The sequence below is a fragment of the Schistocerca piceifrons genome, chromosome 1 (genome assembly GCF_021461385.2).
Source record: "Schistocerca piceifrons isolate TAMUIC-IGC-003096 chromosome 1, iqSchPice1.1, whole genome shotgun sequence".
In the NCBI taxonomy this organism is placed as follows: domain Eukaryota; kingdom Metazoa; phylum Arthropoda; class Insecta; order Orthoptera; family Acrididae; genus Schistocerca; species Schistocerca piceifrons.
Window position 1 is genome coordinate 861,359,797 of NC_060138.1, and position 576,716 is coordinate 861,936,512.

The 576,716-nt window shown below is 43.6% G+C and overlaps 1 protein-coding gene, 1 non-coding gene and 1 pseudogene across 2 annotated transcripts; 2 read left to right on the forward strand and 1 right to left on the reverse strand.

Annotated features, from left to right (window-relative positions):
- The first annotated feature begins 36,470 nt into the window (after positions 1-36,470).
- On the forward strand, positions 36,471-36,588 carry LOC124728115 (annotated as a pseudogene).
- Positions 36,589-44,782: 8,194 nt separating this feature from the next.
- Positions 44,783-381,493, reverse strand: LOC124791989 (facilitated trehalose transporter Tret1-2 homolog). Its single transcript, XM_047257902.1, has 6 exons — positions 381,260-381,493; positions 97,602-97,691; positions 83,839-84,180; positions 77,238-77,522; positions 60,420-60,734; positions 44,783-47,052 (listed from the first exon to the last, which is right to left on the reverse strand). The coding sequence occupies exons 1-6, from the start codon at positions 381,335-381,337 to the stop codon at positions 46,522-46,524; spliced, it is 1,641 nt and encodes a 546-aa protein (XP_047113858.1). The 5' UTR covers positions 381,338-381,493; the 3' UTR covers positions 44,783-46,521.
- On the forward strand, positions 144,740-144,814 carry Trnat-ugu. Its single transcript has one exon. It is a non-coding gene; the product is annotated as a tRNA-Thr (tRNA).
- Positions 381,494-576,716: the final 195,223 nt, after the last annotated feature.

Here is a 576,716-nt window from a genome sequence, read left to right on the forward strand (position 1 = left end):
TGTTGGTGTCACGTCGCTATTTAGAGATGATTGTGAGTTCGACTACCGACGTCCATTGCGACCTTTCATGCTGTTTTGTTATTCGTACCCCGCAGGTGATATTTCGAGATACGCACGTTCTCTCAGCGTTTCCAAGATGTGACGGCCGACGAGATCGTAACAATTTGACTGCTGTACCGCAAGCTTTGTTTAAATTGAAAATTCCGGTAGATTCCTTGACGAAGCTGCCCCAAAAACTTAGGGTCTGTACCACGATGTTAGTCTCATCATACTTCGTTTGAAGATCGTATTCGCGGCAGTGCTTGATTGTTTCAGTCGGGTGTGTCTCTGATGTTCCTTGGTTCCTCCTCGCCCGTTCTTATAGTCTGTCCCACGTAAAACATGCCACATTCACATGGAATGCGGTTTCCGAAGTCAAAAAGCGGCTTCAGTATTAGTTTTTAGTCTATTTGCTTGCAAAATACCTCAGCGAAAATATTCTCAGCGGAGAAGAGCGAACATAACAATTGCGACCCCACTCACCTGGTACACCACCTCAGTGAAATGCGGCTCACGGATGCGGGTACGGCCGTCAGTTTTGATGTAGTCTCCCTTTTTACGAGAGTCCCATTTTTTTAACTCTTTGAACTAATTGCAGGAAATTTCAGCAATTGTTTACTGAACTTTTCAGACACGTTCTTACGTCGACTTATTTCCTCTTAGATGAAAAATGTTATAGACAGACCCCGCGCGGTCTAAGGCGTCTTTTCACGGTTCGCGCGGATCCTCCCGTCGGGGGTTCGAGTCCTCCTTCGGGAATGGGTATGTGTGTTGTCCTTAACATAGGTTAGTTCAAGTTAGATTAAGTAGTGCGTAAGCCTAGGGACCGATGAATCAGCAGTTTGATCCCCTAGTCCTTACCACAAAGTTAAAAAAAAAAACCCGATGTCGTGGCGATGAGTATTCCGTTATCACTTGTCGTGACCAAGAAAGGAATGGGTGCTCAGACCGGCAAATTGGGTGGGCTTTACAATAAAAAATAAGAGCGCCCGAGGAAGAAGTTGACGAAGGAAGAGATACCAACAGTCACCTGTCTACCTTATGCTGGGCCAATACCCGGGAAGATCGGTAGACTCCTAAGGAAACAAGGCATCCAGCGTACTTCGGTCCCGTCAACAATTATAAAAAGTCTACTTTTGATATTAAAGACGACCTATGTCACCGATTGCCGGGTGTGTAGCGCGTTTCAAACAAATCTAGCATGCTTTATAATGGGGCAGACAATCAAAAAAGGAACATCAGCGACACACGAGATAAAACAACCTTGAGGCAAATCAGCTGTCGCCGAACATTGCCTCGAACAAAATCATCAGAGGAAATATGATAACTGATTAGACAAATATCGTGGTGCAACCCCAAGATTCTGGGACAGAGTGATTAAGGAATCTGTCGAAATAAGGATGTCAGAAACCTAATAAAAAAACCGAGGTTTCAATTTTTCAATGTAAACAAAGCCCATGGTCCGGCACTCGGTTTATTAAAACCTCATTGGCCATCACATTCAAAGGAGCAGGAAAGCGCAGAGGAAACGTAGTTTCACGGAATAACATTGCGGGATCTGAAAAGCGAAGAAATGTATCTAAGGGTCGAAGTAATAATCAGCTATAAATAGCGACGCAACACCAACAATATTTCACAGTCAGGTTGGACTCCCGGCAACGAGTTGTCATATTGTGCGAAAATGGAAATACGAGCTGGGCTGCACACTCGGAAGTAAATCCTTAGGAGAGACAGTCTTAAAAGCTTTTTACAGTCGCTTCCTTTTCACGAAAAAGACAGTTACTGGAATCACGCTTATGGAAATGTTTAAGATCTGACTCTTCACAAATTGCGAGAACATGCTTAGTATCTCATTTTTCAATAGAACATAAGAGTCATGTATCGTAAGAGCATTTCTTAAGAATGAGAATTTAGTGTTTACGCTACACGGTTCGGTGTAAAAACGTATAGAACTGTGTATTCTTTGCTGTAGCTGTCCATGCCGGTATAGAGACAGGTTACGTACACCATGCCTGGAGCCGCAGTGTGGGAAAGCTCTGACAGAAGGATACTTTGCCCTTGAGTGACGGCAGATCGGAGGAACTCACGCATCAGAATTGACGCCAAGAAGTATAGCGTCCAGTAATAATATCTAATGGTTGACTTATTGAAAAATCAGTCTTATAATGTTGTATCTTTGCTCATGCTGACGCTTCACAATTATTGTAATTTCATTTATTAAAAATTAACTTGCGAAATGAATTAGATCACTACAATGATTATCGACGTAGAGGGCCGAGTTATCACGAAAATGTGTCATGAGCGGGTAGGAGGGAAACAGCCAATCACAGTTTACTAACAGACTTGTGCGAGTCACCAGTCACACCCAGTGATGTGAAAAGGTACCACTCATGAACAAATGTACGTTTTTTCACGTAAATGAAAGTGCTATATATTTGGCACGGGAAACGTTAATTTGGTCTTAAAATAATAGAACTCAAAGACAGTGAATTTATGTTGGATATTTATGGCGCTCGAGATACTATTATCAGACCTCGGGACTGTAAGTAGATTTATGAACACCGGTTGCTCTCAAGTAGAACTTACAACGTTTCCGTAAAGAGAAGAATGGGGAAACGAAATTTTCTTCGATTAAAATTTGAATTTGTATTTTAGACATGGGAGGGCGGAAACGTTATAATTAAAAGGTCAAAGTGCCTAATTTCGCTTCACCTAGACACAGAGCTGGTAAAATTTAAAATGATTCCTCAACTGACTATTTCTCATTTTTATCCAGCTGTTCCTGCGCGGGCGTAAATTATTTTAGATTAGATTAGATTAGATTAATACTAGTTCCATGGATCATGAATACGATATTTCGTAATGATGTGGAACGAGTCGAATTTTCTAATACATGACATAATTAGATTAATTTAACAACATACTTAAGTTAATATAACAACTTTATTTTTTGTGTTTTTTGTTTTTCTTTATTTTTTATTTTTATTTTTTTTATTTTTTAAATATTTTTTCTTTTTTTCCTTAATTTATATCTAAAAATTCCTCTATGGAGTAGAAAGAGTTGTCATTCAGAAATTCTTTTAATTTCTTCATAAATACTTGTTGGTTATCTGTCAGACTTTTGATACTATTTGGTAAGTGACCAAAGACTTTAGTGCCAGTATAATTCACTCCTTTCTGTGCCAAAGTTGGATTTAATCTTGAATAGTGAAGATCATCGTCTCTCCTAATATTGTAGTTATGCACACTGCTATTACTTTTGAATTGGGTTTGGTTGTTAATAACAAATTTCATAAGAGAGTATATATACTGAGAAGCTACTGTGAATATCCCTAGATCCTTAAATAAATGTCTGCAGGATGATCTTGGGTAGACTCCAGCTATTATTCTGATTTCACGCTTTTGTGCAATAAATACTTTATTCCTCAGTGATGAATTCCCCCAAAATATGATGTCATATGAAAGCAATGAGTGAAAATAGGCGTAGTAAGCTAATTTACTAAGATGTTTATCACCAAAATTTGCAATGACCCTTATTGCATAAGTAGCTGAACTCAAACGTTTCAGCAGATCATCAATGTGTTTCTTCCAATTTAATCTCTCATCAATGGACACACCTAAAAATTTGGAATATTCTACCTTAGCTATATGCTTCTGATTAAGGTCTATATTTATTAATGGCGGCATACCATTCCCTGTACAGAACTGTATGTACTGTGTCTTATCAAAATTCAGTGAGAGTCCGTTTACAAGGAACCACTTAGTAATTTTCTGAAAGACAGTATTGACACTTTCATCAGTTAATTCTTGTTTGTCAGGTGTGATTACTATGCTTGTATCATCAGCAAAGAGAACTAACTTTGCCTCTTCATGAATATAGAATGGCAAGTCATTAATATATAATAAGAACAACAAAGGACCCAAGACTGACCCTTGTGGAACCCCATTCTTGATAGTTCCCCAGTTTGAGGAATGTGCTGATCTTTGCATGTTACGAGAACTACTTATTTCAACTTTCTGCACTCTTCCAGTTAGGTACGAATTAAACCATTTGTGCACTGTCCCACTCATGCCACAATACTTGAGCTTGTCTAGCAGAATTTCATGATTTACACAATCAAAAGCCTTTGAGAGATCACAAAAAATCCCAATGGGTGGTGTTCGGTTATTCAGATCATTCAGAATTTGACTGGTGAAAGCATATATGGCATTTTCTGTTGAAAAACCTTTCTGGAAACCAAACTGACATTTTGTTAGTACTTCATTTTTACAGATATGTGAAGCAACTCTTGAATACATTACTTTCTCAAAAATTTTGGATAAAGCTGTTAGAAGGGAGATTGGACGGTAATTGTTGACATCAGATCTATCCCCCTTTTTATGCAAAGGTATAACAATAGCATATTTCAGTCTATCAGGGAAAATGCCCTGTTCCAGAGAGCTATTACACAGGTGGCTGAGAATCTTACTTATCTGTTGAGAACAAGCTTTTAGTATTTTGCTGGAAATGCCATCAATTCCATGTGAGTTTTTGCTTTTAAGCAAGTTTATTATTTTACTAATTTCAGAGGGAGAAGTGGGTGAGATTTCAATTGTATCAAATTGCATAGGTATGGCCTCTTCCATTAACAGCCTAGCATCTTCTAATGAACACCTGGATCCTACTATATCCACAACATTTAGAAAATGATTATTAAAAATATTTTCAACTTCTGACTTTTTGTTCGTAAAGTTTTCATTCAATTTGATGGTAATACTGTCTTCCTCTGCTCTTGGTTGACCTGTTTCTCTTTTAATAGTATTCCAAATTGTTTTAATTTTATTATCAGAGTTGCTGATTTCAGACATGATACACATACTCATGGATTTTTTAGTAACTTTTCTTAATATAACACAGTAGTTTTTATAATTTTTGATAGTTTCTGCGTCACTACTCTTTCTTGCTGTCAGATACATTTCCCTTTTCCGGTTACAAGATATTTTTATACCCTTAGTAAGCCATGATTTGTTACAAGGTTTCTTACGAGTATATTTAACTATTTTCTTGGGGAAGCAGTTTTCAAATGCATTTACAAAAATGTCATGAAATAAATTATATTTTAAATTGGCATCAGGTTCACGGTACACCTCATCCCAGTCTAACTGCTGTAGGCTTTCCCTGAAATTTGCAATTGTTAAATCGTTGACTGAACGTACTACTTTGGAGGACTATTTAGTATTGCTGAATGGAGCTATGTCATATATTGTAACTAGCTGTGCACCATGATCAGAAAGACCATTCTCAACAGGCTGAGCATTTATCTGGTTAAACTTATCTTGGTCTATAAAGAAGTTATCTATCAGTGAGCTGCTATCCTTTACCACCCGAGTAGGAAAATCAATAACGGGTGTCAAATTGAAAGAACCGAGTAATACTTCAAGGTCATTTTTCCTATTACCCTCTTTCAGAGAATCTACATTGAAGTCCCCACAAATAATAATTTGCTTCCCCCTGTCTGACAGATAGCACAACAAGGAGACCAAATTTTTCAGAAATAGATGAAAATTTCCTGATGGGGACCTATATACAGTTACAATTATAAATGTGCCTTTATTTAATTTAAGCTCACAGGCACATGCTTCTATATTGTTGGCAGTACATCAATAATTGACTACGCGAGGGAAATTTAAATTCCCGCCCTGAATGAACATTAGCTTAGAAAACATGTGATAACTATTCGCTGTGTAAAAAGTAAATTTACTTTTAGAACAAGATTTATACTAAGAAGATTCGATCTTCGGCGGTTGGCATCTCGTCGAATGTTCTAGTCAACGTAATGCTACCAAATTCTGATGAGCTACAAAGAGATTCTTGTTAACATTCATCAATAGGATACAGTCTCGAACTCCTTAAATAAAACAAGTTATTATCTGAATTAATTATCTGTGGACGAGCGGTTCTAGGCGCTTCAGTCTGGAACTTCGCTGCGGCTACGGTCGCCGGTTCGAATCCTGCCTCGGGCATAGATGTTTGTGATGTCCTTAGGTTAGTTAGGCTTAAGTAGTTCTAAGTCTAGGGGATGGATGACCTCACATGTTAAGTCCCATAGTGCTTAGAGCCATTTGAACTATTTATTATTCAACTAATGAAATTACACTAGTGAATCAAAGTAGATGCTTACATGCTTGACTCAAGGGAAGAGAGCAACAGTTGGTAGTCGCTTTTTATAGTCCCCCAAACATATCATAGAGTTCACTGATACTAGATCAGTCACATCCTCCCTGTGATATTCATAGAATTACAATTCATCCAGAACGAGATTTTCACTCTGCAGCGAAGTGTCCCGAGTTCGAGTCTCGGTCTGGCATACGGTTTTCATCTGCCAGGAAGTTTCAATTACAGTTCATGTTTGGGAAAATAATAAAACTAATAACTGTTATTGTCCAATGCAGTATTCATAACCATAATTTTGTATAGAAATTTCGATGTCCATTTGGAGGCGTTACAGACTGATTGTGTTGTTCTGATTGCATTGTTTCCTTATTTCACTTAGGCCAATAAATAAGGTGCATGCCTTTTTCTTAAAGAACATTATTAAAGTGACTGTAGTAGCAGTTCCAAAAGCCACACTAAATTTACTGTCAAAAACACTAATGTTTGAAGGTGCTATTTACGGAGAATAATTCCAATGGAATCAACGACACAGCTTTAGAAGACATGAGGTAAACAGGCCTATTCTCGAACAACCAGTGCAACATCACCTGCAGACTAATAGGATTTTTCCTCGCTGTTTATCCAATGTAGTCATCCATATGCAACTTGATGTAAAGGACAACTTACGGTGTTAACATACTTAGGTACAGTAATGTATCGCAACAGGGAGTTTCTCTATGTCGACCATTTTCAATAGAACAGATCATAATGAAGAGTCACTACAAGTTGCCTCAGCAACGGCTTTCTGGTTGGTTTGTTGGTTGGCGTTAGGACCAACAGCAAGGCGATCAGCGCCCACATGAAACCAACTTGAGACGAATGTGATGATATTTAATCAAATTGCGTATGCTCCCTGCACGTATGTATCCATTTCTTTGTTGCATTAATTTCCGGCCTATCGTCTAGATAGTATGGTAGATCCTACATCCCTTTAATTACATAATTAACAATTATTATTTCAACAGAGAAACGATACATAATTCTCACATCCATCAACAATTTGTGAAGGCAAAGTGACTTATTTGCGACCCTCAAGGGTCGGTAGCATGGAGATGTAACAAGAGGAGTTACCATGACGTCACAAGCGTCCACCATGACAGTTACCCCAAACATTAGCTTCTGATGGAAGTTTTTCATAAAATATTCCAGCCTGTGACATTTACAGGTGTAATAATGATTCTGATTATAGTCTAAAGACTGAAGGAACCATATTTCATTCGTATTTGGACTTGTTCCAGCTATATTTCTTTGTATGTATTTGAATTTTGGTTGCGCTGTTTACTTCTACTATAGTTGTTTTATTTCTATTTTTTGACTTTAGATTTCCTGTCAGTGCAGCTCGAAAAGCTCTCTGGGCGAATGCTGTATAAAATTAAGATTGGAAACCGACGAAACAGAGAAAAATAGGTTCTCAGTATTTTAGGAAAGAGAACATAAACCAAAAATGAGTTTCATCAGTCCATATTAAAGAAAATGCTAGGTTACAAAATCAACCTTTTCACAGCTTGGTTATCGAAACGTGTAACAACAAGGAAGTTACTTAACGAGATGAAATGCGTCGCATTACTGGATCAAATTTGCGTGTAAGTCTAGAAAAACGTCCGAAAATGCATTCCTGATACTATGTTATTCAAGAAAACATTGTAAAATTTTCTATTTTAACAAATGTTGTGTGCACACAGCAGATATTATGAACAAGAAGCAGTCTAAATAGTAGTCTGCTAATGTTTTAAGGAATCTAACATGGCGGCGGTGGCTTCAATGGAACGTACAGCATTAGTCGGTAGCACTGGTCTGCAGCGCCATCTCATCTTATTACACTTCCATGATCGGTAGATAAGTAACAAAGACCAAAGGAAAAATGCTCCTGCCAGAAAAATGCGAACATATTCCTGTTTATCTAAATGACTCCGACTGAATAGTGGAGTACCGGCTGCCTCATTCTACCTCCCTCAGCAACTTTAAAAATTTTCCCAAATCATTTGGCATGTGACATATTGGTGCTTGTACAACATGTCCGAAAGAACAGATACCATCGGTGACTGTGCAGCTCGTTAGAATGAAATTACAATTAAATCAATACAATGAAATGAATACCCTTAGCTGCATACAGGCGTTGATATACGTCAACGGGGACAGTTGAAAATGTGTGACCCGACCAGGACTCGAACTCGGAATCTCCTGCTTACATTTAACAAATATTGACCTAAATACTTTGGTAAATACTTCGCCAAATAAAGGTTTACGGCATAATATTATTCCAAATATTAATAAGAAAAATATGAAAGAGCCATAGCTGAAAATAAAATGCATGTGAATCTGCAAAGATAACGAAATTGTGGACAAAACCACTGAGGTCAGTAAAGCCTTATCCGGTCAGTATAGCTCTTCCAAAGTTACGATTCACGAGACCTGTATTTTAAAAACTTTCAATTCAAAGTCAGAGAAACAGAAGACTATGATCATTAGAGCAGATAACGGGAAACATGAAGATAACTAAATTAGGACGACAGGAGAGTTCTTTTCAGAAAATCAATAACCGAAGTTCACAGATACCTGACTAAGATGTTTTAGACTACTCTGTGTAAAAAAAATAGGTAGCCTCCAATTTCTTTCTAGTGAATACGAAAAGAAATAGCTTAAAATGATGAATGCTAAACTTCTCCAACTTGAGTCCTAATGTAAAATACGCAAAACCAATAATCCTGTTCATTGATCGTGAACAATATGTCATCACCCCACTAGAAACTAAATACGTTCCTTAACAAGACATCAAACTCAGTTTTACGTAATAAGTATCAATTTTGGGTTTAAAACAGTTCCGAACTTGCAAAAGGAACCAAGGATATTACATAGTCAGTGTGGAAATGCAAACACTAATGATTGTCACAATCGGTTCACAGACACTATCACTGCCATTATTGAAATTCTAATATCAATTATTCCATTATGAATTACTCAAAGTTCTATCAATATTCATCTCAACATATAATAAACAAATATCAGTCAATATAAGATAGTTGTTATTTATTTACATACTCAAACGTATACATGTAGCTTTATCATTTCCTGTGAGACATAAATCGTCAAATATATCATTGTTTAAATTTAATCAACAAGCAGGCCTACTGGCGTTCCATGTCATCACCTCCTGGCTTTCTTTACTTTAGATTACATTTTAGTACTAGATTTACTTCAGTCATGTTCAGTGCTATACATTTCTAGATACTGCAAGTATTTTACGTCTTCTTCTAATACATAGCACTTTTAATTATATCTTTTTTATGACTTGCTATTTTTTAACTGTATGGTACTGTCACAGCTATATTTTTTCTTCTTCAGCCACAGAGAGAACACCAAGGGACCATAGGCCAAATAATGAACAGAACATGAGTCTATGAAAGGAAAGCCATGTCTCATTAGAGATCCAGTGTGTCTCACACACTTCTTCACAACAAATGTGAGTTTTCTGGAGGCTAAACATTCTTTAATACATTCTCCTAACACCACTAACTAACTTAAGAAACTAGTCCTGTGATAATATCCATCATAAATATTTTTTGAAAATCCATTACCAATTTACCTTAAGAGACTTCCATGATATCAGTGCAGTATGTTCTACCCCTTGACACCCCCAACCCAAATGTTATAGCTGATGTTATACTCAAAATGCCTGTAGTTAAGAACTCCATATGAAACAGAATAAACCTCTCCTTTTTGTACCATACAGGTCTACTCCCCCTGCCTTCCGCCTAGATATTTTTATTAAACATTATGGTTGATGATATTGGGTAGTAACTGAAAGTATGAATGATCGTAACCAATCAGATCCTTCGATCTTTCCACTAATCATTTCTAAAGATTATATATCCATTATCAGCTGTATTTATTTACGTTAATAAGTCATGCAGCATTTGTATGGAGTGCTCGGTGCTGTGAAAATGATTGTTTTTCATGTTTTTACGACAGGTACCTCCATCTGTGGTATAAAACAATGGACATAGTCCGAATAAAGAGTGTTTAAAAACAAGAAGACGTGCATATTCATAACAATGATGATGAATTTAAGATTGCGAGATGTATATAATTCAAATTGAACGAGGAAAAAATATGACACAGGCGAGACTTGGACCAGCAATCCATTATACACGAACGATTCCGCTATACACAAATATAATTTTGTCTCAACTGCATCTAATACAGTCCCTCGGAAAACTTCAAAGCCGTTTATCTCTGTAAATTTATGACAAACATTAAGAACAACCTATTTCTTGGCACTTTTTAACCGTATTCCACACGCGTGTTTCACTACGGAATGGGAAGTTTTTTTTTTCCTTTATTGTAATTTTAATCACCTATACAGGCGGGCTGGCAGCAGCACATTACGCTGCTCTTCAGCCTTAAGTGGAACAATAACATGACATAGAGGTGATACAGACAATACAAAAAAACGGCGGGCAAAAAATTGAGATACAAAAAAAACAATAAACATGAAGCTATTCACGTTGGACGATAAAAACACTAACGCTTGTGGACACGGCGCACAAAACACGGAGAACGGCGATGGCTCATGTGAACAGTGGAGTCGTAACTGCACGAAACACAAAACGAAGCACACACACGAGATACTGATGTTGATGATCTCCGGCGCGCGAATGTTCACTATGCGTGTGCGAGTCCGGGGACCTGCCAAGAGAGGAGGAGGAGGAAGGGGAGTGGGAGAGCGAGAGGGGAGAGCAGAGATGCCACGGGCAGGGGACAAAGGGGGGAGGGAGGAAGGGGGAGGGGAAACCCGGGGAAGAGGGGTGGAGGGAGGGGACGTGGGAAAAGGAAAGAGAAGGGAAGGGAAGAGAAGGGAGGGAGGGTGCCCAAAGGAAAGGATACCGGAAGTGGGGGGTGGGGCAGGGTCAAAGTTGATAGGAGGGGTAGATGGAGGGGAGGAGGACATCATCAGGGAGGGGGAGCTGGCGGAAGCCACCTTGGGAGAGGGTAAGGAGGGTGGAGAGATGGAGACCGGGTGGGACGTGCGAATACAGGTGCGGCAGCGGGCGGGGGTGGGAGAGGATCGGGGAGACGAGCGGGTGAGGAGGATCGAGTTTGCGGGAGGTGTACAGGATCCATATCCTTTCAAGGAAAAGGAGGAGGTGGGGGAAGGGGATGAGATTGTACAGGATCCGCGTGGGGGAGGGGAGACGGATGCGATAGGCAAGGCGGAGAGCATGACGTTCAAGGATTTGGAGGGATGTATAAAAGGTAGGGGGGCGGAGATCCAAGCCAGATGGGCATAACAAAGGATAGGGTGGATGAGGGACTTATAGGTGTGGAGGATGGTGGAGGGGTCCAGACCCCACGTACGGCCAGAGAGGAGCTTGAGGAGACTGAGGCGGGAGCGTACCTTGGCTTGGATTGTCCAGAGGTGGGGAGTCCAGGAGAGGCGACGGTCGAGGGTGACGCCAAGGTACTTAAGGGTGGGAGTGAGGGCGATAGGACGGCCATAGACGGTGAGATAGAAATCAAGGAGGCAGAAGGAAGGGGTGGTTTTGCCTACAATGATCGCCTGGGTTTTGGAGGGATTGACCTTGAGCAACCACTGGTTGCACCAAGCGGTGAACCGGTCAAGATGGGATTGGAGAAGGTGTTGGGAGCGCTGTAGGGTGGGGGCAAGGGCAAGGAAGGCGGTGTCATCGGCAAACTGGAGAAGGTGGACGGGGGCTGACGGCGGCGGCATGTCCGCCGTGTACAAAAGGTACAGAAGGGGGGAGAGGTGTGGCCTTGGGGCACACCGGCAGAGGGGAAAAAGGTGTAGGAATCTGTGTTATGGATGGTGACATAGGAAGGACGGCGGGAGAGAAAGGAGCCGATCAGACGGACGTAGTTAATGGGAAGGGCGAAGGTTTGGAGCTTGAAGAGGAGACCGGATTGCCATACGCGGTCATATGCACGTTCGAGGTCCAGGGAGAGGAAGATCGCGGAGCGACGGGAATTAAGCTGTTCGGAAAGGAGATGAGTGAGGTGAAGGAGAAGGTCGTCGGAAGAGAAGGACGGCCGAAAGCCACACTGGGTAACGGGAAGGAGGTGGTGCTGGCGGAGATGCTGGTGGATGCGTCGGGTGAGGATAGATTCCAGGACCTTGCTGAAGACCGAGGTAAGGCTGATGGGATGGTAGGAGGAGATGGCGGACGGCGGTTTGCCAGGTTTAAGGAACGTGAGGATACGGGAGGTTTTCCACAGGTCGGGGTAGTAACCGGTGGACAGGACTACATTGTAGAGCCTGGCCAGGGTGGAGAGAAAAGAGACAGGAGCTTCACGAAGGTGACGGTATGTGACACGATCGTGACCAGGAGCGGTGTTGCGTTTTGTGTGGAGTGTAGCAATGAGATCCTGTGTAGTGATAGGGGCATTGAGTTCCGTGTGTGTAATGTTGTCCAAGTACTGGAAACCAGGAGCGAGGGGAGGGACGGAGGTGTCAGTTCGATCGCGGACATCCGGGAAGAGGGAGTAATCGAATTGGGGTTCATCGGGGATGGAAAATACATCGGAGAGGTAGGAGGCAAAGTGATTGGCCTTACTAAGGGTGTCAGGGAAAGGGTGATCATCATGGAGAATAGGATAATAGGGGGAGGGTTTAGTTCCGGTAAGGCGACGGAAGGCCGACCAGAACTTGGACGAGTTGATTGGTAGGGTAGCATTTAAAAGGGTGCATGTCTGTCGCCAGTCCCGGCGTTTCTTAGCCGTGAGCAAATTACGAATGTGTCGCTAGAGTTGTCGGTGGCATCGTAGTGTGTCCGGGTCACACGTGCGGAGGAAGGCACGGTAGAGACGACGGGATTCATGGAGGAGGAGAACGGCCTATGGGGGTAAGGTAGCACGGTGGGAGTGGATGGCGACAGTAGGGATGTGGGCCTCCACAGCCTCAGACAAGGTCTGCTGGAGAAAGGAGGCGGCATGGGTGACATCGTCAGGGTGGTGGTAGGTGAAGGGGTGGCTATCGACCTGGGTGGAAAGGGTATCCCGGTAGGCATTCCAGTTGGCACGGGAATAGTCGTGGACATACTTAGGGGGAGGGTCAGTACGAGTGTCGGGGCGAGGGCGACGACCATCTGAAACGGTGAGGAGGACAGGGAGATGGTCGCTACCAATAGGCTCCAGGACATCCACCGTTATGCGGCCAAGGAGGTTGGGGGAAGAGAGGATAACATCAGGAGTGGAGTTGGATTGGGGACGGGTGTGCCGGGGGATGGGGATGAGGTCGCCTTGAAGGGAGGAGAGGAACCGATGCCACCGCCGTAACTGGGCGGCGGAACGACTATGGATGTTGAGGTCGGCGGCGATCACGTAGGAGGAGAAGGTACGGTCAATGTGGGAGAGGAAGTCGAAGGGAATAGGGGCGTTATGGCGGACATAGATGGTAGCGCAGGTAACGGTAAGGCCGGGGAAGAAGAGACTAAGGATCAGGTGTTCGGTGGGGTCGGGAAGGAGAGGTTGGAGCCGAACGGGGATCTGGCGGTGGTGACCAATGGCAACTCCGCCACGCGCAATTGGGAGGGGGTTATCGGAGCGGTGGAGGAGATAGGGTGAGGTGTGGATGGAGTGGTGGGGTTGGAGGAAGGTTTCATTGAGGAGGAAGGCATCCACGCGGTGGGTGGCAAGGGTGTGCAGGAAGAGGTTCTTGTTGGCAGAGAGGGAGCGGATATTGTTGAAAAGGATACGTTGCCGTCGCGCCATGACAGGGAGTTAGATGAGGGTGTCAAGACGGGAGAAGGTGAAATGGGCCTGGTTGTTGGAGTAGGTGGCGTACATCTTGAGTTGGAATATGGAACGGGCGGCAAGGGAGATCTGCTGGAGGGTGTGGGGGCGCTGAAAGGGATGAAAATTTTGAAGGACGATGGTGATGAACCTGATGATGTCCTCAGCGGTGGGGGGGGGGACGAAGGGAATTGCCAGGAGGGGTGGGGGCGTCCAGGGGACGGACAGGGACGGTGAGTTCAGGAGTGGTCAGAGGGAGTTGGGCTTTACACTTTTGCGAGTAGGTGGGATGGGGGAGATTGCAGGTATTGCAGGAAGGAGGGGATTGGAGGTTAGGGCACTGCCTGAGGAAGTGCGCTTGCCTACAATGTGGGCAGGTGGGGGCCTCGCGGCACTCAGCTGTGGGGTGTGCGTTATAGCGCAGACACCTCTGGCAGCGCAGGGATTGAGGAGGGGAATGGGAGGGGTCAACCTTATAACGCTGGTTAAAAAGGAGGGCACCCTCCTTCAGGAGATGGTCTATGGAGGGGGCGTGCTCAGAAAAAACCCGCATAATGCGGGTGGGGCCGGCAGCGTTATGGATCCAGCGAACCGCACGCACCTCCAGATGGGGATGGGCCTGAAGCTCCGCCAACACCTCCTCCTCCGTGATCACTGGACTGAGCTGAGTGATCATGGCGGTGAGGGTCGGCGGGCGACGCGGGGGTTGGGGCTGGCGGGAGGGAGGTGGCGAGGGAGCAGGGGTGAGAGAGAAATGAGGGCCAAAGCAGGTGACAGGGATGCGGGAAAGGAGGTCTGTGTGGAGGGTAGGGCTGGGGGAGGAGATGAGTACCGAATCACGGCGAGGAGTGAGGAGGGAGATGGGGGCACCAGGACAATTCTGGCGAAGGAAGAGGGTGAGGTTCCGGGCTTCAAGGAGGGAGGGATCCGGATGGGAGAGGAGGTAGCAGTAGGAGGAGGGGGTAGAGGAGGAGGAGGAGGGGGCAGGGACGGGTGGGGAGACATCCATGGCATCAGGGGTGGGGGAAGGGGGACGAGGCGGAGCCTTTTTTGCAGCAGACGAGGCAGGGGTGCCACTGGGGCACTTGACGGCGGCGGAGGAGGTGGGGGGGGGGGGGTGGCAACAACTGGAATGTGGCGGGGAGTGGCAGGTCCCGGGGCTGGAGTCGGCGCCGGAGATGGTGACGGTGACGGTGAAGGCGAAGGTGACGGCGACGATGACGATGATGGTGGCAGTGGCGGCGGTGATGGCGAAGGCGACGGGGAGAGCTGGGCATGGACAGTGGCCCAACGGGCCACCAGCCTAGCCGGAACTGCAGTGACAGGCTGGGGAAGTGGGGGGAAAGGATCAGATCGAGAGGAGCGGGAGGAAGAAGCTGGAGAGGGGGCGACAAAGAGCGAGGGCGAAGGGAGAGTGAGAAGAGGTGGGATGGAAGGAGGGGGGTGGGACTGGGCACACCACGTTATAGTGGTGGAAGCGGCGGAAGGGGAAGTGTAAACTATGGCGGTGGTGGTAGTGGTGGCGGTGGTGGGGGGGGGGGGGCGGACATGACGACAGGGAGAAACAATAACGCACAGAACGAAAGGGAAAGGACACAAACCGGGGCAGACGAAGACAAAGACGGAGGAAGACGAGGACGGCCGAAGACCAGGGTCGGACGGCGACGGCGGCGGCGGCGGCGACGGCGGCGGCGAGCACCGGCTGGCGGCGGCGGCGAACAGACGGGCGGACGGACGGACAGCAGGCAGCAGCGGTAGCGGCGGAGACGGACAGCGAGCAGGCAGGCGGACGGACGGACGGACGGACGAACGAACGAACGAACGAACAGCTACAGCAGTAAGCGGCTGGTAGACGGGCAGACGGGCAGACAGACAGACAGACGGACACAACCTTCGAAAGCGGAGATTCTAACCTGAGAGTAGCCCAGGCTTTGCAATCTGGCGCCTTCGAAGGGATCCAACCCTCTGATGCGGAATGGGAAGCAGCCTCAGCCATTTTCATACTGCATATTAACAGCGCCTCAGTCAGAGCACAACAGTGCAGAGGCTGTGACTATACACGATTTTTGAAATAAAAACTACACTACTGCCCATTAAAATTGCTACACCACGAAGATGACGTACTACAGACGCGAAATTTAACCGACGGGAAGAAGATGCTGTGATATGCAAATGATTAGCTTTTCAGAGCATTCACACATGGCTGGCGCCGGTGGCGACACCTACAACGTGCTGACATGAGGAAAGATTCAAAGTGATTTCTCATACACAAACAGCAGTTGACCAGCGTTGCCTGGTGAAACGTTGTTGTGATGCCTCGTGTAAGGAGGAGAAATGCGTACCATCACGTTTACGACTTCGATAAAGGTCGGATTGTAGCCTATCGCGATTGCGGTTTGTCGTATCTCGACATTGCTACTCGTGTTGGTCGAAATCCAATGACTGTTAGCAGAATATGGAATCGATGGGTTCACGAGGGTAATACGGAACGCCGTGCTAGATCCCAACGGCCTCGTATCACTAGCAGTCGAGATGACAGGCATCTTATCCGCATGGCTGTAACGGATCGTGCAGCCACGTCTCGATCCCTGAGTCAACAGACGGGGACGTTTGCAAGACAACAACCATCTGCACGAACAGTTCGACGACGTTTGCAGCAGCATGGACTATCAGCTCGGAGACATGGCTGCGGTTACCCTTGACGCTGCATCACCGACAGGAGCGCCTGCGATGGTGTACTCGACGACGAACCTGGATGCACGAATGGCAAAACGTCATTTTTTCGGATGAATCCAGGTTCTGTTTACAGCATCATGATGGTCGCATCCGTGTTTGGCGACATCGCGGTGAACGCACATTGCAAGCGTGTATTCGTCATCGCCATACCAGCGTATCACCCGGCGTGATGGTATAAGACACGTCACGGTCACCTCTTGTTCGCACTGACGGCACTTTGAACAGTGGACGTTACATTTCAGATGTGTTACGACCCGTGGCTCTACCCTTCATTCGATCCCTGCGAAACCCTACATTCCAGCAGGATAATGCACGACCTCATGTTGCAGGTCCTGTACGGGCCTTTCTGGATACAGAAAATGTTCGACTGTTGTCATGGCCAGCACATTCTCCAGATCTCTCACCAATTGAAAACGTCTGGTCAATGGTGGCCGAACACCTGGCTCATCACAATACGCCAGTCACTACTCTTGATGAACTGTGGTATCGTGTTGAAGCTGCATGGGCAGCTGTAACTGTACACGCCATCCAAGCGTTATTACGCCCAGAGGTGGTTGTTCTGGGTACTGATTTCTCAGGATCTATGCATCCAAACTACGTGAAAATGTAATTACATGTCAGTTCTAGTAAATATATTTGTCCAATGAATACCCGTTTATCATCTGCATTTCTTCTTGGTGTAGCAATTTTAATGGCCAGTAGTGAATATAACTAAAGCGTGAATAAGAAAAACGTTGATGGCTGGTAATAAATTTGAATATCTTGATCATTTAACGTAACTTAGCAATAATACACCCCTGGAAAAGGAAAAAAGAACACATTGACACCGGTGTGTCAGACCCACCATACTTGCTCCGGACACTGCGAGAGGGCTGTACAAGCAATGATCACACGCACGGCACAGCGGACACACCAGGAACCGCGGTGTTGGCCGTCGAATGGCGCTAGCTGCGCAGCATTTGTGCACCGCCGTTGTCAGTGTCAGCCGGTTTGCCGTGGCATACGGAGCTCCATCGCAGTCTTTAATACTGGTAGCATGCCGCGACAGCGTGGACGTGAACCGTATGTGCAGTTGACGGACTTTGAGCGAGGGCGTATAGTGGGCATGCGGGAGGCCGGGTGGACGTACCGCCGAATTGCTCAACACGTGGGGCGTGAGGTCTCCACAGTACATCGATGTTGTCGCCAGTGGTCGGCGGAAGGTGCACGTGCCCGTCGACCTGGAACCGGACCGCAGCGATGCACGGATGCACGCCAAGACCGTAGGATCCTACGCAGTGCCGTAGGGGACCGCACCGCCACTTCCCAGCAAATTAGGGACACTGTTGCTCCTGGGGTATCGGCGAGGACCATTCGCAACCGTCTCCATGAAGCTGGGCTACGGTCCCGCACACCGTTAGGCCGTCTTCCGCTCACGCCCCAACATCGTGCAGCCCGCCTCCAGTGGTGTCGCGACAGGCGTGAATGGAGGGACGAATGGAGACGTGTCGTCTTCAGCGATGAGAGTCGCTTCTGCCTTGGTGCCAATGATGGTCGTATGCGTGTTTGGCGCCGTGCAGGTGAGCGCCACAATCAGGACTGCATACGACCGAGGCACACAGGGCCAACACCCGGCATCATGGTGTGGGGAGCGATCTCCTACACTGGCCGTACACCACTGGTGATCGTCGAGGGGACACTGAATAGTGCACGGTACATCCAAACCGTCATCGAACCCATCGTTCTACCATTCCTAGACCGGCAAGGGAACTTGCTGTTCCAACAGGACAATGCACGTCCGCATGTATCCCGTGCCACCCAACGTGCTCTAGAAGGTGTAAGTCAACTACCCTGGCCAGCAAGATCTCCGGATCTGTCCCCCATTGAGCATGTTTGGGACTGGATGAAGCATCGTCTCACGCGGTCTGCACGTCCAGCACGAACGCTGGTCCAACTGAGGCGCCAGGTGGAAATGGCATGGCAAGCCGTTCCACAGGACTACATCCAGCATCTCTACGATCGTCTCGATGGGAGAATAGCAGCCTGCATTGCTGCGAAAGGTGGATATACACTGTACTAGTGCCGACATTGTGCATGCTCTGTTGCCTGTGTCCATGTGCCTGTGGTTCTGTCAGTGTGATCATGTGGTGTATCTGACCCCAGGAATGTGTCAATAAAGTTTCCCCTTCCTGGGACAATGAATTCACGGTGTTCTTATTTCAATTTCCAGGAGTGTATATCTAATCCATAAGTAGGACCTACTTCCTAGAGCACAGCAATACTGCTGTACCTGTGCTATGGCTTTTGAGCAATCATCGCGTTTGTGTTTGTTTGTTGTTGTTGTTGTGGTCTTCAGTCCAGAGACTGGTTTGATGGAGCTCTCCATGTTAGTCTATCCTATGCAACTTCGTCATCTCCAAGTAACTACTGCAATCTGCATCCTTCTGAATCTGTTTAGTGTATTATCTCTTGGTCTCCCTCTACGATTTTTACCCTCCACGCTGCCCTTCAATACTAACTTGGTGATCAGTTGATGCCTCAGAACATGTCGTACCAATCGTTCCCTTCTTCTAATCAAGTTGTGCCACAGATTCCTTCTCTCCAGTTCTATTCAGTATCTCCTCATTAGTTAGGTGACTAGGTCGGCCTTTGTGGCCGTGCGGTTCTAGGCGCTTCAGTTTGGAACCGCGTGACCTCTACGGTTGCAGGTTCGAATCCTACCTCGGGCATGGATGTGTGTGATGTCCTTAGGTTAGTTAGGTTTAAGTAGTTCTAAGTTCTAGGGGACTGATGACCTCAGAAGTTAAGACCCATAGTGCTCAAAGCCATTTGAGCCATTTTTGAGTTACGTGGCTAACCAGTTAATCTTCAACATTCTTCTGTAGCACCACATTTTGAAAGCTTCTACTCTCTTCTTGTCTAAATTATTTATCGTCCATGTTTCACATCCATACATGTCTATACTCCATACAAACACTTTTAGGAAAGACTTCCTGACACTAAATCTATATTCGATGTTAACAAATTTCTCTTCTTCAGAAACGCTTTCCTTGCCATTGCCGGACTACATTTTAGATCCTCTCTACTTCGAGCATCATCAGTTATTTTGCTTCCTAAATAGCAAAACTCATCTACTAATTTAAGTGTCTCATTTTCTAATCTAATTCCCTCAGTATCATCTGATTTAATTAGACTACATTCCATTACCCTCGTTTTGCTTCTGTTGATTTTCATCTTACATCCTCCTTTGAAGACACTGTCCATTCCGTTCAACTGTTCTTCCAGGTCTTTTGCTGTCTCTGACAAAATTACAATGTCGTCGGCAAACCTCAAAGTTTTTACATCGTCTCCATGGATTTTAATTCCTACTCCGAATGTTTCTTTTGTTTCCTTCACTGCTTACTCAATATATAGATTGAATAACATCGGGGACAGGCGACAAACCTGTCTCACTCCCTTCCCAAACACTGCTCCCCTTTCATGTCCCTCGACTCTTATAACTGCCATCCGGTTTCTGTACAAATTGTAAATAGCCTTTCGCTCCCTGTATTATACCCTTGCCACCTTCAGAATTTGAAAGAGAGTATTTCCGTCAACACTGTCAAAAGCTTTCTCTAGGTCTACAAGTGCTACAAATGTAGGTTTGACTTTCTTTAATCAATCTTCTATGATAATTCGTAGGGTCAGTATTGCCTCACGCGATCTAATATTTCTACGGAATCCAAACTGATCCCCCCCAAGGTTGGCTTCTACCAATTTTTTTTTTCCATTCGTCTGTAAAGAATTCGTGTCAGTATTTTTCAGCCGTGACTTATTAAACTGATATTTCGGTAATTTTCACACCTGTCAAAACTTGCTTTCTTTGGGATTGGAATTATTATATTTTTCTTAAAGTCTGAGGGTATTTCGCCTGTCTCGTGCATCTTGCTCTCCAGATGGTAGAGTTTTGTCAGAGCTGGTTCTCCCAAGGCTATCAGTAGTTCTAATGGAACGTTGTCTACTCCCGGGGCCTTGTTTCGACTTAGGACTTTCAGTGCAATGTCAAATTCTTCACGCAGTGTCATATCTCCCATTCCATCTTCACCTACGTCCTCTTCCAATTCCATGATATTGCCCTCGAGCACATCGCCCTTGTACAGACCCTCTACATGCTCCGTTCAACCTTTTGCCTTCCTTTGTTTGTTTAGAAACGGTTTTCCACCTGAGCTCTTGATATTCATACAAGTGGTTCTCTTTTCTCCAAAGGTCTCCTTAATATTCCAGTAGGCAGTATCTATCTTACCCCTGGTTATATATGCCTCTACCTCCTTACATTTGTCCTCTAGCCATCCCCGCTTAGCCATTTTGCACTTCCTGTCGATCTCATTATTGAGACGTTTGTATTCTTTGCGCCTGCTTCATTTACTGCATTTTTATATTTCCTCCTTTCATCGATTAAATTCAATATCTCTTCTCTTACCCAAGTATTTCTACTAGCCCTCGTCTTTTTACCTACTTGATCCTCTGCTGCCTGTACTATTTCATCTCTAAAAGCTACCCATTCTTCTTCTACTGTATTTCTTACCTCCGTCCTTGAGACTCGTTCCCTAACGCTCTCGCTGAAACTCTCTACAATCCCCGGTTCTTTCAGTTTATCCAGATCCCATCTCCTTAAAATCCCACCTTTTGGCAGTTTATTCAGTTTTAATCTACAGTTCATAACCAATAAATTGTGGTCAGAGTCCACATCTGCCTCTGGAAATGTCTTACAATTTAAAACTTGGTTCCTAAATCTCTGTCTTACTATTATGTAATCTATCTGAAATCTCCCAGTGTTTCCAGGCCTCCTCCATGTATACAACTTCTTACATGATTATTAGACCAAGTGTTAGCTACGACCGAGTTATGTTCTGTGCAAAATTCTACGGGGCGGCTTCCTTTTTCATTCTTTACCCTCATTCGATATTCACCTACTACTTAACCTTTTCTACCTTTCCCTGCTATCGAATTCCAGTCCCCCATGACTATTAAATTTTCTTCTCCATTCATTGTCTGTATAATTTCTTTCATCTCATCATACATTTCTTCAATCTCTTCGTCATCTGCGGAGCTAGTTGGCATATAAACTTGTACTACTGTGGCAGATGTGGGCTTCGTGCCCATCTCAGCTACAATAATGGGTTCACTATGATGTACGTAGTCACAGCTGCAAAATACTAACACGAATTCTCTACAGACGAATGGAAAAACTAGTAGAAGCCAACCTCGGGGAAGATCAGTTTGGATTCCGTAGAAACACTGGAACACGTGAGGCAATACTGACCTTACGACTTATCTTAGAAGAAAGATTAAGGAAAGGCAAACCTACATTTCTAGCATTTGTAGACTTAGAGAAAGCTTTTGACAATGTTGACTGGAATACTCTCTTTCAAATTCTAAAGGTGGCAGGGGTAAAATACAGGGAGCGAAAGGCTATTTACAATTTGTACAGAAACCAGATGGCAGTTATAAGAGTCGAGGGACATGAAAGGGAAGCAGTGGTTGGGAAGGGAGTAAGACAGGGTTGTAGCCTCTCCCCAATGTTGTTCAATCTGTATATTGAGCAAGCAGTAAAGGAAACAAAAGAAAAATTCGGAGTAGGTATTAAAATTCATGGAGAAGAAATAAAAACTTTGAGGTTCGCCGATGACATTGTAATTCTGTCAGAGACAGCAAAGGACTTGGAAGAGCAGTTGAATGGAATGGACAGTGTCTTGAAAGGAGGATATAAGATGAACGTCAACAAAAGCAAAACAAGGATAATGGAATGTAGTCTAATTAAGTCGGGTGATGCTGAGGGAATTAGATTAGGAAATGAGGCACTTAAAGTAGTTAAGGAGTTTTGTATTTGGGGAGCAAAATAACTGATGATGGTCGAAGTAGAGAGGATATAAAATGTAGGCTGGCAATGGCAAGGAAAGCGTTCCTGAAGAAGAGAAATTTGTTAACATCCAGTATTGATTTAAGTGTCAGGAAGTCATTTCTGAAAGTATTTGTATGGAGTGTAGCCATGTATGGAAGTGAAACATGGACGATAAATAGTTTGGACAAGAAGAGAATAGAAGCTTTCGAAATGTGGTGCTATAGAAGAATGCTGAAGATTAGATGGGTAGATCACATAACTAATGAGGAAGTATTGAACAGGATTGGGGAGAAGAGAAGTTTGTGGCACAACTTGATCAGAAGAAGGGATCGGTTGGTAGGACATTTTCTGAGGCATCAAGGGATCACCAATTTAGTATTGGAGGGCAGCGTGGAGGGTAAAAATGGTAGAGGGAGACCAAGAGATGAATACACCAAGCAGATTCAGAAGGATGTAGGTTGCAGTAGGTACTGGGAGATGAAAAAGCTTGCACAGGATAGAATAGCATGGAGAGCTGCATCAAACCAGTCTCAGGACTGAAGACCACAACAACAACAACATACACTCCTGGAAATGGAAAAAAGAACACATTGACATCGGTGTGTCAGACCCACCATACTTGCTCCGGACACTGCGAGAGGGCTGTACAAGCAATGATCACACGCACGGCACAGCGGACACACCAGGAACCGCGGTGTTGGCCGTCGAATGGCGCTAGCTGCGCAGCATTTGTGCACCGCCGCCGTCAGTGTCAGCCAGTTTGCCGTGGCATACGGAGCTCCATCGCAGTCTTTAACACTGGTAGCATGCCGCGACAGCGTGGACGTGAACCGTATGTGCAGTTGACGGACTTTGAGCGAGGGCGTATAGTGGGTATGCGGGAGGCCGGGTGGACGTACCGCCGAATTGCTCAACACGTGGGGCGTGGGGTCTCCACAGTACATCGATGTTGTCGCCAGTGGTCGGCGGAAGGTGCACGTGCCCGTCGACCTGGGACCGGACCGCAGCGATGCACGGATGCACGCCAAGACCGTAGGATCCTACGCAGTGCCGTAGGGGACCGCACCGCCACTTCCCAGCAAATTAGGGACACTGTTGCTCCTGGGGTATCGGCGAGGACCATTCGCAACCGTCTCCATGAAGCTGGGCTACGGTCCCGCACACCGTTAGGCCGTCTTCCGCTCACGCCCCAACATCGTGCAGCCCGCCTCCAGTGGTGTCGCGACAGGCGTGAATGGAGGGACGAATGGAGACGTGTCGTCTTCAGCGATGAGAGTCGCTTCTGCCTTGGTGCCAATGATGGTCGTATGCGTGTTTGGCGCCGTGCAGGTGAGCGCCACAATCACGACTGCATACGACCGAGGCACACAGGGCCAACACCCGGCATCATGGTGTGGGGAGCGATCTCCTACACTGGCCGTACACCACTGGTGATCGTCGAGGGGACACTGAATAGTGCACGGTACATCCAAACCGTCATCGAACCCATCGTTCTACCATTCCTAGACCGGCAAGGGAACTTGCTGTTCCAACAGGACAATGCACGTCCGCATGTATCCCGTGCCACCCAACGTGCTCTAGAAGGTGTAAGTCAACTACCCTGGCCAGCAAGATCTCCGGATCTGTCCCCCATTGAGCATGTTTGGGACTGGATGAAGCGTCGTCTCACGCGGTCTGCACGTCCAGCACGAACGCTGGTCCAACTGAGGCGCCAGGTGGAAATGGCATGGCAAGCCGTTCCACAGGACTACATCCAGCATCTCTACGATCGTCTCCATGGGAGAATAGCAGCCTGCATTGCTGCGAAAGGTGGATATACACTGTACTAGTGCCGACATTGTGCATGCTCTGTTGCCTGTGTCTATGTGCCTGTGGTTCTGTCAGTGTGATCATGTGATGTATCTGACCCCAGGAATGTGTCAATAAAGTTTCCCCTTCCTGGGACAATGAATTCACGGTGTTCTTATTTCAATTTCCAGGAGTGTATAATATGTAATACTCGATGTTATGTGTTGTAAACAATGTAACCGCTGCAATTGTTGTTGCACAGACCGACAACTGGAATGTTTCCCCAGTGACTGCCAGTCTATGTCAGAAAGTAAACTCACTCTAGTTATGCGCAGGAAGTTTTTGCTATTATGAAACTTTCTGTAAAGGACATATAGCTATGTCTCGGTTTTATGGCTGCCTCATGTATGTATCTTGCTGGTAAATATCTTTTCCGATAATGGGGGAGTAGCATGAGAAAACCTAGTTTTCCATTCGATTGAAACTACGAAACGAATCTCGAGCTTGACACATACGTGATGAAGTACTTTTCGTCAGTGAGATGACAGTCAATTTGACATCTAGAGTTTGCATATTATGTATGTGGTAACTGAAATTAGTCACTATGCTTTAACAACGTTCAATTTAAAACCGAAAATGTGATTGGGTCTCAATTGAATTAACGAATAACCGCCACTAGTACATATCTCAGATCGTTATGCAGCATGTGTAGTGACCCTCTTCCAGACAATCGCTTTGCAATGCAATGACGAGTTTAGAATCGTCTTCGCGATTTTCTGCGCTCTTCTTCGACGATCGCTAACAGTGTTAACGCGCTATTTCACACAAGTCCTCTTTCGTAAACAAACTGTGATTATCACACCAGACGCATCCGACAACTGCCGCTGGAGAGCGCTGCGGTCGCAAATCACGTTGAGGATCGCGTCCCGTTTGATGTATTAGATCGTTTCAGGGCCTGCAGCAACCACGGCAGGTATCACGTCTGACGTGCTTCACTATGGGAAACACGTCCAGTGTCAGGACGGCTTTAAGTCACATGCGGCGCGCGGGCAAAATTACTCGGCTTATTGCTCTGCTAATCACAAAGAAGCGTTTATCGACGGACCGGGGTTAAATCTCAGCACAACTACACTGTAGGGAACTGCCCTTAATAGGGTCTGCAGCCTCGCTTTTACACGAAGCCTCGGTTATACTTGTGTCTGACCTAAAATCAGTTAATAATACATTGTAGCTGTCTAACTGCGTACAGGAAGGTTCTGAAATCCGACCTTTTGACTGTAAAACCTACCACACTAACCATCAACACACCACCTCCACCCAGTAGATGTAATTTGTTGTGTCAGTGAGACCTAGCCGAGCCCCTCTCTTTTATTGGATCTGTCTAACTATTTGTACGGCATGGTAGCTACAGGGGGTAGACAAAAACACGGATAACCAAACACGCAACTCATTACCATGCCTAATACGGTCTAGGAAACCCGCTGGCATTAAAAACAGCTTCCGTGCGTCTCACATTGGATAAATAAAGGCCCTATATGGTTTTCAGTGGAATCTTATAGCATTCTTCCTGCATAATAGTGACAAGTTGAAGTAACGCTGGTTGAGGTGGGTAGCGATCACGGACGTTTCTCTCCAAAGTAGACCACAAAGGGTCAATGATACTGATTTGGTGCCTGTGGTGGCGAGGAGAGATGTGGCAATTCATCCTCGTGCTGACATATCTAGTCGCTGGCGATGCATGCTGTGTGAACAGGGTTCTTGTCATCTTTGAGCACAGTGTCACCACAGGGAGAAAAACATTGTACCATTGGACGAACCTAGTCGGCCAAAGTAGTTACATAATCCTTATCAACAAAGCGATCTTGCAGCGTAAGCATGGTGTTCATGGAATACCACAACAGGTGTCGTAATAGCTATTACGAGACCTGTTAAAGACACTGCTATACAGGGTGTTACAAAAAGGTACGGCCAAACTTTCAGGAAACATTCCTCACACACAAATAAAGAAAAGATGTTATGTGGACATGTGTCCAGAAACGCTTAATTTGTATGTTAGAGCTCATTTTAGTTTCGTCAGTATGTACTGTACTTCCTCGATTCACCGCCAGTTGGCCCAATTGAAGGAAGGTAATGTTGACTTCGGTGCTTGTATTGACATGCGACTCATTGCTCTACAGTACTAGCATCAAGCGCATCAGTACGTATAATCAACAGGTTAGTGTTCATCACGAACGTGGTTTTGCAGTCAGTGCAATGTTTACAAATGCAGAGTTGGCAGATGCCCATTTGATGTATGGATTAGCACGGGGCAATAGCCGTGGCGCGGTACGTTTGCATCAAGACAGATTTCCAGAACGAAGGTGTCCCGACACCAAGACGTTCGAAGCAATTGATCGGCGTCTTATGGAGCGCGGACCATTCCAGCCTATGACTCGCGACTGGGGAAGACCTAGAACGACGAGGACACCTGCAATGGACGAGGCAATCCTCATTTCAGTGCAAATGTTCTCTTTATGGATGAGGCTTCATTCCAACGTGATCAAATTGTAAATTTTCACAATCAACATGTGTGGGCTGACGAGAATCCGCACGCGATTGTGCAATCACGTCATCAACACAGATTTTCTGTGAACGTTTGGGCAGGCATTGTTGGTGATGTCTTGATTGGGCCCCATGTTCTTCCACCTACGCTCAATGTAGCACGTTATCATGATTTCATACGGGATACTCTACCTGTGCTGCTAGAACATGTGCCTTTACAAGTACGACACAACATGTGGTTCATGCACGATGGAGCTCCTGCACATTTCAGTTGAAGTGTTCGTACGCTTCTCAACAACAGATTCGGCGACCGATGGATTGGTAGAGGCGGACCAATTCCATGGCCTCCACGCTCTCCTGTCCTCAACCCTCATGACTTTCATTTATGGGGGCATTTGAAAGCTCTTGTCTACGCAACCCCGGTACCAAATGTAGAGACTCTTCGTGCTCGTATTGTGGACCGCTGTGATACAATGCGCCATTCTCCAGGGCTGCATCAGCGCATCAGGGATTCCATGCGCCGGACGGTGGATGCATGTATCCTCGCTAACGGAGGACATTTTGAACATTTCCTGTAACAAAGTGTTTGAAGCGACGCTGGTACGTTCTGTTGCTGTGTATTCCATTCCATGATTAATGTGATTTGAAGAGAAGTAATAAAATGAGCTCTAACATGGAAAGTAAGCGTTTCCAGACACATGTCCACATAACATATTTTCTTTCTTTGTGTGTGAGGAATGTTTCCTGAAAGTTTGGCCGTACCTTTTTGTAACACCCTGTATTTATAACACGAAGGTTACTGAATTGGAGCAGTTTAGGCCTAAAAACTGGTAGCCTAGAAATAAAACAATACAACGACGATTGGTACTGTTTTTATTGAAAATGTGAAGGGGTGCTCTTATTACTAAAAATGTCGGAAAACCAGCGGCTAAAATGTTTGTGGTCGGAATCATCATGTTGACGTCATGGGTTGCGAAGTCCATGGTCGGAAAGTGCACGGCATCGGTGCAACAGGATGAGTTTTGTGTCCCTAATAGCTAAGAGGGAGCACACACTGTATAGTGGAATGCATATGACAAGCTGCATCAGGTTTTTGGAAACATTTCACCCGGTCGGAGCGCAGTTAACAGTGCAAAGAGATGGTGTGGTTAATGTACCCACTCACATTTGGGACGAGCGACGTTCATAGTCCTACGCAGACATCCAGTTTTAGGTTTCCTGTGGTCTCCCAAACCCATTTAATGTAACAACTAGTATGGCTTTCCACCCCAACCAGTCCATTATGAACTTGAGCTCCACTCTAATGACCTCGTCGTTGACGCTAACTGATCTCATTTCTTTTTTAACAATGACTAATCTTGACACAATCGAGCAGGTTAATAACCAAAATTACTCGTGGAATCCGTTCAACAGACTTCCCTACGAAGGAAAATGGTATTACAAAATTGTTAAGGCTTTCGTGGCCACTTGTTAACAAACTGCCTATTGGCTTCTATCTCGGGTTCTTCGGCCGACGTTCATCTAATGATTTTTCTGACGTTTCGCCAGCACGAGTGGCTGGCATTGTCAAAGCCTCACCCTCCACTGCCGGTGGTGAACTGGAGCCGAGCTCGCGGCCGCAGACTATATGTACCTGGCGCGCCAACGTCCGAGGGCTTCTCCGCGGTCATTTCCGGTGCGGTTCTCCTCTTGCTACCTGCGACGGTCGTTCGCTGCAGTACGGGAAGCCAGGATCCGTTTACCTTAAGGCTTTCCTCTTTCTTGTTGAAACTGTTCGCGTGTTTTTGTATTTCTACAGCTTCTCTGAACAAGCGCGTGTGATAGTGCTTCTCTACAGCCAGAACTTCCGTGTCGGCGAATTTTATTACGTGCTCGGTCTCATTCAGTGCGTGCTCTGCCACGGCCGATTTCTCCACCTGCCCCAACCTGCAATCCGCTCAAAGAGCATAAGCGACATTGCAGGTTGGGGCAAGTGGAGAAATCGGCCGTGGCAGAGCACGCACTGAATGAGACCGAGCACGTAATAAAATTCGCCGACACGGAAGTTCTGGCTGTAGAGAAGCACTATCACATGCGCTTGTTCAGAGAAGCTGTAGAAATACAAAAACACGCGAACAGTTTCAACGAGAAAGAGGAAAGCCTTAAGGTAAACGGATCCTGGCTTCCCGTACTGCAGCGAACGACCGTCGCAGGTAGCAAGAGGAGAACCGCACCGGAAATGACCGCGGAGAAGCCCTCGGACGTTGGCGCGCCAGGTACATATAATCTGCGGCCGCGAGCTCGGCTCCAGTTCACCACCGGCAGTGGAGGGTGAGGCTTTGACAATGCCAGCCACTCGTGCTGGCGAAACGTCAGCAAAATCATTAGATCAACGTCGGCCGAAGAACCCGAGACAGAAGCCAATAGACAGTTTGAAAATGGTATTGTTGGAGCATGAACTGAAATGACAAAATGGTTTGTGAAAACTGTAGTTGCTTTGGTATGTGGAGCTATCAGGACAGAAATCCGACAATAAAGAACAATAATAAAAGTATATTGTTCTTTTTTATCAGTGAAAGATACATGTGTCAATAACTTGTGTGCCTTCCTACTCGTTAGTGAAGCCAGAGCAGTTATTTTGAGCTCGACCCCAATTCTGGAGAAGCAATGTCAAAATCCAGCCATCTTAGCTTTACTGAAGCACTTCATGCCACTTCGGTAAGCGTCCGTTTAACAGCCGTAGAACATATCCTTTCTTCTTCCTTGTCCAACTGAGTAAATACTCCCGTTCTAATGACGTCGTTGTCCATGAGACTCATCCTCGTTGGCAGCCATTTCTGGCAATAACGGAGAGCGTTCACACTTTCGGAATTATGAAGACATGTACTGTGGTGTTAGTCGATGTCGGCTTAACACCACTGGAGCGGAGTGCCGAAACCAAAATTTCACAGAAAAAAGCCCAAACTGCAATGTGCAATGTGTACTAGTTATTTTGCTAAGAACAGAAAATGCTGGAATATTCAACATAGTGTGAAAGTTGTCAAATATTGAGGTACGTGGCATAATAATAACCTTACTGAACTGATAGGCATGGCCCAGACGCAACTTGCAGTTCGACATGTAACGGAGTTAGAATTCATCGCTCTTGCTGGACAAAGTAGAATGTGCGAACTCCCAAGGCGTGGCAATCGTACAGGTATTAGAAGGAAGGTTAGAGTTAAACGTCCCGTCGACATCGAGGTCATTAAAGGCGGATTGTTTCAAGGATGGGGGAGGAAATTGGCCCTGTCCTTTCAAAGGAATCATCCTGGCATTTGCTTGGAGCGATCATGGATACCTAAATATGGATGCCTCGACGCGAATTTGAACCGACCTCCTCCAGAATGCGAGTCCAGTGTGCTAACCACTACGCCATCTCGCTTGACCCAGCTATCAGAGAAACAGGAAAATGCTATCGCGTGGCAGTCACAAGAGGAAAAAGAACCAGGAAACTTCTTGAACCGCCTATCACGGTGAAGGATAACAACGGTCACGAAGGAAGGAGATAAACAATCTCACGAGAGTCCAGATAATTTCGGTTTATGCTTGACGTTAATTTTTAGAAGCACAAGAAATGAAAAGGTGGTCTGGTGGCCCAGCGAATAAAGCGCTAGACTCTGTCCTTGAAGGTCCCAGGTTCAAATCAAATTGTTCAAATGGCTCTGAGCACTATGGGACTTAACATCTCAAGTCATCAGTCGCCTAGAACTTAGAACTACTTAAACCTAACTAACCTAAGGACATCACACACATCCATGCCCGAGGCAGGATTCGAACCTGCGACCGTAGCAGTCACGCGGTTCCGGACTGAAGCGCCTAGAACCGCTCGCCCGCCAGGGCCGGCGGTCCCGGGTTCAGTCCGGTAGTGGTGGGGACTCCTTCTCATTCCAGTCCCTCTAGGACGACCCACATGGCTCACTCAGCCTATCATCACACTGAGTGCTGGGGATCTTCCCCGGGGGTAAAAAGTGGCCGGTTCGATGGACTCGCCACCCTCCGTCTCCTCGTCCCACGGTGAACGGAAGGCTGCTCGGTACCTGTAGGCAGCCCAGAACCCCGTTCACGGGTCGAGCGCCACAGACTTTCTACATCTACATCTACATCTACATTTACATCTACACGGCTATCTGCGAATCACACTTAACGTGCCTGACAGACAGTTCATCGAACCACCTTCACAGTAATTATCCGTTATTCCATTCACGAACAGCCCGCGGAAAAACGAACACCTGTATCTTTCTGTGCGAGCTCTGGTTTCTACTTTTTTATTAGGATTATAATTTCTCCCTATGTAGGTCGGCGTCAACAAAATATTTTCGCATTCGGAGGAGAAAGTCAGTGACTGAAATTTCGTGAGAACGCAACGAAAAATCCCTTTGTTTTAATGATTTCCACTCCAGATCCTGCACCACGTCCGTGACACTCACTCCTCTATTTCTCTATACTACAAAACGCCCTTCTTTGAACTTTCTCGATGTACTCCGTTAATTCTCTCTGATAAGGATCCCAAACCACGCAACGGCACTCCAAAAGAGGACGGACAAGCGTAGTGCAGGCGGTCTCTTTAGTAGGTTTGTTGCATCTTCTTTCTGCCAATAAAACACAGTTTTTGGTTTGCCTTCCGCACAATATTTTCAATGTGATCTTTACAGTTTAAGTTGTTCGTAATTGTAATTCCCACATATTTAGTTGAATTTATGTCCTTTAGATTTGATTGATTTATCACGTAACCGAAATTTAACGGATTCCTTTTAGCACTCATCTGCATTACCTCACACTTTTAATTATTTAGGACCAGTTGCTATTTTTCCCACCATATTAGTTCATTACCTAAATCTTTTTGCAATTGGTTATTATCTTCTGGTGACTTCACTAGACGATAAACGACAGAGTCATCTGCAAAGAATCTAAGACGACTGCTTAGATTGTGTCCTAAACCGTTTATATAGATAAGGAACACCGGAGGGCCTATAATACTACCTTTGGAAACACCAGAAATTACTTCTGTTTTACCGAATGACTTCCCGTGAATTATACTACGAAATGCGACCTCTCTGACAGGAAATCACGAATACAGTCTCATAACTGAGACGATATTGCATAAGCACGCGGTTTCACTACAAGCCGATTTTGAGGTACAGTGTCAAAAGCCTTGTGGAAATCTAGAAATACGGAATCAATTTGAAATCCCTTGTCATTAGCACTCAAAACTTCGTGTGAGTAAAGAGCTAGTTGTGCTTCACAAGGACTACGTTTTCTATATCAGTGTCGATTGTGTGTCAATAGACCGTTTCCTTAGAGGTAATTCATAACGATCGAACAACAATATATGTTCCAATATATGTTCATGCTGCATATCGACGTTAATGATAAGGGCCTGTAATTTAGTGGATGAGACCTACTACCTTCTTGAATATTGGTGTGACCTGTGCAAGTTTCCAGTCTTCGGGTACCGATCTTTCGTCGAGGTAACGGTTTTATATGATTCGTAAGTATAGAGCTATTGCGTCGGCAGTCTTTGAAAGGAACCTAATTATTATATAATTTGGACTGGAAGACTTGCTTTTATTAAGTGATTTAAGTTGCTTCACTACTCCGAGGTTATCTGCTTCTAAGTTACTCATGTTGGTAGCTATACTTGATTCTAATTCTGAAATATTTACTTCGTCTTATATCACGAAGGAATTTCGGAAGATTGTGTTTAGTAACTCTACTTTAGCATTACTGTCATAGAAAGAATTTCCACTGCTGTCGCGCAGAGAAGGCATTGATTGTCTTGCAGCTAGTATACCTTACATACGACCAGAATCTCTCTTGATTTTTTGCCGCGTTTCAAGACAAAGTTTCGTGGACGAAGCTATTATAAGCGTCTCGTATTGGAGTCAGCGTTAAATTTTGATCTTCTGCAAAAGATAGTCAATCTTGGGGAGTTTGTGAAGGTTTAAATTTGGGATGCTTTTTTCGTTGTTTCTAGAACAGTGTTCTGATCTTTTCTGTGCACCGCAGGGCATCAATTTTTTGTTTATTTTTGGTGGATTTGTGAGTTACGGCATTCAGTCTTGATGCGACAATTCTGTGTTCACAACACTGTATTCGTTTTGATGCTCGTTATTAGCTCAGAGCCCGCCGTTGTGGCCGTACGGTTCTTGGCGCTTCAGTCTGGAACCGCGCAGCTACTACGGTCGCAGGTTCGAATCCTGCCTCGGGCATGGATGTGTGTGATGTCCTTAGGTTAGTTAGGTTTAAGTAGTTCTAAGTTCTAGGGGACTGATGACCTCAGATGTTAAGTCCCATAGTGCTCAGAGCCATTTGAACCATTTTTATTAGCTCAGAATTATTTGTTGCCAAGAGGTCAAGTGTGTTCTTACAAACGTTTACTGTTCGAGTGGGCTCATGAACTAATTACCTCAAATAAGTTTCGAGAGAATGCGTTAGCACAATTTCGGGTGATTTTTACACGTAATTCCGGATTTAAAAATGTAGTTTCGCCAACATATCGAGAGCAAGTTGAAGTCGCTACCAACTATAATTATATGAGTCGGGTATGTGTTTGAAATTAGACATAAATTTTCTTGGAATCTTTCAGCAATTATATTAGCTGAGCTGGGAGGTCGATAGAAGGGTCCAAGGGTCCAATTATTCTTTTATTCAGGTGGCTCAGAATGACCTCCACCTGTACTAATTCACAGGAACTATGTATTTCAATTTGGCTACTTCTAACAGCAACTAACTCGCCACCCCCAACCGTATGTAACCCATCCTTTCTGAACACCGTTAGGTCCTTTACAAACATTTCTCTAGCTTCCACTGCCTATAACGATTTGAGCATCGGTAACTTCTATTAGCGCTTGGAGCTCTGGTACTTACCAACACAGCTACAACAATGTATAAGTGTTGTACTGATGGTTCCTACGTCTACGTTCTTCCTGCTTTCGACCTGCAGCCTTTGAGACTGCAGCCCTTTTTGTGTTTCCCCAAGATCCTCTAAACTAAAAAAACTCCCAGTCCACGCCATACAGCCACCATACTCGTGTAGCCGCCTCCTGCATGTAATGGACTCCTGACCTATTTAGCAGAACCCGAAACCCTACCACACTATGGCGCAAATCGAGGATTCTGCAGCGTTCAAGGTCGCAGAACCGTCCACTCGGCTCTGTACCAGAGGTCTGCATTCGGTGCTGCTGACCACGCTGCAAATGCTGAGCTCTGCTTTCATCTCGCGAGCACGATTGTTAGCCTTTAACACTTGAAGTAGCCTCTCTAAACCAAAGAGAATCTCTTCAGATCCGAAGACACACACCTGCTATTGGTTGCACCCTGTGCTCTTCATTGCACCTCGAAGGATCTGTTCCACGTCTGCAATGACTCCTCCCAGTATGCGCATGGATTGCACACAGGCTTTCTTCCCCTACTTGACAGCCACGTCCTAAGAGGTCCTATATCGCGCCTAACATTGGAGCTGGCTGGTAGGTTTCCTTTGAAACAGGGCAAGCGACTACTTTTGACTGAGCGATAGTGTCAGCCACAAACGTTGCGGAACTCTACTTAAAACACTAACGAAAATGCGAGAATTGTGTCTAGTGAATATTAACTCCCTGAAGAAGCTGTTACTTTCTACTTTGCTCTCCGTAACTGGAAGTCAACGCTGCATGTACACTGCTCTGCAAACCTTAAGGATGAAAGTTACTTTCGCATGATGTGTCACTGCCAAGTACCGTAGCTCGATGAAACTTGGACCATACAAAGAAAGAATTGCTGCGATACAGTACTCGTATAGATGGTGACGTCCATTAAGGGACAATAACCACACCGAACTGACCACGATTCATGGAGGTCCTCTGGACATTACACAAGGCGGGACATGGTTCCTGATCACCACGGATGGCAATACTTGATCTGCAACGTGCTTCCATGCTGGCCACAAGGTTGGTAAGGTGTTCATGTGGTAATGCGTTCCATTTCTCGACCAGCACGGTTATCAACAGCTGGACGGACGTTGGTTCATATGGTCGTGGAGCAATACAACGCATTCCACTCATGCTCTATAAGATTAAGGCCTGGGGAACGGGCTGGCCAGCCCATTCGCCAAATATTCTCTCGTTACAAAAACCCCTCCACGTGCGCTGTTCGATGCTGTTACCCATTGTCATCCGTAAAAATGAAGTCAGGACAGAATGTACCCCTGAAACACACACATGGCGAGGAGTGCAGTATCAGAACAACGTTGACTGGTGATTCTCCGCGTTCAAATATTTGGAGGTCAGTATGCCCATGCAACATGTGTGCATCGCTATACCATATTGCCGGGACCATCTAAAGGATAACGCGTGACAATTTTCTTGGGTTCATTACGTGTTCGACAATGTTCCTGGCTGCATTATGTGATCGACAATGTTCCTGGGTGCATTACGTGTTCCCAATTCTTGCCATATGGGGGCAATTTCAGTACTGTCGAACATGATCGTTTTGGTGGTTCAGGCGTTGTATTGTTGGGAGGCATATTGTTGTATGGGTGTACTGACCTTCAAATCTTTGAACACAATACATTCACCGGTCAACGATTGTAGCACTGTACTCGTTCCTCAAGTGAATCTTTCCCTGACTTTGGTTTTATGGATGACAATGCGCGACCGCATCGAACAGTGCAGGTTGAGGAGCTCTTGGAACGCGATGATATTCGGCGAATGAACTAGCAAGCCAATAACAATTTGGACCACCTCTAGCCCTTATGAAAGCAGTTATTGGGCTTGGCTTGACTGAAAAAGTTATTTGGTGTCCTCCTGAGGGATATCGTGCCAAATTGTCTTAAATTTGCGAGTTAGATCGTCAAAATCCCAAGCCGGTCGGAATGTCCTGCCGTAAGTCTTCAAACATTCTCATATGGGACAGGTCCGGCGACCTTTCTCGCCAAGGTAGGAATTTGTAAGCACGAAGCAGGAGAAACTCTCGTTCTGTGCTGGTGGGCGGGCGTTATCTTACTTAAATGCAAGCGCAAGATGAGCTCGTGGTCGTGCGGTAGCGTTCTCGCTTCCCGCGCCCGGGTTCCCGGGTTCGATTCCCAGCGGGGTCAGGGATTTTCTCTTCCTCGTGATGACTGGGTGTTGTGTGATGTCCTTAGGTTAGTTAGGTTTAAGTAGTTCTAAGTTCTATGGGACTGATGACCATAGATGTTAAGTCCCATAGTGCTCAGAGCCATTTGAACCATTTAAGCGCAAGATGACTTTTCATTGAGGGCAACAAACGGGCCTAGGATATTGTCGACGTACCGCTGTGTTGTAAGGGTGCCGTGGATGACAACCAAATGGGTCCTGCTATAAAGGAAATGGCACCCCAGATCATCGCTCTTGGTTGTCGGGCCGCATGGCGGGCGAGAGTCAGGTTGGTATCCCACCACAGTCCGAGGCGTATCCAGACACGTCATCGCTGGTCAGAGGAAGAGAAAATCGTTTTGGTTTTTAAAATTTTAGTGATATTAAAGCCCTTATTTTTATATGTTGTGCTTAAGAATGTTTTTATATATGAATTACTTCAAGAGGGCTCTCTTGAGCGGCCAACGGCCTTTCCGCAGTGGTAACACCGGTTCCCGTCAGATCAACAAAGTTAAGCGCTGTCGGGCTGGGCTAGCATTTGGATGGGTGACCATCCGGTCTGCCGAGCGCTGTTGGCAAGCGGGTTGCACTCAGCCCTTGTGAGGCAACCTGAGGGGCTACTTGACTGAGAAGTAGCGGCTCCGGTCTTGGAAACTGACATGCGGCCGGGAGAGCGGTGTGCTGACCACATGCCCATATCAGCATCCAATGAGGCCTGTGGACTGAGGATGACACGGTGGCCGGCCGGTGCCGATGGGTCCGCCAGGGCCTGTGGACGAAGTTTACGTTTTACTCTTGAGCACTACAAGCTCTACGAGCACTTAATGGAAGCGGGAGAGGAGTTTTTGGAATGTTGGAAAGCTCTTTTATAGTTTATTATAATAATAATAACGTCCTTATTGAAGTTTCATTGGTTACTTTTAGGAATATATTTTATGTGTTACATCCTTCACAGAGGGCACTTTAGAGCGCTACGAACTTTGGACCACTTAGGAACCTTACATAAAAATATTTTAAAAAATTTGCTTAATTTCACATCAGTGTTTCACGTTGTACTTAGGCGCATTTTTTATTAATGACATGAATTCACTCTCTACGAACAGAGGGCGCTTTCCAGCGCGCTAGGTGTTGCACCAATCAGCTTTATTAAAAATTTATTTATAAAGCCGCAGCAAACTGGTGTATGGCTAGTTGTGACGGTGAACTTTCAGTTCCATATTCGACACTTTACTCTGTAATTGGAACATGTGGTATCTTGCACAAATTTATATTATAACTAATTTTTAAAGAATGTTTAAGTTTTACAGACTTAAGTTATAAACCATTAGTAATTTGAGCCAACTGTAACTATAAAATAATTTTTTGTAAGAGTTCTGATCTGTAATAGATCTGAAAACCTGGCCCGAAACCGGTCATGCTGAAATAAAGGGAAGAGATACGGAGACTGAATTTGGACACTTTTTTTAATAGAAACGGAGATAAAATATTAAGTAGTTACCCACAATTCTTTCAACGAGAACTCAACAAAGGACGAAAATCAAGAGCTAGAGTTCTGTGTTAAGAAAGTGTACGACAGAGTGCATCTCGTTTCGACTTGGAGGATGAGTGAAGAGGCGAGCTCGCTTGGGGAGGGGGGCGATGCGATATATACCCGCCTTATGCAAACCAAGATCATCCTTAACAGAACCGAAAAGAGTTCTAATTTTAGATGAAGGTCGGAAAACACATTTCACGTCGTATTTCACATCGTATGTATCGCATTCCTTGTAGTTGTGGCATGACGTACATTGGTCAGACTGATAGTGGGGGACTGGTGTACTGAGCATATACGGCACACACGATTACAGCAGCCAAGTAGATGTGCTATTGCCGAACATTGCTTGGATACTGGTCATCCCATGTTGTACAATAACACCGAGATATTGGCATGCACGTTCAGCGATTGGGACAGTGTCATTAAGGAAGCTGCCGAGACGAAATTAGCAAGCAACCTTGTAAACAGGGATGGAGGTTTTTGTTTAAACTCTGATTGGAATCCTGCTCTCTCCCTTGTCAAAAAATAGAGGGACAGAGTCAATGTTCCCTCACCTGCTAGTCCGTAGTCTTTCACTATCGATACCTCTGACTTTGGTCATCTTTGGTGGCAAGTTGTGTGAAAATTGTATATGACAGGAGAAACTCAGCTCTCATATATCTCAACAGGTTTTCGTTTCCATACATAAAGTTATAGGAACTTTTCTTCCAGTCTCGACTAATGCTACCTTTTTTCTAAAAATACCCTGTATTGCTTTTTCATCCTGCGAAATAACCGTGAAGGTAAAATTGAAGTGGCTTACCAATTGATTGTCTTCCTGCACACCATTCGCGATTAAAACAAGAAAGGGGAAAGCGTCAGTGGTATTCAAAGCGACTTTCGCCACAGTTTGTAAGGTGGTTTTCTGAGTGTAGATGTAGACGTAGACATAGACGTAAATGATGCAATGGAAAACTACGCTTAGCAGGTTTTGTGAGGACAGTGTGTATGCGAAGTGACTAACTGTCCGTTTACCACTCACCATTCGTAAAAGGAAGGCATGTGTATAGCGAACACGCAATATCTACACTAGACTGAAGACCAATGACGACCACATTCTTTTCACAGACGGGTCCCATTTTAGTCGGCGTAATGACGTCGGGTACATTTTAATTTGAAGAGGAGCCTGAATCGATTACCATACATGTAGAACCTACGAGAAAGGAAGACCTTCGGGCAGGGCGTTGTCAGTGTATAGAGTGGTGTGATATGTCTTTAGGCGCGCACGTGCACCAGCGTGTCTATCCGCTTGGAGCTGTGACTGGGCAATCGCCTTAAGAGATGAGACCATGTCCTACGGAGCTGATGGACGCCATCTACTGTATAGCTCCACATACGTTGCATTGAAGCTAAGGGTAATCAGACTCTGTCATGGCAATTCTCGTGCTACACCAAGCAGACACATCGTATATTTAGACCTTCAACGAGAGACTTTAGGCGGGATTGTGTTCACCTACATCCCTTTCTAACACCAAACTATTTTGGAGTTGCTTGGAGTATAAAAGGGTTAGCGTGGTTACAAAGCCGATTGGTTTCTTTGCTCCAAAGTTATTTAAGCTCACCGGACAAAACATTATTCATCCCCTTAAAACTGACAATTTTTTCCGTGTACGATCTGGAAAAGGAAAAGGAAGGGCCCAGATGCTGTTGATACACTGCGTGCCGTCTGCTAGACTCTGTACAGATGTAAATGAAGGGATCGACAACGAGCTGTATGGACTCCAGTGCTCGCCTAGGTGAGGGGGTTTCTATCAACACACTACTAATAGCGCTTGAAATGGGTCTTGTGAAATACTCTATGTTGAAAGCAGTACTGCGGCGGTAGCTACAATCCTACAATTCGCAGAAAATGCAGTTTTTAGTTACATTTAGTTTCAGCCCGCTTGTCGCTGTCTGGTCTATACTCATTTTCCTGCGAATTTACTTTTCTCAAATGAAGCCTTCATCTCCAGAAATTGAGTGCGTAACAGCCGCAATAGTAATGTGTACGCCATTGAGAAATGGTACACTACAGTTGCGGAAAGCCATAAATACAGATTTACAGTGGACCTATAGGGAAGCGTAGTTAATAACTGGTTTTTAAGAACGTATGTTTCCTCCGCGCTTACTACATCAGTGTACACAGTGTTTCAGAGAGACCTACTCGCTACGTTGTTACAACATATGCCAATTGGTCTTCGAGCACATGTGTGATCCCACTTTGCTCGTTTTGCACTTCTTGCTCATGAACACCACAGTCAGTGGTCCCCTGAACGGTGAACGGGGAGAGGAAGTTCTGTTTCATGGGTAGCTCGTTCAAGTGATCTGACTCGACTTAATTTGTTCTGTTGCGGTCTTGTAGGAGTTGCATGTACAAGACACCTGTTGAGACTGCAGAGCTCATCGTAGCTGACTGTGAGATCGTTACAATAACACTAGGGTTGTTCGAATGGATCGACAGAGCTTACTACGACGACGTCACGCCTACACACACTGACGGAAATGAGATGTAGTTCACAATGAACACGTTTACCGAACGCAGCTTGACTGATACTCCAAATAACTTGATTAAACTTTCATCCGTGCACGTGCTTCGCTACAGTATTTTCAGTAAAAAAAAAAAGCCATTCCTACAGGCATATTACGTTATGGTTTTTGAGCGCGTCCAACGCGCCTGGAAATTTTCGGATGAAGATCTCAACACAGTATGCCCAGAGGACATGTACTTGTAGATTACTACCATCTTTCGGACTTTAAGAGAAGTCAGATGATTGATATGTGGGCCATGCGAGCATCATACCGACAGATCGGTCAGACTGTTGACTGTAGTGCAATGTTGCAGAACGTGTGGTCACGAAATGAGCTTAGGAAAACTCTGTATCAGGTAAAGTCTCACTTCTGTGTGTGTGGCGGTCAGATCGATATCAACGTGTCCGTAGACGACATAGTGAAAGATTACAGGAAGCAGGGACTCGAGACTCCAATTTCTCTCCAAATCCTGGAATCGCAGTGTGGGTTAAGGCTACGACAGCAGGACTGTTTCGGTAACTGCTGAAGGGAGGCTGAATGCTAGTCGGTATGTGACAAGAATGATGAACCCTGTTGTCATACCCTTCATGACGAGGGTGCCAAATGTCATACTTCAGCACGATGCAAAGCCGTACACTGTAGTTCACAACACAAAAGCCTTCGAGACTTTACAGAGCCTTGACCTGCCTGCACCTCCCCTGTTTTGTCAACCACAGAGCATGTCTGAGACACGATGAAAAGTCCTACGCTTTTTTACCAGCCTCTAGCTGACACAGCATGCTATTTCAGGCATGGCAAGAAATTCCTTAGGATGACATTCAGAGGCTGCTTACGTCCATGCCACAACAGCTAACAACAAGATTGTATTCGAGCTCGGAAGAGTTTCCAAAAAGGGTCACACCTCGTACTGATGTTTATGAGGGACTCCAGATACAAATGGAATGGTAGTTTAACCATTTAGTACCCGTTACGTGATGATCATCTCCACCGAGTGTGGTGAACATCGTGCTTGTGCTCCATGGTAAACACGATCATCTCCACCGAGTGTGGTAAACATCGTGCTGGTGCTCCATGGTAAACACGATCATCTCCACCGAGTGTGGTAAACATCGTGCTGGTGCTCCATGGTGTAACACTCCCCATTTCCGTCGGTCAATCAGCTAGGGGCTTCCAATCTGAACAACTGTTGCAATTATACAGCACTGTGCGGCTAAACGAATTGTTATGACAATATATTTGCTTGGATTTTTATCGTCGTCAGCGCATGACAGGAAAATCTGAAATTTTCCAGTTTTCACTTGTAGATTTCAACTGTCATGTCCGGACGAGGATTTCATATCTCCAACTGATGTATTTGCTCTACTCCATCACTGAAAGTTTGTGTCATCATCATGGGAATAGTCTGTATATACAGGGTGGCCAGAAACATTCTGGAAAGCTTGTAAGGGTGCCGCAGTGTAGGTTGTGCTGAGAAATAATTGTTAAGAAAGAAATCGATACGTTGCTGCCGTTTCCGAGTTAATTGGTATTGAAGTTATCCAAGCAGACAGTTGCGCACGCAAATTCAAGCGGCCTCCCAGAGACAGTGTCGCCAAATGTGTTCGTCGTTTGGTACCTTAAGACAGAACAAAGGAGCAATGCAAAATCTTGATATGGGACGCTAGTAAGAAACGAACCCGCGGCAATGGCTGAGCAGTCTCATACAGTATCACCTACGCTATACGAACAACCGACGCTAGTTGTATCTGCTAGGCCGCTTGAATTTGCACCTGCAACGACCACATTGGCTAACTTCAATGCTAATTAATTAGGATATGGCGCAACGGATCGAACTTTTTTTATCAATAATTATTTCTCAGCGCAACCTACCCTGCAATACTCGGCGAAAACCGAAAATGGTTTATCGATCTTTCCCCTTCATTCCTTGCACAGGATGGATAGAAGTTTATTTCAGATAAACGAAAATTACGACGCTCATATTTTGTTGTTGTTATCGATGTCTTTGGTTTCTCAACTTAATATGTTTAGCAACCCTCTTGGTTTTTTCCATGACATCAGAGATGTTGACGAGGAAGCTGAGGCAGTAAGCTTGTTTTTAGAAGAAAGGGGATTGAAATTCCTGTTATGACCTTTCATTCAGGAGAACGGTAGTCGACATTACAAAGTAGTAGTAAATTTGTAGCTGGCGAGAGGTTATTTCAAAGTACCAAGTCACAAAGCTAACCTCCTCCAGATTAACAGCGAATGTTACAAATACATGGCTACAGCTCACACAGGGACCATACGAATTTGGACGTCAGCGATTATGTGTATATATGAAAGTGTCCCTCCTAAGACTCGTCAGTCACAGTTTCTCTGGTTTTTCGGCAGATATTTGCAATTTCGTTTTTTCAGTGTGTAGCTGGAATCATGCCAAAAAATACTCCTCATCCAGTCTTTCATGCGATAGTTTGTTTCCCCTTGCAAACAACATGATTTTTAAAGTGGAATTTTACGTGTACATTCGATAGTAATAGCAAATCAGTCTAGTGCGATATTCGTTTTACCTATGTGTATTACGTAAAACTCGAAGAATAACGAGTACTCCAGCGACATTGCTGCCCTCGGGCACTGGCTGCTAGGGCCATATAGCAGCACCGCCCGGTCGCCGTTGTAGCACGGGTCATTCTCCGTCTTTTACGGTCCCTGTTAATACCTATTGCTAAAACAAATATCATACTGGACTAATTTCGGACCGCGCTATCGAATGGGCAAGTAAAAAGCCACTTTAAAAATAATTTTGTTTTTGATGAGAAACAAACCGACGCTTTCCCTCGACATTGTGCGTCGAACGAAAGACGTGATGAGCAATATTTGTTTGGGCTGACTTCAGTTACATATTGCAAAAACGAAATTGCAGGTATCTGTCGAAACATCAGAGAAAATGCAACTGACGACTCTTGGGAGCGACACTCGGTATGCATATACAGATAGAGAAAGGCGTGTTATTTACGGAAATGCTCGTTCACGGTCATTAATTCAGATGCTATCAAATCATCATCTAAATGGCGTACATACATTTCCACAACCGGCGACCAAACCTGAAGAGTTCAGCGATGCAAAAAAGAAAGGACTTGGTATGGTCGCTGTCATCGAGGCGAGGCTGTTTGCAATGAAGGTAGTTGCCGGTAGCTGATTGCGTAGCCTAAAAGCCTAATAATGTGAAGTTGTCGGAATTAACTTTCCTTCTTTTACATATGAGCCATTAGGGACGATATTTACTCTTCCGCATTTCTCTCATCATTTCTCAGTGTTTCTTTCTTCTGTACAAGTGGTTCTCGTCTTCTTCTTGGCTTTTTCATGAAAAATTTTGGAATTTGCGATTTATTTCTGAGTGACAGTCGTTCCTCTATATCTTGTGGAGTAATTATGAGCTCGTCTATGTGCCTTACAATTTTTTTGCACCATGTGTTGTCCATTTTTCACTTACCAAGACAAATGAAGTCTTTTGTCAGTCTGTTAGTATTCGCCCTTTTGTAGTGACCATTCATCTTTTCATAATCATGTCTGTAGCTTTTTCAGTATGTGTATGAAGTTCGCTACTACAACGTCTTTGTTTTGCGTTAACTCTTTAACTGGTACCAAAATTTTCTTTAGTATTTTTCTTTTTGTGATTTACCATAAATTGTTTCTCAGTGAATTATTGTAATTAGTGTATGTTACCAACTTATTTCACGTTTACTTAAATTTCTTATCTGTTAACAATTTAAATATTAACTAACTGATACTGAATTACGTTTTTAAATAAACTAACAGCTTTCTATTTTTAATTAATAATCGCATAACAAATTAAAATTTGATGGACATACGAAGTACCTTACTGTGAAATGAAAATTTACGTACATCAGTAACACTGTTCAATCTCAACAAATAAGAAATTATTTTATTTGACATTTCATGTTTCGTATTTTTGTACCAATGCTAATGTGTCATGAATGTTCACAATTTTATTTTGTAATTAAAATAGAAAGATTTTTATTAAAAAAATAATGTTTCAATAGTTGTTAATTAATATTTCCATTTGTTAAAGACTATGGAATTTAAATAAAAGTTTCAGAAGTATTGCTACTATTAAGATTTTAACCAGGACTCTATGATATCTACAAACACTCAATTACCTCTTCATTGTGTTCATAAGCTCGAAATATTTTGTAGTCAACAGCGGTCGGAAATCTCATTATTTTCAAAGGCGACGTTTTTTAGTTTTTTTTTTTTTGGGAATTGCGTCGAACAGCTTTAGGGACTTTATGCTTGTGCATTGACTTTGAAATCCTATAAATATTAAGAAAATAGAAGAGGCTAGGCAACCTGTAAGGTGCCCCTGTGACTTTGACTGCTGATTCTCATTTCGTAGCAGGGGATTGATTATCTTTGTTTTGCACGTAGTTGAGGCACGGTGAATTATATTTCTGGACAAATGAAGTGTATTTAAAAGCTGTGAGTGGCTTCATATAGTGACAACTGTCATTTTCACGAATCTGGACGTAACGGCCTGTCTCTATCGATCTCGTCGTCAATTGGACGCTAAAATCAAGTCTTTATTTCTCCTAGCCTCTGGGTAGACATCTTACGGTGGTCCCGCTGAATATCAGTCATTTCCATGTACAGATTTTCTAGTGGTTTAATGATGCAACAGTGATACAATAAAAAAATAAATTTCTATAACAAATTTTAATGTAATATAATTGACTTATTTAATAGAAATCACAACAATACAGTGTATAATAATGAATAAATTCTTAACTGATTAAAAATGTCTGCAGTGTTATAGATGAGTTCATAGTTCCGGTATCACATATCATTTGCACAAGGAGCTTCCAGCGCACCTCTTTGTGACGTCACATTAAGTCCGCTAACATCACAGCTTCTACTGGTTTCCGACACTGAGACCGAGTCCACTGTAAGACGTAGGAAGGATCGTTTTCAGTGTCCCACCTGCTGCAGCTCTTGGTGGAGATCACACTGACGTTGTTAACTTACATGCCACAGCATCACCTCGATTGTCTTCCTGCTGCTGTGTTAATTTACGCAGGTCGTAATAAATAAAACTTCCTTCGGTGAACAAAATATCACAAGGCCAAGTACGTTAAGAAACCATTACTCCTTCCTTCCATATTCATAACTCGCTATTGCCGACTGTCCTTTTAATCACACACCAGTGTGAGGAATATCTGAAATATGAGAGTAACCATTCTGTGGAGTACTGAATAGCAGATGCGTGTGATGCAAGCGACTTACAAAGAAGAGAAAGGAGACTGGCATTTTATAAGGAATACAGAAATCTTTAAACAGCGGCTAGTCGTCTCATACCATCTAAACGGAGGTAGCCCTGGGCCATGAAGCTATGGGTGCTTCATTAGAAGCTGCTTGGGGTGTATGAGCAACAGTTTCAAGTTTGATGTCAGTGACGATGGAGACACTTGGAATTCGAACGCCAATAGCGGATATTTTATTTGAACGCCATTTCTCAGTTATCTGCTACTTCTGGCTAGAATGGGAACGTCTCACATTACGCTTGAAGAAAAGAAAATGGGTATCTACCGGAATACGGCAGAAGCTGACAGATGACTGTTAACTACGTATTCCTTTTCTCATACAGACGGAGGACTACACACGGTTTGTAAGCACATGCAATGCGTTTGTTTGTGACAAAATGAAGTTTGCTTTGCTGTTGAATTTTTGATTGTATAAGGCAGCGAAAATGAAAAACAAAGTTAAATGCCTCGCCTGCAGAGAATTGTCTGATGGAGCAACAGAAATGAGAAACCTGCATATTTCATCAGAAATACTTCGTCAAGTTAAATTTCGCATGAAGACCTTGTTCCTTCCACAAGCCTTTTAATGATAAATCGCTTATCAGTCAACAGAACAAGATTGTTCTTCTATAATATCTCCATCTAAAATAAGTTTTGTATGCCTGAGACCACTGAATATGCAAATTCAACATGTTGCATATATCAGAACATAGTATAATACCTGTTTTCTAGCATAGTCTCATTAGTTAGTACAGTGTAATGGACATTAAAGTGGAGTCCGTAGCTCCATTTATGTTGGAGTGTAGTGGAGTTAAGGAATACACACACTGCACGATGTTCCACACACTGTCAGTGAGGTAATAGCAGCTTTTATCCTCTCTGATGACCAATTGTGGACTTGAGTCGCAACCTTGTTAGCGTCAAGCAACTTGCACTGATGAGGCAGAAACGGACGTTAATTTTTAAAATAACACATAGGAACATTATAACCGTCAGAGATTGTCTCTCGCACTGACAGCTGGTAACAGCGGAGTTGCAGGAATGTCTGCCACAGGATGCAAACACGATGCACGAAGAGTACTTTCAAATATCGTGACCCGCGCATTGCACTCGCGACAGATTTCCAGTCTGGACGTCTAGTGGAGTGACGTCTTCTTGTCTCCGTCGACGATCACCGTCTGGAGGTTCCCGGCGGTCTCGATGACGAAGATGCCGTTGGCCACGCCCCTGCTGTCGCTCTCCACAGAAGAGTCCGAGTCGTCCTTGGAGCGGAAGAGCGTCTCTATCTCGTAGGGTGTGATGGCGCGCGTCTCGGGGACGAAGAGCCAGACGAAGACGACGCCGACGAAGCAGACGGCGCCGTAGGCCCAGACGGCGCCGTGCAGGTGCAGACAGGAGCGCAGGTCCAGGAAGGTCTTGGTGATGACGAAGGCGGACAGCCAGGAGAGGGCGCCGGTGAACGAGCTGACGACGCTGCGGTGGCGCTGCGGTGCCAGCTCTCCCAGCGCCAGCCCCGACACGGGGCCCAAGCCCATCGAGTTGGCAACGATGTACACCAGGATGGCCGCCATGGGCAGCCAGCCCAGCAGCGTGTCGCGCGCGTTGTCCACGTCGTCGCGGTAGAACAAGTAGCACCCCAGACCCACCAGCGCGCACCCCATCACCGCCTGCAACAGCATGCGTACAATAAATATCCTTGAGGCAGGAAAGCCTATGCCCACAAATCAGGACAGATTTAGAGAACATCGCTAGTGTGATCTCAGCTTGACCTTTTCTCAGACGTTATACAGGAAAACCATGAACGAAGATCAACAGGCAGATTCCATACTCCTACATTTCCGGAAAATGTTTCATGCGGTGCTGTAGTGCAGATTGTTAATGTATTTCCGAGCATACGGATTACGTTCCCAGGTACGTAAGCGGCTCCCAGACTTCTTAAATAGCAGAACCCAATACTTTAACCTGGACTGTTAATGTTCCTCAGCGACAAGACTATTGTCAGGAGTGCCGCAGCAAAGTGTGCGAGGAGCGCTTTTCACATTTATATACCAGGTGATCAAAACGTCAATATAAATTTGAAAACTGAATAAATCACAGAATAATGTGACAGGGTTGTAGCCCCTCCCCGATGTTATTCAATCTGTATATTGAGCAAGCAGTGAAGGAAACAAAAGAAAAGTTCGGAGTAGGTATTAAAATCCATGGAGAAGAAATAAAAACTTTGAGGTTCGCCGATGACATTGTAATTCTGTCAGAGACAGCAAAGGACTTGGAAGAGCAGTTGAATGGAATGGACAGTGTCTTGAAAGGAGGATATAAGATGAACATCAACAAAAGCAGAACGAGGATAATGGACTGTAGTCGAATTAAGTTGGGTGATGCTGAGGGAATTAGATTAGGAAATGAGACACTTAAAGTAGTAAAGGAGTTTTGCTACTTGGGGAGCAAAATAACTGATGATGGTCGAAGTAGAGAGGATATAAAATGTAGACTGGCAATGGCAAGGAAAGCGTTTCTGAAGAAGAGAAATTTATCAACATTGAGTATAGATTTAAGTGTCAGGAAGACGTTTCTGAAAGTATTTGTATGGAGTGTAGCCATGTATGGAAGTGAAACATGGACAGTAACTAGTTTGGTCAAGAAGAGAATAAAAGCTTTCGAAATGTGGTGTTACAGAAGAATGCTGAAGATTAGATGGGTAGATCATATAACTAATGAGGAGGTATTGAATAGGATTGGGGAGAAGAGGAGCTTGTGGCACAACTTGACTAGAAGAAGGGATCGGTTGGTAGGACATGTTCTGAGGCATGAAGGGATCACCAATTTAGTGTTGGAGGGCAGCGTGGAGGGTAAAAATCGTAGAGGGAGACCAAGAGATGAATACACTAAACAGATTCAGAAGGATTTAGGTTGCAGTGGGTACTGGGAGATGAAGAACCTTGCACAGAATAGAGTAGCATGGAGAGCTGCATCAAACCAGTCTCTAGACTAAAGACCACAACAACAACAACAATGTAGATAGAGAGGTACAAATTGACACACGTGCTTGGAATGACATGGGGTTTTATTAGAACAAAAAAAATACAAAAGTTCAAAAAATGTCTGACAGATGGCGCTTCATCTGATCAGAATAGCAATAATTAGCATAACAAAGTAAGACAAATCAAAGACGATGTTCTTTACAGGAAATGCTCAATATGTCTACCATCATTCCTCAACAACAGCTGTAGTCGAGGAATAATGTCGTGAACAGCACTGTGAAGCATGTCCGGAGTTATGGTGGGGCATTGACGTCGGATGTTGTCTTTCAGCATCCCTAGAGATGTCGATCGATCACGATACACTTGCGACTTCAGGTAATCCCAAAGCCAATAATCGCACAGACTGAAGTCTGCGGACCTGGGAGGCCAAGCATGACGAAAGTGGCTGCTGAGCACACGATCATCACCAAACGACGCGCTCAAGAGATCTTTCACGCGCCATCTGTCGTACATTTTGTGAATTATGTTTTTTTGGTTCTAATAAAACCCCATGTCATTCCTAGCATGTGTGTCTATTTTTACCTCTCTATCTACATTATTCCGTGGTTTATTAAGTTTTCAAATTTATACTGACTTTTTGATCACCCTGTACATAAACTATCTGATGGGTGGGGTGAGCAACGGTCGCTGACTGTTTGCTGATGATGCTGTAGTGCACTGAAAAGCGTTGTAGAGGAACTGCGGGAGGATACATGATAACTTAGAGAGACTTTGTATTTGGTATGATGAATAGCAGCTTGCTCTAAATGTAGTTAATACAGATGAGTAATAAAAACAGTCTTGTAATGTTCGAATACAGTATCAGCGGCCTGACAGTCATATCAATTACATACTTAGATGTAACTTTGGAAAGCGATATCAAATGGAACGAGTCACAAGATCGAACTGGGAAAAAAAGACGAAAAGGAAAGACTATTACGAGATTCGAACCAGCGATCCATTGATTGCTCAGTAACTATTTGATAATGCAATAGCGTGAGCAACGCGGCATGTCGTGACAATCGCCTTAATTTTCGAAAGTTTAAGTTCTTCAGAAGTCTACTAAATCGATTTTTCTCAAGAATTTTTCAGGGATGCATCGAAATTCTTGGGAGTATTGATACTTGAGTTCTGAGCTTCTTTTTCCCTGAGGCCAAACTTGAACATACACACTACATACACTGCAGATCCCTCATATAGTATCAATAATGACATCACCAGACCAAATAGTGGTCACCCTTTTAAAAGAGAACACTGGTAGTTCTGGGGCCCTGTAAATGGTGTAGAACTAGTCCCAAGCAGTGATGTGATGTTAAGTCACAGCAGTGAAGTGGTGTGTTTGTGCCAGTCGTTTGTACGCAATAAGCGCAGTAAGATGAGTAGACATGGAGATGTAACAAAGTGATAGAGAGGAGCTATCGTCTTTGTCCGTGTCCATAACCAAGCCGTAAAGTTGCCCAGTCTGTTGGTAAATCGACGTGGACTATCCAACGTTTATGTAGGAAATGGTGCACGGTGATAATAATAGTAGTAAGCATCCTAACCGACAGGAATCGAAAACGACTGTCATGCTTTCTCAGTGACAATCTAACTCAACCAGTATTTAAGCAAACTTTGTGAAGGGAATTGCAGGCAATGGACATTTGTAACGGCTAGTGAAAGGTAGCGATCAACATCCCCGCAATTTACTAGCTCTGCACGATATAATCATCAATGAATGGCATCAGCTGAATATGGCATACCTGAAGAACCTTGCGGACAATCTTTCTTGCCGAAATGAAGCCATTAACTAGGCTATAAGCGGTACAGCCCGATGTTAACGTCTTGTGTCTGGAGTAAATATTTTTTTCCCATGAGCTATAAACCGCTTTTCAACTCAGCTGTTCTAAGTAAAGTAAATGATACTACATATATTCATTCAGCTTTGCATCTTCCGCAGCATATGTTACATTTCATGTCTTATTTGGCTTTTCTCGTCTTAAGCGTACTAAAAATTAGGAGAGATTTTCACATTCGCGTTTCGCTTTAGTGTTAAGGCTTCATCAGTTATGATTGGCGTTTTCTGCTCGCTTTTCACGTGCTTTGGTGTACACTGGCTTTTCTGCTTGATGCAAAATTTTGATTTCACTTTCACTACTTTCCTTTTTCCATTTCTGAGAAGCCCACTTCTCCTTTAAGTGCAGTCAGGTTATTCACTTCACTCTAATTTCACAAAACTTTATGGAAAGCGAACGACAACACAGCTGGAATGCAGAGTAAATAAAGAAACATTAAAATTTGTGTTAAGTTAGCAACAACAAAGTTTTACAAATTGAAATAGTCTTGTACAGAGCTACCAAACGCAATTAAATGAACTGTGGACTTCAGAAAACCGAAAAGAGTGAGTATTGAAAGTGGCACAAAGATTTTTTTTTCTGTAAGCCATGTTAACGAGTGGGAAGATTAGTTCGCAACAAAACTCGCGAAACCTCTAATCACCACCGATAATGTTTTACTATTAAGGTAACGCGTCTGATGAAGAATATGCTTAAATAGCACTATGCTCGAGACAGGAAAAGCCAAATAATACTTATTAAATGCCATCACCTTATTTTGATGTAAACCTCCATGTAATTCAGCTCGGTATTTCATCCAATACTCCAATCATTATTACCTAAAATATGCAGCACATTTTTATGTGTAATTTTTGAATATTTTACTGCTGTCTCGGTAGACGTGCGCTACCAGTGTACGTGACCGGATCTACCTTTTACTCGATACAGTGAGTCGTAGACCTTTTCACACCGGAAACTAACTTGGTACCCCTGCCTAGGTACAGCACGCTCTACTTCAAAGAGGCGCACGTCATGACTCAGCAGTACAACCGTGAAAAGCGATCCTGAAAATTTCCTTCGCTGCCGGGCGCAACAGCTTGCTGTTGCTATTAATGTCATTGAGATTGGTTGACAATGAATGTGACGACCTGACGGGGAAGGTGACAGAACGTGCAAGCAATGTCTTAAACAAAGTTGAGCAACTCCACGAAGCGCAAATTACGAGGGACGACGACGACGACACGATGTTGAGCGATGTGGGGTTCAAGTACCTACTCCAAAGAAGAACAAAAGAGCATATAATAAATATCACGCTGACGATAAGGATAATTGTGCTATCAGATTTTATGTTATGCTGTGATTGTTACAAGATACCGACCTTTAGGAAACTTCAGTATATTTTTTGCGGGGAACTGAACTTCTAGGTTAGGAAGAGAAGTTTCAGGAGACTTGTTCCGTGTATGAGATTTGATTTTAAAAGGTGTCAGAATAATTGTGTGAACGAGACAACACATTTAAAAAAAAGGCACACTGCATTAAATTTTTACGAAAATATAGAGCTTCAAAATTAAAGCGTCCGCTGTCCATAGGTAGGTTATTTATACGAAATAATGCTGTCAGTATGTGCGTGGAGTATAGTTAAAAAGCGCTGGTTGCTGTGTGATGTTGTGTAATGTAGGGCAGCGTGGGATTGTGCTTTTTAGAGCCCTGTAGTGTACGCTGTTGCTAACTCTCTTCTGCGTTTCTCGATCGTAAACGCGATGGTGATACCGCCCGGGCCAGAACTTCATACTGCTTTCTCATTTCTGACGCTAGCAGCTGCGGTATAGTTTGTATACGGGTGTATCATAAGTAACGGCGTACTCAGACGTGGGAGAATGAACGAGATAATAAAAGCAAACATGTGTCCGCAAACGAGCCGGTTTGCCAGTGTGTGGTTACGAGTCAGCACTGAGTTCAATATGAACTATTGCCCCATTTTGTACAAATATATTTGAAATGCAAACTTTGCTTAAATTCTGTTTCCACTGGCCGACAAAAATTGAAGCACCCAGAAAGAGAGGAAGAAACGAAACAAAACTTCGCAGATTGTGAGAGGGTATCACATGTTATTACAGTATCGAGTCAATGTTTAAAGGACTTGGGAGTATGAGCCCAATAATGAGTATGACTTTGATCCCCCCTGGTCTGCGTGCATACGCTTATTCGGTACGAAGACTGCCACGAAGCCGTTGTATCCTCCACTGGGGCTAGTCGGCGCACAACTGTTGTAACTGATTCTTGGTTTTCTGGATACTGATACTAGGACGGAGTTGATGCCCGTATTCGTTCCCACATCTTACGTCGGGTACAGATATTGGGATCTCTCTGGCCGCGATAGTATCTCAGCTTCATGAAGATATTTCATAGAGATGCACGCCACGTGTGGACGAGCACTAACATGTTGAAAAAGCGCACCTCGGCACTATCTCATGAGAGGTAACACATGAGGAAGCACCATGTCCGTGACGTATCGTTGTGCAGTCAGAGTTTCCTCAGTATTAACAGCCGTGAACTCAGATCAGAACCTATTGTTTTCCACACCATGACGCCAAGAGTAACACCTCTGTGCCTCTCCAAAACACAACAAGAGTTGAATCTCTCCCCAAGTCGCCGCCACATTCGCCGACGACGGTCGTCTCAGGTAGTGCAGAACGACTACTTATCGCTGAACACAATGCGACGCCGTTCATTAGAAGTCCGTGCTACAAGGTGACGGCACAGCCCCAAACGTATTAACGGCAGTCTACCCATACAGCAATTATTCGCTAGTCCGGCTGCTGCCACTCTCCCAAAATTCACGTAGAGTGACACACAATGTCGTAATGAGTCCACTGTTTGTTCTTGAGCGGCAGGTGCGGATGTAAAGGTGTTACAATGTGCTTGGTGCCCACTCTTGTGTTATCAGACGTGGTCAAATGCAATCTTGACATCGAGTATGCCTGCCGTCACATTCCCCTGCAGTCCAACATCGGGCCCCTCTCTCAAAGTTTTTCAGGTGTTGATAATGCTGTCTCACAAGAGTACACGCAATCAATGTGTCCTCCACAGTGATAACTCAACATCTGACTCTACTCAGACCCCTTATGTACCCTACCAGTCCCGGTAAGAACACTAAACAGGAATGACGCTAATGCACTCTGGTAGCCGTTGTAAATGCCACAGAGAATTGTAACTCTAATCATTTATTTAACCACTGATGGTGTGTACGAGTATGAAGTTACATTGACATTCGAGAGTGTCTTCTGGATGATTTCTTTTGTGATGCAGTGTAAAAGGGCTAAAAATTTTATCGATGGTCCGTTGTTCAGGAATGTGGTGCCTGCATGAGAGGTACAGGAGAATTTTGCTGGTGACGTAAGATCATATTTAACACGCCAATATGATACAAGATGGACAGGTCGAACAGGGCCTGGACATCGATGTTTCTGTCTGTAGTCACCTCAGAAACAAAGTGTTCAGCATTTCCATCGATATGGTCGAAGAACTGGAATAACGGGTTGTGTAGTTTCGTCATAATTTACGAGATGATCAGCGTTGTTTACAATAATTATTAGCTTACTGCAGAGACGGGTGCGTATTGCATTCAAATGGAAAGACGACACCTCAACACACTTTTTAACAGGTGGGAGTGTACAATAAATTGTAACAGGTAAAGTGCTGAAGCAGTATTGTATTTATTGTCAAGGTAGACGTTGGGTGAAATCAGAGTCCGATTAGATGGTGACTTAAATGAAGGGAAGTTCGTATGACTTAGCTGCATTGGGCGCCGAAACAATTCAACAGCTGGACTTGAAAATTTACGACCGGACCGGTTGCGGACCCGGATTCTCCGCTTGTTGCGAGCACTCGCCTTGACCACCTCAGCCGGTGTCAAATTTTCAAGCGCAGCTGCTGAATTATTTCCCTTTAGTTATGTAAATAAGACTGCTTAAGTCAATCATTAGTGTCTGTTCTTTCGGACATCTCTGAAAGAACAGAAACCACACACGATTAGATGTCGACTTGGTTGAAACGTTTACATTTCAAACACATGTATGAATAAATATTTCATATCGAAGTCAGACAAATACTTCTTCGGAATTTTCTCGGAAAGGGTTCTTTTGCGGACCCATGTTTACAGGGTATTATTTCAACCGTGTCAGTTTTGGCCATTAATTATGAATGAGAAATATTTACCAACTGGTATGTAAGATCTCTGAATTCGCACAGCTTGAATATAAGCACAACAACTAAGTATGGAAATCTTGGAGACAGAAGCTCTGCTTCCTAAATGCAGACTTTAGAAATGGGGAGACCTCTTAGCAGTGACAAACACCGTTCAAGACTGGACATGCGGGCCGCCCCATTATAACAAAGGTGACTAAAAACGATTTGAGCCAGTCCGGTTGGGAGGCGCTTGTTAAGAGTGGTGTGCAGGTAACGTAGGTGGACGGTCGGGCGATGTGCAGTACTCGCGACAGCCAGAGGAGTACCGTTATTCTGTAACATATGACTGCAGCGTGCACTTTAGGGCGTACTTAGAATTTTTAGCGTTGACTTTCATGTTATGTTAGGTACGGCGAGCCGATCTAGTTTCCACTATAGCGAAGATAAAGAAACAGAAAAGTGCTATGTTAACAAGCATCAGCGACAGTATTCCTACTTTATAAACGTTTGTAGGACAAGCAGAAGCAAAAACAGTGACCCAGCGTGGCGCTTACCCTAGTATTGACTGTAACCTAGGTAGGCACCGTTTGGAGTCACTGGCCTGGGGCAGAGACACAGAACACAATGATGGCACAGCTTAGTATTTTCCACCTCTCTCTGTGCAGAACACACCTGTCTTCTTATTTGCGCCTCACTTTAATACTGGATAGTCCGAAAGGTGTTGGAGGTGTTTTTTGGTGAGAAGATGGCACCACTATCTATCGCAAGATAGATAAGGGGTAGTCAAACAGTGTTATAAGTAGAAGGGTGCCTTCCTCGTCCCACTCCCTTCCGCTACATTGTAAATATGTAATGATGTCCATACACAGCACATCCCAGGAAAGGTCTTTAGTTTTCATTGTAAATAAGGCTGTTAAGTGAGAGTAGTTCCAATTTATTTGCCGACGGTTAATCAAATTGTGGTATTCCACGATATTAGGGACTATCCACCTTCTAGAACTGGGAACAGGAAACAGACCCATTCAGGGATGTTGTAAGTAGTGGAATAAAGTAACGTATGTACAAAGTATGTAAAGTACAGTAGTAATAACGTTTGTAATATAGTAGCAATGTTTAGTACACTCGAGCCGACAAAAAAATTGAAGCAACCCACGTATGTCAATATAGTTCCGTATTCGAACACACCATCGGCGTTTCTGTAACTGATCAGAGTTGCAATTGAGTGCGACAGATAGAACGGCCACCAGAGTACATTGGTGTTGTTCGTGTTTAACTTTGTTGCCAGTCCTGGATGTTATATAAGGGACGTGAACAGCGTCAGTCGTTGAGTGATCACGGTGTAGGACACGGACATGCCGCGTGTGAGACCTTGTTGTCAGCACCTGACAGAGCGTGAAAGGGGCCCCATTGTGAGTCTCCATTTGGCCGGCTGGCCGAATCGTGCAATGTCCAAATTTATGGAGCAATGCTGTATTGCACGGGGACTTGAGGGCAGGCAATACTGGTCGTCTAGGTTCCGGTCGACAGCGCCTGGCCACCATAAGGTAGGATCCCCGTCTTGTGCGCCCTTCACACCCGGGCTGCTATCTGAGGAGAAGTAATGGACTCCTTGCAACACTCCGTGTCACCCTACACCATTGTCTGGAGAGCAGCAGCAGCAGGGCTAGGGACCTAATATACCACGTGCAGGCTAGCGTCAACGTCACAACACAAACAGCTGCGTTTGGATCTGTGCCGTGGTCAGAAAGCGTGGAGTGCTGATGAATGGCATCGCATTGTTTTCAGCGATAGATTCACGATCCCGCACTACGCCCCATGAGCATCTTTGGCATGTATGGCGGCGACCCGTGCAGATATCTCATTTTTCCAATGTTTTCCAAAGTTCAATGTTTTCCAAAGCAAGGGCGGTGTTACTACTGGCGTCATGGTCTGGGGAACCGTAAGGTATAACTTCAGATCACGGCTAGTAGTGACTGAGGAAAGTCTGATGGCATAGCGATACGTCACTGTCGTCCTGTGTTGCCTCTCATGCAACAGTGTCGTGGTGCCATTTTTAAGGTTACTTACCTCAGTTGGTAAAAACAGAATTCTTATGGGATCATTTTGCTGACTGAATGTCTGTTTGTCCGACTATTAAGACCCCTTTTTCTCAGAAATGGGTAGACGTATTAAGTTCAAATTTTTGTCACATACTGGGGTCTACGGTCGCTTTCATTAAGCTTCTAGACTGAACAGTCTACTGAGTAATGCCGGTTCATTGTGTCCAACAGGCGCGAAACTTAACCGTCAGGAAGAAGATGCTGTGATATGTAAATGATTAGCTTTTCAGAGCGTTCACACAAGATTGGCGCCGGTGGTGACACCTACAACGTGCTGACATGAGGAAAGTTTCCACCCGATTTCTCATACACAAACAGTAGTTGACCGGCGTTGCCTGGTGAAACTTTGTTGTGATGCCTCGTGTAAGGAGGAGAAATGCGTACCATCACGTGTCCGACTTTGATAAAGGTCGGATTGTAGCCTATCGTGATTGCTACATTGCTGCTCGCGTTGGTCGAGATCCAATGACTTTTGGCAGAATATGGAATCGGTGGTTTCTGGAGAGTAATATGGAACGCCGTGCTGGATCCCAACGGCCTAGTATCACTAGCAGTCGAGATGACAGACATCTTATCCGTATGGCTGTAACGGATCGTGCACCCACGTCTCGATCCCTGAGTCAACAGATGGGGACGTTTGCAAGACAACAACAATCTGCACGAACAGTTCGACGACGTTTGCAGCAGCATGGACTATCAGCTCGGAGACCATGGCTACGGTTACCCTTGACGCTGCATCGCAGACAGGAGCGCCTGCGATGGTGTACTCAACGACGAACGTGGGTGCACGAATGGCAAAACGTAATTTCTTCGGATGAATCCAGGTTCTGTTTACAGCATCATGATGGTCGCATCCGTGTTTGGCGACATCGCGGTGATCGCACATTGGAAGCGTGTATTCGTCATCACCATACTGGCCTATCACCCGGCGTAATGGTACGGGGTACCATTGGTTACACGTCTCGGTCATCTCTTGTTCGCATTGACGGCACTTTGAACAGTGGAAGTTACATTTCAGATGTGTTACGACCAGTGGCTCTACCCTTCATTCGATCCCTGCGAAACCCTACATTTTGCTCTGAGCGCTATGGGACTTAACATCTATGGTCATCAGTCCCCTAGAACTTAGAACTACTTAAACCTAACTAACCTAAGGACATCACACAATACCCAGTCATCACGAGGCAGAGAAAATCCCTGACCCCGCCGGGAATCGAACCCGGGAACCCGGACGCGGGAAGCGAGAACGCTACCTTACGACCACGAGCTGCGGACGAAACCCTACATTTCAGCAGGATAATGCATAACCGCATGTTGCAGGTCCTGTACGGGCCTTTATGGATACAGAAAATGTTCGACTGTTGTCATGGCCAGCACATTCTCCACATCTCTCACCAACTGAAAACGTCTGGTCAATGGTGGCCGAACAACTGGCTCATCACAATACGCCAGTCACTACTCTTTATGAACTGTGGTATCGTGTTGAAGCTGCATGGGCAGCTGTAACTGTACACGCCATCCAAACGTTATTACGCCCAGAGGTGGTTGTTCTGAGTACTGATTTCTCAGGATCTATGCATCCAAACTGCGTGAAAATGTAATCACATGCCAGTTCTAGTATAATATATTTGTCCAATGAATACCCATTTATCATCTGCATTTCTTCTTGGTGTAGAAATTTTAATGGCCAGTGGTGTACTTTCAAAATCGCTCATCAAGATCCGTAGGGTATTTCCCGTTAACCTAGAATCCTGAAATTTGCCAAGAAGCAAGGTTCTGCAGTACAAGTAAAGGAAAAAATGTGAAAATTGTTAATTTGTAATTACGTCACACAAAATAAATATTTTTTGTCATGTTATCCGACTGTCTGTCCATCTGCTAAGATTACTTTTTCTCTGGAACAGGTAGACGTATCACGTGGAAACCAATGTCATATACTAAAGTCATCCTACCTTGGCAGCGAAAAAAATCAGCTTCTATGGCAATGCAGTCAAAAGATGCGGCCATTTATGTCACATACTTCGATATCTTGCCGATATCGATAACAGACAAACATCGTCGAAATTCTCGATTCCCACGGTGGATGAACTACCCATGTACATAATTAAGTTTGTATAGAAGCCCCTACGAGCGAGTCCTTCTCGCACTTAGCCGGTTTTTTCAATACGACAGTATTCGTGGACACATGAGATCCATCAGGGTGCTGTGTGCTTGATATTAATGAACACCCGTGACCAGCAAGATCTTCTAATCTGCCCCCAACAGATGTGTTGAACCAGTTCGGATGTCAGCTCCACGGCAGTGCCAGTATCTGGGATATCAATGACGAGTTACAACAGCTGCGGTCCAGCATGGTTCAGGATGGGATACACTGGTTTTATGACAGAGTTTCCAACTGGATCACTGCATGTATCCAGGCCAGAGCGGTTTCAACTACATACACGCAAATGGGATCATACTACCAAGGTCTATGTACATATGAACCGATTTTCTAATCACTGAAAAAGTCACATACCCTCTCAACTCGTGAAATTTCGTTTCGTTCCTTTCTGTCCTTCTCTACTTCCCTCTTTTCTCAGGCTGTATACACAGTTCCTTACTGTATGAGGTAAGGGCTAATAACAGTATAATACACAGGAGCCCGAAAGAAACTGGTATAGGCGGTATGCCTATTCAAATATGGAGATATGTAAGCAGACAGAATACGGCGCTGCGGTCGGCAATGTCTATACAGATATAAGACAACAAGTGTCTGACGCAGTTATTAGATCCGTTACTGCTGCTACAATGGCAGGTTATCACGATTTAAGTGAGTTTGAATGGATGGGACACAGCATCTCCTCGGTATCGATGAAGTGGGGATTTTCCCGTACGACTATTTCACGAGATGCCGTGAATATCAGGAATCAGGTAAAACATTAAATATCCGACATCGCTGCGGCCGGAAAAAGATTCTGCAAGAACGGGACAAACGACGACTGAAACGTGACAGAAGTGCAACCCTTCCGCAAACTGCAAGAAATTACAATGCTGGTTCATCAACAAGTGTCAGCGTGCAAACCATTCAACGAAACATCATCTTTAAGGGCTTTCGGAGCCGAAGGCCCACTCGTGTACCCTTGATGACTGCACGACAGAAAGCTTTACTCCTCGGCTGGGCCCGCCAACACCGACATTGAACTGTTGATGATTAGAAACATGTGGCCTGGTCGGACGAGTTTCGTTTCACATTGTATCGAGCGGATGAACGTGTGCAAGTGTGGTGACCACCTCATGAATCCATGGACCCTGCATATCAGCAGGGGAGTGTTCAAGTTGGTGGAGGCTCTGTAATGGTATGGGGCGTGTGCATTTGGAGTGATATGGGACTCCTGATGCGTCTAGATACGACTCTGACAGGTGACACGTACGTAAGCACCCTGTCTGATCATCCATTCATCCATTCATTCATGTTCATCGTGCATTCCGACGGACTCTGGCAATTCCAGCTGGACATTGCGACACCCCACACTTCCAGAATTGCTACAGAGTGGCTCAAGGAACATTCATCTGAGTGTAAACAGTTCCGCTGGCCACCAAAGTCCCCAGACATGAACATTATTGAGCATATCTGGGATGCCTTGCAACGTGCTGTTCAGAAAAGATCTCCACCCTGTCGTACTCTTACAGATTTATGGACAACCCTGCAGGATTCACGGTGTCAGTTCCCTCCAGCACTACGTCAGACAGTAGTCGAGTCCATGCCACGTTGTGCTGCAGCAGGTGTATCAGTTTATTTGGCTCTTTAGTGTAATTAAGTGTAATAAAATACCTAGAAAAGGGGAGAGAGTTGTCGCACGGTAGGTTACCGGTTGGATGAGCGCGTGGAGCGTGAGGAGAGAATGTTGTTGACGGTAGAGCACAGAGCAGTTACCTGAGAGACGATGAGCAGCGGCCGGCGGCCGACCCTGTCGAGCAGGAGGCAGGCGACGAGCGTGGCGACGAGTTGGACGGCGCCGGTGGCGACGACGGAGAGCGGCACGTCGACGCTGGAGTTGGAGCCGACGAGGATGGTCTGCGTGTAGCAGAGGATGGCGCGCAGGCCGCAGAAGCGGCTGAGCGCGCGCACCGCGGCCACGAGCAGCAGCGGCCGCAGCAGCGAGCCCTGGTGCTTCTTGCCGCGCTCGCGGCAGCACAGGCTGCGCAGGCGCGCGCACAGCGGCGGCGCGCGCTCGCAGTGCTCCAGCTCCTGCCACACACACCACGCCACAGCTGCAGCTCGAGTACATTACACGATCGCTCCGAGAGCTGCAAATATCGCGCTATTTTCACCGACCAAACACACACTCTATGTTATTGACACGATAACATTTTTTGTCAATCAGTTAGGTGACGTCACATTATTACTGCGCAGTGTTTATGCCTGGGACTCACCAGTTAAGCTATGTTTTCCTAGCTGCGGGAACTTCCCGCAACGTGCTGCGTACAACACGTGAGACCGCGCTCCCCTCTTGTACATTGCAAATATTCCAGACCATTTTCCTACTGTGCGAACGACTCTCTGCGGACTCTATCTGCGGGACACGCTTGGTGTTTCAGGACTAGACTGCTTCGCATGTCGCAGCAGTTTGCTTGGTGGGAGTGGGGGAAGTCAGACTAAGCGGCAGAAAGCAACTAGGCGACAGCTACAGTACTTTTTCGCGCGCACAGCTAGCAAGAGAGTATGTGATTCTTCTACACCTACATGTCCATCTACATGAATACTCCGCAAATCTCATTTAAGTGACTGCCATAGGGTTCGTCGAACCACCTTCACAATTCTCTATGATTCAAATCTCGTATAGCGCGCGGAAAGGATGAACACCTATATCTTTCCGTACGAGCTCTGATTTCTCTCTGTGCAGGTTGGTGTCAATAAAGTATTTGTGCATTCGGAGGAGAAAGTTGGTGATTGGAATTTCGTGAGAAGATTCCGTCGCAACGAAAAATTCCTTTCTTTTAATGATGTCCAGCCCAAATCCTGTATCATTTCACACTCTCCCCCCTGTTTCGCGATAATACAAAACGTGCCGTCCTTCACTGAACTCTTTCGATGCACTCCGTCAGTCCTATTTGCTAAGGACCCACACCGCGCAGCAGTATTCTAAAAGAGGACGGGCAAGCGTAGTGTAGGCAGTCTCCTTAGTAGATCTGTTACATTTTCTAAGTGTCTTGCCAATAAAACGCAGTCTTTGGTTACCCTTCCCAACAACATTCTCTATGTGTTCCTTCCAATTTAAGTTGTTCGTAATTGTAATTCCTAGGTATTTAGTTGAATCTACAGCCTTTAGATTTGACTGATTTATCGTGTAGCCGAAGGTTAACGGATTCCTTTTAGCACTCATGTGGATGACCTCAGACTTTTCGTTATTTAGAGTCAATTGCCAATTTTTGCACCATAAAGAGGAGGAGGAGGAGGAGGAGATTAGTGTTTAACGTCCCGTCGACAACGAGGTCATTAGAGACGGAGCGCAAGCTCGGGTGAGGGAAGGATGGGGAAGGAAATCGGCCGTGCCCTTTCAAAGGAACCATCCCGGCATTTGCCTGAAGCGATTTAGGGAAATCACGGAAAACCTACATCAGGATGGCCGGAGACGGGATTGAACCGTCGTCCCCCCCGAATGCGAGTCCAGTGTGCTAACCACTGCGCCACCTCGCTCGGTTCGCACCATAAAGATATCTCTTCTAAATCGTTCTGCAATTAGTTTTGATCTTCTGATGTCTTTATCAGTCGATAAACGACAGTGTCATCTGCAAACAACGTAAGACGGCTGCTCAGATTTTCTCCCAATTGGTTTATATAGATAAGGAACAGCAAAAGGCCTATAACACTACCTTGGGGAACGCCAGAAATCACTTGTGTTTTACTCGATGACTTTCCGTCATTTACTACGAACTGTGACCTCTCTGACAGGAAATCACGAATCCAGTCACATAACTGAGACGATATTCCATAAGCACGCAATTTCCAATCCAATTACGGCAACTTTCAACAGAAATGTCGGCTGACCATTTCTCTGCCTCAGAGGATGGGCAGCTTATTGAGTATTCAACAGAAATATCAGCTGACCATTTCTCTGCCTCAGAGAACCTATCGAACATTAAGGTATGCTCTATATACTACGACAATAACGTCAGTACTGCAGCCTTCGCTACCTACACACGAATTATGTCACGTTCCCTCACAACGTTTGTATATACCAACGTTACTTATTGATCAGAAATTTACCCTAATGTAGTTACAGGGATTATTCTCAGTTTTTCTTTAGTTAAAAGAAAGTAGATAATGTAACTAACTGGTTGGTGCGAATCTGAAGAATACCTAAAACTTGTCCCCATCGTCGAGCAGTTGTTTTGTTACTAAAATGTTATATGTTCCTTTTTCTTCACGATATAAGAACATTTGTCTGACGGCTTTGCCCTTCCTGAGTACTTTCCGAAAAATAGACATTCTTCCTCCTCTTTCCTAACTTCCATGTGCTTCCAGAGTGCTAAAATTAACCGTTATTTTTTTAGACCAGATCATGCATGTCGTAAGGAACATTACATCGTAATCCAGAATAACACATGCACTGCAATATTGTATTTATCTGCCGCCACCGGGCAAGCAACTTTCAAGTAAAATGTCTTCCCAGTACAGGAATATACATAATGGATGTACCAGTACACATCGTTGGCAGCATGTGGAAGGTTGAGTGTGGGCGTGAGTCACGCTCGCATAGACAAATGGTAAGGTGACCGCTCGAAATAAGCGGCAGATCCCGGTTAGAGTCCCGGTTCGGCACAAATTTTCACTATCGTCATTCCATTATGCAGCTGATTGTAGTCCTTATTCGCAACTGCGAACGCATTTCATATATAAAGTTATGTTGTGTTACGACACATATTTTAGGAGGTATGGGGTGATAAATACTGCGTAGTGTGGGAAATCAAGTTTTCTTAGAAGCTTAAATAATTCTCTACTTCTATAGCAGAAAATTTTCACTGAATTAAAAAAAAAGGTGTCAGAAGGTAGTTGTTGTATCACGTCATCTGTTCAGTTGCCAAATTATAAGCAACACTACTTTCATTTTCTACGTTCTGATGCACACCAACGCGCGCCTATGAAAACGTTTCACGCAGCGTCCTGTGGCCTGCATCAGACAGCGGAAGACACAAGCGAATTTAACGAATCTCTACATCTCCCACATCGGTTAAAATATGCATGTGTGAAACCATTTTTCAATAAAGGTGAAAAAACTGATGTAACAAATTACCACTCAATATCCCTGCTAACAAGTATTGCCAAGGCTCTACAGGCTCTCTCAGGATAGTTTTGGGTCACCTAAACAGTCACAACATTCTCTGTCAATATAAGACTAATTTCTGCCAATGCATGTCAACAGATGATTCTATTTTCTCTGCAGTATCTAAACAGTAAGTTGGCACCAATGGGAATCCTATGTGGCCTATCGAAGGCTTTCGATTCTGTAAGTTATGAAATTCTGCTAAATAAAACAGTAATCTATCGTTTAAGCGGAATAATTGGGACGCGGGTTCTTATCTTACAGTAAGGAATCAGAGCCTAATGCTGACAGTAGTGGAATTTGTGCTTTGTCTAAGTGAGGCACAGTCAACTTGAGTGCAACATGGTTCAGTGCAGAAGCCCTTGCTGTTTCTTTATTTATAAATGATCTCCGATTCGGTTCCACTACAGTGAGCAAATTAACCCTCTTTGCTGACGGTACTTATCTTCTAGTCGATAAAACAGCGCGAAAAAACCTGGAAACCTCTGCTAGGAATGCATGTGATGATATTCTCAATTTCTCAGCTGTAGTAGACACTTTCTCAATGTAAAAAAAACCCTCGTTGTGTACAGTTTCATGTGACAGAGAAAGAACGAGAGTACATAAATATAAAATATAATGGACTCTGCTAAGTGCTTGGATGACGTCATTTATAGTAAATTCAATTGTTCCTGCCATATCCCAAACCTGAGAACAAGGCTTAATTCCCATAATTGCACCATTTACAAATAAGCTACTGTCAGGGTTGCTTAGTTTGGACATTTCAGTGTACTGTTGTCTTATGGCATCTTGTTTGGAGGTAATAAGACCCTGAAAAAACAAAAAAGATTTTCGTTGCTCAGAACAGAATTATACACATTATGAGTGGTGTTAATCTGAAACACAATCCCAGGAATCTGTTCCAAAGTTCTTATTTTGGCGTGTCAGTGTAACTTTACCATTTATGTTTCATTTATATAAACTGCTCTCTGTTCAAAACCGATAGTGTATATCATGGTCACACAGTACGAGATCAAAACAGGACTTACATATAACCAGACAAACTTCAACCTTGTTCAAAAAGAAATATATTACTCAGACATGATAGTTTTCAATACTCTACCTAATGACAACAGACGTTTTGCTCTGGAAACACCTAAATCAAGAGCAAATTGAAAGAATACCTGTTGCAAAATTCAGTTTACTCAATTAATGTATTTAGTAGCATAAATGAACATGAATGTGTGTATTTTCATTCCATTACTGAGGTGTTCCATTTTGCACCAGCAAAAATATGATTTTTTTTATTTACAGAAAATATATCACATTGATTTTCAAGTATTAAGGTACTACTAATATGAATGTCTCGTGGTATATGTGTAAATATCAATTCTGGTGTCTTATTGTATTATTTACCTTATTTATTTTCCTGTATTATGATGTAACTTTACTTTATATGAGTACTATCATGACTATACAATATTGTACTCCACTGTATCCATAGTTGTAAATTTCATGAAAATTCATATTCGTAAATACTGTAAAACTACAGAGTCGTTCCATATCCTAACCAATCCAGTGTTATTGGGATCAACGGAACTCGCAATTGCTGCTAGAAAGTTTCTGTAAATATTTTAATGTGACAGAGGTTTTTTCATCGCAGAATATGTTCCTAAACCAGAAAAACTACAAATTAAAAATTAAACACGTAGTCTGTGTAATTAACTGTGTACATGCGCTGTTTTCTACGTACTTCTCTACTGTAAATACTGTTTGGAAGGAAATGAAACATCTATGGTAACTGAAAGCAACATCATCGTTTGTGAGTACTGGGACAACTGTTGCAAGAATAATAGACAAGTATCCTTACTTGAACAGTCGAGCAAATGTTTTTTGTCAATTCTGAGAACCGCTGCAAGTAAAATAAACATTTTTTTCTCCCTGTCGTGACACAATGACCCTCAGTTTCCTGTGCGACTGTGGATAACGAGGTATCTGGCGTTCCCTATTCAACTAGGAACTTCATGTCTTCAATGTATCACATAATATTTTCATATACATCTTCCAGCTCACTTCCTTATCTTTCATCGTTTACTTTTTCCGGTTTTTTGCGGAAATTTGTTCAGAGACAATTAAATTTTCCTTGGGCTCAGCATGAACTGATGTGTATCGTGCAAAACCAGTCTCGCACCGTACAATATATTTAACAAGCGTCAATAGCTTTTAAAACTCTGCAGTCTTCTTCAATGTATGGCTTAAACCGCCAAAACCGATCTCAGATGGTCATTATTACTGTGCAATACTTGTTATCATGCAATGAATATTGAGGGTGTGAGGGAACCTTAAGACGACATGCAACCATCGTCAAGTTGGCATGGAGGCTATTAAACGCATGGATACGGAAATGACTAGCACTTCATCTCAACCAAATTATGACGGTAGAAGTAACGCTATCTACTCTCTGCACGCACGTTCCATCACATTAATGTGACAATCGCCCATATTCGACGTCACTGTGCAATAACCACTCACAGATGGCAGGTAGCAGCACTAGCTGTGGAGGATATATAAAGTGTGTATGTCGGGAACACGACCACATGGTCGTTGTAATGCGGAATCGGAGCGATTTTTCAAACATCCAAAAGGGATGATTATTGGCATCCGAGCCAAGGGTGGAAACATTTCCGAAATGGCTAAGTTTGTAAACTATCTGCATGGCGTCGAGGTTAAAGTGTACATAACTGGCAAAATGGCGTTATCCAAAACTGGCGCTGAGGCAACTGAGGTACACCACTGACCATAGACGGCAGAGGGAACGACGGCTGTGGAGATGTGACAGGCGAATAGACATGCAAATGTTGAGCAATTGACCACCCAGATGAACCAAAGGGCTACCAACAGTGTCTCATTAACGACTGTTCAGTGAACTTTGCTGGGTATGGGCCTCCACAGTTGGTGCCTGGTTCATTGGCGACGAAGGTTGGATTTGCACGCCAGTACCGTAAATGGAGGTGCACTGATGTGCGACCGGTGTCCTTTTCAGATGTACTCCATAGGGCAGATGGCTATTAGCGTGTACGGCCCTGCAAGAACCTTCATAATGTTCCAGGCCGGGGGAGGGAGCGTTATGGCCTGAGGAATGTTTCCGTGGAATTCCCTGAGTGATCTCGTCATTCTGGAAGGCACAATGGATCAATACAAGTATGCAGCTATCTTTGGGGACTTTGTCCATCACTAAATGCGGTTTGAGTTTCCTCCACACGATGGCACACACCAGCAGGACAATGCAACATGTCTCACAGCTCGTAATGTAGTGCGTGATTTGAGAACATCATTATGAGTTAACTGTACTCCCCTGGAAACCAAACTCCCTGGATTTAAACCCATTCGAGAACCTATAGGACCATCTCAATCGGGCTGTTCACGCCATGGATGCTCAACAGAGAAACCTAGCACAGCTGGTTACGGGACTGGAGTCGGCATGGTTCCACAACCTCACTGACACTCTTACTACACGTCTCGTAGCGGTCCGTTCTTCACAAACAAGTTTTTCAGCTTTTTGACAGGTAGTCACATTAATGTGGCTGGACAGTGTGACCACACAGTGGATTTCTCATCCAGAAATCACAACTGAATGTTGTTTGTTTGTGAGAGAAACGTGTTGCGCCTTGTGTAAGAAGCAGGAACGTCTACCAGCATGAGTCGGAAATCAACAGAAACAGTCTCGTAGCTGTTGTGACGGCAGTTTATCATTTTGCTATATTGCAGGTTGCATGGAGCAGTGTCCTACGACTGTCATACACATATAGATTCGATGGATTTGGAGAACGTTACTCAACGCGATTAGCGCCCGAAAGGAAAGCCATATTGTTTGATTACAAGTCACATACTTTGAGTCAGGAATGCGTTTCTTTGTAAGAAAACATAAATGGAGACAGAGACTGTCGACATCTGAAGTACCAACGACTGTCAGCACAGCAATCATGGCTGCGGCTTGCAGATGCAGCAGCAGGGGGAGCTGACACAGGAGCGACTAATGACAACACTTGACGCAGGAGTGGTAACACATCTTCTTTTCAGACAATTCCCAGTCCTGAGCACAGCATCATGCTGGATGCGTATGTGAGTGGAATCTCCAAGGAGAAAGAACATTTCCTTATTGCATTCGCCGTCATTATCCAGGCCCAGCACCTGTTGGGATGGTGTGGGGGGTCATGGGATACAGAAGACGATCACCTCTGGTTCTCATAGCTGGTAATCTGGACAGCGGGCGTTACATTCTTGACATGTAAAGGCTGGTGGCTGTGGCCTATCTACAGTATCCCCCAACATTATCATTCAGTAAGATAACACAAGACTACATGTAGCCTATGCTATTCTATCTACTTTAGAACAGGAAGGTGTTCGAGTCTTGCCCTGGTCTGCACGTTCTCCAGATCTGTTCCTTATTGGAAAAATCTGCCACGGGTTGCTGAACGACTGGCATGCCACCAGTCGCCAGCCACTGTGATTGATGAAGTAGGTCATACAGACTAACAGCATGCAAAGATATATGCATGTATTTGTCGTGCAGAGAAATTATTGTTGCCATATGTTGGCAGTTCCGTGTACTCAGTTCTGCACCCTCTACAGGGTGAAAAGTATTTAAACCGACAAACTCTGGGAAGTTGTAGGGGTCATCAAAACAAATATTTTTCCCTAATGTCAGTTTCTCCTACTAGGATTATTTAAACAGGTGGAGGCCGTATTGCGCTCTTCAGCTGTTAGAGGCCGTATTACGATCTTCAGTTGTTAGAGGGCGTATTACGTTCTTCAGTTGTAGGCAGCTGCTGTCCACCAGTGTAATAGTGCATTGTCTCTGTTTACTAATGGAGCGATACACCTGGAGTGAGTATACCGGTACGGTTGGTGCATTCTACGTAGCGCACCACAACGGACGAGCTGCACAGCGGGTTTATCAACAACAATATCTTAATCGCCGTATCCCCCATCATATGACCTTTGCCGCTGTGTACCAACGTCTGCGTGAGACTGGGTCATTTGGCAGATTACCTGGGCAGGAGCACCGTCGCACGGTAATAACGCTGCAGTTTTAGGAAGCTGTCTCGCAACATGTGGAGCGGGATCCTTCAATCAGCACTCGTGCAATTGCACGTAACATGGCGACGAATCAGACGAATGTAAGAACAGTCCTTCGAGAGCAATTGTTACGTCCACTTCACTGCAACAGTGTGAAATGCATCCTACATTTCCATCGTCTGGGTTGTTTACCGATGAAGCAACGTTCGGGCGTGATGGAGTCTTCACCATGCACAATTTGCATGTTTGGAGTGAGGATAACCCACATGCCACAGTTACTAGCGCTCCTGGACCAACGGTTACCAGAAGCGTGGATTGGTAGACGTGGTACTGTACCATGGCCTGCTCGATCCCCAGATATGTCCCCTCTGGACTTTTGTGTGGCGGAGAGATGCTCAACCCTGTTTACAAAACTCCTGTTGCATCAGAAGACGATCTGGTTTCCCGGATAGTAGCAGCAGCAGCAGCAGCAGGAGGAACAATTCAGGATACTCCTGGGGTTTTTGCCGGTGTCAGACAGAACATGATCCGACAGTGTAACCTTTGTTTACGTATCAATGGAGGCATTTTTGAAAATCTACTTTAATTGAAATTGGGTTGTGTTAATGTGTCGTCTCTTGGTCATCAAAAAATTGAAAAGTGTTGTTCGTTTAATTAATTTGCCGCCAGAGAAATCTTCCTCTACCGGTTTAAATACTTTTCACAGGAGAAAATGACATTAGGGAAAAATATTTGTTTTGATGTCCCCTATAACCTCCCAGAGTTTGTCGGTTTAAATCATTTTCACCCTGTATATCCACAAACACAAATTTAATCCTGTATTCTTGTTACTATACTGAATATATCCTTGCTGGCGTTACATTTACTATTGTATTCTATCTCAAGGCCTGAACTATCTTCTCCGCCAAACACTAATAAATTTTCAGTGGCACATGTTTCATTTTGCAACTTGAATAGTTTATTTCTAGCAGTATTAAATACCCGTGCTATTAGTTTCATTCCATTCAGTCATCAATGCAATTTTTGTCAGCAGTGTCGATCCGTGGTAAAATTTGCTGTTTTGAAGAGCGCGCCGCAGCGCGTAGTGTAAAGCAGTCGCCTTCCGTTTCTGGCGGTGGCGCCGCTGTGGAAATCGCAGCTTTGGTGTCTCCCTCTGGTGGGAGAGGGGGAAAAGTTGCCTGTTCACGTGCATTTAAGGAGCGCTATAAGCTCGGCAAACATCAGAGGGTTGGATTCCCTCATTCGAAGGCGCCAGTTTCCAAGGCCTGGGCTACTCCCTGGTTGGAATCTTCGCTTTCGAAGATTGTGTCTGTCTGTCTGTCTGTCTGTCTGCCCGCCGCTTACTGTTGTAGTTGTTCGTCCGTCCGTCCGTCCGTCCGCCTGCCTGCCTGCCTGCCTGCTCGCTGTCCGTCTCGCCTGCTGCCCGTCCGTCCGTCTGTTCGCCGCCGCCGCCTGCTGTCCGTCCGTCCGTCTGTTCGCCGCCGCCGCCTGCTGTCCGTCCGTCCGTCCGTCCGTCCGTCTGTTCGCCGCCGCCGCCGCCGCCGCCGCCGCCGCCGTCAGCCGGTGCTCGCCGCCGCCGCCGTCGTCCGCCCTGGTCGTCCGACCCTGGTCTGCGTCCGTCTGCGTCTTCGCCGGTCCTCGTCCGTCTGCGTCTTCGCCGTTTCCCAGTTTGTGTCCTTCCCTTTTCGTGCTGTGCGTTTTTTCTTCCTGTCGTCATGTCCGCCCCCACCACCACTGTCACTACTACCACCACCGCCATCGTCTATACATCCCCTTCCGCCGCCTCCACCACTATAACTTGGTGTGCCCAGTCCCACCCCCCTCCTTCCATCCCACCTCTCCTCACTCTCCCTTCACCCTCTATCCTTGTCGCCCCCTCTCCCGCTTCTTCCTCTCACTCCTCTCGTTCTGATCCTTTCCCCCCACTCCCCCAGCCTGTCACTGCAGCTCCGGCTCGGGTGGTGGCCCGTCGGGCCACTGTCCATGCCGAGCTCTCCCCGTCACCTTCGCCATCACCGCCGCTACTGCCACCATCGCCGTCGCCTTCGCCTTCACCGTCACCGTCACCATCTCCGGCGCCGACTCCGGCCCCGGGACCTGCCCCTCCCCGCCACATTCCCGTTGTTCCCATCCCCCACACCTCCTCCACCGCCGTCAAGCGCCCCAGTGGCATCCCTGCTTCCTCTGCTTCCAAAAAGGCTCCGCCTCGTCCCCCTTCCCCCACCCCTGATGCCATGGATGTCTCCCCGCCTGTCCCTGCCCCCTCCTCCTCCTCCTCTACCCCCTCCTCATACCGCTACCTCCTCTCCCGTCCAAATCCCCCCCTCCTTGAAGCCCGGAACCTCACCCTCTTCCTTCGCCAGCATTGTCCGCCCCAGTAGCTGAGTGGTCAGCGTGACGGATTGCCGTCCTCTGGGCCCGGGTTCGATTCCCGGCTGGGTCGGAGATTTTCTCCGCTCAGGGACTGGGTGTTGTGTTGTGTTCATCATCATTTCATCCCCATCCGGCGTGCAGGTCGCCCAATGTGGCGCCGAATGTAATAAGACCTGCGATTTGGCGGCCGGACCCGCCCCGCGAGGGGCCTCCCGGCCAATGACGCCAAACGCTCATTTCCATTTCGCCAGCATTGTCCTGGTGCCCCCATCTCCCTCCTCACTCCTCGCCGTGATTCGGTACTCATCTCCTCCCCCAGCCCTACCCTCCACACGGACCTCCTTTCCCGCATTCCTATCACCCGCTTTGGCCCTCATGCCTCTCTCACCCCTGCTTCATCGCCACCTCCCTCCCGCCAACCCCAACATCCGCGTCGCCCGCCGACCCTCACCGCTGTGATCACTCGGCTCAGTCCAGTGATCACGGAGGGGGAGGTGTTGGCGGAGCTTCAAGCCCAGCCCCATCTGGAGGTGCGTGCGGTTCGCCGGATTCATAACGCTGCCGGCCCCACCCACCTTATGCGCGTTTTCTCTGAGCACGCCCCCTCCATAGACCGTCTCCTGAAGGAGGGTGCCCTCCTCTTTAACCAGCGTTATAAAGTTGACCCCTCCCGTTCCCCGCCTCAATCCCTCCGCTGCCAAAGGTGCTTGCGATATAATGCGCACCCAACATCAGAGTGCCGCGAGGCCCCCACCTGCCCGCACTGTAGGCAAGCCCACTTTTTACGGCAGTGCCCCAATCTCCAGTCCCCCCCCTCCTGTAATACCTGTAACCTCCCTCATCCCACCTACTCCCAGAAGTGTAAGGCCCGACCCCCTCCTACCACTCCTGAACTCACCGTTCCTGTACGCCCTCTGGACGCCCCCACCCCTCCCGGCAACTCCCTTTGCCCACCCCCTACCACTGAGGACATCATCCGATTCCTCACCATTGTCCTGCAGAATGTACATCCTTTTCAGCGCCCACACACCCTCCAACAGATCTCCCTCGCTGCCCGATCGGTTTTCCACCTCAAAATGTACGCCACCTACTCCAACAACCAGTCCCATTTCACCTTCTCCCGTCTTGACACCCTCGTTTAAATCCCTGTCATGGCGCGACAGCAACGTATCCTTTTCAACAACATACGCTCCCTTCTCGCCAACAAAAACCTCTTCCTGCACACCCTTGCCACCCACCGCGTGGATGCCTTCCTCCTCAATGAAACCTTCCTGCAACCCCACCACACAGTCCACACTTCGCCCTACCTCCTCCACCGCTCCGATAATCCCCTCCCGATTGCGCGTGGCGGAGTTACCATTGGGCACCACCGCCAGATCCCCGTTCGGCTCCAACCTCTCCTTCCCGACCCCACCGAACACCTGATCCTTAGTGTCTACTTCCCCGGCCTTACCATTACCTGCGCCACCATCTATGTTCGCCCCAACGCTCCTCTTCCCTTCGACTTCCTCTCCCACATTGACTGTACCTTCTCCTCCTATGTGATCGCCGCCGACCTCAACATCCATAGTCGTTCCGCCGCCCAGTTACGGCGGTGGCATCGGTTCCTCTCCTCCCTTCAAGGCGACCTCATTCCTATCCCACAGCACACCTGTCCCGAATCCAACTCCACTCCTGATGTTATCCTATCCTCCCCCAACCTCCTTGGCCGCATAACTGTGGATGTCCTGGAGCCTATTGGTAGCGACCATCTCCCTGTCCTCCTCACCATTTCGGACGGTCGTCGCCCTCGCCCCGACCCTCGTACTGATCCTCCCCCTAAGTATGTCCACGACTATTCCCGAGCCGACTGGAATGCCTACCGGGATACCCTTTCCACCCAGGTCGATAGCCACCCTCTCACCTACCACCACCCTGACGATGTCACCCATGCCGCCTCCTTTCTCCAGCAGACCTTGTCTGAGGCCGTGGAGGCCCACGTTCCTACTGTCGCCATCCACCCACACCGTCCTATCTTACCCCCACAGGCCGTTCTCCTCCTCTGTGAATCCCGTCGTCTCTACCGTGCCTTCCTCCGCACGCGTGACCCGGACACACTACGACGCCACCGGCAACTCCAGCAACACGTTCGTAATTTGCTCGCGGCTAAGAAACGCCGGGACTGGCGACAGACATGCACCCGTTTAAATGCAACCCTACCAATCAACTCGTCCAAGTTCTGGTCGGCCTTCCGTCGCCTTACCGGAACTAAACCCTCCCCCTACTATCCTCTTCTCCACGATGATCACACCTTCCCTGACACCCTTAGTAAGGCCAATCACTTTGCCTCCTACCTCTCCGATGTTTTCTCCATGACCGCCGATCCCCAGTTCGATTACTCCCTCTTCCCGGATATCCGCGATCGAACTGACACCTCTGTCCCTCCCCTCGCTCCTGGTTTCCAGTACTTGGACAACATTACACACACGGAACTCAATGCCCCTATCACTACACAGGATCTCATTGATACACTCCGCACAAAACGCAACACCGCTCCTGGTCACGATCGTGCCACCTACCGTCACCTTCGTGAAGCTCCTGTCTCTTTCCTCTCCACCCTGGCCAGGCTCTACAATGTAGTCCTGTCCACCGGTTACTACCCCGACCTGTGGAAAACCTCCCGTATCCTCATGTTCCTTAAACCTGGCAAACCGCCGTCCGCCGTCTCCTCCTACCGTCCCATCAGCCTTACCTTGGTCTTCAGCAAGGTCCTGGAATCTATCCTCACCCGCCGCATCCACCAGCATCTCCGCCAGCACCGCCTCCTTCCCGTCACCCAGTGTGGCTTTCGGCCATCCTTCTCTTCCGACGATCTTCTCCTTCACCTCACTCATCTCCTTTCCGAACAGCTTAATTCCCGTCGCTCCGCAATCTTCCTCTCCCTTGACCTCGAACGCGCTTATGACCGCGTCTGGCATTCCGGTCTCCTCTTCAAGCTCCAAACCTTTGCCCTTCCCATTAACTACGTCCGTCTGATCGGTTCCTTTCTCTCCCGCCGTCCTTCCTATGTCACCATCCATAACACAGATTCCTACACCTTTTTCCCCTCCGCCGGTGTGCCCCAAGGCTCCGTCCTCTCCCCCCTTCTGTACCTTTTGTACACGGCAGACATGCCGCCGCCGTCGCCCCCCGTCCACCTCCTCCAGTTTGCCGATGACACCGCCTTCCTCGCCCTTGCCCCCACCCTGCAACGCTCCCAACGCCTTCTCCAATCCCATCTTGACCGGTTCACCGCTTGGTGCAACCAGTGGTTGCTCAAGGTCAATGCCTCCAAAACCCAGGCGATCATTGTAGGCAAAACCACCCCTTCCTTCCGCCTCCTTGATTTCTATCTCACCATCTATGGCCGTCCTATCGCCCTCACTCCCACCCTTAAGTACCTTGGCATCACCCTCGACCGTCGCCTCTCCTGGACTCCCCATCTCCAGACGATCCAAGCCAAGGCACGTTCCCGACTCTGTCTCCTCAAGCTCCTTTCCGGCCGCACGTGGGGTCTGGACCCCTCCACAATCCTCACAACCTATAAATCCCTCATCCGCCCTATCCTTTGTTACGCCCATCCAGCCTGGATCTCCGCCCCCCCTACCTTCTATAAATCCCTCCAAATCCTTGAACGCCATGCTCTCCGCCTTGCCTATCGCATCCGTCTCCCCTCCCCCACGCGGATCCTGTATGCTCTCATCCCCTTCCCCCACCTCCTCCTTTTCCTTGAAAGGATACGGATCCTGTACACCTCCCGTAAACTTGATCCTCCTCACCCGCTTGTGTCCCCGATCCTCTCCCACCCCCGCCCGCTGCCGCACCTGTATTCCCACGTCCCACCTGGTCTCCATCTCTCCACCCTCCTTACCCTCTCCCAAGGTGGCTTCCGCCAGCTCCCCCTCCCTGATGATGTCCTCCTCCCCTGCATCTACCCCTCCTATCAACTTTGATCCTCCCCCCCCACCTCCTGTGTCCTTTCCTTCAGGCACCATCCCTCCCCCCTTTCCCTTCCCTTCTCTTTCCTTTCCCCCCTCCCTCCTACCCTCTCCTCCGGGCTTCCCTCCCCCTTCCTCCCTCCCCCTCTCTCCTTTGCCCATGGCATCTCTGCTCTCCCCTCTCCCATTTCCCCTTCCTCATCCTCCATCTCCTCTCTTGGCAGGTCCCCGGACTCGTACACGCTGAGTGGACATTCGTGCGCCGGAGATCATCGCCATCAGTGTCTCGTGAGTGCCGTCATGTTTAGTGTTCAGTGTTCCCGTCATACTCCATCGTTCACCTGTGCCATCGCCATCTTCAGTGTTAGTGCGTCGTGACAACAGTTTGTAGTGAATTATCGTCGAGTGTGAACGGCTCCGTGTTTGTCTTTATGTGTCTACTGTTTTATTACCCACTGTTATGTCACATTTGCGTATTCTTTCTGTTCTTTCTTTATCTCCTCTACGGCTGAAGAGCGGCGTACCATGCTGCTGACAGCCTGCCTGTTTGTACGGGTTTGAAAATAACAATAAAGAAAAAAAAAACTCGGCAAACTTCAGTCTGTCAGTCTCCGTGAGTCTGGTGAGTTGGTCAGTCGGGTCAGTGTGGGGCAGTCAGTGTCTGTCTGTCGTCCGGAGTGTTAGTATGTGTTAGGTCGCCAGTCTGCTCGAGTTTGTTCAGGCAATGGTCATTGGCGGTTGGATCGATCGGTTGGTCGGTCGCGCACTGGGACATAATATGCCCGTCTTGAGCGTCGGCGCATATGAGGTCGCCACGTCAGTCCAGTGGGCCGCGGCGTATAGCGAGGGGTAGTGACTTCGCGGCCGACATGAGAGCAACAGGAGTCAACCCACGACATCGGTCTGGCAGGCGCAAGCTGGGACGCCATGAGACGGGAGATCGGCGCGCCTTCCTGCGTCCGTTGCAGCGGCTGGCAGCGGACGGTTCGGGAGAGCGTTTTGAGGGGCTGCACCAGGTCTTCGTCAGACATCGCAGTTTATTAAAAGTTAAGTGATTCGTGATATGTTGTTTCATTTACTGGTTAAATTCTACTTGTGTTCTTGGTCAGTCTCTCGTTACCAGCTTGCTCGTCTGTCTGTCGTCCGCATTTGCTAGGCAGTTAGTGTCTGTCTGTCTGTCGGTCTGCCGTACGTTAATAGCTGCCTCTGTCATGTTTGTCGGATTCGGTGTTAACGAATTTATTGCTTACGGTGTAAAGGCCGAATTCCTGAAATATGTTTTTATCTTGCCTATCATCTTGCGAGGTGGTATGTGTAATGTAGAGACTGTTGGTACATTTTACGTAAAACTGCATTTCATGGATTTTGTTTAAATGGTCATTTTAGTATATAACGTTGTCACCCTTCCACCGTAAGAGTTCTTTTAAGAACAATTTTTAATGTTAGTGTTTTGTACCACCTCCATCCATCTTATGGGGTGCATAGTTTATGTGTTTGTGTGAGTTGTTAAAATTTTTAGTTTAAAGTAATGTGATGTGTTGCAGATTTGCACCAGTGTAGTCTTTCACAGGTTGTTGTGAGTGGTCATGACTACGGCAGTGTTAAAAGGGAGCGGCAAGGTTCTCAGCCCGAAAGCTCATACTATAAAATAAAAAAATTGTTATTTCTACCTCTGAATAAATTGTAACTTGATATTTACAGGGCGCTTTCTGATTATAATTTTAAATCTGTTTTTTTAAAAAAAGGGCTTTTAGGAATAAAATTTCCATTTATTGAAAAAAAAATTGTTTCATCAGTTACCCGTTGGTAACTATTTCCACGCTCACATAGTGTGGTTAAATGTGTTAATGTTCTTGGTGAATCGCTAGTAAATAAAGTAAATTCTTAAGAAAAGATTTTAAAAGTAAATTCACGGTTCAAGTGTGTAGAAGGTAGAGAGCTCACTCCAGGTTTCGTGTGATTTTCAAATGAGACAACAGAGGGACTGACAACATTTGTGTGTAAGCGACAAGACGAGTGCCAGAGCGACCCGGGACGCACCTGCAGCTCCTGCTGGATGTCCCAGACGGGCCCGCGCAGCGCGCGCAGGGCGGCCGCGGCCTCGTCGAGGCGGCCCTTGGCCACCAGGAAGCCGGGGGACTCCGGGAAGAGCAGCGGCAGCAGCAGCGCGGGCGCTGTGAGCGCGGCGCCGAACGCCGCCAGCAGCTGCCAGCCCAGGAACGCGCCCGCCAGGTAGCTGGCCAGGATGCCCACGTTGAACATCAGCACCGGCACGCAGCCCAGCGCCCCGCGCCGCTCCGCGCTCGCCGCCTCGCTCACGTACACCTGACAAGGCACACCAGGTACGGCTATACACTCAGTAGCAAAACCTTCTGGGAGTTGCTATTACCTACTCGTCCCTGTACTCTGGAACAAACGTTATCAAGATAAAAACACATGAAATAGCTATTCCACTGGTGTGTGTAGCATCTTTTGATGTAGCTGTTGTACCGGGTTTTCAAAAAGTCAGTATAAATTTGAAAACTGAATAAATCGCGGAATAATGTAGATAGAGAGGTACAAATTGACACACATGCTTGGAATGACATGGGGTTTTATTAGAACCAAACAAATACAAAAGTTCAAACAATGTCCGACAGATGGCTCTTCATTTGATCAGAATAGCAATAATTAGCATAACAAAGTAAGACAAATCAAAGACGATGTTCTTTACAGGAAATGCTCAATATGTCCACCATCATTCCTCAACAACAGCTGTAGTCAAGGAATAATGTTGTGAACAGCACTGTGAAGCATGTCCGGAGTTATGGTGGGGCATTTGCGTCGGATGTTGTCTTTCAGCATCGCTAGAGATGTCGGTCGATCACGATACACTTGCGACTTCAGGTAACCCCAAAGCCAATAATCACACGGACTGAGGTCTGGGGACCTGGGACGCCAAGCATGACGAAAGTGGCGGTTGACACACGATCATCACCAAACGACGCGCGCAAGAGATCTTTCACGCGCCATCTGTCGGACATTTTGTAAACTATGTTTCTTTTGTTCTAATAAAACCCCATGTCATTCCAAGCATGTGTGTCAATTTTCACCTCTTTATCTACATTATTCTGTAGTTTATTAAGTTTTCAAATTTATACTGACTTTTTGATCACCACCAGGTACTTAGCCATATTTTTCTGCATCCCTTTCACACGGCATCTTTCCAGACAGACTAACGTATACTACAGTTAAACTCCTCTTTAAAAAAGGTAGTAGGATAGATATTAATAACTATTGATCTGTTTTTCAAACGTTTTTTGAAGAGGTAATGTATTTAACAGTGATTGAGCTTACCTGCTGATATTAGAGACTGATACAGCCACTGATTTCAGAAGGGCCTCTCCACGGAGCATGCCATCTACTAGTCACTGACCATGTAGTAAAATATCCGAATGACAATATTTCATCAGTCAGGAGTTTTTGTGATGTATCTAAGGTATTTGAATGTAAAAATCACATTCTTAATGGCTTTAACTGTTAGATAGGGGAGGTCCATGTTAGCTATCCTATGCAGCTCTCATGATAAATGTTCTTCTGAGTGAGGACGAATTATTACTGCCACGCCACAGGGTTCAGTTTTGGGGCAAACACTATTCTTGCTATCACAGGATCATTCAGCTGCCCCTACCAATGGCGTTTTATGCAACCGGCATTGCGTCTGTATCAGGAACAATATCCAGCCACGCTGCAGCTCCATAATCGATATAAGTTCCATTTCAGAACTTTGGACGACTGTTAGCAAATGGAAACATACTGTAAAAGAGCTCAAGTTAGGATTGGGCATCAATTACACGGTATTTTTGGACCAAGATAGACCTTACTTCTGCCATACTTATCCAAGCGTCTTCAGTCTTTCTTTGTGTATTTACGGTTTAGTCATACAGGTTTTTTTCATGTCTGTGTAAGTTTATTCCGTTTATAATACTTAATCATTCGTAAGTCAGAAATGTTGCATTGTAAAGTGTGTTTCACCATTGGAAACAACGAAATTAATAGGAGCTATCAAAAAGGGAAACGTGGAAGTAATAACATTTAGGTATATAACCAAACGAGGATATTAATATATGACATGCTGTGTTAATGTGCTAAAGTAGTTTCATATACAAAATTTTTACAATAGGGCTAAGAAGTCTTCGGATACTTTACTAGTTATTCGATGACATTTTGACAATGTGCTTCATATCTACAGAACGAAATGATCAACAATACTGTTCTGTAGAGGTAGCTGAATCACCATGTATAAATGACCTTTCATCTTTTACTGATATTTCGGAAAGAGTTCTTTTTGCTGATTATGACACTATCATAATAAAGTCCAAAACAGCTGCGGTAATAGAAGGAGCAATAAATGAAGTATTGATTGGTTCTCCATAAACGAACTATCACTAAACTTAGAAAAAAACACTCCTTATTCAATTCTGTACAAGGCAAGATATATCATCATCAAAGACAATTCCACACAGTGTAAATGAAATATTTAAAACTGATTGGTAAAACTTTAATCAGTGCATACTCATCATAACTTGATGTAGAAATAAAATATTTCAGGTTCTCTCAAACTCCTCAGTCACTAACATTTTCTCTGCACACAGTTTCTGATTTTGGCGATGAAGGCATTAGCAAATTAGCTTATTTCAAGTACCTCCATTCACTGATCTCATCTGAAATAATTTTCTGCGGCAATTCCACATATAGACACAAAGTATCCATTGTACATAAACAAGTTATACGGATAATGTCTGGTGCCCATACTCGGACTTAGTCTAGCCAACTGTTTTAAAGGCATTTAGCTTATTAACAACAGAATAAATTTACTGTCTTATGAAGTTCGCTTTGAAGAATCATGGCAATATTCTTAAATATACTACTAGTAACAGAAATAACCTCCACTATCGATAACTCAACTTCATTCTTGCACAAAAAGGAAAGTATGCAGCCATAAATGTATGTAATCATCTCATTTGTAAATTAAAGCTGCTGACAAGTAAAAGAAGTTTTAAGAACATATCATTTCTGCTTGACAACACGTTCTATTCCGTAGGTGAATTTCTGAGCAGATAATGTGTATGTGGTTGGGTTATATTTAGCATGTTTTGTATTAAGGTTTTTCAAAAACTCAATAATGTATATGGTCAGGATGTAGCCATGTTTTCACAGAGAAGATGCATCTTAATTCTAAACCTACTGACACATTCCACTTATTGGATCGTTCTTTTACATATGATCCACGGACGATGCAGAAAACTAAACTAAACTTAGTAATTTAGGTTCTAATTCGACAGGTATGAGTTGGGAAACTGTCAAAAATAGGGGTTTGTTTGGTTAAAGAGGTATTTGGACCTGTGTCCTTGTTAGTCATGTTGACTATCATACCGCATAAATCATAAAGCAGAGGTAAAGCCTTTCTCCTGCACCATTAAACTCGTGTATCAGGAAAGCTTTGAAGTAAATGAAGGAAAGGTTCAGCGGAATAAATAATGACTAACTGAAACCCTCAGCTGCCGAGAGGTGTTGTTGATATACCTCGATGTGGACAGTTGAAAATGTGTGCCCCGACCAGGACTCGAACCCGGGATCTCCTGCTTACATGGCAGACGCTCTATCCATCTGAGCCACCGAGGACACAGATCAATAGCGCGACTGCAGGGACTTATCCCTTGCACGCTTCCCGTGAGACTCACATCCCGGGTTCGAGTCCCAGTCGGGACACACATTTTCAACTGTCCACATCGAGGTATATTAAAAACACCTCTCGGGAGCTGAGGGTTTCAGTTAGTCATCATTTATTCCAAGGAAAAGCTGCACGGTCAACAACAGTAATCTGTTCTTTCGAGAACAGCTACTGTCTTCATATGTATAGAAAGGTTCAGGACTGGCAGTTATATTCAGAGTGAAAGGTTTTCAATGATAAAGTTCCTTGATGAGATTCGTAGCAGAAGTGAAAGAGAAGTACAGGACCTGTTCAGTAACATGGACAGTCTACTGAGCACAGAATACAGATCGAGAGTAAATGAAAGAAAGATGAGAGTTTTAAGGAGCAACAGAAAATGGATTAGCGACAAACCGGAGATCAAATTTGCAGATCACGTAGAAGACGAAGTAAAGCAATTCCATTAACTCGGAAGCATCCTTAATTTCTGGAAGAAATTTCTGAGCATGTTTGCCCGGAGTACGCTTTGTATGAAAATGGGTCGTGGACGTTTGGAAAACAGGGGCTGAAGATGTGACTTTACAGAGGGATGTTGAAAGTTAGATGGACTTATAAGATAAGAAATGAAGAGATTGCCCTCAGGATCAGTGAGAAAGGAAGTATATAGGAAATTCTAAGTAGAACCAGGGACAGCAGCACAGGGCATGTATTAAGACATCAGGAAATGAGTTCTGTTGTACTTGTGAGAGCCTCAGAAGGGAGAATTATAGGGGAACACAGACATTGGAATCTACGTGGTGTATATTAATTAACAGCTGAAGCAGACTCGTAGGAGAGTATATGATGAAACCAAAATGGTTTCAATAAACATGGGTCTTATCTGGAATGTAAACTTTTCGGTTAGGTCCTCAAATAATTGGGCTCAAATTTCACTTATGGCCTACCTTAACATGAAATACAACACTGCTCCACTGTGTTACAAGTTCCGATTTACTGCAAACTCGAATCTGTTAGAGGAAGTGTACCAGGTGTCGTCCTAGTACATGCATGCAATATAGCACTCGTCTGTGCAGTGAACTGCTAATCCTGTCCTCCATATAAACCTGTAAATCTTGAGAAGACTGTCCAATTCGCTGCTGCAGTTCAACTGTTTCAGTGTGCCTGCTAAACCTTTAACTTTTGAGATGATCCAAGCAGAAAAATCTGGATGATCGAGGTCATGTAATCGTGGATGCAAAGATACAGGCACTGCAAGACCAATCCGTCTTGGACCATGTTAGTTCGTTAGATATCTTAAATCAGCAAAAAATGTGCCGTGATCTCGACGTGCATATTCCAGGACTCGAAAAAATGGGCCATGAATCAAACCTGAGCTGAGTTAAATTAGGACTTAATCGAAAGTACATTTGTAGTAGCTGGGTCAGTACTTTACACTGAAGTCACTTACCTCACAATTGGTCCATGTTTACTGGAACGTTTCTGCTTCTATTATAGTACGCTCTAACATGCATAAGTCTCCGGTTTTAATTTTGAAGCAAGTTATATACGAGGGTCACTCTAAAAGAAATGCACAGTATTTTTTTAAAAATCCGTCTTGTATTCTACATGTTTGAAAGTTTTACAGTGTGTAGATACATCCTTTAGGAACAATATTTTCATTTTTCCACATAATTTCCATCCCTCCCAACTGCCTTACGCCATCGTGGAACCAGCGCCTGTATACCCACACTGTAAATTCTGGACCAACCTGTTGGAGCCACTGTTTGGCAGCGTGAAAAAGGGAGTCATCATCTTCAAACCTTGTTCCACGAAGAGAGTCTTTCAGTTTCCCAAAGAGATGATAGTCACAGGGAGCCAGATCAGGACTGTAAGAGGCATGTTTCAGTGTTGTCCATCTGAGTTTTGTGATCGCTTCCACGGTTTTTTGATTGACATGTGGCCGTGCATTCTCGTGCAACAGCAAAACATCCTGCTTTTGCCGATGTGGTCGAACACGACTCAGTCGAACTCGAAGTTTCTTCAGTGTCATCACATATGCATCAGAATTTATGGTGGTTCCACTTGGCATGATGTCCACAAGCAAGAGTCCTTCGGAGTCGAATAACACCGTAGCCATAACTTTTCCAGCAGAAGGTGCGGTTTTGAATTTTTTTTTCTTGAGTGAATTTGCGTGATGCTGCTCCATTGATTCTCTCTTCGTCTCTGGTGAAAAATGATGGAGCCATGTTTCATCACCTGTCACAATTCTTCCAAGAAATTCATCTCCACCATTCTCGTACTGTTCCAAAAGTTCTCTGCATACCGTTTTTCTTGTTTCTTTGTGAGCCACTGTCAACATGCTGAGAACCCACCTGGCACAAACCTTTTTTAACAACACTTTCGGTATTCTGCAAATACTTCCTTCCCCTATCCCAACGTAGCGTGACAATTCGTTCACTGTGATGCGTCTGTCAGCAGTCACCAATTCGTTAACTCTCTACACATTGTCTGGAGTGTGTGCAGTACGAGGCCTGCCGCTGCGAGGACAATCCTCAATATTGCCGTGCTCGCTTCAATCGCGTAACCTGCTTGCTCACCGACTAACTGTACTGCGATCGACAGCAGCATCTCCATACACCTTATTCAACCACTTGTGGATGTTTCCCGCTGTCTCGTTTTCACAGCACAGGAATTCTATGACAGCACGTTGCTTCTGACGAACGTCAAGTGTAGCAGCCATCTTGAAGACATGCAGTGACGGCGCCACTCACGGGAACAGGTTGAACTAAGTTTGAAAACAGGCGGGAAGCATGTATCTACACACTGTAAAACTTTCACACATGCAGAATGAAAACTGTATTTGTACAAAAATAGTGAGCATTTCCTTCGGAGTGACCCTCGTACAATAAATAATCGATGTCGCCGTGCGTAGGTGCTACTGAGAGATGAGCGGAGAGGAGAGTGACCGACCTGCGCGGCGTCGGTGATGACTCCGAGGCAGACGCCCATGATGACGTGCGCGACGTAGAGGTGTGAGACGGCGGTGGCGGCGACGACGAGCAGCCAGGCGAGCGCGAGCGGCGCGGCGGCGGCCCAGAGCGCGGCGCGGCGGCCCACGGCGATGCACGGCCCGGCCAGCGCGCCGCCCGCCAGCGCGCCCAGCATCGCCAAGCTCGCCACCCACGAGCCCTGCTCGTCGCTCACCTGCAGCCCGGAGCCCGCCGCCTGCAGCGACGGCAGCGCCGGCGTCACGTAGCCCAGGCTCGCGCCCGACGCCAGCGCCACCCAGCACGCCAGCAGCGCCGCCACCAGCTGGCGGGAAAACACGGCATTACTGTGCGGCGAGGGTACGAGTCCAGTGACGAGGGTTGCATACACTAGCAATCGAGGGGACGCTGTTAGCCGCAGTTCTCACTGAGGCAATACGATAAGTGATTCGATAAGCCATGCGACTTACGATACGACTCAGAAACGACCCACATCAGTGAGCACTTAGAAACGTAGTGGAAGTGCAACTGGTTGGTTGGTTGGTTTGAGGATTAAAGGGACCAAACTAGTGCAACTGGTACAGACTGAGATGACAGCGAAGCGACAATTACACGATTCTCTGTCGTATCACCCGGCACTAGGCGGAGTTCCAGTTTCTCCAGGCGACTGTATCGTACGATACACGGGAAGCAAATTTCGACACATTTAATGTGCCTAATAGGTGCCTATAGGTGAGGTGATGCTACATCTGCTTCTATAGTTACACTATTGGCCATTAAAATTGCCACACCACGAAGATGTGCTACAGACGCGAAACTTAATCGACAGGAAGAAGATGCTGTGATATGCAAACGATTAGCTTTTCAGAGCATTCACACCAGGTTGGCGCCGGTGGCGACACCTACAACGTGCTGACATGAGGAAAGTTTCCAACCGATTTCTCATACACAAACAGCAGTTGACCGGCGTTGCCTGGTGAAACGTTGCTGTCATGCCTCGTGTAAGGAGGAGAAATGCGTACCATCACGTTTAGACTTTGATAAAGGTCGGATTGTAGCCTATCACGATTGCAGTTTATCATATCGCAACATTGCTGCTCGCGTTGGTCGAGATCCAATGACTGTTAGCAGAATACGGAATAGGTGGGTTCAGGAGGGTAATACAGAAAACCGCGCTGGATCCCAACGGCCTCGTATCAGTAGCAGTGGAGATGACAGGCATCTTATCCGCATGGCTGTAACGGATCGTGCAGCCACGTCTCGATCCCTGAGTCAACAGATGGGGACGTTTGCAAGACGACAACCATCTGCACGAACAGTTCGACGAAGTTTGCAGCAACATGGACTATCAGCTCGGAGACCACGGCTGCGGTTACCCTTGATGCTGCATCACAGACAGGAAAGCCTGCGATGGTGTACTCAACGACGAACCTGGGTGTACGAATGGCAAAACGTAATTTTTTCGGATGAATCCAGGTTCTGTTTACAGCATCATGATGGCCGCATCCGTGTTTGGGAACATCGCGGTGATCGCACATTGGAAGCGTGTATTCGTGGTATCGTGTTGAAGCTGCATGGGCACCTGTACCTGTACACGCCAGCCAAGCTCTGTTTGACTCAATGCCCAGGCGTATCAAGGCCGTTATTACGGCCATAGGTGGTTGTTCTGGGTACTGATTTCTCAGGATCTATGCACCCAAATTGCGCGAAAATGTAATCACATGTCAGTTCTAGTATAATATATTTGTCCAATGAATACCCGCTTATCATCTGCATTTCTTCTTGGTGTAGCAATTTTAATGGCCATTACTGTAGTTTCTCAGCAAAACTTTTACTTTCCACAAAAAAATTGAAAACCACTGTTTTGGGATTTGTGTGTATTCTCCACACAGTCTTTCTCAATCTGTATAGCGAAAATTATTTTAAAAAATTACTTTTTCACTTCTTGTATTCTGATATCACTGCCTGATAACAAAGTGGTTTACCTTTCGCTATTGCCCATAGTTGTTGCCTTATTTGGAAACTTATTAAAACACAGTGCCTATTCTGAAAAGTTTGCAGTAACAATGTAGTCACTGGCCAGTTTACATTTGGTGCATTGTGTCATACAGTACTGCATACCTAACGTAGCTAACGTCTTACAGTTGTTTATGATGCAAGAGGACCAACCATACCTTTTTCCAGTCTTGATTAAATACGTGACATATTTGGAAGTTGTCCAAAACGAGACTGCCAGTGACACAGTACACAAGAAGCTGAAATGTGGCGATCCTTTGGCCATGCCATCTTTCTCCCCCTCGTTAATTACGCATTTCCTGCAGCTACGTGGTGAACCATCAGGGCGAGTAATTATAGGTAAGACAGGGAATGACTGTTTGCCGCTAGCAATAATAGTTGTGGCATTAGGTTTTTCTGTGTCGGTGAGGATGGCAGGGAGGCGTGCCGAGGACGGCAGACGTGAAAGCAAGAGCCGTAGGCTCTTCTAGGAAAGCTTCTGGGCTTCTACAAAAGCGTGAACGCTTTGCTTGTGAGCGCATGCGGTGGCATTCCGCCACAAAGTCGGCCCACGGTGGCGGCCCGGTCTTCTTGTTCTATTTAAAGAGAATTAAAATTACAAGAAAAGAGTGCACGGTATGGTAAACTGGTATTCTGGTTCACATACGTTGAGTATGTGGAATGTGAGTTTTTGTTATGTTCCTCAATAGCATTATTGTTTCAATGTTCTTTACCCACTCAGTTAGTATCCTTGTATTACTTTCACATGAAAACAGGACGAAAAAACTGGAATACTTTGGCGCGTCTCGCACATTGTCATCTCTTCTCAACTTGACGCGTTAGTTAAAACGTCTTATCGCCTTTCATTCAGATCAAAAGCCTGAGTTGTCGCATCACTTTTCAAACTTGCATGATGTTCGTCGTTTCTACCATTGTAATCAACTCTTTGGTTTCCCATGGAGGCTGAATTGTCGAAAAACAGTGTAACACCTAGCGATAAAGCCTGTTGCTCCACCCTTTTCCGAAGAGATGTGACAGAAAATCCAAAGAGATTATGGTCCTGTGTGAAGTACGCCAGCGGCAAAACCCAAACGATACCTTCACTGCGTGATGACAGTGGCAATGTTACCGATGACACCGCATCGCAATACTACAGAAGAGGGCTGACAAGCGTAGTTCTAGCAGTCTGTTTAGTAGACCTGTTGCATTCTTTCACCGAAGAAGACACAGTACATATTCCAGAATTCGAATCAAGATGAGCTGCTAACATTAGTAATTTTAACATAAAATAGACTTTTAACTGTCATAGGCAAAAATTCATCAAGGATTCCCAGCTTCGTATCACGAATAAAATACTCCTTTTTCATATTATTTTATTACAAATCCCATTTTTGTGAGAATGCATGTTGTGTGTTCCTCTCGAACATATTCGAGAAGAACAGACGCCACTCATTTATAAAACAGAGTCGCCTCGAAGGGCTATGAATCCACCACCTTCAGTACGAATGCACAGTCTCGTTCGACCTCCTGCAGGAATCTCTAAGTAGCGTTAAACCCAACCTTCCTTTGTTCCCTTTCAAAGTTGAAGCATGGAGGACATGGACGGGGACTACAGATAGGTGGCGCTGAGTGGGAGTGCGGGTCGGCCGAGGGGCGTTCCGAGGTAGTTCCTCGCAATGGCGGTAAACAGTGTGTCCGGTTGGCGCAGTGGTTAACGTAGCTGCCTGGTCAGCCGGAGGTCCCGGGTTCGAGTCACGGTGCGACACACTTTTTCATTTGTTGCCGTTGATTCCGCATAAAATCCCGATGATTCCTTCCTTTTCCTTTCTCCCCCTCCACTTTCAGTTTACACAAAATACCATTTATTTGTCTTAAATTACTTCTTAACTGGATAATCTGTATACAGCATTGTCATAGATAATAATCATGACCACTGCTGTAGTCTATTATCCCTACTCGTAGTACAAGTTGACTTTTCTAAACGAAAGTACTTTCCGAAACGACAAACATATTTGTCATTTTCGTCTTGATCTGTGATTTACCTATTGTTAAAAATGGCTCAAGTGGCTCTGAGCGCAATGGAACACTTAACTTCTGAGGTCATCAGTCCCCTAGACCTAGAACTACTTAAACCCAACCAACCTAAAGACATCACACACATCCATGCGCGAGGCAGGATTCGAACCTGCGACCGTAGCAGCAGCGCGCTTCCGGACTGAAGCGCCCAGAACCGCTCGGCCACAGCGGCCGGCACCTATTGTTAGCACGACCTAATGTGCTTACTGTAACTGAAAACGTTTGCGGACTAGATATATTACACATAGATGCAGATATATTAAATGAAAATCTTTAGACTGCCACTGGTAGGCCGTCATCACCGAGTCAATACTGATAGTGAAAGAGAGGGAGAATGTTATCGTAACGTCATTGTTGTGCCGCCATTGTGGCTGCCTCGTAGTTATGTATGTTCCTCGCGCACGATCGTAGACTGTATACTTCCTTGATGATAAGTAGCCACGAATATATTGAAACCAAAAACCCGTGCGAAACTTGCACACTTCTATAGTGTTAAACAATGACAGTATTTGGAAAAAGTCTAGTCGTTTACGTAAGAATGGCTGTGGGAATGAAGAGAAAACATCTTTAAAATAAACCGAACGACGTGAAATAATAATCATGAATTTGTGATATGTACTTGTACATACATTTCCATTCACATAATTTTCAACAAAATTATTTACAGAGCATTACAACACTTCGGTGTAAACGATATTTGTGATAAGGATGTAATCTTCTAGTACTTTTAGTTTCTCATTTTCTGTATGGGATACAAAAATGGTAGCTGATTCAGCTACTCTTGAAAAGGCTACATGTAATCGCCCGTGAGTAAAGCCGGGGTATGGAAAATGCAGTCCTGCTCTTTGAAGCGTTTGTCTCTGTGACAACTTCTAATTTTTTTGTAGAGAACTGTCTTCGTGCTAATTGAAAAGGCATGTTTGGTTCAGATGATTTTAAGTTTAACCGTGGTATTACAACAGTTTTTCCGGTGTCAGTCAGCTGAGCATTAATTGTAAACAGAGGACCCCTGTGAAACTTTCACACTTTCCAGTTGTAAATAATGACGGTATTTGGAATATGTTTAGTCGTTGGGATAATGTTAGTTATTGACAATAACAATTATTTTGTCGTTTCGGAAAGTGTATTCGCTTAGAAAAGTCAGCTTGTACGAGAGGCAGAGATAATGTATTGCCGCAGTTGTCACAGTTACTATCTATGACAACGCTGTATGCAAATTATCCAGTTAATAAGTACTTAAAAAAATAAAAGGTATTTTGTAATAAGGTAATATGAGAAGGAGGTCTCTCGTTAGCGATTAATAAGTCAGCTTCGTAAAATATATCTGGGCGTCCATGACACCCTTTCTCCTATGGTAGTTAGAAGTCTCTTATGTTAAAATTTTCCACAAACAATAAGTTTTAGCGCAAAATCAGTATGCAATATCAGAAGCCGGTTAAAAAATATTTCTAACAAAATCTCATTTATCCCTGTACGATTAGTATGTGCTGAGAAAAAGGGATGTTGACTTAAGTAATAATACATCTGATTTTAACTGATTCGCGAGCTTTCCTTCTGCTTGGTGACCAAAATCAAACTGGCTCTAAAAATATTTACACTGATAAGCCAAAACATTACGACCACTGCCGACCGCGACGCTGGTGGCCTTGCTGGAAGTTGACGAGGTAACGAAAGGATGTAAGTCGAGCAGACACGGACGGTGTATCACCCTCGCGAAGGTGTGGGCTGCAAATGGCAAATACATTGAAATAAGCGATTTTGACTAAAGGCAGATTATTATTACGCAGATCATATGAATGAGTATCTCGAAAACCGCGAAGCAGATCGAATATTCATGTGGTACTGTCGTAAGTATTTACGGAAAGAGGTAAAAGGACAGTGAAAGTACCACTAGGCGTTAAATGGCTGGACGTCTACGACTCTTTACAGAACGTGGTGTTCGGAGGCTTGTCTGCTCTGTAAAGTAGGACTGATGGTGACCTGTGGCATCCCTGCCGGAAGAGCATAATGGTGGTGCACGCACAACTGTTTTGGAGCTACCATTCAGGGTACACTGTCGAATATGAGGGTCCGCAGCAGACCACCCCTGCGTATTCACATGTTGACCCAACGACATCGTCAATTACGATTGCAGTGGGAGGACCATAGGGATTCGACCGTCGATCGATAGAAACGTGTCGACTCTTCGGGTGAATCACACTTTTGCTACACTAGGTCAATGGTCGTCTCCACAAACGCCGTCATCGAGGTGAAGGGCGGCTCGAAACGAGCAGCGCGCAGGCTTGTGGTAGCAGTATTGTGGTATTGGAGACTTTCTCCCGCGCTTGCGTGGGACCTGTAGTTGTGAGACACGCTGACAGCTGCAGACTACCTACAGGGTGTTTCAAAAATGACCGGTATATTTGAAACGGCAATAAAAACTAAACGAGCAGCGATAGAAATACACCGTTTGTTGCAATATGCTTGGGACAACAGTACATTTTCAGGCGGACAAACTTTCGAAATTACAGTAGTTACAATTTTCAACAACAGATGGCGCTGCAAGTGATGTGAAAGATATAGAAGACAACGCAGTCTGTGGGTGCGCCATTCTGTACGTCGTCTTTCTGCTGTAAGCGTGTGCTGTTCACAACGTGCAAGTGTGCTGTAGACAACATGGTTTATTCCTTAGAACAGAGGATTTTTCTGGTGTTGGAATTCCACCGCCTAGAACACAGTGTTGTTGCAACAAGACGAAGTTTTCAACGGAGGTTTAATGTAACCAAAGGACCGAAAAGCGATACAATAAAGGATCTGTTTGAAAAATTTCAACGGACTGGGAACGTGACGGATGAACGTGCTGGAAAGGTAGGGCGACCGCGTACGGCAACCACAGAGGGCAACGCGCAGCTAGTGCAGCGGGTAATCCAACAGCGGCCTCGGGTTTCCGTTCGCCGTGTTGCAGCTGCGGTCCAAATGACGCCAACGTCCACGTATCGTCTCATGCGCCAGAGTTTACACCTCTATCCATACAAAATTCAAACACGGCAACCCCTCAGCGCCGCTACCATTGCTGCACGAGAGACATTCGCTAACGATATAGTGCACAGGATTGATGACGGCGATATGCATGTGGGCAGCATTTGGTTTACTGACGAAGCTTATTTTTACCTGGACGGCTTCGTCAATAAACAGAACTGGCGAATATGGGGAACCGAAAAGCCCCATGTTGCAGTCCCATCGTCCCTGCATCCTCAAAAAGTACTGGTCTGGGCCGCCATTTCTTCCAAAGGAATCATTGGCCCATTTTTCAGATCCGAAACGATTACTGCATCACGCTATCTGGACATTCTTCGTGAATTTGTGGCGGTACAAACTGCCTTAGACAACACTGCGAACACCTCGTGGTTTATGCAAGATGGTGCCCGGCCACATCGCACGGCCGACGTCTTTAATTTCCTGAATGAATATTTCGATGATCGTGTGATTGCTTTGGGCTATCCGAAACATACAGGAGGCGGCGTGGATTGGCCTCCCTATTCGCCAGACATGAACGCCTGTGACTTGTTTCTGTGGGGACACTTGAAAGACCGGGTGTACCGCCAGAATCCAGAAACAATTGAACAGCTGAAGCAGTACATCTCATCTGCATGTGAAGCCATTCCGCCAGACACGTTGTCAAAGGTTTCGGGTAATTTCATTCAGAGACTACGCCATATTATTGCTACGCATGGTGGATATGTGGAAAATATCGTACTATAGAGTTTCCCCGACCGCAGCGCCATCTGTTGTTGAAAATTGTAACTACTGTAATTTCGAAAGTCTGTCTGCCTGAAAATGTACTGTTGTCCCAAGCATATTGCAACAAACGGTGTATTTCTATCGCAGCTCGTTTAGTTTTTATTGCCGTTTCAAATATACCGGTCATTTTTGAAACACCCTGTATATCCCTTCATGCTTGATGTTTTCTCCAATGGTGATCTCATCTTTCAGCAGTACTGTTGTCCGTGTCTTGGAGCCAGAACAGTGCTACAGTGATTTGAAGAGCATTATAGTGCAATCACGGTGATGTCTCGGCGATCAAATTTACCTGATGTAAATTCTATGGCACCCTTCTGGGTCGCAATCCGGCGCTGTCACCGCTTACGCAAATCAGCGGCCGTTATTTACTCGAGTTACCTGAGCTGTGCGTAAACATCAATTGCCACATAGCTGCACAAACCTACCAACAAATTGTCTGCTCCCCGCTACGTAAGAGTCAGTGGTGTATTTCGTTCCAAAGACGGACAAACAAGCTATTAAGCATGTGGTCATAAATCTTTCGGCTCATCAGTGTATGAGAGAGACGCGGAACTGACCCTTGTTAATGAACATACTTACGGATGTGCATGAGCTAAAGCGCCCAGACGGACTGTCACGTATTGAATTCTGCCAGTGGTTTATGAGAGAAATGGAATAGCGAATTGTAATCAGGACTTTCAAATGCTCAGTTTTTCATTTATTCAGATGAGGCCTGGTTCAGCTAGTCAGGGTATGTGAATTCGCAGCACACGCGTCATTGTGTAACAGAAAATTCTCAACATTATTTTGAAACTCAAAAGATTGGTGTTTGGTGCACAGTCTGGTGTTCACATCGTAACACGATTCTTTCAACAGACTGTTAATGCTAACAGGTACGTCCAGAAACTGTTTAATCCATATGTCAATCAACTCACAAAAGATATACTACTGAACGGATATTTCCAGCAAGACGGAGCAACAGCACACACAGTGTTGACAAGCTTGTCACAAGTACGTGTGGTGTTCGGTGAGCAGAGAACAGTCAGCAGAGACAGTGTTTTCTCCTGGCCACCTCGATCGCCGGATCCCTCTCCCTGTGGTTTTTACGTGTGGTTGACGCACATGAATGGTCAGGTGTACTCAGATAATCCTCACACACTGGGAGACCTACGCCAGAACAACGAAAAATCCCTCCGGCAGAGCCACTACACGCGTCTAACGCCTTGATAAATCGACCACAGCGCTGCAATGATGTCAACTGTGGCCATTTCCTGTATCTTCTCTGATGATGAGACAAAACGAATCAGGTTTACTGTAAAGATTTTCCGGACCAGTTCTATTTTGCCCACCCTGTGTAAATTTTACTATGACTGTACAAGAACTCTATTGACAAAATTTCAGAAGTTTTTCAGGGACATCTTCTGAATTTCTTGGTGTAAGGAACCCAAGGTCTCTGTCGTCTCGTTACAGAACTATTGCAATTCGTTTGGTTTCTTGCGCCAATCAGCTATGTATCTGTTATTGCACTGAAACTAGTGCACAACAGCACAAACGTTGACGGAATGCACTGTGTGTGCCTGTTTCCATTGGCTCACGGTACCTCTTGTTGACAATATTAATGCCCTCTGTAATTCGTTGCCTTCAAGATTGCATTCAGTACTGCTCGGTTCTACCTAGGGTTTTATCTTCCGGCAATGTTAGCTGAGCGTTAACAGCGATACACAGCAGTACTGTGAATACGTTTACTGATGTAGGGTTGACCGATAAGCAACTCGTGTATGGGTTCACTGAAAGCAATGGGAAAGTATCACAATGGAGCGAGCTATGCCAAACTGTTCACACAGTGACGGCAATCACATCATAACCCAGTGTTTCGTCGGAAGGTTGTTGCATTACTATGTGTTGTGCTTTTACGTACTGGTTATTGCATATTACAGGTTTATTCACTGCTGTGCAGGTATTTTCACAGAAACAACGGCGACTGCGGTAACAAAAAGCGAATAAAACTTAATTACGTTATTACTCTGTAACGAGTTACTGGAGACCGTCGGTCGTTGATACAATATTCAGAAGCTATCCCTAAACGACCTTGGAAAATTTCATGGTCGAGTTCTGGTTCACCCTGTGTATTAGTAAAGTTCTTCTTGGTGCTCTGTTACCGCAGATACGACTCTTTGTTTTAAAACTGTGTGACGTTCGTGCTCTTTAATGCCTTCTCTTACTATCACCCTCAGTTTCGTTTAAATATACTTTGCCACAGACATATGTTGGTTCATACGAGGTGCGACAATAAAATAATGAGACTGATTTTCTTTGCAAGATGTGGCAACCCTGCAGGCTTGCGTAGGCACAATGTCTTTGACCTTTGTCTATAAGCTACTTCTAGTCCAAGCGGCACATCGATGCAATTGCTCAGTCGTGAGTTGTGCTATAATAAGTTAACCCATGTTTGTGTCTCTCGTCACGGAAATGGAACCGCATAATACTGCGCAAAGGTATGCCATTTCTTTTTGCCTTAAATTGTGTGAAAACGTGACGACAACCTACAATAAGCTTCAGAAGGCTTTTGGAGAGGAGGTTATATCAAGAGCTCAAGTTTTCGTTGGCATAAAATGTTTAGTGAAGGCAGAACGAATGATGAAGATGAAGACCGCAGTGGACGACCATCAACCTCAAGGACGAATGTCAACTTGGCGAGGGTACTTGAACTCGTACGATCTGATCGAAGATTATCCGTGAAAATGATTGCAGAATAACTTAACATCAATCGAGAAACGGTTCGTCTAATAATAACTGAAAGTCTTGGTATGAGAAACATTAGTGCAAATATAGTTCTCAAAAATATCACACCAGAACAGCGAGAAACACGGAAAAATGTGGCAGCCGATCTGTTAGAGCAAACGGAAATCAACCCAGAATTGTTGAGCCTTGTTATCACTGGTGATGAAAGTTGGTTTTTTCCGTACGATCCAGAGACAAAATGCCAAAGTTCGCAATGGTGCTCAAAGGGATCACCCAGACTAAAAATAGCTCGCATGTCAAAGTCAAAAGTAAAATGCATGCTTGTATGCTTCTTTGATTCCAAGGGAATTGTTCATAAAGAGTGGATGCCTCCTGGACAAACGTTTAACCAATATTACTACAAAGAAATTTTAGAAAGTCTTCGTAAAAAATTTCTTCGTGTCCGTGCCAATATGGATGACAATTGGATTCTGCATCATGATAATGCGCCATCCCATACTGCTCTGTCAGTACAGCAATTTTTAACCTCAAAACAAATTTCCGTACTACCACAGCCACCTTATTCACCAGATATCGCTCCGTGCGACTTTTTTCTGTTTCCAATAGTCAAAACGGTGGTCACGGGACACTATTTTCAAACAACACAAGATGTTCAAAAAGCTGTGACGAGGGTCTTGGAGGATATTACAGAAGATGAGTTCCAGAAATGTTACCATCAATGGCAGAAGCGCTGGAAAAAGTGTGTGCAATCAGAAGGGAACTGCTTTGAAGGAGACAACACAAAACTTGAATAAAACGGTAAGCAATTTTTTTTTCACTTCAGACTCCTTACTTTATTGTCGCACATCGTATACCCCGGCAATTTGGAGGCGATTATTCAAGGCCGCTGTAGGTTGGAAAAAATCCAATATTTTGTGTTGACTGAAAAATGTAATCCTAATATTCTTTCAAATTATTGCCTGTGCGGTCGGTTACTCCAGTAACAAACGGTAACCTCGAATAGTGAGAGGGACGTTCCTCGTTCTTATGCCTTGCATTTTACGTGAACAGTTATCAGGAACGTACGACAGGACACAACAACATTAATATTTTGATAGCATTACCTCTCGCTTCCACTATCTGCTGTCAATATTTACTCGGTGTCGAAGGCTTGCTAATAGCAGGCTTAAGATTTTTACCCCTTATCTCCAGTTCTCCGGAAAAGAGCGTGCAAACAGACACTGAACTGGTTTCCGAAACCAGAAGAATCTTTAAGATCATAGCAAAGGGATCAAAATGTCGAACATTCTAGAAGATCGAAGAGAAATATGACACAACTTTTCAACTCGGAAGATTCTGCCATCAAGGAAAACGGCCACAAACCCTTGCAGACTTATATAATTCACGAACTTGCAGATGTTAAAATAGCACTGTTCGAAATGTGAATCTGATTCAGTAAGGATGGTGTTAAGGATCAGATTTTTCCGAAACTGCTTCATAGCCTGATTACTAAAAATCTATCCAAGTTAGGCTACAAAATCAATTCAAATTACAACCGGAGCATGAAAATTTGCAAGTAACTGAAACAAACACCGGTGATTGAGAATTTAATAAGTGCTTCTTCATCTAGTTTCTGTGCCGTAGTGAAAGATGTGTGTAATTTTTCTGAGAGCTGAGTCAGCTGGCTGCTGTGAGAACGCAAGGGCTGCAGGGGTAGAGTACTACACAGGTCGTGAAACGGTTCTTCTGCGAAAAGGCAGAGTCGCTGTCAGGTATTCTCTGGGCGACGACCGCTCTTTGGGATGGTCATGGCGCTCCAATATCGACAATAGCAGGAGGCAGCAGACCAAACTCGGAAAGTTGTGAATTGACACTGTGAGAAATAACGCTCTAAGAAGATAGGATGCAAGGGGGTGGGGAAATCATGAGAGAGACTGACAGAGAGTAATCTGCTGGACGCAAAGGAGGTCAGGGGTAACTGACGTATGAGTTTTGTAAGGGGGCTCAGGATTGGGTCACCAAAATTAATTTTATAGCGAGAATGAAAACTTGCGAATGACCCATGTGCAGCTACTATCATTGGGAAATACGTGAAACCAAACTCATAGTGGGAGAGAATTACCGCTTTCTAACAGCATTATAAGAGTGAAATGTGTATTACTCGTTAATCAGAACAGATACTTTATGAGGTGGAGATCGCTAGTATTTTTACAGGTTTTAATTGTACAAAACACCGACTGGCTGACGAGAACCTGGTGCTGGAGGAATCATCGAAATTTTTGGGAGGAGAAGATATGAACGCTTCGTCTTAGAGCTCCAGAGAGTGAAGACCTGTTCTCCGTCTGCACTTCCAGCGGGCGACGGTAAGGGTGATGGTCGTTTTAAGACTCTGTCTCAGGGCCAATCACAGATGCTGGGCCCCAGGACTTGTAGTTTTTGGCTACCACTGCGTCCATTCTCTGAGTCTGAGTTTTACAACGACGCTAAGTGTGTGCAGCATTTGTGCACGACGAAACAAAGCAGACGCGAAGTTCGTTGTTTCAAGTTAGGGTCCTGCTTTTCTGAATTAATTCACGCACGCTGTTAGCTGAGTTCAACATTAGGCAACGATACTTAATTCAGCAATCATTGGGGGTGCATTTGGAGACAACAAATTATACGAGATGATTAGTATTTCCATTCCAATTCCACCCCACTGTGCCAAGGCAATGTTCAATGTCTGGGTTAAGTTCATGCGTTTTAGCAATAATCAGGACTTTATTGTGACGTTTATTTTCATTCCATAGTCTGATTAATCCCATTTTATTATTTCTTTGCGAGCTATGGTACCCATATTTCATGTAAAATTGAGCTATCCCGGTTCAAGATCAGACATTCAATAATGTGTGTTAATATTCCACATGATCTTATGGGGAGAGGTCTACTCACTATAAAGGCCACCAGGTTCAGATCTTGATAGCATCACAGGAGTATACTTAAACCTCAGCTGTAGAGAGTGAGCTCCAGGGTGATCAGATATGACCTGTTTGAAGGAGCCATCCTGGCACTCTCATGGCGTAATTTAGAGATACGACGGTATACCTGCAATCGGGACGTACTTTGCCATCCTCGTGCTCCCTCTCCGACGACCTCGACTGCGCATGAAATCGCGGACTCGCGTCTTCCGCGGTGTGGAGCGGTTTGTTGAGTACTGACCTGTGGTCTGAGAGGCGGCCGCTCCTCTTGCTTGGCTTGGACGTCATCCTGAGGACAGCAGGCGCCGGCTTCCTTCTGTTTGGCCTCGTCCTGTGGACAGAGAAACACACGTCAGAAAGTACAAGCGCCCACTCTGCCGCTGCCAGCGCTAGCGCTCGTGAAGCTGCGACCGCACGAGTAGGTTTCATTTCGCGTCTCGCCTTCGGCGACCGTGAATTCGCAGCAGGAAGTTCTGATCTTTCTTGCGGAACCGGTAGCGCTGTGGTTAGATAGAGTGGTTAACGTTATATCAAGGTCAAAGTGATTGTAGACAAAACATCTCCGCTCAGTATTGCGTGACTGCCATTTGCTACAGGAGCGCTAAATATCCCTGGCACTTAATGTTTTACGAAGGACTGTATGATTAGAAACAAATACGAAAACACATGTTGCTGTTGCTCATTAGTTCTATGTTTTGCGATAATTATCGAGACAAAGTGTAAAATACAAAATATTTTCTTTCGGAAACAGTTTTTTTGTATTGTTACCACCATTTTTTCCTCAGCTCATACATGAATTACAGTTAGTACGAAACATTACAAGGAAATGAGCAAAATTCTCCATCGTTTAGAAACTGGAGATGATGAACGAACATGTGTGAGAGATCTGAGATAACAGGTTGTTCCTTTGTACTCATTTTTACGATGTAGTAGACTGAAGAGGTCATTTTTCAGTCTATGGATAACCTGCAGAAGATCTCGTCCAGTTCTTCATCTTAGAGACAAAGACGAGTGGGAAATAGTAAATAAAATCGCTGATGATGTCTCAAGGACATAACATGGCGAATATACACAGACACGGCGGTATAACAGAACACTGCACTGCAACACACACGAAGCACGTAAGACAGCACTTCCAGTTCGTATATCAACACACACAGCAGTACCGAAACACACACTCAAACAGCAAACACTTTCACCAACACGTACCACAGACAACCTTACACAACATCCAAAACAATTAAACTCTATCAGAATAAACAGTGTAACTGTTCCAGCTGAAGTATAAACAGCAGGAATATCCATCCCGCTGTCATTACACTGCTATTGGAATGTAACATTTGTAACTGAACGCTTAGTATCTAAGCAACATAACAGGTAAAATTCAAGACACACAATGTAGGAAATGAAGATTAATTAATAACCCCAAGAAATAAGATACTTTACACACACACTGCTGCAATCTCCACAATGTACATAATAGTTATAGTGTTTTTGTAAATAGTGTTTAGAAATATTAATCCGTAGATTAAAATGTAGCGAACCGTGACTGCAAGGCTCAAAGTAGTTCAGAGGCTTTCAGACCGGGATGACTCAGATAGAGTAACATTTCTCTCTTCCCCCTTTTTCCCTCTTTCCTATCATCTATAATCATATGTACCTAAAATTTGAATATTTTTTGTGCTTTTTCTTTCAACTTCTAATGTATTTTTAACGTATTATTACTTCAATTGTAATTGCTGAAAACAATAATTGCTCTTTGTAATGCGGAATATGTTCTGTAATGTACATGAAAAGCTGTAAAATGAACGACCTGTTGTAAAACGTAAGGCAACAGGCGTCTAAATGAGCGATAAATCAGATCAAATCAAATCAAATTAGTTCTTCATCTGACCGCATATAAATGAAACCTCAAGGCTTCCATTATATTCATTCTCGTTATTGAATTTCACCCAAACAAAAGTTATACGTAACGTGAGAACAGTATGCATTTATTATCTGTAAACCAGCAAATGAATGTACTATGTTCATACGCAACTCAGTATCGCTTCTCTTTATTAGTGTAAATATCCGTTGCATCGCGCTCTGTCCTCTCACTGACAACACGTACCGAACTCTTCTATCCTCCTTAAGGACAGGAGCAATCTCATCAACATAGGAGCTATATTAAATCCTTTTTTTTCATGAGTTAATTATTCCAGGTGGATTCTATCGGTTCACTGCGTGCCCACTGTAATAATGCCGCACAGGAAAGTGAATTACTGAAGCTAGACTCGCCGTCTCTATTGCTTTTAGATTCCATATGAAAAAAATTGTTTGTTATTTTTAGATAGGAACTACAATGTTACCTAAGTAAGGAAACACTGAATAACTTAAGGTGTTTCGTGTGCGAATTAACACAGAAAAATCAGTAACAACCTGATGATATAGAAAATTAAATTTGAAAGAATTACAAGCTTCTTTGCGTGGACATCATCCGCAGCAAGCGCAGAAATTTTCATTTTGTCAATAACAACCGCCTTTTTCTTGCAGAAATGTGTTTTGTTGTCCAGATACGTTTCGCCTTTTATTTTAAGGCATCTTAGTAGAAATATACGCTCTTGTTTTGATATGTGATATTGTTAAATTTTAAAACAGTTTACGTCTTGTTTTTTACCTAAATAAGTGATTACTTACAGTTATTCGAGTTTGTGGTTAGCATCTGCGTTTTCTCTCATCTGGTCACATGCTGGAGGTCGCACTATAACTTCACTTATGAAACATAAGCGGAATTTCATGTCACGAACGAACTTTTTTCTTCAAAATTTTCATGCTCTTTGCGCTAATTGCTGTCGAGCACTATTACTATTCTGTCACTAGTTGCAGATTTGTGTGTGTGTGAGTGTGTGTGTTTAATAGAGAGAGAAATGTTTTTATTTTTCGTATTACTCTAGATTCCACTGAAAATACTTTAAAGTAAAAAGCGAAACGCATCTGGAACAAACAAAGTACTTTGTAGCAAGGAAAGCGCGGTTTTTATTTACAAAACAAATAGAGAAGTAATTAATTGTGTTTACTTTTGCTAGTAATGTTCCAGTAAAGACGGAAGAGGCAGAAAATGCTGTATTACTTTTCCAGGTCATTTTTGTGATGCTTCGATATACTTGCAGTAACATAAAATTACATTTTCCAAGTTGTGACATAGCTAGTAATCTCCTTCCTCATCGGAAATTTTCCTTCACAGGATACGCCGCTTCATGTCTGTGAACTACAGGAAGTAACAACGCATAATATGAGTAAGCGTGGTAGAAGGGGACGCGTCGTCAGTTTTGTGCGTGCTGCAAGTCTGGTACATTGTTAGGTGATACTCAATCACTGAAATAATTAAAGTAAAGGTGTGGTTTCGTTACGGGCCAAAGCGTTGCCTTGCCCACGAATGATAAATCATCAGTGTCAAACAAAATACTCAACAATTTCCATAACTGGTTGATGTCGTTGGACATCTCATAAAGAAAAGGAAGACATACGGTACTGTTACTATACTACAGTCGAGGATAGAAGATCTCTGACAATTGGCAGTTGACAGCTTTCAAGTGCTAAATGTAAAAGATTACCAGTCAGTACTGACTAAAAACTTTTGTCGCCAAGAACTTAGACAGCATCAAAGCAATACTCTAGTAACGTCCACAAAACACCAGAGGCAACAGGAGACGCGCAATCCAACCGCACAAAGCCCACTCCAGCTTTCACGGATATTCTCTGGGCGAAAGGACACAGCAACTAAAAGTGAAAAATTTGAGTGGGTACAAAAAGCGTGCAATAGTATTAAGAAGTGCTACTGCAAGTACGAGGGTCACTCCAAAAGAAATGCACACTTTTTTTTAAAATCCATCTTTTATTCTACATGTTTGAAAGTTTTACAGTGTGTAGATACATCCTTCAGGAACAATATTGTCATTTCTCCACATAATTTCCGTCCCTCTCAAGTGCCTTACGCCATCTTGGAACCAGCGCCTGTGTACCTGTACGGTAAAATTCTGGACCAACCTGTTGGAGCCACTGTTTGGCAGCGTGCACAAGGGAGTCATCATCTTCAAACCTTGTTCCACGAAGAGAGACTTCCAGTTTCTCAAAAAGATGATAGTCACAAGGAGCCAGGTCAGGACTGTAAGGCGGGTGTTTCAGTGTTGTCCATCCGAGTTTCGTGACCGCTTCCATGGTTATTTGACTGACATGTGGCCGTGTATTGTCGTGCAACAGCAAAACATTCTGCTTTTGCCGATGCGGTCGAACACAATTCAGTCGAGCTTGAAGTTTCTTCAGTGTCGTCACATATGCATCAGAATTTATGGTGGTTCCACTTGGCATGATGTCCACAAGCAATCGAAAACCACCATAGCCATAACTTTTCCAGCAGAAGGTGTGGTTTTGAATTTTTTTTTTCTTGGGTGAATTTGCATGATGCCACTCCATTGATTGCCTCTTCGTCTTTTTCAACCTCTTGTGGATGTTTCCCACTGTCTGGTTTTCACAGCACAGGAATGCTATGACAGAACGTTGCTTCTGACGAACGTCAAGTGTAGCAGCCATCTTGAAGACATGCTGTGACGGCGCCACTCACGGGAACAGGTTGAACTAAGTTTGAAAACAAGCGGGAAGGATGTATCTACACAATTTGAAATCTTTCACACATGCAGAATGAAAACTGTATTTTTACAAAAATAGTGTGCATTTCTTTTGGAGTGACCCTCGTAGCCGGCCGGCGTGGCCGAGCGGTTCTAGGCGCTACAGTCTGGAACCGCGTGACCGCCAAGGTCGCAGGTTCGAATCCTGCCTCAGGAGTGGATGTGTGTGATGTCCTTAGGTTAGTTAGGTTTAAGTAGTTCTAAGTTCTATGGGACTGATGACCTCAGAAGTTAAGTCCCATAGTGCTCGGAGCCATTTTTTTGACCCTCGTAAATAATGGCGGGGATTGTAATACGTATATGGAAGTAATATAAGAACGAAGACAGATCAGACAGTGAGCATTTCTGACGATCGTATTATTTGGTATTGATTTGCTATGCTTGATTAGGGCGTAGTTTAACAGCGAAGGTTAGTAGGCAAAAATTACGATGGGGTTGGCCAATTCCTTGATTGAAGAAACCATTCCAGTAGTGATCTGAAAAGCGTGATTTGTGTCTACCAGGGAAACCAGAATCACGATGGGAGGATGAAGCTTGAATTGATGGTTCTCTGGAGCACGAGTCCGCTATTTCAGCATTGCAACGCCTCACCCCGTCCCTGATGCTGACTGTTCTATGCGCTGTCTGAATGACGCTTATACAACAGCTTACCAAACACCGGAGCACCTATGTTCCCTCTGGAAACATACAAGGCGGCGCGCTTCCGGCTGGGCTACAGCAGTACCGAAGCTTTGCGCAAGCAGAGTGCCGGCGCGGGAAGCGGCTGGTAGGACAGTGCAGGGCGCCGTGTTGGCACGCGTAAATCACCGCCCGGCAGCGTCGGCCGTCGTAAACGCGGAGTGCGCCCGTGTTGCTGCTTCCCCACCAGAAAGCGCCATTGTTCTGGCCCCGCTGTCTTCCGTCCTGTGTCTAGCTGCACGAACCGCAAGGTTCTGCCGGGTTGTCAGTTACAGGGTTGTGCGGAATCGTGACAAACACTAGCAATCACCAAGGGCGTCCATAGAAATTTTTCCGAGAAGGGGCAAGATTCAGAACTTTGCAGTTTTGATATAACTCACTTCGTGAGTTCGATGACGTATTGTACCCCAATAACTAAATGTGACTTGGACTATGTAAAACTTATTGCATCTCAAAAGACTGATAGTTATCTACTTAGTATTTTTGAGGTACTTATACAGTAAGCACATTTCAATAGTGTATGCAAAGTACATCTTTTTATCTTATTAATATGCAAGTGGATATCATGTGTTTGATACAACGATCTGCAATTCTATGCATATGTGATTAAATCCAGGCGATGCAAATCTAGAAACTACTATAAAAACTAATTTATTAATACTACTACAATGTTAGACCGAAATTAAAAACGTAAAATCAGACGTAGAATAAAATTAGAAAGATTGAGAAAAAACTGCTGGATATCAGTACAACTGCCACGTTAATAACGCTGAAGTGGAGACACAGGGAATAAACTTCAAGAAAGGCCTACCATCTGAAACTTTGTTTGCTTATAAAACTTTGCATCGGTACACGATAATTTATTTATTGCATTGCTCTCATGATATGTTCTTTAGTGTCGACTGTTATAATTAAAACTGAACAAAATATGTTTTGAAACCTACATTTTTTTGGATTTGTTAGGTAAACTTTTGTCCAGGACAAAAATACGATTAGACGAATGCAGGAAATCTCCCAAAACCATCATCAGACTGGCTGGTATAATCAACATTTAGTAGCCTATGACTGCACCAAACTAATCATCGTCTGCCCAGTTTACTGTGGGTGCATGTGGCACCATGTTCTGCTCACAGACTTTGAGAAGGTACCAGTTCTGGACAGCGCATATCTTACCTTAAATTTTAACACTTTTCTCCTCTCTTCCTGTGCAGAAAATGGTATTTTATTTTCTCGAGCGCTTTGAGCAAGGGATAATCGAGGAAACGACAGAAAAACATTGAAGGTATTTCTTCGGCATGGTTCTGTAAAGCAATTTATTTTAAAGTTAATGTTTTAGTATAGGTGTATCCAGCTGAGCTATATAGGTCAACCTAGATGGACGATATCGCGTTTCGTTTGTTTTCGTGAATTTACGTTGGGTGTGATGTGCGACGTCTTTTAGAATTTGTGTTTTGGTTTCAGCGTGTCAAGCTGTAGCTGTATAGATCAACTCGGATTGCCAATACTACGTTTCATTACTTTTGGTGATTTTTCGCCTGGTGTGTAGCGCTGTTTCTTAATAGGATTTCGGTCTTTCAAAGTGAACTTATATAGCTCAACTCAAGTTGTCGACACCACCTGTTGTTCGTTTTCGAGTTTTACCGTTGTCTTTTGTTTATTTCATTTTTGTTTTTGTGTATTTTTCTATCAATGTGGGTTTGCCGTTGTTATGTTAGATGTTAGTTTCCCCTAGCCAGAAACAACAGCCGGCCGGAGTAGCCGTGTGGTTCTAGGCGCTACACTCTGGAACCGCGTGACCGCTACGGTCGCAGGTTCGAATCCTGCCTCGGGCATGGATGTGTGTGATGTTCCTTAGGTTAGTTAGGTTTAAGTAGTTCTAAGTTCTAGGGGACTGATGACCACAGCAGTTAAGTCCCATAGTGCTCAGAGCCATTTGAACCAGAAAAAACATTTTCCCGCGGTTGCCCCATTAGTTTCTGTAATTATAATCTAGATTTTTCCCGATATTATACTTCGTGATTATTTTTGGTGAGTATTGGAAACGGTTATGATCACTCGTCGGCATCTTGAAATTTTGTGTGTTTTCATCGTGGGATCGTCAATGGTCAAACCTGACGCTTGGTATCCTATTCCCTGGTTTATCCCAAAACGGGGCCGGAACTAAGAATTGTAACTCGAAGACTGGAATTTCTGACTGGATCAGCATTGAAGAAATTCAGTCTTGATAGTTTCATTCACAGCCTCAGTCTCCAAAACGTTGAAATCTCACAAAAAAGGTGTATGGTAAAAAGCCTTTGTTTACTATGTCAAATACATGGTGGACATCACAGTTTCACCGTCGGTTCTCCATATGGCCAATCACGGGAATCGTGTTCCTAATGTTCCTCCGATTTATCAGAATAAAAGTATAGCTAATTAATGCTTTCACATTTAAACTGCCTCCCTATTTCCTAGCTTTTACCCCGTCGTAAGAGACCCTCTGTCTTTTGGTTTGTAAACTGTAGTTGTTGTTGTGGTCTTAAGTCCTGAGACTAGTTTGATGCAGCTCTCCATGCTACTCTATCCCGTGCAAGCTTCTTCATCTCCCAGTACCTACCGCAGCCTACATCCTTCTGAATCTGCTTAGTGTATTCGTCTCTTAGTCTCCCTCTACGATTATTACCGTCCACGCTGCCCTCCAATACTAAATTGGTGATCCCTCGATGTCTCAGAACATGTCCTACCAACCGATCCCTTCTTCTAGTCAAGTGGTGCCACAAGCTCCTCTTCTCCCCAATTCTATTCAATACCTCCTCATTAGTTATGTGATCTACCCATCTAATCTTCAGCATTCTTCTGTAGCACCACATTTCGAAAACTTCTATTCTCTTCTTGTCTAAGCTATTTATCGTCCACGTTTCACTTCCATACATAGCTACACTCCATACAAATACTTTCAGAAACGACTTCCTGACATTTAAATCTATACTCGATGTTAACAAATTTTTCTTCTTCAGAAACGCTTTCCTTGCCATTGCCAACCTACATTTTATATCCTCTGTACTTCGACCATCATCAGTTATTTTGCTCCCCAAATAGCAAAACTCCCTTGCTACTTTAAGTGTCTCATTTCCTAATCTAATTCCTTCAGCGTCACCTGACATAATTCGACTACATTCCATTATCCTCGTTTTGCTTTTGTTGATGTTCATCTTATATCCTCTTTTCAAGACACTGTTCATTCCATTCAACTGATCTTCCAAGTCCTTTGCTGTCTCTGACAGAATTACAATGTCATCAGCGAACCTCAAAGTTTTTATTTCTTCTCCATGGATTTTAATACCTACTCCGAATTTTTCTTTCATTTCTTTTACTGCTTGCTCAATATACAGATTGAATAACATCGGGGAGAGGCTACAACCCTGTCTCACTCCCTTCCCAACCACTGCTTCCCTTTCGTGTCCCTCGGCTCTTATAACTGCCATCTGGTTTCTGTACAAATTGTAAATAGTCTTTCGCTCTCTGTATTTTACCCCTGCCACCTTCAGAATTTGAAAGAGAGTATTCCAATCAACATTGTCAAAAGCTTTCTCTAAGTCTACAAATGCTAGAAATGAAAGTTTGCCTTTCCTTAATCTTTCTTCTAAGATAAGTCGTAGGGTCAGTATTGCCTCACGTGTTCCAACATTTCTACGGAATCCAAACTGATCTTCCCCGAGGTCAGCTTCTATCAGGTTTTCCATTCGTCTGTAAAGAATTCGCGTTAGTATTTTGCAGCTGCGACTTATTAAACTGATAGTTCGGTAATTTTCACATCTGTCAACACCTGCTTTCTTTGGGATTGGGATTATTATATTCTTCTCGAAGTCTGAGGGTATTTCACCTGTCTCATACATCTTGCTCACCAGATGGTAGAGTTTTGTCAGGACTGGCTCTCCCAAGGCTGTCAGTAGTTCTAAGGGAATGTTGTCTACTCCGGGGGCCTTCTTTCGACTTAGGTCTTTCAGTGCTCTGTGAAACTCTTCACGCAATATCATATGTCCCATTTCATCCTCATCTACATCCTCTTCTGTTTCCATAATATTGTCCTCAAGTACATCACCCCTGTATAGACCCTCTGTATACTCCTTCCACCTTTCTGCTTTCCCTTCTTTGCTTAGAACTGGGTTTCCATCAAGGCTCTTGATATTCATGCAAGTGGTTCTCCTTTCTCCAAAGGTCTCTTTAATTTTCCTCTAGGCAGTATCTATCTTACCCATAGTGACATAAGCCTCTACATCCTTACATTTGCCATCTAGCCATCCCTGCTTAGCCATTTTGCGCTTTCTGTCGATCTCATTTTTGAGACGTTTGTATTCCTTTTTGCCTGCTTCATTTACTGCATTTTCATATTTTCTCCTTTCATCAATTAAATTCAATATTTCTTCTCTTACCCAAGGATTTCTACTAGCCCTCGTCTTTTTACCTATTTGATCCTCTGCTGTCTTCACTATTTCATCCCTCAAAGCTACCCATTCTTCTTCTACTGTATTTCTTTCCCCCATTCCTGTCAGTTGTTCCCTTATGCTCTCCCTGAAACTCTGTACAACCTCTGGTTTAGTCAGTTTATCCAGGTCCCACCTCCTTAAATTCCCACCTTTTTACAGTTTCTTCAGTTTTAATCTACAGTTCATAACCAATAGATTGTGGTCAGAGTCCACATCTTCCCCTGGAAATGTCTTAAAATTTAAAACCTGGTTCCTAAATCTCTGTCTTACCATTATATAATCTATCTGATACATACTAGTATCTCCAGGGTTCTTCCATGTATACAACCTTCTTTCATGATTCTTAATCCAAGTGTTATCTATGATTAAGTTATGCTCTGCGCAAAATTCTACCAGGCGGCTTCCTCTTTCATTTCTTAGCCCCAAGCCACATTCACCTACTATGTTTCCTTCTCTCCCTTTTCCTACACTCGAATTCCAGTCACCCATGACTATTAAATTTTCGTCTCCCTTCACTACCTGAATAATTTCTTATCTCATCATACATTTCATCAATTTCTTCATCATCTGCAGAGCTAATTGGCATATAAACTTGTACTACTGTGGTAGGCATGGGCTTCGTGTCTATCTTGGCCACAATTATTGCGTTCACTATGCTGTTTGTAGTAGCTTACCCGCACTCCTATTTTTTTATTCATTATTAAACCGACTCCTGCATTATCCCTATTTGATTTTGTATTTATAACCCTGTATTCACCTGAACAAAAGTCTTGTTCCTCCTGCGACCGAACTTCACTAATTCCCACTATATCTAATCTTAACCTATCCATTTCCCTTTTTAAATTTTCTAACCTACCTGCCCGATAAAGGGATCTGGCATTCCACGCTCCGATCCGTAGAACGCCAGTTTTCTTTCTCCTGATAACAACGTCCTCTTGAATAGTCCCTGCCCGGAGATCCGAATGGGGGACTATTTTACCTCCGGAATATTTTACCCAAGAGGACGCCATCATGATTTAATCATACAGGAGAGCTGCATGTCCTCGGGAAAAATTACGGCTGTAGTTCCCCCTTGCTTTCAGGCGTTCGCAGTACCAGAACAGCAAGGCCATTTTGGTTAGTGTTACAAGGCCAGATCAGTCAATCATCCAGACTGTTGCCCCTGCAACTACTGAAAAGGCTGCTGCCCCTCTTCAGGAACCATACGTTTGTCTGGCCTCTCAACAGATACCCCTCCGTTGTGGCTGCACCTACGGTACGGCTATCTGTATCATTGAGGCACGCAAGCCTCCCCACCAACGGAAAGGTCCATGGTTCATGGGAGGGGGGGGGGGGGGGGGTTGCAAATTATTGTCATTTAACTTTCTAGCATACCGCCACAGACGTCGGTTAACCCAATCTGTGAACTGTGGAAACTTCTTTCTGTGTGTTACCGTATTTTCAAAGTAACCCCACACATAGGGAGTGAGCCTAGTAGAGTAGACGCAGGAATCCTGCATCGCTGTTCTAGGCAAGGTCCTAGTGGAGGTGGTCTGCCGGTGGCTCCCTCCGACTTGATATGAAAGTGTGTATCTGTTTCGTGTGGATGAGTGTGATAAGTGATTGTACAGTGTAGTGCTGGGTTGTGTTGTTATGGATAAGGGGAAACACACACCCTCACTTCATGAGACACTGCGGAGAGCTTTGGAATTTAATCCAGGACGTATGCAACAGCAGTGGTTACCAGGAACTTTATGCCATCACCTCTCCTCCCCTTGGCACGCAAATGCCACCAGGATTCGAATTGGGCAACGGCCTTGCGCAGTGGATACACCGGTTCCCGTGAGATCACTGAAGTTAAGCTCTGTCTGGCGTGGACGGCGCTTGGATGGATGACCATCCAGGCCGCCATGCGCTGTTGCCATTTTTCGGGGTGCACTCAGCCTCGTGATGCCAATTGAGGGCTACTCGACCGAATAGTAGCGGTTTCGGTCAAGAATACCATCATTACGGCCGGGAGAGCGGTGACCTGACCCCAGGCCCCTCCTATCCGCATCCTCCTCTGAGGATGACACGGCGGTCGGATGGTACCGATGGGTCACTTGTGGCCTGTAGACGGAGTATTTTTTTTAGGATTCGAACCACCTTGCCTCTGAATCGAACACCGCGGTACAAGTGTGCATTAACGACCTCGGCTTCGGAGGCGGGTATTCTAGTTTAACAGTCTGAATATCGTGTTTTCTGAGGTGGAGATTGGAGACCAGTGCAATATTTCCGTAAACGAGCTTGGAAAACTGCTGGAAAAGCACACTCAGGCTGCCCGGTGCGCTAAGGAACTAGTAGATTTGATTTTCGTGTACGGAGTAATTACTGGAAACTGTAAGAAGCTGACAAGTTGTATTGGCCAACGTGACTTCATAGATGACGTCCCGTGCGCATTATATTTAGAAGAACATGCCAGCGTTAGAGAGAAAGCACAGCGAGTGGTTCCACAGTTGGACGGACTTCTGACTTTGAAGAGGTAGTGTCTTTTTTCCTGGACGAGGGCCCCACAATCAGCAGTCGGTGAACTGTAGCACTAATGATTATTCCGAACTGCACTGCTTGTGAAGTAATACGGGAACAACGGCTTCACGACTAACATTAAAAAAAGTTCATGTTTTAACTCCTGCTGAATTCGGATCTCACGTCGTGTTGAATCAGTGGGTAGATTCTCACTTCCCTGCATGTGTACTTTACCCGATTTTACCGAGGCGCCTGCATGTAGACAACCACAATGACACACCTCCGTGGTCAGTTGCCTGCCTGCAGGCGCCTAGGAATACTTCACAGGTTTCCTCTGTAAAGACACCCTTCTAAAATACTCAATAAAGTGGGCGTGTGCCACCAACGAACTTGCCGAACTTGGGGGGAGGGGGGCAGGGGTCTTAGAACGACCCTATTACGTTTTATTCACGCTTGTGTCACAGCAGGGCGTGAAACAGCAGCACTGAAAAAGCCCTTTGCTGCTTCGGATTACGTCCAAATTTCGCTGAATGGTTTTGAACGGCCCCTAATTATCACACCCTGTACACCAGAGCGAAAATTGCGATCGCATCGCACTCCAAAGGGGTGAGATTACGTTCAGTGAGGTTGCAACCCCGTGATGTCCATCAAGAAGGGTTGAATCACCGAAGAGGTGTCAACAGTGCCAAAGGTTGTCAAAAACGTCTCCCTGTTTCTCATCGAACTGCAGACTGCCGTTTTCGAAGGCGAATTGTGTGGGAATCAACATCCAAAGGAAAGGGGTGGTTTCACTGACGCCCTTCATGCCACCCCCTGAGTCCTTTCCGTTTTAATTCTGAGCGGCTGTGGGTCTGAAATATTTTCCTCGACCACCCAATGTGCGGCCTAAAACACTAATCATCATCATCATCGACCACCCATAAGAAAACCGCTAGGTGTCGCGGTTACGACCTCCACAGCAGAGGCGTCAGATGAAGCGATGAAATGAGGGTAAGAGGGGTTGTGACTATCTTTTCATTGTGTGACACGTCCACGGTGGTGTTGGGCAGAAGTTTGGTGGAATTTGGTGCCAACGTGACGTCATTAACCCACTTTGCAACGTCTCATGAACTTCTGAGCTCTGTCTCCTTTTTCGCATGTGTCGCCACCTTGCTGTTTGAAACGTCACTGAGCTCCAGGGTGACGTTGCAGCTCGCCACGCTTTTTCACGATTCCAGAGGAAGGTTGCAGCCACTTTTGAACCAAATTTCAAACTTATGCGTCGGGAGGGAGACAATTGCGGGTTTTTGAAAAAGTGATCCTGTTGTGCATTGTATAGGGAAAGCCGCATTAATTCAAGTCTTGTTATTGTAACATCAGTATGCAATTATAGAAATAATCAGTAAATATTCGGTCTTATTTTCCATAATCCTGACACCGAACCTCATTTCATTTAAAAAAACTACTCGCTATAGTAACTGAACAGTATGCAATACATTACTAAAAAAATTGAGGGAAATTTCAGTGCAGTATTTGCACCAATTCTCAATTATTGATAGCTTTGCCTTATCTGACGCTTCATACGTTAGTACGAATTCAGGTTTGTAACAGAAACACGAAACTCTCTCATCGCCAGGGACTGCTACGAACGGAGCGCCCGCTGTATATGCTACACTTCAAGCACAACTGCTTTACATGAGGTCTATGATGTAGGTGGCCTTGGTAACACATTCACAAATATGAACGACTAACCATGCTTTTTATTTTCTTTGGTAATGTTAAGTGTGTCTCCTCACCTTCATAATTACGATTTATTCTTTACATTGCACTCTGACAGGGATCGGAAATATTTTCTGGCTCACTCTTTGACTTTGTTACGGCTTTTCTTCACAGCGACTCAATCACGTGTTCCTCGCCCACTGCAGAGGCTACACCTTATCGTATGGATGAAAATAAATAGTGACAGAGTACAAAAACACCACAGTTGTTCATTATAGTTTTTTAAGTTTTTTATTTATCTTCTCTGTACTGTTCAAAGAACACAAAACAGCAAACTACGAGAGGGATCCATGCTACAAATGTTGAAGTTCAATAAACAGTCGAGAATGAGGTTTCTAGAGAAGGAGAACTATTTGTTTGAGCATGAATAGTGCCGTGTCAGCCGTTTTAGAAATCGCAAGATGCCGCAATATAAATGAGGGTGACAGGATAAGACGCCATAGATAGCAATTTCAGCCTTTTGACCTCTGCATCACTTTTTTCCTTTATTATAAATGGAAAATATCTCCGTTTCGTAGATACCGTAAAGTTTCGTGATAATGTTGTATTAGCTACTGTTATGCCAGGTAACAAGTCAGCGATTTTCTTATTTCTAAGACTTTTGTCTACAACCGTCGCTTCGAGTAGTTAACCAGTTGAGGGGGCGCAGTTCTCAAGTCACTGGATTCGCACTCAGGAGGAGGCCAATTTAAATTCCCGATTGCACAGCCAGATTTAGTTTTGCGTGGTTTTACACATAGTTTCCCGCAAAGGCCAGGATTGTTCCTTCGAAAAGGAATATATCTTAACTCATTCTTCCTCCAGTTGGAGCTTGTGGCCGTCTCTAATGACCTGTGACCTCGTCGTGGACGGAACGTTAAATCACAATCTTCCTTTCTCATTCCTCGAACAGCGACCTGGCTGATACTACTCAACACAACAGTCGTCAAATACACTTATCGACCTACTTGCGGTATATCTGTAAGCTTGTTGTACCGCTGGTGAATTACTTCGCAAAGTCGCACATCTGCCCCGTAGCCAGTCACTTCTAACAGCACACTACCATACTGAGAGCAAAAGTTTCTGAAACTTAATGCTCTGAATGTGCACAAATCATGACGAATTGGTTTTACATTGTGCTATTGTTTGAGAAAATGTACATCAACATAACACAGTTCATACATGGATGAAAATTATCCTATAAATCAAATATAACATTGTATGAAACAATGTAACGTTGCTAATATCAATCTTTGGTGTCGTAGGTACGCTGTGTGATAAGGGACTAACCTGTGGTTACTGAAGAGGCGCAGCAGTCATTTCAGTAGTCGCAGGGTAACATTCTGGATGATTGACTGATCTGGCCTTCCAACCTTAGCCAACATGTGCTTGCTACGTTTGTACTTCGAACTGCTTAACGCAAGAGAACATGCAGCTATACTGTATGTATTAATGACGATGGAGCCCTCTTGGGTAAAATATTCTGGAGATAAAATAGACTCCGGTTCGAATCTCTGGGCGGGGAGTACTCAAAAGGATGTTAGCATCAGCAGAAACAAAAATGGTGTTCTACGGATTGATATGGTAGGTCAGGGAATTTAAAAAGGGAAATGGATAGACTGAAGTTAGATATGGTGGAAATCATTGAAGTCCCGTGGCAGGATGAACAGGCTCTCCGCTCATGGGTAATGTAGGAGTGCGTCTAATAATGAATAAGAAAATAAGAATGCGGGTAAGCTAGCATGAACAACATAGTGAACGCATAGTCACGAACACACACCATAGTTTATATGCCAACTAATTTCGCAGATGATGAACAGACTGAAAGAATGTGTGATAAAATAAAATAAATTATTCACGTAGTTACCGGAGGGGAAAATTAAAGTGTGACGGGGGACTGGAATTCGATAGTAGGAAAAGGAAGCGAAGCGAATATAGTGGGAGAATATAGACACTAGCAAGGAAAGAAAGAGGAACCCGCAGGGTAGAATTTTGCACAGAGCGTAAGTTAATCATTGCTATCACTTGGTTTCGGAATCATGAGAGAAGGTTGCAAAAGTGGAAGAGACCTATGGTCACTGGAATGTTTCAGGTGGATGACATAGTGGTAAGACAGAGAGTTCGAAACCAAATTTGAAATTCCAAAAGAATTCAAGGGACAGTTGTGGACGCTGACCATAAATTATTGGTCGTGAAATGTAGATGAAAGGAAAGCAGTAGTTAACAAGCGAATGAGACAGGTACTTTACTTATCCCCGGTGTAATTCAATTTGTACATTAAGCGTGTATTGAAGGAATCCAAGGAGAACTTCGGAAATGGAATTATAGGCCAGGGAGAAGAATTTAAAAGTTAGGTTTACCAATGACATAGTAATTCTATGAAAGACGGCAAAGAACTTGGAAGTGCGGTTGAACGGAATGGATAGTGTCTTTTGAAGAAATAACAAAATGAACGTCAACAACTGTAAAACAAGGACAATGGAAAGTACAGTTGCTGAACTAAATCAGGAGATGCTGAAAGAATTAGATTAAGAAAAGAGTATGAGACGATTTGGTATTTTGGAGCACGACAGCTTGTGGTAGTCTAGAAGAGGGAATATTAAATGCCGACTGAAAACGGCAAGAAAAGGATTTCTGAGACGGAGAAATTTAAGAATTTCCAACATGCTGCAATAATTTCAGGTCAGTAACTCCTGCTAATCAGTCGTGAAGTAAATTGTTGTTGTTGTTGTTGTCTTCAGTCCTGAGACTGGTTTGATGCAGCTCTCCATTCTACTCTATCCTGTGCAAGCTTCTTCATCTCCCAGTACCTACTGCAACCTACATCCTACTGAATCTGCTTAGTGTATTCATCTCTTGGTCTCCCTCTACGATTTTTACCCTCCACGCTCCCCTCCAATGCTAAATTTGTGATCCCTTGATGCCTCAGAACATGTCCTACCAACCGGTCTCTTCTTCTAGTCAAGTGGTGCCACAAACTCCTCTTCTCCCCAATTCTATTCTATACCTTCTCATTAGTTATGTGATCTACCCATCTAATCTTCTGCATTCTTCTGTAGCACCACATTTCGAAAGCTTCTGTTCTCTTCTTGTCCAAACTATTTATCGTCCATGTTTCACTTCCATACATGGCTACACTCCATACAAATACTTTCAGAAACGACTTCCTGACACTTAAATCTATACTCGATGTTAACAAATTTCTCTTCTTCAGAAACGCTTTCCTTGCCATTGCCAGTCTACGTTTTATATCCTCTCTACTTCGACCATCATCAGTTATTTTGCTCCCCAAATAGCACAACTCCTTTACTAGTTTAAGTGTCTCATTTCCTAATCTAATTCCCTCAGCATCACCCGACTTTATTCGACTACATTCCATTATCCTCGTTTTGCTTTTGTTGATGTTCATCTTATATCCTCCTTTCAAGACACTGTCCATTCAATTCAACTGCTCTTTCAAGTCCTTTGCTGTCTCTGACAGAATTACAATGTCATCGGCGAACCTCAACGTTTTTATTTCTTCTCCAGGGATTTTAATACCTACTCCGAATTTTTCTTTTGTTTCCTTTACTGGTTGCTCAATATACAGATTGAATAACATCGGGGACAGACTACAACCCTGTCTCACTCTCTTCCCAATGCTGTTTCTCTTTCATGCCCCTCGACTCTTATAACTGCCATCTGGTTTCTGTACAAACTGCAAATAGCCTTTCGCTCACTGTATTTTACCCCTGCCACCTTTAGGATTTGAAAGAGAGTATTTCAGTCAACATTGTCATAAGCTTTCTCTAAGTACACAAATGCTAGAAATGTAGGTTTGACTTTCCTTAATCTTTTTTCTAAGATAAGTCGTAGGGTCAGTATTGCCTCACGTGTTCCAACATTGTGAAATTTGATCTTCAGCTGATTTTCTACAGTGCTGAAATTTGTTAACACCGAATATTAATTTCAATGTTAGGAAGTCTTTTCTGAAATGTGTTCGTCTGGAATGTAGCTTTGTGCGGAAGTGAAACATGCGAGATAAACAGTTAGTCAAGAATTAAATAGAAGCTTTTGAAACGCGATGCTGCAGGAGAATGTTGAAGATTGCATGGGTAGATCGGATAACTAAAAAGGAATTTTTGTGTCGAACTAGGGAGAATATAAATTTTATGGCCCAACTTGACGAAAAGAAGGGATTGGTTGATACCATTCTGAAGCGTGAAGACATCGTAAGTTTGGTAATGGAACGAAGTTTGTGTGTGTGTGTGTGTGTGTGTGTGTGTGTGTGTGTGTGTGAAGGGAGGGATGGGGGGGGGGGGGTGGAAAATTGTAGAGAGCGAAGCATGAGTACAACACGCAAGGTCAACTGAATGTAGGATGCAGTGGTTACGCACAGATGAAGAAGCTTGTACGGGATATAGTAGCGTCAAGTTTCAAATGGAGACTACAGCAACAACGAATTTATCAGGTTTGATCCCGCAGGGAAACAGTTGTACCCAATGACTGCATTCATTTCAAGCAATAAAGGGTACAGCAATCAGTTGCAAATGATGTTTATTGCACATCTAGGTTTCGGTCACTATATGACCATCTTCAATGCAGTAAAGGTAATTTAAAACATTAACTTACATTTACTGCACTGAAGATGGTCACACAGTGACCGAAATCTAGATATGCAATACACATTATTGGCGACTGATTGCTGTACACTTTACTACTTGAAACAACGAATTTGCCTAACAGGTTTTCCCGAGAGTAGCATCACATTATTCCCACAGATTCCTATGCAAGTTCCGTGATGTCCCTGTCGCATCGAGTGTGCTGTACCAATATGTTACGATCCTAGTCATATTAAGTACTTTTATTTTCGTCCACCCTGTTTCACTTATATCAATAATCCTTGCAAATGGTTACAGGGATCGCATAAGGAATGTGTGGAACAATGCGTCTAAAACCAAGCTCAAAGTCGTTCTTGTGCTGACGTCGTCCGTTAGGACGACTGCAAGAAGGAAATCAACATTGTTGTAACTACAATAAACAGGTGTTAATGTCACGTCCTTGGGCACTAGAGAGAGACCGTAGATATACAAAATTGTTAACGCTTTCGTGGCTACTTGTTGACAAAGTGCCTGTTGGCTTCTGTCTCGGGTACTGCGACGTTTCGATGTTTTGTAAGGACAATAAATGCGACGTATGTGGAAGGAATATTCGATAGTTAATTTTTTGTTAATAACAGGTGACTATAGAGATTTGTCAATGAGGGCTAGATGGTGAAAGCGTCATGTGAAAGCGCTAAGAATCGCGTCAGTAGTCATGAGAAAGGGAGCAGGTATTCGTGCCGTTTCTAGGTTGGCCTGGAGCAGCAGATCTAGCGTGTGAAAAGCCTCCGATCACTGGTGGCTCCACACGTAGGACCGGGTATCCAAGATAAAGTCGTCACCACAGAAGCCTTCCTGAGAAATGTGGCATTATTAGGAGCTGTGTGTAAGTGAATGGAAATAATTTTGTCCACGAAAGTACGTTGTAAATCCTTAGAGGCCCAAAAGCCTCAGAAGTAGGACTGAGAACTCCTCCGCCGGGATAGAGTCCAATACAAGAAGCTGGAAGTTTAGGTTCAAATGGCTCTGAGCACTATGGGACTTAAAATCTGAGATCATCAGTCCCCTAGAACTTAGAACTACTTAAACCTAACTGACCTAAGGCGGCCGGCGAAGCTTAGGTGAAAAACTTACAGCTGCAGTGTGACAGACCTTTCAACACACCAGTTAAGAGTGGTATTAAGAATGTTCGACACACGCTACTGCACCTTATTCGGTTGGTTGTCTGCGAGGAGCAGTATGAACGTAAACTATACATAGTGTGTGGGCCGCAAGGAATTAAACATAACTGCTACTGCGCAGATGGGCACCAATTCCAAAGGAACAGGTCAACAAGGCTTATCTGGGGTAAGGCAGTTCGGAGTTTAATGATGCCATGATTTCGAAACATACCGTCCGTCTAAATGACTTCGAGACTGATTTTATTCATGACGTATGAGCGACGTCAGAGCAGTAACTACCGTGACAGTTGAAATAACAACTGTAAAGAACAGACGTGCATTCTGTCAGTCAGTTGTGGGGGACGGTGTTAACAGTTAAATAGTTGACGTGGGGCTGAAGTGTGTGGTCGTTATTGAGACACAAACTGCAGTGGAGCAATATCTGCTGAAGACATTCTACAGGAAGTTATGATGAAAAGAGAAATGTGTGCAAATTTTATCCTGCAAACCTTGACACATGAACAAAAACAACGATGCTTGGAGGCCAGAACGCGGACAGTTCTTTCCTGGAAAAATTTATCGCGGATGACGAGACTTGGTGTTAACAATACGAACCTACCACGAAATGACAAAACGTAGGAATTTACATAAAGGATCAACGCTTTGACGACATAACCGACATTCAAGGCAATGCGCCGTGTGTGTTGAACGACATCCCAAAGAAGGTTTTTTTTGACAGTTTAAGCATGATTGCATGAACGTTCTGTGCATTCCGCTCGAGTGGGAGGAGACAATGTAGAACATTTGAATCATTAAAACCACCAACTTAACGTATCTCTATTTTTTTATTAATCCAGTCCCTAAACTTTTTGGACTGACGGGGTAATCAGAGGAAGCACAGGGGCTTACCTGAAGAAGGTTGGGTGAAGGCATGTAGCGGTCTCGTCGCAACTGCGTAGTGGGAAAAAAAGAAGACTACAGCCCAGATTACTCGACGAAAGAACGATTGAATGATAATTAGACAACTTAGTTTGGTCGTACGTCTGGCTTTCTAACTCATTAGCGAAATCCAGATGCAACTAAATTATATAGTTTTCTTGTGGTTTCCCAAAACATACAAGGGGAATGAAACCAGCCAGACAGCGCTATGGTTAAGACACAGAAATCGTAAACCTCAAGCGTGGACTCCAAATCCTGTTCAACTGCTGCTGATTTAGGTTTTCTGTCGTTGCCTCATATCACTTCAGGCGAATGTGGGGGCACCACCTCATTGCTGTCATTATTTCGTCCAGGCCGAGCTGGTACTCAGCCTCCTGTGAGGGTGAAATAAGTGGAACATCAAACACGAGCCTTCTTTATTTTTTCAGAGAACGTGTAGCTATTCCTAAGTTTATAAGCAATGTGCAGTACGCAGCTGCGGAGTGTGACTGACCAGTGGCTTGTTACTTCGTCGCGAGATTCGCACTTGGCACAGTGATCGGCCAAGGCGGCTGTTGGTGGCGAGACTATTTCGGGGCGGCACACCGAGTGCACGTGCGTGTGTTGATGTTGTGCCCAGCAGCGGGAAGCCGGGAATCGGCTGAGAGGTGGAGGGTGGCGTGTCAGCTACCTCGCGGAGTCAACGGCCTCGCCACGCGGGGGACAGTGGCTGCACCGCATCCACAGTGTAGCACCACTGTGCAGTAGCGACAATGTACCGTTACTGACATGATAGATGTGAAAATTTTAGTTTCCTTATAGGTATTGGTGGAAAGAAACATAAAAAAGCAATACTTCAGGAAAATATAAAGCAACTGACAAAACTATTCAAATGGTTCAAATGGCTCTGAGCACTATGGGACTTAACATTTGAGGTCATCAGTGCCCTAGAACTTAAAACTGTTTAAACCTAACTAACCTAAAGACATCACAAACACCCATGCCCGAGGCAGGATTCGAACCTGCGACCGTAGCGGTCGCGCGGTTGACAAAACTATTGACTACATTGCTACCACAAGAGGGCTGTGAAATCTGTTGTTGTTGTGATCTTCAGTCCTGAGACTGGTTTGATGCAGCTCTCCATGCTACTCTATACTGTGCAAGCTTCTTCATCTCCCAGTACCTACTGCAACCTACATCCTTCTGAATCTGCTTGGTGTATTCATCTCTTGGTCTCCCTCTACGATTTTTACCCTCCACGCTGCCCTCCAATACTAAATTGGTGATCCCTTGATGCCTCAGAACATGTCCTACCAACCGATGCCTTCTTCTAGTCAAGTTGTGCCACAAACTCCTCTTCTCCCCAATCCTATTCAATACCTCCTCATTAGTTATGTGATCTACCCATCTAATCTTCAGCATTCTTCTGTAGCACCACATTTCGAAAGCTTCTATTCTCTTCTTGTCTAAACTATTTATCGTCCACGTTTCACTCCCATACATGGCTACACTCCATACAAATACTTTCAGAAACGACTCCCTGACACTTAAATCTAAACTCGGTGTTAACAAATTTCTCTTCTTCAGAAATGCTTTCCTTGCCACTGCCAGTCTACATTTTATGTCCTCTCTACGTCGACCATCATCAGTTATTTTGCTCCCCAAATAGCAAAACTCCTTTACTACTTTAAGTGTCTCATTTCCTAATCTAATTCCCTCAGCATCACCCGACTTAATTCGACTACATTCCATTATCCTCGTTTTGCTTTTGTTGATATTCATCTTATATCCTCCCTTCAAGACAGAATTACAATGTCATCGGCGAACCTCAAAGTTTTTATTTCTTCTCCATGGATTTTAATTCCTACTTCGAATTTTTCTTTTGTTTCTTTCACTGCTTACTCAATATACAGACTGAATAACATCGGGGAGAGGCTACAAACCTGTCTCACTCCCTTCCCAACCACTGCTTCCCTTTCATGTCCTTCGACTCTTATAACTGCCATTTGGTTTCTATACAAATTGTAAATAGCCTTTCGCTCCCTGTATTTTACCCCTGCATCCTTCAGAATTTGAAAGAGAGTATTCCAGTCAACATTGTAAAAAGCTTTCTCTAAGTCTACAAATGCTAGAAACGTAGGTTTGCCTTTCCTTAATCTAGCTTCTAAGATAAGTCAGTATTGCCTCATGTGTTCCAAAATTTTTACGGAATCCAAACTGATCTTCTCCGAGGTCGGCTTCTACTAGTTTTTCCATTCGCCTGTAAAGAATTCGCGTTAGTATTTTGCAGCTGTGACTTGTTAAACTGATAGTTCGGTAATTTTCACATCTGGCAACACCTGCTTTCTTTGGGATTGGAATTATTACATTCTTCTTGAAGTCTGAGGGTATTTCACCTGTCTCATACATATTGCTCACCAGATGGTAGAGTTTTGTCAGGACTGGCTCTTCCAAGTCTGTCAGTAGTTCTAAGGGAATGTTGTCTACTCCCGGGGCCTTGTTTCGACTCAGGTCTATTACACAGAAAATTTTGAAACTGTAATCTGCTTACGTTATATTTACATCGAAGCAACTGCACTTATGAGTAGGACAGACTGCATGAAGACCAGACTCATACATCCCAGTCACTCCAAAAAGTTTCCAGACTGGATTTTGACAAAAGTAGAGGAAACACGGTGATTTTTAATACAATGAGCCGAATGTTCATAAACAATGTGAAACTATCATAAAAGTCATTCTCTGGGATGTTGTTAAAACTCGCTCGTCACATTCCCTTGAAAGTTGGTTATGTCGTCAAAGCGCTGATTCTTCATGTGAATTTCTGCATTGCGTCGTTTTATGGTAGATGCGTATTGATAACTCCAAGTTACGTCACCCATGATGATTTTTTTCCAGAAAAGCAAGTCTTCCGGTACAGACCGTACATCAGTTAGATTCCTGATACAACAACTCCGTACTTAACAATCATATACAACCGTTCGCTTGACGAAAGATCTGTACCCAGAGACTGGAAAATTGCACAGGTCACACTAATATTCAACAAACGTAGTTGGAGTAATCTACTAAATTACAGGCCCATATCATTAACACCGAAATGCAGCATGCTTTTGGAACATTATGAATTATCTCGGCGAGAACGGTCCATTGACACACAGACAACACGGATTTAGAGAACACCGTTCTTGTGCAACACAAGTTAAGTGTTGAGTGCTATTGACAAGGGATTTCAAATTGATTTCGTATTTCTAGATCTCCAGAAGACTTTTGAACTGTTCAAAAATGGTTCAAATAGCTCTAAGCATTATGGGACTTGACATCTGAGGTCATCAGTCCCCTCGACTTAGAACTACTTAAACCTAACTAACCTAAGGACAGCACACACATCCATGCGTGAGGCAGGGTTCGAACCTGCGACCGTAGCAGCAGAGCGGATCCAGACTGAAGCGCCTAGAACCGCTTGGCCAAAACGGACGGCTTTTGAACTGTACCACACAAGCGGCTTGTAGTGCATTCTTGTGGAATATCGTCTCAGTTATGTGACTGGATTCGTGCTATGCTGGATATGCTGTCAGAGAGATCACAGTTCGTAGTAATTTACGGAAAGTCATCGGGTAAAACAGAAGTGGTTCAAATGGCTCTGAGCACTATGGGACTTAACATCTTAGGTCATCAGTCCCCTAGAACTTAGAACTACTTAAACCTAACTAACCTAAGGACATCACACAACACCCAGCCATCACGAGGCAGAGAAAATCCCTGACCCCGCCGGGAATCGAACCCGGGAACCCGGGCGTGGGAAGCGAGAACGCTACCGCACGACCACGAGATGCGGGCAAAACAGAAGTGGTTTCTGGCGTTCGCCAAGGTAGTGTTATAGACCCTTTGCTGCTCCTCATCTGTATAAACGATTTAGGAGACAATCTGAGCAGCCACCTTAGGTTGTTTGCAGATAGTGCTGTCGTTTATCGACTAGTAAAGTGATCAGAAGATTAAAAAATTGCAAAACGATTTAGAAAATATATCTGTATAGTGCAAAAATTGACAACTGACCCTAATTAACGAAAAGTGTGGGGTCATCCACATGAGCGCTAAAAGGAATCCGTTAAACTACGGTTACACGATAAATCAGTCAACTCAAAAGGCCGCAAATTCAAGTATGTGCCTAGGAATTACAACTACGAACAACTTAAATTGGAAGGAACACATAGAAAATGAAGTCTAACCACAGACTGCGTTTTATAGGCAGGATACTTATAAAATGTAACAGATCTACTAAAGACACTGCGAACACTACGCTTGTTTGTCCTCTTTTAGAATACTGCTGCGCGGTATGTTATCCTTACCAGACAGGATTGACGGAGTACATCGAGAAAGTTCAAAGAAGGGCAGCACGTTTTTCGAACTATGGGAGAGAGTGCCACTGAAATGATACAGGATCTGGGGTGGAAATCGTTAAAACAAAGGCGTTTTTCAATGCGGCAGATTCTTCTCACGAAATTTCAGTCACCAATTTTCTCCTCCGAAAGCGAAAATATTTTGTTGATGCCGACCTACATAGGGAGAAACGATCATCATAATAAAATAAGGGAAATCAGAGCTCCCACGGAAAGATGTAGCTGTTAGTCTTTTCCGCGCGCTGTATGAGATTGGAATGATAGAAAATTATTGTGAAGGTGGGTCGATGAACTCTAGACTTTTTGAACGGAGGATGTAGGTGATCAGATATTTTTATGTGCACCACCAGAAAAGTTGCTATAACTTTTATTATGTTGTAACAAGTTTCAAGACTTGATGCCTTCTAGATGATGTCATACGTCGGCACATGTAAAGTGTCTAAACTAGCTGCATCATAATAAAGGCGGTTATGATAGTACACATAAAAATCTCTTTTATTAAAACTATGGAGACAAGTAGAAGAACAATTTATAGGTAGCCAGGTTTAAATATACATATCTCTGTTAATTTAAGTCACCCTTAGACGGTGACAGCAAGTTCAAATCACAGCCATGCAATCAGAACTTGCAACCAAGGATGGCCGCGGGCTGATCACACACCAACGGCTGACGTTTGATAATAAATAAGTCTTGGAAGAAAGACTTCGCTATACAATATTCTATTTTTGAAACATCGTAACATTTCAACTTATATTCAAACTATCATTCGGAAACGAATAAGTGATGACTGTTCTGTTGAAGCGAAAACTAAGGACGGGTGAGGCACAAGGTCTCAGCGAACTTACGGCGCTCGTATTTGGGACTAGACACGTACGGCGCTCCAGAAACTTCACGGGCCCCTATGTTCTCTTCGGCGAGTATCCGACCTTAGGTAAACCGCTGCCGTCTCATTCAGTTGGTGTATCGCCAGGGATTGCCTGGATTCAAATAGCACACAGGAATCTCTATGGTGTAGCAGATCGCTCTCCATTCAGACGTGGAGAGTGACATCACAACAGCCCTACCGCCCACACACGCCCATTTCAATGGAGGTAGAAGATTAAATCATTAGAGAGAGAAAATAAGCTCGGATGGGGGAAGAAAATCGGCCCTGCTCTTTCAGAGGAACCATCTACATCGACATTCCGCAAGCCACCATATGGCTCATGACGGAGGGTACCTTGTACCGTTGCTAGTCATATCCTTTCCTGTTTCCGTAGCAAACAGAGAGAAAGAAAAACAACTATCTAGATGCCCCCTACAAGTCCTAATTTCTGTTATATTGTCTTCGAGATCCTTACGCGAAATGTACGTTGGCGGCAGTGGACTCGTCTTCCAGGACGCCGCAAACGCCGGTTCTCTAAATTTTCTCGATAGTGTTTTGCGAAAAGAACGTCGTCTGCCTTACAGGAATTCCCATCTGAGTTCACGAAGCAACTCTGTAATACTTGGGTGCTGTTCGAACATACCAATAAAAAATCCGGCACTACGCCTCAGAATTGTTTCGTCGATCCTAAATACTCGAACAGCGCTCAAGAGCGGTCGCACTAGTGTTCTATAAACCGTCTCCTTTATACACTCCTGGAAATGGAAAAAAGAACACATTGACACCGGTGTGTCAGACCCACCATACTTGCTCCGGACACTGCGAGAGGGCTGTACAAGCAATGATCACACGCACGGCACAGCGGACACACCAGGAACCGCGGTGTTGGCCGTCGAATGGCGCTAGCTGCGCAGCATTTGTGCACCGCCGCCGTCAGTGTGAGCCAGTTTGCCGTGGCATACGGAGCTCCATCGCAGTCTTTAACACTGGTAGCATGCCGCGACAGCGTGGACGTGAACCGTATGTGCAGTTGACGGACTTTGAGCGAGGGCGTATAGTGGGCATGCGGGAGGCCGGGTGGACGTACCGCCGAATTGCTCAACACGTGGGGCGTGAGGTCTCCACAGTACATCGATGTTGTCGCCAGTGGTCGGCGGAAGGTGCACGTGCCCGTCGACCTGGGACCGGACCGCAGCGACGCACGGATGCACGCCAAGACCGTAGGATCCTACGCAGTGCCGTAGGGGACCGCACCGCCACTTCCCAGCAAATTAGGGACACTGTTGCTCCTGGGGTATCGGCGAGGACCATTCGCAACCGTCTCCATGAAGCTGGGCTACGGTCCCGCACACCGTTAGGCCGTCTTCCGCTCACGCCCCAACATTGTGCAGCCCGCCTCCAGTGGTGTCGCGACAGGCGTGAATGGAGGGACGAATGGAGACGTGTCGTCTTCAGCGATGAGAGTCGCTTCTGCCTTGGTGCCAATGATGGTCGTATGCGTGTTTGGCGCCGTGCAGGTGAGCGCCACAATCAGGACTGCACACGACCGAGGCACACAGGGCCAACACCCGGCATCATGGTGTGGGGAGCGATCTCCTACACTGGCCGTACACCACTGGTGATCGTCGAGGGGACACTGAATAGTGCACGGTACATCCAAACCGTCATCGAACCCATCGTTCTACCATTCCTAGACCGGCAAGGGAACTTGCTGTTCCAACAGGACAATGCACGTCCGCATGTATCCCGTGCCACCCAACGTGCTCTAGAAGGTGTAAGTCAACTACCCTGGCCAGCAAGATCTCCGGATCTGTCCCGCATTGAGCATGTTTGGGACTGGATGAAGCGTCGTCTCACGCGGTCTGCACGTCCAGCACAAACGCTGGTCCAACTGAGGCGCCAGGTGGAAATGGCATGGCAAGCCGTTCCACAGGACTACATCCAGCATCTCTACGATCGTCTCCATGGGAGAATAGCAGCCTGCATTGCTGCGAAAGGTGGATATACACTGTACTAGTGCCGACATTGTGCATGCTCTGTTGCCTGTGTCTATGTGCCTGTGGTTCTGTCAGTGTGATCATGTGATGTATCTGACCCCACGAATATCTCAACAAAGTTTCCCCTTCCTCGGACAATGAATTCACGGTGTTCTTATTTCAATTTCCAGGAGTGTAGATGAGCCATACTTCCCAGAACTCTCCCAATAAACCAAAGTCGACAGTTCATCTTCCATACTGCTCACCACACTTGCTCTTTCCATTTCATATCGCTTTGCACGTTACTGCTAGATGTTTAATCTAATTGACGGTGTCAAGCAACACACTACTAATGCTGTATTCGAACTTTACAGGATTGTTTTTACTGCTCAGTCGCGCGGGATTAGCCGAGCGGTCTAGGGCGCTGCAGTCATGGACTGTGCGGCTGGTCCCGGCGGAGGTTCGAGTCCTCCCTCCGGCATGGGTGTGTGTGTTTGTCCTTAGGATAATTTAGGTTAAGTAGTGTGTAAGCTTAGGGACTGATGACCTTAGCAGTTAAGTCCCATAAGATTTCACACACATTTGAACATTTTTTTTACTACTCATCTGCATTAACCTATATTTTTCTACATTTAGAGAAAGCTGCTATTCATCACATATAGGTGTTCGCATTAAGCGGTATAGGGGAAGCACGGAGCCTACATGTGAATGACCGCACGGGGATTTGAACCACGCTCCTCTCACTTACGAGTGCAGAATCGACAGCGTGACCTCGCTCGGTTTGTGATACTCGAAAACTTGCGAAAACATTAAGAGCCTTTCTGTTAACCTACTGCACGTTAGTGAAAAGTAATTAGCTGGGGGGAGGCTTTCGGCTGCGAGACAGGCGCTGCCGCAGCAGTGGAAGAGCGAAAGCTGGCTCTGTGCGCTCGGCGGGGGGGGGGGGGGGGGGGGGGGGGGGGTGACGTAACAGGGAGAGAGTGTCGCGGCCTCCACCACAGTCACGGCCAAGGACAGAGCAGGCGCACCACTCCATTCAGCAGACAGAGGCGTCTCCAGTCAGGTAGCTCTACCCGATAATTATAACGCTCCCGCTCCTGCACATATATACAACTTTTATCGTTGCTCCTACCGCCTGCTAACCGCAGGCTTTCGTTAACAAATGAAAAAAAAAAAAAACACAGCCACCAGATTAGATCTAGCCTGCAGATCGTCATTTGTACCACTGTGGCCGAAATGGACCTTGCAGCGCCAGACTTGAAGATGGTCTGCAGGATCGATCGAAACCGTTAGTAGTAAAATAAATAAAAAATAAATAATAAAAACAAAATGCGATCCCGACGGCGTTTCTTTATTTATTAATACAACAATGAATGATCGTGGATACTATGACATAGCGTCAGTCATGAAATCATCGATTTGCGTTGTACGAAACCGAACCTTGGACGGTAAGCGGATGAGAAAAGAAGTGAATAGATCATTTTGAAATGTAGTGCTACAAAAAATGCTGAGGATTAGATAGTTAGATCACATACCAGGTAAAGAGGTACAGAATCGTATTGGGCAGAAAAGAAATCCGTGGCACAATTTGGCAAAAAGAAGGGATCAGATGACTGGAACATCCCCAGGTATCAGCGAATTGTGAGTGTGATAACGGAGGGAAGTGTTAGAGTAAAAATTGCAGAGAGAGACCATGTTTGATAACAGTGAGGGAAGAAGAGGCCAATATAGGACAGACTAGCGTGCAGAAATGCATCAGACCAGACTAAAACAAAAAAATAATAACAACAAAACGTATGTTGTTGTTGTGGTCTTCAGCCCAGAGACTGATTTGATGCAGCTCCCCATGCTACTGTATCCTGTGCAAGCTTCTTCATCTCCCAGTACCTACTGCAACCTACATCCTTCTGAATCTGTTTAGCGTATTCATCTCTTGGTCTCCCTCTACGGTTTTTACCCTCCACGCTGCCCTCCAATACCAAATTGGTGATCCCTTGATGCCTCAGAATATGTCCTACCAGTCGATCCCTTCTTCTTGTCAAGTTGCGCCACAAATTTCTCTTCTCTCCAATTCTATTCAATACCTCCTCATTAGTTATGTGATCTACCCATCTAACCTTCAGCATTCTTCTGTAGCACCACATTTCGAAAGCTTCTATTCTCTTCTTGTCTAAACTTTTTATCGTCCACGTTTCACTTCCATACATGGCTACACTCCATACAAATACTCGTACTTTCAGAAACGACTTCATGACACTTAAATCTATACTCGATGTTAACAAATTTCTCTTCTTCAGAAACGCTTTCCTTGCCGTTACATCTTATATCCTCTCTACTTCGACCAACATCAGTTATTACAAAACGTAAGCGAATACATTTTCACATGCAGACTTCAAGTTTTTTTTCCAGCTTTAATATCTCGGTGGTGACCAAGTTTTCACGCGGGCTTTCTCTTGGTTGTGCCAACGGCGTTGCGCAGAAGTAACACCGCTGGCCGTCATATCTCCGAAGTTAAGAATTGTCGGAATTGGCCTTGGCCTTGGGTGGGTAACCGTCCATGGCTGCCGAGCGCTGTTGGCAAGCGGGGTGTACTCAGCCGTTGTGAGGCCAGTTGAGGAGCTACTTGGCTGAGAAGTAGCGGCTCCGGCCACGAAAACTGACAACGGGGGGAAGAGCGGTGTGGTGATGACATGCCCCTCCATATCCGCATCCATTGACGTCCGTCGGCTGAGGATGACACAGCGGTCGGTAGGAATCGTTGTGGCTTCCGAGGCTTGTTCGGATAGAGTTTTCTCTTGGTTGTAAGGCAACTGCGGAACTAGACTCCCCTCTCAAACATTCCCAACTGGACTCCCTCAGCCCCACAACCACTTCGTCTATTATTTGACTGAGAAGTCCCTGACCCTTCAGAGGGTCATTACTAAAAAGCCACCTCCATCTAGAGAGTAAAAAGTATACGCAAACAATGAGTGGCCCTTGCAACTACCTCGTCATGGACTTTCCTTTCGTGGATGTAGACAGCATCGATCTGTTCGTCTTTGCTTCAGAATCGATAGCGTAAACTACGATCGGCAACAACATAAATATACTGCACATTAAGAAACACACTACTTAACTTGCAGCTCATTCGGACCTCTAATTGGCCCAGGACAGGATGTCGTGCTGCGCAGATGTCCCAGCAAACTTACTGGCTGTGCGCAAAGCTTTAATCCTCCGACACTCAGAGGCCCACAGGCGCGTTACTGTTAATCCAGTAGAACTGACACCTCACGGAGAAAATGCGAGAGGAAATGGGTTTGTTACGGCCTATGGTTCACGCCTAGATGAGCGTTTTCAGTCCAAAGCCAACAGTGTGTCAAACCTGATCTTTGTGGTACGCTGAAAGTAAGTTTCGAATCGAGGTTTCAACACGGATCTCCGGCTTTCGCGGCTACTGCTGCTGTCTTTGGAAGATCTAGGTCAGAGCACTCATCTGGCAGACACTGCCTGCAAATAGGATTTTTAAGCGAGAAAATCATTGTCAGTTGTATTGCGAACTAAAACTGTACTACTTTTTCGTAAAAAAAAAAAAAAAACTGTGCTGATTATATAAATTACGCGAACCATTTACCTGTTACTGGTGACATCTTGTATTAAATAAGAACAAATTCAACCACAAAATGGTTATACCGGTTCAACGAAACAACCAAGGAAACATGATCATAAGATATTATTTAAGAAAACACAACACATCGTAAATATTATGGCTACATGCGGACAGTAAAGACCGCAATAAGCAAAAATAAATAAGTTAAGAAATCCCAGTGTCAGAGAGGGGCGAATAGAAAGCAAGGTACAGAAACACAAATCAAAGACTGGAAATGAGCTTACAATCCAGTAGAAACAATAGTAGAAATAGTTATCTAGAACAGATGTAAGAAATGTATCAAATGTCTGACCAATGGATGTAGCCGCGAGGTTTCTACGGCTGCCGCCGCCTCTCGTATCCCAATCTCCATCGTTCACGGTCATTCCAGTCTCCTTCATTAAGACCTCTCGCCGCCATTGCTTCGTTGACGTCGTCTTTCCAGCATCTCGCAGGTCTACAGCGCTTTCTTCTTTGATGTAGAGTCCATTGCCATACCCGTTTTTTGGCCATCTTGTGTCTGGCATACGCTGTAATTGACCATACCAGAGTAGGCCTTCCTATCTATGTAGTCTAGGATTGTACTATTGACATTCATAACCTCTCTGATCCTATCATTTCTAATATGGTCAAGTCTGTAGTATCCACAACTCCGTCTCCAGAAATCTATCTCGACAGCCAGCAGGCGATCTTTCTGCCTCTGAGTTAGTTCCCACAACTCTGCACCATATGTTGTGATACTTTCAATAATTGTGTGGTAGATGGTATGTTTTGTTCTGCGCGTTATGTTTTTGTTCCAGAGAATACCATTTAACTGTTTTATGTCTCGCTTGTCCTGGCCTATTTTATTGTTTACATCATCCATACTTCTACCATTGGACGACAGTGTCACTCCCAAGTACTTAAAATTATGACACCCTTTAACAGTATCAGAACAGAGCTGTAAGTCGTTAACAGTATTTTCTCCCACTTTCAGATATTCTGTTTTAGATGAGTTTATGACAAGACCCCATTTTTCATATTCTTCTTTTAATTTGCGGAGCATGTAATTTGCATCTTCCTCATCTCCAGTTACTAACACTTCGTCGTCAGCAAAAAATAGAGTGAACAAGATCTCGTCGTCTATAGGAATACCCATTCCCCCGCATTTCCTTTTCCATGATTTTAGTGCCTACTCTAGGTAGATCTTAAAGAGTGTAGGGGCAAGTGTGCATCCCTGGCGTAGTCCCTTTGTCACCTCAAACTCTTGAGATAGTTGATTTCTCACTTTAACCATTGCCGTACAACCTTGGTAGAGAAGTCTGACAGCTTTCATATAGCTCGGTGACACACCATTATCAATTAGACTTGTCCATAGCTTGTTCTGTGGAACTGTGTCATAAGCTTTCTGGAGGTCTACATAGACAAGGTGGGTTGTAAGGCCCCTTGGTGTCGTTTTCTCCACTAGGTTTTTGAGGGTAAATACTCCATCAGTATAGGAGCGACCAGATCTGAATCCATTTTGTTCTTCAGATTCAGTTATTTCTTCTTCTATCCCCTTTTTTAGGATACGGCCATAGACTCTCGCCATGGATGGCTCACACTAATACCACGATAGTTTGCACAATTCCTCCTGTTGCCCTTCTTAAATATTGATGTAATTGTTGCCTTTTTCCACTCCTTTGGGGCTACGTCACCTCTAACGCATTTGTCAAAAATCACTGCCAATATCTCAAAGAGTTTTGACGGTGCTGCTTCAACCAGTTCTATATAAATTAATCCTGGACCTGGCGACTTTCTGTTTTTCATGGCATTAATTGCATTTTGGACTTCCTTTGGGGTTATCGGTGGTATATATCATTACTGATTTCAGTGCCTGGTGGGTTCTCAGTGAATGCAGCTCTGTTCTCAGTTAGTAGTCCTTGATAGTGTTGTACCCATTGCTGCATGCTAATGAGGTTTATATTTGCTTTATCTTTATTCTGTGTTCTCATTGTTTTAATACCTTCCAGGCTTTATTTGCTCGTGTATTCCTCATGCTTTTTTCGATCTCTTCACCGGTTTTCTGCCAGGCTTCGTTTTTCGCCTTAATTATTGTTTTCTGTGCATCTTTTCTCCGCTCTCTGTATTCCAGCCAATCACTGTCTGATCTTGAGTTCAACCATTTATTATAAGCTTTCTTCCTACTTTCTACCTTCTCTTGTACCGAGTGGTTCCACCACTCCATCACATATTCTATTACTCTTTTGGATTTCTTTTTTTCCCAGTGCTTCATAAGCTGCGTTATGGATGGCTTCTTTAACCATTTCATACATCTTATCTACACAGATTTCTTCAGTGGCAGCAAGTTTTTCTGCTAGTATTTGCTGGTACAAGAAGCGGGTAGAACTATGGTCAAGGCTTTGTAAATTATATTGAATATTATTGGCTTTCTCTGGTTCGGCTTCCACTTGAATTTCTGTGTCTTTGATAAACTTGAATAATATCTTAGACATTAGCACGAAATGGTCTGATCCGCACTCTGCACCTCTCATAGCCCTCACGTCTTCTACTACTAGCATTGTTGTTTGCTTTATTATGACATAGTCTATAATGGACTTGAGGTTAACGCTTGGTTTCGTCCATGTGTATTTGTGGATGTCTTTATGCTTGAACCACCCATTCATAATTCTTAAGTCATTTTGCATGCAGAATTCTATCAATCTTTCACCATTATCATTTATGGTTTCTTCACCATATTGTCCCACTATGTTGTCATTAGCTTTCCATCCTGTTCTGGCATTTAGGTCTCCTAGTAAAATGACTTCTTTGCGATTCCCTATGTTTTCAAGAGATCTTGGCAATTGAGTGTAGAATAAGTCTTTCTTCGCTACATCAGCATCGTTGTTTGGTGAATAGACCACAATAATCACCACAGGATGGCCCTTTATTTTCAGCTGTACTTGCAGAATTCTATCACTGACATATTCCCAGGTGGTTAGGTTTTTCTTGAATTGTTTCTTTATGGCAATGGCAACTCCACTTTGGGCTCGTTGTTCCTTTGGTACGCCACTACAAATGTATATGTAATCATTTGTCTCTTCTGTACCATGCCCTTTCACTTTGGTTTCTGTTAGGCCCACTATGTCGACATCAAGGCGCTTTATTCCTTTAAAGGCTTCATATTTCTGTTTCTTTGTAGAAACTCCCTGTATATTACATGCTGCAATTCTCATTGTGCCTGTTGTCGTCTTCGTTTTGATCCATTCCGTTCCGAGGCTAAATTGGGAGGTTTTGCATTTGATTTCTTTTGCTAGGGTGGAGTGCAGGTCCAACGCCTAAACCCCCAACTTGGAGGACCAGGTGATTTTTATTCATGGTTTTCTTCCACTAGATGATGCCTTTCTGGGCTCAGGGACTCTGTTTATCCCTCCTTTGGGTTCCTCTGGGAACGAGGTGCCACTTACGCCAAGTTCGCCGTCCCGAAGTCCATCTTCTTCACGTTCCTCGCCGATGTGGTCTTCACCCGTAACCCCGGGCATGGGTAACGCGTTATACCCCGCCATATTGGGTCCCCAGCACAACTTTGCCACCAGCTCGAAAGCCGGACCCACCCCCGCAACATGATCACAATTAATAAATGGCTTAAAGTAGAAGGCAAAGAAAGAAAAATCATACTGGAGATTCTTAAGGTCCAGCCCGAGACGAAAGGCACTCATACTGAGAAGTTGAGAGGGAAAGTAAAGAAGCTAACAGATGCCATAAAGAAACAATGAGAGCTATACTGTACAGTAGCGTAAAAGGAATTTGTTTCGTCGGAGTAATTAAACATATATAAGACACGTTTCATTAGAGACGTGGAAGCCTATAATGCGGACAATGATGTGAAGCTGTTAAACAAAAGTTTATTTAGGCAAGTGGTTTCTAGAGCACCGTTTTCGTAGGAAGGAAAATTAGGATTTAATGTCCCATCGACAACGGAGTCATTAGAGATGGAGCACAAGCTCGAGTTGTTTCAAGGATGGAGAAGAAAATCGGCCGTGCCCTTTCAAAGGAATCATTCTGGCATTTGCCTGGAGCGGTTTACAAAAATCACGGCGAACATAAATGTGGATCGTCGGACGCGGAACTGAACCGTCGCCCTCCCCAACGCGAGTCTGTCCAGTGTACTAACTACTGCCCCACCCTGCTCGGTCGTTTTCGTAGAGGAGAATTGACAGAAGAGAGGAGGCTATGTAGTGAGGATAGAATACGTTAGTACTTTCAAAATAAGAAGATAAAAAGCTAAGTTATTTTACTCGATCCTAAAGAAACGTTGAAAACAACGCGCAATGCTGGCTCGGTATTTCGTCAACAACCCACTGGTCCTACGAATAGGAAGAATGTGTTCCGCTTCTGCTATGTGTGGCTTAGACGAACAGATGACTGTTTTGGGCGGGTGGGAGAGCTGCCGCTATTTTGGTGTGAGACGTAAACAAGGCGCAGTGCGCAGCGGTGGCACGGGGGCGTCTTCTGGACGGCCCCCAGCGCTGGCACTCTTCCATTCCCGCCGTGTATCCGCGCGTGTCCAAAACGGTCACGCCGTATAACACTGGGATCGACAGCAGTTTGACGACCACTGCGACATCTGTCTGCTTGCTTCAGTATACTGCAGAAATTGCGATATGTTGCAAAAACAACTTAAGGAAAGAAGACTCTATCGCGGAACGCCAGGTGACGACATTGTATGCTGACAATCAGAAATTTCACGTTATACGTAACGGAGACACCCACTTGGGAAACAGAGGCTTTATTCGGCTAGTGGAGGAGGAACGAAAGGATTTGAGGAAACCTAGGATAAGGAAAATAAACAAGGTGTAGTATGGATACATAGGTCAGGACAGGGGCCGCATGTGAATGTCGACCCAATTAAAAAAAGACTGATGACCTCAGAAGTTAAGTCGCATAGTGCTCAGAACCATTTGAACCAATTAAAAAAAAACCGACAAATGTGAGTACGAATCGCGCTTTGAGGATTCCGTACAAATTTTATTGTGTTTATAGATAACAATAATATAAAGCCAAATGGCGTAGTATAATTCTTTCTATTAGACGCCACTTCGGCGACTTGTGTGTCCCTAACCTACACCAGTTATCTACCCGGAAAGGGGAGCTACAGTTTAACGGGGAATCAGAACCATTTGTCGTTTCTGGCGACTCCTCACATCTTTGAGAGGAGAAGGCTAAGTTAAAACGAAGAGCGAATCCGTGATCCGACCGAGATTGAATAACGTGACCTCACCGTTTCGAGGCACGCGTTTTACCTCTAGACCACCAAAACAGACCTCTACATAGATACTTCAGCTATAGGTTTTGATGCCGCGAGGGATTAGCCGAGCGGTCTAGGCGCTGCAGTCATGGACTGTGCGGCTAGTCCCGGCGGAGGTTCGAGTCCTCCCTCGGGCATGGGTGTGTGTGTGTTTGTCATTAGGATAATTTAGGTTAAGTAGTGTGTAAGCTTAGGGACTGATGACCTTAGCAGTTAAGTCCAATAAGATTTCACACACACACACACACACACACACATAGGTTTTGATGAATGAGTTTGCGAGTATCAATATTTGTAACATATATGCCGTATCATTTTGATTTCGTTAACTCAGGAGCTTAATTTTTTAACACCGCTAAGAGACTGTAGACCTTAGTATGTGACATAAATTTCAGCTTGATACCACCCGTTCTTGAGAAAAAGAAGTACGAACAGTCAGGCAGACAGTCAGACAGACGGACGACAAAGGGCTCCTATAAGGGTTCCATTTTACCGACTGAAGCACAGAGTGCTAAGAAACATGTCTGAGTGTCGCCACACACTGAGGAGGAGATGCGCGAACCACATTATTCGTCCGCGTGTTGTTGATCGTGACATTGTCACGAACCCGCAGCGTGAATCTCGTCTGGCGACCAGACCAGCTGTGTTCCCAAAGACGTTTCTGCCAGGCTCATTCTACCTCAGACTAGCGCAATGAAAACAGTGGATTAACCACGATTGCTGGCATCCCAGGAAAAACTTTAAATATTCACTCCCTCCAACATTCCCCCTCGTCCCGAAACGGCTCCTCCTACATTTGAATCTTCAACAAATTAAAAACGGAAGCGCAATGTGTGTACTTTTTATTAATTGTTGAGTATCTTAGAAAAGAATAATTTTAAATCTGGTCCTATTTGATGACCTTTTCTCTCAATAAGACATTACCAAATTCCGATTCCAAATTCCAAACCAACCGAAATGTCTAAACTTGTAAGTTGTCACGAAAAGGCAATGAGCCGAATCTTAAACAATTAAGATAAAGTCACAAACTTCAATAATTCTATGACTTTTCAAGCTTTCCCGACAGATATGTTGCAAATACACTTCTCGGGTTTGCCGCCGAATCGCACTGTGTAACTCTCGCAATATTTCATCGATGCAACTGCTCGACATCATCAGGTGGTGGTAGCTGCTGCTGTCACTGCTGCAAGGTGCAACTGATGGTAATCGTGCGGCGGCGTCGAAATTTATCATGCTGGGAGCAGGCAATATGCGTGCGCGGGAAGACGCTCGTAGTTGGAGGAATTCTGTTGTATAACATTCAAAATATGAAAAAAAACACACAGTCCAAAGTCACATCGCTTGCATCAGTACTGCGATTCCTTTCCCATTGTTTCATTACCGATCAACGCAAAGCTGTAACAAACGACAAAATCGAAATAAAATTTACACTACCGTTCCAATGGGACACTTGGCAGAACGAAAGTGGTCCCGTCAAGTTGCCGAAACAAGAAACGAACGTGTTCGTAGCAGGAAGAAATACGTCCAATGAAATCATTGCTTAATACAGTCCAATTCGAATTTCTTCATCTTTCCCTTTCATACATCTCTGCCCCCTTTCAATTTTAGTATTCTCTGATCCTTCCCGTTCTTCGTCTTCTTCCTCTTCTTCTCCTTCGCTCCTTCCTTGGACCTCCCTGTTCCTCTTTTCTTTTGAGTTTTGACATTTCTTTTCGCTCCGTGGGCACGCGCCATCGCTGCCCTATTCTAGTTACTGCAATGCCTGCACACACCCGTTTTGACGCAATTTTCGTCTCGCATATCAACGTCATGTCGTAGGTGTTCAAACAGTTATCATCTCGAAATAGAAGCATTTAGAACTATTTGTTATAATGATTTTTTTCTACACCTCTTGTTACTAGGAACACCCTCGCAAAGTTTATCCCGTTACTTGTATGAAATGTTCCTGATGGCTAGGGCAGTGATGCTTGTGGAAGCCCGAAGGCCCTGATAGAGAGCGGGCAGTGACCTCGGCGCCTGGGACGATGCTGAGCAGGCGCTGCCCCGGTCCCTGCTTATCTGGCCAGCGGCAGCTATCGTGGCGCTGCTATCTGCCCCCTCACCTGCCACCAACGCGGAAGCCGTCCGCCACTGTGGCTGACGATACCGTATCGCAGCCTCGTCTCGTGGCATTTGTAAGAACGGGGTACCAGGAAATCATCGCAACATTGTTATTAAAATGCATAAACTTTAGACTGTTTTCTAAAAACAGTGACTTCCCGCGCCAGGGTTCCCGGGTTCGATTCCCGGCGGGGTCAGGGATTTACTCTGCCTCGTGACGACTGGGTGTTGTGTGCTGTCCTTAGGTTAGTTAGGTTTAAGAAGTTCTAAGTTCTAGGGGACTGATGACCATAGATGTTAAGTCCCATAGTGTTCAGAGCCATTTGAACCATTTTGAAAAACAGTGATACACAGCTTTTGTATACTTGAAGAACGGCGGTTCAAAAACACTAAAGGCTGCTTTGATGTATTTTTATTTATGGACGAGCAGTTTCGGTCAAGCATCCTTGTCGGCCGGTGTGGCCGGCCGGTTCTAGGCGCTTCAGTCTGGGCCCGCGGGACCGCTACGGTCGCAGGTTCGAATCCTGCCTCGGGCATGGATATGTGTGATGTCCTTAGGTTACTTAGGTTTAAGTAGTTATAAGATCTAGGGGACTGATGACCTCAGATGTTAAGTCCCATACAGAGCCATTTGAACCATTCAAGCATCCTTCTTTAAGTCACGGATACCAAACGCCAAAGATGCGACTGCCAACTGCAGTGGACAACTGCACCACAGGATTAAAAGCTACAGGGTGCTGTTATTGCGAACCATCCGAAAGACACTACGCTAACTTCTGTCTCAGGAGACGTGGGACTCGATCCTAATTTTGAAAGCGTAATCTTCTTCTCTGTTAGAGAGAGTAAATTCTGCAAGTTGTGGACTTCACTCTGCTTCCAGAAACACACTCGCTTTGCAAGTGGCATACATTCATTTAACTACGTACTGAGCAACTGCTCATGCGGTAACTTTAGCCAAAATGTTCCGACACCCTTGCCAGGAAATAAAAACCAATAATTGAGCTGGATTTGATCCTCAAACACCGGTTGCGCAGAGAATAAAACTTTAAATTTCAGGTGCTGAATGTTTTGTGGGATATAAACGTTTCTGCATTTTCTCTGTCAATTTGACGTTCTCTTCATCACATGTTTTTAGTAAGCTACATCTACATCTATACTCCGCAAGCCACCTGACGGTGTGTGGCGGAGGGTACCTTGAGTACCTCTATCGATTCTCCCTTCTATTCCAGTCTCGTACTGTTCGTGGAAAGAAAGATTCTCGGTATGCCTCTGTGTGGGCTCTAATCTCTCTGATTTTATCCTCATGGTCTCTTCGCGAGATATACGTAGGAGGGAGCAGTATACTGCTTGACTCCTCGGTGACGGCATGTTCTCGAAACTTCAACAAAATCTCGTACCGAGCTACTGAGCGTCTCTCTTGCAGAGTCTTCCACTGGAGTTTATCTATCATCTCCGTAACGCTTTCGCGATTACTAATTGATCCTGTAACGAATCGCGTTGCTCTCCGTTGGATCTTCTCTCTCTCTTCTATCAACTCTATCTGTTACGGATCCCACACTGGTGAGCAGTATTCAAGCAGTGGGTGAACAAGTGTACCTACTTCCTTTGTTTTCGGACTGCATTTCCTTAGGATTCTTCCAATGAATCTCAGTCTGGTATCTGCTTTACCGAAAACTTATTTCACATGGTCATTCCATTTTAGATCACTCCTAATGCCTACTCCCAGATAATCTAGGTCACGTCAAGCCCTGGGAGGCATAAAAAAATGAGTCCCCTTCTTGACCAGGGTGGAATCGGTATGGGATACGAATAACAGATGAAGCACAGGATGATCCTTTGACTGACCATGAAAGAGGAAGTATCGTGTTTGACGTTCTCTCCAGCCGACACCTTGGTCGTAACAGAAGGAGCACTGGCTCGATGTGGGTAATGACAGAGACAAGCTTCATCTGTGGTAGGTGCAGCATCAGAGTTCACCTGAAGTGGTCTGAGGAGTAATGTGTTGCATTATTCGGCATCGTCTTGAAAACTCGAACTTGCCAAATCCTGCATTGATTAAGTGGCTATAACATTGCGGTAAAGATCGTACTGTTCAGAATGTAATCAAATCTACATGAGCAGTGATCTGTGCTATTCTGGGAGTTTCTGACCGCACTCTGTGCTGAAAGACAAAAAAAGTGTTCTGGTAAGTATTCGTTACGCACTATCAGTTGAATGGCAAAACAAGCGGACACAGTGAGCGAGCCAGCCGGCGGCCACTTAGTGTTTGCTGAGGTCAGCAGACGGCTCTGCCAACAAGTGTGACGTCTCTGCGGCGGCGCCCACGCAGCTGGCAGCCGTCCCGTTGCCACCAACCATGGGCTGCCCCACGTCCCCCTGCTACACCGAGGACACGACCGGCACTCATGGCGCCGTCAGCGTTCCAGCATGGCGGTCAAAATGGCCGTGGTCTACAGGCACTGCTTCGTATCTACTGTATGAACTCGAAATCCACCGATAAATTTCTGACATTGTTGACGAATGTTTTCTGAGTATTATGGTGTAAGTCGTCTCTAGTGGCTCGTTACAAATTAATTACATATCATTTCTTTTCTTACTTCCATTTACCTTTGTATCTGTATTACATTGCAAATATATACGCTAGGTGCTATGGTTTGTCCAGAGACAAACATGTTCCATGCAGTGGCGATTTTTGCTGTTGCTGATAGTAACGTTCACTTTACTCTTCACCCCCTAGCTTTGATTCAATGTTGCTTGGCTCCGTTTTGGGTTTGTATTTCGGGCAGTGTTGGTTGTTCGGTGATAGCCATACACAGCAGTGTGAATAGGTGTAGTGATCAAAAGCTGAACAGTAAGGATATCATGCACGGGGTCTCTGAATTCAGCGGAAGAGCACACAGTACTGCTATGCTCATCTATTTCCGAAGCGACGGCAATCATGTCCCAGCAGTTATCGTCTGAAGATTGGCTGCTACGAGAAACCGCAAGTTTCCGTGTTAACAATAATTACATATTAAAGGAATTTTTATTTTTGTGATGGTATTTTTATTAAATTAAACCAAATGAGTTAACAAACTGAATGAATTATAGTTACACTAGTCTTTTCCCCGCGGCTTTACCTGCGAACGCGTTCGATACATACACTGAACACATCTTCCGCCCCCTCTTTCTCCTACCTTCTGTCTACTCCTCACTCTCTGTCTCTTCATATCCTCCTCTACATCTACATACTTACTCCACAAGCCACCGTATGGTTCGTGACGGGGGATACCCTGTACCACTGCTACTAATTTCCTTTTCTGCTCCACTCGCAAATGGAGCGAGGGAAAAACGACTGCCTATATGTCTCCGTATCAGCCCTAATCTCTCTAATCTTATCTTCATGGTTCTTACGCGACATGCACGTTGGCAATAGTAGAATCGTTCCCTAATCAGCCTCAACTGTCTGTTCTCTAAATTTTCTGAGTACTTCTCCTCGAAAAGAACATCGCTTTCCCTCCAGTGATTCTCGTTTGTGTCCCTAAAGCATCTCCATAATATATGCAGGTTGTTTGAACCTACCAGTAACAAATCGAGCAGCCCCTCTCTGAATTGGTTCGATGTCTTCCTTTGTCTATTTCCTCCACCCCCCTCTATCTGACCATAACTTCCTCCTCCCTCCCTCTGAACATATCTCAACCGCCCCCTTTCTCATTCCATCTCCACCTCCCCCTCTTCCTTTCCCACCTGTCCAGTAACCCTTCTCAGCTTCCATCTGCCTCATGCATATTCCCCTCCTTCCCCCTCTCTGTCCATTTCCTCCTCCCCTCGCTCTGTCCAAACACCCTTCTATACATCTTCTGCTTACAAACGTCTTTTAATGATCCTAAGTTCTTCCAGTATCAATCTTCTCAGATAGCCCCAAAATTTGCGGCAGCAACTATTGCACTTGCTCGATGCTCGTTGATGCGTCTTGATGCTGACCAGGACATGATGAATTAACAACAGCTTCCTCCCTGTCCCAAAATCACTTGACATCACTGGAGGCAAATTTCCTATTCACATTTTTTCACATGCCTGCATCAACAACGCAACAACGCAAGCATCTCGGTCGAAGTTTTCAACAACTTGTAACAAAAAGTGATCATCATACATTTTTGTGGCGCAGCAGACAAATCTTCTTCGACATAGCATGTTGCTCTTCAGCAGGTCTCTCCACGCACATGCATTCATTTTTCACACAGGTTGGCCGCGCGGGATTAGCCGAGCAGTCAAAGCCACTGCATTCATGGACTGTGCGGCTGATCCCGTCGGAGGTTCGAGTCCTTCCTCGGGCATGGGTGTGTGTGTTTGTCCTTAGGGTAATTTATGTTAAGTAGTGGGTAAGCTTAGGGACTGATGACCTTAGCAGTTAAGTCCCATAAGATTTCATACACATTTGAACATTTTTAAACACACTAGTTGCCTTTGAGATATCTGTCCTTTCTCTTAGTTTTCTAGATATAACTTGTAAATAAACAACTGCACTTTATTTTCTCGTGTTATATGGAGAAACCAACAATAATTTTTACTGTACAAGTGCTCTCATCAGTGCTTTTATAATATCTGCTACAGTGTACTTGCGGACGAGAAAGACACTACACATACGTAGAAAGTACGAGGCGTTTAGAATCAGCGATCACATGTAAAGTTACGTAGTAATTATTGTAACAGCTTGTAAAATATATACAACTTTCTCGTACCACTGAGAATAACCAGCCTTGTTACTTTTGAAAGGAAAAAAAAAAACCTGTCGAAGACGATCTAGGATTTTTGCCCTAACAACAGAGGAATTTCAAAATACGACGAATGACTCTGATGGCTATCACCGAACCTGAGCGGCGAGTAATCACCGCGCGTAGATTACCTGGTTAGTGTCGAGTCAGGAATCTGTTCACCGTGCTCGGGCAGCGCAGAGATACGGCATGCCGCCGCGCGCTCACTGCACTCACGTCGACAGCTCGTCGTGTTCTTTTGTCCCCGCAGGACACACTCAGTCACCTGCTGACAACACGGAATCTAGGGACGCAACCAGCAACGAGATGTTTCAGTAATGACAGAGTACCTTCCAAAACAAATCTGAGAGTTCCTTCAGTATCTCACCGTTCTGTAAAAGTATATGAGGCCACAGTTTTAGTAACTGCACCTTTACGCTGGTGAATCACGCTGCAGCAATTTAAAGAATAATGTGACGGTAAGAAAGTTCACGATATTAGAGAAAAATCTAATTCAACAGCGGAAGTGCCTGAATAAATTAAATTAAATTAACAGAGGTACGAAGGTCATCCAGAAATTAAGTTCCCCTGTTTTTTTAAGGAAAAGAAAACATAGTTACATGAAAAGTTTCATTGGCATTTAGCAATGTTTGATCTGTTTTTCGATATAATCATCACCATAGCTGGAATCAGTTTTTCTGTTCCTGTGCAGAAGAAGTCTGCCATCTAGAAATGGAATCCATCTGTGATAGTCGTCTTCAGGTTCTCGTCGTTTTGAAAACGTCGACTAGAGGACAAGAATTTCTTGAGATGCAAGTAAAAAATGTAAATCGCTGGGAGCAAGATCAGCTTCCAGTCGAACATTTGTTGCGAACCGAGCTGTATGTGGTCGAGGACTGTCATGGATTGCGACAACACCTGCACTGAACAATCCATGCCTCTTGTTTTGAGTGGCCAGTCGTCGTTGCCCGAGAGTTCCACAGTAACCGTTAGCGTTCACTGTTTCGCCTCTACGCAGGAAGTCAATCAGCAGACCGAACCTCGGAGTCGGTGGGAGAAGGAACAAGAACCGCCATTTTCATTCACTGTTGCAGCAGTATTAACAACTGTTAAGACTTGTCCCGTCATATGGTTTTTTAGTCATAGCTCTGTTGTATTTCTGGATAAATACATTTTCATCAAAAAATAGGGAAATGTACGGACGCTACTGTAAAGATGGACTACTGCCTGTCAGGTACAAATCCATTACGAATGATCGACGAGTAGTATGCAGAGTACCACGCGTCGCTTACTTAAGCTGTCAACTTGGGCAGCTAGCTGTACCAAGGTAACCGATACGCCAGAGTGAACAGGAACTCTTTGTCATGTAAACAAGGAAGGTCTGGACACACGCCCATTCTGTGCTCAGGAGTGTGCAGACAAACAACGCAACACGCCTGGCAGCAGAATTATGGGAGAATTGTTGCTGTGTTTGTGTTTATACGTGTGTGTGTTTACGGTTTTCTTTAATACTTTTACCTGTCGCCAGCCATTTCTTTGACGTACCGTTTTGCTAGTTAAGCCGGATTTCCTAAGAGCAGGAGAGAGCGTTTTGCGTCAGTATGGTGGCAAAACTTAAATACATTGTGCATTTGTGTTTTCCCAGAAAATAAGACCGCAAGGGCATAATTATTCAGTCAACACGTGCTATCTGGGACGAGTGTCGTTACTTTAAGAAAGTGCTAAAATACTGCCATTGCGAATAATCGACTTGTAGTGTGTAAAGTACCATGCGTCCCTTATTTAAGGGGGAGAACAGGAAAAGGTACTCCTGGATTTGCTTTCAGCTAAACATATGGACAATGAAGAAGAGGGTTATTTGCTCCAGACTTATGCAAAGCGCTGAAAATCTGTCAGCAGTATGTTTGTGATATTGTGTCAATTAATAGTTTATCCTCCTCGGCAATGAAACGCATCTCTAGTTTTTCAGCATACTTTTTTGCCTATTTGCTCACGAACTTTACCTGAATTGCAGAAATTGCTTCACTAGTACGCAGCTTACAACGCATTGCACTTGTCCAGAACCAGCTGACCTGTCATGCCTGAACTCTGTCAGAAAACACCTTCACTATTTTACCACTGTCGACGAGACGCACTACACTGGTTCCATTACGCACCACGCGGCTCAAAATTCCTGCTCCTAGCAAAAAAAAAAAAAAGAAAAAAAAACACCTTAGTGAGCCGCTAGTATAGCATAAAACGCAGCGCTCAAGCATGCACCAGATACTGATCGACCGTGGGCTGGTACATCGGCCAGCCTGACAGGGTTTTTAGGCGCTTCCCACGTTAGTTTAGGCAAATTCTAGGCTGGTCCCCAAATTCCGCCTCAGAGAACACAATACACAAATAATTAAAAGTGCGGGAACATACGGAACAAAGTTTACACGATTCATAGACAGGTACCGTACGCGACTTTTCTCCTTTTGACGACTGTGGCGTCAGGAACGATATCCAGCCACAAAATTAAGAAAAAAAATTCGTCAAATTCTGTGAAAGCGGATCGCATAGTAGATGCGGTAAACGCTAGGGAAAGAAGAGGGAGACCGCAGTGCTAGAGAGTGTAGGTCGCTAAGATGCAGGGCAGTGGTTCAGTACACTCCACACAGCTGATCTTTCTGGCGTAAAGGTATAGTAAAAGAGCTAGCCGTACAGGCAAAGAAGGGGCTATTTGAGTTGAAAAAGAGCAGCATGAAGCCTCTTTTGTGGGACAGAACTGCAGAATATTGGCAACATATATTTGTCCTGTTTGCAGGCTGCCGCCACCTCGTTGGACACACTAAAGCATTCGTTGTTTAGGTCCTTGTTTAGGTATGTGACCTCGACATAGTGGAACTTTTATCTACTTGTTCAAAGGTTTCATTGACGTTAGCCGCTTTTGGACATTGAAATTTACCAATGGTAACAGGCGAAAATTTGCGCCGGATCGGGATGCGAACCCTGAATTCCGCTTTACGCGAGCAGTCGCGTAATCGCCTTGGCCATCCGAGAACGCTTTTCCTCCAGCCCAAATTCCCAGTCTGTTACACACTACTGACACCTACTCATGAACACCTTACTCGCTAATCCCTGATTCCCGTAGAGGTTGACCATGAGGTCCACCCACACTGAAAGAAAGTATCTTTGGTCGTCGTCACCTTATATAGTTCGAATCCCGGTGCGGCACAAATTTTCACCTGTTACCATTGGTGCATTTCAATGTCCAAAAGCGGCTAACGTCAATGAAACATTCGAACAATTTGAGTTATGTATTAATACCTTCAGCTGCTGACGAGCATTGATATTTATCAACGGGAACATGTGACAAAGTGTTCCCGACCCGGACTCGAACCCGGGATCTCCTACTTACATGGCAGACGCTCTGTCCGTCTGCCCCACCGAGGGCACAGAGGACAGCGCGATTGCAGGGACTACCTCGCGCACGCCTCCCGCGAGACCCACGGTCTCACCTTGTATATCCACACACAGACAGCATATCCATATAAGTATATAGTTCTGGCAACACCGGCCATGACCTTCTTCTGTGCGGATACACACATATTCCGCGATCTCTTACGGGACTTGGTAAGATACCTTCCACGAGTAATGAGTGTGTTGGGGTGGGACACTACGAATCTAGTGTGTGGACATACAAGGTGAGAATGTGGGTCTCGAGGGAGGCGTGCGCGAGATAGTCCCTGTAGTCGTTATCCTTCGTGCCCTCGGTGGCTCAGATGGATAGAGCGCCTGCCATGTATGCAGGAGATCCCGGGTTCGAGTCCCGGTCGGGGCACACATTTTCACCTGTCCCCGTTGATAAATATCAACGCCCGTCAGCAGCTGAAGGCATTAATATATAATTCTAATTTCGTCCTAGACTGCTGCAGGTCATCAATGTCTGTTCTTTCGGACATGACCGAAAGAACAGACACCATATCCATATACTTATATTTGAACAATTACTTGTATGGCCGCTGTATCAAGTAATCTGAATGAACAGGCACTATATACACAGTGTGAACATTAATAAAACCGACGAACTGCAGGGACGGATTCCTGATTGGCAAATGGAGGAAAACAGGTCCTACGAACATATATCCACAAATGCATCGTTGTCACGGACGATGGTGGTGACAAATGACAGTGCCTCTGACTACGTGCCGTGTGTTCCCTGTGTTTTACCGGTTGTGTGATAGACGCAGTGTACTGTAAGCAGCAGAATGGCCCGGTATTCACGTCGGGAACAAACTGAGATGGTAATCGTGTACGGCCAAGTAGATGGAAACGGTCGAGAGGTAGCACGGCTATACCCTCACTGACACCAACCACATCACAAAACATTTCAAGCCCTTTTCGGTGATCACTGGTTCTTTCAGGCAGTTGAACATGCAAGAAGGCGGCGGACTGTGCATACACCATATTTGGAGGACTGGGTCCTGCGTCTCGACCGTTTCCATCTCGGTTTATTCCCGACATGACTAGCGGACCACTCTGCTGCCTGTAGCACACTGCATTAATCAGACAGCTTCCAACACAAAAGGAACACATGGTACATGGTAAGAGGAATTTTCATTCGTCGGCAACGATTCATTTGCGGACACGTTCAATTCAATTCAATTCATTTTATTAGCGTCCTTGTAGTACATCATCAAAATGACATAGGACTTGTCAATAAACATTACAATTTAAAATACATGTACATGAAAATTTATAATTGAATTTACTTGTCACTTAGACATTACAATTTTAATAGAACTATAAGAACATTAACATAAAAATATACAAGCAGGATAACAACGTATAAAAAAAAAGCTAGTGATTCTCACATCAAAGACTATTTCCATTCTTACATTAACACTGTTTCACACTTTCATAGAAACAGCAAGTATTTAAATGTGAGCAATTACACATATTTATTTTGTCAGGGAAATATTAACTGCGATTTTATTGTCAATGATTCATAAACTCTTCAATACTGTAAAAACTGTTGCTCAATAGCATGTTTTTTAATTCTCTTTTAAATATGTGCAGTTTTGGTATTATTTTTAGTTCTTTGGGGAGAGCACTGTATAGGACCTTTCTTCCTCCATTTTCAGTCAGGAATCCGTCCCTGCAGTTTGTCGGTTTTATTTATGTTCACCCTATAGACCTACGTTCGGATATATATAACGTAACTGCGAATGTGGCATGGTGCAGACTGTTGCTGCACGCTTTGTTTGTGGAAGTTATTGGCACGGCACACACGTTCTTTGTGCCACAGGCTAAACTTGGCTGAAACTTGTGCCACTTTATGTGGAGGGGCTGTAAACAGATAGGTTAGAGTGTGAAAAGACGTGGAGAGGGGGGAGCTGCAAGAGGAGAAATGTGGAAGGGGCAAGCGACAAGAATCTGGGGTTCGGCGTCACCCGTGGACTGGCGCCAGGCGGCGGAGATGTCTGCGGCGTGAGCGAACGTGTGCAGGTCGTACAAACATCTCGCCATTGTGGAGCCCGTAGGCTAGCAGCTTCTTCACATCGAATGGGTTGGTCGACTTGACCCTTAATTCAGATTCTGTTTGGTTTGTGTTTGACGATCTCTCGGAAAATTGTCATTTGGCTCACAACATTAGTGACAAAGTTCGCAAAAAGGTGGCCTTGGCTACGTTTCAGAAATCCAAAAATAATATGAGCATTATTCGTAAGTGTTTGGGAGAAACTATGAAAAATCTATGTGGGGCGGGCCGAGATTGTCATAGATCCTACAAGAGACGGTTTTAAAGTTTTTCACCAAGTTCGTTTGAAACAGTCTCATTTTTAAGCAATATTCCTCTAACACTGCTGCTAGCACTAATGCGATCCTATCATATAGACAGCTACCAACAGCAGAAAGCTGAGAACTAAACTGCGTTGCTCATCTTTGTAGTTTTCTAGGGTAACAGGGGCCTGAGTTGATATGTCATCATCGTGTCCTACTAAGTTTGCTTAGGACACTCCAGATAAGACTATTCGGTATGTTTGTGTAACTGATATAGAGGAGCGGCGGCATTGAGTCTTGGAGATACTAAACTGCTTACAGGCATAATCGACGGAAAAAATGCACGGGACGTTATACTTCACGAATAGAATGGAGATGCAAAAGCTTATACAGACAGTTAATTGTCTCAAGAGAATCTGTGAGGGTACGTCGGTAAAAGAGGGCATGAATGTCGGCTTACGTAAGGCTCTGTGACCATCATCGGTGACTACGTGGTGCTCGACTCTTGTTTCCCTTAGTTTATGAGATGCGCCTTTTGTCGCAAAAATTGTTGATCAATTAACTGTAACATCAGTAGGCACGATGTCTTTAATACTGCCAACTATGTCGAGATATAGCTTTCACTGAGATACGACCTACCGCTCTCGATGAGTAGTAACGCAGTAACGCCAAAAAAGAAATGTCCCTGTTAAAAGCTCGGAGTGATCACGAGAACGGTGTGTTACGCAGAAGCCACGCGGTCTTACAAGGGAAAGGAGAAGGCAAATCGCTGCTCATCTCAGGAAAGAGCAGCCTTGCCACAAGGAGAGAGTGCCTACAGTCAAGGTTTCCCCATTTTTTCTGGCACCACTGTAGTTTTCGCCTACGTCTCGACTGTAGGAGAAGTGATTGGAAACAGCGGAACAGCACAAGCACTCCACGCCATGTTAACTACTGAGATTCCACAGAGAGCTGAAGCGAACGCAGGATGTCGCCTTGTTGCTACGTTTTGTCACGATTTACTGCCCGCAGTCGCCGCATATCCTCGACGGTACTTATTCGAATCTGTATTTTTGCTGTCATTGACACAGGTGTTCTGCAGATCTCGAGCGAGTCATCATTACTCTCTACACGTATCACTTAGTACACTTTCGCATACTCTGGGCTTTGATACTTTTTTGTCTGAGACATGTTGTCCCAGAATTAAAAGAAAATAGTTCCCTTTTCCCGGTTCTGACCAAGATTTTCCGGAGGTTTTGCCTCGGTTGGAAGGGATATGCCGGAAATGGAAGTCTCCTCTGAAATATTAGATATTCCCAATCCAGACTCTCTGTGCCTCTCTGTCAGATCGCTTGATACTTTGCCGAAAAGTCTTTGAGTGTAAAATGGTCACTACTTAAACAGCCCGTTTTACCTAGAGAATGAAAAAAGTTTCCCCTGTCACACTTTAATTGTTTCACAGAATCAGACAATCAAACGCGCTATGTTTTCATGTTTTTTTCTGGCTTTTTGTGGAACGTAGGGTCTGAAATAGCCCGCTGTGCTCTTCGGCGTAGAAAGTGGAATGTGTTTCCGCCCCTTGGAGCGATGTTTCATGATATATAAATTTCAAAAGCATCAGACTTCAGAATACAAAAAAATGGTTCAAATGGCTCTGAGCACTATGGGACTTAACGTCTGTGGTCATCAGTCCCCTAGAACTTAGAACTACTTAAACCTAGCTAACCTAAGGACATCACACACATCCATGCCCAAGGCAGGATTCGAACCTGCGACCGTAGCAGCCGCGCGGTTCCGGACTGCGCGCCTAGAACCGCTAGACCACCGCGGCCGGCTTCAGAATACAAGATACGTACATATATGTACATATGTATCAGCGCCAATAAACTAATCGATAATTTAGAAAGCTCAAGACAATGTGATATTTTACGGCACATGCTTAACACTGGTATAAATTAAAGGCTACTTTAGTCCCGCATTTGACAATCACAACGGCTTCAGAGTTTGCGAACATCAGGTCACCAATGGTAAATCTTGCAAGATATGGTCTACATTGGTGTAAGTGCTCCCTAGTTTGTCGAGCACCAAAGTTACAAACGGCTGATGATATGGAATAACTCCATTTGTGCAAGTTTCTTCTAATCTTGCGACCACAGTTCTGACCCTGTTTCCACAGGGGCCATTCGTCTGTGAAACTAGCAGTTAGATTTTCCGATGGTGTCATCCGGTGGCCTCAGCTTCGACAAACAATAATGGGTAAAAGTATTCATACATCTTGTTCATGGAGAATAACTTTGTTTATTAGAACTAAAGATCACAACCAGAGATGTTATTTGAAAAACTAACAGTATGGGGATTTCTTCCTATTCTGTAAATATAAAAGGACTACTTAAAAAAAGCCTTCTTCAAAAAGTAAATAAAAATTCTGTACTAGCTGGCTTCACACAGTGGCGAAAATAGTATTCAGACACTACTAGAAATGTAAACATAGAAACGACTAACGAACAGCTTGCAGCAAGGAACACCTACAGTGGTAAGTTGTATCTCGTGCGTGTTGGTTTTGATAGACGGTGAATGACGAGCAACAGCAAAATGTGCCGCAAAGGGAAGGAAACAGCTGTAGATGAAACGCAAATACACTGCCAGAAAAAATAGTACACTTGGAAAGACGAGGTCAATTTTGATCCGATGACGGTATTTTCCACTTCGGTGATAGTGGATGTACTGATAATGGTTTCAACGTCGTCCAATAGATAGCGTAGTTGCATAGCTACCAGTGCAACATCTGTGTCTATCCTTTAATACGGAATGCTCACAGTCAGAAAGCTCAGTGCGGTGGAAACGTTTGAAGCAAGCAGGCAATCATGCCATGGAGACGCACTCGTGCTTCCTACAGCCAACTGAGCGTGTTTGAAAGGGCTTAAATTGTGGACTTTCGAGTGGAGGGATAGTCCTTTCGCAGAACTGTCCCACAAGTTGGACGTGCTGCGTCAGTTGTGCAACTATGTTGGTATCAGCCGCCACGTGAAAATTCTAACACGTGTAGACGGGGTTCTGGACTTCCACGCAACACAGACGTCCGCCAAGACTGTAGTATTGTACGGGCAGTACAGGCAGATCGTGCAGCTACCATAGCGCAGATAAGAAGACTAGTGAGTCCAGACGTGTCAATATGAATTGTAGCAAACCGATTATTAGCAGTGGGACTACAGGAACGCACGCCTCTAACCCTTCTTCCGCTCACGCCACAGCATCGACGTGCACGGCACGATTGCTGACGCCAGAGGATCACTTGGAAGATGGGATGGCGCGCCGTGGTCTTCAGCGATGAAAGGAGATTCTACCTGCACACAAGTACTGGTCGTTCGCGAGTACTATGTAGACCAGGTGAGCGAAGTCTCGTAGAGTGCATTCGTCCAAGAACACTGGCCCTAACCCAGGCCTTTGGTCTGGGTGCGATAAGCTACATCTCCCAGCCCCTCCGGTGTTTCTGAAGGGAACGCTAACCAGCACTTGCTACATGCAGAATGTTGTTAGACCCATTCCTTTGCCGCCCTTTGCAGCCCTTGAAATAGGTATTTGCCAGTGATGTTCCAACAGGATAATGTTCGCCCACACACTGCCCATGAAACTGAACATGCTCCGCAAGACGTGCAGCATCTCCCCTGGCCAACACGTTTCCCGGTCTAGTCTCCAATCGAGCACATGTGGGGTACGATGGGACGAGAAATGACTCATGTTACTAATCAACCAACAACTCTTACAGAACTACGTGAACATGTCGAGCAGGCGTGGCATAACTTATCGCTATCTGTACGATCGGCTGGATGCCCGAGGCAGCGCCTGTATTGCCGCCCGTGGAGGCTACACCACTTACTAATATGGTTGTATCATCAGGGGCCCATACATGACACCTCACTACCGCTTCTGCTATTGGTCTGTAAATGTAATCATTTCATGTACTCCATATGCAGCGTTGTAACAATACGTCTTGAGTGAGTTGGAGACCTCTAAAAGGATGTACAAATATTTTATCCAGCAGTGTAGCTATTTTCCAATACGAAAAAGGAAAATCATTTTCAGAAATAGCTGACATTATTGGAAGAAGCCACGCAACTCTGCACTCCATAATATCGCGATTTAGAGAAAGAAATACTGTCACTAATAGCGAAAAAAGAGATCGACCATAGGAGCTAAAGCAATTAGAACTAAATATGTTAATTAGGAATGGTTAGAAGAGATCGTAAATTGAGAGCTTCTTCATTGTGCGTGGAAGTTAATGATCAGTCTGGAAGGAAATCACACCATGGGTTGCTCGCTAAATTTTAAGTCGCGCAAGTTATTGGTCTACATTGGTGTAAGTGCTCCCTAGTTTGTCGAGCACCAAAGTCACAAAGGGCTGATGGTATGTAATAACTCCGTTTGTGCGAATTGTCTTCTTATCTTGCAACCACAGTTCTGACCCTGTCTCCACAGACCCTGTTTCCTAGAAGAAAACCATACATTAGCAAGAAGAACAAGAAATTGCGACTTGAATTTGTTTGAGAGCACATAAGCAAGAACACAAGTTTGTGGGACAAGGTTCACAGATGAAAGTGAATTTGGTGTGGAGACGACCAAATACTGAGCTGGAACCAACATTCGACCTACAGTAAAGCACGGTAGTGGAGGAATTATATTTTGATGGTGTACGCCTGCATCTGATTTGGGCAACTTGTTTTTGTTGAAGCTAATATGGATGGATTTATAGATGTCAGTGCGTAAAAATGCTAAAGGCAAATCTGCAAAAAAGTACTGATAGCTTGTGTTTAGGCACGGATTTTTATTTACTTTCAACAAGACAGTAACCCTAAGCAAAAAGCGGAAATTGTTCGCCCATGGTTGCTGTACCGTACTCCCATGTTCTCAAGTTTCCAGCACAAAGCGCAGACCTTAATCCAATTGAAAATGTTTGGAGTACGCTTGGTTCAAATGGCTCTAAGCACTATGGGACTTAACATCTGAGGTCATCAGTCCCCTAGAACTTAGAACTACTTAAACCTAACTAACCTAAGGACATCACACACATCCATGCCCGAGGCAGGATTCGGACCTGCGACCGTAGCAGTCACGCGGTTCCGGACTGAAGCGCCTAGAAACGCTCGGCCACAGCAGCCAGCGAGTACGCTTGAAAAAATGGTGAGAAAACATGAAATACGAATTAGGACTGCTCCCAAACAATGTCTACAACAAGAATGGCAGAATATTACCTCAGAGACAACAAAAAAACTACTTCATTTCACGCCGAAGATGTTAACGAAAGCCGGCCGGAGTGGACGAACGGTTCTAGGCGCTACAATCTGTAACCGCGCCACCGCTACGGTCGCAGGTTCGAATCCTGCCTCGGGCATGGATGTGTGTCATGTCCTTAGGTTAGTTAGGTTTAAGTATTTTTAGGTCTAGGGAACTGATGACCTCAGATGTTTAGTCCCATATTGCTTAAAGCCAATTTTAAAGAACGATAGCGGAAGAGGACGCCTGCAGCTTATTTAAGGAATTACTTCAGATTTCGACTTACGTGACTTAAGGAATCGACGGAAAACGTGGTTTATCGTACAGGGATAACAACTTGACTGCTCTCGACTACGAGTCTAGTATCGATGCTGACTCAGTCTGCGCCAAATTTTTCGATGGCCTATGAAACAAGCGAAGATTAAGGAAGTTGTGGCTGGACTTAATTAATATGAAACATTTAACGATGTACGATGTACGACATGTAGAATAATCTCCACGATTGGAGTCATAATTAATGTGTGAAACGAATAATTTTGACTTGCTAGTATAGCTTAATGCGTAGTGCGCTAGTTCGTGGGTTATGGTGATAGATCACACCCAGTGCGGACACGCGCGACGGGTTGTCGACCGCCGGTCCGGTATGCCGACTAGGGATGGCGGTTATCGCTGAAAGAAACAGTTTTCAGTTAAATCGGTTTTTTTAAACGCCAGTTTAACATTACACCGCTCAAAATAGCCGGTTTCTGAAATGACGATTTTCGGTTTTTTGTTCCTATTATTTACTTTAGTGAACACAGAAATAGAACAAGATTGAAAAATTTTGACTCCCTCAGTTTCTAGATACATGGACTCAAACTACTAACTTAAACAGACAAATAAAAGAAAACTTAGTCCGTCGACCATTCCTTGCTTTTCTCGAAAAGTTACAAGTGCCTGAATATTATAAACTATTACCAGTGTTGTCCTACTGCTTCTGATTTTTTTGAAACTCTGCTAAAAAATCATGTTGTAATCGGTAATGCCACCAAGTGGGCATTATAGTCACTGCTAAAGCATGAAAACTGAGGTTGCCTGACTCTATATTCGTGTTAATTTGTCCATTTTCAAGGGCTACAAGCAGATAAAGGCATACTGCACAGTCACAGGTAACAGATCAACTATGCAATTTTGTCATATGATGACATGACAGACCGTGGCTCTTGTCTGAAGACAAATGTTGATGGTATTAGGACAGCAACCAGCCACAAATTTACTTTTAGTTCCTTTATTCAAAGGGTACCGTTACCGGTTTCGAATCGTTGTGATTCATCCTCAGACGGTTTACACGCTTTCTTTATGACATGTGGTGTGTTTTTTACAGATTAATTGTCCTAAAATATAAATAATACATAATTATAAACACGCCACACACAGATGGTTGCGTTACAGATTTTCGTTGCATGTGACTTGCGTGAAACGTCGGTTTCGAGTGTTTGTTTTCGTAACATTCGTCCAACAGATGTTATGAAAACAAACACTCGAAACCGACGTTTCACGTACGTCACATGCAACGAAAATCTGTAACGCAACCATCTGTGTGTGGCGTGTTTATAATTATGTATTATTTATATTTTAGGACAATTAATCTGTAAAAAACATACTACATGTCATAAAGAAAGCGTGTAAACCGTCTGAGGATGAATCACAACGATTCGAAACTGGTAACGGTACCCTTTGAATAAAGGAACTAAAAGTAAATTTGTGGCTGGTTGCTGTCCTAACACCATCAACAGATCAACTACCTTCAGTTTGCATTGTCAACTATGACTGAATTGTTAAGTTATAAATTTTCTCTCCGTATATGATATCGAAAGTTCGTTGTGGCTCTCGTGTTTTTAATATTTTAAAGGAAGTTGAGCATCATACTTCATTGGTACCGCACTTAGTAAAATCCTTGAAGACTATAGATGGTGCAATTCTGTAACACAACTAATGTGCGACGTGAGACTACCACATAAACCCGATGGGGCAAGTCAGGCACACTGCATGTACACGCCTATCATCCAATAGGCTGCGCCACTTGGTAACAAATACATTATTGTCGCAGCAGTACTGTACCAATTCTTATACCACGTATTTGTTGTGAGTTTCTATCGCCATTGCTATTAAAATAGCACAGATCACTTTTCCCATTTTTTATAATATAGCAATATTTCAAAGCAATGAAAATTTTGCTAATAAAATTTACTCGTTTTTAAAAATGGTTCATTTAAATACCAAAAATTTTAGCACTGCTGCTATGACTAATATATGTTTTTTTATCCAAGTATAGGTAAAAAAGAAAATAAGACCTTTTCTAAGCGAGACCAAACAAAGACCGAAAAATATGGGTTGTTCAGAACTGAAATACGGGTGTCGGTTTTAACCAGTCAGTTTTTCCCATCCCTAATGCCGATCAGCCTGATTGTAGTTTTCCACGTTCTCTAGGCAGATATTGGGCTGGTCCCCCAATCACAGCCTCCGAGAATACGATAGGCTAGCAGATAAAGCACGGTAACACACAGATCAAAGTTGACGCGATTCACAGACAGATTAGGCGCGCTACTTTCTTCCCTTGTGTTAACTGACGGCTACGGAGACAAAAGAGTAGCCAGCCATAGAGCTAAGGCCAGTATTACACTATCAAATTTCTTTGTCCAATATCTTTGTCAAAGAAATTTGATGGTGTAATAGAGAACTTTGTCAAATGTCAAATATTTGATCAAATCTAGGGCCTCGCTGTGGATTTGATCAAGGAAGTCACTCGTCTTCTGTTCACTGGAATGTGACATATTATCGCGTGGAGTGCTAGCATCGCTGCAGCGTTCTGTCAACTGTAGTGTTTTTATAAACATTGCCGGTAAATACAATTGGTGTGTACCGACAACTACAAAATTAATAGAGATGTATGAAGCTGATGAGGCGCTTTACAACGTGAGGCATCCTGCGTAGAAAAATAGATTAAGAAGATTGGAGACCAGACCTGACCTAACCTAACCTAACCTAACCCTCTCCTGCAGCAAGGAATCGGAGTGTTGCAGTGAGCCTGTCTCATGCAGATGTAGCAAAACATATTTGACGAATATTTGATCACATCTTTGGTCAAGTCTTCGACAAAGAAATTTGATAGTGTTATACCGGCCTAAAATAAATTTGTCACAACATGAATACAGGGGTCCCCTATGACGAGAGACGCACAAGGAAAGAGAGAATATTACGGACCACAGTTGGGACGTCTTGAATGCTGCATCCAGAAAAGGCAGGCTGTAGTGCGACACGGTCTGCCAGTTGTGCGATTGCAGAGGTAGAGTCCTAGCGCCAACTTGTGCCGCTCACGCGTCGTCCACGTGTGCAGAGACGCTTTCGCCCAGCCGCGTGGCTTGTGGCTATTTTCGTCGTTGGGTCGGTATTTGGAGCAGCGCTCGTGTCAGCTGACGCCAAGGTCACACGTGCCCGGCCGCTGTCAAATCGCCGCCCTTGTAGTAGACAGTCTCTCGCCTGTCGGCCAAGTTCCTCCTTGCCACAACACAGCCTCTGTCTACGTCTGTCGACATTTTGACTCCTACGCAGCACAAGCAACTCTGTGTGAAACCGCCGGTATCTCTGCTCTAGGAAGCCTGCCTCTTCGCCATGTTCAGTTTCTACGTCTACATCTCCATACATACTCCGCAAGCCGCAGTACGGTATCCTTTACCACAACTAGCCGTTTCCCTTCCTATTCCACTCGCAGACAGAGCGAGGGTATGCCTCTGTATGAGCCCTAATTCCTCGTATCTAATCTTCGTGGTCTCTACGCGAAATATATACGCGAAATGTAGGTTGCTGGCTGTAGGATCGTTCTGCCACCAACTTCAAATACCGGTTCTTCATACTTTCTCAGTAGTGTTCTTCGAAATGAACGTCTTCTTCCCTCCATGGATTCCCACTCGAGCTCCCGAACCAAATCCGAAACACATGCATGCTAGTCGAACCTACCTGTAACAAATTTAGCAGCTCGCCTCTGAATTGCTTCGATGTCTTCCTTCAGTCCGACCTGGTGCGGATCCCGAACACTCGAGCAGTACTCAAGAATAGGTCACACTACCGTTCTATATGCAGTCTTCTTTAAAATGAACCACATTTCAATGTAGCCGGCAGCTGTGACCGAGCGATTCTAGGCGCTTCAGTCCGGAACCGCGCTGCTGCTACGGTCGCAGGTTCGAATCCTGCCTCGGCCATGGATGTGTGTGATGTCCTTAGGTTAGTTAGGTTTAAGTAGTTCTAAGTCTAGGGGACTGATGACCTCAGATGTTAAGTCCCATTGTGCCTAGAGCCATTTGAAACATTTTTGAACTTCAATGTAGTTTTCGTCAGTTGCTTAATCTGAATGCTACTCACGATCTCCTTTCGTCACCGTACTGATAGAAAACTGGTTATTTTGCGTCGTCTTAGTTGTTAGGTAGTGACAAATGTAGGAGTAATTGACCACATAAAAACAAAACGAACAAAACGAACGTAAGAGCGTTCAAGAGCCAATCTACAGCGTTCATGCACGGAATTTTTGTGGTGTTAGCTGCGAGGTGCATTGACCAACGAAATAGAATATAAACACGGGAGCCTGCAAGAAGGAAGAGACATCTACACTCAGCTAATGAGTGAAGAGATATCTTAGAGAACCAAACAATACACTTTGATCTATCAGATTTTATACTCACAGTTGTCATATTTCCTCATATTTTGATTGCATGCAGTGCTGATGATAAGTTTCTTTAGTTCGATGTGCATTGCAGATAAACATGTTAAACACAGAAATAACTGTAGGTGGTAGCTGATAAAAAATCGATGTATGTATGTTCCAACCACACTTGGTACACATATCCCTTCCTGTCAGGCAACAATCGCTGTGAGGGTAGTTCATGAGATATGGCGTCATAAACAAGGAGATGCGGAAAAACTGCCACATCACGGATGACGCTTAAAATTTATTACTTTCTTTTTTTCTTTCGCTTACGCCATAGTTCCGCACCGATCACAGGGTCGGCGCGGTTAGAACGGATTTGGCAAGGTTAGTTTTAGGGGTGGCCGGATGCCCTTCCTGCCGCCACCCCTAACCCCCAGGGATGGAATCAGTGTACCCCAGCTGTTTGCATCTAGTGTAAATCGTGAAATAGTGCGAACGTGTTTCAAATGTCTGCGACGCGTGTAACTGAGGCGGAACGTGGTGGCCAGCCCGGTGTTCACCTAGCGGGCTGTGGGAACCCGCCTAAAAACCACATCCACGCTGCCCGGCACACCGGCCCTCGTCGGTTATCCGCCGGGCGGATTCGATCCGGTGCCGGCGCACCTACCCGAGTCCAGGAAGCAGCGTTTAGCGCTCTCGGCTACCCTGGCGGGTGCTTAAATTTATTACTTATGTGCTACTAACTCTACTCGCAGACAGTATCCACATATGCCGCTAAATACATCTAAAAATTATGTCATAGTACCATGCACAGTTCAGGAGATATGACATCATAAACAGCGAGATGCGTCAAAAACGACAGCATTTTGCATGACTTTTAAATTTATTACTTCTTCGCTACTAACTCTCTTCGCAACACATTTTGCAGGTAGTATCTACGTATGCCGCTGAATGTACCTACAATTCATATCATTGTATGACTCACAGATCAGGAGATAGGACATCATAAACACTGAGATACGTGAAAAACTGCCGCTTTGTGCATGAAGTTTTAATACATTTATTCCTTACTACTAAGACACTCCTACAGTCGAGTCAATTTTAGGAGCTCCATAGCGCCTGGAAGTGTTTTTGACAACTTTCAACTGGTTATCACAAACGACTATGGGCGGAAACAATGGCCATTCATAGAGCTATGAAGAGGAGTTGTCATAGAGAGGTTTACAAAATCGCGTTGTAGATAGACGAAGCTGCTGCGCCCAGTCTACAGAAACTGGACATAACAGAAACTGTTTATAATCGAGTTCTGAATCAAATAAACACTACACGGAACTAGTATTTTGCATACTCTGTCTCTCAATTTGGATACTCTACTTACACATCTGTACATTATGCAAATTTCTTTGAACGACTGTTCGTACGACAGTTTTTTCAGGAATACAAAATATTTATGCGTATAGTGTGATAGTGGGTTGTTGGAGAAGAACAGACTCTAGGTATTACTTTCCTTTGCGATAACTTTTGTATCACGACAGCCTCCAAACATCAAACTTTTCCGTCAGGTAGCACAGCACCTATAACAAGTTTAACTAGGCGATAAAACATCGGGTATCAGAGACCGATCGCAGTGTATTATCCCTTTGGTTAGATTCCCGTATGTCTTACAACTCATTGTACTCACGTGTAGAGTTGTTATGTTCAGGCAGGGCAGTTAGGCAGTAACGACCTATCGGCGCTGAAGTCGTTAGGAATGGAGAAACGCCTCACTTGGGTAGTAGTGAGGGAGGGAATTTCTTTTTAATGTTTTTGATTCCCTACTCCTACAGACAGAATAGGTGTTCGAGTAATGACTCTTCATTGAAAAGTCCGCCGGCCGATGTGGCCGAGCGGTTCTAGGCGCCTCAGTCTGCAAACGCGCGACTGCTACGGTCACAGGTTCGAATCCTGCCTCGGGCATGGATGTGTGTGATGTCCTTAGGTTGGTTAGGTTTAAGTAGTTCTAAGTTCTAGGGGACTGATGACCTCAGATGTTAAGTCCCTTAGTGCTCAGAGCCATTTGAACCATTGAAGAGTCAGGGACTGTTCAGCCAAATAACTTCTAACATCTTAGTTGGGCAGAGGGAGTCACAATCGGTAATATATGGGAGGGCATGTCCAGTTCCAGTATTTGCCCTATAACCAACGGAAAACTCAAAACCTTCTGAAAATCTTGGTCGGAAAAGAAGGCTGGGGGCAGGGAACTATTTTCAATTTAATTCTGGGACGATATGTCCCAGACCAAAACATATGATTCTTAGAGTATGTGTGTCAGTATTTGTTTACGTGTATTCAGAGAAAAGTCGATGACTTGCTGGACATGTGCATAGGAGAAGGAATCGGACATGGGTTTCTGTATGAACTGTTCTAGCACTCTCCTGAAAGAATGTGGAAAATTCTCCAGAAACGTTAATTCTCAATTCAGATAGCCGGAAGGTGATTGAAGCTTCGTTGTATCCGTATATGACGCCGTTGTGTTGACTGCTGTGCCATTTTGTTCAGTGCTCTGTCACAATTGACATTGCTGTCAGTGTCACACTAGACTAGCGACAGAATTGCCAACTAGTGTCTAATTCTACGTCATTTGGATGATAGATGACGTAAGTCTCGCAACTCTTAGAACGTCGATAGTCTTTTAAATTCCTTTCCTTATAACTTAATTTTGTGTAATGCAGTGTATATTACGCGTGGAAGGAAAATACTCTCCACAAAGTTTGACGGTTCTCAATGTACTTGCTTTCTGGCCTGCCTACATGAGTTCTGTTGATTCCTGCGGCCCAGAGACAACGCCGATCAGAGGGAACAAAGAACTCGGCAACTTCCGGTGGCGCCACTGGCTGTAGACGCCAGGCAAACAGAAGGCGACATCTGGCGGCCCAAAGGTCGCGCGGCTGCTTCCACAGCATGAGAGGTCAACAGAGTGAGCCGTGGGGAAGGTACCGGAAGAGGCCCGGGCTGAAGCTCTGCACAACAGTCCAGCCTGCGGCGCTCCACAGATGCTGACACTGCCAGCGCTTGCCGTACCTTTATCTACAGCGTTAAAGCAATTCTCATCTAAGTGCTTGGAAGAGGGTTCATAGAACCTCTTTCGGACTACTTCTCGACCATTCCAATCTCGAATTGGGAAAAATGAGCACCTAAATCTTGCAGTGTGAACTTTGATTTCTCTTATTTTATTACTATGGTCATTCCTCTATGTGGAACTGAAATTCTGTGAAAAGACCTCGCCGCTTAGGAAAACGCCTTTATTTACAAGATGACCACCCCATCTCGCGTATCATACCCGTAACAGTCTGTCCTCGAGTTTCGCTGCTCTTCTTGAACATTTTCGATGTTCTCCGTCAATTCTGTTTGCTAAGAATCCCACACCACGCAGGGATACTCCCGAAGATGATGATGATGAAGTCCCAGACTCCTTGACAGAGCGTAGGGGAACGATGCAGGAGACCCTCACTGCCGTACTAGGCAACATCCTAGTGGGAGTAGTTTGCCATTGCCTTCCTCCGACCGTAATGGGGATGAATGATGATGCTGAAGACGACACAACAACACCCAGTCATCTCGATGCAGGTGAAAATCCCTGACCCCACCGGCAACCGAAGCCGGGACCCCGTGCTCGGGAAGCGAGAAGCTACCGCGAGACCACGAGGTGCGGATACTCCCGAAGAAGCGTAGTTTAGGTAGTTTCTTTAGTGAACTTGTTGAATCTTTGAAGTATTCTGCCAATAAAAGGCAGTCTTTGGTTTGCCTTCCCCATAAAACTTTCTGTGTAATGGTTCCAATTTAAGTTGTTCTTAACTGTAATCACTAGGTATTTATTTGAGTCGGCAGCGTTTAAATTTGTGTTATTTATTAAACTGTTCCTCTACTGTCAAAACAAACCGTTACCTTTCTCTGCCTCGTGATGACTGGGTGTTGTGTGATGTCCTTAGGTTAGTTACGTTGAAGTAGTTCTAATTTCTAGGGGACTGATGACCATAGATGTTAAGTCCCATAGTGCTCAGAGCCAAACCGTTACCGCGCGCGCGCGCACACACACACACACACACACACACACACACACACACACACACACGCCGGCCGGAATGGCCAAGCGGTTCTAGGCGCTTCAGTCTGGAACCGTGCAACCGCTACGGTCGCAGGTTCGAACCCTGCCTCGGGCATGGATATGTGTGATGTCCTTAGGTTAGTTAGGTTTAAGTAGTTCTGAGTTCTAGGGGACTGATAACCTCAGAAGTTAAGTCCCATAGTGCTCAGAGCCATTTGAACCATTTTGAAGCTCTCCGTTTCTCAAACATTTATTATGTTTACGTGATGTTAGAGTCCGCGCTTAGATAAGTCTTCAGATTATGATGACAACATGAACTGACTTGACACTACCTACGCATATGCGTAATAAAGATCGGTGTAAATTTTTGTACAAAACGTGTATAATTGTACTTTTTCTTAAACTTGACACGTATGTCAACGGCATGTCATGCCATATCTTGACTGTTATGTGACGGCTAGCACAGAAAAAAAGCAGACTTTCGTATTCTGAAATCCACTTTCCTGCGGATGACTAAAAATATTTCAGATTTTGTCCAGTGAAGTGTCAGTCTATATAGAGTGGTGACAATGTCACCAACAGTTATTACTTGGAGCCTCTCGCAGGGCGAATGGAGGAAGGAAGATTCGGATTTAACGTCTCGTCGACACCGATGTGGTTGGAAATGGAGCCTTTGTTCGGATTGCACAGGGTCAGTGGGCTTGCTAAAGCGCATCCACATTTCCCTTAAATAATTTTGGGAAAACACCAAAGGCACACGTCAAAATGATTTGAACCACGTTCCTCCGAATACGAGGCAACGCGCCGTCTCACTCGACCACTTCTCGTGACAAGTGTGACGGTTCCCGACACGCAGCGTGGCCGTGATGACAACAGGCCGCGGCTCTGAAAGCACGGGAAACGATTAGGAGGGCACAAAGGCCGGACACGGCGAGAGTGGCCGGACAACGCCGGAAGCTGTGCGGCGGCGGTCTCTGCCACGGCCGCGCGTGCGCCGCACCTTTTCACTTTTTTCTCTTCTATCTGTCGGTACTGGACGGTAGTGATTAACGCACGTCTATTTATTTTTCCATGAAGCTAAAAGTACAAACAATAACGACACATAGATTTGGAACTCAAGGGGTGAGGGATGACAGCAATAACGCTGACACTAGAGATCAGACAAGTGATCGTCGGAAAGTGAGGAGTAGAGAAGGAGACAAACATTGCCGAGGCCGAACTGATGTCCTCAGAATTTGCAAATCGTGGCTTATGATACTTGACTGAACTATATTTCTTCGCTAACGCGCGTGGACACCCGATGCCACCTCAAAAACTCAATGACCACTAGCGAATTAAATAGGAGTGATTTCGTGTTGATATGGGGTGACGACTGACGGACTCAGTCCCTGTACTCATTACTGAGCATGGTGGCAGTGTGAAGTTTCCAGCCGGCCGGAGTGGCCGTGCGGTTCTGGGCGCTACAGTCTGGAGCCGAGCGACCGCTACGGTCGCAGGTTCGAATCCTGCCTCGGGCATGGATGTGTGTGATGTCCTTAGGTTAGTTAGGTTTAAGTAGTTCTAAGTTCTAGGCGACTGATGCCCTCAGAAGTTAAGTCGCATAGTGCTCAGAGCCATTTGAACCATTTTTTTGAACTTTCCACATAGCACGATCTAGCCTTCCTCTGAACTGTTGATGTGACTCATGAGTGTAGTGTAAATACGAGAGCAAATCAGGAAGTCTTTGTCCCCATTTTTTATTAGTCAAAGAAGGTACATACAGGTAATGACAAATATGCATCCTATTCTACATACAATACATTATTTTTCGACACAGCCCCACACCAGTTCACACATTTGTCTCATCACAGCATTAAATTTGAGATGCCCCTGCGGTAGAATTCGTCTGGCTGACTATGGAGCCAATGTCGGACTGCTGTCTTGGCTTCATCGGTGTGCCACTATCCGACGACGAAATTGCTTGCAAGCAGTGTCTTCTTGAAGTATGCCGGTTTGGAACATATCTACTATTACGACAAGATTCTTCTGGTTGTGTTACCAAGTCATAATACATTTCGGTCATGAACGTCGTCGACAATAGCAGCCAACTAGTCAGCAGTTTAATCAGATAATGACGTGGTCACATGCCCATAAGGGTCAAACTGAAATTGACTGTGTAAAAATTGCGCTTATAGAAAACTGCGCTGTTGAGCCAGAACATTATGACCGCTGCCTACCACGAGATCTAATGCTGCCTGGTGACACTAGGGGAAAGTGACGCAGTACGTACACTGGCGTCCAATATTAAAGCAACAAACGGAAATTTTGTAAGGTTGCGTTTATTTTGTCACAAAACAGTATAATCAGATGATAGTAAAGTAGAAACAATATAATGAATACAGAACGTAAACAACTGCAACATGCATAACGGTAGAGAAAAATGTTCTTCGTTTTTTCCTACTTAAATGATTTGCACACACATTCCGACAATTAGCTAATGTGTAATGTGTTCAGTATGGAATGTGACCACCACTGGCAGAAATACAGGCCTGACAAGGACAGGGTACGCTGCGAATGATGTTATCCCTCCTGCAGAGCTGCTCAAAAATCTGGAAGAGTAGTTGGTGGATGCTTACGTGATGCAACCGTCTCCATAGCGCATGCCAGACGTGCTCTATGAGATTCAACTCGGGAGAGTGAGCAGGCCACGCCCTGCGTCCAATATCTTCCGTTTCCAAAGAAACGTCAACCATCCGTGCTCTATGAGGTAGAGCATTATCGTCCATCAGTACGAAGTCTGGATACACATTATATCGCAAGAACGGCAGACGAGATTCCTAGATCTCGTCACGATACCTGACACCAGTTAAACCTAGCCGATTCATCCGTAAAATTTCATGAAGGGGCGTTCGAGTGGTCAACATGATCCCTGCTACACCATTAGGGATCTTCCTCGATATCGGTCTCTTTCTACAATATTTGGATTCCGAAGTCGTGTTCCATGTGTCCTCCACATGCGAATTCGTCGAGAATCACTCTCCAAACAAAATCGGGACTCATCTGTGAAAAGAAAATTGGCCCATTCTTCGACCGTCCAAGTGGCTTCTTCACGACTTCACTCGAAGACGCGTCGCAGGTACACATACAGCAGATCTCGGACAACAAACGACACTCTGCCGAAGCCTTATGTACGCAGTCCACGTCCAGTGGATGCTGAGAGCCAGATGCCAGTTGCCGTGCAGTACTAAGGCGGAACCGTCGTGCCCTTTTAGCCAAATAACGGTCCTCTCTTGGATGTCACACGTGGTCGGCCCCGCCCTGGTCTTCGGGATACAGTTTCGGTCTTTATAAACTGTCGCCACATGCGAGAAACAACAGAACGATTCACATTAAGCCATCGAGCCACACCCGTCTGCTTTCATTCTTCCTATGGCCCTCCACCACAGAGAGTCTGGTAGGCGTCTTTTCTGTGCCATACTGCACCGTCTGTGGCTGCGATTGTGGATGTGGAACTACCAGGCAAACAATAAATACCCCGTTTGACAGGCGCCCTGACGTCACCGTTGGCGTGGTTGTCCGTTGACCGGAATGTCATCTTCCTTGCAAAACACGATCGTACGGACAATTTGTATGCTTATGTCGTGAATTAGAGACGGTACGGGAAAATAGCGGTTTTTTGCTTTAATTTTGGACACCAGTGTAGATACGATGATACGAGCTGGGCTGCTTTAACCAAGTGCAGACTGTTACTGCCATCTCGGAAACTATGCAGCTGGTCTGCTGTTCGCTTGCTGCTGTCGTGAGCATGTGTAGAAACCTATTGAAGGACAGTCAAATCACAAATAGGCGACGAGGTGTTACACGTCCACGCCTTATCACAAATTGGAGGTAGGATGTTTTCCTGTTCCGTAAAGGGAGATAGGCGGCTATCTGCTATCTGTGGGAGATCTGACGACAGGGCATAATGCAGGATCAGGCACAAGAGTTCCTGAACCCACCGTTCAACTCACATTTTCGAACATGGGGTTTCGCAGCAGACGACTCCTACATGTTCTCATGTTCAGAGAACAGCATCGTCCGTTACGATTGCAGTGGCACGGGATCATCGAAATTAGACCTACGATCGATGAATAGATGTCGCCTGGTACGATGAATTACGTTTCTTGCTACACAAGGTCGACAGTCGCGTCCAGATACGCCGATATCAAGGCGAACAGCTGTCCCGGGTAGTATTATGCTATGGGGGACATTCACCTAGGCTTCCATGGAACCTGTGGTAGTAATCTAAGGCATTATGATAGCTGTGGGATACGTAAATTTTATTGACGACTGCCTGCATCCCTGCATGCTAGATTCCATCTCTGACGTAGATGGGATTTTCCGGCAGGATAATTGTCCGTGACACAAGACGAGAGTCGTGCAACAGTGGTTTGAGGAGCATGATAGTGACGTCTTAGCCAGCAAATTTGCCTGACTGAACCCGATGGAGCACCAGGTCCACACCCACAAACTACCGGCTTGTAATATCAGGGAACTGCCTGACTTGTGCGAGACATCTGGTGCCACATACCTCCTAAAATCTATCAGACACCTGTCGAATCCATATCACGTAGAATCGTTGCTGTACTGCGTATTGAAGGTGGGCTAAAACGCTATTAAGCAGGTGGTCATAACGTTTAGACTCGTGAGTTTCACATAATCAACAACAAGTGTGGTGATTCCAATGTGCTCTTTCTGTGCGATGTTACTCTTAACAACAACAAATGAAGATCATGTGATGTAAACCTTTGTCTGAAAAATATTATTTGATTATGTACTCTATAGACACTGAGATCGGTATTAGTTAAAATTTGAGCCGAATAAGACGAAAATCTAGTAAAAAAGATTACATTTCAAATACATTACTATTAACTAAGACAACATTCCGTATTGAACTGAGTGGCGCGTCGTAACAACAAACTTCTCGCTTGCGGGCTCATGTCTACCGTAACGTTTTTGTTTGAGTTGTGCATTTTCACCCGTGGCAGTTTTCGATATTGATTACGATACAGCTTATGTGCAGTCGTATCAGTCAAGAAAGCCAAGAAGAGAATGGCATCAGTCCAATCTCCAGAATCAGTAAACAGAAGACGTGATATTCTGGCTTAGCGTGCGCCGGAACGACAATACGTCGTATGAACAGCGGCCGTTCCACAAAAGGAGGCCATCGCGGGGCGCGGCTGGCTCACCACACCGCCACAGCCTGCCGCTGTGGTTGCAACTCACCTCACCCACGGGGCGGGCAACAGGCTTCGTGTTCTCGCTCTTTACGTTGCAAGTGGCAAGAAAAACCATCTGATATAGGCTACACCTCGTGTCATGTGGCCTCTTATTGGTAAGGAATTCCTGAGTTCTTGAAAACGTGAAAATGACTTATTCCCCTGCATCTACATCTACATCTACACCCATACTCCGCAAGCCACCTGACGGTGTGTGGCGGAGGGTACTTTGAGTACCTCTATCGGATCTCCCTTCTATTCCAGTCTCGAATTGTTCGTGGAAAGAAAGATTGTCGGTATGCCTCTGTGTGGGCTCTAATCTCTCTGATTTTATCCTCATGGTCTCTTCACTAGATATGTGTAGGAGGGAGCAATATACTGCTTGACTCCTCGGCGAAGGTATGTTCTCGAAACTTCAACAAAAGCCCGTACCGAGCTACTGAGCGTCTCTTTTGCATAGTCTTCCACTGGAGTTTATCTATCATCTCCGTAACGTTTTCGCGATTACTAAATGATCCTGTAACGAAGCGCGTTGCTCTCCGTTGGATCTTCTCTATCTCATCTATCAACCCTATCTGGTACGGATCCCACACTGCTGAGCAGTATTCAAGCAGTGGGCGAACAAGTGTACTGTAACCTACTTCCTTTGTTTTCGGACTGCATTTCCTTAGGATTTTTCCAATGAATCTCAGTCTGGCATCTGCTTTACCGACGATCAACTTTATATGATCATTCCATTTTAAATCACTCCTAATGCCTACTCCCAGATAATTTATGGAATTAACTGCTTCCAGTTGCTGACCTGCTATATTGAAGCTAAATGATAAAGGATCTTTCTTTCTATGTTTTCGCAGCACATTACATTTGTCTACATTGAGATTCAATTGCCATTCCCTGCACCATGGGTCAATTCGTAGCAGATCCTCCTGCATTTCAGTACAATTTTCCATTGTTACAGCCTCTCGATATACTACAGCATCATCCGCACAAAGCCTCAGTGAACTTCCGATGTTATCCACAAGGTCATTTATGTATATTGTGAATAGCAACGGTCCTACGACACTCCCCTGCAGCACACCTGAAATCACTCTTACTTCGGAAGACTTCTCTCCATTGAGAATGACATGCTGATTTCTGTTGTCTAGGAACCCTTCAATCCAATCACACAATTAGTCTGATAGTCCATATCCTCTTACTTTGTCCATTAAACGACTGTGGGGAACTGTATCGAACGCCTTGCGGAAGTCAAGAAGCACGGCATCTACCTGGGAAAGACGCTTGTCTTATATCTACCAGTTATCAGCTTTAGCTTACTTCTGGTCAGAATACGTTCTTTTCCTCGGCCGTAGCCTAGATCGGTAACGCATTACGTCCTTTTCTTATGCTGGATGTTGATTCCACTTTAATAAATCTGATGTTTCACAGAAGTCCGGTTATAATGTTGTAGATCTGAAAGAGAAATATTATCATCCAAGAAATCTTGGAAAATCATACAAAAAACTGAAAATGATATCTCTTGGTGCTGCAATCAGTAGGCTTTTCCTAACACCGCTCAGAGCAGTCTTCGTGGGAGATTCATTCTCTAGACAGTGTCTAAATTCTCTTTTACGCCATCGACTCTCTTGTCTTAATTGACTGCTCGAGACTTGTGAGTCCACTGCAGCGCGCCTAGCGTTTGATTCCGGTACTGAGTCTCGTCAGGATTGGCCATTTTCGTTTATACGTCAGGGCAAAATTGGCGGTGGTGTGAGAGCTGTCTGCTGTGCAGTTTACATCTGAATGGTGAAGGTGACGTTTGAGGGACTATACCTTTTTACGAAATGAAGTACAAAAGGTAGAAACAAGATAATGGAGTTCATTAACGACCAAAGCAGAATTCATAGTGGAAGTTCTTGTCAAACATCACATGAATTCTTTACACTCCTGCGAATTGAAAGAACAAGAAAACTGTCATCCAAACGTTTCAGAACATATACATGTGTTTGCTAGAGAAAATATATACTTACAAACAATATCTGGAATGCAGCAAATAGTGCCTTTTTGCTTTACTTTGTGCCTTTTTTCTTGCTAATTGTAAGTACCAAATAACATCGAAAATTATTTTTCTCGTGAAAAAAATCTGACTTTTTCGCTGTTGAAATAATGTTTATTAAAACACGATTCTCCATTTACGTTCTCATTTATGCATAGTGCAGGTTTTTTCTCTGTAAAACGTTAACACCTTTTTGCTTTCACTTGTTTCGTCTCTTGTTGGAGGATAGTAGTACGAAAAATTGCCAGGACATTGTGTAACTTTTCAATGAGTCACGAAAACAAAGCAAACAACACAATAAAAATTAAGAAGAAAGGAAAGCACCAAGTCCATTGCTGTAGTAGGAGAGTGTACATCCGGAATGGGTTAACTTCCGATGGTAGAAGACGCCATTATGGACCCTGTTACTGTGCGTGAGCAATGAGCAACATACTCTGGAATTTAGAACTCGACATATGGTACAATCTACAGGTTGTTTCAAAAAGGACTTTACAACTTTGGAAATTCATATAAATTAACTTATAATACCTACAGAGGTGATTGTAGCTTCAAGTTGCAGGCAAATACATCAAGTTTTGTCTTGCGTAGTTCACTAGTGTCGAATCGCACCGTAAGGAGCCCTAGGGGCAGCTGCGTAAGCTAAGCGCAAATTGAGAAGCGTATAGTACGTGTGACGTGACACGACACTACGGCGCGACGCGCACGTTCCGCACATGTGGCACGGGTCCTGCACATATTGCGACGCGTACTCATACTTCGCTCGCGCCGGTTGGCGACGCTCTGCACTGATAGAACCGAAGCGCGGGCACCCTGTAACCTTTCTCAAACGATTTTACAGAAACTATTAAGTGAAAATATTTTATTTTTGCCTTAGCTGAAGCGTTATATGTCATCTTCGTGGCAAAGAGCCCATCATCTCCTAATGGTCATACTTATTGTGATATACACATTTTAGTAAGACTCTACGCAAAATTCAAAAAGTTTGCAATGAAAAATAGGAGTCGCTATGATTTTGTGTTTGGTGCGTATTACCCCTGCGTTTGAAATTTAGCTAACATACTGCATTTTTGTTTAGACGTGGGAGGAGGTCCCTATCTGTCTCCGATCTCGAGAAAATGGATCCTATGTAGCGCATTCACTCCCGATCTCACGCCCGGGGGAATGAAATATTCAAATCATCCCTCATATCTCCTAAACCGCTCGAGACATCGAGACGAGATTTTGGCAAATGATGACACACAAGATGGAGAGTACTTAGCCAGTTCGTGAACACGTTGAACTTACTTATCTATGACGATATATCAGAAATTGTACTTTCTATTCTATTTTGTTTCTTCCAGTCACCGTAATTCTTTAAGAGTTAGTGAAACAAGAGTTTCCTAGTATGAAAGTAAACACCAAATTTCTTCTCTTATGTTAGAGCAAACCGATGGAATAATGTTTTTTGTAAGCTACGAAGCTCTCTGGTTGGCAATTACTTGTTTAATGAGAGACTCTGTTTCAGAATTCTTTCACAATCGCTGCTGCAAAAAAGAGTTTGTGCAAATTATACTACGTTTTGGCACAAGAAATACAATCAAACCTGTGAACAAGAGAAATGTGGTCCTTACTCACAAATGGTGATGCTTCTTCGAATGAGAAAAGGTTAACAATTAGCACAAAAATATATCGCCAATTCTGTTGGAATTTTGGTTGAATCCCATAACCCATCCTAGTTTTAACACTGATCGACTGGAATGGAAACTTACCAAAGGATTTTATTCCTTTTCTTCATCTTAGAAATATTAAAATAATGACGAGCTTGCCGTTCAGGCGGATGACATGCACATGTCGAATGGTAGTTACCAACATACGCCTTGCCAAACTGACAATGCGTGATTCGCGAATAAAACAGTTGTTATTGAGAAAAGTAAACAATTGACACGTGGTACAACACAATGGTCAGTGTATCGTTGGCAGCTGAGAATAATGCGCGACAGGAGTGCGGAAACTAGCCAAGTTTGGTTTGTGAGAAAAAGAGTTCACGTCGTTCGTAAAACATTGTCATGAAAGTAGATCTGCCTTTGTCAGCAATACATTTCACAAATTAAACATATTAAATCACCACACTCTTTCAGGATACTCATACTTTCGGAATAATGCCGACCACTACTTCATTTGTGTATCCTATTGTATAATTAGTTAATTAATGCTGATAGTGTGTATTGCAACCATTGAAATGCTTTTTCTCGTCACGACGAGCGGATTAAAACATCGTTATTCGTGAGGGCTTCTCGACTGTTTCTAGCTTGCAGTTGAAATGTGATGTCCACATGTACGTAGTTTAATGTCTCTTATTAAAATGGTTCAAATGGCTCTGAGCACTTTGGTGGGAGTTAAATCTGAGGTCATCATTTCCCTAGAACTTAGAACTACTTAAACCTAACTAACCTAAGGACATCACACACATCCATGCCCAAGGCAGGATCCGAACCTGCGACCGTAGCGGTCGCGCGGTTCCAGACTGTAGCGCCTAGAACCGCTCGGCCACCCCGGCCGGCTGTCTCTTATTACACCCATATCCAAAAAATGATAGCGAAACATATGTACTTCATATCTCGGGCTCTTTTTACCAGGAGCACAAAGGGCCTTTTCGACTTTTTGTAACAGATCGTAGAGATACGTCAGCATAACAGGCAGCAAGTACATAACGTTGTTTTACTTTCCTGCCTTGCTTCTACATTACATGATTTTATAATATTCCCTACTTTCTTAGTCCGCAGCTCCTGGTCTTGCGGTAGCGTTCTCGCTTACAGCGCATGGGGTCCCGGGTTCCATTCCCGACAGGGTCAGGAATTTTTCCTGCCTCGACATGAGTGGGTGTTGTATCGTCTTCATCATCGTCATTCATCCCCATTACGGCCGGAGGAAGGCAATGTCAAACCATCTCCACAAGGACCTTGCCTAGTATAGCGGTGCGGGTCTCCCCCATCGTCTCCTACGCTCATCGGGGTATGGGACCTCATCATCATCATTACTTCCTTATTCACTATCCTCACGATGAGCCTTCTGTCCCTTCTTACGGTCTGAAAACATTTTGGAGGCAGAAGATATATTTCCAGTGGCTAAAGGCTCACCAGTTATTAAATGTGCATTGTTCTTGACGAAAGAATATATACAGATATATGTAACTGAAAACTATTATGTACTAACGAAAAGAGATGGAGCGCTTAAACGGCGAAAACGAAACACTTCTCAGTGGATATAAAATTCAGTTTACCATAAGGCCTATTTTTCGGATGGGCCACATGCGCCATGCCCACATGCGCCATGCTGAAGTGAGCATACAGCAGGAGTGCATTCCCGCTCCCCGCCTCACCCCTCCCGTAGTGATCGAGTGGCGCGAGAAACTGTGCCACAGCCACAACGCCGCGCGACCTGGCGCAGGCGCGCGTCGCGTCGCAGTTAGCGCGGTCCCATTTGAACCTGTGAAGTTACAAAAAAGCGCGCTGCGCTGCTCCGCGCCACACGCGCTGTACGCGTCTCAGTTTGCGCCTAGCGTAGAAGGCTACCTTTACTGGACCCGTGTGTTTTGGTTCGAAGAATCGAAGTTGGCGACAACAGTTCATCGTAATTTCCGTAACAGGTACGTTATATATCTTCCTAGTAGGCCTACAATTTATGAGATGCATGAATGTTTTGTAGAAACAAGGTGCTCGGTTATATAAGACATGGAGAAGCACGTCTGACGAAGTCGCTGAGCGACTGAGACAACGATTTGTCAACAGCCCTACGAAATCGACCCGGCGTGAATCCCGCGTACTACAAAATCCCACATACGACTGTTTGGCGTCTGTTGAGAAACTGTTTGCATTTGAAACCGTACAGATTGACGATCGTACAAGCAATAAAAGACACTGATAAAACTTCCCGCAAGAATTCCGGATGTGTTAAATCGATTACATGAGGATGAACATTTCTTGGACATAATCATCTATTCTGACGAGTCGACTTTTCACTTTAGTTGCAAGGTTAACACACATAACTGTACGATTTAGGGCAGTGAAAATCCTCATCAAACATTGCAACATGTTCGTGATAGCCCTAAACTGAACGTTTTTAGTGCACTGAGCAAGAACAAAGTGTACGGTACCTCTTTTTCCCGTGAGAGAACCGTCAATCGGATAGCGTACATGGATATGTTACAACAATTTTTGATACCACAGATCGACCAAAAACGAAATGTTTACTTCCTGCAAGATGGTGCACCACCCCACTACCTGCCTGACGTCCGGGATTTTCTCTGTGGCCCCTTTCCAGGTCAATGGTTTGGCCGTGATGGGCCAATTGCATGGTCCCCACGTTCCCTAGACGCAGGGACGAAGAGGGCAGTCACTACGAGTAGTCGATTTTGACCAGAAAGTCATTCGTGTAAAACGGGCGTAAGCCACTTATCCGCAGTAGCCTCTCTTACAAGCTCGTCAGTCTTTCAAGGGGCACGTGAGAGTTTCTGTGACTTTTGCAAGGAAGGAGACAGATACTGGCAGAGCTAAGGCAGTGACGGTGGGTCATTAGACGCTCCTGGATACCTCAGACCAAAGCTGTACTGCCATCGAAACGTGCGGTCACCACTTCGAATCCTGGTCCAGCTCATAGTTTCCAGCAGTTTGGAAGTTTCATGTAAAATGAGTGTTGCACTTCTCTTAGAAGGAGGGAATATAAAAATTTAACATCTCGTCGACGACGTCATTAAAGACGGAATACCAACTCGGGATGAAGCAGGGTAAAACAATCAATCGGCCTTGGCCTTTTCAAAGGAGCCATTCCGTCATGAACTTGAAGTGATATAGGAAAACCACTGAAAATGTAAGTCTGGACGATCAACGACGGTCTGAAACGTCGTCCTCTCGAATTCGTGTCCAAGGTCTTACATCATCTACATTTATACTCCGCAAGCCACCCAACGGTGTGTGGCGGAGGGCACTTTACGTGCCACTGTCATTACCTTCCTTTTCTGTTCCAGTCGTGTATGGTTCGCGGGAAGAACGACTGCCGGAAAGCCTCCGTGCGCGCTCGATTCTCTCTAATTTTACATTCGTGATCTCCTCGGGAGGTATAAGTAGGGGGAAGCAATATATTCGATACCTCATCCAGAAACGCACCCTCTCGAAACCTCTCCATTGAGAACAACATGCTGTGTTCTGTTTGCTAAAAACTCTTCAATCCAGCCACACAGCTGGTCTGATAGTCCGTAGGCTCTTACTTTGTTTATCAGGCGACAGTGCGGAACAGTATCGAGCGCCTTCCGGAAGTCAAGGAAAATGACATCTACCTGGGAGCCTGTATCTAATATTTTCTGGGTCTCATGAACAAATAAAGCGAGTTGGGTCTCACACGATCGCTGTTTCCGGAATCCATGTTGATTCCTACAAAGTAGATTCTGGGTTTCCAGAAAAGACATAAGCAAAAAACATGTTCTAAAATTCTACAACAGATCGATGTCAGATATAGGCCTATAGTTTTGCGCATCTGCTCGACGACCCTTCTTGAAACCTGGGACTACCTGTGCTCTTTTCCAATCATTTGGAACCTTCCGTTTCACTAGAGACTTGCGGTACACGGCTGTTAGAAGGGGGCCAAGATCTTTCCTGTGGGGTCCTGCCCACTCGTCACTTCTAGGGTGCTTTAAGGTTGCTGCTTTCTCGGATAGCTACACAAAAATTCAAGCAAACCACATTAATGATTTTTATTACAATAAAGTAGATTGATACTACTTTGGTTTACAGAGGTGACGCAAGTGATGGGCGACATGCAAATAATCAATGTCTTTCGCTGTACAGGGTGTTGCAAAAAGGTACGGCCAAACTTTCAGGAAACATGCCTCACACACAAAGAAAGAAAATACGTTATGTGGACGTGTGTCCGAAAACGCTTAATTTCCATGTTAGAGCTCATTTTAGTTTCGTCAGTATGTACTGTACTTCCTCGATTCACCGCCAGTTGGCGCAATTGAAGGAACGAAATGTTGACTTCGGTGCTTGTGTTGACATGCGACTCATTGCTCTATAGTACTAGCATCAAGCACATCAGTACGTAGCATCAACAGGTTAGTGTTCATCACGAACGTGGTTTTGCAGTCAGTGCAATGTTTACAAATGCGTAGTTGGCAGATGCCCATTTGATGTATGGATTAGCACGAGGCAATAGCCGTGGCGATGTACGTTTGTATCGAGACAGATTTCCAGAACGAAGGTGTCCCGACAGGAAGACGTTCGAAGCAATTGATCGGCGTCTTAGGGAGCACGGAACATTCCAGCCTATGACTCGCGACTGGGGAAGACCTAGAAGGACGAGGACACCTGCAATGGACGAGGCAATTCTTCGTGCAGTTGACGATAACCCTAATGTCAGCGTCAGAGAAGTTGCTGCCGTACAAGGTAACGTTGACCACGTCACTGTATGGAGAGTGCTACGGGAGAACCAGTTGTTTCCGTACCATGTACAGCGTGTGCAGGCACTGTGAGCAGCTGACTGGCCTCCACGGGTGCACTTCTGCGAATGGTTCATCCAATAATATGTCAATCCTCATTTCAGTGCAAATGTTCTCTTTACGGATGAGGCTTCATTCCAACGTGATCAAATTGTAAATTTTCACAATCAACATGTTTGGGCTGACGAGAATCCGCACGCAATTGTACAATCATGTCATAAACACAGATTTTCTGTGAACGTTTGGGCAGGCATTGTTGGTGATGTCTTGATTGGGCCCCATGTTCTTCCACCTACGCTCAATGTAGCACGTTATCATGATTTCATACGGGATACTCTACCTGTGCTGCTAGAACTTGTGCCTTCACAAGTACGACACAACATGTGGTTCATGCACGATGGAGCTCCTGCACATTTCAGTCGAAGTCTTCGTACGCTTCTCAACAACAGATTCGGTGACCGATGGATTGGTAGAGGCGGACCAATTCCATGGCCTCCACGCTCTCCTGACCTCAACCCTCTTGACTTTCATTTATGGGGGCATTTGAAAGCTCTTGTCCACGCAACCCCGGTACCAAATGTAGAGACTGGCTGGCGTATTGTGGACGGCTGTGATACAATACGCCATTGTCCAGGGCTGCATCTGCGCGTCAGGGATTCCATGCGACGGAGGGTGGATGCATGTATCCTCGCTAACGGAGGACATTTTGAACATTTCCTATAACAAAGTGTTTGAATTCACGCTGGTACGTTCTGTTGCTGTGTGTTTCCATTCCATGATTAATGTGATTTGAAGAGAAGTAATAAAATGAGCTCTAACATGGAAAGTAAGCGTTTCCGGACACATGTCCACATAACATATTTTCTTTCTTTGTGTGTGAGGAATGTTTCCTGAAAGTTTGGCCGTACCTTTTTGTAACACCCTGTATACAATGTGGTTTCTAGTCCGGATCTGCTTGTGTCCGTCTTCTACTGTCCGGCCGAGGCTGGCAGGAGCGGCGCTTATATTCTCTTCTCTAGAGGCCGTTACTGTCGTGATGACGTGCTAGTCAGCGTGCTATTGGCTGACGTCGTCTCACAGCCCTCTTTGCTGTTGCGTTCTTCATCTTCGTGCCGGCGATTGTCATTAGGCCGGAACATTACCACTTCACCACCTATCTCGGCGGGGGTATTGGATGTGGTAGATATGCCAGAGACGGAAATGCTTGTGCAAGAGTGGCAGATACAGGCAACAACATCAAACCAGTCAAAAAACTAGCACCGCGATCAAACCTTGAGGAGCACACGATGCCGACATCCTTCTGTGTCCTCTCTTCCAAGGGCAACATTGGAAGCGGTGTGGAGGGGCGTGTGGCCAGCTCACTGCTCTCCCAGCCATTGTGAGCTTGCCGACCTTTGCGGCCTCGCTAGGGCGAGTACACTTCAGTCGGTCCTCCCACAAAGGAAAACCCACTTGTAGTACTAGGAATCGAACCCGGTTCATCCGCTAGCAGATAGGCTCACTGATTGTTCAGATACGGAGGCACTCCTCGAGAGAATGATAGAATGATGAGTAAAAGAAGTTCCGGGAAGCCCAATCTCGGCTCTTAGTCACACTACCTGAATCCTGCTCGTATTCCAACGTAGTTCAAAGACGAGAGTTGCTGGCTGGCGTATCAGAGCTGATTGCTTTTCTTGGGATTTTTTTCTAGAGTCATCTACGTTTCAGCTGACGTGAGCGTGTGGCGGTATCACACTAAACGTCTCCAATTAGCCGCTGCGTCGTCCACTGTCATCTCCTTGTATTCACCTAAATGCAGCTTCTCAGAGGCAATTCAGCAGTTAGCTCACTATTATATTGCATCAGCACTCTCCGCAACAGCCGAATACCGACAGACCCAGTTATTCATTTTTGATCGCTGACCAAACACCTGGCACAATGTCCTCACGGTCCTAATGGCCTCTTCCCGGACAGGAAATGTGTTAGTTCCTGAAAGATGTCTTCCAACATTTTTCTCAACAATTTATAAGTAGTCAGTTTCCGTAGCTGAAATGTAAACTTTGCTTGTACTTAGAAATTTCTGCAGATAAAGCTTGCCTGTTTTGGATTACAGTGTCATTTTCAAGTGTACCTATGGCTGTTGTGAACAGTGAATGTTATTTACGTCTTACTTATGACCAATAACGTCACTTTTATGAATTAAGATTTTACTACGTCTAGGTGAAGTTGACGATCGTATGGCATTCAGGGAATAATATTATAATAATTATGTAGTTTTAATAATATGAATTTTTTTCGTGAAAATTGTTTGACAGCTGTTTGATAGTTGGGATCCTTAGATGCCGTGTGTTCACAGATTTTTCTTTTTTGGGAGTCAGTGTATGTTGTATAGATATTGTGAGGTTAAAATTTTTGTGTAAGTGTTATTTGTGATTTCGTACGTTTATCCTTTCTCGTGGTCGAAACTTTCAGTAAAATTTTGAAGTAGGGCTTGTGTTTCAGGTCAGTCTGTTCACTGAGTAAGTCGTTAGAAAAATTTCTCGTATATGTGTACATCTCTTATTCTCCCAAAACATTCACAGTAGGCCTTTTGTACATTTTATCTAACGTCTGTACAGTGTTTTCAGTGCGTTATGCTTTGTTGTTTTCATTTTTAAGACGTAGGTAGAAAGTTGACTAATTGCATTCACATGCTCTTGTGTGTTGTTTGAATCTAATGTTCATGTTTCTTCCAGTATGTCCGATGCCGGATTTCGTACAGTTTTCACAAGAAATATTGTAGACTCCTGGGCTCGAAAATTCTGAGATTTCGGCTTTTGCTGATGGAATTAGTATTTTCAGATTATTGATCGTGCATAATGCTAATTTTACGTTTGTCTTATGAAAAAATTCGCTCACTTTATTCGTTATGAGGTCCAGATAATTTGTTGGTACATATGTAATTTTTGTTTTACTTGTATGTGTATTTTCCAGTGTTATATCCTTATGCATGGTTTGTATTTCAGGTTCTGTTTACTGGGTGTACTTTTTGAGCACTGTATCTGGGTGTAAATTATTTTTCTGTGCGATATGTTTGTAATGTTGTAGTTTCTTTTTGTATTGCAAGATACTCTAGGACAAAACTAGCATTTTGCGAGCCCAATAATGTGAAAACACTAATTCGACCAGAAAAAGTCATAGTCATTTTTGAAACCAAGAATCTACAAAATCTGTTGTGAAAACTGTACGAAATTATGCATGGGACAAACGGGAAGAGACATTAACATTAGATTCAGAGAACCCACAAGAGCGTGTGAAAACAATTAGTCAACTTTCTACCCGCATCTTAATAATGAAAACCATGAAGTAGATCACATTGAAAACACTGTACAAATTTTACATAAACTGTCTAAAGGGTGTACTACGAATATTTTGGAAGAATTAGAGACATATGAGAAATTTCCCGAACGATTTACTCAACGAACAAACTGACCTGAACCATAAACCCTAGTTAGAGAATGTAATTGAAATTTTCGACCACGGTGACGGATAAACATACGAAATCACAGCTAATATATATATACAAAAATTTTAACAAAACAACATCTATGCAACAAACACACCTTCACTGACTCCCAAAGATGAAAAATCTATAAACATACAGCATTTAAGCATCCTAACTATCAAACAGCTGCTAAACAATTATCAGGAACAAATTTCATGTTATAAAAACTGCGTGATTATAATAATATTGTATCATGACGGACAGCTCCCAGTTGGTTCCTGGATGCTATGTGATCATCAACTCCACCTAGAAGTAAGTAAAAACGTAATTCATAAAAGTGATATTATTGTTCATAAGTAAGACGTAAATAAGACTCACTATTCACAACACCCACAGATGCACTTGAAAATGGCATTATAAGCCGAAACAGGCAAGCTTGTGGTGCAGAAATTTCTAAGTACAAGCAAATAAAGATTATATTTCAGCTGCTAGAATTGACTTCTTGTGAAATGTTGTATTTTGGCATAGTTCATGCTGCAGCCTCTATTGATGCAAAAATGTTTCTATATTGTACCGCAAGAAAATTTGTAATGGTGAAAAAAGTATCAGCTGTGCTTTGCAGAGGAAGTTTTTATCCAGTTGCAACGACTGCTGCACCTCACCTAAGGACTTCTCGGTATTAAAATGTAAACTAGGATTTTTTTCGTTTGTTTTCCTACTATCCATTGGTAATAGGCGATAAACAATGCGTTAGAGCTGTATGCGAAATATAGATAAGAGAAGGAACGGGTCGTTACTTTTAATACGGATATTATTTTCCTCAACTCATGTTTTCTTTCTTAATGCCTGAAGGTGAAATCAGTTTTTCGGACGAGGGCTATGTTTAAGATTTTCTTCTTTTATCTCGATGTTGACATAGAGTAGCTGGAGAATATGAATAAGGGCCGATATGCAGAGTGTCACAAATTGTTCGATGATTTGATAAAGCTACATTTCCACTTATACTAAACATTAGAACATGATCCTACACTATTTCATGAGGGAACTTAGAAGTTTCGAATTTGGCATTGGACTGCATATTTCTTTTAGAGGGCAACGTTGTTGTTGGCGAATATGGCGTTCGTTATCTATAGAACGTAGCTGGTGTGTGTTTGAATGTGTGGGATCCAACAGTGTTGTTATGGTTATGAGGGTATTTAGACACCAAATTTGACACATTTCTCCTCTTGTGACATTAATTCAAAAACTAATTGTGATGATTTCACGATAGAAGACGTATCAATCACCGTGGAAATGAAGGTCAAGTGGCATTGAAAACAGTTGACTAAGTTCACTGAAATCAGATGTAATTCTTCAGAACAGAATAAAGTGTATATCCTACAAATTAAAGCGGCACAGAAACTGTAGTATAATTATAGTGCAAGACTTTATACGCTTTGTGAGAATTTTACGGTAGCCACCCAACAGGATAAAGCTTTGCCGGAATTAATCACAATGAGTGATGAAACAACATTTCACTTACCTAAAAGGTCAACAGACACATCCAGCGATACAAGAAACCCACAAATCGGCTGTTTCTAAACGGTTTGAGTTCGATTCGTATTTTATTTGTCGAGAAAACTGCGGCATAAGTGTACATGCACATTTTGGGACATCGGTTAATACAGATATTTGCGCCCGACTAGTGATAACAGTGGTTTGGTATCAATATGAGGCTCGAACACTCTTGCATACAGAGCTTGGGAGCGACTGGGTCGACACCTGACAGGTATATCGATTGCTCGCCACACACGACAGGTACATATGACCACTGCATTTGTCGAAACAGATTATAAGAGCTTTGTTCCCATGGGATTTCGTCAAAGACGAACCTTACAACACTATACTTCAATAGCCGTTCGCAGAACTGAAAACTTACATTACCACAGCCTCAAATAACATGATAATATACACGCCTGAGAAACTTTGATAAGAAGCGAAATACAGCTTGAATCTCTATAATATAACTCCAATCGAGTTCATGTTAGGCCGGAATCCTCTTTTTTTCTCGGAGTGTATCCCGCATCTTCTCAGGGTCCTCATATTAATTGTTGGCCTTCATTTGTTGGAGTCACGAACGAAGTCGGTCGAGTTTAGACTTGTTCTGCGCACCTACTTCACACATTCTCCGACAGTTAATGAGCTTTCAGTAGTGTTCTGAGCGCTCTGCTGTGAATGTTGTATGCAATGCGAGCATTCTAAGCGATCGCAGTTAGTTATTTAGTGAATTTTTACTGCACTTGTTGCGAGTTGTCATGGCTGATAGTGATGGTGAACGACAAATGCTACACAAGCTAGCGAGATACGTAATTTGTGGGGTACATTCTTTCATCAAGTGCAAAGCAGATGTATGGTTCAAATGGCTCTGAGCACTATGGGACTTAACATCTGAGGTCATCAGTCCCCTAGAACTTAGAACTACTTAAACCTACGTAACCTAAGGACATCACACACATCCATGCCCGAGGCAGGATTCGAACCTGCGACCGTAGCGGTCTCGCGGTTCCAGACTGAAGCGCCTAGAACCACACGCCCACATCGGCCGGCGCAGATGTATGTGTCTATCGCAACTGTCCTCGAAATGTCAAAAATGCAATCCCCGTCCTTGTCTCAACCAGCACAAATCGCCATCGCTTGTGGATCGAACTGTGACAGAGGGTATTCTGATGCCCTTCTCGTCACGACCCTTTCGCCCTCACACATCGTCCGCCATCTGCGTCTAGTGTTACCCATGGGAAAGCGTGAGAAAGTTTTCGGAATGTTTGAGAATAGTCGTGTAACTGAGGCAGAACTTAGGTACCAGCCCGGTATTGACCTAGTGGGATGAGGGAATCCACCTAAAAGCCACAACCAGACTGTCTGGCACAGCGACCCTCTTCGTTAATCCGCCGTGCGGTTGCGACTTGGGGCTGGCACGCCTCCCCGAATCCCGGAAACGACTTGTTAACGCTCGCGGCTATCTGAGCGGGTCCATGTAATGTCGGAATAAATTCTTCATATTTATATTTTTGATGCTTTGGTAATATCTACATCTACATATGTACTCTGCAAACGATTACGAAGGGCATGGCAGAGATTTTTTCCGGTTCCATTCGCTTACAGACCGCGGGTACAATGACTGTTGAAATGCCCCTATGCACTGTAATTAGTACAGTTTTGTCTTCGCGGCCCCTACGGAAACGATACACAGCGAGCTGTAGCTCGTCTTGTATCTCTGTGATTAGGCTTTTGTGGCGTAATTGGTGTCTGTCTTCAACCGTCTGTCAATTCAGGTTAATCAGCATTTCTCTGACGCTCTCCTATGAGTCTAAAACATCTACGATCATTCGTGCTCCTCTTGTTTGTATACGTTCAATATCCCTAGATCTCTATGGTATGAGTCCAAAAACCCGAGCACAATTCTAAGATGAGACGCACGAGTGTTTTGTAAACAGTCTCCACTGCACTTTCATTGCATTTAGCCAGTGTAGAACCAAGGCACTGCTACCTGATTTACCTGCGACTGAGTATATGTGATCGTTCTATTTCATATCCTCACAAATCGTTACATCCACGTATTTGTATCAGTTGACTGTTACCAGTTGTGACTCATTAATATTGTAATCAAAGGGTATCATTTTTCCGCTTTTTGTAAAGTACACAGTTTTATATTTAAAACAAGTTGCCAGCCTTTGCACCACTTTGAAATGCTATCAAGATTTGACTGGATATTTGTGGTATATAATTATAGATAACAGCTCCATCCATAAAAAGTCTCACGTCAATACAACGTGAACAGAAAGGGCCCCAGTACGCTTACATGGAAAACGCTTGGAGCTACTGTCGATCACTCTTCATCCAAGATATCACGCTGCATCCTCCCTACCAAGGAATCTTCAATCCTTCACAAATTTTGCTTGTTATCCTTTATAATCGTACAACCATTGATAAGTGTAGATATCGTACTGAGTATTGGTGTTTATAGTTGACTGAAATATAGCTGTACAACCTCCTGTAATTCCCTGTACATTTAGCCCAACGCGTAAAGATTTACCAGAGAAACGGGGAATGGAGTGCCAGGTTGTCACAGAGATTTCTACGCCCCCCCGTTTTCAAGATAAGCATTTTCTCCATTACAGAGCACCAGGTGAAGGCTTTCTAGCTGTTTTCAGATGGAGAGGAAGAAAGCGATAATGGCGGCGTGAGCTCCGCTGATGAACTGGCGTGGCGCCTCCGTCACGGAAGTGGGTCCCGGCAAACCTGACGAAGGACACAGTCGCCTTGCCCTACCAGTCGCACTTGGCCCACTGCCGCTTCATTCACAAAATGCCGTTTACACCAAATTACGCGACCGACTCGCAATTCCGAGTCGAGTCACGATTCCTCCTTCAGACGTTCTAGGCTCAAGAAATTAGAGAGTTACATGGAAATTAACTCGGCAACTTTTTGTTAGTTATCAGCTTTTCTTGTTTGGGTTTACATTTTTTTTATAATTTAACCTTGTAAATACACTCAACTATGTACCATCCGATCGTTTTCTTTTTTATGTGGCTCGTCACGACGTCCTCTCCAGCGCCAATCTCTTTGACAGAACGTCCTAAATTATTTGTTCGTTATATTCCACTATGCCTTGCCTCATAATTTTTCCTCTTCCCAGTTCCCTCAGGTACCACGGAAGTTATAACCTGACCCTTTAACGAATGTCCTATCATCCTGTCCCCAATTCTAGTTAGTGTTTCCCAAATACTGCTTTGCTCTTCAGTCTTACAAACAGCCTCCTAATTTATTATTAGTACATTTAATTTTCTATGTTCCTCTGGAACACCACATCTCAAACACTTCGATTCTCCTCTCTTCTGGTTTTTCCCGCTGTCCATGATTTGCTTCCATACAATGCTATGCTCCAAATGTACTTTCTCAGAAATATTTGATACCGATACTCTGTATTTTTAAGCGAAGAATGCCCTCCTTGTCTCTGACAGTCAGCTTCTTATATCTGCTTTGCTTCGATCATCATGAGTTACTGCCACGTTTTTAGGTCGCTTTCTTGTCTCTCTATCTGTTTATTAAAAATTTTGCAATTGATTTTAACCTAACTTCCTGATGAGCAAGGGACTTAAAATTTTAAACAGCTCAGAGCTGGATGACATTGCAATATTAATTTTCTTACTTGCCGGTCTGTTTGGTAGGGATGTGAATGAAGAAGTTGGTAATGGGTGACATTTAGGCTGCCCTGCACAACCAGCATGTTGTGTGGGTAGCGTCAGAATGCATTCCAGGAGGTATGCAAGTGGACGGGAAAGGCTGACCAGAGAGTGGGCTGAGAGAGGATGTGGATACCGCCTTTTTTGTCTGTATGTCTCTTTGGTGCAAATTTTGCTCTTTATTTCAAATCTATTTCCCGATGAGTTAGAGACTTGAACTCCTATGCATAGCTCAGGACTGGATGACAATGTGATGTTAACTCATTTTATTGTCTAGTGTGTGGTGGAAACTACTTTGTTTACCACTGACGTTGGCCAGTGAGCTACACACTTTAAACATTCAACATAGCTCAGTACTGGATGACAAGGCCTTATTAACTGGTTTCCTTGTGTAGTGTGTGGCTGAGGGTACTTTCTGTACCACTCCCATTTCCCTCTTTTCCTGTTCCTGGTGTGAATGGTTCATAGGGAGAATGATAGTTGGTAAGCTTCAATGTGAGGTCAAATCTCTCTAATCTTTACCTTCACGGTCTTTTTGAGATATACATTGGAGGAAGCAATATACTGGTTCAGTCAGGTGCAGAGAAACTGAAATAAACCTGAATTTTACCACAAGCATCTGTTTCGATCACATCAAAATGTTTGAAATCGATTGATAAATTTCACAAACACAAGAGTAAAAAATAAAAAATTATTATTTAAATGAAAATGGATTTTGCTTATATCACAGTTTCAAATACGACTAAAAAGTATAAAATAATTTCTCCTAGCCCCACATAGATTCCTAACTCCAAACAGATATAGTCCTGAAATTTTCAGATTTTGAATTTTTAACAGCTATAGAAATACTGGGTGGTTATTACAAGTGTAGCTACTAATGGAAGTCTAGTGTGGGCTGTAATTATCGTATGGCAGCGAAACGTGGCAGATATGCTAATGAGTTAATGAGGAGCCGATTTACGCTGGAAAAAAATTAGCTCGAATTTTAGTTACCAGGTGAAAACCTGTCGCTGTGCAGCATCTCTCTGACATCTGCAGTGCTCACATTGAACAAACTGTAGAAGTGGCGGCTAGTAATAAAATCAACGTTATGCCTTTCTCACTTGTTTACTCTATCTTGCATTCACAGGGCCAGATTTGCACATGGTGGTATGGAACTAATTTTTTCCTGCGTGAATCGGTTCCACATTAACACATTAAAATATTTATTATAATTTAAGCTCACACTGGACCTCTGTGAGTAGCTGCTTTTGAATTCTAAACACCTGGCACTTGTAAGGTTTAAAACAAAACAACGTGGGGTACATGCAATGCGTACTTCCTTGCTATTATCTGTTACATGCGCCCCATATTTTTCGTTTTAAATTTTACAAATGTTTTCATAGCTGTTAAAAATTCTCAAATAAATCCGTCTCAGGTTGAGAGAAATTATTTTATAGTTTTTAGTACACTTTAAAAAGTGATATATTAAAAACTCATTTTTATCTAAATAATTATTTTTGTTTCCAAAGTATACGGAGTCCTTCAAGTCATCTAATTCGTAGTCCCCAATTCTATTCTGTGTATCCCTTATCTCATTTCTGCTGCTCGTTAATACTTTCTTCTTACTGTAGTTTACTCTCAATGGATTGTTCACCCCATCCAGCAGTTCTTTTAATTATCTGTCAGTTTCGCAGAGGAATGCACTCTGAATTTTAACTCGTCTTTTGAACCTGTCTTTTATTTCCTTCATTGTCTCTTTGATGTACAAGCTGAACTGTAGGGGAGCTGCAGAATTCTTTTTGCTTTTTTATTTAAATCGTAGCACTTCCCTCTTGATCTTCCATTTTTCTTTCCGTGTTCTCATAGATATTTCATATTACACGTCTCTCTCTATAGCGAGCAAGTATTTTTCCGAGGATTTCAAACAGCTTGCACCGCTTTACATTGTCGAATGCTGTTTTTAAGTTGATGAATTCGATTTTTCTTACTTTATCAAATGTGTCATTACCTTTTCTAAAGTCAAATTCATCATCATGTAACAGATCCTCAGTGTTCTTTTCTATTCTGTTGTATATTTTTCTTGCTAGCAATTTATATGCATGAGTTGCTAGGCTCAGTGTGCGATAGGCCTTGCGTTTATCTTTCGTAGATGTTTTCGGGATAGTCTGGAGGAAATTCTTCCGGAAGTCCGACGGTAGGTATTCGGTTTCATAGGTTCTTCACACTAACGTGAATAATTGTTTAGCTGCCACGTGCTTAAATGATTGTAGAAATTACGAAGGAATATTATCTGTCGCTTCTGCTTTATTTGATCGCAAATCTTCCAAGGCTCTGTCAAACAGTGACTCTGATATTGGGTCCACTATGTCTTCCAAATCGACATAGGTTTATTCTTCTATCACCTCAGCAGGCAGTTGCGCAACAACCTAGAGACCCTTAAAGTACTCTTCCCATTATTATTATATTTTCTCCCTCTGCACACTGATCTATCCGTTAAATGTCCTCACAGACTCTTTGTATCTCTTCATCTTCTGCTCGTGACATAGGCACGCATACCTGAACTATAGGTCTTGGCGTTTGTCTGCTGTCAATTCTGATAATGTTCTGATAACTGAACGGTTATAACTCGCCCTTTGCCCTATCTCACTATTAATAAATAATCGTATTCCCCGTCACCATTTTCTGTTGCTGTTAAATAACTGTATATTCCTCTGAGCATAAGTCCTTATCGTCTTTAAATCTGACTTTACTGACTACCATTATACCTACATTACATCTTTGTATTTTCCTTTTCCCGTTTACTACCTGCCATACCATTCTACCAATTCTCAAGATATACGCTCCGATTGCCAGGATATTCACGTTTCGTTGTTTTTCTCGTCTTTTGCTCATGGTCATCTCCGCGCTGGCAGTGGCCTGTTGGAGATTCGAATGGGGCACTAAGCCGAAATCTTTTTCCATTTGAGAGGTCATCATGACACTTTCTCAAATACAGGCCACATGCTTGTGGATACATATGGCGTGTTTTTAAGGTAGTGGTTTCCATTACCTTTTGCATCTCCATGCCGTTAATAGGTGCTGACTCTTCCACCGTTAAAGGCATTTAAGGACGAGAAAGCACCTTGAATCTCTGACCTTCCTCCGACGTCTTTCAAGACGAGTCCTTACACGGAAAGTCTTGCTAATGATATTTATTCAAAATTGAAGCAGTAGCTAGAATGAAACCTCTTGGTTAGCAGAGAGTGAATGTGAGTTGATTTTATGGTGAAGTTGTTGATCTGAGTCTTTTGTAATCTTTCTTAGCCAATCGGCTGCTACTTCTGGGAAAGGTCTAGTGCATTGTTGTTTTGATGAGTAGTAAACTACCCGTTTTTGCACTTAACGATCGCGTTACTGCCAAATCCGAACAGCAGTGCGTGATTACGTACGTGTGTGTGGTGACGGCTGGCGCGTGGGTGTGTGCAGACTGCAGGCCGCGGCCGCTGCTGATGAGGAAGCAGGCCCTTGAGCGACGCGACGTTGGTTCTCAGAACCTGCAGCACGCCTAAAGCCGACCAGGCAAACTCGCGGGCGGTCCACACTTACGACGAGGAAAAAAGTGACGAGAGAACCCAAATTCATAGTCGCTATGTAACGGCAAATGTCACGTTCTCAGCGTATGGAGAAGCGATGATTAATCGAAACTGGCCGACAGGCATGTCTATGCAAGATTCACTCCTGAAACTTAGCACTAAGTTAACACACATACGGCTGAAAACGCATCATTAGAGTTTATCTGTTCCCAGCAGTTGAATATTTACTGTCTAGCATACGAACACACACTTGACTGCCAAAGAGGACGTGAGGCTCCCAGATGGAGAGGGGGAAACGAAATGAAACTTCACGGGGTGAGAGGGTGTGTCATGTTATTTCAGTGAGCACGAAATGAGCCTACCACTATGACGTGGCATTCCCTTTGGCCTGGACGGACACATTGGCTAGGTTGGGATGTATGTCATGTTGTTGTTGTGGTCTTCAGTCCAGAGACTGGTTTGATGCAGCTCTCCATGCTACTCTATCCTGTGCAAGCTTCTTCATCTCCCAGTACTTACTGCAACCTACATCCTTCTATATCTGCTTAGTGTATTCATCTCTCGGTCTCCATCTACGATTTTTACCCTCCACGCTGCCCTCCAATACTAAATTGGTGATCCCTTGATGCCTCAGAATATGGCCTACCAACCGATCCCTTCTTCTAGTCAAGTTATGCCACAAATGTCTCTTCTCTCCAATTCTATTCAATACCTCCTCATTAGTTATGTGATCTACCCATCTAATCTTCAGTACTCTTCTGTAGCACCAGGTTCCGAAAGCTTCTATTCTCTTCTTGTGTAAACTATTTATCGTCCTCCTTTCACTTCCATACATGGCTACACTCCATACAAATACTTTCAGAAACGACTTCCTGACATTTATATCTATACAAATACTTTCAGAAACGACTTCCTGACATTTATATCTATACTCGATGTTAACAAATTTCTCCAATTCGGAAACGCTTTCGTTGCCATTGCCAGTCTACATTTTATATCCTCTCTACTTCGACCATCATCAGTTATTTTTCTCCCCAAATAGCAAAACTCATTTACTACTTTACGCTTCTCATTTCCTAATCTAATACCCGCAGCATCATCCTATTTAATTCGACAATATTCCATTATTCTCGTTTTGCTTTTGTTGATGTTCATCTTATATCTTCCTTTCAAGACACTGTCCATTCCGTTCAACTGCTCTTCCAGGTCCTTTGCTGTTCTGACAGAATTACAATATTATCGGCGAACCTCAAAGTTTTTATTACATCTCCATGGATTTTAATTCCAACTCCGAATTTTTCTTTTGTTTCCTTTACTGCTTGCTCAATATACAGATTAAATAACATCTCACTCCCTTCCCAACCACTGCGTCCCTTTCATGCCCCTCCACTTTTATAACTGCCATCTGGTTTCTGTACAAATTGTAAATAGACTTCCGCTCCCTGTATTTTACACCTGCCACCTTCAGAATCTGAAAGAAAGTACTCCAGTCGACACTGTCAAAAGCTTTCTCTAAGTCTACAAATGCTAGAAACGTAAGTTTGCCTTTCCTTAATCTATTTTCTAAGATAAGTCGTAGGGTCAGTATTGTCTCACGTGTTCCAACATTTCTACGGAATCCAGTCTGATCTTCCCCGAGGTCAGCTTCTACCAGTTTTTCCATTCGTCTGTAAAGAATCCGCATTAGTATTTTGCAGCCATGGCTTATTAAACTGATAGTTCGGTAACTTTCACATCTGTCAACACCTGCTTTCTTTGGGATTGGAATTATTACATTCTTCTTGAAGTCTGAGCGTATTTCGCCTGTCTCATACATCTTGCTCACCAGATGGTAGAGTTTTGTTAGGCCTGGCTCTCCCAAGGCTGTCAGTAGTTCGAATGGGATGTTGTCTACTTCCGGGGCCTTGTTTCGACTTACGTCATAAAGCGATTGTATCCTATCCTGAGGCGAGCTCGCCCACAACTGTTGTAACTGGTCCTTGATGTCCTGGTTACTGGCACAGGACGGATTTGACATCCGATCTGGTCCTATGCATTTCCACGGGGAACAAATACGGGTGTCTTGGTGACCACGGGAGTACCTCAGCACCACGCAGACAGTCCACAGTCCACAGAGACAAGTGTCATGTGTAAAGGAGCATAGTCCTTTTGAAAAATGACTTCACGATACTGTCGCATGAAAAGTAACACTTAAGAACACACGATGTCCACTACGTAGCGTTGTGTCATCAGAGTTCTCTCAGTAACTACCGACCGTAATCTGAAGTCACACCAGATGGCTCTCCACACTATGACGCCACGAGTGACACCGCTGTGCCTCTCCAAAACATTGCTAAAATGGGACCTCTTCCCAGGTCGCTGCCATACTTGCCGACGATAATCATCCGGGATAGTGCATGGCTGAACACAATGTGATGCCATTCATCCGTGCTTCCCATTCACGGCATCAACCCAAACGCAGCTGTTTTTGTTGCTCCAGACGATGACGATGGAGGCTGTCGTCGAAAGCTTGAGATTTTATCCCGAATTGACGCGGCAAGAAAAGCGAGAATGTTTTACATATGCCTGCTGTACCCGGTGGCCCCTTTCACGCCAGTCCATATGCGTGGGACAATGACGATTCCTGCCAGTGCAGTACAGTGCAACTGTAGAACTGCAGCCGGTCGTGGTGGCTGAGCGGTTCTAGGCGCTTCAGTCCGGAACCGCGCGACTGCTACGGTCGCAGGTTCGAATCCTGCCTCGGGCATGGGTGTGTGTGATGTCCTTAGGTTAGTTAGGTTTAAGTAGTTCTAAGTTTTAGGGGACTGATTACCTCAGATGTTAAGTCCCATAATACTCAGAGCCATTTGAACATTTTTTTTAAAATTGCAACTTTTGATCCCTGTGTACATAGAGATCGAGAAGTAACATTGGCCATGAAAACGTTATCAAAACTTTCTGAAAATCCGCATGCATTTATATAATATCAGTGTACACATGTTAGTAAAAATTGTAACACAATGTATGATTTTTACACTGCGTACCCTTAAAAAAGGAATACCATGAAGAAGGAACGTAACAAACGTCAAATTGGCATGAGATGTATTACATGCTTGGATACGTAAATGATCAGTATTTCTGCCCAAACTACACAAAGAAAGTAGGGTTAACGCTATCTACACATTGTAAAACAAGAAATAATGACTCAGGGTTTTTTATTCAGAAAACGAATTTGAATATTGTTTGTTTGTGAGAATGTCGTGTTATGCCCCGTGTAAGAAGGGGAAACGTCTAGCAGTACGTGTAGAAAATCAACAGACACAGGATCGTGGCCCACTGAGACTGCAATCAACTGTTCTTGCGATGTGTGTTGCTCGCGATACCGTTACTGTCATTCGAATATGGAACTGATGGCCTCAGGCTGGCCACAGTCAACGCCATAAACAGTCTCAACGGCCCCACATGACTATCGGCCGAGAGGACAGACATACTGCCCGCTTGACCGTGCAGTATCATACAGTCACGACCAATGTCTTGAGTTGGTAGACTAACGACAACGAACGTTACCAGATTGCGTCATAATCAAACGGGACCAGTAGCTGATATGAAGGTGTGGGGCCACTGGGTATCCGTATTTGTCATCCTAGCTCAAATCGGATCGCCGCCCAGTCGGATAAGAGTAGTTGTTGCTGTCAGATGTTGTTTATCTATGTACTAAATTTCGCACACTGTATACCCCGAAATCACCTACAAATTTAATCACGTATTCTTCCTGCTGTTGCGTATATGCAAATTAAGTATAAAATTTTATTACTTCCTTTCCTTGTAAGTGGTGCAATTTTAATGGTCAGTAGTGCACCAGCTGGTGTCATGCAACATACAAGTAGCGAGTAGTTATCGCCTTGGGGCAGTTTCATCACTGCCTGTTAATACAGCAGAGCCTGGGCGGTGGAAGCCGAGCGCTGTTTAATTCGCGTGTTGGATACTGAGCGCGGGACCTATGGAGACATTCAGGCTGCGTGTCTGAGGTCGCGCCCCGGATCAGTCGTCAGCCGGTGAGGCAGGGGTGTGACCGCGGCCGCTATCTGGCCCAGTTATCACAGGTGAGGTGCGCCAAATGTCACGCCGCAAAGGTCGCCCACCGGCGCTTCATCTACGCTTCTCGGAACTGCGGTACAGCTGCTGGAAGAGAGCAGCCGGCGCACGCGCCGGGCTCGCAGCTCCAGGGCGATATCAGCAGCTCGCCGCCTCAGTCGAGGCCTGCGAAGGTGTGTGGCGCTGTGAGCAAGAGCGCAACCAGGGACACCAACTCTGCTTCATAAATGGTTCAAATGGCTCTGAGCACTATGCGACTTAACTTCTGAGGTCATCAGTCGCCTAGAACTTAGAACTAATTAAACCTAACTAACCTAAGGACACCCGAGGCAGGATTCGAACCTGCGATCGTAGCGGTCGCTCGGCTCCAGACTGTAGCGCCTAGAACCGCACGGCCACTCCGGCCGGCCTGCTTAATAACTCGCGCAATTATTTTCACGCGATTTAAACAAACGTAATCCACCCGATGAACCGTATCCTCACATATGTCCTCCATTCCTAGTCTTATATAGTTTGGATGATATTCTTCGCTAAACAACGTGCACTGCCTGAAAAAAAAAGTGAACCACTCGGAAGACGTGATCGGGTGTCAATGTAACTTCGTACGTGTACACCCTTTCGGAGAGTGTATAAACGGTTAGTGTTGCAGTTCTCTGTGAAAGTCATCGAGTAAAACAGAAGTAATATCCGGCGTTCCCCAAGGAAGTATTATAGGCCCTCTATTGTTCCTGATCTATATTAACGACATAGGAGACAATCTGAGTAGTCGTCTTAGATTGTTTGCAGATGATGCTGTCATTTACCGTCTTGTAAAGTCATCAGATGATCAAAACGACTTGCAAAATGATTTAGATAAGATATCTGTATGGTGCGAAAAGTGGCAATTGACCCTGAATAAGGAAAAGTGTGAAGTTATTCACGTGAGTACTAAAAGATATCCGCTAATTTTCGATTACGCGATAAGTCACACAAATCTGAAGGCTGTAAATTCAACTAAATACTTAGGGATTACAGTTACAAATAACCTAAATTGGAACGATCACATAGATAATATTGTGGGTAGAGCAAACCAAAGACTGTGATTCACTAGCAGAACACTTAGAAAGTGCAAAAGGTATACCAAAGAGACTGCTTACACTATGCTTGTCCGCCATATTCTGGAGTATTGCTGTGCAGTGTGGGATCCGCATCAGGTGGGACTGACGGATGACATCGAAAAAGTACAAAGAAGGGCGGCTCGTTTTGTATTATCGCGAAGTAGGAGAGATAGTGTCACAGACACGATACGTGAATTGGAGTGGCAATCATTAAAACAAAGGCGTTTTTCGTTGCGACGGGAACTTCTCATGAAATTTCAATCATCAGTTTTGTCCTCCAATTAGTTTTGTCCTCCAATTGCGAAGTCATTCCATTGGCACCCACCTACATAGGCAGAAATTATCATCACGATAAAATAAGAGAAATCAGGGCTCGCACAGACAAATTTAAGTGCTCGTTTTTCCCGCGCGCTGTTCGAGAGTGGAACGGTAGAGAGACAGCATGAAGGTGGTTCATTGAACCCTCTGCCAGGCACTTTATTGTGAATACCAGAGTAATCACATAGATGTAGATGTAGACAGGTAGAACCACCACCAGAGTGCATTAATGTTGTTCGTGTTTAGTGATGTTACCAAGCACGGTAGGGTACAGAAGGAGAGACAACAGCATCAGATGTTGAGCGTTAGTTGTGAAGCAAACGGATTTGCCACATACTCCTGTGAGACAGAGTTATCAACACCTGACAGAGTCCGAAAAGGGGCTCGTTGTGGTCTCCATTTGTCCTGCTGGTCCAATTGTGCTATATCCAGATTTATATGGCATTCAGATGTGACAGTGGCCCGATGTTGTAGTGCATAGGAACGCGAGGCCAGGCATACTAGTTGTCAAGATTCCGATCGATCATTTGTCGACTGCCACAAGGGAGGATCAAGGACATCGTAACTCCTCCCTGTCTGCCCTGCTATCCGAAACAAGTATGGACTCCCTCCGACATACCTTGTCATCCCACACCATTGGTCGAAGACTAGCAGAAGCCGGACTAGGGAATTACCGACCATTGCTTAGGCTGCTATTAACACCACAGCACTAGAGTGCTGGTGATGTGACCGGGAAGAACGAACTGATGATGAATGGCGCCGCATTATGTTCACCGATCAATCGCGGTTCTGCACTATCCCGGATGCCAATCATCGGTGAGTATGCCGGCGACCTATAGAATGATTCCATTCTTTCAGTATTTTGGAGACGCACAAGCTGTTACTCCTTGCGTCATGTTTTCGGGAGCCATCGGGTATGACTTCATGGCTCAAATGGTTCAAATGGCTCTGAGCACTATGCGACTCAACTGCTGTGGTCATCAGTCCCCTAGAACTTAGAACTACTTAAACCTAAGGACATCACACACATCCATGTCCGAGGCAGGATTCGAACCTGCGACCGTAGCAGCAGCGCGGCTCCGGACTGGAGCGCCCAGAACCGCACGGCCACCGCGGCCGGCCTATGACTTCATGTTCACGGCCGGTAGTGGTTGAGAGAATCCAATGTCACAACTGCATGTCACAGATATTTTGCATCCTCGTGTGTTACTTCTCATGCAACGGTGTCGTTGTGCCACGTTATAACAGGTGCCTCCATGAACTGCCTGCTTGCTGATGAGGCCCTCTCGTGACCAGCAAGATGGCTGACAGAACACGTGTGGAATCAGCTCGGACGTCCCAGTACCACCGTCCAGGATATTAACGAGCAGTTACAACAGCTGTGGTCCAACTTGTCTCAGGAGAGCACACAATGGTTTTATGACACCCTCCCCAACCGAATCGGTGCATGCATTCACCCGAAAGGGGGTACGACGTCATCCTTTGGGTCACACTGGCAAGTTCTTTGTATATGTGACTCGATTTTGCCGTCACTGTAATATCACACACCCTCTCAAACTGTGAAATTTCGTTTCCTCCTCTCCTTCTAGGTGCCTCAGTTTTTTGTGAGACAGCATATTTCATTGTCTCCAGAAGAAAACAGTAATATTCTGCACAGAGTCTGTCACATGAATATAATGCACCGATAACAAGAATTTTTTAGTATAATTTACGAGGGTCACTCCAAAAGAAATACATACTTTTTTTTAAATCCATCTTTTATTCTACATGTTTGAAAGTTTTACAGTGTGTAGATACATCCTTTAGCAACAATATTTTCATTTCTCCACATAATTTCCATCCCTCTCAACTGCCTTACGCCATCTTGGAACCAGCGCCTGTGTACCCGCACGGTAAAATTCTGGACCAACCTGTTGGAGCCACTGTTTGGCAGCGTGCACAAGGGCTGCCACTCCATTAATTGCCTCTTCGTCTCTGGTGAAAGATGATGGAGCCATGTTTCATCACCTGTTACATTTCTTCCGAGAAATTCATCTCCACCATTCTCGTACTGTTCCAAAAGTTCGCTGCACACCGTTTTTCATGTTTCATTGTGAGCCACTGTCAACATCCTAGGAAACCACCTGGCACAAACCTTTTTTAACGCCAACACTTTCATTATTTTGCAAACACTTCCTTCCCCTATCCCAGCTTAGCGTGACAGTTCGTTCACTGTGATGCGTCTGTCAGCAGTCACCAATTCGTTAACTCTCTGCACATTGTCTGGAGTGTGTACTGTACGGGGCCTGCCGCTGCGAGGATAATTCTCAATATTGCCGTGCCCGCTTTCATCACGTAACCTGCTTGCCCACCGACTAACTGTACTGCGATCGACAGCAGCATCTCCATACACCTTTTTCAACCTCTTGTGGATGTTTCCCACTGTCTCGTTTTCACAGCACATGAATTCTATGATAGCACGTTGCTTCTGACGAACGTGAAGTGCAGCAGCCATCTTGAAGGCATGCTGTGACGACACCACTGACGGGAACAGGTTGAACTAAGTTTGAAAACAAGCAGGAATGATGTATCCACACACTGTAAAACTTTCGCACATGCAGGATGAAAACTGTATTTTTACAAAAATTGTGTGCATTTCTTTTGGAGTGACCCTCGTACATTTTTTGTTAGTTGATCACTTCTTTACTCTTTAATTTTCATTGGCGTATAAATGTACCTTCTCACCTAATGAGTTGCCATCGTATCTTTAAACACTGTAGGTGTCGTAGTTCAGGCAGATTTAAATAACTGAAAATGAATTCACCTTTTAGTTAAGATGGCTGCAAGCTGTTGTAACGGCCTTTTCGTTCACCAGGTCTTCTTACCCCTTTCTAGGGTGGAGGATGCTTTGCACAGGAACGTTTCGGCGGGCAGCTCTCTGCGGGGTCAGCAACTTATGAAGAAAAACTTGCTTCGTTATCGGCCTAATGACTTCCTAGGCAGCATCATTTGTAGTACATTCGAGAAAGTTGGTTCCACGAATTAGTGTCTCCTCCGCAAAGTAGAAGGACTGCCCGCTCGTTGGTGGAATTTTTACTAGCGTATTTGTAGCTGAGTTCGGTATTAAGTGAGTGCCGATTTGTCGGACATTATAATGTGGCCTGTAACGTTGCAGACTGTAGCGACGAATCAAGCGCCTGTTAAAGATAACTAACAGTCTCTAATGTTACGGGGCCGTCTCGTTAAGCCACCAATCTTCGTGACTCTTCTTGCAGTAAAGCAAGGGTCAAGCAGTTTCATCAGTCAACAGACTACATAAGGGCATCGGTCAGGGTCTTGTCTTTCTTCTCTCGTCTCATAGCGACGATTGCTTGCTTTCTCTCTGGATCCCACGGTTTTTAGAAATCACGAATTACCTACTTCTTATCGTCTATGGTTTTTTTAATTGGACCTCGAGGCAGACCAATCAATTGTTTCACATGTTTTACTATCTTGATCTGTATGGGAACGGATCTATGTTTCACATACCAAATTATTTACACCTTTGCCTCCATTTTCGTGCTATATAATGATCTCGTTTTACGAAAGAAAATCCATTATATTGATCATCTGTAGAATCTGACGCCACGTTTGTGCTTCTTTATATTCGTAGTCAGTGCCTTTAATATCAATGCATATAATTAGACTGAAAAGCCAAAGAAACTGGAACAACTACCTAATATGTAGGCAGGTGTAGGGCCCCCGCGAACACCCAGAAGTGTCGCAACACGACGTGGCATGGACTCCACTAATATCTGAAGTAGTGCTGGAGAGAACTGACACTATGAGTCCTGTAGGGCTGTTCATAAACCCGTAAGAGTACGAGGGGTTGGAGATCTCTTATGAACAGGACGTTGCAAGACATCCCAGATATGCTGAATAATGTCATGTCTGGGGAGTTTCGTGGCCAGTGGAAGTGTTTAAACTCAGAAGTGTGTTCCTGGAGCCACTCTGTAGCAATTTTGACGTGTGGAGCGTCGCATTGTCCTACTGGAATTGCCCAAATCCGTCGGAATACGCAAGGGACATGCATAGATGCAGGTGATCAGACAGGATGCTTGCTTACGTGTCATATGTCAGAGTCGTATCTAGACGTATCAGGGATCCCATATCACTCCAACTGCACACGCCCCATACCATTATAAAACCTCCACCAGCTTGAACAGTTTCCTGCTGAGAAGCAAAGTCCATGGATTCATGAGGTTGTCTCCATACCCGTGCATTTCCATCTGCTCGATACAATTTGAAACGAGACTCGTCCGAGCAGGCAACATGTTTCGAGTCATCAACAGTCCAATGTCGGTGTTGACGGGCCCAGCCGAGGAGTAAAGTTTCGTGTCGTGCAGTCATCAAGAGTACACGAGCGGGCCTTCGGCTCCGAAAGCCCATGTCGATGAAGTGTCGTAGAATCATTTCGCTCGCTGACACTTGTTGATGGCCGAGCACTGAAATCTACAACAATTTGTGTCAGGGCTGTACGTCTGTCACGTTGAACGATTCTCTTCAGTCGTCGTTCGTCCCGTTTTTGCAGAATCTTCTTCCGGCCGCAGTGATATTGGTGATTTGATGTTTTACCGGATTCCTGGTATTTACGGTACAGTTTTGAAATGGTCGTACGGGAAAATCCCCACTTCATCGCTACCTCGGAGATGCTGTATCCCTTCGCTCGTATGCCGACTATAAAACCTCGTTCAGACTCACTTAAATCTTGATAACCTGCCACGGTAGCAGCAGTAACCGATCTAACAACTGCACCAGACGCTTGTTTCATATAATTTTTGCCTACCACAGCGCCGTATTCTGCCTTTTTACGTATCTCTGTATTTGAATACGCATGCTTGTACCAGTCTCTTTGGCGCTTCGGTGTAGATATTACGTGTATCCTAGTACACCGAATCCGCCACTAGGAAATGGTTCATGATACCTCATCGATTAGGATTCCAAAACCAAGAATTAATTCTGTGTATCAGGAAACTGAACTAGATACCAGTCCGGCTTACTCACAGAGTTAAAACGACAAAAGTAGTTTTGCTTCCGAAGCAGCATACCGTGTCCAAAATATGGTCCTAATCGGAAAAGAGGAAAATGGCGATAAAAATCCGATAAATGCCATAAAATAATCTCAGTACTTTCCCTTAAGCTAGAATTTACTCTCTTATACAAAATAATCCCCCCTCCGAGTGGGCACTGGATTGAAAAATAACGAAAAGATTGTATATTATAGTCTTTCTGCCTCCCTCTCTTTGGACTCGTAAACATAGAGTATTTTCTTGAAGAGAAAAAAAAATTATCGCCACAAAGACGCCTGCCGGCCGCGGTGGTCTAGCGGTTCTAGGCGCTCAGTCCGGAACCGCGCGACTGCTACGGTCGCAGGTTCGAATCCTGCCTCGGGCATGGATGTGTGTGATGTCCTTAGGTTTAAGTAGTTCTAAGTTCTAGGTGCTGATGACCACAGATGTTAAGTCCCATAGTGCTCAGAGCCATTTTTTGAACAAAGACGCCATCTGGATTTTATTTTGCGAAGTAGAACCTTCGCTGAAGCAAGTACCACACAACCGGAGCATAGTCGAAGATGCGACAAAGTGCCATTTCAAGTCATGTAGGGGGCGAAATCTGAGCGACAAAATTTAACGGTGTGCGTTCGACAGTTGTTTCCGGAGCATACAGCACGCAAACTGAGAATCTGGAGTTTCTCTAGGAACTTTGTATTCGGGGCTCAGCGTAGTTTATACGAGGCGTTCGACAGTCTGCGCCACTCTCACGGATTTGTAGAGGTGCGGTCGTTCTTGAGGAGAAAGTCGTATCTACATTTACTCATTCATAAATGGTGGAATACACTCTTCACAGGATCCCTCTTCAGTTTTCTGAAGGAGTCTCGACGTACATTAGTCGGGAGAGCTTCATAAATTCTTTGGAGGCCGGGAGAATACTGTTAATGTCAGAGGTACATAGATAATGTACTAAAACCGTGTTTACTACCGTGTTTAATACTTTTTAAGGTGTGTTGTCGTCCAGACTTGACGAACAGTTATACCTACACACATTATGCTATCCTGGTGAATTGATTTCCCACAGATGAAGGTATCTACAGCTTGGACTGAACAGCAAGGTCTACAATCCGAATCCTGTGGAAGACCGCAATATACGAGGGACATGATGTGCAACCCTTTAGCTGCCAACAAAGTGCCTCACAGGCGTCAGCACTGTTATTTCCCAGGACCGGGATCTACTATGAATGGTGCAACATGTCACGCCCCTGCCGAGAATTTATGGCCAACGATGTCCCTATTAACTGTTTTGTCGTTGCTGAAGGAACTTTATATTTTTAAATTCGAGTTTCTGGAAAATTGGAAATTTGTGGTAATTTTAATGGGACCAAACTTCTGAGGCCATCGGTCCCTAGGCGGATTACACACTATTTAATCTAACTTAACGCTAAGGACAACACAAACACCCATACCCAAGGGAGGACTCGAACCTCCGACGGAGGCAGCCGCGCGAACCGTGGCAAGGCGCTTGAGACCGCACGGCTACCCGCGCGGCCCGAGTTTGTGGTATTAAAAGTTTTATAATTACATGTTTATGTAAAATGTTCTGCAAAACTTCCGACAATGAGCTCAGAAACATTTTCTCATCTGTCGAATACGCTTACTTTGGGCATTAGAATCGGAAGGAAGAATAAAGTTTAGCGTCGTATCCGTATCGACGACTTAGGAGATGCAGCACAGGCTTGGATGGACAACGGTATGGAGAATATCGTCTGGGATTTTATTTAAGAAACTCACGTCACATTAGTGAGGAGAGACTTACATCAGAATGAATGGGCGATCGTTCGAACGTTACTTCTCCAAGGACGCGCCCAGTGTCTTTTCCTACACTGTATCTCTTTCTTTAGAGATGGAGTTATTTTGTTCGTTTCAGGCAATATAAGTGCTCGAATGACTGGATTTGAAGATTATTGTCACGAAAGGCAGTCGTATTGGTACCACTCTGGGTGTGGCACTTGGGATTAGCTTGTTACATGTAATCTAAATCAGATTTCAACACTCTTGCCTGTTCAGAAAAAAAATTCTGATTGGTGCGAAATCATTTTCATTCTACTCGCTAACATAGCTCCAGCACCGAATCTTTCTTTGTTGCGGGAACGCCATTCTGTAACATTTTTAGAGTTTCGGAAGACAGTTGTTAGGCACCTGCTAGCAAACACAGCTTTACCCGAAAAACTTATTGTGGCCACTTGATTAGCTTCCTCACCATCCTTATTCCATACCTTCTCTGCTATCTTTACTCCTTATGACTGGTTCATTTTATGACGAACTAAGGGTTCAAATTCATTCATTCATGTGGTCTTCAGACCTGAGACTGGTTTGATGCAGCTCTCCATGCTACTCTATCCTGTGCAAGCTTCTTCATCTCCCAGTACCTACTGCAACCTACATCCTTCTGAATCTGCTTAGTGTATTCATCTCTTGGTCTCCCTGAACGATTTTTACCCTCCACGCTGCCCTCCAATACTAAATTGGTGATCCATTGATGCCTCAACACATGTCCTACCAACCGATCCCTTCTTCTAGTCAAGTTGTGCCACAAACTTCTCTTCTCCCCAGTCCTATTCAATACTTCCTCATTAGTTATGTGATCTACCCATGTAATCTTCAGCATTCTTCTATAGCACCAAATTTCAAAAGCTTCTATTCCCTTCTTGTCCAAACTATTTATCGTCCATGTTTCACTTCCATACAGGGCTACACTCCATACAAATACTTTCAGAAATGACTTCCTGACACTTAAATCTATACTCGATGCCAACAAATTTCTCTTCTTCAGAAACGCTTTCGTTGCCATTGCCAGTCTACATTTTATATCCTCTCTACTTCGACCATCATCAGTTATTTTGCTCCCCAAATAGCAAAATTCCTTTACTACTTTAAGTGTCTGATTTCCTAATCTAATTCCCTCAGCATCACCCGACTTAATTCGACTACATTCCATTATCCTCGTTTTGCTTTTGTTGATGTTCATCTTATACCCTCCTTTCAAGACACTATCCATTCCATTCAACTGCTCTTCCAAGTCCTTTGCTGTCTCTGGCAGAATTACAATGTCATTGGCGAACCTCAAAGTTTTTATTTCTTCTCCATGGATTTTAATACCTACTTCGAATTTTTCTTTTGTTTCCTTCACTGCTTGCTCAATATACAGATTGAATAACATCGGGGAGAGACTACAACCCTGTCTCACTCCCTTCCCAACCACTGCTTCCCTTTCATGCCCCTCGACTCTTATAACTGCCATCTGGTTTCTGTACAAATTGTAAATAGCCTTTCCCTCCCTGTATTTTACCCCTTCCACCTTCAGAATTTGAAAGAGAGTATTCCAATCAACATTGTCAAAAGCTTTCTCTAAGTCTACAAATGCTAGAAACGTAGGTTTGCCTTTCCTTAATCTTTCTTCTAAGATAAGTCGTGGGATCAGTACTGCCTCACGTGTTCCAACATTTCTACGGAATCCAAACTGATCTTCCCCGAGGTCGGCTTCTACTAGTTTTTCCATTCGTCTGTAAAGAATCCGCGTTAGTATTTTGCAGCCGTGACTTATTAAACTGATAGTTCGGTAATTTTCACATTTGTCAACACCTGCTTTCTTTGGGATTGGAATTATTATATTCTTCTTGAAGTCTGATGGTATTTCGCCTGTTTCATACATCGTGCTCACCAGATGGTAGATTTTCGTCAGGACTGGCTCTCCCAAGGCTGTCAGTAGTTCTAATGGAATGTTGTCTACTCCCGGGGCCTTCTTTCGACTCAGGTCTTTCAGTGCTCTGTCAAACTCTTCACGCAGTATTATATCTCCCATTTCATCTTCATAAACGTCCTCTTCCATTTCCATAATATTGTTCTCAAGTACATCGCCCTTGTATGGACCCTCTATATACTCCTTCCACCTTTCTGCTTTCCCTTCTTTGCTTAGAACTGGGTTTCCGTCTGAGCTTTTGAGCGCCAGCCGAAGTGGCCGTGCGGTTAAAGGCGCTGCCGTCTGGAACCGCAAGACCGCCACGGTCGCAGGTTCGAATCCTGCATCGAGCATGGATGTTTCTGATGTCCTTAGGTTAGTTAGGTTTAACTAGTTCAAAGTTCTAGGGGACTAATGACCTCAGCAGTTCAGTCCCATAGTGCTCAGAGCCATTTGAACCATTTTTTTTGAGCTTTTGATATTCATACAAGTGGCTCACTTTTCTCCAAAGGTCTCTTTAATTTTCCTGTAAGCTGTATCTATCTTACCCCTAGTGAGATAAGCCTCTACATCCTTACATTTCTCCTCTAGCCATCCTTGCTTAGCCATTTTGCAGTTCCTGTCGATCTCATTTTTGAGACGTTTGTATTCCTTTTTGCCTGCTTCATTTACTGCATTTTTATATTTTCTCCTTTCATCAATTAAATTCAGTATTTCTTCTGTCATCCAAGAATTTCTACTAGCCCTCGTCTTTTTACCTACTTGATCCTCAGCTGCCTTCACTACAGGGCTATTACAAATGATTGAAGCGATTTCATAACTTCACTGTAGCTCCATTCATTGACATATGGTCACGACACACTACAGATACGTAGAAAAACTCATAAAGTTTTGTTCGGCTGAAGCCGCACTTCAGGTTTCTGCCGCCAGAGCGCTCGAGAGCGCAGTGAGACAAAATGGCGACAGGAGCCGAGAAAGCGTATGTCGTGCTTGAAATGCACTCACATCAGTCAGTCATAACAGTGCAACGACACTTCAGGACGAAGTTCAACAAAGATCCACAAACTGCTAAATCCATTCGGCTATGGTATGCGCAGATTAAAGCTTCTGGATGCCTCTGTAAGGGGAAATCAACGGGTCGGCCTGCAATAAGCGAAGAAACGGTTGAACGCGTGCGGGCAAGTTTCACGCGTAGCCCGCGGAAGTCGACGAATAAAGCAAGCAGGGAGCTAAACGTACCACAGCCGACGGTTTGGAAAATCTTACGGAAAAGGCTAAAGCAGAAGCCTTACCGTTTACAATTGCTAGAAGCCCTGACACCCGATGACCAAGTCAAACGCTTTGAATTTTCGGCGCGGTTGGAATAGGATGCGTTCATTGCGAAACTTGTTTTCAGTGATGAAGCAACATTTTTTCTTAATGGTGAAGTGAACAGACACAATGTGCGAATCTGGGCGGTGGAGAATCCTCACGCATTCGTGCAGCAAATTCGCAGTTCACCAAAAGTTAACGTGTTTTGTGCAATCTCACGGTTTAAAGTTTACGGCCCCTTTTTCTTCTGCGCAAAAAACCTTACAGGACACGTGTATCTGGACATGCTGGAAAATTGGCTCATGCCACAACTGGAGACCGATGGCGCCGACTTCATCTTTCAACAGGATGGTGCTCCACCGCTCTTCCATCATGATGTTTGGCATTTCTTAAACAGGAGATTGGAAAACCGATGGATCGGTCGTGGTGGAGATCATGATCAGCAATTCATGCCATGGCCTCCACGCTCTCTCGACTTAACCCCATGCGATTTCTTTCTGTGGGGTTATGTGAAAGATTCAGTGTTTAAACCTCCTCTACCAAGAAACGTGCCAGAACTGCGAGCTCGCATCAACGATGCTTTCGAACTCATTGATGGGGACATGCTGCGCCGAATGTGGGAGGAACTTGATTATCGGCTTGATGTCTGCCGAATCACTAAAGGGGCACATATCGAACATTTGTGAATGCCTAAAAAACTTTTTGAGTTTGTGTATGTGTGTGCAAAGCATTGTGAAAATATCTCAAATAATAAAGTTATTGTAGAGCTGTGAAATCGCTTCAATCATTTGTAATAACCCTGTACTTCATTCCTCAAAGCTATCCATTCTTCTTCTACTGTATTTCTTCCCCCATTCCTGTCAATTGTTCCCTTATGCTCTCCCTGAAACTCTGTACAACCTCTGGTTTAGACAGTTTATCCAGGTCCCATCTCCTTAAATTCCCACCTTTTTGCAGTTTCTTCAGTTTTAATCTACAGGTCATAACCAACAGATTGTGGTCATAATCCACATCTGCCCCTGGTAATGTCTTACAATTTAAAACCTTGTTCCTAAATCTCTGTCTTACTATTATATAATCTATTTGATACCTTTAAGTAGGTTTCAAATATTGAAATGTATTCCTGAAATAATAATATGCAGTAGGTATAGATACATTACCTAAATCGACATTTGAAATTTTGTACAGGACCGAGACTCAGCTATAGTTCATCTTTTACCAACCTACGAGTCTTCCTGTTTACACTGCTTGAAAATAACATAATTTTTTTATTATTTTTATTTATTTTTGCTGATGATGTCCAGCTTTCAGACAGTCGCCACGTGGTGAGCTCTGCTCATCGCGGATCTAATTCTAATGCTGACCGGATGAGCTACCTGATACGGAAATGATGACTGGAGGATAGCCAAGGTGGTAATTCCTGCAGAGCAGTAGCTCAGCTGGAGAAGGAGAGAGAGGTGGAGGAAGAGTTCCTGGAACAACCTGGGGAACCAACTGGGAGGAACGTTAATTAGTACTTGTGAACTAGTTCTGAAGACGCACATCTACTGAAGCCGTTGGTAGCGGCAGTCAAGTATTTTAGTGTTAAATCTGAAGACAGTGCTGGTTTCGCCTGGATTAGACTAACAGTTAAATTAATGAGTGACAGACAGTTTTCTTCATTAAATGATAAAACAAGATCATCGTGAAATTAGTTTTCAGTATCTGATGTAAGCAATTTTTGGTCTAACATAAGAGGCATCTAAATTAATCTGTTAACATAAATAAACATTTATATGCTACACAATGTGCCATATGTCAACGAGTGGTCGGAGCTGTATTGTTCAACAGGAGAGGCAGCAATAGGACGGACTGATAAGAAAACTAAATTATTCCCCTTTACCGCCCCTCCTTCCCACTTTTTTGCCATCACCCTAACATCGACGGCTTTGCTGCATCCACTACACGATCTAGGCCGCCTTTTATGAGTCCTGCCTGATTTTACATTACAAATACGAAATGTATTCCTAGAAAGCAAACAGGCAAGTGTTTATTTGTGACGATTTCTCACTACGCTCCTTATTATCATTGCATTTCTTTGTTGTCCCTTAAGTTTAATAGTACGACTGCCTGTAAAAACTAGATAACTGAATCCTGTAGACTGGATAAAAAACATAAATTTCCATATTTCCGTCGGATTAAGATTAAAGACAAAATAGTCCTGACAATACCATAACTTTCTGTCTACTCTATTTGCAACCAAATACATTAAATACATTTGCTTTTCTTTATATCTGTGAATGAACCCAATATACAGGTGAAGTTCTATGTTTTGGGTTAACGATATACTACGTTGGTATATATTTGAAAATAGAAAGACACCCACTTCAGAGTGACATAGTATATTTTGTGTGGGACTGCTTCTTTATATATAATCCATCACAAATGATACGTGGTGTTTTATGTAGGTCATATCGCATCGTTTTGATTACATCACATATTACTTAAACTTCTGGACTGACTTTTTTCGGGTTCATAAACATTTATTTTTATCTGTTATTACTTTTATGTTGTAATTTATGTACTGGCACGTTCCGTGACCTTGGAGATTTGCTCCTCAGTTTGGTCCTACGCAACTTGACGTGTAAATAAAAAATAAAATAATAAAGTGATTGTTCTAGTGCAGACAACGTAAGTACCTCGATACATGCAATACAATTCAAATAACAATTTAAATTTTAATTACTAATGAAACAACTAATGTAGCGACGATAAGTCCTTAATTTACTCACACACATACAGCAACAGGAGATTTTAGTGCCTGTAAGAACCATGACACCCAAAATATCTTGCCAATCCAGATTAATCATATAACTGTAAATAACTATTCAAAACCAATCAGACTGACATTCGGCGAGAGACATTACTTAATATTTCGCTCTGTTTCATCTAGGCTATACTCTGCAAGCCATACTGCGGATTATGGAGGAGGACACTTCTCGTATCATCGTACACTGGTGTACAAAACTTAAGGACGAAAGTAACTTTCGCGTGATGTATCACTGACAAGCAACACTGCTTGGTTAAACTTAGAACATACATAGAAAGAATTACTACATTATACACTCATGCTAATAAATTAAGGATAATTGCACAATGTGGTGTCACACAACGTGGCACTACACAAAACTGGCGCTAATAGTACAGACACATAGGGAACACACTCAACACATATCTGTAAGTCCACGGTATTGGTGATAAGTTGAGAAAATCGTCCCGAAACACATGTGCTACAAAACGCCACTGTTTCCTGCGCATTTACCCCGACATCAATATGGAACATGATCACCACGCACACGTACACAGGCCGCACAACTGGTTGGCATACTCTGGATCAGTGGTCGAGCAGCTGCCTCCCATTCTTGCACCAGTGCCTGTCCTGAAGTGTCCTTGGGGTGTGAAGAAGTGCAGTGATACGTCGACCGAGAGCATCCTAGACGTAATCGATGGGGTTTAGGTCTAGAGAACAGGCAGGCCACTCCATTCGCCTGATATCGTCTGTTTCAAGGTACTCCTACACGATGGCAGCTCGGTGGGGCCATGCGTTATCATCCATCAGGAGGAAGGTGGGACCCACTGCAACCCTGAAAAGCGGACATGCTGCTGCAAAATGGCGTCCCGACACATCTGACCTGTTACAGTTCCTCTGTCAAAGACATGCAGGTGTGTACGTGCACCAATCATAATCCCACCCCACACCATCAAACCACGACCTCCATACAGGTCCCTTTCAAGGACAGTAAGGGGGTTGGTATCTGGTTTCTAGTTCACGCCAGATGAAAACCCGGCGAGAATCACTGTTCAGAATATACCTGGACTTGTCCGTGCACATAACCTGGGACAACTGTTCCAGTGACCATGTTCTGTGTTCTTGACACCTGGCTTTACGGGCTCTCCTGTGACCAGGGGTCAGTGGAATACACCTTGCACGTCTCCGGGCGAATAAATCGTGTCTGTTCAGTCGTCTGTAGGCTGTGTGTCTGGAGACAACTGTTCCAGTGGCTGCTGTAAGGTCCCGAGTAAGGCTGTCTGCAGTACTCCGTGGCCGTCTGCGGGCACTGATGGTGAGATACCGGTCTTCTTGAGATGTTGTACAATGTGGACGTCCCGTACTGTAGCGCCTGGACACGCTTCCTGCCTGCTGGAATCGTTGCCATAATCTTGAGATCACACTTTTTGGCACGCGGAGGACCCGTCCTACGACCTCATGTGTTTGACCAGCTTCCAGTCGCTCTAGTATTCTACCCCTCGTAACATCATCAATATGTGCTCTTTGAGCCATTTTCAACACACAGTCACCATTAGCACGTCTAAAAACGTCTGCACACTTACTCGCTGCACCGTACTCTGACATGCACCAACACACCTCCGCGTATGTGGACTGCTGACAGCTCCACCGTGTGACGACCGCAGGTCAAATGCACCGCATGGCATACCCCGAGGTGATTTAAACCCGCAAACCGCCCACCAGAGCGTTGTTTTACCATGTATCAGCATTATCCTTAATTTATGAGCATGAGTGTAGTTCCAAAATCTCCTCTATCTGTGTAGCTCGATGCGGTCGCGCATTGCCAGTCATAAAAATGAAGTCAGGACCGAATGTACCCCTGAAAAGACGTACATGGAAAAAAAGTACACTGTCACAACAATGTTGACTGGTAAGTGTGCCGTGTTCAAAGATTTGGTAGTCACACGCAAATGCAACATTATGCTTCCCAACACCAGAACACTATGACCACCAAAACGATCATGTTCGACGATGTTCCTGTGTGCTTCGTTTGGCCAGATGTTAGAGTGCGGAGAGACATAATGCTGCATGGGCAAACTGACCTCCTAATCTTTGAACGGAGTATAATCACTCTTTCTCCATGTGCGTCTTTTCCGGGGAACATTCGGCCCTGACATCATGGAAGACAATGAGCAACCACATCGAACAGCGCACGCGAAACAGCTCTTTGAACGAGAGAATATTCGACGAACGGACTGTCCTGCTCGTTCTCTCTGCTTAAAACTCATCTAGTACGCTTGTGATGCGTTAGGGAGGCGTACTTCGGCATGTCCCCATGCACCAATCATCATTTAGCAGTTGTCAACCGCGGTGGTGGAGGAACCTTGTGGCTACCTTGTGGGGAGTATGGGAGCACGTTGCAGAGCCTGCATTACCGTCCGTGCTGATTACACATCCTACTAATTACCAGTCCCGCCGTTTGTAATGGTCAGGGGACCGCCGCATATGGCGATGGCTTCAGTGTAATTATTGTCTTTGAAAAAAGTGTCATTTCTGTTCTCCTCATTGCGTATTTTCTTCAGTTGCCTGGTGCACTATACTAGAGTTGTCCTTTGTTTGTTTGGTCCAAATTTCATCGAGCTATGTTACTTGGCAGTGACACATCATGCAGAAATTACTTTCATCCTTAAGTTTTCCACACCAGTGCAGCATTACTGTGCCGAGCGACTCTTGTGTACTAGTGGCGACTGTCAGATGCATTTCGACAGAAAAATGTGTCGGAACTGACACATAAAGCCACATGTGGACACTACAAACAAATCGTCTCAAAAACTGCGCGTTTTCGGGTGAGCTTTCGCCTCATGTCAGACTATCGTCTTCTCGTTCAAACGGGTGGGGCTACGTCTCAGCTAGAAGTCAGCCTTCTTGATCCCCATGAACGTCATACCCCTGCTCTACTCCACTAGGTTCACTGTCCCTCTCTACTTAAATAAACTAGTAATTACGGTCCATATTATAGAGACAAGTAAGTGCGTACAAAAATAAATAGTGTTCGTAATCGCACACTATGCAGGAACCTGTCACAGATATTTCAGCTTACATGAAAGGGAATAGCTAATGACGCGACTGCAAAGCGGCAACGTAATGGCAAAACCACAACATAACCAAGGTCAGCTAATCCACGTAATAGAAGACGGGGACTGTCGATTGCTCACGAAGAAACCTAGCACTCATCGAATGACGCAACAAACCAGGAATTTGCACACTGCTAACCGCACAGACTGTCCCAACACTTAGACAAAGGTCATAAGACAGCACGCTTATTAAATAACAACTATTTTGTAATACATTTCTTGATTAAATGCATTATAGCTGGTTATATTTTATACATGAGCCTGTGCTGTACTTTCGGTGCAATATGACTGGCGTGACGTAACTGTTTCTAATCTGCAATCGCCAAAGGCAGTTACAAACAATTACTGTACTTATGAGAGAACTGGTGCCTAAAACACACTGAAGCGCCAAAGAAACTGGTAGGTATGCGTATTCAAATACAGAGATATGTAAACAGCCAGAATACGGCGCTGCGGCCGGTGACGCCTATTTAAGACAACAAGTGTCCGGCGCAGTTGTTGGACCTGTTACTGCTGCTAGAATGGCAGGTTATCAAGATTTAAGTGAGTTTGAACGTGGTGTTATAGTCGGCGCACGAGCGATGGGACGCAGCATCTTAGAAGTAGCGGTGAAACGGGGATTTTTCCGTACGACCAGGAATCCGGTAAAACAACAAATCTCTGGCATCGCAGCGGCCAGAAAAAGATCCTGCAAGAACGAACGTTATTGAGCATACCTGCGATGCCTTGAAACGTGCTGTTCAGAACATATCACCACTCCCTCTTACTCTGACGGATTTATGGACAGTCCTGCAGTATCCATGGTGTCCGTTCCCTCCAGCACTCCTTCAGACATTAGTCGAGTCCATGCCACGTCGAGTTGCGGCACTTCTGCGTGCTCGCGGATCCCTGTACGATATTAAAACATGGTTCAAATGGCTCTGAGCACTATGGGACTTAACATCTGAGGTCATCAGTCCCCTAGAACTTAGAACTACTTATAGGACATCACACACATCCATGCCCGAGGTAGGATTCGAATCTGCGACCGTAGCTGTCGCGCGGTTCCAGAGTGAAGCGCATAGAACCGCTCGTCCACGCCGGCCGGCTGTGTACGATATTAGGCAGCTATACCAGTTTCTTTGGCTCTTCAGTATAGTTACTGTAAGTATTATCCTATCCGTGCGAAGGCGTTTCGATAGTTTTCAACGACGAGAGTGGCAGGAAATACGAACTGGGAAATACGAACTGTGCAGTACAATGCGTCGGGCCTCGAACAATCAACCCTACTCATCAGACTGCGTAATGAAGTGAGAAGTGAGAAAAATAACCTTAGAGGGAGAACAGTGCTGTAGTAGTCTTACCTCTAATGTAAATGGCCAAACCTTGTCTTTATCGAAGGAAAGTTATAAGCGAACAGCCAGTAAGATTTCTTTCTTTAAGCCTCACTCACGTAAAAGAGTGGCCAGAATAATCTTGGAAATAGAGCTGTACAATTAGTGTAACGCGTATTTACGGTAAGAGATTTGATCAATGTCATGTGACTGTGATATGGATTAAATCAACTGGTGTGAAATATCACCTTCACTTTGAATGAAAGTAATTTTACAGGAAGCACGCAAGACACTGGTAATTCTCCATTACTGAAATTACCAGATTGATGCCAAAGTTTTAATACCTGAGAACTCAATCTTTGCGCCAATATTCTACACTAAATTACAAATCTATCAGCACTGAGGTCATGTGACACTGTTGATGGTGATCATTCTATCGGAGGTCTGCTTGGTGCTCGTCGAGAGGAATGGGCTATGTGTCACCACTGAGTTTCATCCTCTGCCTTCTTTTATCGTCACTCAACACAAAACATCCACTACAGTCACTAACACTCAGCAGATAAATTTAAGACACAAAATTCACACACCACAAAATTCACACACCACATGGTAATGGGCCTTTGCGCACGGAGGAATAGAACGATTTCCGATTAGGCGGCTCAAAACCCCTTCGAGATCTTCCAGCCATCTATGTCACAAGAATGTATTCTTGTTTACTATGAACTTACAATGACTCTCTGTCAACGAGCGACGAAACAGATTAGAAAAGCAGACATTTTAGTAACTAACCATATTAACTGGAGCTACAGATGATACGGCTTCATAGTAATGTACTTCATTTTAGTGGATAAACAAAAGAAAAAAGTTGGAAATGTGCGATCGTAGATTTCAGTTATTAACGAACATTGATCACTTAGTATCGGCGAAATCACTGGTTATGAAATTCTAAAAACATAGACGTTGACGAGCTCAAAAAATGGTAGAGAGTACAAATGTATATTACTGCATTCTTTCACGATAAAGCGAAACTTTTTTTTTTAAAAAAAAACAGCAATTACTCTCTTTGCAGAAGTAATTTCAAGACTACACTAGTACAGAGATTTCCTTCATGGGACTAACTGGCTCCAGACAAATGCCGGGATGGTTCCCTTGAAAGGGCACGGCCGACTTCCTTCCCTGTCCTTCCCTAATCCGATGAGACCGATGACCTCGCTGTCTGGTCTTCCCCAAACAACCCAACCCCAACTAACTGGTCAATTAATTGGTTGGTTATTTGTGTTCAGTATGCGATGACTGAGAACGCAACTGCAGCGTGCTGCAGTGTAAGTTGAAGAATACGAGAATCATCTTCGCACTTACGAGTATTACGAATCTTAGGCTGCAATATGCATTGGTGACAATGAAACTTTGTGCACGGGCCGGAACTCGAACCTGCATCTTCCGCTTAACGCTAGTGGTGGCCTTGACTGCCGCGACCATCCGAGCATGCTCCCCGGACCGACCCAGACTTCCATAAGTCACCGCTTTCGTCTACATCCTGTACTTTGAGTCCAGTACTGGAAGAGACATATGATTAAAGTCGAAGCCCATTTATTAGGAGTTAAACACTATATTGCTGTGGCTGCGTTGTTCTAATATACTTCGCAATGTCCTTCAGACATGGATGCATGTCTGAACAACATTATGATGTACATTAGAACAACACGGCACTGCAGTATAGTAAGATGGAGAACTTCGTGTGGTGGCCAGCCCCTGCATGTAGGCCGCCCCGCAGCACTGCCGTGAAAGCTCCACGGACGAGCGTCTATTCAGCATCCGAGCTGCTGGCTGTGTACTGCGGTGCAGTTCTGATTGATCCACGGCAAAAGCGTGGACAGTTTCAGTTCAAAGCAGGCCCAAGCTTTTCAATAACCTTCACTTGATGCAGTGACAGTACGCTTAAGAGTATTATTTATTACAATTTCATACATAACGTTGTAATATTACGGTAACTGAGGACGACAGGACTACAAAAGCTGAAGATGTCAATTTCATTCATTATGAAGAGACGTTGAGGGATCAGACGTATGTTTTGCGGACTTCTTATTTTCAGAAACTCTGCTTGCTGAGATACAGTCAGGGTTTTCTAAGATTCGATTGCACTCTGTTATTGCTTAGTCTTTTTATACTTTGCTGAAAGCTTTCATTTGTTTTAGGTCTCTACTTCCAAGCTAAGAATTCAGACTGTCTCTCTTTTCTCGATACTGGGTGCTTGATAACAACATGCGTAACTGTTCACGTCGCAAGATCAGCTGTCGTCTTCAGCTGTTAAAACATCACAGAATACTCAATTCTTCTAGAACTTGACACGCGTTCTTCGGCGTGCATGTCACGTTTTCTTTAGTGTTCTGGGTCAACAGCCAATCTGTCTGATTCTTCGTATGAAGGAACGTAAGCTACCTATCTGTCTAGATATGTATTGAAAACTCACTTGTATATACCAGCTCATCAAAAACAGTGGAAATATGTTAGCGCATACAACTTTAAACCCAAAAATCACGTTCGAAATTCACAGAGATGTGTTTACGTATATTCACGGAAACTCAAGAAACAGACAGAACATGGAGACAGAATATAACGTGCGAAACACAAATATCACTGCAAGAGATGTACAGAAGGTAATATTTGGCCAAACTAAAATTCACGCTAGTGTTGGAGAATTAAGCAAAGCGAAAGTAGAACTGGTAAAAGAACTTAATTTTTGTAAAGACCCTGCTATGCTGTTACGATAGCTTAAGCTATAATTAATAACATACATCATACGTATTTCTCTAAAATTTCGCCCATTATAACTGAACATGCGGCGAAAAATGCAGATTGCAGAGTGACGTCTACCTCTCTCTTCTAGAACGCTTTGAGTTTAATATTTCTGCGTTGCTCCTTTTGTATTATGGTAGCCACTTTGTACTGTTAATGGCATTTACAGAGGTTCTAATAATACAACTCAGATTTGGCCTGCCGATATGAGTTAATGATCTATCTCTTCTCAAGGGATCGATGTTACAGTGTGGTACTTCAGCTGAGGTACGTGTTTGAACAATTCATGAAAGACACATCTCCGTTAATATATATGTAGGTTAAGGAATCGACATTGAACTGGGGTCTAGCGAGACAGGCCGGTAGTATGACAGCAGTCTCGCATTTCGGAGGATGGCGTTTCAGATCCTCGTCAGACCATCCAGGTTTAGGTTTACCGTGGTTTTCTTAAGTCACTTATGCAAAATGTTGGGATGGTTCCTTTGATCAAGACTGGGCCCTTGTTCCTTCCTCGTCCTCCCCTAACACGAGGCTGCGCTGGTTTCTAATAATCTAGTCTTCGACGACATTCCTAATCTTCGTTCCTTTACTAAACTACGCTTCAAGACCGCAGATGAGACGGAGACAATGTTCCTAATACCCTTCGATACCATTTGATGTTACCTATCAAAATGCATCAAGTTTACAATCCCTTCGGATGTTATGTAAAGTTGGTCTAGTGGGAATGTGCAGATCGGGCTGCAAAAGGATATGTAGTTAAATTCTCGTCACAGACACTCCTGTCTACATCATGATAACATTTACATGCACCCGTACCGCGATGTTAACGAGTGCATGGGAAATGCGCAGAAAGGTACCAATGCCGTAGAAACCAAGTTTGACGAAACGCGATCTTGTTACAGTACGAATCCTTCATTTTGCAAATGATCTTCTAACAGCGCGCTCACAAAATCACCACCTACAGAGGATAGGAGGTGTTTTGTTGGGGGTGGTAGGGGAGGGGGGGTCTAACATTGAATACAGGCAGACAGATTTAATCGTTCTATGGACACGTGATTTTCTCACAGTAACTAACGCAAGTTTCCGAATTTTAGTTTCACGGAACTCTCACTATCTTCGATCTAGATACTTTGCCTAAAGAGCTCGCCCACCCAAAGACAGTGTTCAGAAAAAAATGACTATTCCATCCGGCAGATTAATAGGGTACTGTCAGTTAAAACAAAGTGTCAGGAAGTGAAAAAAAGAGCGAACACGCAGGCAAAATCTTCCTTGTGTGGTCAACATTTAGTTTAAAATAGCAAGAATTCTTCAGATAAAAGTGACTTTCGATGTAGATAGGTTTTCGTAGTAATTTCATGCACGTAAATAACGTGCAGTAGGTACTATAGCGACAACAGTGCATCAGTGTTGCGTCACGCAGGTTATATGTATGCACGACTTCGTCGCACAAAGCTCAGTCGCACAAACCTACTGTTGTTCGAACAATGTACATGTAGCGGGAATTCTCATCAGAAGATACTCTTCAATCACGTACACAAGACACATCAGATAATTCCACAACAAAAAATTAGCGGGGTCAGATCAGGTGAACGAGATGGTCACTAAACAGAACCTCACCTTCCTACCAATATTTCAGGGAACATCCGGTGCAGGCAAGCACGAGTAAGATATGGGAAGCGAGCCGGGGCTCAGAGAAGTTGGATCCACATGCATGCATAAAAGTCAAGTGCGTTCAAATGGTTCAAATGGCTCTGAGCACTATGGGACTTAACATTTGAGGTCATCAGTCCCCTCAGAACTACTTAAACCTAACTAACCTAAGGACATCAAAGAAATTCATGCCCGAGGCAGGATTCGAAACTGCGACCATAGCGGTCGTGCTGTTCCAGATTGAAGCGCCTAGAACCGCTCGGCCACAGCCGCAGTCAAGTGCGGGTGTCTTCCTACAACATGAGGAGTTTCCCTCTCAGAAACGCATTTTACACTGGTGCGATTTAAGTGGAAAGGAAGCAGATACTGGCCTAATAACCAACCATTGTCGCCAGAGAAATTTCCTGGCAGCATAACCTGGCAGCTTCCTTACAGTTTCCGTTCCCTTGCCCGAACATAAAATTCATGACTGCGATTTCCGTAACAGGAAATACCGTTTTAATAGGGCATTCGCTTCAACCACATTTTACCTCTATCAGACCTGACCTCGTCTGTGTTTACATCATGCCATCTGCAGTATGGAGTTTCCAATGGACGAGTTTGTCCATAAGACGTTTGACCTCGCAATGTTTCATTATGTTGTTCCTGATCTACAGCTTCTTATATCAACCTGATTTATACGTCCTTCTTCATTACCTATGAACTTTCACATCGCAATCACATGCTGAGCATCAATTTGTTAAGCTGCAACCTGGAAAAGGATGGCGAAACATTCTAGGATAAGCTCTACAGCTTTCACAAGGAGACATTTCAACATTGATTTCGATCCCTTGACGTTCCAAGAAGTCACACCCCTGAATGAAGGAATAATATCTAGCAATGCTGTGGAAGAATAACCATCCATATTTTTAAGAAAAAGGGCGACAGAGAAGATTGTCCCAGCTATCGTTCATTTCATCTCATGCTTCACACAACGAAGCATTTGGGAAAAAAATCTTGGAACATCATGTCCATACCATCATCAGTCTAGCTACCTATCAATTTGTTTCGTCGAGGGATGCGGTATAGTTGACGTTACTTGCGATGCCCGTTAACTCACTGAAAAACGGTTTATGACTGCTATCCGAGATTTGGAAAAGGCATTTGCCCGTGTTCCGTACCAACTGAATAGGTTCGCTCTGCGTAATCAGAGTGTCTCTGGTGGGCATAATCTTGTACAAGAACACGAAAGGCTGAATGCAGTGTCCATCAGGCTAAGTCAACAGCTTTTAGATGGATGTTTGAATGCTCTGAGAGTCAGTAATGCCAGTAATATTGTTAACCATTTTCATGGACGCCATTACGCAGGGTCAATACTGCCAGTAATATTGTTAACCTTTTGCATAGACGCCATTACGTGACAGCTGCAGCAGGACATACCTTGGATCTTTCTCTACAATGTTGAAGTCTTGGTTGCTGCTTCCGTAGCGCAGGAAATGCAGCTATTGTATGGCCATCTCATTCAGTTTGCACCCTTAATGAATGCTGGAAAAAAACTGGGTGTTCCCCGAATCGCACAAAATAAAAAACGAAGTCCAAACGGCAGACATATTCCGATACCTTGCGTTTCAACTAAAAAGTGAAAGTCGCATAAATATTGATGAAAGAACTACTCGCATTATCAAGGCAGTCTAGATACAATTAACCTCATTTATCTGAAGGGCAAGGTGTACAAGACGCTCCTGTCCCTGTAGCAACTCATGGCAGAGCATGCTTTGCAATAACAATGACCGCTGGAAGACATACACATCCTGTTACAACGCACACGTTACGTTGTACAATGGGCATTTCCCTCCGCAATCATCTCTAGAATGATACTATCTGCCAGAGATGTGACATATTTCCCGTTACATTGAAAATGAGGGAAAACTTAATTCACTGCTTTGGACACTCCCCATAAGAGAAATCTTATTGTGATGAAAAATGTGTGCACAACCTAGAAATTAAGGGAAGGTGACCATACGGATCACCTGACCAAAGATGGCAAGATGTCATAAACAAAGATATGGCTCGATTCCATCAAGAAGATGACGTAACAGGTCGATAAATGTGGCGATCGAAGATAAGAAAGAAGTGAAGAGAAGAAAATACATCAAACGTGTGTCCCTTCAGTCAGAGTGAGAGGAGTATTTATTTTCAGATGCGAGGCAGTGCTCGAATGAGTGTTTGTCATGTGTGGACAGTGTCGTTGAGCACGGACATAAGAATACCGTGAACGAAGAGTAGGAGACAAAGAATTCATGGTATTGTTTAGAGATTGTTTTCTGCGGAAAGGGATATCGTACGTGCTTTCTAACATGCAGCGCTATCATGCCAATAATGTGTGAAGAGAAAACACGAAGCTTCTCTAACAAGTGCGTATGTGAGCAATAGGTTCCGATTTTTTTACTTTCGACGTAGTAAAGTACATCGTGTTTCATACGAAAAGAATACGTTCCTTTCCTGAGTAAGCATTCGTAGGACGTTCGTAAATACAGTCCATCTTTGGAAGTTATTTTTATAGTTCAGCTGAAAGATTATAAGTATTATCCGAAATAACGGAACAAGAATTACTTCATGACCCGAGTGAAGGTCTGCAGCTTGACAGAATATTTAATTTGCCGGGGAGCCTTGAGAAGCACAATTTCCAAATGTTGGCGCAACCAATCACAATGCAAAAACACAAATTTAACGCGTTTTGAAGATACATGCCTACCTCATCAGAAATATCTTCACCCAAGACTCATAGCAAAGTCATCATTTTATAAAGTTAAACAAGTAAAAATACATTTAAGAGTCAACAATAACTTATTGGCCACTGTCCTTGTAGCCATGCGCTCTTGTTAAAACGCAGCCCGTGAGATTCTGTACTTCAGCAAAAATTAAATGAGTATATGTTGACTGCGTACGTTCTTAGCAACACTGTAATAGAAATTCGTGTGCGCAGTCTCTCCTGCTTCAAAAAACATGTTTGGACGTAAACATATGGGCAACACATCTTTTCACCTCTAGCACATAATCATGTTGAAACGTCCCCTTAAAACAATTATACAGGACTGTCCTTAAACTGACATATAATATTTTGTTAGCGCAACGCAATCTGACTTTCAAAATTCCCTACAAAAGAATGGCCCTGACTAACATTAAACTATACCTTTCACAAATCACTTACCTCACAAAAATCTTCGCTGCTCAAGCTACTGCAATACAGCGAGTGCCACTACTGCCAGCTAAATAAAAGATTCAAACTATGGAAGGCACTAACTACTGTTAGGGATAGTTAGCAAATGAAAGATATTAATAGAGAACGAACAATGTATTTACCTTGATATCATCATATATAAATATAGCAGTTCATGACAAATTTCGAAACTCCGCCATCTCTCTCCCCACATCCACCACTGCTGGCGGCTCACCTCCAACTGCGCAACGCTACGCGCTGTTCACAGCCAGCTGCCTAACACTACAATGGCGACTATTACAACAATGCAAAGCAGACACAGACTGCCCACAGCACAGCCAGTGATTGTCATACAGAGGTGGCGTTACCAATAAAAAAACCTAAACAGCCTACTTACATAGAGAAAACATAAACAGCATACTTACATAGAGAAAACATAAACAGCCTACTTACAATGTAACAAAAGACATTCCCAACTATCACCGTATCAGACTTGTCGTATTGCACTGGGACTTAGAATCCTCACACGCGCCGGCCGGAGTGGCCGAGCGGTTCTAGGCGCTACAGTCTGGAACCGCGCGACCGCTACGGTCGCAGGTTCCAGTCCTGCCTCGGGCATGGATGTGTGTGGTGTCCTTAGGTTAGTTAGATTTAATTAGTTCTAAGTTCTAGGGGACTGATGACCTCAGAAGTTAAGTCCCATAGTGCTCAGAGCCATTTGAACCATTTTCCTCACACGCGCCAGGTCCAGAGTACTTAAGAGAGTAAGTAGGGGATGCGAAGGTCTATCGTTATTTATACGTGCAGTTCATGCAAAATTCCTGTGCGTAGTTTATTAACTGAAAAAGACTCGTCAATCCAGAACAATAAATCTACTATCGCACTAAACCCTTCGGCACACGGACCTTGCATTCGAACGTCAACGTTGAGCGTACCGAGTTTATGATGACGTAGCGTGAAGAAGACACGTCGAAGGGTGTTTCCGAACGTGTAGAGCAATATCAAACATGAGAGATATTCGGAACGTGCGTTTGAATGTAGACCACGAGATGGAAGAATGCCACCTACGTCACATGTACACCATCTCTCTTCAATACAGAGTCTGCAGACGCTGTATAGGTTTTCAGTTCAAGTCCATATTATAATTTATGTCCTATGAATAAATGTTGTTTTGAAGTACAAGCGAATCGATCTCTCTAAAAGTCATCGTTTATTGGTGCGATTTGTTATGATAAAGTGACAGGAAATGCCGTATAGGTGGTTAAACAGTTTTCGAATTGCAACTAATTTGTTACGAGATATACCATTTGAAGGCAAGGGCACACTGAAATCCATCAAAAGCAAATTTTTCTTGGTACAATTTATTATAATGACATGTCAGCTAATAACTTATTTCCAATTAAAGCATTCAGAAGGGAGTCACATACAAGACAGTGTCTATGTTACAGAAGTTCAGTACAGCGTAATGAATAGGGCGTAGAGTTGCGAAATGGTGCATGACGTGTTGTAAGTTTACGTTTCACTACATCCAATTTTTGTGTGTTCTAATGGGTTCTCAGACTTTCTTATTAATTTAATAAAACTATATTATATAATATCTGACGTTATATAAATACAAGTGCGCTCTCTTTCAGAAGTTCTGTTTTGTGTGTGTGTGTGTGTGTGTGTGTGTGTGTGTGTGTGTGTGTGTGTGTGTGTGTGTGCGTGCGTGCGTGTGTGTGTGTGTGTGTGTGTGACTGTGTTCGATTGGTTTTGAATTTTGTTATTTAGTTTTGTATTTCGCAAGTTCTAAGGATTTTGTTATTGAACTGAAACAGCGGTCAAATAGTAATGAACTTGGGATTTTACTAACGAGTGAGAATGACGAAATAATTTTTCTTATTTGAAAGGCTATAGTAAATTTGTATCGCACTATTTTTAGTAAGCTTTTGTCCTTGATAACTGTGTATGGAACTTTTGTTTTTGCCTTATAACAAGTTCATGGATATAGTTTTTGTTTATGTATACTAGAGACAGAAAAACAGACTAACATATGAACAAAGGAGCAAATGTGCGTTTTAACGAAGCTGACAAAGAAATTTTACGCCCCTCCACATAGTAAACAAACTGTGTTGGAGCGCGATGCGATTGCGTATACCACATTGAGACACCCAACGTGTAGTATGCCAAAACCGCGTCGTTCTTCAGCATTCAGCAGCACGGTGAACTCAGCACGCTCAACGTTGACGTTCGAATGCATGGTCCGTGTGTCGATGGCTAAATAGTGCTGACGGTGTGGGCAGTCCCTCCATGTCGCTTCGCTCGAACGCATGGCCCCGGCAGCGTAATTCTTCCGTCTGTTGCAGAATGCAAGTTTGAACTAAGCAACGATTCGTGTAGTTCAGATTTGCTTGTAGTATCTGTGGTGTCACCGCCAGACTCCACACTTGCTAGGTGGTAGCCTTTAAATTGGCCGCGGTCCGTTAGTATACGTCGGACCCGCGTGTCGCCACTATCAGTGATTGCAGACCGAGCGCCGCCACACGGCAGGTCTAGTCTAGAGAGACTCCCTAGCACTCCCCCCAGTTGTACAGTCGACTTTGCTAGCAATGGTTCACTGTCTACATACGCTCTCATTTGCCGAGACGACAGTTTAGCATAGCCTTCAGCTACGTCAGTTGCTACGACCTAGCAAGGCGCCATATTCAGTTACTATATCTCTTCTGAACAGATCATATTGTGAATCATGTACCATCAAGAGCGACGTTCCTCATTAATGGATTAAAGTTAAGTATCAAACTAATTACGTCCGCTTTCTGAAGGCTAATTCCTTGTCATGTTCCAGACCTCACGTCAGTATAGTCCTTCCCTCCACACGTCAGCCTGCGTGAGCTAAAACTCGTGCATTTCGGCCTCCATTCGTAACACGGTGTTGGCTCTTCTGCCAACACAGTAGTATCTGATGAAATTGTCGATGCGCAACTTTCAAAAATGTTGATGCAAGTGGGGATATTAAACCACCAGAGGACAGCATATCAAGCTGAAGGCACGTGTCAACGTGTGCGTCGGCCGCGCTCAGAGATGTGCCACCGTCTTCTAGCAAGCTCCCCAGCCCAAGTACTCGCCGGGCTGAATCATGTACAGCAACTACTGCGCTTAGGACATCTATAATGTATATATGCAAACTGAAGCGACGAATGAGAATGTGTACCGAGGCCAGTATTTGAACCCGGGTTTCCTGCTCACTAGACATGCGCTAGCCACTACCCTACCCTGCCACAGTGGCTTTGCACAACTGCGCAGACTGCCGTAGCACCCCTCCTTCCTGAATTCAATGGAATATCAAGTGGGCTGTGCCATGAATGGGAATTTGGATTTCAGTTGATAGATGTTCGAGACTTGAAAAGGTCTGTGAAACAATTTTATTTTATACGGACACTGCCTCTGAACACATGTGCAATTCTTAGTGATTGTGCTGCTGACAACTTGTGGCTGCAGACTGGTTTCAGAAGTGGAATTGATGGTACAAACGATTATTTGATGTCTGATCTATTTACTGCACATCAATATATAAGTGGTTCTGCATTGTGTGTGGTGTTAATAATATGCTGCCAGGTGGCAGTGGGGAAGTTCAAACGTAACTTTTTTAAGCATCTTATACATGAAAGATGCCTAATGGCTCACATCTTTTTCTATTAACCCTCTTTCTTAAATGAATCCCAGATTCGATACCCACTTTTGAGATTGTTCGTGAGGATTCATGATTAACAACCCCCCCCCCCCCCATCCCCCTGCTCCCCAAACAACGTTTTACTGAAAGCGTTTCTATTCTTACATATTCTAATATCCAATTTTTCAGCTAACTTTTGGAATGCACAGTATCATGAATACAGAAAGCCTTAAAAAAGACAAGAAATTCTGCAAAAAATTACAAGCTTCGTCTAACAAAGGATACTTTTCTGTTGTGTTCTTCAGGGTTAGCCCACATAAATTGGTTTGTGACCTGACTGGCTGTTAAAACCATTCCAGCCAGGAAACGGTACCTACTGATGAGCTGACCGTACCTGCTACCAACGAGAAATCTGACACAGTTCGAGAAGGCAGTTAGGGAAGGCAAGACAGAAGGGAAAGATGTTCCACTAAATAACAAAAACACTATTGACTTTTTTTTCTGGATGGCCACCAAAGACTCAATAAATTTGGAGCACGTCATTCCACTGTCCTGTATTTTATATGACTATATTCTGCACTACTAGTCTTGGGTATGGTCCATTTTCAAGTGCATCTCTAGCAACAGATGTGGACATATCGTCTTCATCTTATCATGCCATTAGTATCTGTGCACAGCATAGTCATCAACGTTCATTATCTAAAACACACTGATGTGCAAAACTTGAGAAAGACGCAAGCGACCTTCGCATTATGTGTCACTGACAAGTAGGTGCAAGAACAGAAAGAAATCCAGTAGTTCGTGTGCCAACTCGCCGCGTTGTCCAGCGCAACTGTACGCGCCAATGGGAGCACGCAGAGGAGGCTGGTTAGCCTGCTAGTCAAAGTGCAACAGTGTCATTACGGGCAGAACGTCACGCGCGCTCCGTTCAGTCTGTAGTCTTTCTCACACGATTTTACAGAAACTATTCATCAAAAGATTTTGATTTTTGCATTACGTATGGCTTTAAATTTCAGCTTCATGGTGTAGTGTACATCATCTCGATAATCGTCATACTTATTGCGATGTTCTCATTTAAGTAACTCGCTGCGTGGAAATCTATAAAGTTTGCAATGAAAGGTATAGGTCGCTATGATTTTGCATTTGGTGGATACTACACGATGTATTGCTGGAAATAAATTTAGCTAAGACATTGAATTTTTCTTTATACTTTGGAGGACGTTTCTATCAGTCCCCAATCTCGAGAAAGTGGAATTTATGTAGCACATCTATTTCCGACCACGTGCGCGCAAGAATGAAATATTTATAACATACCTCATAACTCCTATACCGTTCGAGGTGATTCCCAAGTGATAGCACACAGAGAGGAGAGTATTTTTCTGTAAGGTCAACACACCAAACATTTTTATGTAAGGCGATATAGCAGAAGCTACAGTTTTTATTTAATTTTTCTTCAGTGAAGTACTGTAATCTTTTAAGAGACTTCGGCGGCTAATGGAAAGATAATTTGCTAGTGTGAAAGTAAATGTGAAATTTCTTATGTAATAGCAAAGCGACACATTGGGGTTTTCAATAAGGTACTGACCATAATAATAAGACACTCGATTTCAAGATTCTGTTGCAATAGCTATTGGAAAATGAGTTTGTGCAATTTATACTGTGTTTTCGCCAAAAAGTAAAATTAAACCTATCAACAAGAGAAGTGTAGCCATACCTTATATTTGATGATACTTCTTCAAATGAGAAATTGCTAACAATTCAGACACAAATAAATCGCCCATTCTGTTGCAATTTTGGCAGAATATTGTAGCCTACGATATTTTTAACAGTGAAGATCTGTAATGAAAACTTCCAAAAGAATTTTCTTCGTGGTTTTATCTCAGAAGTATGAAAGCAATTCGTAGCAAATAGTGTACCATATTTCAATTCCTATACCCATTCAATGTGAAATGGTGAACATCTCCACCATAATTATCTTTTAATGTAAAAAATAGATTATGTACCTTTACAATCTATTTAAACCTTAATGAATAGTCTCAAGCAGTTCATTAAGTAATGAAACAATGTAATTTTAAGGACCATCGATCAGTGGTGAAACGTGATTTGCTGTGGGTTTTGCAACAACATAAATGAAGCAATTATATGCTTATTTTCATAACGAAGATGTACTGCTTGATAAGCTATTGACCTGATTTGCCCTCAGTTCCCCACTTAATAAATCCCTGTTTCAGGAGGATTAAGATGCAGAAAGAAAATCATTTGCTAAGTTTCAATACCATCTGGTAAAAGACACTGGGTTACAAGATCACTCTGAAATTTCAATGAAATGAAGGATTTATTTTGACCTGACTTGTTAACCTTCTTTCTTTCCTAAAAGCGTCAACAGTGGTGATTTTGACTAAACAAGTTTAACAACTCAGATGAAAATAAATCGCCAATTCTGTTGTACTTTCAGGGAAATCCTATAACGCAACATATCTTTGATGATGAACAGCTTGGACTGAAACTTACCAAAGGATTTGCTCTCTACACCTAGTTCACTCTGAATGGGGATATGAACAGAAATGTGGCACACTATTTGCTGCAAATTACTTTCATACTTCAGAGATGAATAACAGGGACAAAATCCTTTGGTAAGTTTCCATTCCGTTTACTATTAAAAATACGGTGGGTTACAGGATTCCATCAAAATTGCAACAGAACTGGCGATTTATTTTTGCCTGAATTGCTAAAAATTTCTCATTTGAAGAAGCTTCATCAGTTATGAAGAATGGCTGCATTTCTCTTCTTAACAGGTTTAATTTTGCTTTTTTGCCAAAACACAGTATAAATTGCAAAAACTCACCTTGTAATAGCTATTGCAACAGAATGTTGAAACAGAGTGTCTTATTAAACAAGCAATAGGCGGTCAATATCTTACAGAAAACCTCACTGTGTCGGTTTGCTGTAATATAAAAAATTTCACGTTTATTTTCATTGTAGAAAATTCTCTTAAAAAAATTACATTGTTGGATTGAAAGAATAAAATAAAAACCATAGCTTCTGCTCTCCTCTTTGCGTGCTATCCCCTGTCAAACTCTCGTATCGATATCCCAAACGGTTTAGGAGATATGAAGTGTGTTATGAATATTTCATTCTCTCGAGCGTGCGGACGGAAGTGAATGTGCTACATAAATTCCATTTTCTAGAGATTGGGGACTGATAGAGGCCTCCTGCCAAGTCTAAAGAAAAATTCAGTATCTTAATTAAATTTCATTTTCAGCAAAATCATAGCGACCCATATTTTTCATTGAATATTGTTTCGAATGTGGCGCAACTTCTTACTTAAATTACAATCTCACAACAAGTATGACCATTATCAAAAAATTTGGGTACTTCACCATGAGGACGACATATCAAGCCATAAGTAAAGTGAAAATCAATTTTGTACCTATTAGTTGCTGTAAAATCGTTTGAGAAAGATTATAGGGCGTGTGCCCTGATTCTGTCAGCGCAGCACTACGCCAACCGTCGCGCCAAAAGCACGCAAACGGTGCATATCTCATTCATTCCGGCTTGCCAGCAGGCGCGGGACCAGCTGCCATTGTGTGCAGTCTCATTAGTTAACAAGGGGATATTTTCCGCGCTGCGTCAAGCTGCCTCGAGTTGGCCCCTCTGGATAGGTAGCTCACTTTCTTCCTGCGCACACACAGCTAGAAGAAACTTGGACTGTACATAGAAAGAACTTCTACAGTATAGTACAGAAGATAACTAAAAGAAATACTCAATGCGACGAACGGGAACGACAGTTTTATTCGAAGATAATAATCACACTGAAGTCACCGCAGTTTATAAAGTTTCTCCGTACATTACAAAACGTGGAGCCTGACTCCTAATACGGTGTGTGATCACTATGGACGGCAGTGCATGCTCCGCAACATGCTCCGATGCTGGTTCCAATGTTGGAAAGGATTTCTCGAAGTAGGGCGTTCCACTTCTCTACTATCACGGTTGAAAACTGTTGGATGGACATTGGTGCGTGTGGCCATGCTTCATACATCTCCCCAAAGCATCCCAAACGTGCTCGATAGGATTTAAATAGGTGGAACGGTCAGGGCAGTCCATTCGCCGAATATCCGCTTGTTGCAAGAGCTCCTCCACCTGGGCTGTCCTTTTTGATGGCGCACTTTCAGCTACAAAAATGGAATCACGGCCGAATGCACCCCTCAAAAGATGCACATGGTAACTGAATACAGTGACACATTAACTATGAAGAGCGAGTGTACCGGTTCGAAGATTTGGTCAGAATCTTCTGTAACATTATGCTTCCCCAGACCATAGTATCTGGACCACCAAAACGATTATATTCGATAATATCGCTGGGTGTATTACGTATTTCTACATCTCGCCATATGAGGGTACTCCAAGTATTGTCGAACATGATTTTGGTGGTCCAGTTACTACGGTGTGGGGAGGCATTATGTTACAGAAGGTACTGACCATACCTTTGAACACGGTATATTCACTGGTGAAAGTTAATGTGACATTGTGCTCCTTTCCTATGTGCATCTTTTGAAGGGCGCATGCCGCCGTGATTTTTGCACGTCCGAAAGAGCAGCGCAGATGGACGAGCTCTTGTAATAAACAGCTATTTGCGCAATGGGTTGGCCTGGCCGTTTCTCCTGATTCATCTACATCTAATCTATGTTATTACCCTGCTATTCACAATAAAGTGCCTAGCAGCGGGTTCAATGAACCACCTTCAAGCTCTCTCTCTACCGTTCCACTGTCCAGCGGCGCGTGGGAAGAACGAGCACTTAAATTTTTCCGTGCGAGCCCTGATTTCTCTTACTTTATCGTGATGATCATTTCTCCCTATGTAGGTGGGTGCCAACAGAATGTTTTCACAATCGGAAGAGAAAACTGGTGATTGCAATTTCATGAGGAGATCCCGTCGCAACGAAAAACGCCTTTGTTTTAATGATTGCCACTCCAATTCACGTATCATGTCTGTGACACTATCTCCCCTATTTCGCGATAATACAAAACGAGCCGCCCTTCTTTGAACTTTTTCGATGTCATCCGTCAGTCGCACCTGCTGCGGATCCCACACCGCACAGCAATACTCCAGAATAGAGTGGACAAGCGTGCTGTAAGCAGTGTCTTTGGTAGATCTGTTGCATCTTCTAAGCGTTCTGACAATGAATCGCAGTCTTTGGCTTGCTCTACCCACAACATTATCTATGTGATCGCTCCAATTAGGGTATTTGTAACTGTAATCCCTAAGTATTTACGTGAATTTACAGCCCTAAGATTAGTGTGACTTATCGCGTAATCGAAATTTCTTTTAGTACTCATGTGAATAACTTCACACTTTTCTTTATTCAGGGTCAACTGCCACTTTTCGCACCATACAGATATCTTATCTAAATCATTTTGTAATTCGTTTTGGTTATCTGATGACTTTATACGACGGTATATGACAGCATCATATGCAAACAATCTAAGACGGCTGCTCAGATTGTCTCCTATATCGTTAATATAGATCAGGAACAATAGAGGGCCGGCCGCTGTGGCCGAGCGGTTCTAGGTGCTTCAGTCCGGAACCGCGCTGCTGCTACGGTCGCAGGTTCGAATCCTGCCTCGGGCATAATGTATGTGTGTCGTTAGGTTAGTTAGGTTTAAGTAGTTCTAGTCTAGGGGACTGATGACCTCAGATGTTCAAGTCCCATAGTGCTTAGAGCCATTTGAACAATAGAGCCCATATAACACTTCCCTGGGAAACGCCGGATATTACTTCTATTTTACCCGGTGACTTCCCGTCTATTATTACGGACTGTGACCTTTCTGACAGGAAATCATGAAACCAGTCGCACAACTGAGTCGGTATTCCATAGGCACGCGGTTTGGTTAGAAGGCGCTTGTGAGGAACGGTGTCGAAAGCCTTCTCGAAATCTAAAAATGTGGAATCAGTTTGACATCTCCAGTCGATAGCACTCATTACCTCATGAGCTTAAATTGAATCGAGCACATTTGGGAAGCGTTGGGGAGATGTATTGCAGCACGTCCACTACACAGGTGTGAACCGCGCTGGGTGAGGAGTGAACGCCCCACCGCAAGAACTCCTTTCCAACCTCAGAGCCAGCATCGGCGCACGTTGCACAGCATACATTGCCGTCCGTGGTGATAAAAAAAAGAGTCGCTCCTGTTCGTCTTATTGCCTATTTCTTTCAGTTATCTACTGTACTATTCTGTAGCAGTTTTTTTAATGTATGGTTCAAGTTTCATCGAGCAATGTTAGTTGGCACTGACACATCATGCGAAACCTATTTTCGTTCTAAAGTTTTGCACAACAGTGTAGTTCTGTGGCATGACACAGGTACTTCTCGAATGTTCATGCAAATGCTCTCCAGATGATGCGGTTATCTGAACTGAAATTTCTTGGAAGTTGTCTTGAAGGGATATACTAAACGCTGATGCGATAAATTATATAAAAGATTCAATATAATAATAATATAGCGTAATTATTTTTATAATTTTAGTCCCTCGTCGCTTGTTGAAAGTATTATCTCAAGAGTGATGATGATGTTTGGATTGTGGGGCGCTCAACTGCGCTGTTATCAGCGCCCGTACAAATTCCCAATCTTTCCTCAGTCCAGTCTCGCCACTTGCATGAATGATGATGAAATAATGGGGACAACACAAACACCCAGTCATCTCGAGGCAGGTGAAAATCCCTGACCCCGCCGGGAATCTAACCCGGGACCGGATGCTCGGGAAGCGAGAATGTGACCGCGAGACCACGAGCTGCGGACGTCACAAGAGTCGGGGGGGGGGGGGGGGGGAGGGGGGGGGGTAGGTCTGGAGGAGAGACGGGAAACGAACACCGACTCCTCACCCCGCGCCTATCCCGCCACAGAATCGAACGCTAGATACTCGCCTATCCGTGAAATAAACCGAACTGATGTGAAGTATCCCTCTCATTTTCTCCCTTTAGAATGTGAAGTGTGTATCTAGTTCGTCCAGTTGGCTTTGGTTGTTATTTCTGAATTGTTGTGTAGTGTTGGGTTTCTACTTCTGTAGAAATGAAAGGAAGCAGGAGGGGAGGTAGAGGAAACCCGATTTGCTCACCTACTCTTCCTCCTTTTGAGCATGTTCCCTCCTGATGGGAGAATCACCACCAACAGTATCGCCGGCCGGGGTGGCCGAGGGGTTCTAGGCACTATAGTCTGGAACCGCGCGGCCGCTACGGTCGCAGGTTCAAATCCTGCCTCGGGCATGGCTGTGTGTGATGTCCTTAGGTTAGTTAGATTTAAGTAGTTCTAAGTTCTAGGGGACTGATGACCACAGCAGTTAAGTCCCAAAGTGCTCAGAGTCATTTTTGAACCAACAGTGTCACACGGACATGCTCAACTAAACACTGAGGAAAACAACAATATTGGGGCATAATCTGTTCATAGAAAATAGTTTGCCATCATCCATTCCATCGCTCCTGGTGAATTATCGCTGCTGAACGTTTCCTACCGCACCGGGATACAGGACCACCTACGTCACCGTTGACTGCCACTGCACTCTTGTGCAAATGTATCAGTTGATTTACGTTTCCCATAATCAGAAATGTGTTTGACGTTGCACATACCAAAGTGTTGATGTAACGGATTATCGGGAGACATTCTACCCGCACCTCATTCGCAAGCTTTGGGTTGAGAGATGGTAGCTAGGTACCAGCCTCGCACAACAACATTACGTAAGGGTCAAGGTGAAGAGGGAACGGTATATCCCGACAGAGTAAAAAAAATGACGGTGGCTTACGACCGGTTTGCGCAGAAAGTTCGAGACGGCGGGGAGTGAGCCCGGCCACCTGCGGTTATACAACGGCGGAGGCATCTGCCGGTCTGTACCTGCCGGCCACGCTTTACCAGCGTACAGGATTAAGGTGTATAGAAAACTAGAGACCAGCCACAAACCCGCCGTAAACGCCACACAGATTTCCTAGGCATATTACACTTCTCCCTCGCCAGCGTCACGATGCAATGCTTGTACTGTCGTGGTTTCAAGTAGCGCTACACATTCATTCTTTCGTTTCCTTTCTAATCTATCGGGCGTTCACTAGCGCAAAATAAATCGCTGATGATGTGTGACTTTCACTTGGAATTCGCGAAGGATGAAATAAAAGAAGGTACAAAAATAGCTCTCTGCGTGTGGCTGTCCGGTAGGGTGGGCGCAAATATTCACGCACGCCCGTATTTTTAAAGACTGGAAAAATAAACTGTGAGTGTGTCTCGCATTGGCCTTGTCTAGAGGCAAGCTAAGCCACCAAACCAGGAGTAGGTATATTATAGCTCAAACTCACACAGAAAAAAGTGCTAATGCCAATGTGTCATATTAGCAGTTAGAACCGCAGTCGTCGAACAGACTTTGACATTCACAAAGGATACTTCAGCAACACAGTTCTCCTGTAAAGCAGGAGAGAGAGATAAGAAGTGGCCGTGTATTTTCCAGATTACAGCTTTGACATCTGCACTGTCTGGTCAAAAATATCAGGGCCCTCCCATGTAATGTGGAATTGACCACTAGAAATCACCATAGGCTGACCCGCAGGTACAAAAGAAGGCGGTGGTTATTGTGTTGTCAATACAGAAGCAGTACTAATCGGTCAGTTTTGCTCACTGACTCGAACGTGGTCATTGGATGTCACCTGAGTAAAAAATGCCGAGGACATTTAATCTTTTCTAAAGCCAACTGGTGGCGATGTGATTGTGAAATGGAAACGTGAAGGGACAGCTGACATCTAAACCAAGACCAGGTAGATCTCATATGCCGACGGATAGGGACCGTCGAGCATTGCGGACGGTGGTTGTAAAATATCGTATTAAATCAATGGGAGAAATCACTCGTGGGTTGCAAAGTGCTACTAACAGTCGAGCTGACACATTGTGAGTAGGGAGTTTTACAGAATGGGGTGCAGTGCTCCAGTAGCTCCTTATAAGCCACATATTTGTGTAGTCAGTGCTATGCGACGCTTGATGTGTCTTAAAGACCGACGCCACTGGGCAGTGTGTGAGTGGAAACGAGTGTTTTGGAGTGCTGAATCACGCAGTGCCATGTGGAAATCCGAAGGAATTCGTTTTGGCGAATGCCTGGAGAGCACGTTGGCGTGTCTACATCTACATCTGCATACATACTCCGCAAGCCACCATGGTTCGCGGCGGTGGGTACCTAGAGCCACTACTAGTAATTTACTCTCCAGTTCCAGTCGCAAATAGAGAAAAACGACTGTCTGTGTACCTCCATACGAGCCCTAATTTCTCTTAAGGTGGTTCGATGAACCCTCTGCCAGGCACTTAAATGTGATTTGCAGAGCATCCATATAGATGTAGATGTATCTTCGTGGTCCTTACATGAAATGTACATTGGCGGCAGTAGAATCGTTCTGCAGTCAGCTTCAAATGCCTTCCTCTAAATTTCCTCAGTAGTGTTCCTCAAAGAGAACGTCGCCTTCCCTCCATGGATTCTCATTTAAGTTCCCGAAGCATCACCGTAACACTTGCGTACTGTTAGAACCTACCGTAACAACTCCAGCAGCCCGCTCCTGACCTAGTGGGCACCCCAAACATTCGAGCAGTAGTCATGAATGGGTCGCATTAGCGTCGTATACGCAGTCTCCTTCACAAATGGACCGCTGTTTCTTAAAATTCTCCCAATAAACCGAAGTCGACCATTCTTCATCCCTAGTACAATCCTTACCTGCTCATTCCATTTCATATCTCTTTGAAACTTTGAAATACGGTAGAGGTGATATTGTGGTATAGGTTAGGATGTGGTCCTTTATCGGGTTTAAGAAACAGCTAAATCCGAAATGATATGAACATGTTTCACAACAGAGCTATCCAAGCGTGACTCACGACCCGTCCTCACAGCTTCGATTCTGCCAGTACCTCGTCTCCTACCTTTCAAATTTCTCAGAAGCTCTTCTGCGAACCTTGCAGAACTAGCACTCCTGAAACAAAGGATATTGCGGAGACATGGCTTAGCCACAGCTTGGGGGATGTTTCCAGAGTGAAAATTTCATTCTACGTTTCACAACAGTTTTGAACATGATTGTGAGTTAAATAGCATATGATAAGTGTTTTTCATTGAAATTTTCTTCTACCTGTACTGGCCGTTGTATTGTATTATACATTTAAATGTCACATATGAAAATAGTAAACTCAAGTTTAATGCCAAAATCAATTCATGTGTAGTTCTAAATAATCTATAGCGAAAGGGGAAACTCATTATGTGACTGGCTGCGTTAAAACTCAAAACTTTGGTAATTGGAGCTACAGCTTTATTTTCCACCTAAGGCAACAAGGTACTAAGGCCATTTGTAAGCCGAGTGACAAAACAGAAAGCGCACTGTCCAATCAGCAGTAGTGCGTGCGTGCGTGCGTGTGTGTGTGTGTACCTGTTTACCACAAATAATGCCTAAATAAGTAAGACGTATTGTTGTCAGACATCCACGAGATGTTCTGTAAATGACTCCCAATAACACTCTTTCTTCTGCCTAACAGCGACTAAGCTTTACTATAATATTAATCTCTAATTTAAATCCTTTGTAAAATCTGCGTACACAGCTTTCTAGCAACAAGCCTGTGTCCCTCCTTTTCCCGCTATCCCAGCCTTTAATTTTTCTGCGAAGAGTTCCACTAAGTTCCACTGCCTAGGCGATAAAATTGGTGTTATAGTACGACACTTCTCCAAATGGTGCCAGACACGTATAAGCATTATTTGCTTCATTATAAACCGTGACATGTCTGCGCTCTTCTGACCAGCGATTCCTGTGGAGCAGTAGAACCGTGAAAATCGAATCCTACCGGTCCTCAACGGGTCGTTTTAGAATTGATCTCTGTATCCGAGCTACAACCAGAGTCCCCTAACTGGGCGATAAGGTTGTCTGAGAACTAGTTTAAAATTGTGCGGTCGATATAAGTTATTTGGATAGGATTCGTAGGCGTTCCCATCATACTATAACACAATTAACGACAAACGTTAGCATATGTCTCATGCAAAATCTTGTACTCGTCTAAATTAACAACTCCTTAGACTCAGTAAAATATCCCCTCCGGACTAATTCTGACTGAAGGTTTTATGATGTTGACACACTCTGGCTGCATCTGAGTCATAAGCTATCGTTATATGTAGCGCTTTACGTTGCCTTTACCAAGTAAAAATGGCTCTGAGCACAATGGGACCTAACATCTGAGGTCATCAGTCCCCTAGAACTTAGAACTACTCAAACCTAACTCACCTAAGGACATCACACACATCCAACACAAATAAAAGTAATTACATGTTCGAAAGAACAGACTCCATGTATTCATACAGTTGATTCGCATAGATGGGTAATGGATTCACCTTATTAAGTGCGGATACGCAAGTACGTCCCACCTCCTCTATATATAATTATATGGTGCTACTGCTGGTACATAAAACCAAGCGCGGATTCGAATGCAATGTTGTGTCCAAATTTAAAAGCAATCGGTGAAGAACTTCCAATGACATACAATTTTGAAGAAACAAACATTTACATTTATATTTATATTATTACTATTGTGTTGTTAATTATAATTATCCTCAAGGTAACATTTTAGATGTAACTAATTGAACAAGAAGAACACATAGAAATAGTTTTGTATGATGATTTGATATGTATAAGCCCGCTCCAGAGCAAGTGACATCGTTCAGCGCCCTTATCTGTACAGACTAAGTGAAACAACGAACAACGTAATTGCCTGTGAGAGAGACAGACGCCAGGCAGCAGGCGCTGGGCTGAGATTGCGCCAATGGCCGCTGATGGCTGCCGCGGCCGCCTCACAGCCGCTCATCGCCGCCTATACCAGCAGTCGCATCCGGCTGTCACACACGTGGCCGCGACTCACGCGCGAACGCTGCGCCCTGCACTCGACCACTGGCCTGTGCAGCCGGGCCTGCTCGCTCCGCGCCTACTTTCTGACTGACAACACGCCACGTCGCCCCTCCCCCTCTTCTCCGTTCCCCCCCTTCCCGACAGCGTGTCTCTACCTCTGCTCTTATCTCTATGTTGGATTTTTATAGTTTATTCTCCATCTCGCGCGGTACTTTAGGAACATCATGGAGCACACTACAATCTAAAACAACAGAGTGCCTTTATAGTTACGTGATAAGTGTCGTAGTCGTCACGTAGAAGACAATGGGAGACATTACGTAAACCAAGTCCCTACTTGGTCGAGGTAGCAACGCCCCTCGTGTCACACTAATCCAGACAAAAGTAGTTGTTTCGATTTCAGTCAGCACTACTTGGTATCCAAGGTAGAAGAGCTGAACGCGCTCATTTAGTCACGGCTGGATTTTGTGGCAATATTCAGGATTAGATCCCAGACCTCTTTGTTGCGTGCCGCCGATTCGAGGCACTAGACTCGTTGGCCTCGTAGGTTACATTCAGAGAATTCATCGTCCTTTCGATTTCAGGTCATTAGAAATGGAGCATTACCTTAGATGGACAAGAACGCGAGACCTTATTTGAGGGCGGAGGGTTGAAGTGGACTGAGGTAGTCGTCGTGGGGTTGTGGACCACTGCTGCTGTAGCGGGGACGGAGCCTCTTCGTCGTTTCTAGGTCCCTGGTTAACATACAATACAAAGTGTGACACTAACGTTGATCAGTGAGTGTGCCGTGTTCAAGGATTTGGTAGTCAGTAAGCCCACTCAACATAATGGCTGCTCACACCAGACCACCTGCATTGATCATGTTCGACAATGTTCCTGGGTGCATTACATGTTCCTACCCCTCGCCTTGTGAGGATACGTCGAACATTGTCGTTTTAGTAGTCCAGGTGTCACAGTGTGGGGAGGCAGAACGTTGCATGGACGTAGTGACTCCCAAATCCTTGAACACGGTACACTCACAAGTCTTTGAGTAAAAGTGTCATCTCAGTTTCTCTCATTGCTATTTCATTCAGTTACCGTTCGTACTATACCGTAGCAGTTCTTTTTATGCGTAGTCCAAATTTCGTCGCGCTATGTTACTTGGCAGCGACACATCATGCGAAAGTTACTTTCGTCCTTAAGTTCCGCACACCAGTGTATAATGCTGTTTTATTGGTATTTGTGTTCTAGCTTTGATTTATCACTCTGGATGTTACATTACGTATACAAGGAAGCGTGAACAGCTGATTTCACTTAGAAGTTTAATCACTTTTAAGTGTGTGAGTGGTGCGTTACATTATGTGCATATATATACACATAAAAGTGCATTACACAGTTTTCGATGTTGCAACGTGATAAGCAGCCTACACTGGAACGTAATGGCGCGGATTCCTCGTTGCCATCACCACCCCAAGGAATGATTCGTCAGGTGGGGAAACAAAACACGAAATCTAATGTAAAACGTGAACTAGCCGTCTGAAGATGAACCTGTCGGTTCGAAACCGCTAACGGCGCTGTTTAAAGTAAATAAGCAGCATTGTAAAAATTGGCTGGTCGCTGTAATCTTCTGTGTAAGAGTCATATCTCTTCCCTCATTCAGCATCCCTGCAGGTATGTCATCTCTTCCTTGTGTCTTTGCTCTTCAGCATCTCTTTTGCATCTTTCTGGTGCAGGTTCTGTATTCTATTCTTTACGAATAATGTTACTGATAGTGTAATTGAATTACCTTTTGTGTCAGACACTTCAAGAACTTATAATTATTTAATCTTTAGTTCAGATCGATAAAAAAAATATTAGAACGCTTAATTCTACATTCCCTTTTCTATTAGCGTCGATGTCATAAGAGAAAAGAGGTATACAAACACATTAACCGGGGAAACGAAGCGCTCGTGAATGACATTTGCTAAAGTTTACGTAAATTACAACTTCAAGAAGAATACATGTGGCTGAAATGAACTTCGTTCCACAGATTACGCATACAACGACCCACAAATAATTGGAATTAGCTAACTGCGTATCATATTTGATTTCTGAGAAAACTCGTGAGTCAATACTTGGCATACGACAAATAAAACTAAGTCAGTCCATAATGTGTCAATACAAAGTAAACAGGTGGCTTTCGCTCTCCCTGATTGTCGATATTAAGGGAGCATAAAACTCTTCAGAAATGTTATTTTAATTTGATAATAGTGTCTCTGTTACTGATACAGCACAGAAAATTGTAAATAGTGTTCAGTGCGCATGCTGTGTTAGTGTTAGTGCTGAAGTTAGTCCTTAAACGTCGCAGCATGGAATAAAAAAAGGGACTGTTTGTGTGCCTTGGATATCTCCCTCCCCGTTATACAGGGTGAACATTAATAAAACCGACAAAGTGCAGGTACGTATTCCTAACTGGAAATAGAGGAAAAAAGGTCCAACGGACACGTGTCCGGGAATGTATCGTTGCCACGGCAGATGGCACTGACGAATAACTATTCCTCTGGCCACATGCCGTGTGTCCTTTGTGTGTTGCAGGCTGAGTGATTGACGCAGCGTACTGTAAGCAGCAGAATGGTCCGGTATTCATGTCGGGAACAACTCGAGAAAAAAGACTTAAAAATGTTGTGTGATGTGGCTGGTAACTGTGCGGGTAGTTGTTTTGGTACAGCCGTGCTGCTTCTCGACCGTTTCCACCTAATTGGCCGTACACGTGTTATACCTGCTACGGGGACGGTCGCGGGGTTGGGGTTGAAATGACGGAAAGCGTGGCGGGACCCGCGGAGCAGCCCGTGAACAACACACAACGGGAGAGGACGGACACGACCAACAAAGGACAGAACGAATAACAACAAGATCGAACAATGGAGTCACAAGGAAACCTAACAAACACGTCCACTCGTACACAGAACAATGCGAGGCGATGGGTCAACAGACGTACGCGAGATAAGACTGGCTGAATTTTTTTTTCCTTCTTTATTGTGATTTCATTCCCCTGCCCCATATGGGCAGGGGAGGGCTGTCAGCAGCACAATCCGCCGCTCTTCAGCCGAGTGACATGACAACTAAACAAGAATATAATGCTACATATATAAGGCGATAAAAAGGGGGATCATAAAACAGAGTAAGTGGAGAATATGGAGGTAAAAATACACTGACATGGAGACGTTCATGGGGGGACAATTAAAAAGGTCGACATAAAGTTAAAAACACAGTTAGTGATTCTTAAAACACAAAGAAGACACTGAAGGCACACGCACAGGTTAAAAGTCAGCCACATTATTAAAAACACTCCAGAACAACACACTCTAAACCCACTTGGAGCACACACGATGAAGAATAAAACTGCCGGGTGTGACTTGCTGAGGGAGAGGCCTGAGAGGATGGAAAAGAAGGGGAGAACAAGGTGCAGCAGGGGAGGGGGCGGAATGAAAAGAGTAGGGGCGTCAGCAGGTACACGAATAGGCAGGAGACTGGTGGGGTAGGAGATGAAGAGGGAAGACAAGGCAGGAGGGAGTGCAGAGACACTGAAAGGGAGCACAAGAGAGGGGGGGGGGGAGTAGGAGGGGGAAGCCGCTCAGGAGAAGGGAGGGGGAGGAGAGGGAGCCCTGAGGAGGAGGCAAAAAGAAGGGGTTAGAGTTGGTAGGAAGGGTAGATGTCAGGGCGAAGCTCATCATCCGGGAGGGGTAGATGGTGGAAGTTGCATCGGGAAAGGAAGCGGAGGGTGTGGAGATGGAGAGAGGGTGGGACACAGCTGTGAAGGCGCGGTAACGGGTTGGGGGTGGAGAGGAAGGGAGAGAGGGATCGAGTAAAAGGAGAAGGTGGGGGGCTGGTTGAGTGTTTTTTTTTTTTTACTTTATTGTTATTTTAACACCTGAACAATCAGGTAGGCTGGCAGCGGCATACAGCGCCGCTCTTCAGCCAGAGGATACACAAAGAGAAGAAACACTGAAAAAACACATAAGTCACAGATCGTTGGGCAATAAAACAGTAGACACATAAAGACAAACACGAAGCCGTTCACACTCGACGAGAATCCACACTGCAAACTGTTGATACGACGCACAAACACCGAAGAAGACGATGGCACTGGTGAACGATGGAGTGTGACGGTGGAACACTGAACACTAAACATGACGGCACACATGAAACACTGATGGCGGTGATCTCCGTTGCGCGAATGTCCACTGAGCGTGTGCGAGTCCGGGGACCTGCCAAGAGGTGAACAGGGGTGAGGTGGGGGAGAGTGGAGAAAAAGGATACCAATGGCGGAGGAGATGGGGGCAGGAGGAGAGGGACAGGGGAGGGGAGGCCCAGGGGAGGAGGGGGAAAAAAGGAAGGAGGGAGGGAAAAGGGAGAGAAGGAAGGTAGGGTGCCCGAGGAGCAAGCCCAGGAGGAGGGCGGGAGGATCACAGTTGGTAGGAGGGGTATATGGAGGGGAGGAGGGCATCATCAGGGAGGGGGAGCTGGCGGAAGCCACCTTGGGAGAGGGTAAGGAGGGTGGAGAGATGGAGACCGGGTGGGACGAGCGAATACAGGTGCGGCAGCGGGCGGGGCTGGGAGAGGATTGGGGAGACGAGCGGGTGAGGAGGATCGAGCTTGCGGGAGGTGTACAGGATCCGTATCCTTTCAAGGAAAAGGAGGAGGTGGGGGAAGGAGATGAGATCGTACAGGATCCGCGTGGGGGAGGGGAGACGGATGCGATAGGCGAGGCGGAGAGCATGACGTTCAAGGATTTGGAGGGATTTATAAAAGGTAGGGGGGGCGAAGATCCAAGCCGGATGGGCATAACAAAGGACAGGGCGGATGAGGGATTTATAGGTGTGGAGGATAGTGGAGGGGTCCAGACCCCACGTACGGCCGGAGAGGAGCTTGAGGAGACCGAGTCGGGAGCATGCCTTGGCTTGGAGCTGGTTGAGTGAGAGGCAGGCGCTTAAGTACGCTATCTGGGGCGCCGCTATTGGCCGTTGAAACCACGTGTTCCACTGTGGCGCCCTCACACTAAAAGTGTAAAAGCGGGCCAGGAGGCGCGCGCCGCCACAGCTTACGGCGCGATGGTGAGAGACCTCTATGGGTCTTCGACGTCCATGACGTCTGGCGCGGATTCAAATTCCGCGGCGTACGGTACCAGACACGAATACCATCTCGGCTTGTTCCCGACGTGAATACTGAACCATTCTGCTGCTTACATTACGCTGCGTCAATCACACATCCAGCAACACGGAAGGAACACATGGCACGTGGTCAGAGGAACTGTCATTCGGCAGTGTCGTCTACTGTGGCAACTATGCGTTTCCGGACATATGTTCACTGGACGTTTTTTCCTCCATTTCCAGTCAGGATTCTGCCTCTGCAGTTTGACAGTTTTATTACTGTTCACCCTGTGTAAATGCGACCAACAAAGCTTGTCGAGCACTAACAACACGCGTTTGGTGACGAGTGTAAACCTCTTCTACTGAATCGACTGACGAAGTTGCTTATGGGATTTACTGTACAAGTTAGCAAAGGTTGCCACACTCACTGCCCAGAGCTGATAAATCTCACGTCTTACCACAATTTTAGCGTGTCGTTTTCTAGACAGCGATGTAATTACAGACTCATTCTTTGCATTTCGTGTTGTGGGGACAATCATTGGGCGTCTACTTGCACCAAACTATCACACACTATGAAATTGGCCACCTAACAATGGTTGAACCGTCTGTAGTTTACATTTCTGTTCGTTTGGATTGTCATCATCCAGCTGCACAATTTCTTCTGTGACAATTGTGATTAGACGTCGGCACGCAGTTCGTCTTCGAATATAGCAAAGCGGCGCCATGCTCAAGGCTTTGCACTCGTATTGAGGAGCACGGAAGCTCGAACACCTGTTCCACCATCCAGATTTAGGTCTTCCGTGACTTCCCTAAATCGCGCAAGGCTAATCCCGAGATGGTCCCAATGAAAAGGAAATGACAAATATGATTCCCAACCTTTGTTCGAGCTCGCGCTCCGGACATAGTGATCTCGTCACCGATAGAACTTCAACTCTTCAGTCGTCTATCTTTCGTTTTCGATGTGTGTACGACCTTGCTTCGTGAACTCAGATGGTAATTCCTGGAGGGAAGACGACGTTCTTTTCGCGAATCACCATTGAAGAAATTTAGATAACCGCATTTGAGGCCAACTTCAAAACGATTCTACAGCTGTCAAAGTGCATTTCGCGTACGGACCACGAAGGCACATTAGAGAAATTAGCACTCGTACGGAAGCTTCGAGGCAGTCGTTTCTCCCTCGCTCTGTTTGCGAGAGGTACCAGGGAGGAAATGACTGGTAGTGGTACATGGTTCCCTCCTCCATGCACCGCACGATGGCTTGCGGAGTATGTATGTATTTAGATGTAGATGTAGGTATAGACTTGCAGGAACCTTCTACGAGGAGGTGGAAGAAGCTTCAAGTGGGAAATTTGAAACCGTGGATCGGAAATATTTTCTTAAAAATATTTGATTCTACTCATTTTCCTCAGAAAATTCGAACAACGAATTTCTGTTCCAGCGTTTTACATTTTCTCAGAAGAATCACCACTTTGAAATTGCTTTTCTGATTTTGTAGACAGTGTAGGTCTCACGTCGTGTGTGATTGGTTACTAACGGTGCTAATATTGCGAGATAATCGAGATAGCATCGGTTGTGTCATTATAGCAACCGACCGAGGAAGGTGAAGGAGGCTGATTGGCGAGGCCAAAAACCGACTGCAGTTACGTGGACAACCTAGTTAGTAAGCAAGTATCACTAACACTGGGAATACTTTTCGAAATCTGTTCCCTTTTATTGAGTAAATACCATGCTCAATCGTAAAAAGAACTTTGACACAATAATGCAATGAGACAGGAGGGAAATAAGCTTCAAAACGGAATGTACAATATGCCATTTTTCCGATGCGCAGCAAAGGCGTTGCTGCGGGGCTGCTTACAGCTGTCACATATTCCCGGATGGAGACAGGTAATGAAAGCCAAAAGTAAAACTTTTACTACCTGCATAAGGGCATAAACTCTTCTGTGGCTTACCTACTGTTGGAATAAAAGGTAAGAAGACATGTTTCGTGATGAGAGGACATTCAAATCCGACCGCTACGGTCGCAAGTTCGAATCCTGCCTCGGGCATGGATGTGTGTGATGTCCTTAGGTGAGTTAGGTTTAAGTAGTTCTAAGTTCTAGGGGACTGATGACCTCAGATGTTAAGTCCCGTAGTGCTCAGAGCCATTTGACATTCATATCAGTCAAGCGAAGTGACTGAGTTTCTAACTAGCATTTTGCTTGAAGGATTGGATATGAGAGTAACAGGGGATTTTAACGGTACGAGTACGTGAGCGAGTTATTCGTCCATCTAGGACAGATACTATGGAGAGATGAATTTGCTTGCTTGACTAAGTGCAAGTCGGCGGGAGGAGGCGAGCTCAGGTGCAGTGACAGTGAGAACGTCGCCGGTAACGGATGAATTCCAGAATTGGAAATTTGGATGGCTGATGCTCGCATTGCCTTTGTGCAGAATATTCTCCAGGAAATGGCGGAAAGTCAGACACACTTAAAGATGGTCAGGTTACAACTCTTTGAGATTCTACCATGACTCACATCAAATATTAATGCATATGTGAATACATTTGCAATCCCAGAAAAATGAGGCGCATCCGACGACACAACAATATTTCAATGCTTTTGAAACTACAGAAGTTAATAACCCAGAGCGAATACACATTTTCACAGTGACTCTCTGAATTAGCGTCTTTTAATCGCTTCATGCGACTTCAAGAAACGATATCTCCGATGATAGCATTGCTCTATCATCCCTGAAAGCTAGGTATCTGTATCTATTTTATTTATTTCTTTACGACGTCTTTTGTATCTGCTTCATTATGCAACTGTTGGTCAGAACATTGTATCCGCCACAATTCCACAGCAAACGAATACAACTTAAATACCTCGTATTTTGCTATACTTTTGCTTTTATTTTTAACTGCAAACACGCTAAACACAAGGAGCTGCAAATCCAAAATGATGAGTAATTTACTATTTTATCAGTAACTTTATTTAAATATCGGTTTCAGGTGCTGAAAAAACTGTGGTAATTTAAAAGTGGTCAATCGCATGTGTTAGCAGACACCACAATTGAAAAGAGTACCAAGAGACGCTTCTGACAAGTAGGCCTAAATAATTGTTTAACCAAATTTAACGACAATCTGTGGTCATTTATTGTGAGCGCATTTGCGCAAGAATACTGAATTACTGGTTTATGGCCAAATCTTTATTTGTATTTACTGTGAACGTTCCGAGTTTGATTGAATATTCATAACACTTCTTTATTTAAATACACTACTGGCCATTAAAATTGCTACACCAAGAACAAATGCAGATGATAAACTGGTATTCATTGGACAAATATATTATACTAGAACTGACATATGATCACATTTGCACGCAATTTGAGTGCATAGATCTTGAGAAATCAGTACGCAGAACAACCACCTCTGGCCGTAATAACGGCCTTGATACGCCTGGGCGTTCAGTCAAACAGAGCTTGGATGGCGTGTACAGGTACAGCTGCCGATGCAGCTTCAACACGATACCACAGTTCATCAAGAGTAGTGACTGGCGTATTGTGACGAGCCAGTTGCTCAGCCACAATTGACCAGACGTTTTCAGTTGGTGTGAGATCTGGAAACGTGCTGGCCAGGGCAGCAGTCGAACATTTTCTGTATCCAGAAAGGCCCGTACAGGACCTGCAACATGCGGATGCATTATCCCGCTGAAATGTAGGGTTTCGCAGGGATCGAATGAAGGGTAGAGCCACGGGTCGTAACACATCTGAAACGTAACGTCCACTGTTCAAAGTGCCGTCAATGCGAACAAGAGGTGACCGAGACGTGTAACCAAGAGCACCCCATACCATCACGCCTGGTGATACGCCAGTATGGCGATGACGAATACACGCTTCCAATGTACGTTCACCGCGATGTCGCCAAACACAGATGCGACCATCATGCTGCTGTAAACAGAACCTGGATTCATCCGAAAAAATGACGTTTTGCCATTTGTGCACTCAGGTTCGTCGTTGAGTACACCATCGCAGGCTCTCCTGTCTGTGATGCAGCATCAAGGGTAACAGCAGCCATGGTCTCCGAGTTGATAGCCCATGCTGCCGCAAACGTCGTCGAACTGTTCGTGCAGATGGTTGTTGTCTTGCAAAGGTCGCCATCTGTTGACTCAGGGATCGAGACGTGGCTGCACGATCCGTTACAGCCATGCGGATAAGATGCCTGTTATCTCGACTGCTAGTGATACGAGGCCGTTGGGATCCAGCACGGCGTTCCGTATTACCCTCCTGAAACCACCGAGTCCATATTCTGCTAAAAGTCATTAGATCTCGACCAACGCGAGCAGCAATGTCGCGATACGATAAACCGCAATCGCAATAGGCTACAATCCGACCTTTATCGAAGTCGGAAGCGTGATGGTACGCATTTCTCCTCCTTACACGAGGCATCACAACAACGTTTCACCAGGCAACGCCGGTCAACTGCTGCTTGTGTATGAGAAAGCGGTTTGAAACTTTCCTCATGTCGACACGTTGTAGATGTCGCCACCGGCGCCAACCTTGTGTGAATGCTCTGCATATCACAGCATCTTCTTCCTGTCGGTTAAATTTCGCGTCTGTAGCACGTCATCTTCGTGGTGTAGCAATTTTAATGGCCAGTAGTGTATTATTATAGTATATTAGTTTAGTAGGGGAAAGTGGTCAACTTAAATAATATCTGTAGAACTTAAGAGCGATGTATTTTTGGTGGGGGTGGTCTTCAGCCAATGAAAAAGCAGATAATAGCGGAATACTACAAGAGTCAAGTAGAGACTGGGATTTCTCAAGTGAAGAGCTCAAGGTAGTGTTTGTGGACACTTTATGCCGAGTGTTGGAAGAAGGCGGACTTGTCTATAGTAAAGCGTGTGATTCACTTGCATAGGTGATAGATTCTCGGCGGTGAATGGCCAGACACCACAACTGAAAATAGAACCAAAAAACATTCTGACAAGCAGGCCTAAATAATTGTTTAAACCATACTTAACGACAGTCTGTGGTCAGTTAACGACTATCCTTGGGATCGCGAGTGCTATTTTTTGAATCGTCATGTTTGACTCTGAACTATTTTGAGATGGTGAATATCGCGTGTATCGTTATTACGAAATGGACTTAGTTTTCGCGTATCTTCGATGACTATTTAGTTTGGGGATTTTGCTACCATTCTCATAACGCCCTCAACGTAACCTTAGTGCATTTAATAAGGCTATTTCTCGTCTGTATTTTAACTGAATATCGTAGGACCGCTTCCCGTTTATGTGAAAAGACCTTTCTTGAATAATCATTATTCAACATAATTCTTTGCCGTCTACATCAGTTACAGACGTTAAAATAGAATCCGCGTTATTAAATTATTCATTTGCCTTTTATTTTGTATTTGTGAGTATTTTATTAACTCACAATTGTAGCCAATGCGTAGACTGTTTGATTGCACGATCACAGCTACACGTTATTTGCAACGAAATAGATGCGAAGCATGAAAGCAGACGTGGGCGGGTCGACCCTATGTCTACATCGAGTTGTTCTTTTTAAACAGAGCCGTGAGTAGCCCGAGCACCTAAAGTACGAGTAACCGCAGGTAAACATGCAACTGGTTTGTTGGTGTGGGATGCTGTTTGTAGGAGCAGTAAAGAGACCATCATGGCCAATAACGATCACATACGCGGCTCTGTGCCGACATTTCCCTTTGTCTTAGGCCATGCTACTGTCCAGATACCTTCAGCAAATGACCAGAAAGGCACCTACACTGCTCTAACTCGAGGAAACGTTACGTTCCCTTAGGAACTCTGTTGTTCAACAGCTGGGATGGCCTGAAGAGTGGGGGAATTTACTTTTCTACAGGTGGAATGCCGAATCTCTCCTATAAGAAGAAGTGGCAACTGCCGGAAATAATATACCGCAGATAAGCTGGGGAAGTAGATGAAGCTAAGGAATTTGGCTACCTCGTCGGCAAAATAACCCATGACGGACGGAGTAAGGAGGACATAAAAGGCACACTAGCACAGGCAAAAAGGGCATTCCTGGCCTAGATAAATCCACTAGTATCAAACATAGGTCTTAATTTGAGGATGCAATTTCTGAGAATGCATGTTTGAAGCAAAGCATTGTATAGTAGTGGAACATGGACTGTGGAAAAACCGGAACAGAAGAGTATCCAGGCATTTGAGACGTAGTGCTACAAAAGAATGTTGAAAATTATGTGGACTGATAAGGCAAGGAATGAAGACGTTCTTTGCAAAATTGGCGAGGAAAGAAATATATAGAAAACACTGACAAGAAGAAGGAATAGGATGATAGGACATATGTTGAGGCATCAGGGAATAACTTCGATGGTACTACAGGGAGCTGCAGAGGGCAAAAACTGCAGAGGAAAACAGAGACTGTAACACATCCAGCAAATAATTGAGGATGTACGTAAGAAATGTTACGGTTCAGCGTCCCCTTGATGCTCATCGACTCTCGGCCATCCTAAAGTGCTATTTCTTTTATACATATAACTTATTTCATGTCAAATGAGATCATGCTATTTTTAGTAACGAATGAAATATAATTCAAGTGTTAAATTATCAGAGTCGTATCCGTAGAAATGTCGCATTATCCATTAGCTACGCCCGCTAGTCATATTAATAAGTAGTCGATTGTCTTTCATTAAACAATGTACTTGTCTTTCATTAAACAATGTACAGAGAAGCATGAACAGTACCTAAACCAGCCACGTCTAACGTAACCATCACTATTCTGGCCATCTCGATATTTACAGAATCTTTAACTATGATAATTAGCTATAACACATGTGCAGCAACATTTAACATTTGGTTTCACGAAGAAAGCTTACGAATTTATATCGATACAAAGTTCATTTTTCGCAAAGGTAGGTGTTTCTCTTTACACTAGCTGAGATATGTTTCGCCTCTGCGTAACTTATCAGTCGAATTCCCAGCTGAGCAAACAGTTTTTGTTTTCTTCTCAATATCTACATCTGGACTCTGCAAATAAGTGTAGGAGAGTGGTAGTTTTTTTATACTGTGCGACTAAATTTTAAACATTTCTTCCCTGTTCCATTCACGAGTGTAGCGTCGGACGAATGCCTGCAATTCGCCTTTGTGGGGCAGTTACTAAACTATTTTTTCGTTCACAATTCCTAGAAGGGTTAAGCAAAAATCACTCACTAATATAAATACGTAACCTTCAACGGCCGACGAAATTCAGGATATAATGGGGCGTCACATTGAAATGACACTGAATAATGAGTCGATATTCCCTCATACTCCTAGAGCACTTCCGTGCGTCGAACATGCTCAACGGCCTGGAGAAGTCTATAGCAAATCGGTCCAAGCTATGTCCCTTGTTCCACAACATTCCAGAATACCACGTGATACTAAGTCGAAAAGAATTTCATTCGAAACTCAACTATTTTTCTTTGCAAGTTATTTAAAGTAAGTAAACAGTACTCATGGGGATGAGGCCTTAGGTCCGTTCCGATGAGCCGACTGTTGCCGCAAGGCAATACGGGGTGCGATGAATGATCGTGATCAGCGTGTCGGCAGTCCCTCCAGTCATTATTGCTAGTAGGCGATCGTGACCTCGTTGCGGCTTCTTTGTTGAAGCAGCTCCTCATCTTGCCACTTACTTATGCAGTAAAATATTGCTGGATCTAGGTGTAGCTTTTAATGACTGAATACACTATGAGGCTGGGATCTTTCTGTTTATATTATTTCTGAGCCTAGGACAGTGATCAGTCTTAAAAACAGGAGGACAGAGTTAAGAGAAAGCCATGCAACCAAGTTTTCCAAGTAAACCGTTGTCCTATGCGATGTGGGCAGTAGTATATTTCTCTGACCAGTAAAGGAACAAAATTTTTCTATTAGCAGTAGAACATCTAATGGCACAAGCGACGTTCAGCCCCAATTAACTCATCAAAGCGGTAAACTTTTTACTGCGTCACGTACGAAGGAGGTTGCCAGGAACTTAGTAACAGCTCTCAAAGAAGACGACGACGACGGATCTGGCAGTTTGTGAACCACGCTGCAATACATTCGCTCTATCAGTTCCCATCAGGGATATAATATAGTTTAGTTTTGAACACTAACCACGTTTACAATGTTTTTTTTCGCTACATCCGTAACAGGAACACGATTATCAAGTTGATATGTCATTTCTGTAGAGTTTAATGCTCTTTTGATGCCGATGCACGAAGGAGAATGAAAATTACTTTGCTCAGGTTTTGGTAATTATTGTGGATTTTCGTAGTTTCATACCTGATATCTCATTCATCCACGAATTTACCGCTTCACTAAATCGCCTTTACGTTACATATAATTGCGAACTAGAAACATGCTTCATCTCCTACTATTCTGAAAAAATCATGGAAACATTATTTTCTCTGAGTTGGGCTTTCTACCGACAGACGTGGCATAGTCGTTAAGACATTGGGACTCCCATTCGTGAGGGCGCCTGCTCTAATCGCTGACTGGCGATGCTTCGCTTTTAACTATCTTGTCCTTAAACCGAAACCTACTTCCTTCTCTGTCTTTATTTAGCATACTGTTTCGCGGGAAAATTCGCAGTTCAATGGTGCTAGTTTAAGGAGTCGAATCTGCTTGGAGTTTTCTCACATCAAAACCCCTCTTCCAACCTGCTCAGCAGAAAATATTCATAAGCTTTATTGATGTAAATCGTGCAAAGCGCACTCTTCCTGGGCGTGTCTCTTTTAGGCTCACTGATTACTTTGTCGTGACGGAAAACGTTACCCAAGGCGTGGGAAGTTAATCAGCACTAAAAATCTTTTTAGTTAGAAAAAGTATTCGTACATTTCTGACAATGTCCGTTTCCGCCTAGAAAGTTGGAGCGGATGCAACTCAGCAATATTTCAGTTCTGACGGAAACGCGCGACAAAATGCTGAAGAGGCGCACTCCGTACATTACCGAACAGTTCCCTCACAATGATTCATGCTTTTTAAAAAATGGTTCAAATGGCTCTGAGCACTATGGGACTTAACATCTGAGGTCATCAGTCCCCTAGAACTTAGAACTACTTAAACCTAACTAACCTTAGGACATCACACACATCCATGCCCGAGGCAGGATTCGAACCTGCGACCGTAGCGGTCGCGCGGTTCCAGACTGAAGTACCCAGAACCGCTCGGCCACACCGCCCGGCCGTGCTTTTTATTTTTTACTTTGTTATGTATTATTTCTCATTAGGCAGAATAGTATTATCGTTATATATATATATATATATATATATATATAACGATAATACTATTCTATGTATATATATATATATATATATATATATATATATATATATATATATATATATATATATATGTGTGTGTGTGTGTGTGTCTGTGATTATTTAGTTTATTGTTTCCAGCCCCCAGGCTGTGGCTCAGCCATGTCTCCGCAATATCCTTTCTTTCATGATTGCCAGTTCTGCAAGGTTCGCAGGAGAGCTTCTGTAAAGTTTGGAAGGTAGGAAACGAGGTACTGGCGGAAGTAAAGCTGTGAAGACGGGGCGTAAGTCGTGCTTGGATACCTCAGTTGGCAGAGCACTTGCCCGCGAAAGACAAAGGTCCCGAGTTCGAGTCTCGGTCCGGCACACAGTTTTAATCTGCCAGGAAGTTTCTTAGTTTATTGTTGTCCGTCGGAAAGATTATGTGCTTTATCGAGTGTTTCGCAAATTCTTACTTTCGAAAAAGATGATCAAAGAACCTGTATTAAGTTTTTCTTGAAAAACGGAATAAGTGCGGTCATCGAAATGTTGACTGTGACTTTTGACGAATCTGCTATCAATAGGACAAGAGTTTATGAGTGGTATAAACGTTTCTAAAAGAGTCGAGAAGACGTTGAAGACGACGATTGCCCTCGACACCCTAGCACACCAATTATTGATGACAATGAAGAAAGCCGGCCGCTGTGACCTAGCGGTTCTAGGCTCTTCAGTCCGGAACCGCGCTGCTGCTACGGCCGCAGGTTCGAATCCTGGCTCGGGCATAGATGTGGGTGATGTCCTTAGGTTAGTCAGGTTTAAGTAGTTCTAAGTCTAGGGGACAGATGGCCTTAGATGTTACGTCCCATAGTGCTTAGATCCACTTGATTTGAATTTGAAAATGAGGAACAAGTAAAGAAAATCGTTCTAGAAAATGGCTGAAAAACCATCAGAGCGGTTGCTGATGACGTCAGCATATCCTTTGGCTCATGCCAAGCATTTTTTTTTTAGTTGTATTTGGTACGAAACGCGTAGCAAATTTGTTCCGAAATTGTTGAACGTCAACCAGAGACGATGTCACGTGGACATTGCTCAGGAATTGCTGAATGAAGTCAACAATAATCCAAAACTTCTTAAGAAGGTTATAACAGGAGAAGAGCCCGTATCTCGTGGTCGTGCGGTAGCGTTCTCGCTTCCCACGCCCGGGTTCCCGGGTTCGATTCCCGGCGGGGTCAGGGATTTTCTCTGCCTCGTGATGGCTGGGTGTTGTGTGCTGTCCTTAGGTTAGTTAGGTTTAAGTAGTTCTAAGTTCTAGGGGTCTGATGACCATAGATGTTAAGTCCCATAGTGCTCAGAGCCATTTGAATCATTTGAACAGGAGAAGAAATGATGGATACGAGTATGACGTCGGAACCAAGGTCCAGTGATTCCAATGGAAACTGCCTGAAGAGCCAAGACCGAAAATAATTCGACAAGTTCGATCACATGTGAAGGTTTTTCTAATTCTCTTCTTTGAACACAACTGGGCAGTGCATCAAGAGGTCCTACCTTATGGCCGTACGGTCAATAAGGAACACTACCTGGAAGTTGTGCGTTGTTTGCGTCAAGCAGTCCGAAGAAAATCAGAACTGTGGCAAAACGACTCGTGGATACTGCATCACGATAAAGCTTCCACTTACACCTCAGTGTTGGTTCAAATGGTTCAAATGGCTCTGAGCACTATGGGACTTAACATCTGAGGTCATCAGTCCCCTAGAACTTAGAACTACTTAAACCTAACTAACCTAAGGACATCATACACATCTATGCCCGAGGCAGGATTCGAACCTGCGACCGTAGCAGTCGCGCGGTTCCAGACTGTAGCGCCTCGAACCGCTCGGCCACCCCGGCCGGCTCAATGTTAGTTCGTGATCATTTTTTAATAAAAAGCAAAACAGTCATGTTGTCTCACCACTGCGTATGCCGGGCATGGGACCTTGCGACGTCTTTCTCTTCTCGAGGCTGAAGAGAACCACGCAAGGACGTCGTTTTGCCATCGCTGATGAGATAAAAACTGGATCGCTGAAGAAGCTGAGCACCATAACGAAAAGTGAGTTCCAGAAGTGCTTCAAACATTTGAAAAAGCGCTGGCGCAAGTGTGTTACATCTGAGGGGGATTAGTTTGAAGGGGACAGAGTTGATGTTGACGAATAAATAATGATTTTTAATAAATTTCCGTATCAAAAAACTTGACTGATCAATATTCTGGTCTCCTATGTTTATCAGTGAACGAGTTGGCGCAGTGGTACGAAATTGGACTCGTATTTGTGAGGACGACGGTTCAAATCCCCAAGCCGACCGTCAAGATTTAGGTTTTACATGGTGTTGCTACATCACTTAAGGATATACCGTCATGGTTCTATTGAAAAGAACACGACCGATTTGCTTCCCAGCATTACTCAATCCGAGTTTGTTCACCGTTTCTAGTGATCCCTTCGTCAACGGGATTTTAAAGCTCAATATTTTTTCGGTGCCTATACACCACTAATCACTTACATGAGAATTATGTTAATTATTACACCCATAGGAGCTTACAATTCGATTATCAGGAGTATGGTGGTTAAAACGCTTAATACCGTAATTCGCTACAATAAGAACTGCAATGAAAGATCCATAGTAGCGGATCGTAAATTTGCGAAACAGCCTTATCTCACAGTACTTTCCAGTTCATCAAAGTTCGATAACAATTTCTGAATGGCTATACCGTATCTTGATATAAAAACAGTAACTCCGTCCATATGCCCCGGCAGGTCCACCAACCAAGGTGTCATCTTTGCCACTGCCGTCACTGCACGCGGTATGGAGGGCCGTGGGGTCAGCACAGCGCTCTCCCAGCCCTCGTCAGTTTTCGTGTCCCGGAGCTGCTACCACTCGGTCTAGTAGCTCCTTAGTTGGCATCACGAGGCATCGCAAGAGGACCTAACTGAGGCGACATTACTTTTAACCTAGCTTTTCCACTGACTGATCCATCTCCGCCGTCATGATCGCACACGCACGCTAGTTGGGGTGCTGGGACTCCATCATAGCAGAGAAGAGATGTGTACGTGCAGTTCATGATCAGTAGTTGGAACGTCAAAGCTCTGGTCTAATGTTTTACTGTCTCCTCGGTGTCTCATTAAGTAGAGACATGTGACAAACTTTGTGTCCCTCCCCCCCCCCCCCCTCCCCACATTCCTCTATAACAAAACGAACAACTACACATACAACACAAATACCCATCGGAATCATCTACATTAAACAGGGGCACTCTCGATACAGTACACTTCACTGCGTCGCCCAAACAACAACAGACGTGATCTACAGAATTCTAGTTCAGATTAATGGGCAGTTTTGAAAGAAAATAAAGCTTAAATTATGAAATAAATTCGGTGGAAATTTTATAATACTGCCTCAAATTTCCACGTCTTCGGCATGTGTTTTATTCATTGTACTTCTAAGGTGCTTTCGACTCAGAGCACTAGAGCCACGTTTGTGGAACTGCAACGGTAACGATAAGCGCAGGCTTCCGCGGCCATTGTTACAGACAATAAAATTCTTCAGGGCTGTTGGCCGCGATGTTAGTATAAAAAACTGTCCGACGTTTCGGTCACTATTACAAGTGGCCTCCCTCAGGGCTTGTGCTTTCATGCTCTGCAACTCGTGTGCTGATCGGCGGCCCCGTGTCGCCTACATCAGCAGTACATATTAGCAACTGATTTCTTAAACTGCTGCGGTGTTTAGTTTACTATGGGAATTGAGAAGAATGGAGTGCTGCCCATTCATTTTCCTCACTGTGGGTGAGTGAGAGTCCACTTTAGGGTGCTCCCTTTGGACTGCAGCGCGGCGTGTTTTGGGTGCCCCGTGTCGCAGACACAACACGGCCTCGGTCGGGGCGACGCCGCTGTTGCACAACGCCGTGACCGTTCGTCAGCGGGACACACGGTTTCAACTGTCACAATCCAAGGTCACGCTAAAGATTGTCCCACTTGCTGCAACATTGAACAGAGGAAGATAAGAGAGACCCAGGCCGCTAGGCCTAGGTTTAACACAACAAACGAGTATTCGGCAGAGGCACAGTTCAAGAAGCCTTCTGACAGATGCCCCGTAATTTTACCATATCCCGTCACACGGAGATTGAGGCGCTCTCTCCAATATTTCATGGTTGATTATTCTTTACATCCTTCCCCAACGTATTTAGAGCTCTGCCTGAAATGGTCTCGAAGTACATGCGTCTTTACATTACTAGACCAACGGTTTTATAAACAACAGTGCCACGTTTGACTGTATATTTTTTATTTCCACTAACGCGATTTCGGCTTGTTATGTGGACATGTCTTACATGTACTGATATCTTTCACAGTTGTACTTTACAATGCCTCGAAAGTCGAAACCTCTGCAGTGAAAATAATAAAGAAGCATACAGTCAACTGGTGGCAGCATTATCATTTAAATACTTTATTAGTCTGTGGCCCCCATTGAAGGAAATATCAACTAGTCCAAAGGTATTTGGTTTGGACTGCGCAAAGACACGACTACTAAGTGAAACGGCGCTCCAGATGATTGTTACGTTCATTTTAGAGAAAAATTGATTGCGAATTCTTATGATTACACTTATGTTTCCCAAGTTTTCTCAACTTAGCTCTTGGATTATGGACCACTAGTACTGAGCGAAATGAGGAAAAACAACATGTCTGTTGTCTGGAACCGCGAGACCGCTACGGTCGTAGATTCGAATCCTGCCTCGGGCATGGATGTCTGTGATGTCCTTAGGTTAGTTAGGTTTAAGTAGTTCTAAGTTCTAGAGGACTGATGACCACAGCAGTTAAGTCCCATACTGCTCAGAGCCAACACGTCTGTTGTGTGTTACGGAGAATTCATATTCCAGTTCCGCCCTCATTAACCAACTTTATAGGCGATTGTTATAAAAGTCGTTGTAGCTTAGTGAATGCACTACTCCAGTTGTTGTGCACTGAAGAAACGAATATGAGAAGGATTTTCGTCTTTTTATTTTCAGCGTAGAAAATGTGTTTATACTCCACCTTAATAGTCAATTTCACTTTAAAAAATCCATTGTAATACTCGTCCTTGGCAACAGAAAGCAAAATATTAATGTCAGCAATCTCACACTTGTGGGCGAGGCTAGAAGAAAACTTTTACTCCTACATAACCCTTACAGCGTTTCGAGAGAGACTTACTGTTCGAGACACTTCGGCTTCGACACCTCCAGACACTTTGACGTCGACAACTGGGATCCATAACCGTTACTGATTCGACAATCATTTTTGGTTGCGTTTTTACGTCTGATGTACAGCTAAATTTTGCAGTGTTGCCGAAATAGTGTGTAAGTATTACGTAAGTAATCAGTGCAACGATTCGTGATAACTGATGACTGAATGGACGTCGATTTGGGAGCGTATTGTCTAGCAAATTATGAACAATCGAGGTCCACAGTCTTCTGCTTAATGCGGCAAACAGACTGCCTGCACTACGCCGTCCGCCCCCTACTACAGCACTGCTATGCGGTGTGGAATCCTTACCAGATAGGATGAACAGAGAACACCGAAAAAGTCCAAAGAATGCCAGCTTGTTCTGTATTATCGTGAAATAGGGAAGAGAGTATCACGTATATGGTAAGCGAGTTGGGATCGTAATCATTAAAACAAAGGCGTTTTTCGTTGCGGCGAGATATTTGTAGGAAATTTCAATCACCAAATTTCTTCTCTGAATACGAAAATATTTCATGGACGCCAACCTACATAGGAACAAATGATCATCATAACGAAATAAGAGTAATCAGAGCTCGCACGGAAAAAATTAAATGTTCGTTTTTCCCAGGCGCTGTTCGAGGGCGGAACGACAGAGAATTAATCTGCAGGTGGTTCGATGAATCCCTGCTAGGCACTTAAGTGTGAATTGCAGAGTAGTCATGTAGATGTAGAAATCATCCGCAACCCAAGCATCACATTGTAACCCAAATCAACGTAATATAACCGAAGAACGCCCAAACCGTGAGATTTCATAAAGTTTTTTGGTACAGTTTACTGGACGGGGAAAATGTTGGTCAGGAAGGGATTCTACCATTTTGTTCCGACCATTGAGAAACGGAAATTTGTCTGCTAATTAGAGGCTCGTAGCTCCGAGCGGAAAGTCGCCGCCACTTATCCTCTGTCACGAAAGCGGGCAAACATGATCGATAAGCAAACATTTACCAGGCTGGCTCTAATGTTCTTACCACCTGTAAAAAAAATTCTATAACTTCATGCTATTTATTCTTCAAATAGAAGTTTGAAAATTCCTATGTAACTTAAAACATCAATGGAACTGTATGCCCACTGCAGTAATATTATCTCCAATAACCTTCTCGGCAAGTAGCATGAGCACTATTCATACATCTCTCCGCTAAACATTTATCGACGGATTTCGGTTCCTACAATTCCGCTCTGCCTACCTCTCCATGCGATGTGCACTCGAGCACTGTGTTCTGCAAGATTTGATATGCACCGACGGTGATCTGAAGGCGGCTGTAGCTCACATTTGAACCGGTCTTTGCCAAAGAAAATCGGTTATTTAATTCGGTAAATAAAAAATGATTATCTTTTTAAATAACGGCAGTCTCCAATACAAATGCTTCGTATGTTGTTGGCACCAATTATTAAGTTGCCGGTTCATGTTATCGTGTACGGTATCCCTTATTTTTGGGTTACATTTTATTTCCCTATTTTCCAGGTTTACATTTTATGTCGCGTCTGCAGATATCAGTAGCATTCAATAAACTCAGGTAGCACTGTAGAGCGCAGAGCAGGGAATAAGATTGCCAGGCTTCTTGAAGCACACGCTGGACTATCGGGTATTTCCGGTATACAGTAGGGTGAGGTGCTGAGGCTAGCTGTGAGAAAGGCATTTACACCAGCGTACATACGTAGGAAAACCACAACCATTCTGGCGCGAAGCAAGTGATTTTCTTTAATAAGTATTTACTAATAAAGACCACTTTTTTCCACTACAGGTATTAGGAAAAGCCTATTGGTCATAAACATTTTCACAACAACATTATATCGCAACAAAGAGTCATCTCTTGGCGTATTTTTTGATTTAACAAAGGCATTTGACTGTGTTGATCTCACAATATTGCTCCAGAAGTTGGACCATTACGGAATAAGGGGAGTAGCTCACAATTGGTTCACCTCTTACTTTAGCAACAGTAGCAAAAGGTCATTATTCACAATGTTGATAACGGCTGTGTTGTGGGATCTGAGTGGGGTACTGTCAAGTGGGGGGGTGCCCCAGGGATCAGTGTTGGGCCCGCTCCTGTTCCTTATTTATATAAATGATATGCCCTCTAGTATTATGGGTAACTCTAAAATATTTCTATTTGCTGATGACAATAGCTTGGTAGTAAAGGATGTTGTGTGCAACATTGAGTCGGTTTCAAGTAGTGCAGTACATGACCTCAGTTCATGGCTTGTAGAAAATAAACTAACGTTAAATCACAGTAAGACTCAGTTTTTACAGTTCCTAACACACAATTCAACAAAACCTGACGTTTTAATCTCACAGAACGGGCATATGATTAGTGAAACTGAACAGTTCAAATTCCTAGGTGTTCAGATAGATAGTAAGCTGTCGTGGAAAGCCCACGTTCAGGACCTTGTTCAAAGACTTAATACTGCCATTTTCACTATTCGAACGGTATCGAAAGTGAGTGATACTTCGACACGTAAATTAGTCTACTTTGCTTATTTTCATTCACTTATGTCGTATGGTATTATGTTTTGGGGCAACTCTTCCCATTCTAAAAGGATATTTTTGGCTCAGAAACGGGCGGTTCGGGCAATAAGTGGTGTGAGTTCACGAACCTCTTGTCGACCTCTTTTCACGAGTGTGGGTATTTTGACATTGGCCTCTCAATATGTATATTCCTTATTGTCGTTTCTTGTTACCAATATTACTTTATTTCCAACAATAAGCAGCTTTCACTCGGTTAATACTCGGCAGAAATCAAACCTCCATTTGGATCGGACTTCCTTAACTCTTGTGCAAAAAAGGTGTGCAGTATACTGCTGCATCCATTTTCAATAAGCTGCCACTCGAATTCAAAAATCTTAGCAGTAATCTACGCGCTTTCAAATCGAAACTGAGGAGTTTCCTCATGGGTCACTCCTTCTATTCTGTCGAGGAGTTCCTTGAAAAATTAAGATGATTCTCATTGTATTGCTGATAGCGTTTGCTTAAACTTATGGACTGATTTTCTTTCAGGTTCATGAACATTTATTTATATCTGTTATTACTTTTATGTTGTAAGTTCATGTACTGACACGTTCCATGACCTTGGAGATTTGCTCCTCAATTTGGTCCTACGGAACATGACATGTAAATAAATAAAATAAAATAAATCTCAAGAAACAAGTGAACAATGCTTAAGATAACGAAGTTGACAGTTACGATGTTTCACGATTGTAGGTACGAGATCTAGACTGCGCGCCATAGTCGCCAGTCGCCGATAGGATGATTTTCGATTTAGTTCTATCGTAAGACCATACTTTCTGGAAATAGCTAAGTTTCGGTTAAAAGTGATGGACTGTTTCATTGTTGTCAGACAAAGGCGTTTTCGTAAATAAACACATCATAAGGGCATCCAAGAACATTATTTCAACCAACACAGGTTGCTGTTTTCGTCACTTAGAAATTACAAGATATAGAATTGCACTTTCCAGAGGAATCCGGTGGCGTTGATACTGCTTCTGTGAGGGACATCAAGTACGAGAGCTTTGCGGCGAGACAGGTAGGAGGAAATAGCATGCGAAGACTGAGTAAGATAATCCAAGAATGCGTCGTCTTAATCTCTGTAAGTCTCGGATGGAAAAGCGCGGTCAGCCATCCTGTAAGTCTCTTATACTATCTTCTACGGACTCCCTAACTAAACTGAAACACTTCTGGAGGTTTAGTAAGGGAGGAGACGGCGGAGATCTTACAGTTGGTGAAAAGGTCGATGGTGCGGGTAGATCGCCCCATCATTACTCAGTGTGCATCGAATCGAAATAGCGATAGCACAACAGCAACGGGCGTTTGCGTTCTCCGCTTCAACAGGTGCATTTCAGTTACTACTGTGCGACGTCATTTTCATCGAATGTGCGGCCTAAATGGTTGTTCCAACCGTAACGGACGTGCAGATTTTGCATTGGACTCTCGGTCTTCGAGATCCCCGTCTTCACATAGACGTTTTCAACGGTTTTTTGAAATACTCCGTTTATGTGCCTGTCTTTTCAACTACTATGAGTGTACTGAAATTTTTCATAGAGACAGAAATGAAATCAGCAACTGTAAACGTGCTGGTAAAAGTATGGGAGGTGTCTAATTACCGTCAGGATGTTTCTCGAGCGTCCGGTGGAGGGCAGCACATTGAACATTTTTGAAAGGTGAATGAAAACTTTGATTCTAAACGTACTTGTACAGAGTACCCTAAGGTTGTATGTCGATAAGTTGCGGCTATCTCTGCTGTTAAACGTACGTGAGCGTGTCGACCGAGGTTCAGTCGTCAGTGCAACACGCCTGCCACACTCGCGATTTGAGATTAGAAGAAAACGCTCACAGAGATCACATTAGTCGAGATAGTGCCCTGTTGCATCATTCGGGACAGCGCTTATAATCGGTGCGCATATTGCACCATTGACGGCTTCCCTCCGTGGCCTTTTAGCTGAATAGAATGAAGAAAGAAACGAAACGAAAAATAGTCAAATCCTCGAAGTGCAGTTCAGGCTTGACAGAGTGCCTTGGCGACGCACATATCGGTCCAGAGTAACACAAGCTTCCGGGCAGCATTCTAACGGCCAGAAAATCAGTGTAAGACCCCGAATATTAAAATGCGTATCTACTGCATGAAATACACTGATAAAATTGAGAGAACCGTCATTTGAAGCAGACTGCAGATAGATTCTACTGCCGACGAAGTACATTCGCATAAGGGCAACGAAGATAAGAGAAATTAGAGCTCGTAAAGAGGCGTATAGGCAGCCGTTTATCTTTCCCTCAGTTTACGAGTTTAACAGAGAAAGAAGTGATTAGTAGTGGTGGCCTTCGAACTATGTATGTAAGTGTACATGTAGATATAGAGACATTGCTCTATTTGTTGCGACAAACAACGGATATTTTGGAGCTCAAAATTAATAACAAACTTCATTTAAAATAAAAAGTTGATTGCGTATCTCCACATAACAAAGGAATTATATCATACGTTAATATCTAGGGATAGTCGCCCCTCTTGGTAATCGACGGCATAAATGACATTCTGTGAATAACATTTCCTGTAATTTCCTGTAATGTAAACTGACATACGGCCGGGAGAGCGGTGTGCTGACCTCATGCCCCTCTACATCCGCATCCAGTGACGCCTGTGGGCTGAGGATGACACGGCGGCCGGTCGGTACCGTTGGTTCTTCCACAGCCTGTTCGGGCAGAGTTTTTAGTTTTAATTTCCTGTAATCATTACCTGGAACGTGCAGACAGTTGTGGAGTACTGTCGTTCTCTATTGAGAAAAGGAGGCCGTGCTACGTAAGAAGACAGCTGAACACTATATGTGCGTTAATATCTCCAGCACCACATACAGAGTGGCATTGGAGTGGAGGTTCGCAGCTTGGAGGGGTGGAGCTGCTTTCATCTGCAATGGTATTGCGAAAATGAAATTTCTGAACACAACCATTAAGTATGATTTGCTCTGAACGGATAGGCAAAGAACAACCTCGATGGACCAGTTTTTGCCGTACTGCTTGATAACCACCTTTATCGACAGTTTTTGAGAGGATATAGAGCCCGTTCCCGTTGGAGCCACCGAACGGTTTGGCAAAGTGTGTTCCGGAGGGCGGTGGCTCAAATTCCGCACCAGCAATCCAGATGATGATGATGATGATGTTTGGTTTGTGGGGTGCTCAACTGCGCGCTCATCAACGCCCGTACAAAGTCCCAATTTTTTCACAGTCCAGTTTTTACACAATCCAATGTAGCCCCGGTCACGAATGATGATGATGATGATGAAACGACGAGGTCAACACAAACACCCAGTCACCGGGCAGAGAAAAATCCTTAATCCGGCCGGGAATCGATCCCGGGACCTCATGATCCAGGGGCAGCAATGCTAGCCACTAGACCACGAGCTGTGAACACAGCAATCCAGATTTATGTTTCCTGAGATTTCCTAAAAGCGCTTAAAGCGAGTGCCGGGATGCGTCCTTCCCCGTCGTTTCTCACTCCGAGTTTGAACTCCATACCAAATAATCTGTCTTATTTTTGTGTGGTATCACTTTCTGATCTTATATAAGAGACTCCGGTCAATAGGGACTCAGTTTTCTGCGCCACGTTGTCTACATGCACGGGCTTGGGTCGTTCGGTACGAATGGCAATGCGAGGGAAGACCAGAACAGTTGATTATGTTCCAGCAATCACATTGTATTCAAAGTCATATGATCCCTTTGTCTGCGATGGAGGATTTTATGCCTCACGAAGCCCTACTTGAAGCTCAGTATGCACTGCTGCATTTACTTCGGAGAGCCGCTGTTGACATCCGATTTCCGACAGTACAGAAGCACAGTTGTGCAACCGCTGACTGCGCCAGTTTGTTCATGTTGTATACATTCACTTAAATTGCTGGTTCAAAATTCCACTCTTTCAAATTGCTGCAGTTTTCAGTTCAGATTAAAATTATATCTTTTTTTCTGTAGCTGGAATTTTATCCAACAGCAGTATTCATTACATTCCAGAATGTGAAGCGTTTCTTGAGGCTGTCGAAGGAAGAAGGAGGAGATGTAAATCACTTGTTGTTTTCCTGCTTTTTAATTGAAGCACAGCAGGACCGTTTATTGCAATACCTTACGAAATCGAAGGTGTCCCTTTGAACAAGTGCTCCTGTATAATAGTATTATGAGGATCCTTAAATACCCAAAGCCCTTTTTTGTTTCATACAACATAGCAACGTGTGCGTATGAAATTTGTTCTGTCTGTGGCTGCATAAACGCTCAAATCTCCAGGGTTATACTTTGCAATCCCAGATGTGTTCTCTTTTTATTTATTCTATTTTTTCTGTAGTCGATTCGTCAAGATTCCCTAGCTATTAGTACTGAATGTATATGGAAGTTGTAAAGTAAATTAAAATCATTGTTCAGACTATTTATATTTTGATTTCTATGTATATATTATTTTATATTTGTATGAAGCTGTTGTCAGTATAGTTCAATAAAACCAAACCACAAAAAGAAAAATGAAACTACAGTCAATTTCTTTCTATCAATTATTCCAATTATTTAGATACCAAAACTACAAGGCATAGTGTAAACATGTATTTTGGGAATGGTTCAGAATGTATGAATGTGTTCTTATGCCACAAATCCATGTAAGGACTATGTACGAACCGGAGCACGGGTATCAAGTTCAGAATTGCTGAATTGGAACAGAAAGGAGGCAGGAAGTTCAGGTTCAGCTGGAACAGAATTCAAATTCCGCTCCGGGTAGAGTGTACTCCAAATCGTTCATGATCTGCAAAACTGTGAATTTTCCATAAGAACTTGCGTTATGAAAGATCTTGCAATAGTTTCTAAGTTCTCCAGTACAACTGATTTAGGTAAACCGCAAATAAACCTCACTCAGGACTATCCGGCTAAGCTGTGAAACCCTCTCTTCGGACTGCAAGTCTTAACCACTCATCGCACGGCGCTATGTATCGAATGTCCCAAACGGCCCCAAAGAACAAAAGCTCCCAGAGTTTTCTCGATCGCTTTGCCAACGTGCATATCGTATCCGTAGATCAGTTTCTTGGCATGAGTCTAAGGATAGGAAGACTAAGCAAGAGTTTTGCTCTGCAATCAGCTGACTAACTGGAGACCCTGCTCTAGGGAGTCACACTTTCGACCGACGACCCTCGATAACCCGCGCCTGTTTGTCTGCCCAGGTCCTGCGCTCTTTGTGATAACAGCCGAGCACGTGTTGCGTCGCCTGAACTTAAGGCTCACTGTTTATGTACATGTGGGGATGTGGGGAAATGGCGGAGGGGGGAGCGAGGGGAGCGGCAGAGACGGAGCACTCACTCCGTTTAGATAATAATGGCGCAACAAATTGGCGGGCTCCATATCCGCCTGGGAACTTCGGGCAGTCTCGGAGTCCGCGATTATCAATCAGCTTTTAAGCGTTGCGTCACCTCCATCAATGAGGCAGAGCCACTGATACGTGCACGTTTTCTAATTACTGCGGTGTGGGACGCGACACGCACCTTTAACGGAAACAGAAAGGTGCACAGGAAACCCTCCTCCTTTCCTCTCTCTCCTCGGTAGTAAGTCTCGTACGCCAGTCAGATATGTATGATCTGTGTAGCACATTCAGTCCGATATGGTGCGAGACAACGAGCGTCAGCGAAGAGAATAGCGTGTGTAAAAATAGACTTTAATTTCAATATCTGTTGACTGTATATGGTGTATTTATGACACTTCCGAGAAGTTGGCGTGATGACGGAGTCATTGTTTGGATAAGGAATATTAGGGCCCTACGTACCGTCGACGAAGAGGTCATTATAGTCTGATTTAAATTCATTGGCATTTGGCGTTTAATGTCCAAAACTGCGACGTTGTCTTGAAAAGTGCTGTCTGCAGGCAGCTAATATAGCGCTCCGCTCTCCCTAGAAACCTATGCAAAAATGTGAAAGTAACGTACATATCGTCTCTGACCATATGAAAATCTGTTCTTAACTTTTCTTATGGCCAGAATTCATATGGCGAAATCTATTGAACTCACTGAAATGCAATTTTTTGCGCTGATTACCAAAAAACCACCACTTGCCAATGGAGATTTACCAAGTTGCGTACGCATTGTGTTTGCTAAGAATATGCTTCGAAAAACTTTTTTTTGTATGTTGTTAATATTAAATTCCTAACGAGCAGTAAATTTAATGTTTCTATCTCCTCCAAGATTCGGGCACAAAATTCGAACTTCACGTGTGGTATAATATCTATATCGTCTCTAAGCATGACAAAAATGTGTTCTTAATGCTATATAAGGCCGGAGTTACGTTTCCTTCTCGAATTACGCGAAATTTTCGCGTCCGGAACAATTCCTGCTTGAGAACTGTTACGAAGAAATCTTGACGCAATGAAACTGGCTACACAGTGGGAACCGACAATGCGAAGCTCCAATTGGCGCATTGCTGGCGGTAGCAGCTCGCTAACTGACAAATCTAACTACTTTAAGTGGGGCTATAGAGACGGTGCACAAGTCCTTACTGGACAAGGATTGATAAGAAAATCTGGCAGTTCATATACCACATGAACTACTGCGGCATTTGCTATAAGCGTTACATAGAAGCCATGAAAATCCTAAATCAGGATCGGCGTACGGACTCCTGAATATGAATCCGCTGTCTTCTACGCGTGATGAAGAAAATGTGCACCACAGGCTTTTTGTATGTCACGAATAGTATCATTGTTTTTTAATAAATTAAAATTCTGAGTTGAATAATCGATCCTCGTCATGCGGCGTACTGGGCGGTCACATCGCTTCCCAGTTATAAATTTGCACTTTGGAAAGCACAACAGACATACTTCCCTCGAATAGCTCTTCCACTAGACTCAAACGACCTACTTCGTCACTCCAGATTTGTGTAAACATCCTTGGCGAAGATATCTTCGAGCGTGACCCCTTTGTAACTTGAGCTAGATCTGCGAGAGGGAATGATGCGAGAAGCAAGACTGTTAGGTAAGCTGCTGTGTCAGAGTGGGCAGACGTGGCAGTTGTTATTTCCATGTGAGAGCCTGCATGCCCGCCTCACTGATCAAAATGGTTCGCTGTGGTGGTATTGTCTTTTTCGACCTGGAGTTAATCGATTCAACAGGGCAGTACCAGACATGAGAGTCATGCTCAGAAATAGAAATAAAAGGGTGGAATATATCTCTGGGAGCCGGCTGTGGTGGCCGAGCGGTTCTAGGCGCTTCAGTCCGGAACCGCGCGACTGCTGCGGTCGCAGGTTCGAATCCTGCCTCGGGCATGGATGTGTGTGATGTCCTTAGGTTAGTTAGGGTTAAGTAGTTCTAAGTCTAGAGGACTGATGACCTCAAGTGTTAAGTCCTATAGTGCTTAGAGCCATTTGAACCATTTCTACCGTTCAGGCGGAATGACATGCACATGCCGGATGCTAGTTACCAACATACGCCTTGCCAAACTGGCAATGTGTGATTCGCTAATAAAATAGTTGTTATTGAGAAAAGTAAACAATTGATACGTGGTACAACACAATGGTCAATGTATCGTTGGCAGCTGAGAATAACGCTCGCGACAGGAATGCGGACCGCTACGGTCGCAGGTTCGAATCCTGCCTCGGGCATGGATGTGTAAGATGTCGTTAGGAAACTTAGGTTTAAGTAGTTCTCATTTCTAGGGGACTGATGACCTCAGATGTTAAGTCTCATAGTGCTCAGAGCCATTTGAACCATATCTCTGGGGTCTTCATTTGTAGTCTTGTAAGCGTACTTTATCAATTGGGACAAGTTCTTTGGTAGGTGGACGTTCGTTCGGTTCGTTCATGGGTGTAACCAGCGCAGAGGCAGCTGCTTCTTCTTTCACTTCTCATGTGACGGAATGCAGGCGATTTTTGTGTCATTTATGACGGTACGAAGATAAAGACAACACAACACTCAATCCCCGAGTGGAGGAAATCTCCGACCCGATCGGAAATTGAAACCAGGACCCTTCGGTCAGCAATCTGTCGTCCTTACCCCGCAGTTACCGAGACGAACGATATGTAATTCTCGTCTATGATTTTAGTTCAAAGATGCTCTTTCCCATAAAAGGCCTTACCTTTTCTTTTTGCACATGGTTAAATTATATCGCTTAGCCATTATACATGATGTAACAAAAATGTACGGCACAAATTTTCAGTACCATTCCTCCACATAGTCGAAGAAATTATATTATATAAACATGGGTCTGAAAACGCTTTGTTTCCGTGTTACAGCTCATGTTCTCCGACTCATTAATCATGGGATACACACAAGAACAGAACATCACAATCATAGGTGACATGTACTCTCAGTGACCTCTGGTTGTGCACTGCCAGTGTTTTGTTTTACATGTATCTCTTGTCATGAGACGTACATTATTGCTTGTTTACAGGTGACATCAGTTGTTCCAACGATCAGTACGACCGTTGCAAGCGCGCGGGTTACTACGTAGAGTGAATCACAGACTTGGCTCGTGCAGTCGCAGTGTACACAGATGCAGAGACGGCAGTGGCGTTGGCGCCCAACGTTTGTACCGGGAGAGATTTCCAGGATGAAGGTGCCCCGACACTTTTGGAGCCATTGATCGTCGTCTTAGGGAACGTAGGGCACTGATACTAGCGACCGTTGGAGTCCTACAAGGACGAGGATACCGCTGCTGGAGGTGGCAGTTCTTCATGTTCTTCATGATGTTGCCGATGACTCCAGTGTCAATACAAGACATGTAGCTGCAACACTGAATGATGACCACATGACTGTCTGGCGAGTATTGCACGAGGACCAGGTGTATCCTTACCATTTAAATGTGTGCAGGTGCTATCAGCACGTGATTTTCCTGCAAGGGTACTCTTCTGCGAACGAGTTATTTAACAAAGTATCAACCGTAATTTTAGTGTAACGGTACTGTTCACAGACGAGGTGTCGTGTCAACGGGATCAGACTGTGAATTTTCACAATCAACATGTATGGACAGATGTCAAACCGCACGCAACTGCTGAAGCAAGTTATCAACAAAGATATTCTGTCAGTATTAGTGACTGTCTGGTAGGACCTTACTTTCTTCCACTCAGGCTCAACGGACAAAGTTATCATAATATGGTAGAGAGTGTTCTACCTGATCCCTTAGCAGATGTGCCTTTAGCTGTGCGACAAAACATGTACTTCGTGCACGATGTAACACCTCATTTTAGTGCTAATGTCCGTCGGCTTCTAAATAACAGGTTCAGTGGCAGATGGATAGGTAGGGATGGACCAATTGCCTCGCCTCCACGGTCTCCGGACCTAAACCCGTTGGACTTTTATTTGTGGGAGCATTTGAAACTCTTGTGTATAGAACCCCAGTACAAGATATTCAGTCTCCGTACCCTTGTTATGGAAGGCTGCAAAACCATACGCAATACTCCAAGATACATCTGCGCACTCGAGATTTACTACGACAGCTGGTGGAAACATGTATCAATGGCCATGGGGAGCACATTGAACATCTCCTGTGACAAATATTTGCACGTGGTATGCTGGTGCGACCTGTTCGTATGTGTTTCCCATGATCAATGAGTTGGAGAAAATAGTAGATAACACAGAAAAAAAAATCGTTTCCAGGCTCATTTTCATATAACGTAAGGAATGTGTCTTGCAATTTGTGAAGCACATTTTTGTTACACGCTGTATGCTAAGGACCATACAACTTGTTACAGATATCCACCAGCATAACCTGATCATTTGCGAAACAGAGTGAGTTAAATAAAATTAGCTATTAATGTACACGACAAGTAAGCAGTATAAATATGATGAAAAGAAGAATATTAATAAGTACGACAAAGGAAAAAATGTTTGCAAGGTGTTATAAGCAACTTGTGATCGCATATAAAATTGCTCAATATTTTAACACTGTGAATGATGACAAAAAATAATTGGCTTATACAGCTTTTTCCTTCTAATTTTTTAAGATTTTGATGTGGGGTATTCCATGATAGCTCTAACCAGAGTGAAAATAATATTGTAAAATTGGTGGGCGAGTGCGAACTAAAGCCACTGGAGATGAAGTGATTTTCTGACAAACAGTGACGACAATTAAATTTTGTTCTTCTGACATATTGAATAAAAACCATGCGTATTCTGTTACATAAATGAATTATAAATTGGCCAGGAGGGGTCAGCACTCGCCCACTGAGGGTTCGTACAACGCAATTATGTACATAGGCAGTTCATCCTTCATGAGAATCGAGAATGTCGACGATTTTTGTCTGTTGTCGACATTGATACTGGCAAGATATCGGGCCCAGGGGTTCCAAAACTTTCGAGAATGCTTTAATTTCAAGTCTGAAGTTGCATAAAAAACGACAAAAATTATTTTTTCTTGTGGTTAAATTACAGATTAATAATTTTCTGATTTTTTCCGTTACTTGTACTGTGAAAAGTTCCTCCTTACCAAATTTCGTGATCCTACGTCAAGTGGAAGTATGCTATAGGTTTTAGTGAGTGAGTTTGCGAATATCAAAATATGTGACATAAATGGTCGTATTGCACTATAATAATAGTAATGTCGTGTGACGAGGGCCTCCCGCCGGGTAGACCGCTCGCCTGGTGCAAGTCTGTCGATGCGACGCCACTTCGGCGACTTGCGCGTCGATGGGGATGAAATGACGATGATCAGGACAACATAACACCCAGTCCCTGAGCGAAGAAAATCTCCGACCCAGCCGGGAATCGAACCCGGGCCCATAGGATTGACAGTCTGTCGTGCTGACCGCTCAGTTACCGGGGGGCGGACCGTATTGCACTGATTTAGAAGCTAATGTTTATTACACCGCCAAAGGTTCCGTTTTTATCGATTGTGATACGGAACCCTAAAAGTGAATAGTAATCACGTTGAATGTAAATCGAACAGTGTCATGGAATGGATAGTGTGCAGAAATATAGGATGAAGAGAGGGTGGCAGTTTACTGTCTGACACCACAACTGTACCAGATCGATACCCAATATCAAACACCAGTGTCTGCTGTGTGGCAAGGAGTTGATAGTGGTGAATCTAAATCAGGGTCCACATTACGCGTTACGTATCCCTGAAGCTGCATTACACGGAGTGAGGCAACCGTGTAGGTGTCCGCCGTGCTGGCGCTCGGCCAGGAGGTCACGCGAGCCAGCGGGCGGCGGTCCGCACGAGACGCCTTTGTGGCGGCGGCGGCCCCCATTACGTCCCATCAGTTCAATGGGGCACGCCTGGCGTCACCAGACACAGCGAGCGTACTCGCGCCTCACCCACCCTACCGTGTGTGTGTCTGTAGGGCAACAGCACACGGCAAGCGCCGCTGTTTCACTCGTCAGCTGAAACGCATCGATAATTAGCCAACTGTAGCCGGTCGATATGTTGTTGGAGGAAGGCATCTGCCCTGTTCCAGCTGCCATATTCGTACCAATCTACTCTGCTTACTGTTCAGTGCAATTACGGCTCGAAAGCGGAGACAGACCTTGGCAGAAGGAAGGGGATGGAAATAAGACTTGTACACTACTGGCCATTAAAATTGCTACGCCACGAAGATGACGTGCTACAGGCGCGAAATTTAACCGACAGGAAGAAGATCCTGTGATATGCAAATGATTAGCTTCTAGAGCATTCACACAAGGATGGCGCCGGTGCTGACATGAGGAAAGTTTCCAACCGATTTCTCATACACATTAACAGCAGTTGACCGGCGTTTCCTGGTGAAACGTTGTTGTGATGCCTCGTGTAAGGAGGAGAAATGCGTACCATCACGTTTCCGACTTTGATAAAGGTCGGATTGTAGCCTATTGCGATTGTGGTTTATCGTATGGCGACATTGCTGCTCGCGTTGGTCGAGATCCAATGATTGTTAGCAGAATATGGAATCGGTGTGCTCAGGAGGGTAATGCGGAGCGCCGTGCTGGATCCCAACGGCCTCGTATCACTAGCAGTCGAGATGACAGGCATCTTATCCGCATGGCTGTAACGGATCGTGCAGCCACGTCTCGATCCCTGAGTCAACAGATGACGACCTTTGCAAGACAACAACCATCTGCACGAACAGTTCGACGACGTTTGCAGCAGCATGGACTATCAGTTCGGAGACTGTGGCTGCGGTTACCCTTGACGCTGCATCACAGACAGGAGAGCCTGCGATGGTGTACTCAACGACGAACCTGGGTTCACGAGGGGCAAAAGTCATTTTTTTTAGTGAATCCAGGTTCTGCTTGCCGGCCGCGGTGGCCGAGCGGTTCTAGGCGCTCAGTCCGGAACCGCGCGACTGCTACGGTCGTAGGTTCGAATCTTACCTCGGGCATGGATGTTTGTGATGTCATTAGGTTAGTTAGGTTTACCTAGTTTTAATTTCTAGGCGACTGATGACCACAGAAGTTAAGTCCCATAGTGCTCAGAGCCATTTGAACCATTTGAACCAGGTTCTGCTTACAACATAATGATGGTTGCATCCGTGTTTGGCGACATCGCGGTGAACGCAGATTGGAAGCGTGTATTCGTCATCGCCATACTGGCGTATCACCCGGCGTGATGGTATGGGGTGCCACTGGTTACACGCCTCGGTCACCTCTTCCTCGCATTGACGGCACTTTGAACAGTGGACGTAACATTTCAGATTGTTACGACCCGTGGCTCTACCCTTCATTCGATCCCTGCGAAACCCTACATTTCAGCACGATAATGCGCGACCCCATGTTGCAGGTCCTGTACGGGCCTTCCTCGATACAGAAAATGTTCGACTGCTGCCCTGGCCAGCACATTCTCCAGATCTCTCACCAATTGAAACCGTCTGGTCAATGGTGGCTCGTCACAATACGCCAGTCACTACTCTTGATGAACTGTGGTATCGTGTTGAAGCTGCATGGGCAGCTGTACCTGTACACGCCATCCAAGCTCTGTTTGACTCAACGCCCAGGCGTATCAAGGCCGTTATTACGTCCATAGGTGGTTGTTCTGGGTACTGATTTCTCAGGATCTATGCACCCAAATTGCGTGAAAATGTAATCACATGTCAGTTGTAGTATAATATATTTGTCCAACGAATACCTGTTTATCATCTGCATTTCTTCCTGGTGTAGCAATTTTAATGGCCGGTAGTGTATATACACTTACGCTCATAAATTAAGGATAATGCTGAAACATGGTGAAACAACGCTCTGGTGGGCGGTTTGCGGATTTAAATCACCTCGGGGTACGACCATGCGGTGCATTTGACCTGCAGTCGTCGCACAGTGGCGCTGGCTGCAGTCCACATACGCAGAGGTGCGTTGGTGTATGTCAGAGTACGGTACAGCGAGTAAGTGTGCACACGTTTTCAGACCGTGCTAATGGTGACAGTGTGTTGAAAATGGCTCAAAGAACACATATTGAGGGGTAGAATAGTAGGGCGACTGGAGACTGGTCAAACACAGCAGGTCGTAGCACGGACCCTCCGTGTGCCACAAAGTGTGATCTCAATATTATGGCAACGATTCCAGCAGACAGGAAACGTGTCCAGGAGCTACAGTGCGGGACGTCCTCAGTGTACAACACCGCTAGAAGACCGATATCTCATCATTAGTGCACGCAGACGGCCACGGAGTACTGCAGGTAGCCATGCTCGGGACATTACCGCAGCCACTGGAACAGTTGTCTCCAGACACACAGTCTACAGACGACTGAACAGACATGGTTTATTCGCCTGGAGCCTTACATGGTGCATTCCACTGACCCCTGGTAACAGGAGAGCCCATTAATCCTGGTATCAAGAACACAGTACATGGTCATTGGAACAGTGGCCCAAGGTTATGTACTCGGACGAGTCCAATTATAGTCTGAACAGTGATTCTCGCCAGGTTTTCATCTGGCGTGAACCAGGAACCAAATACCAATCCCTTAATGTCCTTGAAAGGGACCTGTATGCAGGTAGTGGTTTGATGGTGTGGGGTGGGATTATGATTGGTGCGCGTACACCCATTCATGTCTTTGACAGAGGAACAGTAACAGGTCAGGTGTATCGTGACGTCATTTTGCACCAGTATGTCCGCCTCTTCAGGGGTGACGGGGTCCCACCTTCCTCCTGATGGATGATAACGCACAGCCCCACCGAGCTGCCATCGTGGAGGAGGACCTTGAAACAAAACATTCAGGGGAATGAAGTGGCCTGCCTGTTCTCCAGACCTAAACCCCATCGAGCACGTCTGGGATGCTCTCGGTTGACGTATACCTGCACGTCTTCAAACCCCTATGATACATCAGGAGCCCCGACAGGCACTAGTGCAAGAATGGGAGGCTATACCCCAGCAGCTGCTCGACCACCTGATCCAGAGTATGCCAACCCGTTGTGCGGCCTGTGTACGTGTGCATGGTGATCATATCCCACATTGATGTCGGGGTACATACACAGGAAACAGTGGCGTTTTGTAGCACATGGGCGGCCGAAGTGGCCTGCGGTTCTACGTGCTACGGTCTGGAGCCGAGCGACCGCTACGGTCGCAGGTTCGAATCCTGTCTTGGGCATGGATGTGTGTGATGTCCTTAGGTTAGTTCGGTTTAATTAGTTCTAAGTTCTAGGCGACTGATGACCCTCAGAAGTTAAGTCGCATAGTGCTCAGAGCCATTTGAACCATTTGTAGTACATATGTTTCGGGATATGATTCGGGAGGCAAACATACGTTCCTAGCATTTGTAGACTTAGAGAAAGCTTTTGACAGTGTTGACTGGAATACTCTCTTTCAAATTCTGAAGATCGCAGGGGTAAAATACAGAGAGCGAAAGGCTATTTACAATTTGTACAGAAACCAGATGGCAGTTATAAGAGTCGAGGGGCATGAAAGGGAAGCAGTGGTTGGGAAGGGAGTGAGACAGGGTTGTAGCCTCTCCCCGATGTTGTTCAATCTGTATATTGAGCAAGCAGTAAAGGAAACAAAAGAAAAATTCGGAGTAGGTATTAAAATCCATGGAGAAGAAATAAAAACTTTGAGGTTCACCGATGACATTGTAATTCTGTCAGACACAGCAAAGGACTTGGAAGAGCAGTTGAACGGAATGGATAGTGTCTTGAACGGAGGATATAAGATGAACATCAACAAAAGCAAAACGAGGATAATGGAATGTAGTCGAATTAAGATGGGTGATGCTGAGGGCATTAGATTAGGAAATGAGACACTTAAAGTAGTAAAGGAGTTCTGCTATTTGGGGAGCAAAATAAATGATGGTCGAAGTAGAGAGGATATAAAATGTAGACTGGCAATGGAAAGGAAAGCATTTCTGAAGAAGAAAAATTTGTTAACATCGAGTATAGGTTTAAGTGTCAGGAAGTCGTTTCTGAAAGTATTTGTATGGAGCGTAGCCATGTATGGAAGTGAAACATGGACGATAAATAGTTTGGACAAGAAGAGAATAGAAGCTTTCGAAATGTGGTGCTACAGAAGAATGCTGAAGATTAGATGGGTAGATCACATAACTAATGATGAAGTATTGAATAGGATTGGGGCGAGGAGAAGTTTGTGGCACAACTTGACTAGAATAAGGGATCGGTTGGTAGGACATGTTCTGAGGCATCAAGGGATCACCAGTTTAGTATGGAGGGCAGTGTGGAGGGTAAAAACCCCAGAGGGAGACCAAGAGATGAATACAATAAGCAGATTCAGAAGGATGTAGGTTGCAGTAGGTACTGGGAGATGAAGAAGCTTGCACAGGATAGAGTAGCATGGAGAGCTGCATCAAACCAGTCTCAGGACTGAAGACCACAACAACAACAACATGTCTCGGGACGGTTTTCTCAACTTATCACCAAACCGTGGACTTACAGATCTGTGTCGTGTATGTTCCCTATGTGCCTATGCTATTAGCGCCAGTTTTGTGTAATGCATCGGCTGTTTGCAGTAGTGCTGGCACCAGCGTTTTGTGTATAACACGAAATCGGAGGCGGCACTCGCGGAAATATTATTTGCCTACAGTATCGAATAACTGAAGCGTTTCACGTGTAATGGCTCTGGACAGTGATTTGCAAATTTTATATTTCACATAAATCATACAACTACTCGTTGTGTGGCACCACATTCTGCAACTACCCTTAATTTATAAACATGAGTGTTCTTATTGTGTTCGCAGAAAAGTCTCTCGATGTTTCGGGTTGTATTTCTCATTATCGTAAGTGAGCAACACAATGTATTTATCAACTCTACCGACATACATTTATATGCGTAACAGTATCGAATAAGTTAAGCTTTTCACGTGTAATGGCTCTGGACAGTGATATGCAAATTTCATGTTTCACATAAATCATTCAGCTACTCGTTATGCTCTCACGACTGCAAAGAGGTGAAGCCGTCCTCATATGGTACACGTTTCTCATGGTTAAGCGTATCGAATATAGTTTTCATCGTGGTTGGTGCATGTTAGAAAGGACTGGCGCATCACACGGAATGGGCTCTTCATCATGATTTACGACTGTATCCCTCTCGAGCTGCAGTTGTTGGTTGTATCTGGCGCACAGATCACATAGTTTGTTTACGAAAATTCCCGAGCGTAAAATTTCTACGTTAGCTCTATTAAAACGTACGTTTTCTCCCTTGTGTGCCTGCTAGTCATGTTGTTCTGTTTGTCTTGAACATAAACAAAAACTTCAATATCTATGAACATGTTGCAAAGGCAAACAGGAAAGTCCCAATACAAATGCACAATAATCTTCCACATAAGATAAAATTTACAAGCGTCGATCAAAGAGTTTCCGGTTGTGGGTGTTGCAGCAGCGTATACACAACGTTGCGCGACTGCGATGCGATTATATAAACACCGACGTACAGGCATTCGCGCAAAGATCTCTGTACAGCCTGAATGTAGAAGTATCGTCTCTGAGTATAGAACTGCAGCTTGTCTTCAGATTCGTGTTCTCTGCATCGTCCGCCATGTTGTAGTTTGGCAAAAACAAATTTGCATCGGACTGTACGTGACGAAGAATTGGAGACTTATTTCTTGTCTTGAACTTTACGTCAGCATGTGATGTAACAGGCTCATGTGAGGCGGAACCGCCGGCCGTGGTGGCCGAGCGGTTCTAGGCGCTACAGTCTGGAACCGTGCGACCGCTACGGTCGCAGGTTCGAATCCTGCTTCGGGCATGGTTGTGTGTGATGTGCTTAGGTTAGTTAGGTTTAAGTAGTTCTAAGTTCTAGGAGACTTATGACTCAGAAGTTAAGACCCATAGTGCTCAGAGCCATTTGAACCATTTCTTCAGGCGGAATCGAAAAGTATTCTCTTTTCGTCTTCTAGTGACACATCTAAGCAGCCATGTTGTAGTTTGACAAGAAACGAAATATGACCATCTATGGTTGATATGATCAGACAGCTGAAGTTCAACATCCAGGTAGTATATAGATCACTACTTTCTCGTCTTTCCGACTAGCGTGCAGCAAATGCGGAAACGTGAACTAAGGCGACGTTATTATCGAATGCGTCCAAACACAACCAACGTGCTATTGTTCTTTTCTTGTCTGCCGAAGGACAAACGACGATAGACATCCACTGGAGAATATACAGGGTGTTACAAAAGGTACGGCCAAACTTTCAGGAAACATTCCTAACACACAAATAAAGAAAAGATGTTATGTGGACATGTGTCCGGAAAAGCTTAATTTCCATGTTAGAGTTCATTTTAGTTTCATTCCAAAGTGATCAAATTGTAAATTTTCACAATCAACATGTGTAGGCTGACGAGAATCCGCACGTAATTGTGCAATCACGTCATCAACACAGATTTTCTGTGACGTTTGGACAGGCATGGTTAGTGATGTCTTGATTGGGCCCCATGTTCTTCCACCTACGCTCAATGGAGCACGTTATTATGATTTCATACGGGATACTCTACCTGTGCTGCTAGAACATGTGCCTTTACAAGTACGACACAACATGTGGTACATGCACGATGGAGCTCCTGCAAATTTCGGTCGGAGTGTTCGTACGCTTCTCAACAACAGATTTGGTGACCGATGGATTGGTAAGGGCGCACCGATTCCATGGCCTCCACGCTCTTCTGACCTCAACCCTCTTGACTTTAATTTATGGGGGGATTTGAAAGCTCTTGTCTATGCAACCCCGGTACCAAATGTAGAGACTCTTCGTGCTCGTATTGTGGACGGCTGTGATACAATACGCCATTCTCCAGAGCTGCATCAGCGCATCAGGAATTCCATGCGAGGGAGGGTGGATGCATGTATCCTCGCTAACGGAGGACATTTTGAACATTTCCTGTAACAAAGTGTTTGAAGTCACGCTGGTACATTCTGTTGCTGTGTGTTTCCATTCCATGATTAATGTGATTTGAAGAGAAGTAATAAAATGAGCTCTAACATGGAAAGTAAGCGTTTCCGGACACATGTCCACATAACATATTTTCTTTCTTTGTGTGTGAGGAATGTTTCCTGAAAGTTTGGCCGTACCTTTTTGTAACATCCTGTAGAGTGTGTATGGGGCAGTATGTCTGTCGAAAATCACCTTTGTGGAAGGTGAGCCTAGTTCCCTGCTGGCCGCCATACTATGTAGAGAGTGGTTGCAAGACAGGTAAATAATCTGCAACGAATCAGTGAGAAAGGCTGAACTATTATCTAAAATGAAGAAAAACAAACCAGCCGTGAAAGAGTGCATCGTGGATAAAATCGCTGAGAGCAGAGGCCACAAAGTAGTCCGATTACCGCAAAACAGCTGCGACCTAAATTCGATAGAACTGGCATGGGCCAAAATAAAACACAATTTCAGGGAGAACAATGTCACCGGTGACATGTCGAAGGAAGATTGCAGAATCTTGTTAATGCTACTTTCCTTACTGGACTCAGGACTGGCAAGCGCTACATTCGGAAATCATGATGAAGAGCCCATTCCTTGTGATGCGCCAGTTCCTTTCTAACATGCACCAACCACGATGGAAACTACAGTCGATACGCTTAACCATGAGAAACACGTACCATGTGAGGATGGCTTCACCAGTTTGCAGTCGTGATAGCATAACGAGTAGTTGTATGATTTATGTGAAATATAAAATTTGCAAATCACTGTCCAGAGCCATTACACGTGATACGCTTCAGTTATTCGATACTGTAGGCAAATAATATTTCCGCGAGTGCCGCCTCCGATTTCGTGTTATACACAAAACGCTGGTGCCAGCACTACTGCAAACAGCCGATGCTGCCTTCCACTCACCGCTCACTGCTCCTCTCCCCTCAGCAGCCGTAATGCGGGTTCACGAGCGCTCCCGACAGCCACCGCGCCAATCGTCTGCTTATCGCGGACAGGCAGTATCCACCTTATAAATGAGACAATTATGTCGTGTACATCTTATTACACCACCTGCCAACAACTGACTGGCAGCCATAAAGTCTGCGGCTACAGACTCAAGCCATTCGTTTACTATGTACTACTGTACGTATCTTGTGACCTTACATAAAAGTTTATTGTTGCCTCATAATACGTTAGCAGCGGAAAACAAAAATGTTACGCGACGTTTCATTTAGGCTGATGAGACCTACGTGTCCGAGATTTCGGGCGGCGACCAAAACGGATGTTGGGTTGGTTAGAGCTACTTGTTTTGTGAGGTCACTGCCGGATGTGTGCCTGCGGCTGTACTCCCTCCGACACGAGGTCAACATCGTCGTCTACCAGCACGCGGATGTGAACTGTGAACTTCGTTTTGTAGTGATTCAATTTGCCCTACGTTAGGCAGCAATATGCTGATGGAATTTACACTCATGAGCCGCACAACATTATGACCACTTGCGTAATAACGTTTAGGTTCACCTTAGGAGCGCAGTACAGCAGCGACTGTGCGTCGCACGATTTCGACAGGTACTTCTGCGACTAGATGTGTATGCACCGTTCACGATATTTCCGTAAATACGGGTTGGCGGTCTGTGGACGCGGAGATGGCGCCCGATGCCGTCCCAGATGTGTTCCATCTGGTTCAGATCACGCGATTCTGGTGGCCAAGACGTCAACATGAATTGACTATGTTGTCCCTCGAGCCATTACACTACGATTTTGGTCTTGTATCACGGACATTTTTTGAGCCGTCCACGGCTCATTGTTTTTCATCTTCCATTATGGTAGTGTCGCCTCGTTTTCTTATTCCGTTCACTGGCGTCACTAACTTCTTGCATTACTTGCCCGTGAGCGTATCGATAAGTGCACTGTCGTATCATCTCTGGAGGGACCGATAGTACTTCCGGGTCGTCGTGTGTCTGGTAGTCGGCTGGAGACGGACCAGCAGTGTAGTCGATTCGCAGCAGCAGTGAAGTCGGCGACGGAGCGCCGATGAGGCACGGACAGCCAGTGCTCCAGACCGCTGGCGACACACATGCACTGTCAGACGGAGGGAGACTGGACCGTTGGTTGGTCGTCTCACAGGCCGGCGTATATTTGGTCCTTTCACCGTTTCCGGGCCTGGGCAGTTGGTCGGTTGGTGTGGAGCAGCGAGGAAGTTTCCTGGTGCGTACTTTGGCCCGGGGCCGCTGCCGGCGTCCACGCGCGGTCGGAGTGTGAGGTGCTATTTCCATTGCTACGAGGTCCGTGGCTCGCCGATCCCGGACACGAAAGTTGAGTCTTTACCTAATCTACCAGTCAGCCCCAACTGTTGACATTGTGTCGTTTGAATTTCGTTGTGGGTTGTTGGGACATTCCCCCGACAACGTGTGTTTTCAAATTGGCGAAATTCTAGCCGCCCTCCTGTGGAATTTAACTTAACTTGATTATTTCTGTATTGAACTGCACCAGCGGAATCTTCTGCCTTGTGGCCGTTAATGATCCGGTTACCTGCCCTGGCAGTTGACGTAAATTTAGGCAGTGTATTCCCCTCGGCGTGTTGTGGCTGTCCAGCACGGCATGTAGTTTGACAGCTGAATGTGTAATTCGTTATGGGCGCCGATACCTTCTGCCTGTCGCTTGGTCCGTTGACTGACTGTCGGTTGGGTTGCCGTCGGATTGAGAATTGTTGGGCCTACTGCCTGCCTCACCTAAGCGAGCGTTAGTGTTTGAATTCCAGGCCGACCCTTGGAAACTTCTGAGCGCCGTTTGATCCACTGCCTCTCCTTATTTGTCCTTGTTGTTTGTTTATGTATGGCTTCTAGGCGATTTTATATCAAAGTTGTTTTGCCCTTAAGGCGTAAGATTGTTTGGGCCTTCAGCCTGATTAGAAGAAATTTTTAAGATAAGGCCTTCTGCCTTTTAAAATTCAAATTCCTGTTTTGAGCCTTAAGTTATTCGCCTTCAGCCGATTTTAAGTTAAAGTTGTTTTGCCCTTAAGGCGTGAGATTGTTTGGGCCTTCAGCCTAGTTTAGAGAAATCTTTTAGGATAAGGCCTTCCGGCTTTTAAAATTCAGATTCTTGTTTTGAGTCTTAAGTGATTGGGCTTCAGCCGGTTTCAAATTAAAGTTGTTTTGCCCTTGAGGCGTGAGATTGAACGGCGCATTTAGTGGGGTATTAATGTTTGGCTTGCTCTGCTTTTAATGTTTTCTTTACTCTTGTAGTATTTGTCAAATGAATAAAGTAGTATGTTCGAGTGCAACTGACAGCCACTCATTTTGGCCCCTTTCCAGAAATTAAACTATCTGTCCTGTCCTGCAGGTATAGCAGGGGATCTCAGTTATTCTGACAGAAGATGACACAGCAGACAGGGAAGACATCAAGTGTGAAAAGTTGCAGTTGTGCAATTTTGTTGATATAGTACACAGCTGTCATAGTGCTGTCGATTATTACTACAGGTTCTATGGAATTTCGGGTGAACGTGCCCCATGACGTAATACTGGCAGCATCGGCCTGCTCCCGTCGCTTGGTGCCAGTGTCGAGCGGCATGTCCGGACACGATGATCGATCAGGTGTAACAAGCATCGTGTTTCATCCGCTCAGGTGACACGCTCCCACTGACAGATGGCCCTGCCTCGAGCGTCTCGTCGTGCTCACTGCAGTCGTAATTGACGATGTCGTTGGGTGAACGTGAAACAAATTAGGGATTTCAAATAACTTACTGGAGCGCAACCGGATGACGTCGTCGACGCAGTTATACCTTGGAAATGACAAGCTGTGCTCCAGTCGAAATATCGGTGGTTGTCGACGACGTGACCTGGCTGTATTCTCGTAAGTTAATTGAACGTTGTATACGCCGGGACAAACTCAGATCTCACGCATAGCGTCTGCCTGCAGCGGAGCCGCATGTTAAATAGATGTGCGCTGAGTAGTGTGCGCCGGAACGCTTGTGCCCGAAACAGCGCTGTAGTCTGTCATCAGATCTGACGCATGTCGCTGCCTGTCCTGCTTTACAGAGGGAACAAGCCTCTGTTTTCCATGTTCTGTGACGTGACGTCGACTTCGAACACCTTATCGCCTACTCGAGGTTTCACCGCCCTCAACAACTTTCAAAAAAATGGTTCAAATGGCTTTGAGCACTTTGGGACTTAACATCTGAGGTCATAACTACTTAAACCTAACTAACCTAAGGACGTCACACACATCCATGCCAGAGGCAGGAATCTAACGTGCGACGTGGCGGTCGCGCGGTTCCAGACTGTAGCGCCTAGAACCGCTCGGCCACCTCGGCCGGCCAACAACTTTCCACAGATGTTCTCGACAGCAGCACGGTATCAGGCGACCAGCTTCGCCATTTCCGAGATGCTCGTTCCCAGGAACCGGGCCAAAATAATCTGCCCTTTGTAAAGGTCGTTTTCCTATTTCGACCTGTGTCATCACTAGGATGATTCCCCACTCGTCTTTTCATCGCTTGTACACTTTCCTTACAATGTCACATGTCCGCAACGCCACCAGCCAGCATTCGATATCGCGGTGTGTATTGGCGAAAATGTTTTGGCTTGTCATTTTAGTTAGGTTAAGTTAGATCCATGTTGGTGAGTTATTTAAAGTTGATTATATTTCTTAATAACACAATAATTGCACTTGAGAGCTGCATTTCCAATAAATTAAAGGATTAAGTGTGTATGCTGTACTTCAAAATCACTGGTATTTGATAGAAAATTTCCGAGAGTTTTACAACGGCCCATCTTGCGCAGTCAGGTAAGCAATAAAAAGATGAAAGAAGAAATAGCAGACGCTGTGACAGTTGCACGTCACATATGACATTTCGTTCGTCCTATTACTGATAGTGGCGTCTGTTGATACTGTGTTGATATTACGACAAACACAATCATTACCATACTCGGGAATTAATTTTCATCTAGCATCAGACACTACTCGTACACTACGGCTATTACTGCTGCCGCTGGAACATTTGGACTCGTACTACTAGCATTTCTATCGTGGTTGTCTGCAGTGAAAACTGGTACTGGTACACTATTTTGGTTGCTTTTTTTAGTTTCGTGCTTGTTACGCGTTTCATACTTGTTACATAGCTGACAATGAAACATTGTTGACCAATGTAATGTCGTGTCCCCTTGGCTTCCTTGTCTTTGTTGTGGTGACTGTTCTTGCCACACCTATAGTGAACAAAATCATGCTATGATTTCTAATAAATCGAAATTGCTAACACCTTGGTCCTCTCTCTCTCGATGATCTGACGACAAGATAACAAAGATTTGAGCTAGACTGTGCCCATTGACGGAAAATGATTAGAATTCGCGTATTATTACATATGGGGAGACCAAAAATCTCCTCTGTAGGAATCAACATCGATTCCGGTCATAGCGACAGTGTGAAACCCACCCCCCTCTGCTGGTTCACGACACCCAGAAAGCAGTAGATACAGGCAGCCAAGTAGATGCTATGTTCCTTGAATTTTGGAAGGTACTCGATACAGTTCGGCACTGCTGTCTAATGAGTAAAATACTAGCATATGGAAATCAGACCAACCGTGTGACTGGCTTGAAGAGTTTCACGCTAACAGAAGACAGCATGTCATTCTCAACGGAAAGAAGTCTTGAGACGGAAAAGTAACTTCGCGAGTGCTCCAAGAGGGTAGTAAAAATCAATTACTTTTCGCAATACATACAAACGACTTATAGATATCGACGGAAGCTCCACGAGGCTTTTCACGGTTGATAATGTTGTATACAGAGAAGTCGCAACGCTAGAAAATTGTAGCGAAATACAGGAAGACCTCCAGAGAATCGATGCTTGGAGTAGGGAGGGTTAACTGGCCCTCAACGTAAACGTAACGTACTGCACATAAACAGGCAGATAAACCCATTTCTGAGGTACACAAATTATCCTCCGTGACACACTATAAGGTGGTTGAGAAGTATAGATGTACAGGGTGAGAGACAAGTCCCCATACCCCTGTAACTCCTGTATAGTATCGAATGTTAATATGCGGAGTGATATCTACGTTACTTCTTATCACTTGTTACGATCGATTGTCGGAATTCATGTTTATTTGTTTTTGCAATCCCAGTCGAGCTTTCATTTGTAGGCGTTGCAGATGTGACCGGTCTTACACTGAAGCGCCAAAGAAACTGGTATAGGTATGCGTATTCAAATACAAAGATATGTAAACAGGCAGAATACAGCGCTGCGGTCGCCAACGCCTATACAGGGTGTTACAAAAAGGTACGGCCAAACTTTCAGGAAACATACACACAAATAAAGAAAAGATGTTATGTGGACATGTGTCCGGAAAGGCTTAATTCCCATGTTAGAGCTCATTTTAGTTTCGTCCACCTACGCTCAATGGAGCACGTTATCATGATTTCATACGGGATACTCTACCTGTGCTGCTAGAACATGTGCCTTTACAAGTACGACACAACATGAGGTTCATGCACGATGGAGCTCCTGCACATTTCAGTCGAAGTGTTCGTACGCTTCTCAACAACAGATTTGGTGACCGATGGATTGGTAGAGGCGGACCAATTCCATGGCCTCCACGCTCTCCTGACCTCAACCCTCTTGACTTTCATTTATGGGGGGATTTGAAAGCTCTTGTCTACGCAACCCCGGTACCAAATGTAGAGACTCTTCGTGCTCGTATTGTGGACGACTGTGATACAATACGCCATTCTCCAGAGCTGCATCAGCGCATCAGGAATTCCATGCGAGGGAGGGTGGATGCATGTATCCTCGCTAACGGAGGACATTTTGAACATTTCCTGTAACAAAGTGTTTGAAGTCACGCTGGTACATTCTGTTGCTGTGTGTTTCCATTCCATGATTAATGTGATTTGAAGAGAAGTAATAAAATGAGCTCTAACATGTCCACATAACATATTTTCTTTCTTTGTGTGTGAGGAATGTTCCCTGAAAGTTTGGCCGTACCTTTTTGTAACACCCTGTATAACACAACAAGTGTCTGGCGCAGTTCTTAGGTCGGTTACTGCTGCTACGATGGCAGGTTATCAAGATTTAAGTGAGTTTGAACGTGGTGATGTTGTCGAAGCACGAGCGATGGGACACAGCATCTCCGAGGTAGCGATGAAGTGGCGTTTCCCCGTAAGACCATTTCACGAGTGTACCGTGAATATTAGGAACCCAGTAAAACATGAAATCTCCGACATCGCTGCGGCTGGAAGAAGATCCTGCAAGAACGGGACCAATGGCGACTGCAAAGAATCGTTCAACGTGATAGAAGAGCAATCCTTTCGCGAATCGCTTCCGATTTCAATGCTGGTCCATCAACAAGTGTCAGCGTGCGAACCATTCAACGAAACATCATTGATAGGGATTTTCGGAGCCGTGTACCCTTGACGACTGCACGACAGAAAGCTTTACACCTCACCTCTGTCCATAAACACCCACATTGGACTGTTGATGACTGGAAGCATGTTGCCTGGTCGGACCAGTCTCGTTTCAAATTGTATCGAGCGGATGGACGTGTACGGTTCTGGAGACAACCTCATGAATCCATGTACCCTGCATCTAAGCTGGTGAAGGCTCTGTGCAGGTATGAGGTGTGTGCAGTTGGAGTGATATGGGAGCTCTGATACGTCTAGATACGACTCTGACAGGTGACCCGTACGTAAGCATCCTGTCTGATCACCTGCATCCATTCGTATCCATTGTGCATTCCGACGGACTTGGGCAATTCCAGCAGGACAGTGCGACACTCCACACCTCCAGAATTGCTACAGAGTGGTTCCAGGAACACTCTTCGAGTGTAAACACTTCTGCTGGTGACCAAACTCCCCTGACATGAACATTATTGAGCATATCTGGCACGCCTTGCAACGCACTGTTCAGAAGAGATCTCCACCCCGTCGTACTCTTACGGATTTGTGGACGGCCCTGCAGAATTCATGGTGTCAGTTCCCTCTATCACTACTTCAGGCACTAGTCGAGTTCATGCCAAGTCGTGTTGCGGAACTTATGCGTGCTTGCGGGGGCGCCACACGATAATAGGCAGATGTACCAGTTTCTTTGGCTCTCCAGTGTAGTTACACTGTTGAGGAGCGCTTAGTGACAAGTGTGTGTGTGTGTGTGTGTGTGTGTGTGTGTGCACGAACTATGGTAGTCAGGGCATAGAATGAGACGTCTTATGGAAGCATTCGAGGAAAGATTTAATAAGGCTCAACCGCGATGGGCAACACCTCTGGGCTGGGGAAGACATGCCTTTTCTGTCGCCAGTGTTAACGACAGACCGCGGAGTGGAAGGAAGAAGACACGAGAAGAAACGTGCGCCGAAGTCTCTGCTTCGATTGAGCAATCAAACTCCTATGAAGTCGACACGTAAATGTGCTTCGGGAAGCGGTATACCGAGGACAGCAATGCGAGATCACATGATAAAAGACTGCAAGGTCGGACCTTTTCGACTGACGTTCACGAACGAGTTATCGGATGCAGCAAGACAGAGCGCCTCGTCACTACGCTCTTGCAATGCGCGAGTTTCAAAATGAAAACTTTCCAGGACAATGGATAGGTCGTGGTTCATCAGCAGCACAAGTCCCCTTGAAATGACCCCCAAAACCCCAAGAAAACCTGACCTCACCGCGTTCGTCAACCCGTTATGGGGAGTCATTAAGGCGCACGTACAAGGTGACAATTATTGAACTATATGGGAGAAAACGTAAATTTGTTACAAACTACGGCGTGCACGCACTTTATTCAACATGTAAACGTCACTACAAATATTGGGATTTAGGTTATGACATGTTCGGTATGCCTGCCATCATTGGCGATGACGTGGCGTAAACGAATAGCGACATTCTTCATGGCCCACTGAAGTGTCGGAACATCGATGCTGTCGATGACCTCCAGTTGCTGTTTTCAGCTCAGCAATGGTTTTGGTATTATTGCTGTACACCCTGTCTTTAAGACAGCCCCACAAAAAGGAGTCACATGCGTTCAGAATATGGCGGCTAATCGAGGCCCTTGCCAGTGGCCTCTGAGTAACTCAAAGCCAGAATGCGGTCCCCAAAGTGTTCCTGCAGGACATGAAACACTCTCCTGCTTCGATGGGGTCGAGCTCGCTTTGCGTGAACTACATCTTGTAGAAATCAGAGTCACATTGGATAATGGGGATGAAATCATCTTCCGAAACCTTCAAGTGCCGTTCGATAGTCACCGTGCCGTCAAGGAATATAGCACCGATTACTCCGTGACTGGACGTTGGACGCCACATAGTCATCCATTGAAGGTGAAGAGACTTTTCGATCGTGAAATGTGGATTCTCAGTCCCCAAATGCGCCAATTTTGTTTGTTGATGAACGCATCCAAATGAAAGTGGGCTTCATCGCTAAACCAAACCACACAGCGCATACTAATTCCCATCATGCCCCTCGGCCAACCGTGCAGTTTGAACGTCCTAACGCAAACCGTAGATAAGTTATGACGATTTTATTTCATGTAGTTCAATAATTGTCATCCTGTATCTGCACATCATAATGCTACAAGCGAAGAACTAGGCAAAGCTGTTGAGGATGTGTTTCTCAATATAAGGCCGGAAATGCTTAAAAATATATCAAGAAGAACACGGAGGCGTATGGAAATGTGTTTACAGCACAATGGGGAACATCCAGATACATTGAATACCTAATACGTAAGAAAGTACTTGTGCTAAAACAAATGAAATCAATTAGCATTCGACACTAGCTGGTACGGGGACTTCTCGCCCACCTTTTGGTCAGAAACTACTAACGTCCGCTCTCCCTCCTTCGCCAGCCGCACCAAACGTTGAGGTCTCTGATAATCCATCAAGGAAAGTGGGGCTGCAGCCGGATACGGAGTACTTGAATAATGACAGCAGAACCAGCGGCTGTTCGTCTGACCATTCTGGTCTTGTTGTTGCCACGGAAAGTAGGGAATCTAGTTAGTTTTGGCCCCCTGCGTACGACTCTGTCCATTGCACACGAAAACGGTTGTGGACGGCAGGTTACGCTTGGGGCCTGAAGATGACACCATTTAGTGTCGAAACTGTTAGCAGGCGTTTAAAAGAATGAACGACGTTGGATTCGAACACAGTCGCTGGTTCTGTTACCATTATTCACGTAAACGTTGAGGTCTTCCGCCACCGGGATTGGTACCGGCCACAGCCTAATGGGGTAGTACGGCCCCAGCATGACGTACACTGAAGAGCAGCTAGGGGCCACCATCTCACTGGCGGCGGGGACGCGTGCGCGTCGGACATTGACTCGAGCAGCGGCGTTGCACAAGAGGTCGGCTGGCAGAGCGGCGTCCGCGCTTACTCACGGCTGCATCTCCGCGCTGCAGCGTGCCCCCAGCTGCCGCGGAACGGGGCCAAGGCGCGCGCCTCTCGCTTCTCGCCTCACATCGCGGGGCGCACCTCCATTACCTGCTCATAGCACGAGCTGAGCTCGCTACTAATTGGGTCGGCCGCGTATCTCGGCGCCCTCGGGTGCAGCTGTACTGCCGCTAGCGAAGCAACAGAATTCACCACGCTAAAAGACTCTCTTCTGATTAGTTTTTGTTATTTCCGAACCAACACAGTAACTTCTACATATGTATTTCGCAAACCACTACACTGTATGCGGCGGAGGGTACATACCACTGTCGTCTTTTTCCCCTCCTATTCTATTCGCCTATGGTATCAAGGAAGAAAGTACGTTGGTACCCTTCCACATAAGCCTGAATTCTATGAAGTTGGCGTCTTGCTCTATTACAAATACTTTGACGGAAAAAAATCGCAACACCAAGAAGGAGATGTACGACATAAACGAACATTGGTAGACGTGTTTCTGCATCTGAAAGGTTATGTCTATCCACATTTCTCGCCAGTAGCATAAGAGTGGCACTTCTAGCGCCAATATGAGGATGCAAACTAAATTTGCTTTAAATACACGCTATACTGTCGCGACTGTTAGTTACCTTTGAGATTGGACGTTGTGAGTTGACCATAGTGAAGAATGCCTTTAAGTCGACAAACACGCCATTATCAACACCTCACTGAGTTTCATCCAGGTCACTTAATAGGGCTGCTAGAAACTGGATGTTCCTTCTGCGGTATGGCAGAAAGATTTGGAACGAATGTAGCCACTGTACCTGTTTACCCGCGGCAGTGGTCATGAGGATGTACGATCGCAAGAAGACTACGCTCCGCGCAGCCACATAAGGGCATATCAATGTGTTCGGCGTGTGGCTCTGACGCATCATTTTGCATCTGAAGCAGAAATTTAAGCAGCGCTGGGCACCACAGTGACACAACGAACTGCTACAAATTGGTTACTTCATCGACATCTCAGAGCTGGATGCCTTGTAGCTTGCATTCCACTGACCCAGAACCACCACCATTTGCGACTTGATTGGTGTCAAGCGAGAGCACATTGGAGGGTAGGGTGGAGGTCTGTTATGTTTCCTGACGAAAGCTGTTTCCGTCTCGGTGGCAGTGATGGTCGTGAGTTGGCTAGAAGGAGGCCAGGTGAGCGCCTTCAACCAACCTGTCTGTGGCCAAGACACACTGGATCTACACCTGAGGTTACGGTCGGGGTGAGATTTCGATATGATCGCACGAACACCGCCGTGGTTAACCAATACTCCCTGACTGGGTATTTGTACGTCAGTCTGGTGATTCGACCCGTTGTGTTTCCATTCATGACCAGCATTCCAGGAAGTGTTTTCCAACGGGATAACGCTCGCCCACATACCGCTCTTATAACCCAGAATGCTCGACGGAGGTCGACATGTTGCCTTGGGGTGCTCCGATCGAGCACATGTGGGACATCATCGGACGACAACACCAGCTCATCCACAAATAGCATAACTGTCCCTGTACTGACCGACTAACTGCCACAGGCATAGAAACCTATCCCACAAACTGACTTCCGGTAATTGCACAACACAATGCATGTATATCTGTATGCTTGCATTCAGCATTCTGGCGATTACACCGGTTATTAATGTACCAGCATTTCCCATTTGCAATGGCTTATCTCGCACTTACCTGTACATTAACCTGTGATCCTGCAATGTTAATCATTTAAGCATGTTACCGAAATTTCGTTACTGTACATTATTTTTTTTAGTGTTGCGATTTTTTCTCATCAGTTTATTTTGCAGGAAATAGTATACTTGTTGACTAATGCTGAGACTTGGGCTCTTGAGATTTGCACATCGTCATATTCCTGTAACGTGCACCATTGCATTTTGGTGAGTGTAAGTGTGACACCCACACGCTGACTTAACAACCCTGTAATTGTGTTTTCTACCAGAATATATACAGGGTGTAACGAAATTCCCTTTACAGACGTCGAGGACTTGTAATGGAGACCAAGACGGATAAGTTTAGCATGCGAACTAATGTCTGGAAAAGTGCCTTTTTCCGCTACAAGCAAAATACCACAACACACGTTCGAATCTCCCGCCATTTTCGGCGCCAATGGCTAGGGTATTACGTGCTTAGTGCCCCGTTTGCTTAGCCTGCAAGTGCGCCCGACTCGAACCTTCTAGACTAGGCTACTATCCGAGGGGGTCACAAGAAACCCTTAATTTACAAGATCCCCGTGGCATCCGAGGAAGATCTACTAGCACGGGTTGTGGCTGAGGTAGATGCTGCAGGACCAGCGATAGCTGATCGCCTGTACCGGAACATGATACGGAGGTATCGTAACTGTGTTGACGTCGGTAGTTGTCTCATCGAGCACCGCTTGTAAGTGGACCCAGAAGGCAAGCAGCAGGAGTCAGAGATCCATGTGTCTTGTGATGTTTTGTATGTAGCGTGTATGTCGCAACTAGTATGAGAAGACGATCAATTTGATACAGGACACTTGTGGCTTTCCCAGTCAGGAAACAACCTAAAATTGGCCTACAAAAGCACCTAAGTTATAGCGTATGCGCGCGGCGGTAAATATCCTCTAGTCCTCTTACACCACTAGTCGTAGTTGGTCTTAACTGTTTGATGCTCATTTCTCTTTCTTGCTACAACTGTCCTTCAGTATTAAATACACGTTGCTGTTGTACTTACAAATTGTAAAACTGACTTTTTTGTGTCAATATTAGTTCAAAATTTTGAGAATTTTAACAGCGTAAAATTAACAATTTAAGTGGTTTTTTTCCTCGAGCGTTCTTAGTGCAATGCTGCCGTTCTTGTAAGGATTAAATTTATCGAGTTGTAAACTACTTAGTTTTTACACAACGCTCACAAAAGCCCTTTTTCTCCCATTATCCCAATGAGAAAGTTTAAATTGCTAATGTTAACGAACCAAAATCAATTAAAAAGTCTTACCGACTAAGCTGGTGGCGTGAGAGGGCGAGAGGATATCCAAACACGCGCGTCGCGCATGCGCTGTAGTGTAGATGGTTTTTGTACGCCAAATTGAGGTTGTTTACCGGCTCAGTAGACCTGAAGTGTCCTGTAGCGAATAGTTCGTCTCGACTTCCACTACGGCAGTTAGGTACGTAGTAAACATTTATCGTTTACGAGGGGCGTTTGAAAAGTCCGTGCAAAATCCGAGATATGGCACCACCGGCGCGTATCAAAGCCACGTTTAGTTAGTAGCATCTTTGGAAAGAACGCACACTAAGGTTCAGCCATATTGGTCTGTTTGCTTGTGTTTGGCATTCTTGTGAATCAAGGAAGTCGAGTGATTATCAAAAACTGGACGAAAAAGAATTTCGTGTGGTGATTAAACAATACTTTATGAAAGGAAAAACGCCTCAGGAGACTAAAGAGAAACTTGATAAACATTACGGTGACTCTGCACCTTCGATTAGAACACTTTATAAGTGGTTTCAAAATTTTTGGAGTGGCCATATGGGCACAAGTGATGCTGAACGTTCTGGACATCCTGTGGAGGTTACGACGCCAGAAATCATCGATAAAATGCATGATATGGTGATGGATGACAGAAGAGTTAAGGTGTGTGAGATTGCTAGTGCTGTGGGCATCTCGAATGAACGGGTACATAATATTTTGCATAAATATTTGGACATGGGAAAGCTATCTGCAAGATGGGTTCTGCGGTCGCTCGCGCTTGACCAAAAACGGAATCGTGTGAAGTGTTGCAAGGATGGGTTGCAGCTGCTCAGGAAGAATCCACAGGACTTTAAGCGTCGTTTCGTCACTGTGGGATGAAACATGGATACATTACTATACTCCTGAGACCAAACAACAATCTAAACAATGGGTTACCAAGGGAGAATCTGCACCAAAAAAGGCGAAGACCATTCCTTCGGCCAAAAAGGTTATGGCGACTGTCTTTTGGGATTCGCAAGTGATAATCCTCATCGACTATAAGGAAAAGGATAAAACTATTACAGGTGAATATTATTCATCGTTATTGGACCGTTTGGAAACCGAGTTGCAAGAAAAACGCTGGCGATTGGACCTCAAAAAGGTCCTTTTCCATCACGACTATGCACCAGCACACAACTTGTCCTATTATTCGGAAGGAATCAACAAATTAGAACAGCGTTAGACGAAATGTATAAGTCTAAAAGGAGATTATGTCGAAAAATAAAAAAGGTTTACCCCAAACAAGTAAGTAGTTTTTATTTTTGCACAGGCTTTCAAACGCCTCTCGTAGACCTTTTATAACAAATCTTTCACTGCCGCGAATTTTTCAGTGTCATTTGTCATACTGTAGTAGTTTTGCGACTTACTACAAGATAATATAGACTTTTCAGTCCTACGCAAGAATTTCAGCAAATCACTGTTGCAGTGTAGGAACGCAGCATCTGACGATAATAATACTGTAAGTACAAGATGATTATAAATGAAACAATGATTTCACCTGCTCTGTCACCAAAACTGAGCTTAAATACATCTTGCTGCAATCCCAAAGACGGACTAACATAGTTTTGACATAGATATTGCACTTTACGTGCTATCTGACGTGTAAGGTTGACATTAATCTCTGAATGCCTCTGTGACACGACCGACTAATAATAAATTGTGGACGAATGACTGAAGACGCGCAAAGAGAGGGCATCATTGCAAACGATTATTTAGAACTCGTGATTCCACTCTGATGTCACTCCAAAGTCTGAACAGTTTCGCGAGAGAAGTTATAATTGTAATGATCGTAAAGTGTGCGCTTAAAGGCCGAGCGTACTGAAGTTCCAGTCGAACAAAGGAAGCAAAGTTAGGGTTTAACGACTCGTCGACAACGAGATCATTAGCGACGTAGCATGAGCTCTTACAGATTAAAAATAGGAAAGAAAACTGGCCATGTCCTTTTAAGAAGAATAGTTCCAACATTCGTCCATCGGTTTAGCGAAAGCACGGAAACCATAAATCTAGATAGTTGTGGATCCCAGTGACTTCTCCAGTATGCGCCATCTCGTTCAGTCGATCGAGCGAGGTGGCGCAGCGGATAGCACGCTGGACTTATCGGAAGGACGACGGTTCAAACCAGCGTCCAGCCATCCAGATTTAGGTTTTCCGTGATTTTCCTAAATAACTTCAGGCAAATGAAGGGACGGTCCCCTCCCCATCCTTAACAGATTCCGAGCTTGTGCTCCGTCTCTCGATGTCGACGTTAAACCCAATCTTCCTTCCTTTTCTTTTCATCTAGTTGAATGTTCCCAACACATTCTGACGCTTTCTCCGAAGCCAGGCCAGCAGAAGCCAGTGTGGAAAGCCAGCCCGCAGCCGTAGCTGCCACCACCAACGGCGAGCTAGTTTCCACGAAAGCGATTGTAGACTACGGGGCGCAAACTGAAACTGGGTACATAAGCTGCAACATAATGACACCGTATATTAGGGGATATCCTGTAACAATTTCATCGTAATTACCGATGAACGTTCGCAGAAGTCAATAATCACAATGGCGGGAGCTCCGGAAATCCCCGCGATCTCCCGTTGAATGCGACTGTAACACTCCAAATGCAAACGTGTTTTATGTCGTTTCGAATGCGTGTTTCACGCAGTTTTCTTCGCCATCTATTGCAAGTCACGTCTGTCTGGCCACTGTGTAACGTTGTTCCACACAACAGCTAGCAGCACTATAGAAGATACAGGTACTCATTTTGCCTCAGAGTCACAAGACAGAAATCGATAACCGCTATATGGACTGGCTGTTCGCAGTACATCCCGTACAATCATATTCCGTTTAGCAGAACTGTCATTGCGACACTTCATCCTGTGCGGTTTCGATAAAGATGCAGTTATATCCCTGAATTTCCAACGAAGTTACCAGAACTAAGTAGAGCCTTACCACAGCCACTGACAACGTAATCCATAGCTTCTTGAACGTCTTCCGGATTGTACACCGGGCAACCACCACCTCAACTTATGGTAGATGTAAGACTCGTCATCGTTACGCTTTGAGATGCATGTAACATAACATACACTCCTGGAAATTGAAATAAGAACACCGTGAATTCATTGTCCCAGGAAGGGGAAACTTTATTGACACATTCCTGGGGTCAGATACATCACATGATCACACTGACAGAACCACAGGCACATAGACACAGGCAACAGAGCATGCACAATGTCGGCACTAGTACAGTGTATATCCACCTTTCGCAGCAATGCAGGCTGCTACTCTCCCATGGAGACGATCGTAGAGATGCTGGATGTAGTCCTGTGGAACGGCTTGCCATGCCATTTCCACCTGGCGCCTCAGTTGGACCAGCGTTCGTGCTGGACGTGCAGACCGCATGAGACGACGCTTCATCCAGTCCCAAACATGCTCAATGGGGGACAGATCCGGAGATCTTGCTGGCCAGGGTAGTTGACTTACACCTTCTAGAGCACGTTGGGTGGCACGGGATACATGCGGACGTGCATTGTCCTGTTGGAACAGCAAGTTCCCTTGCCGGTCTAGGAATGGTAGAACGATGGGTTCGATGACGGTTTGGATGTACCGTGCACTATTCAGTGTCCCCTCGACGATCACCAGTGGTGTACGGCCAGTGTAGGAGATCGCTCCCCACACCATGATGCCGGGTGTTGGCCCTGTGTGCCTCGGTCGTATGCAGTCCTGATTGTGGCGCTCACCTGCACGGCGCCAAACACGCATACGACCATCATTGGCACCAAGGCAGAAGCGACTCTCATCGTTGAAGACGACACGTCTCCATTCGTCCCTCCATTCACGCCCGTCGCGACACCACTGGAGGCGGGCTGCACGATGTTGGGGCGTGAGCGGAAGACGGCCTAACGGTGTGCGGGACCGTAGCCCAGCTTCATGGAGACGGTTGCGAATGGTCCTCGCCGATACCCCAGGAGCAACAGTGTCCCTAATTTGCTGGGAAGTGGCGGTGCGGTCCCCTACGGCACTGCGTAGGATCCTACGGTCTTGGCGTGCATCCGTGCATCGCTGCGGTCCGGTCCCAGGTCGACGGGCACGTGCACCTTCCGCCGACCACTGGCGACAACATCGATGTGCTGTGGAGACCTCACGCCCCACGTGTTGAGCAATTCGGCGGTACGTCCACCCGGCCTCCCGCATGCCCACTATACGCCCTCGCTCAAAGTCCGTCAACTGCACATACGGTTCACGTCCACGCTGTCGCGGCATGCTACCAGTGTTAAAGACTGCGATGGAGCTCCGTATGCCACGGCAAACTGGCTGACACTGACGGCGGCGGTGCGCAAATGCTGCGCAGCTAGCGCCATTCGACGGCCAACACCGCGGTTCCTGGTGTGTCCGCTGTGCCGTGCGTGTGATCATTGCTTGTACAGCCCTCTCGCAGTGTCCGGAGCAAGTATGGTGGGTCTGACACACCGGTGTCAATGTGTTCTTTTTTCCATTTCCAGGAGTGTATTTAAGTACAGCGTAGCTGAAAATATAGTCTTATGAGAATGTCTACTAATTTCAAAACACTCGGTATTCCCGTAAAAATGGGTGGCTCCATAATGTCAGCTGTTTCACTTAATCCTTTTCGATGAACGAGATCTTACAGAAGTTCGTGGCAAAATATTCGGTCCTAGGGGAAGACATACCGGACAGGAGACGACGTCAATATCTGATTTAATTTGAAGATGTCTACTGTACTACTTCAGAGAGATTTGATTTCAACCCGTTGTCAGGTTTAAATCTTTTGCGATCGGTTGGGCCACTTCGATACATCCCTATACTCGATTTCAGATGTAGCTGTGAAAAATCGTTCATCTTCCATCTTCTTCATCTTTTATAGATTTTCAACATCTCCGCTTTTCGTCAGAAACAGAAAGTGTAACCAAGACGTTATTGTCGTACCGAGCATTTGACTGTTCCTCTAACGGCAAGTGTTTCTGCAGGAAACTCCGAATACCTGATCGGTAGCAGTCTATTACAATAGAGAAAACCGAAATTACAACTCTAGGAGGGGGTATACCTGCAAATCGCCAAACTGTAAGTGCAAATGTAGAACGTGTGTGTCAGTGAGTGAGGTATTAATAATATTTTCGGAGTCGTCTGTGTCTGTATTTGACCATACTTCTGTGCTGAGCGTCATATGATCTGCTCCAGTACGTTGTTGTATCTTGCGAGGTGTTGAGTCAATAGGACACGGTTCATTTCATGGAGACTTGAGATCCATGTTATATGCACCGTGAGGGCCACTTCTTTCACAGCTCGGGGAGTCTGGCGAGTACGGTACAGCCATTTACCCAAAATGTTCCTCACATGGACACCTGGGAAGTCTCTCTGGAACTTGAATGTCTCTGAGCGCTGCCTTGGCTGAGATATAAGTATGGTTATTCTGGTTATTCTCGGTCTGAAACACTCCATCTTCTGCATTCACCATCTGAAAGATGTACAGAAAATATTGACAACATACTGCCGAACAATATCCTAAACAACCACTAATGGTGATTTCACGCCAAACTCGATAAGAATAAAGCTTGAGGTATCGCAGTGAGATGGGCTCTGCCATCTCACCGCTGTGTCCTCGGACGTGATTACGACGATCACTAGAGCCGCGCCTGACGTGTGATTCATCACTGAAATTGACGTTACGCCATTCGTCGGCACAGCGCGGCCTTTCCAGACTCTAGGCCACACTTAAACGCCCATGATGAAAGGTCAGGGGATCAGTGGCAAGAGAGGATTGTAAGCCGCGTGTACGCGAGCGATTACCAGCTGCCCTCTCATGTGGCGTGCGGCGCCGCAGGTGGTTGCATTTGCGCCCTATTGTTAGCTGGTATGACAGTCGTGCGACGACGTCCACATTCTGCGGTCAGGTAGCTCGTCTTGGAGCACGTCTCCCTCTATTTTCCCGCTGTTGCCTTGCACGTTGTACAGTAGACGCATTTCAGCTAACCCCTGCAACTGCAGTCCTCAGTGAAAACACACTTCCCACAGATCAATTATCTACACCTTGCTCATGTCCATCTTCGAGATTATATGATAAGCGGCACTTCGGACAGTTTCATCACGTAGGCTAAATGTCAGTTATGCTCCACTGCGCTACGTTATTTGACCGAGATAGACTCGCTTAATTAAATCTTGTTTTGTAAATAAAACTGCCTTTCCCTGCTGCTACTTAATTTATTTGTCCCATACGCGTTTCGCCTTATCTTGTTCTAAGGCATCATCATTGGCATCTACAACAATACATTTTTGTTAGTTTTAGATTATTAAACAGTTCGCGTCGCGATTTTTTTTTTTTTTTTGTAAAAAGTAATTACTTACGATTTGCTGATCTGTGTTTCCTCACATCTGGTCTGGAGGTCGCACTAGCACTTTTATTACTGTCATATACACACAACTTTGCGTTCTGACCTTCTTCACGCTGTTCACCATGTGTCTCATTAATTTTCGTGGTGTGCTATCGTTCTTTTGCCACTTGATATAACTATTTCGTCAAACACTGCTTTTCACAACGTATATTGTGACTCCATTACGCGTTTCCTCCTCTTTGGCATGTTTGCCTACTTGTTGCCAACTTAACAAAGTACAAAGTATATGTTCAAGGCTAACTTCTTATGTCAAACATAAGTGATCGTTCATTCGTGCTGTAGTGTCTGTTTTCATTGATGTCATTTTATACACTCACATTGTTAGCTTCAGTGTATTTTGTATGCTCCTTGTCGCAAAATTGTGAGGAATCATCAACGACACTCTCTTTGTATCTGCGACAACTCGGTACTCGTTTATTCCTTGAATATGGGATGCTTTTATACTTCGTTATTCATCGCATGTCAGAAGTCGGGTAATGTAGGTCTACAAAAATGAATCAGTTGGTAGTTTCTGGAAAATGGGATAAAATAAAGAAATCAATCGAAAGGCTGATGGCTTCGAGTTAAAATAAAATGTAAAAAGGGGGTTATCCAGAGGTAAGCTGGAAGGGGAACGGCTGTGACTGAATGAGACGATAATCTTTACACATACTACGTTTCAAATAGCCGTACAGACATTCAGATTTAACTTTCCCGTGCTTAGATTGATTCCCTCTACCTAGATGTCAGTATGGGTCGTCCACAAGGACGCAGTCAGTTCTCTAGGTCTACCGCAGCCTCACAAGAAGCGCACCGTCCTCACGACCTCGATGTTGATGAAAGGCTGAACTCTAACCTTGTTTCGTTGCGGAACCATAATTGGGTATAACGCAGCGCCTCTAACTGGATCTCACAAGGAAAATCTTTCACACTTACATTGTTTAACCTATTCAGCCTAAATATTTCCAAGCTAATTATTTCTGTGGAAACGAGTTAGAAAAGCATTGTCAGTTTACAAATTAGCAATCCAAAATATAGCAATATACACTGTCTGATCAAAAGTATCCGGGCACCTCTATGTAATCCCGAATTGACCATTAGATGTCAGTAAAGGCGGAGCCGCCCGCACAAAAGGAGTATTGTGTTATCAGTAGACAAGCAGCAACAACAGAATGGATCATTCAGGAAAGCTCAGTGACTTCGAACGTGGGCTAGTCACTGGATCTCACCATAGTAACAGATCCAGTAGGGACATTTCAACCCTTGTAAAGCTGCCCAAGTCGACTGTTGCTGACTTCATTGCGAAGTAGAAACGCGAAGGAACAACCGCAGCTAAGCCAAGACCCAGCAGATCTCACGTACTGACGGACAGAGACCATCGAGCTTTGCGGAGGATGGTTGTGAAAAAATTAGCATGAAGTCAGCGGAAGGAACCACTCGTAAGTTTCAAAGTGCTACCAATAGTCCATCTACACTGAAGAGCCAAAGAAACTGGTACTCCTGCTTAATATTGTGTAGCCCGCCCCCTCCCCCCCCCCCCCCTCGAGAACGCATAAATGCCGCAACGCGACCTGGCATGGACTCGACTAATGTCTGAAATAGTGCTGGAGGGAACTGACACCATGAATCCTGCAGGGTTGTCCATAAATCCGTAAGTGTATGACGGTGTGGAGATCTCTTCTGAGCAGCACGTTGCAAGGCATCCCAGATATGCTCAATAATGTTCATGTCCGTGGAGTTTGGTGGCCAGTGGAAGTGTTTAAACTCAGAAGAGCGCTCCTGGAGCCACTCTGTGGCAATTATAGATGTGTGGCGTGAGTCGCATTGACCTGCTAGAATTGTCCAAATCCGTCGGAATGCACAATGGACATGAATGGACGCAGGTGATCATACGGGATGCTTACGAACGTGTCACCTGTCTGAATCGTATCTAGCTATATCAGGGGTCCCATATCACTACAACTGCAACCGTCCCACGCCATTACAGAGCCTCCACCTGCTTGAAGAGTCCCCTGCTGACATGCAAGGTCCATGGATTCATGAGGTTGTCTCCATACCCGTACACGTCAGTCCGCTCGACACAATTTCAAACGAGACTCGTTCCACCAGGCAACATGTTTCCAGTCATCAGCAGTCCAATGTTGGTGTTGACGGGCCCAGGCGAGGTGTAAAGCTTTGCGTCGTGCAATCAGCCGGCCGGGGTCGCCGAGCGGTTCTAGGCGCTACAGTCTGGAACCGCGCGACCGCTACTGTCGCAGGTTCGAATCCTGCCTCGGGCATGGATGTGTGTGATGTCCTTAGGTTAGTTAGGTTTAAGTAGTTCTAAAAAACGTTCTAGGGGACTGATGACCTCAGTAGTTAGGTCCCATAGTGCTCAGAGCCATTTGAACCATTTTTTTCGTGCAGTCATCAGGGGTTCACGAGTGGGTCTTGTGCCCCGAAAGCCCGTACCGATGATGTTTCCTTGAATGGATCGCACGCTTGTTGATGGCCCAGCATTGAAATCTGCAGCAATCTGCGGAAGGGTTGCACCTCTGTCACGGTGAATGATTCTCTTCAGTCGCCGTTGGTCCCGTTCTTGCAGGATCTTTTTCCGGCCGCAGTGATGTCGGAGATTTGATGTTTTAGCAGACTCCTGATATTCAAAGTACGCTCGTGAAATGCTCGTACGGTAAAATCCCCTCTTCATCGCTACCTCGGAGATGCTGTGTTCCAGCTGGCCGCTGTGTCCGAACGGTTCTAGGCGCTTCAGTCCGGAACCACGCTGCTGCTACGGTCGCAGGTTCGAATCCTGCCTCGGGCATGGATGTGTGTGATGTCATTAGGTAAGTTAGTTTTAAGTAGTTCTATGTCTAGGGGCCTGATGACCTCAGATGTTATGTAGCATAGTGTTTAGAGCCATTTAAACCATTTGCTGTGTTCCATCGCTCGTGCGCCGACCATAACATCACGTTCAAACTCACTCACATCTTGATAATCTGCCATTGTAGCAGCAGTAACCTATCTAACAACTGCGCCAGACACTTGTGTTATATAGACGTCGCCGATTGCAGCGCCGTATTCTACATGTTTACATATCTCTGTAATTGAATACGCATGCCTATACGAGTTTGTTTTGGCGAATCAGTGTATCACAATAACAGTACTTAGCAAGTTAAAGTGTAGTGGATGCACTGGTTGAGCGGCTCCTCAAAAGCCAAACATTTGTGTAGTCAAAGCTAAGCGTTGCTTGAGGTGACGGAAATAGCGATGCCACTAAACCGTGGATGACTGGAAACGAGTGATTTGTACTGACGTATCACGCTATACCTTTGGCAACCCGATGGATGGGTTTGGGTTTGGCGAATGTTTGAAGAACGTTCCTATCACCAGGTGTAGCGCCAACAGTGAAGTTCGGAGGGGGTGGTGTTACGGCATAGAGGTGTTTTCCGTAGTTAGGTTCTGTTCGTCTTACTGCACTTAAAATATGCTAAATGCAATAGGAGATGAAGAGATATTACAGCATTGTGTACTGCGCTCAGTAGAGGAACAGTTCGCAGTCTATAGTTGCGGCAGCATGAAAATGCACCATGTCATAATGCAGCATCTGTGAGATAAGGGTTTGTGGACAATAACATCCCTGAAATGGACTGGCCTGCCCAGAGTCCCAACCTGAGTGCCATGGAACAGCTTTGGGGTGAGTTCGGGCATCGACTTCACTCCAATATCAATGCCTTCTCTGGTTTCGGCACTTGAGGACGAAAGGGCTGCCTTTCCTCCACAGGCATTCAGACACGTCACTGAAAGTGTCCCCAGCAGAGTTCAAGCCATAATAAAAGGGAAGGGTGGACACACCTCATTTTGATGCCCACTAATAGGTGTCTGGATACCTTTAACCAGATAAGCGTAGACAGGTTTATCTTTTGTTCTCAAAGCAGGATGTCCAGTGCTCACCCCACGGCTGAACCGGCAAGTAATTCCTTACAAAAACTGCAGTATACTTCTATTAAAATAACTTGATGATTGACGACCCAGTGAGTCGAGTGTTGCCGGCCGAAGTGGCCGTGCGGTTAAAGGCGCTGCAGTCTGGAACCGCAAGACCGCTACGGTCGCAGGTTCGAATCCTGCCTCGGGCATGGATGTTTGTGATGTCCTTAGGTTAGTTAGGTTTAACTAGTTCTAAGTTCTAGGGGACTAATGACCTCAGCAGTTGAGTCCCATAGTGCTCAGAGCCATTTGAGTCGAGTGTTAAGGGACAGCTGCCCGCCAATCTTAGTTTTTCTCGAGCCCCACGTGCTCGCTGCCTTTTTTGTAGATACACCCTGCAGGGCGTTAAAACCGGCACAACCGTTACACAGTTTGTACCATCACTTATTGGAATAAAACTTTTATTTTCCCTCTGGACGCCCATTGTTGCTACAGCTGCATCGTGATGTGTGATCATCCTTACAAACCTCAGGTGTCTGCTGCCTAAAATTCTAGTATGTTCCATCGTGATAGTTACATTTAATGTTTAACGGAAGCTTTGGGAACTGTTTCGCAGAATGTTTTCTCGGCCTCCACATACGAAGTCGCAGTAACTTGAGGATAGCTACATTTTTCGTAGAGAAGCTGCACTTTCTGAGAAGCCTCTAGCTAATGAGAGTCTAAAGTTTCGCGTTCCCACAATAATATTTATGTGGCGATTCCTTTTTCTGTCGCTTCTGACGTTCATGCTAGGCTATAGTTATAATCTGAAAAGCGCAGTTCATTGTATTTAAGTTTTTGCTAATGGCCAACAGATTCAACTATTTGTTGTTGGCCAGTGAGTAAAACAGTACTGAATAAATCTGAGATTTATAGCATTATGAAAAAAGTAGTATTTCGGCGAAAAGATTCAAATACTGAGTTATCATAAAAAAAGGTTACCTCGTAAATCTCGTAACACACGTTTACAGAAGGGTTTTGTAATTGCGTTCGAGTGCGCTGCTGCAACGTATGTGCAACCAGCGGGACTCTGAATCAGGAGGAAAGGTACGGTGATAGTATTAGTGATTCGGGACAAAAAAACGCCATATGAATATATGTCCTTTTCTTAGCAGTTCCCGAGCAAACTTATGAAAACAATGGGGAACTGGACAAATCCAGGATATAGTCACAAAAATTTGTCATCTAATTTTTTGTTCAAATATGTACGTGTCCTCACAAAAGATATAAAAAAAGCGCACCCTCAACTGCAATGCATTTTGCAGCTCTTCTAGGCAGTTTCTGTGTTGCTGATCTGAGCTCATTCGTACGGAACGCTGTCTTTCACGTATTCAGCTCACTGATGAGTCAACATTTACACAACATGTCATCAATAACACAACTTACAACTGTGGGCAGACGAAAATCCGCGCGCTACTGTAGAAACAAATTTTCAGCGACATTCCATAGTGAACGTATGGTGCGGTGTTATTGATAATCAACACATCAGTCAGTTTGTTTTAGATAACCATCCCAATGGAGTATGGCATCTTGATTTCCTTCAAAATGTGTTACCAGAATACGTAGGGGATACTCCTTTGGTAACACGACGTCGTATGTATTTTCAGCAGGACTGACCCCCATGATTTTCAAACAGCTGTATGTAGGATACAGTCAAGAAAAGGGCGTATGTTCATTTGAAGATTTTTCAGAATAACCAATACTATCATCCTCACAGCATGTACCTTTCCTCCTGAATCACCCTGTCTAAGCACCGACATGTAGGCATACAGTTAGTGTGGTCTTCGAAAGGAAACTTTTTGATCGCCCCTTATAGCTTTCCATACAATTACAATCATTTCGAAGGAACTGAAAAAAGTATCCGAAAATTTGTAAAGAACATGCTTCTTCAACGAATAATTGTCATCATCAGTTGGTTAGCAACACGAACAACAACGAATTTCGAAGTACGACGAAAAATTACGAAGGTGAAGTTTCCCGCCTTACGTAAGCTCAGGCAGAAACAGAACGCTTTTCCCCTGCTTAGACTTGGAGAGAGAATTACGATGCTCCGGCGTTCACTCCTCTCCTCAGTCCATTTTCTGGTGGCCACACTCGAGGACTCAACATTGGATGCCTTGTTGTTGTTGTTGTTGTTGTGGTCTTCAGTCCTGAGACTGGTTTGATGCAGCTCTCCATGCTACTCTATCCTATGCAAGCTTCTTCATCTCCCAGTACCTACTGCAACCTACATCCTTCTGAATCTGCTTAGTGTATTCATCTCTTGGTCTCCCTCTACGATTTTTACCCTCCATGCTGCCCTCCAATGCTAAATTTGTGAGCCCTTGATGCCTCAAAACATGTCCTACCAACCGATCCCTTCTTCTAGTCAAACTGTGCCACAAACTTCTCTTCTCCCCAATCCTATTCAATACCTCCTCATTAGTTACATGATCTACCCACCTTATCTTCAGCATTCTTCTGTAGCACCACATTTCGAAAGCTTCTATTCTCTTCTTGTCCAAACTAGTTATCGTCCATGTTTCACTTCCATACATGGCTACACTCCATACAAATACTTTCAGAAACGACTTCCTGACACTTAAATCTATATTCGATGTTAAAAAATTTCTCTTCTTCAGAAACGATTTCCTTGCCATTGCCAGTCTACATTTTATATCCTCTCTACTTCGACCATCATCAATTATTTTACTCCCTAAATAGCAAAACTCCTTTACTACTTTAAGTGTCTCATTTCCTAATCTAATTCCCTCAGCATCACCCGATTTAATTCGACTACATTCCATTATCCTCGTTTTGCTTTTGTTCATCTTATATCCTTTTGTTCATCTTATATCCTCCTTTCAAGACACTGTCCATTCCGTTCAACTGCTCTTCCAAGTCCTTTGCTGTCTCTGACAGAATTACAATGTCATCGGCGAACCTCAAAGTTTTTACTTCTTCTCCATGAATTTTAATACCTACTCCGAATTTTTCTTTTGTTTCCTTTACTGCTTGCTCAATATACAGATTGAATAACATCGGGGAGAGGCTACAACCCTGTCTCACTCCCTTCCCAACCACTGCTTCCCTTTCATGCCCCTCGACTCTTATAACTGCCATCTGATTTCTGTACAAATTGTAAATAGCCTTTCGCTCCCTGTATTTTATACCTGCCACCTTCAGAATTTGAAAGAGAGTATTCCAGTTAACATTGTCAAAAGCTTTCTCTAAGTCTACAAATGCTAGAAACGTAGGTTTGCCTTTTCTTAATCTTTCTTCTAAGATAAGTCGTAAGGTTAGTATTGCCTCACGTGTTCCAACATTTCTACGGAATCCAAACTGATCTTCCCCGAGGTCCGTTTCTACCAGTTTTTCCGCTCGTCTGTAAAGAATTCGCGTTAGTATTTTGCAGCTGTGACTTATTAAACTGATAGTTCGGTAATTTTCACATCTGTCAACACCTGCTTTCTTTGGGATTGGAATTATTATATTCTTCTTGAAGTCTGAGGGTATTTCACCTGTCTCATACATCTTGCTCACCAGATGGTAGAGTTTTGTCATGACTGGCTATCCCAAGGCCGTCAGTAGTTCTAATGGAATGTTGTCTACACCCGGGGCCTTGTTTCGACTCAGGTCTTTCAGTGCTCTGTCAAACTCTTCACGCAGTATCTTATCTCCCATTTCGTCTTCATCTACATCCTCTTCCATTTCCATAATATTGTCCTCAAGTACATCGCCCTTGTATAAACCCTCTATATACTCCTTCCATCTTTCTGCCTTCCCTTCTTTGCTTAGAACTGGGTTGCCATCTGAGCTCTTGATATTCATACAAGTGGTTCTCTTCTCTCCAAAGGTCTCTTTAATTTTCCTGTAGGCAGTATCTATCTTACCCCTAGTGAGACAAGCCTCTACATCCTTACATTTGTCCTCTAGCCATCCCTGCTTAGCCATTTTGCATTTCCTGTCGATCTCATTTTTGAGACGTTTGTATTCCTTTTTGCCTGCTTCATTTACTGCATTTTTATATTTTCTCCTTTCATCAATTAAATTCAATATTTCTTCTGTTACCCAAGGATTTCTATTAGCCCTCGCCTTTTTACCTACTTGATCGTCTGCTGCCTTCACTACTTCATCTCTCAGAGCTACCCATTCTTCTTCTACTGTATTTCTTTCCCCCATTCCTGTCAATTGTTCCCTTATGCTCTCCCTGAAACTCTCTACAACCTCTGGTTCTTTCAGTTTATCCAGGTCCCATCTCCTTAGATTCCCACCTTTTTGCAGTTTCTTCAGTTTCAATCTGCAGTTCATAACCAATAGATGGTGGTCAGAATCCACATCTGCCCCTGGAAATGTCTTACAATTTAAAACCTGGTTCCTAAATCTCTGTCTTACCATTATATAATCTATCTGATACCTACTAGTATCTCCAGGATTCTTCCAGGTATACAACCTTCTTTTATGATTCTTGAACCAAGTGTTAGCTATGATTAAGTTATGCTCTGTGCAAAATTCTACAAGGCGGCTTCCTCTTTCATTTCTTCCCCCCAATCCATATTCACCTACTATGTTTCCTTCTCTCCCTTTTCCTACGGACGAATTCCAGTCACCCATGACTATTAAATTTTCGTCTCCCTTCACTACCTGAATAATTTCTTTTATCTCGTCATACATTTCATCTATTTCTTCATCATCTGCAGAGCTAGTTGGCATATAAACTTGTACTACTGTAGTAGGCATGGGCTTTGTGTCTATCTTGGCCACAATAATGCGTTCACTATGCTGTTTGTAGTAGCTAACCCGCACTCCTATTTTTTTATTCATTATTAAACCTACTCCTGCATTACCCCTATTTGATTTTGTATTTATAACCCTGTAATCACCTGACCAAAAGTCTTGTTCCTCCTGCCACCAAACTTCACTAATTCCCACTATATCTAACTTTAACCTATCCATTTCCCTTTTTAAATTTTCTAACCTACCTGCCCGATTAAGGGATCTGACATTCCACGCTCCGATCCGTAGAACGCCAGTTTTCTTTCTCCTGATAACGACGTCCTCTTGAGTAGTCCCCGCCCGGAGATCCGAATGGGGGACTATTTTACCTCCGGAATATTTTACCCAAGAGGACGCCATCATCATTTAATCATACAGTAAAGCTGCATGTCCTCGGGAAAAATTACGGCTGTAGTTTCCCCTTGCTTTCAGCCGTTCGCAGTACCAGCACAGCAAGGCCGTTTTGGTTAATGTTACAAGGCCAGATCAGTCAATCATCCAGACTGTTTCCCCTGCAACTACTGAAAAGGCTGCTGCCCCTCTTCAGGAACCACATGTTTGTCTGGCCTCTCAACAGATACCCCTCCGTTGTGGTTGCACCTACGGTACGGCCATCTGTATCGCTGAGGCACGCAAGCCTCCCCACCAACGGCAAGGTCCATGGTTCATGGGGGGGGATGCCTTCTTAGTGGCCAAAATAGTCTCACCCGTCAGAGTGAGATGCAGACTACCTACAAAATCGTAAAGTCATGCTGGCTATGAGGATGCTATGGTAGTCTGGCGAACACTCATTCAGAAGTAGATTTTGCTTCTGCAAGCACGATACTTCCATGCCTATCATCTCAGTCCTTTATCTGATCTCACCTCATTCGAACAAAAACGTGGGTTTAAACTGTGTGCTGGACCGGAACGTGGAATCGGAACCTTGATCTTCACGGGGAATGCTAAACCAGATTTGAGACCCAGTGCGGCATATTGTTATTCACCTAAAACTGCGAGAAAAGCTCAGAAACTAAACACGTACAATGTATGTCTTATTCTAAAACAAAGAATGTGCATAAATGACGATTTTGACTTATGTGCATGGGCGAGATTCCTTTCTCGCGTTCTTTGTTAGGAATTTGGTCTTTTGGAGATCCACGGCTTTAATATGTTTTAAGGAAGCCTCGAATATGTTGCTGCGACTGTGCAAGAGTAAATTCATGGTCTATGATCACTATAGTTTAAGATAAGTCTACTTTGTTCAAAAAATGGTTCAAATAGCTCTGAGCACTATGGGACTTAACTTCTGAGGTCATCAGTCCCCTAGAACGTAGAACTACTTAAACCTAACTAACCTAGACGCAGTGGTCTTGCAGTTCCAGACTGTAGTGCCTAGAACCGCTCGGCCAGTCTACTTTGTAATATTACAACAACGAACGTGGCACATTCACGATTTTGGTACGTTTGTGACCCGTTCTGAGAAGCACCAGAACAGCGAATGCACTACATTCGTGATTTTGGAGCTTCACTGAGTGCTCTAGGCTTGTTTTAACACGGATTTTCTATGCTCATTGATTAGGTAAATCGACAAATTTTCTTGTGTGCGATTATAATTACGGGTTTCGTCAATATTTACGTCGTTTCACACGTAACAAATTGACTGAGAACATTCACTTCAGCAATTCATCTATCTTCTCAGCTCATAATAAAAGGGGAGAAGGAAGATTAGGGTTTAACGTCCCGTCAGAATCAAGGTCGTTAGAGACAGAGCACAATCTTGGAATGTTTCAAGGATGAGGAAGAAAATTGACCATGCGCTTTGTTATGAGATAGTTTCTCCAAAACTACTCTGTAACCTTATTAGTTATCCATAATTCATGTGCATATACCCATACATGTGAATGATTCACACTGCATGAAAGTATGGATACAATTAAATCTCATACCAATGACTGCAAATCTGTGTAGCACTGTTTACTTTATTTACGTATGGTGATGGGTCATTGTAGTGTTTTTCACCGACTTGAGACAGTTGAGAACAAACAAGAGCTTCAAAGGGAGGATGGCGCGCACACCATAAAATATTTCTGCAGGAAGCCAGAACTCAGTCAGGTACATGCTGGGAACTGTGCGCTGTTTTTCGAGTGATGTTAGGAACCTGGGTGGTTGCAGTTGGTGTGGCAGATCAAGAGTGCCCAGCACGTTGTAAACTTTCAGTGTGTAGGAAGCTTAAAGAATACCTCCTAGAAAAAACGAGATCTATGAAGGGAAGAGAAAAACACTATGTACTCAGCATGAGACGTAGCTGTTGGGGGCCGGAGGAGACCACAGGTGTCGATGATTAAATTTTGTAAGGAGGCCCATGGTTGGCTCATCATAATTAATTTTGTAGCTGTGTTGGGGAATTGTGAGTGCAGATGTGCAGCTGTTTCTATTGGATGAAACTTGAAAACACACTTATAGTGAGAGAATTTCTGTCTTCTCTCCCGCTCTAAGATAGAACTGACCAGTATTAGTTAACCATATCAGTTTCGTTAGAAGAAAGGAAATTATTGCAATTTTTACAAACTTTTCATTGGTTGGAAATCAGAAAATATACTGCTATTGGTTGTCGATATTCTGACACTGGCAGAGCCAGCTACATTTTGTGGAGGCGAAAGATTTTATCCCAGATCTTCATAAAGACAAGACTTCATCTTCGGACTGCAGACACAGAACACTTTATTACTGCAGAGGGAGATGTCCTTGCTTTACAGCTGATCACAGATGCCACATCAGAACTCATAATTGTCAGCCACTACTGCAGCCATCCTCTACACTTGAGTATGGTCAGAGTGGTAAGCATGGGCGGCATACTTTGTGACAAAGGGACTGCGAAGTTATTTGTTCCACGTCAAAATTTCTTTTTCGGAATTAATCCAAACAGCTACAATCAATATTCGCTTGGACGAGAGGCCAAATACTTGTACATACTTTACTTGTATGTACTTTTCTGGGTCTCTTCTTTAGGCTGTCAACTTATTCAGTAATCACTGGCGATTCTCGTGCAAACAATTTTTGTATCATTCATATTTCAAATCCACCCATCTGTGCCAAGGTTTTTCGTACATATTTTTGTACCCTTGCACCCTTGTGTAACTATTTGTATTGTTTATTCTAGAATCACATTACTGCATCTAACAATAAGTCGAATTGTTAGCGATCTTTAGTTTTATTTAGCAGCTTGATGAAAACTTGTAACAATATATCTATGTGAGTTGCGGTAGCCATATTTCATGTTCAATTGGACAAGCACAGTTTAATTCAAATATTTAGTTAGTTATCATTGCGGGACTTTGCTTTTTCATTTCACATGATCTCATCTGCAGCGATCTGTTCACTTTATAGGTCACAGGTTTCAGATCTCGTAGCATCTCATCTCAGAGGTACGACAAATGTTCAACCAGCACCTCGTGCATTTCAAAGGAATCATCAAGGTATTTGCCAGCTACGATATAGGGGAATCACGGAAATCTAAATCTGGATGTCTGGAAGCGGATTTGAAGTGTAGAGAATGGGGAGAATGTCATCAGAACTGAGGAAACTGTACACGTTGATACATGCCAGTTTGAGGGTTCGAGTACTGCAACAACCAAATGAAGTGAACAGAGGACCATCCTCGTTTCACCAGTGAAGAGTACAGAAACTTATTGCCCAATCTTTTTCACCTACAGCATCATGTAGGCGACCTCCAGCAAGACAATTCAGTAGACTACCGCTCCTGTATTGTGTCATAATAATACATCATATCACTTTTTTCTGTTTAACTGAAAAAATTTAAACTAATTACAAAAGTTTTAAGAGAGTTTGTTTCTACATACTGTCTTGAGAACGTTAGCTGCTCGTGTAGTGTGACACAAAGAACACTGGCTTACGTGGCAGTCCCAGGTTCCTCGTTTCGGAAGAGTGACTACTGGCAAGGTACACCAGAGAGCCTGTGTGTAGTTCTGTAATAGTGTTCTACACTTGTTTATGTAAATTTTGGGCTGTTTTCCCATTTTCGCTTCATAACGACAACACACAAAAAATAAAAATACAGATACACAGAGAATAAAGTTTATCCGATTCGTAGACAGATCGTGCACATGGTTTTCCTCCATTAGCACAGATATGTCTGTGGCGGTAAACTGGGGAACGGGCTACAGAATTACGATAAATACAACTGCACGATCATTGATGGGCGAGTGTATGTCTATAACGAGCTCTAATATAGACGGGACAGACGCCGAACGAAAGAAATAAGACTTTCATGGGAACTTATCCACCTGACTTTCGATCTTCTTATGTCGTAAGAGATATGATCTTGCTTTCAGTTTTTAGAACACTCGCAGTAAAACGTAGCTTCACGTTCCAAGATCCTATGTGTCGAAGTGCGATGAGCGAGTAATTTTTACAGTAGATCCACTCCGATATTTACTTTAACTTGTTAAACCTCACTATGGCAGTTTTCAATTTTTCGCATTGGAATTAGTAGCATCAACGACACATGCGAAATTAGATTCTGTTATCAACAAATAGTGGATCATTCGATGCTACAGAAATATTTCCACGTTACTGTCACTTTCCCAGCAAGTCTTTTAATTCATTTTTCCATTAGCGTGTCTTATTGTTTCCTAATACAGTCTATTAGAGTCAACATATGATAGCCCACAGGCTAAAGAACCAGTGACTTTCGCGGACGCAGGAGAGCCAAAATGCAAAGATTTGTACTCTCCCTTCTGCCACGTGAGGCTTAGGTGTACTGTACTGCATTCAACTTTTATGTTTGTAGACTAGTATAGATCTTTTAATTTGTACTGTTTTACGTGTTTCATCCCGAAGGGAACAGTACATCACACACTTATTATTTGCCGATTTTCCAGTAGGTTCCCGGGTTCGATTCCCAGCGGGGTGGGCCGGCCGGTGTGGCCGTGCGATTCTAAGCGCGTCAGTTTGGAACCGCGTGACCGCTACGGTCGCAGGTTCGAATCCTGCCTCGGGCATGGATGTGTGTGATGTCCTTAGGTTAGTTAGGTTTAAGTAGTTCTAAGTTCTAGGGGACTGATGACCTCAGTAGTTAAGTCCCATAGTGCTCAGAGCCATTTTTGAACCCAGCGGGGTCAGAGATTTTCTCTGACTCGTGATGACTGGGTGTTGTGTGATCTCCTTAGGTTAGTTAGGTTTAAGTAGTTCTAAGTTCTAGGGGACAGATGACCATAGGTGTTAAGTCCCATAGTGCTCGGAGCCATTTGAACCATTTGATTTTCCAGTACGAATAATCTTCCAGCGAAAAGGCTCTTCTCAGTCTGTAAAGAAAGTGTATGATGCTGGCGACTATCACGTACAGCAATCGTTGCCACACGTAAAACTGGAACGTTTCTGTTTCGATGGATACGAGAGAGGTGCTCTTCTTGGTGAAGTCTAACACGTTGATGGAAAGCCGGCTTAAACGACTTCTCGGCTTTTTTATGTTCTTGTGGATGCCAGAAAGTAGAAAAAAACACATACTCACTGACTTACTTTCTCCCAAACTGTTTGGTGAACAGTAGACCCCCACTAGTACTAGCAATTTTCTGTGGTCGCTTGCTTCTATCAAAAAGGGTTCAAATGGCTCTGAGTACTCTGGGACTTAACTGTTATCAGTCCCCTAGAACTTAGAACTACTGAAACCTAATTAACCTAAGGACATCACACACATCCATGCCCGAGGCAGGTTTCGAACCTGCGACCGTAGCGGTCGCGCGGTTCCTGACTGTAGCGCCTAGAACCGCTCGGCCACTCCGGCCGGCCTGCTTCTATCACATCTAGAGATTTAATTTCAAGCATATCTATCACCATATCCGAATATTTTGAATCGCTACTATAAGATTACTGTCTTCCATGCGACAGTTCTTTGTAACTACCGGGAATAATTGTAAGAGAGTAAAGGAAATGTGTGTTTGACTTATTCACGCCAGGGTCTCACTCAACGGACTCGTTGCTCACGTGCGAGGATCTGGACGCCTTGCTTTCACTCTCTGGTACGCTGGCATTAACGGGTGGCGTTTGAAAATATTATGTATCCAGCATACTTATCGACGTGGTGCTGTGCTCCGAGTCGAATAACACCAGTACTAGTTTCAACACCACTTTCAAGCATAGAGTTGGTTTTTCCTGTATTTACAAGTACTCTATTGGAGCAAACGAGTACACAAGAGTGCCTTACTCCGCTCTGTATGATGGTAGAATGTTTTCGAAGCATTTTTCAGTATTGTCGTATACGCGTCCTGTTTTCAAACACGGGAACTGTGCGTTTCTCTCGAAGCCAGTTGCCAAGCTATTCGTTCAAAGTATAATTCATCAAAAATTTATTCTAATACATTTATTCTCACATCTAAAACTAATTTATCGGTAATATAAAAACTGGCTAAGTGTTGACACAAAACTCTGATGATACTGTGACCTTGTAAGGAAAGAGCATTGAATGCATAGGAAGCCTTGACGCTATCAGAAGAAAATTGGTATTAAGATATCTGAGCTACTAAAACATCGCTCTGCTTATGAAGTGATCATATAACTACGATTGCACGATGGCTTCACGGTATAGTAATTTCTTATTTTCCGACAACTTTTTTCGCTTCTATTCCATTCTCGACCGGTAAGTGCAAAATTAGCATATGTCAGAGAATTTGTGGAACTGTACGTGAACAAACGATTCTCCTCCCTAAATTTAAAATCTTTGAGCAATAAATATATAAAAAAACAAGCAAAGTAATATATCGCGATAAACAACTGTTATGTACAGCTCCGGCCTATATTAAGATGAGTAACAAAACCACCTGACTTTTCCTCGGGCAGTTGCCTCATATATGTGCGAGGGCAATTTTTTTTCAACCTCCAATCGGTCACGATATTAAAATATTAAAACTGCAGTGAAAATCCAATGAAACTTTGCGGAGATGTGTGGCGCAGTGTCTCTAGTATTCCTGACTAACGCGTCACATTGCACTTTTCAGTCCTGACTTCACACTCACCGTGTAATGACACCTATAACAATAGAGTCGCTTGCCAAGTGAGAAGTGCTTACTGAGGCGTTCCGCCTGATTTCAAGCAGCCCATATAATGTACCTGTCATGCATTTCCTTCCTCAAGACGTTTCTCGGCCACACGCTGCAGGGTCAATGAGAACGCTCCTCCAGTGTTTCCGATGGGATTCGTTTGTTCACCCACTCCCCATACAGCCCGGACTTGGCGCCCTCTGATTTTCATCTCATCGCTCACATGAACCGCTGGCTATGAGAACAGCAATTTGGCACAGAGGGCGAGCTTCAGACCCGCAAAGGGAATTGGTGGAAGGCACAAGTGGCTGCCTTCTATGACGAGGGTACTGGACTTTATAAAGAAATGGCTGAAAGATATAGCTGAACGTTGCAAATAAAACATTTTTGATTTTCACTGTGGTTTCCATATCGCGACAGATCGTAGGTTGGAAAAAATAGCACTCGTATACATACAGGGTGAATCACCTACAACTTGCACTTGCACCGCAGATATTGCGGAAATGGAAAATTCTGTTGTTGTGAGGTTTTCACAGAATGGATTGGTAGTCAGGGGCTCATATTGTTAACCAATAAACAGGTTGTAATAATACTTGGAAAGCTAATTTTTTGTGCAAACACACACTTTTTAAATGGAAAAATGACATTAACAGACTAAAAGAAGAATAAATCAGAATGTCAGTGGTGTTTGTTGCAGGAGTCTTGTACGAGTCGTTTATGAGATATCATATTTTGAAAAGTTCCCACAGCGATAGTTGTACACTACCTATGGTACCACATACTTAAGACCACCACAGATACAAACGCTAGTTATGTGGCTTCTGACCAGTAATGAGACAATCGATCATCATAGGTTGTGTTCAAAATGCACCGGTAACACACGCTTCCAGTCTGGCATGGAACGACTGCTGTACACGTGCTGACATTTCAGGGGAGATGTCCGAGTAGGCTGCAGTAATACGTCGCTGCATATCATCGGGTATAGTTGGTATGTCCTTAAAGGCAATATCTTTCACCTTCCCCTGAAAAAATGTCTACAGGCGTCAGATCCGCCAGGCACGGACAGGCCTATATATAGGTCCTCTGCATCCAGTCCTACGATTTGGAAACAATGCGTGAAGAAATGCTGTACTACTTCGTGCACTATGGGCTGGACAGCCGTCATGTTGGTACCACGTGTTCCTCTTAGTCAACAGAGGAACGTCTTCTAACATCCATAGAAGATAGGAGGCTGCAATACTTGTGCACGTTCAGTGTTCCGCCTGTGCAGAACAAGCCTATGAGTTAATGGCTCACTACCGCACATCACACGTTTACACTCCATGCGCGCTAACGTTCTATCTAACGAAGCCAACGGGGATTGTCAACAGACCAATATAAACGTAGGCTTTCGCGGCCATTGTCACAGTCAATAAAATTTTTCTGTTTTTGTGACCACATTGTCAGTACGAAAACTACCGATGTTTCGGTCACTGTTACAAATGACTTTCTTCAGGGTGCTTTTGTAAACAAAACCAACCTGAAGAAGGTTACTTGCACCAGTGACCGAAACGCCAGAAGTTTTACATACTGGCAATGTGGTCACTAACCCAGAAAAATGTTATTGACTGGAACAGACCAATAGTTCGTGTTTCGACGGTTTGATTGGTCATGATCGGTAAATGTGGCTTCATCAATAAACAAGATAAATGATACACCTACAATATCCCGTCTTAGTGCATATGTGCAGAAGTTAACACGATTCTCATAATCGTTTCCATGCAGCTCTTGATGGAGAGATATGTGATGAGGATGGAACCTATATCGATGGAGAATGCATAGGACACTTGCCTAACTCATGGCGCTTCATTTCACGGGAGCTAACGTGCGGATCAACTGCAACAACATAAATTTTCTCCTCTTCTGTCGTCACTTGTTTCGTACTGTTACGTTGTCTAGGTGTTGCACCACCACTTTCACGAAACTGGTTGAAGAGGTTAATAAATAATTGCCGAGATGCTTGACGTCTATTAGGATATCTTGCCGTATACGTCGTACAAGAACGAACGGCATTCTCCTACACTCTCCGTACACCTTGAGCATGCCGGCTTTCCTGCATTGGTACATCCCATCGTCGAGTCACGACCTACTGTTTGGACTTTCACACACAAACTGACCAGCAAGTAGCAATGCACTCAAGGAACACACAGGCACACTGTAAGCAAACATAACAACATCGTACCTAGCAACTGCTCAGGTTGGATGGTACAAATAAGTGTCGGTGTGGAAAGTTTCCAAAATATGATGCCTCGTAAACGACTCGCACTATAACCCAGCAACAAACACCACTGACATTCTAATTAACTTGCTTTTAATTTTTTAATGTGAATAGGAATTATTACTTTTAAAAAAGTGTATATTTGCACAAAAGTACACTTTCTAAGTATTATTACAATCTGTTGATTGGTTAACAGTACTAGCCCCTCGCTGGCAATTCATTCTGTGCAAACCGCACATCAACAGCACTTTCTGCTTCCGCAATATTTGTGGTGCATGTTTTTGGTGATGCACACTGGCATTTGCACCGTTCTCAACGTTTTGGCAATGAACATACTGTGTGCTATAGCCCTGTAATCAGTAAATCCTTCTGGACATCTGTATACGGCTCTGTGACTTTAGTTGAAGTTCCTGAAAAGCCATAGAAGTTGGGGAGCAACGGAAGAAATCGCGACTGAAGGTGCAGGTAGTCAAATATTGTGAGAGACATAGAGAGCATGCAAGCCTCGCATTGCTGTCCTTGGTTTAATCTTAGCGGAAATCGGTTGAGTTTCCTTTCAGCACTGTGGCAAATTGGAAATTGTGGTAAGTTCCTATGGGACAAAACTGCTGAGGTCATCGGTCCCTTGGCTTACACACTACTTAATCTAACTTAAACTAACTTACGCTAAGGACAACACACACACCCATGCCCGAGGGAGGACTCGAACCTCCGACAGGAGGGGAGTTGCGCGAACCGTGGCAAGGCGCCTGAGACCTCGCGGCCTCTGGTACTGTGTATGAAGTTCAAGATGTATAACTGTATCGTGTGAATAACTAAAAGGGCTATTAGCCATTGTTTTTATGGATGAATATGGAATGAAATTAATAGATAGAATGAAGTTATACACTGGTACACCCCTCCTTTTTTGTGAAAAATACCACAAGAGTCCACGAGTTTAAAGTACCCAATGAATTTCACATAGACTGACGATCACTTTTTCGATCATATTTGTTGGTAAACATACCTACGACAAAGTGGCAACGAACCGTTTATTTTCGGTAACGACTACCTGAGTCACAGTAATTTAGCTACATCGGTCACAGACGCAGGTCATAGGGACATTATGGAAAACAAATACAGCAATGCGAGTAAGCACACCGGACAAATAGTAGACGACTACCATTTGGAAGCTAATAGTAACTTCAGGAATGTGCAGGTGGCTGCATAGTCAATCGATGGTTGGTTGCTAGGAGGGTCTGGATAATTATTCAGTTTCGCATTCAGTTTCCCCACGAAGTGGTACAGCTCAGCGCCTGTTTTGTTTCTCAGATATAACACTAAGCAGCAAGAGGAAGCGACCAGTTTGTGTAAGTACCTTCAAGAGTACTAAAGGCAGTACAGTAAATGATGCAGTGGATTTCGCATGTGCATTGCCATTTTATGTCCTTCAGATTTAGTGACAGTGAGAAGAAATTCACGTCATAACTCGTTTCGAAAGACGATCATGACAGGTCAAAACCACGTTCTTATTTCGGCGCTCGGTTAAAACCGATTCACTACCAGGCAACAAGGACTTAACGATACCAACACTAATTATTCCCTACTACTTTCCGAATGCGCAGTCCAGAGTGAATTGCATCTAATGTATTTTTGCAGTACTGTATGCAAGAAACCGCTGTTCACTTGTTCCTGACTGCAGCAGCAGGAGACGTATCAACAGTGGATCGACGAGAGATGGAAACGTATTATTTGGTCACGTCAGTCACATTTGTGCCCGTATGTGTAGGATCGTAGACCTCGCGAAGCATTTCAGGAAGACTATGTGAAAGTGACTGTTCCATGTGAAATTAGTCCCTTGACGTTCTTAATGTTGTGGTAGAACTATTATTCTAAGTAATCACAACTTCAAACTCGTTCATTATTACCGTTCATTAGATTTTCCATGACAAATCGTTAAATGCTTTACGCACTTCCTGCGTTTCAAGAACATCTACGCTGCTCTCAGTGCAGAAGACTATGCACCTCTGAGGTCGATTCCGTCGCCGGGATCCATCCTGAAAAATGCAAGTAAACTTTCCAGGATCTGAGAATGTTTTCATTATGCGAAAGTGGTTACTGTGGTTGGTGTGGTAGGCGCCTTGAACCGAAACGACTGCTAGAAGTGGTTCTTGTCGTTTCTTCATGGTCTTCCAAGAAGCCAGTCCATGCATTCATCAGATTGAACTGTGACTGAACCGTGAATGCGTGATTAGCATTCGGAAGTTAATCCATGTTTAAAGAGCAATCTCTAAAGCAAAACAAACAAAAGAAAACAATAACTTTCTTGGTGGTTGACCAATAAGGGGCGAGAAAGGTGAACACATGGCGTGTCAGATTAGAAAATGTGCAGTAGGCGCGTCTGCCAACCAAGCTCCTTGATGCTACCTTCCAGGTCGCTCTCGTTACTCTGCAAGTGCAAGGCATCTCATTTTTTGGCAGTAAACGTCAACTGCGAAAGACACATTCCTATGAAGCAGTTCATAACACAAAACACCTTCTTTGTGCCACCAAATGTATATCAATAACAATTTGACATAACGTTGCTTGATATGGCTTACCCATTATTTTCTCCTTATGAAGTTACCAAACGGTACTTCAAAGCGTCATCAGGCTGCACTGATTTAGGTTTACGGTGACCCCTTTAAATCTATGTGTAATCATGAAAGCGCTGGATGGCTGAGACGGTGTGATTTCAATTGGCGGCAGGCAAATAAACAATTTATGTAGCAGGAAGTGACGAAGAACTTGGTAATCTGTTGTCATGAGTAGAAGGTATTACTCTAAACCTTGGCCTACAGACAAACATGAAAAAAACGAAACTAATCGTTATAAATAGCCAAGGCATCGATCAAAACCAAATTACAGGATGCTTAAGGAATCTGGAGATAGTGAGTGATTACGTATATCTAGGCTCTCTGATCAATTGCACAGGAAAGCGTCATAAAGAGATAAGACGACGAATCATTCTTGGCCGAGCCACAATGGTCGAACTCTCTAAGATATGGCAGAATCGGGCAATATCCAAGACAACGAAGATGTTGCTGGTAGAAGTATTGGTGTTTCCCGTATTCTCATACGGATGCGAGACCTGGACCGTGAAAGGTAGTGATAAGAACCGCATTGATGCCTTCGAGATGTGGTGTTGGCAGAGGAAGCTACGTGTACCGTGGACACAAAAAAGAACAAATGTTTCAATAATAGAAGATCTAAAATTCACAAGAAGGTTATCTTCTCGTGTCAGCCAAAGATACCTTCAGTTCCTTGGGCACATGTTGTTAAGGAAAGAGGATAATTTAGAGAAGACTACCGCGCAGGGCAAAAATTGAGGGCAGAAGACCACGGGGGAGAGCAGCAAACAGATGGCTGGATCAAGCGAACAAGATTACCAGCCTACCTCTTCACATCATACTAAGAAAGGCCGAAGGTCGCAGCGGATGGAGACATCTGTCTGAAGTTTCAACTACGTAAGAATGAATGAGGAAATGAGGTCACGACACTCAGCAATGACGAGATACTGGCAGAAGTAAAGCTGTGAGACCGGGCGTGAGTCGTGCTTCCGTAGCTCAGATGGTAGAGCACTTGCCCGCGAAAGGCAAAGGTCCCGAGTTCGAGTCTCGGTCGGGCACACAGTTTTAATCTGCCAGGAAGTTTCACTCATCAATGAGTAAAACGACCAATGATGACGAACCTCAGTATGACCACTGAAGGTAAGTGTCACTCGAAGGTTAATTGATCGTCACTCTTGCCAGTTATCGGATACACTGTCATTGACCGTTGCAGTAAATCGCAGAAATGTCCTTCATCAACACCAGTTTGTCTTCTTGGATGTGGTGATTAATTTATCTTAAAATGATCTTACTTGAAACAATACAACTTGACTTTCTCAATAGCACTCACTTCATACAGGGCACAGGTGTTTCGAATTGCCTCCACTGCTTTCCCTCTTTTACTAAACCCAAACAGAACACGATGTCACAATTGTTAGACTTTACTGCCTTTTAGACTCCGTTTTCTAATGCATAAACGATGCTCCCCATAACGTCAAAAATGAGAAACATTCAAGTTGTCATGGCACGAACTATACTACAAACATGAACGACATAAGACTATAGTTAAATACGCTTATAGCAACATGCCATACAGAATCGCCACGGGGCATGCTGAAACATAGTATTACATCATGAATATTTATTCAGCTGAGAGATAATTAATTAATGAGGATCAAGATAATAAATGTAACTTTGTTTTCAGATTATTTTGTGAATAAAATTGCCTAGATTGCTTAATAACTGTCTTTATTTTTTGTATGACTTATTTGTTTCCAGACGATGGTCTTATTCTGTTGTGTATCCCTGGCATCCTTGTGAAGAACCTAAAACGTAAATATGGATTACTCCAGCAACACTTCTGACGATAAACAACCCATACTCCGTTTCCTTTAACTTGTTCCATGATTTCATCGTCGATGCGATTTCAAGCCCTAATCTTCGTTTCCCCTCTGAAAATTTCTGTCTCTTCCTGGAGTAGCATTGGGGACATCATACATGCAGTCTGGCTGACTTTTGCGATTTGGCCACTGATGGCTCTTACACAATGGACGACATTCTACAGTCCATGTCCTAGACAATGGAGAAGTTATCAGGGATCGCACTGTTATGCGCTAGCAAGGAAAATGAAACTAATTTTTTGCAGTTAGTTATGCCAACAAGAGACCCAATAAACTACACCTGTCTCAAAAACAATATTTGTCAGAAGTAAAGTACAGTTCATATTGTGAACAGGCCCGTCCGATTGGCCGTGTGGTCTAACGCACGGCTTTCCGGGCGGGAAGGATCGCCGGTCCCCGGCACGAATCCGCCCGGCGGATTTGTGTCGAGGTCCTGTGAGCCGGCCAGTCTGTTGATGGTTTTTAGGCGGTTTTCCATCTGCCTCGGTGAATGCGGGCTGGTTCCCCTTATTCCACCTCAGCTACACTATGTCGGCGATTGCTGCGCAAACAAGTTCTCCACACGTACGCGTACACCACCATTACTCTACCACGCAAACATGGTGTGAGACGTTCCCTGGGGGGGGGGGTCCACCGGGGACCGAACCGCACAATAACCCAGGGTTCCGTGTGGGTCGGCGGAGGGGTGAAGTGGACTGCAGTACTCGTCGTGGGGTTGCGGTTAACATAACACATAACATATTGTGAACGAAATATAAACGATGCTAACAGGATAATCGGTAAAATAAATATGTGGCATTTGGAGAACAGATTAATGCCTAACTGTAAGAAAACGCAATGTGTACACTTTCTCACACCGAACTCTGGCAAAGACGAAATATTTCATGGTCCAGCCACATTAATTTGAACATCGCCCATGTTCGACGTCAGCGTGCAGTAACCATTCACAGACAGTAGGTGGCAGCACTAGCAGTGGACGGTATATAAGGCGTTTCGGGGGGGACGCAAAAAACAGTGCAGTCGTAGTAAAGCGGAAACGGAGCGATATATCGAACGTCCAAAAGGGCATAATCACTGGCTTTCGGGCCCTGTGTGGAAGCGTGTTCAAAACGGCTAAGCTTGTGAACTGTTCACGGGTCGGTGTGGTTAATGGATAAAGTGCAAACCCAGCACTGTGGCGACTGTTGTGCACCACGGGCCACAGATGACAGGTTTGAATGACGGTTGCGGAGATGTGTGCAACTGTTGAGCTACTGACTGCCCAGAGGAACCAAGGGGTTACCAACTGTGGATCCTCAACGACCGTTCAACGACTCTTGCTGCATATGGGCCTATGCAGCAATGCCTGGTTCATACGACCATGCAGAGTGCTATATGAAGATGGTATCTGTTCTTTCGGACATGTCCGAAAGAACAGATACCATCTTCATATAGATAAGGCTTACCGGCAAATGATCTTCTTCAGTGCAGATGCATTCACGTTGCCCGAACTCTTATGGGAATCGGTAGATTGCCGCGAGTGATGAGTATAGTGGGCAGGGCCACTACATATGTAGTGTGAGGACAGTAAGTTGGAAGAGTGGGTCTCACGGGGAGCGTGCCAGAGATACGTCCCTACAGTCGCATTATCTTCTGGACCTAGATGGCCCAGTCGGATAGAGCGTTTGCCATGTAAGCAGGAGACCCCGGGTTCGAGTCCCGGTCGGGGCACACATTTTGAACTGTCCCCGTTGATATTTATAAACGCCTGTAAGCAGCTAAAGGTCTGGATTTCATTGCAGTTTCATGTTCACTGCTGTTCGTCGGCGACGGAGGCTGGAATTTTCACGCCAGTACCTCATTTGGACGTTCACTGAGTGGCGACAGGTGGCCTTTTCAGATGACTCACGTTTTATGCTCCATCGGACAGATGGCCGTTGACGTGTACGGCCCCGCAACCATCGCCGTAAGGGCCCAGGACGAAGGAGGGAACGTTATGGTCTGAGGAATGTTCTTGTGGCATTTCCGAGGGAACTCTTCATTCCGGAAGGCACAATGGATCACGCAGGTAGCTTCTGTCCTTAGGCACCATGTCACACCTACATGCATATTTTTTTTTCGACACGATGGCATCTACCAGGAAGAGAATGCAGCATGTCACACAGCTCGCAGAATACGTGCTTGTTTCAAAGAGCATCAGGATGAATCTACCGTATTCCCTTGGCCTCTAAACTCCCCGGATTTGAACCCAATCGGGACTGTGTGAGACCGCTTCTATCGGGCTATTCACGCCGTGGATCCTCAACTGAGGACCCTAGAGCAGCTGGCCACGGCACTCGAGTCGGAATGGCTTCGCATCGCCATCGGTACCTTCCATAACCTCATTGCCTCTCTTCCTGCACGTCACGCTTTTAACAAGTGCTCACATTAATGTGACTGCACAACGTATTTTCCACGGTAGTTAGACAGTCACACGGTAGTCAGTCAGATAAAACGATCATTACAGTTTGGTCCGAGGGAAGATTGAAAGCTTTCTCGGAAGTCTCACACTCAAGATTTTGTGCTTCTGACAATGAAACGCGAAGGTTTGTTCACATTGCATAGTTTCACTTTATCTCCTACTGTACTACAATTTGAGCCACCTATGTGCACCCAGTAATAATGTGCTTGGCCCAGGAAAGGGCTATCAGGCAAAAATGCAGTGTCAGCTCGCAAACTTCGTGATACTGGCAATACTGACTCATAAAGAAGAAATTCCAACATTCATATGGTACGAACTAGATGGGAAAATTTTTGGACTTTACTAAGCACTGTACAGAGATAAGCAGACTTCCTTTTCAGTAGGCTTCCAGCGCAACTGAAAACACTGAGTGGTAATTCGCAAGTCTTTACATCAATGTTGGAAGGTTTCCTTGTAGCACACTCCTTGTATTCTGTGCCGGTGTTCCACGGAGTAGCTGAGAACTTTTACCAGTAATGTGTTGAGTATTCATATACTGTCTCACATTTTTCCTTATTTTATCAGTTCTTTAGTTTCTTTTACTTATAAATTTTCCACTCGGAAATAATTCTGTAACCTTTGTATTGACTAGTGCCGTGACCCAGTAGCTTTGGCACGCAAGTCCCAAAGAATCTGATGAATAGATAGGTAAGATAAAAATACACTGAGGTGACAGAAGGGCATTGGATACCTTCTAATATCGTGTTGAACCTCCTTTTGCCGGCCGGAGTGGCCGTGCGGTTCTAGGCGCTACAGTCTGGAGCCGAGCGACCTCTACGGTCGCAGGTTCGAATTCTGCCTCGGGCATGGATGTGTGTGATGTTCTTAGGTTAGTTAGGTTTAATTAGTTCTAAGTTCTAGGGGACTGATGACCTCAGAAGTTAAGTCCCATAGTGCTCAGAGCCATTTGAACCTCCTTTTGCCCGGCGTAGTGCAGCAACTCGACGTGACTTGGACGCAACAACTCGTTGGAAATTTCCTTCAGAAATACTGAGCCATGCTGCATCTACAGCTGTCCATAATTGTGAAAGTGTTGCCGGTGCAGGATTTTGTGCACGAACTGACTTCTCGATTATGTCCCCATAAATGTTCGATGGGATTCATTTCGGACGACATGGGTAGCCAAATCATTTGCTAGAATTGTGCAGAATGTGGCCCAGTGGCCCAGTGACATGGTACATTGTCATCCACAAAAATTCCATCGTTGTTTACGAACACGAAGTTCGTAAATGGCTGCAAATGGTCTCCAAGTAGCTGAACACAACCGTTTCCAGTCAATGATGCATGTAAACAGTGCCCACAGTATTATGAAGTCACCAACAGCTTACAAAGTTCTTTCTTGACAACTTGGGTCCATGGTTTCGTGCAGTCTGCGCCATACTCTTACCCTACCATCAGCCCTTACCAACTGAAATCGGAATTCATCTGACTAGGACACGGTTGGCAACGGTCCAACCGATATAGCCAGGAGCCCAGGAGAAGCACTACAGACGATATTGTTCTGTTAACAATGGCACTCGTGTTGATCGTCTGCAGCCATAACCCATTATCGCCAAATTTCGCCGCACTGTCCTAACGGATACGTTCGTCGTACGTCCCACATTGACTTCTGCGGTTATGTCATGCAGTGTCGCTTATGTGTTAGCACTGACAACTCTACGCAAACGCCGCTGCTCTTGGTCGTTAAGTGAAGGTCGTCGGCCACTGCGTTGTCCGAAGCGAGAGGTAATGCCTGAAATTTGGATCTCGGAATATTGAATTCCCAAGTATATTAATGCCCGTCGTGGACACATTTTCACACGAATCACATGAGTACACGTCACTGCTCCGCCAATACATTGCCCTTTTATACCTGATGTACGCTGTACTAAAGCCATTTATATATATGCGTATCTCTATCCCATGACTTTTGTCACCTCAATACAATAATACGGCTATTCCCGCATCCAGCGGCGACCTAGGGCGGTATGTGTGTCAGTGTGCGAGGTTCGTCAGCGGCGGAAGCGGGCGGCAAGCGCCGCGACACTCCGTTTGACGGAGGCGGCGAGCATCTTCCGCTCTGTGGCGGCGCATGCGGGCGCCACACGCCGGCCTTGACCCCGATGAGCCGTCGGCGCTGCCTGTGACACACTGCAAACGCAGACCCGCTCTCCGACCTCTCCGCCCCCCCTCCCCCCCCCCCCAACCAACACAAGTGGAGGATTTTCCTCTGCCTCCTAGGCTACAAGGATTAATTTCTTGCTGGCCTACTGCTTCCTCAGATTTTCTGAGCTCTCTGTCTTTGCTGAAGTTAGAAATTGAAGGGCATCTGACGTGTTTTGCATGCCTCTGCCTTCTCTAGTGCGCCGAAGATACCGCCTTCCTATCCCTACACCCGTTGTTGTTGTTGTGGTCTTCAGTCCCGAGACTGGTTTGATGCAGCTCTCCATCTCTCCGGAAATCCCAACGAGCCCATATCAACCAATTTGCCTCTTGGTGAACCGGTCTCAAGATCAGCCCTTTGCAGATGCTGACAATGACTGTAGGATGAGCCCCCTTAAGCTTCCACTGATATGACTTTTACCTCATCATTCATAGCCGTTCCATCCGCTTAACTACAACACTAAAATACCTTGATTACCCCTTGATTGTATACTAACATGGAGACCATGTGATAAAAAATCTGCAATAGAGTAAAACTACCAACTGACCGGACATAGGAATTGCATCTCTACACCATATTCCGCACCTAAAACGGGCTTAATCCTACAATCTATCTCTCATACCGTTGTAGCCTGGTTTCCAGTATACTAAATTATACCACATCATCCAAATCTTGAATGCCGTGCACTCTGCGATGCCATTTCTCAGAATTATTCAGTATCTTTTATTTTCTGAAACTTACTAATTTCCCTTTGTCTTCGGATATCCTACTCTTCCTCTAGACTAGACACCAACTCCCCTACATTGTTTAGGTCATTTTGTAAGTAGGCTGTTTAGGTTTTTATGTTGGTAACGCCATGTAGCGCTCTGTATGAAAATCACTGACTGTGCTGTGTGCAATCTGTGGCTGGTTGGACTCATTGTTGGAATATTCGTTTGAGTAGTGTTGGGCAGTTGGATGTGAACAGCACGTAGCGTTGGGCAGTTGGAGGTGAGCCGCCAGCAGTGGTGGATGTGGAGAGAGAGATGCCAGAGTTTTGAGAGGTTGCTATAAGCGGACGAACTGGACATGTGTCCGCCAGAAAAAGGAAATTTGTAAAGATGGAGGTCGTAAATACATTGTTTGTTCTCTATCAAAATCTTTCATTTGCTAACTATGCCTATCAGTAGTTAGTGCCTTCAGTAGTTAGAATCTTTTATTTAGCTGGCAGGATTGGCGCTCGCTGTATTCCAATAGTTCCAGTAACGAAGATTTTTATGAGGTAATGATTCACGAAATGTATAGGTTATTGTTAGTCAGAGCCATTCTTTTGTGAGGATTATTTAAAGTCAGACTGCGTGCGCAAAAAATATTGTGTGTCAGTTTAGTGATGATCAGAATAAGTAAAGAGAGAAATGTCTGAGTACGTTCAGTTTTGCTTAGCTGTTTGAAAAACATATAACGTAAGAGGTTTTCCAGCACTGTCATTCATAATTCTTTCAAAGGGGACGTTTCAATTTGTAGCCACTGTACTCTGCCGCGCTAGTACCAGCACATCCCTTCAAACATACTCCTCCACACTCTCCGCATACCACCCCAATGAAACTTTAACCGGCTCCCAATTCCTAACTATGAATTCCTTACGGCTACAATTGAAAATTTGTCCTCTTCTCCATATCAGTGCTTTTCTCTCCCCCTCCCCCACCCCCCTACACATACACGCCTTTCCCTTTCCCATTTTCCTGCCTCCCTTTCCAAATGCTTGGTTCGGTGTCCTCCAGCCCTACTCTTCTATCCCACATCCTTTTCAAACTGCTCTTCCTCCAACAATTCTCACCACTTACTACTCATTTTCTGTAAAGTAAAATAAAGCGAAGTGAAATACTCTTTTGTTATAAAGACTTTCACCAACAGACTACTTATAAAAAAGACAATACGCTTTTACTGAAAATCTTCAACCAAAACCTTACTATTTTACAACTTTGAAAACATGTCCATATTTAATATTTTTAAATTATTTAGAGATTATGTTCGTACATTTTATTTGTGCTCTCGGCTGAAGAATGGTAATAAACTGTTACCAGCCCAAAATTAAATGCCTGCTATCCGAAACAGAAAAATAAAATCTGACGTAGTAATAACTTTTTACGCAAGTTCAAATGGTTCAAATGGCTCTGAGCACTAAGGGACTCAACTGTTGTGGTCATAAGTCCCCTAGAACTTAGAACTACTTAAACCTAACTAACCTAAGGACATCACACACATCCATGCCCGAGGCAGGATTCGAACCTGCGACCGTAGCGGTCGTGCGGTTCCATACTGTAGCGCCTTTAACCGCTCGGCCACTCCGGCCGGCTTTTACGCAAGTGAAGTAGGAATTTGTTTTTTTGTCATTGAGAGAGAGTAATAAAATTTATGTTGGCCATATTAGGTACTCGTGGAGTATGACGGATGGAAACTGATTAGGGAAATATCATCACATTGTCTGTACAACAAAAAGTCAGATGTGTACTCAAACGAAGATTTTGATTTTGTGCCATGCAACAGGATGTGTGCTATCAGGCAACATTACAGATTTATCGCTAAATTACTTATAGAAATTGCACAACAAAGAATTAAATCAGATAATTTGCAAATGCATACAGGTTAGTGGTTGTTAACAATACTGCGGGACAAAAAAACAATGACTGTGTTCAGTGGCATCAGCGTATAATACGTGCATACTGAGGGGTTGTAGTGTTGATGATTCATTTGTGGCGCTCGGTGGGGATCAGAAGGCGCTCAGGAGACCTGTCTCTGCACCCTCTGTCGTGACTTGTAGGCAGTAACTGTGCTCAGTGCAGAGGTTAATAGTGATTGCAACATTCGTTCTAGGGTACAATCATTCCCCAGAGACCAGTGTGTACTCCTGTAAAACACCATTTGAACGGAGTCGCATTGTGGGATTACAGGAAGCTGGATGGGCTTATCGAGGACTGCTTTCCAGGCTGGGTGCAACATATCGGTGGTGGGTTCTTACTTTCAATGGCGGCTTGTGGAACACCCCCCACCTGTAGACCAGGATCTGGACATCCGTGTAATACAGACGCATCTAAGTATCGATGTATTGAGCCAGCAGCGCTGGCCGGCCGAGTGTCGTCCAGGGACGACATCTGGGCGCCTGTTACACCTGCTGTGTCATCAAGAACAGTCTGCCTGCGGTAGAATTGAGATCCCTTGCGCCTCTGGCAAGGTTACCACTGACACCCCTATACCCTCACCCTCTGGTGACGTGAAACAGTTGAGTGGGGGGTGGAATGGCGCTTTGTCGTACTCATTGATTAGAGTCTCTTCTGTCAACATGCGAGTGACGGACGTACACGTGCATGGAGTAGACCTGGTGAGCTGCCTATCCTAGAGTGCATTAGCCACGATGCCCATGTTCTATCCCAGGCTTCATGACGTTGGGGTCCTCATTTACATCTCGTGGTCACATTCGGTGTTTCAGCAGGATACGGTAACCAGTGTCCGCTACACTGCACAGGCATCCCTGTGCCACTGCCATTTCTTCAACATGAAAGTGTTGCGCTTTTTGATCAGGAAAATGCACGTCCACTCACAGCTACTGCGACGCAATGTGCTCTTCGTGGTGTACAACAATTGCAATGGTCAGAAAGATCGCCAGATCTCTCGCCAATTGGGCACATATGAGAGATGATGAAGTGGGAACCTACATGTTCTGCAGGGCTTGCAAGAACCATTGGCACATTGCAACAAAAGTCGCAAGTTGCTTGGAACAGTCTATTGTCGGATGCCACTCAGCACATTTATGATCGTTTGCATGCGACAATACGCTCCTGAGTTGCCGCCAGAATGGGTTCTCTGTGTAATGATGCGACTGTTTGGACATCTGTTACTGTGACATGTGTTTCTTTATTTTGCGTATGGCAATACAGCGACAATATTTTATATTAGTACAACAATATGTAAACGAAATGTATAAAACAAAGCAATGTGTAACTAGTGCATGTGTAAAAAACAAGCAATAGCACAAAAGGATAAAGTACAAACACTCAAGACAAAATAACTACACGCTAAAAGCTTGGCAAGCCTGACTAGAAACTCATTCATATATTTAAAGCTCAATGTCTATATTGCACAGCCAATCCAAAGCAGAGGGTTTCACATATATAACCTCAGAGACAGGTCCGGAGTATCTTCTTAAGGGGCATTCCTCAATAATATGGCGGACGTTCTGTTCTGGTGCTCCACAGTCACAGGCTGGTGAGTCGCATAGACCCCACTTGCACTTATATGCATTGCATCTTGCATGGCCTGTTCTGATGCGGTTTAATTTAGTCCAGGTACATCTCTTCAGGTCAAAGCGTGACTTCAAGCGGGTCGATGGTATTTCGTTCAAAACATCATGGGTTGGTAGATTCTGTGAGTAATCTGAGTCATGAATTTTTGACGACTCTCTTGCTGCTGATTCTTGTCTTCTCAATTGTGGAGGTTGGATATTGTTTAGAGTATGGAGCCAAGGGACTGGGGTGGATTTAATAGTACCCGTTGTTATACACTCGTTCAACTGGACATCGATTTTCTTAGTATGAGTGCTCGAATGCCAGACAGCAGAGCAATATTCGGCAATAGGATATACCGGGCTATGGCGGCAGTACGTTAAGGTCGATGTTTGTGATGTGTGTGTTTCATTCCGTCAGAATTTACGAGGAGCGTTCAAAAAGTAATGAAGCCCATTTTTTCTCCGCTAGTTCCTGTTGAAAAAATGCGGAATTTTTTATGGGACGTCGTGGAATATTCCCGCTCCAACCCCTATAGTGTCACGAAGTTCCGTTGGGTGGCGGTGCTGTACGTAGCCTTCAAAATGACCTCTGGAACGGAGGTGCGTTCCAGGCAGAGAGCTGTCGTTGAGTTTCTTTTTGCGGAAAACCAGAGCATCGCAGATACAGGCGCTTACAGAATGTCTACGGAGTCCTGGCAGTGAATAAAAGCACGGGGAGTCTTTGGGCGAGCCCTCTATCATCACCGCAACAAGGTCACGCAGAACTGTCCCAGCTCCATCGGGCCGACCTGCCGCACACAGCTGTGACTCCTGCAATGTTGGAACGTGCGGACACTCTGATTCGAGATGATCGACTTATCACAGTAAAACACCTCGCTGCTCAACTGGACGTCTATGTTGGTAGTGCTGACACACCCGTCGAGCAGTCGGTATGCTCATAGCTGTGTCCCCGTTGGGGACACAGCCTCCTAACAGAAGACCATAAAGAGCAACGAAGGACCATCTGTGCGGAATTGCTTGCGCGTTACGAGGCTAATTTTTATGTAAAAAGGCCGTACTTATCCTATAAGCACTCATTTACTATCAGAAATAAACTTCCTGTCGTAATTTGGTATTCAGTTAATAGAGCAGTTGTAACAACATTGCAAAACACAGTAAAATAACATAGCAAATAACTTCTCATTTTTTGTTTTGCAGTTTGTCCCTATCTTTCAGCATGCGTCCATTGTCGTTGTTGTTGCGGTCTTCAGTCCTGAGACTGGTTTGATGCAGCTCTCCATGCTACTCTATCCTGTGCAAGCTTCTTCATCTCCCAGTACTTACTGCAACCTACATCCTTCTGAATCTGCTTAGTGTATTCATCTCTTGGTCTCCCTCTACAATTTTTACCCTCCATGCTGCCCTCCAATGCTAAATTTGTGATCCCTTGATGCCTCAGAACATGTCCTACCAACCGGTCCCTTCTTCTTGTCAAGTTGTGCCACAATCTCCTCTTCTCACCAATTCTATTCAATACCTCCTCATTAGTTATGTGATCTACCCATCTAATCTTCAGCATTCTTCTGTAGCATCACATATCGAAAGCTTCTATTCTCTTCTTGTCCAAACTATTTATCGTCCACGTTTCACTTCCATGCATGGCTACACTCCATACAAATACTTTCAGAAACGACTTCCTGACCCTTAAATCTATACTCTATGTCAACAAATTTCTCTTCTTCACAAACGCTTTCCTTGCCATTGCCAGTCTACATTTTATATCCTCTCTACTTCGACCATCATCAGTTATTTTGCTCCCCAAATAGCAAAACTCCTTTACTACTTTAAGTGTCTCATTTCCTAATCTAATTGCCTCAGCATCACCCGATTTAATTCGACTACATTCCATTATCCTCGTTTTGCTTTTGTTGATGTTCATCTTATATCCTTTCAAGACACTGCCCATTCCGTTAAACTGCTCTTCCAAGTCCTTTGCTGTCTCTGACAGAATTACAATGTCGTCGGCGAATCTCAAAGTTTTTATTTCTTCTCCGTGGATTTTAATATCTACTCCGAATTTTTCTTTTGTTTCCTTTACTGCTTGCTCAATATACAGATTGAATAACATAGGGGAGAGGCTACAACCCTGCCTCACTCCTTTCCCAACCACTGCTTCCCTTATGCGTCTATTAAGAACATTAACAAATATAAATCGTTAACAACATGTAACTCATTTTGAAAAGCCATGTATTCTGTTTCCTACGACCTGTAACAATTGCTGATTCGTATTTACCACGTTCAATAACAGGATCTTGAGATCCGAGATACATGAATTTATAGCCACGAACACGACAATAAATAGAAACGAAAGTAAGCAGGTGAGAAGTGCAGCAACTTATTGTTTTCGCTACAGTGAGTGACTCTGCTTCCCCTTCAGATATGGTGGGAATGCAGGCGCACAGGCTAAGTCCGATAGCTGGAGTGTCGCTTCTTATCGTCGCAACTACTCAGGGTAATTCGCCAACGGCTCGGTGTAAACGTTTACTGTCGTCGTCGGTTATTTCCACAGGTACACAGCAAAGGAACTGAGATATTCGTCTAGCACTGACCTAGTCTCCTAAACAGACTCTATGCTAACAGCAAGCTTTTCATGCTCGCAACTTTCATGATTTTCATTACTAGTATTTAGCAACGGTGGGAGAAGATGTGCAAACGTGAAATGTCTCAACATTATCCCTTGCAAGCCCGTCCGAAGTGCCTCACGGAGTTAGCCGATGTGAAACTGTCAGCGATCCGACGTCATATGAGAACTTTAAGCTCGGCAGCACCAGGTTATGTGTTGACACATGTTTATACCCCTTCCATGATTTAATTCTAGACTCACTTATAACACAAACACAGCGTTATACCGCACAGGCAGGGGAAAGGAAGAAGTAAACCTCCTTCACTAGGACTTTGACCATTGCCTAAGTGTGGGATTATCTCTGAGAGTCCTCGACACGGCTGCTTCAGTGTCCAAACAACTCGTGCCGAACCTGTCGTTCCAGCTAGTCCGTATCAGACTCTTAATTCTATTACTAATGTACGAATTTCCATAGCACTGCCTATTGCGTGCGTCCTGGGCAACAAAGTCTAAATCCACTTCCTGTAAACTATTAAGCTTACAGTCATTCCATGAAAACTTACTTCCAGTTATTGCAAGCGGCAGTGTCATGAAATGTCCTTACATGTTTATACTAAAACGCAAAATATATTATTTTTCACTCGCGATAAAAACGTAATGTTACGCGAGGAATCCACATATTGAGAACAGAGTCTTCTAAATCACACTATGCCGTACAAAATATAAAATTCAGGTAGGTAAAATCACGTTCAGAAAGTGCATTATTTAAGAAAGTAATTGCTATAAGCGACTACAAAGTAGGAAGGAACTGTTAACAAAGAGCGCTAACAACTGGGTACAAACAAGGAGTATTATATAAAATCAAGATTAGGAAAAGAACGTTACAACATGGGTTATTAAAGAGTTTTGCACGTGTTGTTTAGCAGTTACATGTGTTTTTCGAAAGATGTGTTTTATGTAACCACTGCTGTCCTTTATTGTCCATTTAGAAAAATAAATATTGAAATGATATACGCAGCTTTATGTTTGACCAGAAATTGTCTGAGTCAAGTTTGTCTGAAGAAAATAAAGTTTATTTGAAGAAGAGATGCATTCAGTTTAGTCTGAAACTCATAAAAGAAATTCAACAAACACTGCCAAGTAACGTTACGATCCTGAAAAAAAAGTCAATGCTGAATGTTGAACAAACACTAAAAGTGAATAATAATAATGCTGTAGCGGATGTAGCCAAAGAATTGGGTTTTAGTGGCGATTTCATAGACGGCATGCTGCAAGAATGGCATAATATCAACCTCATTAGGTGGAATAACACTACGAACACTGTTCAATTTTGGAGTGAGGTTTTGCAGTATAAAAATGCCGCAGGGAGGAATCCTATTTCTTTGATTTCACAGCTAGCAATGACTGTTGTATGCCTACCGCATTCAAATGCAGAAGTGGAAAGAATATTCAGTTCTATGAACATTATAAAAACTAAACAACGTGTCAGATTATCGTTAAAGACAATTAATGCTTTGACCATATTGAGAGACCAGCTGAAGAAACAAAATAAAGATTGTGCATCTTTTGACATACCGTCAGACGTATTGGAGCTTACTGGAACGAAAAAAAGTTACTCTTTTGCGACAAAACCAGTCGAACTGCGACATCATCTTTTGAGCGACGTTCAACCCTCTACATCAACTACAGTTCTGTCAGAGCATGAAACAGAAGAGTTATTCGATCTTCTGAGTGACGACGATGAATAGCTCACATACCGGTATGTATATATTTTGTAACCTAATATGAGTTCTTGCTTTCTTTTGTTACAAATATAGTTGAGTTGTATATTTCTAGTATATTTGACTACTGTGATTGAAACAATAATTTATGTGTTGCGTCAATTGTGATAACATGTTTAATTAAACGTTAGCGTATTGTATATGTATGTTGTTGCAAGCGATGCATAATTTAATTGAGACAATATAGCAATTACATATGAGACAATTTTATTAATATTTTATTACTTCCCCCCCCCCTCCCACCGCTGGCTTATTGCACCATTCGCAGCACGAAATTTTCAGTACACCCCTAGTAAAATCAGTTTTAGCGACTTTCTAGCGACTTCTGATATTGAATCTATTGACTCGGGTTTTTTAGAGTTGGCAACACTGTTCGGAGCTAGTTTTTTTCGATTCATACTATCTCATTTTGCAACACTGTCCTAGGCCGATTTGTGTGTTTTCTTTCCGGTTTTGCTGCATACAGCAAGAACTTGAATAAAACCTTAAGGTAATATCTCCATCAGAAACCACAACTGTTTCACCAAATATACTGACAGTCGACCAATGAGAGTCGACATCCCTTAAGCTCCAATTTCTGTTTTGCAGTCTATGGCAACTGAACACGTTGCTCTGTTTTTGCGCACTATTACTTTCCCCACGATTTTTTAAATTAATTAATTTATTTATTTATTTATTTTACTTAGCCTACTCAACATTTAATTTTACTTAACTGTAAGACCTTTCTTATCCTCCAAATAATTTCAACGTTCAATCTTGTTCAGAGTTAAATATTAACTGGATCTAACAAGTAATATTTTTCCAATTTTAACTTTGTATGAACTTTCAATATTACAAGAACGTAAAAAATTTTCCCAATCTTCTCCTTTCGGTAAAATTTCATTAACGGCAGCGGCGGCTTAGTGGGGTGATTTTGGCAACGACCGGCCTTGAAGTAAATAATTAATGGTGTTCCTGCTCTATGGTTGACAGGTTCTTGTATGTGCCCTTGTCCATTCAGTAAATCAATTATTCTTGTAAAGCGAACATTTTACAAAGAAACGTGACTTAATTCCCAGCATTCAACGGTTGTTTTCAATATCAGCACACAACGCGCGCCGCTGCAGTGAATACAATTTAACGCCGATGTCTGTAAAGAAACTGCAACAATTAAAAAATCGCTTACCTTGTTTAGTTTTCTCAACGAATTACAATAAAACTGCCACCAGCTGCTGTTGTAAATATTTCCACTTCCATGATATGCTTCGCACAACTTTGTTTTCAACAGCAGAAGGAGTTCCCAACCGTTGATACACCTATGAGTTAAAATTCATACAACGTTCGAAGTTGAGACAAAATATAGCCGAACAAACAATGAAAATATTTTCCATATTGAGTTTATCATTGACCAAATTAACTTACATCACTTTCTTTAGGAAATAGTAAACGAGTTTCACTACTTGTAACAAAATATCTAATGCTGAAGTAATTAACCTATCTAATACATATTTTGATCCACACAGCGCTTTCCAAAGACTACAGGGAGAACTTATTCCAGTACACCGTCTCTGGGTGGGCGGTGAATGGCAGTTTTATCTATGGATGTGGCTCAGAGCTGCTAAATTTCCTTAAATTTTGTTCCGAACTAGCTACAAAACTGGCGAAAGATGCTCATTTTATGTCACACTATCTGTAGTTCTCAATAAAACGACACACAGCATTCTGTCTGCCAAAGATTATGTTGAATGTCTTTGCAGCTTTGCAATTTTTTGTTATATCTCTGTAAGACAATTGCAGAGAAATGATTTATATGATTTATAAGTATTATTACGGTTATTACTATCTATTTTCCTGTAGCGCCGCCTCGTTATGCCAGTGTCTCACAATAGAATTCACAATTCAAACATAACAGGAGAAAGATAAACCGTATTTTTTCCGTTAGGAGAAATGAATAACAAATATCTTATAGTTTATTTTGCACATTTTCATTGTTTTGAATGTTTTATTTAAAAGTCTTTGTTACGTGCTCGTCTATGGTTCTTGTGAATGGCAATGCTTCTTGTGAATAAAATAAATAAAAATAGTGAAACTATCAAGCTTCGCCGATACATAAGGAGGAACATATTAGTGTTCGATGAGAGTGAGTTGTATCCGTTACGCCCAAGTTATAATGTAGCGGATGCGGTTTACTTTCAAAACTTTACAACAGCTATTTTTATAAGTTACGACCCCAGTTACTGTCCGCAGTCATTCGACATAATCTGTCAATGATATCACAAAAGCAGCCATTTTACTTATGCTCCCAGTGTGAATGGAACAGGAACGACAAGGAACGCTCTTTCACCGCGTCTTTGAACAAATGTGCTCATAGAGAGCTGCAGATGTGTGCCCTGACTTAAATTACTTTGAAACACTGTAACCAGTCATATTTAAAGATCTCTTCCCAATAATTATCAGATATAACAAGGTCAGGCTCGTGGATATACCTATTAGGTCAGCGCTTCTTAAACTGTAGGCATATTCCGCGAAACATTTGCGTTCCGCGGAGATTGCACAATGGTTCCGCGGAACACACGTGCCTTTCTTATAACATTCAAGAAAGTTACTTGAAAAACAATAAATATTAACTCCTCTATAAAATAAAAAAGTAGATAATTATCCATTTCATTCACTTACTAAATTGGATAGTCGGTCAGGCATCGCCAGCAGATAAGGCTGCGTTTATCCGAGACCACACGGCAGTCTTGCAGACAGCATCCGACAATAAGAGAATGACTGCTCAAGGCGTGATTGTAGCTGGCCATACAAACTTCCATCGTCATCCGTCTCACAGTGCACCTGAATCCACGTCAGTACATATCACTGCTTACCACTAGAACGGCGCGAGTATATGGTCTGATGGAAAAAAATCGCAACACCTAGGAGGAATTGTGCGACATAAACGAAAGTTAGTATGTGTGCTTTTACATTTGAAAGATGATGTCTATTCAACTTTCGTGCGAGTCACATAAGAGTTGGCGCTAGTAACGCCATCTATGAGGATGAAAATCGGGTTTGCTTTAATATACACTGTAGAGGTCCTGAGCGTTAGTTACCTTTGAGATCGGACGTGGTCAGTTAATGTCAGTCACTTAATAAGGCTGCAAGGAGCTCGATGTTTCCTTCTGCGGTATGGCGGAAAGACTTGGCTGGAAGTAGCGCCGGCCGGAGTGGCGGAGTTCTAGGCGCTACAGTCTGGAACCGCGCGACCGCTACGGTCGCAAGTTCGAATCCTGCCTCGGACATCGATGTGTGTGATGTCCTTAGGTTAGTTAGGTTTAAGTAGTTTTAAGTTCTAGGGGACTGATGACCTCAGAAGTTAAGTCCCATAGTGCTCAGAGCCATTTGAACCATTTGGAATGTAGCCACTGTACATGACTGCTGGCAGTGTGGGTCGCGGGAACGTACGGTCGCAAGATGACCCGGCAACAGACGGCCACGTGGCAGTACCGAGAGGGAACACCACCATGTTCGGCGTACAGCTAGGTCGCACCATACTGCGTCTGCAGCAGAAATCAGATCAGCAGCTGGCACCAGAGTGATACAACGAACTGTTACAAATGGGTTAATTCAAGGACAGCTCCGAGCAGGACGCCCTGTAGCGTGCATTCCAATGACCTCAAACCATCGCCCAGTTACGCCCTCAGTTATGTCAAGCGAGAGCTCGTTGGGGGCAGGGTGGAAGTCTGTTCTGTTTTCTGATGAAATCTTGTTCTGCCTCGGTGCTAGTGATGGTCGTGTGGTTGTTAGAAGTAGACCAGTTGAGGGCCTGCAATCAATCCGTCTTCGTGCTAGACACATTGACCTACACCTAGAGTTATGGTCTGGGGTGCTCAAATGGTTCAAATGGCTCTGAGCACCATGGGACTTAATATCTGAGACCATCAGTCCCCTAGAACTTAGAACTAACTACTTATACCTAACTAACCTAAGGACATCACACACACACACACGCCCGAGGCAGGATTCGAACCTGCGACCGTAGCGGTCGCGCGGTTCCAGACTGAAGGGCCTAGAACCGCTCGGCCACAAAGGCCGGCGTCTGGGGTGCGATTTCGTATGACAGCAGGAGCATTCTCGTGGTTATCCCACGAATCTTCAATGCAGATTTGTACGTCAGTCTGGAGAGTCGACCTTTTATGCTGCCATTCATGAACAGCATTCCAGGGGATATTGTCCAGCAGGATAACGCTCGTCCACATACCGTTGTTGTAACCCAACCTGAGCTGCAGAGCGTCGACATGTTGCGCTGACCTGCTCTATCACCAATGCCTCAGTCGGTAAAAACAGAACCCTTATAGGATCACTTTGCTCTCCGTCTGTCTATCTGACTATTAAAAAACCTTTTTCTCAGAAACGGGCAGACGAATCAAGTTGTAATTTACACCACATGTTACGGTCTACCGTCCATTGGCGGTGTCAAAAACGTAAGCTTACAAGTCAACGCAGTCAAAAGATACAGCCACTTATATCACATTTTCTGATACCCGCAAATTCACTCATCAAAACGTATAGGGTACTTTCCTTTGACCTGAAACCATTAAATTTGTCAAGAAACACGGTTTCACAGTAAAAGTACAGGAATAAATCTGAAAACTGTTAATTTGGTATTTCATCACACGAAAAATGATTTCTTTTTCATTTGTTGTCTGTTAAGGCCCCTTCTTCTCAGGAACTGATAGACTTAACACGTTGAAATTTACGTTGCATTGAAGGTCTATGGTCGGGCGGGAAGGAGAGCCTGGTCCCCGGCACGAATCCGCCCGGCGAACTTGTGTCGAGGTCCGATGAGCCGGCAAGTCTGTGGATGGTTTTTAGGCGGTTTTCCATCTGCCGCGGCGAATGCGGGCTGGTTCCCCTTATTCCGCCTCAGTTACACTATGTCGGCGATTGCTGCGCAAACAAGTTCTCCACGTACGCGTACACCACCATTACTCTACCACGCAAACATAGGGGTTACACTCGTCTGGTGTGTGAGACGTTCCCTGGGGGGTCCACCGGGGGCCGAACCGCACAATAACCCTGGTTTCAGTGTGGGGCGGCGGAGGGGTGAAGTGGACTGCGGTAGTTGTGGGGTTGTGGACCACTGTGGCTGCGGTGGGGACAGAGCCTCTCCAACGTTTCTAGGCATCCGGTTAACATACAATACAATAGTATATAAGATCTACGGTTCCTTGGAGGTGTATAAAACTGAAGATTCTAATTCAATGAAATCAAAAGATACGACCATTTACGGTACATAATTTAATACTCGCAAACTTACTCATATACATCATATACAGTTAATGTTCCTGAGACATTAAAACTTACAGAGTAATTACCGTTGGTCTGGAATCATGAAATTTGGCAGGAGGCAAGGTTTGACAGTACAAGTAAAGTAAAAATTCAGAAAATGGTTAATTTGTAATTACATCACACAAAAATATTTCTTTTTTCATTTATTATCGAACACCAAAATTCTCAAGAGTCTAGGAATTCCCAGGACCAATATCTTGCCACTGTCAGTGTCGCTAACAGTCATAAGTCGTCGAGGTCCACGGTTTCGAGATGGATGAACTGTTTATATACATAATAAAGTTCATACGGAACGCTTAGTGCGCGAATCCTTCTTGCACTTGACGAATTGTTTCCTATACACTTGGTTATTTGGAGGTCTTGTAAGGTGTCAGGCAAATCCAACACCTTCCATGAAAACCCTGACATGATAGCAAATCTGACAGTATGTCACATAGCTCCAAATAAATCCTGACATTAAATTAACCAAAGTAATACGAACAACGAGTGAGCAAATGGAATACCACAGACTAACACAAGAACGCCTAAATGCATGTCATACCTTCCCACCGTGAAACAGACGTAGTTCCGAGGGGAGAAACGAGAACAGAAGCCGAGAGCAGAATCGTGTAGGCTAGGAGGCCCTACGATATGGGACGGACACCCACGTCGCCAGCTGACCGCCAAAACCACCCCCCAGCCCATGTTAAAAGATAGAGCCCTCCAGAAGAACAGTATAGATCTTACAATAACACTAAAAGGACCACACCAGCTGCAAGTTTTAGCATGAGACTTTTTCGCGTCTCTGTTACGTTGCAAACGTTAAAAACATTGCCCCACCACGAAAAGTATAACGTTTCTCATTGGATAGACAGAATTCTTGTAGGCGGAGCTTAAGGTTAACATTGAGACCCTGATTGGTCAGTTTAAAACACAACCAGATAGCTTTTTTTAAACCAACTTCGGTAAATTGTAGTAAGAAGAAGTCAGGAGAGAGTTATCTTAGGAGCTGAAGAGTTTCATGGACCTCGACCTTACATCCTGGAAGGTTTACCAGAAGATATGTCATCCGGTCGTGAAAGCCTTCATACTATGATCAGGAGAGAGTTGCTTCCGAGACGGTGAGGTGCGTGGAGCTGTGCCGCCTGCCGCCCCCTGACGCTGCCTAAACACCGACAAGGTAATGAACGCACACGATGCCGCATTTTTGAGCGCATAAGGCTTCACTCAGAACTTCAGAAGTCTCATCTGTTACAGCGAAGGAGGAGCAGGTGGCTATCACGGGCTGGTGACAAAAAGCGCTTATAGGTGACATTCGCAGCCGGTTCACTGCTGCGACACGGGGCTCCAGAGGCTGAACAGGGTCCCGGTGGCGTCACAGACAAGGTCGCCAGCAACAGTGTGTTCTGCGCAGGACGCGCGAGAGGGGGGGGGGGGGGGGAGGGGGGCAGTGGCAGCGTCAGGGCGCGACACGACACGGTCCAGGCGCAGGCCTCCGCCACTGCCAGGTTCGTGTCCTAGCACGCTAGCACGCGCTTCCGTGTGCCGCCTACTGACGCAACCCCAATCCTGCGCGACCTTACCGTCCTCTGACACCAGCAGCCTTTATTTCAGTGGGGCAACGCTCCAAGTTAGTGCTGGATGAAGTCGAGTACTTCGAGGAATCGAGAACGCTGTTCTCGTAGACGAAAAGGAATCGAATACACATACGAGGATCGAAAAATACTGCGAGTACGGCCTAGCTGCTAGGATCGCTATCCACTTCAGTCAAGCAGTCGGCTTTACGCACCGGCTATATATCGCATGACTGACCTGGTACATAACCAGTAAACCATCAGTTCTTTTAAAGAGTGCAAGTCCCACCTATAAAACAGCTTCAAACGTCTAGCTACAATTAAATATTTGACGTTGAGCATGTAAGCGAGAAAAAGTTTAGAAGAGGTTTCAAATTACGCTGTTGGGAGCTGCTAAATGTTCTCATTATGAAACACTGGGTGAATATAGTGTGGGCAATTTGCTCTCCATTTTAAGAAAAAGCAAGTTTTTCTCGCACTGTAATGTTTGCGATGTCGTATCTCTTGTACGATGTGTCGTGCAGTGATACAATTTTGCGGGTACATGCAGTGATATACTGTAGATAATGTCTGCAAAGTGTGCTGAGATACAGTTACCAGGAAAAAAGTGGTAAATTAAAACGTCACACCTAATGTTGAAATTTTGCTGCGTCCCATTTTAACCAGAAGCTAGTTTCTCACACATCTAAATATCTATGACGTGATATATCCTCAACTATAAAGGGTGTTCGGAAATTTCCGTTACAACCTTCTAGGATTGGAGAGGGGAGTGAGTACACAATATTTTGAATAGGAACCCATATTCCGAAACTTACCGCTTCCGTCCTACCACGGTTACAGTTCATATTTGTAACGTGGCCACATCTGTTGACGGATATAGAAAAGTCTCAGAGTTGCTTGTCCTGGTATGCAATGGGGTAGACAGGATGACATGGGCCGGCCACTGTGGCCGAGCGGTTCTAGGTGCTTCAGTCCGGGACCAGCGGCTGCTACTATCGCAGGTTCGAATCCTGCCTCGGGCATGTATGTGTGTGATGTCCTTAGGTTAGCTAGGTTTACGTTGTTCTAAGTCTAGGGGACTGATGACCTCAGATGTTAAGTCCCATAGTGCTTAGAGCCATTTTTAGGATGACATGTTCTACGTCAGACCGTCACCTGTTCTCACTCAACCTCTGCCTTGCTATGTGACTCCTTGTAGCCACAGAGGAAAATTTGTTGCCACAAACTTCGGCAGCTGCACTAGAAACTGAAGAGACAGCGGGTGAGAAGTAGAGTGTGTACCGGAACATGCTTCGTAGGTACAATGTCTGTAAGAACGCTGGTGGTCGTCACATCGAGCCACTGTTGTGGCAGTACTGTTCTGTGCGTACGGTATCCTAGGCTCTTTTTTGTTTTGGCATAATGTAAACAAATAATATTTAAGTGTTAATACAAACAACTGTGCTTAAATGACAAATCGATGTTTTCTTTCTAATTGTTATGTAATAATTGTACAGTGTCACGCTTAATTCCATTCCTCAGGCAGAAGTGGATAACTTAAACATTTGAACTGAAACCGTCGTTGAACGGAAACGGTACGTTTCCGGATATGGTTACCCATTGAAAGTATTATATACTCATTCCCCTCAACAAGTCCTAGAAGTTTCTAACGGGAATTTCCGGACACCCTGTACGTCGTACAATAATATAATTTTGCAGGTATATTCACTGGTGTAGATACTGTCTGTAAACATGAACAGAGTCGGTGGTAAAGACGTAATAAATTAAAACGAACAGCGAAAATGTAGTAAACGATCAACTTTCTTCCTTTCATCGTTTTTGGAGGGTGTCAGGAGGGAAGAGCATGTTTTGTGAGAGTTTAAAATTATGTGGAAGTTTGTTGAAGTCGCTAAGTGCTGTCATCAGCAAATACTGCGTGAATAAGTTTGGGCATTTGGGAGTCATCAGGTACGCTACCTCAAGATAAACACATAGTTTCTAAACCTAATACTTCACTTGTTGTGTTAAACTTTTGACGTAATATCGAACCCATTAATGAGTAGATTATGACAGCATTTTAAATTTAATTACGTGAAATATTGAAAAGCAAAGTTTCATTGCCGTTGGAAGCTGTAAGACAGGTAAGCTGCAACTCGTACGACGTTCCGGATTCCGATTCGGGAATAGTCGCTTATTAATGCGAAAGGCTACTTGCGGATGGTGTTGCTTTATACAGAGGAGTCGCAACGTTAGAAGACTGTAGCGAAATTCAGAAAGGCGCTTGGTGAACGGATTGGGTTTTCGCGCTAAACATAAACTAATCTAACGTGTTAATAGGCAGAAAGACCCGTTACTGGCTGATTACACGATTGCAGAACACTTACTGGAAGCAGACACAATCATTAAATATCTGTGAGTATTTGTACGGTTCGATTTAAAGATAAACAATCACATAAAGCTAATCATAGGAAAGGTAGATGTCGAACTGAGATTCACTGAAATAATGTACATCATGTGTTGTACACCCATGGAGGAGGTAGCTTACAAAACCCTCGTTCGACCAATTCTTGAATATCGCTCGTAACTGGGATCCTTACCGGATAGGTCTGAAAGACGAAATAGACAAAATCCAAATAAGAGCAGGTCGGTTTAGCAAGTGCGAAAGGCTCACAGAAATGCTCATCGAACTTAAGTGATAGACGCGCAAGGAAGGCGTTGTGCACCACGGTGTGTTTTAGCTGTTAAAATTGTGCGTACTTCGTGAAGAGACTGTGAAGGTAAAATTAGAGATGTTCCAACAAACACCGAAGCTTACGAAAAGTCGTTCTTCCCGCGCATCATTCGGAGTTGTACAGGGAAGGAGGGAAGTGAAAGTGGTATACAGTGTACCCGACGCTGCACGAGGTATAAATGTTCAAATGTGTGTGAAATCTTATGGGACTTAACTGCTAAGGTCATCAGTCCCTAAGCTTACACACTACTTAAGCTAAATTATCCTAAGGACGAACACACACAGCCACGCCCGAGGGAGGACTCGAACCTCCGCCGGGACTAGCTGCACAGTCCATGACTGCAGCGCCTGAGACCGCTCGGCTAATCCCGCGCGGCGAGGTATACGTATAGATGTAGTAGAACCGTGAATGAGATTACAATATGGGGTTTCATATAATCTGCGTAGTATCTAAAGAACTTATTTTGATGTAAATGAAGCAAAGCTACATCCGTTTCTGAAGTTAGTTTTTTAGGATTATTAGCGTAATTCTAGCGGTTATGTTAATGAAGATTCAAAGTATGTATGGTACATGATACTGTTTTGAAAATATGAGCAAAAGCATTTATCCGAATCCTCGTAGTAAGAAGCAGTTAGAAAAAAACTGAAACCACATCCAATAACGGAGAACCTTTACGAGAAAAATCAACAACTATTCTTGTTCTGGTCCCGAGTGCTATCGACACGAGCCGATCCACTACGTAAAACGAGAGGGCACGTTCTCGAATACAGTATTCGAGAATTCGACTTCAGTTCTCGCGATCATCGAAAACACGTTGGAATCGAGAAGTACTCAGTTCTAGATTTTCGGATTACCCAACATTACGCCAAGTGTAGAAGTTGTACCGGGTGCAAGGATAACGCTATTTCACTATATGTTACGTCACATATTTTTGTGTATCTTCCTTGAAGATCTGTATCAAATTTATATCAAGACTTCGATTTACGTAATGTAATACTGTCAGATCAGTATGTTAAAACTATTTACTATTATCTAGATTACCCCGGTATGGAACTGCACAAGCTGAGGAGTTTCAGATGCTGAGATCTTTCCACAGCTGTCTGAATCCATGCTGACTCCAATGCTTATTACAGCTCTTGGTGTTTAGCAGGGACACACACACAGCCGGTTCACAAACAACATTTTATCCGCATAAGCGATATATAATTCTCCATCCCTCCCAAATGGTTCAATTGGCTCTGAGCTCCATGGAACTTAACATCTGTTACACCAACTTCAGATCGCAACATTAGTTTTCACTACTAGTTACAATACACTCAACAGACAATTTTAGCATTGACCGCCTCTGGCGTCCCTCTCACCTTGGCGCCCCAAACGGTCGATTACTTCGCTTGGACCTTAAACCGATCCTAGATACACACAAAAATGGGGTGAATTCCTAAGGGACCAAACTGCTGAGGTCATCGGTCCCTAGACTTACACACTACTTAAACTAACTTATGCTAAGAACAACACACACACCTATGCCCGAGGGAGGACTCGATCCTCCAGAAAGAGGGGCCGCGCAGTCCGTGACATGGCGCCTGTAACCGCGCGGCCACTCCGCGCGGCTAGATACACACAACAAACAGAGTGACTGGCGTGGTCCGTTCAGCTGGAATGCTGGAGGTTTGCGAGCCACAGAGGTACGCTGAAGTCTTTATCGTGCTCTTCTGGCCACCGATGCTTCTGGCCATGTGCCAGGTGGCATTGACATACTGGGAAACTCTCCTTCATGGAAGATTGTCATCACGAATGGGGGAAAGTGGATTCCAAGAGCATATTCATCACCAGTTGTGCTCGGTGGTTCAGTGGGTAAGTTCTAGACTACAGATCCAAGACGCGATGTAGCTCGATAGCGGTTCTTCGTTCTGTGCGACAGCTAGTCATACCAATAATGTCGTATGTGAACCAACGTCAGTAAACAGGGTAGAATGCTCCAAAGGTTTGAGTGTACATCCTGATAAAAACTTGAACTGAAAGAAGCATATTTCTGAGCTTCTCAAAGAATTAAGTTCAGCTATTTCTGTTCTTATTGGTCTTGGAAAGGAACGAATCAACCTCCTGACGTATTTTGCATATTTTCACTCGGCTACGTGTTATGGAATAATTTTCTGGGGTGACTAACCAATTAGGAGGAATGTATTTATTGCACAAAAGCGAGTAGTAAGAATAATACGTTGTGCTCAATCCGCGGTCGTCGTGTAGGTACATCTTCAAGGAACTAGGCATTGTAACTGCACCGTCGCAATACATATATTCGATACTGAAATTTTTCATAATCAATCCACCACAATCTGAGGAGAACAATGATGTCCACATCTACAAAAGCAGAGGAGAAATGCCTTTCTTATTCATTATCAAAGCTGTCGTCGATCAGAAAGAAGTTCAATACACACTAACAAAAATTTTTGGTTAGTTACCTAATAACGTAAAATGCCTGACAGGTAGCAAAGCAAGTTTCAAATATAACCTAAAATTATTTCTCCTGGACAACTCCTTCTGTTCCATGGACGAAATTCTGTTTAACAACTGGTAGTCTGAAAAAAACTAGCTTTTGAGTGTAACTGGAGTATAACTAAAAAATAATTTGTCCATTAATGTTAACACTAATCGTTTATAAGTACCCTGACCGTAAACTGGCTCCTTTCGCATCATTTCGAACAAAAAAATCGTTTAAATGATCTATGGAATATGTAACTAACTGCGCTCCGGTGTGGTGTGTTTCGAGGTAGGTAGGAGCTTAGCGATTGGAAGATTCCCGAGCGTCGATATCCACTGACAGATTGTCATTTCCAGCGAGAGGCCTGGTCGTGCTGCGACCAAATTAGGAGCAAAGTGAGGCTAGATGACTGGAATTTTTTATAGGATTAGGGAACAAGGTGGCTAGAAAATTCCCACAGGTTAAGAAAGACGACTAAACACAGATACAGAAAGGAGAGGCGCAGGCTAAGATAGATAGCTTGGCGACCAACTGCTCCGAACGTACTATTATTTACGAGCGTCCAGCGGCTGCATCTGGTCTCATCTAACCGTCCGACTTTACTGCTATTTATGAGCGCCCCGCCGAGGCGATAAAGTCACGCGCAAGCGGCCGGCTGCTCCCTGTTCAAAGTTACGAGCATCCCTCCGCTGTTAATGACTGGCATTGCCTCAAGCATAATTTGGTTTTCGTAGCAACCAAATGAAACGTGTCACCGTGGTGCGGCCTTCCACCACCCTATGCTCGACCCAGCTGCTCTGCGGCTTCCACGTCTGGATGGAGCGTGGCTCCTGTACACGGCAGAATGCCCAAAGTAAATGCGCCCAAGCATGGCGGCCTCGGAGTGGTGCACCAGACGCCGGCGAGTCTAATCAACACCGACTCAAAGGAAGGCCTCGGCGCTTGTTCGTGACGTCACCTCAGCTAGGCACGGCGAACGCCAGGTCTGTTGCAGGCATACTCATAATAGTGGTCTCTCCCTCTCTGACACAGGAAAATGTGAAACTATTGGCGTTAGTTGACCAACACACATTGTTCTGAGAGATTTCTGCAATCAATTAATTGTGCAATTCATTACACTTCTTAACAAATAGTGTACTTCTGAACTTAAATTTCCACCTGTTTTAAGGATTGACATACAAAAACAATTTCATGGTCCAGCAGCAACAGAATTCGTGCTTCTTTACCTTATTTGTAAATCTGAGGAAGTTACGTTTGTACTGGGTTGCTTTTACAAGAAACTATGAACATATTGGTGCTCTTCTTTAGGTATCTTGGTTGACTATGGGGTGAGGAGCACTGAATGTTAATGAAATATCTTGCGTTTGTACACGTTGGGGGAGGGGGTGGGAGACAGAAGACGAGGCAAGAGAGAGATACTTGTTTTATCAAATAAAATTTTTTTATCTTATTAAGTTTCTCCTTTCAGTTGTAAGAGGGGAATATTTATCTTTTCTAATGTGCATGTTTAAAAAAGTTTAAGCTCAGCAGTATTTTCGATGTATGAAGCTATTTTGTTTCCTGTTTAGAATTCCTTTCGTTGAAACCGACTGTAATCTAATGACTGGCAAGTAAATATAGTTTCTTGAATGTAAAATTTCCGAAGCTTGCAATGGGGCAAAGCATCTTCTCATTTTGATCTACGTTTGTTTCGACAGGATTCAGTAATACAGAACTATGATCTTCATTTGTAGCTTTAAGTAGTAAGAAAATCTTTCATATAAATAAAACTGCAGAATCGAAAACAATACCAAACAGTTTGTCCAAAAATAAGGGATTTATAGTGATAAGCACGCCCAGGTGTTTTTGCCTGCAACAGACCTGGCGTTCGCCGTGCCTAGCTGACGTGACGTCACCAACAAGCGCCGAGGCCTTCGTTTGAGTCGGTGTTGGTCTAATGCGCTGCAGGAGCAGAAAGAACGAGTGACTGCTTGCGGCTAGTCAGGAGACGGCTGGTGAAACAGTGGTGTGTGTAGCTCGACGGCTAAGTAGGCAAGTGCCAGATGGCGAAGTCAGCAGTCCCAGGCATGTTTCTTTAACTTCTCACAACGATCCGAATGTTCGAAAATTTGCACTGTCGTGAGGATTCTACATTAAACTGTAGGTGCCAGTATAACTGGCTGGCAAAATCAGTTCTAAGGGCAGAGAAAACCATCTCCAGCATGGCAATGTCCAATATACTACTTAGGTGTTCAAACTGACTTTCGGTTTACTAAGAGCTTTTCGGCACCAAATCGCCCAAGAGTGCTATTCACGTACATTGAAGACATTTCAGCGCTGCATTCATCGTTTTGTGTGCTTCTAGAAAATTGACCACAATATTTGCAGTTGATATACACTACCTCACAAAGCGAAGAACCCGCAAAGGTATGAGGAAACTAAATGAAACTTTGCGGGTAGAGAGGGGAATGGGATTACAATATCGAGCGAAATTTACAAAGAACTTAGCAGTATGAACCCGTTTATCAATATGAATTTTCACGTCCTTTGGCCCGAATGCACTGATTCGGTTGGGAGCGGTGTCAGAAAGCCAATGTATCCTCTCTTAAGTAAAGCAGGCCCACAGCTGCTCTAACTGGCCCTTATATCCTGGATCTTGCACTGTGACGGAGTTGACAGCCGAGATGATCCGACACATGTTCTGTTGGGGACGGATCTGTGCTTCATACTGACTGCTGGAGTATCTCAGTATCATGCAGATAGTTCATAGAGACACATGACATGCGTACACGAGCGTTGTTCTATTGCAAAATGGCACCGCGATGCTAAGGCATGAGAGGACTGCATGAGGACGCAGGACGTCCGTGGCGTAGCGTTGTGCCATTATAGTTCTCTCAGGCACTGCCAGCCAGACCTGAAGTCATTTCAAACCATGGTGCTACACTACTGGCCATTAAAATTGCTACACCAAGAAGAAATGCAGATGATAAACGGGTATCCATTAGATAAATATATTATACTAGAACTGACACGTGATTACATTTTCACGCAATTAAGGTGCATAGATCCTGAGAAATCAGTACCCACAACAACCACCTCTGGCCGTAATAACGGCCTTGATACGCCTAGGCATTGAGTCAAACAGATCTTGGATGGCGTGTACAGGTACAGCTGCCCACGCAGCTTCAACATGATACCACAGTTCATCAAGAGTAGTGACTGGCGTATTGTGACGAGCCAGTTGCTCGGCCACCATTGACCAGACGTTTTCAGTTGGTGAGAGATCTGGAGAATGTGCTGGTTAGGGCAGCACTCCAACATTTTCTGTATCCAGAAAGGCCCGTACAGGACCTGCAACATGCGGTCGTGCATTATCCTGCTGAAATGTAGGGTTGGAATGAAGGGTAGAGCCACGGGTCGTAACACATCTGAAATGTAACGTCCACTGATCAAAGTGCTGTCAATGCGAACAAGAGGTGACCGAGACGTGTAACCAATGGCACCCCATACCATCACGCCGGGTGATAGGCCAGTATGGCAATGACGAATACACGCTTCCAATGTGCGATCACCACGATGTCGCAAACACGGATGCGACCATCATGATGTTGTAAACAGAACCTGGATTCATCCGAAAAAATGACGTTTTGCCATTCGTGCACCCAGGTTCGTCGTTGAATACACCATCGCAGGTGCTCCTGTCTGTGATGCAGCGTCAAGGGTAACCGCAGCCATGGTCTCCGAGCTGATAGTCCATGCTGCTGCAAACGTCGTCGAACTGTTCGTGCAGATGGTTGTTGTCTTGCAAACTTCCCCGTCTGTTGACTCAGGGATCGAGACGTGGCTGCACGATCCGTTACAGCCATGCGGATAAGATGCCTGTCATCTCGACTGCTAGTGATACGAGGCCGTTGGGATCCAGCACGGCGTTCCGTATTACCCTCCTGAACCCACCGATTCCATATTCTGCTAACAGTCATTGGATCTCGACCAACGCGAACAGCAATGTCGCGATACGATAAACCGCAATCGCGATAGGCTACAATCCGACCTTTATCAAAGTCGGAAACGTGATGGTACGCATTTCTCCTCCTTACACGAGGCATCACAACAACGTTGCACCAGGCAACGCCGGTCAACTGCTGTTTGTGTATGAGAATTCGGTTGGAAACTTTTCTCATTACAGCACGTTGCAGGTGTCGCCACCGGCGCCAACCTTGTGTGAATGCTCTGAAAAGCTAATCATTTGCATATCACAGCATCTTCTTCTTGTCGGTTAAATTTCGCTTCTGTAGCACGTCATCTTCGTGGTGTAGCAGTTTTAATGGCCAGTAGTGTAGGAGTAACAACTCTGTGCCTCTGCAAAACTCCGGAAGAATGAGACTTCTCCTCACGTCAGCACCATATTCGCCAACGATGGTCATCCGGGTTAGTCCGCAGCTCGTGGTCTGGCGGTCACGTAGTCGCTTCCCGAACACGTCGTCCCGGGTTCGATTCCTGGCTGGGTCAGGGATTTTCACCTGTTTCGAGATGACTGGATGTTTGTGTTGTCCTCATCATTTCATCATCATTCAGTTTGGACTGAGTAAAAGGTTGGGAAATTGTACAGGAGCTGATAACCACGCAGTTGAGCGCCCCACAAACGAAACATCATCGTCATCCGGATTAGTGCAGATCTGTAGTTCATCGCTCAACTCAATGCGACGTCATTCATCGGCAGTCCTGATACCACTGCAAACCAAGCCATTTGTGTTGTGATGTTAACGGCAGCCCACGCGTGGGACGGTAATACTCTATTACGGCTGCTGCTAGTCGCTGATCGACGGTGCGGTATGACACAGAATATTGGCGGGAGACCAGTACTTGTTCTCGGATGAACGCGCAGATGCGAGGGAGCTACAATGTCGTTGGTGTAAATTACGGCGATGCTCCCTTTTGGTTGTGAGAAATGGTCGACTACAACCTTGACGACGTTCCCATGCAGTCCAACAGTGGGCCACTGTCACATCCTAACGCCCTACAAATCTGAATATTGCACGATTCGATTAGCTGGACAAATATAGACCCACAGTGGTACCCGTTTCAAACTCTTTCAGATGATGCTACTGCTGTCTCATAGGAGTACGGAACATCTCTGAGTCCTGCAGAGTAAATACGAACGAAACTGATGCACTCTAGTATCCGGTCTACTTGTCAAAGAGAATTGCAACTCTAACCATTTATATTTACGGAGTTACACTGACGCCCGGTCATGTCTTCTGAGTGTCTCACTTTCTCGTCAGGCTCTGTATCTTGGGGAGCTCGTGGTTTACGATCCTTCCTGCGAAACGAAAACTTGGCTCAATGGACTTGTCGAATTAGCAGGTATCTGTTGCGAAATGGTAAGTCTTTTTATTTGATGTAATGGCATCCAATACGAGGACTAATACGATATATGTGCTTCAGAGTAACATGCGGAAACATATTTACTGATCCGTTGTGGTAAACGCAGTGATGGTTTGTTCCTCTTTTATTTGAACAGTCACTGCTTTACCGTAGCATTTCCGCTGTCCTTCAAGTAACCTCACAATCGAAACGTACCTAAGTTCTCACGAAGACTATTCTTAAAGAGTTAGTCTGCTCTTGGTAGATTTTAACATAGTTTCGAATGGTTCTCAAACTTTGCCGCTTCAGATCTACTACTTGTAACGTAACAGCCTCGGAGGTAAATGTTAGGGATGCAGTTGGCGGTTGGAACGGACAGCTCTTTCGGGTGAGTAGGTTACTGTGGTACCTGTACAACGGGTTCGGCTATGTTACGTATTTAGTAGCTATGCCTCTCTACGGCTGTTTAACCTAAATTATGTTACGGACAATGGAAGATAGCCAGTGAGATTATGGACTTTATGGTACGATTCGTGCTAACAACCAGGCGGTGGATTCATGTGTGCTCCTCTTCACCAGAGGGCCGAGGATCATCCGCTTGTGGATGATAACGTTCTTTATCGATGAGGGCAGTAATAACAAAGCTCATAGAGAGCCTGCAAGTCCTATTAAACATCTGCCTAACCACTTCCCCTTACGGGTGTATAAATTTTACATCAAGGAAATGGCCATAGTAATAGAAGTCCACGATGTATTGACCCAAGATATAAAATACCGAGCAAGTGGTATAAAGACTTAAGAGATCGCAGCTGTATTCTAGACGACGGTATTCACAAAATCATACCCTCACCCTGGTTTCGGTTTGTCTTTATTTTTCTGAATATCTCTATCTCTCTACTTCTCCAAGTAGAAACCAGCCATTTCTCTCACGTACCTGTCAACTGAGTTCATTCTGCAATACAGTCTGGATCTGTGGACGTTAATCTCTAATTAAATGTCCTGCTGCAATACTTTTCTGAGTAGGCATCTTCACTAACAGCTGTTAAAAACAGCTTCATGGAATAATAAATAACTATTCAAAAAACTGACTGGTTGCAGTTTTATGTATTTACATTCAATTAACCGTCACGGGTTCTAAAATATCCGCAAAGGATAAGCTTAATAAGTCATTATTTTGCTATTTTCAGTTAAAACTGTACTGTTAACTGATTTTTTTCACCAGACGCGTTTCGCTTTGTTAGCAAGGTATTCTCAACGGTGATACCATAAATATTTCGAAATTATAATCCTTTCTGATAATTCGATAATTGTAGGGTTAGTAACTGTTTTGTATACATCTGAGGTGTTATCTTTCACAAGTTATGATGAGAATCGGTCTTTCTTTTCATTGTTAGCAGAGGCTGAATTAGAAAATACTCAATGCCCGTTCACTGATTTTTTCTTCAGTTGCATTTAGTTTTCCACTATATGAAATTCTGCACTTCACTTTTAATAAAAACAGCTTTATAACACACTTAAACTATGAAATTCCCCGGTCGCTGTACGTACTTTTCACTCGGTTCTGTGTTATTGTTTTGCCGTTTGTTCTTCCTGTAGTTGCCGGCCGGAGTGGCCGAGCGGTTCTAGGCGCTTCAGTCTGGAACCGCGCGACCGTTACGGTCGCAGGTTCGAATCCTGCCTTGGTCATGGATGTGTGTGATGTCCTTAGGTTAGTTAGGTTAAAGTAGTTCTAAGTTCTAGGGGACTGATGACCTCAGATGTTAAGTCCCGTAGTGCTCAGAGCCATTTGAACCAACCATCTTCCTGTAGTTTTTATTACAGAAGCAAAATCCATAGTAACTACGACTCTGTTTTGCGGGCATGGAAAATTTAGAGAATACAATCATTCGACGACCTAGAAGCGCGGTGACATTTCTTTGGAGGAGACATATACGTGTAGCTTTTTCGTAGGTTTCCTGTAATGCAAAAAGTGATGCAATGCTCAGATGAAGGATGTGCAAACGAGGTGACCAGTTTAAAACTGAAAGACTTCGGCAATTAGTGGTACGCCCAAGTCAAGAAAGCTGCCTGTGGCTGAAGCTGAGATGTCGTCGTCCACGTAGGCACGCACGTGAGCCGTTGCGGTTGATGAACAGAGCTGAACGAGGGCGTCGCTCCACGTAACGGATAATTTGCTGCCCCGTGGGAAATATTTCCGCCGCCACTTTGGGATGTAAACACCGGCGTGACTCTCAGGAACGGATCTGAATTATACTCTTTCCAAATTACAGCTGTTCTGCTGACAATACGGTCTTCATTCAACTGGGCACAAAACCTGCAGTGTTCTATTTGTTCATTTCAATTGTTAAGTATTCTGAATGAGTCCCAACTTAAAGTGTCATGTCATTTCCTGTGTTGCATAGGCAACTACTTAACTGCCTGAAGCTACGAAGTCTGGGTTAAAATATGATGTCATACTCCCGAGAATGAGATTCAAAACAAAAAACTTGAGAAGTTTTTAATGGCGTAGCTAATAAAGAAAAAGGAGAAATTTAAAGAGGGTATTATCAAAGAGAATCAGTTCCTTTTTTGGTAAGAAAGAAGTAGAATCAGCCCAGTGTGGTAAATTGCAAAGCTGATTGTGCATAATAGGTTTCCTCAATTCCAGTGAAAACTCACTTCAGAATGAACAGCTTTTGCCCACGCACCGTATGTTCTGGATATTAATACTACATATGGAGAAATCCGTGTCCGAACTGTTGAGACGGGCCGGCCGGAGTGGCCGAGCGGTTCTAGGCGCTTCAGTCTGGAAACGCGCGATCGCTACGGTCTCAGGTTCGAATCCTGCCTCGGGCATGGATGTGTGTGATGTCCTTAGGTTAGTTAGGTTTAAGTAGTTCTAAGTTCTAGGGAACTGATGACAGAAGTTCAGTCCCATAGTGCTCAGAGCCATTTGACCCATTTTTTGTTGAGACAGTACTGCGGCAGGAGTTGTGTCGCTGGGTACCAGTGGCAGGTACTGTCATTTCCAGTGATTTGGCAAGCCACAGTGTTTTCATTGTCGAAACGTTTTTCAAGGGCAATAAATCTGAGCTAGCGACAGAAACAGCACATCCGTGTATGTGTGACACCGAAAAGAAACAAAGCATTGAGCGCTGGTCGTAGTCTGTCAAGGATTTCACGAAGCCCCGATGCTTAGACACACCATAACTGTCTAGTACGCTAAAGCCGATACTGATATCTGGAGCCGTATGTCATCGCTGTAAAACCTGTGACATTAGCTGCGACGTCTTATGGATAGTAGACGCGTAACAGAACGTACTGTGACCCGTAAAGGATGGATTTAGAGAAAGGGAGTGGTTTCAGTAGAACGAAATTGTTGCTTGCACCCCCCCATGCCTGTACTATCTCTCGTATGTGAGAGAAATGTTCTAAGATTTCTTGCGTTTTGTAACATCACTCGATCCTTTAAAAATGACGGCCATTTGAGCGCTATTCTCTTTGAAAGTGATTACAAAAATTGCAATAAGCATGTTATTAATAAGACAGTTTGTTCTTCTAGGTATTTAGTTCCATGTTCTTCAAAACGTAGTCGACTTCTTTCCTTTCCTTTTTTTTAAATTAAATATCTTGCATGCAGCTATTGTCCTTGATTGTTGGCGTGATAAGTATTCTTTGTATGGCAAATGGGCCACTATTCCTGTCGGTGCGTTGCTTCAAGTAAACTAGATCTATGTTTTGTTAACCAAATATCTACGAGTAACTCTCGACCGAGCACTCGTCTACAGAACACAATGCTTGAATACCAAAAGCAAATCAGCAAGGAACTATTTTCTCCTGAAACCATCTGGCACAGAGCACCCTTGCATCTTAGGAACTTCAGATGCAGCCCTCTGCTACTCTGCTGCACAATATGCCTGTCCAGTCTGGTGCAGATCTAATCAGGCGAATCAAGTAGATGTCAACTTAAAAGAGACATTCTGATTCATTACATGTTGTTTGAGATATACACCACTTGAAAAAATTTACTGTCTAGCAGGTATTCCACCTCCAGACATCCGTGTGAGTATGCACCCCGACTGGCGAAATCGGAGGCACTGAATTTGAGGACGCATACTTTATATTGGTATCAGCTGGCAGTCCAAAAGCTCAAGCCAACAAAGAGATTTTTTCATGTGACTGAAAACCTTACTGACCCATTTTCACACTTCACAATAAATTCATTGCATTCCGGACGCAGCCACCTTGCAGGATGGATGATGCTTTCTGAAAACCTCCCTTCAGTTCACGAGAATGTTGTCATGTAAGGAAAGCTCTCAACACTGCACTCTGGAGTTGGCAGAACGAAGACCAACATGAGAAGGTGGGGATATGTTAGCGACTCTACATTATGCGAATGCGGTGAAGAAGACACAATGAACCATCTCCTTGTCCCAAAATCGCGTTCAACTACATGCTGTATCTAGGATGTTATAGCACCAATCTGTCTGAAGCGTTTTTCTTAATGATTGTCATATTTTGTAAATTATAGTGTATGCGTCTGACACTGTCAAGTTAAACCTTATCATGTTTGGCGGACTGTTGACCTCCAGTTCAGAGTGACTCATGCTTGCCAGCCGGAGTGGCCGAGCGGTTCTAGGCGCTACAGTCTGGAACCGCGCGACCGCTACGGTAACAGGTTCGAATCCTGCCTCGGGCATGGATGTGTGTGATGTCCTTAAGTTAGTTAGGTTTATGTAGTTGTAAGTTCAAGGGGACTGATGACCTCAGATGTTAAGTACCATAATGCTCAGAGCCATTTGAACCATTGACTAATGCTTCATGCATAGCCTCATTCCAGTTTCCTCTAGGTACCCCAGAGGTCGGCTTATCTATTCAAAGACCGAAAGAACCACACGTACTCTTCGAAAGTGCTGTAATTCTTGCTCAAGTTGCAGTAGCTATTGAGAAATGAAGAAACATGCGCAGGATAGTGTTCGGACCAGTATTCTAGTATCAATTAAGACAATCTGTTATACAAATGTGTCTACAGATAACGCGGACATATGGAGTGGAAATTTTTCTTAATATTTAGCGCCGAAAATCTGCATAATTGCCAGTCACCAGAAAATAGTATTACGTGAATTGAAAATGGGTTCTGATGATACAAAGAAACAATCGTTGTACTTGGAACACTGGCATGAACTGACCTTAATCCGTGTGACTTTTGGTTGTGGTGCTGTCTGTTCAGTGTTCCGATTGCAAACTTAAGTGCATTGAAGGCACACATTGCGCAACACATTCTGAACGTGACCCCGGAAACACTTCGATCAGTTGTGGAACATGCTATTTCTCGATTTCAACTTGCAGAAACCGGTGGACAGCATACTGAACATGTTTTGCGCCAGTAACACGGAAATTAATAATCCTGTTTGATATTTAATGATGCTTTTTATGCGGTTTTTGGCCTCAGGGCAATTAAACACCGATTTTTCCCATCCGGTGTGATATGACCTTGCGTGGTGGATAGGCTTACGTAACTAACAGTATCACTCCAGTACACCTAAGCACACTAACAAGGGAACCTCCCCATCGCACCCCCCTCAGATTTAGTTACAAGTTGGCACAGTGGATAGGCCTTGAAAAACTGAACACAGATCAATCGAGAAAACAGGAAGAAGTTGTGTGGAACTATGAAAAAATAAGCAAAATATACAAACTAAATAGTTGATGTGTAAGATAGGCAACATCAAGGACACTCTGAGGTCAGGAGCGCCGTGGTACAGTGGTTAGCGTGAGCAACTGCTGAACGGGAGGTCCTTGGTTCAAGTCTTCCCTCGTGTAAAAAGTTTAATTTTTTATTTTCAGTTTATGTGTCAAACTCTTATGTTTTCATCACTTTTTTGGGAGCAGTTATCACATCCACGAGAGAACCTAAATCGGGCAAGGTAGAAGAATCTTTTTACCCATTCGCCAAGTGTACAAGTTAGGTGGGTCGACAACATATTCCTATCATGTGACGCACATGCCGTCACCAGTGTCGTATAGAATATATCAGACGTGTTTTCCTGGGGAGGAATCGGTTGACCTATGACCTTGCGATCAAATGTTTTCGGTTCCCATTGGAGAGGCGCGTCCTTTCGCCTACTAATCGCACGATTTTGCGGTGCGGTCGCAAAACACAGACATTAAACTTATTACAGTGGACAGAGACGTCAATGAATGAATGGACAGATCGTAACTTTGCGAAAATAAAGAAAGTAAAATTTTCACTCGAGGGAAGACTCGAACCAAGGACCTCTCACTCCGCAGCTGCTCACTCTAACCACGGGACCACGGCGCTCCTCAGCGTATATTGTCATTGATATTGCCTATGTTGCGCATGGACTACTCAGTTTGTATATTTTGCTTATTTTTTCATTGTTCCACACAACTTCTTCCTGTTTTCTCGATTGATCTGTGTTCAGTTTTTCAAGGCCTATCCACTGTGCCAGCTTATAACTAAATCTGAGGGGGGTGCGATGGGGAGGTTCCCTTGTAAGTAGTACGGTTTGGCCGGCCGGAGTGGCGGTGTGGTTCTAGGCGCTACAGTCTGGAGCCGAGCGACCGCTACGGTCGCAGGTTCGAATCCTGCCTCGGGCATGGATGTGTGTGATGTCCTTAGGATAGTTAGGTTTAATTAGTTCTATGCTCTAGGTGACTGATGACCTCAGAAGTTAAGTCGCATAGTGCTTAGAGCCATTTGAACCATTTTTTGAGTACGGTTTGTTTAGCATCAAACGTACATTGTTGTACGACTCATTTGTCATTTACAGTCGACCACTATTAAATTATGATGCTTACAGCGTCTTCTTTATCTACATTTTGTAACTCTTTTATTTTTCTTCTGTCATACGTTTTCCCCTTTCTCCGATAATATTCCGTTGCAATTTGACGTCATTCTGACCAGTCGTGTTATTTCTACGGCAGTTTGAAAGTTGAACTTTAATTATAGTAATATGGAGATTTCATCCCGCTCCAGCAGAAAATATCTCAGAAGGAGTCATCAGTATCACTTGACGCATTTTCGCTGAAATTGTAGCCAACAATTTGATTGACTATTACGAAGTACAATGTAAAATAACTGTGGTCGCCGGAACTATCAGCTAGGACCGGAAGCAGTCGTGACTACCAGCTGTCCCAGGACACTCTAGGCGTGCTGCGTGCCGTTGTTTGTCAACTGGTGACGGTGATGTGTTTACGAGCGTGACCACTGGTGACAGCCGGACACGCCGCTTCGTCAGCTGTTCGCTCACATTCCACATGACCGCTGACGCAAGCACCTGTTGCTACAAACACCGCTAGTGCACTGCGGGGCCGCGAACCATTGCCGCGTCTCCTGGGAAGGTGCCCTCTGGGGCGCGCGCGCTAGACAACCCTACGTACACCAGTCCGCAACCACACAGACGTCATATTGCGTAGGAGACAAACAGAATTCAAAGGCGAAAAGCGGAAGAGTGACCGATGCTGTTTCTGAGCAGTAAAAATGTTCCAACGAGAGGCGTTTCGTAGCCTCCTATTTCCTTCCATGATGGAGAACTTTTTGAAATACACACATCAAAAAAAGTTTTGCATCACCTCGCTTCGGAGAGTTCCGGAACCTGTACTGAAAATTGGAATAGTGATCAACATAAACATCATTACTGCCCTTTTTATTACTCATGAAAACCACACATTGTACCCCCATACAGCGAGACGTTCAGAGGTGGTGTTCCAGATTATTGTACACACCGGTATCTCTAATACCCAGTAGTACGTCCTCTTGCATTGATGCATGCCTGTATTCGTCGTGCCATACTACCCACAAGCTCATCAAGGCACAGTTGGTCCTCAACGGCGATTCGGCGTAGATCCTTCAGAGTGGTTGGTGGGTCACGTCGTCTATAAACAACGCTTTTCAAGCTATTGGTTCAAATGGCTCTGAGCACTATGGGACTTAACATCTGAGGTCATCAGTCCCCTAGAACTTAAAACTACTTAAACCTAACTAACCTAAAGATATCACACACATCCATGCCCGAGGCAGGATTCGAACCTGCGACCGTAGCAGTCGGAGACTGATGACCACAGATGTTAAGTCCCATAGTGCTCAGAGCCATTTGATGTCGTTATCCTGTAGGAAGTTATTCACAAGATGTGCACAATGGGGGTGTGAATTGTCGTCCATGAAGACGAATGCCTCGTCAATATGCTGCCGATATGGTTGCACTATCGGTCGGGGGATGTCATTCGCGTATCGTACAGCCGTTACGGCGCCTTCCATGACCACCAGTGGCGTACATCGGCCCCGCATAGTGCTACCCCAAAACAGCAGGGACCCTCTATCTTGCTGCACTCGCTGGGGGCAGTGTGTCTAAGGCGTTCAGCCTGACCGCGTTGCCTCCAAACACGTCTCCGACGATTGTCTGGTTGAAGGCATATGCGACACTCATCGGTGAAGAGAACGTGATGCCAATCCTGAAAGGTCCATTCGGCATGTTGTTGGGCCCATCTGTACCGCGCTGCATGGTGTCGTGGTTGCGAAGATAGACCTCGCCACGGACGTCGGGAGTGAAGTTGCACGTCATGCAGCCTACTGCGCACAGTTTGAGTCGTAACACGACGTCCTGTGGCTACACGAAAAGCATTTATTCAAAATGGTGGCGTTGCTGTAAGGATTCCTCCGAGCCATAATCCGTAGGTAGCGGTCATCCACTGCAATAGTAGCCCTTGGGCGGCCTGAGCGAGGCATGTCATCGACAGTTCCTGTCTCTCTTATCTCCTCCATGTCAGAACAACATCGCTTGGGTTGACTCCGAGACGCCTGGACACTTCCCTTGTTGAGAGCCCTTCCTGGCACAAAGTAACAATGCCGACGCGATCGAACAGCGGTATTGATCGTCTGGGCATGGTTGAACTACAGACAACACGAGCCGTGTACCTCCTTCCTGGTGGAATGACTGGAACTGTTCGGCAGTCGGGTCCCCTCCGTCTAATAGGCGCTGCTCATGCATGGTTGTTTACATCTTTGGGTCGGTTTAGTAACATCTCTGAACAGTCAATGGGACTGTGTCTGTGATACAATATCCACAGTCAACGTCTATCTTCAGGAGTTCTTTGAACGGGGCGATGCAAAACTTTTTTTTATGTGTGTAGTTAAACATTTATGTTACATAGCCTCACATTTTTCCATAATCTGCACCATTTCTCAAGCACTTTAACCAGCGATGTAAGAAAGGCTACTCGCCTCTTGGCAAAACTTTAATCAACGAGCGTGAACTACTAAACAGTGACTGGTTAATGTTGCAAACTCAATATTGCCATCAATTTCTCATTTTGAGGGTTCCGTACCTCAATCGGTGAAAATGGATCACTTTGTTGTCCGTTCGTCCGTCTGTCTATCTGACTGTCAGAACCTCTTTTCTCAGGAAAGGGTAGACGAATCAAGTTGAAATTTACGTCACAAGTTAAGGCCTACGGTCCCTTGATGACGTACGAAATTGAAGATTCCAAGTTAATGCATTCGAAAGATGCGGCTGTTTACGTCACATATTTTGATTCTTGGAAACTCACTCATCAAAACCTATAGGTTACTTCCTGTTGACCTATAATCATGAAATTTGTCAAGGAACGAGGTCTCACAGTACAACTAAAGGGAAAAATTCGAATATTGTTAATTTATAATTATAACACGAAAAAATTATTCCGTTGTTTGTAAGCCGACTGTCTGTCCTTGCGTTAAGACTTCTTTTTCTTAGAAAAAAAAAGACGTCTCAAGTCAAAATTATTTCACATTCTAACGTCTTTAGCCCTTAGCGGTGTAACAGCTTCTAAGTCAGTGTAATCAAAAGATACGTCCACTTACGCCACAAATTTTGAAACTTGCAAACTCTCTCATTAAAACCTGTGGGGTACTTCCCATTGACCTGGAATCCTGAAATTTAACAAGAAGCAAGGTCTCACAGTACAAGGAAAGGAAAAAATCCGGTAAGTGTTAATTTGTAGTTATATCACATAAAAGAAATATTTTTTGTCATTTGTCGCCCGACTATCTGTTCTTCAGTTAAGACCCCTTTTTTCTCAGAAATGGGTAGACCTAGATCTTGCACGTATTGATACGGATAACAGGTCCTTCTTTGAAATTTTTCGATGTCCTCCGTCAATATTATCTTATGAGGTTCCCACACCGCCAAACAGCACTCCAGGACAAAGCAGACAAGCGTAGTATAGGCAGTCTCTTTCGTAGACCTGTTACGTTTTCTGTGCTCTGGAAACAAATTACAGTTTTTGGTTTGTTTTCCTCACAACATTATCTCTGTGATTGTTCCAATTCAAGCTATTTGTAATTGTAATCCCCACGTATTTAGCTGAGTTTACAGCCTTTAGATTCGTGTGTTTCATCCTATAACCGAAATTTAGCAGATTTCTTTTACTGTCATGTGGATGACTTCACATTTTTCATTATTTATACACTCCTGGAAATGGAAAAAAGAACACATTGACATCGGTGTGTCAGACCCACCATACTTGCTCCGGACACTGCGAGAGGGCTGTACAAGCAATGATCACACGCACGGCACAGCGGACACACCAGGAACCGCGGTGTTGGCCGTCGAATGGCGCTAGCTGCGCAGCATTTGTGCACCGCCGCCGTCAGTGTCAGCCAGTTTGCCGTGGCATACGGAGCTCCATCGCAGTCTTTAACACTGGTAGCATGCCGCGACAGCGTGGACGTGAACCGTATGTGCAGTTGACGGACTTTGAGCGAGGGCGCATAGTGGGCATGCGGGAGGCCAGGTGGACGTACCGCCGAATTGCTCAACACGTGGGGCGTGAGGTCTCCACAGTACATCGATGTTGTCGCCAGTGGTCGGCGGAAGGTGCACGTGCCCGTCGACCTGGGACCGGACCGCAGCGACGCACGGATGCACGCCAAGACCGTAGGATCCTACGCAGTGCCGTAGGGGACCGCACCGCCACTTCCCAGCAAATTAGGGACACTGTTGCTCCTGGGGTATCGGCGAGGACCATTCGCAACCGTCTCCATGAAGCTGGGCTACGGTCCCGCACACCGTTAGGCCGTCTTCCGCTCACGCCCCAACATCGTGCAGCCCGCCTCCAGTGGTGTCGCGACAGGCGTGAATGGAGGGACGAATGGAGACGTGTCGTCTTCAGCGATGAGAGTCGCTTCTGCCTTGGTGCCAATGATGGTCGTATGCGTGTTTGGCGCCGTGCAGGTGAGCGCCACAATCAGGACTGCATACGACCGAGGCACACAGGGCCAACACCCGGCATCATGGTGTGGGGAGCGATCTCCTACACTGGCCGTACACCACTGGTGATCGTCGAGGGGACACTGAATAGTGCACGGTACATCCAAACCGTCATCGAACCCATCGTTCTACCATTCCTAGACCGGCAAGGGAACTTGCTGTTCCAACAGGACAATGCACGTCCGCATGTATCCCGTGCCACCCAACGTGCTCTAGAAGGTGTAAGTCAACTACCCTGGCCAGCAAGATCTCCGGATCTGTCCACCATTGAGTATGTTTGGGACTGGATGAAGCGTCGTCTCACGCGGTCTGCACGTCCAGCACGAACGCTGGTCCAACTGAGGCGCCAGGTGGAAATGGCATGGCAAGCCGTTCCACAGGACTACATCCAGCATCTCTACGATCGTCTCCATGGGAGAATAGCAGCCTGCATTGCTGCGAAAGGTGGATATACACTGTACTAGTGCCGACATTGTGCATGCTCTGTTGCCTGTGTCTATGTGCCTGTGGTTCTGTCAGTGTGATCATGTGATGTATCTGACCCCAGGAATGTGTCAATAAAGTTTCCCCTTCCTGGGACAATGAATTCACGGTGTTCTTATTTCAATTTCCAGGAGTGTAGTTAACTGCCACTACTCGCACCATACATATATCTTGTATAAATTGATTTGCAATTTGTTTTGATCATCTAATGACTTCATAGGACTGTAAATGACAGCATCATCTATCTACAAAAGACCTGAGAGAGCTGCTCCTAAATCGTTCATGTAGTTCAGAAATTCTATAACACTTCCTTGTGGAACGCCGGATATCACTATTGTTTTACTGAATGATTTCCTGTCTATTACTACTAACGGTGACCTTTCTAACAGGAAATAATGACTCCAGTCACGCAACTGACACGACACTCCACAGGTACATAGTTTGATTAGAAGTCGCTTGTGGGGAACGATTTCAATGGCCTTCCGCCAATCTAAAAATATCGAATCAATTTGACATCCCCTGTCGATAGCACTGATAACTTAGTCTGAATAATAGTCTGGAACCGCGCTACCGCTACGGTCGCAGGTTCGAATCCTGGCTCGGGCATGGATGTGTGTGATGTCCTTACGTTAGTTAGGCTTAAGTAGTTCTAAGTTCTAGGGGACTGATGACCTCAGCAGTTAAGTCCCATAGTGCTCAGAGTCATTTGAACCATTTGAACCAAGTAAATTTTGCCTGTTAGAATGCGAAGTTTGATAGCAGCACACGATGTCTATAAGCTGTCGATGCGAAGCTGAGTTTTGGCTTTCTACTTGTTATCGGTACATGTCGGTAAACTTCATGTCGGCTGCCTTATTTTACGACTGCTGCCAACTTCAGTGACCTAGTAGCTGTTGCACTATAGTAGCGTGGCGAAGTCGTGGTATGTGTGTCAGATGAAAAACAAATAGCGTAACGAGTGTGTTTCACACTAACAACTCTATGATATACTTTCATATAACATTTTTCTTCCGTGTGTAATTTATTTGTCTGTCCCCCGATAAAGTATTGCCATGCGGTATAGCATCTTTACCAGACAGGACAGACGGAAAAAAATCGAATAAGTCTAAAGAAGGGCAGCTGGTTTTGTATTACCGCGAAATAGGGGAATGTGTGCCTCAGATATGATAAGCAAGTCAGGGTGGCGATCATTGAAACAAAGGCAGTTTCCACTGCGGTGAGATATTTTCATGAAGCTGCGATCAGATATTTTATTGACACCAACCTGCGTAGGAAGAAATGATCATCGTAACAAAATCAGTTCACCACCGGCAATGGAGGGTGAAGCTTTGACAATGCCAGCCACTCGAAACGTCAGAAAAATCGTTAGATGAACGTCGGCCGAAGAACCCGAGACAGAAGCCAATAGGCAGTTTGTCAACAAGTGGCCACGAAAGCCTTAACAATTTTGTAAAATCAGAGAAGTCAGAGCTCGTACGGAAAAATTTAAGGGTTCGTTTTTTTCCTCACGCTGTTCGAGAGAGGAACAATACAGAAAATGGTCTGAAGGTAGTTAGATCAACTCTCTGTCACAGGCCAGCCGGTGTGGCCGTGCGGTTGTAGGCGCTTCAGTTTGGAACCGCGTGACCGCTACGGTCGCAGGTTCGAATCCTGCCTCGGGCATGGACGTGTGTGATGTCCTTAGGTTAGTTAGGTTTAATTAGTTCTAAGTTCTAGGCGACTGATGACCTCAGCAGTTAAGTCGCATAGTGCTCAGAGCCATTTTTCTCTGTCACAGGCACTTAAGTGTGAACTGCAGAATAGTCATGAATCAAGGCAGTCAAATGAAGACAGAGGGGAAAAAAGTAAACAAACTCTTTATTATTTCAAAAGTAACCGTCACAGCTGATAATATACATTTAACCCACTGCGAGAAAAGACGGTCAGTGCTTTCATGGGAAACCGAGCGAGGTGGCGCAGTGGTTAGCATTCGGGAAACGACGGTTCAATCCCGCGTCCGGTCATCCTGATTTAAGTTTTCCGTGATTTCCCTAAATCGCTCCAGACAAATGCCGGGATGGTTCCTTTGAAAGGGCACGGCCGACTTCCTTCCTGTCCTTCCCTAATCCGATGAGACCGATGACCTCGCAGTTTGGTATCTTCCCCCAAACAACCCCAATCCTTGCATGGAAAAATGTTTACGGTTGCTTACGGAACCATGATTGTACGCAGGCGTGCACCTCTTTGTCCGAAGCACATCGACAGCCACCTGTGTCTTTCTTCAGAGATAAAAAATTTGTAAATAGCGCGGGGAAAAGTCGGGACTGTATGGAGGACGTGTAAGGGCTTCACAGCGAAACTTCTGCGCGGTAGTCGAAAAGACCTTGGCACATGTGCGCTGGCATTATTCTGCAACAAAATTGTGCCGTTTATCTCACTTTCGGTATGTTGATCCAAGACGTGTTCGGGTTTTAACTGAATAATGTGAACACATGTGTGGTGTTTATTACGAGAGAGTTCGTCTTAGTTGGATTGGAGAGCGTTTTGTCGAACCCGCGCAACAATGTCTTCAGCGAACCGAGTAGCGTGTTACGCTGCTTGTTTACTTGTAGTAAATGTTGCGTTTATTTTTGACAATATCACCTGAAACATGTGAACATTTTCATGTTTTTATTCTTGTGTCATTAAAGATACTACAAATACATACATTTTTGACAAAAGTTTGCCGAAATAGGACCTGTTACTAAAAGTGGTGTAAATATGACTTCACATGCACAATAAAAATACATTTATCTACACTACAGAACCTGGATTCGTGCATAGATTGCTGTAAAATTCACCCTGAAATCCAGGGAAAAAAATGAATTGTCTTTCAAATCTGGTCTCTAGTCATTATAGGGAAGATGCTTATTGAAACTTCCCGGCAGATTAAAACTATGTGACGGACCGAGACTCAAACTCGGGACAAGGAAAAGGTCCCGAATTCGAGTCACGCTCAGGCATACAGTTTTAATCTGCCAGGAAGTTTATCAGCGCAAACTCCGCTGCAGAGTGAAAATCCCATTCAAGGTGCTTATTGTTTGTTGGGACCTTTGTTTTACTTTTAATTATTTTAACTCATTATTTATTTATTCATTCATTTGTAGAATAATATACTTGGTATGTATGTCATCAGTACTTCGTACTATGTTTCGTATATGGTATTTAGCCCTAAACCACTTCTAAGGCTGACTAATGACTTGCCCATTTATTCAGACGCGTGACATTTTTCGTAATGTGCTTTCTTTTCGGATCAACTACGCTGAGAAAGAAAGCATTTGAAGTAGACTTTTGTGCAACATACAGTGTATATATGCTAAATACGGGCGATTTACGGAGCAATTTACGTCAATATCAGTATGCGACGCAGTGCTTCTCATTTTCATTTATTTGTATTAGATTTTTCAGTAGATGCAAACTGTGTTCCAAATTTAAACGTTGAAACAGCTTGACAGGTCAGCTACTTACATTACATTTTTGAATACGGATTTGAATGAACATCATCTGCCTGAATAAAGCTGAACATTCCCTCCCTCCCCCCCCCCCTCCCCCCCCCCCCTCGCCGCCCCCCCCCCCCAATATAAAAAAATTATCTATGCCCCTGCTTTTGTTTAGTATACACAGTACGCTTTCTACATTAACTATACTAGCGGCACTAAGCCATCAAGTCTGCTATCTGTTAATGGTGTGTATTTTAGTAGCAAAGTGTCTAATCAAGGTATTGTATAGAGCGCGTAGGCAAAATACATAATGCCTAGAACTTTTTGGCAACGTGTTTGTTTTTATTTTAACACTTTTCTTAGGAAATCTATTAAACGTTTTCGTACTTTATAAAATGCTAAATAGACATAAGAAAAGTATAAATTACAATGAAATAACATGTTAAACCTAGAAATTTATATATTTAATGAAGGTTAAATTGAAACATCAAAATTATCACAATTGTGTTTGTCTGAAAATTGGCTTATCCTGAAGTAGATGAGTTTTAGTAGTTGCTAATAAGAAATAAAAATTTAAAAAAACAGTTTTAAAAATTATTAGAAACGTTAATAAACAATACCTGAATCTAAACTCAATTTTTTTGTACGTCGAAGATGTACTTCTTTTATACTTTATTTATTGCAGCAAGCAGAGCTGCAGTAACATTGTGAACTGCAGACAACTTTACACACCGCCGGCCGCGGTGGTCTCGCGGTTCTAGGCGCGCAGTCCGGAACCGCGCGACTGCTACGGTCGAAGGTTCGAATCCTGCTTCGGGCATGGATGTGTGTGATGTCCTTAGGTTAGTTAGGTTTAAGTAGTTCTACGTTCTAGGGGACTGATGACCACAGCTGTTAAGTCCCATAGCGCTCAGAGCCATTTGAACCATTTGAACTTTACACACCAACACCTGAGGTTCTGGCATTTATTTTCGTACTTGCATTTCATAGATTGCTGCGTTGCAGCTGATCTGAGAGATACTGGTACTTCTTTGTCAGTCGTCATATCGTTGGACTTAAGGACAAATTTCTTTCACGCTGTGAACTGTTACCTTGTGTACAACTGGACTTGTAGCTGTCAGAATACGTAAACTACCTTTTTCTCGTACATTGCCTTAAAAGTAACTGGTATTCTATTAAATGCGTAGGCAAAGCATTAAACAACATGCATTTAAATCATTGCCCAATGATTTTTGGTGTTCTGTAGTTTGCTTAGGCATTCCTCAAAATTTCGGATTTCACAGTATGCCGGTGACATACAGGATGAGGCATTTAAAACTACTTATGGAAATATCTGGAAACTACAAATCGCTTTAAAAAGAAGGTTGTAGTAAATGTTGTTCGTCTCGAGGGGGTACATCCAATGGCATCAATTCAGTCCCCCTGCCCCACACGCTGGAGGCATGAGGAGCGTCAACTTTGAAATCTTAAAGACGGACCCCCATTATTTTATAAATACCTTTCGTATTTAACATTTTTTTTTCGCCGCGGGATAAATGGCATTGCAAAAGACAAAACTCAAAACCTGTTAAAAACCGAACTTACAGCCTGCTGGAGCACCTGTGGTTCTGCAACTTCTGCAAATTGGTACAACAACAAAAAAGACCAAAGTTGCAAATTTTACTCTTTTTATTCACTCGATGACTGGTTTCGGGCCGGGACCCATTTTCAAATCATCGTAACGTAGGCAAAACTCGTCGAGTGAATAAAAAGAGTAAAATCTGCAACTTTGGACTGGTTTTTCGTTGTACCGAGTAAAAAACCGGTGAAAAATGATAATATCTCAAGAAATACACACTAGATTAGGATCCCAGGAGGTTAAAAGGACAGTTATTCTAAAATCTTTAATGATAACAAGTTTTCACACCATAAAACTTCGTTCTCCTGAATATAATACATTACTTTGTCCACGTTACTGGTGTAACGTCTTTCACAGATGTCGCTGTAATGGAAAGCAGTTGGAACAATTCATAGGTTTGTGTATCAATGAATTAAAAACTGTTAAAAAATTGCACAAAGAATACGGACGAAGTATCGTAATCTGACGTGTATTCTTAGACCTACTATCATTTTCCAAAGGTTTTTAACCCGTTTTGATGTCTACTGTAGCGCATTCTCTCACGCAACGAAAAAAAGGTTAAATACAAAAGTTACGTATTTTTCCCCGAGAATCCGAATCAGCGTAAAAAAGAGTATTCCTATTTAAGACTTCTAAGTTTACACCTCCCGCCTCCTGGGAGTGAAGAAGGGGGGTGGGGAATCGAAATTGGCGTCATTTGACGTCCCCTTTAGAGACGAACAAGTTTTATCACAGCGTTTTGTTAATCCGATTTGTAGCTTTCCAGATATTCCCGAAGACAGTTTTAAATGCCTAACCCTGTACACACAGATTCAGCTTCGTGTAAAGTTGCTACTTCCATTTCTCAGCACTGTGCACTCGAACTGCCACCAGCACTTTATCATAATTCAGAAATGCTACAAATGTTTCCAATTAATTACAACCGTCAGAGGTCCTCTTACGCAGTTCCTCGACTGCAGTTCTCGGATCGTATCTGTCATTCTGCAGTAGAGTGCGCGCTGTCTTCAAACTTCCTACCACATTAAAACCGTGTGCCGGACGGGAGAGTAGCTGGACAACATTACCAGATGCAAAGATGTGTTGGTTGTGACTCGTGTCTGGGTAGCTCAACGAGCTGTTCTCTGGGAGTGGTGTGCTGAACAGCGGGCTAGCGGGTGGCCGCACTTTTGGAGCAATCGCCGTACGAGTAGCGATAGAAGGAGACGCGCGGTGCGCAAGCTTTAGCGGTTCCGTCATCAGCAGACTCTCATTCGCTCTATCCACGTACAGTTGACTATAGGTATTGACTCAAAAACTTCAGCAGGTATAAAAAAATTCTGATCCGAAACATACGTCGTAACTTGCTAGACGATTTCCTTTCCCACCAACGGGATTTTACACTATCCCTACATTGTTTCCACCTGCTGCTAGGGTATCACGTTATTACCACTGCTAATAGGTCATTAACTCATTGACTTATTAATATTTTTCCCCATAGGCGACCGTATATTTACTATTTAAACTTACGAAAATCAGCATATTTTGTCTTTCATACATTTCTCAAAAGTATGTAAACTTTTTTTTGAGAGGAATTCTTTATAACTATTTATTCTTTATAACTATTTATTCTTTATAACTATTTATTGAAGTGACGAAGGGTGAAGATAATACTGCTTTAGAAGTTTTTGTTGGTGTGATATACCCGAAAAAATACGGCACGTGCAAAGCCACTAGAAATTTCTCACACTCACATCGTGTATCACTTTTCTTCTTCCTTGCTTTGCACAGTGCACAATTTCTGGACTGTGCGGAGGAGAGGAGGAGCAGATAAACGTAATAAAATCTGAAAAAGATTGCTTATAACTCACGAAATGTCATTGAAATCGAATGTGATATACACCACGAAGTAGATCATTCCGCAGCTTTCGAATAGTGTATAACATGTCATATCGTCTATTGACAGAGAAGAAGAAACATTAAGAAGAAGCAATAGCTGCTCGGCCCGTATCACAGCCGGCAATGTAACAACGGACTTGAAACCTGCCGTCGGCTGTATAAGACAATGGGTTAAAGCAAATGCCTCGTTTCGTATATAGTGATGACCCCATCGCCGCAATAAGGAGCTGGAAAGTATTACCCGCCACAGTCGAACCCGGGTAGGAGGAATTTGCGTAAAATGCTAACTTACAAGATTTTTCTTGAGGTACGAAGCTTCTTCAGTAAGCTTGCCACTACAGAGGGCTTTTACTAATCACGCTTCTTTTTGTTGGTATTCAGTCACCTATCGCAGCAAGATCATTACAGACATAGTCCTTGTGCTGAAATGAGCTGCTAGGGCATTCAGCTGACACAGTTAAGGAGAGTTCTCCGAGGTGGAGTAGAAGGAAAGCGAATGTGTCAATTGCAGATGTTTTCCCAAAGAAATGTGATATCAACTGGCTTAATACAGTTCAAAACATTTACGGTAAACGGTGTGAGGTGTAGAAAATTATAATAATTTTGCTCTTCATTTCCTTCATAATTAATATAAGTAACACACAGTGTGGAAAAAATGATTGGTAATCAGTATCCGTCATACTCCATCTATTCGTGTGTTCAATTGGTCTACAGCGTTATAGAAGTGTAGAGGTAAAACGTTCTGGAATTGGAACTATGGTCAGCAGCTTCCACAACACGTTGAAAAATAAGACAAGCCAAGAAACAAGAGAAACGTTTTATGAGACCATGTCTCTTCCAGGCCTTTACACAATAGCTGAAATGATGGTGCTGAGCAGAACAAGAGCGTGTTCTAGAACAGACTGCATTAGAAACGGAGCAGTGAAGCAGGTGACTGGAGTAGGATCAGGTGAATATAGAAGATGCAAATACCGCAACACCTGGTATCAACACGTTCAAACGATGGACGACTTACGACTTCCCGATAAACAGTAGCTTATAAACTGTCAGTTAGAAACGTATGAAGACTGATTAAGATAGGCAAATACTTTCTGAAGACGAACCAAGCGTAAAATGTAACTCACGAGGTGAAGGACAAGATGAAGAAGAAGAGTTAACAATAGTAATAATAAGACGTACTGAGCACATGAAATTTTTGCCCTTGATGCAATGTACATCAGTGGGTGTATTTCCTAGTAAAAACATAAAGTCTTAACTGGACTGTGATCGTTAATATGCTTTTACATTAGCTCCTCAGAACAAGACGTCTACATAACTCTCATAGCTTCGCAGCGACTTTGCAGTTCAAATCGTAGAAATGTATAAGCAGGGACTGTTCGTAACGTACACTTCTGTGTGTTTCCTGCCATTAAAGGTTGCTAACAAAGACCACGAAGGACCCTGTAAAAGTTTTACAATGTGTACTGCGCTCATTTCAAATGACTCCAAATGGGTCATAAATTTGCACTGGAACGTGAAAACGACCGTCAATCAGTCATTGGTCGCCTGAATTGACGGTTTTGGAATCGTAAACTGTAAGCAAACAAGTGTGAGTTGTTTGGCAACCACGCCACAATGCTATCTCAGTTTACATTCGCCAAGGTCATGTTCCCGTTAAGTCTATTAGTCATTGTTCATGCCTGCAATCAATTACGGAATTGTGGAGTAGCTGGAACGCCACATTTAACCCGACCGCCTCACACGACGAGCTGTCGTCGCTATGGGTTCTAAACCGTAAGCCGAGCTATGCTCGCAAATGTGCGCTCCGCTAAATGAATGCATCGAATTGACTTTCTAGGTAACAGATGGCTCTTAAAAGTATTCTAAAGCGAAGCAATGGTCGTGAGTGTCACGTGCTAGCTTATCTCCGTGAACAAAGTGAAAACGCAGATGGCCTGCATAGACCTGCAAGACCAGACGACAGCTCTCTTTCCAGTCATACAACGCGAGATAAATGATGATAAAGAATACATCTTTTATCTTTTTGCTATGCATCACAAGCTCAGTGGAAACACAAAAACCTGCTACACCGACTTCAGGATAAACGTTGCACACCAGCTGCTGCAGAATCCACAGCTACTCAAGTATTCTGTTCACGAGCGACAGTGAGTAGCATACCAACGACACTTCAGGCAAAAACATTTCTCGATGAACATATACCCAGCGTAGGAGGAAAGTGTCGTAAAAAAGTCTGTTGCTTCAAGAGGTAAAAGAAGTGAAAGGGCATGGCACTATAAAAAGCGTGGCTTTCCTCTGCAGTTAGAAGACTGTTTTGGGATCTACTATAACCAACGATCATAATAGTTGATATGTAAAACAGTCATACTAGCTGATAGATATTACCTCTAATTTCACAGAAACCAGTAGAGTAGCAGTTACGATACGTACCACATCCATTTCAGAGCTTCTGCAGTTTCCATAAAACTCGTCTCTCGTGAATGCCGAAACGATTTCCCACATGATATACAGGGTGTCCCAGAAATGTTGCGACAAACTTCGAGAGGCTGTAGAGGGTGTATTCAGTGATCGCGACTGATTGCCATGATTGCCAGTGGAGAAAATGCTGCGTAGACAGGCCTTGTCTCCTAAGAATGCGATGCTCTGTTGCCTCGGTTGATAACTGTTTCAGACACGGGTTTCCATCCGCTGTTTATTTTCCTCCTGGAACCTCTAAAATATCCGATGGTCTTCGGTATACACGAGAAAAATAAACTACAGATGGAAACTTGAGCATCGCATACGCACCAAAAAATGGTTCAAATGGCTCTGAGCACTATGCGACTTAACTTCTGAGGTCATCAGTCGCCTAGAACTTAGAACTAATTAAACCTAACTAACCTAAGGACATCACACACATCCATGCCCGAGGCAGGATTCGAACCTGCGACCGTAGCGGTCTTGCGGTTCCAGACTGCAGCGCCTTTAACCGCACGGCCACTTCGGCCGGCTCATATTTACTGCCGAAGGGGTGGCGCAGGGCATACGTCAGCGCCTATGACTTCGACGCTCTGTAGCGTCGTAGGATGACGTTTCCCGATATAGGTTCCTATCCTTGATTTCTTGCTCAAGACACCCTCTACAATCCCTCGAAGTTTGTCACATCATTTCTGGGACACCCTGTATAATGTTGCATCTGACCTTGGGCCTTGTTTTTGCCGGCCGAAGTGGTCGTGCGGTTCTAGGCGCGGCAGCCTGGAACCGCGAGACCGCTACGGTCGCAGGTTCGAATCCTGCCTCGGGCATGGATGTGTTTGATGTCCTTAGGTTAGTTAGGTTTAACTAGTTCTAAGTTCTAGGGGACTAATGACCTCAGAAGTTGAGTCCCATAGTGCTCAGAGCCATTTGAACCATTTTGAAGCCTTGTGATTTTTTTTTCCTTTTATTTCGGAATTGACAGTAATGTTGTCGACCTACCGTGAGTTAACATTATCCTGAGAGAAATCAGCTGTTTGATATCACTTGCAAGTTTAGATTTCGTTAGAATATAGATGGTACATTTAGTTTGTTAGGCTGGCTGAGATGAAACTGTAGAATAGTAAACACCTTGCTGATGAAGAAATCTAAGAAAGATTTTCTTGATGTCGAGAACAGCTACGATGTTGTGATGTGTTTGAACAGGCTAATAGAGTGCATCACATCTGTCAAAACACTAATCAACAGCAAAGAGTATCGCTATAAAAATATTCCGTAAGGGTTTCACATTAAGGTTTCGTTACTCAAAGCAATGTCCAATATTTGGGAACACCACGAAAAGTTTGTCTGCTAATTTGTGTCAAATTCAATGCACGAAACGGAGAAACTAGACTCATATCCGGCCGGCCGCTGTGGCCGAGCGGTTCTAGGCGCTTCAATGCGGAACCGCGCTGCTGCTGCGGTCGCAGGTTCGAATCCTGCCTCGGGCATGGATGTGTGTGATGTCCTTAGGTTAGTTAGGTTTAAGTAGTTCCAAGTCGAGGGGACTGATGACCTCAGATGTTAAGTCCCATAGTGCTTAGAGCCATATGAACCATTTTTAGACTCATATCCGTCAGGTAAAGGATATTGGAGACTGATGAAAGAACATGACAAGTGACAGCGTAAAATAGATACACAGTACAGCGGTAGACCGGATATGGTCTGTCTGTGCCGCTTATCACGTCATGTGTCCTTTTGCAGAATGTCCATAGCGGCTATTATGCTGCCTTTGCATGGCAGTAGACGACTCCCCATACTGTGTGCCAAGCCATCCAGCGTAGACTTGGATAATACTCGTACCCATCGTCGCCGAATAATCATCCTCTGTTGATCAGCTGCGATTCGTGCATCGTCACAGTGTTATGGTTGCATGCGTGGTCAATCGGAAGCACCCGATGCCTTTGTGCGTGGGAAATTCTTCCGAACATACAGAACGATTTTTTTTTTTTTAAAGCGCTACTCTTACAACTTTTTAGTAGAAAGTATATCTCTCGATAACAAGGTAAGCAAATACATTTTAGGCAGTTCAGTCTGTACACTCGAAATGATCTTCACCAATGGTTGTATACGCTGATCAGCCAGAACATTATGACTACCACCCTGCTAGCGACATAGACCCGTCCAGGCGACAGCAGCGTCACCTGGCGAGGAGCGACTGCTAGTCAGACACACGCACGCTGCTTGTAGTATCAGTGAGCGTGCTGTCCGTGTGTAGAATGGGGAACGCGTGCAATCTATCTGAGTTTGAGCGAGGGCGGATTATGATGCCTCGCAGGCTCGGCACGACATTTCTGAAGCTTCATGACTTGTCAGGTGTTCGAGGAAAGCTGTGGTTGTCTTCAACACGTGGTGAAACTGAGATGTAACCATGTCATGGAGTTGGAAGGCCACCTCACATTACAGATGTCGACGTCGTATGCTGGGAAGAGTGGTAAAACAGGACATAAAACAGTACAGGAGGTGAACTGTGGTGGAATTAGCGTCAGACTTTAATGCTGGGAACACACAGTGTACCGAACACTCCTAACGATGGGCCTCTGCAGCCAACGAACGATTGATGTGCCAATGTTAACACCACGACATCGGAAGCTACGATTGAAACAGGCACGTGACGATCGGCACTGGACGTTGGCACAATGGCAAAAACGTTGCATGGTCTGATGAATCCCGATACCTTCTCATCATGCTGATGGCAGGGCACGAATCCGTGGTGTTCCAGGGGAAGATCTCCTTGCCACCTGTATTGCCGGACGAAGACAATCTAGCGGCAGCTCCATTATGCTCTGGGGAACATTCACTACCGAGCGAGGTGGCGCAGTGGTTAGCACACTGGACTCGCATTCGGGAGGACGACGGTTCAATTCCGCGTCCGGCCATCCTGATTTCAGTTTTCCGTGATTTCCCTAAATCGCTCCAGGCAAATGCCGGGATGGTTCCTTTAGAAGGGCACGGCCGACTGCCTTCCCCGTTCTTCCCTAATCCTATGAGACGGATGACCTCGCAGTTTGGTCTCTTCCCCCAAACAACCCAATCCAATCAACATTCACTTGGGCATTCATGGGTCGAGTGTAGCTCGTGCAAAGCCCAAGGAGTATAGCAGACTGGTTGCAGACCACATACATCTCTTAATGACGATCATGTTTCTCGACGGCAGTTGCATTTTTCAACAAGGTAATACGCCTTGCCACAGGGCCAGTAGTATGGTGGAAGGGTCAAGGAACACAATGGCGAGTTCCAATTGATCTGATTGCCTGACAAATCGCCAGATCTGAACCCAATCGAACAAATCTCGAATGTGATCGAACGTGGCGTCAGAGCTCATTGTCCCCCTCCCCGGAATTTACGGGAATTAGGTGACTTGAGTGTGCAGATGTTTTGACGGCTCCCTCCAGTGACGTATCAAGGCTTCATTGCTTCCATGCCACGACGCGTCGCCGCTGTTATCTGTGACAAAGATGGACGTAGCGGCTGTTAGGTAGGTGGCCATAATGTTCTGGCCTTCTCAACACATAAAAGCGGGAATGTCATTAGTATCCTTTGGCAGTAGTTTTCCTCTACTGGCGTTGATAACTTCAGTCCTTGTTATTCCTGATAGATCAGAAGATCGCGGAACAACAAAAACCGCCTGCTGAGCAGGATAAACACTGTACCACTGAATATGTTGCTGCTTTGTGTAGCAGGCATTAAGGGATTACTAAGATAACAGTCACCGGTATTCATTCGAGTGGTCGTATCCTCTTTCTTGACAACTGCTGCCATTGTATTTGTACCAACAGTTTCTAGCACGTGGGCTGTGAGGCTATTTCGACTTTCAAGAGGCATGATACTGAAAATGATTATATCTCTCTTCCCTTGCTGGGTTCGAACAGATCCATATATTCGATAATAGATATTCCCAACTACTACTGTCACACAGTCCTGATGATCATTAGCTTTACCCCTTTAAGTGTGCCTCAATTTATCCTGTGTCATTTGTTAGCACGTAAGTTACTTTCATCGATAGCACTGCATTCTTGTTATGATACCACAAACTGTAACCAGTGCGATATCCTGTGTCCCAGTCGTCAGTCCCGAATCGACACTGGCTAGTAACTGATTTATTGTTATAGACGCAACATTCTGGTCTCACTTATCTGCGGGACCTTTAGATGCCTGTTGGGTCGAAAAGCTATCTAAGTTTGTCGAGTTCTCGTAATACCCACCTTGCATAGAAGTCGGCGAGACGCAGCCTGATGACGTTCTACGTAAACATCTTGTTTCCTTCTTGTCCTGCCACGACTGAGTGGCACAATTATTTTTCGTGAATGTCTTCTTGTGGATTACTGAATAATTCCTACAAACTGCTCATCGTCAGCCGGCCTGGGTGGCAGAGCGGTTCGAGGCGCTACAGTCTGGAACCACGCGACCGCTACGGTCGCAGGTTCGAATCCTGCCACGGGCATGGATGTGTGTGATATGGTTCAAAAATGGTTCAAATGGCTCTGAGCACTATGGGACTCAACTGCTGTGGTCATCAGTCCCCTAGAACTTAGAACTACTTAAACCTAACTAACCTAAGGACATCACACACATCCATGCCCGAGGCAGGATTCGAACCTGCGACCGTAGCAGTCACACGGTTCCGGACTGCGCGCCTAGAACCGCGAGACCACCGCGGCCGGCTAATGTATGTGATATCTTTAGGTTAGTTAGGTTTAAGTAGTTTTAAGTTCTAGGCGACTGATGACCTCAGAAGTTAAGTCCCGTGGTGCTCAGAGCCATTTGAACCATTTTTGCTCATCGTCAGAAAGTATCAGCGTAATGTTGTAGCATCGTAAAATTTTAAAAGAGCAATACAACATTAATCATTGGCCTCAAATGTTACAGCAAGCTCAAAAAATCAGATACCACCGATGACTTCATCTATCAACAAACCGCCTCTCTCACGTCAGTTATCACAGTCTCTCCTATCACGAAGACTTCCAATATTGGAAAAGTAAAAATAAAACAGGCTGCTGGACCTTTCTGAGTCCTTGGATCTTTGAGTCTCGGTCTCAAAAATGTGAAAGAGTGGAGCATCAGCGAGCAATCGGCTGAAGAGAACCACAATCTGCACAGAGAAAGAGCTGCGATTGAATGTGAACAAAAATGGTCCAGAAACATTAAGAAGCATATCATACAAATTGTTAATTTTTTTGAGAAGGCGAAAACAGAATTATATTTCAATATAGTTTAAATTTTCACATTAACTTCCATTCGATACGTCGTAAAATGCGAGCACCCTACTGGTTGATTTAACTCTGAACTGGCAAAGCCGTAAAACATGGATTACGTATTTTGAACGAAATATTTGCTGCAATGTTGTCTGTAACCCAGTACTCTCTACAGGATACTGATCTCTCGGGGAAGTATTAATCGTCCATACTGTCGAATTTTTAAAATTACTTTTAATAGTCAAATCTTGCATTTAAAGTGTCAAAATATTTCTTACACTTTCAGTCGACCTTGTTTCTTGACACCGCTGAATTTTAAAAACATCTCTCAATAGTGAAATCTTGTTTTCAACGAATCGAATAATTCTAATGTCTTCAATCTGCATCGTTCCTCATGTTTAAAGAACACCGCGATAAACGGATATCTCTACAATCAATCAAGTGCCATGAGTTTCTGTGGCTCAATCCACCGTCTCCTTTTTCTCACCCAAAAGATCTACCATCTTCTTGTTTTTCTGTCCCACATTTCTACTCAATACATTTTTATTTTATTGTATAAGGGGCAGTCAAATGAAAACGACACACGTGGAAAAAATGTAAGCAAACTGTTTATTATTTCAAAAATAGTCGCCATAAATGTTAATACATTTATCCCTCTGTGAGACAAGACGGTCAGTACCTTCACGACAAAATCTTTGGAGTTGCCTGTGGCACCGTGATTATGTCCAGGCGTGCACCTCTTCCTCCGAAGGAAACCGATGGCCACGAATGTCTTTTTTCAAGGCTCCAAAAATATGGAAATCACGTAGAGAGAGAGAGATCGGAACTTTATGGAGGATGTGTAAGGTCTTCCAAGTGAAACTTCTACAGCGTTCTCGAAACAACCTTGGTAACCTGTGGGCCACTAAGAAAGAAATCTATTTGTTCCCTTGCGCTGCCTCTCTGTGCCGAAGACAAACGTTAAAGCGGAACCTTTAGGATGCGCTCTCAAATCCTGTTCCGCTAGTTTTGATTTTAAACAGATTAACGTCAGTGACGATTCTTCCCCACGAACAAGTCAAATTTCTTGCCACTGCTTCTTAAGGATTGAGATACAGTCCTTCCAGTTACTTCACCCTATATTAAACGTTTAAACCTAAATACGAGATCTGCCTATAATAATTTCATAAATCTTCATAATTGCATCTGATCATTTTGTGTTAGTTAGAGGTTGTCACAGTTGCACAATATTTACTAGTTATACGTATAACACTTCCCATGTAGCAGTAAGCTCGCCGATTATTGCTGAGAAACTGAGGTACTTGAGAATACCATCACGCCGACCAGTGTGGCCGTGCGGTTCTAAGCGCGTCAGTTTGGAACCGCGTGACCGCTACGGTCGCAGGTTCGAATCCTGCCTCGGGCATGGATGTGTGTGATGTCCTTAGGTTAGTTAGGTTTAAGTAGTTCTAAGTTCTAGGGGACTGATGACCTCAGAAGTTAAGTCCCATAGTGCTCAGAGCCATTTTGAGCCAATACCATCACGCCGTTAAGCAAGTGGTCAGAGAGATTTCTAGCAGTGAAAGACATTTCCAACAAGAAATGAAAGTGATGAGAAAAATTATGCAAGTCGCTATTCCCCCTTATATAGTAGGTTTACATGTCATTCCTACCTTTACACTATTAATACCAAGGCTGATTCTCTACCTTGTCGGAAAGTTGTCGTGTTTCATGCACAGCAAATGAAATTCTTTAAGTTCAGAAGCCTCATTATCTACTTTGTTTCAAAGTATCTGTGTTACATTGCCTGGTTACTGCCTCTGTTAAAAGCATCTGATGTTGCAGCTGTATCTGGTTAAGAGCGGGAGACCATGAAGATGTTGCAGACGGTAAACAAGTCCGGCTTGGCAGAGGATGAGTAAGCATGAAGTCCGTGTCCTTTTCAGCTATCCCGACATTTTGTTATCAAGTTTAAGGAAACTACAGAAAACCTAAATGTGGATGGCCGGAGAGGGTTTTGAACCGTTACTTATCACCGCGCCGCCTCGGTCGTTTTTCAAGCAGTGGAGGTCATGCAACATCATGTGAATACCACGTAGGTGACGTGAGTGAACGTGCTGTTAGTAAGCTGCAGTAACTGTGAAATATGTATTAACGTGATTTCATACATATAGTGCATTATTTGTCAGAACTTAACATTTCGAGAATTCTGCCTATTAGGCAGCAAGATAACACAAGATGACAAAAAGGCAGACACCAAAAGTAGGTTAGAGAAGGTGAATACAGATTTTCTTCAACATAAGAACACAGCTTGTATCAAATATTATCAAGAAATTGAGGGAGCTTTGCCTGTAGTCGCACAAAAGAAGCATTTTAAGTGTTTAGTGGATACAAATATTAGTGGACATAAAATGAAGAGGCAGCCACCAGAAAGACCAGGCGAGGAAAGAAACATATGAGAACCTTTACCAGAAAAAAGAATTGATAAAACATCAAGATAAGCTAACTTGATCCTGAAGCAAGAATAAGTAAAACTTTACGAATAACGAAGATTATAGTATGTAAAACAAAGATTTTCAAAGGTGGGTAATGCGTAGGTTTGTGAAACGACAAAATGGTAGCAGATACTAAGACAGTGAGGACTAAATCGGCCCAATTGGCCGATATGTGTAACACATTTCACGAATGGTGACGAAAGAAAAAGTTAGACTGAGAAACTGTAGTGAAGTGTGTGCGTACATCAAACGGTGATAGTAATGGAAATTTGCTTCTACAACAGACTGAAACAGTCTAGGTCTCCAGTAATGATTCCCTAAATGTGAACTACTTACTTCGACATATACAGTAACAAAGAGAAATAAATAACATTGATGTGAATAAGAAATATAATTGTGTAGATGCATAATCTAATGTTCCCCCAACATTAATTTTCTGGCCGAAGATTTACGTACTACATAATCCGTTCTTGAAGTTTGCAACCAATTCGTGGAATTTGTCCAATAGATCCCAGGTTTCCGACCGACCGAAGTGATGATACAAATGAGACACTGGACTTGTTTCAGATCGGTGTCTGGTCTGTTTTCAACGTCTAAAACTATGCTCAGGCGAATGCTGAATCGATTCATTAAATAGGCCATGGCCGCTTCCTTCAGTTGAGTTTCTGTTCGTCTGTAATGACCTTGAGACTGACGAGACTCTGTACCCTCCTAACCTTCCTTCCTTCTTGATAGCCATGACATTTCAGAATGTTATTTCTTGTGTAAAATGATGAGGTGAGTGTTTGTGTAGGGATTTCACACTCAACTTCGATAATCGTTAACCATATTTGCTATAGTGGAATAGTCCTTCAATATTTACTTTCAAAGATGGATAACAACCTGATAATTGTTTGCTGTATCCCCAAAAGCTGCAGAGCATTTGTTAGAAGCATCTACGAAACATTCAGACGGATTTAATTTTTCTTTTCCTCTCGATTCTTACACCTGATGAAACTTAAGCGTGAAATAATAAATAGAAGTGAAACAATATCTTTGCATGTCTGGCTAGTTCACATTTACAACGTTTAACGGCGCCATTGGTACAAAATCCTCTACGTCTAGCATTTAGCTGTTTCTGTTTAGTCAGATCTAGTGTTTGTTACAATTGGTTCGCCAAAACGTCTTTAGCATTGTTAGCCGTATAGCTGCGGATTGAAAATTACATTAAAGTTTGTAACTGTAGACGTAAAGCAGTTCACATGCATGTTGCGTTTTGCATTAGGCGTTATTCAGATTTCTTTCAGACTGTTGCTTTTTCTCGTCTCCTTGTGAAACAAAAAAGCAAATAAAATAAATGAAGTCGATTGAAACTTATCCGTGACCAAATAGGAACGAACATGAGAGAGATACATGAGTACTGCACATGTGGTCACGACTTGCTGTGTACCAACCAGCAGACGTGACATGATTTATAACATATTACTGCGAAACTACAATGGTTTCGTAAAGTGAAGCCAGTAAAGTAACCTGCGAAAAGTTACTGGTAGATGTTCAGTCGTCCGCGTTCACTAAAAATGAAACCCAAAGCGAAGCATGAAAAACACGGATATGCAGTATATTACAGAATTTGCTGACAAGCTTATACTCTGAATTTACAGCATCTTCCTGAATAACTTTGTGTAATTTTTTATGTTTCAGTTATATATTTAAATTTTTAAGCTCACAGCGGTAGAATATTTTTCAGTGACTGCGAAATCTGCCCACTTTACCGAGAAAGCCTGATTTGTATTTTGCCCTTAGCTTCTCATCAGTTGCGATCGGAAATCAGAAATGCAATTACCAAAACTGAAGAATGAATGACTTAATAGGGAACTGTCAACTTGATTTGTCTCTCAGACATCGTGGCTAAGCTGCAGTTCATCAGTAAAAATTTAAAACCCGCACCATGGCCAAGGCCAGGAGAGATGTACCTCATATAACACACAATTGACGTCAAAGGAACGTATAATAATAGTTGTCGCTAGCATTTACACTGCTGTTGTTTCTTGCGTATAACCAACATTATCGCAGATAACTGCGGATGCAAAACTTTCCAAGGTGCATTGCAATTAAATGCGGATTTGCCGTGCCACGGGACTTACGCCATGCATAATGCCAATGTTTCGCAATGAAAATTAAGGGAGAACCTGTAGACGCCGTCGCTGTTTGGTGGGAATTGACCGCTAGAGTAATAGTGGATTGTGTGACGTGGACAGTCAGCCAGGAAAGCAGTGTCTACGAAGCGTAAGTGCTAACCTGAAGGAATTTCACGTAGCCATTCATTGAACACTTCATTTGTTGATGCTGTTTGTGTCCATCCTACTGTCTGAGCTTTTCCCGTTCCATTACCACCCGTTTTTTACGCCCGTTGCTGCGTAAATTATTTTTGTCTTATGTGCCACAAGCCACTCAATTAGTCGATTAGTCCTCCTCGGCGCGAGCTCTGGAACAGTTTTGATGCATATTTTGTACTCAATTTACCCTCTTAAGGGCCGACTTTGGGAAAATGTTTCCTCCGAATTTCATGTCTCTACTACCAGTCGTATACTCTAAGCATTGTTAGTTCAGTTGGTTTCTCTTTGAAAAGTACATAAACTGACCGACCAAGAGGCATGGGAGGGGTTGTTCCATTTGAATACATGCCGTGTATGACGCCCGAATGTTGCGCGAGACGCCACGTACGGCGCGAATGTTGGCACGTTACCTGAGCTCTTTATCACAGACAGGTGTGTAGTAGCGAACATGGCAGCGAGTAGCGAGTTAGCCGACATTAACGCGGAATGACAATTGCTGCAAGACGTCTGGGCCATAACGGACCGAAATTACACAAGACTTTAGGTTTCAAACGTCAACACTGTTGTTGCTTCCGTAGAGCTGGAAACTGGAGACATCAGCTGCGAAATATCCTGTTATGGAGAACAAAGGAGTGCTTTTCCACTCAGCTGTTTTAATATTTTAATTTCTTTGCAAACGTCTTCGAAGTAACTACGGCTTCATCTTCAGGCATTTAAGAGCCGTTATCGAAGTGATATACCACCGCAACTATAACCTGTTTATGGACCCAAGCATAACCCACTATAAGACTAAGTCGTACAAATAAGACTGTCTCATAATTGCTGCGCTAGAGGATGCTAGAATACATTAAGAGGATGTACTTGCAGTTGTACGTCACGTCGATAACAGCGCTTAAACACCTGAAGATGAAGCTGTTGTTGAAATCGTTTGCAAATGAGGAAAAGCGATAAACACAGTTGAGTGGAACACCAAACTCCAGAAAGTGTACAGAATAAGATGGCATCACTGCAATACATGAGTGATATTCCATAATGCGAAACTTCGGCATTGCGGGAGGCGGTTGTCTTGCCTGTTGTATTATATGCTTCAGAAACTAGACCTCTAGGAGAGCATTCAAAAATTTCTGAAACTGCAAAGGGAGAGCGAAAAATTCTAAGAAAAATTGGCTGTCCCACTAACGTAAGTGGCATACGGATTAAAAAAAAAGAAGCTACAGACTTACACACAGCAACAGACAAGTCCACTGTTGCAATACGTAGAAGACGCTTTAAGTCCTATGGTCACTTCTCCATAATAGACGACACTAGATAACAAAAAGGCTACTTAATATAATAAATTCAAAAAAAGTTAAAAATCACTTGGTTAGAAGAAGTTAAGCAGGACTTACGAGAAATAAATACCACGGAAAATACCATCAGAAAACGCAAAGCGTTTAGAATCCTAGTTGCGAATTACACATTCGTAGAGCAAGCTAAACAAATACACTGGGAAACATTGGATAGAGGAACGGAAGAGACAACATAGGGAAATCATGAAAGAGAAGAAGAAAAAGAAGCTATCAGACCAAACTAACAAGTTCAAGCGAGCTCTTTAACTTGGCGTAACGAAGAAAGAAGGAAGAGGAATTGAGTGAAAAAAGCAGTAGGCTTTGTTCTCCATATCCTAAGAGATGAACAATGTCTAGGGTGGATTTTCAGTGTTGCAGGAACGATGTTACCAGACATGTAAATCATTGCACTAGAAGAGGAGTGTTTGACAAACGGACTTCACGTCACCTCGGCAGATCCGTACGAGTCTGAGTCTGATCGCAGCCGATTAGAGGGTGAGGCATGTAAGGAATCCACCATCCCTTAGTCATAACTGTCTCACACAGATTGCGAGTCGGTGAAGGACTGATTTTCAAGAGCAGAGATCGTCAGATTATTGATACTGTTGTCGCTCACAGCAGCGAGTCGTTGTTGTGACGGCTTAGCGGAAAGAAGCAGCGGCTTAGTGTATCCCCATCACTGTGGGCCGACCCTCTTATAATTATACGAATTAGTGACAAAAGTATTTGCTTTTACCAAGAAGTTAATATAAATATGTAGAGTCTAGTTTCAGCAGCGCCGACCAATAGACTGCAATGTAGAACACGTGTGCACAGTACTACGAGGAGATTTCTAAAAGTAAATCACGCACGTCATCCCACGCTATAGCCACTGCGCAACAAGACAGGTGCATAGTCAGAAGATAGTATGTATTTTAACTTCCCTGCAGGCACAGTTCTGCTGCGATGTGGATAACAGGTGCATCGCAGTGTGGAGCGAAGTGACGCGGTAACTGAAAACGTACTCCAAAGCTGAAGTACACGGGACCAAAGCTGATGTACGCGTGACCGTGCGATTGTTGTGCGAAAAACGTCCGTATTGACATACAGATTTACCGCAGAACTCTGGCACCATAAGGGCCAAATGCAGTGTCATGGAAAGGAGTCAACAATTCAAACGAGGGGCACAAACGTGAGTGATATGAAGATGGCATCTGTTCTTTCGGACATGACATTCTTCAGCGCGGATGCACACGAATTGCCTGAACTCTTACGGGACTCGGTGGATTGTCTGCCGCGAGTAATGAGTATAATGGCAGAGACACTACGAATGTAGTGTGTGGACTATAAGTTGAGAATGTGGGTCTCACGGGGTGCGTGCCGGCGATAAATTCCTGCAGTCGCACTATCCTCTGTGCCCTCGGTGGCTCAGATGGGTAGCCGGCACGGTAGCTCAGCGTGTTCGGTCAGAGGGCTGCTCGCCTTCTGTAATAAAATAACTGAGTAAAGGGATCAACTTGGGCGGATGTCTTGTGACGTCCGCCCAGACCAAACGCAACGAACAATACCGAACAAAAAAAAAAGGGGGTAGAGCGTCTGCCATGAAAGCAGGCGATCCCGGGTTCGATTCCCGGTCGGGGCACACATTTTTAACCGTCCCCGTTGATGTATTTTAACGCCTGTCAGGAGCTAATGGTATTGATTTAATTGTAATTTCAACGTGGGTGATGGTTATCGGGAAGGAAGTTGGTTCAAATGGTTCAAATGGCTCTGAGCACTATGGGACTCAACTGCTGAGGTCATTAGTCCCCTAGAACTTAGAACTAGTTAAACCTAAGGACAACACAAACATCCATGCCCGAGGCAGGATTCGAACCTGCAACCGTAGCGGTCTTGCGGTTCCAGACTGCAGCGCCTTTAACCGCACGGCCACTTCGGCCGGCGGGAAGGAAGTTCCACAACATGGACGACAGACAACAATATTCACGCAATCGAGGAACTATTCGCAGTCACAGGTTTTCAGACAATGAGGACGTTCACAAAGCTGCTCTCGAAGGCCTCCGTGACCAAGGAGCGCATTCCTACCGTCGAGGAACAGAAGTATCGGTAACAAGTTTATGGATACTTAGTGACCATGTAGAAACGTAGTGTCACGTATCTGTGTCACTTTTAAGTGTAGTGTGCCGCGCGGGCTTAGCCGAGCGGTCTGGGGCGCTACAGTCATGGACAGTGCGGCTGGTCCCGGCGGAGGTTCGAGTCCTCCGTCGTGCATGGGTGTGTGTGTTTGTCCTTCGGATAATTTAGGTTAATTAGTGTGTAAGCTTAGGGACTGATGACCTTAGCAGTTAAGTCTCATAAGATTTCACACACATTTGGACATTTTTAAGTGTAGTGCAGTGACAATAATAGCTCCTTTGCCCGCGATACCAATGTGCAATTAACTTTTTTTAAGTCCCCTTGTACAATAACGTGTGACGTTATTTAAGTGTACTGAACCTGTGTTTAGATTAGACGCGAGTATGTGGGTAGGACGAGGGTAGTGTGTCTCCCATTGTGTTACACGAAATTACATTACTTAACAAAACTAAAACTCATAGTGAACTTGATCATCGCAAGATCTGTATTTTCTGAATATAATGTTATTAAGCAGTCAGATCTCGTTACCGTGACAAAATCGATACTTATGACATTAGGTCACGGCAACAGGGGTCAAAGGTTATGCTGCCAGATTATTCCAGATTTTAACAGCCAAAATAAAGGCAGGAGTGTTAAAAGCGCTAGGATCTCATTTCTACGAAGACTGTGTGGTGGCAAAGGCACCGAATAGGCTTCGACAGCCGGCGACCGACTCCCGTCTGAGTGGCTTGCCACGACTATCGGTGACTTGTTGCAAATGAGCGCAAGATCCGAAACTGCACGGCCAGGCGCTGCAGCCGCCACTGACCTGAGGCAACGGCAGAGGCAGACGCGGTGGCGCCGCTGACGGGAGCGGCGGCTGGCGTGCGACGTGCGGCGGCGTCATCCCGAGTCCGTGTGCGGCTGGCTCAGTGGCGGGCGCTGGGCATCCCGGTCCGGTCACCGTGGCTGCGCGTCTTTCGGAGGTCGAGCGCACAGTAGTCAGTCGTGAGCGTGGCGATGCGCGGCGGTGCGACTCCTAGCAGGGGCCGGCGTGCGACTGGCGGCCGAGCCTGCGGCACACTACGGCGGCGTGGCGGAGCGTCGGCCCCCTCCACCATCGCTATATATACGGCGGGCCGCGGGCTGCAACTGCACCAGGCGCACCGGCCACCGACACCCCGAACCGTGAATCACTCCTCGTGGGCGGACCGCCCGTTCCTCCGCGTTTCCCGGTGCACTCCACCGACGCGTAAGGAATTTGGAAGTCAGATCGAACCCACGCACAGCCGCGCTATTCCCAGCAACGCGATAACACAGGCGGACATACCTTGTCTCTCATCCTTCCGCCCTCTGCCGGAAATATTGTTGATTTCTCGATTCAAACTCCAATCATGCGGTCAAGTGTCCTTGGGAACTCGTGCACTCTACGACAAAGTTCAAATGGCTTTACAGGGGAACCTCCCCATCGCACCCCTCTCAGATTTAGTTATAAGTTGGCACAGTGGATAGGCCTTGAAAAACTGAACACAGATCAATCGAGAAAACAGGAAGAAGGTGTGTGGAACTATGAAAAAAATAAGCAAAATATACAAACTGAGTAGTCCATGCGCAAGATAGGCAACATCAAGGAGAGTCTGAGCTCAAGAGCGCCGTGGTCCCGTGGTTAGCGTGAGCAGTTGCGGAACGATAGGTCCTTCGTTCAACTATTCCCTCGAGTGAAAAGTTTGCTTTCTTTATTTTCGCAAAGATATGATCTGTCCGTTCGTTCATTGACGTCTCTGTTCACTGTAATAAGTTTTGTGTCTGTGTTTTGCGACCGCTATATTTGCTGGATTCATAGTGCCCACGGAATACATCTCACGTATTTAATGCACTCTCGTCCAAAGTAGCGAACAGTCAACTGCCAGCCAGGGAGCTTCGTTAGCAGGAATACTCTCTCTTCCGTGCGCTGTAGTCGACTGGCGTCGTGTGTTTCGATGTTTGTTTAGGTGTAGCGTCCCCATACTACGGCGCAGTTACCTCGCATCGGACGGACGGACGGACGGACAGATAATAATTGTCTGAAAATAAAAAATTAAACTTTTCACTTTTTTTTAATTTTATTTTGTTCGCTTTTGTTCGTTGCATCTGATCGGGGCGGACGTCGTAAGACATCCGTTTAAGTTCGTTGATGATCAATTAACACAGTTTTTTTATTACAGAAGGCACGTAACCCTTTGACCGAACATGCTGAGCTACCGTGCCGGATATTTCAGTTTTTCAATGCCTATCCACTGTGCCAACTTATAACTAAATCTGGTCCGCAGCTCGTGGTCGTACGGTAGCGTTCTCGCTTCCCGCGCCCGGGTTCCCGGGTTCGATTCCCGGCGGGGTCAGGGATTTTCTTTGCCTCGTGATGACTGGGTGTTGTATGATGTCCTTAGGTTAGTTAGGTTTAAGTAGTTCTAAGTTCTAGGGGACTGATGACCATAGATGTCCATTTTTTTTTCGGGCCGCAATAACCACTGGAAAAAAAGGAAGGACCATTGAGAGAATGGTGTCGTGTGGGAGGAGTTCCAAATTTAACCAATTAAATTTATCATAACTTTACACAGTAGGATTTTTTTTTTTTTTTACCTATCGTGCAATAGGTGCTGACTTCATGAGCCGCACTGGCAGCTGTTTTGGGCCGCAGGTTGGACACCCGTGTGCTAAGGCATGACTCATGTGGCAATATGAACGGGAGACCGAGGGGGGCAGTAGGGGGAGGGCAGTAAGAATGAGTTAAAAGGGTACAGAGAAAAACTGATGGGGAGGAGTGAAGCCTTGCACGATACAAAGGGATGTTTGAAGAGAAGTTTAACGTCCGGTCCGTGACAAAACCATTTACTCCGTCAGAACATGCCTTGGAAGGCCCAACGGTTACCGCCGGCCGCCGTGTCATCCTCAGACCAGAGGCGTCACTGGATGCGGATATGGAAGGGCATGTGGTCAGCACACCGCTCTCCCGGCCGTATGTCAGTTTACAAGACCGGAGCGCTACTTCTCAGTCAAGTAGCTCCTCAGTTTGCCTCACAGGGGCTGAGTGCACCCCGCTTGCCAACAGCGCTCGGCAGATCGGATGGTCACCCATCCAACTGCTAGCCCACCCCGTAAGCGCTTAACTTCGGTGATCTGACGGGAACCGTTGTTACCACTGCGGCAAGGCCGTTGGCGACAAAGTCATTAGTCATATATAAATGTAGACAGAAGAGACGAATAAAAATTTGTACCAATGCTAGGATTCGAGCCCAGGTCTCCTGCTCACTAGGCAGTTGCACTAACCACTACGCCACTCTGGCACAGTGGTTTTGCAGTGCTGACGGACTACCCTAGCCCGCCTCCCTCCCCAGTTCAAATTCAGATTCAGGCTTCAGTCCACTTGTTACTACTACTAAATTCGAAGAGCATTGCAGATGCTCTCCAACTGTATTGGAACAATACCTCAGCATCGAACGAAATGGGGCATCCTGACTGAAAACCAGCCATAATTGCTTTAATCAAATGAAACTATATGGATCCACAGACCTTTCCAAGACTCAGACATCTATGGAGTGTATATGTAGACTGAAGCGACGAATGAAAACTTGTACCAGGGATATCCTGATCACAAGACGTTGCTGTTCGACTTTAGAGGAAATACCAAGTGGGTTGAGTCGTGAATAGGAATCTGGATTGAGGAGGGTGGTGTGCTAGGGTAGTCCGTACAGTTCTGCAAAGCGACTGTGCCATAGTGGCATAGTGGTTAGCCCAACCGCCTAATGAGCAGTTAGCCCGGGTTCCAAACTTGGCCTAGGTACAAATTTTCATTTTCCGCTTGAGTCTGTATACATACAGATCTTTGAGACTTGAAAAGATCTCTGGAACTATACAGGGAGGTCCATTGATAGTGATCGGGCCAAATATCTCAAGAAATTAGCATCAAACGAAAAAACTACAAAGAACGAAACTCGTCTAGCTTGAAGGGGGAAACCAGATGGCGCTATGGTTGGCCCGTTAGATGGCGCTGCCATAGGTCAAACGGATATCAACTGAGTTTTTTTAAAATAGGAACCCCCATTCTTTATTACATTTTCGTGTAGTACGTAAAGAAACATGAATGTTTTAGTTGGACCACTTTTATCGCTTTGTGATAGATGGCGCTGTAATAGTCACAAACGTATAATTACGTGTTATCACGTAACATTCCGCCAGTGCGGACGGTATTTGCTTCGTGATACATTACCCGTGTTAAAATGGACCGTTTACCAATGCGGAAAAGGTCGATATCGTGTTGATGTATGGCTATTGTGATCAAAACGTCCAACGGGCGTGTGCTATGTATGCTGCTCGGTATCCTGGACGACATCATCCAAGTGTCCCGACCGTTCACCGTATAGTTACGTCATTTAAGGAAACAGGAAGTGTTCAGCCACATGTGAAACGTCAACCACGACGTGCAAAAAATGATAATACCCAAGTAGGTGTTTTAGCTGCTGTCGCGGCTAATCCGCACATCAGTAGCAGACAAATTGCGCGACAATCGGGAATCTCAAAAACGTCGGTGTTGAGAATGCTACATCAACAACGATTGCACCCGTACCATGTTTCTATGCACCAGGAATTTCGTGGCGACTACTCTGAACTTCGTGTACAGTTCTGCCACTGGGCACAAGAGAAATTACGGGACGATGAAAGATTTTTTGCACGCGTTCTATTTAGCGACGAAGCGTCATTCACCAACGAAGGTAACGTAAACCGGCATAATATGCACTATTGGGCAACGGAAAATCCTCGATGGATGCGACAAGTGGAACATCAGCGACCTTGGCGGGTTAATGTATGGTGCGGCATTATGGGAGGAAGGATAATTGGCCCCCATTTTATCGATGGCAACCTAAATGTTGCACTGTATGCTGATTTCCTACGTAATGTTCTACCGATGTTACTACAAGATGTTTCACTGCATGACAGAATGGCGATGTACTTCCAACATGATGGATGTCCGGCACATAGCTCGCGTGCGGTTGAAGCAGTATTGAATAGCATATTTCATGACAAGTGGATTGGTCGTCGAAGCACCATACCATGGCCCACACGTTCACCGGATCTGACGTCCCCGGATTTCTTTGTGGGGAAAGTTGAAGGATATTTGCCAGTAGTGTCTGTGTCGTCGTAACTGCCGACTGCTTCACGTCTGCTGTGCAGCGAGCTACCTTAATTTAAGTATTAACTGTATTTTTCTTACTTGTCACTTCTTCTTCCGTGTGTTTTTGCTTTTAGGAAGCTTTAGTTGTCGAGTGCTAGTAATAGTGTTCCATAGATTTCGTGTTTGTTTTGAATACAGTCAGAGAGTCCCTTTAGTCAGCCACAGTGCCAGTAGTGCTAGTGTTTGTTTTGAATACAGTCCACAGACAGGTAGTGCTATTTTCATTCTTTTCTACAAGAAGTGGCTAGCAATCACAGTTTAGTCAACAATCAGCCGCCTTTAGTGAATTAGCAGTCTAGTTAAAAGTTGATTAACTCTCTACAGTAAATTGATTCCTTAGGATGGATAGGATGTGTGACTGCTGTGTACGGACGCAGGAGGAGCTGGCCACTGTTCGCGAACAGCTGAGCGTGTTGATGGCCGCGATTAGCCGTCTTCAGGCTGCTGCCTCGGAGTGTAGCGGCAGTGGGGAGTGTGGTGCGTCGCATGGTACACCCCAGGTGTTACATGCTTCACCCACTGTCCCTGCTGTTGAGACATCTTCGCAGGTACCGGGCGCGGTTGAGCCACCCTCTCCCCAATGGGAGTGGCGGGTTCAGCGGCGTTCACGGCGCACGAGGCGGAGGGTAAATGTGGAGGCTGGCCGTGTGGCATCGCCCACTCTGCCTGTGAGTGGACATGTGGCTGCTCCTTCAGCAAGGTCCGAGCAGGCACACAGGGGGAGGGGTTTATTAATTATTGGGAGCTCCAACGTTAGGCGGGTGATGGAGCCCCTAAAGGAAATAGCGGAAAGGTCGGGGAAGAAGGCCAGTGTTCACTCTGTCTGCTTGCCGGGGGGTCTCATCCGAGATGTGGAGGAGGCCCTGCCGGCGGCGATAGAGAGCACTGGGTGCACCCGACTGCAAATTGTTGCTCATGTCGGCACCAATGACTCCTGCCGTCTGGGTTCAGAGGTCATCCTCAGTTCTTACAGGCGATTGGCGGAATCGGTGAAGGCGGAAAGCCTCGCTCGCGGGGTGGAATCAGAGCTAACTATTTGTAGTATCGTTCCCAGAACCGATCGCGGTCCTCTGGTTTGGAGCCGAGTGGAAGTCTTAAACCAGAGGCTCAGTGATTCTGCGGAGATCTGGGGTGCAAATTTCTCGACCTCCGCTATCGGGTGGAGAAATGTAGGGTCCCCCTGAATAGGTCAGGCGTGCACTACACGCCGGAAGCGGCTACAAGGGTAGCGGAGTACGTGTGGAGTGCACATGTGGGTTTTTTAGATTAGAGAATTCCCTCCCTAGGCCCGACAAGACGCCTCCTGAGACGCGGCAAGGTAGGAGTAGACAAAATGCAACAGGGAATAACAATATTAATGTGCTAATAGTAAACTGCAGGAGCGTCTATAGAAAGGTCCCAGAACTGCTCTCATTAATAAACGGTCACAACGCCTATATAGTACTAGGGACAGAAAGTTGGCTGAAACCGGACGTAAACAGTAATGAAATCCTAAACTCAGATTGGAATGTATACCGCAGAGACAAGCTGGACAGTGAAGGGGGAGGCGTGTTTATAGCGATTAGAAGTGCAATAGTATCGAAGGAAATTGACGGAGATCCGAAATGTGAAATGATTTGGGTGAAGGTCACGGTTAAAGCAGGCTCAGACATGGTAATTGGATGTCTCTATAGGCCCCCTGGCTCAGCAGCTGTTGTGGCTGAGCACCTGAAGGATAATTTGGAAAATATTTCGAGTAGATTATAGTTCTGGGTGGAGATTTTAATTTGCCGGATGTAGACTGGGAGACTCAAACTTCATAACGGGTGGCAGGGACAAAGAATCCAGTGAAATTTTTTTAAGTGCTTTATCTGAAAACTACCTTGAGCAGTTAAACAGAGAACCGACTCGTGGCGATAACATATTAGACCTTCTGGTGACAAACAGACCCGAACTATTTGAAACAGTTAACGCCGAACAGGGAATCAGCGATCATAAAGCGGTTACGGCATCGATGATTTCAGCCGTAAGTAGAAATGTTAAAAAAGGTAGGAAGATTTTTCTGTTTAGCAAAAGTGACAAAAAGCAGATTACAGAGTACCTGACGGCTCAACACAAAAGTTTTGTCTCAAGTACAGATAGTGTTGAGGATCAGTGGACAAAGTCCAAAACCATCGTACAATATGCGTTAGATGAGTATGTGCCAAGCAAGATCGTAAGAGATGGAAAAGAGCCACCGTGGTACAACAACCGAGTTAGAAAACTGCTGCGGAAGCAAAGGGAACTTCACAGCAAACATAAACATAGCCAAAGCCTTGCAGACAAACAAAAATTACGCGAAGCGAAATGTAGTGTGAGGAGGGCTATGCAAGAGGCGTTCAATGAATTCGAAAGTGAAGTTCTATGTGCTGACTTGGCAGAAAATCCTAAGAAATTTTGGTCTTATGTCAAAGCAGTGGGTGGATCAAAACAAAATGTCCAGACACTCTGTGACCAAAATGGTACTGAAACAGAGGATGACAGACTAAATGCCGAAATACTAAATGTCTTTTTCCAAAGCTGTTTCACAGAGGAAGACTGCACTGTAGTTCCTTCTCTAGATTGTCGTACAGATGACAAAATGGTAGCTATAGAAATAGACGACAGAGGGATAGAGAAACACTTAAAATCGCTCAAAAGAGGAAAGGCCGCTGGACCTGATGGGATACCAGTTCGATTTTACACAGAGTACGCGAAGGAAATTGCCCCCCTTCTTGCAGCGGTGTACCGTAGGTCTCTAGAAGAGCGTAGCGTCCCAAAGGATTCGAAAAGGGCGCAGGCCATCCCCGTTTTCAAGAAGGAACGTCGATCAGATGTGCAGAATTATAGACCTATATCTCTAACGTCGATCAGTTGTAGAATTTTGGACGTATTATGTTCGAGTATAATGACTTTTCTGGAGACTAGAAATCAACTCTGTAGGAATCAGCATGGGTTTCGAAAAAGACGGTCGTGTGAAACCCAGCTCGCGCTATTCGTCCACGAGACTCAGAGGGCCATAGACACGGGTTCACAGGTAGATGCCGTGTTTCTTGACTTCCGCAAAGCGTTCGATACAGTTCCCCACAGTCGTTTAATGAACAAAGTAAGAGCATATGGACTATCAGACCAATTGTGTGATTGGATTGAAGAGTTCCTAGATAACAGAACGCAGCATGTCACTCTCAATGGAGAGAAGTCTTCCGAAGTAAGAGTGATTTCAGGTGTGCCGCAGGGGAGTGTCATAGGAGCGTTGCTATTCACAATATACATAAATGACCTTGTGGATGACATCGGAAGTTCAAAAAAGGTTCAAATGGCTCTGAGCACTATGGGACTTAACATCTGAGGTCATCAGTCCCCTAGAACTTAGAACTACTTCAACCCAACCAACCCAAGGACACCACACACATCCATGCCCGAGGCAGGACTCGAACCTGCGACCGCAGCGGTCGCGCGGCTCCAGACCACAGCGCCCAGAACCGCTCCGGCCGGCTCGGAAGTTCACTGAGGCTTTTTGCAGATGATGCTGTGGTATATCGAGAGGTTGTAACAATGGAAAATTGTACTGAAATACAGGAGGATCTGCAGCGAATTGACGCATGGTGCAGGGAATGGCAATTGAATCTCAATGTAGACAAGTGTAATGTGCTGCGAAAACATAGAAAGAAAGATCCCTTATCATTTAGCTACAAAATAGCAGGTCAGCAACTGGAAGCAGTTAATTCCGTAAATTATCTGGGAGTACGCATTAGGAGTGATTTAAAATGGAATGATCATATAAAGTTGATCGTCGGTAAAGCAGATGCCAGACTGAGATTCATTGGAAGAATCCTAAGGAAATGCAATCCGAAAACAAAGGAAGTAGGTTACAGTACGCTTGTTCGCCCACAGCTTGAATACTGCACAGCAGTGTGGGATCTGAACCAGATAGGGTTGATAGAAGAGATAGAGAAGAACCAACGGAGAGCAGCGCGCTTCGTTACAGGATCATTTAGTAATCGCGAAAGCGTTACGGAGATGATAGATAAACTCCAGTGGAAGACTCTGCAGGAGAGACGCTCAGTAACTTGGTATGGGCTTTTGTTGAAGTGTCGAGAACATACCTTCACCTAGGAGTCAAGCACTATTTTGCTCCCTCCTACGTCTATCTCGCGAAGAGACCATGACGATAAAATCAGAGAGATTAGAGCCCACACAGAGGCATACCGACAATCCATTCCACGAACAATACGAGACTGGAATAGAAGGGAGAACCGATAGAGGTACTCAGGGTACCCTCCGCCACATGTCAGGTGGCTTGCGGAGTATGGATGTAGATGTAGATGTAGATGTGACCCATCGACAACGCCTGACAACATGCGCCAGCGCATTGTCACTGCATGTGCGAACATTACGGAAGGCGAACTACTCGCTGTTGAGAGAAATGTCGTTACACGTATTGCCAAATGCATTGAGATTGACGGAAATCATTTTGAGCATTTATTGCATTAATGTGGTATTTACACGTAATCTCGCTGTAGCAGCATGCGTTCTCAGAAATGATAAGTTCACAAAGGTACAGTTGTGCTCAAAAGTATCCGAACTACCTGAACTGCATTTCGCCTGATTCGCATGCAACCGGCATAACGCGGCTGTCTAGCAGGTCCTCTAATCGCTACTTAGTATACTCGTTTGACTATTGAAAATCGTCCTAACATGTCACGACTAGAAAACACTGCTCTGTATCGCAGTAACTCAAGATGTAAAGTAATACCACGATGCTACATGTATCAGGGAACACCTTATCACAGATAAGACTGTCCTTAAGGCTTGTAAGCTCACATCTATTACAATAAATGACATACCTGAAATGTTACCACTCTCATTATTACGTCAGACAGGTAATGCACGTTGTAAGTTCGTCGTATTCATGATTTCCTCTTCAAAGTAACATACAGTACTTATTATTTAACACAAAACGACATTAAAAATTTAAGTTATCCACGAGCAGCTAGTTGAGAATATGTATGAACTGCAAATGACACGACGAACCGTCTCGTTCTGCATATGGATTCAAACCCAAGTCAGGCAGACTAAGCAAAGATTTCGTGACTGACGCAAACTAACAGTCATTCCTGATTAGGCATACAGAGAGTGATATACCTCGATTTTAGACAGTATCAGTTAACAAATATCAACTTTAAATTACATAACGCAAACATTTTTAACGGACGCGAATTCCTACCCAGCATCTATTGTCCCTGTTAACGAACTACGAGAGATGTTAAATATTGCTTCTTCATAAGTAACTTACTTGAAAGGCCGTGAGGCAAAGCTTTGTGTTGGACAGGGATTCGAACCCAGAACCTAATCGGATTGATATCGAAGCACAACCAACTGTGACATATCGGATTTTATCGGCAGTAGCTAGATGTTTTAACTGAAACGAAACATTAATTTTTTCCTTCCCAGGACTCCAACCCGGCACCTATCGCTGTTATATTCTAGAGAAAACGAACGTTAAATATGGGTTTGTTGCACCAGCAGCGACATGTGAGCATGTTTGAACTAGAAATAATATGACGAAGAGTTCAGTGCTCACTGGAAATAGAGCCCCACACATATCGTTGTCGACTACACGCAAAGAGACGTCAGCTACCGAATTTTTCTCCACCAGCAGCTCGGAATAACATCTTGAACTTACAGTGATCTCGCAAATAGTTCTGTGTCCCACTGGGAGTCAAAAACGTCAGATATCGTTAGTGTTGACAAGGGATGAAAAAACATTAAAAATCAATATTATTATCCACCAGCAGATAGGTGTTCTCATGCTAGAGATTGATAATACATAATGAAATTTTTAGTGCCGGGCCAGGATTCGAACCCATTCACGTGTAATATGTGGAGATGTTGAGGAATCTGCAGTTTTGAACAAACAACAAATTGTAGCCGAGCTGTATTGTCACGAAGAGATCAAATTCCGCGTTAAGTGCGGTCTGAGTTGCATTCTCAGTTCAGAACCAATTTTATCGAGACACAGAAGCTCAGATAAAGGATGGAATAAGTGTCCTGTGACCATACATAGCGTTTGTTGCGTCACTAGAAATAAATAACTTGTATAAGAAAGGTTACTGGTGACAGATAATCTACATGTCGCCACTCCAGACTTTATTGTGGTTCAACCTGATGTCTGCTTGGCAGAGAAAGAAAATCATCTTTAATGTGAATTTCAGACCACACTTCCATTATATCTTCTTCACTTGGTATAGCCAGAAGACAATGGAATCTTTCTCTCCCTATCTAAAATCATTGACAGAAGTGGGAATCGAACCCAGACCATAGGTATAAGAACCTATCATCAGTCCAACAGACCACCAAATTCTCTTTTCTGTGACACATTTTTCTATCTCAACACCATTGCGCCACACTGGATGAGAATTCTGACACACAGGTTCCCTGTAGTAAATTGTAGCATGTTCAGTAAATTCGTTTACTTGCTTGACCGAATCACCATGAACTAGCTGCCTCGGCTACCCAGTGCACACATTCGACTCTATTTTGTAATCACCGAAATAAAATCACGTATCTGCCACCTACACAGAACTGCCAACAGTGTAGGATGCAGAAATTTAAATATGAAGTGTTCCTTTCCACTTGAGGTATTCTATTGCGCTATGTGTTTGTAAAAAGCGTCATGCAGCGCAAAAGAAAAGCTGTAACTGTTTCTCTCAGAAGTCTAGACCCGGCCATTTGCATTATCTCGTAGCGCTGTGGTATGCAGAAGTTCTGGAGGAATTGTTGTTCAGCTCTGGAGTTGTTGTAGCTGTGTGTCAGCTAGTAGCATAATGGTAAGTGTCGTGCACCATTGATAAGATGTCGCGAGTTCGAGTGCATTTACTGCTAAATTTTTTTTAAAACTCAATTCTGCTGTCTGCTGAAGTTACCGATCTAATGGAACTTTGAACATAATTCCCTTCACTTCTCAACCCACAATTGTCGCGTGTGGAAAAAGGGCTAACTTCTGTGACATTTTGTTCTTTTCAGGTTTAATAGGCAGCCAGGCAGCAGATGCATCTCGAAGCTTTTGTATTATGTATGGGGAGAGCGCATCGTGCCCAAATACATCAGAAAAGTATTTTCTACATTAGCTGTCGTGTGGTTGTGGCATTTTATTCTTCTTCAAACATTGTTTGACAGCTTTAACTCAGAACAAGTATTCTACATGCATGTAATCAATAAACTTCATGTGCATCGTCAGACTGTTATAGATAACATCAGAGAATTCGCATATATCGTTGATGATTAATTTCGCTCTCATGTTTACTATTGCTTCAACAACACTAAAGGAAACCTTACGAAAATTGTGAATTGTATTATAAGAATAAAACTACCCACAATAACCTTACGACGAAAGTCTGTTTTAATAAAACTGAGTATCTGTACACAAGCATGCCTCTATCGACACGAATTAGTAAAATACTACTCACTTAGATTTTGATTAGGTCTGTGTTTATTTGGTATGCTGTGTCATACTCAAGAGGTATGCAAATGTGGCATTTCATAAATATAGCTATGTATTTCTAGAAACCCAAAATTTGCTTGTCAGCAGCGGAAAGAGGCGTTTCCTGTTGTGCAGCATTGTAAGTTTTTCACCATTGCACTATGAGCTGAAAGTATTTTCTTGCGATTTCCTTATTGATGTTTGATCTGACTGCTTGTAGCTCTTTCACAGAGGGGATAAAAACGTTGAAGTCAGTGAGACTGGAACTGCAAACCATAACGGACGCTTTTTCACAGGTCGGCACGTTACCACAGAGCTTGCAAAGAGGTATGTGTTTTAGCTTCCTCTTACGAGGCCAATAGTGACTAGAACTCATAAACCGCTATTTAAAGGACGAGATTGGTTGCGATTTCCACCTGCAACGACTTTCCTGGGCTGAAAACCATAAGTTTACAATCTTTTGTTACACCTCAAGCGATAATAACTGAGATTATTCAATGGAAATGATAGGTAAAGTCAAGTGAACTTTGGGGCTTAATTCCGTGCACACAAGGAAGTAACTCGTCGATCACAGAGTTGCCAAACATACGTCGCCTTGTTGCCAAATCTCAGTTACAGTACCAGCAGGAAGAAGACGAACCGATGTGATCCTACAGCGGGCTGGAAAGTGACCATAGCTGGTGTCTCCAAGTCGCAGCTGCTACGGCCTAGAATACGTAAATTGTCTGATTCGCATTTCTGAAAACTAGGCTTAGGGACTGGAGCGTAGTTACTAATAATACTCAGAACTGACTGAAAACTAAGCATCATAAATCAATAACTCTTATAGTTGTTTTTATATTTCTTTCGTAAGTGTACTCAAAACTAAGAAACTCATTCACAGGCGTTTTCGTGCCTCGCGGACAGTCGAGCACAACAAACAAATAAAAATAAAAAAGAAGTGTGTGTGTGTGCCACACGGGCAGCCGTGTGGTCGTCCGTCAGCATTCGTGGCACCCACCTGGATGACACTTTCCGCATTTTCAGGTCGTCATGCAGGATTGTGTGCACAGAACCCACAGAAATGCCAACTCTGGAGGCGATCTGTTCAACAGTCAGACAGAGAGAGAGAGAGAGAGAGAGAGAGGGAGAAATGAAAAAGAATGAGAGAGAGAGAGTGTGTAAAACATTGTTGCAAAGAAATTGAATCATGGTATGTAAAGAAATCTTTCATTTAAAATGACACGTTCCATATCATTACGAAAAGTCGTATTCATGATCTATGGAACAAGAATTAATCTAATCTAATCTAATAACATCATATTGATGACTAGCCATGAAGAGTCATGAATTACCGAAATTTTTGCCAGTACCAGTAACCAAATATAAACTTGAAAATAAAAGACGACAATTTTTGTAATAAGCTGGGACTCCTATCAAGACCCTTTCGTCCCTGTTAGTTAACCACGAAAGATGTCTGATATACCTCCATTCTGAAGTAACAAAGTGTACATGCATTTAAAGGTGAAGTGCATGATGTGAAGTTCTATGACGGAGATACAAACCTAACACGTAATCGGATTGTTAACTAAGAAGAATCAAATGTTACGTATCGGTTTTTCTTACGAGCTGCTAGGTGTTGAATCTAAAATAAGGATACAAACTTTCGTGCCTAAGCGACAGTCGAACTGCACAACTACCGTGCATCCACGAATATAGCTTAAGTATCAGTTGCTTACTCACCAACAGTAAGATGTGTGCTTGTTTGACCAGAAATAACAACCCCTATTGCGATTGTTGGCAACAAATGAACAGACATTAAAAATGCACGTTTATTTTCACTAGCAGGTGGGTGTGCACTTGAGAGGGCTTGAAATTAAATTATGAATATTTTTGTACTGGATCCTTTGGAGGAGACCTAGTGAAGATTGCAGTCTTGGGAAAAGGAACGAAATGATTGAACTATACTGTTCTGAGAGATTCAGATCCTCGAAAGAGGAGATACGAATTCGAATCACAGTCCAGCACCAAGTTTTTCAACGTCTCTAGTTCAACCAAGTACAAGTAAAATAAGAGACCTGTTGCTTTAAATGGTTATCGGTTCATCAAATAAAATAAAATGTTCTAATGTAAGTAAGTTTACTGGCGACTGTATTTCTGTTTGCCATGACTTCCGCTATGTCATTACCCAACGTAAACCGGCTCTGCCCAGTTGGTAATGAAGGAACGTGATGTTTAATGCGGATTATGGATTATAACGTCTTTCTCTTGAGGTTACCAGAGGTAAAATAAATCTGTTTCTGCCTCTTAAAAGTAAATTCCTGAACCCACGCAGTGCAACCTGTGATAATTCGTTCCACCAGACCATTGTGGCCACATTTCCCAGCCTCAAGAGTGTGCTGAAACGGATGATGTGCTTAGCTTACAAAATTAGTCACGGTGGAAAAAATGCGAGTCTATTAAATGGTTAAGTAGAAGCAAGCTTATGACGCGGAGATTATGCTATTCTCATGTCAGCAGGATGTAAAGACTCTTCTAGGCATCATAGGCTCGTAGTAAAGCCATTTTGAATTTTCACAAATTGAGCAAATTTCTTAGTTCGAGAAAATCCACTGTGAAGTGTGAAGTTACTGGATAATTCGATTATTACTGTCATTATTACTATCATTTTATTCATACCGCTGCTGGAACACACGTGCTTGAAGATCATTTAATGTCTTTTGGTCACTATTGAAGTAGTTTCCCAAGAACAGGTTCTCTCCCTGTCTATGGAATCCTTCTCATGTTAATATCAAACATCAGCAGTTACTCGTAGATTACATTAAAACTAAAGTAATTGATGAAAACGTTATTTGTTAATAAAAACGCGCTGCCTTTCTTCATTTATTTGCTCCTAGAAATGGCTATCGAGTACTGCCAAACCAAAAGGCAAGAGATCTTACTGCCTTCCGATATACGTCGCTGTCAGTTTTTCCATATGATTTGGTCGACATGACCTGTTTCAAGTTGTGTATGACAGACAATGATTCAGAAAATCAATTGTTTTCCTTTGAAATAAACAGAAAGATTTTCATTCTAAGCTATCCAAGTACAAAATTTTCGCAGTTTTAGTTCAAATTTAATATTCGCTTCTGTAATGTAGGAAAGTATTTCACAGTTGCAAAACTGGCATCCAACTCATTGACCTTACACTTAGCCGCTGACCATAAGTTCTAGCTCAGTGACACCAGTTTAAGTAACCTAATGTAGCGAATACCGTTTGCCAGTGCTCTTTGTAATGTTGTTGCATTAATTTGTTCTGAAAGCGGTGCTGATAGACAATAAAAGCGGGTTAAAAGCTGTGAGCTGTCTCGGGAAGTTAACGTTGCATTACTGAGCAACTGTCTCACCAGGTATCCAGTCTAGCTTACCAGATTCCCAATCAGACTAACATTAATTATAATCTTTTAATAGTCATACAACAACCAGTGATATATATATATATATATATATATATATATATATATATATATATATATATAAGACAATTTAAATACAAAGAAATAAATCAGTTTATATTGGGAAATTTATTTTAACATTGATCATTGAAATTTCAGCATATTAAACTTGATTCATAACTTAACTGGTGCCTTATTTAGGATTGTGAAAATGTGAGTTTGTAATCTTACAGAACACATCAAATACGGAGCCAAGATTGGGAGACTGCATACAACACTGCATTCATAAAATAACACACGAAGAATGTTGAAACATATGAACGAGGAAATTAACCACAACCAACCGATTCAATTTTCACCCAAAGAAGTTATGTTCGTAGCGCAATCCTGTCCGTCATGTAATTACCACGCACTGGAATACTAAATTCATACTAACTCTCTGTGAAATCTTCCCGAAAAGAATAGCTGATGGCTACTTTGATGATTACACCACATGCTTCACGTGGTCAACTTGGTTTACACAAAGAGTGCAACTCCACAATAATTTTGATAATTAAAATAAATTAGATCGAAAAGCAATTTACAATAGAAAAACCTCGAACTGGTTACTATCGTCTTACTACTAACCCGATGGGTCAAACAATTGTATAAGCACGTGGTACTGGTCTCACGAAGTACACCCCACGTGGGTTGAACATAAAGAAAAGTTGCTATATTGAAAAATATTGTCAAGACGAGACATTATAATCTCACGCACATTCACATTTAAGATTGATGATCTTAGTTAGAGTTACCGATCAACACGTGTTTCCACTTTTCTCGCAAAGTAGTGACAAAGTAACTACTGGAAGACATTCTGAACTTCACACTCGAATTACACTGCGTTGCAATTTAAGATAACATTAGATATTTTAGAGCTAAACCTGAAATAAAGGTGATTAAATTTTCAGTTAGGCTGAACTTAAGAAATCCAGTGTCCTAAGGACTTAGCAGACACGCGCTTAGCCAGAGGTCTTACCACTTCAGACGCTCACCAAGGACAGACTGCCCTGGGCTCCTACCGAGCGTGCTTAACAGATACAAACGGAAGTGACCAGAGAGGCAGCTTCCTATACCAACATGACAAGGGATGGACAGGACCATACTAAGAATAGAAACCTCTCTGCTTTTAGAAAGTGTAGCTACCTATTCCGACGTTGGCCCTACTGTTCTCTAGCAGACAGGCTTGTCTGCTACCATCAAGCATGCAACTAGAAATACCTTTGCTCATTCATCCTCTCACACAGAAGAGAAGGGGTATGACAGTATCTTATCATATACAGTATACAAAAGAAAGCGGATGTAGGTTCCGTGTGAGACTGTGTGACATGAATTACATATAAACTGTATTTTAAAGTGTAGAAGTGTGACAGATCGTTGTTGTTTATGTGTAAAAGTAACACGTTTCACTGCTCAGTCTCCTCCCAGATAGTCAGAAACACCACAGTAAATTCAGAAGAGGAATTTGTGCCGTAAATGACAACATATTTAAGAAATTAACATGAAAGGAATCCAACAGAGACCTTTCATCTTTCTCACCCGAAAACACACAGTTCACTCATTTGGCTCCATAAGTACACTGCAACAGTAATTTATGAGTGTATGCAATGCATACGGATTGTAGAATTTAGTGGTGCTCTCTCTTCCACTTCTGTATACAATATGCCTGACCTAAATGGGCCCTTTATCATTACAGGCGCTGGGCAGTGCAACATCATACTGACAACAGTAATGTGCTTATACTGACAGTCTGACTGTTCGTTTTACCTGATTTTGTAATCATTTAAATAAAACAACATGACCTTCCAGTTGGAGACATTTCGTCCCCCTTTTCCTTCTGTGAAATTTGTCAGTAAGCTTTTTGCCTTCCAACCATAGAAATGCGGCAGAGTACGGCCAGTAAACGATTCACAAACCCCGATTTAGTGCCGTTAAGACGATTTCTCCAAACATTGTCGTAGCTGAAGGAATTTAGTTTCTTCTTAAACCGTCTTAAGTAGCAACGTTCACAGATATCTCAAATAGGAAAAAGCTCATTATCCAGGTACGAAGGTTGTAAAACAAACTTCCCACAGTTTGTGTCAGGTTGATCTTTTCGTCTGATAACACTGCGTAAGTATTTTGTCTAAGAGGTATCATAAATAGTGTTCCTGTAGCTGTGGGAATCATTGGTTGAAAACTTAAACTAGTGTCCTCTGAGCTAGAGTTTATGGTCAGCGACTAAGTGTAAGGTCAATGGGTCAGATGCGAGTTTTGCAACTGTGAAGTACTTTCCTACATTATAGAAGCGAATATTAAATTTGAACTAATGCTGAGAAAATTTATTACTTGGATAGCTTAGAATGAAAATCTTTCTGTTTATTTCAAAGGAAAACAATTGATTTTCTGAAACATTGTCTGTCATACACAACTTGAAACAGGTCATGTCGGCCAAATCATATGGAAGAACTAACAGCGACGTATATCGAAAGGCAGTAAGATCTCTTGCCTTTTGGTTTGGCAGTACTCTAGCCATTTCTAGGCGCAAGTAAATGAAGAAAGGCAGCGCGTTCTTATTATCAAATAACGTCTTCATCAATTACTTTAGTTTTAATGTAATCTACGAGTAACTGCTGATGTTTGATATTAACATGAGAAGGATTCCATAAACAGGGAGAGAACCTGTTCTTGAGAAACTACTTCAATAGTGACCAAAAGACATTAAATGATCTTCAAGCACGTGTGTTCCAGCAGCGGTATGAATAAAATGATAGTAATAATGACGGTAATAATCGAATTATCCAGTAACTTCACACTTCACAGTGGATTTTCTCGAACTAAGAAATTTGCTCAATTTGTGAAAATTCAAAATGGCTTTACTACTAGCCTATGATGCCTAGAAGAGTCTTTACATCCTGCTGACATGAGAATAGCATAATCTCCGCGTCATAAGCTTGCTTCTACTTAACCATTTAATAGACTCGCATTTTTTCCACCGTGACTAATTTTGTAAGCTAAGCACATCATCCGTTTCAGCACACTCTTGAGGCTGGGAAATGTGGCCACAATGGTCTGGTGGAACGAATTATCACAGGTTGCACTGCGTGGGTTCAGGAATTTACTTTTAAGAGGCAGAAACAGATTTATTTTACCTCTGGTAACCTCAAGAGAAAGACGTTATAATCCATAATCCGCATTAAACATCACGTTCCTTCATTACCAACTAGGCAGAGCCGGTTTACGTTGGGTAATGACATAGCGGAAGTCATGGCAAACAGAAATACAGTCGCCAGTAAACTTACTTACATTAGAACATTTTATTTTATTTGATGAACCGATAACCATTTAAAGCAACAGGTCTCTTATTTTACTTGTACTTGGTTGAACTAGAGACGTTGAAAAACTTGGTGCTGGACTGTGATTCGAATTCGTATCTCCTCTTTCGAGGATCTGAATCTCTCAGAACAGTATAGTTCAATCATTTCGTTCCTTTTCCCAAGACTTCAATCTTCACTAGGTCTCCTCCAAAGGATCCAGTACAAAAATATTCATAATTTAATTTCAAGCCCTCTCAAGTGCACACCCACCTGCTAGTGAAAATAAACGTGCATTTTTAATGTCTGTTCATTTGTTGCCAACAATCGCAATAGGGGTTGTTATTTCTGGTCAAACAAGCACACATCTTACTGTTGGTGAGTAAGCAACTGATACTTAAGCTATATTCGTGGATGCACGGTAGTTGTGTAGTTCGACTGTCGCTTAGGCACAAAAGTTTGTATCCTTATTTTAGATTCAACACCTAGCAGCTCGTAAGAAAAACCGATACGTAACATTTGATTTTTCTTAGTTAACAATCCGATTACGTGTTAGGTTTGTATCTCCGTCATAGAACTTCACATCATGCACTTCACCTTTAAATGCATGTACACTTTGTTACTTCAGAATGGAGGTATATCAGACATCTTTCGTGGTTAACTAACAGGGACGAAAGGGTCTTGATAGGAGTCCCAGCTTATTACAAAAATTGTCGTCTTTTATTTTCAAGTTTATATTTGGTTACTGGTACTGGCAAAAATTTCGGTAATTCATGACTCTTCATGGCTAGTCATCACTATGATGTTATTAGATTAGATTAGATTAATTCTTGTTCCATAGATCATGAATACGACTTTTCGTGATGATGTGGAACGTGTCATTTTAAATGAAAGATTTCTTTACATACCATGATTCAATTTCTTTGCAACAATGTTTTACACACTCTCTCTCTCTCTCATTCTTTTTCATTTCTCCCTCTCTCTCTCTCTCTCTCTCTCTGTCTGACTGTTGAACAGATCGCCTCCAGAGTTGGCATTTCTGTGGGTTCTGTGCACACAATCCTGCATGACGACCTGAAAATGCGGAAAGTGTCATCCAGGTGGGTGCCACGAATGCTGACGGACGACCACACGGCTGCCCGTGTGGCACACACACACACTTCTTTTTTATTTTTATTTGTTTGTTGTGCTCGACTGTCCGCGAGGCACGAAAACGCCTGTGAATGAGTTTCTTAGTTTTGAGTACACTTACGAAAGAAATATAAAAACAACTATAAGAGTTATTGATTTATGATGCTTAGTTTTCAGTCAGTTCTGAGTATTATTAGTAACTACGCTCCAGTCCCTAAGCCTAGTTTTCAGAAATGCGAATCAGACAATTTACGTATTCTAGGCCGTAGCAGCTGCGACTTGGAGACACCAGCTATGGTCACTTCCCAGCCCGCTGTAGGATCACATCGGTTCGTCTTCTTCTTGCTGGTACTGTAACTGAGATTTGGCAACAAGGCGACGTATGTTTGGCAACTCTGTGATCGACGAGTTACTTCCTTGTGTGCACGGAATTAAGCCCCAAAGTTCACTTGACTTTACCTATCATTTCCATTGAATAATCTCAGTTATTATCGCTTGAGGTGTAACAAAAGATTGTAAACTTATGGTTTTCAGCCCAGGAAAGTCGTTGCAGGTGGAAATCGCAACCAATCGCGTCCTTTAAATAGCGGTTTATGAGTTCTAGTCACTATTGGCCTCGTAAGAGGAAGCTAAAACACATACCTCTTCACAAGCTCTGTGGTAACGTGCCGACCTGTGAAAAAGCGTCTGTTATGGTTTGCAGTTCCAGTCTCACTGACTTCAACGTTTTTATCCCCTCTGTGAAAGAGCTACAAGCAGTCAGATCAAACATCAATAAGGAAATCGCAAGAAAATACTTTCAGCTCATAGTGCAATGGTGAAAAACTTACAATGCTGCACAACAGGAAACGCCTCTTTCCGCTGCTGACAAGCAAATTTTGGGTTTCTAGAAATACATAACTATATTTATGAAATGCCACATTTGCATACCTCTTGAGTATGACACAGCATACCAAATAAACACAGACCTAATCAAAATCTAAGTGAGTAGTATTTTACTAATTCGTGTCGATAGAGGCATGCTTGTGTACAGATACTCAGTTTTATTAAAACAGACTTTCGTCGTAAGGTTATTGTGGGTAGTTTTATTCTTATAATACAATTCACAATTTTCGTAAGGTTTCCTTTAGTGTTGTTGAAACAATAGTAAACATGAGAGCGAAATTAATCATCAACGATATATGCGAATTCTCTGATGTTATCTATAACAGTCTGACGATGCACATGAAGTTTATTGATTACACGCATGTAGAATACTTGTTCTGAGTTAAAGCTGTCAAACAATGTTTGAAGAAGAATAAAATGCCACAATCACACTACAGCTAATGTAGAAAATACTTTTCTGATGTATTTGGGCACGATGCGCTCTCCCCATACATAATACAAAAGCTTCGAGATGCATCTGCTGCCTGGCTGCCTATTAAACCTGAAAAGAACAAAATGTCACAGAAGTTAGCCCTTTTTCCACACGCGACTATTGTGGGTTGAGAAGTGAAGGGAATTATGTTCAAAGTTCCATTAGATCGGTAACTTCAGCAGACAGCAGAATTGAGTTTTAAAAAAAATTTAGCAGTAAATCCACTCGAACTCGCGACATCTTATCAATGGTGCACGACACTTACCATTATGCTACTAGCTGACACACAGCTACAACAACTCCAGAGCTGAACAACAATTCCTCCAGAACTTCTGCATACCACAGCGCTGCGAGATAATGCAAATGGCCGGGTCTAGACTTCTGAGAGAAACAGTTACAGCTTTTCTTTTGCGCTGCATGACGTTTTTTACAAACAGATAGCGCAATAGAATACCTCAAGTGGAAAGGAACACTTCATATTTAAATTTCTGCATCCTACACTGTTGGCAGTTCTGTGTAGGTGGCAGATACGTGATTTTATTTCGGTGATTACAAAATAGAGTCGAATGTGTGCACTGGGTAGCCGAGGCAGCTACTTCATGGTGATTCGGTCAAGCAAGTAAACGAATTTACTGAACATGCTACAATTTACTACAGGGAACCTGTGTGTCAGAATTCTCATCCAGTGTGGCGCAATGGTGTTGAGATAGAAAAATGTGTCACAGAAAAGAGGATTTGGTGGTCTGTTGGACTGATGATAGGTTCTTATACCTATGGTCTGGGTTCGATTCCCACTTCTGTCAATGATTTTAGATAGGGAGAGAAAGATTCCATTGTCTTCTGGCTATACCAAGTGAAGAAGATATAATGGCAGTGTGGTCTGAAATTCACATTAAAGATGATTTTCTTTCTCTGCCAAGCAGACATCAGGTTGAACCACAATAAAGTCTGGAGTGGCGACATGTAGATTATCTGTCACCAGTAACCTTTCTTATACAAGTTATTTATTTCTAGTGACGCAACAAACGCTATGTATGGTCACAGGACACTTATTCCATCCTTTATCTGAGCTTCTGTGTCTCGATAAAATTGGTTCTGAACTGAGAATGCAACTCAGACCGCACTTAACGCGGAATTTGATCTCTTCGTGACAATACAGCTCGGCTACAATTTGTTGTTTGTTCAAAACTGCAGATTCCTCAACATCTCCACATATTACACGTGAATGGGTTCGAATCCTGGCCCGGCACTAAAAATTTCATTATGTATTATCAATCTCTAGCATGAGAACACCTATCTGCTGGTGGATAATAATATTGATTTTTAATGTTTTTTCATCCCTTGTCAACACTAACGATATCTGACGTTTTTGACTCCCAGTGGGACACAGAACTATTTGCGAGATCACTGTAAGTTCAAGATGTTATTCCGAGCTGCTGGTGGAGAAAAATTCGGTAGCTGACGTCTCTTTGCGTGTAGTCGACAACGATATGTGTGGGGCTCTATTTCCAGTGAGCACTGAACTCTTCGTCATATTATTTCTAGTTCAAACATGCTCACATGTCGCTGCTGGTGCAACAAACCCATATTTAACGTTCGTTTTCTCTAGAATATAACAGCGATAGGTGCCGGGTTGGAGTCCTGGGAAGGAAAAAATTAATGTTTCGTTTCAGTTAAAACATCTAGCTACTGCCGATAAAATCCGATATGTCACAGTTGGTTGTGCTTCGATATCAATCCGATTAGGTTCTGGGTTCGAATCCCTGTCCAACACAAAGCTTTGCCTCACGGCCTTTCAAGTAAGTTACTTATGAAGAAGCAATATTTAACATCTCTCGTAGTTCGTTAACAGGGACAATAGATGCTGGGTAGGAATTCGCGTCCGTTAAAAATGTTTGCGTTATGTAATTTAAAGTTGATATTTGTTAACTGATACTGTCTAAAATCGAGGTATATCACTCTCTGTATGCCTAATCAGGAATGACTGTTAGTTTGCGTCAGTCACGAAATCTTTGCTTAGTCTGCCTGACTTGGGTTTGAATCCATATGCAGAACGAGACGGTTCGTCGTGTCATTTGCAGTTCATACATATTCTCAACTAGCTGCTCGTGGATAACTTAAATTTTTAATGTCGTTTTGTGTTAAATAATAAGTACTGTATGTTACTTTGAAGAGGAAATCATGAATACGACGAACTTACAACGTGCATTACCTGTCTGACGTAATAATGAGAGTGGTAACATTTCAGGTATGTCATTTATTGTAATAGATGTGAGCTTACAAGCCTTAAGGACAGTCTTATCTGTGATAAGGTGTTCCCTGATACATGTAGCATCGTGGTATTACTTTACATCTTGAGTTACTGCGATACAGAGCAGTGTTTTCTAGTTGTGACATGTTAGAACCATTTTCAATAGTCAAACGACTGTACCAAGGAGCGACTAGACGACCTGCTAGACAGCCGCGTTATGCCGGTTGCATGCGAATCAGGCGAAATGCAGTTCATGTCGTTCGGATACTTTTGAGTATGACTGTACATGTATCACATTGGAACAACCGAAATAAAATGTTCAAACTTACCTCCTTTCTGTATTTTAATTTAAAAAACATACCTGTTACCAACTGTTCGTCTAAAATTGTGAGCCATATGTTTGTGGCTATTACAGCACCATCCATCACAAAGCGAAAAAAGTGGTCCAACTAAAACATTCATATTTCTTTACGTACTACACGAAAATGTAATAAAAAATGGGGGTTAGTATTTTTTAAAAACGCAGCTGATATCCGTTTGACCTATGGCAGCGTCATCTAGCGGGCCACCCATAGCGCCATCTGGTTTCCCCCTTCAAGCTGGACAAGTTTGGTTCTTTGTAGTATTTTCGTTTGACACTTATTTCGTGAGATATTTGGTCCGGTTACGATCAATGGACCACCCTGTATAGTTTCATAAGGTCATCAGTGATGTGAAATATCGCCACCTCTGGAACCCGCCTCCATGGCCGAGGCCGCTAACGCTCGTCTGTGGCGCTCAACTAGAAAGTAAGACACATCGAGTCCTGGACGTAGTCGAAATTTTCATTGCCAGTATTGGCCGAAAATGGAGGACAGGTGGTTGCGTAAATTTCCTGATCACCAGCCTTTGCGCCAGTGTCCTGAATTAAATTCCAAACCTCTCCGCAGGGTCTCATGAAATGAGGGTATTGACACTGTTGACTTTGATCCACCCATCGGATGAGGACTTTAAGCTCGACGGCTCCGTGATGCTATTCGAGAGGAGTAGGCTACGTGCCGCGGCCTTAACACTGGAAACAGGAAGGCTCACGTCTTTTTCTGGAATTTTCATTCGCTTCCTCCGTTTCACCTGCAGCGTACGAGTAAACAGCATTTCTCGAAATGAAGGTGTCAGGGATCGTGTAAGTCTCGATAGTATAGCATGACGAAAAACACAGAAATCAGATTCGAGGATTTGTCGACAGTCGTTCTTCACAAGCACCAATCACGGTTCGAACAGCGAATGCAAGGCGCGGGGGCGGGAGGGGGGGGAAGGGAGGCGATGAGCGATTGGGAGGAGGGGGTACTCTACTATTAGTCTCCCCGCCAAACTCTGTGAGGTCTTACGCACAGTATAGATGTAGATTACATCGTCTCACTGGACCAGGTGTCAATAAACATTAAAATAAACTACTGGATTTTATTCATTTTCAGCCGGCCGCGGTGGTCTCGCGGTTCTAGGCACGCAGTCCGGAACCGTGCGACTGCTACGGTCGCAGGTTCGAATCCTGCCTCGGGCATGGACGTGTGTGATGTCCTTAGGTTAGTTAGGTTTAAGTAGTTCTAAGTTCTAGGGGACTGATGACCACGGCAGTTGAGTCCCATAGTGCTCAGAGCCATCTGAACCATTTTTATTCATTTTCCCCTTTTATTACTAACAACATTCTTTGTATAGTGTATAAGATCTCTACACGTTAATTTGCTTTTTATCATTCTTTCGAACATCTCTTTACGCAAAGAGCCGTTTCACGAGCTCCGACGTTCTCCCTTTTTTTTTTTTTTTTTACGTCAGCTCAAAGTAGCACTTACGTCCTCAATTATTTGCTGGGTGTATTCCAATCTCTATCCTCCTCTGAGTTTCTACTCTCCACAACTCCCTCTGGTACCATGGAAGTTACTCCCTGTTGTCTTAACAGATGTCTTATCAACCTGTCCCTTCTTCGCGTCAGTGATTTCCATGTATGCATTTCCTCGCCGATTCTGTGGAGATGGAGAAGCTCCACATTTGTTACCTCGTCGGTCTACCTAATTTTCAACATTCCTCAGTAGCTTCTCATTTCAAATGCTTCGATTCTCTTCTGTTCCTGTCTTCCCACAGTCCATGTTACACTACCATACAACGCTGTGCTCCAAACGTACATTTTCAGAAACTTCTTCCTCAAATTAAGGCTTATGTTTGATACTAGTAGACTTCTGTTGGCGAGGAATGCCCTTTTTGCTAGTGCTAGTCTGCTTCTTATGTCCTTCTTGCTCTGTCCATCATGGGTCACTTTGCTTTGTGATTCCCAATCCTGATGTTAATTTTCTCGCTGTTCTCATTTCTGCTGCTTCTCATTACTTCCGCATTTCTTCAATTTACTCTCAGGCTACTTTCTGTGCTCATTAGACTGTTCATTCCATTCAACACATCCTGTAATTCTTCTTTTCTTTCACGCAGGATAGCGTAGCTTTTCATTGATTTTCTTCACCTCCAATTTTAATCATATTCTGAAACCTATCTCTTATTTCCATCATTGCTTCTCGACGTATACATTGAACATTAACAGCGAAAGATTACATTCCTTTCTTATACCCCTCTAATCCGAGAACTTCGTTCCTTGTCTTCCAGTCTCATTGTTCCCTCTTTGTTCTTGTACGTACTGTGTATTACCTGTATTTCCCTACAGTTTACATCTATTTTTCTCAGAATTTAGAACATCTTACAGCATTTGACGCTGTCGAACGCTTTTTCCAGTGCGACAAACCTTATCAACATTTCTTTACTGTTCTTCAGTCTTGCTTCCATTATCAACCGGAATGTCAGAACTGCCTCTCTGGAGCTTTTATTTTTCCTAAAGCCAAATTGATCGCCATCCAATAAATCTTCAACTTTCTTTTCCCTTCTTCTGTGTATTATTCTTGTCAGCAACTTGGGTGCATGACCTTGTAAGGTGTCAGGTAAATCCAACACCTTCCATGAAAACTCTGACATGATAAGCAAATCCAGTAGTATGTCACATAGCTCCGAATAAATCGTGACATTAAATTAACCAAAGTAATACGAGTAACGAGTGAGCAAATGGAATACCTTCCCACCGTGAGACAGACGCAGTTCCGAGGGGAGAAACGAGAACAGAAGCCGAGAGCAGAACCGTGTTTAGCGAGAAGGCCCTACGATAAGGGACGGACACCCACGTCGCCAGCTAACCGCTAGGACCACACCCCAGCCCATGTTAAAAGCTAGAACCCTCCAGAAGAACAGTATAGATCTTACGATAACACAAAAAGGGCCACACCACCCGCAAGTTTTAGTGTGAGACTTTTTCGCATCTCTGTTACGTCAGGACCACCCCCCCCCCCCCCCCCAGCCCATGTTAAAAGATAGAGCCCTCCAGAAGAACAGTATAGATCTTACAATAACACTAAAAGGACCACACCAGCTGCAAGTTTTAGCATGAGACTTTTTCGCGTCTCTGTTACGTTGCAGACTTTAAAAACATTGCCCCACCACGAAAAGTATAACGTTTCTCATTGGAAGGACAGAATTTTTGCAGGCAGAGCTTAAGGTTAGCATTGAGACCCTGATTGGTCAGATGAAAACACAGCCAGATAGTTTTTTTAAACCAACTTCGGTAAATTGTAGTAAGGAGAAGTTAGGAGAGAGTTGCTTCCGAGACGGCGAGGTGAGCGGAGCTGTGCTGTTCGCCGCCCCCTGACGAACACCAACAAGGTAATGAACGCTCGCGATGCCGCATAAAAGCGCATAAACTTTCACTCAGAACTGCAGAAGTCTCATTTGTTACACCCCCTTTTTGTGTAGTACTAGTGTCGATCGTCAATTAAAGCTCATGGTGTTCACATTTGCCACTTGAAGTAAAAATCTGAAATGCGATGATTTTTCTGTTATATAGTTATTGAGAAGCCACATCAGCCACTGTAATTTACGACAAGTTAGATAAGTAATTAAAGATAATTGAGGGTCACTGTAGACCATTTTGATAGTTTTCTCTCTTGTGAAACTTAATTTAAACCTAGATTATAGATGTGATATGGCATAGGTCATCCTTCGATCCATTGTAGAACTTGGAAACCCGTTCAGGGAATATTCGTTCACATTTTTGTTGAACGCAGTTGGTTTTTACCATCCTGTATTAAAACATTTCCTTTTATCAATAGTGCAATTTATAAATGATGTTTTGTGAGTAGAATAAAATTTCCAATGGTAAACTTAACTGCTTTTTTGACGTTATTTTACCAGCTAACTAAAAATAGGAAAGCCTTGAACCCCTTCCACTAAATTTAGTTAGTATTAAGATTCTTTTACAGGGAGTGCAGTGGAGCTGACGCTGAAATCATTAAGTATTTGGTTATATCATCGCTAGTCTCACTGAACTCTTCTAAATTCTACATGTCATGTGTGGTCTGGCGTCTCCTTACCAGCAACAGGTCCCAGGTTCAAAGTAGTCAATTCCCTAAAAAACACGCCTAGAACGTCGTTGAGCCAAAGTGGTAGGGAGACACGATATAGAACAAACAGACACCACGCAGAATGTTCGACAATGGCGACCCTGCCAGGATGATAAAATACCATGATTGAAGGTCGACCACATGCCTAACTAGGTCAGAAAAATATCCTGTTAAAAATTTTTGTAATAAAAAGAAATTTTTTTGAAAGGCACAAATAGTTGAGACAGTAGCTGCAGCGATAGATAGTGAGACGTTCTAGCAGAGACAATAGCATAATTAAGTTATGAATTTTAAAAATTGTTAGAATTAAGTTTTCTCTCCAATGCAAGCGCACAGGTGGCGGATACATCGTTGACAAGTTGGTTCTGACCCAACAAGTAAGTGAATTGATTGTCAAGTCGTGTGTGCAAAAAGTTTATAAAACGCGTGAGATCGTATGAGCGCATGTTGACTCGAGGTAGGGCGCGTGAATTGCTTTTAAAATAGAAAATAAGGGATTCGGAAAGACTAGCAATGGCAGATCGATATCTTGACCGAATTGAGGTAGAGACCCAGCATGAAAATGGACAGAGAATAGAGGACAGTACAACAGACGATGCAGTATCGCGAAAAATAGGACATATAACGCACCATAACGAGGATAATGTACGTCAAGGCATAGAAAACATAAGTCAGCATACGACAGAGGAGCATAAAAGAAGAGAGACAGTCGATGAGGGTTCTAACTTGCGCCTTCAATACGTAGAACCCATAGTACAAATAATCAGAGCTCCCTCACCACAGAGTACAAGGAATGCGAGCAGAAACGTGTCACAGCACAGTTCAATGCTATCGGTTGCGAACCAACACTTGGGCGAAAACACAGAGCGTAGGACGTCGGAAGAAAACGTAATAGGACCCACCAATCTGGCAGAATTATTACAACAATTTACGGAAACCATGACAAGGCAAAATAAAGACATACCGAACCAAATTAAAATTCAGAGAGCGGAAACGACGAACCAAATTGCAGAAATCACGAGACAAATGCGTGAGATTAGAGAACAAAACAAAAAAATTCAGTTACACCTAAGTCATATTGAAGACGAGGCAAAAGAATCTCGAGAAGTGATACGAAACTTAATAACAGGTCACAATCAATTGAGAACAGACATTGACAAGGTACAAGCGGACGTACAAACATTGCGTAATGACACTCAGGACGAGATCAAAACATTACGTAACAACACCCAGGGAGAAGTCAAGAAACTAGAGAAAGAGATAAACGAAATTGCTAGACAAGCAGCAGGTACAGCGCGTGAACTTGTTGAAAACAGTGTGTTACACAAACGTATCACAAAAGCAGCGCTCAAAAGATATGATAACCGCATAGTCAAAATAGAAGCGCAAACGGAGCGACAATTTCAGAAATTGCGAACAGAGTTGTTGCAAACCATTGAAGAGCATAGTGAACAGGATCTAACAAGCACAGAGTCTGCAACCACACCCGTATCTGTAACAGCACCGGAAAAACAATCAATTAACGAAGATATTACGCATTTGCGATTCCAATCACTGGCGGAAAGTAACATACGTGAAATCAGACAGCCTGCACAGCAACAAACACGTTCGAAATTCTTGATGAACAAACGTCATCACAAACACATGCGGAACCACAAATGTATGTTTCAAGACAGTTTTGATCGTGCAATTAAGCAGCAAGGTTAGCCAGGCAAGATACCGAACCAATACCTGACAATGGAAAGCCAGGTCGCGAAGAGTACAGTGCAATGCATTCAGCTACACGTTCACAAGCGATGGAAGAAAATTATTGCGTACCACTCCAACGATACTACGCAAGGGTAGGCGAAAGTTACAGTGGACAATATCCAATGGATCTACCACAACCGGAAAGAACGACGGGAGAAATGATCAGAAACAAAAGTGGCGAAGAATCGCGAATTTCATATGGAACTATGACGAAGTACGACAACGATCATTTCCTCACAGTCAGAAAATTTCAACACTTTCGAGAAGGAAACTCATTACATCCACGAACTTTTATTGATCAGTTCCGAGTAGGATTACCAGAACACTGGACCCTAGCACACAAATTAGACTTTATATGTGCACACATGTCAGGAACAGTCGCAGAAACCATGCAGAATGTTGCAGCGACATGCCGATCATACGAAGATTTCAGAGAGAAGTTTCTTTCACTATATTGGTCCAGCGAAGCACAGAGCTGAGTGAAGTACGAATTATTACAGAACCCATATTTTGAAAATTCAGGAGAGAAGAGTCCCGTGAAATTTTTCGAATTAATGGCAAAGAAAAAATCAATGCTTAAATGTACCATACAGTGACGGAGTTGATTAAATTATGCGCGATGAAGCTACCATTGAAATACCAGCAATCATTAGTAGGTCGCGGAGGCAATGACGTCGAAGCATTTAAAGGTGTTCTAAGGGAACTAGAGTTCATATTTTCGGAAGATGACGCAAGAAAAAGGCGAACCGCACGTGAAAACGAAAGCAAAAAGCAGTGGAATCCACAAGACACAGTACGAAGAAACAATACTTACGAACCATGTGATAACTTCGCACCAAGAAACGACAATAGATTTCAACAAAGAACCGGTTATGGATTTAGAAGAGAATATGGCAATAACTATAATTCACCCAAGAACGGCAACAACTATTACAGAGGAAATAACGACAACCGGAACGGGTACTGGAGAACCAATAGACCGAAAATTATCAACAAAGAAACCACTATCAACAAGCTGAACAGGAAAAGAGAATACAGATAGAAGAGGTGGAGGTAAGACCACCAAACCCCGATAAACGTTCGAATTGACAGCTAAGCGCCCATGCCAAAGAGAATGACGCACCGACCCAGGACAATTGCAGCACCTTGAACAGAGAAGTAAATACCTTATCATGAGAAGAGAAGAAGGAAGAAACAAATCCGCAGGGACCAGATGAAAACGAAGACAAGAAAATAACAATATCGTGTTGGGACGAAATTAATTGGGAGAATACTGACGAGGAAGATGAATTACCAGAGGCATGCACAACGAATGTAGGAGGAAAGGACGAAGTAATGAATATTGCAGAGCTATTTGAGATGGAAACCACGGAAAGCGAATTCAATGAGGATAATGCGCAGTCGACAGAAGTTGAAAATAAGTTATGAGTGGGCACACAACCCAACGTATATAATGAAGGAAGTTATGAAGCGATAATTAGAGCATTTAGATGCGATTATGTGGAAGTAGCGACGAAGAAGGAGAAGATAGACGAGGATGAGGAAAAAGTAGAGGATGTTGAAGAAAGCGTAAATGAAGGAAGAAATAGAGAAGAGGAAATAAAACAGAGAGAAGTAGCAATCGAAGCTTATCCTACAGAAAGTTCGAATTCACAAGGGAAATTCCTAACAAGACTCATGTATGATTCAGTGGAGGATTCGTTGATGCAAGAAGAAGAAGAAGAGAACCAACCCTTTCAAATTCAACCAATTGTGAAGGCCATGGTAAAGCATACCCCAGTCAATATTGTAATTGATAGCGGAAGTGAACTGACTGTGATCTCAGAAAATTTATTCATGCAGTGTAATGCAAATGAGGAATTGCCAGTTCTGAAAACACGTAAGATTAAAGTAAGAGGTCCTAATGGAAACAATGCTGCAGAAGTTACGAGACAAACAAGGTTAACTCTTTCGTGTCAAGGTCAAAAGATCGAAGCCAACTTCGTGATTTTACCTAAACTAACTGTAGATTTGATTATAGGTGCAGATTTTTTAAATGAGAGACAAGTGATAATAGATATGGGGAGAGGCAGCGTAACATTCGGGAATGTCACACTTCTCTTTGAGCAAAAGCTAAAATTAGAAGAAATACCGGTTATAAACACAAACACTTAAGAATGACGCGAGATAAAGAGGATGAAGAATTAGAATGGTATACACAAAAAGGGGGAATCGCCTCAACTCATGTTAGAAGTCCATAAAGAAATCGACGAAAAATTGCAAGAAGTTCAAGGTATTTCAGAACACAGTAAAAGAGAATTAGAGGGTATTTTACGAGATGAAGCAGAGGTATTTTTACCTAAGACTGGCAGTATTAAACACTTTCAGTACAAGTTTGAAGATTAATTTTATTACTGGGTAAATAATCAGCAGAATATTTCAAGATTATGTTGCAGATAAGATCGTGAGGAGAAAGAAGAATGAAGAGAGAGGAAGGTGGGAAAAAGAAAGTAGTTTCAATAAAAACAAAAACAAAAATAACACCAATAGTACCATAGATTAAGGTGAAGGGATAAAGCATAGATAGTCTAACAGCATGAAATACTAAAATGCTATACACCATGACACTACACAAAAATAAAAAACGAATTTGAGGATTCTTATAGACGTTAAGACTCAAAATATCTTAGAATTGTAACATGGAAAGGGCGCCGAAATTTGTAAAGCTTTTTAAGAAGGCGTAAGACAATGTAGATACTAGACATATGTTAGATGATTATAAGTAAAACTTTTTGTAAGAACCATTGTAAAAACTCCAGCAAGGACGAGATGCAACGACCCACAAGTTGCAACGCGAGACGTATCAAGAAAGAAAAGGACGTAATTAGCAAGACACGATTCCTACAAGGCAGAAGCGTCGAGAGAAAGGAAAGGACAGGGAGACCAACAGAAGGCCCTTGTATCGGACGTGGGCCGTAAATCTGCCCGCTAAGTGGAACCCTGCTGGGACAGAACACGAAACCACAGAGTAGCAGAACCCTGCAGAAACACGGCAGGACACCAAACGCCAGAAGGGTCTCGGAATGCCCCCACTTAGCGGAGTGAGAAAAAAACGGCCCGACGAGAAGAGCGCTTGGGCAAGCCACCACTGGCAAAAAAATACGTGTAAGAGTCACACTATTGCTATTAAACAGCACGCTGATGCACAAAACTGAAAAAAACGTCCACAAAGTAAAAATGACATGCCCAAACAATTTATCAAACTGTCACTAAGAGGAGAACTTCAAAGCGACTAGTTATCAATAAATATTTCCATATCCTGCCCAGAGAAGAACCAAGAAGCAAGCAAGAAGCAGAGAAAAAGCAGGAAGAACAGAAGTTGAAGATTCGCAAGATTGAGACCAAGAAAGAAAATGGGTGAAGAATAGACGACATACCTTCCCAAATCCCTATCCTATTGTAAACTAGTCGTCTGCGAAGTATTATAACGAAAAACGACCGCTTTCAGCGACACATAACGATGACTTTCACGCATACAAAGCCAGTAAACCACGAGATTCTGCACTCACAGCTCCATTCCATTATGGGACCTCCACAACAGCAACATACACTTGCAAAGCCAACAAGGAACGACGAACGAAGCTGTTCCTCAAATACTTGCCCACATCCATCTCGCTCAAGTCCATCACCTTCGTGCAAAAAACATTCGCCAACTTCATGCTTAAACATTCATAGGATTGTGTGAATGTGTGAAATCAAATTATGTGATGTAGGAATTGTGCAAAAGAAATGTGTGAAAAACTAAATAAGTTAAGCACACCAGACAGCTAATAAACTACAAAATAACATTCATTGACTATGGACTTAAGTAAAAAAATAGACTATCGATAAAAATAAGTCATTAGTTCTGAAATGGACAGTATATAAAGAACAAAAGTAAGGCATAATAAACACTAAAACTATATGCCACTTATTTTCTCCTCATAAAAAATTAAAGAATAACTATGTTTTACTTATTTTCTCCTTATAAAAACAAAGAATAAAACATTATCTTCTTGGATGTTTTCCCTTTTTTTTTTAACATTTGTACCATTTGTTAGGATAATATCTCAATACTTGTGTATGTATATTTCTTTGTCAAAGCAATTCTTGGAAATAATTCTTATTTGTTAGTGTAACAATGTTGAAATGAGTGTCTAGAAACAAAAACATTTTACTTGTACAGGGTTAATACAAATGATTGAAGCGATTTCACAGCTCTACAATAACTTTATTATTTGAGATATTTTCACAATGCTTTGCACACACATACAAAAGCTCAAAAAGTTTTTTTAGGCATTCACAAATGTTCGATATGTGCCCCTTTAGTGATTCGGCAGACATCAAGCCGATAATCAAGTTCCTCCCACACTCGGCGGAGCATGTCGCCATCAATGAGTTCGAAAGCATCGTTGATGCGAGCTCACAGTTATGGCACGTTTCTTGGTAGAGGAGGTTTAAACACTGAATCTTTCACATAACCCCACAGAAAGAAATCACATGGGGTTAAGTCGGGAGAGCATGGAGGCCATGACATGAATTGCTGATCATGATCTCCACCATGACCGATCCATCGGTTTTCCAATCTCCTGTTTAAGAAATGCCGAACATCATGATGGAAGTTCGATGGAGCACCATCCTGTTGAAAGATGAAGTTGGCGCTGTCGGTCTCCAATTTTCCAGCATGTCCAGATACACGTGTCCTGTAAGGTTTTTTTCACAGAAGAAAAAGGGGCCGTAAACTTTAAACCATGAGATTGCACAAAACACGTTAACTTTTGGTGAATTGCGAATTTGCTGCACGAATGCGTGAGGATTCTCTACCGTCCAGATTTGCACACTGTGTTTGTTCACTTCACCACTAAGAAAAAATGTTGCTTCATCACTGAAAACAAGTTTCGCACTGAACGCATCCCCTTCCATGAGCTGTTGCAACCGTGCCGAAAATTCAAAGCGTGTCATCGGGTGTCAGGGCTTGTAGCAATTGTAAACGATAAGGCTTCTGCTTTAGCCTTTCCCGTAAGATTTTCCAAACCCTCGGCTGTGGTTCGTTTAGCTCCCTGCTTGCTTTATTCGTCGACTTCCGCGGGCTACGTGTGAAACTTGCCTGCACACGTTCAACCGTTTCTTCGCTCACTGCAGGCCGACCCGTTGATTTCCCCTTACAGAGGCATCCAGAAGCTTTAAACTGCGCATACCACCGCCGAATGGAGTTAGCAGTTGGTGGATCTTTGTTCAACTATGTCCTGAAGTGTCGTTGCACTGTTATGACTGACTGATGTGAGTGCATTCAAGCACGACATACGCTTTCTCGGCTCCTGTCGCCATTTTGTCTCACTGCGCTCTCGAGCGCTCTGGCGGCAGAAGTCTGAAGTGCGGCTTCAGCCGAACAAAACTTTATGAGTTTTTCTACGTATCTGTAGTGTGTCGTGACCATATGTCAATGAATGGAGCTACAGTGAATTTATGAAATCGCTTCAATCATTTGTAATAGCCCTGTACATGATATTTAGAAGATGTGTTAGAAATAGATTTTACTTAATTACTACATTTATAAAAAAAAATATTTCTAAGAAAATCGATGTGAAAGACTCCTCACTTTCGATAACAAACTTCTTAAAAAACAAACTTCAAAATTAAATAAAGAAAGAAAATAGTTAAAAAATAATGATTATAATAAAATAAAAATATTCTTCCCTTGTCAATATGAACATATTTTGATAATAATGTGGAAGAATATAAAAATATAAATTAGTAATACAAGCTAGCATAGAACAGGATAATGTGCCTGAACAGTAGGCAACAAAATTTAGATAACGGAATAATTTTTGACTGACTTAGACAACGATTCAATCATTGCCTAACTTCAGTGCAAAAAGGGTGATATGTAAGGTGTCAGGCAAATCCAACACCTTCCATGAAAACCCTGACATGATAAGCAAATCCAGTAGTATGTCACATAGCTCTGAATAAATCGTGACATTAAATTAACCAAAGTAATACGAGTAACGAGTGAGCAAATGGAATACCACAGACTAACACAAGAATGCCTAAATGCGTGTCATACCTTCCCACCGTGAGACAGACGCAGTTCCTAGGGGAGAAACGAGAACAGAAGCCGAGAGCAGAACCGTGTTAAGCAAGAAGGCTCTTCAATAAGGGACAGACACCCACGTCGCCAGCTAGCTGCTAGGACCACACCCCAGCCCATGTTAAAAGCTAGAGCCCTCCAGAAGAACAGTATAGATCTTACGATAACACAAAAAGGGCCACACCACCCGCAAGTTTTAGTGTGAGACTTTTTCGCATCTCTGTTACGTCAGGACCACCCCCCCCCCCCCCCCCCCAGCCCATGTTAAAAGATAGAGCCCTCCAGAAGAACAGTATAGATCTTACAATAACACTAAAAGGACCACACCAGCTGCAAGTTTTAGCATGAGACTTTTTCGCGTCTCTGTTACGTTGCAGACTTTAAAAACATTGCCCCACCACGAAAAGTATAACGTTTCTCATTGGAAGGACAGAATTTTTGCAGGCAGAGCTTAAGGTTAGCATTGAGACCCTGATTGGTCAGATGAAAACACAGCCAGATAGTTTTTTTAAACCAACTTCGGTAAATTGTAGTAAGGAGAAGTTAGGAGAGAGTTGCTTCCGAGACGGCGAGGTGAGCGGAGCTGTGCTGTTCGCCGCCCCCTGACGAACACCAACAAGGTAATGAACGCTCGCGATGCCGCATAAAAGCGCATAAAACTTCACTCAGAACCGCAGAAGTCTCATTTGTTACACCCCCTTTTTGCGTAGTACTAGTGTCGATCTTCAATTAAAGCTCATGGTGTTCACATTTGCCACTTGAAGTAAAAATCTGAAATGCGATGATTTTTCTGTTATATAGTTATTGAGAAGCCACATCAGCCACTGTAATTTACGACAAGTTAGATAAGTAATTAAAGATAATTGAGGGTCACTGTAGACCATTTTGATAGTTTTCTCTCTTGTGAAACTTAATTTAAACCTAGATTATAGATGTGATATGGCATAGGTCATCCTTCGATCCATTGTAGAACTTGGAAACCCATTCAGGGAATATTCGTTCACATTTTTGTTGAACGCAGTTGGTTTTTACCATCCTGTATTAAAACATTTCCTTTTATCAATAGTGCAATTTATAAACGATGTTTTGTGAGTAGAATAAAATTTCCAATGGTAAACTTAACTGCTTTTTTGACGTTATTTTACCAGCTAACTAAAAATAGGAAAGCCTTGAACCCCTTCCACTAAATTTAGTTAGTATTAAGATTCTTTTACAGGGAGTGCAGTGGAGCTGACGCTGAAATCATTAAGTATTTGGTTATATCATCGCTAGTCTCACTGAACTCTTCTGAATTCTACATGTCATGTGTGGTCTGGCGTCTCCTTATCAGCAACAGGTCCCAGGTTCAAAGTAGTCAATTCCCTAAAAAACACGCATAGAGCGTCGTTGCGCGAAAGTGGTAGGGAGACACGGTATAGAACAAAGGGACACCACGCAGAATGTTAGAACCTGCTAAGCTGATTATGCGATAAATCCCGCATTTGTCTGCTCTTGCAATCTTTGGAATTGTGTGGAAGATGTTCTTCCGGAAATCATTTTACTCACCAACGTGAACAGTTGTTTTTATTCCAGAATGAGATTTCCACTCTGCAGCGGAGTGTGCGCTGATATGAAACTTCCCGGCAGATTAAAACTGTGCCGGACTGAGACTCGAACTCGAGACCTTAGCCTTTTGCAAAGAAGTGCTCTACCAACTGAGCTACCCGAGCACGACTCACAACCTGCCCTCATAACTTCAGTCCTGCCAGTACCTCATCTCCTACCTTCCAAACTTCGCAGAAACTCTTCTGCGAACCTAGCAGAATTGGCGGTTCTGGAAGAAAGAATATTGCAGAGACATGACTTAGCAAAGATTGGGGGGTGTTTTGAGAATGAGCTTTTCACTCTGCCATGGAGTGTGCCCTGATATGAAACTTCCCAGCAGAATAAAACTGTGTGCCGGACCGAGACTCGAACTCGGGATCTTTGCCTCTCGTGGGCAAGCGCTCTACCAACATTTTTTTTTAATTTGTTGAGATCACATACGACGCCCTCCATTCGAAAAACAATTATGTTTAATTACCATCAATAGCGAACAAAATAAAAAGGGAATTATAGAATTTAAAAGAAAACGTCCTCCTGGCAGACAGACAAAATGGCATCCCCGTCCCGCCAACTTGTGGGTAGACGCACACTGACTCCCAAGGCAGTCATGCCTGTTGCAGGCATGCCTTCACGAAGAATATCGCATTTGCCGATGTATTGGATCGAATCCTGGTATTACACAATCTCACTGAAATCACCTTCCCATACCTGGGACGCCCCAGCTGCATGGGGGATCGAAGAAAGCACTATCCAAAAAGTTGGCGTAGTACTGACGGTATCGCGGATGATGCACGAGAAAGGTAAAGTGATCTTGCAGGAACGTCCAAAAATCAAGAACACTCTTATCACCTACATGGAACAAATAAGAGATCGAGAGGCCTTTTATCCAGATCACAGCATTTGTCTTCGTACGTGGAAGTATGTCTCATCTGGGAACAGAAGGGACTGCGGTGTAATTGCATGGGGAGCAGTACGCAGAAGAAAAGCAAGCATCTTCTGAATCAGCTGCCACACGTCTGCAGAAGAGCCACACATGAGTCGATGTTCGTCCGTATCAAGCGTGTGACAATGACGAATCTGTCATTTTTATGGCATGCAGGCAAAGTTGTGTCATGTATTTTCCATTAACGACCAGATACCAGGTCGCACGATCTCTCGTGTCGAGGAGGATATGGTGCACAGAACGCCAAACCACTGGCCATGCGATCGTAGGATGTCGGCTTTCCACAACATTCCTAGTATGATGTCTCATCATTGGGCGGTAAATATCACGTGCGGTAGGGTTTCTGGTACTAGGCAAGTCGGCATGGACATACTTGTATTCGATGGAAAAGGTCCTAACATGTGAGAGCGAGGAATAAATATGGGCTACTGCAACAGGTGCGACTCGAGAGGGAGGGGCCAGTTCGTCACTCAGGCTTCCCGATAATCTGGTTGGGCGGCGGGTCCACGACTTAACCACCGTACTTACATAAAGGGCAGCTGCTCTCGCTTGGACGTTGACAAGGCCGAGGCCGCCATCTCGAGGAGGAAGTGTCAGCGTGTCGTAGCGGACTTTGAAGATAAGACCCGCGCCTACAAAGTAGCCGAACGCCGCCTGAAGTCTGTGTGCCATTGCCTTTGGCATCGGTAAAATCTGTGCTAAATGGGGCAGTCGCGAGATTAGATGAGTGTTAACAAAATCCACCCTTTGTAACATGTCCAATGCTCTCAGTAGGTTGCCACGAACGTTCGCGCGGATACCTTTAACCAGGCGTTTATAGTTAAAGGAGATCATGCGCGGTACATCACGTGTGAAGGTGATCTCCAAACATTTGAGCCTGTACACTAATGGCAATGAAGCCACACTCTCTGTTGAAGACCTCTACCGACGGACATAGCACTAGATTTCGTCAGGCTCACACGGCTGCCCGCAGTAGTCCCGTACTTCATCCTCCGATAGAACCAAGAACACCACGTCATCTGTATAGGCGCGGCAGATGAAGCCATTCCCCCTCATTCTTACCCCTGTGAGCTGGCTCCTTAAACCGTGAAACTGTGTGCCGGACCGAGACTCGAAATCGGAACCTTCGAGGGCAAGTGCTCTACCAACTGTGCTACCCAAGTACGACTCACGACCCACCCTCACACCTTCATTTCTGCCAGTACCTCATCTCCTACCTTCCAAACTTCACAGAAACTCTTCTGCGAACCTACCAGAACTAGCACTCCTGGAAGAAAGGACATTTCAGAGACATGGCTTAGCAACTGCGTGGGGGGTGTTTCCAGGATGAGATTTTCACTCTGCAGCGGAGTGTACGCTGATATGAAACTTCTCGGCACATTAAAACTGTGTGCCGGACTGAGACTGGAACGCGGGTCCTTTGCCTCCGCTGCAGAGTGAAAATCTCATTCTGGAAACACTCCCAGGCTGTTGGTGTCTGCAATATCCTTTCTTCTAGTAGTGTTAGTACTGCTAGGTTCGCAGAAGAGCTTCTGTGAAGTGTGGAAGGTAGGAGACGAGGTACTGGCAGAACTGAAGCTGTGAGGGAGGCTCGTGATTTGTGCTCCGGTAGCTCACTTGGTAGAGCACTTGCCCACCAAAGGCAAAGGTCCCGAGTTCGAGCCTCGGTCTGGCACACAGTTTTAATCTGCTGGGAAGTTTCAGTTGTTTGTTGCCACTTCCCCCAATTATTTTAGATATTCTGATGGAATATTATCTATTTCATCTGACTTTTTGATCTTAAAAGAAGTCCAAATCTCTTTTAAATTCCGATTCTAATACTCGATCCCTTATCTCTTCCTGTCGATCTCTGTTTCTTCTTCTGCTTCGTCATCAGACAAGTCTTCCCCATCATAGAGACCTTCAATGTAGTTTTCTTACCTATCCACTCTCTGCTCGGCATTTAGGAGTGCAATTCCCACTCCACTTTCAATGTTACCGCCCTTGATTTTAATTTCACAGAAAGTTGTTTTGTCTTTTCTATATGCAGATTTTTCCTTCCGACAATCATTTGTTTTTCGATTTCTTCATATTTTTCTTGCAGCCAATTTGCCTTAGCTTCCCTGCACTTCTTATTTATCTCATTCTTAAGTGACTTGTGTTTCTGTATTCCTGAATTTCCCTGAACATTTTTGTACTTCCTGCTTTCGTCGATCAACTGGAGTATTTCTTCTTTTACCCACGACTTCTTCTCAGTTACCTTCCTTGGACGACTGTATTCCTTCCAACTTCTTTGTTTACCCCTTTAAGAGATGTATATTCCTCTTCAACTGAACTGCCTACTGAGCCATTCCTTACGGCAGTATCTATAGCCTCAGTAACTACAAGCTAATCTCTTAATTCTTTAGTACTTGCGACATAGTAGCAGCAAAATGTACAGTGATCCCCTAAACCGTTTATGTCTTTACTCCAGTTACACATCACACTCATATACAACTGAAACCGTCTATGATGATCATCCGCCAGTCTGAAGAAATAAGACAGAGGTGTCCTGCCATTGAGTGTGTCCATGTACAAGATGTACCAAAATTACGAAATAATGCAATCAGGAACAATAATTTATATGTAAATTACACATTCTCGTATCTGCGTACAAACAGCTAACTTATCGACGTATGGTACAGTCAGAAAACAAGAGTAAGCCGCTAAAGTACGTCATCTAGCGTAAAAAAGTTAATTACCACATACAAGATGGAATAAGCATGTTGAATCTGTGCAACAAAATATTCAAGATAGCCGACTAACAAGGCGCATGGGTATTTGTCTTGCGTAATTACAAGTTATTTAGGGGGTCGATCGTTCCTCCCCTCTGTACATGAAAACATAATATCAAATTTACATCTAAACGGCTCTTTCCAGAGCTAATGGACAAAGACTCCGAATGCGCTAGCTCGGAATAGAAGGATCCAGCAAATCATAAGGTGAGATTCTATCCAAGATCTTGAGGAAAAAGAATGTGGACACCGCTGTTATTCAAGATACTCATATCGACAGTGAAGTTAATCTTCGATCAAGAAGCAGAATACAAGAGTGAGAAGTATTTGGTGCAGCATACCATTATGTATACGGCAGCCCAACTTTATTTCGCAGTAGTAGAGAAAATGCCTGCTTATTACGTGTTAATACTAAAAATGAGATTCCGATTGTCACCAAAAAAGTTGAAAAGACCATAGTAGCGAATGTGTATAAGCCACCTTGAGTCCAGTGGCAACCTGAAGTTCTAACACCACTCGCTCATCCAGCTATCTATATAGGCGATTTTAAAAGCAGTCATACAATGTGTAAATATAACACCAGTGATTATAATGGTCTGCACTTGCGGAACAGGCTGAAGAAAACAGTTTAAGCCTCATTTTTATGCATAAGATAAGGGTAAATTCAGATCTGCAGCATGGAGCAGAGATTAAAACCCAGTTCCTTGCTCATCGAAACAAATTTCTTAAAAGCAACCTCTACACATGTCCAGAATAATTCTAGGTGATTTTCGTAACAGCCAACGCTGACCAGCCATGTGCAAAGTGGGGTTCCAGATTCCAGTTAGACTAACATGAAACTTTCAAAGGCCAAACTGGGAAACATTCTCCAGGGAACTTGATAAAATAATCCGATGAATAACAGTTTCACCTGAAGATTATGACAGATTTGTTAGTGCTGTAATCTCGGCTGCAAAGAAATTTGTACTTAGGGGTTACCGCAAGGAATATATATTCCACCGTGGAGGCATGAAAACGAAGATCATACATGGTGGATGGTAATCCTGATCTTTCTCGTTGACTGAAATGAGTCAGGAAGAGAGAAATGTATCGAAACAACAATCTAGTTGGATTTTAATAAATCAAGTCGTCATCCTGGAGCTTGCTGAAGAAGGTGGGTGGAAGTAGCCGACCAATTCAGTTAGATTACTCAGTGACACCCGTCCAAATAGCAAACAGAATTGTTTGACTCTCGAAAGCCTCACGGGACAAAAAACACAAAATAAAACTAAAAAAGCAGCTTAGTAACAACCCGCAAATAATACCTGCTGATATTCAATCTCTCAGGACTTCACTCTGGAGGAACAACAGGGTGGCGCAAACAAGGTGTTAGAAAGTTTTTGTCTACTACGACATAATGGAATTATATATTCTAATCATCATAGTTATGCTACAGAAGACAACCTGAAATTTAATACAGAAGGCTTTCAAAATGGTTTCCCTCTGCCGCAATGCGTGTGTAGGGGCTTAGAACAGTTACAGCATGTTTGCAAGGATATAAACTGCATCCGAAAGTATACGGAGTGTGTGCATACAACCTGCACAAATGGGGTAAACAGCCTGCCGCGAGTTGTGATTGTGGAGCATCGAACCATACCACCCGGCACCTTGTCGAAGAGTGTAAATTGAGACCAAACGACTCCTTGATGGCCACAGCATCATACCTTGACTGGATAACGAGATTGGACATTGGAATGTAAGACCTGTTTTTAATTTACGCCGACGGAAATATCCCAACACCACGAAACAATTAATGTAGAGTAATGAAAATTTGGGGATATATTTTCTAGGTAACATATTTAAGTGATTAACATTGCAAGATCATGTGACTGCCATGAAAGCCTTTGCAAATGTGAAGTGCTGGTACATTTATTAGCAGAATGTGCGTCAGGGTGCGTGGGATAACCACTAGTGTGCTCCTGCTGTCATACGAAATCTCACCTAGTAGTAGTAGTAGTAGCTTTATTCATACGAAACTCTTTTTACAAGGATGTAGGACATGTCAAAGTATTTACAAATTTAGATCGATTTAAAATAAGCTAATTCTTATACACATATATTTACAGACTTCTAGTTAGAGGCAATCATTAAATTTACTCCTGGTATACTTGTTCAATACTTTTTTTACAAATAATTTATTAAATAATGTAATGCCACATTGTTCACTCATATCTCACTATCAGTCACTGCACTCACTACACACATTATTTCATAACATTTCACTCACAACACACACACACACACACATACACACTGGTGATCTCTGGGCCATTTTCTGTACCGCAACTTACCATTTGCTATCCTGAAAAACAGAGACAGTATCCCTCCATAATGAGTAAGATGTTGAGCTCAGAAAGAGGAAGAGGTGTTTGTGGTGTAGTATGCATAGCTTGCGGTAAGTATTTCTAGAAAGGAAAAAAGAAGGAAAAAAAACATAAAGTGATGGTGTTATGTGGAATGTTGGATATTTTATAATCATTATTATTATTATTTATTTGTATGACATTTTTTATCACTCTCCTACTCTGTTTTAGCTAAGTAATCCTTCATGGTATAAAATGTATTGCATAACAGGTACTTTTTAGCTGCATTTTTAAATAAGTGTATTTTTGCAATTTCTTTCATCTCTTTTGGTAATTTATTGTACAGTTTTATTCCTTGATAGAAAATGCTATTTTGAGTTTTATTTTTATGTCCTCTTGGTAAATGTAAGTTGAGGCTATCTCTTGTTGCATGGTCATGGAAAGAGCTGTTTGTGCAGTAATTACCAATGTTATTTTTGACATGTACAACTGACTGGTAAATGTATTCACATGGAGCAGTTAAAATCCCCAGTGTTCGGAACAGATCTTTACAATGAGCTCGACTAGTATTTTTGGTTAGTATTCTTATGGCTCTTTTCTGGAGTTTGAAAATTGTGTTCATATTTTGTGCATTTGTTTCCCAAAAAAGAATGCCATAGCTAAGAATTGAGTGTACATATGAATAATATGTAACTAAAAGACACTGCATGTTACACACTGATGATAGGATTCTAAGGGCATTACATGCTGATGACATTCTGTTTGCAGGTACCTTTGTGTGTTCACACCACTTCAAGTGAGAATCAATATTCATTCCTAGAAATTTTGCATTTGTTACATAGTCTATAGAGGTGCCATCTACATTTAATTTAACATTGTCATTTTTCCTCTTCAAACTGAAAGTTTAGGGAATGATTCGATGCCTGACTTTACTGTTGTTATTTGACAGAGATGGTCTGATAGCCCGAGATCTTTTACAGCTACATCACATTTTTACCTTTCCATATTTGTGGCCACTTGGTCAATTACTGACGATGTCGTTGTAGTAACCCTTGTTGCACTGTTGACCAATAGGGACATGCCAAAACTTTGAAGGATGTTTATGAAGGTACTGCTGGATTCATTTATGATGTTAGTGTTGATGTTAATGTCCCTACACAGAATTATGTGGACCTTTGTACTTGAGACTTTATCTAGAACATCTGTTAACTTATTGAAATAAATGTCCACTCTACTACTGGGAGATCTATACACACACAAAATGGTTAATTCCTTGGTGATATTAAGCCCTGTTAATTCAATAAATGATATTTCAAAGCGTTTCTCTTCACTTACCGTACTGAGGTCATGTCTTGATTTGAACTGTGTTCCTTTCCTGATGTAAATGTATGATCCTCCACCCCTTGAAGCAGTTCTACAGTAAGAGTTTGCCTTTTCATACGAGACTAATACTATATGTTGGATTTCTGTGTCTCTACACCAGTGCTCAGTAATACAAATACTGTATAGTTCAAAGATTGGAGCTCAACTTCTAATAGTTGTATTTTATTTTTTATTGATTGCATATTTTGATGGAGGATTGTTAAGTCTGTGAAATTCCCCATGTTACTCTTTCCAATGGTTTTTTTTTCTTTGTGACATGTGGTATATGTGATATTTTAGGTCTTAAAATCTGTCTTGTGAGTGATTGTTTCAGTATTTTTAAAGTGCTGTAGATATTCTTTAGGCAGGGGAATCTGTTGCCTGGATTTATCCAAAAAAGGACCCACTTTTTCTACCTATGACAACAGGTATTTGACTGAGTGTAGCCCGAGATCCACCTCCTACACTTTCATGAATCAGCTGTACCAATCTTCCCTTCCCAGTCCTGTTCAGGTGTAGGCCATGCCTAGTGAAACCCCATCTGATGATAGTACCGATGGGCACCAGAGAAACATGAGCAAAGTTGGCTGTCCTCAGAGTCATCCCTAACTCCACATTGATTCGCCTTACAGCTCCATCAAGGTGTGGTCGATCATGACGCCGGAACAGCTCAACAGAGTGTAGTGTACATTGGTGCCATGAGTCAGGGAAGCTTGTCCAGGTCACCACCTATGTCATATGCCCCATCCTTGTCCAAACTGTTTCCCAACCCACCCACTATCACTACATGGTCCTCTTTTGTGAAGTCCTTAAATAAAGACCATAGATCCTCTATCACATGACTTAGCCCTGAATTTGACTTGAAGATACTGGTGGCCTGGTACGCTGCCCCTAAACTGTCCTGTAACTGAGGGCCTACACCTCACCCATGGCTCCTACCTAGAAACAGCAGTTTCTTCTTCCTAACACTTTGTACATTTCTAGGCTTCTTGTCCTCGGTTGAAGAGTGCTGCACATTTTTTGCTTCTCGTTCAACCTGAAGCTATTCTCCACTTAACTCTGACAGTGGTAGATACCTGTTTTTGGTGTCGATGATAAAACTGTCATATCGTGTTCTCTTTCTTCCTATCTTCGTACCAGCTGCCAGTTAACAACTTCCCTCCTCCCCCTATCTCCCTTGATCCTTATGAGTTCCTTCCTTGCTTCCTCCAACTGTGCCTGAAGGGCCCAGATTTTCCTTTCCTGTTCCCCAATCAAAATGTTCCTACTACATACTCTGCAGTTCCAGGAGAGATCCTCTTCTGTTCTCCCAACATTCACCCCATTGCATTCCCCCCCCCCCCCCCCCCCCCCCCCAGTGAAAGTATTTCCTACAAGATTTGCAATAAATCCCTCTACTCATTACCCTATAACAGCTCCCACATTTCTCACTCATGGTCAGTTTCGAAAGAATAATTAAGTTTAAAGAATGTTTTAAATTTCTCAAGGACGCAAGATTGGCTGTGTGAAAAGAAAAAACGACACAAAGGTCTTATGTGCGGTGGTTTTCTTTTCTTTTTCTTTTTTTTTTTTTTACTGATTTAGAGATACAATGACAGAAGAATGAATTTGTAATTAATTTGCTTGTACAGAATTTACGTTATCAGGCCTGTTTGGCCAGGTTTTTAAACGTTTATAACTCAGAAAATTTAGGCCTAGATCGCGTCTATCTAACTAGTGAACAATACGAAATGTGTTAGTTAAATACGATTTAGAAACGTTTAATTCCACTTTTATTGCGACAATAGACACTGATGAAATTAGTAGCAGTCTTTTTTAAAAGAATTTTGCACTATCAAGAAAACTTGAATAGAATTTTTTGTGTTTATGTCACTCAGTATTTCGGGTTATGTCGCGATTATCGGGACTTCAGCTAAAGAACAAGTTTTTCAAGAACAAGCGCTGCTGGGTCGCTAATATTCAGTTGTGTGACAAGAACGGACACTACAGCAGGTATACAAAACAAAGGAATTTTAAATTTGACGCTATTTCCTCTTAGATAAGTTCTTTTAGTGGACGAAGAAAATACCTGTGACCTCACTTGGCGTGCATCTTGGTCTCATCTTGGCCTCAGATCATAACTCCAGATGTAAGTCCATTGTGTTTAGGCCGCAGACAGGATGACTGCAGGCGCTCAATTATCTCCTTCTAACCTCGCCAGTGGAATGCACGCTACAGAGCGTCTGGCTTGGAGCTGTACTTTAAGTAACAAGTTTGTAACAGTTCGTTGTGCCACTGCGACGCCAATTACTGTTCAAATTGCTGCTGCAGATGCAGAACGATACGCCACAACAGTACGCCGAACACGACGGTCTTCCCTCACGGCACTGCCTTGGGGCCACCGCAGCCCGGTCTTCTTAAGACTGTACATTCTGCTGACCGCCGCTGCCACCAGTCATGTATAGCAGCTACATTCCTGCCGGGTGTTTCTGCAACATCGCGGAAGTAACATCCAGCATTCCGTAGCCCAATTACACGATCTCGATAGGTATCGATAATGGCATCTTTGTCGCCTGAAAGACATTCTTGACTAACATCAGTTCACCACGTCCAGTTTCAAACGTAACTAAAGTTCACAACCGTGACAGCGCGTGTTTGAAACAAACCTGATTTGCATCCACACAGTAGCGCTAGTAGCGCCACTCTTACGCTACAGCCGCGAAACTTGAATGGACATCATCTCTCAGATGTAGAAACACGCCTACCAACTTTCGTTTATTGATTTATTGATCCATCTTTAAGCATTTTTCATGCAATTGATGTCCGTCATTTTACATACATTATATAATTACAAAATAAGTCATACATTTTTAACATTCTGAATGAGTAAATATGTTTTATACCGCACATGTTTAGTAGTCATTAAACATAAATGTGTCGTGCAGAATGACAAAAGGAGATACTGTATGTGGAACACAATACACATGCTAAGAAAAAACATTTCAACAAATATGAATGAGACAGGCTTAATACATGTTAACCATTGGGGAAAATGCGTTATGTAAATAAAGCACAACAGCATGGTACAATAACATTTTCAGAAGAACTTATGTAATAGGGTGGTCATGGCATACAGCAGTTAACTGTTGAGTAAAAATGCATTATGTAAATTATTCGCACAACTCCTTCTTGGTGTTGGGATTTAGATCAGTGCATTATCTGTACTTATGTCTATTTTTGTCTTTTTATGTGCTCATTGACTGTATTTCATGTATAGTGGTATACCCTAAACAAAGAAATAAATAATGTAGTTAAGTTTTTAGTGCCTCAGTTGAATACATTTTTTAGCGAATACACTGAGCAGTATCTAGTATTATAACACAAGTAAAGCTTGGATTGTTTTGATTTCTTACTGTATGTTTTTAGTACATATTCCGTGTTATGTTGAATTGTCGATACTCAAGGTCTATGTCTAATTTTTCCGAGTGATAAGTACTGTGAAAATGTGAAAGTAGTACTAGAATTTTATAATGAATATACGTATTGGTGCCTGTTATGTCAGAGAAGTACATTTTACGAAATGTCTTGTTTATTTTGAATTCCCAATACTCGATCTGAGCGATAATGTTAGAATAATCTTGTTAATTAAAATTGTTTCATCAAATCCCTTTAGACATACACAAATGCCAACTCAGTCTACTGTTTTATTGCATCTAAACTTGTAAAGGACAGCCGATAAACGACCAGTATTACTGTCAACTATTTGAAGCACATACTTAATACATTCTCGCAGATTTACGTAATCTTGCGTATACACGGTTTCTTGTTCTTCGTTTCAGAATCTTTGACGATGAGTGTAGGATGTGGGAGTTGTCGTGAGAAATGGAATTTGCTGTGTATCTTGTGGGAAATAGCTTCAAGATGTGGGAAGTGGGGGAAGGTCTTTGGGAATGCCAGAGAGGTCGTCTCCTGAGACTGTATGATGTACAGTAGGAATAACTTGATTAAGGAACAGGAAGGGAAGCAAGGAAAGAACTCCTAAGGAGTTAGGGGGGCAGGAGAGGAGTATAGTTCAGAACTGGTAACTGGTAAATGGGAGAGGAGGACGTCTGAAAGTTTTGATGTGCACACCAAAACAAGATTTCAGCAGCTGTCAAGAGTTAAGTAGAAATATGCAGCAGACTCCACAAGTTATCAGGTAGCTTATGTGCGTGAAAAATGTTGGGAAGAAGAAAGTATTTCTGCTAGGAAGTAAGCACGGGCAAGGTGGAGGTCCTTAAATACAGGAAATGTCAGAATACCAGGCCACTAACGTTTTTAAACTAAATGCGGGGCTCAGCCAAGTGACAGAGGATTAAGGGCCTTTATCTATGGAATTCAGAAGCAAGGGTGAGATAATAATTGTGAATGGGACCGGAAAAAGTTTGGATAGGGACTGGGGATACGATTAGGTGGTGACCTAGACGGGATTGCTAGCCATACTTCTCGCACCGACGTGAACTTTGTTCACTTGTTCCAGGACCATGACAGACTATGCCGTAATACGTCTGTAAATCTATTGATGCAGGGTGGAAGATGATACTGATGATGGCTTATGGCATGTTGCTGCGGTCCAGCTGGGGCTACTGGCGGATAATGCTTCACAAGACAGAGCCTTTTGTAGGAGTCGATGGTTGGGCTAATTAGTGAAAACGTAGTGGGAGGTCTCGGGCAACACATGGTCAATAACTGTTCTCTTTGGTAGGAAGATTAGACCTTTTTCAGAATAAACCCAGGTAAGAGGTGCCTCTGCTTAAGGATGTCCTTATTATTAAAGGAACTTTTCCGGATAGCTCAGAAAAAATAGTCAAAATCACAGCATAAAGCTTGCTCATTAGGCATCAGAATAAGGAACTGCAAGGGCCAATAACATTGGAATTCGTGTAGATCTAACAGCCTTCACTAAAACATTCAGTCAATAAAAAATAAAATCCAGCAATCTGAATCTAAGTTATTAAACTGTACAGTAATTTACGTCACAGAAAACTGGTATAGAAATACAGGATTCCAGCTTATAATATTCACAGCTTCATTGCTGACATTTTCTAAAAATTTTGATAAGGTGATGTATTCTAGAATAGTATCTCTCCTGAACAACAATAATATCCTCAGTAAATCACAGTTTGGATAGCAGAAGAATTGCTCCACTTAGAATGTCATTTACATATTCATTTACTAAAATTTTACAAGCAATAAATAATAAAACTGCACCAATTGGTATTTTCTACGACATATTTAAGGCATTTGATCGTGCGAGTCATAATATTTTCCTACATAAATTGGTGTTTTATGGGATTGGTGGTATGTCATAGCTAACAAAAAGATTGCAGAAAGTTGTACTTAATAATTCAACCAATGTAGTCCGAGGACATTAGTCTGACTCGTGAGAATTCGTGTATGGGATTCCCAACGTCTCAGTCCTGGATGCATTATTGTTCCTCATATATGTAAGAGACAAATCAGTAAGTTGACGTATTTTGCATATGACCATTCAATAATGTCATGTGGAATAATATTCTGCAGTAACTCCCAAGACACCGTCTAGGGGGGCCAAGACACCGTCCGTGTGGCTCCCCCCCGTCAGAGGTTCGAGTCCTTCCTCGGGCATGGGTTTGTGTGTTTCCCGTAGCGTAAGTTAGTTTAAGATAGATTAAGCAGTGTGTAGGCTTAGGGAGCGATGACCCTGGCAGTTTCGTCCCATAAGACCTTACCACAAATATCCAAAATTTTCTGCAGTAACTCATCGTTAAGAAAGAAACTCTACATTGCTCAAAAACGTGTCTTAAGAGTAATATGTGGTGCACAACTACAATCATATCGTAGCCATCTGTTGAAGGAGTTGGGCATTCTGACTACTGCTCCACAGTATATTTATGCCCTCATGAGGTTTGTTGTAAATCATCTGCAGTTCAAAAGGAACAATGATGTACATAATTGCAATACGAGATGGAGAAATGACATTTATTACTCCACATTAAGGTTGTCTTTAGCACAAAACAGGCATACAATGCTTCAACATAAATTTTTGATTACTTACGCAGGGATATAAAATGCCTGACAGATAACAAAGTAAAATTTGAAAACGAACTAAAAGAGTTTTTCCTTGAAAATTTATTCTGTTCTAGAGAATAATTTCTGTTACTGTAATGTGTAAAACGTGGCGGATAATAATTACTGACTCACATCTGTATATATAATATATATAAATATAATAAATATATAATATTTAAAAATTAAGTTGTGATATGTACCAGTATGTAAAATGACTCGTTCCACATCATTACGATTTATCGTGCAAATGATTTGTAGAACTTGAAACTAACTAACTAATTATCCTAGAGGGAACGCAGTTCAGACTCAGATATGAACTTACCATAATTAATGATGAGAGACATGTGCCTACAAAAGACTTGGCTGAAAACAAAAGTTCAAGATTTTTCAAGGGTATTGTTAAACGAAACAGGCGTTTACAAAAAACAATCATTTATTTGTGTATACCGACCAACTAGTTAAAATGTAGACATATTTTTTGATATATAACAAAAGTTCTGGACAAAGATTCAGTGCCCAAGAACAAGATAATCTTATGTGGAGACAATAATAAACACAAATATCATGGACGAAACCAGTAGCAGTCTCAAATGTGCTTCACAGTTTTGGCATGTCACGGTTGGTCGGCAGCACAAAAAACGTAACAAACACCACAGCATCAGTAATAGATCACGTCATCGCAAATATAGAGAGGGAACATTGTGTAGTACATGGAGTTTGCAATCGTTTCTGCCTATTAATACATACCCAAAGTTCAAGATTTTTGGAGGGCATTGTAAACCAGAACTGGGATGAAGTGGAGAGAGAAAACAGTGTAGATGCAAAATCTCTAATATCTGTACTATATTTAAATCAAGCTTTGAGAAATCATTTCCAAAAGTATACATATCATAACAATGTCCAATAAAAACAAGTAGATAACATTAGGTGTAATGAAGTCCACACAGGCTATGCAACATCTTAATTCCATAAAGAAACACATAGTTAGCCATAGTTCCTAAACTATTATCAAGAATCCAAACAGATTTACAGGAAGGTATTACCTGCAGCAAAAAGTTTAGCAAAAGATAAAACAATACTTGATGTTGAATATGAAAAAGATAGCAAAGGACAAAACAACATGTGACCCCTGAAAATAAAAGTAAGACAATCTGGAATATTGTGAAACACAAAACAGAAAAATAATGACAATAATTTAGAGATAAAAGACAGTGGTTGGTCGATAAATTATTCCCAAGAACTAGCACATTTTGTGGATGAATATGATTGAAGTATAACAGAAATTAAAGGAAAATTTCCCAATATCAAATGTTCGAGTAAAAATTTGTGTGATAAGCACAGTGCTGCTGTTACCCACCAGAATATGAAGTCAGGAAAACAGAACAAATATTAAAAAAGAGAACGCCAACCAGCATAAATGGGGTGCCAGTCTGTGAAGTTAATGAATACATAGGTAGAATGTAAAACTCATTTACCGACATAATAAATAGATCTTTCAGCTCAGGCACCTTTCCGAAGCATCTGAAATAGGCAACGGTTGTGTCTCTACATGTGTTGTAGAAGATATGGGGCACTACAAGCCCATTTCTCAGCTGCTATCATTAGGAAAAATAGTAGAAACTATTATGAAACACGGCTAGTGGATTACGGTACTTAAATAAATATAACTTCCTCAGTGAAACACGTTTTGGTTACCACAGTAGCAGATGTAGAGAATCAGCCATAGTAGAGGTTAAAAAAGTGGTACTTGATGCATCTGCGATATTTTTGCCACATAAAACACTGTTTCTTTTTATATGCTCTAAACACTCTAAAATCTTGTATACGCTGTTTTTCACATTCTATATAAAACAAGAGGAGTCTGCCGACAGAATTCCTCGTGGACAAATTTATTTTTCACTTTATGCATACTGCCCTATTTGATAGCTTTCTATGAAAGATCCTCCCTGCCTCCTGGCTAGGGAGTCATTAATATCGAGCAAGTAGTAATCTTAGATAAACACCTGGATTTGTTTAGTAGATTTTATTATTTGATTGCTGCGTTGTTTCAAACCTTTTACATTTGTTACAAATTTCGTAGTTTACCATTTATTAGCTATACATGCTATGAGGAAAGTCGTATGTACGGCATTTGACATGAATGTGCCAGATTTAAGTTATTTTAATTTATGTTTAGTGAGCTTCTAAACGATGAATTTGAGCCTTGTGCTGTCACAGTTTATACATCTTACCGTTTTTAACAACTTTATTGTCTATTTGTGTCTCAAGTCTGAAACATTGTCTAAACCGTCATGCAGAACAACGTCTGTTCGGCAATGGCGTTAAGCAAATTTCAGGTGCGTACTTACAAATGCCTATCCTGTATATACTTCCCTCATACTTACCTACTGTTTTACGCTGCAGCTCACATGAACAGCGAGTAAACCCACTAAAGCTCCAATTGTACCTTGTATGGATGTAGTTGGGGCGTTGTTTTTAGCTTGTTCTATTTGTTTATTTGTGATCTGAACTTCAACTTACTTATTTTGTTTGCAGTATTTTTATTTAGTTATTTATTTATTGAGATTTTCCTCAATTCAAAGGTTTTTCTCCAACATAACAAATACCCGGATATTATTACATCTATTACATAAGATCTTAATTTACTTCCTCAGGATGTCCATCCAGGTGTTCGGATCTTATATATCTTCTTCCTCTGGGCCAAGTCTTCTTGTTGTTAATCGTACATTTTGGAGCAAGGTGGTCATTGGGTGTCGTTTTCTCTTCTTTCCCTCCGGTTCCCATTCCATGATCATTTTCGGAATTCTGGCTTTCTCCATTCTTCTTAAATTCCCATACCATTGCAACTTCTTTCTATCCATCACGTCATGTATTCTTTCCCTTACTTTCATTCTCTTTATTATTTCGTCGTTTCTTACTTTCTCTTTTCTACAAATTCTTGCTGATCTTCTCCAGAAGTCCATTTCTACTGTTTGCAGTTTTTTATGTGTTTCAGATTAACAGTCCAAGTCTCCACTCCATACCTAACTATGCTCTATAGTATTGATTTATATGTGCTTTTTTGGTTCGGTTTATTATATTTCTGCTTCATATGATTGAGTTGAGCATCTCAATGAGCTTCTTTTCGCTGCTAATTGTTTTATTAATTTCTACCGCTGATTTTCCCTCCATCTCTAAAATGGATCCCAAATAAAATATTGCCCTTCTTAATTTTCTTTCCTCTATGTATAAGTCAGCTGGATAATTAGTGACATATTCTGTTTTCTGTTAATTAATCTTCAGTCCCCAGTTCCTGATTCCACTGCTAATTGGTTACATAATTAATCTGTGTGCTCCCCGTCTTGTGCTGTAACTACTTGATTATCAGAAAATAGTTGGGGATGTAAATAAACTCCATCTTTACTTTCTAGCCCAATCCCATTGCATTTACGAGACCATGTCTTAAGACTGATGTCTATATTTGCTTTATTTACTATACATAAATATAATATTAAATACAGATAAGATACATATACGTTCTGTCAGTCAATATCCTGATCATTCCATCAAGCATCCAATAAAATGTCTGCCTGTACCCTTCTGTGAAATGGTAGACTATCATATTGCCGCCGTCCTTGACACACGAATAGTTATTTTATTTTGAACTGGCATTTCTCTTCGTTACGATGTGACATGTATTCAAAAGATCTTTTCCCCAGAGTACAAAAAAGTATTCATGCCGCAAATTTATAACGGCAATATAGTAATATAACATCAATGCTTCACTTTTCAGATATACCGATAGGAGGTGGTAAACAAATCTTTCTTCGAAAATTATTTCATGTTGTACGTTCTTACTTGGAGCTGGAACCAGTTCACTAACTGTTTGAATCAATGCAATGTTATGCTTTTACGATCTGTTTGTTTTGTAACATTTGTTGTTTCTGTTAAATCAAGTCATGTAATTTTGTGTTACGATGTGCCGACTATTTGCGCATAGTTTTATTTACTCCAGTAGAAAATGTCTAGAGGAATTGTTGCATTAAGTAAACAGTTGATTGTATATTTCATGAGTGTATTGTACACGGGGATTCAAAATAATGAGCTCATTTCAAAAACCCGCATTTATCGACAAAAACATACTACACACATGGGATGATTTGCAAAATACAAAATTTTAAATTTTTAGGTATGCTATTACAAATGTTCTATGTTTCCACCAGCACAACTAAATTACATAATGTATATCCTGTTACTCTGTTCTTCACTTCTTCTATGTCACGAGATACAGGAGAGATGAAGACACCTTCCTTCAAATAGCCCCACAAGAAAAAATCGCAGGGGTTTTTAGGTCTGCCTGGAGTGGCAAACATAAGTTGCAATTGGTAGCAGGACGTGACCGGGGTTTGACGCAAGATCTGATGGCCGAGAAAGTCTCAAAGTAAGGCGCCAGCGATCAGGAAGATTACTTATCTTTATTCTCCACACTGAGGCAGGCACTACCGTCTATTGCTCTCATAGCAAGTAGCAACGTAATTAAGTTCACATTACAATTCACGGATCCACAGTGCAAGCCAAATCATAACTAAGTTCTAAGCCCAAGGTTGTCATATAAGATCTATACTGTAACACTTCGATATTACCACAGCTAGCGAGCAAGGGCGAGTGGCCGTGGCGTCAGGTCTGTGCTCCCGTTATATCTTGTGGCCATAGAGGGAGCTGCAGGCAAGAACTATTGAATGGCGCGACGTCTTCAGCCGGAGATAACGCCGTGAACCTCCGGCGGCCGCGACGTGAAGCTAAGGCCGACCACCGCGCATGTGCGGCCGGGCTGAGCGACGGCAGGGCGCGCGTGATTCGGTTAGTCCGCGGACATAGCAGGGGTCTTGTCCGGTAATCTTGGAGGCCCAAGAATGCAGGGCAGTGTCTCGGGGTCCCGTGCGCCTTATCCATTTGCATCTACATCTACGTCTGCATCGATACTCTGCACATTGCACTTAAGTGCCTGGCAGAGAGTTCCTCAAACGACCTACACAATAACTCTCTATTATTCCACTCTCGAACAGTGCGTGGAAGAAACGAAGACCTACATCTTTCCGTGCGGGCTCTGACTTCCCTTATTTTATTACGGTGAGCATTTCTCCGTATGTAAGTCGTCGTCGTCAACAAAATATTTTCTCATTCGGAGGAGAAAATTGTCGATTGAAATTTCGTGAGAACATCCCGCTGCAACGAGAAACGCCTTTGTTTTAATTATGTCCAAATCGTGTATTATGTCGTGACTCCCTCTCCGACAGCAGAATATTAGTTCCCTTAATCGGGCAGGTAGGTTAGAAAATTTAAGAAGGGAAATGGATAGGTTGAAGTTAGATGAATTAATGAAGTTCCACGGCAGGATGAACAAGATTTCTGGTCAGGTGAGTACAGGGTTATAAATAAAAAATCAAATAGGGTAATGCAGGAGTAGATCTGATGATGAATAATGAAATAGGAATGCGAGTAAGCTACTATGAACAGCATAATGAACGCATTACCGTGGCAAAGATATGCACCAAGTCAACACCTCCCCAGTAACACATGTTTATATGCCAACTAGCTCCACAAATGATGAAGAGATTGAAAGAACGTACGATGAAATAAAAGACATTATTCAGGCTGTTGAGGGAGAGCAAAATTTAATTATGACAGGGGACTGAAATTCAGTACTAGGAAGAGAAAGAGAAAGAAAAGTAATGGCTGAATATGAACTGGTGGAGACTTTGGTATAACTTTGCACGAAGCATAATTTAATCATCGCTAACACTTGGCTTAACATGACTGAAAGAAGGTTGCATACTTGGAAGAGACCAGGAGACAACAGATTGATTATATAATGATAAACAGAGGTTTCGGAACCAGGTTTTAAATTGTAAATGATTTGCAGGGACAGATGCTGACTTTGGTCAATAATTTGTTGGTTATGAACTGTAGAATAAAACTGAAAAAATTGGAAAAAGTGAGTAATTAAGGGGATGGAACCTGGATAAGTTGAAAGAACCAGAGGTTTCTGAGAGTTTCATAGTGTGCAATATGGAGCGATTGATTGAAAAAGGGGAAAGGAGTACAGTAGACGACGAATGGGTAGCTTTGAGAGATGAAATAGTGAAGGCAGTAGAGGATAAAACAGACAAGAAGACAAGGTCTAGCAGAAATCTTCGAATATCACAGGAGATATTGAATTTAACTGATGGTAAGAGAAAATATAAAAATGCGGCCAATGAATCAGGAGAAAGGAAATACAATCACTTAAAAATGCGAGTGTCAGGAAGTGCAAAATGGCTAAGCAGTAACGGCTAGAGAACAAACGTAAAGATATAGAAACGTGTGTAACCAGGGGCAATATAGATATCGCCTATAGAAAAATTAAAGACACGTTTGGAGAAAAGAAAATAAGCTGTACGAATATCAAGATCTCAAATAGAATACCAGTACTGGACAAAAAAAGAAGAGCGGAAAGGTAGAAGGAGTATATGAAGAGGTTATACAAGGGAAATGAATCTCAAGGTAATATTATAGAAAGAGAAGAGGACGTAGATGAAGACGAGATAGGAGGTGTGATACCGCGAGAAAAAATTGACTGAGCACTAAGAGATCTCAGTGCAACAAAGCCCCTGGAGTAAATGACTTTCCATGAGAACTACTGATAGCCTTGGGGAAGCCAAACATGAAAAAACTAAACCATCTGGCTTGCAAGAAGTATGCGAGAAGAGAAATACCCTCAGACTTTAAGAAGTCTGTAATAACGCCAATTTCAAAGAAAGCAGGTACTGACAAGTGTTAATATTACCAAACCGTCAGTTTAATAAGTTATGGTTGCAAAATACTAACAACAAATTATTTACAGAAGGATGGAAAAACGTAAAAATACAGCATCGGAAAAGATTAGTTTGGATTTTGGAGAAACGTACGAGCACGCAAGGCAATACTGACCCTATGACTTATCTCGCAATATAGACTAGGGGAAGGCAAACCTACGTGTATGGCTTTTGTAGACTGAAGAAAGCGAATGACAACGTCGAATGGGATACACTCTTTGAAATTATGGACGTGGCAGGGGTAAAATACACCGAGTGCAATGTTATTTACAATTTGTGCAGATACAAGACAGCAGTTGTAAGAATCAAGGGTCATGGAAGGGGAGCAGTAGTTGATAAGAGAGTGAAATAGGGCAGTTGCCTATCCCCGATGTTATTCACTCTATACATTGACCAAGCAGTATAGCATAATAAAGAAAAATTTCGAGAAGGAGTTAAAGTTCAGAGAGGTTAATTAAAAACTTGAACTGTTGTAATTCTGTCAGAGATAGCAATTAACTTGGGAGGATATAAGATGAACCTCAAGAAACGTGAAACAAGAGTAATGGAACGTAGTCGAATTAAAGCAGGCGATGCTGAGATAGATTAGGAAACGACACAGTAGTAGTCGTAGATGAGTTTTGCTATTTGAGCAGCAAAATAACTGATGGCCTTGGTTGAAAGGATATAAAATGTAAACTAGTAATGGCAACAAAAGCGATTCTGAAGGAGAGAAATTTGGAAACATCTAAGACAGATCTAAATGTTAGGAAGTATTTCTCTGAAGGTTTTTGCCTTGAGTTTACCTTTGCATGGAAGTGAAACGTGGACGATAAATAGTTCAGATCAGAAGTGAATAGAAGCTTTTGAAATGTGTCGCTACTTAAGAATGCTGGAGATTAGTTGCGTGGATCATGTATCCAATGAAGAGGTACTGAACAGGCAGCAGCAGCCGGCCGAGACACAAGCAGCAACAGGTAAGTAACCGATATTTTGACTTTTACGAGTTCCTAACCAGAGGAGAATTTCGTGATATCATATATGTGCTTTAATAGTACAGTTTCTTGAGTTTCTGCGTGGTAATTTAATATCTAATAGCCACAGTTCCCGCGTTATCGTTTGCGTCGGAAAGTAAACCGATTTTGTGACATATTACAAGTTCCTAATCAGGTGCTAATTATTTAGTTTCACCTGAGTGCTTCGGTAGTTTGGTTTTTGAATCTCTACGTATTAATCCAATTTATTAGACACAGTTCCTGCGTTTTCGTCAGGGTCTACAGTAGAGTTGCGCAGCACGTGCCGATAGTCCGTTTATCTGCATAGTTTAGTTCTCCACAGCTTCAAGCTGTGATGGCTTCGGGTACACAGCTTGAGGCTGCAGTGAATGGGCACCACTGTTTGTGGGCCAGCGGTGGGGATTCGACGAACGTCCAGTACGTCCGAGTCCTCCGATGGGTCCTCACTGGTGGCTAGCCCAGACAATGCTCACACTGAGATTGACCCTGTGGTCGAGTGGCAGGTCGCCCCCGGGCGTAACAGGCTGCGAAAGACTTGCCAGGCGGACTCACGTGATGCCTCCCCGATCTGTCTGACAGACAGGTTCCAGGTGCTGTCTGTGGCTGACACTGTCACTGAGCCAGATGATGTCGCCTCTCCTGTTTCAGAGGAAACCTCTCACCCTGCAAGATCCGGACAATCACAGAGGGTGGGATTATTAATAGTTGGGAGCTCCAACGCTAAGCCAATTATAGGGCCCTTTAGGGGCAGCGCTGCCAAGAAGGGAAACAAAAACAATGTGCACTCCGTGTGCATACCGGGTGGAGTCATTCCAGATGTGTAACAGGTCCTCCCGGATGCCATGAAGAGCACAGGGTGCAGCCAACTGCAGGTGGTTGCTGACGTCGGGACCAATGATGTATGTCACTTTGGATCAGAAGAAATTCCCTCTGGTTTCGAGCGGCTAACAGAAGTGATAAAGGATGCCAGTCTTGCTTGCAAGATGAAAGCAGAGCTTACCATTTGCAGCATTGTCGACAGGACCGATTGTGGACCTCTGGTATAGAGCCGAGTTGAGGGTCTGAATCAGAGACTCAGACGGTTCTGCGACCGTGTAGGCTGCAGATTCCTCGACTTGCACCAAACGGTGGTTGGGTTTCGGGTTCCGCTGAATAGGTCAGGCGTCCACTACGAGCAGCAGGCGGCTACTCAGGTAGCAGGGGCTGTGTGGCGTGGACTGGGCCGTTCTTTAGATTAAAGGGTCTTGGGAAAACACAAGAAGGGCTTCAGTCACAAAGGGTGCAGGCCGAACACAGGAAGAACGTAGATACAGGAACCATCGGTATAACAGTTGTAAACAGTCGTAGCTGTGTTGGGAAAGTACCAGAGCTCCTAGTGCTAATAGAAGCACTGCTGCTCAAATCGTTATAGACACTGATAGCTGGCTACAGCCGAATATAAGCGCAGCCAAAATTTTTGCGAAGGACCTAACGGTGTTCCGAAGTGATAGACTAAACGCGGTTGGCGGTGGCGTGTTTGTTGCTGTTAGAAGCAGTTTATCTTGTCGCGAAATTGAAGTAGATAGTTCCTGTGAGTTAGTATAAGCAGAGGTCATAGTTGGCAACTGGAATAAAATAATAAGTGGATCCTTTTACCGACTCCCAATTCAGATGATACAGTTGCTGAAAGGTTCAAAGAAAACTTGAATTTGATTTCAGACACATACCCGATTCATACAATTATAGTTGGTGGTGACTAATTCACCGTCGATATGTTGGCGAAAATACATGTTTTCCGGAGGTACGCATAAAACATCACCCACAGTTGTACTAGACGCTTTCTCTGAAAATTATTTCGAGCAGTTAGTTCATGAGCCCACACGAATAGTAAACAGTTTTGAAAACACACTTGACCTCTTACCAACAAACAATCCTGAGTTAATAGGGAGCATCAAAACCGATGCAGGGATTAGTGAACACAGGGTCGTCGTAGCGAGGCTGCATATTGTGACACCCAAATCCTCCAAAAATAAACGAAAAATAAATCTATTCAAAAAAGCAGATAAAAATTCACTTGACGCCTCTCAGAGAGACAATCTCCACTCCTTCCAAATTAATAATACAAGTGTAGACCAGATGTGGCTTGGATTCAAAGAAATAGTATCGGCAGCAATTGAGAGATTTATACCAAGTAAATTAACAAACGATGGAGCTGATCCTCCTTGGTACACAAAACGGGCCAGAACACTGTTGCAGAAATAACGAAACAAACTGTAAGGGGGCTATAATTTCGCACCTTACAAGCACTCATCTACATAAAAAAAATGGTTCAAATGGCTTTATGCACTATGGGACTTAACGTCTGAGGTCATCAGTCCCATAGACTTAGAACTACTTAAACCTAACTACCCTAAGGACATCACACACATCCATGTCCGAGGCAGGATTCGAACCTGCGACCGTAGCAGCAGCGCGATTCCAGACTGAAGCGCCTAGAACCGCTCGGCCACAGCGGCCAGCACTCATCTACATACTTTGCCGCGATTCAAAACCAGAATTAGGTATCATTTGATAGGTTGTACATCGTATATACGAATATTTAAAGAAGACTGACATGGTTACGCACACCTTGTAGATAGTTGTTAACGCTTACTGCATGAAGGTGATGGATTGTCTTTATTATCTAAACGGTGTAATGAATGATTGCCTATACTAGCTGAGGTTGTAATGCCAGTGGGAATGAAATGGCAGGAGTAACTCTGTCCCTGATCGGAAAATCCTGCACAGGTGTGTTGGTCTGCTTAACACAGAAGTAGCCCAAAACAGACGGTCGGGGCACCTGAGCACTGAAGCACAGTAAAGCGGCGGCCGGCCGGTATTTTAGCGGGACCCGAAGGATAAACAGATAATACTTCAGAAAGTCTGAAAATCTTGGACGTCTCAGAGAGGAACGAGGGAGCATTAGGGCCTACCTCGGAAATCACGCAGGCTGTGTTATTTCTGAGGATTTTTACTCTGAGAAGGATACCCTTCCATGAATTCCCAATTAACGCGTATAGGAATTTCACGCAAACCCTCCGCACTGGACGACAAAAGACTAAAACAGGGTTGGTAGGCGTTTGGAAGAATCTGTAGAGAGGGAGAATATTCCGTGGTTTCGAGAATATGGTGCGCTTTCTGCAGTTACGAGGGAGGTGAGTCGAGCTTTCCTGGGAGGCCAGCGGTGGAGAGAATGTGGTTTCCCGTTTTGAGCGCCCATGTTTGACAGTCGCTCAGTATCAGCTTTTGTTGGTACAGATGGACTTTCTGTCTTTGCTCTCAGGAGATTTTATAGTTAGAACGGTTAGGCACTGTACTGTTGCGAACTTATACGATTCTGGACTTCCCCTCCAGGTAGGGAGTCGTCGTTGAGTGAGCAGCATTCTGTGACTGAGAGCACTTCTGTCTACATTCACATATAGACGTGATATGAATTACGTCCTTGTGGCTGGGGGTTCACGTTTCTTGTCTGTAGAACACAGAGTGGAGAAGACAGTATTAGATTATACTAGTTAGAGGACTTAAGTTTATTTCCACTGAGGTTGCACACCACTGTAGATCATCTTTGAAAATATTGTCTTCTAGTGTTTGGTACGTATATGATGTCAGTTATCTCGTGTTATTTATATTAGATCGCGTAGCCATAAAACTTTTTCGTTGTACTCCGTCAGTCCTATCTGGTAAGGATCCCACACCGCGCAGCAGTATTCTAAAAGAGGACGGACAAACATATTGTAGGCAGTCTCCTCACTAGATCTGTTACATTTTCTAAGTGTCCTATCAGTAAAACGCAGTCTCTCTACGATTTTTACTCCCTACATGGCCCTCCAATACTCAGTCTGTGATTCCTTGATGTATCAGAATGTGTCCTTTTCACCGGTTCCCCACAACATTTTTTACGTGTTCCTTCCAATTTAAGTTGTTCGTAATTGTAATTTCTTGATATTTAGTTTCACTTTTTTGGTCTACCCACCTGAACTTCAGCATTTTTCTGTGGCACCAAATTTTGGAATTTTCTTATTGTCTCAGTTGCTTGTCATCTATGTTTCACTTCTGTAAAAGGTTATGCTCCAAATAATTTCCTTCAGAAAAGATTTCCTTACGCTTATATTAGATGTCAACAAATTCCTCTTTTTCAGAAATGCTTTTCTTGCTATTGACAGTCAGCGGTTTATATTCTCTCTGCTTTTGCCATCCTCAGTTATTTTCCGTTCAGCTGCTCCTCTAAGCCGGCCGGGGTGGCCGAGCGGTTCTAGGCGCTATAGTCTGGCACTGCGCGCCCGCTACGGTCGCAGGTTCTATCCTGCCTCGGGCATTGATGTGTGTGATGTTCTTAGGTTAGTTAGGTTTAAGTAGTTCTAAGTTCTAGGGGACTGATGACCTCAGAAGTTAAGTCCCATCATAGTGCTCAGAGCCATTTGAACCATTTTTGCTCCTCTAAATCCTTTGCTGTCTCTGACAGAATTTCATTGTTATCGGCAAGTCTCGATTTTTATTTCTTCTCCCTGAGCTTTCGTTCCCTACTCAAATTTATCCTTGGATTCCTTTAATCCTTGCTCAGTGTACAGACTGAATAACACCGGGGATAGGGCATAAACCTGTCTTACTCCCTTCTCAACAACTGCTCCGTTTTTACGCCATTCGACCCTAGTAAATACTGTCTGGTTACTGCACTAGTTGCAAATAAACTTTCGCTTCGTATTTTACTCCTCGTACCTTCAAAATTTTAAAGATTTTATGCTAGTCAATATTGTGAAAAGCTTTCTCTGATTCTACAAATGCCATAACCTTAGGTCCGAATTTCCTTAATTTGCCTTCTAAGATGGATCTCTGGGTCAGCCTTGCCTAGCGTGTTCCTACATTTCTTCTACCAGTTTTTCAATTCTTCTTTAAGTAATCCTTGTTAATATTTTGCAACATGTCTTTTTAAACTGATAGTTCGATAATATTCACGCCTGTCAGCACCTGCCTACTTTGGAATAGGAATTATTACATCTAATTTTCATGTCCCACATGTCTTGCACACCAGGTAGAATAGTTTTGTCTTGGCTGGCTCTCCCAAGTACCTCAATAGATCTGAAGGAGTTTTGTTTATTCCAGGAGCCTTGTTTCGTCTTAGATCCTACCGTACTGTGTCACATTCACCTTAGAGTATGAATCTGTCAGCTCATCTTCTTCAACTTCCTCTTCCGTTTTTATTATACAGCCATCAAGTTCATTTCCTCTTATAACCACTCTATATATCCCATCTTCCTCTTCTTTGCTTAATACTGGCTTGCCATCGGAACTTTTGGTATTCATACAGCCAAGGAAGACGCCCATACGCCGAAAATGTGACGCCAGCCTCAGCCATAATGGTGAGTCTTAATGAAGTTTTCGTAACGCAGTTCTGCTCTTTAATTTTACCTAAAATAGGAATAAAACATTGGGCTGTTTTGCCGAGATATACACCATGCTGGACGAGTAGAACTGGAGTTAACTTTAACTATTAATTTTTTCAGTCGAGACTCTTTGCGTCTACTTTTAAAGTTTTTAATTGTCTGTTGAAGAGTATCCATCCGCGAAAGTTTATTGCTTTGAAGTACATACTCAGAGCTGACTGTCAATTCAATGCATTAACGCTAAGTGGGTAAGTTTAACTCGGGGCCTTAACGGAGAAACGGACTTCAGAGACTTCTCGATAAGGCGGACTGGCTTCATCTGACGTCTGTGGTCGGTATAGATAAAACCATCTTCTCTTTAGTCAAACATCCCTGCATGCAGTTGCTTCTCTTTCCTTCAAAGCTTACTTTAATTTCCGTATAGGCGCCCAAAGAAATTGGTAGACCTGCCTAACATCATGTAGGACTCCCACGAGCGCGCAGAAGTGCCGCAACACAACGTGGCATGGACTCGACTAATGTCTGAAGTAGTGCTGGAGGGAACTGACACCGTGAATGCTGCAGGGCTGTCAATAAATCCGTAAGAGTACGAGGGGATGGAGATCTCTTCTGAACCGCTCGTTGCAACGCATCACAGATAAGCTCAATGGTGTTCATTTCTGGGGAGTTTGGTGACCAGCGGAAGTGTTTAAACCCAGAAGAGTGTTCTGGAGCTACTCGGTAGCAATTCTGGACGTGTGGGGAGTCGCATTGTCCTGCTGGAATTGCCCAAGTCCGTCGGAAAGCACAATGGACATGAGCGGATGCAGGTGATCAGACAGGATGCTTACGTACGTTTCGCCTGTCAGAGTCGTATCTAGCGGCAACAGTGATCCCCTATCACACCAACTGCGCACGGCCCACACCATTACAGAGGCTCCAACAGCATGAACATTCCCCTGCTGACATGCAGGGTCCGTGAATTCATGAGGCTGTCACCATACCCGTACACGTCCATCCTCTCGATACAGTATGAAACGAAACTCGTCCGACCAGGTAACATGTTTCCAGCCATCAACAGTCCAATGTCAGTGTTGACGTGCCCAGGCGAGGCGTAAAACTTTGTGTCGCGCAGTCATCAAGGATACACGTGTGGGCCTTCGGCTTCGAAAGCGCATATCGATGATGTTTCGTTGAATGGTTCGAATGCTGATACTTGTTAACGGCCCAGCACTGAAATCTGCAGAAATTTGCGGAAGGGTTGCACTTCTGTCACGTTGAACGATTCTTCCGTCGTCGTTGGTCCCGTTCTTGCAGGATCTTTTTTCGGCCTCGGCGATGTTGGAAATTTGGTGTTTTACCGGACTGCTGATGTTCAAGATACACTCCTGAAATGGTCGTAAGGGATTCATGGTTCAAAATGGTTCAAATGGCTCAGAGCACTATGGGACTTAACATCTGAGGTCATCAGTCCCCTAGACTTAGAACTACTTAAACCTAACTAACCTAAGGACATCACACACATCCATGCCCGAGACAGGATTCGAACCTGCGACCGTAGCAGCAGCGCGGTTCCGGACTGAAGCGCCTAGAACCGCTCATCCACAGCGGCCGGCGGTCGTAGGGGAAAATCCCCAGTTTGTCGCTACCTCGGAGGTGCTGAGTAGCACCGCTCGTGCGCTGACTTTTATTTTTTTTTTTTTCTTTCACTATGGGACTTAACATCTATGGTCATCAGTCCCCTAGAACTTAGAACTACTTAAACCTAACTAACCTAAGGACAACACACAACACCCAGTCATCGTGCGCTGACTATAAGATCACGTTCAGACTCACTTAAATCTTGATAACCTGCGTTTGTAGCAGCAGTAACCGATCTAACAACTGCGCCAGAGACTTGTTGGCTTATGTAAGCGTCGCCAACAGCAGCGCCGTATTCTGCCTGTTTACATATCTCTGTATTTGAGTACACATGCCTACACCAGTTCAAAATGGCTCTGAGCACTATGGGACTTAACATCTGTGGTCCTCAGTGCCCTAGATCTTAGAACTACTTAAACCTAACTAATCTAAGGACATCATACACATCCATGCCCGAGGCAGGACTCGCATCTGCGACCGTAGCGGTCACGTGGTTCCAGACTGAAGCGCCTAGAACTGCACGGCCACACCGGCCGGCCCTACACCAGTTGGTGCTTCTGTGAATTTTTCTCCTACACATGCATATTCCTACATCCTTCATATCTCGTCTAGCCATTCCTACTTTGCCATTTTGCTGTTTCTGTCAATCTCATTTTTAGACAGGTATGTTCCTTTTGTCTGCTTCGTTTGCAGCATTTTTACACTCCTATTCAGAAAAAAATACGACATCTTGAACGACTAGAGTTAGGACGTTCGTATTCATAGGACATATACATTCGTATGTTCTGCAGAAGTGATTTGCATTTCAGTCACCTCGCTTCAGCATGTGTCCTGTTGCCTACTAGGCACTGGGTCCACCATCGGCCCTGATAACTTGTTCCATGTATGATGGCATCGACGCATACAAGGTGCGAATGGTGTCCTATGGTATAGTCACCATGCTGCATTCACCTGGTTCTGAAGTTCATCTATGGTGGTAGGTATTGGGTCATAGAACTGCACCTGTCGTTTCACGATGTCCACACATTTTCGAGTGGCGACAAGTCTGGTGATCTGGGGGCCAGAGCAAAACTCTGACGTCCTGCGACACCAAGAAAGCACGTTTTCTTTCATCAGCAGGTGTTTGTGCATGGCCTTGCTGAAAAATGGCGTCTGGGTTGTTGTGCAGAAAGGGTATGGCTGTGGGTCTCAAGATGCCATTCACGTAGGTCACACTGGTCACAGTGCCCTAGACACGCAGAAACCGTGACTTGTGGCTGTATCCGATAGCATCCCACACAAAGACCTTGGGTTGAAGCTGTATGTCCTGTGTAAATGCTGTCAGCTTGATGCCACTCCCCCTATCTGCGTCGAAACAAAATGCGGCCATCATTTTCAAACATTTTCGTCCGAAAACACTAACTGATGCCATTCCTGTCCCCAGTGACGTTGTTCCATACACCATTCCCGTCTAGCAAGTTTCTGCACATTTGTCAAAGGTAGGTGGAGAAGAGGACGACGTGCTCGTAACCCATGCAGTAATAAACAGCAACGGGCTGTCATCCCTGTTAGCGAATGATGTTTTAGACTGTTCCACTCTTGCACCAGAGTAGAGGAGGACGCAGACCTGTCTTACAATGGCATTCAGATGAGGTGTCTATCTTCTCGTGGGGTGGAGGCTGGTGCGACCTGACCCATCCCGTCGCATTCTACAGCCTTCCGTGAACCATACTGCACACATCCGTTGCACTGCCGAAACGCTTCGTCCCACACGAGCAGCACTTTCTCGGGTGGATGCATCGCATTTCTCATGCCAATAACACGCCCTCTTGAAAACTCATGGATCTGACGGTACGGTTCGCGCATACGTCTGCGAGATATCTTGCACGTCTGCTCAAGTCACACTGACCCATTACCTTTGGTTTACAACAACAATGAGAGACGCAAGTACATTTCACCGGTGGGTGGTGTTGGGCTGCGATATCGATGTTGACCTTGAACCAGCTGGCCGACATGGTCCAGATGCTAACCATTTCTCCGGAACATACTAAGGTAAATGTCCTTTGAATATGAACGTCCTATCTCTAGTCCTTCAAGCTGTCCTGTTTTCTTCTGAACATCAGGCACTGACGGCAGAGGGCATGGGTCACATTTCACTTGTGCCAGTTAAGTCTATCAGTAGATCGAGTTTCACTAGGAATGGCCTGCTCCTCAATAGGTATGGGAAGGGGAGGCTGGCAAAGCTTATAGGTGACAGTGTAGTGGATGGTGGTGAGATCACTCATGGAAAAATTCCTGTAGTAATTGGTGTGAGAGCTGCACCTTTTATAGATTGAAGTCAGCTGATAGGTATACCTGCTGTTTCCAAGTAGAGAAGGAATCAGCATATTTCGCGAAAATACAAGAGGTATTAGAGATAAAGTTTGTGAACAGCTTATAGATGTTGACTCTGAAATCATTGGTATATCGGAGCACCACTTAAATAATTTGACAATTCAGAGGCTTCCTTTACCAGGATACAGATTAACTGGCTGTTTTCCAAAGAGTTTCTTGCGGAGTGGGGGAGTGGCCATGTTCGTAAAAAATAATATTCCATTTGAGTCCATGGACATATCACGGCAGTGCACTGAACAGATATTTGAATGTTGTACAGGGGTAGTTGAATTTAGTGAAACAAAACTTCTAATTTTTGTTGTTTATGGGTCCCCTAACTCTGACTTCAGAGCATTTCTGCTGAAGCTAGAAAGGGTTCTTGATTTACTTTATAGGAAGTACCGGAAATTAGTTATACGTGGTGACTTCAATATTAATTTTCTATATAAGGTGCAAGAAAAAAAGATGTTTATAGATCTCCTAAATTCATATGATCTCATGCAGACTGTTTTTTTCCAACTAGGGTCCAGGGGAACAGTACACAGCCATGGGCAATACTTTCAATCATTCTTCATCACTAGACGGACAATCTGTTAGTAAAATAGGTGAATGGCCTTTCAGAGGACGATGCACAAATTTTAACACTAAAAGGCTTTTATACTCAAACAAATGTCGCATATAATTACAAGCTATGTAGGAAAGTTAATCCAACGGTAATAGAGAGTTTTTTTAAACCTTGTCAAGAAACAAGAGTGGCAGGATGTTTATAGTGCCGACAACACAGATGATAAATATAATGCTTTCCTTAACACATTTCTCATGCCTTTTGAGGTTTGATTTCCACTAGAACGTTCTAAACCGGATACTAGGAGTAAAAGGCAGCCTAGGTGGCTGGCTAGTGGGATAAGGATGTCATGTAGAACAAAGCGGGAATTATATCAAAATGTTAGAAGTAGTCACAATCAAGCTACAGTAGCCCATTACAAAGAATTTTGTAAGGTGCTTAAAATGTTGTTAGGGAGGCAAAGAGTATGTGGTACACAAATAGAAAAGCTAATTCACAGGATAAAATTAAAACCATATGGTCAGTTTGAAGGAAGTGTCTGCGTTGCAGCACAAGGTCGACGACACAAAGTTAGTTCGTAGTAAAAATATTTCTGTTACTGATAAATCAGGTACCTGTACAGTATTCAACAATCATTGCTGACGAGTTAAATAAAAATTTACTTTCTACAGGGAATCATATAACTCTCTTGAAGGAAGTGTCTGCGTTGCAGCACAAGGTCGACGACACAAAGGTAGTTCGTAGTAAAAATATTTCTGTTACTGATAAATCAGGTACCTGTACAGTATTCAACAATCATTGCTGACGAGTTAAATAAAAATTTACTTTCTACAGGGAATCATATAACTCTCTTGGCAAATGCCTTTCCGGGACTGATGCCTGAAATACACTTCTGTGATACAGACAAGGGGTAGATTGAGTCAGTAGTTAAAGCACTGAAGGTTAAGACTCTCATGGATATGATGGAGTGCCTAGCAGAATATTAAAGTACCGTTCTGCACATCTTAGACCTGTATTTAGCCATATTTGTAATTTTTCCTTTAGGAATGGTCAGTTTCCTGAACGATTAAAGTATTCAGTAGTAAAGACGCTTTATAAAAAGGGAGAAAGGAATAATGTAGACAATTTTAGGTCTATTTCTATGCCATCAGTGTTTGCTGTTTTGAAAAGGCTATGCATGTAAGGATAATTGATCATTTTATATCACGCAATTTGCTATCAAATGTAAAGTTCGTCTTTAGGAGTCGTTTATCAACTGAAAATGCTGAATTGTCTTTTCTCTGTGAGGTAGTGGATGGGTTAAACAAAAGGTTTCGAACGCTGGGCATATTTTTTTTATTTAAATAAGGAGTTTGATTGTGTTGATCACAAAATATTGCTCCAGAAGTTGGACCATTACGGAAGACGGGGAGAGCTCACAATTGGTTCCCCTCTTACTTTAGCAACAGACAGCAAAAGGTCATTATTCACAGTGTTTAGGATGGCTGTGACGTGGGGTCTGAGTGGGGATGCCCCAGGGATCAGTGTTGGGGCCACTCCGGTTCCTTATTTATGTAAACGATATGCCCTCTAGTATTATGGGTTAACTCTAAAATATTTATGTTTGCTGATGACTCTAGCTTCGTAGTAATGGACGTTGTGTGCAATATTGGCTCGGTCTGAAATAGTACAGCTCATGTCATAAGTTCATGGCTTGTAGAAAATAAATTAACGCTAAATTACAATAAGACTCAGTTTTTACAGTTTATAACACACAATTCAACAAAACCCGACGTTTTAATTTCACCGAATGGGCATACGATTAGTGAAACTGAACAGTTCAAATTTCTAGGTTTTCAGATAGATAGTAAGCTGCCGTGGGAAGCCCACGTTCAGGATCTTGTTCAAAGATTAAATGATGCTATTTTTACTATTCGAATGATATCTGATGTAAGTGATCGTTCGACACGAAAATTAGTCTACGTTGCTTATTTTCATTCCCTTTATGTCGTGTGGTATTATATTTTGGGGTAACTCTTCCCATTCTAAAAGGATATTTTTGGCTCAGAAACGGGCGGTACGGGCAATAAGTGATGTAAGTTTGCGAAGCTCTTGTCGACTCCTGTTCACTAGTCTAGATATTTTGACACTGGCCTCTCAATATATATATTCTTTACTGTCATTTCTTGTTAACAATATTAGCTTTTCTCAACAATAAGTAGCTTTCACTCAGCTAATACTCGGTAGAAATCAAACTTGCATTTGGATCGGACTTCTTAACTCTTTTGCAGAAAGGTGTGCAGTATACTGCTGTACCCATTTTCAATAAGCTACCACAAAAATTCAAAAATCTTACCAGTAATCCACTCGCTTGCAAATCTAAACTGAAGATTTTTCTCATGGGTCACTCCTATTCTATCGAGGAGTTCCTTGAAAAATTAAGCTGATTCTTGTTGTATTGTTTATTGCGTTTACTTAATCTAACGGCTTGACTCTTTTTGAGCTCATAAACATTTTATTTTTATCTGTTATTACTTTTACGTTGTAATTTCATGTACTGACACGTTCCGTGACCTTAGAGACTTGCTCCTCAATTTCGTGCTACGGAACCTGACGTGTAAATAAGTAAATAAATAAATAATTGAGTGTATATTTTTTCATTTAGAAAATTCAATATCTCATGCGTTACCCGTCGATTTCCACTCTTTTTTCCTATTTGATTTTCTGCTGCCTTCACTGTTTTATTTCGCAAGGCTGCCCGTTCCTTTTTCCATTTTGTTCCTTACCCAGGTTTCAATCAACCATTGCCCAAAGCTCCATCTGAAAGCTTCAACAACCTCTGGTCCTCTCAAATTGTCCAGATCCATCGCTGTAATTTCCTACTTGTCTGTAATTTATTTGTTTTAATCTGCAGTTCATAACCAGTACGTAGTGGTCAGAGTCCATATCAGCACCTGTAAATAATTTGCATTTTAAAATCTAGCTGCTGAATGTCTGCCTTACCATTAAGTAATCTATCTGAGACCTCCTTGTGTCTCCAGATCTCTTCCACAAATAAACCACGTACTAGTGATGCTGCAAAATTCAAACAGACGGCTTGTTCTTACATTCCTTTCCCACATTCCATAGTTTCCTAACATTTTTTCTGTTGTTTTTTTTCCTACTATCGAATTGTAGTTCATTATCATAATTAAATTTTTGTCTCTTCTAACTATCTGAATAATTTCTTTCATCTCATCATGCATTATTTCAATCTCTTCATCTGCGGAGCTAACTGGCATACAAACTTGTTCTGTTGTGGTGGATGTTGGCTTTGTGGCTCTCTTGATCATGATAATGCATTGATTATGCTGGTCATAGACGCCTACTGGTATTTCTACTTTCTTATTCGTTATTAGACCAATCCTCCGTAGCCACTATTCGATCTTGTGTTCGTAACTCTATACTCACCTGAGCAAAAGTCCTGTTCTTCCGCCGGCCGCGGTGGTCTAGCGGTTCTAGGCGCGCAGTCCGGAACCGCGCGACTGCTACGGTCGCAGGTTCGAATCCTGCCTCAGGCATGAATGTGTGTGATGTCCTTAGGTTAGGTAGGTTTAAGTAGTTCTAAGTCCTAGGGAACTTATGACCATAGATGTTGAGTCCCATAGTGCTCAGAGCCATTTAAAACGTTTTAAAACCTGTTCTTCCTGCCACCGAACTTCACTAATTTCCACTGTAACTAACTGTAACCTATTCTTTTCCTTTTTTAAATTCTCTAACCAACCTACCCGCTTAAGGGAGCTCACATTCCTCGCTCGGATCTGCAGAATGCCAGTTTTGTTTTTCCTGATGACGGTTCCCTCCTGAGTAATTACCGCCCGGATATCCGAGTGCGGGACTATTTTAACTTCGGAACATTTTATCCCAGAAGATATCATTATTTAGCCATACTGTAGAGCTGCGTAATATTTCCTGCGTGTTTTGCAAGTAACAAGCTGACTTTCTGCGAAGAAGAACGTCATCGGACGGAAGGAAGCAGTCACAACGGGAAGCTACAGTACAAAGCTTTCTCTTCCTTCAACTTACTCTCCAACCCAAAGAGGTTTTTTTCTGTGTAAGAATTTTCATTTTTATTTTCTTGTTTCAGAAGCTTCCCCACCTTTCAACTTCTCGCTTCCTTCAACTATTTTAAAATTACTTTCACAAAAATAAAGAAGTTGATACATTTGCTGAATACTTTCATCTGAATAATGAGCCAACACACACACACACACATTCGGAAAATCATCTGATTTATTTTTCTGCATTATAAAAAAACTACATAAAGTATCTTCGTATATAATTCCAATCCTTTTCCTCCGTGCTTTCGGACCGCATCGTTTTCACACAGGCGATACCCAAATAGGCGCTGTACCCCAGTGCACTTGGACTGGCAGTGTGTTCGATCTACAGATATCCCTGAACATATCTCACTGTCAAAAAACTATTTTGTTGTTAATATGTTTTTATTATTTATCTATATCATAATATCGATCTTGTACCATGAAAATTAGTAATCAGAAGTGTCAATGAAATGATCTAACAACAGATTTACGCTTCAGTTTTCATGTAAATAAAATTTCTGTCTTCATTTACAATTTTTTAAAATTTGTTCTATCGATAGTGAAATCGATTTTATAAAATAATAGGAAGCTACTATTTTACATATTGTCATATTTTGAAACCTTTGTTATGAACCATCAAGACCATAAAACTTCACTTAAATAATTATTTTCAGAAAACAACATAAATTAAGTCTGAAAAATAATTTCAGTTAAGACAATTATGTTAATAATAATTTAAACTATATCCTATTCTAGAAGATACTGGAAGCTGGATTCGTAATATACCATATACAAATTTTTGACTCCAAGAGCATCAGAGGGGATTTAGCATCTGTCGAGTTTTGTACATGTTGCGCTCTGGTCACATACGTTCTTTGTATGGCTCAAACATGCTGCACAATGTATTTTTGAAAGATGTCAAGTATGTGATGGTAAACTGTGTTTCAAGAACATGCACACAAAAGAAGACAATGGTCAAATGCAACGTAATATTCCAGCGAGTTGCATTTGAACGCACCCCGGACAGATTCTTTTCGGTAGTTTATACAGGAACAAAGGAATCAGTAAAGACACTGAGGCCAACTTTGCAAGATAAGTAATATTTATCTGCAAATACAATGCATTTTCTCTAACAAAGTAATTTAAACATCTCTATAAGGTATGAGATACCTCTTACAACACAAGAATAAATATTCGAATTCTTCGTAATATCTGGACAGTTAAGTAAGGGAAATGCGTAATGTTATCCTCAGAGAAAGGGAAGCGAAGATCTGTTAGAAAGAATAAGCGATAATGTAACTACGTGCTACACTGCAGTGAAGGAATGAAGATTAGAATTTAACGTCCTGTACATAATTAAGTTTATTTTACAGGGTATAAACGGTATACGCTACCAAAAAATTTCCTATTAGTTGAATGCAAGTGACTGATTTAAAACGCCTAGTAACGTGCCCGTCTATTTCTTACGGTTGTCGAAGAAAGAACAGTTCATCTCGGGACAGTGTTTTTGGAACGGTAGACACTGGACTGCACACATGGGTTACACATGACTTGTGGAATCGTTATGTACAGTAGAATGGGAGAATTCTTTAAAAAGGATCAAAACACTACGGGGTGCCTGCTGCACCTCCCCCCCCCCCCGCCCCCCCCGCCCCCCCCGCCCCCCCCCCCCCCCTACCAACACCGGCCTGCATGGTTGAGTCACTGCAATACGCCGACCGCCGGCAGTCGTCGAGTTACCCGCGCAGACGTTATTGCAGCTCTGTTAAAAGTTAAGATGGAAGGGAGATTTACTATCACTGAACTATGAGGTATTCATTTAATTTATGGCTTGGCAAAAGGTATTGCGAGGGCAGCTGTACAAATTTCTTGAGAATGGTTCCTGCACGATCGACATTATCTGCTGCTCACCAACAGTCTGTATCATCATGACTCTCTACTTTTACTCGATTGTTTTGCAATTCTTTCGTCACAAAGTACAGTAGTTATCTTTACCTTCTCACATATAATTCTGTATGGGGAACGTACTGTCTGTCCTGATATACCTTCGTTTTATTTTTAAATAAATCATGACAGAATACATTCTTCAACTTCTCCCGGCGTATTTCTTGCTCGAACAGTCCACCGGTGTACTGCCGGTCCATAGGACCGGACCATGGACTGTTCGAGCATGACAGAATACAGCTTACGAGTACTTATTTAATTTGCATAGATTGAGAGATATTGGCTCTTTACTACCCCACGCAGTAGTAGCGCATTTTCAGCGCCGCTTTTCCGTAAATACAGGGGGGAGGGGGGAGGGAGTATAATCGATGATTACATTATTGGATCGTACGTTTTACCTGCACGATTGACTGGTAACAACCACCGAACGTTTCTAGTGCCGACATTGCTACCAACTTTATTGTAAAATATGTGGTTTTTTGACGATGGTGCTCCACTCCACATTGGTCACAGAGTACGAATGTATTTGAATAGACGATTTCCAGGACGATGGAAAGGATGTTTTTGTCTACGTCGATGGCTAACACGCAATCCTGATTTAAAACGACTGGATTTTTACTTTTGGGGCCATGTGAAGGAACTTATTTATGCTCAAAAAATAGATAATGTGGACGAACTGACGCAGACCATTTTCGATGTTGCCAATACCAATAGGCAAATTTGCATGTGTGTGAACGAGTGCGATAAAACTGGGTACACCGTAATTAATCATATGTCGAATCGAATAGTGATCAATTTGAATACCTATTGTAGTTAGTAATGGTGTAACAGGAAACAAAGAAATGTGGGTTTCATTTTCGAAACGGTACTGTTGTAGAAAAGGAAAATAATCTGAATTTAATTTTCGTTATTTTATTGTGGCAATAAGAGGAAACAGGTGATTGTAATCAAAGAACAGCAAATTTTTTGGTAGTTGGTTGATTTTGTACTACGGGAAACACGTTTTATTTGACGTTAGGTTTTCTTTACTACCATGACCTTACGTCTGGTTGTACTTAATTCACTGTTTACATACAACGAATTACACTTTCTTGAAAACCCAATGACCGTTTAAACTGCTTGTTTCGATAGTACCTAAGCGCCGCGCCGCGTCATTGTGCACGTCCAATGTTTTATGTTGCTCCGGTTCGTCAGTTACCTTTCTCTGACCGCTGCGTCGATGTCGGTAATACACAGGCAAGGCCGTGTGCAGTCATTTGCCAGTGTGAACAGAAATGCGCCTATTGTTAAATCTACAAATATTTGCCTTTTAGGAATACAAAAATAAAGAACATGGTACAATGTTATTTCATTAGACTTTTTTGTCAAGCACACCGAGATGTACTGTCAGTATAATTTTGGCAGCTTATACCGCTTACATCCCGTGTATGGAGCACATGCTCGGATTAGGGAAGGAAAAATCCCGGCTTTCGCCTTGCGCGATTTAGAGAAATCACTGTGAACAAAATCTGGATGGTCGGACGAGGATTTTAAACGTCGCGCTCCCAAATGCAAGTCCAGTGGCCTGCCACTACAGTATCTCGCTCGGCGCAAGACTGGAGAGAAGGCCAGCTAGAGGAAGTATGAGCTGTGGATACCGTGGACCAATCGCCCTGGGAATGGAGCGTGTCAGAGAAAGTAAAGCAACAATTCAAAACATTAAAATTCAAATAACTGATGGTACTTCTTGCATCAAATATGCAGCTATAAGGATTTTTATACGAGATTTAACATAAAGAAGAGAAAAACTGCATTAAACCGAGAGGAAGATTTTTACTATAGTAAACTGATGCGGTGCGATACCGTAATTTGAGGACGTCTCTTAGCATTTCGCTTTTCGTGCATCTTTCCGGGTCCATTCTTGTTTGATTTTTCATTTCTGCTCACAACAGTTTTTCCTGACTTGACTATGAGAGACAAGGCACGTTTCACTAGATATTGCTGGAACGACAGCTTCCTCGTCGCACTTGAGAGCGCCTAGGCGAAGCGTACATAGCCTTCACTGTATGTGGCGACGTACCGCTCTTATTTTCGATTCTCACTGTTGATTGAGGAAGGAAGATCCGTAGTCCCCTGACACCTTACTTTCCGCCTCCCGTAAATTGGACTTCGTCATCACAAGTCAATGTGCTCATTGCTGAGTCTAATGACCACATCAGCCAAGAGCCTCCACCACGGATGGTTACCAACTTCTCTTAGCGCCTGCTATGAAGGCTGACCGGAGATCTCGATTTCATCTATCCACCGGCTCGCTGCTCTTCCCCTCGGTCTCGTGTCCTGGATCTTTCCTTCCATCATTATTTTCTCTATATTTTTTCCATCTCACAATCTGGTCAAAGAACTGGAGAAGTTTTTGGCTGACATGAGGAGAACGGCGTCTGTAGATACTGGGTTACTCAATAATGGACACTTTTGTTCTTACTTCGGTCTGTTTTATGCGCAGCATCTTGCTCAAGCACCAAAGCTCAAATGCATCAATATGCTCCTTGTCTTCGCTCTTATGGATCCATATGGTGCCACCGTAAATGAGGACGAAAAAATAGGAATGTTTCAACAAGCCAGACTTTTGTGCTATTTATTATTGCTCTGCTCTGCCAGATCTTGGTGAGCTGCTTCATATGCACTCGCCCCAGTGTGATCCGTCTTCTTATCACATCTTCACAGCTTCCTGTGTCGCAGTTGCTCGGCGCAAGGTAGATTAAAGAATGCACGGCTTGCAGTTCATTTAATCGACCTCCGAGTTGGGCCTGTGATCCTCGATCAGATACCATGAGTTTAGGCTTGCTGAGGTTGTTGCCTAATCCTTATGATAGAATAGTGTCCTCTACTTTTATCAGAACCGCGAAAATTCATTTTCGCTGCTGGTTAAGTTTGGTGGCATCAGCGAAATCGAAGGCTATTAATAGTTCTTCCGCTAACTGAAATGCCATTAGACCATCCATCAAGAGAATTCGTAATGACATATTTTACATAGGTGTAGCACCGCTGGGCGGATAGGACACAACTCTGTCTGACATCTGTTGATGTACTCGTACTGAAGAAATCAGAAGTGGCAGCACTTGTTTTCGCGGTTGCGATGCGATTCTTGCATGGACTTGGGGTCAGTGCTATCAAGAGTGGTGGGACACCTGCCGCAACTTTTCCCAGAAACACAGTCAAGGACTTTCCAATAGTCAAGGAAGCAGAGGAAAAAGACGAACACAAAACTCTTGCGATTTCTCAGTCATTCGTCTTATGCTGAGGACATGTTCTCGATTTCCTTTTCTTTCGACAAAACCTGCTTCTGCTATCAATATGTGAAGCTCAATATACGTCTTCAAAAGCTGGTTCAAGATGTAAAGCAAACTTTTGCTTCCTATGAATATGAAAGTAATAGTTCGATAGAGCAGTTCCAAATTAACGCTTTCTGTTGTAGGTGAATTAAAAGAGATTTTAACCAATCTTCTTTTACGCAATGAATGTAGAACACCAACACCTTCCTACTCCATTTCTTTGATCATCTCTCCAGATATTCATTCTAAACCAGAGGATTTAATATTCTTCTGATGCTAACTGCATTCTCTGTTTCGCTCTGTAAATTTGTAGTTTCTAACGTAAGTTGCTCAAATGTTTGATGGTACGTACGTTGTCAGTTCCAGAATACAACTTTTCACAGCTATTTCCACCTCGTAACAATGTCTTCATTGTCTCTGATAAGTTTACGTTCTCGTCGTCTACCAATCACGTAAGATGTTAAATTTACCGGTGATATTGTTGAGCTTCTTAAAGAGATCATGTAGTTTAGTACCGATTATGATGTTGTTCTATATCATCACAAATACCGCTACGAAAATGTGGTATGTCCTTTCTGCAGTTCCGTTGAATTTCTCTGTACAGGTTCTTACATTTGTCTTGATCCTGGGTAGTGCGGATAACAGTTATCTCAGAGTGCTTGTCTCTTCAACAAACTATCGCGTGTACAGTAACATTCAAGGATGTTTTACACTTTGTGGTCGTTCTCACGTCAGAAGTGACGAGAAAACATCTTGCATTCGGTTCCATATTTGTAATGCTGCTGCTTCCTTTTCAGGACTGACGTTGTGCAGTTTTGGTCTTAAAACCTCCCAAAATTTCCAATGATTAAGAGTGTTTTAGATGACTTTTTCCTCCCTTCTTACTAGATTTGAGCTAAATCCGCATTCTCATGGATAGCAAATTGTGATCACCTCCACAGTCAGCTCCAGGAAAGATCTTACAGTCTAAAATCGAAGTCTTCCATCGTCTTCGCACTAAGATGAAGTCAGTCTGGTTTCTAAGCCTATCAACAGGTAACATCCAAGTACACAGTCGTCTTTGGTCATATTGTAACATAGTGCTACAGACGGTCATGTTGTTACTCACACAAACAACCAGTGAGGACCTACATAGTTCATTTCTCTCACCTAGACCACAAGACCATCCGCAGATTTTAAGTGCCTATCCCTGGTAGTATCTCCAAATTTAGCATTGAAGTCTTCTTAAATTACTGTCCATTCTTTATTAGGAATCTTACCAAGGGCTTGTTCCAGTTGTACACAGAACAGGTCTCCTCATCCGACGCTACGGCCGTAGGGAATAGACATTTAACTGAAGTTGGATTTACAAGGAGAAACATTAAATTTGATAGATATGATCCTGTTATTAAAGGGTCCATAATCTATAACACATTCGTTCAGATGATGAACGACTATCGCAACACCATTTTTGTTTCGGTCACTACTCCTTGAAATGTACACAGTGTTCCTTTCTTGGATCATTAAATGGCCACTTCCTCTCCAATGAGTCTCACTAACAATGGCACGTCGCCTGCTCACCACCACCAGTCTCGTTGTATATGCAGGGCGTGAGCAGAAACGAAAGTGACGGAGGAGTGAGCTCCAGATGGCCAAGCGTTTGTGGCGCGGGCCGGGTGAGACACGAGCCGGCCATGCGTGCGTAGTTTAGATGCAGTGCTTGGCGCAGTGGAAAAAGTACAGAACGGTAATCCGATGGTCGTGGGACCGAATCCCTACGTGGAAACGTTAAAAAAAATACTGCAAACAAACCGAAATAATGCTTAATGTATAGTATTTATTAATATTTTCACAAAAGGCATGAAAACGGAAGGGAAAGGAAGATTTGGGATTGCAAGATAATTTTCAGCAAGGGTTTGTAAGTCATACACGAGAACTTTTTATATGAAATGAGATACTTTTTTTATTGCACAGTTGATGATATACACACGTGTTGGGGTGATATTCGTCGTAAAAGCACGGGGATTTATTTTTCGCGAACAAATACCGACGACTGTTCGGAGGTCAGATTGAAACTAACGGAAGCCTGTACGCTTTAATTACAATCTCTTCTTGGAAAGTTATTTGCACCGTCGTCGTGGACACTGTAAGTACAATATTGTCTTGGAATTATTTTTCTTTTGCCTTTCCTTTTCACACCTTTTACGGAGGTATTAATAAATACAATATATCGAGTTTTATTTCGAAATATTTTCACTGTAAGTAATGTAAAAACTAAAAATAAAAGCTGAAGTTTACGATTGGCGATTCGATCCCACAACCCTCCGACTACTGTTGTGTACTCTTCTCGCTGCACCAACCGCTGCTGGGGAACTACGCCAGTGCAAATGACTCATGTCTCAGCAAACCTGTGCCAAAATCGCTTTTTTTGCATCTGGAGCTCCCATTTCTGTCACTTTCATTTCTGGCCCAGCCTTGCACATACCATAATTTTGAAGAAATCGGTGATCACTTGTAAGGCCAAGAATGTCCAGGTCATACGCACTCATTTCCCTCTCTACTGTGGCAATTTTTCTCGTCTGAAATAGTCCACACACATTCTATGTTGCAATTTTTCTTACAACGCGCAGGTATAATTTGCACTGCAATGTTGCTTTAATGATTTTTCTCAATCCTGTCCCCCAACGAGACCCGATTGAAGGACTTGAAGCTCCGGATAATTCAGAACTGATCAAAGCTATGGGTTTCACACCGGAAAAATGTCAGTGGTTTCCCGTAACCTTTCACTGATTTCCAAATCCTGTCTGCTCAGGGACTCATTGTCAGTTTCCCGCTAGGGTTGGTTTTCCAGCTTTCTGCTGAGTTGCTCGGCTTAATAGGTGGACCATAAGGACGACAGTTAGGCTGGTATCTCCCCCGCCCCAGGTGTCTCCGGACACGTGTCCAGCCTGGAATCTTATTCACTGGAGGAGAATTGCCTTCAGCGACAATCCCGCTTCGAACTGAGCCCAGATGACTAACGAAGGCGTGGTCTAGAGACGCCTTGGACAGCGGTGGGCCACCCATCTGACTGTGCCCGCCATACGGCGCATCAGCCACGAGTGATTGTGTCACAGCAGGAGCCTTTTGGTTGTCATCCGCGGCGCTCTTACAGCACAGCGCTACGTCGACAATATTCTGCGCCCCGCTTTGTTGCCCTTCATGGCAAACCGTCGCGGGCTTACATTTCAGAGTGTAAGGTGGCTATAATTTCGCACCTTACAAGAACTCTTCCACATACTTTGCTGTGATCTACAAACACAATTAGGTATCATGTGACAGGTTGTACATCGGATATATGAATACGTAAAGGAGACAGACATTGTCACGCACGTCTTGTAAATAATTGTTAATGCTTATTGCATGAAAGGTGACGGAGTGGCTTCATTATAAAAACGGTGTAATGAATGATTGCCTATAGTAGTAGAGGTTGGAACGCCAGTAGAGATGAAACGGCAGGCAGAACTCAAGCTCTGGGTGGAAGGCCCACACAGGTGTGTTGGTACTGCTTCAACACAGGAAGTAGCTGGACAGACGTCGTGGCACCTGAGCCCTGTAGCACAATAGGGTGACGGCCGGCCGCAATTGTAGTATGGGCCGGAAGGATAACCGGATAATACTTCCGAACGCTGAAAATCTTGGACTCAGGTGAGAGGAACGAAGAAGCGGCACCTCGGAAACCACGCAGGCTGGGTTATTTCCAAGGATTTTTACTCAGAAGCGTACCATTGTACGAGTATAGTTTTTTTCTCGCAAACTTTCCGCGCTGGACGACAAAAGACTGAAATATGGTTGGTCGGCGTTCGGAAGAATATGTAGACGGGGAGAATATTCCGTGGTTTCGGGAATATGATTCGTTTTCGGAATTACGATGGTGGGGAACCAAATCTTGCTGGGAAGCCAGCACTGAGAGACGAGGTCTTCCGGTGTGAGCGCCCATGTGTGACGGTCGCTCGATATCAGCTTTGTTGCTACGGATGGACTTGCTGTCTTTGCTCTCAGGAGAGTTTATAGTTGGAACAGTTAGGCACTGTACTGTTGCGAACCTATACGATTCTGGACTTCACCTCCGGGTTGGAAGTCGTCGTTGAGTACGCAACGTTCAATAGTTGAGAGCACTTCCTCTGCCTATAGTTACGTTGAGACGCTATCTGAACTCCGTCCTTGTGGCTGGGTGTTCGCGTTTCTCGTCTGTAGAACACAGAGAGGAGAAGAGAGTGTTGGAGTATATTAGTCAGAGGACCGCCTTCTGCCGTCCTAGTGTTTGAAAGAGTTTATTTGTGGCTGGAGTTCTTCCATCGTCGCAGACGAGTACGAGAACCATCACTTCGACGCACCGGACGCAGCACATACGGTGATATCGCAAATTGCTTCGGCTTATTAGGGCTATATAAGCTAAACAGCTGTGATCACGTTAGTTTATTTCCACTGAGGTTCCACACCACTGTAGATCATCATTGAAAGCAGTTTCTTCTAGTGTTTGGTACGTAGATGTCATTTCGCGTCATTGATATTAGACCGCGCAGTCGTAATAAGGGGCAGAGTTGGGCAATTGATTAGTAAGTTTACTTACGAAATGTAAACTTTGTAATCTAAAGATTTTTTTAATCTACAATAAATGTATAAGCAGGAACATCGTTTATCATTTAGTAGGATTAGTTGCCTCCATTATTCATTTATGTATAGATTGTAATTTATAGAATTAAGAGATCCTAAGATCTGCTTCAGGGGGTAGTCAGACAGGACCAAATCTTCATTTAGCGTTTATTATTTTCCGTTGCGCACGTTCATTTTACATCTGCCTGGAGTAGCATCATGGAAGCGAAATAATGCCCGCTCGCACACGGCGAGAGTTTCTACTACTTTTATTCGTGCTTGTCAAACCCTATGTTAGTCAACAAGATTACCGGACCTCTCCTCAATTAAGAACATTTGAAGCATTATCGACAGGATCCTCCAACCATCTCGGGATTTTGACGATCTAACGCGCCAATTGGACAGAATTTGGCACGATATCCCTCAGGAGGTCATTCAACAACACTATCTATCAAAGCCAAGCCGGACAACTGCTTGCATAAGGACCAGAGGTGGACCAACACGTTACTGACTTGCTCAATTTGTGAAACTCTTTCTCTTGAATAAATCATCCAATCGTTCTGAAAGTGTAGTCATTTGTTTATCTGTTACGTCACATCTACCGATTTATGTCCCATTGGGACAATTCCCTCGTCGTGTGTCTTTTTTGTCTTAGAGTGTATTATGTGCTTCTTCGTTTTTCTACGTACTCCAGTCAGGGTTTAATATTGGAAAACGGAAATTATATAATCATTATCTTACCTATCAATGACAGACGTAAAACCAAATCTGTTCGAATAGGCTACTAGCAAAATTTAAAATCTTTAAAGGTGACCACTGGATGTGCACAATACTTTTGCTAGTGGCTGAAGTGGACATTTTTATCTGAAAGTTTAAATCTTAGACGGCCATATAATCAAATGAATAAGAATTAGGAATCCAGGTGAACTATTATGAACACCGTGGTAGGTAAGAAAGATACATAGCCAAGACGCATCGGAGTAGTGCAACCTTATATACATACCAGATTCAAAGAAGAGTAATTAAAAAATTTATGACAATATGAACGAAAGAAATACCTTGTTCTTTAAGAGAGACGAAAATGTAATTGTAATAGGGAATTGCTATTCGATAATACAAGAAGGAAGATAACGAAAAACAATCAGAGAACATGGACTGGGGCAAAAGAATGAAGCGGGAAGCCACCTGCTAGAATTTTATACTGAACACTATTTAATCTTTGCAAACACTTAGTTTAACAACCATGAAAAAAGTTTATGTCCGTGGAAGATACCTGGAAATACAGGATGGCTTGATACAGATCATATCAGATTAAAACAAAGATTTCGAAATCAGATTATATGCTACAAAACATTTTCAGGGGCAGTTGAGGACTAACGGTAATCAACTGGTTACCAACCATACATTAAAGTGGGAGAAATTACAGAAATATGGTAAATTGAAAGAACCAGCGGCAATCGAAAATTTCGGAATAAGCATTAGGCAACGACTAATTGAAACGGGGAAAGGAAATACAAGGCAAATTAAAAACAACTGCGCAAAGAAAGGTAACTGTTCGACAGACGACATAATAATTTGTACATTGCCTGACAAACAAAGTAGAGCACGCATAAAACATTGCCGGATCTCAATATAGAGCACATGCGCACGCCATCGACGCGTATGTGAACGATCAGATTTGTAATTCTCTGTGACAGGTAGACCGGCCATCACAGTGCCTCAGTGTAGGTCCAGTTTAGCATTGTTACCAGGCCAGGTAGAGTATACAAAGGACGTGAACAGCACTAGATGTTGAGTGTCCAGTGTTAGGTACACGAAAATGCTGTTTACTCGTGTGAGGAAGCACAATCAGCATTTGACAGAGTTTGAAAGAGGCCTCATTGTGGATCTCCATTTGGTCGGCTGATCGACTCGTGCAATATTCGGACGGGACTATGGCCAGTGTTGGACTGCCTGGGTATGTGAGGGCATCGTCAATCTTCTGGTCAGCTACGTCCGGCCGTGCTTTATTGTGTACCAAGGACATCGTAACCTCTTCAAATCTAAATGGTTCAAATGGCTCTGAGCACTATGGGACTTAACATCTGAGGTCGTCAGTCCCCTAGAACTTAGAACTACTTAAACCTAACTAACCTAAGGACATCACTCACATCCAAGCCCGAGGCAGGATTCGAACCTGCGACCGTAGCGGTCGCGCGGTTCCAGACTGAAGCGATTAGAACCGCTTGGCCACACCGGCCGGCTCTTCAAATCTGCCAACTCCCAATTTCTGTGTCATTCTACAGCATTAGTCACAGACTGGCAGCAGCCACATTAAGGAATTACCGTTCCGTACTGAGGCTGCCGTTAACATCACAGCACAAACGGCTGCGTCTGGTTCAAATGGCTCTGAGCATTATGGGACTTAACTCCTGAGATCATCAGTCCCCTAGAACTTAGAACTTCTTAAATCTAACTAACTTAAGAACATCACACACATCCATGCCCGAGGCAGGATTCGAACCTGCGACTGTAGTTGTCGCGCGGTTCCAGACTGTAGCATCTAGACCGCTCGGCCACCCTGGCCGGCGCTGCGTCTGGAGTGGCGCCGTGACCGAGAAACATGGACTACTAAGAAATGGTGCGCATTGTGTCCAGCGACGATAACGGTGCCGCACTACTCCGGATGACCATCGTCCACGAGTATGGTGGCGACCTGGAGAGAGATCCCTTTGTACCAGTGTCTGTAGAGGCAGAACGGTGTCACTCGTGGCGTCACGGTGCAGACAGCCAGCGGGTATGACGTCAGGTCACGATACCGAAGTCTGACGGTACAACAGGATGTCACGGATACCCTGTGACCTCATGTGGTACCTTTCACGAGACAGTATCGTCGTGCTGTTTTCCAACAGGACAACGCTTGTCCACATACGTTACGTGTCTCTACGAACTGTCTGCGTGATGCTGAGGTACTCCCGCAGCCAGCAAGATATCCAAGTCTGTCCCCGATGGATCATGTGTGAGAGCAGCTCGGACGTTAACTCTGCCGCAGTATCAGCATCCGGGATATCAAGGACCAGCTGCAGTAGTTGTGGGTCAGCTTACCTCACGAGAGGATACAACGGATCTGTGACAGTCTATCTAGCCGAATCAGCGTACATCCATTGTGAAAATATATATAATTAAAGAAATTAATTACAGTAGTATCAAATTAGATTTTTAAAAATTTTGAAGTGAATGAATTGAATCGAATTATTATCTTTCGGTCTTAATTTGCAACTCTTGAACACTGTAAGTCAGTAGTAGCGTGAACTTACGTCGATTTTTGCGTTCTTTACGCCGTTGAGATTGCCGTAAATTATACATATACACTCCTGGAAATTGAAATAAGAACACCGTGAATTCATTGTCCCAGGAAGGGGAAACTTTATTGACACATTCCTGGGGTCAGATACATCACATGATCACACTGACAGAACCACAGGCACATAGACACAGGCAACAGAGCATGCACAATGTCGGCACTAGTACAGTGTATATCCACCTTTCGCAGCAATGCAGGCTGCTATTCTCCCATGGAGACGATCGTAGAGATGCTGGATGTAGTCCTGTGGAACGGCTCGCCACGCCATTTCCACCTGGCGCCTCTGTTGGACCAGCGTTCGTGCTGGACGTGCAGACCGCGTGAGACGACGCTTCATCCAGTCCCAAACATGCTCAATGGGGGACAGATCCGGAGATCTTGCTGGCCAGGGTAGTTGACTTACACCTTCTAGAGCACGTTGGGTGGCACGGGATACATGCGGACGTGCATTGTCCTGTTGGAACAGCAAGTTCCCTTGCCGGTCTAGGAATGGTAGAACGATGGGTTCGATGACGGTTTGGATGTACCGTGCACTATTCAGTGTCCCCTCGACGATCACCAGTGGTGTACGGCCAGTGTAGGAGATCGCTCCCCACACCATGATGCCGGGTGTTGGCCCTGTGTGCCTCGGTTGTATGCAGTCCTGATTGTGGCGCTCACCTGCACGGCGCCAAACACGCATACGACCATCATTGGCACCAAGGCAGAAGCGACTCTCATCGCTGAAGACGACACGTCTCTATTCGTCCCTCCATTCACGCCTGTCGCGACACCACTGGAGGCGGGCTGCACGATGTTGGGGCGTGAGCGGAAGACGGCCTAACGGTGTGTGGGACCGTAGCCCAGCTTCATGGAGACGGTTGCGAATGGTCCTCGCCGATACCCCAGGAGCAACAGTGTCCCTAATTTGCTGGGAAGTGGCGTGGTGGTGTGATCCCCTACGGCACTGCGTAGGATCCTACGGTCTTGGCGTGCATCCGTGCGTCGCTGCGGTCCGGTCCCAGGTCGACGGGCACGTGCACCTTCCGCCGACCACTGGCGACAACATCGATGTACTGTGGAGACCTCACGCCCCACGTGTTGAGCAATTCGGCGGTACGTCCACCCGGCCTCCCGCATGCCCACTATACGCCCTCGCTCAAAGTCCGTCAACTGCACATACGGTTCACGTCCACGCTGTCGCGGCATGCTACCAGTGTTAAAGACTGCGATGGAGCTCCGTATGCCACGGCAAACTGGCTGACACTGACGGCGGCGGTGCACAAATGCTGCGCAGCTAGCGCCATTCGACGGCCAACACCGCGGTTCCTGGTGTGTCCGCTGTGCCGTGCGTGTGATCATTGCTTGTACAGCCCTCTCGCAGTGTCCGGAGCAAGTATGGTGGGTCTGACACACCGGTGTCAATGTGTTCTTTTTTCCATTTCCAGGAGTGTATATATATATATTTCGCGATAAGTACTTCTCATTTTCGACCGTGAATACAATGCTGATTTTTATCGGACTTCCTCTTCAGATGCAGGCAGCTACAGCATAATGCGCGGAAGAAAAAAAAACTTGCGTTGTTTTGTACCAAAAGGAACTATCACACTTCATACTTTCATAAAAATTATTATTCACATAACACAATGCCTACTACACGCTTCTCACAAGAATATGTCTTCTCCCTACGATAACTAAAGACAGATTCTTCTAAAAAAAAAATTGAAAAAATTTCCATCATTCGTCATTCGCCTTCCGGCGTAGCAAAATACATCTTTGCCGACGCTTACGCGGCCGCGCTAGTGTATATTGTCATTGGTTTTTTAACTTTTATCGGAGCGTGTCGGGGCTTTTCCTTATGTACCTATACACCAACAAACCCAGAGGAGGCGCAACGTCAAACTGATAAGCCGGCTCTTACTGCCAAGTTCTTTGTAAATTTGACTTAATTTTGTAATCACTGAAATATCAATACACACTCTCACTATCCGTGAAGATTCATTTCGTTTCCTCCTCGACTTCTGGGTGCTTCATTACTTTTGTCAGACAATGTAAATCTGATGTGCTCGCTCCAGGAAGCAATACGACTCACCTCCGCACACATTTTTCTCAGTTTCCGCTCGTACACAATCGTAACCACAGCTCCGTGAAATCAGCACGGAGCAGTGATGAGGCATTTCCTTGAGGGAAGTGTGAGAATTACGGGAAGAAATCAAGACCGAGACGTAGAGGGGATCACGCCCTCCCACAAGATCCTGCGGTTTAAGGCACACTCGTTGCGTAAAGGGAAATATACAACTACGCACCTTCCTCATTCAGCTTCCTCACCGCCGGACTTCCAGCATTTCCCACCACAAGTGCAAGTATTTCACTCTGATCAGTTAATAAGAACTGAGTGTCTCTATCTTCCTCCTAGCTATTCACTAACAGTCAGAGGGGTGACTGTATACCAGTATTTCACAAATATTTAATTCCGAGGCTGAATTCCCTTACTACTGCCTCAGTAGTCAGTGAATCAAACATCTGTCTGGTGTCTTCCAGAACTTTGTTCTGTATCTTACCGTAATCTAACCGTTTGTGTAACGCGTTTTCTGAAGACTGCTTACCAGCTCGTCATGGGGAACGACTCGAAAACCACGCTGACCAGTAAGCCCAATGGTCGCTAATCCAGCAAACGTAATCCCCCTTGACATGATTTATCCCACTCCCCCTCCCGTACGCTGCGCTTTAATCTATATAAGAAAGTCTTATCTGAGTAAAGCAGCGGTTGCTAACTTTTCTCAGGCCAGTTGCATAAAAGAAATTTAATTTCTTTCTCGGTTTCAGGCACTTAGTGCCCTTCTTCAGAAAGGCTAGTGACACTTTGAATCACATGACAATGGCATTATGCTGCATTTTGACACTCGCAAATAATACGATAGGTATAACATTCTGAAGAAAGGCTCTGAATGCCCGAAACCGGAAAAGAAATTAAATTTCTTTTATGCAACTTGTTGCTTATTCTTTCGTTATATACGTCTACAGTTGCTGAGGATGGATAAAAAACTAAACTTTCTGAGACCATTAACCTATTATAATCAGATATTAGCTAGTAGGCCCATCAGCCTCATCCCCTCCCTCCTCCGCTGTCTACATTAGCACCTAACTAAACTTTAGAACGATAAAGAATTTTCGTCGAACACTTATTTTTAAAATAAAGAAAGATAAATCATATTTAATATTTGTAGCTATTTCATCTAACCACGAACTAATACGTCAATGAGACAATTGGTACTGCTTATTTCTAACAACATTTTCTTGTACAAGGTGATTCAGATACCGTTTTACATAGGAACCCGTGTTCGAAAACGTCATCCAACGACGCTACAGATCATCAAACGTATAGGTACCGGCCCCTCTAAATGTATGTTTCTATAAGGTGATTTCGTTATGACGTTACAAACTTTAAAGGATGATGGAGAAAGATAAATGTATCAATTCGAGGTAAGGTTCCCTGGTTCACAAACGAACGAGTCGGAAGTTACAAGGGAAAAACATTCTGAAACTTCTGACAGCGGAATGCATGTACCAGTACTGTTGTTGCTTAGAATGTAGAATATGCCACTTTGAGAGATGGTAGTATGGACGAAGACATGAGAAAATGTGTACTAAAAGTGGGTTCTATAAAGCATGTGTCAGGAGCTATGAACACTTGTTCATCTTCACTACTATGAAACAAATTTCTTCTACTGAGCAAGTGCTCATAGGTCTTAAGGCATGCACTTTAGAGCCAATGTTTAATAGACGATTTTCTCTTGTCTTGGTCCATACTACCACCTCTGAAAGTTACCTACCTCCTCCACCCCTCCCATCTTAGCATCAACAGAACCGGTACATGAATTCCGCTGTCGGAGGTATCAGAAGGGTTTTCCCTTATAGCTTTCGACTCGTTCGTTTCCAGTACATTTTTCCTGCTCCATCATCCTTGATAGTTTGTAACTTCATCACGGAATTATCCTGTATATACACACATCAAGAAAAGTTTTGCGATTCCCAGAACTCCTGAAGATAGAGGTTGACTGTGGATATTTTATCACAGACACAGTCCCTTTGATGGTTCAGAGATGTCACTAAACCCGCCCAAATCTGTAAACAACCATGCATGAGCAGCGCCTATTAGACGGAGGGGATCCGACAGCCGGTCGGTTCCAGTCATTGCACCAGGAAGGAGGTACACGGCTCGTGTTGTCTGTAGTTCAACCATGCCTAGACGACGATCAATACCGCTGTTCGATCGCGTCCGCATTGTTACTTTGTGCCAGGACGGGCTCTCAACAAGGGAAGAGTCCAGGAGTCTCGGAGTGAACCAAAGCGATGTTGTTCGGACATGGAGGAGATACAGAGAGACAGGAACTGTTGATGACATGTCTAGCTCAGGCCGCCAAAGCGCTACTACTGCAGTGGATGACCGCTACCTACGAGTTATGTCTCGGAGGAACCCTGACAGCAACGACACCATGTTGAATAATGCTTTTCGTGCAGCGACAGGACGTCGTGTTATGACTCCAACTGTGCGCAATGATGCGCAACTTCACTCCCGACGTCCATGGCGAGGTCTATCTTTGCGACCACCACACCATGCAGCGTGGTACGGATGGGCCCAACAGTATGCCGAATGGACCGCTCAGGATTGGCATCACGTTCTCTTCACCGATGAGTGTCGCATATGACTTCAACCAGACGATAGTCAGAGACGTGTTTAGAGACAACCTGGTCAGGCTGAACGCCTTAGACACACCGTTCAGCGAGTGCAGCAGGGTGGAGGTTCCCTGCTGTTTTGGGGTGACATCATGTGGGGCCGCTGGTGGTCATGGAAGGCGCTGTGACGGCTGTACGATACGTGAATGCCAGCCATCCTCCGACCGATAGTGCAACCATATTGGCAGCATACTGGGGAGGCATTCCTTTTCATAGAAGACAATTCGCGCCTCCATCGTGCACATCTTGTGAATGACTTCCTTCAGGATAAAGACATCGATCGACTAGAGTGGCCAGCATGTTCTACAGGCATGAACTCTATCGAACATGTCTGGGATGGACTGAAAAGCGTTCTTTATGGACGACGTGGCCCACCAATCACTCTGAGGGATCTACGCCGAATCGCCGTTGAGGAGTGGGACAATCTGGACCAACAGTGCCTTCATGAACTTGTGGATAGTATGCCACGACGAATACAGGTATGCATGATTGAAAGAAGACGTGCTACTGGGTATTAGAGGTACCGGCAATCTGGAACACCACCTCTGAAGGTCTCGCTGTATGGTGGTACAACATGCAATGTGTGGTTTTCATGAGCAGTAAAAAGGGCGAAAATGATGTTTATGTTGATCCCTATTCCAATTTTCTGTACAGGTTCCGGAACTCTCGGAACCGAGGTGATGCAAAACTTTTTTTATGTGTGTACAAACATTTACAGGCACCGGCGCCTATAACTCTTACGTTTTCAGACATGGGTTCCTATGTAGAACTTGATCTACTACGTCCCCTCTACAACCTCTAGAAGTGTGTAACATGAATTCCGAAACATTCTGTAGAATTATGAAGCAATTCTCAGTCAATCGCGAGTGCTACCTAAAACTGCGTCTCAGAAAAGAAAGCTAACTATCCACAGAAGGGTAGACACTTGATACAAAACATGCATCCTCTGCACCACTCCTCCCCGTAACAACCCTTGTTACACCCACACCCTGCACCCTCATTTAAATTCAACCAAATTAAAATGTGTGCACTTATAATTACTGTTTGTAAACCACTTGATTGCTGCACTCTTTACTTCTGTAGTGGCAGAAACTGGAAGACCAATGCATTGTGCCTGACCACCGCCACTAGTAATAATAATAATAATAATAATAGTGACACCGGGAGCATTGCCGAAAAATACTAGTGTACACTTGAAAACTATTGGCAATGATAAAACAACCAGCTGTCAACTACAAAACGCAGTTTTATTGGGATGTGCACGAATTATCCGCCGATACGTTACACAGTCCTACACCCTTCTAAAGCGTCTGATTAGTCACGAAAAAAGAAATTCAGTACAGTGAACTCATTTGCTGTGGTTACTGTTATAAACAATATGTATACATCAACTGGAATAATAAATGTTTGCAAATGTAATATGGATAGCTAAAAAATCTACGTCACCAAGCGGCGGCAGAAAAATAATTCTACATCTACATCTATAGTCTTTCAAACACCATGAAGCGCATGGCAGAGGGTATCTCCCATTGCCATTGTACCAGTTATTAGGGTTTCTTCCCGTTCCATTCTGTAAGTAGGCTGTTTATGTTTTCTCTATGTAAGTAGGCTGTTTATGTTTTCTCTATGTAAGTAGGCTGTTTATGTTTTCTCTATGTAAGTAGGCTGTTTAGGTTTTTTATTGGTAACGCCACCTCTGTATGACAATCACTGGCTGTGCTGTGGGCAGTCTGTGTCTGCTTTGCATTGTTGTAATACTCGCCATTGTAGTGTTAGGCAGCTGGCTGTGAACAGCGCGTAGCGTTGCGCAGTTGGAGGTGAGCCGCCAGCAGTGGTGGATGTGGGGAGAGAGATGGCGGAGGTTTGCAATTTGTCATGAACTGATATATATATTATGACTTGTGATGATATTAAGGTAAATACATTGTTTGTTCTCTATTAATATCTTTCATTTGCTAACTATCCCTATCAGTAGTTAGTGCCTTTAGTAGTTTGAATCTTTTATTTAGCTGGCAGTAGTGGCGCTTGCTGTATTGCAGTAGCTTGAGCAGCGAAGATTTTTCTGAGGTAAGTGATTTGTGAAAGGTATAGTTTAATGTTAGTCAGGGCCATTCTTTTGTAGGGAATTTTGAAAGTCAGATTGCGTTGCGCTAACAAAGTATTGTGTGTCAGGTTAAGCACAGTCCTATATAAATTGTTCAAAGGGGACGTTTCATATGTCGACCCTTAGCCGAGGATACCTCACTGGAATCTTCTGATTTTTTCTTGTAGTTTGTGTATTTAGTGTAGCTTTTGTTTATTGCTAGCGCGTAATTGTAGAGAGAATCTCCTTTGTAGTTGTAGTTTTTCATTGTTGTAGAGTAAAACAGTTGTGGCATGCATGTAGATTTGCACCAAGTATTTCGCAGCTGCAATTAACTAGACGTTATTTCCATTGCTACGTTATTTTATTTTGCTCTTCAAATTGTGTTTTTCTGTGTTGTCGTGTGAAATACTGTGACAATAATGGCGTGTGAAAAACGTAATACTAGGCTCCAAAGTAAACTGAGAAATGACAGTGAAGACGAAGGCAGTGTGCTAGCGCCGCAGAGTAATGAATTAACTGATGTTCAAAGTAGTAATTTGGTAATCGTGCATAGGGAAATGGAGCGGGCGGCAAACAATGGCACGGACAGTGAAACAATTAGTGAAGAGGGAAGCATTATCGATCGATCGGTCGGCAACAGCTCGTCTCAGGAATCCGAAATGACAGGACACAATTTCGCAAATACTGTAGATTCAGGTTTTGGGTTATCACCGTTTTCTCAAATAAGTCAAGACGCATTTTCTGCTTGTCAAAATGTGAATGTTGCCGGTGCAAATGCACTGCCGAAAAGCGTAGAGAAACAGATTCCAGACACTAATACATTATTATTGCAATTAATGCAACAAATGGAACAAAATCAGAGACAAATGGGACAAAATCTTAAAAAGTTAGACACAGTGGAACAAAATCTCAAAAAGTTAGACACAATGGAACAAAATCAGAGACAAACACACCAAAAGCTTCAAAAGTTAGACACAATGGAACAAAATCTTAAAAAGTTAGACTCATTGGAGCAAACTCTTGAACGAACACGTGAGGATTTAACTGCTGAGTTACATCACATTGAATCGAAATGTCAAAAAGTCTGTAATGACGTAAAAACACAAATTTGTGAGCATTTCCAACCTATTTTTTCGCGTCATGAAAATGCACTACAGAATCACGAAGCAGCTATAAAAGAACTGCAAACTATTGTTCATGAAAATCATGAGACCTTGCAAGCAAAATTTGACTCAGTTGCATCTACCGATACGGTTATGCAACTTGCAAAAACTCAGGAAAACTTAAAGGTCACAGTAGACACGATTGCAACACAAATGGACACTCTGAAACTTGGTTCAGAAAAACATAGAGAGGAAATGATTTCACTATCGGATAAAGTAGCCGAACTTTCAGATCAGTTCACTAACTTATCTACAAAGGTAGATGATGATCTGAATGACACAACACCAGTAGCTTTCATGGACACTGAAGAGTATGAACAAATTAGAAAATTCAAACAAAATCAAAATCAAATCAATACACAGTACAAAAGAGAAATCCGGGAAGTGCAAGATCAGTTGGCACAAGTAGTACAAGAATTACGTATTTCTGAGGACACTCGCGCCCCAATACGGGAAGAGGGACATACAAATACGGAACAGACACAAAATAATAACACAGGGCATTTCGGAAGTTATGAAAGAAATTGGCAATGTGCACCGAATTTTGAGATGGAACGGCCGACACGACCTAACAATGACCGATATGCGACTCGCCGACATGATGATTTTGACTATAAGCTGTTCATTACTACACGTAAATTCAAAACATTTAAGAATTCTGGCAACGACATTCATCCACAAGCATGGCTCCATCAATTCTCTCATTGTTTTCCTCCCAACTGGTCGTTGGAACACAGATTAGAACTTATGTGTGGCTACTTAGAGAATGAACCAGCTGTAAGAATGCGATCGGTCATTCACGATTGCCACAGTGAAGGAGAATTTTACCATGCCTTCCTCTCAGCATATTGGTCTCAAGCCACACAAGACCGGGTAAAACATGGTATCATAATGATGAAACATTTCGAACAATCTGAATTCTCCAGTCTTGTGAAATATTTTGAAGACATGTTGCACAAGAATCAATACCTGTCAAACCCATACAGCCCCTCAGAACTCATCCGCATTTGCTTAATCAAACTGCCTAAACATTTACGACATATCATTTTAGCAGGACGTTGCAAAGACGACATTGAAGCTTTTCAGGGACTGTTACAAGAATTAGAAATTGACACTGACAATCGCGGAACGCGAAACCAGGAACACAACAATTACAGGTCACATCCGTCGCAAATCCGCGATGAAAGAAGTAATAACTGGACACGACAAGGCTATTCTCACAACACAAATCGTGACCAAAATAGACAACACCCGTATGACAACCGTTGGCAGAGTAGTAATAACTACAGGGAAAGATCACCTCTCCGTGGTAATGACTATCACAGAGACAATCAGAGAAACAGACAATATGGGAACCAAAATAAATATTATCAGGGGAGACAGAATAACTTTAGACGCAACGGTCCAGCGCGCAGTTTCGATTCAGGGAGAAATTCTCCACCACGTGACCGACAAGAAAGAAACTATGGCATCTACCGACATGACGACAGACGATATGATCGTAACGATAGACCTGAACTGCATCAGAACTGGCGGGATTCAAACAGAGCAGGGCCCTCTCGTCACGGTGAATTTGTAGAAGTTAGGTCTCCAAATCCCAATAACGACGCGCGCCAACAAAGAGACAATAGGCAATGACTCACACCGATGGCAGCCACAAAACGTTCTTATGACACTAACGACGCAGCTGCCGTAGCTAGTAATTACGTAAAAATGGAAGACATTAGGGACATCTTACTCCAGGAACACGACATAAAACATAACAATATTGCATATCCTGTGATTCACATTACAGTAAATGACGTAAAATTTACGGCAGTACTTGACTCTGGCAGTCCCATCTCAGTAATTAGTGAAACAGCCTTTAGCAAATGTAACAAATCGAACGATTGCCCTACACTTCCGTTACGTAAGATTAAATTACAAGGTGCAATCTTTGGAAAAAGTGTAGATGTACGCCAGCAAACCAATTTAGAATTCTTTTGTCAAAGCCACAGCTTCTCTATAAACTTTCTTATTGTTCCATTATTGTCGACGGAAATTATATTGGGAGTAGACTTTTTGAATGAATACAAAGCAATCTTAAGCTTTCACGATGCTGAAATAAGTTTAGAGAAAGAAGGTAAGTCAATAGCTTTGAAATTTGAAGACTGGCTCTCAAACCATGACGAGGAAATTAATCGGCTTTACCTTCTGTTAGACAACAGTTCGGACTTTTCTACGGAACTAGACACTAACAATCACTCTGCAAGTACTGACAGGGATGATATCGACGGCGCATTTGACATTAATAAGTTAATTCAGAATAAAATTCAAACAATTGAGAATTGTAATGACACTGATAGGCAGGACCTTTTTGAGATTTTACAAGCACATTCCACAGTTTTTACTCATAAAACAGGAACAATCAAGGGATTTCAATACCAATTTCGTGTTCGTGAGCATACTAAATTTTGTGTTAGACCATATGTAATTCCAGCACATTATAGGGACCGTGTTAGAACAGAAATACAATCTATGCTTGACGAGGGCATTATTGAGCCTGCAGTAAGCTCATACAACAATCCATTACATGTTGTTGAAAAGAAAAATGGATCGATCAGACTTGTCTTAGATTCGAGACAAATCAATACTATCATTATTCCTGAAACAGACAGGCCGCAGACGATGGAAGAACTTCTTCAAAATTTTAATGGTGTAAAAGTGTTGTCTTCCATTGATCTCAGATCCAGCTTTTATCAGATCGAACTTCATCCAGAATGCAGAAAATACACAGCTTTCCTTTGTTTCGGCGTTTGTTATCAGTTTCGGAAACTTCCCTTTGGTTTGAACATTTCTTCAGCAGCATTTATTCGCGGGCTAAATTCCATATTACCTGAGTTCTTAAAACGTCACATCACCTTATATGTGGACGATATTCTAATAGCGGAAGCTTCATGGGAACAACATAATCGCATCCTCAACAGTCTGTTACGTATTTTTGCAGAATCTGGAATTACAGTTAACTTGGAAAAGTCTGAATTCGGTAGGTCAAAGGTGAGGTTTTTGGGACATATTATTTCTTCTGAAGGCATTCAGCCGGATCCTGAAAAGTTAGAAGCAATCAGAGCCATTCCAGTTCCATCCACAAAAAGACAAGTCCGCAGTTTTCTAGGTCTCGTAAATTTTTACCGTCGTTTTCTGAATATGCAAATTCTAGTTACACCAAAACTTTGTTCTCTCACTGGAAAAAATACTATTTGGAACTGGGACGAACAAGCACAGTTGGAATTCAATTCTTTGAAAGAAGCGTTACTTCACGCGCCAATTCTAGCTCATCCTGATCTGTCACAAGATTTCTGCCTTAGTACGGATTCTTCTAAAGTCGGTCTTGGTGCCCATTTATTTCAAGAAGCCATAGAAAATGACACTACCGTTCAGAAAACCATTGCTTTTGCTAGCCGAGTGCTAACAAAATCTGAAAAAAATTATTCCGTTACTGAATTAGAAGCTTTAGCTATCGTTTGGGCATTTAACAAATTCCGTTTCTTTCTTTCTGGTAAGCACGTAAAAGTATACAGTGATCATCGTGCATTACAATTTCTTATGTCTTCAAAATTAAATCATGACAGGTTAAAACGTTGGGCATTGTTTCTGCAAGAATTCCGCTTCACAATAGTCTACATTCCCGGCAAGGAGAACATTGTTGCGGACGCACTGTCACGCGCACCGGCTGGGCTTGAGAAAAGTACCACAGAAGGCAACCTCGAGAAAAATTTCAGTATTCTTTACATTCAGAAAGTCGCCTTTGAAAACTTCATCACCACATCTTTAAAGGACATTGCTCATGAACAAGATAAAGATCCGATTTGGAAAGACATCAAGAGCAAATGGCATGAAAAGACACACACACAGATTCGGCATTATTACCTGGTTAGAAACAACATACTCTTCAAACGCTGCACTGTTGATGACAAGCTATGGGTACTTTGCATTCCAGACGATTTTGTTAATAAGCTCATTTGGTACATTCATTTCAGCTACGCACATTTTGGCCCACGAAAATGTTATCATATTCTTCGAACGACTTGTTATTTTAACAATATGGAAAAGCGAATTCGAAGAGTCTTGTCTATTTGTAAACTTTGTCAAAAGGCGAAACCATCTACTGTCTCACATCGTGCTCCGTTGTTTCCTATTATTCCTGCTAAATTAAAAGAATTTGCTGCTGTTGATCTCTTGGGACCGCTTGTCAGAACATCCAATGGATTTTCGTACGTTCTAGTCGCTGTTGAACTTACTTCAAAATTTGTTTCTTTCACTCCGTTACGTAAAGCCACTGGACGGTCTGTATCCAACGCCTTTGTTAAAAATTTCTTACGTGAAGTTGGACACGTTAGTAAAGTCATTTCAGATAACGGACCGCAATTCAGATCTGCTGTTTGGTCACGCATGCTTCGCAACCATAAAATCAAACCTGTTTTTATTTCATTGTACTCACCACATTGCAACCCGTCTGAACGGATTATGAAAGAAATCAATAAGCTTTGCAGACTTTATTGTCACAGAAAGCATCAGCATTGGGACAGATATTTACACTTATTTCAAAACGTGCTGAATGAAATGCCTCACGACTCCACTGCTTTACCACCTACTCTTGTACTGAAGAATGAAGAACCACCGAAGAGAATCAGAGAGCTTGTACCTTTCCCGAATACACGTAAACTTCGACACAAAGACATAATTGATTTGGCTCTTAAAAATATAAAATATGCAGCAGACAAAAGGAGAAAACTACACGGTAAAGCAAATGCAAAGAAATTGTATATTGGTCAGAAAGTTCTCATTAAAGCTCATTCATTGTCACATAAGAAGAAACACTTGAGTCACAAATTCTTTCTAGTTTACAATGGACCTTACAGAATCCGACGTATACCACATGATAATTGCGTTGAAGTTGAAACTCTGCGTACTAGGAAGAGTAAAGGTTTACACCACATTTCTCATGTAAAACCATTTATTGACAGATAATCTGCCTTTTAACTTTGTCTTTGCCATAAAACGTTTCACTTCACGTTACTAGTATGCTTTAGAAACTGTTACCATGCAACAATGTTTGAAGTTAAATATCCAATCAAGAACCAAGAGAACTTATTTAAACAGAAATGACGAATGCATTGTTATAGTAAACAGACGTCACAGTGTTATTGTGTGTGTACATTCTTGCTTGTTTGTTGCACGATTACGTAACGACTATAAGGCTCACATACTTAGAACATTTACCAGTACTGCTAATGAGATTTTAATGCAACATTTTGGTTTATTTGAAAATACATTCTGAATTTAAAGTGCTTTCTGAGAGATACCAGATGACACAGAAGTTAGTTTATGTGACAGCTACACGATTTTTATCACGACGCTACTAATGAGTGACAATTTACAATGTTGCTTTTGCAGTGTATCTGTTTTATATCTGCACAGTTTTCTGAATTCTTCTGGAAATCAAAACATGTTTTATTAGTAACTTTTGTGGTATAGCTACAAGGAGACAGCCTTTTCCATAGCACAACAATACGTTACAGCACAGTACTTTCATCATCACAACAATAAGCGTAATAACTAAGATATCTCTACGCAAAGCATTTCACTTTTGTTTATCATGTGGTAAGTACATTGGCTTCTGCAGAACTTAGCTTTTGGAGGAAAATAACTACGACACTTTCACAGAGATTATCTTACAACAAGATGCACATTTAGCGCTACAGGACACGCATTTCAGTGATTAATTTTGTACTTAAAACATTTATTTTTAAAGATTTTTGAATTACAAAGAAAGTTTTCAGTGATACATTTCATTTCATTGCTGTAATCTGTAACACCTGAGGGTATAATTACATTAATCCTCAGGGGGGTACACGCTTACTTTGTGTACCATGTGTTTGGCAAGCACAAGGAGCCCTAGCTAATATGGTATTTGCTTATACAACTTTACACATCGGTACCATATTTCTCTAACACACAAATTACACAGCTATCTGATCATTTAACTGAGAGATAAACATGTTTTTTACTACATCAGTGACAGATGTTTACGCAATTACACCGTTGGATAACTTCACACTTATAAATAAATGGAAATGTCGTGTGGCTAGGGCCTCCCGTCGGGTAGACCGTTCGCCTGGTGCAGGTCTTTCGATTTGACGCCACTTCGGCGACCTGCGCGTCGAACTTCACACTTATGAAACTGTATTTTGTCTGTACTTTGTAAACTGTTCATATTTTTTCGGAATCATTGTGATACTATGAGAGCTTTGAATGATGTATTTGGTATGAGATCATGATTTTTAAAGTACGTTTGAGGCAGCTGACACTTTTGACATGAGCAGAGAATTATTTTAGGCTTAGAAATTATTGGAGGAAGTTACGACGATTTTGAGATTTGACTGAAGTGTTATGATGTTATTATTACGACGACGATGTGTATTATGTTGTTGAGGAATGTTTATTATGCTACGTATTTCTCACGATGAAATATTGAAGAAGTGTCGACGAATATGTATATGTATAATGAGGTAAGGAGTAATGAATAGTGGGTAGGGACTCTTGACTTGTGAAAAAGGATGTTGGAAACCAAGAATCGTACTTTAAGAGTTATGACATGTGTGAATCATGTGTGAATGTATCACAATGCCACTGAACATTTTTTGGACACTGTTATATTCATAGGATTTTGTTTCTACAGATTTGCAACGCTAATTCTTGACCTGTGAAGTATTTTTATGTGAGACTGTCACTTTAGCGAAAATTGCTGTCGTAAATATTTCCGTACGAAAGTTAAGTGACCACCTGCACGTAATGCGTCGCGGGCACCCAGCTGTGTCAGACGCCTGGAGAAAAAGTCATTAGCGCGTGCCTTTCAGAGCACAGGAAGAAAAAAAAAAGAAAGGGAAGGCCATTATCCTGGCCATTGTCATTCCTTTAGAGAAAGCATCGCAAAAACGACACGGTCGAACTTGAAAACATATGATTACACTAGCTCTTAATTTACGATATTTACTGAAATGCCTAATAAAATGACAAGAAATATTTTTACATCTGCACACCTGATTATGACAAGCGTCTTTCTATGAGAGTTGAGAGAATTTCTACTAACTTACGAAATGTCACATGACTACTGAATGATATTTTTATGCTTTGCTTTTCATAGTTGCTTATTTCATTTGACATCTGTTTTCCAGCTGTGTTGCAGCATTGCTTTTATAAAATAAAATGCATTTGCTAATGTGAACACTTTCTGTCAACAGATCTATTAAATAATTATTTTATGATCCACATTCTTTAAAAAAGGAGCACTTGGAAAGGAAAGAACAATAAGAAGGAACTAGTAACTGCATTCATAATTTTCTTTTCAAGTAATTGGTAACTTTTTGGTAGAATAACTTCTTGTGGTGCACCACTTTAATTACTTAGACATTAAGATGTGATTATACATTTGCCTTATCTGCATTGTTATCTTTAGTGTACTATTTTTTCTACTTGAGCTATGTCATGTTTCGATATAAGCTGCTGTTTGCCAGGCATAGTGCTACTGAACTTTAATTTGTGTTACTCTGCTAAGCCAGATTTATTTTTTTTTTGCTGCACAGTGCCCTATATGAGTTGTAATATTGCAATTGCTTTGGCATTTGTATTTTTGTCATTGATGTTTGTGTTAATTGTTTTGTGTGCTGCTGCATTGCCTCGTCCCTTAGTTTAGCATCTGAGCTCAGTAGATTTAAGTTAGCTTAAGAGGGGGTAGACTATATGAGAAACTGACTATGGAGAATAGGTAAAGAATGCATTGCGAAGTTATATAAAAAGGATTTGGGCCCAAATGAGTATTGTACAATCAGAAATAATTATTTTGAAAGAAATATGAACAGAATACAGAAAGCATGCTTGGATAAGATTTTTTTGGTGGAAGCAAAGGTTGAAATAAGACGAAAGATCTATAGAATGAAGTTTTGGGATGGACTGCAGTACCAAATGTTACACTGAAAACGAACCCTGTCCTTTCCTTTTGTGTTATCCCACTATGTGTTTGTGTACCCTTGAGTATTTGTTTTCTTCCTGTCTCTGTGTAGTTTCATAGAATTTTTTCTTCTTTTAATATTAAGCTACATTCACTATGATGAGGAATACTGTTATCCTCGAATATAATTGGCATTAATAATATGTTATTTACTTTGTAAAGATGTTTAGACATTATTTACTCTGTTTTGTGTTAATGCTAATGTGTGAAGTTGATGTTTCAAAAGTTATTGTGATCTTTTATGTATGTACTCATGTCATAATTCCTGTAACACTGACGTATATGTCTATTTCTATTCTTTTGTAACGCCTGTTTTACTACAAATGTTATCTGTATTGTTATGTTCTTTAATGATGTATTTTGTACCTTTGTTATTGTATTCTTCTGTTATAAAATTGTAATTGTCACCAGTTCATGATATTATTAACTTGTAAGTTCCATTTCACTGCACACGTTTCTGTTGGTCATAGTATATGGACAATATGTGAGAAGTAGGGACTGATAGTGTTTGCACGTGTGTTGGTAATTCAGCAAGGGACTGGATAACAGCATTGCTGGTTCTAAGGACAATTAAAAGAAAAACTTTCTGAGTGCACAAGTGGTGGTTTATGGACTTGCTATATTCTCTGCAAGAATCTTCGATGGTGATTGTGCACCTGCACAGTCGCAACGGATGGCTGCTGGCCGTCTCTACCAGGACTACAGTGGGTCTGCACCTCTGGTGGCCCACCAATACCATTATCTCTACAAGGACTACAGTGGGTCTGCATCTATGATGACCTACCAACGCCATTATTTCTACAAGGACTGCAGTGGGTCTGCACCTCTGGTGGCCCACCAATACCACAATCTCTACCAGGACTCCAGTGGGTCTGCTCTGTGATGACCTACCTACCAATATTCTTCCAAACTTCGAATGACTCTGCTGTGGGTTTGCTCTGTTGTGGCCCATTACCTGTCTGCATGTCGAGAGTCAGCACTGTCTTTTCGTTGGAAGGTCAACACTACTTCTTCAAGACTGCATGGAAATCCACTACTTCTATGTGCATTTTCTTTTACTGCTTGGACTTTGAGAAAAACTCTGCATTTTTACTGTGATGAACAATGTGGACTGTCTTTATGGACTGTGAGAAATTTTGATCTTTTGACCAACATAATATTAATAAGTGTGTGCATTTTATATCTTTGTTACTGTAATTGTGAAAAATTTTTGTCAAATCTGTATTGGCCAGTGCCCAACACCATTTGTAAAAATTTTTGTGGGTAGCATGGGGGCTATGTAAGTAGGCTGTTTATGTTTTCTCTATGTAAGTAGGCTGTTTATGTTTTCTCTATGTAAGTAGGCTGTTTATGTTTTCTCTATGTAAGTAGGCTGTTTAGGTTTTTTATTGGTAACGCCACGTCTGTATGACAATCACTGGCTGTGCTGTGGGCAGTCTGTGTCTGCTTTGCATTGTTGTAATACTCGCCATTGTAGTGTTAGGCAGCTGGCTGTGAACAGCGCGTAGCGTTGCGCAGTTGGAGGTGAGCCGCCAGCAGTGGTGGATGTGGGGAGAGAGATGGCGGAGGTTTGCAATTTGTCATGAACTGATATATATATTATGACTTGTGATGATATTAAGGTAAATACATTGTTTGTTCTCTATTAATATCTTTCATTTGCTAACTATCCCTATCAGTAGTTAGTGCCTTTAGTAGTTTGAATCTTTTATTTAGCTGGCAGTAGTGGCGCTTGCTGTATTGCAGTAGCTTGAGCAGCGAAGATTTTTCTGAGGTAAGTGATTTGTGAAAGGTATAGTTTAATGTTAGTCAGGGCCATTCTTTTGTAGGGAATTTTGAAAGTCAGATTGCGTTGCGCTAACAAAGTATTGTGTGTCAGGTTAAGCACAGTCCTATATAAATTGTTCAAAGGGGACGTTTCAATTCACGTTTGGCACGTGGGAAGAATGATTGTCTGAATGCTTCTGTGCGTGCTGTAATTATTCTAATCTTATCCTCACGATCCGTCTGTAAGCGATACATAGGGGGCTACAGTACTCGTATATTCCTAGAGCCTGTTCTTGAAATTTTGTTTATAAACTTTCTGGGGATAATATATGTCTGTCTTCAAGAGTCTGACAGCAGTTTCTTTATTATCCTTCTGACACTTTCCCACGGATCAAACAAGCCTGTGATCATTCGCGCTGCCCTTCTCTGTATACATTCCGTATCCCCTATTAGTACTATTTGATACGGATCCCACACAATTGAGCAGTAATCTAGAATCCGTCGCACGAGTGATTTGCAAGCAATCTCCTTTGTAGAGTGATTGTACTTCCCCAGTATTCTTCCAATAAACTGAAGTCTAACCCTGCTTTACCACAAAGTGTTACACCAAGGTATTTGTATGAGTTTACCGATTCCAACAGTGACTCATTGGTGTTTCTTTTTTGTTTTATGAAGTGAATTTCACATTTTTGAACATTCAAAGCAAATTGTCAATCTTTTGCACCACATTGAAATCTTCTGAAGATGTGACAGAATACTTATGCAGCTTCTTTCAGATAGTGCTTCATTATAGACAACTGCATCATCTGCAAAAAGGCTGACGTTACTTCTACATCTGATGATGATTCTCCATCCAAGATAACATGCTGCATCCAGAAAGTTCTCAATCCAGTAACAAATATCAATTGATACCCCATATGATCGTACATTTGATAATAAGCGTAGGTGTGGTGCTGAGTCAAATGCTTTTCGGAAATGAAGAAATACTGCATCTACTTGCTTGCTTTGATCCGACTTTCAGCATGTCATGTAAGGAGAAAAAAAAACATGTAAAATTGTGGAAATGTGCAAGAGCGAGGGAGATACGACTGTCTAAAAGACCCTGTAAGAGCCTCAATCTCTCTTCGTAATCCTTAAACAAAATGTACACTGGGACCAATAGAATCATTCTGCAGTCAGCCTCAAATGCCGGTTCTCTAAATCTCCTTGTAGTGCCTCGCGAAAAGAGTGTCAACTTTCCTCCAGTGATCCCCATTTGAGTTCACGAAATAACTCCGTAATGCTCCTGTGTTTATCGAACCTATCGGTAACAAATCTAGCAGCACGCCGCTGAACTGTCTCGCTGTCTTTCTTTCATCCGACCTGGTGGAGATCCCAAATACTCGAGCGGCACCTACTGAACGATGGGTCGCACAAGTCTTCTATACGCCATCTCCTTCATAGATGGACTACACTTTCCCAAAATTCTCACAATAAAACGAAGACCACCATTCACCTTCCCTACTACCTACCTGACATGTTCACTGCCTTTCATGTAGATATTTAATCGATGCGACCGTCAAGCAGAGCACTATGTATGTATGTATGTATGTATGCATGTATGTATGTATTAAACAGGGGACCTAGAAACGACGGAGAGGCTTCGTCCCGCCTTAGCCCTCAGTGATTCCCAACAACACAACAGTCCACAGCAGTCCACCCACCCCACTGCCACCCTACACTGAACCCAGGGTTATTGTGCAGTTCGGGCCCCAGGAACATCTCATACCAGGCGAGTGTAACTCCAAAATATTTGCGTGGTAGAATAATTATGGTGTACGCGTATGTGGAAATGGTGTTTGCGCATCAAACGCCGACACAGTGTAACTGAGACGGAATAAGGGAAACCAGCCCACATTCGCCGAGGCAAATGGAAAACCGCCTTAAAAACCATTCACAGGGTGGCCGGCACACCGGACCTCGACACTAATCCGCCAGGCGGATTCCTGACGGGGACCGGCACGCCTTCCCGCACGGGAAGCAGCGCGTCAGACCGCGCGGCTAGCCGGGCGGGCGTAAGCAGAGCACTACTGATGTTCTAATGGAACTCCAGCGCCGCTCCTAGTGTGGCGTCTAACCTTCAGGATACACTGAGGGCGATGTATCTTATGTCCTTCCTGAATCCTTCACTAAAAAGGAAAATGCCATATTCTGTGAATACAGTGAATTACAAATGGTATCAGTCAACTTATACAAATACATGAAAGAAATAGGCTGTAAGGATATGGGATGGAATGATCAATTGAGCTTAATTGTAGGTAAAGCATGTTTCAGACATGATTTCGTTGGCAGGATACTGGGAAAATGCAGTCAGTGTACAACAGAGATCCTTACAGAACATTCGTTCGTCCCATCCCGGAAAATTACTCAAGTGATTGGGTTCGTACGAAATAAAACTATCAGGGAATGTTTAAAGTATACTAAGAAGGACAGCATGAATTGTCATAGGTTTGTTTGATTCACAGGACAGCGTTGCGAAAGTGCTGAAGAACTTGAACTGTAAGACTATTGATTATATACAGCAACTACCGCTATTAGAATTAAGTGAAGGGTCTAGGAATATACTACAACCTCCTACTTGACGCTACTGTGGGAGCCACGAGTAAATGCACAAAAGACATTTAAACAGTCTTTCTTCCCGCGACCCATACGCGAATGGAGCTAGACTAAATCCTAATGTGTGGAACAACGAGAAGTACTTTGTCTTCGCACTTCATAGTGGCTTGCCGAGTACGCTATAAATGTATCTGTAGAATCATGGGGAACATTTTGTTTCAGCTTTTTAGGAAAAAATGATTTGGGATGTAACCGGCATTCCGGTTCATCGCAACGATACAATGATAATCAGACTTCTTCGAACCAAGATGTATCGGCCCTTTCTTTGTTGATAGGAACGTTATCGTCCTGGTGTGATGAAGTTCGATTGTAAAATGTTGTCACAATGTGAAAAGCGTTCTGATTGTTTCGAACTGATTTAAATTCATTGAAATAAAATAAATTGTTTCAATAGGGATGTGATCGGTTGTAAACCTTCTACTCGTTTTGAAACCGTATCTGAGTATTCAGACAAGCAGACACTGAATACGGCTCATTAATAACGCAGTCTGTTTCAGATTAATGTTCTGGAGTACTCAGTAGCAATACAAATTAGTTTGAACTTGGACACTGACAGCAAATCTCATACGGTATTGTCTCAAAGTGTAGTAAAATCGAACCTTCTAAGCTCAATTTGTGCAAGACAAATGTGTTTGGCATCTGCTGCCTACACTACCTAATAATCTGGAAACAGAGAGCTTGTGTTGTGGAAGCATTGATTTATGGTGACGCCGTCTCTACCGCCGCATACCTCGAGAACTGCTTTAGCGTCGCGTTGCTGAAAGGTTCGTGTGGGAGATAAACGCAATCGTGCCAAGCCTATGTAGCTTAGACCTTGGGTAAACTGCAGTGTAAATGAATGGAACACGTTTCGGCTAAACAAAGGTTAAGTATTCAAATCTGAAGGTAGCGTACATGTGGTGAACAAAGCAAAGGTGTCAAATACTGAATTCGTGAAGCCCAAATATATGAAAAATCCGTGAACTAATCTCGTATATAAAGTCAAAGGTTATGGTTAGTGACAGGGATGGACTGAAAATTTAACATCCATTCCGAACATCATGGTACAAGACGGGTGCAAAAAAAATTACTACTTGTCGCTAAATAGTCTTGCGAGAGAGAAGATCTGTTTGCAAGTCGCTTCAGTTTTCAGAGATGAATATTGATCACCAATTGTTCTGCTGAAATCGAAAACGACAAAAAGGGGACGATATTATCCGTGGTAGGTCCAAATGCACAATGCAGCGTGAATGAGGACACGATTTCCAGAATGAATATTCGCTCTGCAACGGAGTATTCGCTGATCTGAAACTTCCTGAAGATTAAAACTGTGTGCCTGATCGGGAGTCTAACATCAGAACTTTGTCTTACGCAGCAAGTGGTCTGCTGATTGAGCTGTCTTCTTCTTATTATTATTATTATTATTGTTATTATTAAAAGCGTTTACTTACATTTGTAGGCAGAGATAAGACTATTACGTGATAAATCTTTTACAGACATAATAAATCCATACAGCCACATGGTTCTTGTACAAACAGGAGCACAAAAGATCGACCACAAGTTCTATCATCAAACATTTGAATTCTACACTACATACATGTTCGGTCACTAAGCTAATAAATATGGAAAAACTTTCTAGAGCCAAGATCGCTAAAATGTTGCTAAATGTTGCTCAAATGTTGCTAAAATGTTGCTGTTGTTGTTGTGGTCTTCAGTCCTGAGACTGGTTTGATGCAGCTCTCCATGCTACTCTATCCTGTGCAAGCTTCTTCATCTCCCAGTACCTCCTGCAACCTACATCCTTCTGTATCTGTTTAGTGTATTCATCTCTTGGTCTCCCTCTACAATTTTTACCCTCCACGCTGCCCTCCAATACCAAATTGGTGATCCCTTGATGCCTCAGAACATGTCCTACCAACCGACACCTTCTTCTAGTCAAGTTGTGCCACAAACTTCTCTTCTCCCCAATCCTATTCAATACCTCCTCATTAGTTATATGATCTACCCATCTAAACTTCAGCATTCTTCTGTAGCACCACATTTGGAAAGCTTCTATTCTCTTCTTGTCCAAAATAGTTATCGCCTATGTTTCACTTCCATACATGGCTACACCCCATACAAATACTTTCAGAAACGACTTCCTGACACTTAAATCTATACTCGATGTTAACAAATTTCTCTTCTTCAGAAACGCTTCCTTGCCATTGCCAGTCTACATTTTATATCTGATGTGTCGACAGAAGTGCCGACACAGTGTTATTTGAGGGGGCCGATAGGCACGCTATCTAACGCAGACAGGCGTGAATTCTGGAACAGGATAACTATTGAATGGTAGCAAGAAAACTACGTAGCTGCTTTATACTTAACTTTTATTCGTTGATGAATACAGCGTTCTTCTGGAGACATTTATACTATAACTCTCAAAGTAGGTAAGGCTAATGGCGCCTTGCTAGGTCGTAGCCATGGACTTAGCAGAAGGCTATTCTAACTGTCTCTCGGCAAATGAGAGGAAGGCTTCGTCCGTATTGTCGCTAGCAATGTCGTCGTACAACTGGGGCGAGTGCCCTATCGTATATCGAGACCTGCCTTGTGGTGGCGCTAGGTCTGCGATCACACAGTGGCGACACGCGGGTCCGACATGTACTAAATGGACCGCGGCCGATTTAAGCTACCACCTAGCAAGTGTGGTGTCTGGCGGTGACACCACATTCCTCCCCCGCAAATCGGCGAACGGTCGTGTTATAAAGCTTCCGCCCGCCGTGGGGAGGACCTCATGTTGACGTATGCGATGAGGTGGGGAGCCGAACAACAGGCGAGGCTGTGCCACCCGCACCCGGCCATTCGGTCCGAGGGGAGCTAGGAAACGCCTGAAAACCTAGTCCAGGGTGCACGTCAACATGCGGTGTATGCGCCCGTAAAGAGACAGGAGGGGCCGAAGGGTCGACCTCCATTGCGTCGGGGTAGCCGACGCGCGATGACGTCATGTGGTCCGGAGCGGGCGGGAGTTCCATGGCGGAGGACGGCTGGTCACGGGAAGCGATCGGCGGCGCGTGACCCAGGGAGGCGCTTGGCGGCTGCAGCGAAGCGTCGAATGCAGGCGGCGCCGGCGGGAGAACAGGCGGCGGCGGCGGCGGCGGCGGCTGCTGCGGCGGCGCGTCGCCATGAGGCAAAATGGAAGGCATCGTCGGTAACACCTGGGGATGAAGCGAGCCAGTAGATGGGCCCCCAGGGCGCTGACCGGACGGCGCCGTCGCTGAAAGCAGACGGGGAGCGGCAGAACCCGTGCGACGACAGAGGCGCAGCTGATTGAGATGCCGACGCACCTCACCAGAGGCCCCCAAAACCAAATACATCGCGCGGCCGAGGCAGCGAAGAATGCGCCCTGCGAGCCAACGCCGTGAGCCTCGATAGTTGCGATAAAATACAACGTCGCCTGGAGCAAAAGCAGGAGTCTGCCGCTGCACAGGAACCTGATGCGGTGGATGCAGCAAAGACATCAAGGTTCGATGAGGACGACCATGGAGCAACTCAGCCGGCGAGCGACCATCTCGGGGCTGAGAGCGATACGAGGACAAAAAGAGCAACAACGCCTCCTCCCGAGAATGCGACTCTTTCAACTTTAACATCTGTGACTTGAAAGTCCGGACCAATCGTTCAGCGGCACCGATTGACTGAGGCGAAAACAGCGCGGATGTCAGATGTTGAATACCATTGGCCTGGCAGAATGACTGAAATTCTGCGGACATGAATTGTGGGCCATTGTCGGAAACAATAGTCTGCGGAAGACCTTCAATGCAAAAGATAGCAGACAACGCTTGGATGGTGGCGGAGGACGTCGTGGAAGACATCCGGACAACAAAAGGAAAATTACTGAAGGCGTCGACCAGAACCAACCATCGAGCATTCCAGAATGGACCATCAAAATCAATGTGCAAGCGTTGCCAAGGGGAAGTGGCTTTTGGCCATGCAAAGACTTTCCGCGGCGGTGCGGATTGTTGTGCGGCACACGCCATGCAAGAAGAACACATATTCGTAATCGCAGCATCGATTCCGAACCAAGTACAGTGCTGACGAGCAAGTTGTTTCGTTCGCACTATACCCCAATGTCCTTGGTGAAGAAGCCGTAAAACAGAGGACTGTAACGAACGTGGGACCACGACTCTGGACTGATCATTATCAGAACACAACAACAAAACACCACGTCGAACAAAAAGTCTCTCCTTGTGAGCAAAAAATCGGCGAACCAACGGATCCGCAATCCGAGACTTTGACAAAGGCCATTGCGTAGCAACAAAACGCAAAACAGTAGCAGGGACAGGGTCAGCAGCTGTGGCGGTAGCTACACGACGAAAATCAATCGGAAACGATTCGACCACTTCATCCGTTTCCGAATCAATGAACAGGCAAGCAAGTTCGGAAGAATTGAATGCTTGATCCTCAGCAACAGGCAAACGGGACAACGCATCAGCGTTGCCGTGCTTAGCAGTGGACCGATACAAGATATCGTAGCGGTACTGCGAGAGGAAAATAGACCAGCGAATGAATTTCTGCGCTGTACGCGGAGGTACAGGCTTGTTCGGATGAAAAAGCGATGTCAAAGGTTTGTGGTCTGTGATGATGGTAAAGTGACGACCATACAAGAAATCATGGAACTTAGTAACACCAAACACGAGAGCCAAAGCTTCTTTCCCTATCTGTGAGTAATTTCTTTGCGCAGACGAGAGCAATTTGGACGCAAAGGCAATAGGGCGATCATGCGAGCCAACTTTGTGCGCAAGCACAGCACCGATCCCGAAATCCGATGCATCTACCATCAACAAAAGGGGTTTCCGGGGATCGAATGGCGTAAGGCAAGTATTAGAAAGCAACGCCGATTTCAACTGGCGAAAGGCGCGTTCGCATTCCGTCGTCCAGACGAACGGAACACCCTGACAGCGTAAGCGCTGAAGCGGAGCTGAAATGGAAAAGGCATTGCGCACATTCACTCACACCTTGCGATTCTAGATCGTTTAATGTTCTTGCGACCTCATCACGCAATGCGTGGGGAACATTGCGCGCTCTGAAAAATTTCGGTCGCGCGTTGACTTTCAGTTCCAAATGTGCTTCATAGTTTTTAGCGCAACCTAAGCCCGGTGCAAATATGTCTGCAAATTCGTCACATAAGCGAGAAACACTGTCTGAAGGCACAGTTTGATTCACTGATAGGACCTGATTTACAATAGACATGTTAAACAACTGAAATAAATCTAAACCAAACAAGTTCACTGCAGTAGAAGAACGAAGAACGTAAAATGACACAAGTTTTGTATGTCCCTTGTATGTGGCAAGAAGGCTGCACTGTCCTAACACAGGTATATTCTGTCCTGAATAACTATGTAACTTAACATTTGCGGCACGCAACGGAGGTGCGCCCAGTTGTTTGAGCAATGAAACTGCAGCTCTGGTATCGAGCTGGAACGGTATGACCTTGCCATTAAAGTCCAAATCTACAAAAAGTTTATTGTCCTGCTGACGACAAGAGCGACTGTTTTGTGAAATTTGAACAGACACTTGAACAGAATCACTTGCTAATTGACGTGATTTCCGGCGACGTCGACGCACAGTTTGTGTGGGACGAACACAGTCACTGTTAGAGAAAGTGGCACTGGACGAATCGGAATTAACTACATGAATGTCCATGGGCGAAGGTCCACGATCCTGAGCGACCTTGGTTCGATTCCGGCGCGAAGCAAAGGGCCTGGAATGATTGTGATTGTCTGATCGGAGCTTTTTCTGGCAAACACTTTGAACATGTCCTTTCCTATTACAGAAAAAGCAAATAGCTTGGCGCGACGGGCAATGTTCACGCGAATGTCTAGTAGCACACCGCGGGCATGATTTCACTGCATTTGTGGGCTGGCGCGGCGCACCTGGTTTAGAGCGTGGCGGCAGCTGCGTTTGTGTGCGCGAGGGCAGTTGACCCGGCCGCGCAGCTCGCCCGGCGGGCCGGTTAATGTTACACACTGCTGGCGAAGTTTCAAAAGATTCCTGAGCACAGTCAAGTGTGTCTTGTCTATCCAATATGTCTATCACTTGTGGAAGGGAGGGATTAACTAGTTTCAAAATTTGCTCCCGTATGCGAACATCAGAAACGTTCTGTGCAATTGCATCACGTACCATTGTATCTGAATAAGAAAGGCCACAGTCACAGTCAAAGGCACAGTCCCTAGTAAGTCCTTGCAATGTTGCTACCCACTCCCTATTAGTTTGACCGGCCGTACGTTTTGTACGAAAAAACGTATACCGTTTTGCAACCACATTAACTGTTTCTTTGAAATAGGCATCTAAAGCAGACAAAATTTCCTCGTAGGACAGAGTTGCTACGTCGCGTCGGGGAAACAATTTCACTATCACACGGTAGGTGGACACACCGACACAAGAAAGCAAAAACGGCTGCCGCTCTTTACCTTGAATTCTGTAGGTGGCGAGGTGGAAGGCAAACTGGCTGGACCACTCGGTCCACGACTCGTGCGCCGGGTCGTAGTGCCGAAAAGGCGGTGCAACTGCGAGTTGTGGCTGCGGTAGCGGTGAAGCGGCGGCTGCCGCATCGGTTTGAATGGCATGTTGACCCTGGACGAGCTGTCCAAGGGCATCCAATAACGCCTGCGTCTGCTGATTCTGCAAGCGATAAAATTCGGACAGTACATCTGGCGAAGCCATGACACAAATAAATGTAAGCAATCAGAAAGAACACTTTTCCTTTAAGCCTCGTCGCCAAATGATGTGTCGACAGAAGTGCCGACACAGTGTTATTTGAGGGGGCACGCTATCTAACGCAGACGGGCGTGAATTCTGGGACAGGATAACTATTGAATGGTAGCAAGAAAAGTACGTAGCTGCTTTATACTTAACTTTTATTCGTTGATGAATACAGCGTTCTTCTGGAGACATTTATACTATAACTCTCAAAGTAGGTAAGGCTAATGGCGCCTTGCTAGGTCGTAGCCATGGACTTAGCAGAAGGCTATTCTAACTGTCTCTCGGCAAATGAGAGGAAGGCTTCGTCCGTATTGTCGCTAGCAATGTCGTCGTACAACTGGGGCGAGTGCCCTATCGTATATCGAGACCTGCCTTGTGGTGGCGCTAGGTCTGCGATCACACAGTGGCGACACGCGGGTCCGACATGTACTAAATGGACCGCGGCCGATTTAAGCTACCACCTAGCAAGTGTGGTGTCTGGCAGTGACACCACAATATCCTCTCTACTTCGACAATTATCAGTTATTTTGCTCCCCAAATAGCAAAACTCCTTTACTACTTTAAGTGTCTCATTTCCTAATCTAATTCCCTCAGCATCACCCGATTTAATTCGACTACATTCCATTATCCTCGTTTTGCTTATGTTAATGTTCATCTTATACCGTCCTTTCAAGACACTGTCATTTCCGTTCAACTGCTCTTCCAAGTCCATTGCTGTCTCTGACAGAATTACAATATCATCGGCGAACTTCAAAATTTTTATTTCTTCTCCATGGATTTTAATACCTACTCAGAACTTATCTTTTTTGTTTCCTTTACTGCTTACTCAATATACAGATTGAATAGCATTGGGGAGAGGCCACAACCCTGTCTCACTCGCTTCCCAAGCACTGCTTCCCTTTCATGCCCCTCTACTCTTATAACTGCCATCTTGTTTCTGTACAAATTGTAAATAGCCTTTCGCTCCCTGTATTTTACCCCTGCCACCTTCAGAATTAGAAAGAGAGTATTCCAGTCAACATTGTCAAAAGCTTTCTCTGAGTCTACAAATGCTAGAAACGTAGGTTTGCCTTCCCTTAATCTAGCTTCTAATATTTATTTACAAACAACCCGTTTTAACAGAATTTGCTGTCATCTTCGGCTCTTTAAAAATTTATGTTGTAAACGGTATTCAATTTGAGTTTGAGGTACAACTCAACGTGAACACAATTTATAACACATTTTTGAAGACCTGAAGATGACAACAAAGTCTTTCGAAACCGGTTGTTTGTAAATAGAGACTTATCTATGCGTTATTGGCTTTAGAAAGTATTTACTAAGTAAAACAGATCGTTCGTTCTAATTTCTCAGCATGAGAAAATTTAGTTAATAAATATGTATTAAAAAGCGATTTATGGCATATCTTAATACTTGAAATGTTCATTCCATTATCATCAAGTACATGTAAGGAATGTAGCATCTCTAAGATGTACATAACTACGTAACAAAATATAGATTGGAGAAGATTCAATTCCTTCGTTGAATAAACAGAAAAAGGCAATGCCACTGGAGAGAGTAAGTTTTTTTCTAGTGCCATACAAACTTTTCTATTTAGCAGTCGGAAACAACAGAATAAATTGTACTTTCACTCAGTCACAAAAGAGCTCCTAAGATGTATGTGATATTTTTAGAACATTTCGTTACCCAACACTTGCATTCACTACTGATGTTGTCACATTTAATAGAAAAATTGTCCTTATATTTTGCATACTCACTCAAGTTTCTCTCCTCGCGATGCATAACACAAAGCCATTGCAACATCATCCATATCATCCTGCCTCATTACCATTACCGTCCATTGCGCAGTGGAAGCTGGGCTTCATCCTGTCGCTCCGCAGCCCTTTTCTGCAGCTCATGGAATTCTTGGACATGCAACACAGAGATTATCATGATTTAATCGTCTTTCTTTTACTTTTTTTAATATTCGAGTTAACATTTGATTTCTCAGCTTCTTCGCTGCTTGCCTTGTCTGTTTTGAACTAGTGTGAGGGTACGGCTGAGCTTTTGACTTAATCCTGTGGATGTGAGAATGATCTGCATGGTTTGGACTGGTCGATATTCAGATCACTCCCCATGGCATCACATCGATTTAATACAGGGCATCATACAATGGGTAACTAATAGGAAAGGTATGGTCCTACCAAACGTGACACATAGGTGTTGCAGCTCACAAAAGATAACAAACAGGGTGGCCATCTATCTCTAAAGGAAACAATATTCCACATTAATTTCTGTTTATCTATTCAAAAGAAATGCAGCGCTTGCGAAAACTGACAATTAATGACACGAGACAGTACTAATCTAACAGTCGACTGTTCCGGCAATCACTGGATAGTTTAGGTGAATGGCATAAAACCGTATGGTACGAATGAGGTATGGGACGACAAACTTCAGCAAAATGCCGACCAATGCTACTTTTGTTAACAAGACAACAATCTCCTCTCCTAGCAAAAGTTTTACAGCGTTAACCAGTCGTTTCATTCTCAGGTACACAGTTCTTGAAAACTGACTTCAGTCAATACAATAGTCTTTGCGTCTGCAATTCTCGGAGACTGGCATCCTGGCTTGCCTTTCCTTGCTATTTTTTTTAACATTAACCAGCGAGGAGCCCTCGTACAACGTTTTAGACAAGAGGTTGTTCACCCCAAGGAAGGTGGCGTCAGAAAGACGGCCCTTGCTCTACAGAGAGGAAATTCCTGGCCACAATGTAGCACTGTCGCTTCTCACGGAATGAATTTCTGTCTATTACTGACTTCCTCTTGTACAGCCTTTGAAACGTGTTTTGGCCGGATTGCACTGTTTGTAAAAACTAAGATTATGTGCGAGTACATGTATTTGGTATGTTACGTTGTGCTACTTCTGTGAATGTAGGCGTGGACCACAAATTGCTCAGGGTGCGAGAAACTTCCGAAATGTGTACCCAGATGGCCGGCACGAAGAATAACTGGCTTGATGTGTGTACCTATCAGTGATGTGATGTGAACAGTGCAGTAAAGACGTAAAAACAGACGAGCGGAGAACAATATAGCTTTGTGTATCATTTAACTTTTAAACAGAAGGAAATAATATATGGCAAAACTCAGGCAATACGCTTCTTAGGTAACTGGGCGGAAAACATAACATGCTCTCGACTTAGCTAATATAGCATTGGGATCAAAAACAAGAGTGGTGAAAATTCCTGACTTTATGGTCAAATGGCTCTGAGCACTATGGGACTTAACATCCCAGGTCATCAGTCCCCTAGAACTTAGAGCTACTTAAACCTAACTAACCTACTGATATCACACACATCCATGCCCGAGGCAGGATTCGAACCTGCGACCGTAGCGGTCGCGCGGTTCCAGACTGAAGCGCCTAGAGCCGCTCGGCCACAACCGGCCGGCATTCCTGACTTTAACCAGGGTAGTTTATCTGCATGAGTTATGCGTGGCATAAAAACGCACTGCTGATTTCTCATGCAGTTAAGCACTGAAGCCACTGTAGGTATTACAGTCAGTCGTCAGGTAATCTCTGAACTCCTTCCATATCGGACTCCGAGGATTACAATTCAGTACAGCTACACTGATAACGAGGTGATCAGCAATAGAATGCCGATCCATCTAAAAATCCTCATTTCCTCCTCCTCTTTTATGACGGTCTGTTCTGCAGTTCGCCATCGTTCGGCAATAACGTTTCGCAAAGCTTCGTGCATTAGTTCTAGAACGTTTGGCAGCTTAAGTGTCTTTTTATTTCTTGCGACATATCCCTAAACCTGGCTTCAGATCAATTCTATTGGGTTCAGATTGCAGTGACAATTGTAAAAATGCGACATTTGTACAGTGTGCTCGACGTGGTGAAAATTATTCGTTTTCCATCTTTCTATGTTGCTTATCACTCTGGCTCATGTGAGAACAAATCTGTCCTACAAAACAATGGGTGTATTCAAATAGAAGAGTATTCGATTTTTCATTTTTCTCCAGAAAGTTTCATTGTGTAATGTTTTCTTAACTTCAAAAATCTTTAACGATCTTTTATAAAATCGGTAATTAAGAACTTAATTTGCAATGAAAACCAGAATTTTGCGTGAGATACGTAATTAGAAACTAGAAGACGCGCATTCTTCTTGAAAAATGATGGTTAAGTATGAGTAAATTAACATACATGTGATGAATTTTATTTTTAAATGATTTTGGTATTCAAACCGAACAGAAAAAATAGTAGATCACAATGAGATTAGATTCGCCGCTTCTTAGCATACACGATTAACATTCTGCGACACTACCGATTATGCCAGACATGTAATTGAAATACGGCCTTTTATTTATTACATAAGGTTTCTCGAAAAATGTCGAAGCTGGTTTTTCTCTGTGATTTTGTGAAAAACTTTGAGGTCAATTTGTTTCTCGCCATTAAAGGTGCTCCACGCGCGTGTTTCACTACGTAGCAGGAAGCAGTGTCATCAGTTTTCACAGTACTTACAGGGGACAGGCAAAATAATGTGAACACCTGTACTTAGTTGGGAATGGTTTATTAATAAGGGCGTGGACCCCCATTTTTCCGTAATACAGCTGCGATTCTTCTTGGCATACTGGCATGTAATGATTCTATAGTCTTCAGTGGAATGTTATGTCACTCTTCGACCAGAACCTCTCCTAACGCCTGTAGTGACGATGAAGCGGAAATCTGCTCCGAAGTCTGCGCTCAAATACCGCCCACAAGGGTTCGACGATGTTCAAGTCCGGGGACTGTGCTGGCCAGGGAAGCCGCTGCAGTTCAGTTGCACGCTCCCCATACAACGATTTAACTTTCCTGGCTGTATGAATGACTGCATTATCGTTATTATCATTATTATCACTCAAATATGTCACCATTGTTGGGGAATAACATTTGAATCGTGTGGTGCACCAGATCATCTAAAATGTTCACATACTCGTTGGCTGTAATACAGTCTTTGAGAGTAATGATGGAACCAGCAGAATACCATGATCTGGCTGCCCACACCATCACGCTTCCATCAGGACTATAGACTTCTTCTGGCGTTCTCCAGACGTAAATCCGGCCCGATGTTGCAAATAACGAAAACGTTGACTCGTCGGACCATATGACGTGTATCCACTGATCAGCCACCCAGGATTTATGCTCCTGACATCACGTTTTACGCTTCTTTGCGTTGGTTGTCGTCACTAATGGTTTGGGCATAGCAGCTCATCCATGAATAGTTTACTTTATGAAGTTCTCGGGAGACAGTGGCGATTGATACGGGGTCTCGAAGATGGCTATTGAGCGCTGCAATCACTTTAGCCGCCATAGTTTTGTGTTGTTTTGACACATTTCGTGTTATCGTACGACGATCTCTGTCATTTAGGTTTGATTTGCGCCCACTATTACGTTTATACGATGATGTCTTTCCATGTTTTGTGTAGGCTGTCATGACTGATGAAACAGTTGCTCTTGAAACATTGAATAACATGGCTGTCTTGGTTACTGATGCTCCAGCTAATCGGGACCCTACAATCTGCACTTTTGGAACTCTGTTAGGTCTATCATTGCACGTCGGCCTCGGCCTCTGAATGCAAATATGAAGTGTGCACTACTCGTAAACAGCTAGCGCTGATGCCTAGTCCGTACTGAACACGCACAGTCCAGCGCAACACGTGCCTTACCTGCGTTGCTGGCCGTCAAATATAACCATACAACCACCCCATTACTACCCCTGTTCACATTATTTTGCCTATCCCCTGCATTAACAGCGAGGCAATCAGAGCTCAAGTAGCGTTTACAGAGACAGTGAGTGCGGCGCGGGGTAGCCGCTCGGTCAAGGGCGCCATGCCACCGTTCGTACGGCCCTCCCCGCCCCCCCTCCCCATCGGAGGTTCGAGTCCTCCCCCGGGCATTCGCGCGCGAGCGTGCGTGTGTGTGTGTGTGTGTGTGTGTGTGTGTGTGTGTGTGTGTGTTGTCCTTAGTGTGAGTTAGTTTAAGTTAGATTAAGTAGTGTGCAAGCGTAGAGACCGATGACCTCAGCAGTTTGGTTCCATAGGAACTTACCACCACCAGAAACTGTGATTGTCAAGATTTTTTAAATAAAAATGACGTAGCGGGAGTATGATTAAGAGAAACGTTGAAGGCTGTTAATACAACAGAATGTTTTAAAGTTTCATGTACAGTGACATAGTAACAAGACATCTAATACATAAGTTGGACCTACTTTCAAGAGCGGAAAAACACCAGTGTACGAGACCAACAGCTGCTGACTAATCATCACGTATGTCTTTGTTTACGTTTTTTCTTATGATGAACGAAGAATAGTTGACTTACGTTTATTGTCAGCATCATCGCTCACCATTTTGCATCCTTGATCTTCGGAGACTGTTTCTGGAACGTCCTCATCCAATTTTCTCCCACTTTCAGGCCCTGATGTATTCAAAGTGCGGTCACTCCGCCGTAACAGAACAGCTGCATACGTCATTACACATAGTGGACTTGTTTCAATAGACAGTTGTGCAGGACGTCTATGGGCACAATTTTCTACATCTTCATTTATACTCCGCAAGCCAACCAGCGGTGTGTGGCGGAGGGCACAGTTCTCCCTCAAGGGTTCGGTGGAATTGCACATGGAACATGTGTGGGGTTACATTCCGACACAACACACTCTCTATGACTGCAGACTGTCACATAAGAGGGCATCTGCTTCTGTAATTTTACTTTAGCTATCCGATTGCCATTTCACTTGCGATACCAGAAGTTTCTGGAACATCCTTCATCTCTGAAGCAATAAACTGTCCCGTAAAAGCTAAGCACGTCTCGGATCTTTTCGAGCGGCACTTCGAACGGTAAATTACAGACCATTACATGTTGCAAGCCAATACCTGCCTGAGTTATTAAGACAGTACTGACAGATCCATCATTATACTTAAATTTTACGTTACCATCAGTGTTTCCGACTATTTGTTCACAAAATTCGTCATTTGTAAATTATGGATATGTACAACTATTCACGGCGTTTTTAATTTGATAACCTATCACTTCCTCATCAAGCAACTTTGGATCATCAATCATCCATTTCCGAAAAGAGAGAGGTGTAGGCTTTTCGGCGTTCTTCTCAAAATTAAATATCAAAGTGGCTCTCCACAAGGAAAACATGTTAGTTACAGTTCTGTTCAGACTTCCCTTCAACACAACCGACACTCGTCAGTAAACAAGCGCCCGGCGCGTCACTGCGGCCAAGGGCTGACTGGACCTCATCTCCTACCTCCAAAACGTCACAGAAGTCCTCCTGCACACCTTACAAGACTAACACTCCTGGAAGAAACGATATTGTGAGACATGGTCTAGCCTCAGTCTGGGCTGGAGACTGTGTGCCAGACTGGGACTCGAACCAGAGACATTCGTCCTGCACGGTACGTGGGAGAACTTTTGTGAAGTTTGGAGGGTAGGAGATGAGCTACTGACAAAAGTAAAGCTGAGAGAGTGGGCCACGAGTCGTGCATGGATAGCTCAGTTGGTAGAGCACTTGCCCGTGAAAGCCCATGATCCCACGTTCTAGTCTCGGGCCGGTACACATGCCAGGAAGTTTCAGGACACGATTTTACAAAAGTTCAACACCCTCACGATTTACTATCACATGAATATAACCTGAATACTTTACGTTGAAAGTTGCTGGTCGAATGCTCCCATATCAAATACATAAGACAAAAGTGAAACACTTCTGCTCAAATGTACTGACGAAAGACGAGAGAAGAAGACGAAATACGAGACCAAACGCCTTTTTGTTTCAAACTGCATGAGGCGATCACACAAACAATACATGTCCAGCACTATTATTGGCCGGCACCACCAAAACCTGTATCGTTGATACAAAGGATACCTGCTCTTTCAAATTCGCAAACACACTGACAAGTCAAGACATTATGACCGCTCCCCAGCGTTGGATAACATCTGGTGGTTTTACGGGCTTGTGTCTACTCAGCTTGCATACAAAAGTATATAAGCGGAGCAGATAGGAACAGGAAATCATCCTAGCGAAGATATGGTCTGTAAATGGGGAAATCCATTGAGATAAGCGACTTTGAGAGAAGACCGATTATTATAACGCAAAGCTTGTTGTACGTGGTGAGAGGTAATGCCCGAAATTTGGTATTCTCGGCACACTCTTGACATGGTGGATCTCGGAATATTGACTTCCCTAACTACTTCCGAAATGAAATGTCCCATGCGTCTAGCTCTAACCACCATTCTGCGTTCAAAGTCTGTTAATTCCCGCCGTGCGTCATAATCACATGGGACACTTTTTCACGTGAATCACCTGAGTACGTATGACAGCTCCCTTCTGTAGCCTGTGTATGCGGTACTGCCGCCATCTATGAGTTCATATCGCTATTCCATGACATTTGTCACCTCTGTGTATATTAGTTACGATCTGAAAAGAAATACTGTGGGGGTAAGCACTATCAGCCTCCTATTGAGGGGGGGGGCGTTGATAACATGGGGAGAGAAGGGGGAAGGAGATGGACAGAGAGTGGGGAGGAGGAGATGAATAGCGAGAGGGTGAGGAGGAGATGGTCAAGGAGAGGGAGAGGAGATGGTCAGAGAAAGGGGGAGGAGGAACTGGACAGAGAGAGGAGGCAGGAGGAGTTGGACAGACAGACAGAGAGACAGAGGAGAAGATCGACAGAGAGGGGGTGGAGGAGATGGAAGGGGAAGAGCAGATGGACAGAGAGGGGTTAAGTAGGAGACAGATGCACAATACAAAGGAAATGGTGACTAAAATTAAAGATATTAAGATTACAGTGAATGGTTAATTCATCGCATTTTATATTTTCAATTTATATACTAAAACACCCATTGACAAGACATCTGATGTTGCAAAAAATAAGTTAAAGAAAGTAATATGTGAACATTTGGGAGTTACCAGAATTAGTTGGCACTGTCCTATGACTATATTAAGTATCAAGACGAGATTCATTTCCAACAAGATAGTATTGACGTAGTGACATATTTGTGAATCATTTAAATGTGACTTCTGTAATAAATAAGACACAGGCACCGATGCTGCTGGTTGGTGCTGAGGGTGCTACTGACATCAGGTGGAAAGGTGATTTCTATGAGTAGATGGACGGTGTATCCATGGGTTCCCCTCTACCGCCTGTCGCGGCAGATATTTTTATGCAGGCGCTCAAAGAAACAGCCCTCAAGTCTGCACCATTACACCCAGAATGTTGGATATAACATGTTGATGACACCTTTGTCATCTGGCCACATAGAACTTTAAGTAAGATGGCCTGTAGGATCATCAATGAAACAATCTCAAAGCTGAACCACAGAATCTCAGGTCCATTGTTGGAGCTAATGGCTACGACATTAGGATGATACATAAAACTATGGTGCCAAAGGAGGAGGGCAATAGGGGAATGCAGAAAGAAGCACAGAATACATCCTACTACCATATGTACAAGGGATCACTGAACGTCTGGGCAAAATTCTCCATTGGGCAGGTATTAAGCCAATTTTTCATAGCAACAACAAGATAAAAGACATTCTGGGCTCGACGAAAGATACAATTGACAAGTTTCATGCCACTGTATTTTATGAAATCAGGTGCGAATGTGGACTGGCGTATGTAGACGAGACTGGGCATCCAATAAGCACATGGTTATCTGAACACAAGAGATATATTCGTCTCAAACAATACAACAAATCAGCAGTGGCAGAACACTAGGAACAGTGCAGGATGAAGATTGAATTTCAAGAGGCCCAAATACTGGCAAAACAGCCATTTAGCTTGAGGGGCAAGATCAGGGAGACTATAGAAATAGCCAAGCGACCCGACAACATGAGTAGAGGAGATGTGTACTGACTCCCAGCGTCTTGGCTGCCAGCAGTGCAGAAGGACAGCTCTGGCAAAGCAACAGGCATGCGGTAGGCCACAGCGGCGAAGGATAGGCAGAATCTGACGTGCCATAGCCAATACTAGGCAGTTAGTAAACAGTGCTAAGCTGCGGTCACCACTCAGTTTTCTATTCACCGATTTCCACCAACGGCAAGCAATAAAGGAAACTCCAATGGAAAACACCTATTTCCGCCAGTAACACATGCAATGCAAAGACCAATAAAAGAACACCTAAAACCCTTTCATCCTCAGGTCGAATGACAGCATTCCTCCATAGTATATAAGTAATTAAACTAGCAGCCATTCAGCAGTTAGCAATACAGCCTGAGAAAGGCGTCTTGCAATAGTCACCAAAATGTCGGAATTTTATATTTGACAATGCGGTCACAAACCCAGAAGAATTTCTGATGCCAGGCTTTTCACAATGGTGTGAAGAGTATGCATGTAGATAATTTATGCTCAATTAAATGGCCTACACAGTTTAATAGAATTTTGTGGGTTAATGAAACCAATCAAAGCAGCAGCTTTTTAGACATGGAAAATGACAAATGTTAAGCTGTAACATAAATCTGAAATTTATCAAAGAAAAAAAAATTCCTAAATTGCAAAAAGTCAGGTCATTCAAACATTAGTCTTCTTTGACCATGCGCTGAGTAACTTGATTTGCGAAACAACAAAGAAAAGTAGACTGTAGTTGCCCCAGATCAGAGATCTATACTTTTCAATGGGGCAGGTGCTGAAAATTTTGAGTACACCAGATGCCCGAAATTTTTGAATAGGTCACACAGGAAGCCCATTTCAACACTCAGATCAGAGAACATACAATACTGACATATACTAATAACTTTGCAGTGGTAGCCCCCCCCATTTGAAAGAATATTATCACGCAATTGCAGATATTGATCACTCCCTACAAGCATTATATAGAACTAATAATTTTAAAAGCATCGTATCAGAAGGAGAATTTACTTGAGAAGACTGTAAAATTGCGATAGTCGGTATTTCAGTTGAGAGGCAGGCTGCTAGGTTTGCTACCGGTACGTTTGAACAGCACATAACTATTACAGAGATACTTCGGGAACACAAATGGGAGCCAGCAGAGGGAAGGCAACAATATTTTTAATGAGCATTAGAGAGAAAATTTAGAGAACCAACTTTTAAGGCTAACTGCTGAATGATTCTACTGCCACTAATGTACATTCCGCATAAGGACTCCGAAGGTAAAATTAGAGATTTTAGGGTTTATATGTCGGCATATATACAGCCATTTTTCCCTCGCCCTATTTGTGAGTGGAACAAGAAAAGGAAGTGACTGGTAGTGGTACAGGGTACCCTCTGCCACGCACCATATGGTGATTTGTGGAGTATGTATGTAAAAGTAAAAAGTAAAAAAAAAGAGAGGGAAAGAGGAAGAGGGGACAGACTAATAGAAGACTGGAATAAATACATACCCGGGATTTTTTTTATAAACAACCATTTAACTGCAGGTAACAATGTGGGTCAGAAAATAGAGATATAGTATGATGGTGAGTCTCTCCTCCCTTATCTCCCAATTGGAAGATCTCTATTCTAGCTTCATACAAACATGCATATGGGGTGGTATAAGATCTTACTATTGAACACTTTTGATCTGAGCTCTCAGAGTGACATTTGACATTATTTGGTTCATACCTATGGTGCTTTCTTCTTGAGCACTTGGTTCAGATGCGGGTTACTGAAGGCATGTGACGATACAAAATGTATATAGAATCCAAAAAGACCTAACATGGCAATCAATTGTTTCTCATTTTTCAGCCTCAGAAATTCCTCATTTACTTGTAACTTTTCCTACTTCAGGCACAATGTCATAAAATTGATGATATCTCCTAAGAATCTTAGCTCTCGTTCAACTAATTCAGTTTTACTGACTTTGAGCTTCTTCCTTCCTTCCTGATTGGCTACCAACACTCACTCCACTGAAATACAATGTACTTCCAAAGTAGCTGTAGGTAACAACATGTCATTGTCGTATACAGTCTGTAGTTTCATCAGTTCTGGGCCGAATATTTTGTGCATTGCCCTTACAAAGGCACAAACCGATGTGTTGAACCTCAACAGCAGTACACAGAACTGATAACGTAAACCCCCATGCAAAAATGCAATATACTTTCTTGATGCCAGTGTTAACTTGAGATTCCAGAATCCACAGGCTATATCCATGGTCTGTACAGGCTTCACACCATGAAAACGTTGTAGCAGCTCATTAATTTAAATGCGTCTATCACTTTCTCGCTCAATTATTGAATTTAGTTTCATGCATCCAGAATGAGGTGTACACTCCCATCCTTTTTAGGGACCACAAACAACAGATTAATATATGGACTGCTGGCCCTCTCAATAATGCCCCACGCTGCCATTCAGTTCATCTCTGTCTGCACAGCCTTCCTTTGCACAAAGGGCACAGGATAGGCCTTTACAGCAACTTCTTGTGCGGCTTTATATTTAGCCCTCACTCAAACTTCTTAACTACTCCAGAGTCAAAAATTTATCAGCAAAATCTCGTTCAACTTTACCTTCCGTGTTTCTGAAAACATCTCCATATCCTTAACTCTCTCACCCCTCTCATCCCGTATCTGTTGTTGCTCTATGCCCAACAGTTTCTGCTCTGTCTGATATGCTTCCTTACTCTCCATTCTCAGACTTCGTACATTCACTAATCTGTTCCCTTTCTCTCTCTCTCTCTCTCTCTCTCTCTCTCTCCATTTCTTCTGGATACATAACTCCTGAGGTTCTCATTTCCTCATCCTTTTGCTATACGAAAGGCATCACTACAGCCTTTTCCTTTCCGTACAATTTTAAATAACACGCATTAAAAATCATATCACAGCAAAAAAATCAAAAATCAATTCCTACAAATACGTTAATGTTCAGCTGAGAAATAATTAAAATGTGTGTTCGATTATAACGACATTTAATTTCACAGGCAGTGTGACCTCATACCTAATTGTCGTTTACATATTTCCCATTCTTCCATTGATCTTCACACTTGATAGCGGCAGCATCATCATATCTGTTTTACTTGGCAAGGCTTCAAAATATTCTTGCAAAAGCACGGAAATATCTGACCCACTATCTAGGAGTAACTCGTTCCCCAACCATCGCTGCTAATGCCCTTACACTAGGTTTAAATTCAGCTACTGCTGCCACCGGGTCTGCTACAGATTATAGACCTTTAATTGCTGCTTTTCTGTCAAATTCTGCTTTACCCACTGGATTTTCAGGCTTCACTCTTTCTACAGATAAGTATTCTGGCATGAAACGACAAGTCATATATGTACTCCGCTTTACACAACTCAGTCTGTGAGTCTAAAAGCAATGCATTCGCTTTAGCTGACCTTAAGGGCAGTTCATATCCGGAATTCCCATCGAATATGAATTTAACAGATAACGCTGCTTTTCCCCAAAAGCATCGTTGCGCTTTTGCATTGCTTCACCAGTTCAGATTAGTTAATCTGTACTTCAGGACTCCTGCTGCGTTCCTCGCCTCTCCTTTCCATTGTCAACTTCGTCCCCTTCTACGCAGGGTCGCTAAATGGCCCAGCAACAGCCCTACCTGCCACCTGCCCAGCATGTGAATCTATTGTCCCCTGCTACGTCTACCTTATACCTCCACGGTCAGCCGTGACACCATCTTGCTGGGTTTCATACATCTGGATTAGTCTTTGCCCATACTCTTCGTAATACTGGGACCACAGCTTTCCTTGTCTCACGTCAGCCCCTACTGTAACAGTGCTTTGTTTAATGAGTCTTCCAGAATATTTTGATAACCATATTGAGGCTCTTCAAAATGGCTCACTTTCGGCCGTCTGTTATGGGGGTTTTGTCTGCCACCATGATTATGCGAAACACACACCTGCCTGCCTACCATCATCTCGCCAGGGCTGTCTGTTCATACTGCTTCCACCCTGTCCGTGCAGTCACTCCACCCTATCGAGAAACTGGACGTAACTCTCACACTTATCACGCAGTTCTGCAACCAATTCTCTCCAAATACAGAATGCTAACATCGACTCTATACCTGTGACTAACAATTCTGTCACCATACCTATGCAAATGTATTTTATTTTCTTCCACCAATACACACTGAAAGCCTTCATACTTTCGCGATCTGGCTGGTACCTATTACCACTCCAGAAATATACCAATAATTCTCTTTGAATTTCTGAAGACGAATATTCCTGCAGGAATTTTTCTTTGAAGTCTGTCAGGGCATTGTAAGTATTTACTATATCATTATCCCAGTGAAATGCATTTCCTTTCAAATGTCCTGCCATGAAAGCAATTTCTTTTTGTGTTGACAATGACAACGGCAACATGTCCATGAAATTTCTATGAATAGTTTTGGATGTACAACACCATAAGGATCAAAGTACCTCAATTTGCGAAACCAAATGAAGGTCGCTTCCACTGAGGTAACAAAGTAGTGCTTACTGCAATTTTTGACAACTTTAAAATCTCTTAAAAGTCTTGACAAATGTCTCGTCAACAATACGCTTAAGTGCGAGCTATTCCTTGTGAGAAGACTCATGCTCTTTTCGCTCAGCATCCAGTGTCCAATTCGTTCTGTTACAGGACTGTCAGAATTAGGATGCTGATCGAACATAACAGTATTACCATTATTTATTAATTTTTTTACCTACTGCCTCCTCGTGAGTTGGTTGCGTTAATCCTACGTTCTCTGCAAAAATCTGATATACAGCTTCATTTACTTCCAATCTTTTGTGACTTGTAGCTCAGAATCCTAAGCATATGTTACACATTTTTAGCTTACAGTACCGAGTTCTTAGTCTACTTTTGAAACAATAGTTTTTAACCGCAAATCAAAACATTCTTCTAGTTGTATTTATGTTGGGCAATCTGGTTTTCAGTGCCGTTCTTTACTTCCGATTTCAACCTTAACATTTCCGTTTAAACTTGAGTTCTCATATTGTCATCCTCGGTTTTTACGTTTTTAATCTCCGTTTTTACACTGGCATTATCCGTACTAGTTTTCCCTTCATAATTTTTCATTGTCCTTATGCAATTTGTACTTGAAATTTTGTTGTGTGTCTATTTATGACAGCAGGCTTGACAACTGGAGACATTTGCTCCGCTGCTGATTCGGTCATTACCCGAGTATGATCAGGAGCAGTAGGTACTGAATTGCTCAGTTCGAGTACAACTGGTTCAATGCTGACAGTTCAGCATTGAACCAGTTGTACTCGAAATGAGCGAACTGAGTGAAACGATCTAGGAGATTCTACCACCGTTACAAGCATGCCCAATAGTTAGAAAATAACTTGATACCTTAACGTTTGCAGACTACTGGGCCATAACGCTCATAAATGTATTCTCTGTTTTTGATGAGATGATAAGTCCACCGTCACAGGCTGCATGAAGCCTGTCTCACGCTGACTTTATTATCCGTACCTTCCAACAACATGTTTTATGACCTACAAGCCGATCCCACCTGTACTCAGCAGAAGTGCTCAGGCTTACTACACTCTTCCTTTTCTGGCATTAAAAGGGCAAGCGAAAATCATCAACTATGACTTTTCATTGTGCCTTCCTAAACCCACAATATCCATGGAGAAACACAAAAACTTTATTACTCACATACCCTTTCTACAGCAATATTCCATACTGATTCCCGATACCATGACGCTCCAATTTGGAAAATGGTTTACTTTCCCCTGGTTATGACACTAATATGGTTTAGCAATATGTATGTTTTTGAATAGGGTCCGCCTTTAGCAAAACACAGTTTTGTTTTTTAACCCAAACATGTTTCACTGCAGTTGCAGCATCTTCAGTGGGCTTTTATTTTCCATCTGTTAAAGATAAAGAGTGTTCTTTGCTGTTTGTACACATGTAGCTATTAGTTTTTAAATCGTAATTACAGATATTTGAAAAAAACACACAAATTACGGATTCATACCTTTTTACCACATGGTGTGGATTTTCTGATGTGTTGTGTTTCTACAGTGACCGTTTTTTTGCAGTTTGTCATCTGCAACCACTTATACCTTAAAGAACACAAATTGTTCAAGCCAAAATTATGATTTGAAAACTTGTTATTTTTATGTCTGAAATTATTTAATTCTATGTGTGTGTCTATTTACATATTGTTTCACTTACGTTTTCCTTTTAATCATCTTCATCACTGTTCAACACTATATATTGAGTTGTCACTGTCACTGTAACTGTTTCACTGCTTTACCAGCTGTAATAGCAAACATGGCGGGCAGTGGAACAATTGGAGGTGTAAAAACAAGATGGCTGACAGTGGAACAGTTGAAGGTGTTCCTGGCGGTTGTTTTGAATCTTTCAGAGGTGTTAGTGATTCTTTTTTCCTTTGTGTGTGTGTGTGTGTGTGTGTGTGTGTGTGTGTGTGTGTGTGTGTGTGTGTTTGTGTGTTTGTATGTGTGGGGGGTGAGATGGTGGGGGGGGGGGGGGGTGAGACTTCTATTGGTTGGTCTTGTCTGATAATTCTTTGAAGGCAGAAAACAGAGTGCCATTGCAGAGAAATGTGTATTCATTTATCACTTGTTTGCCTTCCACTATAGCATTCTGTACCTGATAATTTTCTTCAATTATTAGTTTTTGTGGGGGGCTGTTGCTGCATTTGAGAATTTTCAAATCCATACTCATGTTTGTTGGGTTATGTTTCACGTCCATGAGGTATTCGGCAAATGTGGAATGACAGCTGTTACTTTTTAATGCTTTTCTGTGTTCTGCATTTCTGGTATTAAAGTTTCTGCTTGTCTGTCCTATATAAACTGCTTTGCAGTCCTGGCATGTTAGTTGGTAAATACCAGATGTGTTGTGTTTGTCTGTGCTTGTGTTGGCTGTGCTTAGTTTTCTTGGTGTTTCATCTAAAAAAATAAAAATAAATATTTGAAACACTAATAAGACCCCAACAGTACCAGGTAATATGTTGGTACCATTATGTAGAGGACATCATATGCCTTATAGATGAAACACCAAGTCGCATCCAACAACTCCACAATGATATAAACGAAGTACACCCAATAATACAATTCACCATAGAAATAGAACATGACAAAAGATTAAACTTCCTTGACCTCACAATATACAGACACAACAACCAACACCAATTCTCTATATTCAGGAAAGTGACCACCTCCAACACAGCCATTCACAAAGACTCTAATCATCCAACTACACACAAACTAGCCAGTTTCCAATATATGCTACACAGACTGAACAAAACCCCACTCACGGAAAACAACTACAAGAATGAACTGCAGACAATCAGACAAATAGCAGCAGAGAATGCATATGACACAAACACTATAGATAAACTAAACCACAAAATCAAAACAAAATTAAAAAGGACACCCAACACGCAAAAACAAAAGCAACCTTATCAACTTACAAACACACAGAACCCACTCAGGAGCACACATGAACAGGAAACACCCACAATGACAAAGAGATGGTTCACTCTGACCTACAACAACAAAGCAGTCCACAGAATAGGCAACATACTCAAAAAACAAGGGGTAAAAATAGCCTATAGGACAGACAACTCAACACAGAGAAAACTAAGCACAACCAACACAAGCACAGACAAACACAACACATCTGGTATTTACCAACTAACATGCCAGGACTGCAAAGCAGTTTTATAGGACAGACAAGAAGAAACTTTAATACCAGAAATGCAGAACACAGAAGAGCATTAAAAAGTAACAGCTGTCATTCCACATTTGCCGAATCCCTCATGGACATGAAACATAACCCAACAAGCATTAGTATGGATTGAAAATTCTCAAATGGAGCAACAGCCCCCCACAAAAACTAATAATTGAAGAAAATTATCAGGTACAGAATGCTATAATGGAAGGCAAACAAGTGATAAATGAATACACAGCTCTCTTCAATAGCACTCTGTTCTCTGCCCTCAAGAAATTATCAGACAAGACCAACCAATAGAGCTCTCACCCTCCCCCCCCCCCACCATCCCCCCTCCACACAGAAAAACACACACACACACACACACACACAAATCTCTAAACCTATGCCACCCTCACTCTGTCTCCCTCTCTCTCCTCTCCCCCTCCCTCTCTCTCTCTCTCTCTCTCTCTCTCTCTCTCTCTCTCTCTCTCTCTCTCTATTTTCACACACACGCAAAATAAAAATAAATTAAATCCCTAAACCTAATGCCACCCTCACTCTGTCTCCCTCTCTCTCCTCTCTCTCTCTCTCTCTCTCTCTCTCTCTCTCTCTCTCTCTCCCTCTCCCTCTCACTTTTCACACACACACACACACACACACACACACACACACACAAAGGAAAAAAGAATCACTAACACCTCTGAAAGATTCAAAACAACCGCCAGGAACACCTTCAACTGTTCCACTGTCAGCCATCTTGTTTTTACACCTCCAATTGTTCCACTGCCCGCCATGTTTGCTTTTACAGCTGGTAAAACAGTGAAACAGTTACAGTGACAGTGACAACTCAATATATATTGTTGAACAGTGATGAAGATGATTAAAAGGAAAACGTAAGTGAAACAATATGTAAATAGACACACACATAGAATTAAATAATTTCAGACATAAAAATAACAAGTTTTCAAATCATAATTTTGGCTTGAACAATTTGTGTTCTTTAAGGTATAAGTGGTTGCAGATGACAAACCGCAAAAAAACGGTCACTGTAGAAACACAACACATCAGAAAATCCACACCATGTGGTAAAAAGGTATGAATCCGTAATTTGTGTGTTTTTTTCAAATATCTGTAATTACGATTTAAAAACTAATAGCTACATGTGTACAAACAGCAAAGAACACTCTTTATCTTTAACAGATGGAAAATAAAAGCCCACTGAAGATGCTGCAACTGCAGTGAAACATGTTTGGGTTAAAAAACAAAACTGTGTTTTGCTAAAGGCGGACCCTATCCAAAAACATACATATTGCTAAACCATATTAGTGTCATAACCAGGGGAAAGTAAACCATTTTCCAAATTGGAGCGTCATGGTATCGGGAATCAGTATGGAATATTGCTGTAGAAAGGGTATGTGAGTAATAAAGTTTTTGTGTTTCTCCATGGATATTGTGGGTTTAGGAAGGCACAATGAAAAGTCATAGTTGATGATTTTCGCTTGCCCTTTTAATGCCAGAAAAGGAAGAGTGTAGTAAGCCTGAGCACTTCTGCTGAGTACAGGTGGGATCGGCTTGTAGGTCATAAAACAAGTTGTTGGAAGGTACGGATAATAAAGTCAGCGTGAGACAGGCTTCATGCAGCCTGTGACGGTGGACTTATCATCTCATCAAAAACAGAGAATACATTTATGAGCGTTATGGCCCGGTAGTCTGCAAACGTTAAGGTATCAAGTCATTTTCTAACTATTGGGCATGCTTGTAACGGTGGTAGAATCTCCTAGATCGTTTCACTCAGTTCGCTCATTTCGAGTACAACTGGTTCAATGCTGAACTGTCAGCATTGAACCAGTTGTACTCGAACTGAGCAATTCAGTACCTACTGCTCCTGATCATACTCGGGCAATGACCGAATCAGCAGCGGAGCAAATGTCTCCAGATGTCAAGCCTGCTGTCATAAATAGACACACAACGAAATTTCAAGTACAAATTGCAAAAGGACAATGAAAAATTATGAAGGGAAAACTAGTACTGATAATGCCAGTGTAAAAACGGAGATTAAAAACGTAAAAACCGAGGATGACAATATGAGAACTCAAGTTTAAACGGAAATGTTAAGGTTGAAATCGGAAGTAAAGAACGGCACTGAAAACCAGATTGCCCAACATAAATACAACTAGAAGAATGTTTTGATTTGCGGTTAAAAACTATTGTTTCAAAAGTAGACTAAGAACTCGGTACTGTAAGCTAAAACTGTGTAACATATGCTAAGGATTCTGAGCTACAAGTCACAAAAGATTGGAAGTAAATGAAGCTGTATATCACATTTTTGCAGAGAACGTAGGATTAACGCAACCAACTCACGAGGAGGCAGTAGGTAAAAAAATTAATAAATAATGGTAATACTGTTATGTTCGATCAGCATCCTAATTCTGACAGTCCTGTAACAGAACGAATTGGACACTGGATGCTGAGCGAAAAGAGCATGAGTCTTCTCACAAGGAATAGCTCGCACTTAAGCATATTGTTGACGAGACATTTGTCAAGACTTTTAAGAGATTTTAAAGTTGTCAAAAATTGCAGTAAGCACTACTCTGTTACCTCAGTGGATGCGACCTTCATTTGGTTTCGCAAATTGAGGTACTTTGATCCTTATGGTGTTGTACATCCAAAACTATTCATAGAAATTTCATGGACATGTTGCCATTGTCATTGTCAACACAAAAAGAAATTGCTTTCATGGCAGGACATTTGAAAGGAAATGCATTTCACTGGGATAATGATATAGTAAATACTTACAATGACCTGACAGACTTCAAAGAAAAATTCCTGCAGGAATATTCTTCTTCAGAAATTCAAAGAGAATTATTGGTATATTTCTGGAGTGGTAATAGGTACCAGCCAGATCGCGAAAGTATGAAGGCTTTCAGTGTGTATTGGTGGAAGAAAATAAAATACTTTTGCATAGGTATGGTGACAGAATTGTTAGTCACAGGTATAGAGTCGATGTTAGCATTCTGTATTTGGAGAGAATTGGTTGCAGAACTGCGTGATAAGTGTGAGAGTTACGTCCAGTTTCTCGATAGGGTGGAGTGACTGCACGGACAGGGTGGAAGCAGTATGAACAGACAGCCCTGGCGAGATGATGGTAGGCAGGCAGGTGTGTGTTTCGCATAATCATGGTGGCAGACAAAACCCCCATAACAGACGGCCGAAAGTGAGCCATTTTGAAGAGCCTCAATATGGTTATCAAAATATTCTGGAAGACTCATTAAACAAAGCACTGTTACAGTAGGGGCTGACGTGAGACAAGGAAAGCTATGGTCCCAGTATTACGAAGAGTATGGGCAAAGACTAATCCAGATGTATGAAACCCAGCAAGGTGGTGTCACGGCTGACCGTGGAGGTATAAGGTAGACGTAGCAGGGGACAATAGATTCACATGCTGGGCAGGTGGCAAGTAGGGCTGTTGCTGGGCCATTTAGCGACCCTGCATAGAAGGGGACGAAGTTGACAATGGAAAGGAGAGGCGAGGAACGCAGCAGGAGTCCTGAAGTACAGATTAACTAATCTGAACTGGTGAAGCAATGCAAAAGCGCAACGATGCTTTTGGGGAAAAGCAGCGTTATCTGTTAAATTCATATTCGATGGGAATTCCGGATATGAACTGCCCTTAAGGTCAGCTAACGCGAATGCATTGCTTTTAGACTCACAGACTGAGTGGTGTAAAGCAGAGTACATATATGACTTGTCGTTTCATGCCAGAATACTTATCTGTAGAAAGAGTGAAGCCTGAAAATCCAGTGGGTAAAGCAGAATTTGACAGAAAAGCAGCAATTAAAGGTCTATAATCTGTAGCAGACCCGGTGGCAGCAGTAGCTGAATTTAAACCTAGTGTAAGGGTATTAGCAGCGATGGTTGGGGAACGAGTTACTCCTAGATAGTGGGTCAGATATTTCCGTGCTTTTGCAAGAATATTTTGAAGCCTTGCCAAGTAAAACAGATATGATGATGCTGCCGCTATCAAGTGTGAAGATCAATGGAAGAATGGGAAATATGTAAACGACAATTAGGTATGAGGTCACACTGCCTGTGAAATTAAATGTCGTTATAATCGAACACACATTTTAATTATTTCTCAGCTGAACATTAACGTATTTGTAGGAATTGATTTTTGATTTTTTTGCTGTGATATGTTTTTTAATGCGTGTTATTTAAAATTGTACGGAAAGGAAAAGGCTGTAGTGATGCCTTTCGTATAGCAAAAGGATGAGGAAATGAGAACCTCAGGAGTTATGTATCCAGAAGAAATGGAGAGAGAGAGAGAGAGAGAGAGAGAGAAAGGGAACAGATTAGTGAATGTACGAAGTCTGAGAATGGAGAGTAAGGAAGCATATCAGACAGAGCAGAAGCTGTTGGGCATAGAGCAACAACAGATACGGGATGAGAGGGGTGAGAGAGTTAAGGATATGGAGATGTTTTCAGAAACACGGAAGGTAAAGTTGAACGAGATTTTGCTGATAAATTTTTGACTCTGGAGTAGTTAAGAAGTTTGAGTGAGGGCTAAATATAAAGCCGCACAAGAAGTTGCTGTAAAGGCCTATCCTGTGCCCTTTGTGCAAAGGAAGGCTGTGCAGACAGAGATGAACTGAATGGCAGCGTGGGGCATTATTGAGAGGGCCAGCAGTCCATATATTAATCTGTTGTTTGTGGTCCCTAAAAAGGATGGGAGTGTACACCTCATTCTGGATGCATGAAACTAAATTCAATAATTGAGCGAGAAAGTGATAGACGCATTTAAATTAATGAGCTGCTACAACGTTTTCATGGTGTGAAGCCTGTACAGACCATGGATATAGCCTGTGGATTCTGGAATCTCAAGTTAACACTGGCATCAAGAAAGTATATTGCATTTTTGCATGGGGGTTTACGTTATCAGTTCTGTGTACTGCTGTTGAGGTTCAACACATCGGTTTGTGCCTTTGTAAGGGCAATGCACAAAATATTCGGCCCAGAACTGATGAAACTACAGACTGTATACGACAATGACATGTTGTTACCTACAGCTACTTTGGAAGTACATTGTATTTCAGTGGAGTGAGTGTTGGTAGCCAATCAGGAAGGAAGGAAGAAGCTCAAAGTCAGTAAAACTGAATTAGTTGAACGAGAGCTAAGATTCTTAGGAGATATCATCAATTTTATGACATTGTGCCTGAAGTAGGAAAAGTTACAAGTAAATGAGGAATTTCTGAGGCTGAAAAATGAGAAACAATTGATTGCCATGTTAGGTCTTTTTGGATTCTATATACATTTTGTATCGTCACATGCCTTCAGTAACCCGCATCTGAACCAAGTGCTCAAGAAAAAAGCACCATAGGTATGAACCAAGTAATGTCAAATGTCACTCTGAGAGCTCAGATCAAAAGTGTTCAATAGTAAGATCTTATACCATCCCATATGCATGTTTGTATGAAGCTAGAATAGAGATCTTCCAATTGGGAGATAATGGAGGAGAGACTCACCATCATACTATATCTCTATTTTCTGACCCACATTGTTACCTGCAGTTAAATGGTTGTTTATAAAAAAAAAATCCCGGGTATGTATTTATTCCAGTCTTCTATTAGTCTGTCCCCTCTTCCTCTTTCTCTCTCTTTTTTTTACTTTTTACTTTTACATACATACTCCACAAATCACCATATGGTGCGTGGCAGAGGGTACCCTGTACCACTACCAGTTACTTCCTTTTCTTGTTCCACTCACAAATAGGGCGAGGGAAAAATGGCTGTATATATGCCGACATATAAACCCTAAAATCTCTAATTTTACCTTCGGAGTCCTTATGCGGAATGTACATTAGTGGCAGTAGAATCATTCAGCAGTTAGCCTTAAAAGTTGGTTCTCTAAATTTTCTCTCTAATGTTCATTGAAAATATTGTTGCCTTCCCTCTGCTGACTCCCATTTGTGTTCCCGAAGTATCTCTGTAATAGTTATGTGCTGTTCAAACGTACCGGTAGCAAACCTAGCAGCCTGCCTCTCAACTGAAATACCGACTATCGCAATTTTACAGTCTTCTCAAGTAAATTCTCCTTCTGATACGATGCTTTTAAAATTATTAGTTCTATATAATGCTTGTACGGAGTGATCAATATCTGCAATTGCGTGATAATATTCTTTCAAATGGGGGGGGCTACCACTGCAAAGTTATTAGTATATGTCAGTATTGTATGTTCTCTGATCTGAGTGTTGAAATTTACGATTTAAAAACTAATAGCTACATGTGTACAAACAGCAAAGAACACTCTTTATCTTTAACAGATGGAAAATAAAAGCCCACTGAAGATGCTGCAACTGCAGTGAAACATGTTTTGGTTAAAAAACAAAAATGTGTTTTGTTAAAGGCGCACCCTACTGAAAAACATACATATTCTTAAAGCAAACGCGGAAGAAAAGAGCTTCAACCCCAAGATGATGGTTTTGCAATTTTTAGTTAAATAGAATAAAACATGCCGTACAAAAAGCTTCATGGATAAATTATTCCTGCATTGTACATGCACCGAATTACACCAAGAGAAAGAACCAGCCAAAACCACGCTTCTGCAACGTAATATTGAACAACATGCCTGTGACAGTAAGTGTTGGTCTAACAGGACTGCGTAACTTAGTTACAACAAAGATCTAGCTTCTCATTCTGCGTACTTGATGTCCAGTTGCACAACTTTGACCTCTTAACCTACGTGCCCTTGCCTATGCTGCATTTGTCCATGTGCTCCGCTCCCTTCTGTGAACCTGATTGAAATTTGTCTGAATACAACAATACTCAGAAAGAACATACTAATCCGCAAAATCAAATATATTATTTACCGCCTTTTTCCTCCAGAGAAATGTGTGTCCATATGTTGCAACATGTATGCAAAGTTGACAATAACATCCATCAGAATTCAAGAAGCTTGCGAGATTGAAACTGATTCCGACTGACAAGACGTTATGCCCATCGAATTAGCTATTTCTACATACCATTACAATCAATGTTCTGCCATATGGGTCTTAGACACAAACTTCCAGGATAGTTTTAGAATTACTGGCAATAAGTCACATGATTCCGCCATGACACAAAACACCATAACCACATCAGCGACAGTCCATAGCAACACTTAGCACTACACAGCTAGACAGTCAGTATCGTCCAATTTACCATCATTCGGTTGAGTGATGATGTATGACACATCATAAACTTTGTTAAATTAACCCAGCTATCCCTAAGTCTGCAGATGTTGTCACCATAAAAAATATAAAGCACCAAATAGAAGCACTGCCAATGTGACTGTAAATAGACAGACTTAATCAACATCAAATGAACAAATACAAAGCTTGTGAGGTAACTAACATGGACTCCCATGTGGCACATTTCTGACCTCAGCTAAATCCCGGCTCATCCTCCTCTACACAATGATCTGTTGGTCCTACTTATAACTTTTGGAACCTCAGTGACTGCAGACAAGCCACTTTACTAGTAATTTCCTTATTAAAATTGTAGTGTCCTTACATTGTTTTCCCCAGTGGAAACTTCACTGGAACACTGCCTCCTTAATTCTCACTCACATAAAATATGTTTTTCAGATGGACTATTTTTCTTTCCCTGGGTGCCTATTCCTTGTAATCATTCGCCTGCCTGTTGAAAAGGGGTGTCTGTCCTCGAAAATTACGACGAAGTTTTTGTTTTAGATGTTTGTAGTCTTATGTCGGCTTCCTGAAAACCTACCGTAGCCATGGCCGGCCGTTGTGGTCGAGCGGTTGTAGGCGCTTCAGTTCGGAACCGCGCTGCTGCTACGGTGGCAGGTTCAAGTCTAGGGAACTGATGACCTGAGATGTTAAGTCCCATAGTGTTTAGAGCCATTTTTTACGGTAGCCATACTTTACTGCCCGCCATGATGAGTTGGTGTCCTTTGGCACTCTGTCGCCTCAGCTCACGACAGTTGTTTCCTTTGGCTGTCGTGTGCTGCCACGAATTTCGAATTCAGTACTTAATTAAAATTTAAATATCTCGTGATCCATAACTATGATCACCATGCAGTTTTCACCAAACTCTCTTAAATGAACGATCACATCAATACATTTTGTGTTCCATCCTCTTTATCCTTTGTGTAAATGTTTTAATTTGTGTACACCAATTAAACTGGAGGAGAAAGACGCTGAATTATATATTTGCTTTTACCAGATTAGTTGTTCTTTCGTTAATGGTATACTGCTCTTGTACAAAATACTGTAGTATTCAAAGTTCAGTCAGGTTCACATAAGGGAGCAGAGCATAAGAACAACTGCAGCACAGGTAAGGTCAGCTAGGTCAACAGGTGAAGAATGTGTGGCTGGACTTCAAGTATGCAACATCACAAGGTATATTCGTATTGCTACTCAGTCACGCACTCGTGATTTTGGCTGGTTCTTTCTATTGGTGTAAGCCGATATATGCGCAATTCTGGAAAAGTTTATTCATGAAATTTTGTGTATGGCAGATTTTATTCTAATTAACCTGAAATTGCTAAACCACATTAATTTCATAACAGAGAGGAACTAGATCATGTTGCAGATTGGAAGGCTGTCTTCATTGCAGATGGAATGTTCCATGGATACAAGTTGGTTGTTTGGGTTGGAGAGAATGGGGCCAAACTACAAGGTCATCAGTCCCTTCTGTGTACAAGTGTTGACGCTGGAAGTTGTGGTGACTACTGGAGGCATATACCCATAGATACAGATCAGTGTGTGTAGGTTTTATACACACACTGTGTCCCAACTTGCCAGGACATCAAGAATGTATCACCAGGACATCAAGAATGTGAGGACACCATCCTATTTCAGATCTTTGGTAAATTGTCAGTTGGAGTGAAATGAGTTGAGGTAATGGGGAAATTCACTTAAGGTGTCCCGTCAATGGGGCCAAATGACAAACTTGACATCTGTGTAAAGGTGGAAACAAATTGGTTTTATTATTGCTTGCTCCAGGCCCTTCTCCTCGAAATCGTCCATGAACAAATTCAACACCATTGACGGCAGGTGAGACCCCATGGCTTCGCTGTCCATCTGTTCATAACAATTTCCATCAATTAGGAAGTAAGTTGAGGTAAGCACAAACTCGAAGAGTGTCGTAAGGTTGGTCTCTAATTTCTTGCTTATCAATTCTATGGAATGCTTTCTTTAATGGTGCCTTGGTGAAGAGTGGCACTAAGTCAAAATTACAACAGGCCACTATCATTGAGACTAAGTTTTTGTAGATGTCATATAAAATGAATAAAATGTGATGTTAGCATTTCCCCAGCGATGTACTCAGGAGAGCAGTCAGGTGTTTGCCTAACCTGTATGTTGCTGGTGCTATATTTCTAACTAAGGGCTACACGGGTATTTTGGCAGCCCATACAGTCGTGGCGGAGCGGCAGCTTGTAGTCGCTGTTTCTCGACAGTTTTTTCAGTTTGACAGTCTTTGCAGCATCTGCAAGGACATCGTCTCAATGAGAGTGACTTGCCGCTGAGTTTTGACGCCCAGTCCCTCTTCACCAGGTTTCCAATAAAGGACTGTGGACCCGATAATCAGGACTCAGAGACCAGTACGAAATTCATTTGGTAGAACCTAACAGTCGGCGACAAATAAAGCATACACTGTCGTACTTACGATCGTTTGTGTAACATGTCTTAATGACATTTCGTATGACGTAACTATACTTAGAAATGTGTAAAGACGGGCATGTGCTCCACCAATCTTTAAAAAATTCAATATAGCCAACGTTGATATTCCAGTCATCAGAAATGGTATTCCTGTTCGCTGAGGTGTTATAATTCGAGGTGAAAAATTAAGGCGACCTCACTGAGTTACATCTACATCTACATCTACATCTACATCTATACTCCGTAAGCCATCCAACGGTGTGTGGCGGAGGGCACTTTACGTGCCACTGTCATTACCTCCCTTTTCTGTTCCAGTCGCGTATGGTTCGCGGGAAGAACGACTGTCTGAAAGCCTCCGTACGGGCTCGAATCTCTCTAATTTTACATTCGTGATCTCCTCGGGAGGTATAAGTAGGCGGAAGCAATATATTCGATACCTCATCCAGAAACGCACCCTCTCGAAACCTGGCGAGCAAGCTCCACCGCGATGCAGAGCGCCTCTCTTGCAGAGTCTGCCACTTGAGTTTGCTAAACATCTCCGTAACGCTATCACGGTTACCAAATAACCCTGTGACGAAACGTGCCGCTCTTCTTTGGATCTTCTCTATCTCCTCCGTCAACCCGACCTGGTACGGATCCCACACTGATGAGCAATACTCAAGTATAGCCAGAAAAGAAACTACAGAACTAAAGAACGTCCGTATTACTTTTCCACTAATTAACGATCTGTCGACTGTTTCGCAGTGCTTAGTTTCTCTGTAGTTAAAATTTTAGACCGAATCTTTTCTTTTCGTGGATCATGTATGTACATATTTTTGCTTAGATACACACTACTGCAGGTTATCGCAAGAGGGAATAATCTATACTACATTGGTGGATGTGTGACTGAACGAGTTTACTGTTGATACCATGGCAGCATTTCGGCGCTGCATCTGCTTATTTATGTATGCTGCGTAGATTTTTGTTTTTGTATAATCGATCTTTTTTAAAGTTGTTCTCAAATAGCCGGCCGATGTGGCCGTGCGGTTCTAGGCGCTTCAGTCTGGAACCGCGAGGCCACTACGGTCGCAGATTCGAATCCTGCTTCGGGCATGGATGTGTGTGCTGTCCTTAGGTTAGTTAGGTTTAAGTAGTTCTAAGTTCTAGGGGACTGATGACCACAGATGTTAAGTCCCATAGTGCTCAGAGCCATTTGAACCATTTTTTGTTCACAAATTGCGACATCCTCTAAACTTTTCATGCTAATTATGGCCACCGAACCATGGTCTTTTCCGAATCTAACTCTGACCAAAAAGCGATTCTGGTAGCTCGAGTCCAAGGTTTTTGTTAATCATGCCTTTTGCGTTCTTGAGGATATATTTCCATAGAAACTTCCATTCCCTTACACATATTTCGTTATAGCTAACGAAGAAGTGAAATGCCAATTTTCATACATTTAGTTTAAAAGTATTTTAATATAACTGATACCTCACAACTAGACTTTGGATTGCTTAAGGGAAAAACATGGACGGTGGACCCACACATTTGTCATTTGTTGTTACGTGTAGTGCACTTTATTACGTAATGACAATATTAACATTGCGACTTATTAAACAATGCAACTTATTAAAGGAATCAGCAGTCTGAGCAAAGGTTGAACAGTCTCAAATCATTTTAAAGAAAACAACTTTAACAATTACACCATTAAAGGCAGGACATGAAAATCGGAAGCACAAGATTCCCAAAAACAAAAAAAGTCACATCAACTGGGCGTGCGTACAAACAGGTTCAATAAACAATTCTATCAAACAAATGAATTACACTCTCAGCCGTTAAATGTACTAACAATAGCTTAATTCATTAAAAAAATAACTTTAACAACGGTACTATTAAAAGCAGGTCATCAAAATCGGAAGTACAGAGTTTCCAAAAACAAGAAAAGTTACGTCAACTGAACGTGGCTGCAAGCAAGTTCAACAAACAATATTATCAACCAAATGAATTACAGTAACAGCTGTCAAATGTACTAACAAATTGAAAGCCTAACTCAGCGTTACACAGTTAGATAACATTCATGCAAATACCGGGATGCTCACAAGACACGCCACTAATTGTAGCTGCTGGAAGGCCGCTTAGCAATGTACAACCCTTAATTTTAAAAAAAATCTCCTTAAAAATAAAATACAGAATCCCTCAAACAGATCAACTGGAAATGTATAAAATTTAAACACAAACAACCACCCATATATTGCTATCCAACATTAACAACACTGTTTAATAAATATTCAATTGCCCAAATTTCAAGATAAGTTGAAGTACATGCAATTGAAATGTACTTCAACTGGTACAGAGAAGCAGAAACTTTGACACAATCTTTAATAACAATACATTTGCCCAAAATTCAAAGTAAGCTGAGAGCTACAGCAGGCGGCTATCACAGCCAACAAAGAACGAGCAGACAAAATTCGAAGCAAGAGTAGTAGCTAATGATTGTGGATCAAGGTAAGGCTCGGCAGTTTATCTTGAGAAGGAACAGGTCTTAAGATGCACACGCTGAGAAGTAGTAAGAAAAGTACCAGCATTAAAAGATCAGTTACAGAGGTATAATAAGAAAAAACCTCAGGCTTGACAATCACGCCTTAAACTCCTGAGCTCTCTAAATTCACCAAACAGATCCAAGTACCGGTTCCCGCATGAACGACGACATCCCGCCGTGGCACCCATGAAACGATCAACTTTACTTACCTTGCCCCGCTACGACGCGGCTTGTAGGAGCGGCCGACTGCCGATCAACGCAGACCCCGTGCGTCAACAGGAGTGCCATCCCGCCAACAAACACGCCTCTTCTCCGGCGAAAGCTACCCTGCCAACACACATAAAAAGGTAATCTGCGCAAATAAAGCTTCACACAAGACTGGCCAGGGTGTAAAAAATATAAATTAAAGGTAAAATGGGTACCAATATAGATCAAATTTAACACTCCTTAAAATTACTAGTATTCAGAAGTGATCATATCAGCACCTGCTGATGCAATAGCACATACACATATACCACCTTGCCTCCCACACAGATCATGTTAAAATTTATTCCCCTCACGACACCTGTCACAGGGAATACTCTTACACTTGCAGATATTTGGCTTACTGCACAAATTGCAATTAGCAACACTGACTGACGGTCATGTGCTCAAACACTTGTACCGTTAACATACGGGTCCAATTCCGTATAACACAGACATGGCCATGTAATATCAAGTTCTCAGAATAACAAAACAACATATAACTCCACTCAGGTGTGAAGAAGCCGTGACGTACAGGATTCCAGCCAGGACGTTATTGCCTCTATCCCATACAGGCAACCATCGAGGTGCCGTAAACCTTACTCTTACAGGGTAAGTTTAGAACTCGCCGACCAGGTTGCACGCGACGTCCGTCTCTCTTCGCGCCGCCCGCCGCTACCCATTCTTAAGCCTAGTTTACATGGCGACACTAGGTTGCAGGCAGCTGCGCTATCGGCCACTGCGCAACTCGTCCGTGAAACTAAACACTTTCGGCGTGTTCCAACTTTGGCGACACTAGTTGCATCAGTTTTGAGGTTATGTGTGTTCGTAGAGTGTAGACAAACTGAAATATGAAGTGGGAACGGAGAATGATGGTCGCTTTTTGGATATCTATGCTCTGCATATGTGTTTGTGGTATTTCAGTGGTGCCGATTACATAATGTTGCCGCTGAGACCTTCAAGAGCGATCATAACATAGATGGTTTGACAATATCTGAACTGCAGGGCAAAATTTATTGAGTTAGGAGCACACATACTGATGTGTCGACAGAAGTGCCGACACAGTGTTATTTTGAGGGGGCCGATAGGCACGCTATCTAACGCAGACGGGCGTGAATTCTGGATCAGGATAACTATTGAATGGTAGCAAGAAAAGTACGTAGCTGCTTTATACTTAACTTTTAATTATTGTTGTATACATCGTTCTTCTTGAGACATTTATACGACAACTCTCAAAGTAGGTAAGGCTAATGGCGCCTTGCTAGGTCGTAGCCATGGACTTAGCAGAAGGCTATTCTAACTGTCTCTCGGCAAATGAGAGGAAGGCTTCGTCCGTATTGTCGCTAGCAATGTCATCGTACAACTGGGCGAGTGCTCGTCCGTATCTCGAGACCTGCCTTGTGGTGGCGCTCGGTCTGCGATCACACAGTGGCGACACGCGGGTCCGACATGTACTAAATGGACCGCGGCCGATTTAAGCTACCACCTAGCAAGTGTGGTGTCTGGCGGTGACACCACACATATAACTGAATGAAGAAAAATACAGGCTGCTGCTGTGGCCGAGCGGTTCTAGAAGCTTCAGTCGGGAACCGCGTTGCTGCTACGGTCGCAGGTTCGAATCCTGCCTCGCGCGTGGATGTGTGTGTTGTCCTTAGGTTAGTTAGGTTTAAGTAGTTGGTTCAAATGGCCCTGAGCACTATGGGACTTAACATCTGAGGTCATCAGTCCCCTAGAACTTAGAACTACTTAAACCTAACCAACCTAAGGACATCACACACATCCATGCCCGAGGCAGGATTCGAATCTGCGACCGTAGCGGTCGCGCTGTTCCAGACTGAAGCGCCTAGAACCGCTCGACCACACCGGCCGGCGTTTAAGTAGTACTACGTCTAGGGGACTGATGATCTCAGCCGTTAGAAATTATTATCCGAGCTGACGTCTTTTCTCCATCCAGTCACGAATCGAAACACGTTTCTTATTTTTTCCTTATGCAGCGATCCCACGCAACAAGCTTTAACTCCATCACAACTCGTGTGACGTGCAGCTCCCAAAAGTTTCATTTCAGACGCTACTCAGGCACCCACAAAACGACCAAACTGAAGTATATATTGGTGTCATCGCGTCTAAAGTCTTATACGAAACCACTTGCGTGCAACTCATTCCACGCTACGAGTGGCGCAACCCAATGTCGTCGTGTAGACTAGGCTTTAAGCTAGCCGGCCAGGCCTGCTCCCGACCGACTTAACTTTTCGCCGCTTCTCGAGACCCGCGCCGGACCGCCGGAGTCCCCCAAAAGCCACAAATCGCCAGCCACGTGCCCCGCAGTCAACTGACTGCAGGCCCCGCGAAACCAACCGCACACACACGTCGACCAAAGACCTTAGCTTGCGACATACGATCGACTCGACATTGGCAACCTAAGCAGTTAGTGATACCAGTGGAAAGCCGCACCGCCAATATTAGAGCCGCCGCGGCTCAATAACGAAATATTTTCTTAAAAATTTTCATCCTCTATTTCGGTCCCTTAGGGGTTGAATTTCCAAAAACACTCAAATACGATTATTTTAATTTCTAACTGAGAAATTGTAACAGCGAAAATCCAGATAAAATATTTTCTGCACCATCCAAAATTTTTCACCGATTAATATCCGTTGATAATTTGTACTGTACTTCTGATTCTGATTCCCTAAGCTTTATTACAAATTTCTTTCTGACTGTGTACAATTGATTGTAATTAAAAATATCGCAAATTGCTGGGTAATTTTATTTAAATGTATCGATGGCAACGACGAAATGGCAGTAGCTGTGCTGTTGTTTATCTTTGCGTATCGAGAGTCTCTCGCGTTGCGAGCAGAGAGGAAGCAGAGCAGCTGGAGTCATCAAAGGGTGCAGAAGTGTTTGTTGGGCGCTGCCGCAGATGAGGGGTGCAGCTATGCTCGTCCAGTGTAGACACGCCTGATTCGTTAAGCCGCGAGTATTGGGAGCACGGTAGGAGTGGACAGGTGGAGGAAGCTGCAATTCTAACTACTGCCTGTCCCGTAATTATCCGTGGTTCTGGAGACGACTGCGGGTTCTCAAACAGCAACAGCAGCAACACCAGAGGCAGCTCAGCATTGTCGTCGGTTACATTCTTCGTCACCCGCACGGCTACAACGTCGCAAGACTGTAAACTGACAGATATAGTATTGTAGAGCAGCATTTCTTTCACAATGTATGGCTAGTCTGAATAATAACCTGCAATAGTTAAAACTTGCGGGCACCTGTGTTGTCATGGTCCTCAGACATTATTAGCAAGCGGGGTCCCTTTCCTTTCACCGAGCGTCGCAAGAATATGAAAACTGATTAACTATTTACTGCCAGTTTTGTTTGTTTGCTAATGACCAGTTTCAGTTTAAATTTTCTGTCTCAGTAACTGTTCATTCTTGTGTTGCATAACAGAGGCTCAACTAATTTGCAATTTTGAGTATTAATTTTATTCACTTAAAGTAACGTAAAATTTCACTGGCAAAACTAATAGCCAAAGATACAGCACAAATTAAGAGTGCACAATTTCATTTATTCTGTATTTAGCTTAGCGAGTAGCTTCTGCTTGCTTGGTATGTATTTTCTTGTTATATTAAAAGTAAAATCAGTTGCTCATTTGCTTAAAAACAATTCAATTCACTCTTTCAATAATTGAAATCAAATTGCTCGCCCTTTTCTAAATTTTGCATCTTGTTACACTGAGGTTACTGCAAGTAATTTTTTTACATAACAAAGTTTTAGTTACATTTATTTAACCAGGAACTCCAATTAACTTTACTTTCAAAATTTAGTATTTCGGAATAACTGTAAACTCAGTGCTTTCTGATTTATTTATTTTCTCGTGAACTGTTGTGCTGTGGAAAAGCGTGACAACGTTCTTGTCCCGCGCCAGTGATCATCCGCTTAAATTTCTTTGCCATTATGATTATTTACTTAAATTTCTTTGCCATTAACTTTCCTAAGATTCTGGAGATTCATTGCCCTTGCAGGTCGGCTACCTTTTAATTATCCCCTTTTTAGTTCTTCAGTGTTTTTTTTGTACTATCAGTAATTTTTGTAGTAAATATTACGTGGTACCTTTTTCCTCCTACGTGGTTCGTGAGCGATTGCAGTATATTCCACCGATTTCAAAATTATGATTAGTATTTAGATTAGGTTTAGAATAGATTTTTCCTTCAGAAGGGCCTGTTGTACACTTTCCTCCAACTAACCGGTGTTATTTTCCTCCGGTAACGATAGCCTTGTATTGTATTGTATGTTAACCTGGGACCTAGAAACGACGGAGAGGCTCCGTCCCCGCTGCAGCCACAGTGGTCCACAACCCCATGACGACTACTGCAGTTCACCTCACCCCTCCGCCGCCCCACACCGATCTCAGGGTTATTGTGCGGTTCGGCCCCCGGTGGACCCCTCCCCCCCCCCCCCCCTCCCAGGGAATGTCTCACACCAGATGAGTGTCCCTATGTTTGCGTGGTAGAGTTGTAATGCTGGTGTACGTGTACGTGGAGAACTTGTTTGGGCAGCAACCACCGACATAGTGTAACTGAGGCAGAATAAGGGGAACCAGCCAGCATTCGCTGAGGCAGATGGAAAACCGCCTAAAAACCATCCACTGACTGGCTGGCTCACCGGACGTCGACACAAGTCCGTCAGGCGGATTCGTGCCGGGGACCAAGCGTTCCTTCCCACTCCGGAAAGCCGTGCGTTAGACCGCACGGCTAACCGGGTGGGCAACGATAGCCTTATTCATTGTAAAATTTCATTAGGCGTATGTGATCATGGTCAGTTATATCGCAGTCTTGTAGGCCGATTAGGAAGGGGGAGGTTACAAAGGCAAATAGCAATTTTCGTAGATGTAGCCTTAAAAATTCTTTAGTAATTCTTTAAAAATGATTTACCTTCAAAAAAATTTTCAACCACTATTTCACCCCCAAAGGTATCTAATTTCTAAAAATGCTAAAACATGTGTTTCTTTATTTCTGACAGAGAAAACAAATACCAATTTTCGTAGGTTTCACATCAGAATTTTCGTTAATAGTGACATATTTTCAAAAAAACCTCATCCAATATTTCACCTCCTTAGGAGTGGAATTTTGAAAAATCTGTTCTTAAACGACGCCTGCAGTATAAGATCAACACCCTCTCCAAATTTCAAGTTTCCATCCTTAGCAGTTTGGACTGGGCGATGATGAGTGTATCAGTCACCACACTGTGTTTATGTATATGTAGATTAAATATTAATGAGGCAAAATATTATGGCCGTCTTCTTAATAGCGTGTTGGTTCACCTTTGGGATGCAGCAGCGGTTTTGTATGGCTTGGATGCAACAATCCTTGGCGGGTTTCTGTACGGTGCGTGGCACCGGATGTCTACATTAAGGTCGTGCAATTCCCGTAAATTTCGTGTCTGTGGTCTGCGGGTGCGGACCAGGCAACCATAGCGACGCAGATGTGTTCCATAGGATTCAGACCAACCGAACTTGGCGGTCACAATATTAGCCTAAGTTCATCATCATCCTTCTCAAATCGCTGTAAAGCTCCTCAGACCACTGTGGCACGATTGTGGCCTTGTCACACGGTCAGTTAACCTGCGAGAAGATGGCAGTGGCGTCGAAGAAGAAAATGCAGATGGTCCACAATAACGTTCATGCGGTCCACAACTGTTATTGTGGCTTCGACAACTATCGTGAAAACCCAGGTGAATGTCTCCCATTGCATAAAACTGCATCTGGCAGCCTGTGTCAACGATGCGCGTGTTTCGTGCGTCCTTCCTTCTGGATGCTGGTATACCCGGACACGATCATCTGCCTGGCGTAGCAATAAACGCGATCAGCCGACCAGGTGACAGGTTTCCATCGATTGTTGGGTCAACATGAGTACATATATGGGGCATTCGCCGTGGACCCCCATTTCCAACAATGTGCACTGGACGGTGTGAGGCGAACACTTGTGCCTGCACCAGCAGCTTTCTCTGTCAGCAGATTGTAACACTATAACACAGGTGGCATTTTTAAATATTTTTATTAACTATTATCTAATTTTTTACAATCAAAAGTATCTGTTGTTCTGTAACTTAGAAGTACCTGTGAGTAAAAGAAAATATATTTTTCGTATTTGTTACGCATCTTGTAACATACATTTTAATAACGTTTATAATGATATGCAAATTATTACTACACAATGTCTCTGGGTATTGCCTTGTCACGTCAGAGTACGCGCAATCGGCACTGCAGTGCCAGTGGTGATAGTCAAACAAGACGAGAAGTTGGTCGATGGAAGGATCAAAGATATCGTACTCGAGATAAACGAGCAATGTTTGTTCTGTAGATTGGTTGCTCTTACAACTCTCTATAGCCTACAGTAATGAAAATATGAACGCTCGAAGCTGCGATGCGCACAGTAGGAGCGACATGTGTGGTGAGATGAATTAAACGCCAAATAACATCAAGACCATGCCCCAAAATCAACTGCAATCAACCATAGTGTTCGTGTAACGTCTGGAGCCAACGGAGCATTGTCACAGATGCCAACACCGTCGTCTCAGCAGCATCGACAACCTGTAAGAGTTCATATTGAAACGTTTTCATCGACTGCCGTCGTAACTGATTGACGTTGATATATTTACGCATATCAGACTGATGTTGAATATAGAAACACAATGGAATTATAATGGATCTACATCTGACTCTAATGAATATACTTCTTTTTCTTTTGTTCGTGCCTTTGTCCCATATCGATACAGGGTCGGTATGGTTATTATTAATTCAAGGGGTGGCCCGATCACATTCCTTTCGCCACCCTGTTACCCCCGGGAAAGAATATGTGAACACCAACTGTCTGCATGCTGTGTTATTCACGTAAAAGTGAGCGGAAGTTTTTCTGAATGCTTGCGAATCGTGTAACTGAAGCTAGACTTGGGTGCAAGCTCGGTATTTACTTAGTGGCTGGGGCAAACTTAAAAATCACATCCAGGCTGGTGTGCACTTCGATCTTCGCCGTTTATCCGCCTTATAGATTCAGTCTGGGGCCAGTGCACCTCTTCGTCCCGGAAGCGACTATGCGGGTGGGTCCTCTAACGAATATATATCTGACTATACTGATTATTTAAATGCAACGCATAATGTTTATTAACTCCAGTGAAAACAATCGTACTATCTTCTCTAATGTATACAACGACACTTTAAATATTCTAGCAGGCCTCTCGAGGTACCACTTACTTGTGATACTGACTGCAGCACGCTTGATACTAGATCATAAAACTGAAAGAGAGCGATGCTGTTCTTTGCCTTGTAGCTGGTCATTGTGCAATGGACTAACTTGGTCCTCTCCACGTGGTTACAACAACTTTTACGTCTTCTTATGCAAATCATCTTATTCTATTGGCTGGTATAATAGCTTAATATTCAGACAGGAGGTATGTTTCTTGCATAAAAAAAGAAATCGAAGCTGTGGAGTCGAAACGGCGTTGGCAACATGTACATGGGTTCACATATTTTCGACTTCGTTTCAGAAGTTTAGACAGGTAGCCATTATACATCCTCCATGTAGTTCCGGTCTCTCCCCGTGGATTTCCATATGTTTGTAACCCTGAAGGAAGACATTCGTGACTGTTGATTTGCTTCGGACGAGGACGTGCACGACTGAGTACAATCATGATTCCGTAGGCAACCGCAAACATTTTTCCATGAAGGCACTGACCGTGTTGTCTCACAATGGGATAGATGTATGAACAGTTATGGTGATTAATTTTGAAATTATGAAGAGTTTGGTTACGTTTTTCCCATGTGTTTCGTTTTCATTGGACTGCCCTTAATAGAACATCGACTCATTCCTTCTCCGGTTTCAGGTCTTGAGGAAGAGTGGGCTGCCATTCCACCTGACACATTCAAGAAACTTTTTACAAATTAACTGCATATTCTCAGAGCTCTTCCAGTAAATCTAAGTCTTCTATTCGCCTTCCCTAATACTGATTTTACGTCATAGTCCCATTTCATATTGCTTTGTACTATTTGGTGTATTCAAGACGTTCGCCACTCGTATTTAGACACTACACTGAAGAGCCAAGGAAACTGGTACACCTGCCTGACTTCGTGTAGGGCCCCCGCGAGCACGCAGATATGCCACTACATGACGTGGCATGGACTCGTCTGATGCCTGAAGTAGTGCTGGAGGGAACTGACACCATGAATCTTGTAGGGCTGTCCATAAATCTGTAAGAGTACGAGGGGGTGGAGATCTCTTCTGAACAGCACGCTGCAAGGCGTCCCAGATATGCTCAAATGCTCAAGAGAGTTCATGTCTGGGGAGTCTGGTGGCCATCGGGAGTGTTTAAACTCATAAAAGGGTTCCTGGAATCATTCTGTGGCAATTCGGAACGTGTGGGGTGTCGCATTGTCCTGCTGGAATTGCCCAAGTCAGTGAAGGCATAATAGACATGAATGAATGCAGGTGATCAGACAGGATGCTTACGTACGTGTCATCTATCAGGGTCGTATCTAGACGTATCAGGGGTCCCATATTACTTCATCTGCACACGTCCCACACCATCACAGAGCCTCCATCAGCTTTAAAAGTCCCCTGCCGACGGGTAGGGTCCATGGATTCGTGATGTTGTCTCCATACCCTTACACGTCCATCCGCTCGATACAATTTGGAATGAGACTCGTCCGACCTGGCAACATGTTTCCAGACATCAACAGTGTTAACGGGCCCAGGCGAGGCGTAAAGCTATGTGTCGTGTGGTCGCCAAGGGTACACAGTGCGCCTTCGGCTCCGAAAGCCTATATCGATGATGTTTCATTGAATGACTCGCACCTGGGACTTGAGTCCCAGCACTGAAATCAGCACCAATTTGCGCAAGCACGTTGAACGATTCTCTTCAGTCATCGTTGGTCCCGGTCTTTCAGGATATTTTTCCGGCTTCAGCGATGTCGGAGATTTGGTGTTTTACCGGATAGTTGATACTCAAGATACACTCGTGAAATGGTCGTAACGGAAAATCCCTACTTCGTCGCTACCTAGGAGGTGCTGTGTACCATCGCTCGTGCGCCGACGTAACACCGCGTTCAAACTCACTTAAATCTTGATAACCTGCCATTGTAGCAGCAGCAACCGATCTAACAACTGCCCCAGACACTTGTTGTCTTACATAGGCGTTGCCGACCGCAGCGCCGTATTCTGCCTGTTTACATATCTCTGTATTTGAAAACGCATGCGTGTACCAGTTTCTTTAGCGATGCCTTGTCACAGGCATTATCTTACATGTATCCACATTTAAAGACAGCTGCGATCGACTGCACTAAGTGTAAATTTAGTTCAAGTCTTTTTGCAATACCTTACGATCGTCTAATGTCTAACAACTGCCCCAGACACTTGTTGTCTTACATAGGCGTTGCCGACCGCAGCGCCGTATTCTGCCTGTTTACATATCTCTGTATTTGAAAACGCATGCGTGTACCAGTTTCTTTAGCGATGCCTTGTCACAGGCATTATCTTACATGTATCCACATTTAAAGACAGCTGCGATCGACTGCACTAAGTGTAAATTTAGTTCAAGTCTTTTTGCAATACCTTACGATCGTCTAATGACGATACTCCTGCCTGTACCTAACTGCGCGGACAGCAAACAGTGTTATAGTGCTGCTTGCCCTGTATGATAAGTCGTTTGTGTACGTTGTGAGCATCAGAGATTCTGTTACGCTTCCTTAGTGCACACCCGATGCCACTTTCGTTTCTGTGGAACGTTCGTTGTCCAGCATGACGTACAGTGTCCTGTCAGCCACAGCAACTAAAAACCCAAGTTGAGAGCCACGGTGGGGAAGGGGTGGTAGCGGCGAGACGTTACGGCAGCGCAGCAGATGTTTACGTGGCGGCGGCTGACGTCGGTGGCGAATCCGCGCGCCTGCAGCGGCCGACGCCGGTCACGAAGTCGTGACCGCCGCGCGAGCAGGTTTCCCGCTCCGCGCCACATCCGTCCGACGCACCAGCTAGCCGCTCCCTGGGACGAGATGACACCTCCAGCCGTTGTATCGCTATCCGGCAACCTTTCAATGCTGTCCAAAGTCCACTGATTTCTTGCTAACAGACTTTATTTACACCGAGTGTAGCTTTCCGATGAATACAAACATTAGTATGACGCATGCATTCGCTCTGTTCGTATCCTGTTGAAACTGAGCTCTAACTTCAAAGGTACTTTCATTTTCCCCGTATCGTATCATTTCTCTTAGTTACGTAATCATTTGCAAAACGTTACACGGTTGTGAAGTTTCATGAGGCATAATTTTCCCGGCGGCAGTTATTTACTTGTTATTTCACTGTGAACTGGTATTTTGCATTGAAATGGTACGCTAAGTGACCATTAAATTGTAATACGCGGAGAACACAGGCAACAAATGACCGCACGGACAATACCAGAGGGACAGATCAGACGACTGCGGCACAGGCGAAGACAGCGAAACACAGAATAAGCGCTAAAGGTATGTTCACTGGACTCTCACGAAAACTAGTGTTCGTTAAACAGTAATACTAGGTCGTAGGAGAAATGTAGAAACAGAGGACAACACACGCAGTGTAGAGTATCCTGACCTAGATTTACAATCACGCCATGTGAGGGCGAGAGCCTCGAAACACGGCTTACGTCATCGCCCTCGCATGGCGAATATTAGTACACTACTGGCCATTAAAATTGCTACACCAAGAAGAAATGGAAATGATAAACGGGTATTCATTGGACAAATATATTATACTAGAACTGACATGTGATTACATTTTCACGCAATTTGGGTGCATAGATCCTGAGAAATCAGTACCCAGAACAACCACCTCTGGCCGTAATAACGGCCTTGATGCGCCTGGGCATTGAGTCAAACAGAGCTTGGATGGCGTGTACAGGTACAGCTGCCCATGCAGCTTCAACACGATACTACAGTTCATCAAGAGTAAGTAGTGACTGGCGTATTGTGACGAGCTAGTTGCTCAGCCACCATTGACCAGACTTTTTCTATTGGCGAGAGATCTGGAGAATGTGCTGGCCAGGGCTGCAGTCGAACATTTTCTGTTTCCAGAAAGGCCCGTAAAGGACCTGCAACATGCGGTCGTGCATTATCCTGCTGAAATGTAGGGTTTCACAGGGATCAAAATGTTCAAATGTGTGTGAAATCTTATGGGACTTAACTGCTAAGGTCATCAGTCCCTAAGCTTACACACTACTAAACCTAAATTATCCTAAGGACAAACACACACACACCCATGCCCGAGGGAGGACTCGATCCTCCGCCGGGACCAGCCGCACAGTCCATGACTGCAGCACCTCAGACCGCTCGGCTAATCCTGCGCAGCTCGCAGGGATCGAATGAAGAGTACAGTCACGGGTCGTAACACATCTGAAATGTAATGTCCACTGTTCATAGTGCCATCAGTGCGAACAAGAGGTGACCGAGACGTGTTACCAATGACACTCCATACCATCACGCCGGGTGATACGCCAGTATGGCGATGACGAATACACGCTTCTAACGTGCGTTCACCGCGATATCGCCAAACACGGATGCGGCCATCATGATGCTGTAAACAGAACCTGGATTCATCCGAAAAAATGACGTTTTGCCATTCGTGCACCCAGGTTCGTCGTTGAGTACACCATCGCAGGCGCTCCTGTCTGTGATGCAGCGTCAAGGGTAAGCGCAGCCACGGTCTCCGAGCTGATTGTCCATGTTGATGCAAACGTCGTCGAACTGTTCGTGCAGATGGTTGTTGTCTTGCAAACGTCCCCATCTGTTGACTCGGGGATCAAGACGTGGCTACACGATCCGTTACAGCCATGCGGATAAGATGCCTGTCATCTCGACTGCTAGTGATACGGGGCCGTTGGGCTCCAGCACGGCGTTCCGTATTACCCAACGATTCCATATTCTGGTAACAGTAATTGGATCTCGACCAACACGAGCAGCAATGTCACGATACGATAAACCGCAATCGCGATAGTCTACAATCCGACCTTTACCGAAGTCGGAAACTTGATGGTACGCATTTCTCCTCCTTACACGAGGCATCACAACAACGTTTCACCAGGCAACACCGGTCAACTGCTGTTTGTGTGTGAGAAATCGGTTGGAAACTTTCCTCATGTCAGCACGTTGTAGATGTCGCCACCGGCGCCAACCTTGTGTGAATGCTTTGAAAAGCTAATCATTTGCGTATGACAGCATCTTCTTCCTGTCGGTTAAATTTCGAGTCTGTAGCACGTCATCTTCGTGGTGCAGCAGTTTTAATGGCCAGTAGTGTAGATCTGGCGGTGGCTGCCCAGGAGCGAGAGAGTAGAGGTACTCCCTCCTAGATAGCATTTAAAAACTATATGCTGAGGTGACAAAACTCATATGATAGCGATATGCGTATATACAGGTGGCGGTAGTATCGCGTACACAAAGTATAATAGGGCGGCGCATTGGTTCTAGTGGCTCTAAGCACTATGGGACTTAGGATCTGAGGTCATCAGTCCGCTAGTCTTAGAACTACTTAAACCTAACTAACCTAAGGACATCACACACATCCATGCTCGAGGCAGGATTCGAACCTGCGACCGTAACAGCAGCGCAGTTCCGGACTGAAGCGCCTAGAACCGCTCGGCCACAGCTGCCTGCGGCAGTGCATTGGCGGAGATGTCATTTGTACTCAGGTGATTCATGTGAAAAGGTGCCCACACGAAGGGAATTAACAGACTTGAACGAAGAATGGTAGTTGTAGATGGTCGTATGGGACATTCCATTTCGAAAATAGTTAGGGAATTCAATATTCCGAGATCCATAGTGTCAAGAGTACCAAAGTTCAGGCATTACCTCTCCTTACGGACAACGCCGTGGCCGAAGGCCTTCGCTTGACCGAGAGCAGCGAAGTTTTCGTAGAGTTATCATTGTTAACAGACAAGCAACACTGCGTGAAATAACCGTAGAAATCATTGTGGGACGTACGACGAACATATCCGTCAGGACAGTGCGGCGATGTTTGGCGTTAATGGGCTGTGGAAGCAGACAACCGATGTTAGTGAGTTTGCTAACAACACGACATCACCTGCAGCGCGTCTCCTGGGCTCGTGACCATATCGGTTCGATGCAACAAGACTGGAAAACCGTTACCTGGTCAGATGAATCCCGATTTTGGTTGGTAAGATCTGATGGTAGTGTTCGAGTGTGATGCAGATCCCACGACGCTATAGACCAAAGTTGTCAACAAGCCACCGTGCAAGATGGTGGTGGCTCCATAACGGTGTGGGCTGTGTTTACATGCAATGGGTTGGGTCCTCTGGTCCAGCTATACCGACCATTGACTAGAAATCGTTATGTCCAGCTAGTTGGAGACCATTTGTTCCCAAGCAACGATGGAATTTTTATGCATGAAAATGGGCCACGTTATCGAGCCACAAATGTTCGCTCTTTGTTTCAGGGACTTTCTGTTCAAGCAAATGATTTGACCACCCACATAGCCCGACGTGCATCCCATCTAACATTTACGGGACATAAACGAGATGTCTTCATGCACAAAATCCTGCACCGGCAACACTTTCGCAATGAAATGAAATGAAACAATCGTATGGCATTTTTAGCCGGGATATCCCATGGGGGGTGTGCAGTTGTGGACAGCTATTGAGGTAGCACGGCCCAATATTTCTGTAAGGGACTTCCAACGACTTGTTTAGGCCATTCCACATCCAGTCACTGCACTATTCCGGGCAAAATGAGGTCCGACACGATATTGTGGGGTATCCCACAACTGTTCTCACCTCAGTGTAAATCTGAATTCACTGACACCATGCTTGCTGGTGACAGCCTTACTGCACTATCTTCGCAGGAGAGCAGTTCAATTGCTTGTGTTCTTCAAGTTCCCCAAATTGGTGTCGCCACGGGGAAAGCATGAACTGAACGATCAGAAATGAAGGACAGGAAAGATGCATTTTCTGTTTGTGTGCTGCGTTTGGCGTAAGGGCATGCCAACAGGCTGCACTGTGCAAAAAGACGGCATCAAGAATAACCCTCAGGTCCTTATCATCATCATTTCATCCCCATCGCCGAAGTGGCGTCAACTCGAAAGACTTGCACCAGGCGAACGGTCTACGCGACGGGAGGCCCTAGCCACTCGGCATTTCCATTTTGCACATTAATTAATGGCTTCCCTTTTTATTATTCAAGACGACTACATTATAACCTACTAGTTTCACTGTCCACCACATACATCTGCAAGGTACAAGAAGTAACAATTGAGTGGCGCGTATATCACCAAGACCAGACACACGCTATCTCAGAGTCTAGTATGCGAAACTACTATATCTAAAGAGCAGGTCCCTGCGCGAAGTATCCGTTACAGCAGTTCTACTGGGTTATTTGATGCGGCACTGCTACATGTTTGGAATCAGCAGATAGGAGAGCGCCGTACATATAGACGGAAGGGCAATGTGGCCGCAATACGGAATGACCACCAACTTTCCGACGTGGACCTAGCGGGTACTACTACTCAGGCCACAGTGTTGGATCGATACAGACGCACCACGGCGGGTGTGAAGAGATGTGTCAACTGTTCCACACAGTCTGCGTGCGTTTGGGCGGTGGCACGCATTCCTTTGGGTTACCTTTCACGATTCAGAAACTTCAAATACGCCAGACTACAATGGCGACACGAACTCATTCACTGATGTGCTGACTAGCAAGATGTAGAATTTTCGGCTGTTCTGCTGGGTCCCATCTTAAAACTGTATATACGACCTGTGCTGGGTGTGGAAACTCATATCAGTTTCGCGGAACGGAGGAAAGGAGAGTATAGTTTTGTATGTGATTTGAAGATATTTTTGCTCATGGGCATAACGTTCAGATATATCTGAATACTTTCTACATAGAAATTTTTAGTAGCTTTTAGCAGTGGCTAGCAACACGAAAAACGACATCGTGAACTGAAGGTACTAAACTACTTGAAGCTCCTTCAATAAAATTCTTCAGGGTATCAGACCACATCGTCATAATTTAAAATGCGCCAACGTTTCGGCCAGAGGTGCAGCTAGCCTTCGCTACTTGAAGCTCTTAGGACCCAGAACTGCCTGGCATTTTAAGCTGCAAGGAGAACACAAAACGACTAAATGCAGAAGGGCACATGAAGGACTAATGCTTTGCTGACATAACCAATATTCAAGCCAATGTGACGCGTGAATCGAACCACATCCCAAAGAAGGACTTTTCTGACAGTTTCACATGGTTACATGAACTCTCTCACCGTTGTACTCTCGTAGGGAGAGACTATGTGAAACATCTGAAGCATTAAAACTACCATCTCAACATTTCTCTTGTTTTTTAATAATCCAGTCTCGAAACGTTTTGGACTGACGGGATATTTGTAGATTCCTCACTCTGCTTCTAGAAACTTTGTGAGTAGGCTTTCATGGAACATTTTCGATCAAACCTTTGTAGACTAGTACTGCAGTTCTTTACATTCGAACAACATCGCCGGTTATTCCGATTTGTTATGGGTCCCACACACAAGAGCAATATTCTAAGACGTTACTTAAAAGTGGTAGACGGGCTGCATTTTTCCAGTAAACTCCCAACGAAACGAAGTCTGCCACCTGTATTACCTACGACTGAACCAACGTGGTCATTCCAAGTTACTACAAGTGTTACACCCAGATATTTGTATAAATTGACTGATTACCATTCTGACTCATTGATGCAGTCGTAGATACTACGTTTCTTTCGGAAGTCAAGAAATACTGCATACACCTTCTCAAACAATCAAGTTCGTCTATTTTTGCTTTTCGTATAATTGCTAATCTTGGAAACAAACGTATCAACCTTCTCACATATTTTGCACATTTACACTCAGTAATGTCGTACGGAATAATTTTATGGGGTAACTCGTCACTTAGAAAGAAAGTATTGACTGCACAAAAGCGAACAGTGAGAATAAAATGTGGTGTTCATCCACAGACGTTATGTAGGTACCTCTTCAAGGAACTAGGCATTTTAACTGTATTGTCACGCTACATATTTTCGCTACTGAAATTCGTCGTAAATAATCCATAACAATTTGAGAAGAACAGTCATGTACAGACCTAAACCCTAGAGGGAAAAATGACCTTGTTACCCATTGTTAAAGCTGTCTACCTCAGAGAGGAGTTCAGTATGCAGCAATAAAAAATTTGATTGTTCCATTAAGTTAGGGGTGTGCAGCCTCAACAAATCTCCTTCTTCTAATATTTCGGCTGTATACCGTCCAGCCATCTTCGGAGTGAGTCGCAACACTGCCGCTCCAGTTTTTTTTTTCTTTATTGATTTTCAATTCACCCCGAAGGGTGCGGGCCGGCAGCAGCTTACTACGATGCTCTACAGCCTACAGACTTTTTTTAAATAAAGGAAGAAGAAAGAAACAAGGAAAAACAGGCGATAAAATGGCGATTTAAAGTGTAAAATGGCGTAAAATTGCGGAAAGTTAAAACAGAAAGCAAAAGGGGGTTGGCAATGTAGATAAAAGACACAGGAATCAGACAAGTAACATAGTAGACACACAATTAAAAAAACATGGCGACAGTCTGGTTTCTGTTCGCAAGTGATAAAAAGCACACCCAGCGACAGTATGATGGCTGTTCGCTACACGTCCCAAAAGACACAACACGGAGCACGCACTGACACTGTAAAACACTGCACGAAAAAGGCGGCACAAAGATGGCACTCCCGATCCAAGGCAGATGGTGGGGGGGACCTGGAGTACGGGGAAAAACAAGGAGGGAGGAGAGGAAAAAACGAAAAGGGGGGGGAACCAAGGAGGGAGAGGACTAATAAAAGGGGAGAAGGGCAGACACGAGAGGGAATGAGAGGAGGCAGAGGAAGGAAATGTAAAAGGATGCGGGGGAGAGGAGGGGGCAAAGAGAGGGGAGGTGGGGAAGAAAGAGGATGGAAGGGGGGGAGAGGGAGCCCGGGAAAAGGACAGAGGAAAGGAGGGGGAGTGAGGATCAGAGTTGATAGGAGGGATAAATGGAGGGAGAGAGGGCATCATCCGGGAGGGGGAGTTGATGGAAGCCACCTTGGGAAAGGAGATGTAGGGTGTAGAGATGGAGGGTAGGGGGGACACAACAGGGAAGACGGGGCAGGGGGCGGGGATCGGAGAGGAGAGGAGCAACCAGGGGGTGAGGGGGTTCAAGACGGCGGGAGGTGTAGAGGATGCGGATATGTTCGAGGAATAGGAGCAGATGGGGGAAAGGAATGAGATCATAGAGGATCCACGTGGGGGATAGGAGGTGTATACGGAAGGTGAGGCAGAGTGGATGACGCTCAAGGATCTGGAGGGATTTATAGAATTTGGGGGGGGGGGGGGGGGCAGATATCCAGGCAGGACTGGTATAACAGAGGATGGGACGGATTAAGGATTTGTAGGTGTGGAGGATGGTAGAGGGGTGCAACCCCCATGTCCGGCCGGAGAGGAGTTTGAGGAGTCGGAGGCGGTTGTGGGCTTTGGATTGGATGGAGCGGAGATGAGGGATCCAGGTGAGGTGACGGTCAATGGTGAGGCCAAGGCAGGTGAGGGTGGGGGTACCGCTCCAGTGCTCGCTTCGTCCCTTTATACTCGTGTACCGCGCGACTGCGCATACGGCCACAAATGCAAATGCGCCAGAGACGTTGGTCGGCGGCAGAGACGTGCATATTGTGCGAGTTGTATCTATAGCTCCGCAGTCGATCTGTGCTGGCATATCGATATGTCATTGTGAGCTGCACTGTGACGACGTCTTTGTGAGATTATTACAGCAAGTGCCGGATTCAATGATTTATCAAGATTGAAACCACTATCTCTATTAATTAAATTCGCCGTCAAGCGGATTTCAATTGCCTCCTTCACTATAGAGTCCCAAAAGGATGATGTAGTTGCCAAAATTTCGACGTTGTCATACAACATACTGTGACCATTATCAATACAGTGTTCTGCCACTGCCGACTTGTTAGGTTGTAAAAGTCGTGTGTACCTCCGGTGTTCTGTACATCTTTCTTGGACAGTACGAGTTGTTTGTCCGATTATGAAAGGCCACATTCACATGGAATTTTGTAAACTCCAGATTTTCGGAGCAGCAAATCATCTTTGACGGAGCCCACGAGTGCAGCTGTCTTGGGTGGAGGACTGGAGCACTGGAGTGGCAGTCTTGCGACTCACTCTGAAGATGGCTGGACGGTATACAGCCGAAATATTAGAAGAAGAAGGAGATTTCTTGCGGCTGCACACCCGAAACTTAATGGAACAGTCTTTGCGCCGCCAAAACCTGAAAATTCACATCAAAATTTTGATTATTTGCCCAATAACATAAAACGTTTGACAGGCTTTAAATTACTACTGTCAATGAGTTGCGGCTTTGCCTTACCGTGAGCGGCGTTAGCAGCGCGTATCGATATACCCCTCTCGTAGTATCTTTGCTTGACTGCTATTACTTCCCAGTCTCGTCTGTCGTTGAGCAGTTCGTCGGAGATCGCGTCGCGAGTTCGGGTATGCCAGTCAGTTGGATCGTGTTGGAGCGCAGTCCGGACCTGCCAGTCGGGGAGCTGCAAGGCGGTACTAGTGCAGTCGGGTTGGAGCAGTGAGGTCTGCGTCGACATTGCTCGCCCGACCATTGCCGCCACGCATGACTTGAGCCGGGCCACGGTCGTGGTGGATCGTCGGTCGGTCGTCCTACCGGACGACGCGTTTTGGCTCGCCGATCCTTCATGGGTCGGCTGTGTATGTGTGCATCGACTCCCAATTTGTCTTCGTGTGTATTTATCTAGTGTTCGGCATCGTTCCGGTCTTCGTGTAAGAGTTTGTCAGGTTGTTTGTGTAGTTGGCGTTACTTCCACTGACGACTATTTTAGATGTTGTCAGCATTCCGAGAGGAGTCGGTTGGTTGCTGCGGACCAGGGAAGTTATCTCCGCGCGGTGCAGTCGGCTGGTCCGTTGGCGGTCCCTGCGCAGTGTAGGAGCGTTTGTGGAGCTTCGTGGTTCACCGACCCAGGACGTCAAAGTTCAGTAGTGGTTTTAACTACCCAAGCCATGTCCATTTATGTTGTGGTGGTTCGTTTCGGCGGTTTGCTGTTGGGGAGGTTTTCCCGTGAGTAACACCGAGTGTTTGTACATATTTGATTATGGATAATTACGTCCGTAACATTTTGTGTTTGAATTCTCATGTACCGATTGGTGGCAAGCAAGTCGTTTTGTCAGTCAGTCCGTGGCTGTCCCTCGGTTGGGTTCCGACGGATCAAGTGTAGTTGGGCTCACCACCTGTCTCACCTAAGTCAACGAGGGCAGACCGACCTCCCTGGAGGCTTCTGAGTGCCATTGTCTTTATTGTCTTTCCCAACGGTGTCTAATATATTTTTGGAACTTAATTGTGGTCATCAGCCATTTGTATTGTACCTTGCATATGTTTGTTCCAGCTACTTTGCTTTGAGGCTTTCCACCTAGCTGTGATAGATGTTTTTTTAACTATTTTGTCGCTATTTTAATTGGATTTTTATCTTGGTTTTTAAGATTTCTTGTTTGGAGGCTTTCAACCGTGAAAGAGTTGCATTTGGTAAATGTTCGGCTATGAGCCGCTTTTGTTGTAAATGTGTTGTTAAATTACAATAAATTACAATTAGAAGGTGAAACTGACCCCAACCTTATTTGGCCCTTTCCACAATCCTAATTACCTGTTCTGCCCAGCGGGTTTAGCGGGCGTTTCAAAAACATTCTAAAGAATCTTGTTTTTAAGTGTAGTTCAAAAATGGTTCAAATGGCTCTGAGCACTATGCGACTTAATTTCTGAGGTCATCAGTCGCCTAGAACTTAGAACTAATTAAACCTAACTAACCTAAGGACATCACACACATCCATGCCCGAGGCAGGATTCGAACCTGCGACCGTAGCGGTCACGCAGTTCCAGACTGAAGCGCCTTTAACCGCACGGCCACACCGGCCGGCTTTAAGTGTAGTTGCATGAGTAGGAATTAACTGATGTGTTCATTAATGTTAACAGTAATTATGTATACATATACTGTAAACTGACTCGTTTCACATCATTTCGTATGAAAAAATCGTTCAGATGATCCATGGAGCATGTAACTAAGTAACTAGCCTTGATCTCTGTGTTGAATTTTGATATGCATAATCGATCGCTTTGTCAAGATGTGATATCCTATCGTAATCTTTAATTGTTATTGTTGTTGTTGTCTTCAGTCCAGAGACTGGTTTGATGCAGCTCTCCAAGCTACTCTGTCCTGTGAAAGCTTCTCCATCTCCCAGTATCTACTGCAACCTACATCCTTCTGAATCTGCTTAGTGTATTCATCTCTTGGTCTCCCTCTACGATTTTTACCCTCCACGCTGCCCTCCAGTAGTAAATTGGGGATCCCTTGACGCCTCAGAACATGTCCTATCAACCGATCCATTCTTCTAGTCACGTTGTGCCACAAACTCCTCTTCTCCCCAATTCTATTCAACACCTCCTCATTATTTATGTGATCTAACCATCTAATCTTCAGCATTCTTCTGTAGCACCACATTTCTTTAATTGTTATAGATCCTCAATCCATGGGAGCAAAATATGGGGTAATGACTTTATCTGGTTTCAATATTCGAAATATTAATTTCTTACCGTGATCTTAAAATACTATTTCAGAAGGATTGTATGGTATCCACGGAATCAGCAAGCAATGAACAATTTCGAGCTGTGTTAAAAACATGTCTTATGTGCAATGAAAATAGAATTTACGAAATATCAGTTTAGTTTATGATTGCAAAGCGTCGCAATCGACTTTGCCTCAGTAACTGGTAGTCGATTGCTTAAATGATATCTGAGTGTACTTGCTGATACCTGACTTGCTTTAGTGACAGTGGCCTCAGAAAGGTTTTACTCACTGCTCTATGGACTACGCTATAGTAATAATACATTACACCATTGTGAGACCTGAGTTTCTCCTGGCGTATACAACTTTCAAATAACTTCCGGGAATTCAGCCAGGTAACACTTTCAGCGACCGCCGATATTTCGGCGGGAGAACACCCCGCCATTTTCAAGGCAAACTGCAACGGACAGGCGACGTACATGCAAATTTAATACCTCGGTTCTCGGACCCAAGCAGGAAAGATAACACACACACACTGAACACTAGTGCCACCAAAGATGGCCAAAGTCAGAGCTATCGATAGTGAGACTATGAATTCGCAGGTGAGGTAGCATTGAGTCTGTCCCTCTGTGCCCGCATCTCGTGGTCGTGCGGTAGCGTTCTCGCTTCCCACGCCCGGGTTCCCTGGTTCGATTCCCGGCGGGGTCAGGGATTTTCCCTGCCTCGTGATGGCTGGGTGTTGTGTGCTGTCCTTAGGTTAGTTAGGTTTAAGTAGTTCTAAGTTCTAGGGGACTTATGACCACAGCAGTTGAGTCCCATAGTGCTCAGAGCCATTTGAACCATTTTGTCCCTCTGTTTCTTGACAAGGGAGAGAGCCGGATTCCAAACAGAGTTTAAACAGAAACCTCCATCCCTGTTAACAAGGTTGCTCGCTAATTTAATCTCAACTGCCTCCCGAATCACACTGTCCCAATAGCTGGACGTGCACGCCAATATCTCGGTGTTATTATATAACATGGAGTGACCAGTATCCAAGCAATGTTCGGCAATAGCAGATCTATTTGGCTGCTGTAATCGTGTGTGCCGTTTATGCTCAATACATCTGTCCTCCACGGTCCTGATAGTTTGACCAATATATGCCATGCCGCAGCTACAAGGGATACGATATACACCCGCCTTACGCAGTCCAAGATCATCCTTAACGGAACTCAAAAGTGCTCTAATTTTAGATGGTGGTCGGAAAACACATTTCACATCGTATTTCCGTAAAATACGACCGATCTTATTGGACGTGTTTCCTTCTAGCCCGTGCGCCCAGCGCTGCCTGCCAGAGAAAACTACGATAGAACACCAAAGCATGCGGCGCCAAGCCAGAACGAGGCGAAGCAGTGGGAGCGCGCTTCAGCGGGTGCAATAGCTGCAGGAGCGACCGATGGTTGGGTTGTTTGGGGGAAGAGACCAAACAGCGAGGTCATCGGTCTCATCGGGTTAGGGAAGGAGGGGGAAGGAAGTCGGCCGTGCCCTTTCAAAGGAACCATCCTGGCATTTGCCTGGAGCGATTTAGGGAAATCACGGAAAACCTAAATCAGGATGGCCGGACGCGGGATTGAACCGTCGTCCTCCCGAATGCGAGTCCAGTGTGCTAACCACTGCGCCACCTCGCTCGGTGCGACCGATGGGCGCGGCCATGTAGCAATTCTGCTGGGGAACGGGTGCCGTGCGACTGGGAGAGATATGAAGCAAGGGAAGTCCATAGCAAGTGCTTCCGAGAGTGCGTGGCGTGCAGCCTGCTCATCTGCGATTTAAATGTACGCACAAAGCGTTCAGCCTCGCCGTTCGACTGGGGGTGGAACGGGGCTGCGGTCAGATGGTGAATGCCATTAGCACCACAGAACGCTTCAAACTCGGAGAACATAAATTGGGGGCCATTGTCTGAGATAATAACTTCAGGAAGGTTGTTGTTGTTGTTGTGGTCTTCAGTCCTGAGACTGGTTTGATGCAGCTCTCCATGCTACCCTATCCTGTGCAAGTTTCATTTCCCAGTACCTACTGCAACCTACATCCTTCGAAATCTGCTTAGTGTATTCATCTCTTGGTCTCCCTCTACGATTTTTACCCTCCACGCTGCCCTCCAATGCTAAATTTGTGATCCCTTGATGCCTCAGAACATGTCCTACCAACCGGTCCCTTCTTCTCGTCAAGTTGTGCCACAAACTCCACTTCTCCCCAATTCTATTCAATACCTCCTCATTAGTTATGTGATCTACCTATCTAATCTTCAGCATTCTTCTGTAGCACCACATCTCGAAAGCTTCTATTCTCTTCTTGTCCAAGCTATTTACCGTCCATGTTTCACTTCCATACATGGCTACACTCCATACAAATACTTTCAGAAACGACTTCCTGACACTTAAATCTATACTCGATGTTAACAAATTCCTCTTCTTCAGAAACGCTTTCCTTGCCATACAGCGAGGTCATCGGTCTCATCGGATTAGGGAAGGAGGGGGAAGACATCAAAGCCCGAACGTTACTGGAAGATGTAGTAGAAGACATAGGCACAAAAGAAAAGTTGCTGTACGCATCAATAACTATTAACCAGTGGGTGTCCCAGAAAGGACCCGCGAAATCAATATGAACGCGCTGCCAAGGCGCAGTAGGAGTGGGCCACGCAAAGAAGCACTGGCGGGGAGCAGATTGATGCTCCACGCAAGTGCGACAATTAGCAAGCAAATTCTCAATTTGTTTATCAATGCCGATCCAAGTGCAGTGACGACGCGCTAGTTGCTTCGTCCGCACTATACGCCAATGACCAGCGTGCAGTAAGTGGAGGATTTCCGACTGTAACGAGCGAGGTACAACCACACAAGACTGATCATTGTCAGTTCGTAACAAAATAACACCCGTGATGTACAGACAATTTGCGATGTTGCGCAAAGTGGATCACGAATCTGCATGGCAGACGGAGGCCATTGAGTGCGAATGTACTGTAAAAAAATCTGCAAAGAAGCATCGCGGAAGCAATGCGACGAAAATCCACTGAAAAACCATCAGCTAATTCCTTATCCCGCGAATCACTGAACATGCATGACAATTCGGAAGAATCAAACACTTCGTCTGGGCCGATAGGTAGACGAGACAAAGCATCGGCATTGCCATGCTGGGCCATAGGCCGAAACAAAATTTCGTAATTGTAGTTATACAAAAGCAAGGACCAATGTTGCATCAGAAGGTCAAATCAAATTGCAAAACGATTTAGAAAAGATATCTGAATGGTGCGAAAATTGGCAGTTGACGCTAAATAACGAGAAGTGTCAGGTCATCCACATGAGTGCTAAAAGGAATCCGTTAAACTTCGGTTATACGATAAATCTAAAGGCCGTAAATTCAACTAAACACCTAGGTATTACAATTACGAACAACTTAAATTGGAAGGAACACATAGAAAATGTTGTGAGGAAGGCTAACCAAAGACTGCGTTTTATTGCCAGGACACTTAGAAAATGTTACAGATCTACTAAGGAGATTGCCTACACTACGCTTGTCCGTCCTCTTATAGAATACTACTGCACAGTGTGCGATCCTTGCCAGATAGGACTGACGGAGTACATCGAAAAAGTACAAAGTAGGGAGCACGTTTTGTATTATCGCGAAATATGGGAGAGAGTATCACTGAGATGATACAGGATTTGGGCTGGACATCATTAAAAGAAACGCATTTTTCGTTGCGACGAAACCTTCTCTCGATATTCCAATCACAATCTTTCTCCTCCGAATGCGAAAATATTTTGTTGACACCGACCTACAAAGGAAGAAACGACCACTATGATAAAATAAGGGAAATCAGAGCTCGTACGGAAGGATATAGGTGTTCGTTCTTTCCGCGCGCTATACGAGATTCGAATAATAGAGAATTGTGAAGGTGGTTCGATGAACCCTCTGCTAGGCACTAAAATGTGATTTACAGAGTACCCATGTAGATGTAGATGTAGACGTAGGTGGAGATGTAGATCCGGAGCTATTTCTTACGATGTTTATCATTGAGAGAATTTGAGAGTAAGTCCCTCAGTAGACGAAACGGTTCCCTGCTATCAGCAAACAAAACACAGGACTGAAAACATGGTGTATCGTGAGTGTGACGCCACATACACTGCATTCCGGTGGGTCTTCATGCCACAAGAGGTAAAAAGTGTCATTGGGCACTGTCTGATACGAAGTCAAAAAAAAAAAAGGTTCAAATGGCGCTGAGCACTATGGGACTTAACATCCGGGGTCATCAGTCCCCTAGACTTAGAACTACTTAAACCTAACCAACCCAGGGACATCACACACATCCATGTCCGAGGCAGGATTCGAACCTGCGACCGTAGCAGCCGCGTGGTTCCGGACTAAAGCGCCTAGAACCGCCCGGTCACAGCGGCCGGCGATACGAAGTGAGGACGACTTCATCCCTTCGGGGAGTTCGAAACGAAGTGTGCCATGGGCGAATACTAGGTTTGACCGATTGTAACTTCTTGTTGGCCACTTCCAACTACTGCCTTTCCCATTCAGCCAACACTCTCTTTGTCACGCACGGCGCGACAGCCTGTAGGGAGACGTTAAGTCGAACTGTGATATTCTCCTGGCAAGCTGACTTTGCTGTTCTGTCAGGTTCCTCATCCCCCTCGATTCCCATGTGTCCAAAGGTCCATCAGAAGCCACCTCTTTCTCCTGCCTCTGCAGAAGGTGGACTGAGTCCTAGACGATCTGAACTAGCCTATTTTCTGGGAACATGCGTTGAGTAGCCGATAAAATGTCGTTAAAAATCCTATTTAAAACAACATCGATCCTAAAATGTTGTCCTTTGGGATCTGATAAATGTTTCACTAAAAACTTGGCCTTATTTGAAGCACGCACTACCTCTACCGTTTGTACCCTGCTTTCAGATGTGTTCAAAACGTCCTCTTGTTTCTAATGATTCTAGTTTTTCCAATAGAATTTTATGGTTATCAATACCAAACCCCATAACAAATTTAGAAATATACCTGACATATTCATCCTTTTCTAATGTATCAAGAACCATTTTTGAAATCTCTATTACGGCTGATTCTGTACTTCTGCTACTCTGAAAACTGAACTGTGTTTTACCGAGGAGGTTATATCTATTCAAGTAATTCATTATTCTGTCTTTCGTAATGGATTCTATTATTTTTGTGAGTGAAGCAGTAGACAAATCGGCCGTCGTTTTCCATATCTTCTGCATCTCTTTTATTGAGAGATACTCAACTCTTGTATGATTTTTATTAATGGGGTTCCGGGACGTGCCCATACTAGCCGTCTCAGTAGTGGGATGTCAGTTACGGCGATACGAACGTAAAGACAACACAACAGCCGGTGCCCGAGAAGAGAATATCTCCGACCTAGCCGGGAATTGAACCCAGGGCCCTTCCGTTAGCAGTCCACGCAGCTACCGACGCGGCCGCCTGTTTCGGATATGGTACTCCTGGAAGTTACCTGAGTTGAAGGACTCGTTTACTGTGTCAGTTAGCTGGGTCTATGCATTATTTAATTACACTGACTGGCACCTCATCTATGCTGTTGACTTCTTGTTTTTTTAATTTTTGTACTGTTTTCCTTACTTCATAGTCTACGGAGGGTAACATCATAATTGCACTTGCGCCAAAGTTTTTAGCGGTGCATCATTGGATATTGTGGATTTTTGGTTGGGCGGTGGGGGGAAAGGGAGCAAACCTCCATCGGTCCCATCGGATTAGGGAAGGAAGTTGGTCGTGACCTTTCAAAGAAATCAACCCAGTATTTGCCTGAAACTATTTAGGAAAATCACGGAAGCCCTAAATCAGGATGGCCAGACGCGGGTTTGAACCGTCGTCTTCCCTAATGCGAGTCCAGTGTGCTAACCACTGCGCCACCTCGCTCGGTGGAGTTCTTAGTTCCAGTTTCTCTGCTATACCTGAGTAATATTCATCCACAAAATCTGGTAAGTACTGTGAGTTGTTTATCGACCCAATTCTGTCTTTTATCTGTAAGGTAACTGCGAATCCGTTTCTTTTTTCCTGTTTCTTCTTTTACAACCTTCAAGGCCGCTTTGTTTTTATTTTCAGCATTAAGTACTGTTTTGTTATTTGCTGACTTTTTTGCAGAAATTACTCCTGAAATCAACTGAACTGTAATAGGTACAGATCAATGGTAGTCAAAACGCGGCCACAATCAAGTATTCCTGCGGCTCACGGTTCTCAGCCGAATTTTGTATTAACATGCTTCTAGCAACTAACAGCCGAATCCAGAAAAGTCAACTTACGTTAAGAACTTCTTAAGAGTGTGGTTTTCATGCTCGGTAACGAAATAGCACTTAGACAGACAGTAATGTGTCAAGATGTGCTTCATTTTAATTTACATTGGTTCATACGACCGAGAGCTGAGTAAAGTTGGTCGCTTACCTCTGGTAGAGAGGTAAGTAGCATGGCTCCTACTGGTTAGAAGGTGTGAGAGAGGAAACGTTTCGTTGTTTTTATTTCAGTACTGACAACTCATGGACGTGCTCGGACGTACCAAGCAACTACTATCATATAAATTTCGACGTGGAAGTAACATGGATTCGTGGATGCGCGTTATAGAGACGATAATCTTTTAAACGCCGTTAATATTCGTAGCAAGGATTATGAAACTAAATTAAGGTTGTTGTAATAAAATGCAATGAGTAGAAGAAAAATGATATTCAAAACATTTAGTAAACATTTGCGATCGTGTCTCACATTGCATTAGGCATTTAAATATAGTATAGTTACTGTTATTAACCAGTTAATTTTCCGCTCTCACAGACGGCTCAAATTTTCGTTTGTGTCGCAACTTTGGGATCGCTAACGATAGCAACAATACAAAACAGAGAAAAGTCAACACTAGGCGTTCCTAACGGTGCGCAACTTATCGCGCCCTTACTGTAGCCAGTCTATTGGAGACTTATAAGGTACTAATTTATGTAGCAATTCATAACAAATCGATACATATGAGGCCCTAGGCGCCAGCCTACAAGGTTAGTATTGGCTTATCGCGAGAGGTCACATTACCGCTTGGGATATCCGAACATGCTCCCGGACCGACGCAAACTTCCACCTGCCACACACATACCTATTTCTTCTCATAGATTAGTAATTCATTTACTCTCACTCGCACATCTCGTGTTTCCCGTGCAAGTTCTAGAATCAGGATAACGAGAAGTCATAGAGTATCATTGTCATTTTCGTCAGAGGTCGCTCTTTTCCTTATGTATATTATATCTGATGACGAAATATAGTTTCAAATACTGACATTTATTCTTGAAGCCCAACTTAATAACGACAGTCTATGACTTCTCGTTGTCTTGATTCTAAAACCTCCACGAAAACCACTAGATGTGCGGGTGTGGGTAAAGTAATAATTTATGAGAAGAAATAGGTGTGTGTCAGAGGGAAGTCTGCGGCGGGGTGCGGAGTGTGCTCGGACAGCTAAATGTTTAGGCGACCGCTCGCGATAAACAGCAAATCCGAATTAGAGTTCCTGACCGGAACCAATGTTCGTACGTCGTTTTTGGCAGTGTATCTACACCCATTACAGTCAAGTTCTATTTCAGGAATAAATTTCAATGTTTGAAACTGTAATTCGTCGTCAAACATAAATGTATATGAGACAAAGAGGGCCTGTGACGAAAACGACAGTGGAAAGTCCATTACTTCTCGTTGTCCTGATTCTAAAACCTGAAAACCTGCGTGGGAATCACGAGATGTGTGAGTGAGGGTAAATGAATTAATATTTTTGGAATAGAAGTTGATAGGTGTGTGACATATGGAAGTATGGGGCAGTCCAGGGACTGTACTCGGATAGCCTAAGTGGTAATGTGACTGCTCATGATAAGTGGGAAATCCAGATTCTAGTATTGGTCTGGCATTAATGATCATATGTCACTTTACGAATAAATTTCAATATTTGAAACTGTAGCTTGCACCTTCCTCCTAATCTTTTTGTACGTGTGGTAATAGTTTAGAATACTGGCTCACTATGGAATGAGCTACTGCATAATCTGGAAGGACTTTCTTGTACCTCCTGCCATCCACTGCCACTGCTATTAATGTAGATACTTTTTTAAATAACTGTTTAGTTCGTGGTGCATTCAGGTGGGAATACTCGTAGCAGTATAACTAAGGCAGTCAGTGTAGATAATATGTGTTTTATCATCAATACCACTCACTCTTGGTCCTTGGGTGGCGTCTTCGGTCCCGCGTTCTAATCCAGCTGCTGTATAAATTTTGATTATTAATCAGCATTGACGGCCGAAGACTTCCGGCATAAGAAGTCACCCTCATTCTGCCAACGGCCTCATCAAAGAGGGTGGAGGAGCGGACAGAGGTCCAGGGCACTCTCTTGTCCTATGAGACAGAAACTGCTCCTGAAGACGAAAGAATCAACAAAGATCAACGGCATGAGGATGCAGAAGGCAATGGAAACCACTGCATTAAAGACACATAACGTACATCCACAGGACATGTGGCCTGTAATTGAAGAAGTGTCATGACGTTCTCTCTTTTTAGCAAAAGATTCCGGAATAGTCCCCCATTCGGATCTCCGGGAAGGGACTGCAAAGGGGGAGGTTACCATGAGAAGAACAATGAATAATCAACGAAATAATAACATTCTACGAGTCGGGGCGTGGAATGTCAGAAGCTTAAACGTGGTAGGAAAACTAGAAAATCTGAAAAGGGAAATGCAAAGGCACAATCTAGATATAGTAGGGGTCAGTGAAGTGAAGTGGAAAGAAGACAATGATTTCTGGTCAGGTGAGTACAGGGTAATATCAACAGCAGGGGAAATTGGTATAACTGGAGTAGGATTCGTTATGAAAGGGAAGGTAGGGCAGAGAGAGTGTCACTGTGAACAGTTCATTGATAGGGTTATTCTCATCAGTATCGGCAGCAAACCAACACCAAGAACGATCAGGTATACATGCCGACGTTGCAAGCTGGAGATGAAGAGATAGAGAAAGTGTATGAGGATATTGAAAGGGTAATACAGTATGTAAGGGGAGACGAAAATCTAATAGTCATGGGGGACTCGAATGCAGTTGTAGGGGAAGGAGTACAAGAAAAGGTTACAGGAGAATATGGGCTTGTGACAAGGAATGAGAGAGGAGAAAGACTAGCTGAGTTCTGTAACAAGTTTCAGTTAGTAATAGCGAATAGTCTGTTCAAGAATGACAAGAGGAGGAGGTATACTTGGAAAAGGCCAGGTGATACGGGAAGATTTCAGTTAGATTACATAATGGTCAGACAGAGATTCCGAAATCAGATACTGGATTGTAAGGCCTAACCAGGAGCAGATATAGACTCAGATCACAATATAGTGGTAATGAAGAGTAGGCTGAAGTTTAAGACAATTATTCAGGAAGAATCAATACGCAAAGAAGTGGGATACGGGAGTACTAAGGAATGTCGAGATACGCTTGACGTTTTTGCAAGGCTATAGATGCAGCAATAGGGAGTAGCTCAGTAGGCAGTACAGTTGAAGATGAATGGACATCCCGAAAAAGTGCGACATTAGAAGTTGGGAAGGAAAACATAGGTACAAAGAAGGTAACTGCGAAGAAACCATGATAACAGAAGTAATACTTCAATTGCCTCGATGAAAGGAGGAAGTACAAAAATGTTCTGGGAGACTCAGGAATACATAAATACAAGTCGCTGAGGAATGAAATAAATAGGGAGTGCAGGGAAGCTAAGTCGAAATGGATGCATGAAAAATGTGAAGAAATCAAAAAAGAAATGATTGTCGATAGGACTGACTCAGCATACAGAAAAGTTAAAACAACCTTCGGTGACATTAAAAGCAAGGGTGATAACATTAAGAGTGCAACGGGAATTCCACTTTTAAATGCAGACGAGAGATCGGATAAGTGGAAAGAATACATTGAAAACCTCTATGAGGGGGAATATTTGTCTGGTGTGATAGAAGAAGAAACAGGAGTCGATTTAGAAGAGGTAGGAGACCAGGTATAGAATTTAAAAGAGCTTTGGAGGACTTAAGGCAGAAGGAATAGATAACATTTCATCAGAATCTCTAAAATCGTTGGGAGAAGTGGCAACAAAAAGACTAGTCACGTTGGTGTGTAGAATGTATGAGTCTGGTGACATACCATCTGACTTTCGGAAATATCATCGACACAATTCCGAAGACGGCAAGAGCTGACAAGTGCGAGAATTATCGCACAATCAGCTTAACAGCTCATGCATCCAAGTTGCTGACAAGAATAACATACAGAAGAATGGAAAAGAAAATTGAGGATGCGATAGACGATCATCGGTTTGGCTTTAGGACAGGTAAAGGCACGAGAGAGGCAATTCTGGCGTTGCGGTTAATAATGGAAGCAAGACTAAAGAATCATCAAGACACGTTCGTAGGATTTGTCGACCTGGAAAAGGCGTTCGACGATGTAAAATGGTGCAAGACGTTAGAAATTCTGGGAAAAATGGGGGTAAGCTATAGGGAGACAGGTCATACACAATATGTTGAGAGGTGGCATGAGCCCCCTCTCATATTTCTATCTTACGATTATCCTCTCTAATTGCATGCAGTGAAAAGTTGCTATTCCTTCACACGCGGACTTCCCACGCAGCGTCTATCGTCACCCAGGTGGTCTGGTGACAGGCGGGCTCTGCGGATCTTGAGAGGGTTAAGCCGACGGGTGTGAGGGAGTCGAGTGAATACTTTCCAGACGCCGACATTGTCAAGATACACGCCCGCGGGGGGCCTGAAGTAGCGGCTGGGCTAGAGGTTCAGTTACTTCCGAGAAACTTAGCGAGAGCACTTTCTGGTGGGCTACCAGCGAGGCGTGGGAATGACTTGTGTACCCAGGCAGTTGTGGCGGGAAAATTCCCGCGCTTTCTGCAAAATAGTAACTGTGATTGGCTTGCTCAGGGCATAGCTCCGTGACGTAGCAAAATCAGCGCAGAAATTGGCGCCAAGAATCTCCATTGGTGGAATGGCAGTGCTCCGGCAATAGAGTGGAATTTTCCGCCGGTTTTCGAGTTTCTGATTGGAACGTTTAACCACGGCCACTGTCGTGGGGGCGGGAATGTTCTGTGTTCGGCCTGTACAGGTGCTCTAGAGAGGAGTCGGCTCTCGCCTTTCGGTCGAAGTAGGTTACAAGACTGAGCTCTCGTTGCTCTGGACAGCCTGCTTTCCATTGGCTGTCTAATATACTTTTATTTAATTGTAACTGTTTGACGAAGTTGCTGAAGTTTCGACTTCAACGTAACTTTCCGAGTACAGTTGGCAATTGAGCATTCTGCGTACAAGCGGCCTATGTTGTCTGTCTTGAGCAGTTTTGGCTAAAGTTGACTGTATCGGAGTTACAGTGTGACTTCGCTTGTTAAAATCAATCACTGTACCATCAGTGATTGTGTGGCAAGCCTTCTTCGTCTCCCTCAGAGGCGCATTTGTATTGCAAGGAAGTCTTTAGTCTGGAACAACCAAACCAGGATAATTCGTTTCGGGCTATACTCGCGACATTATCATCACCACGACAGGATGTCGAAGCAACCAGCCATCGCCTCCGGTACGCCAGATCGTGTTCTGGCAGTTAAGAAGACAGTTTGGTAATGTATGTCCGCAGCACCGGCAGATAGGGATTTTCCTAGGTGATAATCAGAGCTCAGCAGAGCGCGCCTGTTCGTCTTTTTCTAACTTTGTTCTGTCTTGGGTAGCAGCAATTAATGTTGGGTTAGCTGTGTGTCTCTCTTAAGATTTGAGTGGCAAGGAATTGGCTCCACATACCACTTCGTCATAAACCTCACAATCTAGTTTAGGGACAACTTCACCTTCACAGCGTTTGTTTGAGTATCCAATTTGAGCCAATTTGATGTGTTATAAATGTTTCATGTGTTTTTGTTTATTATTTTGTGTTTAGTATTAATAAATCATATTGTTATTTTGGACAGAACTTTCATTCTGTTGATCGGTAGAGCAACCCTATCATTTCTCACTATGTTAATGAAACCTTCTTTTATTTAACTTATTTATCAAATTAAATTATTGCAGGTGCCAAACTCTTTTCTACTCCACTTGCAGGGTTGATTACAGTCAGTTCGCGTATATTTTTTAATCCATGTGCAACAGCAAAAGTCGGAGTTAGAATAGGGGGGGCTTAGAGCATCATTTACATATGTAGATTCTAGAAGAATTTAGTGTTAAATACACTGCTAGCCCCAGCACCTTGCATAAAATGGCGACCCTTAGCCTCGAATCTTTCCTGTGAATCACTGATTAACAAACAGTATTCTTAGTAGAAACATTCAAATTTTTTTTCTCTACTATTTTTATGATTAGTACCCAAGTTCTTTTTCTTGTAGTTCCGCGATTAGTTTTTATTAGCGGCGCATGGTTACAGTTTTTGTTTTCAGTGTATATATTTTGTTGTTTGTTCATTGTTTTTTTTGTGTTTCTTTGATGTGGTGTCCGTACCTCATCACACTTTATCGGGTTTGTGTGCAGTTTCTGTACCACAACAAATCGTGCTTGTAGTTACAGCGTTGGAACGGCGTTGTTGAAATTTTATGTCTATGTGAAAAAAAGTATTGGGAGTAGATGATTTTTATTGTGAATTTTAGATAAAATTGTTTTTTTCATGAATGATCACGAGAAGTAAGGCACGACTATTATCGAGCGAAACTAAAACAAAAGAGGATAGCATAATGGATAAGAGGCAGGTTACTGACGAGGATAGGTTCGGAGATGAGATGGGCACATTTTTAGCAGCACAGGACGACAGGGTCATTGATGAGGAAGGTGATTTGGACGCGATCTTAGAGCAACGTCGCGACCGTGATTATGATAGTGAAGTGGAGGATGGAACAGAGACAGGCACACAGGTCGAGACGGTAGCAGAAGTTTATAGTCAAACGAACGAGTGCAGACAGAGGCCAGCTCGGTCACGTCAGAGCTCTAGCGCCCAGGTGTCCAGAGTTACATCGCCCATGTTTGAAGAGGATCAAAAAGATGACGTAAACCCAATACTGAGCTTCCTACGATCAATGAAAGAAGAAGCTGGTGAACAACGTAAGAAGGAGAAGGAAGAAGATGAGAAACAACGTAAGAAGGAGAAGGAAGAAGATGAGAAACAACGTAAGAAGGAGAAGGAAGAAGATGAGAAACAACGTAAGAAGGAGAAGGAAGAAGCTGACGGACAATGTAAGAAGGAGAAGGAAGAAGCTGACGAACAGCGTAAGAAGAAGGAAGAAGCTGACGAATAGCGTAAGAAGGAGAAGGAAGAAGCCGACGAACAGCGTAAGAATGAGAAGGAAGAAGCTGACGAACAGCGTAAGAAGGACACTCAGGCAATAATTTCGCATATAGGAGAAATTCGAGGGGAATTACTAACAATAAAGAAAGAATGTGGAGAAGTAAAACAAATGTCAATGGCTGCACAAAAAGTAGCAGGCCTGGCCAAAACGGCGGCAATGGGGGCAATGAAAGTCGCTGAAGCAACTTCTAAACTCGCAGGGCGCTTGCGACGTACAACACAATCCCACTCAAAATCCCTAGCGTTCTTAAAAACTCAGGGTAATATCGCAGTTGCGAACAACACGAAACGAATGGAAGAAGTAGAGAGTCGGATAGCAAAACTAGAGCAAAACGGGCACACGAGCACTGCGCGTTCGGGTACCAATGATGGAGTACACAGAATTGTGTCTCCGAGGAAAAGCCCGCCGCGCTCTAGCCCAATGACCGAGTGCGGAACTAACAATGCGCACACAGAAACAGCGAGTAATAGGTCCAATAATTGTAGCCCACTTAGGAGAGTGAATTCTGAGTGCCACTTCCACTGTGATACAGAGGTAGCACATCACAGTTATCAGCAAGATAGAACAGGACACTCAGCAGACGTGCAAGTATCGGAAACGAGTGACAACGCCAGTGCGAGGATCAGACAGGATTTTGATCACAATCACTTCCTGTCGATACTAAAATTCCAGAAGTTCAAAGAAAATGGAGGGTCAATGCATCCAAAGAGCTGGGTGATGCAGTTCACAAACTCATTACCAGCATCATGGCCAATCCAGGCAAAATTAGAATTCATGTGTGAACACATCGAAGGCCAAGCCGCGGAAAAGATGCGAGGTGTGGCAGCGACGTGTCGGACTTATCAGGAATTTGTTGGTGCATTCCTGCGGACCTACTGGTCAAAGGAAACGCAATACAGGATTAAAGAGGAAATAATATTTTGTCCTGAACTGGAAGTGTCCGGGCATAGGAGCGCAACCAAATTTCTTGATGATTTACTCAAGAAGAATCAATTTTTAGATAGTCCATATAGCAACGGAGAAATCATTAAATTTTGCTTTTCCAAATTGCCAGTTAGGTACCAACAGACACTTGTCGGGAAGTGTGGATCTGACATAGAAGCATTCAAGAGTCTATTGCGCGAACTCGAAGTTGTCTTTGATAAACAAGACGCAAAGGACAGGAAGAAGAGGCAAAGTAACAAATACCACGGGCCAGGAAGGGAAGACGACAACAGATCGCATAATCGCACTGGTCAGTTAGGAAACCGGGGTTACGGAAGCCAAGGTTACGCTATTCAAGGTTATGGAAACCAAAGACACGGAAACCAGAACGTCAGGGAGCAGGATCAATCTAGACAAGGAATCTGGGATAGGAGGAATAACGAACGGCAAAGCGACCGTAATTGGAGAGAGCGAAACCAAGGACAACAGTGGAGCCAGGAGATTGAAGCTAGACCCGCAAATCCTAATGCACGTCAGAGGAGGGGGAGCTTAACAAGGGATTGACGCCAGACTAGTGCGAACACAGGCCGCCGGAATTTCGCACGTAATCTCGGACCTGGCCAACTACTGATGATAAATTACGAAGATTTATCAGGAATCCTGCTCGAAGAACATAAAACAACTCCTCGACAGGATCGGCAGCCTCTTATCACAGTATCAATAGCTGAAAAGAGTATGAATGCAATAATAGATAGTGGAAGCTACATAACAGCAATATCTGAGGCAGCATACAGGAGGTGCTCTCAGGAGGTGGACTGGCCTGTCCTATCGGTTAAGAAAACCAAAATAAAAGGGGCATTAGCGGGTAAATGTACGGAGGTCACCCAACAAACAAGACTGGAATTCTTCTGCCAAGGACACAAAATAGAGTCTAACTTCTGGATCGTGCCAAATCTGGCGATCGACATGATAATAGGAACGGACTTCCTAAATGAGCATGAAGCGATAGTTGATCTAGGACGAGGTGAAGTGGTTCTGAGGAAAGGGAATCCTGTCCACATTAAGTTCGACGACCAGCTGATCCCAGCTCAACTACCGTCTAACTGTGTTCGGATAAACTATGCGTGTCAGAAAGACAGAAAGGAAGAACAGGTCGACGTTGCGGGTAGGGGAGAGGACACGGATGAGAATGGAGTCGTAGTAATGGGAGAAATAAAGGAGAAAATAGGAGAAAAAGTGGAAGCAATGAAGAATATAAGGTGCGACCACCGCAAAGAACTTCATAAATTACTAGTAGAACATGCGGAGGTTTTCATTCCCAAGACAGGATCAATAAAGCACTTCCAATATGAATTCCGTGTACGTCCGCACAACCAGTTTCGTGTGCCACCCTACCCAATCCCCTTGGCATATCGACAGGAAGTAGCAGCTGAAATTACGCGAATGCTGAGTGAAGGAATAATAGAACCTACGGCTTCAGCCTATAATAACCCGTTAAGAGTAGTCGAGAAGGCAGATGGTAGTATTCAGTTAGTCTTGGACTCGCGACAGATTAATACCATAATAGAACCCGAAACAGACAGACCGGAACGATTAGAGGAACTCTTACAAAACTTCCATGGGATATCAATCTTCTCATCAGTTGATCTAAAATCGAGTTTCTGGCAGATCGAGCTCCATCCAAATTGCAGACAGTATACAGCCTTTTTAGCATTTGGAAGATGTTACCGGTTTCGTCGTCTACCATTTGGTTTAAACATTTCGTCTGTCGCATTCATTCGGGGGCTGGACAGCATACTAAGCGATAATTTGAAACGTCATGTCACCAGCTATGTGGACGATTTGCTGATCGCGGAGAAATCTTGGGGAGAGCACAATGCGGTCCTCGGTGAACTCCTTGCGACATTCAAGGAATACGGAGTGACTATCAATATCGAAAAATCGAATTTTGGGACGTCCTCTGTCAAATTTTTAGGACATATCATCACGGGTGAGGGCATTGCCCCAAATCCCGAAAAGATCGAAGCGATTGAAAAGTTTCCCATTCCTACGACAAAGAAGCAGTTAAGGGGGTTCTTGGGGATCATAAATTTTTATAACCGCTTTATACATGTCAAAACTCAGAGCAGTCCTAGGTTGCATCAACGTACAGGAAAGAAGATTCCTTGGGAATGGGATGAGGCGGCCGGATCCGAATGGAAAGCATTAAAATTCGCATTATTACAAGCACCCATCCTCTCACACCCTAATTTAGCAGAAGAGCTTTGCATAGTCACGGACAGTTCATACTCAGGTCTGGGTGTCATGGTGTTCCAAGACTATGTACATGAAGGAAACAGGGTGTGGAAGACAATCGCGTTTGGTAGCAGAGTACTAACCAAGAGTGAGAGGAATTACTCAGTAACCGAGTTAGAGGCACTGGCTATTGTATGGGCGTTTGAAAAATTCAGATACCTTCTGTTTGGTCGCAAGACGAGGGTCTACACTGACCACAAGGCACTCGAGTTCCTGATGACTGCAAAGCTTAATCACAGGCGGCTCATTAGGTGGGCATCATATCTGCAGCAATACAATTTTTCGATACAATATATCCCCGGCAGTCAGAACATTATTGCAGACGCCTTATCACGGTCACCGATCGGATTTGAGCACAACATAGAAGAAGATCTGGAGGAAAATCACTACTGCCTTTTCTATATGCAGAAAGTAGCCTTTGAAAATTTTATTACCTGTAGTATGCAGGACATCAAGAAGGAGCAAGACAAGGACCCTGCCCTAGTGTTATTGAAACAGAAATGGATAGACAGAAGACACGCCACCGTCAGGCAGTTCTACCTCTTGCGGAAAGGCATAATTTTCCACCGAAATTATGCCAATGACACTGAATGGGGGGTATGCCTCCCTGAACACCTAATAAACAAGATTATATGGCATACTCACCTCAGCTATGGACACTTCGGACCATGCAAGTGCAATCTCAAGCTAAGGACCATGTGTTACTTTCGAAACATGGAGCGTCGAATTCGGAGGGTACTGTCGGTGTGTAAAGACTGCCAAAAGGTTAAGCACACCACTGTGAGCATGCAGGCACCATTATACCCAATCGTACCGACCAAATTAAGACAATTAGCAGCAACAGATTTGATGGGACCTTTGCCAAGAACAAGAAGAGGATATACTTACGTATTAGTGTTTGTTGAACTAACGTCCAAATACGTTACCTTTACGGCACTGAAGAGGGCGACAGGACGAACTGTATCACAAGCCCTAATCCGGGATTTCCTACCACAGGTTGGTCATGTGAGTAGAATTATTTCTGATAACGGGCCACAGTTTAAGTCAAAAACATGGAAGGAGACGTTGCGTCGATGTAAAATTGATCCTATTTTTATATCTTCACACCATCCGAGCTCGAATGCTGCAGAACGGGTTATTAAGGAACTCGGAAACCTGTGCCGGTTGTACTGTATCAAACAGCACACGACATGGGACGTTTTCCTTGAAGACTTCCAGGAGGTGATCAATGAGGCACCCCATGGGATAACAAAATTGGCACCCATTACAGTACTGAAAAACCGGATTCCTAAGGACTTGATAACCGAAGTCGTAAACTTCCCACCAAGGGCGCGAACGCAGCACCGAGCCATAGTGGATTTGGCTCTCAAGAGGATACGGGCTGCAGCAGAGGTCAGGAAGAGACGTGCCGACAGGGGAGCTCGTCTACGACACTTCCAAATTGGACAAGGGGTGCTCGTGAAGTCTTTCCGACTCTCTAACAAACAAAAAATGAAATGCCAAAATTCTATTCTGTTTACAACGGCCCGTACCGTATAAGGAGAACAGCTCACCACAATGCTTATGAATTGTAGACGCTGAAAGGAAAGAAATCCATAGGACTCCACCACATCTCTCACATAAAGAAGTTCGTGGAATAGTAGTAGTTTAAGTGGTGTACATAGCAGAATAGGCAAATATATGAACCTTTCTTCGGGGAACAATAATCGTTGCATTAATAGATTAAGATTGTTAAAGTATTAACACGCTGCATTGTCTCGCATAAGAATTTACTGCTGCTAACTTTTTTTTTGGTTTATGTTCGCGATCTCCACTGTCGATGGGATAAGAGGCACTACCTTTCCATGAGCAATGTTTTTGTCCTTTCCTATCTGGTGTCCATGTTAAGGGATAATGATGAGTGACGAGATGTCGCACAAACGGGCGCATACAAGAACGTGCTCTTAGAAGCGTTCTGAGAAGTCGTGATACGCTCCATAGCGGCCACAACCAGTTCGTGAGACGTTCATACCAATGCTTGCAGGCACGCGTCAGTGCACTGCAAGATTGTGGTATATTGCGTGATTTCGAGGATGAATATGGGCAGTATAGTTTTTGCAGAGCTGCGCCAGCATTGTTGTCTTGCAAGTCGGGGTGAATCTGTGAGCGTTTGACTCCAATGGTGCCCTAGACGATAGAAATGCGGGCATAAAGCCTACCATGCCAATGTGCTGGTTGGGGATTTAGCGTGCTGCTTGTGACTGTCACAGATGAATAACCAAGGAATTATACTTGGAAATTCGTGACATACTCTGTAGCTGGCGTGTGTTGGGCGACTGAATCCGCAACAGGAACCAGTCCTGGCTTGGTCATATTACATTGCCTCTGGAAAGGTGTGCTTTGATCGCGAAAACCGCATCACATAGAGAAGGAAGTTGCAACTATAAATTTATTGTCGTGTATAGCCATGGCTAACCCAGTCTCTGGAGTTTCAGTGAGGCGTAATGAAAACTCGGAGGTCATGTCGTACGGCGCGCACATCACTGTCGTCAATAGCGGCGAGCAGCGAGACATCTCAACGTAGCAGGAATTATGTAAGAGTATTGTATAAGGTAAAAAAAAAAAAAAAAAAATAAAAGGGTACGATATACTAGGATAAGTTAAACTGTAGGATTTAACAATAACTAGATTAATATTGTGGGGGTTTTCTACCACAAGTGTTTGGCGCGCGCCTGTTGGGATGCTATTTTTCAGCTCACCAAACCACAGACCCGAGATGGAGGGACGACGGGCGAGCGAAAGTAGAATAGTTGCATGTTCTTTATAGCACAGTAAAACTTTGACCTGCATAATAACATAATTTATTCAAAAGACATAGAATGTAGATCGTTGGCAAATGGTAGTTAATTCTTGAGCATGTCTACTGTCGATCTATATAATTAATAGTAATATTAATGCAGGCCCGCACATTTAGTTGTTCATCCATTACATAGCATCAGTTATCACACACCATGTACAATACTGAGATCGGTCTCTACACAAATATCAAAATAAATTATTTCCATGTCTGGACTAGATACACCAAGATTTTGTTATAATGATAGCTACAGATAAATAACTATAAAATTAAAATTAAAGTGTCTGAAATGACAGACCATCAATGTATCGTTATGTAAATTTATTATAACATAGAAGGTCATGGGGAAAAGTTAGGCATAAGATTTTTGTAAGAATTGTGCAGATGACGGGGATCGTGGCAATGCAGAGGCCAGCTGGAGCAAAAACAAGAGGTCATCGGCTACCTGCAAGAAGAGAGCGTCAGCGCGCCACCTGACGTGAAGGGTGCGAGAGCATCCGGTCCTACAAGCTGACAGTCACCGGGCTGTATACCTGAGGGATTAGGCGGCAGACAGCCCTCGCCGGGCCACAAGCGAAAGTGAGGCTGGCCGTTGATACTGACACGCGACCCACACACGACAACCTGCTAGCTCTCCGGACGCGGCAGCTGTTTGGAGGGATTCCCTGCGGCAGACCACGCTGTCGTGAGTACACGAAGGAGATCACATATCGTGTCAGAACCTGCGCCTCATGTGCCTCAGGACAGAAAGGGACGCTATATACTCACCTGTTTGGGTTTTTACAACTCACTAGCATTGGCCGATCTGCATACACAAAGCAGTATCGTGCCACACTAACAAATGAATGGTCTCATTTCTAACTTCTCCTCTCCATTAGAGAGCAGTTGTTGCAATCGTCGCTCCTAGTTCGACCCTGTATGGATGACCTCACACACTTGTGGAGTCACTCCATGTGCCGTCATCCCTCGTCGAACTGCAATATTGGGAAACGTAAAGTACTGTCCAGCGAAAGAAGAGACCTAGACTAGTGATGTATCCCAACAAGTAGACCTCAGAGACAATTAATCGACGTGAGGAGAGCCTATCACTGTGTCATCCTACCGTACTGCCGTGATCATATGCATGGGTCTTGCTGCAATCTCAACAGAGTACTGCAGATGCTCCAGCACACCCTATTGCTGTTGCAACAACGTAGCAACAACACCCGACGTTTAGCCCTATGTGATGTCAGTACTGTGGAATTTGTTAAGTGCTTCGAATATTTCTAACAATGTGATTTAGTGCCTCATTCTCAGCACAGTCGTGAACATTGTGCAATGTGGAAGCACAACTTGACACCCCATGAACCTTGTTTTTTTTCTTAAATTTCTTTCTCTAGTGTTGTTTTTGTAATATATATTATACCTTGTATGTGTTTGTGTTTTACACTGTAATTCTTATGTAAGTGATAGAGTAGGGCGCACAAATTACAAATAACTGTATTGTTCTCCACACCATGTTTTTTTATTGTATTTTGTATTTATTGTTGTGTGTATGCAAACAGTGTGCCTGAAGTCCCCATAAACTGAAGCAGATACCACCACTGTCATTGTGAATGGACCAGCAGTTCAGGGAACATTTTGTAAAGGTTATTCTTGCTGCAGGGAGACAGAACGAATCGGAGGTTGTAACTAGATTCTGAAAGCTCACAAAGAGATTGTTAACTTAAATAGTATCATGTGTGAGTTAGTTCAGGTTAGTTTAATGATTCAAATTGTTGTAACATCTTGGGCATTTAATTGCGGAGCACTCCAACTCTGATTGTAAAGAATAAACTGCTCATATTTGGCTCACATGCCCGGGCCATATTTAGAGCGTGTATGTCGGTGTGAATCGGTGTTTGGAAGGGGCTCCCTGGGTATGGATGTGTGATGTGAGTGTTAATGTTCCATATTAAGAAGGTAAAGTTGGCTACATCATAAATAATCCTCCCACTATGAGCTGCATTTTTCAGTTGCAGTGATTTTCTTTATAGAGTGTGGCATGTGCAGTCAGTTTGCAAGATTGTTCTTGGGCGATTGACTCACTACCTTGCTCCTAAGTGGCCAACCGCTCACCAATTACAATCTAAAATGGCGTAGGGGCTATGAGAGGTGGCATGAGCCCCCTCTCATATTTCTATCTTACGATTATCCTCTCTAATTGCATGCAGTGAAAAGTTGCTATTTCTTCACACGCAGACTTCCCACGCAGCGTCTCTCGTCACCCAGGTGGTCCGGTGACAGGCGGGCTCTGCGGATCTTGAGAGGGTTAAGCCGACGGGTGTGAGGGAGTCGAGTGAATACTTTCCAGACGCCGACATTGTCAAGATACACGCCCGCGGGGGCCTGAAGTAGCGGCTGGGCTAGAGGTTCCGTTACTTCCGAGAAACTTAGCGAGAACACTTTCTGGTGGGCTACCAGCGAGGCGTGGGAATGACTTGTGTACCCAGGCAGTTGTGGCGGGAAAATTCCCGCGCTTTCTGCAAAATAGTAACTGTGATTGGCTTGCTCAGGGCATAGCTCCGTGACGTAGCAAAATCAGCGCAGAAATTGGCGCCAAGAATCTCCATTGGTGGAATGGCAGTGCTCCGGCAATAGAGTGGAATTTTCCGCCGGTTTTCGAGTTTCTGATTGGAACGTTTAACCACGGCCACTGTCGTGGGGGCGGGAATGTTCTGTGTTCGGCCTGTACAAGTGCTCTAGAGAGGAGTCGGCTCTCGCCTTTCGGTCGAAGTAGGTTACAAGACTGAGCTCTCGTTGCTCTGGACAGCCTGCTTTCCATTGGCTGTCTAATATACTTTTATTTAATTGTAACTGTTTGACGAAGTTGCTGAAGTTTCGACTTCAACGTAACTTTCCGAGTACAGTTGGCAATTGAGCATTCTGCGTACAAGCGGCCTATGTTGTCTGTCTTGAGCAGTTTTGGCTAAAGTTGACTGTATCGGAGTTACAGTGTGACTTCGCTTGTTAAAATCAATCACTGTACCATCAGTGATTGTGTGGCAAGCCTTCTTCGTCTCCCTCAGAGGCGCATTTGTATTGCAAGGAAGTCTTTAGTCTGGAACAACCAAACCAGGATAATTCGTTTCGGGCTATACTCGCGACATTATCATCACCACGACAGGATGTCGAAGCAACCAGCCATCGCCTCCGGTACGCCAGATCGTGTTCTGGCAGTTAAGAAGACAGTTTGGTAATGTATGTCCGCAGCACCGGCAGATAGGGATTTTCCTAGGTGATAATCAGAGCTCAGCAGAGCGCGCCTGTTCGTCTTTTTCTAACTTTGTTCTGTCTTGGGTAGCAGCAATTAATGTTGGGTTAGCTGTGTGTCTCTCTTAAGATTTGAGTGGCAAGGAATTGGCTCCACATACCACTTCGTCATAAACCTCACAATCTAGTTTAGGGACAACTTCACCTTCACAGCGTTTGTTTGAGTATCCAATTTGAGCCAATTTGATGTGTTATAAATGTTTCATGTGTTTTTGTTTATTATTTTGTGTTTAGTATTAATAAATCATATTGTTATTTTGGACAGAACTTTCATTCTGTTGATCGGTAGAGCAACCCTATCATTTCTCACTATGTTAATGAAACCTTCTTTTATTTAACTTATTTATCAAATTAAATTATTGCAGGTGCCAAACTCTTTTCTACTCCACTTGCAGGGTTGATTACAGTCAGTTCGCGTATATTTTTTAATCCATGTGCAACAGCAAAAGTCGGAGTTAGAACAGGAGGGGCTTAGAGCATCATTTACATATGTAGGTTCTAGAAGAATTTAGTGTTAAATACACTGCTAGCCCCGGCACCTTGCAATGTACAACAGCCAAGAGGGAATAATAAGAGTGGCCGACCAAGAATGAAGTGCTCGTATTAAAAAGGGTGTAAGACAAGGATGTAGTCTTTCGCCCCTGCTGTTCAATCTGTACATCGAGGAAGCAGTGATGGAAATAAAAGAAAGGATCAGAAGTGGAATTAAAATTCAAGGTGAGAGGATATCAGTGATACGATTCGCTATCCTGTGTGAAAGTGAAGAAGAATTACATGATCTGCTTAATGTAATGAACAATCTAATCAATACAGAGTATGGATTGAGAGTAAATCTAAGACAGATGAAGGCAATGAGGTATAGTAGAAATGAGAACAGCGAGAAACTTAATACCAGGATCGATGGTCACAAAGTAGATGAAGTTAAGGAATTCTGCTGCCTAGGCAGTAAAATAACGAGAGACGGACGGAGCAAGGACGACATCAAAAGCAGACTAGCAATGAAAAAAGGGTATTCCTGACCAAGAGAAGTCTAATAATATTAATTTGAGGAAGAAATTTCTGAGAATGTACGTCTGGAGTACAGTATTGTATGGTAATGAAACATGGACTGTGGGAAAACCGGAACAGAAGAGAATCGAAGCATTTGAGATGTGGTGCTACAGACGAATGTTGAAAATTAGGTGGACTGATAAGGTAATGAATGAGAAGGTTCTGTGCAGAGTCGGAGAGGAAAGGGATTTGTGGAAAACACTGATAAGGAGAAGGGATGGGATGATAGGACATCTGTTAAGACATGAGGGAATGACTTCCATGGTACTACAGGGAACCATAGAAGGCAAAAACTGTAGAGAAAGACAGAGATTAGAATAAATCTAGCAAATAATAGAGGACATAGGTTGCAAGTGCTTCTCTGAAGTTAGCACAGGAGAGGAATTCGTGGCGGGTCACATCAAACCAGTTAGAAGACTGATGATACAAAAAAAGAAACACGACACAAAGAACAACCCATACATGTACAACTATTGTTCAGAGTGAACTGACTTAACCAAATATTGCCTTATTGTAGACCCTCTCCCTGCTGACCAAAGAGTCACCTTCTTTCTTGTTACAGTTATCGATGGACGATGGTACAGTCACCACAGAGCTCCATCCCCCCCCCCCTACCCTGGGAGTGAGGAGCATTGTTGGGGGGGGGGGGGGGGGGCAGAGGCTATTGGAGCCTCTGTTGATGGCACAATCTTCGCTATGCAGGGCACAGCCGAACCGGTTCTCAGCGAGAGGATGAAAGAAGGTGTGTGGTACCTTCATCCCTCTTTGTATACAGGTGTTATTGCACAAGCTGGAGAGGGAGTCGATGGTATCAGCCATAGTATGACTTTGTTTGGGTTGGAGTAGTGTAGGAGAGGTGTGTGCGTAAGGGGGGGGGGGGGTGTCTAGGCTGCGGGAGCGGCGAGGTCAAAGTTGCACTTGCCCCAACCTCCGTATGCATACATGGTGCTTCTTAGTAGCTTTGCTGGTAAGGTCTACAGCAGGACTACAACAACTGATAACCGTGGTGTGGACATGGTCGGTTCAACATGGTGGGGCAGTTTTTAGCTGTAAGTGAATTGACTGTAGAGGAACTCCTCATCGACCTGCTGCTCCCTTGCTGTCCTTTGGCAACGATGAAGTTATCGACAGGCTTCCCTGTCACATCTTCTGATTGGAATTGCTGCACATCAAGTGCTGTTTTCGTTTGACATCTCACATGAATAGCTCTGTCTTTGAGGGGCGTGAGAACTGCCGTTTGTATGTGGGGTACCTTTGTCGGTAACGCCGCTGGTGTCCTGCAGAGCCCACTCAGTTTAAGGCACTTCATTGTAACAGTGTTTGGTTTCCCGTAGTCACAGAACGTCAGAAGTGATAGCTCCGCATTTTATCGTTCCATGGGGGAGTGAATATCGAGACTGCAAAACACAGAGGATCATATCAGCCCATAACACGACACAGTCACAGACTTTTAGAACTGAATGTGCAAAAATTACGGGTAAGCTTTGTACCTGCAGAGGTGGTAGTCTGAGGCACGCAATGTTCTGTTTCCCTTTGAGGATGAGAGTAGGTAGTATCTTATCTGTCGGCGGTTGTGTCAGCAAAACGAAGCCAAATGGTAACGTGAGTGGCTCATTATATAGGATTTCCGCTACTAAAGCACGGAGATCTTCGTTATGTGCAAACTGCACTCCTAAAAGCACCCACAGCAAGGATTCTGTCCAATCGTCATTCTGATACATAAGTGGTGTTTTTAGTGTATGGTGCCAGCAATCCACCAATCCACTGTTTTGATGATGATAGACTGTGGTGCGGAAGAGCTGGACACTGCAAAGATTAGTGTTTGGTAAATACTGATGACTCGAATTGACGATCTTGTATTTCATGAAGAGGGCACGTCATCTAAAACGTGACATCCATAGATGTACAATTGCTCTCTCCGTAGTTTCTGCTGTGATAATAGGGAGAGGTATAGCTTTGACCCAGCAGCAGACTGTCAGCTGCAGACAGAATGTGCCAGAATCCTCTTGACTCTGGGAGGGATCTGATTAGACCAAGATGAACATGTTGAAATTAGCCCTTTGGTATCGCAAATGGACCCTGTTTCTGATGTGTATGACATTCTATCTTACAGCGTTGGCAAGTTTTACAACTTTGTGTCCGATTTTTGCAGTTTCAGTTGACATCTGACCGTACAATACAGTCTGTTATTAGTTTGGTTGTGGGCATAGTCCTGAGTGTGATAGTCCATGTTGTCTATTGAAAATAGCATTCTATATGTTGAGTGGGATGAGGGGTCTGATGTGGTTTTGTGACATTTCACACCAAACTAGAGCAGAGGAGCCAGGCACAGTACAGTATTCTATTTTCAACCCAGTCGTGGCGTTATCTAGGAGGTTGCAAATTTGCCTGTCCCATTACCGTTTTCTGGCTAGATCATCGTAGTTGGTATCCTCCAAGAGTATGTTTATATAGGAGAGGTAGTCTGTGACAATGTTTTCTGCTGGATGTCAGTTGTAAATTGTGTGACATAATCCAGGTATTGAAAAGGGTGTAGACAGCTATCTTACAATAAGTTACAAATGGAATCTACTAGTGGCTGGAGCTCAGTATAAATGGTAAGTTGTCAGCCTTCTGTGTTGTCTGTGAAATGACGCGCCACTGTATATACTTGCAACAACTCCCTACTGTATGCTGACCACTTGCTAGCTTGTGGGAAAAAAAGACGCAATGGTTGCTCTTCTTCTGTTAGATTCTGTTGAAACACTGCTACAATCATCATATCACTCCTACCAAAAGTGACTGACAAGGGATCCGTCATTCCAAATTAATAATATATGTGTAGACCAGATGTGGCTTAAATTCAAAGAAATAGTATCGGCAGCAATTGAGAGATTTATACCAAAGAAATTAACAAACGATGGAGCTGATCCTCCTTGGTACACAAAACGGGTTAGAGTAGTGTTGCAGAAACAACGAAACAAACATGCCAAATTTAAACATACGGAAAATCCCCAAGATTGGCGATCTTTTACAGAAGCTCGAAATTTAGCGCGGACTTCAATTCGAGATGCTTATAACAGTTTCCACAACGAAACTTTGTCTCGAAACCAGGCAGAAAATCCAAAGAGATTCTGGTCGTATGTGAAGCCCATACGTTAGCGGCAAGAAACAATCAATGCCTTCTCTGCGCGATAGCAATGGAGATACCATCGAAGACAGTACTGCCAAAGCAGAGTTACTAAACTCAGCCTTCCGAAATGCCTTCACAAAAGAAGACGAAGTAAATATTCCAGAATTCGAATCAAGAACAGCTGCCACCATGAGTAACGTAGAAGTTCAAATGGTTCAAATGGCTCTGAGCACTATGGGACTTAACTGCTAAGGTCATCAGTCCCCTAGAACTTAGAACTACTTAAACCTAACTAACCTAAGGACATCACACACATCCATGCCCGAGGCAGGATTCGAACCTGCGACCGTAGCGGTCGCGCGGTTCCAGACTGTAGCGCCTAGAACCGCTAGGTCACTCCGGCCGGCGTAGAAGTAAATTTCCTCGGAGTGGTGAAGCAACTTAAATCACTTAATAAAAGCAAGTTTTCTGGTCCAGACTGTATACCAATTAGGTTCCTTTCGGAGTATGCTGATGCATTAGCTCCATACTTAACAATCATATACAACCGTTCGCTCGAAGAAAGATCCGTACCCAAAGACTGGAAAGTTGCACAGGTCATACCAATATTCAAGAGAGGTAGTAGAAGTACTCCACTAAATTACAGGCCCACATCGTTAACGTCGATATGCAGCAGGATTTTAGAATATATATTGTGTTCGAACATCAAGAATTACCTCGAAGAAAACGGTCTATTGACACACAACAACATGGGTTTAGAAAACATCGTTCCTGTGAAACACAAATAGCTCTTTATTCACATGAAGTGTTGAGTGCTATTGATAAGGGATTACAGATCGATTCCGCATTTCTGGATTTCCGGAAGGCTTTTGACACCGTACCACAGAAGCGGCTCGTAGTGAAACTGCATGCTTATGGAATATCGTCTCAGTTATGTGACTGGATATGTGGTTTCCTGCCAGAGAGATGACAGTTGGTAGTAATTGACGGAAAGTCATCGAGTAAAACAGAAGTGATTTCTGGCATTCCCCAAGGTAGTGTTATAGGCCCTTTGCTGTTCCTCAGCTATATTAACGATTTTGTAGACAATCTGAGCAGCCGTCTTCGGTTGTTTGCAGATGACGCTGTCGTTTATCGACTAATAAAGTCATCAGAAGACCAAAACAAACTGCAAAACGATTTAGAAGAAATATCGGAATGGTGCGAAAATTGGCAGTTGACGCTAAATAACGAAAAGTGTGGAGGTCATCCACATGAGTGCTAAAAGCAACTCGTTAAACTTCGGTTACACGATAAATCAGTCTAATCTAAAAGCCGTAAATTCAACTAAATACCTAAGTATTACAATTACGAACTTAAATTGGAAGGAACACTTAGAAAATGTTGTGGGGAAGGCTAACCAAAGACTGCATTTTATTGGCAGGACACTTAGTAAATGTAACAGACATACTAAGGAGACTGCTTACACTACGCTTGTCCGTCCTCTTTTAGAATACTGCTGCACGGTGTGGGATCCTTACAAGATAGGACTGACGGAGTACAGGGGAAAAGTTCAAAGAAAGGCAGCACGTTTTGTATTATCGCGAAATATGGGAGAGAGTGTCACATAAATGATACAGGATTTGGGCTGGACATCATTAAAAGAAAGGCGTTTTTCGTTGCGACGGAATCTTCTCACGAAATTCCAATCACCAACTTTCTCCTCCGAATGCGAAAGTATTTTGTTGACACCGACCTATATAGGGAGGAAAGATCACCAAGATAAAGTAAGGGAAATCAGAGCTCGTACGGAAAGATATAGGTGTTCATTCTTTCTGCGCGCTATACGAGATTTGAATAATAGAGAATTGTGAAGGTGAGTCGAAGAACCCTCTGCCAGGCACTTAAATGTGATTTGCAGAGTATCCATGTAGATGTAGATGTAGGTGTGCCAACATTGTAGCATGACATATGATCAAACGATTGTTGCATTTGCAAGGTTTGTGGAAGATTTCTTTTGCCTTGTTTTCCTGCCAACGAATTCGTCAACATAGTCTGAATGGCAGCCACATGGTGTTAAGTGTCATCGGCATAAGGTCACCATGCCTAGATACTGCACAACTCATAATAGTCTTAGGGCTGCAGCTGCTGGCAAATGAGTTGTGTGCACTGCATAGTTGGTCGGATGCCATCATTGCTAAAGGAAAGGCCAAGAAAGATCACTTCAGATTTTGCAGTTGGCATTTGTCGTCATTGATTATGATGCTGAGATGTTTCAAATGGTTCAAATGGCTCTGAGCTCTATGGGACTTAACAGCTGAGGTCATCAGTTCCCTAGAACTTAGAACTACTTAAACCTAACTAACCTAAGGACATCACACACATCCATGCCCGAGGCAGGATTCGAACCTGCGACCGTAGCGGTCGCGCGGTTCCAGACTGTAGCGCCTAGAACCACTCGGCCACCCCTGAGATGTTTCAGTGTATCAAAAATGATTGTCAGATGTTCCTCATGGGATAGGGGAAAAGACTAAAATATCATCCAAACATGATATCAGAAAGGGAACTTGAAGAAAGAATTGTCTATGAAATGCTGCCAAGTTTGTACCACATTTTCAGGTTGTAGGGCGTGAATAGAAATTCTTAACGCACAAACGGAGTGATGACCACTGTCTTCATTATGTCCTCCTTGCCCATATGGATTTGCAAGTAAACTTTTATACAATCTAAAGCAATGGGCACAGAAACACCTGCTAAGGCATCGGTAAAGCCTTGAATGTTCAAGATCAGGTAGCTATTCGGGATTGTACAAGTGCTGAGCAACTGATAATCAGCATATAATCGATATGTGACCTCCTTTTTGGGAATGAGATGGATGGGAAACTTCTAAAGTCTGTCAGACTGTCTGACAGTTCGAGCTCTCACTAATTTGTCTGCAGCTAAGTGGGCTGCACGAACTCTGTATAGGGCCAGTCGTTGCACTTTATGGTGGACCAGGACACCAAGCAAAATATTAAATTTATTTGCAGTTCTTTGTCGGAAAGAACTCTGTTGTGATGTCACATAAGAGTCCTGATGAGCAGGGGGTCACATACAGGAAGTGCTAGGCACTGAGAGAAAAATTCACTGATTGACCCTATAGGTGATGGGACAGGTGTTGCATGGAGTCTGTCCCAGTGACATGTGTGTATCTGCTGTTGAAGTGTCAGGGCTTGCAGTCTCAATAATGATATTGATGCTGGAATGATGTGACTGTACACGTGAGGTGTTGCAGCACTGAGCTTATCCGCAATCAGAATATTTTAGCATGCAATTTGTGATTTTCCTCACTAAGGCTGACCGTCTGACATTTTCATTATACTCTGTCAACACTGATCTCATCACATGGCAGTTGTGGAGAAGTCATGGATAGTTATCATAAGCAACAGCAGGACTTGATGCCTGCAAGTCAATATCTGTTGACAGTTGCTGTGTGTATTGTGGCAAGGCACTGATGACGCTAGTCATGGCTTCTCTACTGCTATGGTGTGTGAGGGTCCCATGTGGCAGTCAGATCCAGAGAGGGATGGGAGAGGTGAAGAAAGTCTATGCCAAATTCTCTAAATTCTGTGACCAGAATATGCCATAGAAGTGTGTCACACAGACCCTGGTCGACGTTCAAGTGTCAGTTCCATAAATCGCGATAGGAGACTCATTTACAGCAATACATCATACAGCTGGTGTAGTCCACTCTGACAGTCGATCTCCATGGAAACTGGTGCTCACTTCTGAACCACTGTCAGTGAGATAGAATTGATTGGTTGAGTGATCCAATACATTGAGTCTGCTATCGTCATGAAATTAAGTTGGGCAAAACTAATTTGGCTCACACGTCATGACTGTGGATGACTTAGACGAGTGCTGTGGTCTGGGCCACCTATTGCGGATCTCATTTCAAGTATGGGCAACTGCATGATTTGTCACTGAAGAATGCATGGAACCAACACTGCTGAGACTATACCGCCTTGCCTGGGCACAGAATGTTGTTGGCAACTGGGAATGTGTTTGTTTTGATTGGCTGGTAGTCACTGCTCTTGCAACAGTGGCTGGCACATCATCCTTGGTAACATCTGTGACCACTTGGGTTGGGTCGACTGGCTGCTGCTGTGTGCCATGGCACAATCCTTAGTTGTGGTGCTGACTGTCTTTTGGTACAGGATATCCACATATTGTCAATGTTGTAACACAGCTAAAGGCCTAAAAGTCAAAATTAATTTGCATTCCATCATTTCATCCTCAGGCTGTTTGTATCTGTGACAATATAATCATGAGCCACAGCATCCATAGCACTTTGTGTCACATGAGGATCTAATGAATGAATGTGCAGAGATGCCTCCAAAGATGATAGGGTGTCTTGGTGGCTAATCATTCATTGTAAACAACTTGATGTAGTTGTTGCTCCAATATCTTTGCTAGCTGGTGGGGCACTGTTACATTTCCTGAGTCGAATTTGCCAGCAATTAGCTTATGATGTTGGCATGTTCCATTATGTGGCTCAAGAGGTCAACACATTTGGAGTTGAAACTTCCTGGCAGATTAAAAGTGTGTACCAGACAAAGGCTCGAACTCGGGACCTTTGTCTTTCATGGGCAAGTGCTCTACCAATTGAGCTATCCAAACACAACTCACGAGCCATCCTCACAGCTCTCCTTCTGCCAGTACTTCTTCTCCTACCTTCTAAACTTCACAGAAGCTGTTCCATGAAACTTACAGAACTAGTACTCCTGCAAGGAAGGATATTGTGGAGACATGGCTTAGCCACAGCCTGGAGGATGTTTCCAGAATTAGATTTTCACTCTACAGTGGAGTGTGCACTGATATGAGACTTCCTGGCAGATTTCATTTGTGTGCCAGACCAAGACTTGAACTCGGGACCTTTGCTGTTTGCGGGCAGGTACTCTACCAACCGAGCTACCCAAGATTCACTCACAGCGCATCTTCATAGTTTTACTTCCACCAGTACCTCATCTCCTACCTTCTAAATCTCATAGAAGCAGAGTGAAAATGAGGCAGAGTGATGAGGCAAAGTACACTCAATAACGATATCAGTTGCTGACACTCACTGCGGAGTCGCCAATGTAATGCATCCTGACAGGAA

Excerpts from the sequence above, each read along its gene's own strand:
- LOC124791989 (XM_047257902.1), bottom strand. The coding sequence starts at position 381,337 with ATGACGCCGCCGCACGTCGCACGCCAGCCGCCGCTCCCGTCAGCGGCG. Across the intron at positions 97,692-381,259 it reads TGCCTCTGCCGTTGCCTCAG|GACGAGGCCAAACAGAAGGA; the intron begins GTCAGTGGCGGC and ends CTCTGTCCACAG. Across the intron at positions 84,181-97,601 it reads GGCCGCCTCTCAGACCACAG|CTGGTGGCGGCGCTGCTGGC; the intron begins GTCAGTACTCAA and ends TTTTCCCGCCAG.